The following is a 445056-nucleotide window of genomic DNA, read 5'->3' as shown; positions in this document are numbered from 1 at the left end:
GGCAGCGACCCACTTGGGTTTTATCGAACCACCAGTCCCAGAAAGCATTGCTTCAGGTTTCACACCTGTGCATAATCACTGAGGGTATTTACTGGTGCCTGCAGCTGCCGTCATATCACATGTGCTGCCACTGAAGAGGGCGTTGGCCCGAAATGCGTCTGGCAGAAAAGGGACTCTGTTCGCAGCTCGCGCCCTTGCGCTGGCAATAATTCCTACCTGTAAGTGCATTCCCACCTAGGTGGCAACCTTTTCTTCCATTTGTCAGCGGCCGGCCACGGTCGCGGGTTTGCACATCCGCGGACAAACTGCGGATCCACGGCTGCCTCATTTGGGTAGCTTTTTGTGGTACAGGAGGTGCCTTTACTTGCGGGGTGCTTGCGGGGACATTGGCAATCCCTTTAAAACTTTTTTGCATGCGAATGGCGGCAGCGACCCACTTGGGTTTTACCAAACCACCAGTCCTAGAAAGCATTGCTTCAGGTTTCACACCTGTGCATAATCACTGAGGGTATTTACTGGTGCCTGCAGCTGCCGTCATATCACATGTGCTGCCACTGAAGAGGGCGTTGGCCCGAAACGCGTCTGGCAGAAAAGGGACTCTGTTCGCAGCTCGCGCCCTTGCGCTGGCAATAATTCCTACCTGTAAGTGCATTCCCACCTAGGTGGCAACCTTTTCTTCCATTTGTCAGCGGCCGGCCACGGCCGCGGGTTTGCACATCCGCGGACAAACTGCGGGTCCACGGCTGCCTCATTTGGGTAGCTTTTTGTGGTACAGGAGGTGCCTTTACTTGCGGGGTGCTTGCGGGGACATTGGCAATCCCTTTAAAACTTTTTTTGCATGCGAATGGCGGCAGCGACCCACTTGGGTTTTATCGAACCACCAGTCCCAGAAAGCATTGCTTCAGGTTTCACACCTGTGCATAATCACGGAGGGTATTTACTGGTGCCTGCAGCTGCCGTCATATCACATGTGCTGCCACTGAAGAGGGCGTTGGCCCGAAACGCGTCTGGCAGGAAAGGGACTCTGTTCGCAGCTCGCGCCCTTGCGCTGGCAATAATTCCTACCTGTAAGTGCATTCCCACCTAGGTGGCAACCTTTTCTTCCATTTGTCAGCGGCCGGCCACGGTCGCGGGTTTGCACATCCGCGGACAAACTGCGGGTCCACGGCTGCCTCATTTGGGTAGCTTTTTGTGGTACAGGAGGTGCCTTTACTTGCGGGGTGCTTGCGGGGACATTGGCAATCCCTTTAAAACTTTTTTTGCATGCGAATGGCGGCAGCGACCCACTTGGGTTTTATCGAACCACCAGTCCCAGAAAGCATTGCTTCAGGTTTCACACCTGTGCATAATCACTGAGGGTATTTACTGGTGCCTGCAGCTGCCGTCATATCACATGTGCTGCCACTGAAGAGGGCGTTGGCCCGAAACGCTTCTGGCAGGAAAGGGACTCTGTTCGCAGCTCGCGCTCTTGCGCTGGCAATAATTCCTACCTGTAAGTGCATTCCCACCTAGGTGGCAACCTTTTCTTCCATTTGTCAGCGGCCGGCCACGGTCGCGGGTTTGCACATCCGCGGACAAACTGCGGGTCCACGGCTGCCTCATTTGGGTAGCTTTTTGTGGTACAGGAGGTGCCTTTACTTGCGGGGTGCTTGCGGGGACATTGGCAATCCCTTTAAAACTTTTTTTGCATGCGAATGGCGGCAGTGACCCACTTGGGTTTTATCGAACCACCAGTCCCAGAAAGCATTGCTTCAGGTTTCACACCTGTGCATAATCACTGAGGGTATTTACTGGTGCCTGCAGCTGCCGTCATATCACATGTGCTGCCACTGAAGAGGGCGTTGGCCCGAAATGCGTCTGGCAGGAAAGGGACTCTTTTCGCAGCTCGCGCCGGCAATAATTCCTACCTGTAAGTGCATTCCCACCTAGGTGGCAACCTTTTCATATATATATATATATATATATATATATCCCCCCCCCAAATTTCCAGGAGCTGCTCAGAAACAAAATGTGCAATTTTCCTGAAAATTTCAGCCAATTCCGTCCACAAGCGCCAAAGTTATTAGGCATAGAATTTTCAAAAGTTCCATAGAGAAAAAATCCTAACTATATATACCTACTGGCTATCGCCAGTAGGTAATATAATAGAAATGTAGGTTGTTTGGATGTACGTGTATTAGACAGCCTTCTAATTTTTAGAAGCAGTAAGTGTGGTCATTTATAAATTATCTAGAAAAAAAATGCAACAGAACAGCATGTTTGCGAGGAGTTTGAAGTAGTTTGATAGATCGGAAACTGCACGAACCAACAGCGGATTGCTTGTCAGAGCGTGCTAAGCGTTATTCATAAAACTCTTTGATGCGGCATATTAAGCATGGAAACTGATCGCAGGTTTACTGTGTCAGTTTCCAGGTGAATTAGGGGATTGCGTGCAGGCAGAGTAAAAGTGAAGCATCAGGAAGCTCACGCGTCTCCTTTGGACTCACGAGGGAATCGCAGTGACTTGGAAGGGACCAACAGTTGGGATAGCGAAAAGGTTGTGCAAGGGATGGCGTGACAGTCAGTGAGGTCACAGCATCTCTGTTGATGAAGATTGGCAGCGGAACTCTCTCAAGAGAGAGGCAGCCATCTTAGATTGGGCAAAAAAGAGCATGAGTGCCAGAGCGTGTAAAAAAACATAATATGAACGAACAGCTGATCGTTTGTCAGAGCTCAGAGGAAATGGTTAAGGAGACCGGTTAGTTTGGAGAACAGAGTTTTATTAAGAGGAGTAATTCAAGATTATTTAGTTTTCAGATGGTGGTTCTTTTTGGAAAAAAGAATGGTAACAAAGGAAGCTAGTGTTAGTCAGCAGGTAGTTGTGGGCAGAGTTAGTGAGGAAAGTTTAAGGAAACTGAGCAAGTGTAAGATGAAAAGCTCAATAAGAGAGGTGGTTGAGATTGTAATTGACAAGAAAAGAAAGGGGAATAGATCAGAGGAAGACTTTTGGTCTTTCTCCGAGGAAGAAAATGAAAGGAGGGAGAAAAGACCAAGAAAAAGGGCTAGGAAAACTACGCACTTAGATAAAAAAGGGAAGGATGGATTTAACTCCATAAGGGAAGAGTGGCGCCATTGGCGGCACGCAAAAGAAAGTTGTCCTTGGCGTCATACATGATTACTCCAATGAGGAGTATAATAAGGAATTGGATGAGATAAATGAGGAGAGGGGTGAGAAAATGTACAATGAGTACTTTTTTGATGTGGATCATGAGGATGGCCTGAATGACTATCTAAGGAATTATCAAGCCTCTACATCTAAGGCAGTATTAAAGGACCCATTATGAGAGGAAATGTTTAGCTCTTATGAATTAAGGCACCCTAGAAGTGCGAATTGGTGGCCACTAGAAAATGTGGCTAAGTTCATTAGCATTGGGTCAGAAAGCCAAGCCTTTAGAAAGTGAGGTGAGAAGTGTTTTGAGAGCGGAGTGTTCAAGGCATCAAGTTGACAATAAGATCTGCCATACCCCTAATCTGGACCTGGATTTAGTATCTTATTTATTTAAGTTAGGTAAGGATCCGAGGAAAGGATTAGAATGGTCGTTGAAACAGAGTCAGGACTGTTTAGTAGGTGTGTTGGGTCTATTGCCAAAAATGATGGACATGGCGGAAGAGGCGTACATGAATGGAGTGCAGGTTGACGTGCAATTGTTCCGCGGATGGAGCCAGCGAACGATGGTCTACTTGGGCAATGCTAACTCTGGATTGTCGTCAGAAAGGAGGAAGACAGTTTTGATGAAGATGAATCCAAAGCTGGGAAATATAGCAAATAAGGAGCCTAGTGAGGAGCCTACTGGTGTATTTCTTGGAGAAGGATTTAAAAGTCTGGGGAAACATGTTTCACCTTTACAGCGCTGGAAAAGGCACTAGCAAACATGAGAAAGGTATATGGTGGTGTTTTAGGTAGGGCAGGTAGACGGGGACCATATGCTGGGTGGCCGAGGCTTTTAGAGGTCCCAATACAACTTTTACAACAGAGGAACAGGAAGGGGTTTTCAAGGTTCCTCGAGTTTTTTTCCCTCAAAGAGGAAGATTCCCCAGGACAAGGAGTGGAAGTGGAAGAAGTGATGTGATGTGATGTGATGAACATTTATATAGCGCACTACCACTCCAGGGAGCATCTTGGCGCTTGGACTCATATGCTGAAGATTGTCAGAAATAAAGTTCAGGGCGATTATACCAACGATTTGCAGACTGAGTTTGCCAGGCTATAAATCCATGTCTTAAGGAATTTCTTGAACTTTTTTTCGGGTGTGATGGTACAGAGTTGAGGAGGCAGCGTGTTCCATGCCTTTGCACCTAATACTACAAAGGACTTTTCTCCCTTTGTCATCAGTTTGAATTTTGGGACACTCATTAAGTTGGCTGTAGTGGATCTGAGTTCTCGAGTGGGATAATATCTATTAAAGTATAGTGGGCCATGCTTATGAAAAGCCCTAAAAGCAGTCGTCAGGACCTTGAACAGAATGCGCTTCTGTATGGGAAGCCAGTGAAGCTCCTCCAGTGCAGCAGAGGCCGAAGATTTCCTTGGCTATCTGAGCACCAGTCTTGCTGTCGTGTGCTGGACCATCTGCAGTCTATGAAGGGCAGATTTATTAGCCCCTGCATACAGGCTGTTGCAGTAATCAAGTCTGGATGTAATCAGCGCCACTGCAACCGTACGCCTGGCAGATAAGGGTAGGAGATCGAAAAATTTCCTAAGGCCCTTTATGATTTCAAAACATGATCCTGCCACTTCCTTTGCCTGCTGTTTAAACGAGAGAGTCTTGTCAAATGTTATACCCAAATTTCGTGCTGCTACGATGGTATTGGGCGGGGCTTCTTCCTCTTTTGGCCAGCAACTCTGGGAGGAGAAAAGATTGTTGTGACCAAATGGCAACATTTCAGTTTTGGCCGAATTACATTAAAGATGGTTATTTTTCATCCAGGCAAAAGTCGCCGTCAGACACTCTTTTAGAGTCGTTTCGGCGATTACCGGGTCTTCGTCAAGAGCTAGGACCAGTTGAGTATCGTCGGCATACGCTATAGTGCTGATGCCGACGGAGGAGATGAGTTCGATCAGAGGGACCATATACAGATTAAATAAAGTAGGGCTCAAACTGGTGCCCTGCGGTACCCCAGACTGAACCACCTTCTCCTCAGAGCAAAACTGGCCTAACATTGAAATCTGCCTTCTGTCCTTCAGAAAGTTTGTTAACCACTTTGACACGGTGCCCCCTATGCCAGCACTCATAAGGTGATGTAATAAAATAGCATGGGACACCGTGTCAAACGCTGCAGAAAGATCTAACAGAATCGGGACCGCCCTCTTGCCCTGATCCAGTGCAGCTCTGATGGTCTCTGTAGTATGCAGTAGTGCAGATTCTGTAGAGTGATGGGCTCTAAACCCGACTTGGTTTGGATGAAGAATATGATTCTCCTCCAAATAAGCCACCAGCTGCTTATTGACGCAAGCTTCTGCCAGTTTACAGACAGCCGGGAGAAGCGAGATAGGCCGTAAGTTAGATAAAACTGTAGGATCCCGTAATGCTTTTTTCTGTAAGGGTCTTATGGCAGCGACTTTCCAGCAGGCTGGGATCTCTCCTGTTTGAAGTGATGAATTGAGAATTGAATTAATCAAAGGGTTGACCTCAACTGTTATGGCTTTTAGCAGTGCCGGAGGACACGGATCAAATGGTGATCCTGACTTACTTTTAGATTTAGCTTTGAAAGATTCCTCCAAACTGATCGGGGTGAAGGTTTCCCACATTACTATGTGTGGCTTTTTATTTTGAGGATTGTAAAATTCCTCTGAAACTTCCGGATTACCCTGGGGAAAGTCTTTGGTGAGGTTCATAAACTTCTGTTCGAAGAAGGTTGCTATCTCATTACAGAATGCCTGAGATGGGGGAATTTCCTGTGAGAGTATTTTGGAGTTCCTGAAATTATTGACAATTTGGAAGATTTCCTTTTGGTTATTTTTAGAGGCTTCAATCAAGTTTGTGTAATATATTACTTTAGCGCCTTTAATGGCTGCATGGTAAGCTCTTCTGGCTGTTTTACAGTTCTCCTGATCATTACAGTTATAATGTCGGCGCCATTTCCGCTCTAGGACTCTCATTTTTCCTAACGTATCTTTTAGTGTGCAAATGAACCAAGGAGCAGATATTTTCCCTTGTCTTGGTTTGAAATTTGTCCCCCCGAGGTTTGATCCTTTCCCCCTATGGTCCTCATCCAACCCTCGTAGCTCTGATTGTCCATGATCGCATTCCCCACTGATGGTGGTCTGCTCTCCTTCGCCCAGGTGTTGAGGTCTGGGTGCCCTATAATTTTCCGCCAGCACGGGGGAGGCATCCTATTTACAGGTATGACCATCCCCATTGCCTTCTTGCCATCAGTTTTAAGGCTGAAAACAATAAATGTATGGTCCGACCAAGTTTGGGTCAAAGGGGATTCGACCTTCATAGTATCTAGATTTGAACTAATACAGTCTAAAATATGCCCCGCTTTATGTGTGGGTTCCACTGTTAATATCGACAGCCCCAAAACTTGAAGAATATCTTTAAAGGACTTCACATTTGGATCACTAATGCTATCCAAGTGAAGATTTAAATCTCCCAATAAAGTAAAATTGGCAGACTTAAGAGAAAGACTAGTCAGAACTTTACCCATACTTTCTAAAAACTGAGTCGCTTGTCCCGGAGGGGGACATATCAGAACCCCAGCGAAGGTGAACGAGTCATGGGCCTGGAGCCTGAATCCAAGACATTCTGCCCCTTTAATATCTGATAATTCTGTAGTTGTGCATTTCAGAGAGTCCCGATGGATAATCGCCAGTCCGTTGGAGAGGTCTGTCTAGCCTCTGAATTAAAAAGCCCTGAGGCAAAACCTGGACTATATCCGGATTGGACCAGTCTCTGAGCCATGTGTCAGTAATTAATAGACAATCCAGGGCATTTTCTAAAATGAGGTCATATATGTGGAGTGCATTCTTACACATAGAGCGGGCATTTATAAGGCCCCCCGTTATGACTCTGCGTATCTCATTCTCATTACCTGGCGGTCTTTGGTACGGTTCTGCTATTTGTTTACATTCGATGCAGCTTATCGGCCCTACCCATTTCTCAACGTTAAGGGCCTGGTGACAGTAAGTAGTTTGTGTATTTAAAGCTAGTAACCTATCCCTGGATATCTTACCAGTGGTCAGTCCCTGGGCAGAGTTTCCAGCCCCAGCCCGTCCTCTGCGCAGACGGGCTGGACTTTGGCTTGACTTCGGCGCGCCTGCTGCTCATGTCCGCTGCGCGGAGAAGTCGCCATTTTCTTTTGAAGTCCCGTCAACAGTGCTAGAGCGCTGGGACTTGTAGTTCCTCCAAAGTGTCTGCAACGTAAACAGTTCAAGCGTCTCCGACCGCAGCACCTAGTCGGCTGCGGAAACTCGGAGTCAGTGCTGGCTGTTACGGGAAGTAGGAGTGACAATGTAACATGAATTGAGGAATTAAAATTTATTTGTAATGCGGCGCAAACAAAGAAGGTAACTTTCAACCAAATATTTAAAAATAGGCAGCAAGCAAACTATCACCCGGCTTTCCGCCTCAAGTGAGCAAAGAGTCTGAAGTCAGTCAGGTACGGGATCTCGAGGCGAGTATGCAGATAAATACTGGTTCTTTCCTAGGAAGAGTAGGAGGAGGTTTAAGGTTTTTCTTAGAAGCATGGCAGAGGATTACAAGGGATCCTTTGGTTTTAAAGGTTGTACAAGGTAGAATTTGTTAAAAAAACAGTTCAGGTTGTTGGACCAATGGAATTGGTTCCGAGTCAAGATCAAGTAGAATTTGTGGATTTAGAAGTGAAGGAGATGTTAAAAAAGGTAGCAATATGTATGGAATTAGAACATTTGAAGATTTTTGTAAGCAAATTGTTGTTGGTGGCAAAGAAAGACAAAGGCTGAAGACTGGTGATAAATTTGAGAAGTCTGAATTGTTCTTTAGTTTACAGACATTTTAAAATGGAAGGAATTAATCTTCTGTGAGATATGTTGCAGAACAAGAATTGGTAGGTGAAGCAGGACTTGAAAGCTGCCTACTTCACCGTACCAATGAGAAAAAGCAGTCATAAATTTCTTCAATTCAGGTGGAGGCCAAATATATCAATTTCTATGCCTTCTATTCGGCCTTTCTTTAGCGCCTTGGTGCTTCACTAAGTTAATGGGTGTTGTGGGGGCATACTTCAGGGAGAGAGGTTTGTGTATTTAAATGATATTTTAATGATGTCACAGGACGCTGAGGATATGAGGTGTCAACTAAGGGGTGTAATAGATATGTTAGAGAGTTTGGGGTTCATGATAAACCAAGCAAAGGCGATTTTAATACCAGCACAGAGCTTGGATTTCCTTGGGTTCACTATGGATACGTTTGGAGAGGTTCTAAAGTTACCAAAGAAGGTGAAAATGATATGGAAATAGGTGTTGAGAGTGCTGCGGAAGAGGTCTGGCAACTACTATCTCGAACCCTATCAACACCCTGCGATGATCTTTATTACTTGCTTGACCACTTATCTATTTGTACGAGCTGTCTTATCACCCACTTGACTGCTTTGCAGCCACCCAATTGTATTATTTGTATTGTATGATCTACTGATTTACGTATTTGACTTTGTTCCCTCATGTTCCCTTCTGTACTCTGAACTATCGACCTACCTATTTGACTTTGTTCCCTCATGTACTCTTCTATGTAAAGCGCTCTGATATCTGCAAAGATCTTGTTCGCGCTATATAAAACTCTGAAAATAAATAAATAAAATCTTCAATTCAAGCACTTTTCCCGGGGCCTCTGCATTATCGAGCCTTGCAAAAGGTAAAAGCAGATGCATTGAGAGCAGGTTTATGGTATGGAGACCAGATAAAGTTGAATGGAAAGCAAAAGAGGAACTAAAGAGGTGGTTACACACTTTGGAGGTTTGGAATGGAAGAGCAATTTTTGGTTGCCTACCGGATGTTATCATGGAGATGGATGCCAGCCTTTTAGGATGGATGGCTCGTCTGGGACTTCAGGAGACAGGTGGTGCTTGGTCAAGGAAAGAGAAGGATCAGCATATAAACTGCCTGGAACTGACCGCAGGGTTGTATGTTTTGAAGAGCTTTAAGGAGAGGTTACAGGCTCAGACAGTGCTAATGAAGATGGACAACATTTCAGTAGTAGCATACATTAACCGTTTGGCGGGTTGCAGATCAAAGAGTCTTTCCGATGTGGTGCAGGAGTTGTAAATACGTCTAAAAGCAGAATATCTTCCGGGATTCCGGAATGTGGTAGCGAATTGGAATTCCAGGCATGTGAAGGACTAAGGCGACTGGATGCTGGGGAGAGAGTATTTAGGGAGGATATGGATGGTTTGGGGTCCATTGGAAGTGGACCTGTTTGTAAAGAGGTTGACCCGCCATTTGGAGAGGTATTGAAGTTGGTTGCCAGATCCAGAGGCTGAGGCGATAGATGCATATCAACAGTTTTGGTTCAATGTGAAAGGATACGCACTTCCTCCCTTTGCTATGATTCAGAGGGTACTACTAAAGGTGAGGAGAGAATGATGTCAGTTGGTTTTGGTGACTCCATTTTGGGTGTCGCAGGCTTGGTTTCCGGTAGTGTTGGAATTGGCTTGCAAGGGTCCTTTTTAAATGAAAGCAGAAAAGGATATGCTGGTAAACGAGCTAGGAATGGTTCATCCTTTGATTCAGATGGTATGTTGGACCTTCTTGTTTGGAAGGTATCAGGGGATCCAGTACTTTCGAGGGACTTTCGCAAGAAGCTGCAGAGTTACTCAAAGAAGCCTGGGTTCCAGGAACAAGGATAAGGTTCAGAGTATGGAGGATTTTGGTACGTTGGTGCGTGGCACAGAGGTTGGATCCCGTGGAGGCCGCTGTAGCAGTGTTTGTGAATTTCCTGGTGGAACAGTTTTCTAGGAGGTTCAGCTAGCATTCCGTTAATTGTTATAGGTCAGCTGTTTCTGCAGGTCATGCATTTGTTGGAGGTAGCTCTGTGGGTAGCAATGTCTTGGTGTGTAGAGTATTAAAGAGTATGAGGTTAAAGAGGCCTTCTAAGGCGCGTTACAATGTTATGTGGGATGTGAAATTGGTTTTGAAATTGTTCCTTGAGTGACCACTGAATAGGTATTTAAGCAATAAGAGTATTTCTATAAAAGCTATCGACTTTGTTGTGTTTGCTTATATCTAGAAGGGTGTCTGAGGTGAAATCTTTAGAGATTAATAATAGATACTTCATTCCGAATGGTGTGTTTTTTGAGACACAAAAGAGAACTAAGACTATGTCGTCATCTGTATTTTATCAAAGGTACGAGGAGTGCAAGAAGTTGTGTGTGGTAGATTGTTCGAGAGAGTATGTGCGCAGAGTTTAGGAGAATAGGAGGGATGGTGAACATCAGTTACTGATTTGTTTGTTAAACCATACAGAGCGTTAAGTACAGCAACAATCTCAAGGTGGTTGTGATGGAACAAGCGGGTGTGAATATTGAAACATTCAAGGCTTATTCCATTACGGGAGCAATGCCAAGCAAGTGTTTGTATGAATATTTTGAAAGCAGCGGATTGGTCAAATGTGGATACATTTGCAAAACATTATTTTAGACCTCTTGAGCATATCTCTGAAGTGGTGTTAAAGGGCTTTCAACATGCATATGGTAGCCTTCAATCTTGTAATGAAATAACAATTCCCTGATTAACATGACTCGAGAATCAGGATTTTATTAAAGACGCGGAGGCTAACATTATCTCTCCCTCCACACCACTTTTTGTTGGTATTATTAGCATGTTGTGCATTAAATACATTTCTTTTATTAAATTGACGTATTAAGTTTTGAGGAGAAATAAAGTAAATATGTGATGAGGTTTATTTTTTCATGGTATTATGTTTAATTTTCAGGATTTGATATGTTGAGTTTTTATGCTTAACCCCTTGCATGCTTATGACGGAACCGTTCCGTCACAAGCCTCGGGTGAGCTGTGCTTGTGACGGAACGGTTCCGTCACGGACCGCTCTGCGCGCCTGCGCGGCGCGTTCCATTGAGCGGGCGCGTTCGTGACGGAGCGTTTCCGTCACAAGCATGTGACTGCCGCGCGGCCGCCCTACCCCCTTAGCGCTGCGGCGGAATAGCAGCCGCAGCGAAGGGGTTAATAAAGGTGTTTTTGTTTACAGATAAACAGTCTTAGGGAAGTGAGATTTACTTGGATCCTGAAGCAGGAAAAGATGGGAAGTTTTCTTCGGAGGATTGTGTTTAAAAGAGGCTGAGTGTTCTATGCAGGAGACATTTATTGACTTTCTAATTCCAGTTCTGGATTGTTAGAGTTTAAGTTCTTTGAAGGGGCTCCTCATGAGAGGCAAATAAAAGATTATGCATAATGTTAGCCTCCCCGTCTTTATTGAAATCTTGATTCTCTAGTCATGTTAATCTGAGAATCATTATTCTCCATAATGATAACAGTCCTGGACTGTGGTCACTCCCGCCTCCGTCCAGCCACTCAACTGACCTTATGTGAAGGGGGAACCGTCACCTTTTTGAGGCAGTCCTACTATAGGTAGGTCAGGTGCATAGAGAGCCAGTACCGCTCCAGGTTTTGTATATCTATCCCAGAACTTCAGGACTACTTTTAAAAGCACTCCCATATTTTTAATCTTACATTTGGGATTCAGCATCCTGGACAGTAGTAGCCCGTGTGAGGGTTGCCTTGGTAACACCACTGTCTCCAGCCCCCTCCAGTCCAACCACTATGCTAAGCACTGGAGTTGTCCCGCCAGGTAGTATGCTTCAAAATCGGGAACACCCAATCCCCCCATTGTTAAGGGTTGTCTTAGGACCATAAGAGACACCCTATTCCTGCCACCCTCAGTAAGGCGTCCATGTCCCTGAACCATCTTTTGGGAAACACCACAGGGAGATTCACAAAGTAATATAGCCATAACAGAACGTTTGAGGGATTGCTAGAAAGACACATTTGCTTTTAATGCACGAAAGGCCTTACCCAGGTTACTCTCCAATACGTCCGCTTGGCTATGGAATATCTGAATACCCAGGTATTTGATGGAGCATGGTGACCAGGTAGGTCCTACTGGTAGGTCTATAGGTCTAGTCAGTGTGGGTCGTGCCAGAAAAATCTGGGTCTTTTGACTGCTGACTTGGGAGTCCTGACAATATTGCAAACTCTTCGATGAGCTGAAACGCTCTCCGTATGCCCTGCTTTCAGTCTGTGATGTTTAACAAGATGTCATCTGCATATAACAAGATCATATGCACCAGCATTATTCCGTGGCTCTCTCCTTCATGTCTTAAGTGTTCCTCTAGGGGCTCCATCGCCAGAGTGAAGAGCAGTGGCGATAGCGGAAAGCCCTGTCTTATCACCCTATATATAGAGGAAGGTGCGGACACCACTTTGCCTGTGCGCACCCTTGCTGTGGTGTCCAAGTATAACAAATGAACCCATCACAGCCATATATATCCCAGGCCCATTTTTCTCATCACCTGTAAGAGGAAATCTCACCACAGAGAATCAAAGGCCTTTTCCAGGCCAACACCACAGCATCTGGGTACTTCGTCAGATCTTTATGAAACACAGTCTCCTCAGGTTGTTAGAGGTCGACTTGATCGGGATAAAACCATTTTGGTCTGCATGAACTAATTTCTGCACGTGCGTCATAAGTCTGGTGGCGAACACTCTGCTAAGGATTTTAACATCGAGATTCAGCATTGACAGTGGTCTAAAGTCCTCCGTACTCATTAAATTCACTTTCTTTTTAGGCAGTGGAACCACCAAACCCTCCCTGGTGGAAGGTGGCCCATCTGTAGCGCCACAGCATACATTTTTTCAGATGAGGGGCGAGAAGCGCTACATATGTATAATAGAATTCCGCCGGAATTCACATCTCTCGACCTCTTACGGCCTTGGCCATGGCTGACTGGATATTCAGGAACCGGTGGGTCGAACGCTGCTTTACTGGGTGATTTGGGGCCGAGCTCCTAGCTCTGCGCCGTGTCCATTGCCTTGCATCGGAGCGGGGGTACGCACCTCCTGCTTTCCTATCCATTTGTGGGTCCCAAACTTGCAGCACCGGCTGTGTGTCTGGCCAGTGCTCCACTTCGGTTTCACTGCAATGTGGCCCGCTCCTGTGCAAGGCCGGGTGGGGACTCCCGGGAGAATCATCTCCCTTGCCGGGTCTCGGGCCTACGGCCCGTGGCTGTTTCTTCGATCCCATCTCTGCATCCTGAAATCTTGGGGGAACTCTTTCCTGTGTCGGTGCCAGACCTGCTTTATTTTATCCCAATGGAGGTGTTGCCTCCTCGCCCAGAAATGGAGAAATGAAGGATTTCTGCCTGACAGGGATGCGACCGCCATGTTGGTGTTCCCGACCCCGCCCTGCCACCATGGCGCTAGTGATGTTAAACCGGCCTTGCAAATCAAAAATATCGTTGAACAGTTCACTACTGCTGCTTCAACGTGTAAGGCTGTTTACCAACATTTCTTGAAAATTGTGTTTGCATTGATTTTTTTTCCCATCAACGTTCTCAGTGGACAAAATCTCTCAACACCCTGTTCCAATTCGACACAAGTATTTAAACGCTCCCACTTACAACTTAACTAGACACTTTTGACCAGATTGCAGTAACATAGGTGAATATCTTGGAGGCAAAAAGTCTGATTTATCACTTCAAAATGCTCAACAAATAACAGCAAATATTGCTATTCTAAACCATTACTGGCAATTAGAGGAACATGATTTTCCAACAGTGGTTCAGACCAAGGCGACAGAAATCCAAATTATGAAATAATAAGCAACTCTTTCCTTTTTTTTTTGAAGAATGAAAGGTTCACAGAGATTGTTGCAGACGTACTCCTCGCCATAGACACCATTTGGGGCTCATCGGCGCCTGGGTTAGACGGATTCACGGGAGAATTCTACAAACATTTAAATATATTTTAGCTCCTAAACTTATTGAAGTCTATGCAGAGGCCCTGGAAAGGCAGATTCTTCCCCCTACTCTACGTGAGGAGGTCATAATCCTTCTCCCCAAACCAGGCAAGAATCCTTCGCAATGCGGCTCTTATCGTACGTTATCCCTTATAAATTTAGATTATAAAATATTAGCAAGGGTCATCTCCAATAGACTGTCCCAATTTATGGAATTTATATTCTCCCCAGCTCAATCCGGGTTTGTTTCTCATCGCTCCACCTCCTTTGATCTCCGCACACTGTTTTCGGTCATCCACAGGATGGACCCAGACACCCAGGCTGCCGCCATTCTGTTGGGCACGGAAAAAGCCTTTGATTCCCTGGAAGGGTCCTTTTTCATCTCCATAATGCGCCGTATGGGCATGCCCATGGGCTTCATTGCCACAACAGCTCTTTTATATAATAAACTGACTGCCCGGCAGCGTCTGAATGGCACACTTTCAAGTCCCTTTCAGCTAACGCGAGGCACCAGGCAGGGCTGTTTACTGTCTCCTTTATTGTTCATTTTGCCCATGGACCCCCATACGTCATTTCCAAGAAAAACATCTACACAGGGGGTTACAATTTAATATCAGACCCCTATTGGTATCGTTGGATGCAGACGACACGTTATTGTATGTTAGGCACCCCCAGGATAACTTAAACAAATTGATTAGAGAAATCATCCGATTTGGCAGTTTCTCTGGACTGGGCATAAACTGGCACAGGTCAGTCATATTTCCATTGACAGCTAGTACAAAGCCATGGGAACTTGAGTTTCCCCTAGAATAGTGCACAGAGTCGGTAAAATATTTAGGTGTACACATCCATCTAGACACAGCCCAAATACTCCTTCTCACCTATGATAGGGCAGTAGACGCAGTCACCACTCAAATAGAGAAATGGTTAAAATGACCCTTGTCGATAGCAGGCAGAGTTGCAATTATAAAAATGATAGTCCTCCCCACATTTTTATATTTCTTCAACAACATACCGATTCCTCTCACTAATCATTTTTTTAGCACTCTTCGTTCCCTCCTGAATTGGCTAGTCTGGGGTGGTAAGCATGCACGGGTTCGATGGGCAGTCCTCGCGTTACCATATGAGAGAGGGGGTTATAGTGTGCCAGATTTTCAGCTCTACCACTTGGTGGCACAATGTAGCTATGCATATTCCTGGTACCATCCAGATGCCCGGTTCTCCTATTTGAGGCCAGAGGCTGACCTGGTGTTGCCTGGGCACCTCTCAGCTATATTACCCATGGGTTTTCCCAGAGACCCACTCGATATTCAGACTGTATCCTCCACCAGCTGGGAATGGTATAGATAGTGCCGGCTTACCGGAACAGAGAAGCTATACTCCTCTGCCCTGTCTGTCATTAATCCTCTACTAATTCCCATTATGTCTGACCGACTGTTGCAGCACACTGACGATGTTTGACCTGACTAAACTGGGAGATTTGTACTCGGAAGATGCACACTTTACCGCAGGAGACTTTATGGACAAATTTGTACTATGCCGCATACACTCCGCATTGCGATCCATCTTCCCGTCATTCCCACTAGAGCCCGCCTCGTTTCCCCCTCTAACGCTGCTCATAGAAAAACAGATGGTACGCACCTGATATCAAAGTGTTACAAAGCATGTAAGCTTTACAAAGCACTGAAACCTTTACATGACACCACAATTCGCAGTGCATGGGAATAGGACCTGGGAATTACAATCCCCGATGAACAATGGGCTTACTGCTGCTCGGTCACACAGGACGTTTCCCTGAACAGCAGACACAAACTTCTACATTTCAAATTTTTACGTCACATCTATTTTACTACGGCACTAGCACACAAAATAGATCCATCTAAGCCACACAACTGTCGTACATGCTCTGCGCCACATGCAGACTTCGCACATATCAGTTGGACATGCACAAACCTACATGACTACTGGGAGCACAAACCTACATGACTACTGGGAGCGAGAACACCACACACTTGGGCAGATGTTGAACATCCCATTGACGCCGATTCCAGAGGTTGCCCTGCTAGACTACACAGTAACCTTCCACCCAAAAATCCGTAGGTTTGCTACATTGGGTCTTTTATTAGCTAAGCGAGAGGAGGCACTGCACTGGGGGCGGAAAACTGCCCCAAATGTCCAGGGTTGGTTGCGCAGTATCGCCTATTGTAATGTAAATAGTGAGCTCTATGCAAGTATGATGCCCAGTACGTCCCACCCGAAGGATACCTGGGGACCCTACAAGACGCATGTCGAGACCCTTACACAAGAAACCGAGTCCCAGCTAGAAGAGGGAATTGTCCCAGCGGGAGTGGGGTAAATCTGTCCTACTATTTGCATTGATTCTTTTTATATATGCAAATTGCAAGTACACAACACTGAAAGGCGGGTACGTTCTGTGGGAGGAGGGGGTGTAATTGCTAAGGGTAAATTTTCTTTTTTTGTTCACAACTATGAGTAAGGTCGGTTTACGGACCCTCATGAGACAAGAGATTCTTAATGCCATTGGTCTTGTTACCTGGTGTCTATCTGAACATATTACTACTATGCTTAAGACGCTAATTTTAGTATGATGAGACAACCTTTGACTATGGAATGCTGTACATATATTCATGCATGTTCTTTTTTGAACTGATGAAAGTACAAAATAAAGTTTATAAAAAAAAAAAAGGTTCACAGTGATCCTTTGGAAAGCAAAATGCCATTACCCACACTTCTATGTCGCTGGGCTTGCCATTGATACTGTGGTATAAGAGAAACAGAAGTATTTGAAGCTTTAGAGCACCAAACTAATTTTTCCTATTCGAAGTTGCCGCAGTAAAAATTAAGAATGGATTAAAACCTGCAAAAAGTTCAAAACAGAAGGATAAAGCAAGCAATTTGGACATTTTTATTACACAAAGAGAACAACCCAGCAACAATGACATAAGTCAAACCATACAAAACATTTTCATTTCAACTTTAAGTAACGCTTCATGGGAGTACCACACCTAGATACCTACTACAGATCGACAGGACTGCACTACTTACCAACACTAGTGGAAAAGTTATTTTGGAATCACTAGCTACTGAAGGTATATTTATAGTCTTCTGGGTTTAAAAAGTTTCGGATATCCATCATGGTGAGGCTCTATACCCCCAATAAATCGCACCTCTCCCAGAGGATATGTGGCAGTATCTGAATCTAAAGGTAAAAACACGGCCACATATGACCTATGGCGATGTTTGAGAAAGTTAATAGTGGGCTTTACAATGCAGGAAATTGGAAATCAAACATGTATGCACATGAGGACCAATATCACTCTCGCTAAACAGGATATCCGTTTTCTGCACCATGGGGTAGCCAAGTTCATGTTCTGCTCTGTTTCCAGAAACACATCCATTTCTGACACAGAAACAACATATGTCAATCTCGAGTGACCAAAACAGAAAAATGTCATCCTTTCAATTGGCCGCGGTAGCTGCAGACAAAAGGAGAAACAAATAAGAACAGGGTGTAATGAAACAAGATGTGGATTTTATGAAAAAAACAGATTTTGCATGTTATGAGAATAGGTTATAACATTAAAATAACGTTTAAATCCTTGAGCCCCACATAGATTTCTAAGTTAAAACATTTAACAGTATTTTCTCTACGTGTTTACCATCTGTGGCCCACACCTTATTTTCTTCTGTTATGGTCAATGGAATACTGCCACTAGGGTTGGACAACTGCAACAGTTATCAGAGAGAGGGCAGGGGATGACTCTACAGTTATGGGAGTAACCCACAACTTAATTCTGTTGGTGGAATTCCAGTACGCCAATGGTAAGCACTTGTCATCAATGACAACAACCTCCTAGGTTTTAGAAAACTCCTAAAAACCCGGCTGTTTTGACAGGCTTATGAGTAACTCCTGAGGGCATCAGGGTAGCGCCATGAAACCAGCCAGGTGTACGAGCGCTATATACATTCTTTTTTACATAGCAAGTCATTGAAGGACAAAAATTAAACAAATGACTTTCTCAGAAGGGGAGGTAGCAAAAGAATGGACCAAATATAAATGGGGAATGCCAGGAAAAGCCTTATGGCAATATGTGAAAAATAAAACCGGAAAAGAAAGTGTGAAGGAAAGCTCAAGCTTCTGTCCCACCAAAGGATTTAAAAGAAAAGCTTTTTCCAATACTGTCTCAAACTAAAAGTTATTACAAGTCAGTTTTGAATTAGCAAAGTGAAATAATAATAAAAGGAATGCAAAATGTTCTCATAGAGGGGCAAGAAAGAATTTTTTGCCCAGAGTTTAATATAGTGCAAACTTGACACAAAGGTATCCGAGCGCTTTACATGAGCGTTACAGACGGACACGTTCATTTTTTGTAAGAGACAGGGAGATTCTAGGCCAGATGTATGACCATTGGATTTAGTGCCTCGCAATTTGCGAAAAAAATTGCGAGTCGCTAAATCCAATGTACAACAGTGTCAGAGACACTATTAGCTCTTCCCAATGGGGTCACAAAATGAGAGGCTCATCAATATTCATGAGCCACTCGCAATTTGCAACCCCATTGGGAATGGGCAGTCTCACAGGGATTGTGGCCTGCGAGGGTCAGCAGACCACCATGTCTGTGACTGCTTTTCAATAAAGCCGATTTTTTTTTATGCTGCCTGTTTTCCTTAAAGGAAAACGGGATGCATTTAAGAAAGAAAAAATAACACGTTTTTGTTGAATTTTTTAAGGGCAGGTAGTGGTCCCTGGGACTACTGCCTGCCCTTAAAAATAATTTATCCCTGCATTCACAAAGAGGAAGGGGTCCCCTGGGGACCCCTTCCGGTGTGCGAGTGCTTGTGAAGGGTGGTAAACTGCGACTGTTTTGCAACTGAAATTGCGGTCGCAAAAGAATCATACATATCTAGAGGAAATAGCGTCTCGCTATTCCTATTTTGCGAGTCGCAAATAATTTGCGACTCGCAAAATAGGAATAGTACATGGCCAACTTGTTTTTTGCGGTCGCAAATGGGTCTGGAACCCCTCTGCGACCGCAAAAAAGGTCATGCATCTGCCCTAAGTGATTTGCCCATAATCACAGGATGTTGAGTGTCCCGGCCGAGACTCGAATCCGGTTCCCCAGCGTCCAGGTAAACCTCTCTAGCCGTAAGGCCAAATCCTCTCCCCTATTATATTATGACTTGGGTGCATGGGACCATGTTATCCTAATGAAAATGGTGTGTTTTTCAAAGGCTAAGAAGCCTGAAACTCACCAAATGCGCTTCGCTGAAGTAACGGCAACCAGAAAGATAGTCTTCCTTAACTGAGCTCACAGGCATTTACTGGTTCAGATCACTTATGTTCAAGGCAGTGATACTCAAAGTATGGCCCTGGGCCGCTTGCGGCCCTCTTGACCTTTACATACGGCCCCCTGGTGAACAGCCGAATGAGCTTCTGTTTAGTTACTGAGCACTAACATTGAGAAAGAAATGTTAAATAATCATGCAAGCATTTATTAACCTGCAAATAAATGCTTGACCGTTTATGTAAAACGTTTATGTAAACATTTTTAGACCTCCTTACACAATCCCTGACCCAACCAGGCCCCCTAACGCCACCCTGGTGCCATCAGTGCTGCCCCTTGGTCACACTACAGACCGTACTTGTGGCCCCTGGGCAAATGGTTGCGAGTACCCATGGCTTAAGGCATCAGAGAATCAAATGGGCTTCCCAGTAGCTAGTTACCTTCAGTAATGCTCTTTCTGGAGGACACGATCTGTAGATTCCTCATCTTTTAAATTTCTAAAAAAATTATGCAAGATCAAATGGGAAAGTGTCTATCCCACTGTACCTAGCGTTTGAGACAGTAGTGCTTCATGAACATATGGAGTGAAGCCCATGCCACGGACTCACAGATGTCCAGAAGAGGCACTCCATGTGCCAACGAATTGGTAGCAGCCGTGGCTCTGGTTCAGAGAGCACTCAGGCCCACTGAGGGCAGCTTCTTTGTGTAAAGGACTGTACACACTATATGGTCGTTTTCTGCACTGCCTTAGATATCTTCACCCGAACAAACTGCATAAGGTGCTGATCGTCCACACGATAACCTTTAGGATGATCAATGGAAAAGCTCAAAGCTCCTCTGAGGTCCAAGTGATGGAGTTTTTCCTCCTCTTAAGAGGGGTGAGAAGGAGAAAAGTATGACAGAAGGGTGATGGACTATACACCATGAAAGGGGTCGAAACGTTTGGCAAAAATGCAACTTTAGTCTGCAACACTAGAGTATCCGGAATTGAGGTAGATTGCAATGAGAGTCGTTGAGTGCAAAGGACATCTGTGCATCGGCTCAAATGACGTACACGCTGGAAAGGGGGGAACCAAAGTCAGCCAGCAATTGACTCATCTTAGAATTCTCATTCTCATTTCACTATAAACCAGAATGTTGCTACTTTATCATTCAAATAAAACGGCCATGTCACAACAAAGAAGTCACCTCAAAACACTGTAGAATCATGGAGGCAAGTGATGCATCTTTGTTATGCAAAACAGCATGGTCACGCTGTAGGGAGAAAGCCCTTTGGAGCCAAAGATTCATCTCCGGCTTCTCTTACATAACTTAGTCTCATCAGGCCCCCCAAAGCATTTATAGGAAGATCTCTGCAATTTGCCCACTATCTCACTCTATCAAATTCTAAAGAGTATGTTCTAACCAAGACTTCGGACCACTGAAGTCAGAAGGGATTGCCCAACACCATGTTAGGAGATTAGCCCTACTCTGGCAAGAAATGCAGTCTTATGATAAGCCCAGTGTTGTGTCAGAAGGTTTGAAACGTTAGAAAAATGTAGGCTGGTATGAGAATGTCTACTAAGAGAGTCTGACTAAAAAAACTACTCCAAAAAGAATGCAGAACATTCACCCTAGTGTCGCGTTCTAATCTAGGACCCTGATCGATACTGCGACCTTATGCCCCTATACGGCTATAAGGTTGCCCTATATTGGGATAACCGATCAAATGCAATATTCAGAAACTCGTCTCTGGCCTCACACGAACAGAGCCACATTTCAGAATCGCTTCCTCTGCAACTTCCTTTGCAGCTCATTAGTAAATGACACAGCAGAAGCCACTATCTAAGATTCCTAGATTAACACTCCGAGTTCTTCAACAAGATAAAAACTCAGCAACCTGGGAAAGCCCCGCTTGCTATGTTTTGATTAGTAATAGAACTCTAATGAGCACTGAGAGACGATCACTTCCTAGTGACATCTTTATTGACGTCTTATGTCCAAAAACTTACGTCAAACAAGGCACCTTTCAGGTATAAATATTACCAACGTTGCCTTAAGCAAATGCTGGCTAGCTGCCTCATAGACATCGCTGCCGTTATCGCTGCTGATGCTATCGCTGCGAACGAGCGAACTATGGTGTGTTGAACACAGGAGCTGATCAGCTGTCCCCCTGCAAGAGCCCAGCAGATGCAAGCTGCCCGCGGACGCTGCCCCTCCTCCTCCTCTTCCTCGACGCGCTGAGAGAGAAGCTGTATTTTCTCTTGCCGTGAAATCCAGCTCCAGCGTTTCCAGCCTACTCTTGCGAGTGCCTGGGATATCGAGTCCCTGGAAGGAGATACCAGACCTCCAACATTCTATTCCAGAGGTATGGTGTTGACTAAACTCTTAGAGAGAATTCTTGAAGCAACCCTTGGCAAAACCAACTTAACTAAAGCTACTTACTTACTCCCCTCCCAAGTATTAGGCTTAGGTCAGGTACACTGGGGTAGGCGTAGTTTGAAGCACCAGTTGAGTACGTTACCCTGATGTATATATGAATGTATATATGTTTTATTCATTTTAAACCATTGTATGGCTAAGAAACCATATCAATGCTTTTACAGTATTATTTCGCAATACTCATTTTACTGTAAGTACTTTTTATAATTACAAGTCTTGCAATTGTGGCAATTCATTTCTCTTGTATGAGAAGAAAGACTGTTCAATAAATAATACCTTTTATTGAAAACGCCCGTCTCTCTATTCTCTACATATTGTGAAAGTAATCTGCACAACAACTGACTGAGTAAAATAACTGTCTATTGTTTGACACGACTCTTGAGATTGACTCTTATCTGAGGAGCAAAGTTGTCATGTTGCACGGTTGTTGGAAAACTGAATCCCTTCTTGTCTGTACCAGGGAAGCTGATCACTTCCTATTCAGTCAAGAAAGTTTCCAGTGACCTCTGAGCTAGTTGGTAACAAACCCAATTAAGTTTAGCATAGTCAGTAGAGGCCTGGAAGATCCGCACTTCTACGTCGATACTACTGTTTATGTTATTCCAATGCGCAGGGCCTATTGGGAAAATAGGAACTACACTAGTACAGAGATCTGGGCCTAAATCCATTCATGGTTTTTTTTGCTCACCATGCCATTCCAGTTTGGACCCAGCCATATGCAAATCAGTCTTGATCCTGTGCCTATGGGAACAGTCCAGCCCTGACTGCCAGGCCAGGTCCTCCCTGGACTGGAAACAAGCATCCTAGGACCGGTTTCGGGTTTTTAACCCTCATCAGCCAGGATAGCTTGACTCCAGTGGCATGGAGAGCATGGGACTCACGTCTTAGCACACCCATCCCACTCGGGTCGACAAATGCAAAAAGAACAATTGATGGACAGAATGCATAACAATGTCATACCTTCACTCCAGTACAGAGATCTGGGCCTAAATCCATAGTTGATGGATTAAACCCAGATCAGTTGACTGGGGGTGAGTGTTTGCTATGTTCAACAATCCATCAATCATCCATTTTGGTTTTGCTTTATTCGCCCTAAGTTGGCAGGCTATGCCCAGACATGGTTCCCTTGCTCACTTTGCCACTGGATTCAAGCTAGCCTGGCTGATGACGGCTGGTTAGCCAGAAACCGGTCCCAAGATGCTTGTTTCCGGTCCAGAGAAGACCTAGCTTGGCAGTTCGGGCTGTACTGTTCCCATGAGGCACAGGGTCAGACTGATTTGCATACGGCCATGTCTGAACTGGGGTGGCGGAGTGAGCAAAAGAATGATGATGGATTAAACCCAGATCAGTTGACTGGGGTGAGGGTTTGCAATGTTCAACACTCCATCCATCATCCCCTTTAGTTTTGTATTTTAAAAACATCTCAACATCTGTAATAGACTCTCTTGAATAGTGGAGACCCTCTACTGAAGAGGAAAGCCTTGTCCCACCTTGGGGTCTTGCAAGTACACCATTCATCCATTTAGATGCTTACCCTATGCCATATTAGCGATCAAGAAGATTCACCACCTCTCGGACAGTAGCAATAAGATTCTCATGATCATGTGGATTGGCCAGAACAATACTGTGCAGTTTTTTCATATAAACATCAATGGAATCCACTGTTGGGGTTTCACCGCTACCTGAATAGTTGTAAAAAAGGAAACAATTAGTGTTGAGGGGTGTGGAAAAAAAACCGAAACCTTTGCCTCCTAATTCATTTAATCAAAAGATCTTTAATCGCTTAATCTACTGCTATCCTTAAATTGTCTGGTCTGATCAAAATCATTGTAATCCTCCCCATTTCAAACCATAAGTGCCTTTCCCTTACTCATTGAGCTAATCACAAAAGTTCTGTCCCATAAGGCAAAAGTAAAAAGGATTTATAACCAAACAATGAGGTACTGTGCCATTGGGTCTCACGAGGTTGAACTGTGGTCCAGGTACGTTGCATGCATGTATGTGTTGGCGGTTGTGGGGGAATATTGCATTCAAAGAGTCTGGCCCGGACACCCCTAAATTTATCAACAAGGGCCATCTCCTTTAACAGCACTGTATTGTTTTAAAGAGAGTGGCTTTCCTGCTTGTGTGGCTCTAATCAGATTAAGATTATAGCTATTGCGCTCTACTTGAGTCTGATCAGGTTATGGTACTGTTAGAGGAACATATATGGGTCTCCCTTGAGAATGGCATGGATGATGAACATATGATTCTCATCATGTGATGACATGCATGAATTCTGTTTGTTGTAAGTCTCATCAGAGCAGATGCACCTAGAATCATGGAGTGTAGCTATAAGTGTGTGCTGTGCGTCAGCTTGTAGTGTGTATGGTGTTAGTTGACATAGGCAAGGTTGAAGATTACAACCAGAGCTAAAGAACTTTTTTGGTGTAGTTATGTGAGGTATGCTAGGATAAGCACGGTGAAGGATTTGTTGTTTAGGAAGGTCCAGAATATTAGACTAAGGATACTTCTGCTTGATGTTTTGACTTTTGAGGGCATAGCAGTGTTTTTAAAATCAGGACCTTCCCAAGTGAAGACGCCATGAGGTTCTAGGACAGATTAACCAGATGTCTTTAAGGTGCTAAAATCATATTAGCTAACAGGTACCTAAGGTCCTCTCCCTGGGTTAGAGTGTGATATTTACCAGGTAAGGGCACATTTGCAAAGCTGCTCGCCAGGGCCTGCCGTAGGGTCTCCAGGTGCTGCTGTAGGAGTGAATTGCGACTGCGCTCCTGGATCACATCCACTTCTAGCTTCTCAACTGCTGTCCGCATGCTTTCCACGTGTTTTTGGAGAGCGGCATTTCTCTCTTCATAGTCCATGTTGGTTTTACGTAGCTGTCGCAACTCCGCCTCACGTGCTACAAATTAAATATATATAATTAACTAAAGAATAAAACAGAACACAAACTACAGAAGGCATGTGAAGCAAACTATACTACACAAGCTAAACCAGAGCTGCACAACCTTCCAAAGAAGAATCAAGATGAATTGGATTGCGGGATGAGCACTGAGGAGGATCGGGCTGCAAGAGTATTGTGGTAGTAATTCACACACTAGACACCCATTGGAACATGTACTATGTTTCTTCATTGTCAATGGAATACTTAATAAGTTTATGACCCAGATTTGTAAAAGCTAATCTTTTGTCTATGTCTTGAGGACTATTGAGAAGATACCCACTGAGCTGCATTTTGTTACCTTTACAGAACCTCGCCGTGCCCCTGCAGGCGATTTCATCGAGTATACCACATGTAGATAGCCAAGGTGGTGGAATGTTAGGGTTTCAATATTGTCATATGTAGATGATACGCAGTTAATGCTTTCTTTTGTGCAAATTGATGGCTCTTTGGTAGACAGATTACAAGGCTGTTTTTGATGTGGCTTCCTGGACGAAATTCAGCTGTCTGAAGCTTAATGTTGATAAATCAGGAATACTGTTTTTTTGGCAACTACTCCCTACTTGATTTATTGAGATGGTGGCCAACTGATCTTTGGAAACCCTTGGTCCCCTCTTAGGTGGTAAATACTTTGGGGGTCAGATTTGACCAGAAGCTTCCATTTACACTGCACATTCGAGCAATTGCTGCTGGCTGTTTCTCTATATGGAAATCTTTTACAAGAAACGTTAAAAAAAATTCCAGGGCTTACCCAGAAAATAGTTGTATTGTGTCTAGTGACCTCAAGATCAGATTATGCCAATTCTCTACATCAAGGGGTCCCCTGTTTATCTTCTCAATAAACTGCAAGTGGTTAAAAATGCGGCTGCCCACTAGACTCTTAATTGCCCTAGGAAGCAGTACATTTTTTTGGGTCTGAAGAAACTTCATTGGTTACCGGTTAATAAAAGAATCCAATTCAACACCTTGTTAATTACCTTTAGAGCCGTCCACAAACCGGGTCTTCTATATCATAGGAATATATATTTTTAATATTCTTTGACTAGAGCACTTAGTTTCTCCAATCAGGGACTGCTCCCTTGGTAGAATCAGGGATTCTACCAAGATAGCAGATTCTCCAGAATTGAGATTGACCAACATCGAAGTGTTTTTTAAAAAAAGAGGCTGAGGTCCGTTTTTTTAATGTAGTGTAAGGTTAGATTATTGTCTGAAAGTAAGGGCCCCGCCCCTCCTCTCCCACCCACCTCTCTCCACTTTCAAGATGAAAAAAAAAACACAGCCGTTGGGTAAGCAGTCACTCTTGTTACCAAGTCAGGGAAAAATCTCCCAGTATGTGATAGCTGGTAGGCAGTACTCCCAAATACACAATATCACAATATTATATGACAGGTGTTTTTGTTAATTCCTTATTCATATTATGAAAGTCCAGCCAGCCAACACGTGTTTCGCGTCAGTAGGTATAAACCATTGACATCCACAGGACTTATGTCATATGAAGAAATCTCCAAGATTTGATTTTTACTAGAAATACGCACACAGGATACCATTTCAGCATGCAAAATTGACCAGAACCAATCTCTAAGTTCTCATAAACGCTATACTACAGTCCACTATGAGATGGCCATGAAGGCTCAACCTACGTTTCTTCCCACACTTGGTATTGTACTTCCATCTTGCTACCGAATTGTTTCTGAAATCCCTCTCAAGAGGATGGATGTTTTCACAAGCTAGATCTTGGGATAGTACTCAAATTTTACTTATTGAAAACAAAAGACATTCTTAAGACCAGAAACATGTTTGTTAGTTATGGGGCTATTCATACAGGTTTGTCCACTTCAAACAATTAAAAATTGAATTGCTTCTTGTTGTCTATCTTGTTATCAAAAAAACAAATAAAATCTTGTCAGACAGACCAAAAACTCAATCAACATTACAAAAGAAGGAATTATTGCTTTATTAAAAAACATCCCGGATTTGAAAAGCAACCACCTGGGGACCAGTGCAAATGATCATAGAACATTGACTGCAACAGATTTTAGGGATGGTGCTGAGTTATGTCACACTTCTTTGAGGAAACCTTTTGGTTAGAGCATAATATTTTCTCTTTTCTTGTATTGCTTTTGAAGTGATGAGTTTTGTGCTCTATTAAGTGCTTGTACTAATCAATAGAGGCTCCCTCTAGACCAATAAAAGGTTACTTACGCCTAATTCTTCTTCGAGGGAATTTCAGAAGCAACACTCTTTTCCTTTAAAAAAGTGTTTGAAAGTTTACATTTTTTAAAACAAGTAACATTTAGCAAAATTGGCTTAACATTCAACCAATATAATACACAGATAGGTCGACAAAATTGTACTTTTGTTTTATAACTTGGGATTTGCTAAAGAAATAATATACATTTATTGATTAGGATTTTAATAGAGATTTTCCCTGAAGGAAATCAAGGATTCTACTGTGCAACTTCCCTATGAGAATGATTTTAGAGAAGTAGGAAGCCAGGTTCGACTAGGATGTTTTGGTGTGCAGGGCAATGGTTGGGATACAATATTGATGAATAGAGATTATGAGGTTTTGTACTAAGTGGTTTTGCAGAATAAGGGTTACATTGACATTCTGGCATTGTGGCATTGTGGCATGATCTGAGGTGTTTAGTGGTCTATGACTTCACCAAACTACAGGAAAAATGTAGATTTGCATCTTGAGAGAGCAGATGGTAAGATTAATCCATGGGTAAGTGTACTGAGGTAAAGTGAGGGTCAAAGGTTGACTGAAGTGCAGTTGGAGGAGAGCTGTCAGGTAAAGGAGAGTTATAAGTTAAAGGATAGTTATAAGGTTAATGGAGAGTTATAAGGTGGAGGAAAGAAGTAGGGCCAGGTAATGGTGCCCGTAATCATTAACCTTGGCACCATTTAAATCACGCATATCGCTTAATGCCAATGGGGTTCCGCAGGGCTCTGCCATCAGCCCCATTCTTTTGAATATTTATCTGTTGCCGCTTTTTCCCATTATTAAATCATTCAGGGTTGACCTGGTCAACTACGCGGATGACACGCAATTGGCGTTCCCCTTGGAAGGAAAACAGACAGACTCTATGGATCTATTCCAAGAGTGTATGCGTCAGACCGCAGATTGGCTGCGGAGGAACTCCCTGCAGTTCAATGGAGTGAAAACCGAGGTGCTATACTGTTCACCGGCGAGGCTGCCTTTGCATACACCGGTGGAATTCAGGCTTACCCCCAAGGAGGATCTGCTGGTTCCGGCCAGTAGGATACGAAACTGGGGGTCCTAAAAGATAAGAACCTCCAAATGGAGTCGCAGGCAAATAAGACAGCCAGCGTGTGCTTTGGTCTGTTGCGCTAGTTACGTCGGTAACTTCCGATCCTACCGAAGGATCGGCGATCCTTGGTAGTAAGCAGCACAGTGATGAGCAGACTGGACTATTGCAATTCCTTGTATCTAGGGGCCCCTCAGTACATCTTTCAGGGGTTGCAAAGAGTCCAGTCTGCCGCGGCAAAACTGGTGCTGAGCCTGCGGCGTAACTCGTCTTCTACCCATGCCCTGAGAGAGCTCCACTGGCTACCAATTAAGGAAAGGGTTCTCTTTAAATCCCTATGCCTGGTGTACAGAGCAATACACAAGATGGGTCCAATCCCATTACAGGAAAGGTTTGCCTGGTATTTTCCTCGGACACAGCTTCACTCTTCTGGTGCCAGTCTATTGGTAACTCCGAGATTTAAACGCTCCAGGTTGGGGGAGAGGGACTTTAGTGTGGTTGGGGCTCAGTTGTGGAATGAGCTACCTTAGAGGATTAGACAGATTGATTCTCTAACGGAATTTAGAAAGAGCCTAAAACCTTGGCTCTTTCCGAAAGTCTGATCCTTCATGCTCTATCTCTCTGCTCATCATCATGATGACTGTGTGTTCCTATATCGGAGCACCAGGATACCCGTAGGGTGGCAGTAGCGCTATACAAGCACATATACAATACAATACAATCAAAGTAAGTAAGTATTTAGAATGGGGGGAATTTATTTATTTTAGATACAGGAGTGTTAGGCAATGGGGCTGCAAGGAGGCATCAGTTGTCAAGTAGAGTTGGGTGTGATCAGAGGGCAAATGGTATATGATCAAAAAGGAGTCAGGCAAAATATGGTCCCGAAAGTTCTGCAGCGGGAGCACAGCGAAGATATGTAATGTAGTGGAATGAAAAGAATAAAGAGAATATTACTCTGCGTGCTCTATCTGTTTATGATGAGTTCACCAAGGAGTATGAGAGGGAAGGTGGCCGGTCAAGTATCACAAAAGGTGCAGGGGCCAACTACGATACGATCCAAAGAAGAAACATAGAAAATGGTTGTGAATGATATATTAATAAGGAGGCTATGTTGAACAGCTTTTACACTTCATGTACGGTGTATGAGTGAAGGTGGTATCATTGATGTTCAAATCAATTGATACTATAGTGTTGGCTCTGTACCTTCCAGGATGTTGATACTTGTGTTCTGAGACCACCTATAATACCAACCCAGCTCTAAGTGCTAATTTCGGAACCACCTTTGAAACCCTTGAAAGCAGCAGAAAATATCAGAGTGACACAAAAAGGTGTGACCCTGTTTTGATGCTGAGCTTTTGACACTGAATCCCACCAGGTACCAAAGATGTGTCCGTGTGGAGGAACTCCTCTGATGATCATCATACCAGATAAAGATTATGACCATACAGAAGAGATCATTAACCGACTGATGGCCTTCCCTTACCTTAAAGAACACAAATGCTGGCCTTTTCCTAGATTTGCAAAAAGCAAGTGGTTTGGATAAGTCTCTTGGCCTCCTTCAAGATAGTCTTTAATCACGGGTGGAATGAAAAGCAATAAAAACATTGTAGTTAACATGCCTACTACTGATATTAAATCTATTTTTTTGTCCGAAATCTTGCAGCCTTTCTATGTAATTTCAAGGTGTTTACAAGCTTTTAACAAGACACTTTCGTAGGATGCACTGACTGCCTTGGAGAAACCCTTATTATTATTGACGCAGATCCGCTTCCCTGCATCCAAACATTTATGTTCTCACATCCCTCAATAGAGACTTTAGTGATTTAAGCCTCCCCTCTAAGTTGAACTATGCCTATCCTACACTCCCTCAAGAATGAGAATCTATCAGGCTGGACTTTGGTACTGAAAAACTATATGCCTCTTGTAACCTCGCCCTCTAGTCGGCTAACATAGGCTGCTATGTCTATGTCTCCTTAGCTGGGGCACTAACGGTGTTGGACGAACCTACCCATAAATGTGTTGGTGCTGAAGGCATAGGCCTTCCAACTCCATCGTAGGGTTCTGCTGGACAACACCACAACTGTCCATTATGCAAACAGAAAGGATTGCATGGGGCCATTAACCCTGTGAGGTGAGTTGTCCATGGCGGTGGGCACAGCACCGGGACATTTTCTTTAAAGGCACTCCCAGCATGCACACAGTGCCCCTGGATGCCCACACAACATCAAAGCAGATGCTGAGTCACTTATCATTGGAGGACCACAAGCAGGAACCTCTTCGTAAAGTGATTTTTTTCAGATTGGGGTGTCTAAGTGTAGATCTCTTTGTCACTGCCCAGAATATGGACTACCACACACTTTCATTTGAAGGGTTCCCTGGATAATGCATCAATGGTTACTGCTTATGGGGTCCGCTTAACATATTCCTGCGGATACCAAATCTGTCCAGATTCCCACAGAAGATGCATGGGGCTCGAGCACAGCAGGGTCTGACCACCTTGGAATGGGTGAGTAATGCTTGGTATGCCAGTCTGTTTGACGTCCGTCAGCACTTTGCCTTCTCTTCCTCCCTCATGTAGGGCTCACCTGCTGTTGCAGGAGTGTAATTAGGTCATTAATTTCAATCCCCAAATACTGCAGCTGTTTGTGTCCTTCTGTTTGCCATCTAAGGTTAAGGACATCATCTTAGCTAGACACATAACAAATTGCATTTTTTCTCGTGCCGAGCTGGACCATACCTATGGTTATTGTATAGGAATATTTGGCTACCTAATCCACCTTCATGTTTCTCCCTAACCAATCTTTTTTTCCTGCAAACCATTTATAGTTCTTTAATTCTTCTTTCTCAGAGGGGTCTGAATCTTGTGTAATAACATCCCCGTTCAGGCTGATACACAGTTGCCTGTTTTGACGCCTCACTCAGAAAACTGCCTTCTTAATGGCAATGACTTTAGCCCATAGGATCAGTGAACTCTAGGTCTTCTCAGTTGATCACCAGCCGTGTTTTTTTACCCAGATAAACCAGCTCTTATTATTTGCTCATCTTTCTTACAGACAGCGTTAACTGTCTTTCAAATGGATCACTCTTTCATCCTTCCTCCTCCCCAGACCACATAAAACAAGTGGCTCCATAAACTGGACCCAGGTGAAGTCTTAAGAAAGAGGTTCAATTTTCCAGACTGCAAAGACATCATCTTACATATGTTTGGCTAGACATCACTGCCTCCCACCTGAAGCACGCAGTGACAGTTTCACTTCAAGCCTGCATTTAATGATTTCCTCGACAAAACATCACTCAATCTAGCCTCCTAGAAGGTATTACTTTGGGACCTCACTCATAACGCGAGGAATCCGAGGGAGTAAATATCCATGAGAAGAAAAGGTTAGTTAACATGAGTAATTATATTTCTGTTGGTTACTATATCTTCCTGCAGGCTCGTCACTGCATCCTTTCTCCCTTTTAAGTTAGTGCTGTTACAAATAAAATCCGAAGGTATGCAAATGTATCATATGCTGCACTTGCCCTTTAGGTAATGATCTCTCAGTTCCTTTTCTCATGCTCAATGGTCACAGAAAAGTACCTGGAAGGGATGCCTGTACACGATTTGGCACTATCTGTATTTAGGTGTCATCATAGGATGGGCGGGCTGTGTCACAGCAAAGGCCACAGGCGCCAGCCAGCGGCGCTGGGGAGCTACTTCGGTGGGAAAATGTTACGGATCTAAAGTGGAACCTGGAAGATTTTACTAGGGCAAGGAATCTGCAGGAAAACACTGTATCCACCAGGGGTTTTGCTATGGAAGCTAAGTAGAATTTTCTTCTGGACCAATAGCTTTCAAGTGCCTCAATTTCTTTGCAGCCTTTACTCACAACTGTAGTGTAGAAATTCATTCAGTTTAAGCTAATAAAACTGCCAGAAACTGCACTTTCACTTAAGTTGATATATTGTAAACCAACCTATTTATCTGGTGTCCATCACATCAAGTTAAAAACCGACTCACCCTGTTGCGAAAAGGAACAATTCACTTGTGGTGCCTAACATATGTGAGTATTTTCTCAGCATTGTAAGCTTTTTTAAGGAGGACCAGAGGACTGCTTCTAGAAAGGATAATGTGACTTACCCTGTAAGCATCTGTTCCTGGCAGTAGAGTTGTAGATTTACATGCTTTGCATACTCATGCCATTTAGTGTTGGATCCGAATGTTTGCACTTTGTTTTTCTTCGAAGAAGTCTTTCCAGTCACGAGGTAGATGACTCCTCCTTTCGATGATAGTGCGCATGGGCATTGACTCCATTGTTAGATTGTTTTCCCGTAGAGGGTGAGAATGGAGTTAGTAAGAGTAGAATAGACGTCCACTTATATGTATATAAAGTACGAGAAAACTGCAACAGGTATAGGAACCCGGGGAGGCGGGGTGCATCTGAATCTACAGCTATATATGCCAAAAACAGATACTTACTGGGTAAGTAACATTATCCGTTCGAGGCATGTGAGCTATACATCACATGCTTTGCATAGAATATACAGCAGTATTCTCCCAAAGTGGTGGCTAACCTGTAGCTGTTGCAGTTGCCTGAAAGAGTGTTCTAAGTACTGCTAGGCCTACATTAGCTTGTTGTCTCTCTAACACACCTACAAAATAGTGCTCGGTGAATGTGTGCAGTGTAGACCATGTTTACAGATGTCAGCTATGGGGATAGTACGAGAAAACTGCAACAGGTATAGGAACCCGGGGAGGCGGGGTGCATCTGAATCTACAGCTATATATGCCAAAAACAGATACTTACTGGGTAAGTAACATTATCCATTCGAGGCATGTGAGCTATACATCACATGCTTTGCATAGAATATACAGCAGTATTCTCCCAAAGTGGTGGCTAACCTGTAGCTATTGCAGTTGCCTGAAATAGTGTTCTAAGTACTGCTAGGCCTACATTAGCTTGTTGTCTCTCTAACACACCTACAAAATAGTGCTCGGTGAATGTGTGCAGTGTAGACTATGTTTACAGATGTCAGCTATGGGGATGTTTCCTAAGATAGTGGGCCTTAGTTTGCGAGTGGAATGCACACTAGAGGGTATTGTTAAAGTCTTCTTTACTATTTCATCGCATGTTTGAATACATTTTACTATCCACCGTGCAATACCCAATTTAGAAAAAGGATTGCCATTGTGTGGTGGAGCAACTGACACAGGGTTGTGTAGTTTTACGAAATATTTTTGTTCTTTCAATGTAATACAATAATGCTCGTTTAACATCTAATGTGTTTAGAGCTCGTTCTGCCACTGAATCTGGCTGAGGAAACAACACAGGCATCCCAACAGATTGATTGATGTGAACGGCAGATACCACTTTGCGTAGGAATTTAGGGTTAGTTGAAGGACCACTTTGTTTTGGTGGGCTTGACAAAATTGTTCCTCTATGGTTAGTGCCTGAAGCTCACCCACTCTCCTCGGTGATGTAATAGCAATGAGGATAGCAACTTTCTAAGTGAGAAACTGCAGTTAAAATTTGTGCAATGGCTCGAAGGGTGGACCCATTAGTCTGGTAAGGACAATATTAAGATTCCACACAGAAGCAGGTTTAAGTCTTGGTGGAATAACTCTTTAGAGTCCTTCCATAAAAGCCTTGATAACCGGTAAGTGACAGATGCTATCTATTTTGAAGGTATGTAGCGAGATGTAAGCATATGGATGTGTTAGCTAATCCTGATGCAGTAAGTGTAGTACATAACAAATGGTATTTTGAATGGAAGCATCTAGCGGGTTGTTATTACAATTGAAAATAAACTGCTTCCATTTAGCTGCGTAGCAAGCCCTTGTAGTAGGTGTCTTATCTCTCCATGGCTCTGTGTGAGGAGACTAGGTGTGAGGTGTAGTTTTTGATGAGGTAGTGAACCAAGGTTGGCGTGCCCATGTGGGAGCTATTAGAATCAGTGTGAGGGATGTTTGTCTGAGCTTCCGATCCACAGGTGGAATGAGTGGGATGGGTGGAGAAGCGTCGGCAAATATCCCTGACCAGTTCATCCATAGTGTTTTGCCTTTGGGCAATGGGTTTGGATACCTGGAGGCAAAGTTAGGGCATTTTCCGTTTTGGTGTGTTGCGAACAGATCGATCTGTGGAAAACCCCACATTTGAAAGAATGGAAGGAGAACTTGAGGGAGAAGTTCTTACTTGAGAATCTGGTGCCTCTTCCTGCTGGGAAGGACTGCGATCTGATTCTTTACTCCTGGGAGGTGTTCTGCCAGGAGATACATTTTGTGATGTATGGCCCACCTCCAAATGACTTGTGCAAGGCTCAACAGCTGGAGACATTGTGCTCCCCCTGTTTCTGTATGTAATACATGGCTGTCATGTTGTCGGTGCGTATCAGGACAGTTTGCCTGCAAGGTGAGTCTGGAAGGCTTTTAGTGCTAGAAATAATGCTAGCAGTTCTAGATGATTTATATGAAGTTGCTTTTGCTTTTGACTCGACAAACCTTGAATTGTGTGAGTCTGGAGATGAGCTCCCCAACCAGTGAGCAATGCGTCTGCTGTTAGTATTAGTATTAGTATTGTCTGTGGAACTGGGTCGATGAAGGGCTGCCCTTTAAATAGGTTATGTGGATTCCACCACTGCAGAGCGCGGTGAGTGCGGCCGTCTACCAACACTTGATCTGACAATTGACCTTGCGACTGATTCCACTGACGAGCTAAGCATTCCTGAAGGGGAAGCCTTTGAAGTCTTGCATGGGAAACTATGATGATGCATATATACTCAAGCTGGTAATGAGTGGTTGGGCGGAAACTGTGAATTTGGAGCCTGAATATTGCAGATTCTGGCAGCATGGGGACAGGCTAGAGCTTTTTGAGTATTGAGAGTGGCTCCTAAGTATGTTTGCCTTTTGGAGGGTTGGAGATGGGACTTCAACACATATACTGTGAACCCGAGATCGTGCAGTAACTGTACTGTTTTTTGAGTGTACTGGAGACACTTTGGGTAAAAACTGGCTTTGATGAGCCAATCATCCAAGTATGGGAATACATGAATATGTTGTCTTCGCTGGGGAGCAGCGACTACTACCAGGCATTTGGTGAATACTCTGGGAGCAGTGGTGACTCCGAATGGAAGCACTTTGAACTGGTAGTGTTCTCCCGCTACTACAAACCTGAGATATTTGCGATGAGCTGGCTTTATTGTAATAAGGAAGTATGCGTCCTTTAAGTCTAGAGTATACATAAAGTTGCCTTGTTGTATGAGTGGGAGCACTTGCTGAAGTGTCACCATATGAAAGTGATCTGAGTGAATAAATTGATTGAATTCTCTGAGGTCCAGTATAGGCCTGAGAGAGCCGTCCTTTTTGGGTATTAGAAAGTATAGGGGGTACATGCCGGATCCTTGATATTGTAAAAGTACGAGCTCTATAGCTCCCTCATGCAGAAGAGAGTGAACCTCCTGCTTTAAGGAGGTGTAGATGCTCAGTGACTTTTTGTGAATATGGAGGTATGTTTGGTGGATTGTTGGTAAGCTCCAGGCAATACGCATATTGGATAATTCCTAGGACCCATCTGTCTGAAGTCATTGTATGCCAGACGGGGAGGAATTGAGAGAGACATCCCTCGACAGATGTGGAATGATCGGGGGAAGAGGAGGCAAGTCAGTGTTTGTTTGGTGAGGGGGAAATACGGGGTGTTGAACCTTTACCTCTTCCCTTGCCATTATTGCCTCTAAATCTGCTTCGAAAGTTACCACACTAAGAGGGTGACTGACTGTTGCCTCTATATGATGTTGAGGTGTTGTCGGTAGATATGCTTTTGGAGCTCCCCCTGTAGAAGGTGCGAAGAAAAGAACCCCGATTGAATGGGGAATGTAGGGCTCCCATAGATTTTGCAACATCTGTGTCCTTCTTCATCTTCTCTAAGGAAGTATCTACCACTGGACTAAAAAGATGCTCTTTATCAAACTGTAGATTTAAGATAGAAGCCTGAAATTCTAAGCCAGGCGTGCCTTCTTAGCAAGACACTGGTGTTGATTGCAGGAGCGGTAGTGTCAGCCGCATCTAATAGAAATTAGTTACCCTTCCTGAATTAGGTCTTGTGCCTTAGCCTTATGTTCATCAGGTAGAAATTGGAGCAATTGTTCTAATTCATCATAGTGCGCTCTGTCGTAACTAGGTAACAGAGCCTGGGTATTGGCAATACACTAGTGATCGGCTGCCTGTGCAGCTACTCTTTTTCCGGAGGCATCTAGTAGTTTAGATTCTTTGTCTGGAGGAAGGCATCCCCAGAGGTTTGTGAGTTTGCCTGTTTACGGGCATTAAAAACCACTATGGAATCTAATGGTAATTGACCCTTGTTATAAACGAGTTCTGTTGGTGTAGATTTATACTTATCTACACTTGGTGTAAGAATTCTTGCACGAACTGGATCTTTAAAAATGTTGTCTGCATGTTTTAGCATGCCCTTAAGCATAGGCAGTGTATGAGGGGATCTCTGGGAAGAGCTTAGTGTTTCAAAGAGAAAACCCTCCTCAAGAGAGTCTTTGTGAAGCGGAACTCCATGAAATTCAGCCGCTCTATTTATTAATTCTATGTAACCTACATTATCATCAGGTGAAGATGGGTTTTGTAGGGTATAAGTCTGGATCATTATCTGCATTATAATTACCCCATGGATCATGACTCATCGTCTACCTTATCACCATCCCCATCTTCCTGGTTGTCAGGTGATTGTGGTGGTGGTGAATTTGTGGGTGTTATCATCAAATTTGGGTTAGGTGGGGAAGAAGGTGGTAGAGGAGGAGGAGAGGGATTAGTACCAACATGTTTTCTCATAAGAGGAATGTGGAGAGTGTCCTCCGTTTCTGGCTTTCTGCTTTAATGGCAATTTTGCAAGAAGAAGTCCAGTTTTGGGATTGATGACCAGTACCTTTTGTTTCGGGTCCGGGTTTGAAGGCAGGACGTCGACACGATGTTCCTTTGATTGAGTAGGAGCGGTCTTTTGTTTCAATGCCAACATTTTGGGAGCAGATGTTTTCTGTGTCAAAGTGTTCGGATCCGAAGATGATTATGGTACCGCAGAGATTGTTACCAAAACGTGCTTCTGTGCCGGTGCCGATTGTTTATTTGTTTCGGTGAAGGGCCTGAAGCATGGTCTTTGAAACATGGTCTCGGTGCCGACCTTGACCTGAAGGCAGAGGAAGGACCGGAGCCTTTTTATTGGGCAGAGGTAGAGTTTTTGGCAGTGGAGGATTGGTACTCTCGGTCCACTGACCCGGCGGGATGACTATGTCCATGTTGGAGTCGACTTTTGACATGTGTTCTTCTTCCTTGGCTCCTTGAGCATCGAAGACATCATGTTCGGAATCTTCTCCGAAGAGATCCAGGGCAGAGCCGCTATGTGGTTGTTATTGCATTTCGTGACATCAAGCCTTACAGTCATGGAGCGTCTTCTTAGATTGGAAGGATCTGTACGTGTCGCAGTCCGGGGAGAGGCATAAGTTGCACACTTCGTGCGAGTTGGTGCTCGGTTACTTGGCGTGGCACCAAGGACAGATTTTAAATGGAGTCCGTTCCATCAATTGCGAGCTGGCTTGACGCGGCTAGGTCCAACGGCCTTCCACGAAGAGATTTTTGGAACTATACGATACAGAGAGAATGGAAAATGCATTGAATAACAATACTGTTGAGGGTAGGTAGATTGCGCACCGAGGGGAACCAGATAAACGGTGTTGAACCACAGCACAGCAATACACGATCAAACCCGATGGCGGATAAAAACAATCTAATAATGGAGTCGATGCCCATGCTCACTATCACCGAAAGGAGGACTCACCCACCCAGTGACTGGAAAGCCTTCGAAGAAAAACAAAATGCAAACATCTGGACCCAACACTAGATCTTCAGCTCACATGCCTCAAACACTAGTCTTCTTGAAGTGGCCTGGTTTTGGCATTTGGAGTTCTCAGAGTGATCATGTACCCCATCAATATGGAATTGGAAACACATTTCCTTACCTACTCTGTTTAACTAATTAATAATTGTGATTTAGAAGAAAGTGTCAGGACGCCGTCACAGTCCTTCAAACACTAGGACTGTCGGGGCAGATCCAGGACAGCTGGTCACCCTAGTCTGGAGCCATACAACAAGCAACCCTTCCCAACCAGACTCTATTCAAAAGCCTATTGGATGTTCACTCAGGAAGAGGACTCTAATGATAACATCCCTGTAAACACAGTCATGTTACTTTCCTTATTGAATACCGATCCATCCATAGTAGAACCTCCTTCCTTGTTAACAACTTTGACTCTGCCACTCTTTCTTCGCCGTTGCTTCTCTTAAGTGCCGCTAAGGTTCAGCCCCTGGGGGTGTGGAATCGGGACGTGTCAGGTCAGAGGTGCTGACAATGTCAAGCATACAGAAGTGGGTCCACCACCCTAGGGAAGTAAGCCACAGGGTAACGGTTCATTCTCAGGGCATTCATCATGGCTTGCAGAAGGCATCAGTCTGCACAGGAATGGAGACTGAGTCTCAAATTCCAGTTTCATCTTATGTAACATAAGAATTGTCTTAGACAGTGAGAAAGAGCCAGACATTGGAATGCTAAATCGTATTGAGAGCAGGCCCATTTCCTTTTGGAAGAGGAGGCTTGTGCCTTCCTATGGTATTTTATTGTGGGAATATCTTTTGGGAGATTGTTACCTAAGGGAGGGGATTTGCCTGAAGGGCAAGAGCAATGCTAAGGCATATCCCTGTGGGCCTTGGGCAAAAATACCTTTGCCTCCTGTCCTCAGATCACCTTTGAGTGCAGAAACAAATAGGAATCGAAGGCAGAGAGGTTGTTTTCTTACCCAAGACATAGGACAGGTTCAACAGGGTTTGAACCTTAAGATTTAAGGAGACATTTGACTCAGTCGAAAGCTAAGGAATTTCATGTGTTAAGCATTGAGAAGAGCTCCAAACCAGAGTCAATGAGGCACAGAAAAACAAACATATCCGAGAGCTGGTTGGTGCCTTATATACTTCAATGTTATCACATTTTGGCTGGGCAGATTGGCAGCTGAGACTGCACAGCAAAATCGGGCAGGACTGGAAGCTATTGCTGGAAAAAACATTCAGGTTCAGTGTGGCGCATGAAGAATAGATAAGGCACCTGCAGGAAGTAGAATCCATCTGATGTGCCGACTTGTTGGTTTTCACTTGTCGCTTAAAAAGTTTTCATTTATTGCAGTAGAAAAAGGCCATTTAAAAGAATGCCCCGGGAGAGAAATACATTTTAACTGACCTTTCATCTATTTCACTTTTAAATTGTCTATGTTTAAAATGGCCTGCATAATATTATATATATATTACACAATATATAATCAAATCCATCCACTTTGTGTATCCTACAAATGTCAAGCAGAACCAAACCCCAAAAGTGCATATATCTACTTGGAATGTGTTGAAAAGATGTAAAACACATGTGGTCATCTTTCATGTCTTCTACTCAACAATTCGCCTCTCTAAAATATTTGTATTTACCTATCATCTGATCTGTGAACCCACCAGCTTTTAGATTGGCATGACACGTCTTTTATATATCCCTTTTCTGTCTAGTTTTCTTCCAGACCCCTTCCTCTGCTATTTCGTCCTTGCTAACACACCACATCAGCTTTGCAAAAACGTTACTCTTCATAAACAACTAGCTTTGATGACCCTACAGCTCTGTGACAGATATACTATCCTCACATCACTATTATTTCCCAATTCTAGTTCATTATTTTTATTCTCCCTGCTACACTCTGCCTCTTGTCTGTCTGTACCACATACCTGCTAACTGGCACACTATATGCTAACTTTCGTTTATTCTCAAATCCTTTATGCTCCTTAACCACCACTGTGCTCTGTGGTCTCTTATTTTCTCCTACAATTTTAGCTCTCTCTAGAATCATCTCTTTACCCGCACCCTACCGCAACCCATTTCCACACAGGTCACAAGCAATTCTCTTACCTTCTACTGTTATTTTGAGAAACCTTTTGACATAGGTTTGAGCAAAGTACATGTTAATTGGACTACTGGGAGGGTTTCTGGTATTCCAGATTAGGACAGGCGCACAGCCGTGTGACCGCAGGGTATTGAGGTGTAGTAAAGTAACAGTTTCCAGGCAAAGGGGCGGGCGGTAATCCCTCGTAACCGCTCAAAGGTGGATAAATCCACACAGATAGCACAAAAACAACAAAAGCCCCTGCTCTAGGAAAATAGCAATAAAATCACAGTAGTTTCTGGTTGTGGAAACAGTAGTAAAATATACACATCAACATGTTTCAAAGTCAATAGATAGCGGTGTGCCAAGAAAAAGTTTGAAATGGAGTAGAATCCTTGTTATGGAAAGCAGTTTATTGTTCCTCTTGTTGTGGCCAACACGTGTTTCATCGCAGGGAAACAAGACTGCGAATCTTCAGGGCTGGGTATAGATACAAAAATGCATTTGTATGGTTGTTCTATATGAGCGAAGCAATAAAAGTGGTTGGTGAACCCTTCGTGATAAATTGCGGGCATGCCATAAAGTGACATAGTGTCATATACGTGTGACTTGAATTCTGTAGCATTGGTGACTTCAGTGTGTGTGAATGGTGATGTTTTTATACCGTGATTATACAGATTGTGTGGAAGTGACTACAGACAATCTATGGTTGGGTCATTCTTAAAAAGCAAACACATTGACCAGTATGCGTAGATACACTTTGAATTCGGGAATAAATCGTAACGAGTGAAAAAATGTATGTGCTAGTGATCAGGTATACACCCCATTGTAACCTGTAGTGACTTCTTAGTGAGTTCTTTTACAATCAAAACATATCTCAGAACATTTTGTAGAAGACATCGACAATTTTATAAATTACGACCGGCAAACGTTGTATAACCTGTTGTACATGCAGAAAGGGGTGTTTTGAGGTTGTATAAGTTTTTGTATTTGTTTGATGGATATTGTCGATTTACACTACAGAGGATGCAGATGGATTGAGTAATACTACTCTTCCCCTGGTATTTAGGACACACACGAAATGATCAAGTTATCGATTTGTTGCACAGCCATTTGGTGGTGTCAACCTATTTTATGGAAACAAATGGTCATTCCGTACGCCACTGGTCAATGTGAGCGTATAGCACGGAAAAGGAGGATAGTTGCTATAATGGTGTGTTAGAGAAAAGCACTAATATATCTTGTATCAGAACACCAGACGCGAAATATTTCTTGTTCGTGAAGAACATAATATTTCGTTGAAGTCGTTTAAGCACGTTCCCTAGTGGTGGTGGGTAGTTAGATTATAGAAAAAGGGAAACGATCAGGTCCTAATCTTAGACAGAATTTGAACACCAAAACTAAGTAACTCACCCTTTTAAAGTCAAAAGCCGGGATTAGTGTTGTGGCCAACGCCCAGAGGGGCGAGAGTATGAAGAATGCGCTGTAAACGCGTAGTTAGTTAGTTCCTATGAGCAAAAAAAGGGGGTTTATACCATGAGAACATGATGAACCCTTATGGGAATTAGTGTCCACAGAAACGACGAAAACGTAGAAATGTACTCATACCTTATAGGGCTCATATAGGTGGCCATGACCGGGAGGAGAATAGGTTAAAGCTGTAACGCTCGGAAAAAGGAAATCAGGCGGGTGCACCTGTAGAGAGAGTAAATGAAGAACCAAGCGAGTGGTATAATTCCCTTCTATTCAATTTTGGGGCGTTTCGAAGAAGCGCAATGGCCGGTGTACAAGGCTAGGTGATTTACCTGTTTCGATTCGTTCCCCCTCCTGTGGTTCCCGGCGCCGTTTTTCGAAGACGGTCACCTGACAGGAAGTGGGGACGTCTATTTAAGCTTCACTTCCGTTTTTTAGCCCTCAAGGTTAGAGAGAGACTAGAGCGGCGACTTGTCGTTTTCTAAACTAAAATATTGGCTATGTTTAGAAAAAATACTACAAATGAAAAAAATTTAATTTAAAAAAAAAAAAAACGGAGAGGGTGAATCACCGGTATTCAGGTTACCGGGAGAAAACCAGTATGTATTAGAAGTATTAATTAACATGTCGGTGTTCTGATGGGCAGTATCTATTAGCCAGTCGGTGTTCCGATAGGCAATGTAAATTATACGGAAACCAAGAATCGGTGCTTGGTTGCTTAATTAGACGTTTGTTTAAGAATAAGATTCATGGTTTCTAAGGAAAGAGGAGGTTCTCTGGTTATCAAGTGTATCAATCAGCAGACGATTTGACAGCAAAATACATAAATGTTCAGTACAGTAATACACTGAGTATATATAGTTAAATAAGTATGGTTCAAGAAAACAACAGAAAAAAAGGCGTTTATGTCTACAAGCTTTGCAGACATATTGTGGTATGTAAGTAGGGTTGTGACCTATGAGAACATTTTTGTAATTGTTATAATGTGGAAATGGGTTTTTAGTTTATGCTGACTTCAAGACTAGTCCTAGTTTTATTCTCCTAGGAAATATTGCATCTCAGGGTCATAATTCAAGCCGAATTCAATACTGCGCAGACGCATGATCCAGGTTGCTTCTTTGCGTCTCAGGGTCAGCTCACGATTGCCACCCCTAATGTGGATGGGTACTGTATCAATGCCGTAAAAACTGATGCGGAAATCTTCTGTGGTTGATTGGCATTTGGCTACATGTAAGGCAACAGGATATTTAGGGTCTTGCTTATGTATCGCCCTCATGTGTTCAGAGATTCTGTCTTTTAGACACCTTATAGTGCTACCCACATATTGTTTTCCGCAGTGACACTCAATTATGTAAATGACATATTTCGTAGTACAGTTAATGTTCACTCTGATGTCAAATGTGTCTCCATTGGGACCAGTAAACATCATTGTCTTGTGTTTCGCCCATTTACACATTGCACAAAAGCCGCATTTGAAAAACCCTTTACTGCGTTGTGTCAGCCAGTCCGGAGTTGTGTCTGTTCTAGGAACAGTTGGACTGAGTCTGTTTCTCAGAGTTCTTCCTCTACGGAAAGTTATTTGGGGAGTTGGAGGAATGAGATCCTTGAGTACTGGATAATTTTTTAGCAGACTCCAGTGCTTGGTCATGCTAGTGCGAATTGGTCCGTGTAGGCTGTTGAATTCAGTAATCATCCTCACTGTGGAATCTTTCGCCTTGTTATGGTTGTTACACTTGAGTGTCTCTGGTCTCGTGATTTTGTTAAGTCTCTTTTTGGCTGTGGACAGGATGGATGGGGGATATCCACGTCTTTCGAATCTCCGTTCCATGTCTTGTATGGTGTCTGCCAGGTCGCTGTCCTTGCTGCAGTTTCTTCTGGCTCTGAGGAATTCTCCAAAGGGTATTGATCTAATCTGGTGTGGTGGGTGGTAGCTGTCCGCTCGAAGAATAGCATTACACGACGAGGGTTTTCTGTACAGTTTGCTGTGCAGTTTGTTGTCGTGTACATAGAATTCCAGGTCTAGAAACTCTATACTGGTTTTGCTGGACTTCATGGTAAAGTTCAGTTCCCATTCGTTGTGGTTAAGATGCTCGAAGAAACTTTGGAGATGATCGTCTGAGCCTGTCCACAGTAAAATACAGTCATCAATGTAACGACCCCAAAATAGTATGGAGTCGGTGTATTCGCTGCCCTTGGTGCCCCAGATGTGGTCGGATTCAAAAGCACCCATGAACAGATTGGCAAAAGACGGCGAGAATTTAGAGCCCATGGCTACTCCACGTTTTTGTTTGTACCAGTTCTTTTGAAACATAAAGAAATTGTTGTTGAGAATAAGGGTCATCATAGATGTTAACATTTGGGTATGTGCCCACAGGGTTGCTGGTCTGTTGGACAGAACTCGTGTTATAGCTTCTATACCTAGGACAGGATTGATGCTCGTGTACAGGGCAACTACATCCATAGTCACTATGGTGGTGTTGGGTTGCCATTCTAGGTCACTGAGTACACTCAGTATATGTTTGGAGTCCTGAATGAATGAGGGTAAGTTTTTGACCAGTGGGCCTAGAAACAAATCCACATACTCTGCCAATCTCTCAGTTGGTCCCCCTATGCCCGAGACAATGGGTCTGCCTGGTGGGAAGGGGAGATCTTTGTGGATTTTGGGGAGGGTGTAAAGCCATGGAAATGTCGGTTTGTGTACCTTGAGGTACAAGTATTCTTCTTCATTCAGTAAGCCATCTTCTTTCCACTTGTGCAGATGGTCGTTAATTGATGTTGTTAGAGTGCCCATTGGGTTGAGTGTAATCGGTTCATAACAAGAGGTGTCAGCTAATTGGCTTAGTATTTCATTGTTATAATCGTCTGCATTCATGATCACAATGTTCCCTCCTTTATCCGCTTCGCGGATCACAATGGTGGAAGTCTGTGTTAGTGTGGCGAGGGCAAGACGCTCTCCTTTGGTGAGGTTATCTTTAAATGTGAATGTTGCATTGAGTTTTTTTGTATTGAGTTTGTTGATGTCATCAAGAACTCGCTTGTGGAAATTGTCGATGTTGTTACCACCTGGTAGTGTTGGTGTCCAAGTGGATCTGTTTTTCAAACCACTAACAACCCCCAGATCTGTGTCTATGTTTAGTTCTTCTAAAAGTTGTCCCATCTCTACGGGGCTGTCTTCACATTCAGTAATGGATAACAATAGGTGAATTGCTTGTATATCTTTTATTGTCGTCACATTGTCTGTTAATACATCAGGAATATTTTTAACATTTCTTGTGTTTGTGGTTTTTCCTGCAAAATATTTTTTCAATTTCAGGCTCCGTACAAATTTAAAGAGGTCTATTTTCGTTTGGCATGTGTCTCCTATTGAAAAGGGATTGAAGTTCAAACCTCTGGAAAGGAGATTGGTCATATCGGGAGTTAGAGGAAAGGAAGAAAGGTTAACTACTTGGACCTCGTTGTGTACGCTCCCTATTTCCTTGCTGTTCCTGACCTCAGTTTTTTTCTGTAATCTTCGTTTGCCACCCCTGCTGCCTCTATGGGTCTTTGATCTGTTGTATCTCGTTGGGGTTGGGCCTTGTTCCCTTTGCGCATCCTTTCTAGCTCCACTAAAAAAGGGGTACTGTTGGTGTCTAGTAAGTCTCGATCGGGTTCGCTTATACCTGCTGAGTTAAGTGAAGCATTACTGGATGAGACAGAACTTGGGGCGGAAGATGGCTTACTGAATGAAGAAGAATACTTGTACCTCAAGGTACACAAACCGACATTTCCATGGCTTTACACCCTCCCCAAAATCCACAAAGATCTCCCCTTCCCACCAGGCAGACCCATTGTCTCGGGCATAGGGGGACCAACTGAGAAATTAGCAGAGTATGTGGATTTGTTTCTAGGCCCACTGGTCAAAAACTTACCCTCATTCATTCAGGACTCCAAACATATACTGAGTGTACTCAGTGACCTAGAATGGCAACCCAACACCACCATAGTGACTATGGATGTAGTTGCCCTGTACACGAGCATCAATCCTGTCCTAGGTATAGAAGCTATAACACGAGTTCTGTCCAACAGACCAGCAACCCTGTGGGCACATACCCAAATGTTAACATCTATGATGACCCTTATTCTCAACAACAATTTCTTTATGTTTCAAAAGAACTGGTACAAACAAAAACGTGGAGTAGCCATGGGCTCTAAATTCTCGCCGACTTTTGCCAATCTGTTCATGGGTGCTTTTGAATCCGACCACATCTGGGGCACCAAGGGCAGCGAATACACCGACTCCATACTATTTTGGGGTCGTTACATTGATGACTGTATTTTACTGTGGACAGGCTCAGACGATCATCTCCAAAGTTTCTTTGAGCATCTTAACCACAACGAATGGGAACTGAACTTTACCATGAAGTCCAGCAAAACCAGTATAGAGTTTCTAGACCTGGAATTCTATGTACACGACAACAAACTGCACAGCAAACTGTACAGAAAACCCTCGTCGTGTAATGCTATTCTTCGAGCGGACAGCTACCACCCACCACACCAGATTAGATCAATACCCTTTGGAGAATTCCTCAGAGCCAGAAGAAACTGCAGCAAGGACAGCGACCTGGCAGACACCATACAAGACATGGAATGGAGATTCGAAAGACGTGGATATCCCCCATCCATCCTGTCCACAGCCAAAAAGAGACTTAACAAAATCACGAGACCAGAGACACTCAAGTGTAACAACCATAACAAGGCGAAAGATTCCAAAGTGAGGATGATTACTGAATTCAACAGCCTACACGGACCAATTCGCACTAGCATGACCAAGCACTGGAGTCTGCTAAAAAATTATCCAGTACTCAAGGATCTCATTCCTCCAACTCCCCAAATAACTTTCCGTAGAGGAAGAACTCTGAGAAACAGACTCAGTCCAACTGTTCCTAGAACAGACACAACTCCGGACTGGCTGACACAACGCAGTAAAGGGTTTTTCAAATGCGGCTTTTGTGCAATGTGTAAATGGGCGAAACACAAGACAATGATGTTTACTGGTCCCAATGGAGACACATTTGACATCAGAGTGAACATTAACTGTACTACGAAATATGTCATTTACATAATTGAGTGTCACTGCGGAAAACAATATGTGGGTAGCACTATAAGGTGTCTAAAAGACAGAATCTCTGAACACATGAGGGCGATACATAAGCAAGACCCTAAATATCCTGTTGCCTTACATGTAGCCAAATGCCAATCAACCACAGAAGATTTCCGCATCAGTTTTTACGGCATTGATACAGTACCCATCCACATTAGGGGTGGCAATCGTGAGCTGACCCTGAGACGCAAAGAAGCAACCTGGATCATGCGTCTGCGCAGTATTGAATTCGGCTTGAACTATGACCCTGAGATGCAATATTTCCTAGGAGAATAAAACTAGGACTAGTCTTGAAGTCAGCATAAACTAAAAACCCATTTCCACATTATAACAATTACAAAAATGTTCTCATAGGTCACAACCCTACTTACATACCACAATATGTCTGCAAAGCTTGTAGACATAAACGCCTTTTTAGGTCTCGCCTGTCGATGAGCATGCGCATCGAGCAAGCGAGACTATAGGGGCTCATCAACTCTTTATCTAACTGCAAGGAATCGTGGCGATTCCTTGCAGTGCCCGTGACTTTTAAGGTCAATGCGCATGCGCATTAAGCTTATGCGCATGCGCATTGACCTTAAAAGTCACGGGCGCGTGCACGTCCGTGTTTGTTTACCCGCTCCGCCCCCTCCCGCCGTGTCGCCTTGCCTACTCTCTCTCTCCCCTCTCCGCCCCCGTTCCGCCCCCTCCCCTTCGTGTCGCATTTCTCCTCCCCCCTCCCCTCTCTTCCCTCCGGCTTCTTTTTTTTTGTTTATTTTACTCGCACCTCTCCCCTCTCCGCCCCCTCCCCCGTTCCGCCCCCTCCCGCCGTGTCGCCTTGCCTACTCTCTCTCCCCTCTCCGCCCCCGTTCCGCCCCCTCCCCTTCGTGTCGCATTTCTCCTCCCCCCTCCCCTCTCTACCCTCCGGCTTCTTTTTTTTTTGTTTATTTTACTCGCACCTCTCCCCCGCTCCGCCCCCTCCCCGCTAGTCATGTTACCACCAGCCAATCCTGCCTCAGCACCATCCGTGCCTTTCAAACCTCTTTGGGTTCCACAGTGGTGTCCGTGCCAACTTTGAGTTCTACTCCGAAATCTGTACTAGCTCTTTGAACGTAAACACGTATGCCGATGGCAATGGAGGAGGATCCACATCCCCTCGTCTATGTTTACCCGCTCCGCCCCCTCCCGCCGTGTCGCATTTCTCCTCCCCTCTCTTCCTTCCGTCCTGCCCGCCCCCTCCCCTGCCCGCCGTGTTACAGTGAAAGGCTTGTTCCCATTTAGGAGTCATCTCCGCGCGCAAGTCTATTATCGGAACTCTACTTCTAGTCAGTTCCAGCTTTGGTAAGGAAAACCTCCCGCCCGCCCACTTTAACTTTTTTATCGTACGTTAGTAACATTACCTTACAGATTTAAATCTGTACTCCATAGGACCCCCATCAGCGTCCACACGTGCATGGCCCCCATCCTTTGTGGCAACCTACGGGTAAGCTCAAATTCTGATTTTAAGTGCCCGTATCACTCACTTCACTTCTACGGACACCTCTGACCCCGGTCGTCACTACCAGTTCTCATTGCTTGCAGCATGGTTTTATTAAGTTCACAAGACCCGCTCACCTTGCGTCTTCCGGCACCGCTAATTACAAGTGTCACTTCTAGTTCTTACCGATCGCAGCATGTAATTTTTGCGTTCACCAGTCTGGCTCACCCTTCCGCCAGTATCACCCAGCTTAAGCATCCCACGATCGGAAAGAGCGCCCTTAGAAACGTATTAGACCCTAATTGAGTTTGAGTCCATTAAACGCTGCACTTTTATTGATGCTCAGCATTTTATTGATTAATTTACCACCGTATCAACCATGGCACACGTGGTATCTTTTTGCACTTAGACAGCCACAATCACAAATTTTTCACCATCATCTCTATTTCACAAAGGAGTAATCTTTTGACTTTCCCATGTTTGATCGATCTCACCCTCACTCACCCTCACCCACACTCACCCTCACCCTCACTCACCCTCAACCCCTCACTCACCCTCAACCCCTCACTCACCCTCACTCACCCTCACCCTCACTCACCCTCAACCCCTCACCTACCCTCACCCTCACTCACCCTCAACCCCTCACCCTCACTCACCCTCAACACCTCACCCTCACTCACCCTCAACACCTCACCCTCACTCACCCTCAACCCCTCACCCTCACTCACCCTCAACCCCTCACCCTCAACCCCTCACTCACCCTCACTCATCCTCACTCATCCTCACTCACCCTCAACCCCTCACCCTCACTCACCCTCACTCACCCTCAACCCCTCACCCTCACTCACCCTCAACCCCTCACCTTCACTCACCCTCAACCCCTCACCTTCACTCACCCTCAACCCCTCACCCTCACTCACCCTCAACGCCTCACCCTCAATCACCCTCAACCCCTCACCCTCCCCCACCTTCACTCACCCTCACTCACCCTCACTCACACTCACTCACACTCACCCACCCTCAACCCCCCTCAACCCCTCATCCTCACTCACCCTCAACCCCTCACTCACCCTCAACCCCTCACCCTCACTCACCCTCAACCCCTCACCCTCAACCCCTCACCCTCACTCACCCTCAACCCCTCACCCTCACTCACCCTCAACCCCTCACCTTCACTCACCCTCAACCCCTCACCTTCACTCACCCTCAACCCCTCACCCTCACTCACCCTCAACCCCTCACCCTCACTCACCCTCAACCCCTCACCCTCACTCACCCTCAACCCCTCACCTTCACTCACCCTCAACCCCTCACCTTCACTCACCCTCAACCCCTCACCCTCACTCACCCTCAACGCCTCACCCTCAATCACCCTCAACCCCTCACCCTCCCCCACCTTCACTCACCCTCACTCACCCTCACTCACACTCACTCACACTCACCCACCCTCAACCCCCCTCAACCCCTCATCCTCACTCACCCTCAACCCCTCACTCACCCTCAACCCCTCACCCTCACTCACCCTCAACCCCTCACCCTCAACCCCTCACCCTCACTCACCCTCAACCCCTCACCCTCAACCCCTCACCCCAACCCCTCACCCTCACCCTCACTCACCCTCACTCACTCTCACTCACCCTCAACCCCTCACCCACCCTCACCCACACTCACCCTCACCCTCACCCTCACTCACCCTCAACCCCTCACCCTCACTCACCCTCAACCCCTCACCCTCAACCCCTCACCCTCACTCACCCTCAACCCCTCACCCTCAACCCCTCACCCTCACTCACCCTCAACCCCTCACCCTCAACCCCTCACCCTCACTCACCCTCACCCTCACTCACCCTCACTCACCCTCACCCTCACTCACCCTCAACCCCTCACCCTCACTCACCCTCAACCCCTCACCCTCAACCCCTCACCCTCACTCACCCTCAACCCCTCACCCTCAACCCCTCACCCTCACTCACCCTCAACTCCTCACCCTCAACCCCTCACCCTCACTCACCCTCAACCCCTCACTCACCCTCAACCCCTCACCCACCCTCAACCCCTCACCCTCAACCCCTCACCCTCAACCCCTCACCCTCAACCCCTCACCCTCAACCCCTCACCCTCAACCCCTCACCCACACTCACCCACACTCACCCTCACCCACCCTCACTCACCCTCACCCTCACCCTCACTCACCCTCACCCTCACTCACCCTCAACCCCTCACCCTCACTCACCCCCACTCACCCTCAACCCCTCACCCTCAACCCCTCACCCTCCCTCACCCTCATTCACCCTCAACCCCTCACCCTCACTCACCCTCAACCCCCCACCCTCACTCACCCTCAACACCTCACCCTCACACAGTGCAATAGGTCTCACAGGATTTTTAGTTAAAGCTTTTACAATTGTTTATTGCTTTTTTGATTTGTAATTCTTTAGCATTGGCTACAAAAAATAAAAATGCAAAAAATTTACAACAAAAAAACCCATAAACAATTCTAAAAGCACTAACTCTAATGCTGCGAGACCTATTGCATTTCTAATGCTTGTTTTCTGTTGTTTTCTTGAACCATACTTATTTAACTATATATACTCAGTGTATTACTGTACTGAACATTTATGTATTTTGCTGTCAAATCGTCTGCTGATTGATACACTTGATAACCAGAGAACCACCTCTTTCCTTAGAAACCATGAATCTTATTCTTAAACAAACGTCTAATTAAGCAACCAAGCACCGATTCTTGGTTTCCGTATAATTTACATTGCCTATCGGAACACCGACTGGCTAATAGATACTGCCCATCAGAACACCGACATGTTAATTAATACTTCTAATACATACTGGTTTTCTCCCGGTAACCTGAATACCGGTGATTCACCCTCTCCGTTTTTTTTTTTTAAATTAAATTTTTTTCATTTGTAGTATTTTTTCTAAACATAGCCAATATTTTAGTTTAGAAAACGACAAGTCGCCGCTCTAGTCTCTCTCTAACCTTGAGGGCTAAAAAACGGAAGTGAAGCTTAAATAGACGTCCCCACTTCCTGTCAGGTGACCGTCTTCGAAAAATGGCGCCGGGAACCACAGGAGGGGGAACGAATCGAAACAGGTAAATCACCTAGCCTTGTACACCGGCCATTGCGCTTCTTCGAAACGCCCCAAAATTGAATAGAAGGGAATTATACCACACCGCTTGGTTCTTCATTTACTCTCTCTACAGGTGCACCCGCCTGATTTCCTTTTTCCGAGCGTTACAGCTTTAACCTATTCTCCTCCCGGTCATGGCCACCTATATGAGCCCTATAAGGTATGAGTACATTTCTACGTTTTCGTCGTTTCTGTGGACACTAATTCCCATAAGGGTTCATCATGTTCTCATGGTATAAACCCCCTTTTTTTGCTCATAGGAACTAACTAACTACGCGTTTACAGCGCATTCTTCATACTCTCGCCCCTCTGGGCGTTGGCCACAACACTAATCCCGGCTTTTGACTTTAAAAGGGTGAGTTACTTAGTTTTGGTGTTCAAATTCTGTCTAAGATTAGGACCTGATCGTTTCCCTTTTTCTATAATCTAACTACCCACCACCACTAGGGAACGTGCTTAAACGACTTCAACGAAATATTATGTTCTTCACGAACAAGAAATATTTCGCGTCTGGTGTTCTGATACAAGATATATTAGTGCTTTTCTCTAACACACCATTATAGCAACTATCCTCCTTTTCCGTGCTATACGCTCACATTGACCAGTGGCGTACGGAATGACCATTTGTTTCCATAAAATAGGTTGACACCACCAAATGGCTGTGCAACAAATCGATAACTTAATCATTTCGTGTGTGTCCTAAATACCAGGGGACGAGTAGTATTACTCAATCCATCTGCATCCTCTGTAGTGTAAATCGACAATATCCATCAAACAAATACAAAAACTTATACAACCTCAAAACACCCCTTTCTGCATGTACAACAGGTTATACAACGTTTGCCGGTCGTAATTTATAAAATTGTCGATGTCTTCTACAAAATGTTCTGAGATATGTTTTGATTGTAAAAGAACTCACTAAGAAGTCACTACAGGTTACAATGGGGTGTATACCTGATCACTAGCACATACATTTTTTCACTCGTTCCGATTTATTCCCGAATTCAAAGTGTATCTACGCATACTGGTCAATGTGTTTGCTTTTTAAGAATGACCCAACCATAGATTGTCTGTAGTCACTTCCACACAATCTGTATAATCACGGTATAAAAACATCACCATTCACACACACTGAAGTCACCAATGCTACAGAATTCAAGTCACACGTATATGACACTATGTCACTTTATGGCATGCCCGCAATTTATCACGAAGGGTTCACCAACCACTTTTATTGCTTCGCTCATATAGAACAACCATACAAATGCATTTTTGTATCTATACCCAGCCCTGAAGATTCGCAGTCTTGTTTCCCTGCGATGAAACACGTGTTGGCCACAACAAGAGGAACAATAAACTGCTTTCCATAACAAGGATTCTACTCCATTTCAAACTTTTTCTTGGCACACCGCTATCTATTGACTTTGAAACATGTTGATGTGTATATTTTACTACTGTTTCCACAACCAGAAACTACTGTGATTTTATTGCTATTTTCCTAGAGCAGGGGCTTTTGTTGTTTTTGTACATGTTAATTGGAGTAGACTTTGTTCTGCACAACTGTTTCAATGTGAAGCAAATGGACAACTATCTGAAGGTGCGACACTCCAGAAACAAAAACAAAGATTTCTACCACTGCAGGAATACAGTACATGGAGGGGTTTTAAATAAAGCCACTCAACTGAGGGCATCTATTACAAAGTCAACACAATCAACTTTTATTGGAATCCGTGGATGAACTCAAGGTGCCAGCTGGGCCTAAGGCCTGCTGTTGTAAATCTTTTGGAATTTTGTAGATAACCATACCTTTTCTACTACACGTACATGATGTAGAGCAAGAAACAGAGAACTCTTAGTTGGCCTTTTGAAAAAATGACACTTGACAGCAGTAATAGGGGACTTCATAAATTTTAAACAGTAAACCAGTTCTAAAACTTCACCTCACCTCATTTCATCCCCCTCTCTATCCTAAACCTGCCTCGATTAGGGTGCTATGGGGAAGAAAGAAATGCGGACAAACTAGATGAAATTGAAGGAGTAGTTTCTGTCCTGTAACTCCAGTTCTGTAGTAGGGGTATCTCTGTTATAGTCATAATCTAGTGAATAGTCCCGCCCATGTGCGTGGACCCCGGAGCAATCAAAAATAATCTCTTAAGGTGTCGAAAAATGCAGCACTGCACAGACACTTCAGAGAGAATTAAAGACAGATAATGCAGCCTATAAAACCAGGCTACACTGTCCAGTACTTCAACTAGAAATTCCACCAAAAATCCACAAACAGCAAAGTCTGTCCAGATTTCCCTTGCTTCAGCAGCAAACCCCTTTGGAATGATAGAGAGGAAGACCTGGACAGACAAGCCCCATAGGCTGCCATTATGTGACTCAGAACAGGATACTGTGCCTTTAAGAGAACTTTCCAGAACTTCACAGTATCCCAGAATGCACTGCAGGTCCCTTTTACTTTCAGTTCTTATTGAAGGCGTAACACGCCAGACCTTTAGCATTCCTTACATGAATATCTCTCTCCACCGGGGAGGAGGGCGGGCGCTTATGAGTATAACAGAGATAGCCCTACTACAGAACTGGAGTTACAGGACAGAAACTACTCCTTCTGTAGTAGGGGATCTCTGTGTATAGTCATAATCTAGTGAATAGAATGACAAGCCCATCCCTACACCAAAGCGGCGGTGGAGAAATGAGAAATAACACCACTATTGTGCGAACAGATTTCGCAGCGAAGCCTGCCCACCCTGAGCGTCTGCCCTGGCATCAGAGTCCAGGCAGTAATGCTTAGCAAAGGTATGGACCGACTTCCAAGTGGCCGCCTTGCAGATTTCTGCAATTGGAACATTACCGAGCAAAGCAGTCGTGGCAGCTTTGCCCCTGGTGGAATGAGCCTTAGGTTTACCCCCTAAGGTCTTATTAGCTTTTTGGTAACACAGCTGTATGCAGGAGACAATCCACCTAGAGATGGACTGTTTAGAGGTAGCAAGACCCGTCCTGACTGATCCATAATTGATATACAATTGGACTGACCTACGAATATCTTTGGTCTTATCCAGATAAAATTTCAACACCCTCCTAACATCCAGGGAATGTAAAGACCTTTCCGCTGGAGATGAAGGATTCTGAAAAAATGTAGGCAAATTTATGGTCTGGTTGACATGAAAATCAGAAATAACTTTGGGAAGAAATTTAGGGTGAGTACGCATAACAACCTTAGCAGCATGAAATACAGCAAAAGGTTCTTGGCAACACAACGCCTGAATTTCACTCACCCTGCGGGCCGATGTAATGGCCACGAGAAACGCCGCCTTCCAGGACAGGTGCTGCAACGAAGCCTTATGAATAGGTTCAAAAGGCTCCTTCATCAATCTGGACAGCACCACATTCAATTCCCATGAAGGCGAAGGAAGCCGGACAGGAGGGAATACTTTCTTCAAGCCTTCCAAAAAATCTTTGATCACAGGGATCTGGAAGAAGGAAGTCTGTGAAGGGCATTTCCTGTAGGCAGTCAATGCAGCAAGATGAACCTTAATGGAATGAACATTAAGGCCAGACTCCGCCAATTGTAGAAGGTAAGGAAGGATGACATCTTCCTTGCACGTCGTCGGGTCATAGTTCTTGGACTTGCACCAGATACAGAACCTCTTCCACTTGTAAGCATAGGAAGTCCGAGTGGAAGGTCGCTTAGCCTCCTTCAGTATGTCCATGCAATCTTCGGGTAGATTCAAATGGCCATATTGCACTATCTCAGGAGCCATGCCGCCAAACTCAAAGACGAGAGGTGGGATGCAACATCTGCCCCCTGAACTTCGTGAGAAGATCCGGCCTGCACGGCAGCCGTATGTGCTGAAGGAGAGACCGGTGAAGCAGGTCCGTGAACCACCACTGCCTGGGCCATTCCGGGGCAATCAGGATCATCCGCACCCTGGACTGGGACAGCTTGATGAGCACCGCCGGAATCAGGGGAATGGGTGGAAAAGCGTACAGAAAGCTTTTCGACCAGTTGATCCATAGTGCATTCCCCAGCACCCCCTGCTGGTAGTACCTGGAGGTGAAGTCTTGGCATTTGCTGTTTTCGGCGGTGGCGAACAGATCTACGTCTCGAGTCTCCCACCTTGCGAAGACTTCTCCGAGTACTTCGTCGTTTATGACCCATTCGTGGTTTTCCTGAATCAAACTGCTCAGTGCGTCCGCCTGAACATTCTGTACACCTGGCAGATGGGTAGCCGTTATCGTCAGTCCTCTGGCCAGAAGCCAGTGCCAGATCGCCTGCGCCTCCTGCTTGTTGAGGTAATACATCGTGGCCGTATTGTCCGTCTGTACAAGCAGAGAGTTGGTCTGGAAGGACAGATGAAAGGCCTTCAGTGCCAAGTGAACAGCTCCGAGTTCCAGGAAATTGATGTGATACGTGGACTCCATCGGGGACCACGTTCCTTGAATCTGTAAGTCTCCGTAGTGCGCCCCCCAACCGTGGAGAGAAGCATCCGACACGATAGTCTGAGTAGGAATGTCCTTGTGGAAGGGAACCCCTCTGAGGTGATTTTCTGCTGAACACCACCACTTAAGAGACTGAAGAGCATGCAGAGACAGTCGGATCTTGTCGTCCCAAGACCCTTTCCTCTGATCCCACTGATCCTCCAAGCACTCCTGCAACAGTCTCATGTGCAGTCGTGCGTGTGGCGTTAGGAAGATACAAGAGGCCATCGATCCCAGTAGAGAAGACACCGTCCTCACTGTTGTAGATGGAGTGGTCATAAGAGCCTGAGCCTTCCGAAGGAGTGATAATCGTCGCTCCTCCGAAGGAGACACGCTTGCTGACAGAGTATTGATGGAGGCTCCCAAGTACTGAATTCACTGCACCGGAGTCGGGACAGACTTGGACATCTTGATGTGCAACCCCAGCTTGTTCAAGAGAACGAATGTCTTCTGGAAGTGTGCTTGAGCTTCTGAGAAGGAGGAGGCCTTGATCAACCAATTGTCCAGGTACGGGTAGACAAACACCTTGTTCTTCCTGAGGTGTGCTGCTACCACTGCCATGCACTTCGAGAATGTTCTTGGCGCAGACTTTAGTCCGAATGGCAGTACTGTGCACTGATAATGATTGGCGCCGACTTGGAATCGCAGAAACATCCTGAATTTGTGTGCAATGGGCACATGGAAGTACGCATCTTGTAGGTCTATAGCACATAGCCAATCTCCCTGTTGCAACTGAGGATAAATCTGATGCAACGACAGCATGCAAAACTTTTCTCTGCGAATCCACTTGTTTGCCCGTTGCAAGTCCAGAATGGGCCTGAACTCGTTCTTGTCCTTCTTGCGAACCAGGAAGAACCGGGAGTACAGACCTCTTCCTCTTTGAGACAGAGGTACGTCTTCTATCGCCCTTTTCCATAACAGGATATCGGCCTCCGCCTGGAGCTCGAGCAGTTGAAACCGCGAGCTGACCGGAGGAATTAATGGAGGCAGGCTGGTGAATCAAAGACTGTATCCATTGTAAATAATATTCAGCACCCACTTTTCCTGAGTAATTTTTCTCCACTCTGCCAGAAAAAATTTAACGCTTCCCCCCACCGGAGTGGGTAACGGATGTGGGGGAAGTAGGCGCTCAGGGCCTAGACCCGGCCGGGACCTTGGTCGCTGCTGCCGCCTGTTGGCCGCCTCTGCCTTTCTGGCGCTTCTGGAACGGTCTTCGGAACTGCTGCTGTTGTTGCTGCTGCTGCTGTCCCGAAGCCTGGCCACCCCCTCTGCCGTGTCCACCGAACCGTCTCTGGAACGGGAGGTAAGATTTCTTGGTATCCTTGGGCTTTTCCAGACCCACAGCCGTGAACGTTTCGGCCTCCGCCTTCATGCAGGCCATTTCGTCATCTGCATGTTTTCCAAACAGGGTTTCGCCAGAGAATGGTAAATTGGCAACTCTTTGCTGTGCGTCAGGCTTCAGCGAAGTGAGGCAGAGCCATGCGTGTCTTCGCTGGTTAACTCCATGGCAGTAACTATGCGCCGCCAGGAGGGAAGAATCGGCTGCAGCACTGATGACCTGATTCGCCACCAACATCCCCTCATTCAACACCTCTTGGAAATCTTCTCTCTTGTCACGAGGCAGGTTTTCTACAAACTGCTGGGGGGATTCCCAGAGGGCTCGGACATACCGCCCTAACAAGGCCGTGGCACTTGCCGCTTTCATGGAAGTCGCCGATGTCCCACAAACCTTCCTCCCCGCCGAATCCAGCCATCTAGATTCCTTATCTGGTGGGACTGTGGATGACGTAGTGGTGGCATGCTGCTTTCGAGCCGCCGCCTGGCAGAGGGTCCACCCTCAGAAAAGCCGGATCTGAGTCGGGAGCCCGGTATTTCTTCTGGAGTCTCGAGGGGGCTGCCTTAGTCACCGCCGGGGTGAGAAACAGGTCCATGGCCAGATCCTCCAGGCCCGGCACCAGTGATAGCAATGGCCGAGACAGATGTTTCTGGTGTAGCGTCTCGAAGATCACTGATGTCTTGGGCATGGGCACCGTCAACGAGATGCCCAACTTCGCTGCACCCCTCAACAGGACATCATGGAAGGACACAAGATCATCAACCGGTGACACCCTTGTCTCCGGCGACCCCGACAACGTCGGTGAATAGTCCCGGGTCTCTGAAGACCCCGTATGCGAACCGGACCTGCGCCTCCTATGGCGTCGTCTCGACCGTGTGGATGACCTGTTGTGACTTCGCGATCGCTCCCTCCTGCTGCAACAAGATCGAGACCTCCCAGTTCGTGGACGTTCCACAGGTATCCGCGGAGGCGTCTTCCGTGGCCTATCCTGGGGGTTCGGCTTAGGCGTCCCCGTAGGTGGTGTAGTGAGGCGAGGCAGCAACACCAACCTCGGCGGAGCAACAGGAGGTACCTCCGGCCGAGGGACGGACCGAGGAGGCGGAGGTGGTGGTGGCCGTGATGGCGGAAGCGGTGGAAGAGGAGGATTGATGGGAGGAGCCTCCTTAGTTAGAGGTGGAGGAGTTGGGGGCGTCTTCGGCCGAGGTGGTGTATAAACCACCGAGTACACCGAGCCCGGTGACTTCTTCGGGGAGGGGACTGGGAACCAGCCCCTCCAGTCGGTGATCGCCGTCTCCGGCGTCCTCGCCCAGATCCAGCATGACTTTCGGCGCCAGAACTCTATCTGCGCCGCTGAGGCGAGTTGGAAAGTCTCCGAGACGCTGATCTTTCTTCTCGACGCCGAGCGTCGTTTCTCCGGCGTCGAACGCCGCCTCTGCGACGTCGAGCGCTTCTTCCTCGACGCCGAACGCCGCCTCCTCGACGTCGAACGTTGAGTCCTCGACGACGAGCGTCGACTCCTTTTCGACGCCGACCACTTTCTCGAGGTCCTCGACGTCGAGGATCCCCTCGACGCCGACCGTCTTCTCGACGGCGACAGGCGGTATCGCCTCGGCGGCGAGCGCCGAAGCCTGCCACTCTTTCTTTGACATCGATGGCTCGACGCTGATGTCGACGACCAAGAATCCGTCAACGGTGATCTCGACGGCGGCCTACCCAGGCCCTTCGACGTCGATCCTTCGACGTCGATCCTTCACGCCGTCTCGACCCGGGGAGACGGGGAGCACGCCGTCGCCATCCCTCTTGTCGTCGTCGTTGATGCAATCGACGTCGACGGAGACCGGGACCTTTTTCTGGGCTTCCTGCCTCTGGGGAGCCCCCCAGAGGCCTCAGCAGGTGCAGAGGGAGCCTTTCCAGCCTGCCCAGACCCACCTGCAGCCTGCAGTTGTCTCTCCCCTAGTCCTTGAAGCCTGATTTTCAGCCTTTCCCTCAGGGTCCTTGCTGAAAAGTTCTGGCAGATGTCACATTCTTCAGTGGCATGTGCAGCAGGGAGACAGAGGATGCAGACGTTCTGTGGATCCGACTTGGACTTCTTCCTTCCACATTCTGGGCACTTGACGAAGAGAGCAGGCATTTTAGAGCCCTAAAAAGCTTGAACAAATACACAGAAGTGAAGAAAAACACCAAGCACACAAAATGAAACACTTTCAAACACCAAAAGTGCACAAAATTCCAATAAACCCTTGAAAAAGGGAGAGCTCAATGCTCCAGGGTCCTGTTAGCAGGAGCCGGAAAAAAGAACTGAAAGTAAGAGGGACCTGCAGTGCATTCTGGGATACTGTGAAGTTCTGAAAAGTTCTCTTAAAGGCACAGAATCCTGTTCTGAGCCACATAATGGCATCCTATGGGGCTTGTCTGTCCAGGTCTTCCTCTCTATCACTCCAGAGGAGTTTGCTGCTGAGGCAAGGAAAATCTGGACAGACTTTGCTGTTTGTGGATTTTTGGTGGAATTTCTAGTTGAAGTACTGGTCAGTGTAGCCTGGTTTTATAGGCTGCATTATCTGTCTTTAATTCTCTCTTAAGTGTCTGTGCAGTGCTGCATTTTTCGACACCTTAAGAGATTATTTTTGATTGCTCCGGGGTCCACGCACATGGGCGCGACTATTCACTAGATTATGACTATACACAGAGATCCCCTACTACAGAAGGTGATTTTCAAGACCATTTACTATACCATTATCCCCGTCGTTGACTGGATTCATGCTCTCTTGAAAGAACCAAGATCCATGAAACAACAATTTTGAGTTTTCTGGGTGCTGAAATTGTTGTAGCCACTAGCACTAACTCACATGCCACCAACATCACCCAGGTACTATCACTTTCTTGATGTAGGGCAGACCAAAAGTAGTCAAACCTGGACAATGGGTGGCTGTGCTCAATGCCAATTAAGTGGTCTTAATGAGAAGAAAAATAATTCATATATTAAGGAATTTCCCACTGTGATGATTGTCTTTGAACTATACCGCAATTCCTCTGAAATAATTCAAATATTAAGGTTTCAATATCATCAGACAAAAGGATTGTTATTCAATGAGAACACTATGCAATGGATTAGGCTCACTGTAGGTAACTCCTTCACTGTCACAGTCTCTTTTTTAAGCAAGACTTGATGATCTCTTAAAGATGCATTATGTTATAAATATTAGTAAGATAGTCCTCCAATCTAGATATCAAAGGTCAAGAATGCACTGACTTAATTGCATTACAGCAAAAAGTTTAAGTAAAGTCCCTGATACAACCATAGTCATCTGGTTTACTACCATCCATAAGCAATACCATAGTCTAATCTAATCTAAGGGACTTGTAAAGCGCAAAACTACCCGGAGGCTTCCCAGTGCTATGCCGACCAGCAGACTCTTGAACAGGCCCCCGCCCGGTTGCTGACAAAACATCTAACTAACAAATAACCAGCTCTTCGGGGATTTTCTAAAAAGGATTCAGAGTCTATTTGAAGCCATTTGAGTGGCAAAGAATTCGATAGCTTAGGAGCCAAATACTTCCCATCCCCATCTGGATCTGTGAATTTTTGGAGTGCTGTGAGGAGAGAAGTCTCAGATCTCAGGGCCTTTCTAGGGTTATATGGATCAATGAGGGAATGTAGTATTTGGGGTCCTTTGTTATGGACAGCCCTATGTGTAATGCAGACAGCCTTAAACTGCACCTGCTACTCGATGGGGAGCCAATGAGTGTCGTCCAAAGCCGTTATTGCTGGCAGATGGAATTTTGAGGAGGTGGACAACCGCATTTTGAATGATCTGCAACCTTCTTTTTACATAGTGTGGTGAGCCTAGATATAAAGAGGTCCCACAGTCCAGCCTGCAGATTATCAAGACCTGTATAATGCGTCTTCGTGAAAGGAAAGGCAGCAGGTCTAGCACTTTCCAAAGAAGTGTTAGTATTCCACTTCATTTTTCTGCTAGTTTGTTGGCCTGGGACTCCATGGTAAGCAAGTCACTCAGCTAGACATCCACATTTTTTATTCGATTTTTAGTGCTGGGTGTATTCCCAAGGCACTCCAGCAAAGAGGGGGAACGCCCTATTAACCCTGTTGTTGCCTTGGAGCATAAACTCAGTTGTGTCACTATTTAACTTGAGGTAGCAACTGGCCATCCAGTCACATTCTTTAAACAGGGGACACGTTGCTTACAGTTGGAGCCGTGTTCCATGGAGATAGAGAGGACTAATTGGGTGTTGTCTGCGTAAGAAACTATTGTCAATCCAAAACGTTGTACAATTTCTGCTAAAGGGCACATGTAAAGGTTGAATAGAGTAGGACTTTAGGTAAAGCCCTGCGGTACTCCACATTTCAGAGAAAAAATGTTTGAGGAGCAGGTTTGGTCCAGCACTTGGAAAGTTCAACCCTCAAGGAAGGATGTCAGCCACTTTAGTGTACAATCACTTATCCCTACATCTGTAATCCCCTGGACGAGCGGTGCATGGTCCACCGTATCTAATGCAGCATTGAGGTCTAGTAGGATGACTGGCGCATAGCCTCCTTGGTCTAAAAGTTGCCTGAGTTCTTCTATCACTGCCAACAGTGCAGGTTCAGTGCTATGCTGTAGTATGAACCCATTTGGGTGGGTTAAAGAAGTTTGTTAGATTCCAGAAAAAGGGCTAGATGTTTAATAACATGTTTCTCCAAGAGCTTAAACAATCCCTGCAGTAGGGAAATAGGTCTATAGTTTCCCAAACACGAAGGATCTAGGCTTGCTTGTTCAGCAGTGGCTTTACCAGTGTGTGTTTCTATAGCATGGGAACTGAACCAGAGGATAGCAACAGATTCAGGTGTTCTAGCAGGACAGGAAGATGCTCTCTGAGCCTTGTTCTAAAATAAAGAGGGGGGGCTAATTCAAGGGGGGAAGCTGACTTGACTAGGCTAAATATGGCCAAAAGCTGGTTGCGGGTGAATGCAGGAAAGCACACGGGTTGCCTGCCTGTAGGCAACTCAATATCCTTTGTCCTGTCTGGAACCGAGGAAATAATATTGGTGATTTTCTTGGAAAAGACAGAGGCCAGTTTTCTGCAGTGCGCAACTGTTGGTTCTGGTGGTGAACAGTCCGTTTAAACCACAATAAGTGATTTCAGAATTTGAAACATTTCTCTGGGTGAGTTGGAGGCGTTCTCAATTTTGGTGGTGGAATAAGAAGCTTGTGTGGTTCTGGCCTCAGAATGATAACGCCTGACTGCATCCTGATACTTACGCTAACTAGGTTCATCATAGCATTTCCTCCATTTTTACTCTAGTCTTTTGCACTTCTTCTTAGTGCTAACAGCTTAGGGGTAAACCAAAGAGATTAACAAAAGTTACTTACCTGTAAACTGTGGTTCTCCAGTATTGGTATCTTTCATAGATTCACATGCTGGAATTATTCCCCGTCGTGAGAGTGGGAGTCCCACAGTGCATAAAAATAGCAATAAATATGCATAAGATAGCCACTGTGAAGGAGGGGGATATGAGTGGTGCCCTACTGAGATGGTCATCTGCTCTCCCCCAGTACTCTTAGTAACATTTCATAAAGATCCCAGTGTAAAAGCTGCCATGGCCTCTTGTTTTTTTACATCAGAAATTCTTTGTAAAATAGGTTTGGCACAATTGAAGGATAATTAAGTTCCTGGCATAAGTTCAAAACTTAGAAAATACTTTGCTTAGGATCTTAAGCCTGCCTGATGAATCAGCTCTCGGCAGCTCAAAATCATTAACTAGGTTTGTTGAGTAGGTAAAAACAACCATGTGCTTAATCATGTTAGAGCCACAGAGAGAGAGAAAGAGAGAGAAAGAGAGAGAGAGAGAGAGAGAGAGAGAAAGAGAGAGAGAGAAAGAGAGAGAGAGAGAGAAAGAGAGAGAGAGAGAGAGAGAAAGAGAGAGAGAGAGAGAAAGAGAGAGAGAGAGAGAAAGAGAGAGAGAGAGAAAGAGAGAAAGAGAGAAAGAGAGAGAGAGAGAAATGTTAGATGTTTGGTTTGGTATACTGCTTTATCTACAAATAATCCATCTCTCCTGTATGTTGCCAATCCAAAGGAAAGATCCTTCTCTGGTTTAACTCCTGCTCCCTGTAACGCTGCCTATGCATCTATCCAAAAAGACTAGATCAATTGCATTCTTGATAGGCTTGGTTTTCTGCAGAGTTGGATATAAGGATGCCAGGATGGCGCAAAAGGCAAAAAATCTGATCACAACATTCAGTTTTAGCCCATGTTCTGTCCATACCACTACATATCTATGTAGCACAATTTGTGTTTTCTGTCTGGGCCATTATGCTCTATTCTCGAGTAAATTTAAGAAATTGTAACACACGCTTGACAGCTCTTAATTGTAAGAGGTTCATACGTCCTTCACTTCTCCTATGCAATAAAAGCACAGGCCATTGACAGTCAAGTTGCACACATAACCGCTGCAGCTGCAACAGGAATTGTCTAATAACAGGACAATTTGTTGAGAAAGCCTGGTATTGAAGATTTTTTCAGATTGAAGTACTGGTTGCCTAGAGCAATACAGATTTGTTGGCTGTTTAACATAATCTGAAATTCATGGAACAAATTACAAAATATGATCGGTGCTCACCTTTGCTATGATTCAGGAACTCCTCTGTGAAGATGGGGATATCAAATATCGACCTCTCTTTTACATCAATATCTTTCTAAACAGAGGGAAAAACACCAGGATATTTAACTGGATGAAATCAAGCATGTAGATCAAGAGCAATTATTCTCTGTACACGTTTAAAGAAGAATGTATGTCACTGTGACACCATCGAGCCAAACTAATAAACCAAAGAGTAGTTACTGCACATCTCATAAACCAATACGCTCTGCAAATCGGACAAAGACATCAACTTGTCTGGCAGTGGATTTATCTTTAATTTTACACATGATCCAAGGTGATCATTTGCTTAAAGTATTTTTCAATTTGTCAGCTAAAGCTCATATTGCATTTGGCAAGTGCAATTTTCATAATGCCCTTTATACTGGCAACATGACCTTCTTTGTAAACTATCCAGTGAATCTCATTCATAACTTCAGAATATACCAATTAGTAATCTAAAATGTGAATTCTCTACAATTTCCTGGCACAAATTAAGCTAATTAAGAAAATGCAAGAACATAATTTGCATGAACATGCTTAATAAGCTGAAGTAGAATACTGCAGGAGCAATGATTAAAGGTAACTAAAATATATGAGAAAATACTTCAAAATAAGAACGAATTAATAAACAAGATACTGGTAATGGTATGAAAATTTAAACTGAATATTGTTTCTCGAAATTCTTTTTTAAGTGTAATCAGTTTTCTTTACTTGTGAGGACTAATTCAAAACTAGCTATGACTTACCTATAATTAAGTGACCTATTTGTCCCCATGAGAACAACCATTCAGTCTGGGAGCTACCAATGTCAAATGGCGATGCAGTGCGCGCAATGTAATTCGTGAAATGTATTTATTTACTTACTTACCTCCGTGCAGCCGTATGCCTGAGTTTACTTCTTCCCACGCTTTCCCGCCCCGCCGCCCCGCAGCACTCCCTCGAGGAGCCGCAAGTGGTGCCATGTCAATGGATTCAGGTTTTTAAAAAAAAATTATAAGCATTCTCACTGAAGCAGCTAGCGCTTATCAGCCCTTCACACGGCAAAAACAGTACTCTGTTATAAATTACAGCAGGGATTAAATACAAAATGACCAGGGATTAATGGAGGCAAATAGTCAAAAAGGCTGGCTAAGACACTTTAAACAAAGCCTCACTGAGAAGAACGTGGGTGAAGAAGACTCACCATGACAAAGAGAATGCTAAAATGATTAAATCAAATAGGGAAGTGAAAATTCTGTCAAAAAGATTTCAGGCACTGTGATTTGGGATGGATGATGGGTGACTTCCTTCTATACTCTCATGCCAGCAATTATTTTTTTTCCTGGTAATGTTATGTTCATTTTACGTGTATTTAATACAGCACTGCCAGACCTCAAAGAGTGACAGAGAGCAGTGCATTAAAGAGTAATAGTATAAGAACTAGCACAACCTCTGCAAGAAAAAGAGAAATTACTTAATAAATAATTTTGTGAAGCGAGTTCGAGCTATATCCATTTGAGTCAGCGGTGACTAAACATATAAAGAGTAAAAGAGGATGGACGGAATGCATAACTAATCAAAACATTCACTCCCAGTCAAGAGATCTGGGTTAAATCCATCATTCTTTTGCTTATCATGCCACCCCAGTTTAGACCTGGCCATATGCAAATCAGTCTTGACCCTGTGCCTCATGGGAACAGTTCCCCCCAAACTGCCTGTTCCCATTGGGAGCAGGGTCAATTGATTTGCATATGGCTGGGTCCAAACTAGAATGGCATGGTGAGCAAAAAAACGATGGATAAAGGCCAAGATCTCTGTACTGGGGTGAATCTATGACATTGTTCTGCATTCTGTCCATTAATTGATCTTTTTCCAAACATATAAAAAGAGCAGAAATTCAAAAATAAGGCACACAGGACACAGACCCAGCTCTCCTGTGCTGCTGCACAGCTGTGCTTTCTCCCCATTTTCCTGAGCTTTCTGCTGCTTTTCTCTCGTTTTTTACTGCTTTCTCCTTCTTTTCCCCTGTTTTTCTGAGTGCTTTCTCCTGCCTTTTGCCGATTTTTCTTTTACTGCTTTCTCCTTCCTTTCCCCATTTTTAAGTGCTTTCTCCTACTTTTGTCTCTTTTTTACTGCTTTCTCCGTCCTTTCCCTCATTTTAATCAGTGCTTTCTCCGGCTTTTGCCTTGTGGTTTAGCTGCTTTCGCTTTTCTCTGCCCCATTTCTCCTGCTTTTGCCTTGTTTTTCACGGTTTTCTCCGCGAAGGAGCTAGCAACACCAGTGCCTTGAGACCTCCCGGGTGATCTGCTGCACTTTATAAATCCTGACTGCCTGAAAGTCTATATACATTTGTAATAAGCAACATTTGTAGGAAAGAGGATGGGGTGAGCATGTGATTAGTACATAAGGCGCTAAACTACTGAACTAAGAATTTGGCATGATGTGTTTAGTGAGGTTGCTACTGACAGATTTTAGACATCTGAGATCAGTAGCAGTACAACAACAGTTCAACAGTGAGACGTTTATATCAGGTTTATTAGAATGAACAACATAAGAGATGTCAGGGTAGGTTTAATTGATACTTTACTTTGGGCTTTGAAAAACTGCAATGAGAAAGTAAGTCCTATATGGGTTGGAGGGCATTTTATATCCTAGGTACACTCCCATAGAAGCTACGCCTGTTGGTAGACTTTTCTTTATTGAAAGAAGTTGTTTTTAATAGTTCAAAATTGCTTCTTGGGCTGATTTTTTACCGGACACTTCCAGTTTTGTGTGAGACGGGGAAGGAAATTAAGGCATTACAAATTGAATGTCATGACAGCTATTTCATACATGGCGCTGGTATCAAGGGTTAATCACTTTAGGAAGTTAAAATTAGAGTAATTATGAAGGATTATCCCATCTGAGTGATCAGCCTTTGCAGAACGAACGAGGGTTTTGAGAAGTACAGGCAGGGTTGGCTGTTAAATAGCTACTATATTCTAAGCTGGTGTCACCAGTGCCTGTACAGCAGCTTGGAAGTCCTGTTTAGTAATGAAGGGTCTGATGACACTAAGTGGCAACAGCTGAAATGTAACACAATTAGTGGTTTCTTTGACATGGAGCTCAAGATTGAGAGTACTACATGGGAGACACCCAGGGACTTAGCTGATTTCACAATCTTGGAGATTGCTGTAGGAACTAACAGACAATAACAAAGAATAAGTTAAAATGTACACCTAATTTTGTATATCATGTATTGGAATCTTCTGTCTATCGTATAAATCTTGTCTTTTCTACAAAGCAATAAAGATACTAAAATAAAGATGACCAGTTGAGGAAAAAAAGCACACAGGATAGCAACACTTTCGAAGAGATACCAAGAGCACATAGATAATGCTGCACTATAACTGAGTACCTGATCCTTGTTATCAAATTTATGCTTGGACAAAGAAGCTAAAGGAAATTGGTGTTCCATCGAACTTGATCTAATTTAGAGCAATTAATGTAACAGAGTTTTCTCAAAGAGGCAGAGGAACAATTTACAGAACATCTTTTATTGCAGCAGGAAAACAAGGAGGATCCAATTAAAATCAAATTACAGAAACAACAATGTAATGTGAGGAGGAGAAAATACGGATAATAGCACAAGAGATCAAAATAATGTTTACATCACATACTTTGGATTACACCTATAATTTGAAGGTTAGAGGATTGTGATGAGTCCACAGACACTTTTCTGGGTCAGTACCAAAATCAGGATAAGAACCTAACTCTGGCACACCAGGCAAACAATTAAAGCAGTACAACGTTTCCCTCCTCATTCCACTGGGGAGTATCCAGCCACCAACATAAAAGTATTCAGGGTATGCTGATGGTCACAACTCTTGTAAGAAAATCGACAGATATGTTAAAAAGTTGAGATGAAGGCTGTAGAGATGAAAATACCGACAAGCTAACCGCAAAAAAAGACATTTACCTCATGGTCATTGGCCGTCTGTTGCATTCCATCTAAAAAACAAATAGTCACATATCAATAAGAAGGGTAGTTGATAACGAGTTTCCTCCCACCTCACCACTTTACATATTCTGCATTACAGTTCTTCAGACCTGTATCATGCACACCTTTTAAGCCTCGAGTCACACTCCTACTCCTGTTCAATACAAGATTAAGTCTTGGAGCCCTCTGTCATGACTTTACCACCCTGTGCCCACCCACCCCTGTGGAGCCCTCGATGACATGCATCTTGACAACACAAGGATGACAACGCTGCTGCACCTGGTTTGCACCCTTCGCCACATCGCCAACACCCATAGGATTACAGGAGTGTGGTTGTTGACTCAAGCGCACCCTGTAACACAAGGCATAGTGGATTGAAACCTTTTGCGTCCTCTTTTAGCAGAGTAAAACAATATCCAGTATGCCCATCATCCTGGAACGAGTCTTTCAAGAACTCATGGAGGGCTGGGAATGCTTTCAAGGTCAAGCAAGATCTCAGCAGGCAGTGGCTATCTTGTGTGGGGCCTTTTGATAAAAGAAGACCTCGCACATACTCAGCCACTAGTTATTGAAGATCCACGCTAGCGATAGGACCTCGGATAAGCTCTCCTCTTATTTGGACTCAGCGCAAATCTTTTGAGCCATGTAGGCAGTAGAGTGAGGGTGCTCACGGTCTGGATTGAGTGGTTCATTTTTGTGGCATGTTGGTTGCCTTCGTCTGGTTTTGTAGTATGGTCCATTGGCCCAACAAAGACTTCTGGCCCTATTTTGACTTTGGCGGTGCTGCCCTGGCTCTGCACCATTTCAGCACCACTAAAGGTGGGCATAGACCGCCTGCCAGATTACCAGGACAACTCATGTCTGGCGGGCTTTTTTGGGCCTTTCTTTTGCATTCGCACAGCGATTCCCTGAAAACAGGCACCACAATGGGAGCGCCAAAGAAGTTCCAGTACAGCATGGACTGTGAAGTCCACGTGTGCTAGAAATCGGGGTACAAGCAGACAGGGGGCACATGTTGTGCCCCCTTAAATACATTCCCATGGCAGCAGGGGCATGGGGGCCCTTTGCTTCCCTTCCGCCAGCGGTTTCATTGTGGTAAGCACACCATGAATTAGCTGGCGTAGGGGGAACTCATAATATGCTTGGCGGACCGTGGGGGTCCAACATTGCATATTATATAGCCCTCTTCGTTGCGCCACCGCCAGGGACCAGCTGTTCCCTGGCGCAGTCCACAGAAGGTTCATATGGCCGCCACATAAAAGTGTATTAGCAGGACCAACACTGTGAGTCTGGGGTCTTTGACCGCCAGAATCTTAATCGGGCCCATAGACTTTTGGCAACTATAAAGGAACGTTTCTTCATGCTTCGAAAATATAGGGGCTATGTGAAAGAAGCATCAGTTCAACTATAGCCACAGTGTTCTTAAGTGGATGCAAAATGCTTAAATTACGACCAAGATAGGATATAAAGGATATAAACTATTGTGTAATGTATATTGCATGTTATATAGCCCTTTTCCATGAGTGATCATGCAATGAATGCCTATGTCCTCAGACTAATAACATGATATATGAATAGAAGGATGACAACTAATGCATTATAAGGAGTATGATAAATAATTACCATAGTGCTTTTTCGGGAACAAGGAAAAGTAGATATAATAAATATTGTGTTTTTACAATAATACGGGTTAAGAGAACCGAAGCTGCTACACAAAGATTTCAGGAGTAGGTTTTCTTTCTCTTCTTCTTTTCCATACTGAACACGGATAACCTTCACATACGAAGAAAACAGGATCAGGAGAGGGGAGAGACCAGTCCTGAAGATGCAGGACCTATGCATGGCGGTTACTAGGGCAAGAAACATGTAGACGACACTAGGAGTTATTCATCATACAAAGTTCTTAGGGCACTGTTTTAGTTACACTGTAGGGACATTTAGGAATAAACTGGACCATGAATTACAACCCCAGATATCCATATCTTTTACTAACTATTAAAGTTCCAGTACACAATACTTAACACGATGGAGGTATATCAGAAATACATTAACACACTTCTATGAGGTCCACTAGCTATACTAATTTTTGTGACAAAGGAAAGCAAAATGATCTTTGCCCTCGCTGAGAGCTCCCCAGAAAGTAAACTGTGCACTCACAGGAAGGGCACAGCCAGGAGGGACCAGATAATGAAGCATGTTTCTACAGATATTTTTGAAATTATAAGGCATGCAAACACCCAGTTAAAGCCAGTCGTGACGCCAGCAATAGAGATGATATATTATATAATATACACTGATCCGCTCTTTCTCTGATCTACCTTAGAAAGAAAGAATATTCCAGGCCATCTTTGTGATAACTGAAAAGGCACTACCACCCATGTATGCTTTTCTAAATCTGGGCCCGGACATATAGTAGGCACCACTACGGCATAGGAACCTTGAAGGAGTCTATGCTAGGAGCAGTAAAAAGAGTGCAGTTCACAGTGGTGGGTCTGTGGCTGGCTTTTCTGACAAAAGTAATTTAACTTAAATAGGCAGTGTTTCTGAATGTGAAAGCAATAGAGAAACTAGGTAACAAGTGATTTAGGCCACTTTCTTAAGTTACAGACACAGGCGTGTTGATGAGCTTTGAATAGTGTGGGAGGGTCACCGCCCTTTTTAGGTAATAATTCGGCGAGCAGGACAACTAATTGATGACTATTCCACTCATCTCTCTAAATTAGAGGACTCCTTACATTTCCTTCTATTTGATGGCCTTTTGTTCTGCTGTTCTACACACTTTGAAGGGTAAGCTTTATATGTGAAACCATCTAATTCGAATTAAAACCTGTCCTTCCCTATTTTTGTTTTATGGAGTAAATTGAGCCATTTTGGATGTAAACAAAGGTTTGCAGCCCTACATGGCTTTGTGCTTGAGATCCAATGACTAGAAGCTGAAATAAAGGTCTGCCCTAATTGTTGGCTGAAGGATTATTTAAGTTAAGCACTGGAGTCAAGATGGGTTCTTGAAGATAATGAAGAGATCATACTAGATACCCATTTTCCATGTTGCCTTGCCTCATTGAACGAGACACATTTACGCTCCAGGTGGAACGATTGCTTTGTAATGGCAAATGCTTAACATGCGAACCCTCATTCCTACAAAAAACACAAACAGCTAACCCCCGGTTCAGTGACGACTCCATATAAAGATCGAAAAATGTTTTGTCACATACTACAGGGTGTAAATAACTTGCTCTAAATTAGATAATCGGCACGGCACGCTTGGCAACCAAGGCTGACATTGAGGTTCTTCACATCCATCAGTTTACAGGGCTTAAGATTCCTCTGAAAATACATGATTTATCTCCACTCTTAAGGCCTTCTAAAGTTGGTGGGACCCCTAGAACTGTTCTAAAATATTTCTGTGAATAAGTGGTTGCCGAATGGGTACACTTTTCAAATGTTTAAAGGACTCACACAAAATCTCTTCCAGCTTGTTTGTATCTTTTCTTATTATTTGACTATGCAATCCAATTTGTACATTGAAACTGTAGTCAAGCACAACAGGGTGTTTAAATTAAGAAGTCTTCCAAAACTGGAAACACAAGTCTGCTTCTTGTTGGTTATCCACTGAACATTCTTAACCCTTGGTGGTTTAGTTAGTCAAATGGGTATTTCCACAGAGACCATCTACATGTTCAGTGTTTACGGTTGCAGTATAGTAAGGACATAGTTAAAAATATTCATTGCTCCATGTCTAGAGCCTTTCTTACATACATGGAGACCAATGATGCAGCCACTGGCTTGTTTCCCTATAGCTATCCGTAAATTAGTTCAACTTGTATTTGACCACCACTTTGCCATCTGTAAATATGTGTCCCTGTAAGCATGTTAAAGCAAAGCAACTATTGTTCTACATTTTGTTTATATAATGCTATATGTTGCTTCACTACACAGCTAACCCCCCACCAAACAAGGAAATTCAACAGTTTAGTAACATTTATTTATCAATCAATCAATCAATCACGGTTAGTACAGCGCACTATTCACCCGTTAGAGTCACAAAGCTCTGGGAGGGGTGGGGGGTTGGGATGGTACTGCAGCTCTGTTGGTCTAATTTTAAGAGCCAGGTCTTGAGGTCTTTCCTGAATTGGTGCAGTGTCAGACTTCACCGAAGGTGAACGGGGAGGCCATTCCAGGTCTAGGCTGCGAGGTAGGACCCGCTCTGTTCCTGTAGAAACGGGGGACTAGGGCGAGGTAGGCTGAGCGGAGGTTTCTCTTGGGAGTATGGAAGGAGAGGCGGTTGCTGAGGTAATGTGGTCCGATGTTGTGGAGGGCCTTGCAGGGCTGTGTGAGCAGGCTGAAAGTTATTCTTCTTTCGCGGAGGAGCCAGTGGCAGTCACGGAGGTGTTGGGTGATGAGTGATGTGGTTGCACTGTGGGATATCGAGGATTAGTCTGGCTGCTGCATTCTGGATGGTTTGGAGTTTGCAGAAAAGTTTTTTGTTCATTCTGGCATAGAGGGCATTGCCGAAGTCGTGTCTGCTGGTGATGAGGGCGTAAATGAACGTTTTCCTGGAGATGGGGGTATCCATTTGAATGTTTTGCATAGTATGCGGAGGGGGTTGAAGCATGTGGAGGAGATGGCGTTGATCTAGCGATTTAAAGCGAATGATGAGTCCAGCATGATACTGAGTTTACATGCATGGTCTGTCGGGGTGGGTGGGTTTTCACGGGGGCCACCAGGTGTCGTCCCATGCGGAGGGGGTAGAGCTGAGGATGAGGAACTCGGTTTTCTCTGAGTTGAGTTTCAGGCAGCTGTTCTTCGTCCAGGTTGCAACAGCTGTTATCCATTCTTGGAAGTTGTGCCTGGTGACGTCGGGTTCCTTGGTGAGGGAGAGGGTGAGTTGGTCGTCATCAGCGTAGGAGACTATGTTGAGCTGTGGTTTCTGACAATGGTTGCTAGAGATGCCATGTAGACGTTGAAGAGGGTGGGGCTGAGGGAGGATTATTGGGGAACTCCGCATCGGCTCTCTGTAGGTTATTCTCTGTGTTCTGCCCGTGAGGAATGAGCGTGTCCAGGTCTTTTCCTTGGATTCCGGCTTTGTGGAGTCTGGTGGCTAGTCGGTAGTGGTAGATGGTGTCGAAGGCTGCTGATCCGGGTGGATGAGGCTGCTGTTTGGCCTTGGTTGAAGAGGGCATGGATGTCAGCGAGGAGGGCGGTCTCGGTGGTTGCTGCGGAATCCGGATTGGGAGTTGTCTAGGATGTTGTTGGAAACGATGAAGTATGCTAGCTGGGTGTTGATGGCCTTTTCGATGACCTTGGTTGCGAAAGGAAGCAGCAATATGGGCATGAAGTTCTTGAGGTACGTCGAGTCTGCAGTGGGTTTCTTCAGGAGTGGGTTGATTTCGGCGCGCTTCTAGTTGTCAGGGAATGTGGCGGTGTCGAGGGAGCAGTTGATTTTTCGACGTAGTTGGGTGCGATGGCTGTGGCGGCTCTGTTGAAGATGTGTGGCGGGCAAGGGTCTAATGGTGCTCCGGAGAGGATACTCTTCATGGTCTTCAGGGTGTCTTGTGTCATGAGTGGGGTCCAAGTGAGTAGGATCTGTTGGGTGGCTTGGCTGGGGGTGAGGGTTGAGGGGGTGCAGAGGTCTTGGTCGAAGTTATCGTAGAGTGTCTTGATCTTGAGGTGAAAGAAGGAGCGGAGTCTATTGCAGAGGTCTGTATGATGGAGAAGAGTTCCTTGGATTTGTGGGCGTTGGAGAGGATTCTGTCTTGGAAAAAATTATTCTTTCTGGATTTGATGAGTTGTGGGTGAGCTGTGGTGGCTGTTTTGTAGGCGGTGCATGTTTCCATGTTTGGCACTCTCATTACTAATGTGTAGAAGCGCATCAAAAAACATAAAACTTACATGAACATCCTGTGTATGTACAATGTGCCTCAAACACATACCTAGATGGGGACCACTAACAGGATATTGTCCTGAGTGAAGTAAAACAACAAAATACCTTTAACATATCACCATTCTTTTGCCCTGAGGAGGAGGTGGTCACTGGGGTTTGTAATAAGCACAGCACAGGAGAGGAGTCCTTGTGGCCCCCTTCCACAATTAAAATGAAAGTCCTGGGGAAGTGGTGGTCCCCGGGGCTTCGCACAAGCCCAGGAGGGGAGTCTGTGCACCCCCCCTACATTATGAAAATAAAGCCCCAGAGAGGAGATGGTACCTGTGGCTCTAGGCACCTTAGTATGGGGGGCCCCAGGAGCCCCCCTCTTTAAAAAAATTAAAAAGCCTCGGGTCCTGGCTCACATGGGGGGCATTTTAAAACAAGTGTTGGAGCCTACACCTTTTATTTTCTGCAGCAAATAAAATGCTTTTATGTCCTGGCAGATTCCCCCTTCGACCCCAAAAACCAGAGCTAAGGGATCAGGGGGTATTGCTACACTGCCCGTTTTTCTTTTTTTTTTTTTTTACCGTTTTGCAGGGACTTGGCTGTAGCAAAATCCCAAGAAAGATTCCAACACTTCCTGGTTGAAGTGTTGTCAGCCAATCAGATCTCAGCAAAAGATCAGGAGGGTTCGCAAAGCCTTTGCGTCCTTAGATATACAAATTCGTTTTTTCTTTATTATCTCCCAAACTACTGAATGGATTTACACCAAATAACAAAAACGGTTCTTTCTGGACCAAGAGCTACCTTTGTGCCAAATTTGGTTCAATGCCGTCCAGCGGTTTCGGGCTGTAGTCGTATCTAAAATCTCTATGGAAATTAACATTGGAAATACACCGCACCCCAACTCCACCGCTTGGCAGATCACTCCGAAACTTTTTGTTGGCAACAAGAATCACCATCACGTAATGTTGGAAAAATCTGTGAGGATTTGTCCAACGGTGCCAAAGATATGGTCCGAACTATAACTACTTACCACCAGTAGGATACAAAATGGGCAGATTACATTGACTTTTCTTTTTAAGCCATAGCAATCAATACAATACATGCAAAGAAAAAAGCTGAATATAGGAAGTCTTCTACAAAACATTTAAAAAGAAAGGGAATATGAGGAATTCTTAACAAGTAGGCTGCATTCAAAGACTAAGCATAAAAAGTATTGGCATAGCCTATAGGTCTCGCCTTTGGGATCTTATAAGTGTTTAGATATCCAACAACATCAACTGTTGCATGGCTAAACACTTATAAGGTCCCAAAGGCGAGACCTATTGGCTATGCCACTGCTTGTTTTTTCTGACACTAACAAAGCCTGCAAGATGTGCGCGTCTATGAAGTTGAGGCGCGCAGCCTTCTGGCACTCGAGATGTGAAAGTGAGGCAAAAAGTTTACTTGTGAAGCCCATCTCTAGCTCTCCTGAGCAAAGCTAATGCACTTGTTTATACGTTTTGTGAGAACCCTCGCAATTGATCCATATTAGCAAACTGTGAGCATTGCAGTCTAAATTTGTGTCCTGTCTGGAATCAAAGAGACAATGCATCTACCATTTTTTTCAGAAGTACCAGTCGGTGGAGTTTATTGACAAAAAAACGTGAATGGTGGGTGACTCACACTTTCATACTCAAACAAACAGGGAGTGAGTTGTTCCTTTGACAAGGGGATGAACAGGAAGAGGACTGACGAGAAAGATGCAAACTCCTCACAAGCAAACAACCAATCACAGCGGAGATGCCCTGAAAGTAGAGTCACGCCACACAAACAGATGGAAAATGAGAGCTATCTGAACTGGGCAAAATGCCACGGGTTTGTGGAACAATCCACCCCAAAGAGATCCTCAAACTTGGAACCAGGGAAATAAAATTGCAAAACCGGAGATACATACAGTGTAAATGAGAGAGCGCAGTCCAGAGACATGCATATACATTCTATTTTTTAATTTTGAGGTTTTTAGATTAGGATACACATACATAAAATGGACATCACAAGGTGACTTGGAAGGAAGCTGTGTCATAGATAATGCAAAACAGAGTAAAATACTAACATCATTTCTAAGAACCAACACAAGAAACAAAATAAAAACAAATACTGTAACTAAACGAGTGGTGCGCGCGCTTTAAGATGCGACAGTGAAAGCTGAAACCTGATCCGAAACACATGGCAGCCTGCGCGCTCCCCGCTGCTAAATAAAACAAGCCCATGTGTGTGTGAGCGAGCACCAGGCCATATGTTACGTATTATCGTGCCCGTGTCTTGGCACGATAATTCAAAACATATGGCATCCGTGCAGTTAACCGTAAGGGATAGGCCACACACGCACGAGCGTGTGGTCAGCTTTTTGAAGCCCCTTACAAGAAGTCTTGCATAGCAACACATGCGCACTGCTCATGCAAGACCTAAAAAACAAGCACTGTGCCTTTAAGAATAGCAAGCCCACCCACAACAAGCGGACTTAGAAGCGGTAAACAGCTCCAACTTTTAACCAAAAAGATTTCTCAACAAAGCCTGTCCTACTTGAGTGTCTGTCTCAGCTTCTGAATCAAGGTAGTAATGCCTGATAAAGGTATGAGCAGATTTCCAGGTAGGAGCTTTACAGATCTTAGAAATCGCTACATTTTTTAACAGAGCTGAAGTAGCAGTTTTACCCCAAGTAGAGTGCACTATAGGTTTAGCAGGTAATGATTTCTTAGCTAGCTGGAATGACAGTAATATACATTAAACAAACCATCTTGAAATCGATTATTTGCTCGACTATGTCCTCCTCGACCTATCAGCTGCTTTCGACACGGTCTGCCACCGCACCCTGACAACCCGCCTCCACCATGCCGGGATCCATGGAAAGGTCCTGGAATGGATCACCTCCTCCCTCTCCGACAGAACACAAAGAGTCCGTCTCCCGCCCTTCCGCGCAGCGGCCACCAAGATCATCTGCGGCATACCCCAAGGCTCCTCGCTCAGCCCCACCCTCTTCAATGTCTACATGAGCCCCCTCGCAGCCATCGCACGCAAGCACAACCTCAACATCATCTCCTACGCCGACGACACCCAACTGATCCTCTCCCTCACCAACGACCCCGCCACCGCCAAAGCCAGTATCCAGGAAGGAATGAAAGACGTCGCGGAATGGATGAAGCTCAGCCGTCTAAAACTGAACTCAGACAAGACAGAAGTCCTCATCCTCGGCCCATCCACCTCCGCCTTGGACGACTCCTGGTGGCCCCCTGCACTGGGCACCGCCCCCAAGCCCACGGACCACGCACGCAACCTGGGATTCATCCTTGACTGCTCCCTCACGATGACCAGGCAAGTCAACGCTGTTACATCTTCCTGCTTCAACACCCTCCGCATGCTCCATAAGATCTTCCGTTGGATCCCCACTGGAACCAGGAAGACGGTCACCTAGGCCCTCGTCACCAGCCGACTGGACTACGGGAACGCCCTATATGCTGGGACCACTGCCAAGCTACAGAAAAGACTCCAGCGCATACAGAACGCATCTGCACGACTCGTCTTGGACATCCCCCGATACAGCCACATCTCTGCCCACATTGAGAGAACTGCACTGGCTCCCCGTCAGCAAGAGGATGAAATGCGTTACTTACCTGTAACAGCAGTTATCCATTATTGGTGTCTTTCATAGATTCACATGCCTGAATCATTCCCCGTCGCCGAGACGGGAGCCTCCGGTACATAAAAAAGTAATGTCCCAAGGACATACATAGAGAATATAGGCCGAAGGGCCTCCCCTTTGGGGCCTTTCCACGTCCTTATGTAAAAAGGACCGAACTCTCATCGTTAGCCAATCAGCTCCGACCTCCCTCTAGAACCTTCCCGGGAGGAGCCTCAGTCCCTCAGATTTTCGTACGCACCCAGCTAGGGTGTCGCAATGTAGACATAGAGGTACGTGAGTCCTTACCGGGGAGGCGGGAGGGTTGCATGTGAATCTATGAAAGACACCAATACTGGATAACTGCTGTTACAGGTAAGTAACGCATTTCTTATCCAGTATTTGGGTGTCTTTCATAGATTCACATGCCTGAATCAGAGTAGCCAGCAGTTATACATGCATAGTGGTAAAGCACATTCTCACATCCAGCAGGCCTGCATAAATTACAGACAACATGAGAGAAACATGGTAATATACAGTCATGCATATAGCAGAAAAACCATGAAGAATGTGCATACCTGGATGGCGGGACGAGGTAAGGCTCACCTTATTGGAAGAGATGGCGCAGCACCGCTTGTCCCACTGCAGCGTCCTTCTGCAGTTCGATGTCCAGGCAGTAGTGCCTGGAAAAGGTGTGCGGGGACTTCCAGGTCGCCGCTCGGCAGATGTCCAGGATCGTTACTCCAGCGAAGAGCGCCGCTGACGTGGACATCGCTCTGGTAGAGTGGGCAGCCACTCGGTCCGTCAATGGCCGTCCGGCCTGATCATGGCAGAAAGCAATCGCTGATGAAATCCAGCGGGAGATGCTCTGTTTTGTTAGGGGCAAACCCATGCGCGGGTTGCTGTAGGCTACAAAGAGTTGAGAAGACTTCCTGACCTCTTTGGTCCTGTCCAAGTAGAATTTGAGACACCTTTTAAGGTCCAAGGAATGCAGCGCCCGTTCTGCCGCTGTGGAAGGGTTCGCAAAAAATGACTTGAGGACAATTGGTTCGTTCAGATGAAAGTCTGATGGCACTTTAGGAATGAATTTAGGGTTGGGCCTGAGTACCACTCGGTCGTGCCTGAATTGGAGATACGGTTCCTGAATAGACAGCGCCTGAAGTTCGCTGACCCTTCTGGCCGACGTCAGGGCGAGCAGGAGTGCCGTCTTCCAGGAGAGATGTTTGAGAGTGGCCCGGGGTATGGGCTCGAAAGGGTGTTTCATTAGTTGGTTGAGCACCAAGTTCAACTGCCAGGTTGGAGGGACTTTCCGAGGCCTCGGAAAGGATCTGTAGAGCCCCTTCAGAAACTGCTTTATCAGTCGACTGGACCATAGGGAAGGTCCTGATGAGGTCCTGGTGAATCTAGAAATCGCAGCCAGATGAACCTTAATGGAGGCGTGAGCCAGCCCCGATTGAGCCAGGTGGAGGAGGTACGGTAGCAGCTGTACTGGGGTGACCCGTAGAGGGTGCAAGCCCTGTTCCGAACACCACAAGCAGAACCTCTTCCACTTCAGCGAGTAGGTCTTGTTCGTACTGCCCGCCCTCGCTTTGGCTAGTACGGCCCTGCAGTCCTGCGGGATCTCTAGGTCTCCGAACTCACGGTGCTCAGGAGCCAGGCCGATAATTTGAGCGAGCGGAGGTTCGGGTGGTGTACCTGGCCTCCGGACATCGATAAGAGGTTCGGGTGTTGTCGCAGGTGAATCGGGGGCCTGATGGAAAGGCGAAGCAGGTCCGAGAACCAGTGTTGTCTCGGCCAGTACGGAGCAATCAGGATCAGGGTGCACGGCTCCGTCTTCATCTTCCTGAGGAGCCTCGGTATCATCGGGAACGGAGGAAAAGCGTACGCAAACACGCTGAACCAGCCGATGGAAAAAGCATTTCCCAACGACCCCTGTTGGGGATGCCAGCTTGCGTAGCTTGGGCATTTGGCGTTCCCCGCCGTCGCGAAGAGATCGATCCCCGGGGTCCCCCATTGCGAGAAGATGTGGGCCACTGTGTCGCTGTTCAGCTCCCATTCGTGGGAGAGAGAGGTCTGCCTGCTGAGGGCGTCCGCGATGGTGTTGTCCTTCCCGGGAACGTACTCCGCCTTGAGGGAGAGCCCGTGGGCCACCAACCAGTTCCAGATTTTTTGCGATTCTCTCTCTCTCTCGAGAGAGAGAGAGATCGCGTTCCCCCTTGTTTGTTCAGGTAGTGCATCGTCGTGGTGTTGTCCGTTTTGACGAGCACCGGGGAAGTTCCGATACGTGGCAGGATTGCCTGCAGAGCCAGATACACCGCCCTCAGCTCCAAGAGGTTGATGTGTAGTTGTTTCTCTTGGGGTTCCCATTTGCCGCTGACTCGAAGGTCCAATAGAACAGCGCCCCAGCCTTCCAGGGAGGCATCTGTCGTGATGACCAGAGGTGCCGGCGGCAGGAGGAACTGCAAGCCGGCCGTCAGGTGTTTCTGGTTTCTCCACCACAGAAGGGCCTTTGTGATGGCCGGTGTGATCGTGATAATGTCCTCGAACGAGCCGGAACTCTGTTTCCATTGCCTCGCCAGAGCCTCCTGCAGTGGACGCATGCGGAGCCTGCAGTGTGGTATGAGGAGAATGCAGGAGGACATCATCCCTAGCAGGGAGGTGAATGTCCGGACTTTGATGCGAGACTTCTTGGCCACCGCCGCGGCCAGAGACAGTATTTTGTTGGTCCTGTCCTCCGAGGGGAAAGCCTTTGCGCAATCCGTGTCTAAGGTAGCCCCTAGAAAGGTGATCCTCGTTGATGGAGTAGTGCAGGATTTTTTGAGGTTGATCGTCAGACCCAGCTGTTGAAAAAGTGCGCTGCAGGCGTTGGAGGAAGCGGTTGCGCCCTCCGGAGAAGGCGCCTTCACCAGCCAGTCGTCCAGGTAGGGGAACACCTGGTGACCTCTTTGTCGCAGGAAGGCTGCCACCGGCGCCAAGCACTTCGTGAAGATACATGGCGCGGATTTGAGGCCGAATGGCAAGACCTTGAACTGATAATGCCTGCCTGCTACTTCGAACCGCAGGTACCTCCTGTGCCGTGTGAGGATGGGGATATGGTAGTAGGCGTCCTGTAAGTCCAGGGAGACCATCGAGTCTCCCCTTTCCAGCGCTCCCAGGATCTCCTGGATCGTTACCATCCGGAAGGATTGGCTCCGCAGGAAGGCGTTGAGCGCCCGGAGGTCCAAGATCGGTCTCCATTTGTCCCCTTTCTGTTGGACTAGGAAGAAGTGGGAATAAAATCCCGTCCCCTTCTGGGACGCCGGGACCTTCTCGATGGCTCCTTTTACCAACATGGCGGATACTTCCTTGAGAAGGAGGTGCAGGTGTTTGTGAGCACGCTTCAGCGGAGGAGTGTTGGGAGGGGTGTTGACAATTTCGAGGGAATGTCCAAATTGAATTATTTGTAGTACCCACCGATCCGTGGTGATTTTTCGCCAATTGGGGAGGAAGTGGGTCAGTTTTCCTCCAATTCGAAAGGATTGAGACGGTGGTGGGACTGGCTGGAGTAAATGGTCACTGGCGGCCGCCAGTGCCCTTCTTGGCGGATTTGCCTCTGAAGGACGACCTCCCATAGGACGACTGTCGGTTCTGTTGTTTGTGCTGGGGCTGGTTCCTGTTGCCGTAGGAGTAGGACGACCGATTTTGGTAGGAACCTCTGTAGGAGTACTGGCCTCTGGAGCGGCCCCCCCGAAAGGACTGGTTCCGGGACTGGAGGGAGCCCAGAGCCCTCGCCGTATCGGTATCTTTCTTAATGGCCTGGAGTGCTTCGTCTATCTTCTCCCCAAAGAGAAACTGACCATCGAAAGGCATGTCCAGTACCTTAGATTGGACCTCTTGTCGAAAGGACGTTGCTTTGAGCCAGCCTTGGCGGCGGAGCACGGCAGCCCTGGCCAACTGGCGGAATCCCGTCATGGCTGCGTCGATGGCGCAGTCGATGATCTCTGCAGCGGAGGTTTGTCCTTCCGCCAGGAGAGCTTTCACTTCGTCCTGGACCGTGGCTGGCAGGTCCTGCAGGTAGGGGGCAATGTCTTCCCATAGCTGGCGGTTGTAGCGCCCTAGCAGGGCGATGGAATTTGCCACTTTGATGGTCATGGCGGACGTGGTAGAGAACCGTTTGCCTATGGTGTCCAATTTCCTGCCTTCCTTGTCTGGGGGTGCAGACAGCGGCGAGGATGGGTTGCGGGATTGCTTTTTGAGTCCGGTTTGGGGTGGCCGGTCAGGCAGGCTGGCGCGGTAATCGGGGCCTTATATTTTTTGTCTAGGCGCGGAACCACCGCAGGCACCGAGGCAGGCGTGAGCATCAACTTCTTGCCCTGTTCCCACAGAAAGTCTATAAGTGGAAGAGACTTGGCCGACTTCTGGCTGTGCTCCTTGAAATCAAGGAGGAAGCATTCTGTTTCCGTGGATTCCACCGCCATGTGAAACCTCTTAGCTGCCCTGTCCACCAGTTTGTGGAAACCCCCAACGTCCGTCGCTTCAGACTGGCGCGGTCGCGGGGATGCCGGGGTAGACGAATGGTGTGATGACGCAGCATCGGCCTCGTCGTCTCTGTGGTCCGAGTCAACGTCTTGCACTTCACCGTCCTCCAAGTCCGTCTCCTCCTCCTCGTCCTCCGAGGAGTCCTCTACCTGAGGCTGGGGCCGAGCACGAGGCTGTTGGTTCCGAGGTCGGGCCAGGAGAGCGGAAGGGCGCGAGGCAGACGGTTGCGCCTGGGTGACCGGCACCTGGGTTCCGCTGTCGGCATCCGGGAACCGTTGTTTATAGTCCTGCACTAGGCAGCGCAAATCGTTGACCAGAGACACGGGCAAACAGATCATCGGGGTGTTTTCCGTGCGGACACTTACGGAACGTTTCTGATACATGACTTCCTCCTGGTCCTCGTGAACGTCCGATAGGGAGGTGGCCTGATCGGGCTGGTGTTCCTCCTCGGACTCCTCACTCTGCAGTGCTACCTGCTCCTGCTCGAGCGTCAACCCCTTCGTTGGGGGAACCGAGGAAGGTGGAATTGAGTGAATGGAGACTTCGACCAATCTGGATTCCTTCCAAGATGGCGCCGGGGTCCCTTCCGACGACGTGCGTGAAGATGGCGCGCCCGCCGTTTGGGTTGGCGACTTGAACGCTTCCGATAGTGTCGATGGCACCAAATTCTGCGGGGATAAGTGAACCGCCGACTTACTGGTGGCAGAGCCTTCAGCTTGAGATTTCTTGGGTGAAGGCGGACCTTTTGAACTTGACCTCGACTGTTTAGGTGACGATCCTTCGGTATGAGATTTCTTCGGCGAAGGCGGACCTTTTGAAGTAGATTTGGACCTCTTAGGCGACGATGACGCAGACAGCGGGGACACCGTCGATGGTCCTGTGTTTGTCTTGGACGAAGACTTCAGAGGAATGGTAGAGGAGACCGGTGCGCCTGAGGACGCAGTGGTGGTCGTTGTGGCCGTCGCGGAGGGCGATGAGGCCGTAGTGGTCGACACTGTGGTCGAGACCGAGGTGGTCCGCTTAGTAGATGGAGCGGGTTTCTTGAACCTCAGGTCGTCTCGAACAGACACGGAGGAGGTGGTGGAACGTGCCTCCGAAGGTTTCCTGTGCGCCTTCTTGGGAGGAGTGTCTGTCTCTCCAGGGGACTGCTCCCTGGGTCTCTTCTTGGAGACTTTGGAGGACACGGAGACACTACACTCGGAAGATTCCAGAGTGTCTCGGTCCTTAAGCCTGTCGAGCCATTCGAGAAGGCGAGCCTCTCTTTCCTTTACAGTCTTCTTTGGGAAGGCTCTACACACCCTACACTTGTCAGAGACGTGGTCAGGGTACAGGCAATACAAGCACAGTTCGTGCTTATCCTCCGCTTGAATCCGCTTCTTGCCGCAGGAGGAACAGGCCCTGAGAAGGGCTTTCTTTTGCGAGTCCGCCATGGATGAAGCCTTTTTATTGGATTCCGACATGGGAGACGGCAGTCGAAGATAGGATATTTATTCTTTTGAACAAAGGTACTTCCAGAGAAGTTTGAGACTTCGAAGCAAGAAAAACCTGAAGAGCTCAGGTTGGAGACTCCCTAGCACAACGTGCGGTAGAAAATCTGAGGGACTGAGGCTCCTCCCGGGAATGTTCTAGAGGGAGGTCGGAGCTGATTGGCTAACGATGAGAGTTCGGTCCTTTTTAGGTTTTGACTGGCCATGCGCTTTGCGCATGTGCCAAAAAACCTCTTGAGTTGTGTGTGTGGGTTTGGGTCGGCCCTCGTCATTCATTGGCTGGCTCCATAAATGGAGCCTAGCCATTGGACGAGGGGCCTGTCCGTCAATGCCGGACCAGACACGGGGGCGTTCCCGAGATTCTTTGGCTTTTGCCGACGTCACGCGACGCCGGGAACGCCGCCGAATCTGTCCCGGCATTGAGCCGGCACCCTTTCCTGCTTGCGTGAGTGCTTTCCCGTCCGTGTCCCCTCCCGCCCCCCCCCGTGTCCCCTCCCGCCCCCCGTGTCCTCTCCCGTTGCAGGCTGCAGGAACACGGAGCACGGAGCTTCCCCCGCCGCCGAATACACGCAGGCAGGCAGCAGGAGTCTGGAGGCTAAAGGCTGGATGCTGAGTCGCTTCTCACTAAAAGCGAAGGTGAGTGAGATGGTGTCCTCCTCTCCCCACCTCTCCTCGGCTCCTCAGCTCCTTGCCTCGGCTCCTCTGCTCCTCTGCTGGCCTTTGCTCCCCTGCTCCTCGCCTCCGCCTCCTCGCTCCTTGCTCCTCGCTCGTTCCATGCCAGTTGGTCACCCTACTGGGACATATAACAATGTCACATCCAACACGGAGGAAAGCACACGTGTCTGAAGTTCGTATGAGCTTGTATTCTCGTGCATGATTCACTACAATAAAACTGATCCCACGTGTTCCCGGAATACATTTTTTCCAATTCCAGCACTGCCTGGTGGCTACACAAATCAACGTGTAAATGGTGGCTCACAAAAGTAGCCTAGCATGAGGCAATACATTTATAACATTCTTATGTTAGTAGCTTCGTGTTGTTTCCCCGTAAACTGTAATGACCTGGTACCGTTACATTTCAAAATATCGTCATCGTGCAAAAAAGGCGAAACAATAAAATAACAATTGCAAGCATTAATTCCAATCGTAGATTTAGGGTAAGTCCGTTTAGAGCGTCCCTAGGTTGCGTCACGTATGTCCCTGGGGTGTTCGAACGAATACTACTGTGCGCAGCAATTTTAAGGAACACTTCCGGTAGGCAGCCATGTTAGGTGTATACAAACTGAATTCACCCCTTACTAGCGCGCTCTCGGATGGAAAATCTGGTGTGCGTACCTGCTTTGTAATGGGAACTGTTGGGATTTGTAGTTCCTAATTGCGTGTGTGACCGGACGCTGTCGTTGAGCCCGTGACGCATCCCTGCAGCGGCCTCTGACGACCATCTTGGAATTGGAGCGAAAAGGACCTGACCCAAGAGTTCAGACCCCCAGAGTGCGTGAAAAGGTGCGGCACCCGCGAGGACGGGGTCGGCAGAGACCCAACGCGGAGGTGGGTGGTTATTTGGCCTATTGAATGCTAATATGCTTCTTCAAGACAGGTGGTACGACTAAACCGTCCCTTGGTTGCAGGGTGTAAACAAGACGTTGAAGTCTGATCTCCGATTGTAGGTGCCTACTTCCCTGCACTGCCCTCTGACAGTGAACCTATCGTGTTGCCACCCCTTCCTCTTTCATTCCTGCATCACAGCTCCATCATTAAACGGTCATAAAGGAGGCGGGTTCCATCTCTCCAGGAACTAAGGGATGTGTACAAGTGTAATAAACGTATACAAAGACATTTCTTCCAAGAGCGCTGGTAGGTGTGTCCTCCAATCTTCAGTACATTATTATTAATATTTGGGGATGGACACCGTATGCAACCCAGTACCTCCCTGAAGTTATGAAAAGTACCACCCGCTAGTAATACTGCAGTAGTTAAATCTTAGGCGGTGTGCCCGTTCTCTAAGGTTAGTCTTGATATTCAAGATATTTGGGCTGATATGTTGAAATGATGTACGTCCCTTTCTTCAATAGTTAGTTGGTCTCTTCTGCTTTCTGCTTTTATTGTGCTATTTGCTTATCTTCTTGTGCTGCCATCTTGATGGGTTTCAGCTTTCTTGTACTGTTCCAGCTCTCCAACCTGCAAGGATATAATAGTGATGTGTGGCCAACTAGTAGGTCTGCTAGTGGCAAGCACGTCTATGTTGGTAGGGGGCACATATGCTAGCTGTAAGCCCTTCAGACTGGAACTTCTTGCTCTGTCATCAGATTAACACCAGCTTGTTACCCAAACGTCAAAATATTAATCCATCAGTTAGGGAGGTGGAAAGATGTTGGTTTCTCGGGTACGCTATAGAGATTCTTTCAACTTAAAACAAGCCTCTGATATAACTAAAGATGTTTTTGCTGTTCACTATTTTTGATAGGTTCCTACGTGATGGAATCAATTGCAGTGTACTAAAAAAAACAGCGAATACGCGCTGCTCCAGGGAAATGGTGCTACTTGGCCAGTTGGTGGTTTGACAAATTAGACCATAAAATCCAGCGGTCATGTCTGAAATATCTATGTTTTCAGTGCTTTGCTTTTTCCTAGATTCATTTGTATTGACTAAAGGAACTAGTCAAGTTCCAACCTCTATTTCCATGGGTGATCAATCCTCTTGGGTGGAAATGAGCATGAGTGCGCTCAAGGAGTACTGCTTTAAAATCTGTACTTAACGCAGCCTTCCCACAGTTTACATGCTGGAATCAACTTTTGCAGTTAGACACCCCATTAGCCTCATGATTACCTACATTATATATCAGAAGTGCAAAGAACAAGAACAGTTATAAAAGCCTTCAAGGGGTGTGATCAGTTGTACAACCTGCACCTTCCCATTGGGGGTCAGACTCCATGTTCAGCTGTCTGGGGTTGTATGGGGCAAGGGAGATGGGTACGGGTGAGTGGAGGGAGGAGAATAGGGAACTGCAGGAATAGATGTTGATAAAATTGCTGTAAGAGTGTACATTTCTCCAGCAGCTCCCTGATTGCCTTTCTTAACCCCCCCTCCCCCTCCAATTATCCACAAAGGACCCAGTATGGCCTTGGTCTACTGTGTCTTCTGAGGGGAAGCTGTCCAAAGAGTGCCTCAGAAACTTGGTATCCATTGAGGGGTTTCTTAGTCCTGCCTGTCTTGTCGCCCAGCCTGAGATAGGGGGGCGTAATCCGATTCAGAGGCGCCTGAGTATCGGGGTTCAACGAGGTTTCTGTGTTCAGCGAGGAAGTCTCTCCATATGTCCCTAAACTTGCCAAGTTGGTGGTTCAAGTCGGCTATTGTTTGTATGCAGCTATATTGTACATCTCCTGTAGCAAGGTGTTAGGCGTAGGGCTAGTTTGTTTCGGCATAGTGGTAGTATACAGATATTGGCCAAGGCCATACCAAACCATCTGTATTTTTAGTTTGCAATAAATGGATATTGATCAGAGTTGTAAAAAAGTTATTCTGTGCTATTAGGGTGCCCTTGATGGTTACAGTCTGTATGAATGTGGTCGTAGTAGAAGCCTAGTATGTGGTCCAAGTTCGGCATCTCCCCCCCCCCCCCCCCCAAAACTGATTGTTGTCCCCCTTCGGTGATCCACACCTCCAACACGCTTTAGGGTTTATTAGGGACCTGCGGGGTGGCTCGTGCCATTTGTGTAGCACTTTATACATGCTTCCCTGAGGCATTGGTGGTCTTGGGTAGCTAGGTCTGCCAAATCTTTTTCTTTGAGTTTGTGATCTATAGCCTAGCTTATCTCCAAGCCTTCAACGCAGAGACCCTAATCAAGGCCTGCTGCCACAAGGTGTCTGGATAGGGAGAGCTGGTGGGACCAGGCGAACGTGGCACATCACAGGCCCTAACTTCCTCCCTGCCAGACCACGGAGGAGCCTACTGACCAGAGTCTAGGTGCGGAGAGTTGTGAGCACCGTGAAATATATCCCTGCCCACTGCTGTGCCTGAGGCCCGGGACACTCACCATACACACTACTCGAATCAAATGACTATCCAACCGGTGTCCCGGCGGGGACGCAGTAACTACGGCGCTGCTACACCACCGGGCCCCTTTTCTTCTAGCATCTGTTGCGGGGCACCTCGCCCTGGGAGAGGTGGTTCAGGGAGCAGGGGCGGGCGTCCCCAGGTGCAGGTGCGGCTCCTGTAGTCTAGGGGGAGACCCCTACAGCTCTGCTGGGACCTACCTGCTCTGCTGGCCGTGGGCTGCGTTGCTATCTTGCTCCTAGGCGGCCTTCTCAGACAAAGCGGGCACTGGCTATTTCCGACTGCCCTTCCTGGTGCCTGCTCTGCGCCTTGTTGCCTACCTACACAGTGGAGACTGTCCGGTCGCTGGATCCCTGGGAGCTGTGCTCAATGGCCCATGAACAGAAATGTACCGCCACTGGACTCTGGCCACGCAGAAAAGCCTCTCCCCACCATCCTTACTTGCCGCACCGCCTGGCCTTCTCCAGTCATTCCTGTGTGGGGGGGGCTCGCAGTGTGTGGGGGGGCTCGCAGTGTGTGGGGGGGCTCGCAGTGTGTGTGGGGGGGCTCGCAGTGTGTGGGGGGGGCTCGCAGTGTGGGGGGGCTCGCAGTGTGGGGGGGGCTCGCAGTGGGTGGGGGGCTCGCAGTGTGTGGGGGGGGGCTCGCAGTGTGTGGGGGAGGCTCGCAGTGTGTGGGGGAGGCTCACAGTGTGTGGGGGAGGCTCACAGTGTGTGGGGGAGGCTCACAGTGTGTGTGGGGGGGCTCGCAGTGTGTGTGGGGGGGCTCGCAGTGTGTGGGGGGGCTCGCAGTGTGTGGGGGGCTCTGTGTGTGGGGGGGGCTCTGTGTGGGGGGGGCTCTGTGTGGCTGTGTGTGTGGGGGGCTCTGTGTGGGTGTGTGTGTGGAGGGCTCTGTGTGTGGGGGGGCTCTCTGCGGGTGTTTGTGTGTGGCATTTGCGAGAGATTAAGCTATTGGCATTGAAAATGACAATGCCATTTATTTATGTTAAAAAAAACATAAATAAAAATAATGCCAAGAGCAATGCCAATAGCTCTAACTTTAACAAAGGCAAAACCATTGCATTGTAAATGCTTGTTACATAAGGACGTGGAAAGGCCCCAAAGGGGAGGCCCTTCGGCCTATATTCTCTATGTATGTCCTTGGGACATTACTTTTTTATGTACCGGAGGCTCCCGTCTCGGCGACGGGGAATGATTCAGGCATGTGAATCTATGAAAGACACCCAAATACTGATAACACGTTCAGACTCCTCACTGGAACTTACTCCCTTTGGCCTAAAAACACTCAAGCAAACCTTTTATCCTTCAAGAAAATGCAGAAAACATTATTTTTACCTAATATGCAAGAGCCCATGTGGAAAGGGGCGACCATTCGGTCCCCCCGAACGTATGGCGGAGTACCACGATCCCCCCGGGAAGCAATCTTGGGCGGGAAGCGAGTCTCGGCTGGTATGCCCGAAGCGGCGTAGCCGGGGCGCGCTTTTTCCCGCCCTGGAGTGGGCTGGCCTAGACACTGACGCGGCCGGCCACGCCCTTTGAGGCAGGCAGGGGCGGGTTGACGCCCGCCCTGAAGACGGATAAAAGGAGCAACAAGCCAAGAAAGCATCCTCTTGTTCCTGTGCTCTGAAGCTGCACCTCCTCGCTACACGTGAGTTCGAGACGGAACGAAGAGCCAATTTTGAACGTGGTAATCTTTCTTTTTGTCTTGCAGATACTCTGTCTGAGAATGCCTAAGAAAGTTGGAAAGCGAGTTACTACCGACCAGATGCTCCGTATGCTCATGAAGGAGGTAACCGATCTAAAGAGGCAGATGGCGGCTAGAGACGGGGAAGGGGGACCGAAACGACCGTTGGCAGGAGCCGCTCCGGGAGGGAAGGGCAAGAGGCCCAGACGGGGGGCGGCGGGGGGAGACACCCCGGTTCCCGATACCCCACTCGAAAGGCCGACTCCGGTGCCGACAGAGGGGAATCCGATTCCCGTGGTGGTCACCCCCGTGTCCGGGGAGGATATGCCGCCCGAGTTGGCAGCACAATTGGCAGCGTGGTTGGGGAAAGATGGCGAGGGCGCCACGGCTGACGACGCACGGGTGTTGATGAAGCAACTTCGTGAAAATAGGGAGGCGGTGAAAGCACCATCGCCAGTTATCACACCGTCTCCGGCGGGTGGAAAATCGACAGGAGCAGGTCCAGCGGCAGACGCAGCTTCCGGTTCAGGTAAGCGGCCATTGCCGATTGCGAGGGATGAGTCTGCACCCTCACGAAGGGAAAAATTGGGTCAGCATGTTCCTTTGGCTATTAAAGAAAAGATGTGGGCAGATGAGTATGTAAACATGTTCTCGTTGCTTACTGATCATTATGAGATGGAGCATGTTAAAAGCCAAAAGGAGCTCATGCATCCGAGTGTTTGGCGCGCAAAGATGGCCGCCTTTAAGGTTGACGAAAACATTGGCAATTGGGGCAGGGCATGGGGAATTTTTACCGCCATCATGGGTGAACGTAGGCCCGAGTTGCTGTCCGAATTGCCTATTTATCAGTCACGGATAATGGAATATTCTGTATCGTATGGGGGCAATCAGTGGTTTTGTTACGATAATATTTTTAGGAAAGCAAAAGAACACGACAAGAACTTGACTTGGGATTGTTACGATTCTGTTTCATGGTCGAAAATGGAGAGTACTGGTATGTTGAAATTACCATTGGTAGGGAGTAGCGGGGGTGAATCCTCCCGCCAATATGCTGGGACACCCTTTCGATCGAGTACAGGTAATGACTACCACTCGAAGCCGAACGGCAACGCAGGTAAAAGGGGGATTTGTTGGAACTTTAACAGGGGTAAATGTACGAGGCCCCAGGGGTCATGCAAGTTTAGACATGAATGCGGAGGGTGTGGGCAGCCATCCCATCCTGAGTCCATGTGCAGAGCCAAAACAGGTGATAACGGTGGTAGGGGAGGCGCCAAGCAGGTCTGAAATAGTCCGAGGAGCGCCTTTACCTACTCCGATTGATACCATGGCAATGATTCCTTGGCTCAGCGAGTACCCGGATCATGTTTCCGCTGGGGTGTTGCGGAACGGGTTTTCATATGGTTTCCGCATCCCAGTGGGGGATTTTCAGGGTTTAGCAAAATGTAAAAACCAACTGTCGGTCTTGCAACATACAACCGTGGTACAGGAGAAGATTGGGAAGGAGGTTACTCGAGGTCGAGTCGCCGGTCCATTTGATGAGCCACCCTGTGCTAACTTTGTTTGTTCCCCTTTGGGGGTGGTCCCTAAGAAGGACCCGGGTGAGTTTAGGTTGATACATAATTTATCAGCCCCACGTGGTCTTTCCGTGAATGATGCGATAGACCCGGATGTGTGTTCGGTGCGGTACGCATCCTTCGATGAGGCCGTCGCCATGTTGAATCGCCTAGGGCCCGGGGCGCTGATGGCAAAATCAGATATTGAGTCAGCGTTCCGGTTGCTCCCGGTACACCCAGACGATCAGCGTCTCCTTGGTTTCATGTTTCAGGGTCACTATTACATGGATAGATGTATGCCGATGGGATGCTCTATATCTTGTGCCTATTTTGAAAAGTTCAGTTGTTTTCTGCAATGGGTCTTCACAAAGAGGACGGGTTTCCAGCATGTCATGCATTATCTCGATGACTTTTTGTTTCTGGGGGCGGCTGGGGATCTAGAATGTGGACAGGCTTTGAATGAATTTTGTGTCTTAATGAAGCATTTTGGTGTGCCACTGGCACCAGGTAAGACTGTGGGTCCCTCGACTTGCCTCGAGTTCCTGGGGATCGAGCTCGATTCAGAGGAAGGTTGCTTTCGATTACCTAGTGAAAAGGTGTTAAGATTCAGGGCTACCCTGAAAAAGTGTATTAGTGAGTCTAAAGTCATGCTGCATCAATTACAACAATTAGTGGGCCAGCTGAATTTTGCCCTGAGAGTAATGCCGATGGCCCGCCCTTTTTCCCGCTCGATCGCTCAGGCCATGGTCGGCCTGAAGGAGGGTCATCATCGCACGAGACTATCGGCAGAGGTTCGCCAGGACATGCGCATTTGGTTGGCATTTCTGGCGGAGTTCAATGGTCGAATTGTCTGGAATAAACCGGCAGTCTCCTCCGAAGAGCTGGGGCTGTGGACAGATTCGGCTGGGAGCATTGGTTTTGGTGCCATATTCGGCACACAATGGTCGGCCCAGAAATGGCCTTTATGGTGGCATGAGTGTGGGCTGACAAGTAACATTGCCTTTCTTGAACTTTTTCCCATTCTGGTGGCCCTGAAAACTTGGCCTGAGGGACTCAGAGATCACTCTGTGGTTTTTTGGTCTGATAACATGACCGTGGTTGAGTGTATCAATAGCCAGGCAGCACGATGCAAATGGATTCTGAGATTGCTCAAAGAAATTGTGTTATTGTGCATGCAATTGAACGTTCTATTTAGGGCAAGACATGTGCCGGGGGTGATGAACCAAGCGGCTGATGCGCTTTCTCGTTTTCGTATGCAGGCCTTCTGGGGTTTTCTGCCCACAGCGGACCCGGTGGCGGCACCCTTTCCCGAAACTCTCTGGTCTCTCGGTGCCCCGAACTACAGAACCTCGTGGGAGAGAGTTTAGCACCCAGGACGAGGAAGGCATATGAAGGGGCATTCCGATCCTATTGGGCCTTTTTGGGGACTGCTAGGGGAGAGCTTTGGGGTCAGGAAGAGCTAGTGGTAAAATTTCTGCTGTCCTTACATCAGGCAGGCAAGTCAGTGGCTACGGCCCAGAGGCATCGGGCCGCCATCTCCTTTATGGCAAGGGCTCATGGGATCCAAGACCCGACTGCATCTTTCGTGGTGCAAAAAGCGCTACGTGGGTGGCAACGCCTTGAGGGTCGCAGAGTAGACGAAAGGCGCCCGATAGGTTTGGATAGGTTGGCTCTGTTGTTATCGGTACTTCCTGCAACGTGTTCATCCCAGTATGAATCAGTGTTATTCCGAGCCGCTTTTGTGCTAGCATTTCATGGGGCTAGGCGAGTAAGCGAACTAGTAGCAACGAATAAGCAGGATACCATGGGGGGACTGTGCCGAGAGCACGTTCAGATCAGGGGGGAGACAATGACTGTCTCGTTTGTCAGTTCCAAGACCGATCAGGGTGCGATTGGGGACTGCATAATCATACGAAGGATTCCCGGGTCTCCCATGTGCCCTGTGGTGTGCGTGGAAGAATATTTAGCACAAAGGGTGGCATCATGGGGGGGGACCTTGTTGAGACACGCTGACGCCACCCCACTGACGAGGTTTCAGTTTCAGCGGGTACTTGCGATGTCAATTTCGGCCGCGGGCTTGAACCCCGGCGAGTTTGGGACCCATTCCTTTCGGATAGGGGCTGCTACAGAGGCTACAGCCAGGGGTCTGAATGTTGAACAAGTAAAACGTGTGGGGCGTTGGTCCTCGAACTGTTATAAGAGGTATGTGCGTTTGCACATGTTGTGAAGCTGTAATGATGTACTCACGCTTCTTGTTTTTTGTTTGGTTTTCAGTTGCGCAAGCCTACGAGGCGGGGCGGACTGGGCAGTCGACCCGACACCGGGGGGCCAGCGGTCAGACATCACCGACTGTGAAAAAGGAGGTGTGGGTCGTGGGCCACTCATACGTGAGGCGTGCCGCGGACGTATTCAAAGCAGGTGACATGATTCACGTGGCTGGGGAATACGGGTACAGTGTGTCCTTCTACGGAAAGGGCGGGCTCTGTATTGACCGGTTTCGATCATTTTTTGAGGGTTTGTTAGGGCGGACGAGGTCACCGCCGTCTGTAGTCATAGTACACCTTGGGGGCAATGATTTGGTGACCACTGGTAGACGACTTCTTCTTGAGGCAATGCTTTCCACGGTAAGTTGGTTGGCGAGAAGAGTTCCAGGGTGCACAATTGCATGGTCCCATATGATCCCACGGAAAGTGTGGCGGGGGGCTATTTCGGTTCCTGCTCTGAATCATTCAGTAAGGAAAATTAATAATAAAATGAGTAGATTGTTCCGTTCAAGTACACTGCATTCTATTTCGCATGGTTGTATTACAGGGGACAGTATGTATTTGGGGGATGGTGTTCATTTGTCCCGGGTGGGGAACGAATTGCTCATAGGAGACCTGATAGCTTGGCTAAAGACTTTATGACATGACCTTTAGGCAGGAGTGTTGTGGGGGGTCCGGATAGCCGGTCAACTATCCGGCCTGTGGCGGTAAGGTCATGATCGGTGAGCAGTAATTGGAAGATCCCTATGGGTGGGCGTCACCCATTACGGATGGGAGCGCTCGAGGGAGGTGGCCATTGGCCCCTCAACGGGGAGGCGGTCCCTTCTAAGGATGGGCCGCCGAAAGGAAAGGAAAGGCGGTCAAGGCCCCTTCCTGGGTAGGAGGGGCTACAGCCCCCTCCTGGGGAATTTCCCGGGGCCTGGACATCTGCGACGGCAGATGTGGTAAGTTGTGTGGGGTTTGGGAGGGGGTCTACGCTACCTTCTAGATACCTCACACGAGTCCTCGGACGACCTTTAAATGGCGTCGAGTTTATTGGGGCCCCCGTCAAGTCAAGGGAAATTGGTAAATGCACTTGAGGTACACCTCTGTGCGGTCGCCCCTCACAAGTGAGGGGGATATGTCTGGTTTAGGGATCTTGACACCGGTTACGACCTTGCCGTTGGCCCTTAAACGTTAGGATGTACAATTTCAAGTTAAACGTTTTATAGGATGTTAGTTCGGCTAGGAGAACCTTTGTATTAGAGAATATGTTAAGGTTAGCCAAACATCGCAATGTGGAAATGAAATTGTACATTAATATGAAACTGTTATTTTAATGTTTTAATTTTGTTTCATATTTTAATAAATACGGCCGGGAGGGTCACTCCCTCCCGTCTTCCAAAAGTTCAGAACCGTTTTCGGTTTCCCATTCTTGGGGATTGTGTTGAGAGGGGGTGGCGGGTATCTCAGCCATATGTACCATTCTGACTCTTTTACCTGTCCTAGCCTTTGTTACACAAAGATTTATGCTTCTTCCCCAAAATCATCTAGTCCCTCAGTGTAAAATGTAATTCATAATGTTTTTTGTAAAGTAAACTCCGGAGGCAGATCATTTTCTCTTTAGGGCCCTCAAGCCTGGAATAAGCTGCCTGTTGAACTACGTCAAGCAAACAATGAACAATTGCTCAGAAAGCAACTTCAGACTTGGTTTATCCGTCTTTAATGAGTTCTCACCTAAACTTCTGACTTTCATTTCCCATACAGCGACGTGACACTCATCATAGTAGCCACACCCTTTAGAAATACCTTCATTCACTCAGTCCTCACCTTGCCTGTGTTGTCTGCCTTTCTGTCGGTCCTGTGCTTTCCTGCTAAAAGTCTTGTAGGCCTCCGTTTTCTGGTACTGTTTCAGTTCCTTCATATAGCGCTCTTTGTCCCGCTCTGCTTCATCCAGGTAACGCTGCAACCAGAGAAGGAACTTACTGTTAGAGACAGATTAATATTCTTTTCAACAATAACTTTCACCAAACATCTGCTCCCTCGATCTTCGTAATTGCACTACACATCACTCTTTGAGCGAAATGAACACCTTGCTTTTCTGTAATTCTCTACCCTATTAGAAATCTAACACAACGGCTGTGACAGTGAACTCTAAAGAAGTAGGGTGCAGTATTATAAACATTGATAGTCTGCCACAAAGCATACGATACCAGTTTTCTGCGATGGCACGATCTATATTATTTGTCAACAGCAAGACAACTGAAAGTATACAAGTAAAAGCGTATTAAACCTAATTCTGCACTGGGTCTACCACTTGGCTAAGCTGTGTCCTCCCTTCCTAATTTACAGGCTCAATGTCTGGATCCCTAAGATTAACCCACCTGTGCACTATCTATGTTTAAGACCTGACCCTAACTTTCTTATGAGGCAATAGCACAACTCTTAATGATTTGTGCATGAGGTCTTCAAAGACCAATTAGTGGCTGATATCTTCGTAGTTGAATGAAATATGGAAGACGGGTACTAAATGCTATTGAGATGCACAGTTAAAGGTATGCAAGATTTTGAATCTGAACAATGTTTGTTGTTCGTATTCACCAGTCTTGCCAACTATAAACCACAAATATGATAATGGAAGTAAATGTTGCAAATGGTAACTAGCATACAAAGCATGGAACAAAAGAAAAAACATCAATATAAACAATGCTAACCCGTGAGCGGAAGATCTAAATATTGTATCTATAACTTGATGTGCCCAATGGAAAAAGTTTACTGACCCGTTCCAGAGTTATCTTTAACAGACCCATGATAAGTATAATAATAATTCCTGAGGAGTTCAGTGTCTCAAATAATATCCTGAATGAGACGTTTGGTTGTGAATTAAAATAAAACGTTTGAATTGGGTTAATAATTAACTGGGCAGCAAGGGGTGGTACTTGAAAACTGCAAGTATCTATTACAAACCTGTTCTAATCACATTTTTTCACTGCAGCATAGACTATATTTTCTCATTAACACTTTTGTTTTTTACAGCTCTGCTTACATGTCAATGAATAGAGTCTGCACAAACAAAAACATTACTACAACACGCCCAGTACGGCAAAGACGCTGTTAAAATTCTACTCTTCACCTTTTAAATTATCAAAAATCCCATTGGATCCTTTTTACATTGATTTCATAGGGAAACATTTTGTAAGTTGACTTCAGTACGTCCTTAGATCAGAACCAACATCTCGGCATGATTTTGATGCTGTTAAGTACTGCATACAACCAAAGACGGAAAAGGAGAGGTTGGTCTATGGAACCAATGCCACAGCCCAGTGGCTTCTCTCCAGCAAGACTTCAACAGTCACAGACACCTTTAAACAGAATACCAAATATGGACACAACAAGTGGAGCCCAGCTAGTTATTACAGATAACCTTTTCTCAAAAGGTCCTAGAGAGCTGCTCTGAAGGCACTGCAGAAAGGGTAAAATAATCTCCATCATATACGTACTTTGCACTTTTCTGTTAAGTGTATTTTTCATTCAAAAGAACCGCCACTAAAGAGAGCTCTTTTGTACACTCCGCTTTAGGCCCTACTGTGTTATACTTTAGTGCAACATACCATAAGTCAGCAGTTACAGCATGCTATTCACTACAACCGGGCTCCCAAACTAAGCTCCGAGATGAACATGGATGTTGAGACAAGAAACGGACTACGTTCCCGTTATGTTTGTAAGGTAGACGGCTAATGAAGGCTTTCTTTTAGGGCACTCAAACGTTGTAGGGAGTCTTTTTCTCTTTAAATGGAAAGAGCATGGCCAAAGAAGAGGGCCCAGAACATCTATGACTCAGCTTCAATTTCACCCTTGTTTAAAACATTTTAAGTGTATCTATATATATATGTATGCGAGCATGTATACATCTGGTATTTCTATAGAACAAGCTTAGCCAAAAGGCAGCAGTGCGCTCGATAGGGTCAAAGTAAAGAAAAAAGTCAAAAAGTGATAGGAAAGATGATTAGTTTGTGGACTTTTAATGCATCGTGATTCGGTGTTCTTTAAAGATGCGTGTGTTCAATTCTTTCCTAAACTGAAACAGCGTAGGAGCTCTGCTGATGGATACAGGGAGGATCTCCCCACTCCAGAACTTTCAATCACAGAAATGTGAGGAAAAGGTGTGCTTTTAGGCAAAGTTTGACATTTGCAATGGCTTCTATGTAAAATAACCTTGTAAGAGCCTCAAAGGCCATGCCACACTGGAATCTTCCGGGTGTCTATTTTTCAGAAATGTACAGGTTTGGCAGGATTTCCTATGTGCTGGCTGAGTAAGGGACCAAACACTACAGCTAACCAATTTGCAAAAAAATTGTTTCTTTTCAGTACAAAATGCTCATGTTTCCTTATTGCGTTTTGGGCTTTTTCCTGTTACGTGGGTTCGGCCCACTCAAACAAGTGAAGTTAAAATTGTATTTTGAGACAGGGGAGAACAAAGCACGATATAACATTTGTGGAAGACCACAGCTTCCACAACAGTCCCTCATAGAAATGTGAGGAAAACCGGCGCTTAAAGGTAGTTTGAGGTTTATAAGGGCTTCTGGGTAAAAACACCTAATTGAACCCACAGATGTACACTACCCTGGACATTCTCACAAATGGTTATTTTTTTCCTGCTCTGTTCTCATTTTTTTATGTTTTATGACAGCTTCTTTGAGGAAACCTTCAAGGATCTATACAAACTACCCAATGCGGAATCCTGATTTTTTTGTCTACTTTTCAGAAACATAGCTTTCGCGCATCATCCATAAGATGAATTTCACAACTGTTTCCACCACAAACTGGAAGTAGGTTGAAAGTTCAAAGATTAGGAAAAATGGGCTACTTCTTAAAAACTGTGTTTTTTGATACAGCTCTGCATGTTCCTGAAAGCTGAAAAGAAGATGATTTTAGTATAGCAAATATTTCACTGATGTCATTTTGGGATGGAGGGAGGCAGACACCTTTTTGTGCAACACTTTTTCCAATTTTTCCTTAAAAAACCCACAATTTAGCTATTTTTTTTGCTATTTTCTCAGTCCCCTCCAGGTAATCCAAGAACCCTGGGTACCTTTAGAATCCGCAGGATGCTGTAAAACAAGATGCAAATATGGCATGGGTATCTTATGAAAAAAAGAAGTTATTAACGCGTAAGCACAAAGCACCACAAATAGCCAAAAACAGCTTGGGTTTAAAAAGCATTGGGTGAAAAAGCCTCAGCAGTTAAGGGTTTGAGCAGATATGAGCAAACCAAAGTCACTGCTTTTTATAATCATAAAATGTTGGTTATGATTGTTCTAGAAAAAGGAAGGAATTGGCAAACAGAGCTAAAGCCACATTTCCATTTTCCTAGAGGAGGAAAATGCTGTGGAATGTAAAAAAAGCAGTTGAAAGATCAATAGAAATATAAGCACTATCAACTTGAAGCAAAAATAAAGATTCAGATAATCTGTAGGGTAAAAAAGCATTCTGTGCCTCGAAAACACAATTTAACTAGAGAAATCTCTTGTTCAAAAAACGTTTTTAGAATACTATGTTTAAACCATTTATTCGCTTTAAGTGATATATCAAAACATTGCATTGTTGATGCGCAAAAATTGCTGTTTGTACACACAGCAATGGGCATTCTCTTGTATACTATGAAATACACAGAGGTATATCTAACAACATACCTATTTTTGTTGAGTTACTTATATATTTTCAGAAAGATAAAGAGAAAAAGAAAAGAAAAAGTGAGAAAACTATTATCAATCGAATGTGCATCACACATGATACGATGAATCCACTGATGGTATTTTGGTAAACATAGCAAACAATGCCACTTGAATCAGTCTGTCATGTGTGAGAGTTATCCGTAAGGTCATTGTTTTGATTTTGAGGCTGATCTTTTAGGAAGGTATAATAACTGTGGAATTGTTAATAAATACTAAATATCACTAGGCCCTATCCTAATAACCAGATATTTTATTTTGTTGATTCAATTTGGGTTCAAAGAAAGAAAAAACACTTATTTAAATATGAAACCTTTCCTCTTTTTAAATAAGGAAGACTAAATACAAATGGATGGATAACCATACAAAGACATTAGGTTAAATAAACAAGATAAAAGTACACTATGACTGTAAGGCAGCTCGATGATCAAGGTCTCAAATGAGACACGGCATTTCCGGGCCGATCCACAGGTTCTTCGGTTCGGGTGATTATCCTTAACCTCTGAGAAACTGGCAGACAGACATCACCCCTGGTTGCACAGCAGCATTTTGAGAACTCTGTTGAGCACTACCTTCCCTGGTTTAAAGGGCATGGAACTGGATCAAAGTAGGATGATATGGGTCCCACTTTCATAATCAACTTCTAGAAAGGTGACATGGATCCACTGTCTCAACTGTAGAGCGGTTTGGCGTGATTCTCCTTTCAAGTTTCTTTCTCAAGCTGTTTTTCAGACACAACCTTGTGTTGAGCAGTTATACGCAGAGTACGGTCCAGGGCGCATTCGGCCCTTCTAACCTTTATATGCAGCCCCCTGGCAAACAGCAGCACAGCTGTTTATTCGACACAGCACTAACATTAAAAAGGTGTTAAATACACAGGCAAGCATTTATTTAAAAGTTAATTGATGCTAGAGAAAGACATTAACTGGGAAGACCGATGTCAGTTATTGCGTGCACTCTTTGGGTCGCCTGGGCTCCTACTATATAGGAAAAACATTATAGCTTATTACATCAAACACTGGAGGAAGTTTGGCAGAGTGCATAACCTTAAGTCAGGTTTTTCAAGGTCCTCTTATATGTGATCACAAAGAAAAACAAGCATTGGAAATGCAATAGGTCTCGCATTAGGAAAGTTTGAGCTATTGGTATTGTAAATGACACTTTTTTTATTTATGTGTTGGTTTTGAAAGTAGCAAAATTAATAGCGTTGTCAGTTACAATGTCAATAGTTTTAACTTTTGCAAATGTGACACCTATAGCATTTGTAATGCAATGTGTGTTGTATTTACGTGACTTAGATGTATTGATATTACAAATAACAATGGCTTTTAATTTTGTAAATAATTAATACTTAAATAAAAGTTATTGTAATTTATAATGGCAATAGCTTAAACGTTTGTAAATAACTTTTATGAAGATTATGTTCAGTGTATTTTATTGTGACGACAATCCAAGAACATTGCATTTGCACCTACACACACAGAGCCACACACATGTAGATGTGGTGGTGGTGGATCTGGGGGATATGGTGGTGGTGGATGTGGTGGTGGTGGTGGATGTGGTGGTGGGTGTGGTGGTGGTGGTGGATGTGGTGGTGATGGTGGTGGATGTGGGGGTGGATGTGGTGGTAGATGTGGGGGTGGTGGTGGATGTGGTGGTGGGGGTGGTGGTGGTGGTGGATGTGGTGGTGGAGGTGGTCAATGTGGTGCTGATGTGGTGGATGTGGTGGTGGTGGATGTGGTGGTTGTGGATGTGGTGAAAGTGGTGGTGGAAGTGATGGTGGTGGGTGTGGTGGAAGCGGTGGTGGATGCGGTGGTGGATGTGGTGGTGGTGGATGTGGTGGTCATGGATGCGGTGGTGGATGTGGTGGTGGTGGATGCGGTGGTGGATGAGGTGGTGGTGGATGCGGTGATGGATGTGGTGGTGGTGGTGGTGGATGTGGTGGTGGTGTATGTGGTGGTGGATGTGGTGGTGGATGTCATGGTGGATGTGAAGGTGATGGATGTGATGGTGGATGTGGTGGTGGATGTGGTGGTGGATGTGGTGGTGTTGTGGTGGATATGGTGGTGTTGTGGTGGATGTGGTGGTGTTGTGGTGGATGTGGTGGTGGTGGATGTGGTGGTTGTGGATGTGGTGGTTGTGGTGGATGCGTTGGTGGATGAGGTGGTGGATGAGGTGGTGGATGAGGTGGTGGATGTGGTGGTGGTGGATGCGGTGGTGGTGGATGCGGTGGTGGTGGATGCGGTGGTGGATGTGGTGGTGGTGGATGCAGTGGAAGTGGTGGATGTGGTGGTGGATGTGGTGGTGGATGTGGTGGTGGATGCGGTGGATGTGGTGGATGTGGTGGATGTGGTGGTCGTGGATACGGTGGTGAAGTGGTGGTGGATGTGGTGGTGGTGGATGTGGTGGTGGTGGATGTGGTGGTGGTGGATGTGGTGGTGGATGTGGTGGTGGTGGATGTGATGGTGGATGTGATGGTGGATGTGGTGGTGGATTTGATGGTGGATGTGATGGTGGATGTGATGGTGGATGTGATGGTGATGGTGGATGTGGTGGTGGATGTGGTGGATGCGGCGGAGGTGGTGGATGCAGTGGTGGTGGTAGTGGTGGATGGGGTGGTGGTTGTAGTGGATGTGGTGGTGGGTGTGGTGGTGGTGGATGCGGTGGTGGTGGATGCGGTGGTGGTGGATGCGGTGGTGGTGGATGCGGTGGTGGTGGATGTGTTGGTGGTGGATGTTCGGGTGGTAGTGGTGGCTGTGGCGGTGGATGCCATGGTGGATGTGGAGGTGATGGTGGATGTGTTGGTGGATGTGGTGGTGGATGTATAAAAAACGACTAGCATATATAAGGGCCCATATTTTCAAGGCCACGCAAAAACCAGGACAGGACAGATATATTCCTGAGGCTAAAGGCTTAGTCCTACTTTTACGTCTGGCCTGTCCCGCTTTTTGCCGCTCAAAATATAGTCACCCCAGCATGAGGTACTCAGATGTGCGGGGTGTGAGGGGGCACGATTGTTCTATTCGTGTTCATCCTCAGTGTCGTAGCAAAGCTTGAGAAATCATCTTCCTAGCCAACAAGCAAAATTTATCGCGTTTGCCAACACTTATCTTTTCAGTAGCCGTACCTGGGGCGCTCATCTAGTAATCTGGCAGCTGCGGGAGAAGGATTAAAGAGCCTTCCAATGGGACAGCCGCCCGAGACCAGCCAGCTACCAATCATCGTAAAGCGCGCAGATGAGCCGGTAGTCCACAAGCATATTTATTGGCTGTGTTGTCGACCAATCAGCGCCTTGCTTGCTAAGGCAATTCCGCGGGCTGAGCTGATTAAAACAGGTGAGCGCGTCTCCACAGTTCACTGCGAGTCAGAGGCGGGGAGCAGGGGGTGTTTGAAGAGCTCGCGCTGGCCGAGGAAGCAGATTTAACTGCACAGGAGCGCCGCGATGAGGAGGTCCAACAACACTAAGGACAGAGAGCCCAGTTTGGCAAGAGCGCACGACTCACTTGGAATCCAATAGAATAGTGCACTGCTGCCTCAAGGCTCACTGGTACAGGAGAGTGCTGCTGTCCAACTGGACAGAGGAGCGCAACCTTAAACACCAGGTCAACCAAACGCTTTTTTTGCGCGACCTGAGTAAATACTGCCCCAGAATAACAGAAACCGTGCTTAGACAGCGTAGGGCAGTGCGACGACCTAAGAAGGCACGAACAGCTGAGCTGGCGCACAGAAGCTTAACGCAGAAGAAAACGACCGGAGGAAAGCACATGAAAACACACCTCATTTCAGTAAGGAGGAACACAGCCTCAACAAAGCACAGACAGCAATTCTCGAGGGTGTAACAGAGTCTGGGCTAACATTGCACAAAAGAGAACAGCATAGGCCAGGAGAGCACAATTAGGGACCAAATTGCACTTATTATTATTGTAAGAGCACAAGCAAATTGCACTTATTGTATGAGCACTACGACGCCACACAACGCATGAGGTTGTTTCTTAGCCGGTCATGGAACTCGCCACCCAAGGAAAGAGACTCCGCACCTCCGACTAGAGTGTCGCTCCATGAAAACGAGCAGTGTATAACCAACTGAGAAGCGACCAAGGCCACATCTGCCCGAATACGAAAGGGACATACATCTATTGGCAGTAAGACAACGCCTCAACTCTCCTAATTGAACAACATTTTCAGCCAAGACAAGGAGGAGGCAGCGAGTCAAAATGGAGGGCATTGCTGTGGGGAGGGGGGAGGAGAAATGCGACGCGACATGGCAGGCAGGGGAGGGGGCGGAGCGGGGGTGTGGGAGGAGTGCGGGAACAGACGGCGAGGGGAGGAGAGTAGGAGGAGGAGAGTAGGGGAGGCACGGCCTAGCGGCTGTGCAATCAAGAAGTGAGGGGGCGGGAGAGTAGGCAAGGCAGGCGGCTGGGGGCATGTGCATTTTAAGCTCAATGTGCATGCGCATTGAGCTTAAAAGTCACGGGCACTGCAAGGAATCGCCACGATTCCTTGCAAGTTGGATAAAGAGTGGATAAGCCCCCATAGTCTCGCTTGCTCGATGCGCATGCGCATCGACAGGCGAGACCTAAAGAAGGGAAAGCGAAATCAAACAATTGCCTAGGGCCACACAATTTGGTAAAGTGCAGAAGCCAGGATTAATCCCACGTTTTCTGGTTTCACATTGTGTGATTCAGCCACTAGATGTATATATGCTTTGCTTCCCTTACGCACAACTTACCGCCAACTCCCCCTCCATATCCTAATCCTCACATCCCCAATTCCCCCCAAAATGCCCTCGGTCACACCACAGACCAAACTGTTTGGCCTCTCGAAAAATCTTTGAGAGCACATATGGTGTAGTGTGATGCTCCTCACAGCAGGTAGCACTGGGGCTGTCTCCAACCTGGAGAATCCTTGACAGAGACTCAAAGAGATGTGAGGTTTCTGCACCTTTCACCAGCCCAAGTGCAGGAGTAATCAGGGACAGACAAAAGGGCAGGGCACCTATAAACATCTTCACCTCTCACAACAGTCTAGAGTCCCACCCTCAAGTATACCATCCACAAAATGGAAATACCCAGAAAATCTAACCAGCAGCTCCCTGCTACACAAATGTCCCAATGAAATTTCTAAAGGTAGCCTTGTCTCCAATCCTCCTTGCCTCAGTGTCTGGGACTCCTATCTCCAACTACAGGAAAAGGATGCCACTGGTCTCCATTACTTCTCTCACTCATACACCATACATGTCTTACAATTCCTACACACGCTTGGCATGCACATTAGATGTCAGGGCAAGTGCCTGGGTACACACAGCAAACTTTAACCAGGATCCAGCAGGCCTCAACTCGAGCCATAAAGATAAAAAGGCCTGGACATGCTTTGAAATCTCTTAACTGCGGTAGCTGCCACCACTGCTTTATGGACTATACCCACAATAGGGAAAACAGTTCACTGCTAGCAATATTGAGCATGCATCGGCAATTCTTCAGGTCAAGAGATAAGAGCAGGACCTCACTTGGAGAAATCTGCACACAAGCTTTGATGCCAGCGGAAAAAAGTGACAGTCAGGATACCTGACATAAACATTTAGGCACTAATGGCAGGGATATACACCCGGATCGCATGCAGTGGACATTCCCAGCGCAACACTCTGTGAACATCACACCTCAGGAACTTTCGGCATGTGTTAAATTCAGACATAAATGTACAGAACTTGAATTTATATTTAGCACATCTAGTCTTGCTGCATCTGGGGAAGATCAGAGCTTTTTTTTCATCTAATTGTTATTCAAACCAGAAGGGATCCGAATTCTGCTTGTAAGCTCTTATTGGCCTAGACATACCTTGAACATATGTCTTTGTTCTTCTTTATACTCTGGAACTCTATTTATTGAGATTTTCTTTTTAGGAGTTCTTACTTCCTTTCCAAGAAGATCCAGGTTGAAAAGGTTGGGCAGATTGGAGAGCACTATAGGAGGAAATGGTTTGAGATTTACAGTATACCCATCTTTCACAAAAGAGAGCACCTGAGCAGGAGTCTTCTACGCTCAAAACTTTGCTATGGAGTTTAAGCAAAAGATTCAGAGAGTAGTTATGAACATACAGTGCCTTTGATATTTTTAGGTAGAAGTGGCACTCTTTGACATTGTCACTGTCAGGCAAATAGAAAATACAGAGGGTTTGGGGATCTTTTTTCTAACTTCGTCCTTGGTTGGGAGAGAGGAAGGCCCACTAACACCAGGGAAAAATGGTCAAACTAAGAAAGGGTTGGGCAGTCTGCCCAGGCATAGGGAGTGTTCCCCTCTCCACAACAGGCTCAACAATCTTTCTGGCCCCTCTGACGGGCGGGTTTGGGAAGGGTAACACCAAACTATCCCCCTCCCTCTCCTGTACAGAGAAAGCCCACTAGACATCATGGAATGGTGTTAGAAATAAATAAAGAAGGGGTGGGATAGTTCGCACAGGCATCAGGCTGTGTGTCCCCCTCATAATGGCCCAACGCAGTCTTTTCAGCCCTCACTGGGGCAGACTCCCAGTCTGACCCCGCCATCCTATGGGTGAGAGAAACCCCACTAGACACCAGGAATTATATTAGTTTGGGGGAGGGGGGATAATGGGTAAAGGCAACCCACCACACTTGGCAGCCGCTACACTTTCAATTCAAGAACTGAATGCCTGTGGCATTGAACAGCATGCCCAATCCCGTTGTTAGAGAATTATGTAACGGCAAAGATTTGAAACAATTCCTTAAAATAAAAATCTGAACACTATAGCTTCAATCTAATATAATAACGGTTTGCATGCGTTTTACTACTTGCAGTTAGCAGGTCATGTTAATCAGAACAGTCAAGATTTGGACAAAGATACTGCAGGACTTTACACCAGTCTTCCAACCTACCTCCAAAATCATCAAACTCGGTCCTAATTGCATTCCCAGCAGGCACTTCTGTGACAGGAAGTTTTTAATGTCATTTAGAGGTTCTAGTTTGACTGTACTGAAAAGGGAATTGGACCAATAGAATAAAACAGGAGATTAGACCAAAGTGTTCACCTATGGGAGTTACAGGGCATTTAAAGTCCAATGGCATTTATTCACTAGGACTAGCGCGCAAGAGAGGATCAATATTTTTCTTTAATGCTTTTCAAGAATTGGCTTTCATAGCCCGAAGGAGCCAGCACTATTACCTATAGTAGAATTTAACCCCCTTGGCATTTTCAAACGTAGTTCTCTCCAACGAGTTCATCGTCATGGAGGAGAAGCTGTTGTAAATGCCTAATAAGTATTTGGATTCACAATAAAAGGCAGTTAAGTAGTATTCTGTCCCATCTCTCCTCCAACACCGTTGAGGAAGATGGTTCTACAAAAGACCTTACCACACTACCCTGATCATTTACTGCTGGGGTACTGACCCAAATTTGTCAGATGCCTGTCTTTAATGCCAGTTTGACACCTAGGTCATTTCCCCCAACAGCGAAATGGACCTCCCAATGCTCTGTACTATCATTTCCCCCAACAGCGAAATGGACCTCCCAATGCTCTGTACTTCCCAATGGCGAATCGTTTTGAATGCCTCTCAAATACAGACTGGGTGGACTGACATATGCGGGGCTCTCCAAAGGGAAGGGGACCTCAGACCAATTTAATTCCTCCTCATAAGGAAGTGGCAACATCGGTCTTGATTACGGACAAACCCTCTTTTACTCCCTCTGATAGTTTGTTGGAGGCGCAGGAACGGGGCACACCATCTTTTCTCCCAGCCACACCTCCCCCACTTTGTAAATTCCTTACTTGGAATGTGGCGGGTCTAAATGCAAAGGCGCTGGACCCCATATGGCAAGAGTTTGTAAAACAATTCGACATAGTGGGTTTGCAAGAAACCTGGGACACCACAACTAATTTTGCACTAGATGGCTTTCGTAGCTTTTTTACCCCTGCAGCCTCTAGTGCAAGAGGTAGGGCAAAAGGTGGCTTACTTACACTGTGTTCCCTGGAGCTGGTAGGGGCATTCAAACAATTGGAATCTGCACCTGCAAACACGCTAGTCGTGGAGTGGACCTTACCTGGCTTCCAAACTTTTCTAGTGGTTAATTTTTATAATTCCAGGGAGTCTTTATTTGTGAATGAACATTTGACTTCCTTACTACAATTTTTGTCAGCCTATAGAAGCGACTGCACCTCTTCCCTAGAGATGATCATCTTGGGTGATTTTAATATTCATCCCTGTGAGGGTGATTGCCTTAATGATAGTTATGGGGGTTTACCGACGGAGGCCATCCCCCATTTTGTGCATACAATTGAGGGTGAGTGTCTTGAGTCTTTCCTGGCGACTTTAAATCTATTTGAATTTGCCCAAAGTAGGAACGATCCCAGAGCCCCAACCTTCGTGGGGAAAGACGCTAATACTATTATAGACTTCATTTTTGTTTCATCTGGGGTACTAGCTAAGGCACGCGAGTACATGGTGGTCACTGCTAGTTTCAGCGATCACAATCCTGTCCTCCTGATGCTGGACCTAGACTGTTTCCGGACCCATAATCCAACAGATGTGGCAGCCCCAAGGGACTTGATAACTAAAGACCAGGGAAGGCGCCTAAAATGGGAACAAATAGTACCTGAACACTTCTTCCATTCACTTGCCCAAGAGTCAGAGGCAGATATGGCAGTATGTCTGGACCCAACTGCTCGAGGCCCGGATGTAGTAGTCGCATACGAGGAGATATGCGGAAGGATTGCTAAGAATCTGGAGCTAAGGTCTACCGGGCAAAGGATTAAGAAACCCCAGAAATGGTTCAATAAAGAATGTTCCCAGAAACATAGTGCTCTGATGAAAGCTCTAAAACAAAAACCTAGGGACAGGACGTTGGTGGCCAATTTAAGGAAGGATTACAAAACTGCAGTTCTTAAACGCAAATCTGGAATCAAGGAAGAAGCTTGGGAGAGCCTTTTATCTACGGATGTATTGAGAGACAGCAAAAAGTTTTGGGCCATTGTGAACCAGCCCTTCTTCTCCAATGAAGGGAAGACCGACATGGACTGTGTGATAGAAGATGATAGATGGGTAGCCCACTTCGAAAAGATCTACGAATCCACAGCAGCTGGTCTAACCGATAATGTCCATAAATCCCCTAACATGGTTATGGAATTTAGTAGTTCGGAGGTTGAAAGGGCGATTAGAGACACAAGTAAACACAAAGCCCCGGGACCTGACGGGGTTCCTGCAGACCTCTACATCCAATACCCCCAATTTTGGTCGAAGATATTAATGAACGTTTTTAACGCAATACCCTCAGCTGGTTTTCCTTCCTCTTGGTCCACCTCTATCATTGTGCCCATATTCAAGAAAGGGAACAGGGGGGATCCGGCTTGCTACAGGCCAATCTCCTTGCTGGACTCTGCCGTTAAGATCTTGGGCAGGGTCATTTTGCAGAGGCTTGAGGACTGGCTTGGAGAGAGCAGGATCCTCTCGGAGTTACAGTATGGCTTCAGAGCACACAGAGGGACCATGGAGCAATGTCTCAACCTCCACCTAATTATCAGCAAGTACACAGTGGCGAAGGGGGGACTCCTTTATTTGGGTTTTATGGACTTATCATCCGCTTTTGATTTGGTCAATCGTTCTAAACTGTGGACTATTTTGGGCAATATGGGTTTGGACACAACTTTGGTTAATTTTCTGCACGATCTTCATTTAAATTTATTTGCATCTGTTAGGGTGAACAGGGATGGAAGGTGCACAGCAAAGTTCAAGTCTGGAAGAGGTGTCAGACAAGGCTGCATTCTGGCACCTCTCCTTTTCACACTGTACATCAACTCCCTGGGTAATTCACTGAACTCAGTCACCCCAGACATTCCGCCTATGGGGGGGGTACCTATTCCGGTCCTCCTATACGCGGACGACGCCGTCCTCTTAGCTCGGACTGGCACAGGCCTCCAAAAACTCTTAGATCACTTTGGCCTCTTTATGGAAGCTCTCGATCTTAAAATTAACTCGACCAAATCCCATGTTATGGTTACAGGTTCATGGAAAAAACACACGAAGATCAGATCTTTTAGCTGTAATAGTTCACCAATTTCCAGGGTCCCTTTCTTTTGCTATCTGGGCGTCACCTTCGATGAGAAAGGAACATGGGGCGCACAAATGAGATTAAAACAGAATGGAGTTACTAGATCCACTACAGCCCTTCTGCATTTCTCTAAAAAACTGGGATCAAAACCTATGGAAGCCATGACCAGTATCTATAAAGCTAAATGTTTGGCAATTGCCTCTTATGGGGCTGCCATATGGGGCTATGTCTCATGCCCAGGCATTCAGATTGCAGAAAATAATTTTTTACGAGCCTTACTATCACTACCTAAATCTTCCCCAATACACACAATTCATAATGAATTAGGCTTGGGTCACGTTACTGACCTCTTAAAAATGGCCCCAGTGATATATTGGGTTAAAACGTGGACAAACGAGGAAATCAGTTTAAATCATTGTATCCTCAAAGATTGTTTGTCTCTGGATAAAGCCAATAACATCCCGTGGCTGGCGTATGTTAGAGCGGCATGCGCGAGACTAGGGTGTCCAGAAATGTACTCTTTACCACACAAATTAAAAAAAGAGGATGTAAAGTGGGTCAAGCTGCATTTCCAAAACTTGTTGGAGTCTGAAAGGGAAACGGTTGAATTAGGTAAAGCAATGGTACGATCACTTTTTCAACTCTCCTCAACTTTAGCCATGGAACCTTATTTGAAATATGTTACCAAGCCTTACCATCGCTTTCTACTCATAAGGTTCAGGTTTAATTTAATACACCTAGTGCTTGGCTCACAATCAAAGTGGGGCTTACCAGAGAACTTACCCCCCTGTACCTGCGACTGTTTTTCCATACAGGACACCCTCCACATAGTTATGCTTTGTGAACATTATTTGGTGGCTCGCAAAAAATTTCTGGTACCTATTCTGAAAAATTTGAATTTTGTCCAGGTACGGCCAGCATTATTACATCTACAGATGCTGAACTCAGTACAGACAACATATGGGGAAGCCTGTTTTCTGGCAGCAGCTGCCAGACAAAATAAACTAAGAATGGCTGCTACTTCTAACAACCAAAATTTGACACTTGTATAACTTTTGTTGGACACCATGTAAACTTGCTCTTACAGTCAATTATTTTTAACAAAATTCGGTTCTTTGTACTTTTTATGAAGGTGTAGTAATGTCTTTTCATATATGTTTAATTGAATTTTAAACTTGTTTTGTATACCATGTCTTGCTTTTATGGTTTTAAATAACCGAATAAAGTTTCTTTGACTGACTGACTGACTGACTGACACCTAGGTCTGCAGCAGTACCTGCTTCTCCTCTGAGGGTAGCTTGCTCCACTCGTTGCCCAGCATTCTGGTGATCTCTGGGAAAGGGACCTCCGGTCTCTCTGCCCTAAGCAGCTCTCTGCGCTCATTCATGAACCGCACATATCCGGTCAGAGGAGCCTTGGGGGCATTGCTGTCCCGGGGGAGCTTCTTCCTCTTCCTCCCTTTGGACCAGCCCCCTCGTCGACTTCTTGGCTGTAAGATGGGAAGGTGAATAAAACATGGCTGAGATGAGAGCAGGAGCGATGGTGAGACCATGACGATACCAATACTGTACCATCTCCGAAACAAGAATTAACTCTCTACGGCTATACCTTCACTGATGTCCATTCTCTTATTGAGTGTACCACTGCAGTTCAATCACTTAATTTCTCATCTACCATTACAAACTTCTTCCAGTCTTGCATCATAATCCTAAACTAGAGCAGTCTCTCTTTTTCTTCAAAACCACGTTTCGGAAGTCTAATTTTATTTGCCATTTCAACTTTATACCCTCTCTTCTGCAGTCCTGATGTACACAGCTATCCCCAGCCTCTAGTAAAAACCATAGTTCTAACAAATATCTTTCAGAAAATTATCTTCTTGATCACTCCTGCCATCCAATCATTTTAGATCTCCCTTATTAAAAGACCCCCCTTTTTCAACCATATTACATTAATCTGTTTTTCTCACTCTTTTTCTTCTTTTTCACAAGGCTATATTTGTATCTTCCTTAACTCTCTTTGCCTTCATCTTAACTCACTTCTATTCTGTTTTACCCATGAAAGTCTCACCGCTATATTTCTCAAAAATCTTTTTTATGTAAGAGTACATTTAATCCCCTAGAACAGAACATCCATTTTCCAACAGTCGGTCAATACAGAAAGATTCCTATGCACAAATCAACCTATTCACAATCTCACCGGTATGTGTGCACACTAAAGATGCATTTAGTTCTGAGTAGAATGTATGACTGATTCAAACTATACCTCCTTACAGAAAATAGCGCCTTAAGTATGGGATATGTCCCTGAGAGGCAATTTGCCCTGCCTGCAATAGTTTTGCCTACTGCAGAAAGCAATCCCTCCTCCTTTGCATCGACTCTGGAAATGCCTACACATCCATACATTTAATTAATGCTTGGAAGGAAGGATTACACCCCCCTGCATAGAATGGCCCCCTCTGCAAAATGAAATTTCACTTGATGCAATGATAACTCCAAAATAAAAAAAAATACACCTCTTTCTTAATTACAATTATTACTCTGCAGAAATGCTCAGCTGCCCCTCAATGGAATTGCTCTACGAGAAGAATATTCTCCCATTCCACTTCACCTGAAAATAAGCATTCTTTTTGCATTAATGTAGACCCTATATCAAAACCTCTACACTAGGACCATCTCACACTGAAGATCACTCTGATTAAACTACATACCATGACTCCAGGAAGAAATATTCCTCGGTGTAGAATCCCCCTCCCCAATATCATTGAAGCTCTGCACTCATGACTGGTTAGAACTTGCTTCTGCTCGCTTCTCTAATCCTGTGGATGGAAGTATTTCCTCTGAAGGATTTCCTCTACACCAAATCAGTTCTTTTGCCAGGGACACTAGCAGAAATGTAACACTGCACATTAATTCTCTTTGGCAATGCATTCCATAACTAAAGCCTCCCTTCTCCCTATTTGGAGTAATTGATTTTTCAGGAAAGCCTGTCATCTCCATCCCCCATCTCCTGCTATGGCCAATTCCTGATGCAGTAGAAAGATCTCACCCGTGGCACTTCATCTTCATGCCGCTGCTCGCCACTCTCTGCAGTGTTGGATGATTCGTTCTGAAGTAGGTGGGCCTGCGAAGAGTCCAGTGCGTGGTTTGCTGACTGCATGGCATTGTATGTACCCTCAGAACGAGCCAAGCTGAGGAAGCAAGAAGTATTCAATTTAAGAATAGGAAATAAGGCAGAAGACTGCTTCGAAGAATATGTGGCACTAAGGTACTTAGGGGTGCAACTCCCAGCAGAACCATTTGTCACAATCACCACATTCACAAGTGATGGATGGAGTATTTGCAAAGTGTGCAATTATAGTGAGGCACAAAAGACGTTTCAAATAAAAAGGTGTGATTGGCAAACGTCACCAAAGTGACAGTGAAAGCACGATAAGATTAACATAGGAAAAGGTGACTTACTTATAAACCTTATTGCCTAACGTCGAAATCTTAACTGAATCCATTAACACTGAATACCAGAACACTTTACACATATACCAATTAAACCATTTGCCTGCCAATACAGCCAGCACCCACTAACATATTTTATCACTTCTTTTTTAAATGAAAAAAATTCAACAAAGAGACATATAGGCACTAAACCCTTACAGAGAAAAACACAATCTTCAATTCAGCCCACTGGCTAATATAATACTTCATTCTCATCAAACACTTCTTCAGTAGTTGATTAACAGTACGTTATGAGGTTTTAATGAAACATTATGATTTTAGTTTGGGGCTATTCACTTAACTCCACTCTACAGGGGTTACATACATTATCAACAGTGATACCTTGATTAAGCATATGTCATTATTATAGACCTGAATTAGTGATATTCATTTACACCGGCCCTGCACAGAACTGTAGCTTCCCAAATGCAGCTAAGAGAATGAGATTCTCAAACAAACAGCATATCTACATACAATTCCATTACACTTAAAGGTATAGGGCTAACTTGATCTAAGGTAACACATCTTTCCCCTTTACAGCAAAGAGTCATATGAGAATACATAAGGAAGAGATTATACAAAACTAGATAATACATATACAGTACATTGTTGGCTACCATGTATTCAAAAGTGAAATTACATGTTCTTAAAATATATTAATTAGAAATATAATCATTCCGTTTCCTAAGTCTCACCACTCTTCTATAAAACGGTCTAATTCCTCCTGACTCTTCTCTCTCCTTCCTAGAGTTATCTAGTTCACTCCCATTTACTTCTCTCTTCCCAATTCCTTCACAGTCATCTAGCAAAGAAAAGTCCAGTCAATGAAAATGATTTTCCTTTTCTTCTTCACTCTTATCAACTTTTCTCTTTGATAACCTGCTCAAAAGGGAACATTCTTACACAACACAACAAAGTCAAGGAATATGTTTTCAATGTACAATGCCTCAGAAAACGAACAATCATCCATCTTGGCTCTCCTGTCTACTTTAACTCCGACTAGCTGACTCAATTCCAAAATCAATTCCTTTTCTATCCCGTTTCCTATTGGATCAAACATTATACACTTCCTGAGATCCATGAATGTTTTCTTTACAATTTCAGATGGCCATTCCACTTGTCGATACCCAATCATCCAATCAAGATTATCTTTATCAAAAGCATTTCTTCCACGCATGATGGTGCAGCAACTAAAGTTCATCACTTCATTCAAAGTTATTCTATTGGGCTGCATCATTTGTTTGTTATAAATCATCTTCCAAGTGTAAATTATTTTTTTGACCCATTGGATCACTCCCTTCATTATTCTGTTAAAGCTTTGAACAGTACCAATCCCTTACGGGTGATACACTGATGTGGTTATACGAGTTAATCCATTCCATTTTAAAAATTCCCCCACCGTGCTAAACTTAAGCTTACACTGATTGCCACTCACTAAACATTTTTCAAACTTAAATCTCAAAAAACATTATCTAAAAAATTCACCACTTTACATGTACTGACTTGTTTTGTTACTTCAATATCTGGCCACTTAGGAAAATGATCCATCATCAAAAACACATCATTTATATCTACTCGTTCTCCCTGTATTAGCCCTGTGAGGTATGTGCCTATTTTTTCTCATGGCGTACCTAGACAACTTAATGAGTACATTGGGAACCTAAATGTGACTTGACACTTGTCCGAATAATCATACTACACACAATATCCCTTCTCTTACTATATATATATATATATATATATATATATATATATATATATATATATATATATATATATATATATATATATATATATATATATATATATATATATATATATATATATATATAAAATATATATAATATATATATATATAATATATATAATATATATAATATATATATATATATATAATATATATAATATATATATATATATAATATATATATATATTATATATATTTTTTTTTTTCAGCAAATTGCGCAAGCGCTTTTGGCAAGGGCTCAACCACACACTTCACACCATCCGGTTGTATCGTGGCTCCCAAAGCGGAGATTGTAGATTTCCTTTTGATTTCGAAGACAGTCCGACGCGTTTCGGGGCCAAACCCGCCCCTTCTTCATGGACACACAGAAGGAAACACCAGACTCGGGTCACACTTTCCAAGCTCTTTATTGCTTGAGAAGGGCGTCGTCCGCCCTGAGTGGGTGGAGTTGCGATGCCGGGGCTTATGGTTCTTGCAGTCCTGTGAGTCAAGTGGGTCATTAGCCCTTGAGTAGGGTGGCTTTCCCTGTGTAAGTGTTGTCATTAAAAAACCTTCAGTTGCAGGCAAGGGTAAATCTTCAACCAGCGCTGTCATTTGATATTGAAGTCTGTGCTGTCAAGCGGTTACGGTTCCAACCACTTCAGGCTGCTACTGCATGGATACTTGTTCCGAGTTGGCAGCGGAGCTCCTTGCCACGACCAGGCGGGCCGTTAGTAATGTTTTTCAGCAAATTGCGCAAGCGCTTTTGGCAAGGGCTCAACCACACACTTCACACCATCCGGTTGTATCGTGGCTCCCAAAGCGGAGATTGTAGATTTCCTTTTGATTTCGAAGACAGTCCGACGCGTTTCGGGGCCAAACCCGCCCCTTCTTCATGGACACACAGAAGGAAACACCAGACTCGGCTCACACTTTCCAAGCTCTTTATTGCTTGAGAAGGGCGTCGTCCGCCCTGAGTGGGTGGAGTTGCGATGCCGGGGCTTATGGTTCTTGCAGTCCTGTGAGTCAAGTGGGTCATTAGCCCTTGAGTAGGGTGGCTTTCCCTGTGTAAGTGTTGTCATTAAAAAACCTTCAGTTGCAGGCAAGGGTAAATCTTCAACCAGCGCTGTCATTTGATATTGAAGTCTGTGCTGTCAAGCGGTTACGGTTCCAACCACTTCAGGCTGCTACTGCATGGATACTTGTTCCGAGTTGGCAGCGGAGCTCCTTGCCACGACCAGGCGGGCCGTTAGTAATGTTTTTCAGCAAATTGCGCAAGCGCTTTTGGCAAGGGCTCAACCACACACTTCACACCATCCGGTTGTATCGTGGCTCCCAAAGCGGAGATTGTAGATTTCCTTTTGATTTCGAAGACAGTCCGACGCGTTTCGGGGCCAAACCCGCCCCTTCTTCATGGACACACAGAAGGAAACACCAGACTCGGCTCACACTTTTCAAGCTCTTTATTGCTTGAGAAGGGCGTCGTCCGCCCTGAGTGGGTGGAGTTGCGATGCCGGGGCTTATGGTTCTTGCAGTCCTGTGAGTCAAGTGGGTCATTAGCCCTTGAGTAGGGTGGCTTTCCCTGTGTAAGTGTTGTCATTAAAAAACCTTCAGTTGCAGGCAAGGGTAAATCTTCAACCAGCGCTGTCATTTGATATTGAAGTCTGTGCTGTCAAGCGGTAACGGTTCCAACCACTTCAGGCTGCTACTGCATGGATACTTGTTCCGAGTTGGCAGCGGAGCTCCTTGCCACGACCAGGCGGGCCGTTAGTAATGTTTTTCAGCAAATTGCGCAAGCGCTTTTGGCAAGGGCTCAACCACACACTTCACACCATCCGGTTGTATCGTGGCTCCCAAAGCGGAGATTGTAGATTTCCTTTTGATTTCGAAGACAGTCCGACGCGTTTCGGGGTTAAACCCGCCCCTTCTTCATGGACACACAGAAGGAAACACCAGACTCGGCTCACACTTTCCAAGCTCTTTATTGCTTGAGAAGGGCGTCGTCCGCCCTGAGTGGGTGGAGTTGCGATGCCGGGGCTTATGGTTCTTGCAGTCCTGTGAGTCAAGTGGGTCATTAGCCCTTGAGTAGGGTGGCTTTCCCTGTGTAAGTGTTGTCATTAAAAAACCTTCAGTTGCAGGCAAGGGTAAATCTTCAACCAGCGCTGTCATTTGATATTGAAGTCTGTGCTGTCAAGCGGTTACGGTTCCAACCACTTCAGGCTGCTACTGCATGGATACTTGTTCCGAGTTGGCAGCGGAGCTCCTTGCCACGACCAGGCGGGCCGTTAGTAACGCCCTTCTCAAGCAATAAAGAGCTTGGAAAGTGTGAGCCGAGTCTGGTGTTTCCTTCTGTGTGTCCATGAAGAAGGGGCGGGTTTGGCCCCGAAACGCGTAGGACTGTCTTCGAAATCAAAAGGAAATCTACAATCTCCGCTTTGGGAGCCACGATACAACCGATGGTGTGAAGTGTGTGGTTGAGCCCTTGCCAAAAGCGCTTGCGCAATTTGCTGAAAAACATTACTAACGGCCCGCCTGGTCGTGGCAAGGAGCTCCGCTGCCAACTCGGAACAAGTATCCATGCAGTAGCAGCCTGAAGTGGTTGGAACCGTAACCGCTTGACAGCACAGACTTCAATATCAAATGACAGCGCTGGTTGAAGATTTACCCTTGCCTGCAACTGAAGGTTTTTTAATGACAACACTTACACAGGGAAAGCCACCCTACTCAAGGGCTAATGACCCACTTGACTCACAGGACTGCAAGAACCATAAGCCCCGGCATCGCAACTCCACCCACTCAGGGCGGACGACGCCCTTCTCAAGCAATAAAGAGCTTGGAAAGTGTGAGCCGAGTCGGGTGTTTCCTTCTGTGTGTCCATGAAGAAGGGGCGGGTTTGGCCCCGAAACGCGTTGGACTGTCTTCGAAATCAAAAGGAAATCTACAATCTCCGCTTTGGGAGCCACGATACAACCGGTTGGTGTGAAGTGTGTGGTTGAGCCCTTGCCAAAAGCGCTTGCGCAATTTGCTGAAAAACATTACTAACGGCCCGCCTGGTCGTGGCAAGGAGCTCCGCTGCCAACTCGGAACAAGTATCCATGCAGTAGCAGCCTGAAGTGGTTGGAACCGTAACCGCTTGACAGCACAGACTTCAATATCAAATGACAGCGCTGGTTGAAGATTTACCCTTGCCTGCAACTGAAGGTTTTTTAATGACAACACTTACACAGGGAAAGCCACCCTACTCAAGGGCTAATGACCCACTTGACTCACAGGACTGCAAGAACCATAAGCCCCGGCATCGCAACTCCACCCACTCAGGGCGGACGACGCCCTTCTCAAGCAATAAAGAGCTTGGAAAGTGTGAGCCGAGTCTGGTGTTTCCTTCTGTGTGTCCATGAAGAAGGGGCGGGTTTGGCCCCGAAACGCGTCGGACTGTCTTCGAAATCAAAAGGAAATCTACAATCTCCGCTTTGGGAGCCACGATACAACCGGATGGTGTGAAGTGTGTGGTTGAGCCCTTGCCAAAAGCGCTTGCGCAATTTGCTGAAAAACATTACTAACGGCCCGCCTGGTCGTGGCAAGGAGCTCCGCTGCCAACTTGGAACAAGTATCCATGCAGTAGCAGCCTGAAGTGGTTGGAACCGTAACCGCTTGACAGCACAGACTTCAATATCAAATGACAGCGCTGGTTGAAGATTTACCCTTGCCTGCAACTGAACGTTTTTTAATGACAACACTTACACAGGGAAAGCCACCCTACTCAACGGCTAATGACCCACTTGACTCACAGGACTGCAAGAACCATAAGCCCCGGCATCGCAACTCCACCCACTCAGGGCGGACGACGCCCTTCTCAAGCAATAAAGAGCTTGGAAAGTGTGAGCCGAGTCTGGTGTTTCCTTCTGTGTGTCCATGAAGAAGGGGCGGGTTTGGCCCCGAAACGCGTCGGACTGTCTTCGTAATCAAAAGGAAATCTACAATCTCCGCTTTGGGAGCCACGATACAACATGATGGTGTGAAGTGTGTGGTTGAGCCCTTGCCAAAAGCGCTTGCGCAATTTGCTGAAAAACATTACTAACGGCCCGCCTGGTCGTGGCAAGGAGCTCCGCTGCCAACTCGGAACAAGTATCCATGCAGTAGCAGCCTGAAGTGGTTGGAACCGTAACCGCTTGACAGCACAGACTTCAATATCAAATGACAGCGCTGGTTGAAGATTTACCCTTGCCTGCAACTGAAGGTTTTTTAATGACAACACTTACACAGGGAAAGCCACCCTACTCAAGGGCTAATGACCCACTTGACTCACAGGACTGCAAGAACCATAAGCCCCGGCATCGCAACTCCACCCACTCAGGGCGGACGACGCCCTTCTCAAGCAATAAAGAGCTTGGAAAGTGTGAGCCGAGTCTGGTGTTTCCTTCTGTGTGTCCATGAAGAAGGGGCGGGTTTGGCCCCGAAACGCGTCGGACTGTCTTCGAAATCAAAAGGAAATCTACAATCTCCGCTTTGGGAGCCACGATACAACCGGATGGTGTGAAGTGTGTGGTTGAGCCCTTGCCAAAAGCGCTTGCGCAATTTGCTGAAAAACATTACTAACGGCCCGCCTGGTCGTGGCAAGGAGCTCCGCTGCCAACTCGGAACAAGTATCCATGCAGTAGCAGCCTGAAGTGGTTGGAACCGTAACCGCTTGACAGCACAGACTTCAATATCAAATGACAGCGCTGGTTGAAGATTTACCCTTGCCTGCAACTGAAGGTTTTTAATGACAACACTTACACAGGGAAAGCCACCCTACTCAAGGGCTAATGACCCACTTGACTCACAGGACTGCAAGAACCATAAGCCCCGGCATCGCAACTCCACCCACTCAGGGCGGACGACGCCCTTCTCAAGCAATAAAGAGCTTGGAAAGTGTGAGCCGAGTCTGGTGTTTCCTTCTGTGTGTCCATGAAGAAGGGGCGGGTTTGGCCCCGAAACACGTCGGACTGTCTTCGAAATCAAAAGGAAATCTACAATCTCCGCTTTGGGAGCCACGATACAACCGGATGGTGTGAAGTGTGTGGTTGAGCCCTTGCCAAAAGCGCTTGCGCAATTTGCTGAAAAAAAAAAAATATATATATATATATATATATCAGGCCACTACAAAACACTAGTTTTCTTTTCTTTGTTTACACAATTCCTAAGTGACCCTCATGCATGGCATCCAAAATGTTCTTTCTGACTAAGTGGAGTAACCACAATACCTCCTCTCTATTAACTGATCTTCGCCGGTGATTTCCTCTTTTACCTTTTTTTTTCTAACTTTCATCAAAACTTTATATTGACAGCATTTGTTATAGGAAATTGCATTCACTGGCATCAGTATCTCGCTCCCAAAAACATTCTGTAAACCTACTTCTTACTTCTGGTTCGCACTCCACTTTATAATTGTAATCTTCCAATCTCATTGATATTCTAGCTATTCTAGCTGATGGTCTAAACATTTTTTGAGTGGTGAATACTTTTGTCAATGGCTTGTGGTTAGGCCTTAGTTATACAGATGTACCCAAACCAAACTGACAAAAATGTTTCAATCCCAAAACACATGCCAATGTCTCTCATTTTATAACTGAGCATCTTACTTCTGTTGGTGTTTATTGACCTACATGCTAAAGCAATGAGTACAGTGATTACCGCTTTACATTTTTTATCAATTTGTGACAGAACTGAACCTAGTCCTTTGCAACCCGTGTCTGCAGTCACTACGGATGTTTTTTCTTCATGAGGCAGCAATTTACAAATGTCACTTTTGAGTCTGTTAGACTCATTTTGGCACTCGACTGAACAAACAAATTAAATTTTTGTTTTCAATAAGTGCATAATGATATAGGACTTTTCTGCAAAAAGTCCAACAAATTTAGAGTAATACTATGCCAATGCAAGCCCTCCTGTCATCTTTAGTGGTGGTGAATCATGAATGGCCTGTATTATGCATTAAGGTTTGATACAATCACTCCCTAATTCATGATCGAGGTATGTCACACTGTTGTTGGGAAAACTGCATTGTGAATGCTCTGCTGTTAATCTTGTTTCTTCTAGGTATTCCATCACTACCCTTAATCTTGGATCATGTTCCTTTTTTAGACTCCTTTCCCATGATGGCATCCTGGAAAAAAAAAGTATTTTTCTTGTAGATCCCATACATTTGGCATTAAAAAAACGCAGCTGCGGATGCCACGACAAATAAAGCTGTTTAAAAAAATTGTAACAGCCTACAGAAATTATAATGGCCATCAGACTCTTACATTTGGGGTGCAGTGGTACTTGCAGATAGGCCGCAGCTATGTCTACTGTACAAAACCACTTCAGATTCAATTCAGTCGCGTGACAGTCTCCTCCAACAGTGGATGGTTCCCTACATCCAATATGGTAGCATGCATGGTCACTTTTCCCTGATGTTACGTGATGAGGTGCCAGACAATATTCTCCTCTTGTTGTCTTCATCTCGCAGTCAGGAGAGTGAGTCCACTTGCACATTGCCTTTGCGTGGCTGTAATAACAGAAACTTGTCCATTGCGGATTACCGCAGGTACCACTTACCTGTAAAATGTTTCTTTATATGCCGAAATGCTGCTACAGCAGCTCTTAAAGGCCTGTGATTCTTGCTATTCCACAGGTTATTTTTCTCCTCAATAATAAAATCAAAATTTGTCTTCTGTTACATGCAGTTAGATTCTCATCAGGGCAGTAACTCGTCACCAAATCTGCTAAGTATACTATCACACCAGGCTGTGATAATGCAGATGGACAATTGGGGTATCACCATCACTGTATGGATTTGATCATAACTGGCAAATAACTGATTATAATTTATAAGCTATGAGCTCAGTTTAAATTGAGGGTTAAAACGGACTGTTCTGCCCTGGGCAAAGGATCTGAAAAGAAAGTTGGCAGTGATGTCTTCCAATTTTAATACCACTCAAAGCTAACATTAGCAGCGTGGGTATTTAAAGTTATCATTTTCTCTATAGAGAGTCATGTACAACATGTGGACAGACCTGAAAGAAAGACTTGTCAGCACTGAAAAACGATATTTAGCTTCTCAGGAAGATTGGATTTTATGAAGAGGGAAGAAAACCCTTTCAAGTTTTTTTTCAAATATCTTAAACATTGAGACTTTGAAAAATAAAAATGGGGAAGAGGGTTTTCTATATGCCAGGGATGGGTTTTAATGGGACCTTCATGGAGAAAGGAAGGCCAGACTTCGGAAAATATCAAGGGTAAGGTAAAACAGTTTTTTCCTGGCATTTCAAGAACAAGAAGCAGAATCTCTAATAATTAAACTTATACAATGATCTGGTGGAAATTACCTTACATCTTCAGGCTGTTCATGCAGTCTAGTGGTAGGTTTGATTAAATCTGTATGAGAAATTCAGGGAGCCAGGTTACCAGGCTCAGGAGCCATGCATGCCAATAACCCGGTTAACTGACCCAATAGGTAAAGGAGATCTGTGAGATGTCTTTCGTCATGTGGACTGCAGTCCACCTGATGAAAGCGATGCCACCAAACCAGTCAGCCAGTACCAAATGGCCTCAGCAAGCCAGTGCCAGGGGGTTCCAGTTTTATTCGATATGGTTCTTGATCTTAACATTCCCTGCTTTCTCAGACAGTACAACTGAAGTTGTCAGTATGTATTCTCATAGAGCTTCAGTACTGGACAGGAGTTTAAGACTAAGGGACCAGCATCCGCCACACATGTTTGTAAGGATAAATAAACCAATACAACTTGAGAAATTAGTTGCTACTAAAATCTTACACCTTTTATTATGACTTCACCCTCAGTATACCATAATAAAGATTACAAAGCTGCCACCAATTTAGAGATTTGTCTACTCAGTTTTCAAAACAGTGGTGTAGCGGTATCAAACGCAGTTTGTATTTTAACATTAATTGAGGGGAGACTATAACAAGAAATTGGACAAGACTTTATGCTAAGATACAGAAATTTCCTTTAAATGGAAAATCTTATTACTCCCCACCCCTGGATACTCTGTTGCTTAGTTTGTAGGCCTGGGTGTTAAATTCCGTTCTGCTTGCGGAATTTGGGTAATTTCGCATTCTGGGAAGAAGGTGAAATTGCCCAAAATTCTGCGTTCCACGGCGTTGTGAAATCTTTTGCTTGTTCGCGTTCTCAAAATGCGTGTTTGCGAGATATTTTCCCCTGAGCACCCAAGCAGCAATTGTGAACAGGAAAAAAGCATTGCGAACAAGCAATTCCGCGTGTTCACAGAATTTCTGCGTGCTCGTTGAGATTTTTTACCATTTCGCAGAGATTTGCGTAACGGGATTACGCAAATTCCGCCCACCCCTATTAGTTTGTCGATCCGTACAATCCTTATGTCATGAATTTATTTAACTGTGTATGCCACATATTAACACTATCACTGTTGTCTAGAAATCTTGAAGAGTTTTGTGCAGCGAACCACACTTCCACAACATGTCTACCGAACAAGGAGAGACTAAGATCCTTAGGATGCCTTCTAGAGCTGTGAACTTGGAACATCCTCAAACGGCAGACTTGAGTACAAAAGGTATGGCTTGAATTGGATGTCCTCTTTGACTGTGAACCTTAGACATTTTCTATGTTTCAGAGAAGTTCAGTATGAAAATCGACATCTTGGAACACAATTTACCCTCTGAGGTGCAATAAGATAAGATGATGTATATTCGGTTTTCTTTTTTCACACACTAGTTTGCTGATCTTAGATCCAAGATGTATATGTATTCCTATTTTTGGTCATGTTTTGCACTAAGAAGTACTTCGAGTAAATATCTTTGTTTTTATATAGCGCAATCCTCTTTTTTTATATGGTTGCACAATTCATTTAATCGCTTGCTTTTGCTGTAATTAACTGAATTTCCTAGAATGGTTGATTCAAATGGAACTGTTTCGACCTTGTACTTAGTATGTTTGGAGGAGTACTGTCTATAGGAATTGCTACAGCTTTTTCCTTTGATGTTTCATTTGAAGAAGCACAGGAACCATCTGCTGCGCATTCTGATAGGCTACAATTTGAAAACCTTTACAATTTTCCTACATCTTACTGGGCATTCATGACTAACAAGACTGATGGGAAGGCCCAGGATACAAAAAGCAAGTGGGTTTTCAAATTAATGAAACCATTAATGTTTTTATACTAAAAGAGGACGTGAAGGCAAAGTCCTAAGATGGAAAAATGATTTCAGGTGAAACACCCACATGCAAGCAATAAAGAGCACTAGCCAGCATTCTGGGATTCTAAATGTATAAAAGTAAAAGTAACTCCTAATCAGCGCCAGATGAGATTATAGAGACATAATCGGGGTTCAGGGAAGAGCAGACTTTTCCCCGCCTTCAGACTGTGCTCTTTAGATTTAAATGAAAAAATAAGCATGAAGAATGGTGGAGGCTGCACTGTAGGCATAGGTTGTAGTGAATAACAACTGCTCGGAGGCATTTGAACACAGCCGTGGTACCTGCCAGGGGTGTCTGCTGTCACCATTATTATTTGCTTTAGCCTTGGAGCCCCTGGTGGCATAGATCCAACAGGATCCCGTTATTCGAGGGCTGAAGTGGTCTATGGACTGGGAGGATCGCATTCCGCTATACGCAGATGTCATCCTCCTTTTTTTAGCTTCCCCCTGTAGATCACTCAGAACTATCCTGAACATCTTTGCAGCGTTAGGGCGGCACTCAGGCTTCTCGATCAATTGTGACAAATCAATAATGTATGTGCTTAAGGGTACCCCCCCCCTCGTCTATTTGCTGATTGCCCCATTCAAACCGTGCAGGATGGTTTTCGTTATTTTGGTTTTTTTGTTACTCCTGACCATGAACTGCACTTTGACAGGAATTTGCGCCCACCTCTGCAGAGATGCGACGAGATACTGCCACTTGGAAGATGCTGCCTCTTTCACTTCTGGGACGGGCAGCCTTCTTTAAAATGATGCCCCTACCCCATTTCTTATATGCACTACAAAATGCTCCCAACCCGGTGCCAGCCAGCTATTTTAGAGAAATTAAGAGTCTTCAAAGGGAGCTGATCTGGAATGGGAGACCAAGCATAGCACATAGAAAACTGGTCCTCAACTGGTACGACGGAGGCATAAGCCTCCCAGATATTCAAACATATTACTGGGCTGCACAACTAGCAGCCATTAACCACGCCACCTACCATGGACCCTAAAATCCAGGATTTGCAATGGATAGGTGGCACCTACCAGGCGGAACCTTTAGCATTGCATTGTACTCCCCCGGGAAAAAACTACCACTCACAGGCCCTACCAGGCATGCGGTGAGGATTTGGCATGACGTCCAGATAAGTATGGGCTGTAATGGCAGGCTATCACTTGCCACCCCACTGTGGTACTCGGAACAACTAGGACAACTGAGAACATCCAAAGGTTTTGATAGATGGGACCCAATAGGTGATCTATGGTCAGGGGGGGATGTTGTACCTTTTTCGAAGTTACAACAACGATATGAAATGGCGGACACAGGACTTTTCCAATACTCACAGATCCACCATGCCCTTTGAGCGGTTATTCCAAAAGGAACTTCGCTTCCCGACTCCTCCCCCCCGGAGGACAGACTCTTAGATGGATACTTGCCTGAAAAGACAATCTCCCTTATATATAAGAAACTCCTTCACCATACCCCTGACCCCTTTGAACAACTGAGGAGCACTGCGTAGCCGATGGCCTTGAAATAGAGGACGATACATGGAGGGAGGCAGTAGCGTCCCCACGGGAGGTGGGTATTTCTGCTCAACTGCGGTTGGTCCAACTCAAGATCCTCCACAGGACCTACATTTTGGATTTCAATTGGTACATATGGGGAGGGGGGACGGTGGTGAGTGCCGTAGGGGGTGTGGGCAGGTGGGTACATTTATACACATCCTTTAGGAATGTGACCATATACAGAGGTTTTGGCAAACGATACATCAAACCTTTAGAGCGGTCCTGAATAAACACAAACACCCGGAGGCAGAGCGCTGCCTCCTTAACATATGGGAGCCTACAGACCTCACCACCCCTGAGAGAACATCGGTTACATTGGGTCTTACCACGGCGAAAAGGTCCATCGTGCAACACTGGGGTTCTGACACACCACCCACATTGATAATATGGAAACAAAATTTGGACTGGTAGGGAAAAGACGGTGTATATTGCATGAGGGTGTCAAAAAAAGTGGTCCACAATTTGGAGCGCCTTGAATTCGTACAGAGGAGAGATTTGTGAAGTGCCTTTGGTGCCAATAGAAGAAGAGGATCTATCTCCTTAAGTCCAAACAAGGAAGCTGTCTTCAAATGTAACATTAATGGTTGGCAACATGTGTATTGATGAATGAATAGGTTTGGTACGTTTTTATAACAGTGCTGCTGTCTTTTATGTTCTCAATAAAAACAACTTTAAAAAAAAGAATGGTGGAGGCTGCTGCCTTTAGGATGTTACATTTGCTATATCTAAAAAAAATAGAAAATGTCTTTTTGGATGGGCATTAAATGTAAAGTTTAAAAAAAATGGTATAATGTGAGCTGAGATACTGCATATTAATTAAGTAATCCCAAATGTCAATAAAGATGCCCGAGCACACCTAAATGTCAATAAAGTGGTGGTGAACTAGAACAAAATGTTATGTCAAGTAGGCATCCCATACAATGCAGTATGTACTCCAACTTACCATTACTGAGGAATGGGTTTTTGGGGCTCTAGTACAGGACTCACTTGACCCTTCTTATCTTTAGCATCTTTTATGTTGGGAAATACAATACATTAGAGAATAGAGATTAAGTGGAACGTAATCTGTCACTGCAAGTAGTTCTGCAGGGTGGTGTAGAAGGGTATTGCAGCTTATTGTTAAAAGTAACAGGAACACTGCAATTTACAAAGATCCTGTTAAAATAAACCCTTTTGACAGATCAAAGCATCCCTTTGAAATGTGAGTATGTCACCCCTATGTAGGCTTTATAGTCCAGCAAGCAGGATGCATGACATTTAAAAGTAATAAACGCAATGTCATTTCCGTACAGGGACTAGCCCACAAACCTGTTTCCACTATGGGCTAGATGTCCTATGTAGAAATCTAGGGTACACATTAATATCTTAATATGGTACCTGGGGAATGGGACTAGCTAGAAAAATAACTATTTTAATAGTAATGAATAATTCAATTCACATGTAAAGTCAGATTTTTCATAAATATTAAGGAACTGTAAATGTTAGAAAGTTACCCTTTCCCTCTCTGATGTTTCTAGAGGCTAAATTGCATTTGCTCTTAAACTTCTCCCAGCGACTAATTAGCACTTGAATATCTGTGGGAAAAGGGTAAACTGCCTTATAAGAGCAAAGATCTGAATGGGCATAGATGACTCCTATGGCCTACCAGAATGTGAGCATCCTTTGACATTCGTTTTTTAGCCTGCGTCACAGGTCTGCAGGGTTTAGCTATAAGTCTTTGGGGCACATTTGAAAGGCAGAGAACAAGATGCCAAGATAATTTCTGTTCATCCATGGTCTGGTTGCAGCACCCCAGTTTGATCGAGGCCAATACTACTACGGAGTTGAGCTCAAGTTAATTTATTGACTTTGAGGGTTCACCCTGACCAGGGTTGTGATCATGCCTTGAAGTGGGCAGTCACTCAACGTAATTAATAATCCAAACACTCACAATATCATAGGTGAGAGGCAGATGCTGATGGAGCGTTATGCCCCTCCTGTGAACCATATAGGCATACCATTTTTCATCAGCATGCTCATCATTGCCTCCTTCTTCTTCATCGTATTTGGCACCTCTTCACTCATAACGTGTTTATCATCCACTTCCCCTCCCACATCTCCAGAAAAAGGAGGTATCACCTAAATGATGGATGTAGCAACTGCTGTGGTGGATATGCAATGTTGCAGACACTACCAGCTGAAGGGAAGACAGTGCCGGAAACAAACAGCACTTGAGGTCGTCCATCATATGTTGCAGAAACTGCAGGAAGTTGATAGAAACTTGAATAGTTGGAGACAGTTTAGCACATGTTGCTTATCATGCAGGTACTGATCCTCATAAAACAGGGGGCAGCACTCCTCCTCATCCCTATGACTGCAATAGTGTGGCAGATAATGCAAACTCAATTGACCTGGGATGTAAGGCAGCAATTTAATCTTGGTAATGGTCACTCTCCTCTGATTCTTTAGAGTCAGTGTGGAATACTGATTCACGATTTTAAGTAGAGAAATATGCACTGCCACTGCAGCAGAAACCTATGTCTGTTAGATATCACAGACTATGCCTCTGATGGAGCACCCAGAGAATATGTCAAGGCTGCAAGCATCACTAAGCACGCCCTAAAATAGAAAGGTCATAATCTAGAAAGACGACAAAGAAAATGACTACTGCAGTCAGAGTCGAGAACTCAAATGTAACAGCGGGTGACTATCATCTATGTAGCTACTAACGATACATTCTTTAAAGGAGGAAATGACAGGACAATTGTCAATGCCATTGGAAAGTATGAAGACACGGGCTCTCAATGAAGGGTAATCCACAGCATTCTATGTAGGCAGGAAAGACAGAAGTCTCTCAAAGGATAGACTATTTTCCACCACTACCACTTTGACAGAATTTCATACGTTTTCAGAAGAGAAACTTGAGGAGACGTATTTTTCTGGAGATGTCAATTTAGGGGGTTCTTGTTTAGCAAAGCCAAATTGGACATCTCAATGCTTATGTGCCTTTTTCTTGAGTGTGTGGAGTGGTGCACTTTGCAAAGGTTCTTCCCCTGAAGTTGGATCTTTCACCTGTACTTTTGAAAATCCAACCAGATGTCCATCTCTATCATAAAAGATATTAGTAGAAATGTGCTTACAGAGATCACTATGTTTAGCCTTATGGTGAGGATATATTTGATAAAAGCACTACAGGTGCAGGTCATAGGAATAGATCATATTTAGGTACGGGTGGAATGCAGATGAAAAAAACATTTTCTCCCTGAAAAGAGTATTAACCAGGATGACTGAGGGTCTCCCCTGGCCCAGTGAAATTCAGAACAACCAACAGACAGTGAAAGCTGAGGCTGGAACTAGAAAGTGAAATCCCCATGGAAACACTTAAAATGTAAAATGTTATCTCTTGAGTAGATAGTGCAGAGTTCTAAACAACAACATCCTAAATTCTGTTCTAAAGTAGTCTTTGGGGGAGGGAAGCGCTCAGCATATCCAGCTCAAGTTTGGGCAGTTTCCATTGAGATGAATGAGAAACTAAAGAAACAACACTATGTGCCTAAAGGATTATTCATACTAGTTATGGGCAGTGCTTAATTTGTTAATGAGAGAGTGCTGGAGCCCAAAGTTCTGCTTGAAAGCTGGCAGCCGGTGCAATTAAACAGCGGCAGTCCGAATACCAAGTGTGTAATCCACTACCAGAAAGACACTCCCTGCCTCCGTTTCTCGCTCTTGCAGGTGCCCCCTTTCTGTTTGATGTGGTTTTGCAGCCTTTTTCTTTCTCTGTCTTAACAATTTGTTTATTTTGCCCTTTCTTGTACCCAGTTAATATCCGATACAGAAAAGTAAGAGCCGGTCCCCAAATGTAGGTGTCAGTGCCCTTCACCGGCAACCATCAGCTCAAATTAAGCACTGGTTACAAGTCTGTTAAAACACTGGGCATTCTCAGACTGATGACACCGAAAGATTCAAGCTTTGGAATATATGAAAGATTCAATACTAGATGGTATTTTGTTTAACACAGGGGTCTCCAAACCGGTCCTGGAGGACCGGATCCATGCCAGATTTTTTTGAAATCCCCATTGAGATACATGTAGTAATTTAAAAAATCTGACATGGATCCGGCCCTCCAGGACCGGTTTGGAGACCCCTGGTTTAACAGTTTCACCAACAAACCACACGTTAAAAGGGGCTGGGATATTAATGTATATTCTTCTTCTTAATGTCGATTCTTCTTGCCACTGGATTAAAGACATGCAGTAAAGGTTATTTTTCGCATTTGAACCATAAACCTTTCCAGAATCACAGATTCTTCTACCTCCTTGTTTACAAAGATTAATTTTTTCTTGAAACCTTACTTCTGCCTACTGGCATGAGTGGAAGAACTAATGAGAGGAGCGAACTTTTTCTGAGACGTAAGGCACTCTCACATATTAGGGATGTTGTCGCTGCCATGTGGTATCTGTACAGTTCACAATCAGCCATATTATGGCTTGAATATGTATATCACATAGGAGGTAATTAAGCCAGTTTGTTCAGACTTTACAGTCCTTAGTTGCCAATGTGAATTGGAACACTCTCACTCATGCACAAACCTTCAGTAAGTCACCACATGCATGCCCTTAATTACATTTTTCAATGAGCCTCAAAAAATAAATCTGTAGCATGAAGAACGTGGGAAAGTCAGTAATATGAGAACGAAATTAGGAGAAGCATCGCATCAAGAATTTTACAAGGAGTTTATGTTCGCTCAGAATTCTAGAATACATCACAGTGGTACCTTCAGGACTGGTCCAGTCATCTGCTCGGTACCATTATGGAGAGTACATTACCTGCCTACTTCGAGAGCTCTATAAATTAGGAGTATGTCCCATTGAGCGAGGGGCGTTCATTCTCTATTATGGCCCAATTTTTCCAAAGCTAGGTCATTTAGTCCTGCCCTCATCAGATTCCTAAAAAATAAACACTGCATTTATAGTGGCTGTACAGATGTCTACCACCCCGAAAACAATGAAGGAGGAGTAGTTTCTGTCCTGTAACTCCAGTTCTGTAGTAGGGGTATCTCTGTTATAGTCATAATCCAGTGAATAGTCCCGCCCATGTGCGTGGACCCCGGCAATCAAAAATAATCTCTTAAGTTGTCAAAATCATGCAGAAACTGCAAAGACACTTAAGAGAGAATTTAAAGACAAATAATGCAGCCTATATCCACAGGCTACACTGTCCAGTACTTCAACTAGAAATTCCACTAAAAAAACACCACACATAATACAGCCAGCCCAGTTTCTACCATAGAGAAACTTGCATCCACCATTAAAAAGACTCTGGAATGATAGAGAGGAAGGCATGGGCAGACAAGCCCCATAGGCTGCCATTATGTGGCTTAAATAGGATACTGTGCCTTTAAGAGAGCCTCCTAGAACTTTCTCCCAGTATCCCAGAATGCATAGCAGGTCCCTCTACTTTCAGTTCTTTTTGACAGGCGTAGCACGCCAGACCTGTAGCATTCCTTACATGAATATATATCTCCACCGGGGAGGAGGGAGGGCGCTTATGACTATAACAGAGATACCCCTACTACAGAACTGGAGTTACGGGACAGAAACTACTCCTTCTGTAGTAGGGGATCTCTGTGTATAGTCATAATCTAGTGAATAGAATGGCAAGCCCATCCCCACACCAAAGCGGCGGTGGAGAAAGAAAATATGCCACTACTGTGCGAACAAGTTCCGCAGCGAAGCCTGCCCAACCTGAGCATCTGCTCTGGCATCAGTGTCCAGACAGTAATGCTTAGCAAAGGTATGAACCGACTTCCAAGTGGCTGCCTTGCAGATTTCAGCAATCTGCACGTTACGGAGCAAGGCCGTCGTGGCAGCTTTGCCCCTGGTGGAATGAGCCTTAGGCTTACCTCCTAAGGTCTTATTAGCCTTTTGGTAACATAATTGTATGCAGGACACAATCCACCTAGAGATGGACTGCTTTGAGGTAGCAAGACCCGTCCAGACTGAACCATAATTAATAAACAATTGGTCAGACCTACGAATATCTTTGGTTTTATCCAGATAAAATTTCAACACCCTCCTAACATCCAGGGAATGGAGAGACCTTTCTGCTGGAGACGAAGGATTCTGAAAAAACGTAGGCAAAGTTATGGTCTGGTTGACATGAAAATCAGAAATAACCTAGGGAAGAAATTTAGGGTGAGTACGCATAACAACCTTAGCAGCATGAAAGACAGTATAAGGTTCATTACAACACAACGCCTGAATTTCACTCACCCTGCGGGCCGATGTAATGGCCACGAGGAACGCCGCCTTCCAGACAGGTGCTGCAACGAAGCCTTATGAATGGGTTCAAAAGGCTCCTTCATCAATCTGGACAGCACCACATTCAATTCCCATGAAGGCGAGGGAAGCCTGACAGGAGGGAATACTTTCTTCAATCCTTCCAGAAAATCTTTGATCACAGGGATCTGGAAAAAGGAAGTCTGTGAAGGGCATTTCCTGTAGGCAGTCAATGCAGCAAGATGAACCTTAATGGAATGAACATTAAGGCCAGACTGTGCCAAATGTAAAAGGTAAGGAAGGATGACATTTTCCTTGCAGGTCGTAGGGTCATGGTTCTTAGACTGGCACCAGATACAAAACCTCTTCCACTTGTAAGCATATGAAGTTAGAGTGGAAGGCCTCTTAGACTCCTTCAGTATGTCCATGCAATCCTCGGGCAGATTCAGATGGCCATATGCACTATCTCAGGAGCCATGCCGCCAAACTCAAAGACGAGAGGTTGGGGTGTAACATCCGTCCCCCGAACTTCGTGAGAAGGTCCGGCCTGCACGGCAGCTGAATGTGAGGAAGGAGAGACCGGTGAAGCAGGTCCGTGAACCACCACTGCCTGGGCCACTCCGGGGCAATGAGTATCATCCGAGCCCTGGACCGGGCCAGTTTGATGAGCACCGGCGGAATCAGGGGAATGGGAGGAAAGGCGTACAGAAAGCTGTTCGTCCAGTTGATCCATAACGCATTCCCCAGCGTCCCCTGCTGGTAGTACCTGGAGGCGAAGTCTCTGCACTTGCTGTTTTCGGCGGTGGCGAACAAATCTACGTCTGGAGTTCCCCACCTTGCGAAGACTTCTCCTAGTACTTCGTCGTTTATGACCCATTTGTGGTTTTCCTGAACCAGCCTGCTCAGTGCGTCTGCCTGAACATTCTGCACACCTGGCAGATGGGTAGCCGTTATCGTCAATCCTCTGGCTAGGAGCCAGTACCAGATCACCTGCGCCTCCTGTGACAGAGTGCGTGATCTCGAGCCCCCCTGCTTGTTGAGGTAGTACATCGTGGTAGTATTGTCCGTCTGTACAAGCAGGGAGTTGGTGTGGAAGGACGGAAGAAAGGCCTTCAGTGCCAAGTGAACAGCTCTGGGTTCCAGGAAATTGATGTGATATGTGGCCTCCGTCGGCGACCACGTTCCTTGAATCTGCAGGTTCCCGGAATGCGCTCCCCATCCCAGGAGAGAAGCATCCGTCACAACAGTCTGCGAGGGAATGTCCTTGTGGAAGGGAACCCCTCTCAGGAGATTCTCAGCCGATCACCACCACTTCAGAGACTGAAGAGCATGCAGAGACAGTCGTATCCTGTCGTCCCAGGATCCTTTCCTCTGATCCCACTGGTCTTCCAAGCACTCCTGCAGCGGTCTCATGTGCAGTCGTGCGTGTGGCGTCAGGAAGATACAAGAGGCCATCGATCCCAGTAGAGAAGACACCGTCCTCACTGTTGTAGATGGAGTCATCATAAGAGCCTGAGCCTTTCGAAGGAGAGATAATCGTCGCTCTTCCGAAGGAGACACGCTTGCTGACAGCGTATTGATGGAGGCTCCCAAGTACTGTATGCATTGGACCGGAGTCGGGACGGACTTGGCCATGTTCATGTGCAACCCCAGCTTGTTCAAGAGAACGCACGTCTTCTGGAAGTGTGCTCGCGCTTCCGAGAAGGAGGATGCCTTGATCAACCAATCGTCCAGGTACGGGTAGACAAACACTTTGTTCTTCCTCAGGTGTGCTGCTACCACCGCCATGCATTTCGAGAATGTTCTCGGCGCAGACTTCAGTCCGAATGGGAGTACTGTGTATTGATAATGATTGGCGCCGACTTGGAACCGCAGGAACTTCCTGTGTTTGTGTGCAATGGGCACATGGAAGTAAGCATCCTGTAGGTCTATAGCACATAGCCAGTCTCCCTGTTGCAACTGAGGATAAATCTGATGCAACGACAGCATGCAAAACTTTTCCCTGCGAATCCATTTGTTTGCCTGTCGCAAGTCCAGAATGGGCCTGAACTCGTTCTTGTCCTTCTTGCGAACCAGGAAGAAGGACCGGGAGTACAGACCTCTTCCTCTCTGGGACAGAGGTATGTCTTCTATCGCTCTTTTCCTTAACAGGATATCCGCTTCCGCCTGAAGCTCGCGCAGCTGAAACTGCGAGCTGACCGGAGGGATCGCTGGAGGCGGGCTTGTGAACCGAAGACTGTATCCATTGCAAACAATATTCAGCACCCACTTGTCCGGAGTAATTTTTCTCCACTCTGCCAGAAAAAATTACCGGAGTAGGTAACAGATCCGGGGGAAGTAGGTTCCTAGGGCCTAGACCCAGCCTGGCCCTTGGGCGCCGGAGCCGACTGCTGGCCTCCTCTGCCCTTCGGGCGCTTCTGGAACGGCTTACGGAACTGTTGTTGATGTTGCGACTGTCCCGAAGCCTGGCCACGTCCTCTGCCTTGCCCACCGAACCGCCGTTGGAAAGGGCGGTACGTCTTCTTCGTATCTTTAGGCTTCTCCAGGCCCACAGCCGTGAGCGTCTCGGCCTCCGCCTTCATGCGGGCCATCTCATCGTCCGCATGCTTCCCGAAGAGGGTCTCGCCGGAGAATGGCAGGTTGGCTACCCTCTGCTGTGCGTCCGGTTTCAGGGACGTAAGACGGAGCCAGGCGTGACGTCGTTGGTTGACTCCATGGCAAAACCCATGAGCAGCCAACAGGAAAGAGTTTGCTGCAGCGCTGATAATCTGGTTCGCCACCAGCATCCCTTCATTCAGCACTTCCTGGAGGTCCTTGCGCTTCTCGCGAGGTAAGTGCTCCGCAAATTTCTCGAGGGAGTCCCAGAGGGCGCGGTCGTAGCGGCCCAACAGCGCCGTGGCACTCGCAGCTTTCATGGAGGTAGCGAATGTTCCACACACTTTCCTCCCTGCCGAATCCATCCATCTGGACTCCTTATCCGGGGGAACCATGGATGACGGGGTGGTGGCATGCTGTTTGCGGGCCGCCGTCACAATTACAGAGTCCGGAGGGGGTTCCGCCCTCAGAAAGGCCGGATCCGAATCGGGAGCCCGGTACTTTTTCATCAACCTCGCTGGAGCCGCCTTCGTCACCGCAGGGGTGAGAAAAAGGGCCATGGCCGGTTCCTCCAGGCCCGGCACCAGAGGCAGGAGTGGACGAGACAGGTGTTTCTGATGCAATGTCTCAAAAATGACTGAAGTCTTAGGGGTAGGCACCGTCAAGGATATGCCCAACTTCGCAGCGCCCCTCAAAAGGACATCATGGAACGCCACCAGGTCATCAATCGGGGACACCCTTGTGTCTGGTGACCCTGACAAGGTCGGAGAATAGTCCCTGGTACCAGAGGACCTTGTGCGAGAGCGAGAGTCGCGCCTCCTATGGCGGCTTCTCGACCGCGTGGAGGATCTGTGTCTCGATCTCTCCCTCCTCCCAGAGCGAGAGCGAGACCTTCCAGCCCGTGGCCGCTCCACCGGTTTCCGTGGTGGGGTCTTCCTTGGTTCCTCTCGGGGTTTAGGTTTCGGGGTCCCCTTAGGAGGTACAGGTAGAGAAGGCAACGAAGTGGACCTCGATGGAGGAACCACCGACCGAGGGGCGGGCCCATGCGGAGGAACTGGAGGCGGAGGGTCTCCTGATGGAAGCGGAGGGTTGGATGGAGGATCCTCTTTAGGTACAGGCGGAGGTGGTGACCTAGGCCGAGATGGCGTGTACACCTCTGAGTACGCCGAGCCCGGCGACCCTTTAGGTGAAGGGGGCTGCGATCCAGCCCCATCAGCAGGTGATCGCTTCCTCTTGCGTCCTCCACTAGAAGCAGTGTGGCTTTTGGGACCAGAATCCCTTTTGCGCCGTTTTGGAGAGGCAGAACGACTCCTAGACGCCGACCTTTTCCTTCTAGACGCTGAGCGTCGCTTTTCCGGCGTCGAACGTCGCCTCCGCGACTCCGGCGTCGAACGCCGCCTCCGCGACGTCGACCTCTTCTTCGACGTCGAACGCCGTCCCCGCGACGTCGACCTCTTCCTCCGTGACGTCGTACGCCGCCTCCGCGACGTCGACCGTTCCGTCCTCGACGACGAGCGTCAATTCCTCCGTCTTGATGCTCTCGACGTCGAGGAGCCCCTCGACGTCGACCGGTGCTTCGACAGCGATCGGCGGTGTCGCCTCGACGGCGAGAGCCGATGCTTGTCACTTCGTCTCCGACGTCGATAGGAAGACCTTGACGTCGACGGTGGCTTCGACGGCGACCTCTCCAGGCCCTTCGACGTCGAGCCGTCACGCCGTCTCGACCCGGAGCCCCGGGGAGAAGGGGAGCACACCGCCGTCATCCCTCTCAACCTCGTCGTCGATGCAATCGACGTCGACGGAGACCGGGACCGTTTGCTGGACTTCCTGCCTCTGGGGAGCCCCCCAGAGGCCTCAGCAGAGGCAGAGGGAACCTTCCCAGCCTGCCCAGATCCACCTGCAGCCTACAGACGCCTTTCCTCCAGGCCAGAAAGCCTAATCTTCATCCTGTCCCTCAGAGTCCGAGCAGTAAACTGCTGGCAGATGACACAGTCCTCAGGGACATGATCTTCAGGGAGGCAGACGATGCAGACCTCGTGGGGATCACTCTTGGCCTTCTTCCTCCCACATGCTGGACACTTATCAAAAAGGCCAGGCATTTTAAAGCCCTAAAACGCCTGAACCAGCACACAAAAGAGAAAGAGAACACCAAGAAAGTAAACTGAAACACTTTTAAAACACAAAAGTGCCAAAATATCCAATAAACCCTTGTAACAAGGGAGAGCTCAATGCCAAGGTCCTGTAAGCAGGAGCCGGAAAAAAGAACTGAAAGTAGAGGGACCTGCTATGCATTCTGGGATACTGGGAGAAAGTTCTAGGAGGCTCTCTTAAAGGCACAGTATCCTATTTAAGGCACATAATGGCAGCCTATGGGGCTTGTCTGTCCATGCCTTCCTCTCTATCATTCCAGAGTCTTTTTAATGGTGGAGGCAAGTTTCTCTATGGTAGAAACTGGGCTGGCTGTATTATGTGTGGTGTTTTTTGGTGGAATTTCTAGTTGAAGTACTGGACAGTGTAGCCTGTGGATATAGGCTGCATTATTTGTCTTTAAATTCTCTCTTAAGTGTCTTTGCAGTTTCTGCATGATTTTGACAACTTAAGAGATTATTTTTGATTGCCGGGGTCCACGCACATGGGCGGGACTATTCGCTAGATTATGACTATACACAGAGATCCCCTACTACAGAAAACCCCACGCAAGAGCGAGAGACTTCAATGTGTCCATCCACTATCCTGCCACTGTGGTTTGTGTCCAAGTCTGATTTTTACCTTTATAGGGGTGGAAATGGTCACGGCAACGAGCATCTGAAATCACAAGAAAACATATCACAATAGAAAACAAAGTATCCTTCTCTAAGGCAATGTGATTCTTAGACGTCGGTTCCCACTGTGAAGAAGTCACCCAAGTCTACTTTTCAACCTCAAGGCAACGTTTATGTGAACTAGAATCCATCATTAGTTGATTCTTTAAATTTAGAAAACAGTCATGTCTACTGCTGCTTTTCAGATCAAGGCACCCCATTTATATTAAATCACGTGGAGCAGGACTTTAGCTCTTCTCACCTCCACCATTCACAGTTAAAGAGGCAAACCTTGCGGTTTGTCTAAAGTGGGTCCACAAAACGTACCACAGTTTTGTTAATGTTCCTGCTTTGGTGCTTTTCTTTTAGAAATCATGCTGATGGCTTGCTACAGCATATCAAGAGAAGATATAACAAACCAAGGCACCAGGGCTAAGAGTTGTACTGGGTACATTTATGTTAAAATCTACCTAGGTGCTATAAAGGTGATGGAGCACACCAGCTTAGCTTGCTTCAACTGAGAATGAGGTTCAAGTCATTCAGTTAGATTTATGCAAGAGCTTCTTTCTACTACATGTCCCTTGTACCAAAGAGCTGCCTGGCTTTTCTGGAAAGGGGTTAAGAGGCCGAAATGCATCAAGCAACATGACAACAGAATCTAAGCTTTTTTCAAGTCCAACACTAACCCGTTCTGTGCATCTCTCCCCCACCCCTCAAAACAAAGATTACTCCTATGATGATCGAAATGCTGAACATGCCCTAGGCTTACCTGGAGGGAGGTACATCACTGCTGTCCTTGGAACCGTCATCATCTGGCAAAAGCCTCGGAATGGCTGAGCTGTCCATCTCTGCACATGGCGAAAAGAAGATTGTTTGTATCAGTGGAAAGTGAAAGGGGGGTTAAATAAAATAAAGTGCAAGATATTGAAGAAGGGGAAGGTGACCACAAAATGATGGACAGCAAAAATAGGTTTATATTCTCTCTTGTACATGAACAAAGATAGCAGGTGTGCAATGCTTATCCCAGAACGAATGATTGGATAGGGGAGACCACTCGGTCCCCCCGAGCGTATGGATGGGTGCCCCGATCCCCCGGGAAACCATTGTGGGCGGGGGGCGTGTTCCGGCTGGTATGCCCAAAGCGGCGTAGCCGGGGCACGCCCTCACCGCCCAGAAGAGGTTGGCCTAGACACCAGCCCGGAAGTCCGTGCACGGATGGGCGTACCTGGGGCGGGCCCCCGCCCTCCCGCAGATGGATAAATAGCACGGGAATCCAACGAAGCTTCCTCTTGTTCCTGTGCTCTGAAGGCTGCACCACTCGTCGCTCGTGAGCCATCAAGGGAACAAGCTGCACTTTTTTGGGAACTTGTAATCTTTGTTTTTCTCTTTCAGTATCAGGCGTGTGGAAGATCGAGTCACCCTGTGAGTCGTAGTTCGACGGAGTGATCGAAGTCATGCTGGGCAAGAAATCTGGAAAGAGCTCCGAGATGTAGAGAATGCTGCACACATTGGGGAACCAAGTAGCGGTGATGGACCGAAAGTTGGGTAAGGTTGACCAGCTCGGTCGTGGCTTAGCGGCCGTAAGGAAGCAGATGGCGGCCCAGAATGCTTCCTCGGGGCGGCCAAAAAGGGTCATAGGACCGGCCTTGCCAAACGTCGCCCCGGGGGATAAGGGTAAGAAAAAGAAGGGGAGGGCAGGTCCTAGTGAGGTCCCAGTCCCAGTAGTAACTCCACCGAGTCCCGGCGCGGACATTCCCGTGGCACCGGCGGCCAGCCCGGTACCAGGACCGGATGGGGGTTTACCAATTCCCGTGGTGATCACACCACTAGGGGATGACCAGATGCCCCCAGAATTAGCACTTCAGTTAGCAGCGGTATTACCATGGCTGAAGAAGGGAGCAGGGGGATCAGCGACGGCGGGAGACCCGGCTGAAGAAGCCAGATTAATTATTGAGCAGTTGCGGCAGTCAAGGGATGCCGGGACGGCGAATGTACCTTCCATTTCTCCACAGGTGGCGACGGGGATCACGGCTGACGGTCAGGTGAAGACAACGGACACAGTTGGGAGTTCGGCTGAAGCCGGTAAGAGAGCGTTGCCATTGGTGGGGGAGGGCCCAGTACCCTCGAGGCGGGAAAGTTTGTCGCAACATATTCCCATGGTTACAAAAGAAATGGTGTGGGGAGACAAGTATATTAACATGTTTTCGCTTTTGACTGACCATCGTGAGTTAGAATACGCAAAGACCCAGAAGGATCTATGGCACCCCAGCGTATGGCGGGCCAAGATGGCGGATTTCTGGGTCGACGAGACCATGGTGAATTGGGTCAGGGCCTTCTCTATTTTCACGGCAATTATGGGGGAGCGTAAACCAGAAGTGTTGACTGACTTAGCATGTTATCAGAACAGGATCATGAATTTCCATGCGATATATGGGGGAAATGAATGTAAGGGTTACGATGTTACCTTTAGGAAAGCAAAGGAGTTTAATCAGGCCTTGACATGGGATTGTTTGGATACAGTGTCATGGCATGCTCAGCTCTTGCCGGGACTGGAGGGTACTCCGGTGCCAAGCACGAGTGGCTCTGGGGCATTCCATCAGAAGCCGTCACAGCCCTTTCGGGCAAGCTCCGGGGGGGATTCCCAGCCCAGGTCGGGCGGGAATGGAGGCAAGCGAGGGGTGTGTTGGGGATTTAACAAAGGAACCTGTACCAGGCCTCAGGGAACGTGTAGGTTTCGGCACGCATGTTCGGGCTGTGGGAATTCCTCACACCCGGAAACCAGTTGCTGATCGAAAGCCAATAGCGCGGGAGGAAAGGGGGGGATCCAAGCAGGATTATTGCGGTGCCTCGGCAGCAAACATCTTCGCCCGTTGATATCTTGGCTTTGACCCCTTGGCTGAACCGATACCCTGATCATGCGTCCGCCGGGACTTTGAGGGATGGCTTTTTATATGGCTTCAGGTTCCCGGCGGGCAATTTTCGGGGGAGCCCTTCCTGTAAAAACGAGCAGTCTATTCAGCACAACCCTGCGGTGGCCGCCAGACAGATAGCGAAAGAAGTTAGTTTGGGGCGAGTAGCAGGTCCATTTGGCGGCCCACCAGTTGCGGAATTTATGTGTTCTCCGTTAGGAGTGGTTCCGAAGAAAGACCTGGGGGAATATAGACTTATCCACAATCTATCAGCCCCTAGGGGGGCCTCGGTAAATGAAGCTATTGACCCCGAGGTATGTTCAGTGAGGTATATATCGTTCGATGACGCAGTCGTACTGTTGAATCGCCTGGGCCCGGTGCATTGTTGGCTAAATCAGACATTGAATCTGCATTCAGGTTACTCCCGGTACACCCTCAGGATCAGCGCCTCCTGGGATTCACGTTTCAGGGGAAATTCTACATGGATAAATGCATGCCTATGGGTTGTTCGATTTCATGTGCCTATTTTGAAATGTTTAGCTCCTTTTTGGAATGGGTGTTCACCGAGGCCACAGGGCATAGACAGGTGATGCACTATTTGGATGATTTCCTCTTCCTGGGCCCGGCGGGCTCTCAGGACTGTGCGCAGGCGTTGCAGGACTTCTGCACGCTTATGCGGGGTTTTGGGGTCCCATTGGCGCCAGGTAAGACGGTGGGGCCATCTACCTCACTCGAGTTTCTGGGTATTGAACTAGACTCGGAGGAGGGGTGTTTCCGTCTGCCGATGGAGAAGGTGGCCAAGTTTAGGGCTTCCTTGGTACAATGTCTTCGAAAAGAAAAGGTGACCCTACACCAGTTGCAACAGACAGTGGTCAGCTTAATTTTGCCTTAAGAGTGATGCCGATGGCTCGCCCTTTCTCGCGTTCCATAGCACAGGCTATGGTGGGCCTTAGAGAAGGAAACCACCGCACTAGACTGTCGGCAGAGGTTCGCCAGGACATGCTCATTTGGTTGGCATTTCTGGCGGATTTCAACGGTCGAGTGGTGTGGAACAAACCCCCAGCCTCGTCGGACGAACTAGGATTATGGACCGACTCGGCGGGGAGCGTAGGGTTTGGCTCAATCTTTGGAAACCACTGGCCGGCGTGGTGGCACACAAGCGGCCTAACAGGTAACATTGGTTTCTTGGAGCTATTCCCCATCTGGATGGCCCTGATGGCATGGCCAGAAGACTTTAAGGACCGCGCAGTAGTGTTTTGGTCAGATAACATGACAGTGGTCGAGTGCATTAATCACCAGGCGGCACGCTGCAAATGGATCTTACGGCTGTTGAAAGAAATTGTATTGCGATGCATGAGATAGAATGTACAGTTCAGGGCAAGGCATGTTCCGGGTGTACTGAATAATGCAGCTGATGCCCTCTCTCGTTCAAACATGCAGGCTTTCAGGGGCTATCTACCCACAGCGGAACTAGTGGCGGCACCTTTCCCCGAAGCACTATGACAGATCGGTGCCCGGACTACAAGACCTCGTGGCAGGCAGTTTAGCGCCCAGGACGAGGAAAGCCTATGAAGGGGCGTTCCGTTCATACTGCGCCTTTCTGGGGCCGGTAGGGGAGCAGAGATGGGGGCGGGAAGAGTCCTTGCTCCTATTTATGGTAGCACTTCACAAGGAAGGCCGGTCGGCGGCGACCGCCAACAGGTATAGGGCCGCAATATCATTTATGGCACAGCTCCACGGGATACGGGACCCGACAAACTCCTTCTTAGTCAGGAAGGCCCTCGGCGGCTGGCAGCGCCTGGAGGGTCGCAGGCAGGATAACAGGCACCCGATTGGGTTGGATAGATTGTCCACATTATTAGCGAAACTGGATGAGACATGCTCCTCGCCTAGTGAGGTACTACTGTTCTGAGCAGCTTTCGCATTGGCATTCTATGGGGCCATGCGGGTAAGTGAACTGGTGGCAGGGAATAAGAAGGATGTGGAGGGAGGTCTACGCAAGGATCACGTCCAAGTAAGGGGCGATTCTATGCTGATCTCGATAGCCAGGTCAAAAACAGACCAGGAGGCGTTGGGGAGTAGTGTGGTTTTGCAGCGCGCTCGGGGGAACCCCTGCTGTCCAGTAGGGCATGTGGAGGCCTACATGAAACAGAGGGTGACAACATGCGGGGGGGGCACTGCTTAGACACGAGGTATGTGCGCATGCACATGTTGTAAAAGACTGATGAAATGCACTCACGCTTGTTGTCTTTTGTTTGGATTACAGTTTCGCAAGCCTGTTACGCGGGGCGGAAATTGGGATCGGCCCAACATCAGCTGACCATCGGGAAGGGATCACCGAATGGAGATCAAGTGGTCTGGGTCGTGGGCCACTCATACGTGAGACGTGCCGGAGACATATTCAAGGCAGGTGACGCGATCCACGCATCTGAGGAATATGGGTTCAGAGTGACCTTCCATGGGAAGGGAGGCCTCTGTATTGACCAATGCAAAATTTTATGGAGGAACTTTTAGGGCGGCACAGGTCACCGCCATCTGTAATCATAGTCCATGTGGGAGGCAATGACTTGGTGAGACTGGGAAGACGGGTGTTAGTTGAGCACATATTGTCTGCAGTTAGCTGGTGGGCCAAGAGGCTCCATGGGTGTATGATCGCCTGGTCCCACATGATTCCCAGGAGAATATGGAGAATATGGAGTTTGTCGATGTCAGCGTTGAACCACTCGGTAAAGAGGGTCAACAACATGCTCCGCTCATCTACAAAGCATTCCCCATGGGTGTATAAGGGGGGGGATCACTATTATCTGAATGATGGGGTGCATCTGTCCAGGGCTGGGAATGACTTACTCATAGGAGACTTCGTAGCTTGGCTAGTGGGTTTGAGGAGACATGACCTTTAGGAGGTGTAGGGGGGGCCGGATAGTCGGTCAACTATCCGGACTGTGGCGGTATGGTCAAGATCCGTGAGCAGTGATTTCAAGGTCCCTAGGGGGGCGCCACCCATTTTGGATGGGAGCGCCTGGGGGGAGGCGGCCATTGGCCCCTCCCACGGGGGTGGGGGGGCGGCACCCACTACGGATGGGTCGCCCAGGGGGAGACTGCTATATGCCCCTTCCACGAATTTCCCGGGGGCCGGATATCCACTCCGGCGGAAGAGAGTGCGAGGAAGGGGGCGGTGGGGGTAAGGGAGGGGAGTCCACGCTGTCCTTCTTACGGATACCTCGCACGGGAACTCGGACGACCTTAAGATGGCGTCGAGTGAAAGGGGGCCCCCACGACAAGGGAAGTTACAGTTGGCTGCGAGGGTAAAGTCCTCTGCGCATGCGCCACTCACACCGTGAGGGCGGGAAGTCAGTGATAGGGATCTGACACCGGTTAAGACCTTGCCGTTGGCCCTTAATGCTAGGTTGTACAAATTCTAGAATGTAATGCATTTTTCAGGATGCTAGACTCGGCTAGGAAACCTTTGTATTAGAGATTTGTTAAGGTTAGCCCGAAAACCTGTCTACATCAAAAATGTAATTTGTACATGATTCATGAAACGTTTATTTAAAATTTTAAATTTTGTTTCATATTTTAATAAATACGGCCGGGGGGGTTGTGAGGCCCCCCTGCCTTCCAAAAGTTTAAACCTGTGTCTGTCTCCTCCCATGGGGTATTGGTGTTGAGAGGGGTGGCGGGCATCCCGGCCCATATGGAAAGGGGAGACCACTCGGTCCCCCCGAACGTATGGATGGGTGCCCCGATCCCCCGGGAAACCATTGTGGGCGGGGGCGTGTTCCGGCTGGTATGCCCAAAGCGGCGTAGCCGGGGCACGCCCTCACCGCCCAGAAGAGGTTGGCCTAGACACCCGCCCGGAAGTCCGTGCACGGATGGGTGTACCTGGGGCGGGCCCCCCCCTCCTTCAGATGGATAAATAGCGCGGGAATCCAACGAAGCTTCCTCTTGTTCCTGTGCTCTGAAGGCTGCACCACTCGTCGCTCGTGAGCCATCAAGGGAACAAGCTGCACTTTTTTGACCCACCCACCAGCCCCTGTTGCAAATGTTTGTGTAATAAAGTAATTTTGTCGATGGTTATTTGGATTTAATAAAAAGGTACAGTCATTTTGCATCATAAATGTATGCATATAATTGAATACTTGCTTGTAGGCCTTTTTCCTTTGTAGAAACGTAAAGGAATGGATTCATTAAAGATTGTGTTTTTGCTTTAGGACTTTTTTCCCTTCGTAGCAATGTCAAAGTCGGCGAACTGTTACAGAATTAGGCATAGTTTTCTTTCCTTAGTAGGTAAAACAATTGTCGTATTTATTTTTTGGTCGGGCGGTAAGGTCATGATCGGTGAGCAGTGATTTCAAGGTCCCTAGGGGGGGCGCCACCCATTATGGATGGGAGCGCCCGGGGGGAGGCGGCCATTGGCCCCTCCCACGGGGGGGGGCGGCACCCACTACGGATGGGTCGCCCAGGGGGGGACAGCTATATGCCCCTCCCACGAATTTCCCGGGGGCCGGATATCCGCTCCGGCGGAAGAGAGTGTGGGGAAGGGGGGTTTGGGGGTGGGAGTTCACGCTGTCCTTCTTACGGATACCTCGCACGGGAACTCTGACGACCTTAAGATGGCGTCGAGTGAAAGGGGGCCCCCACGACAAGGGTAGTTACAGTTGGCTGCGAGGGTAAAGTCCTCTGCGCATGCGCCACTCACGCCGTGAGGGCGGGAAGTTGGTGATAGGGCTCTGACACCGGTTAAGACCTTGCCGTTGGCCCTTAATGCTAGCTTGTACAAATTCTAGAATGTAATGCATTTTTCAGGATGCTAGACTCAGGTAGGAAACCTTTGTATTAGAGATTTGTTAAGGTTAGCCCGAAAACCTGTCTACATCAAAAATGTTATTTGTACATGATACATGAAACGTTTATTTAAAGTTTTAAATTTTGTTTCATATTTTAATAAATACGGCCGGGGGGGGGGGTCGTGAGGCCCCCCTGCCTTCCAAAAGTTTAAACCTGTGTCTGTCTCCTCCCATGGGGTATTGGTGTTGAGAGGGGTGCCGGGCATCCCGGCCCATATAAGCAGTGACTACATTGGAGTAGCATTTTAGAACTGTGTGTTTATAAGAAAAAGTTAAGTTCCTTTAGTACTGGTACAGGTTTGTATGCAGCGATATGACCCTTGCGTGTTGTTTTGTATGCACTGCTAAAACATGCATGCATATTTACTTGATGCCATTGTGATAAAACTTGTTGATTTACATATAATTTAAGTGGTTGCTGATGTGCAGACGACCCATTTTGTTTGTTAAACAAGAGCACGTCAATACAAGTGTCCTTCGCACAATGCAAAGCCAAAAAGTTCCTCCCTGCACAGCTCTACAGTGACACTTCCAAATGGAGTTTCCTTTCCAATTCTTCGGCTGAGAGGAGTGAGCTTTTCTGAAGCAGCACAATCATGTGTGACGAAGAGTGAGTTCAACAATCCCACTGACTCCCCTTAAAGGCGTAGTAGGCACGAGGACACGAGCACAACTTCTATCCCGTGCAAGAGTCGGCCTCACTCAGGAAACAATGTTTCATCAAAAAAAAATATATATATATATTATATATCCAGAATGACTCAAAAAGAACGAAAACAAATCTCTATAGATAATGCCTATATTTAGTCCACCATCATTAGACTATGTTCTACCTTCAATCAGGACCGGCTCGGGAGCCCCACACTCTTGTGCCCATGGGACTATTTCTAAACACAGACCACGCTGTTTTTCTACCCCGTTGTTTTTCTGTACGATATATGAGTGTCGTTGTAAGAAATGTCTTGTAACACTGCTCAGACTTGACAAAAACTACTAGATGCAGAGGGGTTTATTTCTTTTGTATTCACATGTTATTTCCACCTCTCATTTGCTTTATTATTGGTCCATTTTTACCTGCATTAGAATAACTATTTGTATCTAACTTTTTAAGGTTACTTCAGTCGAAATAAACTACAGATTGATTGATTTGCAGCATATTTTTACACAGAACTCAATAAACAAGTTACTTACCTTCGGTAACGCTTTTTCTGGTGCATACAGTATCTGACTGTGGATTCCTCACCCTTTGAATACCCCCTGCGCCAGCATTCCGCTGAAATTTTATCCTAACTCTCCAAAATCGACGAGGACGTCATAATAGCACGGCTCTGTTCGGGACACCATATTAAGTCATCGGAGCCATAAGAAGAACACTGACGTCAGTTCCACCCATTTTTTCCGTGCCTTTTAAACAAACGGGCAGACACATTTTCACACGTATACACAGTATACCAAATATATATACAAATGCATAACCAATAAAAGCATGGAAAAAGGGCAACAGACCAAGCACTTTCCACTATTACAGTATAAGCATGAAAAAGACATGTAAAAAACCATCATGTCAAACAGTCAAAGCATTTTTGGTAGAAACAGGTGGACAACGGGGAGGCGGGTGGGACAGTGAGGAATCCACAGGAGGATACTGTATCCACCAGAAGGAATATGCTACTTACCAGTATGCATCTGTTCTTGGCATGAAGGGCTGCTGACATTCATATCTGTGCATAGATCGCCGCCTAGTGTTGGGTCCGGATGATTGCACATTGTTGTCCTGGAAGAGTCTTCGAAGTATCCAGAGATAGGTGGCTCCTCCCCTGGACTACAGTGCGCATGGGCATCCTCTCCATCCCCAGATTGTTTTTCGCCATTGTGGCAGAGATGGAGTGTAATACTGAAAGTGATGACCATGCCTGAAAATGCTTCTGAGAGCTGCAGCTGCGACAGGCACCGGGGAGGAGGGCGGGCGATATGAATGTCAGCAGCCCTTCATGCCAAGAACAGATGCATACTGGTGAGTAGCATATTCCGTTCGAGGCATGAGGGCTGTTGAATTCATATCTGTGCATAGAATAAATAGCAGTTACCTCCTTACCGGCGGGTGCCCGTGCCAGCTGCAGCAGTCTGAAAGAGAGTTCTGAGAACAGCTTGTCCTACAGCAGCTTGCTGTTTGGAGTGTACATCTACGCAGTAGTGTTTGGTAAATGTATGTATGGTGGTCCATGTGGCTGCTTTACAAATGTCCTCTAGAGGAATATTACCCAGGAAAGCCATGGAAGCTCCTAACTTGCGTGTGGAATGCGCTCTAGGGGGAACTGTTAATGTGCGCTTAGCCTTTTGATAACAGATCTGGATACATTTAACAATCCACCTGGCAATACCCGACTTGGAGATAGGGTTGCCTTTATGTTGTGGAGAGAATGCAACGAAAAGTTGTTTAGTCTTTCGAAAGTCTTTTGTCCTGTCGATGTAATACAGGAGAGCTCTTTTGACATCTAAGGTGTGCAGTGCTCTGTCTGCCACTTAGTCTGGGTTAGGAAAGAAAACTGGCAGTTCTATATTTTGGTTAAGGTGGAACTGCGAAACCACCTTTGGCATGAATTTAGGGTTGGTGCGAAGCACTACCCTATTCGTATGAATTTGCAAGTAGGGTTCCTGAATTGTGAGAGCTTGTAGTTCACTGACCCTCCGCAGCGATGTAATAGCTATTAGGAAGGCCACCTTCCAGGTGAGGAACTGTATTTCACAGGAATGGAGTGCCTCAAAGGGCGGCCCCATGAGTCTGGTGAGAACGATATTCAAGTTCCAGACTGGTGAAGGGGGGTGTCTGGGAGGGATTACTCTTTTAAGTCCTTCTAAAAAGGCTTTAATGGCTGGCACCCTGAAAACGGAAAGGTGTTGCCTGTTTTGAAGGTAAGCGGCTATGGCCGCCAGATGGATCCTGATGGAGCTGTACGCAAGGTTGCATTGGTACAGATGCAACAAGTAATATATGATGTTTTGCGTAGACGCGTCCAACCGATTAATGTTATTGTTGGAGCAGTAAATAACAAACCGCTTCCATTTGGCTGCATAGCAGGCCCTGGTAGTCGGTCGCCTTGCCTCCTTGATGATGTTCATGCACTCAGGAGGCAAGTTCAGGTACCCAAACTCTATGACCTCAGGAGCCAAATCGCAAGGTTCAACTGCTGGGGATCTGGGTGCTGAATGTCTCCATGGCACTGAGTGAGGAGGCTGGGAGTGAGATGCAGCCGTTGGTGAGGCACCACTGAAAGTTCCAGGAACGTGGTGTACCAAGTCTGCCGTGCCCACGTTGGAGCAACTAGGATGAGCGTCATGGAGTGTTGTCGCAGTTTGCGCGCCACCAGAGGTATGAGGGGGGCTGGTGGAAAAGCATACGCAAATCTGTCTGACCAGTTCATCCATATTGCATTGCCCTGAGACTGCGGGTGTGGGAACCTGGCGGCGAAGTTTGGGCATTTTGCGTTCTCGCTTGTGGCGAAGAGGTCGATGTCCGGATGACCCCACTGTTGGAAGAACGGATGGAGAACTGACGGGTGGATCTCCCACTCGTGCATCTGATGACTGTGCCTGCTGAGCAGGTCCGCCATCTGGTTGTCGACACCCGGGAGATGCTCCGCCATGAGGAAGATGTTCCTTTGAATGGCCCACTTCCACATGCTCTGGGCTAGGTGAGACAGCTGCGGGGAGTGCGTGCCTCCCTGCTTCTGGATGTAATACATGGTGGTCATGTTGTCCATCCGGACTAACACGACCTTGTTGAACAGGTGCAACTTGAATGCCTTCAGTGCCATGAAGATCGCCATCAGTTCCAACACATTGATATGCATCCTCTGCTGTTGTGCTGTCCACAGTCCCTGCACTGTGTAGTGGAGGACATGTGCCCCCAACCCAGGAGAGATGCGTCCGTCGTTAGCACTATCTGTGGGACAGGCTCTTGGAACGGTCGTCCCCTGCAAAGGTTTTGTGGGTTCCACCAATGCAGAGAGCTGTAAGCACGACCGGTCACCAACACTAGGTCTTTTAGATGGTCATGAGCCTGGTTCCACTGACGGGCTAAGCACTCCTGAAGGGGTCGCATGTGCAGCCTCGCGTGCGGGACAATGAATATGCAGGATGCCATCATGCCGATCAGTTGCATGAAAACTTGCGCTGGGAGGGATCGCTGAGGTTGGAACCTCCGGATGAGCGTTTGCATGCCGTTGACCCTGGCTGGGTTCGGCTGCGCCATGGCCAGCTGGGTGTTTAGTGTCGCCCCCAGGTACTGTTGCACATGGGCCGGCTGCAGGTGAGACTTTGCGTAGTTTAGAGAGAACCCCAGACTGTGAAGGAGGTGAATTGTACCTGACATGTCGCGACCGCACTGCTCGGCAGATTTGGCCTGCACGAGCCAGTCGTCCAGGTAGGGGTACACGTGAACACCTTCTCTGCGAAGGTGTGCTGCCACAGTTGCTAAGCATTTGGTGAAAACTCTTGGAGCAGTTGTGACCCTGAACGGCAGAACCTTGAACTGGTAATGCTGACCGTTGATTGTGAACCTGAGATATTTCTTGTGACTGGGGTGAATCGGAATGTGGAAATACGCATCCTTGAGGTCCAGGGTGGCCAGGAAGTCGCCCTGACGGAGCAGCGGCAGGACTTGTTGTAAAGTTAGCATGTGAAAGTGCTCCGAAAGGATGTATTGGTTGAGGGGTCTGAGGTCTAGAATGGGCCGCAGGGAACCGTCCTTTTTTGGAATCAAGAAGTACAGGGAGTAAACCCCTGCACACACCTTTCCTCGGCAGGCACGAGTTCTATGGCTCCTTTTTGCAGCATGGAGAGTACTTCTTGCTGCAATAAGAGCGAGTGCACTGCGGACATAGGACGGTTTCTTGGGGGTATGTTGGGGGGGGGTGGTGGTTAGCTCTAGACAATAGCCATAACGGATAAGTTGTCGCACCCACCTGTCTGTTGTGATGTTTTCCCAGAGTGGCAGGAACTGCTGGAGTCTCCCCCCGACAGGTGTTAGATGGTCGGGGGGCAGTGACATGAAGTCACTGTTTGTTGGGAGTGGAGGACCTGGCGCCGTTATTGCCGTGGCCTCTCCCCTTGGTGTTGTTCCCCCGGTATCCACCTCTGGTGTTTTAAGTGTAGGCAGATTGCGTGTTGCCTTTGCCGTACTGTGAATGCTGTTGAGCCTATCCTCTTGTTGCTCCCCTGTTACCGGAGCGACGAAAGGAACCGTCCCGAAACTGCTGTGACTGAAGAGCCCCCATGGATTTCGCCGTCTCAGTGTCTTTTTTCATTTTCTCAAGTGTTGTGTCCACTTCGGGTCCAAACAGGAAGTCCAGATTAACCGGCTGATTGAGAAGAGTAGTTTGGATCTCGGATTTAAACCCTGAGATGCGCAGCCAGGCATGGCGCCGCAGCATCACGCTAGTATTGACTGCCCTTGCTGCAGTGTCAGCTGCATCCAGTGCGCATTTGATGGACGCATTGGAGACTAGTTTCCCCTCTTGAATAACCATTTCTGCTGCCTCTCTGTACATGTCAGGCATGTGCTGCATTAATTGTTCTAGGGTGTCGTAGTGCGCCCTGTCGTACCTAGCCAACAGGGCTTGTGTATTGGCTATTCTCCAAATGTTAGCGGCTTGGGCCGCCACACGCTTCCCAGACGCTTCAAAGATTTTTGACTCTTTGTCCGGAGGGGGAGCGTCACCAGTTGATTGAGAGTTAGCCCTTTTGCGTGCATTAGCCACCACGAGGGAGTCCAAAGGGAGCTGGCCTTTGATATAGGTTGGGTCCACTGGGGCAGGCCTATATTTTTTGTCGATCCGGGGATTTATCACCCTGGCTTTGGTCGGCTCCTTGAAAATGGCTGTGGCATGCTTGAGGACCCCCTTAAGCATGGGCAGAGTTTTGGTGGTGCGTTCAGACGTGGAGAAGGTATCAAACAAGAAATCCTCATCCACTGGCTCTGCATGTATCTCGACGTCATGGTTGAGGGCTGCCCTCTCAATTAAAGCATTGAATGCAACAGTGTCCTCAGTTGGTGATAGTTTCACAATGTAGGACTGAGAGTCTGGTGCGGTTTGGGGGTCATCAGGGTCATCACCTTGATCTCCCGCTCCTGACCATTGATTTGAGACATCTTGATCAGTGTCAGTATTGTAAGAGAAGCTCATTTGGCTATAGTCCGCATTCAATTCCTCCTCACTTTGTGTTGGAGATTGAACAGCATGGTGCGAGTAGTCCTGAATAGGTTCAACAAGAACCGGAGAGGTGGTGGAGACCGTCTTCCTTTTTAGGGGAATCTTGTAACCTTCCAAGGGATGTTCAGGCGTGATCTTCCGCTTGTGGACGGTAAGCCTGCCCGACTCCGAATCAATAAACAGTTTTGCCTGGTTGTCGTAAGAAGGCTCATGATAGAAGACCTGTGCATGGGAGGACAATTACGCCATCTTTGAAACCTCGAGCTGTTTTGGACGGGCCGTGGGCGGAAGGCCAAACTTAAGTGGTGTCGAGTCCGCATGCTTCGAACAGGAAGCGCTCGTTTCGGGTTTCTTCGACGCCTGTGTAGGCCGCTCGCTCGACCGCGTCGAATCGAGCTCCCGTCGCAGTGCGCCTCCATCCTTGGGCGTCGACGACAAAGTCGGGCGTCCTTGCCCGTGGCTTCGACCCTTTTAGCCAGCCCAGTCTTGAGCCCCGAGAGGGGTGGCTGTAGACCTTTTCCAAACGGAAGTCCTTTGCCCTTCTCGCCATGTGTGGTAGTCGACGCGGGCACCGACGTCGAGGCCTTCGAGGCGCACGTCGTGGTGGCCGAACCCTTCTTCGAAGCCCCAGTCTTGGCGCCGACAGGTATCTTCGGCGTCGAAGGGTCGTCGACAGCCTTCGAGGAGGACGTCGACGTCGAACCGACCACCATTTTGAGCAGTTTCGGTTTCGATTTATGCTCCGTCTGTTTCGGTTTCGATTTCGCGGAATCGACCGATGGCTCCTTCGAAAGGGTCTTAGCCTGGCTATGTCGCGGGGCTGTAGACCGAGAGGACGGATCTTGGCTAAGGCCTTTCGGCGATGCCTCGACCGGAGCCGGAGAGGGCTGAATGTTAATGATAGGCCCCGGAACTGCGGGCGGACTCGGTTCTCCACCGGAGTCGTCATCCACAGCCGCAAGGGCCTGATCGTCGTCCCCTACCTCGACGACGCCTTGGTCGTGGGCGAACTCCTCATCTGGCTTGTCCATTTCGAAATTGGAGTCTTGCTCGGACGCCGGCTCCGACAGTTCTTCGGGAACGTCGTCTTCCGCCTCTTCCTCATCCTGGAAGAGTTCCTCGTCCCCGGCATCGAAGATGTCTGCAGGCGCTGGTGCCGACCGCTGGGCCGACTGCCGTGCTGCGCGTCGAAGTTTGATGGTCTTTTTTGAGCGGAACCGTGAGCAGGCGAAACATTTTGACTCGTCGTGGTCGGGGGACAAACCGGTATTGCACACTGGGTGCACATCCAAGTTCGAATACTTTGAATGACAAACGGGGCACCGCTTGAACGGGATCCGTTCCATCGTCGATGTAGTCTGGGCCTGTGTAGTCGAGAGAATCTTCTTTCGACGCCGATCGAAGAACCGAAAGGGCTAGGCACCGAAAGATACAATACCGACGTTAAGAAGGCCTTTTGGCCTTAGGAATAGAAAGAGTACAAGCTATTTAACTGGAGTTAAGATTAAACATCCGAACCCAATGGCCGAAAAAAACAATCTGGGGATGGAGAGGATGCCCATGCGCACTGTAGTCCAGGGGAGGAGCCACCTATCTCGTGATACTTCGAAGACTCTTCCAGGACAACAATGTGCAATCATCCGGACCCAACACTAGGCGGCGATCTATGCACAGATATGAATTCAGCAGCCCTCATGCCTCGAACAAAGTGTTACCAAAGGTAAGTAACTTGTTCTTCTGATTGATACATCTGCCTGTGGATTCCTCACCTTTGGAATAGAATCCCAAAGCTGTACCTTTCCCGGAGGAGGGTGCCCACCTGACTAGACCGAAAAATCTTGCAAAACAAAATGAGCAAAATGGCCATCCCTCCTAACCTCCAAATCCAAGCAGTAATGCTTTGCAAAAGTATGGAGGGAGGCCCAAGTTGCTGCTTTACAAATATCAATAACAGGAACACCTCTAGCCAAAGCAGAAGTTGACTTAGCTCTGGTACAATGAGCTCTGATACCTTCAGGCGGGTCCTTCTTGGCCAGGGCATAGCAGATCTTGATGCACGAGATGAACCACCTGGAGAGAGTCCACTTGTGCACAGTCTTGCCCATCATTCGCCTAACGTAGCCTACAAAGAGCTGATCGTCCAGTCTCAGAACCTTTGTTCTGTCCAAGTAAAGCTGACAGCTCTTTTAGGATCCAACAATGAAGTTTCTCCTCCTCCTTAGAAGGGTGACCGGGAGGATAGAAGGTAGGTAAGGTAACAGACTGTCCTAAATGGAAATGAGTAACCACCTTAGGAAGGAAAGCAGCCCTGGTCCTTAGAACCTACTTATCTGCATGAATGATCAAGAATGGAGGATTAGAACTAAGAGCCTGAAGCTCACTTACCCTCCAAGGCGAGGTAATCAAGAAAACCGTTTTAAAAGAGAGAAGTCTCAAAGGACAATTATGAAGAGGCTCAAATGGAGAACCCATTAAAAAGGTAAGAACAAGATTTGAATCCCACTGAGGCATAATGAAAGGAGTGGGAGGAAACGTATTTATAAGGCCCTTAATGAACCTCATAACTACAGGAGATTTGAATAAAGACGGCTGATCCGGAAAACAAATAAAAGCCGACAAATAACCTTTAAATGTAGCCATGGCACAACCCTGCTGGGCCAAGGAAAGAGAAAAACAGAGCACATGAGACAAACGAGCATTCAAAGGATCAATGGACCTCTCTCCACACCATTTCACAAAGTTGGACCACCTAGAAAAATACACAGATTTGGTGGAGTGTCTCCCAGATGATAAAATAATATCTACCACACTCAGTGGAAGAGAGAAGGAACTCAGGTTGCCCCGTTCAATCTCCAGGCATGAAGGTGTAGGCTCTGGAGTTAGAGTTGTAGAACCTGCCCTTGCGATTGCAAGAGGAGGTCTGCCCTGAAAGGGAGACAGAGCGGAGGGTGTGATGAGAGGTGAAGGTCTGTGTACCACACTCTTCTTGACCAATCCGGGGCGATCAATGTAACTTGGGCCTGGTCTTGGCGAATCTTCCTCAGAACCCTAGGAATCAAGGGTATGGGAGTAAACGCGTAAAGGAGTTGCGAGCTCCAATCCAGTTGAAACGCATCCCTCAGCTCTCCCTGCATCGGATACTGGAGATTGCAGAACGGGCAGTGCGTGTTCTCGTAAGTGGCAAACAGGTCCAACCGAGGAGACCCCTACATCTCGAAGATGTGATGGACCACCTCCGGATGAAGCCGCCATTCATGATCGGCCGAGTAATGCCGACAGACTGTCTGCACTAACATTTAGCACACCGGCTGGATAATTTGCAAACACACAAATCTGATGTCCCAGAGTCCAGGACTCGAGTCGCAGTGCCTCTCTGCAGAGGCGATACGACCCTACACCTCCTGTATGTTGATGTACGACATCGCGGTAATGTTGTCCGTCAGGACCTGAACTGACTGAAAGCGAAGGGAAGGAGGGCAAGCTTTCAGTGCCAAACGTATCGCCCCCAATTCCAGAAGGTTGATGTTAAGCAACAGTATGCAGAAAGCGAACAGAACGAGCACACATAGAACCTTTAGGACTGGAACAACTGCTCCATCGTGAAACAAAGGAATCATCTCCTGAATGTCGGGAATCCTCTGCGGAGGCGGGAATGCCCGACACACAGTGGTGTCCAGTACTGCCCCGATGAACAGGCTGCGCTGCGAAGGCTACAGGTGACATTTGGGTACCTTTATCGAGAAGCCCAAGTTGAAGAACAATTGCGTTGTTGCTTTCAAGTGGCGCAACACCAACTCCAGAGACTCCAGTCATCCAGGTAGGGGAAAACAGGAACCCCTGACCTTCTGAGATGTGCCGCTACTTCCTCCATCACCTTCGTAAAGACTTGAGGTGCGCAAGTCAGACCGAGCGGGAGGACCACAAACTGGTAGTGTTGCAATCCTTCCGGGAACCGGAGATACTTCCAATGTGACTTCAGGATGAGAAGATGAAAGTACGCATCCTGCATATCGATGGACACTATCCAGTTGCACCGTGAGAAGAACCTGAGCCAAGGTCAACATTTTGAACTTTTCCTGTCTGAGGTAAAGGTCCAGAATCAGCCTCAACCGACCGTCCTGTTTGGGTATCAGAAAATACCGGGAGTAGCACCTCTAACCCCTTTCCTGCCCTCGAAAACGGCCTCTATTCTTGCCCCTGTACAATTTGTACAAATGGTTCTGCTGCTCACTCTGCTGAGGTTGTTGGCGGCCATGAAAGGAAGCTGCCCTTCCAAACCCTCGATACTGCTTGTAGCCATATACTCTATACTGCGTTTGAAGGCCCAAAGATCTTGCAGTCGCTCTGCTATCTTTAAAGAGTTGTAAGGCAGAGTCAGCCTTAGTGCCAAACAGTCTTGTACCATCAAAGGGCAAATCCAACAGGGTTGCTTGAAAATCAGGAGAAAATCCAGATGGCCTTAGCCAAGTTTGTCTTCTTGTTGCCACAGAAGATCCCATTATACGTGCCACCGAGTCAGCCATATCCAAACCTGACTGTATAACTTGTCGGGTCGAAACAATGCCATACTTGCAGATGAAAATACTTTCTTTGCCGCCTGTGCCATCTTTTTAGAATCCATATGGGTGGGAAGGAACCGGATGACTGTTTCGAACAAGAAGCTTGGAACACCAAGCTTTCAGGTGATGGACGAGTGGACAGAAATGCAGATCCTCTGGAGCTGGTTTGTACCTCTTCGCAATAAACCTAGAAAAGGCTGGTGCAGTCAAGGGTCTTTGCCAAACTTTTAAAATAGGTTCTGTCAAAGCCTCATTTAAGGGTAGAAGAGGCTCAGATACTGAAGAGGATGTATTAGCAACCTCAGTCAGGATGTTGGACTTGATTTCAGCGGATGGTAATTGCAGGTCAAGTAACTCAGCTGCTTTCCTTACAACAACATGATAAGGAGCAACATCTTGTGAAATCCCAGCTTTAGGTGATGAGTTCCCATTCCGGGGAAGAATCCAACCTACTGGTCTCCTGCAATCCTTCAAATTCGTCAACTGAGTCGACAATTTCATCTTCCTCTTGATCCTGCCTATATTACTCCTCTTCAAGTCTTTTGCACTCGGCCTTGGTCCGAGCGATTCAGGCGCACTGGAAGCACGGGCAGGTGGAACCTCCTACATCTCCGGTGTGCCAGTACGTCATGATGTCTGCGGGAACGGTTAAGGCGGTCACTTGCCTATACAGCAGACTGCTCAATGAGGGGTTGGCCCCCCTCACTACCTTAAGAACCCGTTGGGAGGAAGACATAGGGAAGGAGATCCCGGAGACGACCTGGTCCCAACTCATGAGGCGGGCCTGGAAGGGCACGCGCCACGCCCGCTTTCAATTGGTCCACTACTATGTACTCCATAGGGCATACTTGACCCCGGCGAAGATCCAACAATATTTTGCCACGGACTCCGCGGACTGCCCCAGGTGCCAGGCGCCTGATGCAGACCTTCTCCACATGTTGTGGTCCTGCCCGGGACTGTCCTCCTACTGGCTGGAAGTGGGGGATACCCTGGAGGAGGTAACGGGGAGATCCTTATCGGTTGATGCGGCAGTGGGGCTCCTGCACTGGTTTCTACATACCCCCAAAAATAAAATCACTAGTAAATTCATTGATCTGGGGCTTCTCCTCGCTAAACGGGAGGTGACCAGGAACTGGAAGGCACGGGTTGGTCCAACGGGGGCCCGATGGCACAGCGAACTCTTGAAATGGGCGGCGGGGGAAAGCACGCTGCGGTACCAGTTAGCTAGGAGACAACACAACGAGAAGGCGCAGGAGGCAGCGCTAGAATGGGAGACATTAGTACAGGCCCTCAGGGATTATTGCGCTCCCAGCGATTCCGAAAGTGGGGATGCAACTCGCCCCGAGTCCCGATAGACGATTGCACTTTACATGTCTGTTGCTTTCCTCGTGGGTCCTCTCACAGATCCTATTACGGCCGTTACCGTGCACTGATGGCGGGGTTGGGGGGGGTTTGGTTTGGTTCATAGTGTTTTGAGGGGGGGGGGTTTCTTTTGGCCTTTTTGTAGGATGGTTTAGAAAAGCAGATGACGGATAGTGGATCACCCGGACCGGCTTCGACTTCCTGTTGAGTCCCCATTGGGTATCGCCGCCCGACCCTTGGGTTGTGGGCTAAATGGCTGTGTAATGGTTCATCCTGCTAGGGGACGGAGGGATGTATTCTACTAATTTTGATTGAACTTATAATGCTGGTCCGCTTTGTAAAAATTTACTGATTCCTGCAATAAAAATATATTTAACAAAAATAAAAAAAAATACTCCTCTTCAAGCAGTCTCTGCACATCCCTCATAGAGTGCTGCTTCATAATCAGCGTCAGTGGCGCCAGGCGCGGCACCGGAGAAGACGGCATCGGTGGAGGATATTCAGGATCAAGCCTCGACGCCAATTGAGGCTGCGTCAACTCAACAACAGGTGGAGTCTGAGGAACCAGAGTGGAAGACCTCGGTGCCGGAAAATTCCAAGCCGGAGTAATCGGCATGAATGTCACAAAAGGCGCCTGGGCGTATTGATGACGAATAACCAAATTAAAGGCCAATAAACCCACGGGGCCCAAAGGCGCACCAACAGGATGTGAGGCTCAGGCAAACATGCCAAACATAGCATTAAAAAAATTAGAAAGATCCGTTCCAGGGCCAGGAAAAGGAAGATAAGAATCAGTACCTTCCTGTACAGGTTCAACCTGAGGCTGAACTGGAAGCTGCGGAGCTGTGTGTAGACGGCGCCCGCACAGGCGAAGCCACATGAACAGGTGAAGACTCCCTGGGCGTCGGTGACCTCCTGGGCGTCGCAGTACCTTTAGGAGTCGAAGAGCCCCTCAACGCCGGCGACCTCGGAGCCAGTGAGTGAATCTGCGTCACCCGTGGAGAAGGAGAAGGTGATGGAAACACAAAGTCTTTCCTCTGAAGTTTCTAAGCAGAAGAAGGCGACCTCGATGCCTTATTCTTCGGCAAACAGCAAACCATGCCTCTTCTTTGACTTCTTGTGTTTTTTCGACTTCAAAGTGTGCGAAAACACCGACTTTGCACGTTTTCGACCTCTCTTCTCCATTTTTAGGTCTCAGCTAGCATAGGATGCGCACATGCACGGTCTCGCTGGCGAAACTTAATGACTTAGAGTGAGTTTCACTAGCGAGGTTAAGCCCCGGCCCTCTTTTCCATTGGCTGGCGTCACCGTTCATGCTAAAAGGTGGCCAGCCATTGGAAAAGAGGTCCCAGTGAGGTACTTCTTTCTCTTTTAGCCCAGTCCTTTTCAGACTGGCTTCCTTGACTTACTGCTGTGGTAAAAGGTTTCTTATCTTCTTTATGGGGCGAAACAGATGACCCCATAAAAGAAGATAAAAACCTTTTACTCCAGCAGTAAGTCGGGTTCTAAAAGAGAAAACAGCACGTCGTGGCGTGGTACTTTAGCTATAATCATGGCACCCGCACTTTACTTTTAATGTTTCAAGTAAAGCGCCGGTGCCAAGATTATACCAAAAGTAAAGAAATAGATGTTTTTTCTATTTCTTTACTTTAGGTATAATCGCGGCACCCGCGCTTTACTTGTAACATTAAAAGTAAAAGCGAGGGTGCTGCGATTATACCAAAAGTCAAGAAATAGAAAAAACATATATTTCTTTACTTTTGGTATAAGTGTGGCACCCGCGCTTTACTTCTAATGTTACAAGTAAAGCAAGGATGCCGCGGCTGCCTGGCGAGCACTTGTTTTATACGCATTTGACTTTAATAAATATCCTTTGTGGGGACCTATTGCAAAGACTCATCCAAGATGGCATCACATTACCGAACGCATCAAAGAGAGAGGACTAAAGACATAACGGAAGCGACCACCGGGCTTTGACCCAGAAGTGGAAGTGTATACCACTCGTTCAGTAATCGTTGTTGCGAGTACTACCTATGCATGCCGGGATTATAAGGAGAGGTGCGAAGTACACAACCCCCGGGGAAGAATACCGAGAGCAGGGATATAATTGCCATCGCAGATAGGACACAACAAGAGCCGCGTGGAGGACCTAGCAAGCAGCAGCCATGGCGGATGTTACTGCCAGAAGCCTACAGTATAAATACAAGGCGGTGAGTATGGATGGGAAGCAGGGTGTTAAAGTGGGTTATTTATCAACAGGAAAGGTTTCATCAGTAACGTGACGCACTGGAAACAAAGTAACGTCTATAGCACAAACATCTACAGAGTTGCAGTCTAGGCGCAGATATGGAAAGGTGTAGTAACTGATAGAATGTTTCTTTATAAGGGCTGGTGTGAGTTGTTGGGAGTATCTAATCAGTTGGTGCTGGTGGTGTGATGAGCTGATATGGCGGGTGAATGCCAGAGGCAATTGGGTGACTGAGTGTAACAAGCAACAGCGACTAAGTGTAACACTGGTGTAAGGTGGTCACTTGGCTGACATTTCAAATGGAATGCGGTTTCGGGGTTAATGAGGAGAATGGGACCTGTTTGCTTTGTTGTCATGAGTGTTAGAGGCTGACGTGAGAAGGGTCGTTACAAGGGCAGACTTGAGGAAGCGCGGTTGTTTGATTGAGGACAGAAACGGGACAGGCCAGATATAGAAGTTAGACTAAAGTCTTAAGTCCTACTTTTATGTTTGACTTGTCCCAGGTTTTGCTTCCTATATTCTGGACATCCTATCGCTCCACCTATGAAATGTTTTATAGAAACAGAATGGATGAGGGGAAACAAGGCGCGGGCGAGATAACAATAAGAGAAGAAAACACGCAAGGGAGCGCCCATCCCTCCTTCCCACCCTCCCTCCCACTTACTTATCCCCCTTCTCCCTCCCTCCGTCTTCGAGCCATTTCCCACGCAGTCTCACTTGTGCTTTCTTTTCCTAACCACCACATAACTTCGTTTCGACCTTCTTTTCTGGAGTCTCCTCGCCTCTGCTCCCTGTGCTGATCCTCCCTCATTTTCTCTCGTCCCCCAAGTGTGCCTTTCACCTACCTCCGGAGCTTCGTTGTCTCTTTTTGAAACGTGCTCTGTCACCATAACTCTTTTTCTGCCGTCATGCTTTACAGAGTAAAACAAACACATAGCCTTGATCAGTCCTTCAGAACATTTCACAGGAAAACGTGCTCTTCTAAGTTCTACTGTTGTAGAGGAAATATATTGGAAAAACATGTTGTGCTGTGAATACAAACACTAAAATGTGTGTGGCTCAGAAAATATAAGTTACCAGTTCTGGAATTTGGAAAATTGTACTCTGGGAATCCTACATGGGGGGGTTAAGGTGTGACAGAGGAAGGAGGGAGGGGTCACACGGTACTGAACTTGAAAAGCAGATTATTACAGTCAACTTGTACATTTATTTAAACAAAATATGATGCAAAGAAATTGGCAACAAGGACATATGAGAGTAAATCTATTCTAGATTATTTAATTGGTCACGGAGAGGCCCCATTTTAAAATATCGTGTAGGGTTAAGAGAACTGCTGCAGAGATCATTGTGTGCCCAGCAATTTTGAGGGGATTATAATAGTGGGAAAATAACTCTAATGGTTACCAGTTCTAGGAGAGTCCTGTTATTTGCATAGTCACAGTTTTCACTCAGAAATTAAAATAGAGGGTTAATGTGCTTGCTGCAAAGCAGTGTGTGTAACATGCAGATTACCGTTTGTATTTTTTTCGATAGGTAAGTGGCCTACTGCTTTTGACTCTGAGATTGTGTGGATATTTCCAGTTCACAAGTTGCAAGCCTTCTATATAGCACAATGATCCATTTACTGGAATCAAGAAGCTGCATGCAAACTTTAAATCAGGGGTTTAGATCGTTATTGTTTTTTTCTCAACCTGTTGTTGTTCTAAGATTGCAAAGAAGGGCTGCTTTTGAATGCAAAGAAGTCTTGTTAGCACACACAACCACAATCACTGATTATGTTATATATCCTGACTTTCTGTTTCTCCTGTCCCTTCACTCTTAACATATAATGTCTACAAGTATGGATGATGTGCAACTCCTACACCTTATAACCAGCTGCAGGCAGCATGGCTTATGTGTAGGGGGTGCGTGTGGGGTGGTGGGGGACTGGGCAGTAGGGGGGGGGGGGGGGGGAGGGGAGGGGGGTCGCGCGGGGAGGAGGGATTCAATAATAACAAGCATTAAAAATGCAATAGGTCTCGCCTTTTATTACGTTAAAGCCATTTGCTTTGCTATAAAATACCATTAGCAAAGCAAATAGTTTTAACTTAATCAAAGGCGAGACCTTTCGCATTTTTAATGCTTGTTGCCTTGGCCATGAAGAGTTTAGCTTCACGTTCTTTTAGAGCTTTCGGATTCAATTTCCTGCAGCTTCCACACCCCTCGACGTAGTGGTCGGAAGACAAACACCAAAGGAAAACATCATGGGGATCAGTCACCGACATGTGACCGCCACACTTCCTGCAGGGCTTGAAACCAAACTTCTTAGAAGTAGCCATATCTGAATAGTCAGAGGAAACAAAGTAATCACCAAGAAAATGAAGAGTCACTAGAAAAACCGTTACGCGTCGACGGTGCGGAAAAAAGGGAACTGATGTCAGCATGCCGACAAAGTTTTCTTATGGCTCTGATGATGTCATACAGTGTCGCGAGCGGGGCCGTGCTATTATGAAGTCGACATGGGAGAGGTCGGAAAGAATTTCCGCTGAATGCTGGCGCAGGGAGTATTCAAAAGGTGAGGAATCCACAGGCAGATGTATCCATCAAAAAACTATTTTATGATCTATACCTTTTCTCAGATAATAAAATGACGCCTTTTTCTTTAATGTTAGGGTTGAAAGTGAACGTGCATAGTTGAATCTAAAAACAAGATGCACTAGTAAAGCACTGTGCACCAGATTTGAATCTTCATTTAAAAAAAATGCAAAAACACACTGTCTTATGATTCTGAGCTGTTCTTGAAGGCTTTTCAAATTCGGTGATCTGTCAGACAACATATTCTCTGGTCTTCTACATCAGAGGAGGGTTTCCATGCCTCTCACCGAGGGCAGACAAACAGGGTGATTGGATATTTACTCTCGAACTAAGGCTGGGCAGAAATGTGGATTTTTTATTTGCAGAATGAGTTGCATAAAAAACTATGCAAGATTCCTCAGAGTTGATTAAACGGGCAGAAAAAATGCAGCTCGCGCTGTAATTTAGCACCAGTAGCACAACAAGTTCTAGAAAAAACAGTGCGAACTGCACCATGCACTGAGCAGGCAGCAAATCTGCTCGAGCGACAGCCCACTAACCACGAAGGCCCGCGTTAAAAATATCACAATGGGGGATGACAAATCTCGCTCCCCAGCTTGAATTTCGGAGAAAAATTGCACCATGTGGCGGAATTTGGCCAAAACGCTGCATTAAAGATTAACACAGAATGATCAAAATTCCGCCAACTCTACGGACAGATAGAAACCTTCTGCCTACCCCTATCCAGAACATTCTCATTCCAGGGACTAAAGCCATCTCCACTAGTGTGCGTGTATTATAATTCCAAGAAAAGCAAACGTTATCCGACATTATACATTAAACAATACAAAAAGATTATGGACGAAATGCTAAACATAGTCAAAAATTCATCCCCAGGCATGGATCTGAGCCTAAATACATTGTTTTTTTCGCTCACAGCACACTTTCGGTTTGGACCCAACCATATGAAAATCAGTCTGACCCTGCCCCCCCAAGGAAACAGTTTAACCCCAAGTACCAGGCCAAGTTTTCCCTGGACCAGAAAACAAGCATCCTGGAACCCGTTTCGGGATATTACCCCTCTTAAGCCAGGCTAGCTGGAATTGGTGGTGTAGCAGTTCAGACTGGCCTGTTCCCTTGGGCAGCAGGGTGAAGACTGATTTTCATATAGCTGGGTGACAATGTTCAACATTCAGTCCATCTTTTTGTGTTGCTGTAGTCACCCTAAGAGGGAAGGATATACCCAGATGTGGTTCCCCGATCACTCTGCCACTGGATTCAAGCTAGCCTGGCTGATGAGGGGTTATTGCCTGAAACCAGTCCCAGAATGCTTGTTTACGGTCCTGGAAGGACCTGGCCTGGTAGTTCAGGAGCAGGGTCAAGACTGATGTACATATGGCTGGGTCCAAATTGCGGTGGCATGGTGAGCAAAAAAAGATGCATTTAACCCAGATCTGCGACTGGAGGTGAATGTTGGACAATGCTCAATATTCTGTAAAATGCTCCATTTTTTTAAGCTAAACTTCACTCCTACGGCAACTAGTAATACTGCATGAACTCTTCAATTCTGACGATTTGTGCTCGCTGTGGGGCACTATTTTCGTTTTTTCTCTTGCTCGTGTTTTAGGAATGTGGCGTTTTCTGTGCTTGGCGGGCAAAACACAATCTGCTGGCAGCATTAGGAACTAGATGAGTGGGACAAGTTTCTACAGTTAAAAGCTTTTGTAGCACACGCAGCTTTTGTTGCATCAGTTTCCGCTGCTTCGTTCACGAAAGAGAGATCAGCCTGGTTTTAACCACAGCTATCGTTACATCAGCACACGTGCCTTCATTCACGAAGAGAGTTCAACCATTGCTTCAACCACTGCCATAGTTGGACCAACATTTGTAATTTTGTTTTATTCCTATTTGGTGTCGACTGCCATTGTTTATGTTTATTTATTACGATCTGCATGTTTTTTTAGGGAGAGCCAATACCCGAACCGGTTCTCCAGTACCAAAGTTGGCAGCTCTGTACATTACACCAGATCCTCTCAGATCCCTAATTTGAAGACCAAACTTGTTTTGGTGAAAGTTGACATTACTGAAGCTTGTTCATTCTGCACCCTTCGTGTCCCAAAATACCAGACTTAATCGTCATTCCAATACTGATAATGTAATACATAAACTAAGACAATTCAAAAGTAGACGGAAGAAATAAAGACGTATGTCAACAATGCCTCTAGTGGTTTTGGGGATGAACTTGTTTTGGGTTTCTTTTCTTCGGCAGGGCTTATTGTGGTTTAAAAAGGCTGGTACTGTCCGGTTCTGATTACCTGCACTTCTTAAACTAAATTTGAAAGGGAGAGTACCTGCACTGTTTACCACTGCTGCAATATATTTGACAGGAGAGTTCGAGCAGTTTTTAGGAGCAAACGGGTACTCTCAATAGTGAGTACCTACACTCATAGGTTTCCATTTAAAGCATTGTGGAAAATATAATGCGCTTTACAAGTGCACACATAACCAAACACGCATTTGCAATGCAATCGGTCTCGCCTTTCGGGCCTTATAAGTATTAACAAAGCTGACATGTTTGTGTAACCCGATATGCAGCTTCTAGGGACCGCGCAATTAAAGCTGCATGCCCCTTTCCTTTCTCACGCTGCATGGAATACCTCTTGTGAGCTGGGGCAGGTGGGGGCTGAGGTGAAGGGGAGCCTCGGAGGGGGTGTCAGCAGGGACAGACTGAAAGCGGAGAGAGATCCGTTAACAGCTCCAAGTGGTTCATCAGGCATAGTGGCCCCGTAGGCTAGTAGTGTGAGGGGACCTTTGTATTCCAGTTCTTTCTTTTCTACTCGCCAAGGGAGAAGGGGGGCCAAGAGAAGATTGTCATTTTGGCCTTGGGCAGTGTTATTTATTTGTTCATTTATTTACTTCAACTATATGAAATACACGAACATGTTTGACAAGTAAAGGAGTTGTTCAGCAGCGCAGACACACCAGCCTGGTTTTCCAGCTGCTGTTTACATGTGATCAGTGCTGACATTAACAGTACGAGACAGCGTATGCCTGAGGTGAGCCGAACCGTAGTCCCATGTTGCATGCTGCGGTGAGCAGATGCCACATGTGACTGACAATTGAACAGGTCATTGAACTGAAATCCTTCGAAGTATTTTTATTTTTGATCTTTTTAGAACACGAGAGAATGACATGATAGCTAACGTGGGTGTCTAGGCTATGCGGAAAAAACAGTGCGGATGCATAGGATAGAATAAATTATAGTAAGATATATGGTACTACGCAAATAAACTGCAAGTCATACACGGCACCTGTGTACAACTAGAAGAAAAGCCTAAAGGAGAGTTGAAGGGGCTTGAAGGAGTACCTCCTGCAATATATGATGATGTGTAATCAAGTGTGTATATATAGCCAATGTCTTATAGAAAAATAAATTTCCATTTACACCACATGCTTTAGAGGGCTGTGGCACTGCTGAGGTGTAGTTCATTCTATGGATTCTAGTATACGCATGATATTTGAATTTTAGAGATACAAAATCAGTCACCGATCTGCGTTATTATCGACGGCTTCAGAGTGATAAGACTGTGACAGCATTATCTTGAACTCCTGTGCGCACATTTTTATTTCAAATACTAGCCTTACTGTACATGATTAATGACACTAAGCCCTTCCCAGAGCATCTCCACGCACAACCAGGCCCCAGCCTTGCGGTTTATTTACCACCATCTACTAATGCATTCACATCCTTTATCTCCAGGGAGTTGACTCTCCGTGCCTACGTCCTTCTAAAGCTGTAATTGTAGTGTTAAGTGCAAGCATTCTTGCCATGCTTTTGAGGTTCGTGTAATCACGATACAACACTCACACTACATGTCCTCTACACAAAAATAAACGGCGGCCCATTGCATTAAACACTCACTAGTAGAGTAAACTGTTTAAAGGCAGGTCTAATTCGAAACTTAACCCGTCCTTTAGAAATCGGTGAACTTAGTACAATTGAAATGGTAATACCACCCGCTATTAATAGCGCTTAGAAACGGGAAATTGCTATACGGTCGAGGTTCAGACCGATCCAGCTTAGGATCCTACACAGGTCATGTACTGCGCGAACACTCCAATACAGATTGGACTGGTGTGATTCCAGCCAATATATTATGGGCTGTGGGGAGGTGGGTACCTTCTTTCACATCCTCTGGGGCTGCCTTAATATCCAACAATACTGGGATGGGGTGTCCAAGGCGATATCTACGGTGGTGGGCACGCAGGTCCTGGTTGAGGCACGATGGCACTTATTGGTAGTGACAGGGGAGTCAACCTGACCCAAATATACCAAAACATGGCTTATATTGTCCTCAGGAGTGGCAAATGGAAATAGTGCGCAATCATGGGGGGCAGCCAATCTACCACGGGTTGGAGCCTGGACGCAAGATTTAGACGGTGTCAGCATCGGAGGAAGTGGTTTATCAAAGTAAAGGGTTCCCCAAAAAATGGGAAAAGATCTGGACCCAGTGGGAAAAATACAGAAGTAATTGTACAGAACAAGGGAATTGTTTAAACAGGTGACTATAAAATTATGAAGACGGATTTAAGACTAATTGTTTGAACATGTACTATTCCCTCAAGTACCGCTGATTCATCATACCTTGTATTTATATTGCATATGTAGATGTATTGAGCAAATGTTTAATAAAAATAATTATTTAAAAAAAAGATGTTATCGGGAATTTCAACTGGAAAATTTTAACTTTAAACACATCCTTTTGTATTCCCTTATTTTCCAAAATATGTTAGGCACTGAATAAAAAAATATTTCAATATAGATTATGAAGGTAAGTGACATACATATTCAGTAGCATTTTGGTCAGAACAAATAGTTTCAGTTTTTCTGTTGGGTAAAGCATCCGGGGTAAAGCTTCAGAACTAGCTGAAGGTGTCACACAATGCCACAACACACAAATCCATGCTGCATAAATCCACTACACATTTTAACATCTCATAACAACATGCCACATAATTCAACTATACACACTACCGCAGCACATCATTCCACTCCATCCCACATAATTTACAAATCAATAAACTACAGATAATTTAACTCCACTCCAGGCCACAAAATTCCAATTGACATAATACCACTCTGATATAGAATTCTACTCCACACCGTATAATTATACTCCGCACAACACAATTCAACTCCACATAATTCCACTACACTTAATTACACTCCAATCTAGACGTCCTGCAAATTATTTACACTACTCATACCCACTGAATTCCAACACATAATTACACTGTACATATAAAATGTCCCCTTCGCAACATGCCACATAATTCCACACAATATACTACTCCACACCATGCCACCTAATACCACTAGAAACGATGCCAAGAAATTCTACACAATTCAAAACCACACAACATAATTACACTCCACATAAAACCACTCAGCGCCACATAATTGCACTACATATAATCACACTCTTCTCAATACACCATATATACACGCCACATAAATGCACTCTATGTCACATACCAGCAATCCACATAAATGCAACCCGCACCATAACACATATATCCAATGAGCATGATGTTGCTTAACGCCACACACTTCCTGCCACACAATTAAACTCCACACATTTCCAATATACACCACATAATTCCACACCAAACAAATACACAACACAATTCCCCAACACATCACATACCGCCAATACACACCACAGATTTACACATCATACCAGAAGCAACAATTCCAATACAGCCCACATAATTCCACTCCACACATATACATCCACTACACTCCAAACCAAAACACATAGGTAAAAGACATTGTCATTTACGCCAATGTTCTAGCTCTCGCAAATATGAGACCAATTGCACAAAAAAATGCTTGTTTTGAGCTGGGGTATAATGTCCATGTTTCTTTCAGGTATGTACAATGGGATTTGAAATTTACAATAATGTAAAACATAATGAGTAAAATATCGCATTAAAGTACAGAACTCCGTCGAAGTTAAATGTTTTCCCATAAATACACTTCAGTTTTCGATTTTAATTTTAACGGTACGCACTTAAACGTGGAAGTAAATGTTGGGGGTATGTACCGTATGTGTACAATCGCTTTGCCTTCATTATTGTGCTCGGTCTGCTATGCACATGTTATTTAGGTCCATGTGATCGAAGTACCCCCGCAACATTTAATGTGTGCAAACCAGATAGTGCAATGAAAATCATTACAACAGGCACCGTAAAAGTTAAGTATATGCCCGGACACATACACGGCACTGGCAGAGTATATCGCCTCAAGTAGAAACAAAATGCAACCAATTATTTTACTGCCGATAAAACCTTCCTTTAATAACGAGAGCACAACCCTTCACTGAAAACAGAATACTGGAACGAACCCATTACTTTAGCGCTATCCAGAAAACGACATAGAGATAAACATTCCAGCATACACCGAAATGAGGGCACACAAATGGCACACACAAGAGCATAAACTGCACAAACGCTGAACACGTAGCACGTGTGTGCTACAGATAAAGGACTACTGAATATACAGGTGGTAGACTTGAACCACAGTCCCCCGATGTCAAAATCAGAAATGTAATCATATTCCAGGCGTTTAAACCGAGGGCTAATAATAGCTGCTTTAGTCGCCCCATAGGCTCTACCGCTGTACGCTTTGAGTGCTCGCCCTGGGCATGGAAGCAACGGCTCCCATCTGCACAGAACTGCTGCCTCCGCACTGCGCGTGGAACATCTGGAGCTGCCATCCGAGCAGCAGCTACCCTCGAGCCAAGCAGGAACATCTGGGCTACAGCACGAGGGAGCAAACACAAAGGCACGGTAAACACGGCTCGGCGAGGACGCAGGTTCGGTGCTCAGCTCAAAGCTGCGCTTCGTCGCCAGATGCAGAAAGGTGCTGGGAAGATAAGAGGAAGGGGTGGCGAGGACGCCCGAAAAGGGCAATACAATACAATATCCGCCGCTTCTGGCGGGAAAATACCTCAGGAAAGTCCAATCACATGCAACTGGAAGCACTTCACCGGAACATCAAGTCACCACACACGCACTTTGCTCTAAGCAAACCTGCAGATTGACATTTCTATACATGGTATTCAGTAAAGCTCAAGTGAGTATTAAATCGTCGTTCAGTACATCTAAAAAGAGAGAACATTAAAACTCGTCCATGGCGCAAAAGATAAAGGAAGGACAGAAAGTGGGAGCAAACATCTCCAACAAAGTAAAATGGCACTGTCCATAGCAAGCACCTGCAGTCAATAGGTCTTACCTTTTGGCTGCTAATGAGGGCCTTCTGGCGTTGACAGTGCTTTTTCCAATGCTGTTCAAGACTGGCAAAGAGAAAAAAATGTTTTTGAAGTAGCTGTACAGCACAAAAAAAGATACAATGGCATGCTTGAAATTGCCCACAGCGTTATTTGTTTACTGTTGCAAGATGTTTTTGAAGATGGGAGTGGCCCGGCAAATGATGACCACTTAAAAAAAGTGTGTGGGGGGGGGCGATTAAAACCTACAAGGAGGGGCAAGGATATGGTGGGAGAGTAGCGTCAGAAGGACAGGGGAGCAATAGTGGAGAGCAGGAGGTAATTTTCTTTCTCTAATAAAACCCTTTGAATTAAAAAAAAAATGTGAATGCCACCCATTGACAGCAGTAAGGGGTGGGAAGGGTGTATGATGGGCAAGGGGTAAGATGTGCAGTTGCAGAGGGGAGTGATGAGGAGTGAGACAAAAATCAAGAAGCTTTGGGTTTAGGAAAGAAATGGACTAGCTGGGGGTGGAAGAATTACAGAAAGTGTTGGTGGGGATCAAGCATAAGAGGATGGGAGTAGCAACTGGACAAAAAGATGCTAGGAAGGCCTACTGCTCCTTAGGAGTGACAAACATAATAAGAGGAAGAAAAGCTAATGAAAAAGCAAGATAGCATATAAAAGTGACAAAAACGCCAATCAATGGTGAGCAATGGGCAAGCCCAAAGACCACTATAAGTTTCTGGACCGGTTTATAAAATGTATTTCAGCAGTGGGTCGCTTAATGTGGTCTGTAAGCAGGCAAAAACAAGTACAGTAATGAATTCCACTTCACCAAGAGTGTGGCATGATTGTGAGGGTCTCCTTGAATTCTAGGTTCATAGCCAGTTCTAGTTGATGAGCATACATATAACACTAGCACGTTCAGCAGAACCTCTTGTGGAAGCGGTTTTGTCGTTCTGTGGCCCCATGGGTTATACAGCATTTAGCAAAATTCAACATCACTTATCAGGAGTATCAGAACCTGTGACTTCACAAAGAGTGCAAGCACCAGGTTTTGCAAATTCGGGGTTCCTATACACAAGGAAAAGCAAAAACTCAAATGCCAACAACATTTATAAAAAAAACAGGTTGAAATTGCCCTTCCAACTAAAGCAGGATGCCAAGTCTGAAGAGCAATTGTTCTTGGAGTGGATGCTCGTGTCCTTCTCAATGAAAGACGTCTTTAACTTCTGACCCTGTGGTAACTATAGTGGCATATCCAGTTTCTTAAAAAGGAACCACACTGTCAAGTCCTTGGAACTGCAGTACCAGGATTAGTTGCTCTGCCCTTTAAAGAGATACATGATGATTAATATTCTCCAAAAAGCTACATAAACTGACATTTTTCCTTCAATTTAGGAAAACATTTGTCGCTAAGATCATTGTGCCGGTCAGTATTGCTACTCTTACCACTCTAAAAGGAAAGCAGTATTACCTGGATCTAATAGACATGGTTACTTCAGTAATGAAACAGCAAAACTCAAACCCATGCTCCAAGTACATTAACCCCTTCCAGGCTCATGACGAGCTGGGCTCGTCATGGTGTAGCCTCCTCGCACACTGATGACGAGCCCAGCTCGTCATGGAGCATGGGTTTTTTAAAATCTCAGCACAGAAGGAGAATTCAACTAGCGCGGATGTGGTTAAGAAGCTCTGGAAGGAAAAGTGTGCCTTACAAAAAGAAAGTCTAAACTGACCCGCTACACAAAATTAGCAGGGATCTTGCACTGATGTCATCTAGTTTCGGAGCTGAGGCCCTCGTGGGAGCTCTTCATAGAGAAAACTTGACTGTGCCATAATGAATTGTCCCTGAATGCTGTTCAGGAGAGTTGAGACGGGGTGGAGTGATGATGTGGCATCCTAGGACGCCAGGGGTGCATGGCACCAAGAACTTTCCACCTCCACTTACAAACCCCATTACAAAAGAGAGAAACAAGGAACAAGACCCTGTACCTGGAAAGCAATGAAAGCGGACAATGGACAGTTTGAATGGGAAACCACCAGATCCCCTGCTAAGGACTTTGTCACCAGTTGACCCCCAGGACTAGAGGGTATTTCTAGGCCAGTGGGGCTGGCCTCTCTTATGCCTGAGGTCCAGTGAGGGGGACATCTAGACTCCAAGTGCTCTGCCAGACAGCTAGAAGGCTTTGGGGCTTGAGAGCATGGGCAGGAGGGTGCTCTGCTAACTGATTGTGATGGGGAGGCACAAGATGCCTTCTAGCTGTACACTTATTACCTCATAAGTGTATCACCCTAGGCACCAGTATTTGTTTGCTGGAATCTCCAGCAAAGTTTTACTTCAACAGTTCAATCAGTGCGTTTTTTGAAAAGATTACTCCATGTACTTCTTAAGTTCAAATCCAAAGGTTGCTTTATTCACTTTGTGTTCATTTCAAAATTCAAGACAATCCGTGTTCCAATGCATTTCGGTGTTTAACCACACCTTCATCAGGGAACATCAGAATTAGTGAGTGAAATATCCACGCGTATGTTCAGTCGAATTTTTCAGTCGCCCCCATCAGAGGAGAGGAGCCCCAGGAGCTAGATAGAGAAGGCTGGCACTGGCAGGCAGATAACCAAGCTCCCAGAAAAGTGTGACCGTTTAGAGGGCATGAGGCCTGTTGAAAATGGCAATAGTGGGTAGAGTTCAACACCAGGAGCAAAATGAGTCAAAGACAGAGAAAATCCATCCAACGATGATATGATATGAGCAAGATATGAGCTGGGAAGATTTGACCGGTGACATTTTAAAAAAGAAACAGAGCGTGTGGCACTCCCCAGCTATCACTGAAATTACCCATGGTAGTCCAGGGCCTAAGTGTTGATGCAGCTGACTTAATTTTACCATTAAGAAAGAGGGACGTGTGTGGGGCCCCCTTCCCCAAGCTCCCACAAGGCACCTGGGACCCTACTATGTGGTGCCCAGTGCAACCTTGATTGGGGCCCGGGACCCAATACCCTGGCCCCGAATTGAGGAGGAGAGGGTGAGGGCCCGGCCCACCCCCGCGTGACAGTGTGCTGCCCCCACTCACCGTGCCATGAGCAAGCAGGGTGTGTTGAGAATGTGAGGCTAGAGAGTCTCTAGTGTCATCCCTTAGTTGGCACACAACTGATCGTCTTTAGAATAAACTATGACTTTCATTCAAAGTAATTTCTTTTTAGATTTGGTTTATTTCAAAGTTCAGTTCATATTCATATCGAGATTGTATCTTCAAAATCATATATAAATCAGGCACTGTATTTCAAACGTGTCCAATGCATTTCGGGCATTATATCACATGCCCTTCATCAGGAAAATCACAGTGCCCTTCGTGAACGAGAGGTCTCGAATCTGGTATACTGGATTAACAGGATCTTCTATGTCCGGTAAACGTCTCACGGGACGCAGGCAGGGTGTGTAACACAATATCCATGTCCAGCCCGCATGGAGCAAGCAGGGAGAATGCAGATACCGTCTCTGCCGCTGGTAACCAGCAGCACAGGTCGAGCAGCGTTGCATGGGCATTGGAGCTTACCTCACAGCTTCCTCAACATCCGCCACAGAATCGGGGTGTGGGACCAGGACATCCCTATGACAATAGAATACACACATGTGGTCCAAGGGCAGCAAAAAAATATTTTTCATAGCGCTCGGGAAGTGAGGACCCCTTGTGGTTGATCCTATGGCTGCATTCTGTGGCCAGAGGAGAGTAAAAGAAAGACTCTAACCCATATGTTGATCATTGCTTTCAACAATGTTTTATTAATAGTAGTAATAGTGAACAATGACATGTTTTTTTAGCATAGAATGCATTTGCATTTAATTGCTGATTCAACTGGTTTACATGGTGAATCCTATCAGATGCTTATGGTTTTAAAACTGTGGCGACATCCTGACAAAGTTGATAGGCCTGTGATATATTAATGTGGTTACCCCTTCCTAAAAACACTAGACCTGCTTTGAAGTGACACTCCCTTATATTGTGGTGTTGCATTTGGTATAGGTGGGGGTATTGTGATTGTGGGGCACAAGACCCACTAGGGGTGAAATTCAAAATGAGGGTGTCAACAAAGGTATATATTTGTAAATTAATGCCATGACTGGACAATTTATTGAGTGTTTTTGCGTACCAGCAAGTGGAGATTATTAGCCCACACCACCTTCCCTGAGTAGGCCTTGGGCTGTGCTGCTTCTCTATCTGGAGAGAGTCAAGTAAGCAAGTAGCAAGCAAGTTCCAAGTAAGTAGACTATTGTGGATCCATTATTTGTGAATGACCCTTATATTACAACTAATAACCCAATTTCATACACATACACACAAAAACAGTAAAAATATTGTAAACAATTATTCATCAATAAGCGTAAAGATTAGGTTAAGCAATAAAAAGGAAATGATACATTACAGCTGTGGTAACAAAAAAGTCAGTGCCATATATTGTGAACACATGAACATATCTGCAATAAACAATTAAAATAGCTTGTTAGGCCCAAGATGATTCAATGCAGCCATACATAAGTGTAACAGTTCTTTTAAGCTACTGTATTTTTCACAAAATGAGTGGTAAGGGTAACAAGCATTGGCATAGCCAATAGGTCTCGCCTTTGGGACCTTATAAGTGTTTAGCCATGCAACAATTGATGTTGCACCAAGGATATTGTGCTGCATAACTAAATACTTATAAGGTCCCAAAAGCGAGACCTATTTGCTATGCAAGATTTATGCTCTCTCTTTCTGTAAACATCAGGTTAGGATGTGGGGGCCTTGCAGCCCCATATAGCCAGTTATTTAGGTCAGAGTAGGGTGGAGCAGCAAAACAAAGTCTGTGACGTATGCAGAAAAATACAGTCACACATCCTACATGTTTAGCCATGTATAGAGGGACCACCAAATACTGTGAAACAGCTAACGAGTTTGGGCTAGCTGTGGGCAGACAGGGAGGAGCCTGATCCTTCTGCAGGTCATCATCCTAAAAAGCACATACTGATCCCTGTGTACTCGGGCACTGTAAAGCACATAGAGGCCATGCGTCATGAGTACGAACATTACGTGCTCTAGGATAGGAACTTGCAATATTTGAACGCTTTGGTTGTGCTACCATATATAAGAAATCTTCCTTCCATCTTTACCACACCTGATGAGAGGGGACCCAATCAGACCTGCGGAGACTCGGAACCAAATATCCCAGGTGGTGATTTCAAAGTGGAACAAACAGCAACAGATAGCGGAGAGCGAGTGTTCGGCCAAGGCACAGGAGGGGCACCACAGAAGGAAAAACATCCGTACAGCAGTGCCCTCGTGAGAGGCGGGGAGAACCACAGCCAGCCCCTGAAGTCATGTTTACAGAGGTAAGGAACGACATAAGACGGCCGGCAACTCGGGGTAGGGTGAGAGTCTCAAAGTGCGTTCCACCCAACAGATTGGGACCGGTTTCGTGTACATCTTTCCTGCGGTCTGTACAACAGTGAAATCAGAATTTATTCTGGAAAGCAAAGTAGGTAATTGGACAATGGAATGTTATTACCAGAGGGAGGAGAGAGTTGGACACAGATGTGGACTTGGCCAATGTAAATGCTTCCATAACTGGAAAAGGTCTAGGCACACAAACTGGGAGCATGAGCCTTATGTTGAATGTATCATTTATTTTAAACAAGGATGGAAGAAATTGTAAACATTGTAATTGATATGAAAGCCTTCATCCAATCATAGAAGCACCGGAAGTGGCACCTCGTGACGAGAATGCTAGTGATGTGGTAGCCCTGCATTGTGATGTTACGAGGACCAGGGAACGTGAAGACAAGGAAAGCCACACGGGGCAGACCACTACTGCAGCGGTAAGGAGGAGCTGTTGTTGAGTCAATATGTTAGGAAACACAAGGTTATATTTTCAGGTGCACAATTCGATCAGTTTTAGGGACGTAATGGTTAATCCTGTCAAGATAGTCTCCATATCTTACCCTGCTTTCCCTCGGCCTGAAAATATATGGTATCATCTGTGACATAGTGATGTCATGGTGACATGATGAATTAGGTACAAGGCTACATCTCACGTGAGGTGAGGGGAGACTACTGCTTTCACTTTTCAAGCACTCGTACTCGTGCTTGTGGAGGCATCCAACTTGCAGGAGCAAGCAGCGGCACGGCCACGTCAATTACAAACAGGGCGCCGTTGCTCGCTCCTGCAAGGTGGGTGCCGCCGCGAGTGCTTGAAAAGTGAAGACCGACTGCTTAAGGCCCTCTCCTAAGAGCAGCACATGCGCGCTGCCTAGGCGAGACCTAAAAATGTCCTTAGAGCTAAAGTGGTTCTGTTATTTGGGGCAACTGACTTTTGTCAGTTCATGTGCTGTCCTCTCTAATTGGATGGCATAGACACGTTTTGATCCTTTCAATTTATGAGTCTCCTGAAGACATGGACTTCTGTATCGAAAAATTTGAGGCAAATTCTAAAACTTTCATAGCGCAAGTGTGAAGAATGATTTTATTTAATTTAAATTTTTTCTAAAGATATTCCAGGGGGGGTGGAGGTTGCACTTTCACAGTATTAAGACCAGCTTCAACAGCCTCTTAAATTAGACTAAAAACTTCGGCTTTTGTTCCGATGTTCAGCGCTCTTTTTTTGAATTTTTATTAAAAGGCAGCAAAAGCTGTACATAGTAGCCAGTTTCTTAAATATGAGGAAATAAATGATAGAGTTGTTTGTTTCTTATACAATTGGTTATGGCAACGGAGCTATATTGGTATTTTTTGGAATACATGAGAGAACCATAGCATGAACGACTATTTCCGAATGCGTAATATGTTTCCCATGTGATGGAATGGTCCGCTGCTGCCTGGTAGGAATGGGTGAGTGAGGGAAGGTTGAACTGCCAGTCAATTTGGCATGCTGTATGCGTGAACCTTACACTGGTGCAATTAAGGGAAAGGATGCACTGATATAGCTGTGCTGTATCTGTTCTTCAGAGAGGCCAGCTGATTCAAATGCTCTGAAAGATGGACATTTCACACTCAATAAATGGGAATAAAAACAAATATAGTAAAATCAAGTAACATGCAACCCCTCTCTTCTACTTCTAAATACTTAAAGCGGAAGATAAACCTTAAGGGTGGGGTTACCAGAATACAATGACACTCTGATTGAGAACGAACATTGTTTTTAATGATAACAGCAATCTCGCAGACGAGTCTTACAAAGTCTGACCCTGGAGATAAAATTCCCATTGAACAAGGCTTTCCCAGCAGGGACAAACGTGCCAATAAACTGTTTTTTGATAGATTTGCAGAACAATTTAATGCTCGAATAAACAATAAGAATGTCTCTGTATTGGAGATAAAGAAAGGCATGCCCTCGGCTCGAGGCTTGAGACACGTGCTCCCAAATGTGAAAGAAAGCATTTTTCTCGTGCACTCCCACCATAAAATTAGTCCCCTTCAGAGACTGAGCTGCTGGGACAATGTGTGCCTTCTTTATAGCAATACAAAAGGGGGTGGTGATGGACGGAGCATCTGAATCAGACACTCACACCCAGTCAAAAGATCTGGGTTTAATCCATCACCGTTCTTTAGTCCACTCTGCCACCCCAGTTCAGACATGGCTATATGCAAATCAGTCTGAACCTGTGCCTCATGGGAACAGTCCAGCCAGAACTGCCAAGCCATGTCTTCCCTGGACCGGAAACAAGCTTCTGAGGACCGGTTTCTGGCATTCCAGCCGTCTTCAGCCCGGCTTGCTTGAATCCAGTGGCAAAGTGAGCAAGGGACTCACGTCTGAGCATACCCTGTCACACTTATGGCGGCCAAAAGCGGTACAAAAGGGGGTGGTGATGGACGGAGCATCTGAATCAATCAAACACTCACACCCAGTCAAAAGATCTGGGTTTAATCCATCACCGTTCTTTAGCCCACTCTGCCACCCCAGTTCAGACATGGCTATATGCAAATCAGTCTGACCCTGTGCCTCATGGGAACAGTCCATCCCGAACTGCCAAGCCATGTCTTCCCTGGACCGGAAACAAGCTTCCGAGGACCGGTTTCAGGCATTCCAGCCGTCTTCAGCCCGGCTTGCTTGAATCCTGCCCCCATAAAATTAGTCCCCTTCAGAGACTGAGCTGCTGGGACAATGTGTGCCTTCTTTATAGCAAGCTTTTTTTTTCTTTTTCAAACTTTTGCAAGGGCTCGATAGATCCCGAGGCATTTCTACCGGGCCATCTCTGCCGCCATCTTAAAATGAGCTCACCTATTTATTACGAATAAGGTACTGCACAACCACTCCCGAGCTGCCATTTCTGAATGCCTTTTTACATACTGCATTCTTCATAAAGAATAGGAAACCCTGCTCTGACAAAAAAAAGTTACTGGCTTCTGCAGTGCTTGTTTTGCTTTTTTATTTTTTTAAGAGTCCAAACCACCACACTCCTAAACTCAACAGCACATCTTCCAAATAAGACACCAAAGGCGGGAGAGAACTGAGCAAACACCTTAAGGTTACACAGTATTTTTAAAGTTCCTTTTGGGTGGCGATTTTTTTCCTTCAAAAACAAAGCACAACGTGAGGAATTTCTTCCAAAAGTAAAATAGTATATTAATCTTCCTAGGCAAGCACTCATGATTATAGGGCTTTACCGTAGATTAAAGCAAGCAAGATAGCTAAACTGTGGTTATAAATGTAGACAATCACTCTGTACACCAAGCGATTACACAGCTGTCAAATTTCCCCAAATCAGGCAGCTCCCAGTTTCCAGCCAAAAGCGCCAAGCTTGCTTGAACTGGAAGTTTCAAATTTCGCTTTAGAGACCAGGCCTCCAAGCTCCAGTTTGCCCCGATAGACGAAAACCAAGTCCGAGTAAAAGATAATGTCATATATTCAGTTGCCATCTATACGACTGACTGGCAGGATGAGTGAGTGATGACTACATTAAAGATCAGAGAGGCATGTTCCCGCTGCTGTACGGTCTGTGAATGGAAAGGATTAGCCACAAGAGAAGGTGGTTCCTGACAGACGCGGAAGAGAGTCATGGCTGATCGCTTTACCAGGAGTGCATGAGAGAGGAGAAGGGAAGTGGAGAGCTCATGCCTGACACACTAAGCCACGGCTACATTTAAGAACAAACAGAAAATGTACACCCTTCTCTCCTGACTCTGATGACAGGATTGACAGGAGACTGGAAGCAGAGCCCGCTAAGCACTCACAAGAAAAGGGAGGGGGGGATGAGAAAGGTATGCAGAACATGTTGGAACTACAGTCGCACATTGAGCAACAGAATATATTTAAATCTGGCGCCAAACAGAGGTTGTTTGCATCGGGAAAGATAAATCATCTATCTTCTTCTCAGTATAATTCCCATGTCCAGTATATCCTACTGCTACCCAATTCACGGCTAAACCTGTTCCGCTAGCCAGCACGCCACTACGCAATACATGGAGGAAAATACTCAGTGAAAATAACAGTCAGTCTGAGGTGAGCAAAAGGTACATAGGTTCAAAGGGTCACAATACAGTACTAATACATCATCACCTGAACACCATCCTTAAGAATTAGTTCCCTATTGACCTAATATCACTGGATATGATGGCAGTTACAAACAAAACAATGGCATACTCCTAATATGAACAGACCCATTAAAAACAACCAGGAAGAACTTTGAACAGTTACACTGTGACAGAAGGCTTCCTCTAGAGTTCATCAAGAAGAACACGTCAACAAAGTATTTCAATTGTGCATATTTTGCCACATGCGAAAAAGTAAGAAATGAAAACATGGTCATGTAGGAATTTCAAAATGGGAATTGGGCCTACCTTGGCCAATGCCAGAAAAAACATGGTTCAGTAAAGTACAGTTGTTGTAATCTACTGTTGAGTATAATGCATCCTCCCCATAGATGTCCAGTAATGTTCTCTTCCCTGCTACTCAGCCGGTGTGTGAGGTCATTAGAATGTTGTGTGTGTTTGGGTGAGTTCAGCAGGAGTGGATGGGCTGAGCAGCAAGGACCTTGCTCCCGGTGGGGTTTTACCCGTTTAACCTCATTTACTTGTAACCTGATCTGAACTTAATAAACCTACATCTTTTATACACTATGAGGCCACATCTTTGATTCCAACAGTGGTTTTGTTTTTAGCGCAAAAAGTTAACGTTACTAACCAAACATTATATAGCAGAAATAGCTCATACAATAGTCATTAACACGTGAAATTCATGTATGTGATTGTTTCTGAATAGCCTTTAATTCTGCTGCCCACATTTCTGATTCTTTATTTATGTCACCTTTATATATTCATCAAACATTCATTTCCACGCGCAGTGCAATCTGAACGTCGGACAACGTCCTTGCAGCTTGCAAATACCAAATAATCTGCTTGCAAGCGTCTTTACCTCGCTACTCGGTTCTGCTTCACCTATGACCACTTCTTCTATAGCACTTCCAGTAGAGATGGCCTCTAAAGACAGTCCTACTTTGTCAATAGGAATTGACTGCCAGTATTTCTTAATGCAGCGCTACAGTCCAAATTCCATAAATGTACACACTTTGACAGCCACTGCTTTACCATACTTTCTCTATCTGCTCACTTACTCACCTCCAGTATTCCTCTACCACTTTGCATTCATGGATTTGTTCCCAGATTGATTTATCCCCATTTCCTAGATATGGGATTGTTAGAACTGGGGGTATCTAGTTGGCTGAGGTAGGTACCTTAGTCCAAATAGGGGCCCTTGCTTCTAGTCAGGGTAAGGAGGGACACACTCTTGGATAACTCCTGCTCACCGCCTGGTAGCTTGGCACGAGCAGACAGGCTTATCTCCAAGTCAATGTGTAAAATATTTGCAATCCCACTCCCAGTAACACAGTGATAACACCACAGATGAACATCACATTGGGTTCACAAAAATAGCGGTATCTTTATAAAAAGGAATACTATGAGACCAAACGATAGAAATCCAAAATATGCGTATTCATAAAATTTCACCTGGCTGGTTATTAGGCCAGCAATCACTTGTTGGTTCTTGCGGTATTAATGAGCAATTCACGATCTCTAATGCAGTCCTAATGCAATGCTATCCAGTTCGTAATTCAGTTCATAATGTAGTAATAAGACAGTCCTTCATTCAAGGCAGTTTGAAATGCAATAATAATGCGGTTCGTAATGCAAGAATAAGGCAGTTCGTAATGCAAGAATAATGCGATTCGTAATGAAAGAATCAGGCAGTTCGTAATGTAAGAAAAATACGATTCGTAATGCAAGAATCAGGCAGTTCGTAATGTAATAACGATGCGATTTGTAATGCAAGAATCAGGCAGTTCGTAATGCAAGAAGGAGTAGTTTCTGTCCTGTAACTCCAGTTCTGTAGTAGGGGTATCTCTGTTATAGTCATAATCTAGTGAATAGTGCCGCCCATGTGCGTGGACCCCGGAGCAATATAAAAATAATCTCTTAAAGTGTTGAAAAAAATGCAGAACTGCACAGACACTTAAGAGAGAATTTAAAGACATATAATGCAGCCTATAAACAGGCTACACTGTCCAGTACTTCAACTAGAAATTCCACCAAAAACCCACAAACAGCAAAGCCTGTCCAGATTTCCCTTGCCTTCAGCAAAAACCCTCTGGAATGATAGAGAGGAAGACATGGACAGACAAGCCCCATAGGATGCCATTATGTGGCTCAAAACAGGATACTGTGCCTTTAAGAGAAGTTTCCAGAACTTCACAGTATCCCAGAATGCACTGCAGGTCCCTTTTACTTTCAGTTCTTTTTGAAGGCGTAACACGCCAGACCTGTAGCATTCCTTACATGAATATCTCTCCACCGGGGAAGAGGGCGGGCGCTTATGACTATAACAGAGATACCCCTACTACAGAACTGGAGTTACAGGACAGAAACTACTCCTTCTGTAGTAGGGGATCTCTGTGTATAGTCATAATCTAGTGAATAGAATGGCAAGCCCATCCCCACACCAAAGCGTCGGTGGAGAAAGAAATCAACACCACTATTGTGCGAACAAATTCCGCAGCGAAGCCTGTCCAACCTGAGCATCTGCCCTGGCATCAGTGTCCCGACAGTAATGCTTAGCAAAGGTATGAACAGACTTCAAGTGGCGGCCTTGCAAATTTCTGCAATCGGCACATTACGGAGCAAGGCTGTCGTGGCAGCTTTGCCCCTGGTGGAATGAGCCTTAGGCTTACCTCCTAAGGTCTTATTAGCTTTCTGGTAACACAGTTGTATGCAGGACACAATCCACCTAGAGATTGACTGCTTAGAGGTCGCAAGACCCGTCCTGACCGATCCATAATTGATAAACAATTGGTCTGACCTACGAATACCTTTGGTCTTATCCAGATAAAATTTCAACACCCTCCTAACATCCAGGGAATGTAAGGACCTTCCCGCTGGAGATGAAGGGTTCTGAAAAAACGTAGGCAAAGTTATAGTCTGGTTGACATGAAAATCAGAAATAACCTTGGGAAGAAATTTAGGGTGAGTACGCATAACAGCCTTAGCAGCATGAAATACAGTATAAGGTTCTTGGAAACACAAAGCCTGAATTTCACTCACCCTGCGGGCCGATGTAATGGCCACGAGGAACGCCGCCTTTCAGGACAGATGCTGCAACGAAGCCGTATGAATGGGTTCAAAAGGCTCCTTCATCAATCTGGACAGCACCACATTCAATTCCCATGAAGGCGAAGGAAGCCTGACAGGAGGGAACACTTCCTTCAAGCCTTTCAAAAAATCTTTGATCACAGGGATCTGGAAGAAAGAAGTCTGTGAAGGGCTTTTCCTGTAGGCAGTCAATGCAGCGAGATGAACCTTAATGGAATGAACATTAAGTCCAGACCGCGCCAAATGTAGAAGGTAAGGAAGGATGCCATCTTCCTTGCACGTCGTTTGGTCAAAGTTCTTGGACGCACACCAGATACAAAATCTCTTCCACTGTAAGCATAAGAGGTCCGAGTGGAAGGTCGCTTAGACTCCTTCAGTATGTCCATGCAATCTTCGGGCAGATTCAAATGGCCATATTGCACTATCTCAGGAGCCATGCCGCCAAACTCAAAGACGAGAGGTTGGGGTGCAACATTTGCCCCCCGAACTTCGTGAGAAGGTCCGGCCTGCACGGCAGCCGTATGTGCGGAAGGAGAGACCGGTGAAGAAGGTCCGTGAACCACCATTGCCTGGGCCATTCCGGGGCAATCAGGATCATCCGTGCCCTGGACTGGGACAGCTTGATGAGCACCGCTGGAATCAGGGGAATGGGTGGAAAAGCGTACACAAAGCTGTTCGACCAGTTGATCCAGAGTGCATTCCCCGTCGTCCCTTGCTGGTAGTACCTGGAGGCGAAGTCTCTGCATTTGCTGTTTTCGGCGGTGGCGAACAGATCTACGTCTGGAGTCCCCCACCTTTCGAAGACTTCTCCTAGTACTTTGTCGTTTATGACCCATTCGTGGTTTTCCTGAATCAGTCTGCTCAGTGCGTCTGCCTGAACATTCTGCACACCTAGTAGATGGGTAGCTGTTATCGTCAATCCTCTGGCCAGAAGCCAGTGCCAGATAGTCTGCGCCTCCCGAGACAGGGTGCGCCATCTCGAGCCCCCTTGCTTGTTGAGGTAATCCATCGTGGTCGTATTGTCCGTCTGTACAAGCAGAGAGGTGGTCTGGAAGGACGGATGAAAAGCCTTCAGTGCCAAGTGAACAGCTCTGAGTTCCAGGAAATTGATGTGATACATGGACTCCATCGGAGACCACGTGCCTTGAATCTGTAAGTCTCCCGAATGCGCTCCCCAGCCGTGGAGATAAGCATCCGTCACGATAGTCTGAGTGGGAATGTCCTTGTGGAAGGGAACCCCTCTGAGGAGATTCTCCGCTGAACACCACCACTTCAGAGACTGACGAGCATGCAGAGACAGTCGTATCTTGTCGTCCCAAGATCTTCTCCTCTGGTCCCATTGGTCCTCCAAGCACTCCTGCAGGGGTCTCATGTGTAGTCGTGCATGAGGAGTGAGGAAAATACAAGAGGCCATCGACCCCAGTAGAGAAGACACCGTCCTCACTGTTGTAGATGGAGCGGTCATAAGAGCCTGAGCCTTCCGAAGGATCGATCGCCGTCGCTCCTCCGAAGGAGACACGCTTGCTGACAGCGTGTTGATGGTGGCTCCCAAGTACTGAATGCACTGGACCGGGATCGGGACAGACTTAGACATGTTGATGTGCAACCCCAACTTGTTCAAGAGAACGCACGTCTTCTGGAAGTGTGCTTGGGCTTCCGAGAAGGAGGATGCCTTGATCAACCAATCGTCCAGGTACGGATAGACAAACACCTTGTTCTTCCTGAGGTGTGCCGCTACTACTGCCATGCACTTCGAGAATGTTCTGGGCGCAGACTTCAGCCTGAATGGCAGCACTGTGTATTGGTAATGGTTGGCGCCGACTTTAAATCGCAGAAACATCCTGTGTTTGCACGCGATGGGCACGTGGAAGTACGCATCCTGTAGGTCTATGGCACAAAGCCAGTCCCCCTGTTGCAACTGAGGAAAAATCTGATGCAACGACAGCATGCAAAACTTTTCTCTGCGAATCCACTTGTTTGCCTGCCGCAAGTCCAGAATAGGCCTGAACTCGCTCTTGTCCTTCTTGCGCACCAGGAAGAACCGAGAGTACAGACCTCTTCCTCTTTAGGACAGAGGTACGTCTTCTATCGCCCTTTTCCTTAACAGGATATCGGCCTCCGCCTGGAGCTCGCGCAGTTGATACTGCGAGCTGACCGGAGGGATCGCTGGAGGAGGGCTGATGAACCGAAGACTGTATCCATTGCAAACAATATTCAGCACCCACTTGTCCTGAGTAATTTTTCTCCACTCTGCCAGAAAAAATTGAACACTTCCCCCCACCGGAGCGGGTAACGGATGAAGGGGAATTAACCGCTCAGGGTCGAGACCCGGCTGGGCCCTTGTTCGCGGTAGAGGACTGCTGTCCCCCTCTACCCTTCTGTCGTTTCTGGAAGGGTCTCCGGAACTGCTGCTGTTGTTGCTGCTGCTGTCCTGAAGACTGCCCCTGTCCTCTTCCTTGTGCGCCGTAGCGCCTCTGGATCGGCCTGTAGGATTTCTTCTCTTTGGGCTTCTCCAAGCCCACAGCCGTAAGGGTCTCGACCTCCGCCTTCATGCGGGCCATCTCATCATCTGCGTGTTTTCCGAACAAAGTATCCCCGGAAAAAGGCAGGTTGGCCACCCGCTGCTGGGCCTTCGGCTTGAGCGACGTGAGCCGGAGCCAGGCATGTCGTCGCTGATTGATTCCATGGCAGTAACCATGGGCAGCCAACAAGGAGACATCCGCAGCCGCGCTGATGACCTGATTGGACACCAGCATCCCTTCCTTTAGGATCTCTTGGAAGTCCTCCCTCTTGTCTCTCAGTAGCAGTTCCACGAACTGTTGCAGGGAGTCCCACAGAGCCCGGTCATAACGTCCCAGTAGAGCTGTATCGCTGGACGCCTTCATGGCTGTGGATGCGGTCCCACACGTCTTCCTTCCAGCTGAGTCGATCCATCGACTCTCTTTATCTGGCGGCACGGTGGAGGACGGGGAGGTAGAGTGTAGCTTCCTGGCCGCCGTCACTATCACTGAATCCGGTATCGGATCAACTCTCAGAAAGGCAGGGTCCGAATCCGGGGCCCTGTACTTCTTTAGAAGTCGGGAGGGAGCGGCCTTCACCACCGCCGGTGTGAGGAACAGCGCCTCTGCGGGTTCCTTCAATCCAGGTACTAGTGGAAGCAAAGGGCGAGACAGGTACCTCTTGTGGAGCGTCTCGAATATCACTGACGTCGAAGGTGTAGGAGCCGTCACAGCGATACCCAACTTCGCAGCCCCCCTCAGGAGGACCTCCTGGAAAGTGGCAATGTCATCCACTGGAGAAACCCTGGTCTCTGGGGAGTCCGATAAGGTCGGGGAGTAGGAACGGGTCCTGGAAGAGTCCGTGCGAGACCTCGACCCCCGCCTCCTATGGCGACGCCTTGATCTGGTGGAGGATCTATGACGACTCATTGATCTTACTCTCCGTCCGGAGCGTGAACGTGACCTCCTCGGCCGAGGGCGGTCAACCGGGTCCACCGGAGCGGGTGACTTGGGTTTGGACGGGGCCTTCGGTTTAGGCGTACCCTTGGGAGGCATAGGAAGAATAGGCAGCGCAGCCGACCTCGGTGGAATTGTCGGCGGCTTCACTGGCAACCCTGGTCCAGGATGCAGTGGAGGCAATGGAGGAGGAGTAGGAGTCCTCGGGGGGAGGCCCCTCGGCAATGGAGGAGGGGGAGTCACCTTCCCCGATGGGGTATACACCTCGGAGTACACCGAGCCCGGCGAACCTCCATCTTCACCAGCCTGGGACGTTGGCGAACTTCCCACAGCGTCAGGCCTCTTTCCGCCTCTCTTTGACGTCGAGGAACGGCGACCAGACGGCGAGCGCCGGCCTCCTGACGTCGAGTGCCTCTTCTTCGGCGACGAACGCTTTCGCCTCAACGGCGATCTTCTACGCCTCGACGGCGACCTTCTGAGCCTCGACTGCGAACGTCTGCGCCTCGACGGCGATCGACGGCGACCGTCTGCGCCTCGACGGCGATCTTCCATGCCTCGACGGCGATATTCCATGCCTCGACAGCGATCTGCCATGCCTCGACGGCGATCTGGGACTCGACGACGACCTGGGCCTCGACGTCGACCCGTGCTTCGTCGGCGACTTGTGCCTCGATGGCGACCTGTGCCTTGACGGCGACCTTGACGACGAGGACTCCCTCTTCGCCGACGGCAAACGGCGGTGTCGCCTCGACGGCGAGCGCCGACGCCGGGCCTGTCGACGTCGAAAGCTCGACGCCGACGAGGACAATGAAGAAACAGTCACCGGGGACTTCGACGGTCTAGTAACATCCCTCGACGCCGAGCGTCGACGTCGTTTAGTCTCAGACGATGGGGAGCAGACCGTAGTCATCCCTCTCGACGCCGTAGTGGGCGCAATAGACCCAGGCGGAGAATGGTGGCGTTTGCTGGCCTTCCTGCCCCTGGGGAGCCCCCCAAAGGCCTCAGCATGGGCAGAAGAAGCCCCTCCAGACCCACCTTGTGCCTTCAATTTTCTTTCCTCGAGGCCCTGAAGTCTGATCTTCTTCCTGTCCTTCAGGGTCCTGCCAGAGAAGCCTTGACATATCACACACTCAGGGATATGTGAAGAAGGAAGGCAGAGGATACACACCTCATGGGGATCCGATTTGACCTTCTTCCTGGAGCACTCAGGGCATTTATCGAATAAAGCAGGCATATTCGACAAAAAACAGAGTGCAAGAACCAAGGAGAAAGGCACCAAAGTACAATAAAGCACTTAACTTGAGAAAAGTAGTGAAAAAATCACTAAAAACCCTTAAAAAGGGAGAGCTCAATGCTCCAGGGTCCTGCTTGCAGGAGCCGGAAAAAAGAACTGAAAGTAAAGTAGTTGAAGTACTGGACAGTGTTCGAACTGGCTATTTCTGGTAGGCTAAGGCTGACGCCAAAGCCAGGCAGAAACCACCATTCTAGTCAGGGCGAGGGAGTCACACGCCAAGATAACCCCTGCTCACCCCCTTGGTAGCTTGGCACGAGCAGTGAGGCTAAACTCGGAGGCAATGTGTAAAGCATTTGCGCCAGCACACAACAGCAACAACATACTAGGCACATCACAAAAGGAACTCCACACAAGGTTATTTATAAAATAACTTTTGTATTGTAAAAACACATCAGATAGTATCACACAAAATACATGGTGCCAACTGGCACGGGCAATATTCACAAGGGATTATGTACAAGACAGGGCCACATGGGCCACTGTCAGAATCAGAAATAGCACTTTTAGAACTTAGAATAAGTATAGCACAAGATAACAATTATAGATCACATCCAGTAACTACTGGGAACAGGTACCCGGACCTCACTAGGACCACCGGTACTAAAAAGAAAAACCACCTAAGTATCACACAGCATTTAGGGGTCTAGGAAAGAACACATTACCCATGATGCATAAATATACATTCAGAGGAGTAGTAAAGGGAAACACATGATGCATAAACCTACACATTCAGCGGTGTTAAGAATAAGGCACATGATGCATCACAAACACATTCAGAGGTGCAGCGCTAGGAGACACATGACGCCTAAAACATACAGGAGGTGCAGCGCAGGAAAGAAAGACACATGATGCAAAAAAACATTCAGAGGTGTAAGACAAGGGAAACACATGATGCATAAACCTACACATTCAGGGGTGTTCAGAACAGAGCACATGATGCAATAAAATACATTCAGAGGTGCAGCGCAAGAAGACACATGATGCCTAAAACATTCAGAGGTGCAAGAATAACACATGATGCAAGAAAACACATTCAGAGGTGCAATAACCATACAATTGCGCAAAACTTACATAAGCCACCACCTGTGGCAGTCCCTAGGCCAACTGGCCTTGTTGGGGCTAGGAGGCCCCGAGTCTCAATGTCAGGGTGCGCTGCCATGCAGCGCCAGTCCAAGCACAAGCCTAAACGTTGCAGGTGCCCACTACTTGCTGGGCACCTGTGAACACTCACAAGGGCCTAAACGCTGCAGCTGGCACTAAGTGCTGCGCAGCTGTGACTGGCCGGGCACCTCTGTGCCATCTCTGTCCCTCTCAGGGACTCACTCTCCATTTTGCGCCTAAACGGTGCAGCTGCCCAATAATTGCTGGGCAGCTGGAGACATACTGCGACAGGGTCCTCACTGACCCTAGAACAAATCTGCACACAGTGGAGCCCTCAGGCTCCTAAACTGAAGGTACCCACCACAGGGGCAAGAACACAGGCCCCTCTGGCCCTCGGGACCCCCATAGGCCCTGCAACACATATGGCCCAGTCAGAGCCACACGGGCTCTCTAAACAGTTGAAGTACCCCCCTAGAGCCTCCGTGGCTCTCAGAAACAACTAGGGAAGGACACGGGCCTCAGGGATTATTAACAGAACGTTGGGGCGGCCCGCTGCCAACTGGGGCCGCCCTGAATATACCCCTGCCGTTGCGGAGCTCACAGCTCCTAAAATCATCAGGCCCTAACTGTTGGAGCAACCCGCTGCGAAGTGGGGCCGCTCTTTACCGTCACTGTGCCTGGAACAGGCACCTACAGTAGCCCACACGGAGCCCTCCCAGCCCTTCTACTCACCGGGCTGTTCTTCTCCTGGCGGGGGCTCCTCCGGGCACGGCACTTCTTCTGCGGGGCTTCCTGCCGTCACCGCGTGGCTTCCTGCCGTCACCGCGGGGCTCTCTCTCCTCCTAAGAGCCCCGCCTTTGCAAAAAGTGCCCGGCTTCACCCGGTCCTCGACTTGCGGCGGGGGCGGGCACCGGCAATGTGCCCCGCGCCCCCTCCGCCTCTGCTCGCCACTCTTGCGGGGCTCTCCTACCCCATGGGAGCCTCTCCCAGGCAAGGCACTCACCGGCTGCTTCTAGGAAGTTAGCTCTCCGCCTTCTCCGGAGCCTCGGCTGCTCCGTCTCTGCTGCGGCCGGCCTTCTTTTGGTGCGGGGCTCTCCTCTCCTCATGGGAGCCCCGCGAGCGCCGCAGTCTTCCTCCTCACAGGGCAGGAGCGCAGGGAAGCCCTCGAGGTCGGGCCAATCCCTGCGCGGTCCCAGGATGACGCGAGGGGAATCTCCGCCGGCTGGGCCAATCCCAGCGCGGCCTTTCCGTGACGCCGGCGGCTGCTTCCAGTCGGCCCGGTGCTGCAGCGGTGGTACACGGGGCAATGCCGGGTGGGCTCCGGATTCAAATATCAATATAAGTCGAGGTGGGCACTTGATTGAGGGGCATGAAAGTCGGCAACATCGCGGAGTGGGCCCCCGCGCCGGTCCCCACGCAAAATGCGCGCCAATGCACCGGCTGGGCACAAAAGCGCTCCCCAGTGCTAGGACAAAAAATAAAGCGCTCTCAAGCGCTTGGGGGAAATAAAGCGCTCCAAAGCGCTAGAAAACAGGCAGAGCGCTCCCAGGTGCTCAGGGGGAAGCCCAGCGCTTCCAGGCGCTAGAGATACAAATCAAGCGCTCTCTGCAGGAAAATGCAGCTTCTCCATGGTGCAAAGGTCCCAGAGATTCCCAGGGGGCAAAGCCAAGTCCCCCCATCAGCCCAAGCAAGGCAGAGGGGTCCCCCATGAGTCCTCCAAGCATCCAGGAAAGTCCATCAGGTGTCCAGGGGATGGGCAAGGCCCAGGGATTCCCCTGGGCCCAAGCAGCAGCACGCCCCTGGCAGATTCAAGTCCAAAAACGAGAACACTTTGGAAGGGGACACAGCCCCTTCTTATACACAGAAAAGTCTTTGAAGTCTTTGTGTAGGCAGTGTGAGAACCAGCTAGAACTGGTTATAGGGAAGTCCTGTCAGTATCAGGGACAGAGGTGACAGTCGCCCAGCGGGGGGTGGAGCCAGCATTGTGGTCAGGCAGGCACAGCCTTTCACTATCAGGTGCCATCTCCTCCCACTTCCCTGGCAGCAGATGCTGCCTTTCATCCATGGGCTGACTCAGACAACCTCCTGGGCTCTCCAGCCCCTGTCACCCTCAAACCAGACAGTCAATCCACAAGCAGGCCCAGGCACTCCTGACCCAGGCTCACCAGCCAATCACACGCCAGACACAAATTACACAAATATGCCAACTTCTAAAAGTGGCACTTCTAGACTAGACACAATCATGCCGCATATACCATTTCGCAGCATTCAGTCTCACGAGTTCTCTCATACCAAACTCGCCCCTGCACTCCCCACACATCAGGAACTACCATGTGCATACATATTCCCCATTCATTCCTATGGGAGGGCAGGTCACTCACCACACATACACAGAGAGCTCAAGCACTTTACACTGTACCACAGTGAAAAAGTGCGCAGAGGCCTAAAATCACCAACACCAAGTCACAGAAACAGGCTAGGAAAAAGCAAAAAGTCTAGGGGTGAACCTGCCTAAAGGGCAGGTCCAACTGACAGCGTAGCCTGTTTATAGGCTGCATTATATGTCTTTAAATTCTCTCTTAAGTGTCTGTGCAGTTCTACATTTTTTTCGACACTTTAAGAGATTATTTTTGATTGCTCCGGGGTCCACGCACATGGGCGGGACTATTCACTAGATTATGACTATACACAGAGATCCCCTACTACAGAAATTATGCTGTATGCCAATCTGCGCGGTCAACTCGGGCCTCCCCCCCCCCAGCCCCGACACAAGAGGCAATGGTCATAAGCATAAAGAGGTAGCCCTGGTACTGCTGGGCAGGTTCGGGCCGCTCTGGGACTCAGGGCGTCTAACGCGTTGCCGGGGGAGAGAGCTCAGAGCACTTCTGTACTTCTCCTGCGCGCCTCCCCGGGCCACACACGCTTGCAGCTCCCGACCGGAGTCCAAGCCTTATCTGGCGGGAACGCTGCCTCGCTCTCTCTCTCTCTCTCTCTCTCTCTCTCTCCCTCCCCGCTCTTCGGACATCCTGCTGGGCGGCCCCGATGACGGTGCAGCAACGTTGTTAGGCAACACTGTAGCCGGACGAGTTACGGCGCTGCCTTCTCCTTTGTTGACGATCTTCGGCAGATTCCTCCCGGTGAACAATGATCACGGATCCCTTTCACCTTGCAGCTTTCTTTGCTTCAAGTAAGCCTTTAGGACTTTGCGGCTCGGGCCAGCGATCTTTACTCACAGCCTCAGTTACAATGACGGCTCAGGCCACAAACAGCAATACAGCAGCGTAGACGATGTTTCAAGCTGCAGGGGCAATGCGTTCAAGGGGCACCTCGTAAACAGTACAATGGATCACACCGCAGTCTCAGGCGTGCAAAAGCACCACGCACCAAGCGACGCTGAGACACAATTGGAAACTTTTATGTTCCTGAATTTCCACAACAGGGGACCAGCTCTCCTCGGGTCCTTGGAGACACGCTACTTCAGGACACAGCAAAGTCCTCACAAGCAGGGGGACACAGCAAAGTCTCTTGTCCTCTCCTTAGTCAAACCAGCAAACTGCAGGCCAGCCCCAGAACACACAGCAAGGGCAGTCCTTCTCTTCAGTCTCTTCAGCTGTTCTTCTTTGGCAGATGTTCATCTTGAACACAAAGTAGTTTCAATCCTTTTTCAGTATGGATTTCAGTTTTGAGTTTAGGGGTTTCAGCTCTTACATTTATACCCCTACATGCCTTTGAAGTATTTGTGTTCAGGGGGCTCTGACCTCGGTCCAAAACCAGACCTGGGCGTCTTCCTGCCAGTGCACACCCTCCTCCTTTGATAGTCAGGGTCTGGGGCCCGGACGCTCAGCAGGAGGTGAAGCCATCCACAGGTGGCAACAACACAGTCCTCTTCAAATCCAGGGGGCTACTCCTCCCCCCACATCAGAGCAGGCCAGCCTGTTGCTGTCTCACCTACTCCTCCCTGGGGTCAGAACACTTCCCAGACCCTGTCACATCCAAACCCAGGCAGGCAATATACAACCAGGCAGAGGCACACAGGATGGTTTAAGACAAGAAACCAGCCACTTCTAAAAGCGTGGTTTCTAAACACACAATTCGAAAACCAACTTCACAAAAAGATGTGTTATTAAATTCTGAGTTCAGGCACACTAAACTCCATCTCTCCATGTTATGCCTATGGGAAGATATGCTGAAAACATGGGACACAGTATTCCCCATTCTGTCCTATGGGTAAGATGACCTTGCAACATTGAAAAACGAATTTGGCAGTATTTCACTGTTAGGACATGGTACACACCTCAGTACATGTCCTACCTTTCACATACACTGCACCCTGGCCACAGCTCTCCATTGGACGGACAACAGCTGTGTTCACTTCAGCTACAAAACCACCTTGACCCACAACCGCCTGCAACCTATTCCTCGGAGAAACTGGAACAAAATCACCTCCGACCAACTCCTCACATCACTCAACCAAAACCCTCCCACCCTCTCATTGGACCCAAACCAAGCGGCCACCAAACTCAAGCAATGGATCACCCACAGCGCTGACAAATTAGCACCCCTGAAAAAGCACCACATCAATTCAGACAGCAAAAAGGCTCCCTCGTTCAATGATGACCTTAAAAAATTCAAGAAGCTATGCCGCACCCTAGAGAAAACATGGAGAAAAAACCGAACCACCGACAACATGGCCACCCTCAAGGCGGCCACACGCAAACACCACCAACTGATTCGATCCACCAAGAAATCAGCTTTCAAGGATCGTCTCGACAACAACGCCCACAACAGCAAGGAACTTTTCAACATCGTCAAAGAATTCACCAACCCCGCCGCAGCATCTAACGACATCACTCCCTCCCAAGACCTATGCGATGAGTTATCCTCCTTCTTCTACAACAAAATTGCTGACATTCACAACAGCTTCGAGAACACTCCCTGAAAACAACCCTCCCCACCCTCCTCAGATCCCACATCGCCAACTAACAACCTCAGCGCCTGGAACCCAATCACCACCGAAGACACCATCCGCCTAATGAACTCAATCCACTCTGGCTCGCCAACCGACCCCTGCCCCCACCACATCTTCAACAAAGCTGACTCCATCATCGCACCCCATCTCCGTGATGTCATCAACTGCTCGTTCAACTCTGCCACCTTCCCAGATAGCTGGAAACACGCCGAACTCAGCGCCCTCTTGAAGAAACCCACAGCAGACCCCTCTGAACTTAAAAACTACCGACCCATATCCCTCCTCCCCTTCCCCGCCAAAATCATTGAGAAAGCGCTGGGATACCTCAGGGTGACTACGCGCTCTATACATTTTTTTAATAATAATAATAATAAGCCGTCAACAGCCAACTCGCCACCTTCCTTGAATCCAACTACTCCCTCGATCCCTCTCAGTCCGGATTTCGAGCCAAACACAGCACCGAAACCGCCCTCATTGCAGCAACAGACGACATCAGAACACTACTGGATAACGGAGAAACAGCGGCCCTCTTTCTACTCGACCTCTCAGCCGCTTTCGACACAGTCTGCCACAGCACCCTTATACAACGCCTCAGCAACATCGGCATACAAGGAAAAGCCTTGGACTGGATCATCTCATTCCTCACCGGGAGAACTCAAAGAGTCCGACTTCCCCCATTCAACTCAGAGGCCACTGAAGTCATCTGTGGAGTACCACAAGGATCATCACTCAGTCCCACCCTCTTCAACGTTTACATGAGTCCAGTCGCCTCCATCGAGCGTCAACACAACCTTAACATCATCTCTTACGCCGACGACACCCAGTTAATCCTTTCCTTCACCAAAGACCCTAACACCGCCAAAACCAATCTTCACGAAGGCATGAAAGAAGTAGCCGAATGGATGAAACATAGCCGCCTAAAACTCAACTCAGACAAAACGGAGGTGCTCATCCTTGGATCCTCCCCCTCTGCCTGGGACGACTCTTGGTGGCCTTCCGCTCTGGGCACAGCACCCACACCCACAGACCACGCACGCAACCTGGGCTTCATCCTAGACTCCTCTCTCTCGATGTCCAGACAACTCAACGCAGTCTCTTCCTCCTGCTTCAAAGTACTTCGTATTCTCAAAAAGATCTTCCGCTGGATCCCCCTCGAAACAAGAAAGACTGTCACCCACACACTGGTCTCGAGTCAGCTGGATTATGGTAACACACTATACGCCGGAATCACAGCAAAATTACAGAAAAAACTCCAACGCATCCAAAACGCATCAGCGAGACTCATATTGGACATCCCTCGCCAAGATCACATCACTGGATACCTAAAAGACCTCCACTGGCTTCCCGTCAACAAGAGAATTACATTCCGTCTTCTCACCCACGCACACAAGGCCCTCTACAAACTAGGACCCAAATGCCTCAACACTCGACTGTCCTTCTACACACCCACCCGCCAAATTAGATCGTCCAATCAAGCCCTCGCCGCAGTCCTGCGCATCCGAAAATCCACTATGGGTGGCAGATCCTTCTCCTTCCTGGCGGCCAAGACCTGGAACTCACTCCCCACTCACCTCCGCCTTACTCAAGACCACATCTCCTTCAGAAAAGAACTTAAAACCTGGCTATTCGACAAAAATTGAACCCCCCTTCCCCAAGCGCCTTGAGACCCTCTGGGTGAGTAGTACGCTATATAAATCCCTGAGCTTGAACTTGAACAGGACAAGGCAGTTAACAAACTGCACGCAGGCAATGCAGTGGCAGGCCTGAGATCTCTTCTTAGGGCTCCTAGTGTGGGTGGCACAATTAGTGCTGCAGGCCCACTAGTAGCATTTGCAATACTAGCCCTGGCATCCATTGTGCACTTTACTAGTAAGGCAAACATACCAATTATGGACAACCCATTACCATAACACTTTATACATGGAGCACGTGCACTTTGACACTGATCAGCAGTGGCAAAGTGCCCAAAACATCTAAGCTAGCCAAACTAAATCCATCACAGCATCAAAAATAGAGGTGGTAGAGGCAAAAAGTCAGGGGTAACCACGCCAAGAAATGCCAGGTCTAACAGGGATCATACCCACAATCAGTTATTTAGTCATTCAACAGCTTACCGCAGTGCTCTAAGATTTACCGTTCCTGTGCAATACACAGGCTGGCTCCTCCAAAGTCAGTGACGGCACAACACTTACCATTATCAGTGACTTTTCGCACAGCCATCAATTCAACAATATTCTCTACATATGCAAACCCTAACAGACTGCGAGATTAATATCTATGTGAGGTAGGTCCTTTTTATTTCCTTTTTCTATTCCCAACTAGACATTCTGATGGTCAATGAAGAACGCCAAAATACGACAGTGAAAGCACAAGTAGCCAAGCTAAACACCTACTCACGGCACCTGAAAAGATAAATGCCTTGGGCAGACTAGAAGCTATTTAATCTCAGTGGAGGAAGATTTCCTGCCACCACCAGGACCTACTAGTTCTCCAAAGAGTCTTCGATGTGCAAAGGACAGTTTTGAAAATATAAATATAATTACAGATTGTGGACCCGGCGTGCTGCCCACTTACTTTTGGCTACGACAAAACCTTTAGCCTTGCTTTATTGTGAACCTTGCCCTGCACAGAAGCAACCAGCTAGTACCCGAAGTCCTGTATCCCTTAAAAGAGCCTAAGCCTGATCTACCTCTCACTACAAAAGAGGTCTTCACACTGGGGGTGAGGAGGGGGCCTGGGGGCCTTTAGTTAGGTTGGGTGCCAGTCTCTGGCCAAGAGAAGCATTATGCTTTGTTTTGAGTTTCAAAAACATGAGCAGCAGTGCGCCACTTTGTAATGGCTATCATTAACAACTTTTGTCATTTATATCCTGACTGGGAGTGTGTGTTATAAGGGGAATAGAGCTGAACAGCAATGTTTAAATATGTTTAGACATATTTAAACACTGCCAATTTGTCAGCATAAGTGTGAATAAAATTGAGAGGGGCTACAAGGTTTTTTTTCTTTTTTCTTTTACAGTGGGTGCAGCGTTAAGAAGTTTGAAGACCACAGCACTACAAGATGGAGACGAGCTGCAGAAATAATTGATCTTGATGACACTAATGTTTGTGAATATCTACTGGGATCCTCATCGGACACTTAGGAGACTGCCCAAGAATTCAACTCCTACAAGGCACAAGTGTCATGTTGATGACTGGCGAGCATACACATTTTTGCACAAATTTCTCTTCTAGCTAGCTATAAGAAATTTGATTATTTAGAGTGATTGACTGCGCACCTCTAGGAAAAATCACAAGCCTTATAAGGATGAATCCTCAAAGTCGCTATATTAATCTAAGCTCAGCCCCCTGGTACCTATGACAGAACAGACAGGCTTAACTTAGGGCAATGTGTTAAGTATTCATGCAGTACAGGAACATTAATAAAGTCAAAATGGCAAAGAATAAAAATCTCAAACTGAATTAGAAAAATACAGAAGAAATCTATACTAATATTATAAAGAGAGAACTTGCACCTTTAGGCAAGGTAAACTCGAAAACTACACCACCAATCTGAACACCCAAGCCATCTTAGAAAACCTCAGGGCAAACAGAAGGACATAGGCTACATAAAAATAAAAAATAAACGTTGTTTAAAATATTTAGAAATAAAAATAAAGTAGTCCCTTTCAAGTAGCGCCGGCCGCGACGTATGCGTGAGGGGAGTAGCGTCGTTCACAGCAACAGGAAGAGCGAGGACATGAGTAGCGTCTGCGTGAGGGGAGGAGCGGAGTTCACCAGCAACAGCAATACGGAGCGGTGAGAAGCGGAGGAGCAGTGGCAGCGCGGGGAGGTAAGTCGGGACCTGGGGGGGGGGGGGGGGGGGGGGGGGGGGGTTTACAAAGCCGGGGCAGGAGGTGGGCGGGAGACTCGAGGCGTTATGCGCTATGCTCAATGTCGGGGCGGGGCGGGGGGTGGCGGGCTCAAAGCAGGAGGCAGGAGGCGGTATAGCCAATGTCGGGGCGGGAGGCGGGAGGGATGCGGAATGGGCAATGTCCGGGGGGGGCAGGGGGGAGGGGGGAGATTGCAGTGCACAGAGGCTTACAATGCTGCCCCCAGCCCCTTTCTGCCCCAGGCAACGCTGGGGCGGGCTGCTAGTTAATAAATAAAATGAGAAAAATCCAATAAGGGAAAGTTGAAATAGCACCAAAAGGCACCAGGTGCCCATGACAGTCTCTGGACACGGTAGACGGGACTTAGGTGTGATTTCAGGCTTACTGAAAAGGAGGGTGGGTCGGATATACGAACCAGGAACATTCAGGTAATAAATGTTGCCTTCTGACTTTGACTCCCAATCAACCAGAGAAGTACACTTTTAAAGGCACCCAGGATCTTAGAGTAGGTACTTAGAGACTCGCAAAGTGCCAAGGCAGAAGCCAACAACAGGGTTGATTTTAGGTCCAGTTGCTAGTGGTTAGCTGAGCAGTTGCATAAAAGGCTTGCTGCATCCCTGTAGCTTGAACAGGAGGTCAGCCTTATGATCCTTCGAGTCTACTACTTTGTTGTAGGTGCAAGTGGGTGCAGGTCCAGTGCGTTAGGGCTCCACTCAGGTGACAGACAGCAGGCTCAGTCCTCTTCTGATCTTTCGTAGGTCCAAAGTGGGTTCCTCGAGGGTGAACATTTATGCCTGCCACCAACTAGTGGGAGGGGTCACTCCTAGGCACTCCCTAACCAATGAAGTAAAGGTTACTGGGGCAAACCCTACCCACTTTTTCAGTAGTCCCCGTTTGCCTTACTGCAAACAGGATAAAAATGCTATCTGTCTGGGCATTTTCAAGATGGTGAAAGCCATAGGTCACACCAAACTTGAGCTCAGAAGGATGGTCATAGGGAAATCAACAGTGCTTCCCACATCTAACACTAACCTCCAGAAGAAGGAACTGTACCTATAACAAACCCAGAGACAGACATCTGGTAGGCCAACAGCAGGTTTCTCCAGCAACCAGACAAATGCTCTGCAATAATAGCCTTGGCATCCTATTCTCTACCTTTATTTATTTTTAGATTTTTATATAGTGTGAACTTGACCCAGGGATATCAGAGCACTTTACAGAATGTGCATAGCAACCTTTACAGACAATATACAAGGAGAATAATAATATACATTTACAGACCATATACAAGGCAAAAAATGTAAAGCAATGGTATTAAATGCAATACATTTCACAAGCATGGCACACTCCCTGTGCAGATGAAATCTAAAGAGAAGGCAAAACCTTTCAATTCAACAGACCTCTTGAGCACGATCTGACAGTGTGGAGTAACAGGACCTTTTGACCCCACTCTGATTTGTCTATGGCTTTAATGAAAATTACCCTCCAGGAAACTCTGTCAGGTAAAGGGCTATTTATTTAAAGTTAAGTTTTCTTTATATTTCTAAAAAAATCTGATTTCTCTATTGAATTGGATTTTAACCCCTTCACTGCGGCGGCTATTCCGCCGCAGTGCTAAGGGGGCAGGGCGGCCGCGCGGCGGCCGCATGCTGGTGACGGAACCGCTCCGTCACCAGCCTCGGTTGAGCTGTGCTCATGACGGAGCGGTTCCGCCATGGCCCGCCCCGCTCAACGGAACGCCCAGCGCATGCGCGGAATTCGCGCCGCGCAGGCGTTCCGAGCGGGCCATGACGGAACCGCTCCGTCATCAGCACAGCGCACCCGCAGCTGATGACGGAGCGGTTCCGTCATCAACATCGAATGAGTTAATAAGTATTTAAAACAATGGTATAAACATTTTTCTAGCAGGGCCCATTTTGAAAATACAGTATTAGTATTTTAAACTGTACTACATCAGGCATTTAAGCCTTACACAGTGAAAATAGATTTCAGTAGGGACATGGCAACATTTTCCTACATGTCCCACTTTAAAATATCATGCACCCTACATAATGGGGTACAAGGATTACATAAGGGTGACTTACTAATATTTAAAAGGGAGGACTTTACCTATCAAACAGGGTTATTTGAACAGGTAACACTGTAGGCTTTACACTGCAGCGTTCAGGCTACAAAGGTAGGCCTGAAGCCACGTTTTCTATTGTCATACTATTGAATGGCACAATATGTACTGCAGTCCACGGGTGACAGTTAACTTTTCATGCCATGTATGTAAGTCCATACCATATACTGTGGCTTTTAGAAAAGCTAAACAGGCCAATGAGATATTAGCCAATTTCTCCATGTTTCAGGAGTCCTCGAGAGAGCACACGCACACTGGGCATTGGAAAGAAACGCACCTGTGTCCTGAGTCTAACAAACGGCTATAAAATAGAGTTCAGCAAAATTCGAAAAATTGGACGTGACCATGCATAAAGGCAGATTTTCTACATCATCCATTTTTTTTCTCTCTTTTCTTGGCCTGACCTGTGTTGCAGTCCAGCACTTGCCATCAGCACCAGCCACCAAGCTGAGTCCACTAACCATGCTGACTAGTAGTGAGCTACGTGTGCTCCCGGACGTTTGAACACTTTTTCAACTTTGACACCCCAAGGTCAGTGTGCTTCTCTAGTGCCCTTCAGTGAATGTACAAACTCTGACACTCTTAAATTGCCTCTGTAATTTCTTCATTCTGTGTTTTAAATGCTGTTGAAAGTCTAGGTATGTGAACCTCAACAATTACTGCTGATACAAAGTAACCCTGCTTGGACTGGGAAAAGTGTCCCTACATCTTGATGAGTACCCTTTTAGTGTTACCAAACATTAGCAGTTTGTGAACCTAAAGTCATCAGGCCACAAATTCTACACTGTACTGTACCAAGGTGTCTACGTGATCGTAAGTTGTACATGCATTACTGAGCTTTACAAACATTACTGATCAGACACAAGATATATAGTGTATTTAGACATGTGGAGGCTTAACAACTGCAGTGTCTAACATCTACTCCAACTGCTGGTCGGTCTTCACATAAATTTACCATTTGCAAGCAAAATGACTACTTCATTGTAACACATATGTTGGATTACTGTGTTTTGTATGGCTTTCTGTCATTCGATTACAGTTTATACTGTAACAATGTATGATAAAATAGTAACAGTGTTGTGAATACAACCGTGGGTGAACATCTATGCTTCACTGTGCTTAGACTTCACAACACACCTGCCTTGCGTTACGCTCAACAGGGGTATACGCTTACACACTCTCCCATCAACGTATGTCTCAGTTCTTTCTGTTTTCCTATAACGTTAAAGCCAAATGTTTAAAAACGCACCACAAATGTTCATTAAAAAAAGGACACGGTATATGGATTGAACAGAACATTGTGAAACTCATTTAGAGGGTGGCTCAGGAATGCAGGACAATTAACCGATGTGTGGCAGAGGGGGCTCGGAGGCAGAATTGGGGCAATGGCAGACTTGCTCAATCGCAAAACTGAGAAGGTTCAGAACTCGAAATGGGGGTGTGACTATGAAAGACATGCACTCCCATGGATGGTATCAGATGGCACAGATCTAGCAGCAAAGGAAGATGATATTGGTCCAGCCAGCTGGCATAGAGGGAACTTAAAGAGCTGGAATGAAGATTATTACGATATAGATATGCTTTTGCACCCTCCTCACCAACGCCATCAAGCATGGAGAACTGATGAATTATATGATCACAATCAATATTTTAATAATATTTTACAGTTAGGGCTACTTAAATAAACCCCAGTTACATCGAAATAACTTGTTAAATCAATTTATGTTTATATGAGCATGGGTGGCGGAAAAGAGAGTGAAGGCATTACGTTTATGCCCTTTTAGTTCACGGGCCTGAGGCTTGCTGAACAAGTAGAATATTTTCTGATCATAACCCTGGAGGTTCTGTATTTTTTTTTTATCCGTGAGAGCTCCATCCTCTCTGCTTTTCCCACCGACCGGGGAATGCCACGGGCAATATTGAGACCTCTAGCAATTTAGTGACATAAAGACATCAAGATTATAGCTACTATATTTGGGCAGCTCTTTAATTGAGGAATGCAATAAAACACTCGATCTTGTATACCTTCCTGAGACATTTTAACTTCCCATAATCTGAACTGCCAAGAGGAGACCAGTTTGCTATTTTTTTGCACTACCAGGTTGACGTTCTCCATGTGGGACCTTGTAGCTTAGTTCAATAACAGTAGCTATTTGACCGAGTTGTTTTTAGAGTTTTAATGCATAGTTCTCACGCATACAGGTATTTTACTTTTCGAAACAGCTCTAGACGTCCAACAATTTGGCAGGTATTTTAATTTACATCTACAGATCCTGCGGCAATAGCAAGTCATTTTATTGTTCACCAAACATAGTATTCTTAAGCAGGTACTGCATTTGCTCTTTAAAAATGGGTAATAGTCTACTGGTTTTTTTGGTGTTTTTTTTTTTTTTTTTACAAATTAAGCATTTGCCCTGAACAAGTAAGCCGAGTCGACAGATGCAGGAAGTAACTGCAGTCCAGCAATAACCTGGGAAGATCATTTAACTGGCCCAAATGTTGGGCCTTCGCACCACTATGTTTACAAATTAGACCAGAGGACGCCACTGCTTGCAGTTCAATAGTTCTGCTGCCTAATATGGCAGGTTGAGGCCGAATAAGTCAATTGAAGGTGTACTATTGATGAATGCTGCAGAGACTGCATAGCATTTCTTAATGATGCAAGAATCTGTAGCATCGAGAAGCATGAAAGTGAATCTAATTTTAAGCCGATTCTGTACCTGGTATAATGCAATTACTCAAATTTAATGGACGATCTTCCATATAAAACAGATTAAAATACCAGTTTGTAGAATGTCATGACTCAAACCACATATCATTTAATTTATAACCTCAAAAGGGAACCTGCATGGAATGATACAATACTCTAATTGGGTCTCTTGGGGTGTGCAGAGCTTAGCAACAAAATAAATCTATTAATTATAACAATGCCAATTTGTAAATTCATAATAGGAGTTTTTTTTAATCATCTATTTTCTAACTCATCCGAACAATGTTATTTCAAAGGACACAGAGGATAGGACAAACAAGAAGCAGACTGAAGAAAATTCAGTAACGCGATCTGTATCAGTTACCCTGCAATATAAATGCACAAACGTAACACAATATGCAATTAGACAGTTACCCTGCAAAGTACATGCAGAAAAGTAACACGATAAACAATCAGTCTCACGAGCCACACATATGGATGCACGGCCAAACATGAAGCATTATGCAAGTAAACTAGCAAAGAAATGGGAGGACGTTCTTGGTAATATATACAGGTTACATAAAACCAGATTTATTGAATGCCAAAATGCAGGACACTAACTGTTTAGTGTGTGTATGCATTCGAGTACGTCTCTGACGGAGGCTTTGCTCATGTGCAGACATTAAAGGCTGCACAGGTGTTGCCCTCTCCTTTCCAGAGAAAATCAATGAGGAAAAAAGTTATAAAGAGACCCAGGATTTTGGAGGGGAGGTACAGAGGTTGATTGCTAGTATCAATATCCAAATCTAGGCCAGCCAACTTTCTGAGGTATGTGGGGATAGTTACTTGGCTAGGCATAAAATAGCTAGGGAGATTACTAATAGTTCAGCCAATGTAATAACCATGGAGGCAGGCAACACATACATACAATGGTGTGAGGTAGGTATTAGACTAATCTATTAGAGGAAGGGGGAGGTGTGATGTAAAATACCGTGGGGTTTCCTAAGCTCATTTTATTTTATACAGAATTAATTATTATGAAGCCTAACAGGAAAAATATTCTATGGCAGGTTGGGCTTCTTGCCTCGAAGCCCAACATTCGTGGTGTAAATTAAGAATGGACAGAAGAATGTGAAGAACTGCTGAGGCAGAACTAGTCGTTCAACCCCACAGCCATGTGTAGGCTGGCAAATCTACTTATGTTAACACGAAAATGGGTCCAAGATAACAACTCTGCAGAGTGTGGGTAGTGAAACAGTATGTGCGAAAGCACACCTCAGTGGTTCCACAATGAATGGCTCGAATTAAAGATCTCACTAGCAACTGTGTTTCGAGAAAGAACATATTCTGCAACGAAGGAGGAAGGCCTCAGGGCATTGAGGAAAGAGTAGAAGCACTTAATCAGATATACAAAAAAAAGACACCTGCATGTTATAGCTTGGAAAGAAATTACGTTAGCAATCCAAGACAAGAGTACAAGATGTTTTTGGAGTGGAATAAGAGCGGACTGCAAAGACGAATGCAGAACCCTTGAAATGGATATTGAGGCACAGGCATAGGTAGAGTACTTTTCAGCCATGTATAGAGAACTGAGGGATCTGAAGACATCAGTCCCGAGTCATACTGAAAAAGTAGAACTAACTACTCCCTTGTCTTCAGACCTGGAAGATCCTACCACTACACGTCAAGCATTCTCCGAAAGGGGAATCCAAGTTGCCAACTTAAGCTAAGAGCCAATGAAAGCCCTTGCCCTGACAGAATTCCATCAGTTATCTATTGTGACAACATGACTTTCTCGGGTGCCATTACTGACTACATCATATTTTGCAATGAGAAATTTCAGGAGGTTCCTGGATAGCTGCAATTATTGTACCCCTTTAAAAAAAGGTCCTCTGAACATTCTGGCTAGGTATTGCCATATTTCCTCATTGGGCAGCCCCGGCAAAATCCAGGCAAATATACTGCAGACCCAGTTGGAATCATGAGTTGATGACTTCAAAACGTTGTTACTATTTCAAGCAGGCTTTGGTAAATTATAAAGTAACATTGACCAAGTGCCCAGACTAACATCTTATAAAACTTGCTCCTCTCTTTGTTATTTTTACTGACCTTAAAACAGATTTTGACTCTGTGGATAGGCAAGCAATTTGGCAGAGCCTATAGGAGCTTGGTATCAATGACAAACTATTTTGTGAGTTGAAACAGCTTCAGAAGGGCAATATAGTTGTAGTGAGATTCAGTCCAAAGGGAGAGTGCACGCAAAGTTTCACAATCAATTCAGGTGTGAGGCAAGGACGTGTTTTAGCTCCCTTATAATTTAAATTATTCTTTAAAGACATCCGGAGCACTTTTGAGCCCTACACTTTTGAGCCCTACACTTTTGAGCCCTACGCCCTAATATCAATACTTAGTGTCTGTGGGGCAGGAAGGGCGTTAAATTTGGCAGAAGATTAATGAAGGCAGCAATCAGGCCTACGAAGCTAAAGCACAAGCAGTCGGTCAGTATGGGGCTGTGTTTTGGAAATGCAATAAGGCAGAGGGTCTTCTGAAAATTGAAAATCAACTCTTGCATCACCAGTTGAAACCTGCCCCTGCGATCCCAATGGCAGCGTTAAGACATGATGAGTTAGGCATGAACACTATCGAAATGGTCACAGCACTGAAAACCAGTCCTGTTCTTGCACCAAATATAGACTAAACCAAATCTTATAACTTATCTCAAGCCTATCCGCGAACTCTGGAAAAGTATCAACTCAAACTCTACCTTGGCTAAATTATAGTGCAAGGTCTTTAACCAGCATGGGATGCTAGGAGTTTTGGTTCAATCCAGAGGCCATGGCTCCTTCAACTTCGAAAGCAATCAATGAAATGTACTGGTTATGGAGGTACAAAAAACAGGGAGGCAAGTTGTTTACTTAGCTTCAGGGAATCAAACCTATTCCTTGTTAGGGATATTTGGATTGGCTTTTTCCGGCAATAAAGAGAGTCTTATTTACAAAATGTAGTCTTATTCAGAAAACTTCTGAAAACCCATCTGTTTTCCCTCTAACTCCCTCTCCTGGCCTTGACTCTCTTTTCCACAGCGCGGGGACACGCCGGGATGGCGTCACCAGGCGCTTTACAAGCCCCTTTATTATTTATTATTATTATTATTATTATTAGGTTGTCTCCTGGTAAAAACGTCCACAAGGAATTGGTCAAATGTAAATTGTGACACTACCTGTAACTGCATGCAAGGTAGGTAATGAGACACTTCAGCACTTTAAGTTACTACGCACTTTTACCGTGGTCACAAGGAGGCTATATCTTCGTTCATTTTTTTTTTTACATACAACACTGGAATGCTGCTATGAACGTAATGATTTGCACCAACAGTGAAACCATGGTCAGTTCAGTGGCTTCCTACATTTAGGCAGATTGGAAAGTTACACATCCATTGTCTAATGAGGAAATTCAATAATATCTTATAGTTATAGGTAATTTTAAACTATTTTATCTATGCATTAAGACCCCAAATTTATCATATTATGGGTCTACATCCATTGTGAATTTTAACCATGACTATATGAAACGTGTACTATCGGGTCTAATGGAACTGATTTAGATAGTAGTTGATATATGCACTTCGCACTTTAGGAAGATTGGAAGGTTAACTTCGATGCCAAAGTTGAGAAGGAGCATCTTTGTCCGTCATTTGGTTGTTTTATCATTTTGCACTTAGAATTCTCCTTGAAACTGTTCAGTAGAACCTAATTTGTAAAAGTGATGGCTTAAGGTTTTCTAAATGTTTTACTATCCCTTTGAATGGCTCGCACGTATAAGCCGAAACAATAAATAAACTAGCACAACTTGTTGTATATAATGAATGCTAAGATTATCCTAATAATCATTCTGATAATTAAGGTTTATGTGCCAATTGTGCATAATAAATAACCTCCTGTTAAAACAAGCATTTACAATGCAATGGTCTCGGCACCATTAAAGGTAGAGCTATTGGCATTGCTCATGACATTTTCTTTTTTAATCATAAATAAATGGCATTGTCATTTACATTGCCAATAGCTTAATCGTTAAATAAATGGCAGTCATTTACAATGCCAATAGCTTAATCACTCGCAAATGCATGACCTATTGCATTTACACCCACACAGAGCCACACACACAAAGCCACCCACACACACATACATAGCCACCCACACAGAGCCACTCACACAGTCATTCACATAGAGCCCCCTACACAGAGCTACCCTCACACACACAGAGCCACCCACACATAGAGCCACCTACAAAAAAAGCTATCCACACAGAGCCACACACACAGAGCCACAGACACACACATACATAGCCCCACACACACACAGAGCCCCACACACACATACAGAGCCCCACACACACACACAGAGCCCCACACACACACACCCAGAGCCCCACACACACATCCAGAGCCCCACACACACACACCCAGAGCCCCACACACACACACACCCAGAGCCCCACACACACACACACCCAGAGCCCCACACACACACACACCCAGAGCCCCACACACACACACACACCCAGAGCCCCACACACACACACCCAGAGCCCCACACACACACACACACCCAGAGCCCCACACACACACACCCAGAGCCCCACACACCCAGAGCCCCACACACACACACCCAGAGCCCCCCACACACACACCCAGAGCCCCACACACACACACCCAGAGCCCCACACACACACCCAGAGCCCCACACACACACCCAGAGCCCCACACACACACCCAGAGCCCCACACACACACCCAGAGCCACATACACACACAGGAGAGGAAGCACAGCGAGGGGGCAGGGAAGCAAGCACAGCCAGGGGGCAGGGGAGCAAGCACAGCCAGGGGGCAGGGGAGCAAGCACAGCCAGGGGCAGGCGAGCAAGCACAACCAGGGGTGGTAACGCAGCACAAGCACTAACTATCATTACACCACCTTATCAAAAGGAGAAGGCAACGAGGGGGGGGGGGTGAGGAGCTCACGCACACACAAGCAGCGAGGGGGGGTGTAGGAGCTCACGCACGCAGAAGCCACGAGGGGGGAGGGCGGTGAGGAGCTTACGCACACAAGCAGCGAGGGGGGAGGGGGTGAGGAGCTCACGCACACAAGCAACAAAGGGGGAGAGCGGGTTGAGGAGCTCACGCACGCAGAAGCCACGAGGGGGGTGAGGAGCTCACGCACACAAGCAACGAGGGGGGGAGGGGGTGAGGAGCTCATGCACACAAGCAACGAGGAGGGAAGGGGGGTGAGGAGCTCATGCACAAAAGCAACGAGGGGGGGAGGGGCTCACGCACACACAAGCAACGAAGGGGGAGGGGTTGAGGAGCTCACGCACACAAGCAATGAGTGAGTGCACTTCTGAAGCCCCCTTGCTGACTGTGTGTTGGTAACAGAGTGTATGTGAGGGGTGAGTGAGTGCACTTTTGAAGCACACCCACCATTAGTGCATGGTATTAAGCCGTGTCCTGACCTCACTTTGGCCGCTCACACTGTGTTTTAGTGGGGAGCCCCCTGGCTGATAGTGTCTGGAGAGAGTCCCTACTGAGGTCAGCGTGAGTAAAGACCCCACAGTCCTGTGGAAATAACCCTGCGAGAAACCTCAAGAAAGCACTAGCACGTGAGGAAACTTGCCATTTCAATCAGGTAAAATTATAAGAAAACTCGACAGATGTTTTCTAAAACCTGTTTTTTGGGGAACAAAGGACGGGGAATTTGTAAATTGACTTCTGTCTCCTGCTTTTCAAATGCAGGCTTTCAGTTTTCATAACGGGCGCGCACTTTTAACACTAGCACCCATGCTTGTTTTGCTTTTAAACAGAAGGTCGTGCCCCTGGTTATGCTGTGAGTGCTGTCTCCATCCTGGATTTAAGGGTGCCTAGCTATTAAGCCACAATACCCGCATGCACAACACTCTCCCCGTGCCATATGCTGTGCAAATATAGGGTGTGCGTGCCGTGCCTGGAAAGCAGCAGAACAGGGGACATGCACTTCTTCATCCCAAAGTCCAAGACCCATAACGGGGAGGGCGGCGCCGCCTACGTGGTGAGTGATTCGGTGCCCAATGTCTCTCACCCTCTACTTACTCCTTTCCCATCCTCATTGTACCCTTCATGCCCTTCTCACCTGACGCATCTCTTGAAGATACTATTATAACGCTTTCGGACCCCTCCCAACTCAGCATGGCGAAGCGCCTTTATTTAATTAATATCGCCAGCGCTTTCATACCCCTCCCGCCTCCAAACTCAGCATGTCAAAGCACCTTTATTTATTTAACATCACTGGTGATTTCAGACCACTCCCAACACAGCACATTAAAGCCCCTTTAGTTAAGGAGTATCACCAGCGTTTTTAGACCCCTCCCGCCTCCCAACACAATACGGCAATGCGCCTTTATTTATTTAACATCACTCGTGATTTCAGACCACTCCCAACACAGCACATTAATGCCCCTTTAGTTAAGGAGTATCACCAGCGTTTTTAGACCCCTCCCGCCTCCCAACACAATACGGCAATGCGCCTTTATTTATTTAATGACACAGCGCTTTCAGACCCTTCCTGCCTCCCGAAAGCATGGCGAAGCGCCTTTATTGATGTACCATAACCAGCACTTTCAGATCTTTCCCGTCTCCCAACACAGCACATCGAAGCACCTTTATTAATTTAACATCAATTGCACTGTCAGACCCCTCCCACCTCCCAAGACCGCACGGCGAAGCGACTTTATTTATTTAAAATCACCAGTTTTCCCTATAGTTTACAAAACTGCGAGAAAAAGAGAAACTCAAGACAGGAGGAAGAAAACAAATGTCGTTATTCAATGGCACAGAGCATGGGCTACAAAGAAGAGCAAAAGTGAGATACAGAGACATGAGGTGCAGAGTGGTGGAAGGAAAAAAGCTTGTGGTGGAATCAATGATGCAGAGTTTTCCTAAGAAACAACTTTAGGCCTCTGGAGTTTGTGTTTTTACAAGTTAGGCCCTGCTGACTTCTTCCCACTGACATGCCCGTCTGCCTCCGAGGATTCTGCTAGCGGTGCCCGGGCTGGCTCGAGGCCAGGGTGAACCTGCTGCTGGGAGACGTGCCCAGGATTCAGGCCTCGGTGAACATCCAAGAATGAAACTGTGCTCTTGTGCAAAACTTGAACATGTGCTTCGTTTGCGTGTTGGAAACCCCTGTTGGAAATATAGGGATTGGTCGTTGAGTGACTGAGAAATCGCAATGTTCCCTTTTGTTCTGTTCAGGGAACCGGACCAGCGACAGGACAGGGCAGGGCGTCCTCGGCACCATCGCATCATCGCTCCCTCGCATATCAGTGGAACGGGCAACAAGAGCATCCTCACTCCGGACACCGCGCGCGACTTTCCGTCGGGGAGATTAGGACCGTTTCGTAAGGCGGACTTGTACCCCAACACTTAAACGCTTAACCATCCAGAGATTGAAAATAAAAAAACATGAGTCAAGTCAGACTAAACTGAAATCCCATCTGCAAGTGCAGATACGATATCTACATTCCACACTCCAGCCGTGCCACCAGCAGCCATTCTTCCTAGAAGGATCCCGCTCTCACCTTGGCTTGCAGCAGCAGGATTTCCAGCGCAGAGTCTGTGGGACTCCGATCTGGCAGAGGTACGATTACGAATGCGGGAGGGAGGGGTGGGGGCCGGGGAGCGGCAGAGCACGACGGAGGAGAGCTGCAGCAGAGGGAGGGGGGAGGGGGAAGAGGCGAGACGCGACGCAGGAGGGCAGAGGGAGGGGGGAGGCGAGCGGAGCCGAGCAGCTCCTAAAAGCAGAAGGGAAGGGAGGCGAGCAGCTCCGAAAACACCGCCACGTTTCTCCGAGGCAAGGAGACAATGCCTCGGAGAAACGCACGGCCATTTTCGGATTCGGGGGCGTGTTTTGCTGTTTTGAGTGACAGACAACGTCACTGTCTAAAGAACAGCAAAATTTACGCCCCCAAATCCGAAAAAGACGGCGCTTCTTTGGAGGGACGGCTCTCTCCTCCAATGGCTGGCCTCCATTTAGGAAGCCAGCCAATGGAGGAGAGACGAAAACAGAGGCGTGGATAAAGCAGCCTACTAAGTAACAATAATTCTCCGGACTTCCGGTCTTGGCCTACGGCCCCTCGACCTAAAAAACTGCTTTGTTTCAATTATTTCTAAGGTAAGGGGTGGTGTACTAATAATAAACGTTGATTTTTGCTGCAATGCAAAATCATTTTGGATGATGTTGCAGTGGGTTTGGACATATGAGAGGCGATGCATTGATGTTATTGAAGCAAATGCAGGCGGAAGAGGGGCATTTAGAAATATATATACATATATCAATCTCGCTCCCAAGTCCACCAGCCTGCTGCACTCACGAGCGAGTGCTCTTTAGGTGAGGGTGTGCCCGCCAACCAAATAACTGCTCCCAAGTTCTATCAGCGTTCAATACATGAACAAGAAACAGCACTCACAAGGGTTTTTTTTTTCGGTACCAATAGATCTTTATTGGCAACCCAGCACAGACAAGACGCGTTTCGGCGCTTAGCCTTTGTCAATTGTGATCGTAGAACACGCCGCCATTTCATTTAAACATTTCATTGGTCATTCCAAATACAAAAAAGGGGCATAGCAAGAGGACTTGTGATTACAATATCCATCGCCATTTAGCACTATGCAATACTTGTAAAACGCAAATAAAAGAATATCAATACATTCTTCCATTACTTATATCACTTCCACATATTTTGTACAAGTAGTATAAGTCTATACAATACGATAATCATTATCTGTGTATATCGCCCTGGATGTGCTTTTATGACATATACCATTAATTAAGCCCATCGATGGGCCAACACCCCCAAATGTACTTCTAGACCATTTGAATAGAAGTCACAGTTAATTTCATCAGTTCAAAGCAGAATTTTTTTTCTCATAAAAACAGGCTATTTAATAATTTATCAAGAACAGAAAGGAGACTAAAAAAGACCAAGAAACAACTCCGGTATTTACAATTCTATCTGTGTCTCTCAGTTCAGGTGTACTGCTAATTCTTCATTAGTGTTTAAACCTGTGGGGTTCTTGCTCTGTAGGTCTATAATATTACGTGATTCCAGACGTCTTAATTTTTGGAATCGATCACCTCCTCTGGCATGTGCTAGTACACTGTCTAAACAGAAGTAGGCCAATAGATCCCTATTATGCGCATGCATTTTATTAAAATGTCTTGCGACAGGATACGATTCATCTATGTTGTTAATGGCACGCATGTGTTCTAATATGCAGAGCTTCACAGGATTAATCGTACTGCCAATATATCGTAGCCCGCAAGGGCACACTAGACAGTATATGGCGTAGGGGGTGGTACAAGTCAAAAATGTATTGATTTTTTGGGGAAATTTAAGACCTGGTATGTCATATGTTAAAGTCCTTTTACTTATTTTGCACGCCTTGCATCGGCCACAAGGATAAAATGCATTTAATGGTATATGACTCGGGGTGCTAGTTTTTGTCATATGACGACTATGGACCCAATGGTCTTTCAAAGCTCTGGCTTTACGGAATGTCACCATCGGATTAGATGGTAGATCATCTTTAATGACATTATCCGTGAGTAGGATGTTCCAGTTTTTGCATAGGATTTTTTTCACTTGTCCTGCATTTTCCGAAAAGGTTGTAAACATCCTGAAAGCCCCCTTGTCTGTCTTATCTTGTTTCTTGGCTTTAAGCAGGTCAGATCTTGATCAACTGTTTACTTTAGCTAGGGCCTTTTCAATCTTAGTAATTCGCCAAACGATATGCTTTCGATAAGTTGTTTAGGATGACTGCTGGTCGAGAACTGAATAGAATTCTCTGCATATAATCCCAAGATTATTCTCAATGTCGACAATCATGCTTACTTTCAGAATGATGGCTAGTACTGAATAACCAGGCAATCCTTTCTTCAAAGGATCAGCTGGCCATCAAAGATCCAGGTAAAAAAAAGCCCAAACTCCCAACATTGAGATGCTTTAAGGTTGACGGGCTAATAGAACCTGAAGCAATATGAATGATACTGCTAGTTCAAAGTAAATCTTAAGCCTCTTAACGCACAATAGTGTTGTCGTGTACCAGAGTCAACCAAATAGAACACCAGAAATTCAATCCAGTCGAAAGAAATTGTCTGACATCATAGAGTAAAGAGTGGTTGTTAAGGAAGCCTGCAAAGTATACAGCTTTAATGATATTTGTGTTGCATGTGCTCAAAGGTAGTCCTGAATTCCAGCAGTCTGTAACAGCAGGAGATGTCTGCGCATCACTCAGGGATAGGATTGAAATACAATATGACAGAGACCTCTGGGTTTAATATTATCTGACGCCTAGAGGCAGCTGGAACTTTCGTGCGGCTATTTCGGATTTCAAAATATTTACCAATCTAACTGGTAAATGTCAGAGGGCAGCGCTCAGTGGATGCGCGTGAGAGACAGGGGAAATTAGGAGTTTAGTGATAGGTGTGAGGTAAGTGGGAGCAAACAATGCTTGTTATGTAAAATTTCCTGGTTTGCTCTAACAAAGCAAGTGTGCCTGTTTTTTGTGAAGTGCATTCATACAATTTACAGATGCAACCAATCAATTCATAGATGCCTGCCCACCAAGCCTCAGAGTACACCAAGGAGCACAATGAGATGCGGAACAGTGGTCTTCAGGGTGATGTGCACAGAGCTTTGGCCACAGATACGCTTGCCAGCAAAATCATGAGAGCTAAGCTTAGCGCTAAGAGTCGGAGCATGAGTTGCACCATGAAAAAAATCAAGTGAATCCTGCAACTAAATATTTTGTACTCACAGAAATGACATAACAAAGTTGTAGTAAACAGAAATCAAACACAACTATAGAGAAACTCTTTAATATGAAAAAAGATTGATTTTATAAGCATTTGAATTTTAATATTCCTCGACACTGGTATGGGTATACAGGTAAGCAAATATAGCATCGAACAAAGAATGTAAGGAATTTCAAATGTCTAACTGATCAAAATGCATTCCCGCTCTCTGTATCTTAGTTGTAAACCAATAAAACAGCAAAACATGTTATGTGGAGCTTACAATACTTTTATTGTGGATATTTTCATTTCAGTAATTATAATGCTAAAATTAAATTTACAACTCTCAGAATATAAGTATTTTCGTTAAAAGCCATGATTGTATAAGGTGTTAAATAACATGCATTCGCATTAATGGTATGTCACAACTGCTGAAAGACTTGAAAATGTATCTTAAATGCATAGCGCTGTTACCAATTATGCAATTTCAGAGGTCATAAATGTCATAGAATAGCCCACGAGTGATGCAATATGTGAGGTCATAAGCAGTGCAAGAGGGGTGTGCAAGTTAAAGTTACTTCAGTTAACTAGGATTTCTGAATGACAGTTTTTTTTTAACTTTAAAATGTTTCCCCTAACTATAACATCACTTAACCTTTATTTCAATGAGTTTTTGAGTTTGTTTTTAACAAAAAAGTAACAATTTAAAAGGGTGTATCACTTTAATTAAGGCAGACCTACTGGCTTTGTCATATGTTCAGAAGACCAAAAAAAATCAGGCCTATTGGCTTTATCAGGGGGTCAGCACATCAACATATGTGAAGTAGACCTATTCACGTTGCCAAAAAAATCACCACAATTATTTATCCATAACCATAATTTAATGTATTCCTTCATAATAAGCACATGACAATGCTCAATAATAATAAAAGGCACCAAAATATTTAAAATAAAGCATTTTTATTGAGAACAACAATGAACGTGTTGAGTCTTTCTTTAACCTCTTCCAGGCGAGGGACGGCCCCCAGTCGTCTGACGTTATGGTGGGCCATCCAATCCGCGCATGCGTGGCATTCCTCAGCACCGTGAGGGAATTCCGGCCGCAGCGAAGCGGATAACACTCCTCCGGCAACACATTTGCAGCTATATGACCAATCACAAGAGGCCCCTGCACCCAGGTGAAGAGCATGCAGATCCAACTCAGTGATTTCAAATGATGATAAGTTCTGATGGGGTCATGCAGTCAACGAACCAGGACATATACAGTGTTCGAACCAGGACATATACAGTGTTTACTTGCTGGATGGCTGCAGTGCTCCATGCAGCCATCCATAACATATAAATTAATGGTTGGTAGTGCCCCTACCCCTCCTTGGGGCACCACAAGAACCTAAACTTTCAAAAATAAAGCCATGCAGTGCAGCAGGAGTGTAGTAAATTTATAATAAGCAGCCTTGCCACTTCCTATAATGAAGTTACAAGATTGTGACTATTTTTAGGTTTTGCCTGGGGCACGGAGCTTTAGCTCCGCCCCCAGGAGAAATCTTTAGTTTTCAGTATGGGGGACTTGAATCCGCCCTCTGTTCCATTGGCTAGCTCCATAAATGGAGGCTAGCCATTGGAACAGAGATCTGTCCGTCATGGCCGGACCAGATTTGTGGCCGTTCCTGCATTTTTTTCCCTCTCCACCCTTTTTGCATCGTCATTGGGCGGTGGGCGGAGTTTCGGTTTTTTTTTGGGTGTTTGTTTTCCTCATTTCATGCCGACCATGGCTGCCGGAAGAAGTCCAGGTGAGTGCGTTCCTTCCCCCCCCCCCCGCTGTCCGTGTCTTTCCCGCCCCCCCCGTTGTCCGTGTCTTTCCCGCCGCCCCCCCGCTGTCCGTGTCTTTCCCGCCCCCCCTCCTGCTGTCCGAGTGCTTTCCCGCCCCCCCCCCCTCCCGCTGTCCGTGTCCTCGTAGGTGCTTGTTTAGGACTTCAATTTATTTTTTCTCCTCTGACACTTCCCAAGAGTGAGCGAAGGAAAACGCACAATGGCGAAAGGAAGAGAAAGGCGGAAACCCCGCCACAACGGGAAAAAGCAGGAATCTGCAACGGAGATCTAACGGGGCAGGGGTGTCTGGTAGCCGGTTAAAGGCAAGAGGCTGATTCCAGACTACGCGGCCTCGGTGGGTTGTGCGCCGGTGCCAGCCGTGGGCTTCTGAGCACATTTTGGGCACCAGCACTGACTTAGCCATATCAAATTAAGCAGAATACGCTGTTCCGTGCCTGTATTATACTGGATGCCACCGGGATTAATTGCTATTCCTTATTTAAAAATCTGAATACAAACTTTAAAAGCAAACCACTGGCAACTGTGTAAAAAAGTATTTTTTTTAAAAAAGTTTTACTTTACAAAGTTTTTACTTTGTTCTTGGAAGTTGCGACGCAGAAGTTCGTTCCCAATGCTAGCTGGTAAACATTCACACATTCCAGGAGAAAGGGGCTTTCTAAAAAGTTTACTTCCCACCCCGGGGAGGGATGTGGGCCCAATGTCACAGCGTGTCCTGTACCCTGCACTTCTCCTGTGGTCTCGTTTTGTAGCAGCAGCAGAAGAAGCAAATGCACTCTGAATGGAGAAGATGAAAGGACCCCCTCCTTGCTCGCGCCTCCTTTTCTCTCCCGAAGGGCCCACGGCTTTGGTGCGCCTCCATGTTGCCGGGGCTCGAACCCCAAATTCCCGCAAATGTGTGCCCTCAAAGGACAGTCCCGACAGCCAGAGACAGCACTTGAGAGAAATGCAGAGATCTGTGTAAACAAAAACTGTGACACAGTGTAAACGGAAACATAGAGGCAGAGATAGAGCTGAAGTAATATAGAAGAACAAAGAAATAAGGAAATAGCATTTAAGTGAAGAAGAAAGAAAAGAAGAAAAAGGCAACAAGGAAGACAAAGAAGAAAGGAAAGGAGCCTGGAAAGAAAAAAAACATTCGGAGAAAGGACAGGCAGGAAATAAATAAATTACACATTTCCTACCGAGGAAAAAAGAAGACGTACGGATAAAAAATGGACATAGAAGGAAAAAGAGGGAATGAACACGGAACGAAAAATAAAGAGCTACATTGAGAAAAAAATGAGGTAGCTGACGAGATGAAACACGTGCGCAGCCTCCTCTTTGCGGGGTATCCAATTTAAAAGGGAGACCAGCTGTTTCATGGCCTGACACCGGGAGTGCATTTCATGCACTCGCCTCCCCTTTCCCATTGAATAACGGCTTACTCTGCCTCGGGCACAGTGGAATGTATCAAATAATCCCTCAGCGCCCGCTTCCTTTTTGTGCTCGCAAATATCACGAGACACTTTCTTTCTAACGAATATATTTGCCCGTGTCCCTTTCAGTCCCAGCCGGTGGCCAGAGCTGGCGACGTTGGAACTGGAGGACCAGATTTGAGTCCCGGCGTCGGCTCAACATCTTGTGATTCCGGGCAAATCCCGTAATAGATGTGCTTGAAACAAATAATTAATCTAGCCTTGTGTGATGTAATCTGGTGCTCACGGAAAGTTCTCCAGTCGAGTTCACGCTACATAAATCTGCAAAGAGAGAAGGCCTATCCCAAGAATCTGGGCTTTGATGGTTGCGTCTAACAGAAGACAGACTGTAGTACTGCAAGCCTCTGAAGGATGAACGGCTTCCAAGTGTGTCCCGGCGCTCAAGGCGCGTGCAGGGAAGACTTGTGTAAACAAAAGGGCGCGTGCGGGGAAGACGTGTAAACAAAAGGGCGCGTGAGGCGAACCCTCGTGTAAACAAACTGGCGTAAACTCCTACCTCATAACTAATATGGTTACATTAACAACAGATACCTTCACCCCTCACAGCTTTGAAAGACACGGGAAATAGTTGTCAATTAATCCACATGAACAACAATCGCGGAAACAAATGTAAACAAGGAACGCAGACAGAATATTTAATATAAAAACAGAGACGCGCCACAATAAAAGTACACCTTTCATTGGGAACGTAAAAATGAGAAACTAGTCCAATAGATTGCTGTGTACCTCTTGTGTGAAAGCCCCATGTGTGTCCCACCTAATGCATCCTGTTTCCGAGTCTCCTTTTCCTGGTTTGGTTTAACCGGCAAAATGATAAAAGGCAAGTGCACGCATATCATCGGTAAAATATGACGTGGAATAAAATCGAATATTTAGGTAGACGTGAGGTACTGAGGTATCCGGAAGTCTGTTTACATTTGGTATAAGCATCTGATTCTCGCTACTGATTCCAGTGCTGGGCCAGAAACGTTTGGAGAAACCCCTGGATTTCGACACCACCCTTTCATGTCGCTTGAAAACGGCTCCAACGAAAACTCATAACATAAAGCCTCGGGGGATGTCTCAAGCTCCCTCACTGCGGAGAGGCAACCTAGACTCTTCGATAAAGTGCGACCGTTTCCGGGAATCCTTTCATACCCCTATGTGTGTACTTGTTATGTAGGGAGCGCTCTGGACGTAAATGTTCATATTTGCATTATCGCATTTATCACTTCTGCTGAGTGAAACAAATGTGGCCGAGGCAATAGCCCTCTAGATGAAGCGTTTGTCTTTTTCTGAACTGCATTACATGGAAGGAATATCGGGCCTTGCGCAGCACACTCATCTAACTGCTTGAAACCCTATTTAAAACGTGTTTTCCCCTTAATGCAACAGAAATATTAAGTAAACACGCCACCTTGCATTTCGCTCTAAATATAATGCACGTGTGTAAAGTGCAGGCTTACAATTTGCTGTGTTAAAGGGGACGGGACGGGTGAGGAGGGGGCGTGAGACGGTGGGTGGTGGGAGAAGTTATTTTCACACAGCGATGCTTTTAACAATTTAACTAGTCAACGCTACTAGCGAAGCAGTTGAGGTAAATCACAAAAACGCCTGCTCATTGGACATGCATGCAGTGTGATGGCCGCATCTTTGAGACTATGACTGTCCTTATGGACCAAAGAGCCCGGAAGAAGCTCAATGAGAACGAACCGTGTTGGCTTTCCTGATAGATGTTTAATCTGGCCACAATGAAATACATTTTAATTAAGGAATGAACTAATAAAAACATTGGATACGAATTGGATTATGGACCTATTCTGATTTCTTTAAATGAGGATGAATGTTGAGCACTGTTTAATACGAAGGGGTCCTCGATATGGTATATATTTATGTCAGATTCGTACACAGAGTAGTATTATTTAGTTTAGGATTAGGGACTGATTCCCCGCTTTCTCTTAAGTGTTCTCTTGTGATTTAATGCCAATTGGGGACAGTGCTAGGTGTGGTTTTTCTTTGCCTTGCCCTTCCATCTCTGGTAAATCTTTTACTAGCTAAGTAGAACTTTAATGCAACAAAAGTAAGTCTTCAGTTCTACAACTGGATGCCCGTCCCACGCCAGCTCACTGTTAGCAGACTCAGAGTAGATCAACGTCATCAGCCCCCACTCCCCAGCCCCTCCCCCACCGATCTGCAGGCACAGCAGGGCTGAAATTATTCAATGGAGCCATTGAAATTCCCTGCTGGGCCCAGCACACTGTGCTTCAGCACATCGCCTAAGTGGTTACACTTTTTGGGGCAAGTATCGACCCTTTGAGAACAGATGGAGGACCCACCCAGGCTGGTGGGGGTTAGGGGTGTCAAGAGCCGTCAAACACAATTAACTCTTCAAAACCAATAGTCAACATAAGCAAAATGAACAGCCTGAACTTGACTGATTACTGGCTTCGAAAATAAACAGTTCTCAGACCACGTTTATTACACTTCGAACCAAACTTGATTAATATTTTCTTCATATTTACCTAACTTGGCAAAACACATTGTGACATATTCTGTTTTCAACAATGATCTAGACGGAATCCTTAACCAACACATCCTTAATGTAATGGTTGACCACCCACCTGCCCCTTACAGCATCATTTGATCGACTTGGGTCCTAGGGACCCCCAGATATAGCTTTTCGCAAGACAAACTTCCCCACTTCCTCATGCCATGGGATCCCCAGGCCAACTTGTAAGCTGAGCCCCTAACCAACCATGCCAGAGGCAAACCAAAAGAAGGAGAAGTGTGGCTCAATGGTTAGAGCGGCAGACCCTGATGCAGAGGTCTAGCCCGGGACCAGGGTTCAATTCCCCGCCTCGGCGGGTCGTGGGCTGTTTCCACAGACCTGATAATTCTCGCCTCGGTGCCTATTCCAATCATGGAGTCCAACTCTGGGCAATAGCTTGCTTAATCTCCACAACGGCCCCCACAACGCTAAGGATGCCTGGCCTCCACCTTGGGGGTGCCCAGGAGTGGACGCCTCACAGGGAAAGCCAGGATGGGTTCCACAGCGGTATTCTTACAAGCGCCTTGAGACCCTTGCGAGTGAGTAGTGCGCTATACAAGTATCAATTTATTTATTTATTATTATTCTGGCACCTTTTGGGATATGTGCCAAGGCAACCAGGCCATATCTTGCTCCCCTGGGACAAGCATCAACTACCTGACATCACCAGTTCTATGTTATAGAGTACTCTGAAGTGCTAGGAGTAATCGCTGTAGCAAGCACCCCGCCGCCCACTCTAAATGCCGCAGTATCACTGCCCTTGCTTGGGATACGATTTAAAAGCAAATCAATCCTGCTTTCACATGGCTTTTTTATGCCTGATGCCAAGGTGTCCAACTGCTTTGTCGCCACAGGCCTGGATGGTGACTCTTTTATCGCGATGGTACAGCAGGCCTAGTACGCGACCCCCTGCTCCAGAGTAATTGTAAATGGAGTAAGCTCTGAGGCATTCCAAGTGGGGAGGGGAATGAGACAGGGGTGCCCACAGTCACCCCTTCTCTTCGCGTTGAGCATAGAACCTCTCGCGGCCAGGATAAGAGCACAACAGGCGATTAAATGAATCCACTTCAGGTCAGAGGAGCCTAAGAACTCTCAGTTCGCTAACAATATTTTGCTTACCCTCCCAGACCCCCAGAACTCCCTGTCCACACTGCAGGAGGAGTTCAAACACTTTGAGGAAATAGCCGTCCTCCATATTAATCTAGCTACATTGTACCCCCTTAATTTAACACTACCCGACGCAGAAGTGGGGATGCTAATAACCATGACCCCCTTTCAGTGGGCAAAGAAGGAGCTAACCTATCTCGGTATCAAACTTACTCCCAGATTTCTAGCTTATTTCAGGCCAATTTCCCTCCACTCCTCCGTAAAGTACAGGGTGATCTTAAGCGCTGGTCCCAATTTATTTATTGTGAGTAGGCAGAATGCATGCAATCAAGATTGTGATCCAACCAACGTTTTTAGGTTTCGCCTGTCGAAAGCTGCGCAAGTAGCGTTTCGCGTAGGCAAAATCTTTTGTTTTGCAGTATGTGGCTTTGTCCTGCCTCAGTCTTCCATTGGCTAGCTCCATAAAAGGAGGCTAGCCATTGGAAGACCGAGGCGTCCGTCATTCTGTGAGGCGACTCGTGGGCGTTCCTGAGATTTTTTCTCATCCAGCCCCTTTGTGACGTCATTCCGGCGGTGGGCAGATGTTTTTTTTTCCTCGTCCTGTTTTGGTCAGTTTCAAAGTGTCCTTTGCAGGAGTGGGCTGCGAGATTGAAGTTGCCAGGATGCGGTGGGCTGCGCGATTTCTTTTCTTGCAGGTAAGCGGCATTTTTAAATATTTTTTTTTATCCAGTTTTCGCCCCCCCCTCCCGCTGTCTGTGTTTAATGCTTGTTTTTTTAGTTTTGTGTAGGTTGGAATTGTGGAAAACTTTTAGGAACCACCGCTCATATTTCACCATTAGTGGCGCACCTCTGCAAGCTGCAGTTCAAAACCTGGGCTGTTTGTTTAATTGAAGGGCTGCCTTTAATGCGACGCTTCTTTTGGGCGTATAGTTACAATTTTTACTGAGCACAGTTCTTTTCCATCCACACATTTCCCCAAAAGATTCCTGTTTGCGCCAATAAGAAACATAAGAGTGTTTTTTTATACTTAAAAGTGCAACCACACTGTGAATGACGTGTCTCTGCGGCTGCAGCGCCAGGTTTCCAGTCATGGACGGATTACCTCTGGTGCTCATTCAGAGGTAGCCTCTTTCCCAGGAGTCTGATCCAAGTGCGCTCAGTGTGTGCGTTCAGCAGAGTCTGGCAGGGGCGCCTCTCCGCCCGCCCTCTCGCTCTCGGCCCCATCCGCCCGTCCTCTCGCTCTCGGCCCCATCGGATGCCGGGTTATTTTAAAAGCGACTGCAGTTGTGGCACGAGCTCTTTCCCAGGAAAGCTGCGACCGCAGGTATAATGGACACTCGCACGGCTCTTTCATGTGGTGAGGCAGGCATGCTTCAGATTGTTGAGGTGGGGCCGTGCACCACCGACCAGCACGACCAGGCATGGGGAACATTCAGGAAGTCGCTGCTTGTAAGCAGGCCCCCACCCTGAAAAAAAGCAAGACGTGCTGTGATAGGCTCCCTGAAACAAGACGTGCTGTGAAAAGCCCCCCAGGGCTGTAAGTGTGATGAAAAAACTGCGGGGGGGGGGTCTCTCAAAGCGGCGCGGCCGATGTAATTACGGGGGTGGCTTAAAAACACATAAACTAAAAATCTGTGCTTAGCATAGTGTGCCGCCCGCCCGCCTTGTGTTTTGCTGTTTCTGTCATTGCATCCAGATTTATGATACCACAAGTAACATCATACCTACATCAAGGCAGGACTATTGGCTTTGTCAATGATTGTTAGTTGCATAAGATAAATAAGCAGCCACAATGGCTTGTTGTATATAATATTGAAAAAGCTTCAACTTAAAGCCCTGCTGACACCACGACAATGTTGCTGCTCCTGAGTTTCAAAAAGAGAAGGGAAATCCAGAGAGAAATAACTCTCTTAAAGGATTTCCCTTCCCTTACAACACTCCCCTGGCATGATGTCATGCCGTAACTTCTCCAGTAGTGAGAAGTGAGCAGTGTGAGCACACGCTCATGGATTTGTCTGCTGTCACTGCAGTCCAGAAAAAAACGGACCGCCTGTGCCAGGGCACAAAACAGAGACTGATTGAGACCCACTTTGAGGACCCCTTAAAAAAACTGTCGCTGCTCAGACCTGGTGAGACCCGGCCCACTTAAAGCCCTACAATAGGTCTCACATTTGCGAAAGATTAAGCTAATGGCAATGTAAATGACAATGCCATTTATTTATCTGTTTTCAAAACCAACACATAAATACAAATGTTGTCATTTACAGTGCCAATAGCTCTAACTTTTCCAAAGGCGAAACCATTGCATTGTAAATGCTTGTTCTTTCTTACTTGTGGGTAACTTAGTCCTACCCAGGGCACTCATAACTTTCTTTTGTTTTAGTTTTCTCAACTGCAGTGCGCAGAGCCCACTCCTGCAAGGCAGGTTTTCTGCCTCATGGCGCTTTAATTGAACTTTTTCTTTATTTGGGCCCCAGGTCCCCACTTTGCACCCACAGCTTTTTTTTAGTACTACTGGTAGCAAGGGAAGCCCTCTCCCACGCAGCTGAGTTGGGTCTGTCCTGGCACCTTCCTGCTCCACGTGGGCAGGGTAATGTGATGCTGCACTACCCGACCCGCTCCCCTGGATACAGGAAGTAGGACCGCATGTCCCTCGACAAATATATATATTTTAAAACAATCTGCTGATCCCCCTGCCTATTCTAGACAATTATAATTCAAAAGGCGGCCGGCCCGGTCCTTTATTTTTGTTAATACTATGGTACTAATTATACTGGAAAAAATTATCCCACCTGTGTCCATCCCCACAAGGTGTAGGGGGCCCGGGTATCCGGTATATGTTTTTTGTTTCCAAAAATGGCTAAAAAACATCTTTTGATCTGCTGGTCTACGGCCTACAGCGGCCTGAAATATCTATACATTTTTAACCTTAATTTCTCAAAAACTACTGAACAGATTTACACCAAATCACAAAAAGCAAGCCTTCTGGACCAAGATCTAGCTTTCTGTCAAATTTCGTGTAATTCGGTTCAGCTGTTTTTTGCGGTATCACTGACCAATTTTACTATGGAAAATGCATTGAGGGAAAAGGAGTTTTGGTTACAAAGTCACAGGTGGTAGCCTAGTGAGGATATTTTTTATTGAAGATGTTTCAGTCATAAATTTAGATTTGTAAATTTCAATAGCAATCAGTCTGTGTTTGCTAGGTTTTCAACAGTGCTTTCAGTGGAAATATAGAAGTGTGGGTACTCATTATTAAGAGTACCAGTTTGCTCCTGAGAAGTGCTAGTACTCAGCGGTGGCCCATCCATTAAAGCGGAGGAGGGCCTTCCCCCACCACCACCCACAAATTAAACCATAATAAAACGGGTTTTAAACCCGTTTCATTAGCGTTTTATTTTAATCCCTTGGGCCTGCCCCCAGGACTCTGACGAGTCTTGTGTGCGGGTCCAGGAGATGACACTGCTGGTGGGCACTCCCTTCACTGCGCATGAGGTGTTTGGTCGTTCGTCTAAACCCTTCATGTGCAGTGAGGCCCTCTACAGCCCCATCTGCAATGCTGTGGCTGGAAAGAGCAGGCACAGGCTCCCAGTCTGCACGGGAGCGCAAGTTGCCAGCACTCAGGCCAACTCTGATGCTGCTTTTATGAAGCATCAGGAAGTGCGCGATGCGGCGGCTTTGAGGTACTTTTTAGGTTTCGCTGGGGGGCGGAGCCGTTAGGCTCCTCCTCCAGAGAAATCTATTGAGTACAGTAAGCACTATGGAACACGCCCCCCGTCCCATTGGCTAGCTCCATAAATGGAGCCTAGCCATTGGACGAGGGGCCTGTCCATCAATGCCGGACCAGACACGGGGGCGTTCCCGAGATTCTTTGGCTTTGGCGACGTCACGCGACGCCGGGAACGCCCCCGAGTCTGTTCCGGCATTGCCGGCACCTCCCTTGCTGCTCGGGACGGGTCTCCTTATTTGTTCCTAGCTGCCCCTCTCCCTCGTCCTCTCCCGCCCCCCTCCCGCCGTTCGTGTACTCTCCCGCCCCTCCCGGGTTCAACCACGGCATTAGGAACATCTCCGCCCCCTCCCGTGTTGCTGAGTGTCTTTTTCCTCCGTATACGGGGCCGCGGATGAAACCGTGGAGACTGCCGGCAGGCGGAGGCACCGAGGCCCGAGATGGAGGGCTCGAAAAGTGCCTGGCAGCCATTGGAGTGGAGGAGCACCGCTGCGGGGCGTCGGCCGTTGCTCTGAGACCAGACGTCCTGCGAATCCTGAGACAGCGGGAAGAATTATAATCAATATCCCGGATAAAGATATTTAAATTCAGTCGTCACTCACCTGTGGTTTTCTCAGACTGTAGAATAAGTGCCCATTCAAAGATGGCCGACTAACTTTCTCGTGATATGCGCCTCACTTATCTTTAAACTTCACTGTGTGTTGTAGCGCATTCTTGCAGCTTGAGAAAGGCGTGTCCAGAGAAGAGGCTGAAACACCGCAAGCCTGGGACACTATAGAAGAACGCGCGTTGCCAGCTTGACCCCAGGGCAGAGGTGCGGCAGGAACGAAGAGACGACTTTGTTGCGGACGATGGCAGTGCGGAGGGTTACAAAGTGCTTAGCGCACGTCGCCAGGGTGTCATTTTTATGTTTATATTGCGATGTATTTTGTGTGACGTTTGAGCGCATACTTGTAACGCACCGAGCCAGAGAATGAGATTAAGATCACCAGGATAGCACACACCAGGATAGCACACGTCTAGCGCCTACGTGCAGTGCTGGGGCCATTGACATCGGGATTTACTAGTTTATTACTGCCCTTTATTCTTGTACCGTTAAATCAGCCAATAGTAACACCTGCTGTATACAACGCTTAGCAACGACTTCGAAGCGCTATATTTGGCTCAGATGTAGGCGGATCCCGCCTCAGCCACTTCCTAGGAAGGGACGAACCAGTGAACAGAGAAGGTACACCGATGCTTGGCCGTCTTGTGATACCAGAGTGAACACACCTTAATGCGTACAAGCCCTTTATGCACAGTTTTCTTATTTGCGCACGCCGTATATTATTTCTAACATCGAATTGAACAGAGGCGCTTCTGTTGCCCGTCGTGTCTGCAGGCGCTGCGTTTGTTCATGGAATCCAAGCAGGACCCCGTAGGTGCGGGCTCCAGCCGTCCTGCTGCAGGTAGGGGCTTCTCCCTGGGGGAGACAAATAATAATAGTGATACATTTTATATAGCGCTTGTTTATGCAGGGGGCTGTGTCCAAGCGCTGTGATGAGCATATTTCGAGGAGGTTTGCCAACCTCGCACAGATGATAGACGGGGTTGGATTTGCTGGCGATCTCGGCGTCTAGCGCCTACGTGCAGTGCTGGGGCCCGCCGAGGCGCGATCATCAATGTAACTGCCCAGGTGTGCAGAGTGCAAAGTGAGTGAGCAGAGTGCAAAGTGAGTGAGCAGAGTGCAAAGTGAGTGAGCAGAGTGCAAAATGAGTGAGCAGAGTGCAAAATGAGTGAGCAGAGTGCAAAGTGAGTGAGCAGAGTGCAAAGTGAGTGAGCAGAGTGCAAAGTGAGTGAGCAGAGTGCAAAGTGAGTGAGCAGAGTAGTGAGTGAGCATAGTGAGTGAGCAGAGTAGTGAGTGAGCAGAGTAGTGAGTGAGCAGAGTGCATAGGGAGTGCAGAGTGCATAGGGAGTGCAGAGTGCATAGGGAGTGCAGAGTGCATAGGGAGTGCAGAGTGCATAGGGAGTGCAGAGTGCATAGGGAGTGGAGAGTGCATAGGGAGTGGAGAGTGCATAGGGAGTGGAGAGTGCATAGGGAGTGGAGAGTGCATAGGGAGTGGAGTGTGCAGAGGGAGTGGAGAGTGCAGAGGGAGTGGAGAGTGCAGAGTGCAGAGTGGAGAGTGCATAGGGAGTGCAGAGTGCATAGAGTGCAGAGTGCATAGGGAGTGCAGAGTGCATAGAGTGCAGAGTGCAGAGTGCATAGGGAGTGCAGAGTGCATAGAGTGCAGAGTGGAGAGTGCATAGGGAGTGCAGAGTGCATAGAGCATGGGGAGTGGAGAGTGCATAGAGCATGGGGAGTGGAGAGTGCATGGGGAGTGGAGAGTGCATAGGGAGTGCAGAGTGCATAGAGTGCAGAGTGGAGAGTGCATAGGGAGTGCAGAGTGCATAGAGTGCAGAGTGCAGAGTGCATAGGGAGTGCAGAGTGCATAGAGCATGGAGAGTGCATGGGGAGTGGAGAGTGCATGGGGAGTGGAGAGTGCATGGGGAGTGGAGAGTGCATGGGGAGTGGAGAGTGCATGGGGAGTGGAGAGTGCATGGGGAGTTCATGGGGAGTGGAGAGTGCATGGGGAGTGGAGAGTGCATGGGGAGTGGAGAGTGCATGGGGAGTGGAGAGTGCATGGGAGTGGAGAGTGCATGGGGAGTAGAGAGTACATGGGGAGTGGAATGTGCATGGGGAGTGGAGAGTGCATGGGGAGTGGAGAGTGCATGGGGAGTGGAGAGTGCATGGGGAGTGGAGAGTGCATGGGGAGTGGAGAGTGCATGGGGAGTGGAGAGTGCATGGGGAGTGGAGAGTGCATAGGGAGTGCTAGAGAGTGCAGAGTGAGTAGGGAGTGCTAGGGAGTGCTAGAGAGTGCAGAGTGAGTAGGGAGTGCTAGGGAGTGCTAGAGAATGCAGAGTGACTGCAGAGATTAAGCTAATGGCAATGTAAATGACAATGCCATTTATTTATCTGTTTTCAAAACCAACACATAAATACAAATTTTGTCATTTACAATGCCAATAACTCTAACTTTTCCAAAGGCGAAACCATTGCATTGTAAATGCTTGTTTTCCCTGATCCCTCTCCACAACCTCTCCCCTCCTCACCTTCCTCCTCTGTCCCACCCCGCCACTTTGGCAGGGTTCAGACCGCTATGGCTGGTACTCTCCCAGTTAACGTATTGCAGCAGTGTTAAGAAGAGTTGGTACTCTGCTTTTCAAATGAAAGAACTGCAGGTACTCGGTACAGGACAGTCACAACACTTATAAAGCACTGCTTTTCAGAATGCCTGGCCTTCTGTAATTTCACCTTTGTATCCTCTTCTCTGCACAGAACAAAGATATTTACGAGACTTGGGAAGTCTGTAGCTGTGATTCAATTACCCGTCCAGTGTTCGATCATTAGCTAAATTGAAATCACCCCCGACAAAGGAGTGTGCTGATATCTAAAGCAATTTATTATCCAGCTCTTTATAAACTATGGGACAATTGCTCTTCAGGACTTGTACATTCATTACCAACAAATCTTCTTCTCCACACAAAGTGGCCCATTGAGTAACAATCATTACTGTTGCATTCGGAGTTGCTGATTTTAATTCAAGTGGCCATTCTTTATGCAAACTCTTCCGAAAATATTACGCTGTGAGCTCAGTTTGCCTGCAATTTCAGAATCTACTTTTGGTGATTTCTTTTGTCCGGTAAGTGGCACTATATCCTTACAGTCTACCGAAGTAACCCAATATTTTGCATCTTTCCATAAAACAGTTGACTCCAAATGTTGTAACTATATATCAAAGTACTTAACTGCTCAATGGCAGGAACTGACAGATGTATACAGCTTATGCTACGTTAAATCTAGTAGAATGAGCAACATGTTACTTACCATCAGTAATGCTCTTTTTTGTAGAGACTTTCTAGCCGCAGATTCCTCACCTTTTAAATGTTTCACAGGCGTCAGACTAGTACCAGAAACTTTTCAGCAGTACATTTGCGCGCTGGGGGGTGCACCTTGTAGCTCCGCACTGACCCCATTCCACTCCGAAATGACGTGCGGGGCCTACGTGGGCGCCACTCCCACACTTTGACGTCAGGTGCTTTCGAGACTGTCCGTGCTCCCAAATGCACAGCTTAAAGAGCAAGTAGGCAGTGTGCAGTTTCATAGACTTTGGATCTTATTAAACGAAAGAGCCTAAGCACGGAACGGGAAGGATGGGAAGATCGGAAAGAGCTTTACTTAAGGTAAGTAACTTGTTCATCTTCTACCTGCAGATTCCTCCTCTTTTGAAAAGCTACTAAAGCAATACATAATCTGAAGTGAGCCCGTGGATAGGCTCAAACCAGAAAGTCCTGTTGGCCCAAGCAGGCAGCGTACTGCACTAATCAGGCAATAGTGCTTCGTGCACGAAGGGAGTGCTAGCAGCTTTGGCACTGATGAAATGAGCACACAGTCCTTCCAGAGGCTGCTTCATTGCCAATGCATAGCCGTTCTTAATGCAGATCTAAATCCAGCGAGAGATGGTTCTCTTCTGTACCGCCTTTCCGATTTTTTTTTGCTCAAACGAACCCCACATAGAGCTGATCCCCCACCTGGGGTGTCGTGTCCCACTCTAATTATACACGGACACAGACTGAGTATGTACGAGCTCTTTATTCAACATCTAGCTCGGTCCCCGTCCCTACTCTATCTGACCCTTTCCTGTCTTGACCCCACCTCTTCCCCTCTGCCCACCTAGCTCCTCCCACCCCAACTACTAGACTGTCAACTCCATAACATCTCCCCCCTTCTTAACAGACAGTAGAGAAAGTGAAACTTAGTCCATTTCTACGATCAGTCTCTTTGGAGGCTGCACTTGGCGTCGAGGTCGAGCCGGTGTAGACACAATGTTCTCTACCACAGGTTCCGGCATTACAGGAGGTGCAGAGTCGGGTGTGCTGGCCTCTGGGGCACTGGGGTTCTCCATCGTGGAGGCTGCAGGCGTGCAGTCATGTCTTTCAGGAGGGCATTTCTTAAAGTGGGATGCATTTCGGGTGACTCGCCTATTCTCTGATTCAGCAGTCACCATGGTGCCCTTTTGCTGCACGATCGTGAGGGGCTCGTCTTTGAAACGACAGTCAGTTTTCTGGCACAGTCAGTTTTCTGGCGCTGCTCTTGCCTAACGAAAACCCTGTCACCTTCCTTGAGGGAGGGTGACCGTGCCCTCCGTTTGTGATCAGCATGGTCCTTCATCTTCTCCTTGTGGTACTGATCTGTTGCAGCCATGTCTTGGATCTGGTGGTCTGAGAGGGGTTTCTTCAGTGCTCCTTCCCAGGTTGGGATCCGAGTTCTCGGTGTCCTCCCAAGCATGAGAGTGGCAGGGCAGATGCCCGTCGTGGAGTGAGGAGTGGTTCTGTAGGCACAGAGGACTTCGTTCAGTGCCACTTGCAGATCTTTCTTCTCGGCGGTGGCCTGTTGGAATGTTTTGTTGATGGTAGACATGAACCGTTCAACGGTCCCGTTGGCTTGCGGCCATAGCGGGGTGACCCTGCGGTGCTGGAAGTCCATCTGTTTCGCGAAGTCGCTGAATTCATGCCCGTTGAATGGGGGTCCATTGTCTGTTTTGATGATTCTGGGGACGCCCCAGGTTGCGAAAACCTCTTCAAGTACTTTGAGAGTACAAGTGGCGCTGGTGGAGGAGATAAACTGAGCCACTGGGAATCGGGAGTATTCATCCACGATGACAACCACGTACTTCCCTGACTGCAGAGGCCCATAGAAATCCATTGCAACTTCTTGCCACACTCCGTCAGGTAGTGGGGTCATCTGAAGTGGTGCAGGCGGAGTGTTGGGGCTGGTTAGTTGACAGGGATGACAGTCCTTCAGAGTGTCCTCGACTATCTGGTCTAGAGCTGGAAACCAGACACGCTCTCTAAGTGCTCTCTTGGTGGATACAACCCCTCGATGACCCTCATGCGCTAGGTCGACTACTCCTTGTCTCAGGGTGGCTGGGATGACTATCCGGTGGTCTCTTAGAAGGAGGCCGTCTTCGGTTATTGAGAGTTCATCAGAGACGTGTCGGAAAGCCTGGAGCTCTTTCCTAACATCCGGATTCTCGTCTTCATCTTGTGGATGATGTCTCCACCTGTTGGATAGTATGCGTTTCATCACGGTTTGTAGAACAGCGTCCTTGTTGGTTGCTTCCCTGATGGTGTGCATTGGTATGGCTGGAGGGCGAGCATGACTTGACACGAAGTGAATGTATTCCTCTGCTATGGAAGAAGTTGTCACTGCAGAGTCCCGGGGGTGGCGGGACATGTAATCAGCAGGGTTCTCTCCCTTCCCCGGTTTGTGAATGATTGTAAACGTGTACTCCTGTAGGCGGAGGCCCCACCGTTCAATCCTGGGGGGCATCTTGCTCTTTGGATTCCCATAGATCGTTATGAGTAACTGATGGTCGGTAATGAGCGTGAAGTGTTTCCCATAGATGAAGATGTGGAAGTGCTCGCACGCCCACACGACCGCTAGGCTCTCCTTCTCAGGCTGGGAATACTTCCTTTCCGGATCGGTGAGGCTGCGGCTGGCGTAGGCGATGATTCTCCGTTGGTCCGAATCGTCGTCATACTGAGCCAGTATCGCCCCTAAGCCCACTGGGCTGGCATCTACGGTGATCTCTGTCTTCCGTCTGGGGTTGAAGTAGGACAAGCAGTCAGATGATTCCACTGCCTGTTTGATGTCTCTGAAGGCGCGCTCGCATTCCGGGGTCCAGTTGAAAGGCTGGTTGGCTTTCGTGAGGAGCCTCAGTGGGTGACTTATGGTGGCGTAGTCGCGAATGTAACGAGCACAATAGCTCGCCATCCCAAGAAAGGAGCGTAGATCGTTCACGTCAGCTGGGCTCTTGGTGTTGTTGAGCACAGCTACCTTGTCTGGATCGGGTTTCATGCCGCTGGCCGAAAAAATGTGTCCGAAGAATTTCAGTGTTGACTGGTGAAATTCGCATTTGTCTTTATTGAGAGTCAGGTTTGCGTCCATTAGAGCATGGCAGACACGGTCAAGAGCGATGTCGTGTTCTCCGAGGTTTGTGCCGTACACCAGAATGTCATCACTGTAGTTGAGTGAGTTTGGGATATGGTGGATGATCAGGCGTATCGCCTCTTGGAAGATTTCGGCAGCCGAGGAGACGCCAAAACTGAGACGTTTATATCGGAAGAGGCCAAGATGCGTGGCAAAAGTGGTGATGGGGCGAGAGCTGTCATCCAGCTCGAGCTGGTGGTAGCCCTTGTTGAGGTCCAGCTTGGAAAATACCGTAGCTCCGTTGAGTGCCGTAATCATGTCGCTCAGGTGTGGACCGGGGTGTCTTTCCCTCTCGATTGCCGTGTTCGGCAGGCGCATGTCTACACAGAGACGGACACCCAGGGAGTGGGTCCTTCGGTGCGTTCGATGATGTCGGCGTCCAGGAGGTCTTGCAGCTCTTGGGCCACTGCGGATTGCAGATGAAACGGCACTCGCCGCGGATGTTGAGCAATTGGTGTGACTCGCTCATTGATATGTAGATGTACTTGCCGACCTTTTAGCTTGCCCAGGCCCTGGAACAGAGATGGAAATTTTGCGGCATAGTTGGAGCTGTCGTTCACGTTGAAGAGGATGTGCACGAGGCGCAGGCGCTCAGCAGTCGGAAGGCTTAGTAGGCAGTCGGCATCGGGTCCTTTGATGACGTGGATGACTGCTGGGATGGTGATGCCGCCGTGCGTGAGGGTGGTGTCGAACTTGCCCAGGCACGGGAGCGGTTTTCTTGACATCCAGGTGTATACCCGGACAGGTGCAAAGCGCAGATGAGGTTTAGGAACCATGCGCTCGTGTTCGGCAACGGAGATGTAGTTAAGGGATGCGCCACTGTCCATGACGAATTTCGCTGCATGGTTGCCCACCATGATGTCAAGCCGTGGGTAGCGTTTGAGCTGATCGTTGTCAGCAATGTTGACATACTCGGTGGTGTAGGACGATCGCCTGGATGAGGAAGACCTGGACTCTCTCGAGGGGGAGCGGCGATCCCATCTGGAACGTCTGGATTCACGACTGGAGTGAGACGACGCCGGGGATCGATCAGGTTCGCCCTGAACGGCTCTGACGTGGTGTCGTTTGGTCTCTGTCCTTGAGGATCTTTGCTGGCTGGCGCGTCGGTCATGGCCGCCACGTTTCTCTCGGTGGTAGTCGCTGCACATGGCCTCGAAATGATTGGATCGTCCGCATTTTCGGCAGCGTTGGCCCATAGCGGGGCATGAGTCAATGTGAGGGTAGTCATACCCGCACCTGAAGCACCGTCTTGTGCGTTCAGGTCGTCGGTCTCTCCTCTCTGAATCTTTTGGCCGGTGGTCTGTTCGACGTCTGGGTGAGAATCTGGATCGGCGTGATCTGTCACGCGGGTTGCCTCTGTAGTCCTGCCGTCCATGTCGTCGGTCGGAGACACGGTTGGCATGTTCGCGGCTAGTGCTAGGCTTGACCTCGATATCCGCTGCATTCTCTTCGGCTTGGTCATATATTCGGGAATTCTCCTCAATTTCCGCCAACTCTTGTGGCTTCCTTAGCAGTCTTCGCCTCAGTGATTCTGAGTGGCATCCTGAGATTATTTGGGACTTGATGGCCGCATCCGGCGAGAAGTTTGCGAAGTCGCAGTACTGGGACTGGCGCCGGAGTCGGTGTATGAAGGATGTTAGTGGCTCATCCTTGTCCTGGCGCTGTTGGTGGAACTTGTGTCGCTCATAATCAACATTTCTTTTGTGCAGGAAACGGTTGTTCAATATGTCTTTTACTTTGACATAGGTGTCGCTGTCGTCGGTTGGGATCTCTCGCACTATCTTGCTGATCTCGCGCCCTCCTAGATTGCGAAGGGTTATTATTTTGTCCTTGTCTGTCTCGATTCTAGAGCCTTCAATGTAGTCCTCAAAGTCCTCCAGCCATTCCTGCCATTTGAGGCCCATGCTGCTTCCTGTCGTGATTATTAAGGGTTCTGGCGCTCGCAGGTGCGTGCCCTTGACTTCCTTTTTGGCGGGAGTGTCTTGCGCGTCTTGCGCGGGAGGGTTGGACATCTTGGTGATGAGGTTCGGTTCTGATGCTTGATCCTGGTCACAGCTGCTGGTGTTCGTTTCTCTTACTTCTTACGGTGGGTGTCAATGCTTGTTTGTTCCTTGCTGCGCTCACGTGGCACTGATTGCTCGTTGTCCGCCCTTCACTGTGACAATTTGGGGCTGCCAGTGCTTATTTGAGTTGTCCGCCTGACCCAAAGATGGCCGCCCTCAATTCTAATAGGGCCTGTCTCTAGAGCTGCCTGACCTTAAAATGGCCGCTCCCTTCTGTGAGACACGAGGCTTTCTCTCGCTCTCCCGGTGCACTCACACGTCGCTGCACAGCTGGGCTCGCGCCTGCAGATTGCCGCTTTTCAGGTAGGCTCACGCTGTGGGGGCGTTTGGCTGGCGGATCACTCGGCGCTGCTGCCTTATCACGCGCGCGCCGACCTGGCGCTATGCTTCGCGCGTCGGCCTCCCTCGCCTGCACAGTGTCACGCAGTGAGTTGGGGCAATGTCGGAGTGGGCTCCCGACTTTCACTCACGGTTTGGCGGGTTGCCGGGCGGGTCTCGCGCCTCCAGCGCGACCGGCTCTTTTCTTCTGGCGCCCTGCCTTCGGTCCTGGCGGGCTTCGCGCGTCCAGCGCGATCAGTTCTCTTTCTCGGCGCCCTCGCTCGGCACACCGTCTGCTTTCCTTCACTCGTTCTGAGGACCGCCTGGTCACACTCAGACTTCCCTTGGTCACGTCGGGGTCTCCTCCGTGGCGCCTCAGGACCACGGTCACAGCGGAGCTCTGGGCGCTCTACGCTGCGGGACGGGGCTCGTTCTGGTGGGTTTGCAGGTACATCCCACCCTCGTCGCCAGCTGTCGTGTCCCACTCTAATTATACACGGACACAGACTGAGTATGTACGAGCTCTTTATTCAACATCTAGCTCGGTCCCCGTCCCTACTCTATCTGACCCTTTCCTGTCTTGACCCCACCTCTTCCCCTCTGCCCACCTAGCTCCTCCCACCCCAACTACTAGACTGTCAACTCCATAACATGGGGGTCTTTGATATGAACTATGTAGTAGCTCAGCACTTTAATGGGGTCCAATCAATTAAGTCTCTCCTCCTCCTTAGTGGAGTGAAGAGGAGCAGGGAACGCTGGGAAGGGTGATGGTTTTGTCGACGTGGAACGGGCATCACAACTTTTGGCATGAAGGATGCCCATCTCCGCAGAACCTGTTTTTCTGGAAAGAAAGTAGTCTATGTCAGATTGACACATAGAGCCTGAAGCTCACTCATATGCCATGCTGAGGTGATGGCAATGAGAAACACAGTCTTGATAGCAAGAAGCCATAAAGGACAGCTGTGAGGCAGCTTGAGTGGAGTGCGCATCAGATAACTTAGGACAAAATTAAGTTTCCATTGGGGCATATCAAAAGGAAAAGGGGAAAAAAGTGTTGCAGCCTTTGTAAAATATTGATTCACATCGGATGACTCAAACAACAAAGGCTTTATCTGTCAACTTAATGCTGAAAGGGCTGAAAGAGAACAGTTACCTATACCCAAAGCAAAGTCTTGCCAGGCAAGAGACAGAGCACCAAATAACAGAATGTCAGCTTACTAGACCTGAAGGGGGTCAATTTGGTGTGTGCTGCACCAAGCCACAACATTTTCCAAATGATAGGCGAAAACAGTTTTCATTGAGGTATGCCTGGCTGACATAATGACATCAACCACCTCCAGAGGAAAGTCAAAGGTGTTCAGCTGTCGCCACAATCTCCACGCATGAGGCAGGAGAATACAGTGGTCCGTGTGCAGAACCCTGCCCTGTTGCTGCAACAGTATTTCCTCCCGGAGGAGCAGTCTGATCGTAGTACACATGCTCGAGCCCAGAAGTTCTCGATACCATACTCCCTTTGCCCAATCCTGAGCCTCTCAGATGACATGGGCCTGATTTTCTTGAGAACTCGTGGCAGGAGTGGTATAGGCCGAAAGGCATACAAGAGTCCTGAGTTCAAAGCAAATCACGTCTGTGAGCGAGAGACGCTTTGAAAATTCTAACGTGCAAAACTGTTCACATTACAAGTTCTCTGCAGTAGTGAACAGATCGAGCCACGGTTCTACACATTCCGTAAGAGACTAAGAGCTACCTCCAGGTATAGCTGGTGTTAGACGGACCGGGAGGGTCGGCCGAGATTACGGGGAGAGGTCTCCAGGGAGAGCCGTCTCCAACGACTGTACAGACAAGTAACTTCCCCCCCACAGACGGACACCACACAAGATTGAAGGTTAACGAGACTTTATATGCAATTCTTAGGTTACGTTGGTATAATACAAGGAGGTCTGGACTCAGGGGTCCCCTCGGTTCTGATCTCTGGCTGAGGGAAGGGGTAGCGGGACAGTCTTAGTTACCAATGAGTACAAAATAGCTCTCAATCCTCGAGCTCGGCGTTCTAGATGATCGGGCCGTGGAGGAGCCAAGCAGGTCCCGAGATGGATGAAGGAAGGACGACGGTCCGCGGCGGAGCCTGCAGGTCCCGGTGAAAGATGACGGTTACAACGGTCCGCGGCCACGCCAGCAGATCCCGACGACGATGAAGGATGAAGGTTACGACGGCTGTGGCAGCGCCAACAGGCAGGACGATGGTGCACAGGACAGAGCTACGGCAGCGCCAGTAGTCCGTCCAGGATGAGTTCCTCTTTACGTCTCTCGACTCCAAGATACAACTGCCTTCCTGCTCTGGAGCTGCCCCAGTTATAGGGCTGGCGGGCTTTGATGTCCGGACCCTCGCACTTGGAGGTCGGGAGGTCCGGGATGAGGGAGTCCAGACACCCAGCAGGGGGGTGGAGCCAGTGCCCGGGGAGGCGATGGGCGAGCGGCACTGGGCGGGGGAGAGCCATCGGCACCTCTTTCTCCCATTGACTTGCCAAGTAGCCCGCTCACCCCCTGGGTGGAGGGTGGTGCCGGAATGTCTGAGGCCGGGCTAGGCCCAGGGTTGAGGTCGATCGGGGGCCAGGCGGCCTCGTGGTGAAGTGTCCAAGATGGCGGCCCGGGCTGGGCGCGTGGGCCGGCAGTGGATCGGACCCACGAGGTTAACATGTTCGAGGGCAGGGGTCCCTGAGGGGACGGAGGACGTGCAATGGTGGTGTGTGGTACTTGCGTGACTGGGCTCGGGCCTGGTTGAGCCGGGGGAGAGCGGCCCTTCATGTGGCCTGTCCAACATGCGTCCCCCCCAGCTGAAGGCGGGGAGAGTTACCCATCCTCTTGGGGACTCTCCTCGTCGAGGCGGAAAAACCGGGACAGGCCATCCGCGTTGGCGTGGTCTGACCCAGGCCGGTGTTCGACTGTGAAGTCCATACCTTGCAAGGAGATGGACCAGCGTAGCAATTTTGGGTTTTCCCCCCGCATATGCATCAACCACTGCAGGGGTCGGTGGTCAGTCTGTACCCGAAAGTGGGTGCCAAAAAGGTAGGGCCGGAGCTTCTTGAGGGCCCATACCACAGCGAAGGCTTCCCTCTCTATGGTGCTCCAGCGTTGCTCCCGTGGTAGGAGTCTCCGGCTGATGAAGGCCACCGGTTGATCAAGGCCTTCGGTGTTCACTTGAGACAGGACCGCCCCAATGCCCTGGTCGGAGGCGTCCGTCTGGACGACGAACTCCCGGCTGTAGTCTGGGGCCTGGAGCACAGGAGCGGAACACATGGCGGCCTTCAACTGTTCGAATGCCGCTTGACACTCTGGAGTCCAGTTCACCTTCTTGGGCTGATTCTTTGACGTGAGTTCGGTGAGAGGCCCCACTATGGTACCATAGTCTTTCACGAACCTTCGGTAGTAGCCCGTGAGGCCCAGGAAGGCTCGTACCTCGGTTTGGGTGATAGGGGGCTGCCAGTTCTGGATGGCGGCAATTTTCAGCTGTAGAGGGGCCACTAGGCCGCTTCCCACCTGGTGTCCGAGGTAGGTCACAGACCCTTGCCCAATTTGACACTTGCTGGCCTTGATCGTGAGACCAGCTCGCTGAAGGGCTTGCAGCACTGCTCGGATGTGGTGGAGGTGCTTGGTCCAATGGTGGCTGTACACAGCGATGTCGTCTAGGTAGGCGGCGCTGAACTCTTCGAGCCCCGCCAGGACCTGATTGACGAGCCGTTGGAAAGTCGCTGGGGCATTTTTCATGCCGAAGGGCATGACCGTAAAATGATAGTGGCCATCGGGGGTGGAGAAGGCAGAACGTTCTTGTGCTCGGGGTGTGAGGCCGATCTGCCAATATCCTGCTGTCAGGTCGAAGATGCTGAGGTAGCGGGCAGCTCCCATTCGGTCGACCAGTTCATCTGCCCGGGGGATGGGATGTGCGTCCGTTCTGGTGACTTCATTCAGGCCCCGGTAGTCGATGCAGAACCGGAGTTCTGGTGTGGTTCCGGGGGCGGCTGCCTTGGGGACCAGTACGACCGGGCTGGCCCATGGACTGTCTGAGGGCTCGATGACCCCGAGCGTGAGCATCTTAGCTACTTCCGCCTGGATGCAGGCCCGTACCCGATCAGGTACGCGGTAGGCCCGGTGGCGGATAGGAGGGCTGTCTCCGGTGTCCACATCGTGCACACACCAGGAAGTGACACCTGGGGTGAGGGAGAACAGACTGGCGAACCGTGACAGGAGGGCTTGGCACTCTTGGCGTTGTTCTCTGGTGAGGGTCTCCGAGAGTCGGACCCCATCCACGGAGCCGTCTTGCTCCTGGGTCCGCAAGAGGTCAGGGAGAGGCTCGGAGTCGTCTTCAACCCCATTGTCCGTGGCCATCAGTAGGCTGAGTTCTGTTCGTGCAAAGTGGGGTTTCAGTCTGTTGGTGTGGAGGACTCGGAGTGGGTTCCGGGAGGACTCCATATCGATCAGATAGGTGGCAGGACCCTTGCGCTCGATTACCTTGAAGGGTCCCGTCCATTTGTCTTGGAGAGCGCATGGCTCCGTGGGGGACATTACCCATACCTGTTGCCCCGGCTCGAATTCAATGGATGAGGCGTTCTGGTCATACCATTTCTTCATGTCCTCTTGACTGGCCTCTAGGTTGGCTTTTGCTAGGTCTCTGAACCGCCGGGACTGGTTGCGGAGGGTGAGGAGGTACCGGAAGACATCTGGAGGGCTCTTGGCCGGAGGCATCTCCCAGCCTTCTTTGATCAGGCTGAGCGGCCCCCGCACTGGGTGCCCATATAGCAGTTCGAATGGGCTGAAGCCTAGGGACTTCTGTGGGACCTCCCGGTAGGCGAAGAGGAGGCACGGCAGCAGCACATCCCACTGGCGACGGAGGGGCTCTTCCAATCCCCCGATCATCCCTTTTAGCGTGCGATTGAACCGCTCAACAAGTCCGTTTCCTTGGGGGTGATAGGGGGTCGTGAAGCGGTAGGTGACCCCACACTGTTGCCAGAGGGACTTCATGTATTTAGAGACAAAGTTCGTGCCTCTGTCGCTGACGACTTCTCGGGGGAACCCCACACGGGAGAAGATCCCCATCAGGGCCCGGCCGACCACTGGGGCTGTCACGGTCCGGAGAGGAATAGCCTCAGGGTAGCGGGTGGCGTGGTCCACTAGTACCAGAATGAAGCGATGGCCTTGTCTTGTACGCGGGTCCAGGGGTCCCACAATGTCTATTCCGACCCTCTCAAATGGGGTCGTGACTACTGGAAAGGGTTGCAGGGGGGCCTTTAGTTTGCGGCCGCTCTTTCCACTGGCTTGGCACGTGGGGCAAGATCGGCAATGCTGGTGCACATCGTTTCTCATTTTGGGCCAGAAGAAGTGGGTCACTAGGCGACTGTAGGTTTTATCCTGTCCCAGGTGCCCTGCCAGGGGGACATCGTGGGCCAGGTTCAGCAGGAAGTCTCTAAAGCGGAGGGGCACTACTAGTACTCGGTTGGCCCCCAGCTCGGCGATTCGTTGCTCGCTGTACAACAGATCATTGTCCCAGTAGACCCAATGAGTTCCGGAGGTATCCCCTGCGCTTTGGGCGAGCGCTTGTTGGCGGAGTCCCTCGAGGGAGGGACAGGTCTTCTGTTCCTGGCGGAATTGTTCTTGTGTGGGTCCCCCCTCTTGAGCCCACTGGTCAAGGTTAGCGAGGTCGGAAGGTTGAGCAAGTTCGAGGGGGATGTCATGGTCGGAGGTCTCGGCTGGGGCGACCGGAGGCGGTGGCGCCGGCCATTCTGGTTCTTCCGGGTGAGGGTTGGCACGGGCGGCCATGGACCGGGTGGTGACGCACGCCCAGTCCGGGACGCCCAACATCCCCAAGTGTTCTTTTCGCTCCACGGCTGCCCACGGGGAGCTCTCCAGGTCATTTCCGAGGAGGCAGTCCACGGGGGCGTCGTCTCGGACCGTTACCTTCAACATGCCGGAGACCCCTCCCCACTCAAAGGGGACGCAGGCCATCCGACACAGACTTTCCGAGTTGTCGGCTGATCGCACAGGGCAGAGAATGTTCGGTAGATATTGTTCTGGGGTCACCAGATGACAGCGGACGGCTGTCACACTGGCCCCGGTGTCCCGAAGGGCTTCGGCCCGTTGTCCATTGATGCTCACCCATTGGCTGTACTTCTGGGTGTTAGCGGGTAGGGGGACCCGCGGGACCATGTCTCTTCCCCCTAAGCACGCGAGAGTCATGGCGGCTGGCTCCCACTCTTGATACTCTTGCTCGTCTGTTTCTTGTTCCTCGGAGATCTTTTCTTCCCCTAGTGCCGCGGCGGCCACATGGCGGGGTTTCGGACTCTGATACTGCGGGCAGCTTGGGTCGTTTGCATAGTGGCCGACTCGTTGGCATCGGTGACATGTAACATTGGCTCTATACCCCGGTCGCGCCGGGGTGCTGCCCCGGTTGGCCGGGGGGGTGGTGCTGGTAGCGGGGGCGGCCGGAGTGTTGTCTCTTCCTCGTCCTTGGCCCCCTCCTCCTCCTCTGGGTCGGTGGTGACCATTGTTGTTCCTGTTCTGCTCGTAGGACCCATTCCGGCCCACTCTGGTGATCTCCCACCGGTCAGCTTCGGCTGCGAGCTGCCGGGGATCGGTTAACTTGCTGTCGAGGAGGTGTTGGCGTAGTTCAATGAAGCAATTGTTGGACAGATGCTCCCATACCATCAGATTGAACAGCTGCTCGTAGGTCGTGACGTTGTTCCCTCTGATCCAGCCTTCGAAAGCTCGGCTAAAGTACGTTACATAGTCCACCCAAGTTGTACCCGGGATGCGTGTGCAGTCTCGGAACCTCTGACGGTACATCTCGGGCGTGAGGCCATAGCGGGTGAGGAGGGCCGCTTTCATATGGTCGTAGGAGGTCATCTGGTGGTCTGGGAGCTGTAACAGGGTATCGCGGCCCTCATTGAGGAATTTGCCCCATAGGCCGGCTCCCCAATCGTTTCTATCGATCCGGTGCGCAGTCATAGCGATTTCATAGGCCTTAAACCATTGCTGGATGTCGTCTTCTCGAAAATATTCTCGGACAACATCCTTGGGGATGTATACTTTTTTCTCCGTGGTCCCTGGGGTGTGTGGTCTCTCGGGCACCCCTAACTCTTTATTCTGCTTGCGTAGGTTGATCTCGGCTAGGTTCCGTTCGTGCTCGTACGCTAGTTTCTTTTCCTCGAGCTCCCTTTGCCTCTGTTTCTCCTCTCTTTCTTCTCGGAGACGTAGGTGCTCTAAGTTTATTTTTTGTTCGGCCAACTTGAGTTCTACGTCCATCTTGAGTCGGGCCATTTCTAGTTCGTGTAGTCGGGTTTTTTCTCTTTCTTGGATCTCGTCTTGCGAGAGACTGGTTCTTTGCCCTTCAGGGGCCGTGTTGGTCTTTTTCGCGGTGCTTTGCTCAGGGGCTTCGACATCCCCGGTCTCTGCCCAAGATTCTAGGGCATGCTTAAAATCGTCCTTGGTGCTTAGTCCGGTGGTAGTGATACCTAATTCAATGCAGAACTGCTTTAGTTCACGATGGCTGTACTCCTCTAGTTTTTCCATTTGGAACTTCTCAGTTGATCCGCTCTCTTTAGTTGACATTGTGGTTCGTTGTGGGGTGAGCTACTCTCTGTACGTTATGCGGTGATTCGGATCGCGCCGCTGGCCACCAATGTTAGACGGACCGGGAGGGTCGGCCGAGATTACGGGGAGAGGTCTCCAGGGAGAGCCGTCTCCAACGACTGTACAGACAAGTAACTTCCCCCCCACAGACGGACACCACACAAGATTGAAGGTTAACGAGACTTTATATGCAATTCTTAGGTTACGTTGGTATAATACAAGGAGGTCTGGACTCAGGGGTCCCCTCGGTTCTGATCTCTGGCTGAGGGAAGGGGTAGCGGGACAGTCTTAGTTACCAATGAGTACAAAATAGCTCTCAATCCTCGAGCTCGGCGTTCTAGATGATCGGGCCGTGGAGGAGCCAAGCAGGTCCCGAGATGGATGAAGGAAGGACGACGGTCCGCGGCGGAGCCTGCAGGTCCCGGTGAAAGATGACGGTTACAACGGTCCGCGGCCACGCCAGCAGATCCCGACGACGATGAAGGATGAAGGTTACGACGGCTGTGGCAGCGCCAACAGGCAGGACGATGGTGCACAGGACAGAGCTACGGCAGCGCCAGTAGTCCGTCCAGGATGAGTTCCTCTTTACGTCTCTCGACTCCAAGATACAACTGCCTTCCTGCTCTGGAGCTGCCCCAGTTATAGGGCTGGCGGGCTTTGATGTCCGGACCCTCGCACTTGGAGGTCGGGAGGTCCGGGATGAGGGAGTCCAGACACCCAGCAGGGGGGTGGAGCCAGTGCCCGGGGAGGCGATGGGCGAGCGGCACTGGGCGGGGGAGAGCCATCGGCACCTCTTTCTCCCATTGACTTGCCAAGTAGCCCGCTCACCCCCTGGGTGGAGGGTGGTGCCGGAATGTCTGAGGCCGGGCTAGGCCCAGGGTTGAGGTCGATCGGGGGCCAGGCGGCCTCGTGGTGAAGTGTCCAAGATGGCGGCCCGGGCTGGGCGCGTGGGCCGGCAGTGGATCGGACCCACGAGGTTAACATGTTCGAGGGCAGGGGTCCCTGAGGGGACGGAGGACGTGCAATGGTGGTGTGTGGTGCTTGCGTGACTGGGCTCGGGCCTGGTTGAGCCGGGGGAGAGCGGCCCTTCATGTGGCCTGTCCAACAGCTGGCATTCGTGATCCACTAGGCATCAATGTCTGCGCTCCTCCGCTCAGGCATTCAATAATCCTGCCAGATGTTTCACCACCAGGAAAATCCCTTGGTGGGTCAGCCATGTCCAGAGGATCATGGCCTCCCGGCACAGGGCTCATGACCCCACCTGTCCTGTTTGCTGCAGCACCACATGGCAGTGGAGTTGTTCTTGTGCCCTGAACCAGTCTCTTTTTGATGGATGGCAAGACATCTTTCAATGCCAAATGAATTACCCTCAACTCCAGAAGGTTGATGTATCCAGGACTCCTCGGGAGAACAGAGGCCTCTGATCTCAACCCCTCCCATGTGGCCGCCCCAATCCAGAAGTGATCAGTCACCAATGTCATGTCTGGGGGATGTGAGAGGGGAAAGGGACTTGCCACAGACCCTATTGTGCTCCAGTAACCACAACTGAAGATCTTTTGCAGTCTCTTCTGAAATATGAATGTGGTCGGAAAGGTCCTCATGATGTTGGGTTCACTGGGACTTCAGCTCCAACTGCAGAGCCAGCAAATGCAACCTGGTGAGCTCGAATAGCAGGATGCAAGAGGCTATGGGTCACAACAGTCTCCTAGGCGATCTCACTAAAATACAGGACTGAAGCTTATAAAAAAAGATCTTCTTTATAGTTTTAATGTCCTGGACACTCTTTCCTGGGAAAGGTATGAAACTGAACTGTGTCCAGAATGGCACAGATGAAAGGTAGCATCTGAGGAGCCGTTATGTGAAACTTCAGCATGTTGACAGTGAACCTCAAAGATGACAGAAGGTTCGCCGTAGTCTGGCGGTGGTTGAGAACCATCTGGGCGAGCCCGTCGTCGAGTGGGGGGAAGGCTGGCACCCCTGACATCCGAAAGTGAGCCACCACCATTGTTTTTGTAAACAACCAAGGGCCCCAGTGCAACCAAAGAGCAGAACAGCAAACTGAAAATACTCGTCTCCCACCACAGGTAGCGCTGATGGGTCGGCAGGACAGGAATATGGCCTCAGGTCCAACACCAGCATCCAGTCTCCAGGGTCGAGGGCAGACAAAACCTGGGCCTGAGTGAACATTTTTAATTTCTCCTTCTGGAGGAAGGCGGTGTGAGGGTCCAGGTCTAGAATAGGTCAAAGGTCTCTGTCCTTATTGGGCACCAGAAAGTAGCAGGAATAACCACACCTACTTCTGGCACCGGCACCCTCTCGACTGCCTCTTTTGTTAAAAGGGCTGGCACTTTCAGTCGTAAAACGGAGAGATGGCCCTACTGCAGTCAATGTGGGATGGGGGAAGGTGCAGCAGCAGAGAGAAAGGGCAGGGCACATCCCTTGGAACAATCTGTAGGACCCACCTGTAAGATGTAATTGTCTGTAAGTCCGGTAAGAATCAGTGGATTCTGCCATCCACCGGAAGGTTGTGTCCCTGCAAGGGAACGACAAAGAGGTTTGGCAGGTGGTGCCGCAGAGATTAAGGAGGAATGGATGTCGCCATGAACCTGCTCGATCGCAGCCACACATTGCGTAGAATGGCAACGCCGATGGCCTGTCTGATTGAATGGGTTGTGTACAAGCCACAAGGAATAGTGAGCTTGGCAGCATGCACAGTTATCTTGGATCACCAGAGAAAGAATGGGTTGAAGATCTTTGGCAGATCAGGGAGGTCCGGTATCACCGAGTCCCAAAGCTTGTGGGAGAAATGTCTCAAAAAACAGCTGGCGTTAACAGATTGGTGGGCCAAGCTGGTAGAAGAAAATACACATTTGACGAATATTTCCTTTCGCTTAGATTTTATGCTGGGTGACTGGTGGGAAACATGTTGGGATTAGAACAGCTGGTGGAAGTCTGCACCACTAGGCTTTCTGGTGAGGAGTGCAGCGGAACAAAAGCAGGGTCGCCCAGAGCAGGGCAATGGTGTCTGGCAATAGAACTACTGACTGGGGTGGCAGGGAAAGTTTTGGCCCAAGTTTCCAATAAGGTATCTATCAGTGTCTCGTTAAATGGCAGAAGGAGCTCGGAGGACGTGTGTCCTGGATGGAGAAATTCCGTCAAGACATTAGTTTTCAGTCCAAAGGGGAGGGGGCGAGAGGGGGAGGTCAATCGCTATTGTTGCCCTACACCTTACCATGGCTAGGAGGCAGATTCTTCTGTGATTGGACCAGCTGTAGAAAACAGGCTTGTTCCTGCAGAGGTATTGAGGCCACCAGCCTCCTGTAAGTCCTCACACCAATTGTCATTTTGGTAGGGATGTGCAAGCTCGTCAAACATGTCAAAATCATTTTCAAAGACCCATAGAGAAAATGGAGAGAATGTTGTCTAGGCTGAACATTTAGCGGGGTAAACGATGTCTCGGGCAGATTCAGGTGGGACATCAACTGTGATCTGACTGTCTTTGGAAAGAACAATCAGGCCACATCTTCGTGCAGGGAAGTCAGCTCTATGTGTCTGGGACAGGCCTGGGTTGTGGAACTAGCATCAGATTCAGATTAAGAGCCAGAAGCAAAGTAAGAGTAGAGGGTGCAGCTGAAGCAGAGGTCGAACCTGCCAGTGGTATCCCAGGTGGAAGGCCTTTAAATTCTTTGGGGCCCAAAGGCATGACAGTTGAAATCAGAAGAGATCCAAAGTTCGGGTGCATTGCTGCATGAAACTCTTCGAAATGAGGCAGCATGGCTGAAGGCCGAAGTAACTCAGGTTGCATCGGAACATGCTGCAGATCGTGCTCCGAAGTCGACTGACTTCCAGAAAGACATTGTGAAGGATGGCGTGGCCCCCGCACCTGTTCAGGAGAATGCAAGAGATGCAAGGCAGAGGATTCCCACTTCAACTACTGGTGTTTTTAGGTCTAGGACTGTAGGCTGTGCTTACGCAGTTCGGTCCGGAGATTTAATGTTTCTTAGAATGGGGGCTTGAACCCGCCCCTCTTCTCCATTGGCTGGCTTCCTAAACGGAGGCCAGCCATTGGAGGAGAGGGGCATCACTCCTTTCAAGCCCCGTCTTTTTCCGATTCGGGGGCATCTTTTTTCGCTTCTTTCTTGTTTTCTTTCTCTCCTCTTCCCATTGGCTGGAATTTTACCTTCCAGCCAATGGGAAGAGGAGAGAAAGAAAACCAAGCCCCTGAATCAGAAAATTACGCTGCTTTCTCCGAGGCATTTCTGCCTCGCCTCGGAGAAAGATCGTGGTGTCATGGCGATGTAGTTTGAAAAAGGCCTATAACTAGACATATAAAACAATAAGGTGTGAATATCTAGAACCCACTATACACAACATATCATTAACTACACACATATATATTTATTCAGGATTTATTTTTTTGTTTTTTTGTGAAAAAAAAATATTTTTTTGATTATTATAGATAAATATTTTTAAGATGCATTTTGATACATTTCAAAATCAATTGGAATTTTTCCTTCAAATATACAAAGACATACATATAATTGGACATAACAAAAGAAGAAAAAAGAGAGACATGATGCAGGCAAAGCGGTAGATGCACTACGCGCGTTTCGGCTTGTGAGCCTTCATCAGGTGACCCGTCTTTGATTTAAAACAGCTCGAGATGTGTAGAAAAGCTGATCGAAAATTCTAAATATATAATTCTTCAGTCTTGTGTACCAGAAGTCGTTATAGGTAAAGCGTGGATTCAACTTTTTGATAGAAATATGGTCTCCTTCGACATAGTTGATAGTGGCGTAAAATTCCATTTGATATTTGAGTTGGATATGTGTCATGGCGATGCGCAGATAAGTTTTTTGCCGTCTGTTCCCTTGCTGTGCCTCTGTTCCCTCGTGCTTTCCGCACCCCCTCCTCGTTGTGCGTCTGTTCCCTCGTGCTTTCCGCCCCCTCGCTGTGCGTCTGTTCCCTCGTGTCGCCTCCTCGTTGCTTGTTAATAATGCTAGCTGTGGAAATCAAGTGTTTTGTGTTAGAAGGCTGGCGGCCTTGGAAAGTTACCTCTGCAGTGTCATTTTTATGTGCAAATATTACCAAGCATGCATCTTAATTCCGCGTGCGTGCTTCTCCGCCTCCCCGAAGCACGGATTAGACGAAGCCCTGGGTGTGTAATAACAGCCGGAGAACACAGCTCCACAAGGCCCTCTGAGCTCTGCGCCACGTTCTTGGAGTGCCTCGCTAAGACCTCTGCAGACAGCCTGTCATATCCCAGACTAACAACTGCGATAGAGGGCCTGATACCCGCCTCTTTCACTTCAAAGCCTGACGAGGGCATCATGGGAGTGACGTCTCCTCCAATCCCCACATCAGAGCACCGCCGCTATTTACAAAAACTGTCCGGAACTGAACCCTAATTGTGTGGCCTGCGGTTCTGTAAGTTTGACTCAGCCATGTCAGACTAGTAAGCTCAAGGATGCGTACGTTTCACTTTCCAGTTGTGTTTAGCTGTTGTGGTCCTTGTTCGTTTTTTCCCCTTTTCTTAATTGTGGTGTTTGCAGCTGGAAAAACTATGGATCTCGACAGCTTTAGACCACTCCTTCGGATTTATTCTGATATGCACACATGCCCTTTGCACCATAGCGTCACATGTGTTAACTCACCCTCATTTGGCGGGTGTTACCCTCTTCCTACTGCTATTCACCTGCCTGACAAAATGGCTCCATAGACTTTAATGGCGTCACCTGATTTTATAACCTATATCACCCACCCCCCACAGTACTCATTCCCCATTCACCGTAATGGGTTTACCCTCTTGAATGTCTGACATTACTCGTATTTTTAAGTCAAAAACGTTGACAGGTCAGCAGAGTGCATTGGTGGGCCCTGAGTTCCCGTCAGGGATCGCGACTGCAGGCAGAGAAGACTCGTGCTTGCGGTCCTGCCCCCCCCCTCGTTGCCCGTGCTTTCTCTCCTGCCACCCCTCGTTGCTCATGCTTGCTGTCCCCCCCCCTCGTTGCTTGTGCTTGCTGTCCTGCCCCCTCGTTGCTTGTGCTTGCTGTCCTGCCCCCTCGTTGCTTGTGCTTGCTATCCTGCCCCCCCCTCGTTGCTTGTGCTTGCTGTCCTGCCCCCCCCCCGTTGCTCGTGATTGCTGTTCTGCCCCCCCTCATTGCTCATGCTTGCTGTTCTGCCCCCTCTCATTGCTCATGCTTGCTGTCCTGCCCCCCCTCTTTGCTCATGCTTGCTGTCCTCCCCCCCTCGTTGTTGTGCTTGCTGTCCTGCCCCCCTCATTGCTTGTGCTTGGTCCTGCCCCCCCTTGTTGCTTATGCTTGCTGTCCTGCCCCCCTCGTTGCTCGTGCTTGCTGTCCTGCCCCCCTCGTTGCTTGTGCTTCTTGTCCTGCCCCCCTCGTTGCTTGTGCTTGCTCCTCCTGCCCCCCTCGTTGCTCGTGCTTGCTGTCCTCCCCCCCTCATTGCTTGTGCTTGCTGTCTTGCCCCCTCGTTGCTTGTGCTTGCGGTTCTGCCCCCTCGTTGCTCGTGCTTGCTCTCCTGCCCCTTGGTTGCTTGTGCTTGCTGTCCTGCCCCCTCGTTGCTTGTGCTTGCTGTCCTGCCCCGTTGCTCGTGCTTGCTGTCCTGCCCCGTTGCTCGTGCTTGCTGTCCTGCCCCCCTCGTTGCTTGTGCTTGCTGTCCTGCCCCCTCGTTGCTTGTGCTTGCTCTCCCGCCCTGCTATTGGCATTGTAAATGACAATGCCATTTATTTATGTTTAAAAAAAAACAAACAAATAAAAATGTCATGAACAATGCTAATAGCTCTAACTTTAAGAATGCCGAGACCATTGCATTGTAAATGCTAGTTTATGCTTACCAGCGGACTTGCAGCACGACAAAGACAACCTCTATAGTTGTCCAACTGCTCCGAGAACGTGAACGACAGCGAAGTTTGGACACGGAGCAGGACTTGAAACGACATGTCGCTGAGTCGTCTTATGCTTGGCGATGTAGAGCTTTACCTCGAGTTCCCTGTTGGCCTTCTGGTTTATCGAAGCGCATTCTCAGCAGACCTTGGATTCGTGACTCGGCCACATGCACCACAGGCATACCTGATGGGGATCTGTATCAGACATTTATAAGCAAGAGTCCCTATTGGGCTTAAAACCAGTCGTTTAAGGAGGTGACATCACTTACACACTAAAGAATTTTGAGATAAATCGAGATAAATGTCTGCAAGACATGAGAGGGAGATCCGGGTCTGCGTATGGAGGCACGGAAAGAAAGGAGCCGATATCAGCACACAGGAGTGGCACCTGTATAGGCCCCATATGTCATTTGCAGAGTAGAACGCAAAGCGCCACCTTCCAGCTGGCAAGGGCACTGATGACAAGTTTCTGGATCTTGTCTGACACCTGGGGAATATTCAAGAGGTGTTGCATCAGATTTCTTGGCCAATTATGCATTCTAGACAGGTGGAAAAATAGACCTCTCATTAATGCCACTGAAAAGAAGAATGAAGACATTTTGACACATTACAACGCACTACTACAGACATTAAAAACATTTTATGAGCAACTCTACACACTTGTACATACGCGTGGCAAATATAATATTGTACCATTTTAGACAATATTCAACCATATAACATATGTCAGCAGGAAAGGGATTATTTAACTGCTTCAATATCGGAAAGGCAGTGCTTTGCCAATGTACTTTACGCAAAACAAAAAAAACTGGTGCATCCCTCTTTAATCACTTTACTATCACAGTTATGGTACCTGGGATGCGTATGAAAGCCTACAATCATTGCTATCAGAGAAGAGGAAGGACCGGCTAAACCTGGCAAGCTACGACGAATATCGTTTCTAAATCGAGAGGGCAAAATGTATGCTAAAATCTTTAACATAAGAGCGATTCTTGTAATTAAGTGTCAGATCCTCTAGCAGAGGCCCACAGACCATGCAGTCCCTTTCTATTGCACACAGCTTAGGTATACACACATCCAGCGTGGAGTCACTACTCCTGCGCTATGCAGCACTCTACATCTACCTGATGTAGGCTAAGCGTGAGTTAAGCACGCCCGAGCGGAACTTTAAAAAGGTGAATGAACTTGTACGTATTCTACCACCACCGCGCTCATGCTGCGTAAGTCTCGGGGAAGGTGGTAGCCTTCAAACACTATGAGAGTAGTGCTTTGGGCACTCTTCCCAGTCCAACAAGACCACAATCTGAGAGACAGGCGTATGTCATGGCGCACGCGCATGAACCTTTTTTGCCTACGACACAAAACAAAATCAGCATTAGGGATCCAGACAATAATACTCGGTGCAGGGATGCAAATATACCATGGAGAGAACTTTTTCATCCCAACAAAAGCCCATCACAGATCAGAACACCTCAAATACACTCGTAACCTGGAGCGGTTGGGAGGTCAGATTGGTAAAACCAGCGGGAAGTTTGTTAGCATTCCCTTGGCTCAATCTGGCTCTGTGCTCCACTACAAAGCCTAACCTTTGCAAAGAAACGGACATTCTAAATAACTTGGGATTCTCTCCCTTCAAAGCCATCAACCATATCAGAGGCTTATGATCTGTTTGCACCACAATTGTGGTGCTAAACAAATATGGAAAGAACTTACACAAGATCCACTCTATGGCAAATCACTCCTTCTCAATAGCCACCCATTTCTGCTCTCTGGGTATTAATCCCCTACCAATAAAGACTGCCGTACACACTCTACCTCGGTAACCCAGTTGAGCTAACACCACTCCAACTCTTTTGTCAGAGCCATCTATTTGTATACTGAAAATCTTACTGCAGTCAGGTGCTTTCAGTACCACTGCAGTGCATAGGGAAATCTTCAGGTCCTCAAATGCTTTTTGACACTATGCAGTCCATATTAATTTCCTGGGCTGCTGCCTAGATGTCAAATATGTCAATTGGGTAACTATACTTTCATAGTAGGCATAAAATTAATTTAATACCGGGTGAGTCCTAAAAAGGCGTTCACTTCAGTCTTGGTAGCAGGTCACTCCCACTCCATCACAGACAGACTCTTGGCATACAACGGGCGTATCTTCCCATTCCCCGTCTCATGATCGAGGTAGACTACAGAAGACTGCCTCATTTGACAGTTGCCTTGATGGTCAGTTTCGTCACCTGTATCCTTGCCAACACCACTACAATGTGCTTCAGGTCTTTCATGAATTGCTGAACACTGTAACACCATCCAAGCAGACAATACAGAACTCTTCCAGCCCTGAGAGAACATGGTTCAATAGGTGCTGAAAAGTGGCAGGAAGATTCTTGAACCCAAAGGCACAACCATAAGCTGATACAGTTCCTCTGGCGTAGACATGAAGTCTTGTCCTTAGCATTGGGTGCATAAAGGATCTGCCAATATCCACAGCTCATATCCAAGGTGCTCAAGTACTTTGAAGTCCCTAACCGATCCACAACTCATCCGTTTGGGATTGGAATTAAGGACTTGGTAGAACAACAAATATGTAGACAGGAGTAGACCCAGGACAACGAGATCTTTCAATGACTTCCAGGTCCAGCATCTTGCAAACTTCCATCTTAATGCATCCCTGAACAGGGTCAAATAATCTGCATATGCTGCCCTTCAGTGATAGACTGTCAACAGTGTCTATTTTATGCACACAGACCGGTGTCAACCCTGGAGTCCGCAAGAAGAGGTTGGCAAACAGTCTCAATACCTCTCTAGGCTATCTTTTCTGCTCAGGTGTAAACTCAGGTGCTAAGTGAACTGCTTCTCTAGTGCCATGCTTCATGTCACTATGTGGCAAGTTAAGAAGATGCTTACTGTCTTCTTCTAGTTTCTCAGCTGTAGCCATGCCAGGTCACAGCGGTGGTAAAGTTTCAACCTGTTCACATTGCTCACCCTCTTGGGTTCCCTTGTGGCACCTGTGTCCACCAAGTAGTTTAATACAGACACCTTCTGAAATATTTTGCATGGCCCACACCATTTATTATCCAAAGCCTTGGGATAAACAGCCTTTAGCACCAACACCTCTTGAAATTCCTGATAGTCTGCGTAACCTACTGGTCATACTATTCCTACGTTTCCATTGCTTGAATACGCAGGTGGGGGCGGGAGGGGAAGGTGGAGGGGGAGTTTGAATGGAGCAACTATCTCTATTCTCACCTGTGCAAAGGAAAAACATTAACTGGTAGAGGCACTGCTGGTGCCTAATTCCTCCCCTCCTGTTTTACCACTAATCTGGCAAACAGGACAGTTTCCACAGAACCTCTCTATTCTACTGGCCAGGGATGCGCAGAGCCGCAAAGGGTTCAAACTATCCTGGGTTTTTCTAATCCCCAAGTTTCCTGCGAAGGGCACTGCATGGGCTAGTAACAAATGGAGCCATTAGCCTCTCGCTAATTCCTGGCTCAGGGTTTACAAGTTCACTATAAAGTAGAAACTCCCAGCCAAAAGTGTTTCCCAGCCACTCCTTTGGTGACCTGTTCCTGGGCCTTCTCCCCAAGTCCCACATCTACTGTGCTTCATGTAAGGCTTCTTGGGTAGGCTTCTCCAGCAACTAACAAACCCTCCAGCTCTGGAAACAACCCAGACTCCAGCAACCAGTCGACTTTAGGAGCCTTATCTGGAGCAAAAGCGATGACCTCAACGGCCACTGCTTTCTAAAGTCTACCCTTTCCTGCAAACTATCTTGTCCTGGTCCCTGACAATCAGAGATGACCCCAGCCCCCCTCTGACACGGACGTGCAGGCTGTACTCTGATTAACACAGCTGAAGTTGTCCAGACCATAAAGGTTTGTGCTCCTGGCACAAATCACGGGGCAATCACTTAATTGCGCAAAATACATCCAGCTCCTTGCTTTTCTCTTACCTAGCCATCAATCATGGCCACCTAGCCAATTAGCTCAATCTAAACCCAGGCAAGCAGATACTCCATGCCCTCTACCACTGGCTACCAAACCTGTATCCTTGGTCTAGGGAGTATCTCCTCAGGCTTAAGATACTTCCTCAGAACCATAGTGCAGAAGGCTCCAGTATCCCTCAGCGCAGGCACTTTCCTCCCATTGACGCCAACTTCCTGCATACATCCCATTGTATTAGGATGGATGTGCTGCAGACAATCTTGGTCCCTCTCCCAAATGTCCATAGCTACTAGACTGAGCGTAACCAGTCTCTCTCTCTCTGGTACATTCACCCACATGTAACATGTCTGCTATAAAGGGTGTTGCTGAGTCAAGTTCTTGCTCTTGATAATCTCTCTTTTAATGTCACGCATTGTGGCACTTAAAACAAGTCACCATCTTGGACCTGGAAGGGATCTCTTTAATGTCACGCATTGTGGCACTTAAAACAAGTCACCATCTTGGACCTGGAAGGGATATCTTGCCTTCCTATCTCATGATGCTTCTTCCCAGATACACCATTGCCATTCCTATGTTTCCTGGACTTTTCACAAGTCCCATGAGAATTACCCCGGGCCTTACCCTTTAGTTTGGAACCAGTCTGTGGAGAGTTTGTCTTCCCCTTTGGCTTAGAACTATGCTGTTCCAGCCCTTTTTTTTAACTCTGTTAGCCAACCACTTATCAGCTAACACTGCAAGTTTTGTTGGATTCCTCTCTGTCTGATCAGACAGGTATTGCCTAAGCGGGGTAGAACACTCCTCCTTGAGTCGCTCTGTCACCATCAATTGGGTAAGGGACTGAAAATCTTTAGTGCCCATCCCTCTTACCCACGCATTCCAATCACACAATATACCATGAATCCAAGTCTCATACGGAACACCATGCGCTCTCCTGCATTCATGGAATCTCTGCAGGTACTGAGCTGGCTTCAGCTCAAACCGTCTGAGAGCTTCCTTCATTCGCTCATAGACCATCTGATCTGCCAGAGGTATCCTCCTACTGACTGCTGTCTCTTCTAATGGCATGCACCCCATCAAAGCAGCTGTTTTAGAAACTTCATTTAAGGCCTGCACTTACAAGATACCTCAAAGCCCACAAACCATTACAAAATATTCTGACCTTTTACATGCACAAGGTGTTTGGAACCTTGACCACAACCTAGGCTGACCTGGATGTAGAGTCACTCATCCCATATGGAGTTGTCATTGCTGACATCCTCTCTCAATGGCTCTCTTTTCCCTTTCCAGCTGGCTTTCATTTTCCTTCTGTTTCTCCTCCTACTCGGTCAGCTTCTCCTCCCTTTCTTGCGGTTCTCTCTCTCTCTCTCTCTCTCTCTCTCTCATCATTTCTCTTCCCAAGCCCATTCCTCCTGCCTCTCCATCCTCTTCTTCCCTTGGTCCCAGTGAGCTAGTCTTAGCTTCTTCCTCTTGAATTCTTTGGCCATTTCATCTTTGTCAGCCTTAGCTTTCTGAAGTGCATATAGCAAACTCAGGGTCTTTGCTAGACTTTTTTTTTTAACTTTTATTTATCATTTTGTATTAACCATTCTCATACATTATGACTTGACGTGCAGGTATATAGATAGCAAGCTCAGAAACGAAACAAATCCAAGAAACTTAAACAAGTACATACCCTTATCTGGCTAATCTAATGTCTATCTTCCAGTTACTTTAACATGAATCCCTGCTTCCCTGTACTTACTTCCATTTCTTCCAGATCAACACCAGCATGCAGTCATGGAGAAATAGCTAAAATCATCACAGATCCCTTCTTCACCCCACATGTTGTGCTTTCTGACTGGTGTTTTGTCCTTAAGGTTCGGGTGTGTCTAGTGCCGCCTGTGACGTGAGATATGGTGTCTTTGCTAGACTTAACCCACCCAAGGGATTCACCCGGGAAGTGGTGACATAGGAACCCTAGAAATGTGAGGTGGTGTGCACATCTGTGATATATATTCTTGAAACTAAAGGCGGGAATGTCTTGGTGAAACTACTGAAAATGCATTAGGGAACACACTAGTCATGTGTATGATGTGTCACTATATTTGTGCTAATGGGATCCTACAACCTGAATTCACAGCATTCTCTTCCTGGCTTCCTACCATTGTTCCCTCCCAAGAGTCAACTACAGTGTCATCCCTTTCACCCAGTACCTCAAATGGATTCCTGATGAATGTAGTAAGGACCTCTCTGTCCCTAACCCATTAAGAGCAGATTTGAGGACCTAGTTCACCAGGGATGTTGCAACACTTTATCACAAGCCCAAAACAAACATCAGAGCTAACAGGCTGCCTTTTGAATCTTTCACATTAAAAGAGCGCTCCAGACAGCGTTGCCCTTTATCCACACTTTTCTTGCTATTAGATCTGATGATGCCTTTATAAGGGCCCTACAAAATGAGAAGGGCTTTAATTGTACAATAACGGGTATGCGGTAATCATTTCCAAACCCAACATAATCCTCAGTCCCCACAATATTAGAAGTTATTAGATTCTGTTCCTTTGTATCACAGTACTCCCTTAAAAAAATCCAAAGCTCAAGTTATACAATTGAATATACATTGTATAAATACTCTGGAATGGATACAAGGCTAAAATGGCAAAAGGATTCAATTCAATAATCTGATCTTTACTTTTCCAATGACCTAGAGAATATCATTTCTATTGATTATGAATTTACTATTAAGAACAGTACAGACATTACTATCTTGCTCTCAAAATACTCGCGTGGTGAGGCAGAGCAGAACATTTAAGATGAATCTTACTACAATTTTAAACTACACAGTGCCAATCTTACTCCAGAGACTCCACTCAAACTTCAAGTACATAAACTAATGAGTTTACTCAATAAATTATTTTGGGCCAGCTAAAACCATGTGTCGCATCTTAGAAACGTAGGTCAACCAACAAGGTGTTTTGTAGAAAAATGAGATAATGCTTTGGTTACCAAAGCCTTTTCTAGCAAACTAAAGGAACAAGATGTGTGCTCTTCTCTATTCTTGAAATCGATAAACACGATGCAATGAAATTATGAAAGTAGAGTGTGAGGTTTATCAAAGGGTACAATAGATTCAGGTGTACTGTACTTTAAATGTAATAGAAAATGGGTGGCACGGTCACTATTTTGTATACATTACACAATGCATCTTGTGTGCCACTGAAAAATCAAGAAGCCATGAGAATTCATAAACTCGCAGTAGACCACCTAAAGGTAGCTGGGAGTTTACAACAGGTGCTCACCTCACTACTGAAAATGTCCAGCGCCAGTTAAGTAGATGAAGGAATTGACGATACCTTAGAAGCCACCACGGACTGCTTGGCCGGCACTTCAAAGGAGCTTCCTACTGGACTTGAGATGCACACCGCCCCAAGTATTCAGACCATAGGAGAGTGGCCTGAGAAGTGGTGGTACGCCGTATACACTTCTGGGGTGTGTGCCTCTTAGCACAAGCTATTTTTTTACCTTTTGGCCTCAAATACGGAGGGAATATTACAGCAGTGTCTATTCCTCACGACTGCTATAGCGAGATCGGACCATTCGTTCAATCTACAATACACACAATCCCCTGCTGCGGATAACACTGCTTCGGGTCCCTTCCCACTAAGTGCTTTAAGGACCCTCTTGTCTCTCATGTGAGGTATGATGCGCTCCACAATAGTGATTTAGTCATGGTGAAAGGTAGAGCTGAGTGGGATCAAACTACCAAAAGCCTTCTTCAACACTCAGTATATCATAGAGCCACAATGAATCCCACAGGATATGTAGAGGGCACCATAGGCTATGACCAGTGATGGCGTACAGCTGCAGACTCTGGTGTCACTAAGGATTTTTTTACTTGCAGCATTCCAGGACCTTTTAAAAACAGTCCTCTGTAGGGACCTCCTAAAAGTGCTGATGGATGTAAATAACCTGGGCTTTCTTGTAGAGGAAGTAGAAAAGGGCCTCCATGAGCAACTGGATTACTGCTAACAACTTTAGCAGTGGATGCTTATCCTAGAGGAACAGCAGACCATTATGCAGTAGAAATGAGAGGATCTTGAAAACAGGTCTTGTTGAAATAGTATTCAAATTAAAGGGCTTCTACATAAAGTTGCACCTTTAGAACTTCCCAACTATGTACAAGATCTCTTTGTAGCTATCTTGGAAGAACCAAACTTCCCTTCACATCAAAATGGGCAGGACTCAGAGTTAATCAACAACACCCATCCAAAGGTGCCTCCACTGATGTGCTCACCTGGGTTCATTACTATGATGATAAATAAGCTATTATGACCAATACACAGGAAAGTAGCTAGATTTCTTTAACTGAATCGTCCGCGAGCTGTTTCATGATCTCTCTCCATAACTCTAATTAAACATTGTTCCTTCCAGCCAATCACACACTTTGAGGCAGCAAGATGGGGCCATCCCTTCTGATTTTTGTTCACCTCCCTAGAGGAAGTCTGCAAATTGCTCGATATTCTCACAGACAAGGAGACAACTTTGCCTTTATCCCCCACCTAGCGCCAACCCTCGAGACAAACCTGGACAACTAGGCAGCATCACTAGAAACCAGACAGTAAAGAAATAAAGGGGAGCAAGGAAAGTGTCTTCTCAAGCAAACTCCAGGTGATTGAGGAGTCATCTACATCATGGGAACCCTCAGCAGAACTGGGTCCTGACACACTCGGACTTGGAAAAACCGGATGCCAGCCCACATTGAATCCTTCACTTTAGCTCCTTGACCTCTAGAATTTGCTTATTTATGTTTGATGGAAGGAGGAACTCCCTAGTAGGGGCCCTTCAGAGGCCTGGCAGTCAGGATACATCCCCAGAGAGCAGTTTGTAGTGAACGGTACCTTCATTTCATGTAATATTATGGGTTTTCCTCCTTTATTATAGTTTATTCTGTTCTTATCACTAAGTTTATTTCCGATGTTACAGGTGCTGGGTGGTGGGGCGGGTGGGGTTTGGGTGGGGCTGGTTCATGGCACCACTTCAATTTCACAGTACAAAGCGGCCAGGCACACAAGGCCTGTCCTAAAGCGGGAACCACTTGACACACACTCTTCAGATCCCACACACTTGCACGTTGAAAATACTTACATACAACAATTCCACCAAACGCGTAAGTATCCTTGATGTAATTCAAAGGTCAGGTGTCAATATGCCTCCTATAACAGACTCATATACTTAAGGAGGATAAACATTGCCTCTGTTCCCAATTATTCAGAGTACAGAATTTCGCTTCGGCCCCTTCTAAAAAGGGTATGGTCGCTGTATTAATTAGATACAAAGTTAACTTCCTGGAGAAGGCGGTTAAGGCAAATAAACAAGGCAGATGGTTTATTATCAAGGGGGGAGTGGGATAACACCCCAGTAGTGATAGCCGCCTTACGTGCACCCAATGTTGGACAGAAATCATTCTTAATCTCTACCATATGCATGTTGATCAATCTAACCAAATCACTCTTGATCATTTGGAGTGACCTCAACTGTGTGATGCACCCCATATCAGAAAAATCACATCATAGAGTGAGGGGAACTCCGGCCCTTTCTGCGGATGACTGGCAGACGCTAGATGATCTGGTTGACTCTTGGTGGCATTAGCATCTACTGATGACAGACTTCTCCCACTTTTCAACAACTTATCAAACCTATGCAGTAGCTCCTTCAGACCCTCACGGGTGAGTAGCCACACTTTATAATAAACCTGATTGATTGAAATGATTACTCATTCCTTGACCAGAGTATCACCCGCTTCTTCAGTATACCAAAAAAGGCCCAAGCACTATCTCCGAACCTGGAACGGTCCAACTTAACCTTGAAAGGGAGACACAACATGGCCTTAAACAGTGAGGTACATAATGGCTTAGTAGCTCTCTGTTGAGGGACCCAGTGGTCCTTCATGAGAAAAGGTAGGCCATCAAAGAGTACCTTACATTCAACCATACTGGGGTACTTGACCCAGGAGTAATCTGGGATGTCCCCAAAGCAGTAATAAGAGGGATGCTTATTCAGCAAGCCAATCGGCTCAGTTGTATACGCGAGGTGACACTCCTGTGGCTTAGGGATGAACTGATCCAGCTAGAAAAAAAACGTAAGCAGTCCTCTACCAAGGAGACCTGGAAACAATTGTCCGGCATTGGTGGCCAGATCTGCACTCTCAAATTTGACAAACCAAATGACATCTTAACTAGAGTAGGGAGAGCATTTTTAGGAGGGTAGCTACAAGGCTGGCTGTAGGAGACTAGGGTCTGCTTTCCTATGGTCACCCCAGATTTTGCTTTCTGCTTCACTGGTTTTCGACATAATGTGGCTGTGGGCCTGCTAATCAGACCCACGGCCTGCTGTTCTCTCTCTAAATTCACATCCATGTACTTTAGGTACATACCCAATTGGACATTGGGTCACCTTATCAGCCCCTGTACAGTGTACTGTAGGTAAATGTAAATGTAAGGTATTTGTAGAGCGCACTGCTACCAAGCGGTTTCGTGGCGCTATTACTCATACCGCTGTGGAACTCTTCCTGGCTTTCTCTGTGAAGTGTCCACTCCTGGGCACCCCCAGGGTGAAGCCAGGCATCCTAGCGCTGTTGGGGCAGTTGTGGAGATTAAGCAAGCTATTGCCCAGAGTTGCAGCGTGGGACCCATGATTGGAATAGGCACGGAGGCGAGAATATCAGGTCCGAGGAATTTTTTAACCTGAGACCTGCCGAGGTGGGAATCGAACCCTGGTCCCGGGACAGAGCTCTGCATCAAGGTCTACCACTCTAACCATTGAGCCACACTTCTCCACTACCCAGGGCATAGGTGTATCCAAGGCCTACCAGGGGCTGAAGCATATCTTTTGCCACCCCTGGCTGGCTATCCAAACTGACACAACTGGCTGATCACTCAGCTGGGGCAAGGTCGTGTAATCACCCCTTGCTTAGATATAGTATACCTATATCTAAACATATATCTGGACACATATATACCTATAAGTCACTCCTATGGCAGGCCTTAACAATCCTGGAGGCAGAGTGCTTGGTTTTATGTGAGATGGTGCTCTAGCATGAGCTGAGCCTGTCTGCAGCTTTCGGGACCAACTCCCTTAGCTGTTCCGGGATATTGCCATACCATATACTCTTAAGTGCATTATAATCCTCGCGGTTACTTGCTAACTTTGGTTTGGCTTTATCAAAACATGTCGTGTAAGGTGTCATACACTTTGGAATACTACCCCCTCGCCAGACCTGGCGACTGGGTGAGCATTCCACCCTTCTAGAGGGAGAAGACATGTTACTTTACCTAAACGCAGTTAAATCTAACCAAAGCCCCAGCATCACAAAATGGATGCTGCTGCCACAGACACGAGTCTGGCCTCCTGCTGCTGACCGAAACTCCGGCAAGGGAGGCCTGGACAATTGGTATCCTGTCACAGGGAGGTGTTACACCACCCCAGACAGGAGATAGTGGATTGTAGCAGGGAGGTTGAATGAAACTAGACACTGCCTGGGGAGCACAAGGCTTCCCATGCATAGTCCAGTTCAAACCGGTGCTGGGACAGCTCTGGCGCGAAACTGGACAAAAGGGAAAGGGGTGTAACCACCCCCTTCCTGGGTCCCACCCATAGGAGGGACCTAGCAGGTAATCCAGCCCCTTGATTTGGAATAAAGGTAGGAGCTGTGCCCAGGAGCATTAGATGATCCTGAACGAAACTTTGATACAGAACTCTGCACCCTTCGACATCCCACTCGACGTGGAAGACTGAAGAATCTCCCTTGTGGTGAAGGAGTGACCACCCTGTGCAAACAGGCACCATCCAGCACCCAACGGTTTGCTTTGTTGCAGTCCCGTCGGAACTCGAGCGACAGAGATCGACAAGACCCAGCTTCCCTGACTTCTAACAGCCCGATCCACAGTCCCAGCGAATCTGAGACCCGTGGTGGCGACGTGAAGCGTGGAGCCGGCCATCTTGAAAAGACTGCGAAGTGCTGACCGTGCAGCTCCCGAGGCACCCTCGAAGCTGTGCATTGGGGTTTGAGAAGCCCCAGCCCCGAGCAGCTTGTGCACCAAAGATCTCCCTCCACACTCATCGAGTGCTGCGTGGGGCCCTTTTGCATTTTCCTGCTCGACGCGTTGGTCCGGTCGCTTGCCCGTTGGCTAGTGGCCCCAGAACCGACGAACCTTTGAATTTACACTGCTAGTCTGGTTGCTCCAGACTGGCCCTCGCTCCCCTGAAAAGGAGCCACCGCTCTGACCTTGCTGGTCCGAGTAAGAAGCGATCTTCAAGTCCTGCGTGGGTTGCATTTGCCAAGGGCTTTTAAATCCGATCCGGAAGCAGACACCGCCGACAGCGAGAGCCTTCGTGGGACAGCTCGTGCTCCACTCCTGGTCATCGTCGATGCCCCAGAGTCCACGTGGCAGCGGAGACAAGCTTCAGGACAACCACCTGATTGCGCCCGACATCGCCTGGTTCCTTCCTGGTTCCATCCTGGTCACTGGCTAGTGACCCAGACTCTGTCCCCGCTGCTTTCAGGTACTCTACAATCTTCGATCCACCCTTGGATCCAACCGGACTCCTGGCCGCCTGCAGCAGCTTCATCTCCAGGCTCCATAGATCTCCACGACGAAACCCGACACACTTTGGCACCTATGCACCCGCTTCCTGTGGGTGAGGTAACAATCAAACGCCGGTGCTCCTGGAGTGGTTTACACCTCTAGTGTCCTAGTTTAAAGTGGGGTAACTCTATTCCAGTCGGAAGACTTCCAAAACAGTAACTCTATAACTTTTACGCGCCATTGACTTTGCATTGGGGCATGCGTGTGCTTTAGGCACGGCACCCGTTTCCCGCGGGCCTCTCTCGACTTCATCACTGCTAGTCCCGAGTAGTCCCAGCGATTCACAACGCCCTAGGCCTTACCATTGTTCAAGAGGTGGTACTTATACCACTATTTTAGTATATGGTTTGAGTGGCCACCGGGCCTATCCAAAATTGTGCAACTTTTGAATGTTTAACTGGGCTTTTGTTTAACCCCTTTTGCCTCTGCACTCAAAGAGTACAGAGGATTATTCTAGTAATAAATGCATATATTTTTATAATATATAACTTGTGTGGTGTCCTCTCATTTGATATTATAGGATTGCATATGGTAAAACAGCTGGCTTCACATGCCCTCTTGAGTTTAGCCTAAGACTGCTTAGTCCATGCTACCCCTAGGATAGCTTGTCTATAAGGTTGACTTTACAACCACCACCATAAGGGATTGTTTGGACTGATACAGGGTGCCCACAGAACTGTGGACATCATACATCAGGCCAACTTCTCACACTGGCCCCTTACTAGCAAACATTATCAGTTAAGCAAGCTTGGAGTTTTGCCAGGGAGATTAAGGTTAGGGTGGGCTTGACCTTTACTGTTGTGAAAGGTAAGATTCAATCAAGCCTTCCATGGCTACTATAAAGATCTCTATATGGCAATAAGCCCTTATAATGAGGCCCAGGCAACCTCCTTGCAATCGGTTTAACACCGCAGACTCCAAGACTCCGAAAAGTCTGCACTAGATGAACTAATCAGTGTAGCTGAAATCCTTACTGGTATGAAGACCCTGAAGCAGGGAAAAGTCCAGGCCCCTCTTAGCTCTTTAATTCGCAAACGTATTTAATGACACGTACCGGATACACCAATTGCCTAATACGCTGGCAGAGGCAATGAATACCTTGAGCCAGAAGCCACATAAAGATCCAACACTCTGCCAGTCTGATAGGCCAATCTCTGTATTAAATATAGACAACAAGATCATGGCCATGGTTCTTGTAGACAGCTTAGAATGTTCTCTGCCCCTTCTGATCCAAGTGGATGAGGCTGACTTCGTCCCATCCAGGTCCACAGCTGACAACAATGCATTAAACTTGCATTTAGATGATCCCCTGAATGCTGCCGCTAATAATCTTCGGTCAAATCTTCAGGCTATTGATATGTCCCAAAAGGGTTTTCAGGCGACACACATTAAAGGTCATCTTTTAGATCACGTTTATAGCAACTTAGACAACTTACTGGTAGAGTTACCACTACCACTACCCTGGACTGACCACTTTTTAATCCCCCTTATTTGGTCAATTAACACTCCCTCTATCCCACATACTCATGATAGGCACTGGGGTAGGAAATGGAGCTCTCTTCCGCTTCTCAAGTGGCAACAAGCCCTTTCCAAACAGCCACCTAAAAAAACCAAGTACTCTGACCTGGCAGTTCTTAATTTCAATAGCTGGATTTCCACCACATTAGATCAAGTTCTCCCTAAGGCCTCTCTGCAAGTGATAAAAAGATCTAAAGTTGCACCTTTGTACTCTCCTGCCCTCAGGACGTTGAAACAAGTCTGCCGTAAAGCGGAGAGAGCCTGGAGGAAGGACCGCTCTCAATTGAAGAAACTGGAGTACAGAGTGGCAATAAGGCAATACAAGAACGAAATAAAACTTGCCCAGGCGGAGTTCTATGAAACCAAAATTAATAGGGCAGCTAACTCCCCTAGGGAAATTTTTAAAATTGCCAAATCTTTAATCTCCCCTCCTCCAGAAATTCTGCCATCAGAAGGCGCACAGGTTCGTTGTGAGAATCTGGCCACCTTCTTTTCTAAGAAGATTCAGGCCATTTATTCCCAACTCTCAACTGGTAGTGATAATGTGGCATCCTCCGCTACTTTGGACTCTGACCTGCCCGTATCTTGTTCATTGGTCGCTTTTCCACTCTTGGATCCCAATACTCTAGATGTATTGGTTCATAAAGTCACCTCAGGATCCCCAAACGACCCAGCCCCTCCTCAGACCTTAGTAAAAGTGATTGACACCATCCGCCCGTTCATTTTAGAGGCCCTCAACACCTCTATTACCTCCAACTCTGTCCCTGCCACATGGAAGTGCGCGATGGTAAGGGCACTGCTGAAAAAGCCGAATTTGGACCAGAACAATCTGTCCAATTTCCGCTCTATCTCACTGCTTCCATGGATGAGCAAATTGTTGGAGAGATACATCAATAAAATTCTAGGGGACTATTTGGAGTCCAACAATCTTCTACAGGTCTCCCAGACGGGATTTCGTCCCCAGCATGGTACGGAAACTGCCCTTCTGGCAGTGACAGAGGCAGCTAGAGCTATAATGGACCAGGGAGGAAAAACAGCCATTATACTTCTTGACCTCAGTGCCGCGTTCGACACTGTTAACCATGCCACACTACTACATTGTTTGAATGGCATGGGGGTGTCGGGCGCGGCCTTGACCTGGCTGACTTCCTTCATGGAGGAACGTTTTTTTCAGGTGTTTGAGGGTGAGGTGGCATCATCAAAGCATCCACTTAGCTGTGGGGTTCCGCAGGGTTCCTCCTTGAGCCCCACACTTTTTAATGTCTATATGCAGCCTCTAGAGAAGATAGTCCTCCCTTTTGGTGTGAGGCTAATGAAATGCTCCGTAAAGTGCTCCCCCTACTTCCACTCCAGGCAAGAAGGGTCATGGTCCAGGCCCTGATACTCTCTCGCCTGGATTATGGACACGTTTTATATCTAGGAGCCCCGGTAGCAGTGACGAAAAAACTTCAAGTCACCCAAAACTGTGCCGCCCGACTATTGTTCAACATCCCCCGCTGGCAATCAGCGAGGAATGCTTTAAAGGAACTCCACTGGCTTCCAGGACACAGTTTAAGGCCATGTGCATTTTGCACAAATCTCTCCATCAAACTGGCCCGGCAGTCCTGCGCCCTCTAGTGCGGCCTTACTCACCATCCAGAGCCCTGCGCTCGGCCTCATTGCATTTGGCAGCTATGGCAAAAGTCAAGAAAGCCCGTTGGGGTGGACGCTCCTTCACTCATACAGTGGCGAAATTATGGAACTCCCTGCCCCTAACTCTCAGACAAAATAGCAACCGAATGTCATTTAGGAGAGATCTAAAAACCTACTTGTTTTCAAAGGCGTACTAATTTTCACCCAGTAGCCCGACACACCAATTCAGTCTAAAGCGCTGCGAGGCCTCCGGGTGGTTATGCGCTATACAAGTGGAATTTTTCATTTTTCATTACAACACAAAACAAAGGCTTAATATTATCAACCCAGCCTGGAAGCACCTTAAAGTAAATGCTGTTTTGTCCCACATAAAGTGGATTGCGACATGAGGAAGAAAACTCTAGTCACGGCAAAGTTCTGAAAATATTTTAGGGACTGGATTGACCCTCTCTTTGATACTTCATGGGCCTGGGTCATTGTGAACGGCTACAAATTCTTCTGAAATCCAATCCAAAAAGCCCAAAGGAGGCATGCCCCTCTCCCCAATGCTATTCGCACTGAACCTTTAACAACTTCTTCAGGGGATAAGGGAGAATGTAGAGAGATGCAACCAATTCTATAGGCAATTTAAGCTTCCATTAGTACAAAATAAAATTCAGGTCGAAATGGAATTAAGTTATATGATCGGTCACCATACTGCCACAACTATACAGATTGCTGCATCAAGAACTAACTTGAAGGAACGCTACTGTTGGTTTAGCAACACAAGCAAGTAGGACACTTCATTAGGTCAAGGCTACTAGACAGCTCATTTTCTTTTTTTTGTTAATATCTTTTTATTGCAGCAAGGTAAGCGATACAATCAGTGCATTTGTGCCATTTCCGTTGTTGTTCAATATATATGCAACTTCCCCACCCCCGTGTCACACAGCCATTTAGCTCACACCCCGGAGGTTGAGCGGCGATATCATGGATAAAGAACTGCGCTGGAGAATACTGCGTTGGTCAATAACTACCAGGTGCTCGGGGAATGGCATTGCTGCTATTCAGTCCTCACGCTCCATCCTCTGCGCCCCATGTCCGAATGAACCAAGAGTCACTCTTTACCATTACTGATCAACCAGCCCCCCGTCCCCCCCAACTCTCCCAACCCCTCCTACCCCCCTTCCCTCTCCCAGAACTGCCCCCCCCCCCCGCCCCCAACCGCACCCCCCACCCCCCCAGTCGTGCTAGAGTACCACCAGTACGGGTCCTCAACCCTCCCGACTAATCCAGATCCGAAGTAAACCATCAGGAACTATCAACAACCAGCTGTCAGTCATCACAATGGAAATAGGGGAGCAAAGGAGGGGGCCTAGGTCACCCCCCCCCCCGTCAGGCGGGCGCTCCACCGGAGCTGGGCTATGCGCTGGGGTGTCCTCCTCGTCCATGTCCAGAAGCGTGAGGTGTAGGACCAGCCTCTCCCATGCCCTGGCCCTCTCCAGAGCCGCGTCGTTGTCTGCCCTGAGTGCGGCCTGCATACGGAGCTCTCCCTCACACCGGGCCCATTTATGTAGCTCAGCTTTCCACCGCTCTCCCGTGGGGCCCCTGGTCGCCTTCCATTGGGATGTGATGGCCCGCTTCGCTAGCAGGAGACCCAGGTCCAGAAACTTCCTGGTAACCTTGTTCTTTGACGTGTGTGGGAACCAGTGTAGGTTGCAGTGTGCCATGGTGGGTTGTAAGTTCCTCTCCGTTACCTCCCTCAGAACATCCACTACCTCTCGCCAGAAGGAACCCAACTCAGGGCAGGACCAGAACATGTGTTGGAAATCGGCTAAGTCCGCCGGGCAACGCGGGCAGGACGCCGGATGGGCCAGGAAGTATTTATGTAGTTTGTCAGGGGTCAGGTAGGCCCTGTGCAGGACATAAAAGTGCACCAGCTGGAACCTAGCGTTGCGCGTCCCGTTCCGGGCCCGTTTCAGTATACCATTCCACGCCTCCTCAGGATCTCGGTCGCCAGGTCAGCCTCCCATTTCGCCTTCAGGGCCAGCAGGGGGGCGACGGCCTCCGAGACCATGCGTCGATACAGGCACGTGACAGCCTTGACCGTACCCGCCATCATTACTACATACTGGCAGCCCAGAGACAGCGGCGGTTCCGTCATGCCAGTCTTCCAATGTTTGCGGATCGCCGCCGTTAGCGCCGCGTGAAGGAGGAAGTCTCCCCCCCCCCGCCAACTCAAAGCGGTCCCTCAGGAGTTCGAAAGGTGGTGGCGCTGAGTGATGCTGTGGTGATGCTGAGTGATGCTGTGGTGATGCTGAGTGATGCTGGGGTGGCGCTGAGTGATGCTGTGGTGGCGCTGAGTGGTGCTGTGGTGGGGCTGAGTGATGCTGTGGTGGTACTGAGTGGTGCTGTGGTGGTGCTGAGTGATAATGTGGTGGTGCTGCTGAGTGGTGCTGTGGTGGTGCTGTGGTGGTGCTGAGTGGTGCTGTGGTGGTGCTGAGTGATAATGTGTTGGTGCTGAGTGATGCTGGAGTCACGCTGAGTGAAGATGTGGTGATGCTGAGTGGTGCTGCTGAGTGATGCTGGGGTGGCGCTGAGTGATGCTGTGGTGGTGCTGAGTGGTGCTGCTGAGTGGTGCTGGTGTGGTGCTGAGTGGTGCTGAGTGATAATGTGTTGGTGCTGAGTGATGCTGGAGTCGCGCTGAGTGAAGATGTGGTGATGCTGAGTGGTGCTGCTGAGTGATGCTGGGGTGGCGCTGAGTGATGCTGTGGTGGTGCTGAGTGGTGCTGCTGAGTGGTGCTGGTGTGGTGCTGAGTGGTGCTGAGTGGTGCTGTGGTGGTGCTGAGGGATGCTGTGGTGGTGCTGAGTGGTGCTGTGGTGGTGCTGAGTGGTGCTGTGGTGGTGCTGAGTGGTGCTGTGGTGTTTCAAGGCCTTTATTGCATGATTTTAAAAAAACCATTGCAAATACAAAACATTTTTAGAAAGGTTTCAAAATTACATTTAAAATATCATGTTCATAAAAAGATCAATATGGGTAGCAATATCAGGTAAGGCTTTCATATAAAATGTCATATTCATTAATAGCCAAAAGGGCTGGATATAACAAGTGAAACTTGACGACTTTGTTACAATGGGGAGTCTCAAACTGTGGGCACCTCGCTAAGTTTTTTTACAGCGTGCTCCATAAATCTTACTAGGGCACAATTTAATTTAGTGTTCCTAGGATCAAAACAGACCAAAACTGCTGCTCTACAGCTTCTAATCATGTTCCTATTCCAATGGTGCTTAAGTAGGCCCCGTCTCTCTGTCAGGAGTTTTGGACACAGACAGGTGATATGTATGATGTCTTCTTTGTGGGTCCCGCAGAGTCGGCATAGGTCTCTTCCATGTTCTCTTTTCCATTTAGGCCAATGAATCAACAGGTTAATAACTCCCAGTCTCAATTTTAAAAAACTTAGTTTCGTTCGAGGACTAAAAGGTATAGTAAGATACGGCTGTGGAATTAACAAGGCATAAGATTGGAGGGTCATCCACCCATGGCTTCTTTTTGCAAGGGTGGCTTTATCCTCCACTATTGACAGTTTTTTGGTACTGATTTTCGCTAGCCTTTTGAATTCCTTTTGACTAGCGTGTAAGTTCCGGAGGTCATTTAGGCATAGGGTTGTTAAACCTTTTGACCAATAGTCATGTCCTGCTCGCCATGAGTTGTTGTCAATACTGGCCCACAAGTGGTGCCCTAGGCTTCCTTCCTTTGATAACCTCAGTTTGTGACAGCACACAAGAAAATACATGGCTCTGGCCATTGGTTGTTTGCAGATGCCTAGTTCCAATCTAATTTGTGCCGGTGATGTATGGTTTGGTAACTTGAACACTGATCTGTAGATCTTGGTGATGATTGAGTCCAGATGGTTACTGTCCAATCCTTTTAAAGCTTCACTACCGTAGGTTAAGGTAGGAATGATTTTTGCCTGAGCCACCTGTAGTGTGGGGGCCAGAGTTGGACCTTGTAGCTTCTTTTGGATTAGTCCAATTGCAAAAGCAAGTGCCGTACCCTTCCTTTTTAGCTCTTCTAGATGGGATTTTTATTTTTCATTGTTGTTAAAAGTGACCCCAAGATACCTTTGGCAGTTTGATTCGACAATGCTTTCATTGTTCAGAGCCCAAGACAGTTTCTTGACTTTCCTACTGTGCACTGCTAGGATTTTCGTCTTCCTATTATTAATACGAAGCTCGTTGTTTTTTGAATAGTCAGAAGTAGCGTCCAGGAGTCTTTGCATTCCGATCTTTGTTTTGCTTAACAGTACCACATCGTCAGCATATAGTAGGTTGGTCAACGACAGGCCAGATAGTTTAGGAGCGTGGGAATTGACCTTGTTAAGGGCTTCAGGGAGGTCGGCTAGAAATAGATTGAAAAGTGTCGGGCCAATACACAACCCTGTTTGAGGCCTTTTTTCGTCGGAATTGGGCGAGACAATCTTGAACCGTCCCCGATCTTAATCCTCACCCAAGGGTCCTGGTGTAGAAGTTGTATAGCTCTTAGGAGGACCGCTGGAGTGGTGCTGTGGTGGTGCTGAGTGGTGCTGAGTGATAATGTGGTGGTGCTGCTGAGTGGTGCTGTGGTGCTGTGGTGCTGCTGAGTGGTGCTGTGGTGCTGCTGAGTGGTGCTGTGGTGCTGCTGAGTGGTGCTGTGGTGGTGCTGAGTGGTGCTGTGGTGGTGCTGAGTGATGCTGTGGTGGTGCTGACTGGTGCTGAGTGATAATGTGGTGGTGCTGAGTGATAATGTGGTGGTGCTGTGGTGGTGCTGAGTGGTGCTGTAGTGGTGCTGAGTGGTGCTGTGGTGGTGCTGTGGTGGTGCTGAGTGGTGCTGCTGAGTGGTGCTGCTGAGTGGTGCTGAGTGATAATGTGGTGGTGCTGAGTGATAATGGGGTGGCGCTGAGTGATAATGGGGTGGCGCTGAGTGATAATGGGGTGGAGCTGAGTGGATCTGGGGTGGAGCTGAGTGGATCTGGGGTGGAGCTGAGTGGATCTGGGGTGGCGCTGAGTGAATCTGGGGTGGCGCTGAGTGAATCTGGGGTGGCGCTGAGTGAATCTGGGGTGGCGCTGAGTGAATCTGGGGTGGCGCTGAGTGATGCTATCACCCTAATTTAGATCCTGGCCACAGTCCACTAGAACACCCTCTGCTAAAATAACAATGTTTATTAGGGGAGGAGGCGATGGCAGGCATGCTAGCTGCTGGGCCTCCTGCAGTGCCTGTAAGGTGCCCCAGCTTGTTGGAGCAGTTGTTTGCAGCCTTTTCAGCACAATTACATACAGAACCACAGGACGCATTTACTGAAATTATATACAGATAACAGTTAAAGATGGCATTGGCTCCATTGTACACATCTGTCTGCCCACTCCTGCATGGGTGGTCTGAAATTGTGTAGGGAAAAGCCAACTCCATAGTCCTTGAAGGGTTTATTTTTTATTAATTATACTGAGCCGTAAAAATAATGCGTTCTTGGGAAAGGAAAATATCTTAGTAAAGTAGGGATGGTTTGCTTAAGGTCAATAAAGTCAGCATTACATCAGATTTTCATTTAACTCTTTAGATATTTAATCATGTAGAGATGGTTTTCGTAGGTGCAAGTAGTATGTTACACTTACGGTATTGTCATATTATTTCTGTAGTATTTATTTGTAAAGTTTTATAAGTATGAGGTTGGTTCAAATTCATGTGACCTCAGGTAACCTTGTGCGTTATGGTAGAGTCAAATATGCATTCCCGTGCTCACACTAACATACAACTTTTGCTCTTCATTTGGATTATTCTCCATAATGCAAGCAGTAATCTAACAACTTCGCCTCTTGTTTTGTCTCATTACTTAGTTGCATTTTAAACGGTTCTGTAGCGACCTGATCATGATCTGGCTAAGTTGATAACCCTTGAACATGGAGACCTGGGTCTGTCCTGCTGCGTGCCCTTGGTTTAAATCTCTCTGTGCCTGCTATGCTCTTAATGTAATATCCCTGTGCCTGAATTTATATTATGAAAACGAAGACTAATTTTATTTAGGGTCAGTAAATTTAGTGATAAAGTTCTCAATGAAAGATTAAAAGCAGCCGCGATATGAAATGAAAAGCGGTCGGGAAATGCTCTCGGGATTGCGGTGGTGGGGGGCGCATTCCTTTGAAGTGTGAAGCAGGGGGGCGGGGAAGCGGATCCCTTTGAAGTCTGGAGCAGGGCTGAAGGGCGGGGGAGCAAGTGGGAGGGAGGAAGGAAAGGAGCATATGGGGATGGGGTGTGAGTGAGGGGGAGCAGAAGCCTTTGATGGTGGTGTGAGAGGCCAACTGCGCGCCTGGGGAAGCTTCATGCTCAAGTGCACAACATGCATTGTAGGAAATCTGCTGGTTCAAGAGACTTTGGTTCAGATGCAATAGGTTCGAGTATAAATACTCGACCTAAAAAATGCTTGTGCAAGTTTTCTTTTCTATTTAGTTACCATTCAGCAACAACAACAAAAAAAAGCTGGCGTCATCTTGTTAACGCACACATGCATGGTGCATGTGTACAAAATGATGTGGGCGGCTGCATAAAAGGCTTTTTTTTTAAAATACTTTAACCACACTGTACAACATCGCGGATGCTGTGCAGCCTGGGGAAAATTCAATGGCAAAGCCAACGGGTCACAAAGGTGAGAACTGTTTGCTGTTCCACTGCTTGTGTATCTAAATTTGACTAAACAAGGTACAGGACAAAGATTCAATTGGTACATAAGCATTTAGGATACTTTTTTAAACAGGTCTGCAGGATGAGACGAGAGTCTAAGATGAAACCTTGTGTTTTATGATCGGGAAACAATTTTGAAAACACTGCATCACACTCATACTTCAGACTTGCAAAATGGGGGAGAAGGTTAGGGAAGAGTAGCTAATCTTAAGTGAAGATGGAATAATCCAGGAGTGTCAAAGAAAGGAGTCAGAGCCATTTCTTCCCTAGAATCATATCTCAGTGGTACAGATGCTGAAAAAGGCAATCATCTAAAAACACGTATCTAGGAAAGCACAGAAAAACTATCACTAGCTTCACCATGTGATGGAGAACATTTCTTACTTATCTGTTGCTGAAAATATGATGAACTGCATCACGACTGATAATTAGTCAGAATGAGGAGGTTATAATCAAAAGCCTGGAGTTCCAGCTGAGCACTTCAGGTTTTAGAAGCTAAAGTAGTCTGGGACTAGGTGCATATAGTTTAATATTTGATTATAATTGGCTATCCATGGTCATCTGGATTAGCTTGCCATGATAAAAGATTTGACAATGTTCTGAGGTACTGGAAGCAAGAGGGGTGTGATTAGGTTCTGGAGAAGGGCATGTGCTGTTCGATATAAAATATTGCTAAAAAAGTATCCTTATGAGAAGGAGATGACAAATTTTGAGTAGAAGTGGGCAGCTGAACTTGTCCACAACTTTACAAATTATACTAAAACTGCATCAACATAAAATATGGGTTCAACCGTAGATATTTAGGACAATAATGAAGTTCAGACAAAGTAGCCATACAAGCACCAGTTTTCCCAAACGCATCCTGGTAAATGCAGTTCAAAGCACTCAATTACTTATATTCCTTGAGTATTCATAGACAAATTCAAGCACTGCCAGTGCAAGACATCTCTTTACATATGTATGTATTTAGTACTCAGTCAGCTGTGAGCTACACTTACGAGAACACATTTGGAAGGATTGGTGTAGGTGTGCAACCACTTTCTATAATGAAGTTTATTAATTTGTTTCCTCAGAAGCACTTGGAAGTGTTCAAAAGCAGAGGTATCCTGCAATTAAGTTAGGTAAACACCCTCGCACACACTCAAATTCTACACAAAATCTGGATTAATTTGGACTATATCGCTTGGTGTGCTTGCCCAACAATTCTCTCCAATAGTAAGAGTTAACCAAAGGAAAACCTTTATTGGCATGGTAAGTGGGAGATCTATAAACATGCATGTATATTTTCAATCATGGCCTGAACATTCAAAACAGGGTCGGTGGGGTTCGAATGGCGAAGACAGCCAGGAAGAGGTAGCAGGGAAGCTGTATAATGAAACCCATCATATCAAATCTGAACGACTGTTACAGTGTAAAAAGTATATCTGCCACGTACAACCAAGATTACCACCACCATTTTCTTCCACTGTTTCAACCCAGAAAACGCCCAGTAAATGTCATGGTCATAAGTAAGAAAATAGGAGAGTACTTATTCCTAGCACAACAACATCACAGTCATGTGTGGAAACAAGGACAGTAGCCAGAGGAAACCAGGCACAGCAAAAGCTTCCACCCCATTTATTGTTTTATGGGGGATTACCCCTAAAACATATCAATGATGATGATGAAAGAATATTTACATTGCACAGCTTGTTTCTCAGAGTCAAAAAAGTCAATCAATTGCTCATGTAGTAGTTATGAAGTTAGGGATCGTTAACCTCTCCACAACTTGAAAAAATAACGGTAATGCGCATTATTCACATTTTCAGTCACTACAATATATATTTTATTAAACGTCCGAGTGTGTTTTAGACTAGTCTGTCGCCTGCTTTACAGTTGCAGTACTGGTTTCAAATGTATTATGGCAGATAAAAATTCAACAGTATGTCAACAGATCTGAAACTTCAGCAAACTTAAGAATAGCAAGTATAAATTAATAGTTTTCTTGTAAGGTGCACACATCGAAATATCCTTTAGGCCGGTCTTTTTCTGTTTGTTTGACCAACGGAGGTATAAGAAATTTTTGGGTGATGCAGGAGGCCTTCACTGCACTTAAGGAGTAAAGGGAAAGACTTTGCACAGCTTGAAGCAACACTCCGTCCTGTAAACACTGGTGTAAAGCATTCAAGTGTCTGTATAACAAGTTTAAATTGTTGGGAAACCAGGGATGATGAATAAGCAAAAATAATGAGTTGAAATAAGATAGACAAGTCATCTTAGACACACATTCATGCATCAATGTTTCATCTCACTGATCAACAAGCACAGTGAAGATGCAAACATTAAACCGTGCTGTGTACGTTAGGTGCCTAAGTTCACCTGTACTTGGTCTTTTATACAGGATGTCTTAGGGAACGTCCTGCTTACAGCATAAGGATCCACATGACAGTAAGATGGACATGTGCGACCTGGTGCAAAGGTTTTCCTGTAGATTTACTGAACTTCAATTGTGGTCACTGCAGGTTTTTCACAGCTAGGCAGAACTTACTAAATGGTGACAAACATGAGAATGAATTCCAAGCAATGCAAAAATCAAGCTGTAATAAGATTTACCTTTAGACGAACTTCAAATTCCTTGACACGTGGTATTGTCGCTGGTCACATGGGAAATCCAAATGGTTTCTTTGGCGGTAGCCTAGATAGAACATATCATATTAGTTGGTAAACACACATTGAACTGTAAAAGCTAACTATCCCTGCCACCACTTCTCCCCTAGGCACTAAGCCGTTTTATTGACATTTGGATATATTCCTTCTCTGACCTTCACATATTTTTCAGAAATAATACCCAGGCTATATGTGTATTTGTCTCCCCACAAGCTGGAGAACATAATGAAAAATAGAAGATTTTTAAAATTACTTTGGACCAATTCGAGACAAAAAAACAAAACGTTTGCTTCACTCAAAATGGAGCTGCATGTGAAAGTTTCTTTTTTCTGATAAGGACAAGTGTTTGCAGTACAAAATCTGGCCTTTCCAAAATAAACAAAGTTATATAGAGAGAAACTGTCAAAAGTGTGTATTTGCAACTTTTTGTAATCAAGGCATGTGTATGGCAATAAACTGTTATGTTCCAGAGAATGGTATGGGGGGGTGGGGGGGGGGGGGGGGGGGAAACTGTGGCACAAAGAACACAAGGCCCTCCATCTTCTATCATCAAATTGTGGTGCATTGCAGAAAAGGAGGGGAAGGGTGTCAGAGGGAACGACACCCTGTATCAGGAAGGCTGGGTACTTGCTGTCACATCCACCGTTGGAGGAAAACAAATCCCCAATATCTAGGGAGCATTTTCGATCCTCAGGTTTGGATTACTGAGATTAATGCAGGAGATGAAATGCAGATGGTGTGTGCGAGTTTAGGCTAATCGATTTTATTTACCACTTATGCAAACACACAATATATCAATATATACAATCCGTGCTCGCGAACAACAGAGAAACGGACACTTGCTTGTTTCCTCTTAGAAGCAGGTATTTGTTTATTTAATTAATTTTCAAAGAAATGCCATGTGTATCCAGACGCGTTTCGGCAAACGCAGTCGCCTTGCTCACTGGAATATACAGAAGTAATTTTTATGTGCTCGTGCTCCTCACCCTCTTTAAGTCTCACCCCCTGCCATTCCAGGTGCCCCTCCCCTCCTACTTGCGCCAGTTACCTTGCTTCCCTGCCCTCCACCACCCTCCCAATCTTCACAACTTGCCTCAAGTTCTTCCTCCCTATCTGCCCCAGTCTTCAATCTCCTTACTTCCCATCTGGCTCCCTCTTCCTCAACACTTCGCATAGTATCGGCCATTTGTAATTTTTTGTAATCTTTGTGGTGTAGGCCTATTTTAGCTCCCTTGGTGGGTGAGTTTGGGGTATTTTGCCACAAGAGAGGCCCTTAAAGTAAGCAGAATAAATTTGGGAAATAGAAAGTGGAAGGCTGCTCCCTACTGTCAGGAGGACTTCTACCCACTTTAATTTTTTTTCATGAATGACAAACCATTGGTGTCTAGCAGAGTTTTAGTTTCCGAGTCAGCAGTGGTATCTGACTTGCCATTTGAATTCACTGGTGGTTCATTTGAAGGGTACCTCCTCCTAACACAATCCTGAATCAAGAATGGGAATGATGGAAGAGTCTTCGCTTTTCAATGGTACAGTAGCCATCTTGGTGACAGGGTAGAGGTGGGTGTATGGAAACTCCCTGATGAGAGCACTATGGGTTTCTCACATGCCAGTACTAGGACTAGATCTCTACATCAACTCAAGAGATAGCTGGTGCCTGATACCCAGGGCATCTTGATTGGGGTCAAGGACAACAGGCTTTCATATTCAGTTTGTCTTCTGTACAGGTGAGTTTATCCCCCTACATCTCAAGTCCTCTGGCTGTCCGTTTACAGTACGACAGAATGGTTATGTGAAACCAGATAGTCTGCCCCCTATCGCAAGGTTTGCATCCATATGTAGAACTTGTTCAAACTTGCATATATGATACATTAAAGCAAAGTTTTTACTTATTAGGATAAGAACACTAAGGAAATGCTGTGAGTTCACCTTGAATTACAGACCATGGTCCAACATACAAATTGCCTAAATATGACAGATTCTTCTGGCAAATGGATTTACCTGCAAGGCAATCACGTTTATAATTCATCCTTGCATATGCCTCAGTTCTATGTACACAACTGAGAAAGGCAAAGGCTGATCTCTGTAGCTTGCACCATGAACTTCTCATTACCATGCATAGCAAGATGTAGTCTCCTAATTGGACATCATGGCCCAGGACACAGTTTGTGACCATGCAGTATGGTACTGTCATACTTTTTGTTTAGTGAAGAAATGTCACAGACATGTGATTCTTTTATTAGCATCTTTAGTCAAAAAGAGAATGTCAGGTTTATTGCTACATTAATATGGATAACGTGTTTGGCAGCGATGAGGATTTGTGATATGGGTGCGGTGCTTTAATAGTTTTTGAGGTTTTTTCAATATACATACCTTTATAATTGATAGGCTATCTAGACAACAAACTTTAATAGTAGGCAGGAGCTACAGGGTTTTATTTATTTATGCATTTTTATAAAGCGCGGACTTTACCCGAAGGTGTCAGAGCGCTGTACAATAGAACCAGTTACATTACATGAGAGAAAATAGAACGCACAAATATAGCAGGGCACAATCAAACACAGCAAGCAAGAGGAGATAGGGAAAAACAGCTGGCAAGAACACAATATCAAACACAGCAAGCAAGGAATGTACAAAAAAATAAATAAATATTACAAAATTTACAATGACTAACAAACTAACGAACGATGTGCAATTCCTATAGCCCGACGCCCGGGACCTATTGTTTGGGGTCAAGCGCAACAAGTTTTCATGTGAATTTTGTCCTTGCGACAAGTAGGGCCAACCCCCTGAAGCATAAACCCTTTGGCTGTCAATTTACAGTCCCATATTATGGATCAGGGAAAGGCATTGCCTTCAGTTAAGATAATATGTGCCTATGTATTAATGCTGTTCAAACTTGTATTATGGTACATTAATGCAAAGCCTTTATTATATGGGTGAGCGCTGTAAGTAAATGTCCTAAGCTCAGACTGCACTACTGACAGAGGTTCCAGTATAATAAAAATGCTTACACACGTTTTCAATGTTTAGGAATATGAGGCTATGTATAATGCTCCAAGAAAACTCTCTGATTAGATGCAAATTTTGCAGAAGCTTGAAAGCAAGATTGCTAAATCTTTGCTTTCAAAATAAAATGTTCACAAAAATCTGCAAAAACCTTTTACTGAACTACTGTAAAATTGTAGGTACCATTTCTTTGCAGCATCATTTAGTAAAATGTGTTGATGTATGCTAGTATTTCCCAAAAATATTCATAGGGAAAAATCAGTGTAACTGGTTTTAATAAGATTATGGAAAACATAAAAATAAACAAGCTTTGGTAAAGCTTTAAGTCTGGAATTGTTGCTCAGCCTTTATGTTTTGTCAATGCATGACTTGTTCTGGCATGGGTTTTGTAAAACCTTATTGGTGTGGAAGCTGCTGGCCCCTCACTATTATAACATACATTGGCAAAAGCAAAAAATGTTTTGGTCTCAAAAAGCAGATTGCCACAGTAGTTCCTGGCACTGAACAAAACGACTGTGCATCGATGTGCTCCTTGTGAAAGAACAGAATGCTGTCACTCACAGTGAAGCTAGCCGATAGAGAGAGAGAGGGAGACAGAATTTTAATACACACAAAAGGTCATGGTTAACGCCACACCTAATTAGGGGCCCAAGTATTAAATAAAGTCTGAAAAGTGCACCCATGTCCTTGCATTAAGTGTAGATATACGACTTTCGTGAATTCACAAAACTTTACAGAAGCAGGCCAAGAAATAGTACTCCTAGAAGATATTTGTGAACTGCATTTTAGCATGAGCAAACATGCAGCTGTTAATTTGCTCGTGTGGAAATCGGAGTATTTGCAAGATCACTTTCCCTCCAACCACTTTTTTCCCAACCCTGGAAGAAGTTTTATGTCTGCCATTGTCAGGAGTAAATTTCCAACCTTTCTCAGTATGGGAAGATATGAGAGAAGAGTTGGTGCAGACTCTTAAAACATGCAAGTGAGTAGGTTTCCACAGAATCAAAAGGGCATTCCAACCCTGTAACTGTTGCTTTCCATTACCTTCAGCCCAAGTATGTAGATCTGCGGAAACGTGGCAACATAAGGGAATTGCTAATATTCAAACTCTACTATGGTATGAGCGCTGGCATGATCAGAGAAGCTATTTCAGAGCACCACCAAGTCCACCACAACCACCACCACCACCTACACCACCACCACCACCACGTCCACCACCATGTCCACCACAATCACCACGTCCACCACCACGTCCACTACCACGTCAACCACCACCATGACCACCACCACCACGACCACCACCATGTCCACCACCACCACCACCATGTCCACCACCACCACAACCACATCCACCACAACCACGTCCACCACCACCGCGTCCACCACCAACACATCCACTACGTGCACCACGACCACCATGTCCACCACCACGTCCACCACCACCACCACGTCCACCACCACCACCACGTCCACCACCACCACCACGTCCACCACCAAGTCCATCACCACGTCCACCACTATGTCCACCACCATGTCCACCACTATGTCCACCACCATGTCCACCACCACAACCATGTCCACAACCACGTCCACCACCACCAAGTCCACCACCACCACCACATCCACCACGTCCACCACCACGTCCACCACATCCACCACCACCAGCACCACCACCACGTCCACCAGCACCTCCACTACCACCACCACTACCACCACCACCACGTCTACCACCACCACCACGTCCACCACCACCACCACGTCCACCACCACGTCCACCACCACCACCACATCCACCACCACGTCCACCACCACCACGTCCACCACCACCAGCACCACGTCCACCATCACCACACCCATGTCCATGTCCACCACCACGTCCACCAACACATCCACCACCAACACGTCCACCACCAACACGTCCACCACCAACACGTCCACCACCACCACTACGTCCACCACGTCCACCACCATCACCACCAACCGTGATGTGTAAAGTGTCACTGGAGGGCAGGGGTAATAGGAGTGTCACCACCACCACCACATCCACCACCACGCCCACCACCACCACGTCCACCACCACCAGCACCACGTCCACCATCACCACACCCATGTCCATGTCCACCACCACGTCCACCAACACATCCACCACCAACACGTCCACCACCAACACGTCCACCACCAACACGTCCACCACCACCACTACGTCCACCACGTCCACCACCATCACCACCAACCGTGATGTGTAAAGTGTCACTGGAGGGCAGGGGTAATAGGAGTGTCAACTCCGGCTGTACATGGGACATTTAAGGATACTTTGGGGGCAAGAAGACGGGAATAGGGGCTAGAAGAATTACACCAGACCCAAGATACATTTTGAAGAGGCGCAATGTCACAGGGGTTTCCTGTAAAGCACTTGCAGCATCTCTACCTCACAGTGGCATACCTGCACGAGCCACTCACTCAAAACAAGCATTGGCATAGCCAATAGGTCTCGCCTTTGGGACCTTATAAGTGTTTAGCCATGCAACACTTGATTTTGCATGGATAACTTAACACTTAAAAGGTCCCAAAGGCGAGACCTATTGGCTATGTCAATGCTTTGTATACTGGTTGTAAGCATATCTTCATGACACAGAACTGATAACTGGACATAGGCACACCATCCTACTTTGGAGAAGTAAATATGTTTAATTAATTCATCCAGGATTCATTTATAATTAAGCGACAAATACCACATCAATCAATGCACATTAAATTAATATGTAGAACTGCTCAGTAATTAACTTTTCCATACTGATATTTGAATAGGACAACGCATGAGCTCTGTAGCTCACAAGTTCAATATCTGTATGACCAGGATAAACACTTGAATGAAAGAATCTTTTATAAAGCTCACAGATAAAACTGAAGTCCTGGTTTTTGGCGCTCAAGACTCTATTTGGACAAATAGTTGGTGAGCTGTAGAATTGGGGGAAAGCAGCTAAAAACCTCAGGGTCCTTTTTGATACTTCTTTGACTTTTGAAGAACAGGTTAATCATACTACAAGGACATGCTTTCATTTAATCAGGACATCGGAAAAATTGACCTTCTATCCTGATCGAAATGTGTCACTCAGTGGTCACTGCTTTAATTTCATCCAGGTTAGATTATTGCAATACCCTCTATCTGAACATTAATGATTCTCTACTAAATACAATACAAGTGGTGCATAATGTGGCTGCTCGCCTCATCCTTAACACACCTAAACGTGCCTCTGTGAGAGAGGGTATTCGTTCGTTAAATTGGCTCCCTGCCAGAAAACGGGTTGTGCTTAAAGCTTTATGCCTGGTCTTTCTAGCCCTTTATCGTGAAGTTTCCAAATATCTCTCTGCACTGATTAATTGGTATGTTCCTCACAGGTTGCTAATAACCTCTTCAGACAAGAAAGTAATCATTCCTAGGTTTCACAAGGTCAGATGGGACGGCCATTTCTTTTCAAGGGCGGCGGCAAGGATATGGAACACCTTACCTGCCCACACTGTTAAGCTTAATGATTTTGGTCTATTTAAAAGTAAAAATCGATGAAAACATGTTTTGTTTTTCCTTCCTAAATTGTGTTACTGGTCTGTATTATTGAGACCTGCTTGGCTACACGCTTAAGATACTCTTGAGTTTTGTGCGCTTTACAAATGTTCTTTTCACTTCATTTCATGAGAGTACTTCCCCAAAAACACATAATTTCCAAAATGATGGGAAAACATCATTTTGTTTTCAATGTATTTGTATAGAAGAGTTTGGAACTTAACATCTGCCTGTCCATGCACTACCTCTCAGCGGGCTAAAAATCAGGGCCAGCCCATTACCAATCCTAGTTTGATGGGAGCAAGAGAGCAGCCAGTGCCCCCCCACCCCCCTTGCCTACTCCATTAAGAAGAGGATACAGAGCCATACTAGGTTCCATTGAATTGGGAATGCAGAACCAGTGTGCAGACCCTTTCCCAACCTTGTTGAGCGTTAGGTGCAATAAAACAGCAGCAGGGCTGGAATGGAACCTGAAGTCCTCTGGATAATAAAAAAGTATCCCAAAAGATCCCTATCACCTCCGGATTCCCCAGGGTTCCATACTATCACCTAACATAATCCTCTACGTGGAGCTGCTTAGTGCTCTGCTCCCCGATAACAGCATCAAGATACACCAATATACCAATGATAGACAAATGTACTTGAAACTCTCCTCTGCTTCTAATACCCAACTCCTCAACACCGCATGTACATATTCCAGTCCTGGTAGCACCTACCTGAATCTCAACCCAATAAAGACAGAACTTGTGTTATTTGACATGAATAACAAACATGAGACAATACAAACCTGGCTCAATGACTTGAACCTTGATGGCTTCAAAATCCAACTTTCATCAACCGCAGTGTTACCTGGATTTACCCTGAACACCAACCTCACCCTCAACTAATATATTGCCAAAACAAAGAGGGTATGGTAGTAGCTCTCTCTTCTAAAGAAATTGAAAGTATCTTCCAGAAAGTTACTTTAAAACAGCTACTCCACACTAGCACCCTTAAGGAAATCCGACAAGCTGCAGAACATCTCATTCAGGGCCTGAAGAAATATTTTCACATCACCTCCATCCCGGTGGAACTCCGTTGGCTCAACTTGCCAGCCCACACCATTTTCCAAATTAACTACACCATTTACAAAGCTATAATCACCAGCACCCCACTTATCTTGCAGACAAGCTCACTATCTTTGGTGGTTATCCGAAAGACTACTATCCATGTTGCCCAAGAATGAGGCCAGCTTCCACGAAGTCACAGACTGTGAAAGCTCATACATAATGCAGATTTAAGGGAGTATGTCAGGCACAATATCAAGTCCAACATTAATCCTGTATACATATCACTATAGCGAGGCCAGCACTGCACAGCATGTAAAGCAACGTAACAAGGCAGATTTCCACATTGACGCACCAAATAATGCATTATAACATGGTGAGATACTTTCTATAACCCGTTATGAAGGGCCCCACTGCAAGTCCAAAGCAGACCAAATAAAAACAAGGCATTACTGGACTAAATGAGAAACTGTACTCAATGGGCCAATGTGGATACAGTCCAGGCGGTTGTACCAGTATAGCAAACACAAGATGATGAACGGAGTGCTAAAACTTGTCAAACACTCACCCCAGTCAAGAGATGTGGGTTTAACCCATAGTTCTTTTGCTTACTATGCCACCCCAGTTTGAACACAGCCATATGCAAACCAGTCTTGACCTTGCTTCTCATGGGAACAGTCTAGCCCGAACAGCCAGGCCAGGTTCTCCCTGATCCGAAAAACAAGCTTCCTGGGACCGGTTTAGGGGTATCACCCCACATCTGCCAGGCTAGCTTGAATCCAGTGGCACATCCAGCTAGGCACCCAAGTCTGGGCCTACCCTTACCACTTAAGGATTATAGCAAAACAAAAAAAGGATGGACGGAATTTTGAACATTGTCAAACATTCACCCCCAGTCACAGATCTGGGTTAAATACATACCAGTATAAACAGCACCACAGTCTGATTTATAAAGGTCAATACATAGGTAGGTATCCACATTACCATGGTATCAATGTATGCTGAGCAGGGCAGTCGGGTCAATTCCACGTCTACTCGACATACACAGCACCACACTACTGAAAGGTGTGATCTTGGGCAATACACGTTCTTGACCCGTGTATTAGCACTCAACTGCCAAGATGGGGAAAACTTAGAAACTGCAGCACTCTCTTCAGTTTTCCATAAAAATGTTTGTAAATAAACCAGTACAACCCAGGTCAAACAGGATTACTTTAGAAGCCATCCCAGAGTCATTGGAGGATCATCAAACTACCTTAGAAGTCATTTACACGTCATCAGTCAACATCAAGCTCTTGAAATCATCAGCAAGCTGCAGAAGCTCAGCCTGATGATTTGAGGATGACTTGAAAATAAGTATCTGATGACTTTAGTAGGTGTCATTATTCCTGATGATCTAAGGATGACTTGTAAAAGACTCTCCGATAACTTTACAAGATGACATTGTTCCTGATGACTTTGGGGTTATTTGAAAATAAGCATCTGAATACTTCAAAGGTACTATTGTGTTTTCAATAAGATGTTTTTGCGTCTGGTGATTTTAACAGGAATTGCTTGTCTATTTAACCCCTTCGCTGCGGCGGCAATTTTGCCGCAGCGCTAGGGGGGAGGGGGCCCGAGCGGAGCTCGCATGCTCGTGATGGAGCCGCTCCGTCACGAGCCGCGGTTGCGCTGTGCTCATGACGGAGCGGTTCCGTCATGGCCCCGCCCGCTTAATAGAACGCGCCGCGCAGGCGCGAAATCAGCGCAGCGCAGGCGCGGTGGCAGGGCCATGACAGAACCGCTCCGTCATGAGCACAGCGTAACAGCGGCTCATGACGGCTTTTGATTATTGTACGTGTCATTGTACCAACGTTGTATCCAACATACCTGGAAGATTTATTGTATTGTCATTATTTTCATCTTTATCCTTCAATAAAAAAGATTTGAATTAAAAAAAAAAAAAAGAGCACGTCCACCACTTTGGTTTCAGTTTTCCAGAAAAATGCAAACTGTTGGATAATTGCACAATGAATTGCAGATAAACGTCTGACCTCCTGCAGCTGGGAGCCCCAAAACCCAAACACACCCTGAACCCCCAAATTAAACCTTGCACCCCAAAACCCAAACACACCCTGAACCCCAATATTAACCCTTGCACCCCAAAACCCAAACACACCCTAAACCCTAAAATTAACCTTTGCACCCCAAAACCCAAACACACCCTGAACCCCCAAATTAACCCTTGCACCCCAAAACCCAAACACACCCCGAACCCCCAAATTAACCCTTGCACCCCAAAACCCAGACACACCCTGAACCCCAATATTAACCCTTGCACCCCAAAACCCAAACACACCATAAACCCTAAAATTAACCCTGGCACCCCAAAACCAAAACACACCCTGAACCCCAATATTAACCCTTGCACCCCAAAACCCAAACTCACCCTAAACCCTAAAATTAACCCTGGCACCCCAAAACCCAAACACACCCTGAACCCCCAAATGTACCCTTGCATGCCAAAACCCAAACACACCCTAAACCCTAAAATTAACCCTGGCACCCCAAAACCCAAACACACCCTAAAATTAACCCTGGCACCCCAAAACCCAAACACACTCTTAACCCCCAAATTTACCCTTGCACCCCAAACACACCCTAAACCCTAAAATTAACTATGGCACCCCAAAACCCAAACACACCCTGAACCCCCAAATTAACCCTTGCACCCCAAAACCCAAGCACACCCTGAACCCCCAAACTAACCCTTGCACCCAAAACCCAAACACACCCTAAACCCTAAAATTAACCCTGGCACCCCAAAACCCAGACAACCCTGAACCCACAAATTAACCCTTGCACCCCAAAACCCAAAACACCCTAAACCCTAAAATTAACCCTGGCACCCCAAAACCCAAACACACCCTGAACCCCCAAATTAACCCTTGCACCCCAAAACCCAAACACACCATGATCCCCAATATAAAATTAACCCTGGCACCCCAAAACCCAAACACACCCTGAACCCCCAAATTAACCCTTGCACCCCAAACCCGCCCTAAAATTAACCCTGGCACCCCAAAACCCAAACACAACCTGAACCCCCAAACCCACCCTAAACCCTAAAATTAACCCTGGCACCCCAAAACCCAAACACACCCTGAACCCCCAAATTAACCCTTGTACACCAAACACTAACACACCCTAAACCCTAATATTAACCCTTGTACCCTAAAACCCAAACACACCCTAAACCCTAAAATTAACCCTCGCAGCCCAAACCCAAACATGCTCTAAACCCTTAAATTACACCTGGCCCCCAATACACAAACCCACCCTCAACCCTAAAATGACCATGTACGCCCTAAAATCCGAAAGCCCTACAAACCCCCAAACTGTTTATGAATGCGGAATGCCGGGATGCGCAGCTGTGATTGCAAATGATACTTTCTGTACCCCCAGGCTGCACTTCATTCAGAGTATTTCCATAAACACATAGGGGCAGATTTACAAGCCCCTTGAGGCACTTTTGCGTCACTTTTAACATGGAGAAAGTGACGCAAAAGTGGTGCACGGTTCTTGTAAATCTGCCTCATAGTTTAGTGGAATCCAATTGTTAGACTCATTAAACAACTGCGGACAGACCTTCTCATGGCCCGAGGAATAGGTCTTGCAAAGGAAAACAAGCTTTGTCGTCATTGTGACTGCCGAATTCACTCCATCACAATACTAAAATACATTTTTAAAAAGCACAGCTGCCTCGAACACAATGCCAAAATCACCTACTGAAAACCAATAGTCTGCCGGCTGGCTGGGACTCGAACCGCCGATCCTCAATGGACAGCAACTCTCTCACCTTTGCATATATCTGAAGCCAGAGGATTCCTCTTGCAAAAGCCTACGCACATCCGGGAGCGCCGGAAGTCACGTCATTGTTCTGCGGCAAGATCGAAGACCGCCGCCGTGAGTGCAATGGAAAAGGGACAGATGGATTGGCATCGGTCTCTTTATTTTTCCAACTCCACTTCTTTCATCGATTCCAGCGTCTACTCAGGTAAGTGCTGCAGCTGCTACCAGGGGATAGATGTTAGTCCATCGGGGCAAGCTCCACGCTATATCTGCACGCGCCCATCCTGGGTCAGAGCCCCCATGCATAGCGCTGCCTTTCTTAAAAAAGAGCAGCATCGATACTCCGCTCTCGGTCCCAGCTGCTCAATTTCCGTCCCAGACCAGCTTCCTCATTTTTCGGAAAGCACGAGTTTTCATTAAGGGGCCAAATTCAGACGCAGCTCCCTGCATGTGTGTGCTTCGTACGTGTTATAATGAATGCCTGTGTTGCAATGTGTGTTTGATGTTTGTCTGTATCAGCCTGCCTGCTTGTTTAATATGCACCTTTTTGCGTTTGAGCATGTGTATGTGTGACGTAGTGCGTGCCTGTGTAAGTTGTGGAAAATTGCAAAAAGCCTAAACAATGTGTTTTACATCAAGTTCTTCGCCGTAAGGAAAAATAAATCACTGCCCGTGTATTGTAGGTTCCATGTTGGTTCCAAGTGCACCTGCGTGTATTCTAGATTCTCGACCAAATGGAACAGTTTTCGATCTACTGAAAAGTTGTTAATCAAAGAAGGCTAAACGCATTTATCTATGTGAATACTGTATATTGTTGAGCATTACTTGTGTCCTTGCAACTTGTATTGAGCTTTCAATACTAAATGAATGTGTGCTCTATTGTTGAATCCTGGTCACGTTCCCCAAGTTGTGTAGTGTGCAGAGCAGCACATCTTCTAAAACACTAGCAGTTTTCATGGATGTGTTTCAAAGCATAAGGATAAATGCTTCAAATAACTTAGCCGCTGTAATGCTGGTTCCTTATTTTGTTGTCTATTTGTGTAATTGAAAGGGCTGGTTGCCTGTGGCGATTGAGGTTTACCCCCTATTTAGGAAACGTAGTCAGACGCATTCCAACATCTTGCAATATCTACTTTCGCAAAACTGGCTATCATTCTGGTTTCGTTCCATGTGCGTGCAATGTTTTTAACTCGTTTGTATATATTATTGAGACAGGGCCAATTACGTATTCCCTGTTTGCGCTAATTTACGTTGACCGCTAAGATCTCTGTAAAAATGAAGCCGGTCTTGTTACATCTGCCACTATCGATCCCAGCCATATATTATCCAGTTACAACCTGACCTACTGCTAAAGTATTGAGGCAGAGGGATCGAGTCCTAAGATAAATCGCATTAATATTTCCTATTAATTCCAGCCCATTTGGTTTCAATCATGGCCAAGCGGCACTCGGCCCCAGGAGCCTGCGTGTCCTGGTGACTGTGTTTACACAGCGGCTGAGACGCGGTAAATCCTCTACCTGCCTTAATGGAGGATTATGTATTATCTCGGGCGGGGGTCTCGACGGGAGCTGCGCAGGCAGCATTTCCAACCAAGCATCCTGGCCCAATGTTTTTCTCTCTCTCATTCTCTCTACTTTTCTCTCCTTCTCTCTCGCCTTCTCTCTCTCGCTTCTAGCATTCAACTGCCTCGGATCATGTGTTAAATATTTATACGGTGAAAGCACGCACAAGTTGCAGTAACGCGTGCCTTCTCCATTGATTGAGATGTTATAAGAGGTTTCCCCATGCCCTCTTCTCGTTTGAACTGCGGGTACTGCATGTGTCAACGAGGTATGGGATCCCTTTGTTAAATTGCATCTCTTACCAAACTTCCAAACACCTCTGGCAAAACACTTATAAGGTCCCACAGGGGAGACCTATTGGCTATGCCAATGCTTTTGCTTTATGTATTTGCCATTGTAATGTCTTTTTGTTTCATTTATAAAGCCATTACATATTGCACAGTTAACGTACTACTAGCAAAGCTAATACCTTTAGCTTAATAAAAGGTGAAACCTATTCCATTTTTAACGCTTGTCCTTTCATGTTGGTGTGCCGGTGGGCAGAGGGTAGCAGGCATCTGACTCCCTATGCATCTGTGGGGATAGGTTACTTTCCCATCACAAACCCCGTGTGAAAGTTCACTTATTGATAGTTCTTCTATTTCTCTCACAATGCCTCTACTTTGCTATTACTATTTGCCCTGAGCAGCAAGACCTAAGCATACACTCTGGCTCTCCAAAAATAAAGTTGATTATTAGGTAATTTCCTCAATGGCCTTCAGTGCATGCCCAAACACTTCTTTGTAGTCCAACATCTAGGCATATTAGATAGAAATTGCACCAAGTCAGTGTACTTTTTGGGTTGCTTTTCTCCAATTAAATCTGTTAATCAGTTTGATATGCTTTGTATTTTACCTCCTGAAACTTAAACCACACACAAACTAATTCCTGATTTTTATATCTAGCAGGACATAATCATGGTTTCATTCAACGTCCTGTTTTTCACTTGCGATCATTCTGTGTGTGTTCGAAAAGATGGCGACTTCCTGCTTTTGGACAATCCCGGGGAAGTTCTTTGTAAATGGCTGGTCGAAAATCTAGATGAAGCTGGTCGGCCAATCACCGAAGAGAGAGATTTTAAAGCTATGATTCTGTTCCAATCATCTGGTAAGCACAATAAGTAAACCTTTATAATAAGTTTGCAACTGCAGGATGACGGCACAAATTACCAACCTGTTTCAGTAAAAACCTACATTTGTGATTAATTAATCCAATAATGGACAGTAAAAATGAACATGCATGTCCCCACATATGCCTTGGATTGCTCTCCAGAAACAAATGTAACACTTATGAAAAGGACTGAAACGTTTAGCTTGTGGCACTACTATAAGGCAGCCGTTTTTGGATAAACTATTTTATTTAGGCAACTTTTTTCAGGAGGTTCAAGTTCAGGCTTACAATGTGTACTGTCTATTAACCACATCGCTGCGGCGGCTATTCCGCCGCAGCGCTAAGTGGGCAAGGCGGCCGCTCGGCGGCCGCACGCTGATGCCGGAACCGCTCCGTCATCAGCCGCGGTTGGGCTGTGCTCATGACGGAGCTGTTCCGTCATGGCCCCACCCGCTCAATAGAACGCGCCGCGCAAGCTCGAAATCAGCGCCGCGCAGGCGCGGCGGCAGGGCCATGACGGAGCCGCTCTGTCATCACCACAGCGCCACCGCAGCTGATGACGGAGCGGTTCCGTCATCAGCATAGAAAGGGTTAAGGAAAACTTACTTACTTGGTTATGGATAGATTGTACATTTGTCCTTTATTATCAATACCTCTTTATTTAAATATTATGGCTAGAGCGTGAATATATATTGCAAGTGGTCAATGTGTTTTTATCTGTTTTGAAGTTTATATGTAAATATATATATTTTTTCTCTTGCTTTTTTTTTAGTGAAGAAACAGTGTCTAATGATTCAGGATATTTTTCAAGAGCTAATTGCAAGCTATTCTGCCACAACAGAGGGTCTAAAACAGGTGTTACTTCAAAGGGCACCGGAGGAAAAGCAGATGTTATTGGACTGTGGCAATTGGGGAAGCGCTGGTAGACTTAAGAGGGGGTTACGCGAACTACAAGAGGAAGAAATTGCAGAGAAAAGATGCAAGGACAAAAAAGCCAAGCAGAGTGGACTGGATTATATAAGAGTTGGTAACAAAGCTCATGCTGAAAGCACAACTTCTAAGCCTGGTGATGCAAGTTCGCGGATGAGTTTGCAGAAACTTGAAAACCTGGCCCTTTTAGCAGGGATGGCTAGTGTCCATCAAAAATCCACAACTAAAAATGACGCATCAGAACGTGAAAATTTTGGTGTCCCCGCTTAAATCCAAATATCAAGGACAAAACATGCCTCCCTTTCACCACGTCATCCTAGAGCATGGGTACTCATAGTACAGCCCGCGGGCCAGGGGCGGCCCGGCAAGCCTTCCCTGGTGGCCCGCGGACCTTGCAGACATCCTACCAATGTATTTTTTTTCTTTTAAAGATTGTCTGCTGCAGCGCAACTCTGAGAGTCTCTGCTGCTCTGTGGGAGTCAGGTTCGGGCGATTCTCACTTAGCCAGAGTGGAGCTGCAGGGGCCTAAGATGAGGTGGAATACAACAAAGCCTCATTAGCATTCAAATGGCCTTTAACGACCTGTGAAGTGCTTGGGTGCGGCTGTGTGTGTCAGGAAGCTGTCTCACCCGGGGCTGACACACAGGCAGGGTGAGGTGACAGAGGGAGGTCGAGGGACATAGACAGAGGGAGGAATGGAAAGAGGGGAGAGGGAAAGGGAGGGAGAGGGACACAGAGAAAGGGAGACAGGGAGGGCGGCGACAGAGGACGATGGAGGGCGTGAGGGCGACGGGGGGTGTGAGGGCGACGGAGGGCGTGAGGGCGACGGAGGGCGTGAGGGCGACGGAGGGCGTGAGGGCGACGGAGGGCGTGAGGGCGACGGAGGGAGTGAGGGCGACGGAGGGAGTGTAGGCGGGGAGAGAGACAGAGGGAGGGAGTGAGAGAGGGAGTGAGAGAGGAAGTGAGGGAGGGAGTGAGAGAGGGATCAAGGGAGAGAGGCAGCGAGAGATGGAGCGAGGGATGGAGAGAAGGAAGGAGGGAGCGAGGGAGGGAAAGAAAGAGGAAGAGAGGGAGGGAGATAGATGTGTGTATGCCAGGTGTAGTGGCGCAGTCGAAGAACGCATCCGCTGCAGGGACCTGTGATGAACCTCATGGTCATAGGTTTTTTTTGTTGATCTAGCCCCGCCCCCTCCCCCACTGACCCCGCCCCCACCGGTGCGGCCCTCTGAAACAAACCACACTGTAAATTTGGCCCCCGAGAGAAAGTACCCATGTCCTAGAGTAATCAACACTCAAAATATAATGGGGCCATTCTGATGTAATCAATAGCCATCCTGAACATAGGATCATCCAGGAATAATCCACACTCATCCAGAAATTGTCATGGGATCATTCCAGAGTAATCCACTTCCATCCTGGAGCTGTTATAGGATCATCCTGGAATAATTGTCAGAACCCATCCTGGAGTAATTCTCACTCATCCTGAAGTTGTCAATTAGTATTTGTGGAGTTATAAAAGGTAATCACTCCCTGCCAGTAGAAGTCATTAGAAATCGTACTGTAGTTTTTGTGATGAGTCTACGTTCGTCATCACATTTACATTTTTCGTCCTACAGGCATACTTCAGGATGGCCTGGGATGACTTCCCCAGATAATAGCAGGAATAGCCTGACTGTATTCATCAGATGAGTCCAGAATGACTCCAGGATGATCTTTCTTTTCGACATGGGAAGGCTACTGTCTAAGGTAATGGTTGTTGACATGCTAAGAACAGTTTAGTGCAATATCAGTACGTTTTCTCTAATCAACGATATATCCCTCCAAAAGACCAATAAACATAGTCCTTTTTCTCACTTTGTTTTCTCATCTACATAATACATGCACGCGTTTATTGTGAAGCGTTCCCTCTCTTCCCCTAATTTACTAGTCTTTGCAGCATAGTCAGAGCTACTCACATATCAACCTCCGGTCTAGCTATTCTTTAATTAGAGTATCTGCGGTGGTAGCAATTACGGTGACATCAGTCTGCTACTTACACGGACCGCCGACAAATTCAGCTTTACATCAGTCTCCTCTTCTGATCGTTTGACGAACATTTGTCTGTAATGTTAGCACTTCCGGGTCGCATTCCAACCAATCCCACGATTGAACGTATTTTGGGAGTCGTCTGGAAGTGGTCGGTAACTGCTAGGCTTGTAAAGTAATCTAGGATTCGCGAGCTAGGAACACCCCACCAATCGTAGTGAGACAATCGGAATTCCGAAGTGTTGATTGGCTGTGAAGTGTGCGTGTGCATTTTGTTGTCGTTATACAGGCAACGGGTGGTAATAAACGTGTCAGCCGCGAGTTGGTTTTAGTTGTTCCTCTGCTCGAGATAAGCTGTCCTTTCAAGGATAGCTTGTTTCGAGCGGGTAAGGCAAGGATAGGCTGCTGCTGTTTTGGAATGAGGGGACTCAGTGGAGGGAGAGGAAGCATAGTGGAGTAGCCCTGCAGGATTTGCAAGTACGCGGTGGTAGGATGTAATGGGGCGTTTATGACAGTCTTAGAAGTCAATTTGGGCTTTTTTGTGAGTGTCAGAACTTGCGTGACTTCCATTCGTGATGAGCCGGTACTCAGTAGAGTATCGGGTTATAGTTTAAGGAACACCTTTTAAACCTAGGGAGACCGCATATCGTATTTTGTACAGACTCTAGTATCGTGATACTGTGCCCTTGAAGGCTAAAAGTGCCCATACCTTTACCGTTGTGAATCAGGATAGGAGGCTCAGATTATGCCTGAATCTCATTAGCAGCCGGTAATAAAGCATTCCTTAAACAAAATTGCTCCATTTTCTGTGAGACTGTTGTGCCTAACCACATATTTTAAAATTCTAAAACCTATATTTGGGCACTACGCTGTGCTTTCTCATAGCTGCCAAGGTTTCAGATTGATATGTGGGGGAAAATTGCCGAACTCACTGGGTGTTGCCGTGCTCCTACCTGTGGACCCAGACTGTTGCGGGAACTCCCGGGGCCGTCGATCCAGCCTGCCTCCCGCCACTGCACTCCATGCCACCTCGAGTGCCGCCGCAGAGCGGAGAGCAGGACTGGTGGACCAGGGGACTACTATTCCCAGCACCCTCAGCGGCCGAAAGCCGCGCACCGCAATTTCGCGCCAGGAGGCGCATAAACAGCAGTGCTACTCCCCTCATTGCGGGAGCGCCGGGCAAAGGGCGGGCCCTCTGTGGCCTGAGGAGACTGGACTGGGTCAGGGATTTTACATCTTTTCTATCCGGATATTAACTGTTTATTACTTACGTGAGACTTTATTTTTTTCATATCTCGTTATTTCTCGTGAGTGAGTAGTGTTTCTTAGACGATTGTACATATTGTTTCATAGCTACACAAGATGTCTAAGCCCAAAAATGATAAGCCTGCCACAGGCCCCGGCACCATTGATAATTATATGGTGAAGAACGTAAGCCAGATTAATAATGAACGGCGCGCATCTCTAGGGAAGGGGGCTCCGGCACCGGGTTTGCCTGAGTTGTCTCGGCAAGGGGTGGTCACAGAGGCTGAGGCAAATAGGAGTGACGTAGTTAGAGAATATTTGTTGACGCCCACTACGGTGAGTGTTGAGGTACACTTGGATCAACACGCCCTGTCAAGTGAGGAATCAGGAGAAGTTCCGCTTGCTTCTAGGCCGATGCGAACCTGCAGGAAAGCACAGCAAAAATGGGGAGGTGGAAACATAGTAACAAGAGAAGCGAACTGGAACGGTCAGATACTAATGGCCCAGTCATAAACCCCTTTGTGTTTACCGGAAATAATGAAAGTGGTCTTAATATAAATGCTGAGCAGTTTGCATCTCTTATTAAAAATTTAGAGGTAAAATTAGAAGCAAAATTAGAGGAGATGATTAAACCGCTGACTATTCAGATAGACACCCTGGCTACGGAGGTGGCTAGGCTTGACAGCCTGGTGTCTACACACTTGGCTGCAGCCACCAGTGTAAGGGCTGAGGCTGGGGGAGGAGGGCAGGAGGTGACAAGTGCTAAAGTTCATCAGAACACTCGTAATACTGCTGCAGTAGCTACTACTGTGAATGAGGTACTAAGTACACCAGTCATTCCAGTAATACCTGCTCTGTTGACACAACCCAACTCGGCACCGAGGAGCGGACTAGATTCTAGGACCCCAAGGAGTAATCGCTATTTAAACTTACCACCCGACTGTGCACCGTTTGTAGCGGTTGTGACTAATGTTCCACCTTGCGGTACCCATCCTGCCTCACCGCATGGTGAATCTCACGCTTCACTGAAAAACAAAACAGTCGCTTGGCTCAATAAAAACTGTGGTTTCCCTATTTCATATTCAGATCAGATAATGGTAGTAAGGAGGGTGAATTACGTAGGCCCGTCCAAAAAATTGTTGTACATTTTAAACATCCCCAACATGTGGCAACTGTCCTCTTAAGAGCATCTTCATTAATATATAATGAGAACAGTATATGTGTGCGTCCACTGGGGTACTTTTACGCCCATTTGTGCAAACCCCCCCTCAACAAAGGATAACTAGGCGGGTGTTTGAACCTCAGACCCCGGTCATGGACACACAATTTTTTTATAACATTGTTAATCCATGTGGAACTGGAAACGTAGCCAAAATTCAGAATAGGATTACTAGTGCTGGATGCTACCGTCACGGGTTTAATGTCAATACAAAGAATAGGTATGATGCGCTATCTGACCTTGAGATGTGTGACTGACGTGAGGTACCTATGGGTCAGGGCACTGCGGTTTTAGGTGAACTAGCATCCGTTGAGAACTCACAGGACATAGCACCTGGATGTAATGTTGTCTCGTGGAATAGTGCGGGTATGGCTGCTAAGATGGCTGATGAAAACTGGGTTAACTATATTAAGCAATTCAAGGTCATCTACCTACAAGAAACTTGGTCGGTAGAGTGTGATCTCTTCTTAGAAGGGTACAAGGCCTTCTATGTGCCAGCTATACCATCAATAAGAGGTAGACCAAAGGGGGGACTTGTGATTTTTGTTTCTATTCTAGTCCCTTGCAAAATTCGTACAATTGAATCACAGCATTCTGGAGTGATGGGCTTCATTTTAAATGGAGAAAACTGTTTGGCTGGTTTGGTGAATTTTTATAATGCCATTAATGTTAGTACTGCGTCTAATCAAATATCTGTACTGAATGCTTTTATTACCACTTCTATGAAGGATTTTAGTCATAATCTCATGATCATGGGTGACTTTTTAATGTGCATCAGTGTGGTGATCCTTTGAAGAAATGCTTAACAGACTTACGGTGTGAGCGCTTGGATGATTTACATATGGAACATACAGTGGATGGGGAACTTTGTAATAACTTAATGAACAACTTGGACCTCTCACTGGCAATGACGCTTAGGGACCCCTTAAAATGCTTTGATACTCCTACTTTAAAAGGGCATGGAAGGGGCACTTTTATTGATCATATGTTATTCTCATTGACGATGCAGACATTTGTGGACTCGTTTAACATTGTTCAAAGTGAATTCAGTGATCATAACCCTCTAATAATTCGCCTGAAGGGACCTTGGATTAACAAGGAAAAACAGAACTGTAGCTCAGGTAGGCTATGTACAACAGATGGGAGGCGGCGACTTAAATGGTCAATGGTTACCCCAGATCTACTATATAAAAATATTGTGGATAAATGCACTGAGGATATTAAGAATTGTACACATGAGGGCGGAGATCCCAGGCAGGTCCTTACGGCATATCAAAATCTGTTGAAGTAGGTGTCAGAGCTGATGATGGTCCCCGTAAGGAACTTGGTGAAAGGGGGGCCCAGGTGGTTTAATCACGATTGTTCCAAAGCAGCACGTAACCTTAGGTTAGCTTTGTCAGCCAACCCGAGAATTCAGGAGGACGTAAAATTGCGCCGGAAAGAATATAAGTCAGTCATCGCATCCCATAAGGAGTTTTTAAGAAAAGAGGCTTGGGACGAGATCCTTGATCCCTCCACCCTAAAATATAGCTCTAGATTCTGGGCGTTAGTTAAAAGACCGTTTTTGGTGGAAGACCCGGGTGATGGTCTAGATTGCTGCATAACTAAGGAGGAGTGGGAACTTCATTTCAAACAACTGTATGGTAAGGTGGAGAAGTGTGGCTCAGGGGTTAGAGGCGGCAAACCCGGAAGCTGAGATCGGTCCTGGACCAGAGTTCAATTCCCCGCCTCGGCGGGTCTTGGGCTAAAAATTCCACGGACTCGATAATTCTCGCTCTGGTGCCTTCTCGACTCACGGGTTCACACTCTGCGACTCTGGGCAATAGCTTGCTTAATCTCCACAATGGCCCCTCGCGGCGGGATGCCTGACTTTCACCTTGTGGATACCCGCTGGGGCTATCACACAGGGGAATATCAGGACGGGTTCCCTAAGCAAGCGCCGGGACACCCACTGCGGGTAGCTGTGCGCTATATAAGCTCAACTACATTTACATTCAGTGGACCCTGTAACAGTTGATTTATCACTCTATGCTAGGGGAGGCACCATTAAGTTTGATAGAAGTGAGGTTATGGAGGCCATAGAAGGACTTACAGCTAGGAAGGCCCCAGGACCTGACGGGATCCCTCCGGACCTGTATAAATCTGATCCAAGTTTCTGGGCACCTAATCTGGTAGCTGTATTTAATGCAGCCTCTATAGTGGGCTGTCCCTTGTCCTGGGGATTATCAACAATCGTCCCTGTGTTTAAGAAAGGAGACAAGGGCAGCCCCCTGTGTTATCGTCCAATCTCATTAATAGACTCAATGGTCCAAATCATGGGGAGAATCCTGTTGCAGCGAATGTCAAGTTAGACGGCGGACAACAATATTATGTCCATCTCCCAGTATGGCTTCTGTAGAGGCCGTTCCACCATAACCCAGTGCCTTAATCTTTTTCTTGTACTGAGTAAATACACTGTTGTGCAGAAGGGAACTGTCCACCTTGCCTTCATGGATCTGTCATCAGCCTTCGATTGTGTTAACAGGGGAAGGCTGTGGCAGACCATGAGGGAGAAAGGTGTGGACATAGGGATTGTCGACTTCCTGGTGGACATGCACAGTAATACCAGTGCAAATGTTAGGTATTCAGAAAATGGGGATACTACTGGCAATTTTAACATCAAAAAGGGAGTGCGTCAAGGTTGTATTCTGGCCCCATTTCTCTTTAATTTCTATATTGATGATTTAGATGCTGTTTTACAGGAGGTACAAGCGGACTGCCCCAGAGTTGGCAGGCGGGGTATTCCAGTTCTTTTATACGCAGATGATGCGGTTTTAATTTCTAGTACGGAAAAGGGTCTCCAGGCGCTTTTGAATGCTCTTAATATTTTTATGACTAGTAGAGACCTAATGGTCAACAATTCCAAATCCTATATCATGCATGTTGACCGACAATCGAAAAAAGAATTTTATTTTTAAACTAGATGATGTTCTGATCCCCATTACTCAAACGTTTTCATATCTTGGTGTCGTATTTGACACAAAGCTTAGATGGGATCCTCATCTGGCTAGAAAGAAAGGGGAATTGACAAGTGTAAATGCCTCCATTTTTAGCTTTGTAACGAAATTGGGGAAGAAGCCATATAATGCAATGATTAAACTTTATAATGCTAAATCGATAGCTACCGCTGTATATGGCAGCGAATTATGGGGCTACGTAGCTGGAGAACAGTTACAGGTCACTGAAAACAATTTCCTAAAACGTCTTCTGTGTTCCGGCCAGCACACCTAACTTGGCAGTACACGAAGAACTGGGGACACAGTAAACCTGTGGTTAAACCAAGATATACCGCTTACCCACCTGATTGTGAAAGACCTTATGTCTCAGGATAACTCAATGTGCATGCCCTGGTTAAAATACCTGAAATCCTGCTTTTCAAGGCTTGGCTGTCTGAATTTGTTTGAAAACCCTTGCGTGATTGTAAAGGGGGATGTGGCAGCAATCAAGCGGGCTTTCTATATGGACAGAATGGCCCAAAGAGAAGGGGAGGAGCTTAAGAAACCCAATATTAGGAAATATGTTATGCTAAAAACTTGTGACACTATGGAGCCATATTTAACATGTACTTTTACTTCTCATGAAAAATTTCTGTTGAAGTTTAGGTTTAATATTTTTCATCATCTTTTAATTAGACCAAAGTCGGATATTTTTAATAAAACTGCTGCTCCCTGTGGCTGCGACGGGAAGTCTCCACAGGATATGCTGCATTTTATATTTTTATGCAGGTTTTATGAATACCCCCGCAGACGTTACCTTGTTGCTCTTTTAAAAAAACAAAATTTTAATCAAATAAGACCAGCACTTATGTATCTACAGCTTTTGCATAGTGACAGTGTTCTTCATGTAATAGAATTTATAAAATTAACTGTTAAACTGAGAAACTGTTTGGACCAGTGATTCCATATCTCGTAATGAATTATGAGCTTATCTTTTGAAAGATCTTTTTATTATGTTGTAAACCCAGTACTATTTGCACTTTACTGTTGATCTTGTCTACTTACTCATTAATAAGACACGGGTAATATGTTCATTTTTTTTTCTTTTTTTGTGATTATGACTTTTAAAGAATGATTTTTTTCTTTGTACTGTTTATATGTGTACTTTTATGGTGTGAAACAAAACCGAAATAAAGTCTCTATTGAATTGATATGTGTGACATTTTCATAATTTGAGTTTAATTATGAGTGACATTTCAACGACTAAGAGTGACACTTTCCAGGGAGCACAAATCAAGCAATGAAGATGAGGGAAACATATACATTTCAGAAATGATACCCATTTGATCAATAAGAAACTCTAAGAAGATCTTACAACTGCTGGGAAGCACCAGAAATGGAAAAACGCTAATCTGAGACACACTGCGTGACTGCAGTAATCAGTAACCAATGACATGCAGGCACTGCTGCTGCTCACAAGATGATCTGATCATTCATGACCACGCACTAGCCTAAAAAGCACATTTTATAGCATTGGTCAGCTTGTTATTGAAACTACCCTCACAACCCTAACACTCCTGCATCCCTCCCACCCCAGAGAACAATTACTAAAACCAGATATACAACACAATAACCAACATACCCTAAAACACACCAGTCCTGTTGGTGTAACTTATGCTTGTTAGCAGTATGAGATGCATGAGTAATTAATACATATTTGGTTGTGAATTACAGTTTAAAATGATGAAATTCTAAAAATGTTAGACTATGATTTAAACATTACTGCAGTGTGTGGAAGGGAAGCAGTCTTCGGAGTGCTTCAATCTATCACGTTTTTCCTTCATACTGTCTTCTGCATTTTCTCACTTTGCGTACACTTTCATTCTTTCTCTCCCAACATGTCTCTGAATTTGGCCATAATCTTGTCATGTCTAACTGTTGTTAAAATCTACAGAAACATAACAGTTGGTGAAAGGAAATAGTCTTCAGGAATGCAATATAGTGTAAACCATCTGACATGTAAGCTGGAGCTGCGTGGGTGTCGTGGATTGCCTTCATTTAGGGTGCTAGGTTTTCTTTAGCAATCGTTTAGCACTCTTAGAGAACTTCCACTGCCAGTCACAGTAGCCGCTCTGCTGGTTTTGCTGCAGAGTAGACTGGCCTACGTGGACCATGATCTTCTCTCTGAGTCACACCGGCTGCCTGGGACTGAAATTGTGTTTGAGGGCTGGAGGGAGCGCTCCACCGACTACCAGGAGGCCCTTTGGTAATTGCAACGTGAGGGGGAAAAACATCCTGCCTACACCACTCAAGTTTAGAAGCAGGGACAGCCTTAGTATACAGCCTGGTAAAAAACAAATGGCCCGTTTTCGCCTGGAATGTCTGCACGATAGTGACTGTCTGGGGTGCCTTGCCAGCTTTTACAACGGAAGGCTAAACACCAGATCAGAGTGGGGGCACTGCAGCCAGTGCCCCGTTCGGATAATGAAACAAGTTAAAATTGTTTTCTTCCATGTGTTGAGCAGCACATGAAGAAAGCCTGTGAGGCGGCGCCGACATGAGGCTTGATTGATCACAAATTGTGATCCGGGCAATGCTTGCATGCTAAAATAAAAGGGGTCATGAACATGAATGACAAAGCTCACCTCTCTGAGCGGGCCGGCTCAAATCTATATTGCACAGCATTGATTTCAGTGAGAGAAGATCCGCGCGCGGGATGATTATAAGTTACAAGCCATTAGCTCCCTCTGCTACAGCCTGCCAGGCAGCAGGAGATTGAAATTACGGAACACCGGCGATGATGAGGATCGGGTGAGCCTGAGAGGGCCTGGCCTGCCTAAGGGATCCATGGTACCACCCCTGCGGTAGTGCAAGCAGCGTGCACACTGCAGCTAAACTTTAAATGCTGCCCGCTCGCGGGACCGCCTTATTATAAAAGTGTCTTGCCATTGGTCACTGAAAGTGACGTCAAAGTTATCCCGGCCGCGTTTTTCGGGTGTGTTGTTACACTGTAGCGCGGTACTGACACGCACATGAACAACCTGTCTCCTGGGAACTGGCGCATCGCGTGCTGACACTTCCTTTCAAGACCAGGACGTGAGCTCGCACCCCACCACCACCACTGTTACTGGGCCTGTGCTGGTAGCGGCGGGAGCAGCATACGGTAGGTGATTGGCTGCAGTATAACGGACTGAGAGGGCAGCCCGGCCCCCCTGCAGTGTATGGTGAGTCATGAGAGCCGCGCTGGCGCTGCACCATAATTTGCCACATTCTTGTTTCCAGGGCATCAGGCAGCTCCTGGCAAAGTGCAGTCGAAAGATACATTTGTAGCGCTTTCAGCCACAGAGCTGACAGAAGCCTGTTATGTTTTGGTAGGGTTGCTCCACCCAGAAACTTCCTGAGGGGTGTGTCACTGTAGGTCCCTCGGATATGTGGCATGGTGGTAGGGACCCTGTAAAGGAGGGTCCGGAAACCCGGAGTGAAATACAAAGGATACCGGAACCCGAGCTGGGATCTTTGGGTATCACACGAAAGTACTACTTGTGTGTGCTCTTTGTTTATGCTGTACCAAGCTTTGCTTTTGGCTGGTGCTCGGACCAGGGTGAGCTCCTGGCTCCATTTTCTATTCACCTTCACGCCACTTTGCACAGGCATTCCTGGGTTGGCCGTGAGAAGTTATTTTCTTGGAGAGGTTTGCAGGGAGAGGTGCTCCTGGTCCACGTGCTGCCTCGGCTCGCTTCTAGGCGGCTGCAGAGCTTCCTCTGGGATGAAAACGCCACCTGAGGCGGATTACCTGGGGCACCAGTGGAGCGACCCTGCTTGTGTTTAAGGTTGCGGAATCGCTTGATCTTGTCTGTGGTGGAGTGAAGCAGCGGATCACAAAATGGCGGCCGGCACGCTGCTGGAGATGCAGCGATATGAAGCTGATCCCGAGGCGTAGGGCTGCCAAACACTCGCTAATTACTGGCGGATTCTCCCGCTAATGTTTCTCGGTGGGGGGCGCACAATTCATCCCGGTGTGGTGGTGGTGGTGGCGGCGGCTCCTCCTCGAATCACTCGAAACCTGCCTGGCCCTGAGATGGTGGCTGCCTCGGCGGGACCTGCGGTCTCCCCCACTAATTTCTTTGCCTGCTTCCCGGTTGGCCCCCGAGCTGGGACTGTGTTCCTTCTGTGTTGCCTACAGGGCCCAGCAACACCGGCCTGACCTTTATTCAGCTTTGAATAGCCCCTGATTGAGCAGCTTCTATGGGGTTGGGGGTGCCCTGGAGGGACCTGGCCCTCGCCCCCACGACACCAGCGACTGCTACTGTATGGCAGAGGGATTCCGCTTAAATCCACTGCTCCTGTCAGGTGGTTGCTGCTCGTGGACAAGTCCGGCCAACAACAAGCTTTACCGGTCCCTGCTTGGTGCGTGGTGATTACAAAGAGCCATATAATCCCCACCCATTCAGCGTGAGGCATATGTGTAAGGAGTTCTACACCCCCATGCTGACCCCTCGCCTGGGAGCCCGCCAGCACTTCCTTGCCTTCATTCACTCATGCATAGAGAGTGAAATGGGCTGGTTCCACCCTCTGCATTTGGGGACCATCTTGGAGTGGGCAAATTGACATTATCCCACGATCAAGTTCAGGAACTCTTCTCTTAACATCACCTGTGTGCCACTGATAAAACATTACCATCGAACATTACCATCAAGTGCAGCAACAGCCCGGGCAGCTGCAACATTTCTTCCCATCTATTTAAAGGGCACATTGAGTGCCCTGGAGATCTTTCCCTCATTTACAGCTGCACAGCAAGTAATGCCAGCGGCACCGTTTAGGCCATTAACAGATGCGCAGCAAGTAGTGCCAGCTGCACCGTTTAGGCCACTCTATCCGTGGGGACAGTTCTGATTGAGTTAGGAGTGAGATGCACTGCTTCGCCCCATTCCCTCACAGCTGCGCAGCACTAAGTGCCAGCTGCCGCGCTTAGGTTTGCGTAAGTGCGCATCCTTTGACTTTCGCTACATTGGCAGCAGCCCTGACATTCTGGATACAGGGCTTCTGAGCCCCTTCTGAGATTGTCAGTTGGCCAGGGAGGCTGGGAGGTTTGCTGGGCGCCAGGCCCTATTGCGATGATGTGGTGCTAGGAAATGTTTTTCATGTTGTATGATTTACGCACCCTGTTCTGAGTACCTCTAAAGGTGGTTTCATGATGATGAGGTTGTCTTGCATATTTTGGTTATGCTAGTGAGATTTTGTTCCACCCTGTGCTTTATGCCCCTAATGTTAGTGATTCTCAGGAGATTAGGGTCCAATATTAGACTGTTGAGATTATGGGAGTACAACGCGGTTGGTGCCGAATGTGGTTTTTGCTACAGGCTGATGCTAAGTACAGTGATCACCAGTGGATACTGGGTGTTCATTTATGGTCTGTTTTACTTTTACTAAATTTGCTTTGTGATGGTTCTGACAGTGGTCCAGTTGGCCCTGTCATATGTAAACAATTCCCGTGTAAATATTATCTAGTGCCAAGTGGCATCATGTATACCTAGATGAAGGGCCCAACAAATACCAGCGGAATCACAGAGACTCCCAAGCCTCCCATCTTCTTCTGCTAACAATCTGTTCCTAATCACCTCACCTCCCGGACGGCACATTAGTTCAGATATCTTCACCCGACGTCTGGAATATGTGCCCCCTTTATGTCCTTATACTTCTCACCACCGCTTTCCTAGTAACACCCTTCTCTTATCCCCCCCCCACCCTCCTCCTCCTCATTTTCCCAACATGGCGACCACTCAAGTTAAGGCTGGAATTAATTGCTACAAAATCATTTATCCTTCCAACCAGACTAAAGCTTCAGTAAAACGATTGAAGCATAACACTATTGAACGTTTCCCTGACTCCCTTTTTGTTGATCAATTTTACAATGGTCATTTTGGGAGGCTCAAAAACGTTTTCATTTTCTTCACTCACAACACCCCCTCTTGGTCCACCAGCTTATATAATTCCCTTAACGTCAACTCCTCCTCCTCTATCCCTCATGGGAAACAACTAAAAATTTCCCCCTCTGCGTGTTTCAACTCCTCCATCACTATCTCACTCTATAACAACGGTACTGTCATGATCCAAGGCAAAGACACCTGTCTCTCTCTCTTTGACCACCTCTTCCCCTCCCTACTCCCCTCCTTTGCGACCGGGTCATCCTCTGACTCTTCATCTAGCTCCACCCATTACTCCCTTTCTCCTCCCCTGACACCCCTACACTCCAATAGGTTGCACCCCCGAGAAGCACAGGTCGGCCATCTTCCCTCCCCCTCTCCTGTGCCCTCCTCTCCCATTCCTCCCCCCCACAGTATGCCCCCCCTTCATCACTTCAGCCTTACCTCTAGCTAATACGCTCCTCATCCAATCTGCATTGTCCCGGTACTCCAATCTCATCTCCTCCCACCTTTTCCTACCTGCCACCCCCCTTTTTAGTCCACCTCTCCTCCTACCTTCTCCCCAGTTAACTTTCTTTACGCTCCCCTTATTCCTCCCTCTCCCACTCTTCTCTACCCCCTCCTCCACTCACCATTTACCCTGATTTCTCCACAAACTCATTGCATCTCTCTCCTCCCCCCCCACTCCTCCAGCAATGCTATGCTACCCCTTCTCCCCCCTTGGTAACCCTTTCCATTTCCCTCCCTCGGGCCCAGCAAAACCATTTCCTTTCTTCAAATTCCCTTTCTCCCACCCCCCCTCAGTCTGCCAGAAGCCCGTTCCCTCACAGCCACCTCTCCTAGCTGACAGGACCTCTCCAACCACCTCCCTTCTTTTCCGCCCGAACCTCCTACATCCCTATGATTCCACACAGTCCTCCCCTCCCACCCCACCACCTTGATCAGCACCCATTTCCCCCTAAATATGTCCTTAATTATTTTCCTTCAGGCAATGCCAACAAAGACAACCCTCCCTTCACCTCTGATACACCAACTCCTGCTCTCAACCTCCACTTTTCCCCACCTATGAGCCCTGTACCCCAACTTTCCTCCTGTCCCCCAACCTCTCCCCACCCTTCACCACCAATTTCACCCCCCCCCCCCCTGTTTCCATCGAACCACCCAACCTTCCGTGCTCTGCCCTACTCTCTCTGGAAAATAAGCTAGGTTCTCTTATCACCTCCATCTCCCAGCTTGCAGCTACCATTTCACTTTTAAGCTCCAAGATCTCCACTTTTCTATACACCTCAACTCCTTTGGAAAACTCTCACCTTCCCACGAGATGCACCTCGCCCCTCACCCTAGTACAGCCAAGCATAACCAGTCGTCTGCAAACATCATTAACTCACACAAGCCCTTGAACGCCACCCTTCAACTTGCATCTCCAAGTAACCCAACTATCTACACTATTCCGACCATCGCCTCTGTCAAAACCATGTAACAAACAACAGGAGCATAACCCGTCAACCGTGTTGGGATTGGGGTGAGAAGCAATAGAAACAAAGAATATCCCAACTGGTATGATTCATAGGCAATTAATAAGGATATGCATGCAACATTATACACAAGGAAGAACAAGGAGACTCTATTTGGTTATAGTATGTGCTCTTGGTATCATTTATATAAACAATTTGAGGTAAATTGGTAAGGAAGCAAGATGGATAAAACAGTTGTAACAGCACTGTAATACATAAATTAAACAAGCATTTACAATGCAATGGTCTCTGCATTATTAAAGGTAGAGCTATTGGCATTGCTCATGACTTTTTTTTTTTTAATCATAAATAAATGGCATTGTCATTTACATTGCCAATAGCTTAATCGTTAAATAAATGGCATTGTCATTTACAATGCCAATAGCTTAATAGCTCGTAAATGCATGACCTATTGCATTTACACCCACACAGAGCCACACACACAAAGCCACCCTCACACACATACAGAGCCACCCACACAGAGCCACACACACAGAGCCACACACACAGAGCCACACACACAGAGCCACACACACAGAGCCACACACAGAGCCACACACACAGAGCCACACACAGCCCCACACGCAAAGAGCCCCAACACACATGCACAGAGCCCCCCCCACACACACACAGAGCCCCCCCACACACACAGCCCCCCACACACAGAGCCCCCCCCACACACACACCCAGAGCCCCACACACACCCAGAGCTCCACACACACAAACACCCAGAGCCCCCCACACACACAGAGCCCCACACACACACACAGCCCCCCATACACACACCCAAAGCCCCACACACACACACCCAGAACCCCCCCACACACAGACCCAGACACATACACACGCACAGAGCCACACATACACAGAGCCCCCCACACACAGAGCCCCCCACACACACAGAGCCCCACACACACAGAGCCCCACACACACAGAGCCCCACACACACACCCAGAGCCCCCCACCCCCACACACACACACCCAGAGCCAGAGCCCCCCCAAACACACACACCCAGAGACCCACACACACACCCAGAGACCCACACACACACCCAGAGCCCCCCACACACACACCCAGAGCCCCCCACACACACACACCCAGAGCCCCCCCACGCACACACCCAGAGCCCCACACACCCAGAGCCCCCCACACACACTGAGCCACACACACATAGAGCCACACACTGAAGGACTGGGTTCTTTAAGACCCAGCGGTGCCAGGGCACAACACCTGAAACCTTCGTGGGTAACCTGCTCCGGCGTACGAATCACAGAGACACGGGACACTTCCTTCGACGTCAAAGATTCAAGGTTTATTTGCTGCAGGGAACACAGATGTCACGACAAGTACACCACGTGCAACTTGGGGAGACTGCTTCAAATTGGTTCTGTGGATCGCTCCTTTTATACAGTTTTTACCCATAGGACAACATGGCACACAAAAGTTTACAACCCGGTTCTCATCATTATCCCCCAGAGGGGTCGCTTTGGTCACTTTGAAACACATGAGGTCCGGAACATAAGTGCGGAAACATTTGGCGGTTCCCAACTGTAAAAACCCATCTTCCCACCATTAGCAAATTCCAATCAGCAGTAAAATAGATCGAAATAGGAACAAGGACAGGTGCAGAGGAAGAATGAGACAGTGGGGAGATCGGAAAGGGTGTAAAAGGGGAGGTGTCGGGAAACATGAGATACAGGCATCAAAGGGACGTGCCTAATGAGATGCACGGCTGAGACAATAAGTCCGTGCGGCTAGATGAGCCTCGAGCGGCGCCATCTGCCTTACAGTAGCATCCCCCTCGTCATAAAGACACTCACAAAGAACATGTGTCTTCCGCAAATATCTTGGGAGTCCCAGGGTCGCGAAGCGGACAACGTCCGTTCGCTGACTACTTGAGGGCAAGAGACAAAATGGATGCCGTATCTAAGATGGAACCCGTGGGTACAGATGAAAAACCCACATAACAAACGAACGGTTTAAGTTAGCTCAGCGAAACTGTGCACACTTACTAAACTCGTCATTTGCGGTTCAAGGATACCAGACTCGACCATATTCGTGCGAGTCGAAAACACCACTTACAATTGTCACGGAACCTCAACACACACCCAGAGCCCCCCCCCACACACACCCAGAGCCCCCCCACACACACACCCAGAGCCCCCCCATACACACACCCAGAGCCCCCCCCATACACACACCCAGAGCCCCCCCACACATACACCCAGAGCCACACACACACACACCCAGAGCCGCCCCCCCCCACACACACACACACCCAGAGCCCCCACCCACACACACCCAGAGCCCCCCACACACACCCAGAGCCCCCCACACACACAGAGCCGCACACACACACACACACAGAGCCACACACACACACACACAGAGCCACACACACACACACAGAGCCACACACAGCGAGGGGGCAGGGAACCAAGCACAGCGAGGGGGCAGGGAAGCAAGCACAGCGAGGGGAGCAAGCACAGCGAGGGTGCAGGGAAGCAAGCACAGCGAGGGGGCAGGGGAGGTAGGGGAGCAAGCATAGCCAGGGGGCATGGAAGCAAGCACAGCCAGGGGGCAGGGAAGCAAGCACAGCCAGGGGGCAGGGAAGCAAGCACAGCCAGGGGGCAGGGAAGCAAGCACAGCCAGGGGACAGGGAAGCAAGCACAGCCAGGGGACAGGGAAGCAAGCACAGTCAGAAGGCAGGGGAGCAAGCCCAGCCAGGGGGCAGGAGAGCAAGCACAGCCAGGGGGTAGGAGAGCAAGCACAGCCAGGGGGTAGGAGAGCAAGCACAGCCAGGGGGTAGGAGAGCAAGCACAGCCAGGGGGCAGGAGAGCAAGCACAGCCAGGGGGCAGGGAAGCAAGCACAGCGAGGGGGCAGGGAAGCAAGCACAGCGAGGGGGCAGGAAAGCAAGCACAGCGAGGGGGCAGGGAAGCAAGCACAGCCAGGGGGCAGGGAAGCAAGCACAGCGAGGGGGCAGGAAAGCAAGCACAGTGAGGAGACGGGAAAGCAAGCATGGGCAGTAGAGCAACCACAGCCAGAGGGCAGGGGAGCAACCACAGCCAGGGGGCAGGGGAGCAACCACAGCCAGGGGGCAGGAGAGCAAGCACAGCCAGGGGGCAGGAGAGCAAGCACAGCCAGGGGGCAGGAGAGCAAGCACAGCCAGGGTGCTGTGACTGTATCTTGCATGCCCTCTGTTAGGCGGGTGAGACTGGGACAGAAGCCTCTTTGGAGCCACGTTGGAAGAAGACTCCAGCAGTCGGGTCCAGCACTGCCTAATGGTCTGCACCCTGGGCGCGGGCCCAGCTCACTTGTGCCAAAGGCCAGCCCTGGATCCAAGACATCTGCTCTCGGCTGAATCTTGCCAAACTATTTTTCAATCTCTGTGAGATTATTAATCGGCGTCTTGGATGGTTGTATGAACTGCAACAACCAGATTTAAAAAAGAACACAAAAAAACTTTTACACTTTTTGATGCAACTTAACAAGGCATCTTAAGAAAGGGAAAATAAAGCTATCTCATTTGTTGACAGTCCTAGAGGCAACACGATCTAGTAGGTTGAGCGAAAGAGTACGATCAATGCACGTTATGTAGAGCTTTATTGCTATGAAACATTCTTAAGTCCAAAAGCCATTTATCAAACTATTATCTTAAGGTCGTGCTGGGTTCATGGATGGGGCTTAATGGACATCACATGGGAGACAGGAATGTCGAAAACAGATCCAAGAGAAATGTACTGACAGACGCCTCTGTTCTCCCAAATCAGGAAGGGATGCCCCACTGGAGACTCTGCTGCTTTGCTGCCCAGGGTACAAAGAAACCCTCTAACCCCGGTATTCGTGTCACAACCTTCCTTTCATTCCACAGTCTTTCAAATGTTGGCTATCGTTCCATGTGTTTTGGAGAGCAGCTCCGGATTTATGTACACAGCAGCACACGCTGCGGGCGGAGGGAGGGGGGAGCGGGACGAAGGAGAGCTGCGGGCGGAGGGAGTGCGGGAGCGGGACGAAGGAGAGCTGCGGAGGGAGGGGGGGAGCGGGACGAAGGAGAGCTGCGGAGGGAGGGGGGGAGCGGGACGAAGGAGAGCTGCGGGCGGAGGGAAGTGGGGCAGAGCAGGGCGAAGGAGAGCTGAGGGCGGAGGGAAGGGGGGGACGAGCAGAGCAGCTCTGGAAACCACCACCGTCTTTCTCCGATGCAAAGCAGAAATGCCTCGAAGCATGGTAATTTTCGCATTCGGGGGCGTGTGTTTTGTTGTTCTGAGTGACGGGTGACGTCACTGGCGAAAGAACAGCAAAATGTACGCCCCCGAATCCGAAAAAGACGGAGCTTGTTTCAAGTGACGCCCCTCTCCTCCAATGGCTGGAGGAGACAGGGCAGGGAGGCGGGTTCTAAAGCCCTACTAAGTAACATTAAATCTCTGGACCGGAAGCTGCACTTTGCGAAGCTGATCGGTCCCTCGACCTAAAAAATTGGTTTAACCCAAGTGGCACAAGGTGCTCGTGGTTTGTGAGTAAAAACCAAGGTAGCAGCTCAAGTGACCCTGTGAGCAGCGTGGACGACGCAAGGTGACTAGTTTAAAGATATATACAGTGAATAGTTATCACAGTGTGGTTCCGAGTGACTGAGCGAGTCCGTTTCAACTTCAATTCTATTTCATTGTTCGTGAACCACTTTGTGAAGAGGCGCCTATGGTTGCGCTGGTGTGTCGACGGCGTTTCGATCCACAAAAATCGGGATCATCTTCAGGACAAGGATGGATGAAGACAGTGGGGTGACAGCGAGGATCTGCTGTGAATCCCAGTAACAGCGAGGGATCCGCTGTAGATAGGCCAGTGTAGATCTCAGGAACCGGTCAGGCCGTAGTTGCCGGACGGAGCGGTTGAGGTAATCGCGGTCCGTAGGCATCAAAAAAGCCGATCCCGAAGTGATCGGTCTTGAGGGAATGGATCTCTCCTCAGCGTAGGATCGGCGGGAAGCTCGATCACGCCAGCCGTGATCAAGCTCCCCGCCAATCCTGAGGAGAGATCCTGTCAACACACCAGCGCAACCGTAGGCGCTTCTTCACAAAGTGGTTCACGAACAATGAAATAGAATTGAAGTTGAAACGGACTCGCTCAGTCACTCGGAACCACACTGTGATAACTATTCACTGTATATATCTTTACACTAGTCACCTTGCGCCGTCCACGCTGCTCACACTGTCACTTGAGCTGCTACCTTGGTTTTCACTCACAAACCACGAGCACCTTGTGCCACTTGGGTTAAACCAATTTTTTTCATTAGTGTATTACAGTGCTGTTACAACTGTATTATCCATCTTGTTTCCTTACCAATTTACCTCAAATTGTTTATATAAAAGATGCCAAGAGCACATATTATAACCAAATAGTCTCCTTGTTCTTCCTTGTGGATAATGTTGCATGCATATCCTTATTAATTGCCTATGATTCTGTCAGAACCAAGCATCCACCTAAACCCTCCCGAGCACCCCTGTACAAGTACAATATCCCTATCACCCTTCATAGCCCAAGTGCCCCGTCACCAAAACAGTCTTGACAGATCCGCACTGTCTGCTCCACAACTGCAGATCTGCAATAAAACACAAACTTGAAATCTCCCATACCATCACCCTTCACAATATTGACATGCTCTTCCTAACAGAGACCTGGTTCAACGATACCTCTCACTCTGTTGGATCTCCTATTACCCACAGGCATTTCTATTTTTAGGAATGACCGAGTTGACAAAGTTTGGGGAGGTGTTGCAGTCATCTTTAGAAACTCCCTTCAACTTAAGGCTTAGCCTATCAGCTCCTTCTGCACTTTTGAATGCCTATCTCTTGAGCTTTAATTACACCACCGCTCACCCCTCAGATTCCATGCCATTTACCACTCGCCTGGCAGCGGCCCTTCGTTTATGGAGGAACTCACTGACTTCATCAGCAATCAATACTCGCAAAGTGACAATCAGACCTACATGGGTGACTTCAATCTCCACTGGGGCTTGCCGCAAGACTCTTCCGCTAATTTGCTGGCCACCTTCCTCTCTGCAAATGATCTTATCCAGCACTGCACAGAATCAACACACTCTAAGGCCTCAATCCTGGACCTTGTTATTTCTAAAGCAGGCATGCTTTCTATCGCTACCCCTATTCATGTAGACTGGTCTGACCACCTCCACATTCCATTCTCTCTTCACCTATTACACTCTATAACTCTTGGCCAACCTAAGAGGGTTACCCCCTGGTTCCATGACATTAAAAATATTGACGTCGGTTCCCTCTGTGAATCAGCTTTGCTGTAACTTCCAAGGCTAGACCTGAACCTAGATGTTGACGAACTCACCTCCCAATGCCTCACAGTCCTTGCAGTCGAAATCAATAATGTTGCTCCTCTCCAAAGCAAAAAGAAAAGGCCCATTCCCTCAGCACTTTGGTTCAACAAATCACTCTATGAAGAAAGGAAGCACCTAAGATTCCTTGAGAAACAATGGAGGCTGTCGCCCGCCACCGAGATCCAAATACCACAAGCATATCTTCCTTTGGAAAGCGTTGCACTTCAGAACTCTCTTTGACTCAGCCAAAAATAGACCCCAAAAACTATTTGATCTCATCAAGAATACTAACTGCTCTCCCCCAAAATCCAAGTTGGAGGATTCTACAAAGAAAGCAGCGGATTTTGCTGTATTCTTTGATGAAAAAGTGAAATCACTTGGGGATCAGGTCGTTCATCCTACCCCTCCAGTGGAGCGCAAATCACTAGCCATTTGGCAGAACTTTGACCCCATCTCTGAAGATGCCCTCCTCAATTGCATCCTGGAAAAAAAGCCCTCCAGCCATTCTCTTGACCCCTTCCCCAGTGCCATTGCCATTGACTTCTATACCCATTCTTTTCCCTATTGGACCACTCTGGTCAACCTCTCTCTCTGTCAAGGCTCCCTTCATGTCCCCTTCAAAACTGGGCAGGTCACCCCTCTGCTTAAAAAACCCACTGCTGATGCGAATGACGTCAACAACTTCCACACGATCACTAACCTACCCTTGCGAAGAGCACAGAAAGATGTGTAGCATGACAACTCTCTCGTCATATCAAGGACAATGATCTTCTTGACAATTTTCTGTTCGGCTTCATCCAAAACTGCAGCACTGAAACAGCCCTGCTGCGATTGATGACGCTCTGCGGATACTCGATTCGGGGGGGTCTTGCCTTCTTATTCTCCTTGACCTTTCTGCAGCCTTTGACACTGTCAATCACAACACTCTCCTCAACACTCTTCAACAGAGAATAGGCATGGAGGGCATTGTGCTTAAATGGTTGGCTTTCTTCCTCTCTGATAGATCCCAAATGATCAAAATAGTGAACAGTCTTTCATCTTCAAGGTCAAGGTGTTCCTCAAGGCACTATACTTGCACCCACATTGTTCAATCTCTATTTAGAACCACTGGGAAATATCCAAAGTAAATCCGGGGTCCACTATCATCTCTACGCAGACGACACTCAAATCTACCACAAGGTTGACTTCACACTCGATCTCTCCGTCCTAAGCTCTACTTTGAACTCCATTCAAAACTGGATGTCAACACATCAACTGATTCTGAATCCCTCCAAAACTGAATTCCTCCTCCTCTCCTCCTCACTTTCTACTCCCCCGGTTCAATCATGGATGGATCAGATGAATCTACTTAACAATAAACCCATCATTGTCGACAGCGCAAAATCCCTGGGAGTCATACTCGACAAAAAACTCAATCTAATCTCCCACATGAACTCCATTGCAAAGTCTGCTCGATACCAACTGCGACTTCTTTGGGGAATTTGTCGCTTATTCCCGGAGCAATACCTTAAAACCCTGGTCCAATCACTGGTCCTCTCCAGACTGAACTACTGCAATTCTCTTCTCACTGGTCTCCCCAAATCCCACCTGTCCCCCCTTAAATCTGTTCTCCATTCAGCAGCTAGCTTCATTTATGGGTCCAAAAGAAGCGACCACATCACACCCATGTTATCCACCCTCAGCTGGCTTCCCATCGAGGCAAGATCTATCTACAAGACTGCCTGTATCACCCACAAAGCCTTGCACTCCTCCTCTCTACCTGGCGAATAAACTGAAACTCTCTGGAGGTTCTACACCATCACGTAATGTGGAAAATTCACTGCTTGAACCTCCCACTTTCAAGAAGGAAAGATCGATGGCCCAATCTTTTTCAGGCAACGCGGTGAGAATCTGGAACTCACTTCTCCCTCAGCTCCGGACCACCTCCTCCTCCCAGGCCTTCAAAACAAACTGACCTCTAAGTTCTCCTCCTTCAGAGAGACTTCCAAGTTTAATTCACACCCTCTCTATTATCTGAAGGAAGACCTTCCATTATAGAGAATCATTTTCTCCATGACTATGGAAGTGCCTTCCCAGTGTGTTCTGCCATTTATTGCAGTATTATCCTTCTACCTGTGTTTGGTACTCTTTTGTAACATGCACACATCACTTTTCTCTTGTAACACACTGTTTGCTCCTTCTTACATTTTGTTTGCTATAGATACTTGCACAAATGCCACCATTGCCTACGTAACGTTTGTTCTTGTGTTTGAGTGTCTGCCATTAATTGCAGTGCTATACCTCTACTTGTACTTTGTTCGCTTTTGTAACCTGCACACATGTCACTTTTTCCTCCTGTAATACACCGTTTGCTACCTCTTCTATTTTGTTTGCTAACAATTGTCACTTTTGGCTCATGTAACTTAACGTTTGCTTTTGTAATTTGTTCACTTGTAATTTTCTCTTCATGTATCAGTTCTATTCCTATTGTGAAGCGCTCTGACATCTTCGGGTAAAGTCAGGGCTATATAAAAACGCATAAAATAAATAAATAAATAAAGCCTAGGCTCGAAAACAAGATTGCACCCATCAGTGTTCTCGTTGACCGAGAACGCAACAACTGGCGACGAGGGTGGTCGAGCCCTACCGTTGCTCTCGCACCCTACCTGCGAGCGTGGATGGCGGTCTCCAACCCCTTGCTTCGCCTCCTGCTCTACGCTGGTCGTTGCTGCATCAGGAACATGGTGCCCTAGGTTGGCGGTCTCGCCGTGTCGACTCAGGTGATGCCGTCCGTGCCTACTGGCCGAATTCCTGCCTGATTGCCGCCCTGATTTCCCTGCGATCCTTCCTTCTTGAGGCCAAGCTCGTGCGGCAGCGTGCAACGTCTGAGCGGCTGGGTGTGTAAGCCCCGCCCCCTTCCCTACACGGTGTTCATCAAGCCTGCGTCTTTCTGGAACCCCACGAGTGTGGCGTCTGGTTAGAGATGCCGCCCCCGGAGGCAGTACATTGTTGAGGTGCACAGGCAGGCATCACTGTTCTCTCCACTCATCTCTCCAGGAGGAAGCAAAGCAGCAGTTAATCACGGCCAACCAGGAAGTGAACCGGCCCAAAACAAGGCTTGGCATACATAACTAATTACTAAGGCGCACGCTTTAGTGGGTGAAGAGGGAAATACCCCTGCCATTGGGACCCAGGGCAACACACAAAAAAACCAAACAAAAGAGAAAAAAATTATTTGTGTGCATTTTGATCACATCCAGGACCACAGCCACATAACTCTACACCTGCCAAAGTTACCTTGGGTCTATTGGCGTCAGAAAGGAGCACACAAGATGGCTACTATGCCACCTGTTGAGCCTTTCCTGCTGGATGGCTGCCATCCGCGCAGGTGGCCAAGTGGAAGGACTGGCTGGAGCGTCTCGAGACATACTTCGTGGCGATGTGTCTGAAAGCCGAACAACAACGCCCCATAATGTTACACCTGGGTGGTGCTGCACTACTCAAACTGGGAAAGTCAGTGACAGAGGTCGGCCCACCCCACACATACGCCTCAATAAAAGCAGCCCTAACAGCACATTTTCTGCTGAGGCAGGCAGACAGCTTCCTGATGAGTCAGTGGACAGTTTCTACACCAGGATCAAAGAACTGGTGAGCACTTGCACGTTGCCAGACACCAACGACGAGATACAGGCGTAATTCATTCAAGGATGTGCATCCGCACAGCTAAGGGAACACATACTTCAAGTCCCGGGAATGCCAATGGCTGACATGTTAACAACGGGGAGGTCTAAGGAACTATTGATTGTGTGAGCAGCGCACTTGGAGGAAGCGTTGCAACACCAGGTAAAAACGGAACCAGTAAACGCCGTAACCCCTGGAAATTCCACAAAGAAGCCAGAGCGCAGAAAAGAACAATCTACTGCTAGAACCTGCTATGGATGCAGAGGGCCGTTCCCTCATCAAGGCCCATGCCCTGCCCAAGGAAAGAAGTGTTCCGCATGGAACAAACTTCATCATTTCACAAGAGTTTGTCGTTCTGCCTCAAAGAGAAGACTAGAGAACAAACAGTTAAACATTGTGGACACCTCCCAAACCATGGAAGACGAAGAGGACATGGATGACGATGACATCGAGGGAGCCGTTCACGTGATCCACGCCATGCAACCGGAAGGTTGTCCAAAGAGGCAGATCCCAAAGCGCAGCGGACTAGTCGCCAGATACCCAGTTCAGGCATTGATAGACACTGGGGCATCCATTAACATCATGGCGAGCGCCATGTTACAGACACTTCCCACACCGTCGCTCTAAGACACACATCCACCCAAGTGTTCGCTTATGGATCTACTGCCTCTCTTCCATTGGCTGGAGTTTTCACTACCAAAATCCCATACAATTCTCGCTCGACTATAGCCAAAGTCTATGTCACCCAGGAAGGGTCCGGAATGCTGTTAAGCTGCGAACTGCCGAACATCTACAACTAGTGGCGTTTGCATTCGCAATTCACCAAGACAGTGTGGAATCACTAGTGGCAGCATTCTAGGATCACATGGTCCATTTACATGTGGATCGTACTGTTCAACCAGTGGCCCTCAAGCATTGTCGAGTGGCATTTCATTTAAGGCCAAAGGGGAGGAGGAACTGAAGAGCAGGCTGACATCATCGAACGTGCTTGGTATCACCTATTGTCGTGGCATGGAAGCCTGAGCAGCTAGTCGAGGTGAGGATCTGCATTGATATGAGACTACCCAATCAGGCTATAAAGAGAGAGTGTCATCTGTCTCCCACAGTCAATGACATTGTGGCTGAAGTGAGTGGCTCTCGGTGGTTTTCCAAAATGGATCTATGGGCTTGATGCCACCAACTTCTGTTGGACCCAGAATCAAGAGCCATAACAACGTTTTCGACACATGGGGCCCCGAAGGTATAAGCGTATCCGTTTCGGAGTTTCCAGTGCTGCTGAGGTCTTCCAAGACACTATTCGAGGGGTTTTAGCTAGCCTAAAAGGGGTTCGCAACGTCAGCGATGACATCCTCGTGCATGCCCCCACCCAAGAAGAACATCTAGAATGCTTACGGAACGTATTCCAGCGCTTGCAAGACCGTGGTCTCACTCTTCACCGAGAGAAATATCCTATTACTTACCGGTAATCTTCATTACTCCTGGCCCCGTCGTCCTCGTCCCATTCCTAAACATAGTGGAGATCACTATCTCCGCGACAAAAAAAAAGAACAGGAGCATGCTTGGATACCTAACCCACTCCCTCCTGCTGGGAGTACATAAGCGGTACCAACCCAGCATGCAGCCTGAAAATACCAAGCCAACAACCAGAAGGCCAGCCGCCAGGGAGGGAGGGGTGTCAGGAATGGGACGAGGACAACGGGACCAGGAGTAATGAAGATTACCAGTAAGTAATAGGACATTACCCCCAGGTCCCTCCTGTCCTCGTCCCACTCCTAAACATAGTGGAGAATACCAAAGAGAAAAAAAACGGCCTTCCAGACACCAACCAACGCCAGGGGCATCAGACCGAGAACGGCGCCCAACCGAAGCAGAAGGGAGCCCACAAGAACACGCAGGCAGGAGCACAACCAGCCACTCCCCCAACCAAGCCTACAGAGCCGAGACCCCATACAAGCAGGGGACACCCAGAAAGGACCGCAAATGAGCACAAGAACCCCCAAGGCAAGACCGAAGAAGGCCCAGCACCCAGAGCCAAGCCCCAAGGGAACACTCAGAGAGGCAGAAAGAACCCCCGCACCCCCCGAACAACCAGGGGAAGGGAGCCCCAGAGAAGTGGAAGCGCCCAACGGAGTAACCCAGCCAGGAAGGGCAAAAGACCAGGGAGAAAAACCACCAAGGGAGAAACCCACAGCCTCAGGCACCGCCAAGTAGCCACCCCAACAGGGTGTAGTGTAGTTCCTATTTCCCCTATAGGCCCTGCGCATTGGAATAACATAAACAGCAGTGTAGACGTAGGACTGAGGTCTTCTAGGTCTCTGCTGACTATGTTAGACTTAATTTAGGTTTGCGCCAGCTAGCTCAGAGGTCACTGGAAACTTTCTTGACTGAATAGGAAGTGATCAGCTTGACTGGCTCAGACAAGAAGGGATTCAGCTTCCGACAACCGCATAAACATGACAACTTTGCTCCTCAGAATAAGAGTCAATCTCTAGAGCTGTGTGGAACAATAGACAGCTATTTCACTCAGTCAGTTGTGCAGATTTAATTTCACAAGGGTGCAGAGAACAGAGAGACGGGCGTTTTCAATAAAAGATATTATTTATTGAGCAGTCTTCTTTCTCATGCAAGAGAAATGAATTGCCACAATTGCAAGACTTGTTATAATGTAAAGTGCGTACAGTAAAAGGAGTATCACGAAGTAATACTGTTAAAGCATTGATATGGTTTCTTAGCCATAAGATAGTTAAGATGAATAAAATATATACAATATATATATATACATTAGCTAACGACCTCAACTGGTGCTTCTAACTACGCCTACCCCGGTGTACCTGACCTAAGCCTAATACTTGGGAGGGAGTAAGTGAGTAGCAGTTTAAGTTAAGTTTGTTTTTGCCAAGAGTCTGATTCAAGAATTCTCTCTAAGGGTTTAGTCAGCACCATACCTCTGGAATAGAATGTAGGAGGTCTGGTATCTCCCTCTCAGGACCCGATATCCCAGTCACCCGCAAGGGTAGGCTGGAAACGCCGGAGCTGGATTTTCTCGGCAGGAGAAAAGACAGCGTCTTTCTCAGTGCGTCAAAAGAGGAGGAGGGGCAGCGTCTGCGGGCTTCTCGCATCTGCTGGGCTCTCTGCAAGGGAACAGCTGCTCTGCTCCGGAATTCACCACCACTGTGTGTCTGCTAAAGGCAACGTTGTGGTATCTTCCTTTCCATACCCCCCGGCGCCTTCGCGTGTGTTGGTGCTGCTCGCGGTGACATCATTTAGAATGTCACCGCGACCAGCGTTCGAAGGCGAGCGCCGCGGGTCTGTGTGAAGAGGCTCCTTTAACGGCAGGCTGTGGCTGAGGTCGCTGTATCTAAGTCTTGTTAATAAAGACTCTTGTTCATTCGTTTTCGTGTCGTTTGGTCTTCTTTGGTGAATGTCACACTGGCGACGAGGGAAAAACCTTTCTGCGACCTCAACACGCCCGGAACATTAAGAGGTGAACAGCTGGTTTATTGTAACGGAGGCAGACGTCTGGTGACCCGAATATCCAGTGGAAAAAATGGAAAAAAGTATTTTTAAATTACGCCACTGTTTGTGGGCCAAACCTGGGTTTAGAAAGGAAAGTTGCCAAGTCAAAGTCAAAAGATCTTTATTCGGAATAAAAAACATCCATAAAAGTACAAACAAAAAACACAAAACGTTTTGAGAACATTCAATCAATTCAGTAGTTACAATTGGAGAATAGTCCGAGAACAAACGAGCAAAATCAAAATCCATTTACAATATCACAACTATACAACATATGTCCCTTCATAGTGGTTGATTTTTAGGTTTTTGTAAAAGAAGAGAATATCTTACAGTATTATTTAAAAACGCTATTTAAAAGCACTATTAAAACACGATATTAAAACCATTATTAAACCATTATTAAAAAGGGAATGGGCGTCACATTATTATAATTTTATCTATTTACACGTAATTTTTTCCCATATACAAGGTAGATTAAAAATTTTATCAAAAAAGTGCAAAAATAGAAAGTGCAGTGTGCAATAATTTATACATCAATGTTAAGGGTGATTCTCGATCTGACAGCAGCTTTGAGAAAACAACTCATCCTAAAAATGACTTCATCTGATCCCAATACCAGAAAGGACCGAAGTGCCAATTTAAAATTAGTTAATCCGTTTTTCTTACAATAGGGCATAAGATAATGTGCAGTGAATTTTTTATAAAAACCACAAAAGAACAAGAAATGCATAAGACTTTGCTTCATGTCAGGGTTACAGGGGCAATTTAAGGTTTCGAGATGTTTATTGTATCCCATCGGGAAGTTCAATAGGTTAACTATACTCCCATCTCGGAGACGAAACAGTAAACCCCTTACCCATCTACCAAGATGCAAACGCAAATATCTGTACGGTGGGCCAGGTTTTTTAATGTGTGGTTCAGAATAGGCCAAATATTTTATAACCGTGCATTTAGTCAGGTTCTTTCTATCACGCTCTTCTCTATATAGGTCATACAATGCCCTTAAAATGATGGTCTTATGGGAGCGGTTTATTAAGTTTGGTGATGTGAACAGAGAAGCCAAACCCACACTTGCAAGGCACTCTTTTACTGCTTTCAGCCATGGTATATGGTGTCCCCTGTCACACTTTAGACAATCCAAAATAATTTCACGGGTCAATGTAGCAGCCGTGTTATTCCAAATCTTTATCCAGAATAGTGCTGGTCTGGATCTCACAAAGTCCTCTATGTAAGGGATATTTAGTTCGTTATGGCATACATAGTTTGGAGAACAGATAACCCCCCCCCAATACCTTACGACAAAATCTATTCTCTTCAATTTGAATAGGGGAGCAGTTGGTATAACCCCAAACCTCAGCGCCGTAAGTGCCAGTTGGCATACATTGGGTTTGGTATATCTTAACCAGGGGAGTTATTACATCAGCTTGGTTGGGTTGTCTCAAGGAGGTTACACAATTAATAGCCTTGCCCAACTTGTTCCTGGCATAAGAAACATGTGCATGCCACGTACCACTGTTTGAAAATAGCAGCCCTAGATAGGGAAAAGTGCTGGTGCTTTTTAAAACATTTGACCCTGAAATGATCTGGGGGATTTTGTGATTTTTTGGACCACAGCTCATGATTAATGATTTTTTAAAATTAGTTGTTAGGCCTAAATCGGCCATAAAAAGGACAAAACCTGAGATTAAAATACGGAGTGCCTTTGGAGTGCGGCCCATCAGGACCGCATCGTCCGCATAAAGAAGGGTGGGTGTAGGGACTCCATTAATGTAGGGCACATCACTAGTTAGGGTGCTCAAAGTGCTGCTTAGCTTATTGATATACAAAATAAACAGGAGAGGGGCCAGCACACACCCTTGTCTGACCCCCCTTCCAATACTAATATCATCAGAAACTTCACCCATTTGATTCACACGTACACAAGCTTTAAGATCACGATGTAAAAAAGCTAAAAAATGTACCAGATGGTCATCTAAACCGTATTCAAGAAGGGTAGACCAGAGCCGGGAACGGTTAACAAAATCAAAAGCCGAGCTCAAATCCATAAAACCAAAGTATAAAGGGGATTTCTTTGCAATATTATATTTTGCCATGATCAGGTTCAGATTCAAGCATTGTTCCACCGTTCCGACGCTACTACGGAACCCAAACTGGCTCGGATGTAGGATTTTATTCTCATCAGTCCATGTTCTTATCCTTTTAAATAAGATCCGTCCCAAAACTTTTAAGGTATTATCTATTAAAGAGATTGGGCGGTAACACCCAGGATCCAGCCTGTCGCCCTTTTTAAAAATAGGAACAATAATACTACGTGACCATGTTTCCGGGATCTCCCCTTCAGTTAAATTGTTAAAAACATTGCATAGCAATGGGGCCCAAAAATCTGGCTCACATTTTAATTGGTCTATAGAGAGCCCATCGGATCCGGGCGCTTTATTCCCGGCGCTTTCTAAAATGGCATCAAATACCTCAGATGTGGAAATAGACATTGGGTGTGGAGGGGGTAACAGCAAAGGAGGATTATCTGGTGTTGCATAGATTTTACCAAAATGAGCAACCCAGATAGGACCAGTAATATTGCAATTGATTTCGGTCAAAATAGAACCGATAGATCTTATTTCCTTTACCTCCTTCCAGAACCCAGTGGTATCTTTTAGGTCAGCAGATCGTGCCAGGGAATCCCAGTGGGTTTTCAGTAAATCATTTGATCTGGTGCGTAAAGCACGCTTGTACTCTGCTCTGAGCAACCTTACCCGCGGTATGTCCCTCGGTTCAGCTTTTAAGGCAGCTCTAAGCATCCTGTTTGCTTTTGAGCATGGGGCATCAAACCATCTGGGCGTTTCCTCAGCCTTACTAGAGGCTGGTCTGGAAATTTCGCCTTTAATTGTGGTGCAGAGTTCAGAGAACGCTTTAACCACGTTGATCCCATGGTCCTCTGTGCTAAGACAATCTTTGATCAAAGTTGGGTATTTTTTACATACTCCTGCCAGGATTCCCTTATTGTCTACTCCCTTCCAGATTACCCTCAACTTATCTGTCGAGACCTCCAGACCCATTGCGCCTATTTCACGTCTTGGACACTTACCCTTCGGCAATGATAAATGGATGTCAATTGGGTAATGATCACTGTGAATTTCACACGCTACTTCTGCCCTTATTAATGCATTTGCAATGGCATGTGAAACGAAAACATAATCAATTGTTGTACCACCCCCATGTCCAATGAAAGTAGGGAATGGGGATGCATGGTCTTCCATACCTACATGTTCCATGCAATTAACAAGTTCACTAGTAGCAAGAAGATCTAACAGTTCTATACCTCTTTTGCATGGGGGATTTCTTGGATGTACATGTGCATTAAAATCCCCCCCCTAAACAAATGCCATCAAATTTCCCGTGTACCTGTCCATCCATAATTTCATTAATAAAATCAAATAAGAGAATAAAATTTCGGTTAGGTTGGGACAAAAAATCATTGTTATAGAAATTGATTAAACACAGTTTTATCCTCTGGGTATACGAGAGTGCCATGAAACTAGGACAATTTGTTTGTAGTTCGTCAATTTTAGTTCCAGCACAAATTTTTATCCAAATGGACAATCCACCACTAGGACGACCAGCCAAAGGGACCGGGACAGTCCTGTTGTGGCAACTATACCCCTCAAACAATAGGTCCTCAACACACCAAGTTTCTTGAAACATCACTATGTCATAACAATTGACACAGTCCCTCCATGAAGGAATTCCCAACTTGGATTTCAGGCCCGCAATGTTCCAACTGAGGATGGTTAGGTTATTGCTTTTATTATTCCTCAGACAGGGACCCTGGTTAGTACTTGAGGCGGATTTAGGTGTAACATGTCCCTGTTGAACGCATAATGGGCTAGATGGAGAAATCTCCAGTGTTAACGGGGCCGCCTCTGGAGATGGTTCCTCTAACTGAACTGCCTCAAAGCACACGGGAAGTAGTTCGGTGCTTTCGGTGGACAGTCAGTCCAATGTGTCCAGGTCCTGGAAGATTCCAAACCTATTCTGTAATGGGAAAACTGGAGGGGGTTGCATCATCTTGTGGGGAGGACGGTAAAAATATTTTAATGGTAGTGGGGTCACCACAGTAGATGGGCCGTGTCGACCAGGGTTGTAGTTCAACAGGAATTTTGCAGTGCCCGGGTTTCTAAAGTTAATTACAATACAGTCCCCATTGATATTTTTGTAAAGGGGACCGACCCAGGTTACTCGCCGTGTGGTTATGATTTCTTTTGAAATATCATACCCCACTCCCTTGTGCTTCGTTAACCAGTCTATACACTTATTGTGAAGTTGAACCCATGATTCTCCTTGACCTTCCTTAAGCGGTGGGATACCAGCCAGAACTAGAACATAGGGACAAGCCTCAGGTGGAAGATGTAGGGCCGGGCCTTGATGTTTAATAGGTCTATTGTCCTCATGCGTGATCTTTTTGTCGTGCTGGCTGGGGTTAACAGAACCCTTCTGTACTAGGGTGGTCTGCTTCGCTGTATTACCCTTTTTAGTAGAATTAATTGATGATTCGCTTGTATCATTAGTGGAGACAGAAGGTTTGGACGAGGTAACATTTCCATGTATAGGGTTACATGGGAGTAAGGGAGTGTTGGTTTGACGATCAGGCAGGTTACTGCCAGTTATACCCTTATTTTTAGTCACCTTAGGTGTAACAGACTGTGTTGGGTTAGAAATGGCTTGTTGTTCCACTGTCCTGATATTACCATGGTCACCGATGGTGGGGACACGAGTAGTGGATTCAAGGTCTTTTAGCAGACGTTCTACTCTCATTTTGTCCAAGTTCGCTATGCCTTTTCTCTTTGCATCCTCGTTTTTAATTAAATTCTCCAATTTATCAAGTCTTTTAAAAATATTATTAAATTGTTTGATCATTTGACCTTCCAAATTTTTAAAAATTGTATCTGCAATAGTCTCAATAAGGTTCCCCTCTGACTTGGCGTAATGACTAGATTTGTCAATTCCGTGGGGGGACTCAGTCTGGGTGGAGATAGATATATAATTTGACCCCTCGTTATTTATAACGACCACGTCACCCAGATGCGGTTGATCCTGTATAGGTGCTATGTGCTGGACCAACTTCTGTCTCTTCCCCTTATTCCACATACTTTGTGGAGTTGGTTGGTTGACAGTCCTTAGTGGCTGCTTCCGTTTATTGTGGGTTATTTTAGCAGGGCCCCTCTTTCTCTTGGCTGCAACTTTACCAGATACCTTGTTAGCAGCCTCTGTAGATGTTATTTCTGGGGCATGGCCAAGAGTCACTTCTGGTGCTATGTACGTGACAGTGTCCTCGTCGTCTAAGACAATTGGTACTTCAACAATGGGATGTGAGGGTTTTACAACAATTATTTCAGGATTTATATGGGTATTGCCATTGAGACTGCTCATGGCGTGTGGTTGATTTATACTCAATGGACCCATAGAAAATCTCCTTTCAGTCTCAACTATCTCGTTGAATGCAGTGTCTATCAATGCCTCAAACGACGTTAGCAGTGTTACAGGGGACTCTGCGCCCTGAGTAGGAATGTCAACACTATTGCATGTAGCAGTACAATCAGCCATTGTAGGAAACCTATTAGGAGACTAACCTTCTTCGGAAGTGTTGGTGGGGTAGTCCGCCCGACCACTGTTGACCTCTGAGGGCCTCAGAGGGCCCGCCCTTTGCCCGGGCTTCGCCCCGGGCATCCCGCTCGCGTCCCGCGACGCGGGTGCTCTCCTCCCTTTCTAGGGCTCTGGCGCCCTCTGGTGCGACACGACCCGCGTCACTGCACACGCGCCGCCGCGAGGCCTGCCGGGATTTGTGGTCTCCCGGAGCGGCGGCGTGGAGTCCGGTGTCCAGGGACTCTTGGCGGTGGCGGCGGCGATGTCTGCGCTCCTTCGCCCGCTGGTTACTGCCCAAATGACTCTCGTGGCGGTGGCGGCAAGATGCAGGTAAGTGTTTGGCTCCCCCCGCTTGCCGGGGCTCTCCTCCCTTTCTAGGGCTCTGGCGCCCTCTGGTGCGACACGACCCGCGTCACTGCACACGCGCCGCCGCGAGGCCTGCCGGGATTTGTGGTCTCCCGGAGCGGCGGCGCGGAGTCCGGTGTCCAGGGACTCTTGGCGGTGGCGGCGGCGATGTCTGCGCTCCTTCGCCCGCTGGTTACTGCCCAAATGACTCTCGTGGCGGTGGCGGCAAGATGCAGGTAAGTGTTTGGCTCCCCCCGCTTGCCGGGGCTCTCCTCCCTTTCTAGGGCTCTGGCGCCCTCTGGTGCGACACGACCCGCGTCACTGCACACGCGCCGCCGCGAGGCCTGCCGGGATTTGTGGTCTCCCGGAGCGGCGGCGCGGAGTCCGGTGTCCAGGGACTCTTGGCGGTGGCGGCGGCGATGTCTGCGCTCCTTCGCCCGCTGGTTACTGCCCAAATGACTCTCGTGGCGGTGGCGGCAAGATGCAGGTAAGTGTTTGGCTCCCCCCGCTTGCCGGGGCTCTCCTCCCTTTCTAGGGCTCTGGCGCCCTCTGGTGCGACACGACCCGTCAGTTGCATTATTGGCCTATTATCTAGGTGCAGAAGGTGAAGAAGTTCTGGATCACCTCCCAGATTTAGGGGCACAGGAGGCAAGGGGTCTGAACGAGTTCGAAATTAGCTTAAAGAAATTAGATTTACACTATCTCCCCAAGACTAGCACAATTATGGAAAGGTACCACTTTGGGAAAAGAACACAAAAAGAGGGAGAATCGATAGAAGATTTCGTGTCCGACTTGAGGAAATTAGCCGCCACTTGCAAGTTTGGTGGTGCAAGCGAGGAAAGAATTAGAGACCAATTTGTTTTGGCTTGTAGGATGGAGCGAGTGCGTGAGGAGTTATGGCTCAAGGACGACCCGCCGCTGAGGGAGGTGCTCCTTATAGCCAAGCAGGTGGAGCATATGCTTCAGTGTGTCAAAGAAATAAAGCAAGACGCAGGGGAAAAGAAAATTGATGAAAAGGCTAATGTCAGTGAAGTGGTGGTGAGGAGTGTGAGGCGGTGTCTGTAGTAAAAGGCCAGAAGTTAGCGGGCAAAGAACAGAAAGAGGGCAGGTTGGGGGGATCGTTCAAAGGCACCTGCTATAGGTGTGGCAAGCAGGGGCACCTAGCCAACGACAGAGAATGCCCCGCTCTCAGATTCACGTGTAACAAGTGTGGGAAGAAAGGACATTTCAAGCAATACTGCAAGAGTGGGCAGGGAGTCAGTAGACAGAGTAGAGACAGGACGAATGTAGTGTGTGACGAGATTGTGGTGCAAGTACAAGTCCCAAGTCCCAGCAACTCGGTGTGTGCGGAAATTGTGGTGCAGGTTGAGGGAGGACAAGTCAGCAGCCCCAAGGACACCATAAAAGTAGGGGAGGTTGAGTTGGAAGCATTGTTTGACTCTTGTTCCAGAATTACTATTATCAATGCTAAGGAATTCTCACGTATGTCAAAGGGTATGATAACTTTGAAAAAAAATGGATTTAAGGCCAGGGGGGTATGCTGGTCGCCCCATCTCTATGAAAGGGTTTTTCCTGGGGAAAATCGAATACAGCAACAGAACAACAGTCTCCAAAGTGTATGTGTCCACGGTAGGAGACAATCTTTTGGGTTGGCAGGCACAGAAAGAGCTGGGGGTCTATTTGAATCCCAACAGTAATCCCCAGATCTTGATACAAGAGATTCTTGAACACAAAGTGGATGTGGTAACAGAGTTCAAAGAGGTGTTTAGAGAAGAACTAGGTTGCCTAAAAAACTACTGCCACAAAATAAGATTGAAAGAGAACGCCAGGCCAGTCGTGGCTAAAGTTATGAAGCTCCCCATTGCCATCCAGGAGGAGGTAAAGTCCGAACTTGAGAAACTGTGCAAGGCCGGAGTCATCGAGCCGGTGGAAGCAACAGAATGGTTGGCCCCCATCGTGGCAGCAAAGAAGAAGGATGGGTCGGTCCGGCTCTGCATCGACTTAAGGGCATTGAACAAGGAAGTCGTGGTCGACCAATACCCTTTACCCAACATCACCCAAATGATGAGCATGCTAGAAGGTGCCAAGGTATTTTCCACCCTCGACCTCACCTCGGCCTATTTCCAAATAAAACTACATGAGGAATCCCAGAAACTCACAGCATTTGTGACACCCATGGGCGCATACAAATTTAAAAGGATGCCTTTTGGGCTAGTCTCGGCGGCCGCCGTGTTTCAGAGAATCATGGGCAACATCTTAAAGGACATCCCAGGCGTCATGTGCTACCAGGATGACGTGCTAGTATTCGCCAAGAACCATGAGGAGCATGATGGAAGACTGAGATGCGGGCTTGAGAGGTTTCAGTCACAAGGCCTTACTGTAAAAAAGGACAAGTGTGTGTTTGGCTGTGCAGAGTTGGACTTCCTGGGGCACAAGGTGACGACAGAAGGTATATGTCCCAAAGCCGAACTACAAAACACCATCGTGAACCTGGCACCCCCCAAGGGCAAGGACGAGATCACGTCTTTGATGGGGATGTTGGAGTTCTACGGGAAGTTCATAAGAAACCTGTCGGGAAGGACTTACGCCATCAGGCTGCTGCTGAAGAAGGAGAATGAATTCCAGTGGAGTCAGGAGTGCCAGAGGGAGTTCGAGGACGTAAAGAGGGCACTCGCTGAAGCCCCCAGTTTGAAGTCTTATATACCCAACCGGGCAACAGTAGTCACCACTGATGCAAGCACCAAAGGTTTGGGAGCTGTCCTCACCCAAGTTGGAGAAGAAGGAGAAGAAACCATAGCCTTTGCCTCAAGGTCACTCCAGAAGTCCGAGAACAACTACTCGGTGATCGAAAAAGAGGCCTTGGCTGTATCATGGGCAGTAGGGAAGTTCAGAGATTTCCTCTGGGGAACTCAGTTCACTCTCCGAACTGACCACAAGCCGTTGGTGGAAGTATTCAGTAAGAAGGGTTTGGACGCCATCTCCAGCAGGATAAGGCGGTGGGTGGTCAGCCTTCAAGAATACACTTTCGATGTCGAGTACGTCCCCGGTACGCAAAACCTCGTGGCCGACTGTTTGTCCAGACTCGTCAGTGGTGAAGAAGCGAGAGAGAAGCAAGAGAAGACAGATGAAGAAGAGGAGGACCTCCAGATGGAGGATGTCTGGACCATCCAGAGGGCGTTGGGAGAAGAAACATGGAGAAAGGCGTTGGAGGAGGACGAAATTCTGGAGAAGATTTTCGCAAGAGTAAAAGGTGGATGGAAGCACGGTGACAAACAGGATGAAAGGCTGCGGCCATACCTGGCCATTAAGGACAAATTGTCCATAGTAGACGGGTGTCTATTCAGGGGTACGAGACTTGTACCACCTGCAACAGTGAGAGATGACCTGATCGAGATAGCCCACGAAGGACATTTGGGCATCACCAAAACCAAGCAAAGACTCAGGGAGAGCTATTGGTGGCCGAGCATGGATCTAGTCACCGAAAGGAGAATCAGAGAGTGCATTCCGTGCAGCAACAGTGACAAGGTCCTGAGACAACAGACGCCCCCCATGGTGTGTAGACCGCCCCTGTCAGGACCGTGGGATGAGTTGGCATTGGACATTGTGGGCCCCATGTCTGGGGAACTGCGGACGCCTTACATCTTGGTGCTCGTGGATTTATACTCTAGGTGGCCAGAGATAAAGTTCGTCAGTGAAGTCACGACCAAAACCGTCATCAGTTTCCTAGAGGAGGTGTTCATCCGGGAAGTGCTGCCCAGCAACATCCTCACAGATAACCGAGTGCAACTATGTTCAAAAGAGATGGAAGACTTCCTGGAAGGAAGAGGCATCAGACACAAGCGTTGCGCTTTATACCACCCCGAAACCAATGGCATGGTCGAGCGTTTTAACAAAACCCTCAAGGAGAGCATCCAGTTGGCCAAAGCCAGTGGCATAAGCTGGAAAGAAGAGGCGTGGAGACGGTTAGAAGCTTACAGGTTCACGCCGCATCAGACGACTGGCGTCAGCCCGTTCGAACTGCTCCGCGCCAGGATACCCAACACCAAGCCAACCCCAGGATGGATGGAGTGGCACAAGGGGAGGTCAGACCGAACTAAAGAAGCGAACAGCTTGAAGAAGCAAGAAGAAGCCATGGAAAAGAGGAAAGAAGGATATGACCGGCACAAGGCCGCACAGAAGGTTGAGTTCAAAGTAGGAGACAGCATCAAAATCAGAGCTCCCACAGGAAAGGCAAGTTGGTCGGAGTACACCAGTCCCACCAAAATCACAAAACTTTTCAAGAATGCAGTCAAGACTCAGGAAGGGAAAATTTGGAACCTAGGGAGAGTGGTAAAATACCATCCGCCAGAGAAACACCCTGAGAGTTCAAGGGGGTGGGAGGGAGACACAAGGCAAGACATTAGTTCCACAACTAAGAGGCAGTCTGTGGTTCCCCAACCTAGCAATAAGTCTAACAGGAGAGTGACCAGACCACCTAGGCATTTTGATCAGTATGTTATGATGTAACCTTTGCCACCCTGTCCACCATGAGTCATGTACCTCCACCAGGCCTAGCCTTCTGTCGTTATACACCCCGTTGGGTGCCCTCCTGTCACCTGGTGCATTCTGCAGTTCATGTTGTATTTAATGTTTCCTTTCCGCAGGGAAGGAGGATGTGTGGTATCTTCCTTTCCATACCCCCCGGCGCCTTCGCGTGTGTTGGTGCTGCTCGCGGTGACATCATTTAGAATGTCACCGCGACCAGCGTTCGAAGGCGAGCGCCGCGGGTCTCTGTGAAGAGGCTCCTTTAACGGCAGGCTGTGGCTGAGGTCGCTGTATCTAAGTCTTGTTAATAAAGACTCTTGTTCATTCGTCTTCGTGTCGTTTGGTCTTCTTTGGTGAATGTCACAAACTTTGGTATATTTATACCTGAAAGGTGCCGAGTTTGACGTAAGTTTTGGACATAAGACGTCAATAAAGATGTCACTAAGAACTGGTCGTTCTTACAGTGCTCGCAGGAGTTCTATTACAAATCAAAACAAAGCAAGCGGGGCTTTCCCAGGTTGCTGGTGGTTTGGTGTGTCGTAAGAACTTGTGTGCTCTCTAGGAATCTAAGGAAGTAGCTTCTGCTGTGTCATGGACTGCAGAGGCGATTTACTGAAAATATGGCTCTGATCATTATGCCATTATAAGGATATGTATTGATTATAGCCGTATAGGGGCATAAGGTCATAATATTGATCGGGTTCCTAGATAAAACACATCACCAACTCCACGGTTTTATGTCCATCAATTACAAAAACTTAAGCAATGAAGATGCATGTGTAATCCAACCCACCTCAAAAAACATTTTTTTTTTTTTGCATTCGAAATGGTGTATATGAAACACATGAAATTCATAATAGGTACTGTACGTTTTTAAGCAGCAATAATCATTCAGAAAATGCATATATATATCAACTGAACGATTTGCAAAAAAGTACACATGAAATGTCTCTCAATACAGAAAAGAAGGGCGAGACTATTTCATCACATAGAAATACAGTTGCTGTAATATGTGCCAGAGGCTGAGGTAATATTTCGTCTCTAGATGAACTAAAAATAGAAGCTCTGTTCTTTATGAATAGTTCTACTTTAAGCAAAGTACATGTGCCAGAAAAAAGGTAAATATTTTGGAATTTTGAAAAAATAAGTTCATGATCAAGGGGGAAAAATAGTTAAAAAACGTTTTTCGGTAGCTCTTGTTTATCAAAGCTGAAGGCCAAATTCAGAGTTCATGGGAACGCTGTTTGCCGGATTGTTTTTCAAAAGTCATTGTTTCTGTTCACGGGAGAACATCATTTCAGACAGACTCGCAAAAAACTGGTCTACATATTCAGGTGACCGTTCGACCAAGTTTGATAATGCTGTAATCTGGCAGTTGTGAGAATGATTGCCATCATCGATGTCAGGATCAGCAATGCTCACGGAGGGTCGTACCTGGGTGATGTTGCTTTCATCTCTTGCTTCACTGCCACCACCTAATCGTAGCGCAGGAGTCTCAACGAATGCTGTCATCAGGATTGGTAACCGCTGGGGACAACACGATGCATGAGCCGTTACAGGACTTAGCAAAGTATCGATATCCATTGGTACTGCTGATTGTAGTGCAAGACAGGTGTCTAACACGCATTCTTCTCCGCATAGCATACATCGAAGCACAGGTAAGATGCAGGTCTGCTATATAGGTCTGAATGAAAGAAACCAGGTCATATTCAGATCTCTTAGCCGGGCTAGTCCAAGGACTTCTAGTTATGCGGTCCCGATAGCGCATTGATAGAAGCATTCTTCCATTATTGCCAGAGAGGAAACTACCGTTACATCGCAACTTTTACAACGCACTTCTATTACAACGCAACTTTTACAACGCTGGATCCATTACATCACATGGCATTACAACGCATGCCATTACATAGCAGATGCTATTACAACGCATGTTATTACAACGTAAGTATAGGTATGTATATATTTTTTTTTTTTTATTTAATATTAAATTATTTTAATTAATATTAATAATAAATAAATATATTCATTTATGCTTTTTTATATTATAAATTAAATATATTAATTTTAGTAATTTGTTTTAAATAAGTATGAGTATAGGAGTATATGTTTTGGGGTAATGAGGTATATGTTTTGGGGTACAGGGGTATTTTTAGGTTTTAGGGCTGGGTTTGGGTTTTGGGGTACAGGGGTATTTTTAGGTTTTAGGGCTGGGTTTGGGTTTTGGGGTACAGGGGTATTTTTAGGTTTCAGGGCTGGGTTTGGGTTTTGGGGTACAGGGGTATTTTTAGGTTTTAGGGCTGGGTTTGGGTTTTGGGGTACAGGGGTATTTTTAGGTTTCAGGGCTGGGTTTGGGTTTTGGGGTACAGGGTTTTTTTTAGGTTTCAGGGCTGGGTTTGGGTTTTGGGGTACAGGGGTATTTTTAGGTTTTAGCGCTGGGTTTGGGTTTTGGGGTACAGGGGTATTTTAGGTTTTAGGGCTGGGTTTCGGTTTGGGGTACAGGGGTATTTTTAGGTTTCAGGGCCGGGTTTGGGTTTTGGGGTACAGGGGTATTTTTTAGGTTTCAGGGCTGGGTTTGGGTTTTGGAGTACAGGGGTATTTTTAGGTTTCAGGGCTGGGTTTGGATTTTGGGGTACAGGGGTATTTTTAGGTTTCAGGGCTGGGTTTGGGTTTTGGGGTACAGGGGTATTTTTAGGTTTTAGGGCTGGGTCTTGGGGTACAGGGGTATTTTTAGGTTTTAGGGCTGAGTTTGGGTTTTGGGGTACAGGGGTATTTTTAGGTTTCAGTGCTGGGTTTGGGTTTCGGGGTACAGGGGTATTTTTAGGTTTCAGGGCTGGGTTTGGGTTTTGGGGTACAGGGGTATTTTTTAGGTTTTAGGGCTGGGTTTGGGTTTTGGGGTACAGGGGTATTTTTAGGTTTTAGGGCTGGGTTTGGGTTTTGGGGTACATGGGTATTTTTAGCTTTCAGGGCTGGGTTTGGGTTTCAGGGTACAGGGGTATTTTTAGGTTTAAAGGCTCTGTTTGTGTTTTGGGGTACAGGGGTATTTTTAGGGTTTTTAACATAAACGACTTTAAATAAATAAAATTAATTAAATTAAAATAATTAATTTACAATAATTAAATTAAAGTAAATTAAATTAATATATTTACAATTTTTAAAAAAATATATTAAATTTATTTATTTAAATTAATTACAATTTTAAAATTAATTAAATTTATTAAATAAAATTAATCAAATTAGATTAATTGCAATTTTTAAAAAAAGATATACTTACCTATATTTACATTGTAATGGCATGCGTTGTAATAGCATCTGCTATGTAATGGCATGCGTTGTAATGCCATGCAATGTAATGGATCCTGCGTTGTAAAAAATGCGTTGTAACAGACTGCGTTGTAAAATAACGCGTTGTAACGTCATAGATCGTTGCGGGAGTCATGTCTGCGTTTTGGCTTGCCATATCGGAGCAGAAGGGTCAAAAATAAAATCCCTGCTACGAGTCCCAAAAGTAGTGGTAAGCCGCCATAGACCGAATGGACAAAATCGGGAATGATGCCCAGGACTGCTTCGAAGGGTGTTAACAGTCCCGAAAAAATTGTCTTAAATACATATGAGATACCACCGGCATCTGACATATTTAGGATTTGGCTTAACATTTCTACGAAATGCACGGAGCAATTTGTTGATAAAAGTGTATGTATCTCTGCCGTTGTCCTTGCAACTTGGAGATCATACGTCTCTTTTGATGACGTGATGGGCACTGTCGTCTGTAAAAGTACAGACTTCATTCTGCTTAAAGTATCAATTCGTATAGAAGAGATATTCAAAGGAGGCCAAATCGGAGTCTCCGAAGAACCAGGGCCATTTGGATACAATGCTTGCATACAGCAAGTGACCATGGAACTCACGCTTAAGAGATATGCTTTCCCTGGCACCATGCCATAACAGCTGTGGTCCGTTATTAGAACGTAACTCCCGTTAGAAAGTTGTCGAAAGAATGGCTCTATCTGTGTTGCAGGTGTGACGTGCTGGTGGCATGAAAGGTTGTTTGAAGTCCCTTCACAGGCCCCATGTAAATTAATACCCTGGCACAAAGTATACCGCTTAGTGAATGTTTGCAATTTTCACCACTAAGAAATACATTTTTATCCTTGTCACTATAACATGTGTGCGTATAAGGTAATTTCCATGGTGACTTAATGTAACCTTTAACCAACTTTTCATATTGGCCTGCTGGTATATACTCTTGGCATTTTTTAAACTGGAAAGTTGTTATCGGAATTGTGATTATTCCGTGTATTATCCATTCAATGACAGGTCTTTCTGACAATGTCAATTGTAATCTCTCAAGTTTTTCAATGCTCAGAATTGTATAGTCTGCTCCTTTCTGTGCCAAACTGATTTGTTTATCAGTAAGGTTAAAGATAGAAAACAATGACGTTGTGTTGATTAAACGCCATGGCACATAGCCTGAACGCAGGTTTTGCAACGTCCAGCCTAGCTGTACAATAGAACGTAATTGGGACTGGCCATGTTGTAACATTAGCAAGTCCTGGTCTATTATATCGATGGCAGATGATACAATACTGTCCAGTGAATATATTCTGGAAGACAGAGTCATTAACCCATTGTCCACAACAGAAAGGGATTTTTCCAAATTAATACGATCAATTTCTCGTATTTTTTCTGCTGTTTCAATTTGCATTACTTTCCATGCCTTGTTGTAAGTAGCGTATATACTGGCCGCTATAAAACGTTTCTGACACTGTTTGCGTGGTCCCATTATAAAATCCCGCAAGTCAGCACCATCTTTAAGTAAAGATAAGTGTTGCTTAATTTCTGCCAGTATGGATGTTTGTAGCCATTCAAGGCATAATTTCCCTACGCTGTATGTTGTTACTATCCCTGGATGTTGTCTCTGGGAGTATCTAGGGTCTGGTCTGGTCATTTTTAACCCCTGTATTTTGTTCAGGAATCTATTTTGACAGTTATTAGTGTCTGTTGGCCAGATTAACCACTTTTTCCAATCAGGATGTGTTCTGTTTTGATGTAAAATTTGGGATACGTCTATCTCAATATCTGTGGTTGCATTATCAGGTATTGGCTTTGGAATAGACGGTTTGTTAAGGTCTTTAATCTTGGCTAGGCCAAGACAGCTTGTTTGTTGAATTGTGTCATTCAAAAACATTATTTGTTCTGGGATCATGCAGGCTCGAAATAATGCCTCTAGGCATTGTACCTGCCAGTCTTTTGTACCCCAGATGGTTTTTGTTTCAATGTTGTTTTTCCAGAAATCAAAACCAAATGTAATCATTTTTTCATAAAATGCTTCTGAATATATCAATTTAGTATTTGTCAGCATGGTTTTTGTCCCTGTTTTATGTAACAGTTTGTAATAAAATGTTTCAGCATCACTTGTGTTAAACCCTGAGAAGTATTGGAATTTCTCATAGAATGTTTTTGAACTGCTTTTAGGAGGTGTAGCACAATAGTGGTCTGCGTAATGGGTAAAACAATACATCTGTTCATAATTCGATGAACCCTGCATGTAATCATGATCTGTACATTTTGATGACAAAACTAAATCCGACATCATATCATTTATACTTTTAAAGTCCCAATCATCTGAAAAAGTACTTGGTTTTACAAAATCACTTATTGAAACCTTAAACTGATGTGGATATTTCAACAGCTCGACCAGGCCATATATTTCATAATCCGTTTTGTCCCAAACTACCCCACCGGGTATTGGAATGGCTGTGACATTCACTGATGATAGTTCTCTTTTCTCGATGTGAGATGAATTTTCCCAAACAACGTTTTTATTTGGAACCTCCTGAGGCACAGCCGGGAGTAGGAATAGCTGGCATTTAACCTGTGATACTGTGTTTATTTTACTTTTGTGATACCGTGTTTTTTCAAAACCAAAACTCACCGCCACTTGGGTCCCCTGAGCGCAGACATCCCTGCACAGCGGACTGAGCGCTGTCGCGGGCGGGTGCATTCTCGGCCGGACGCCATTGCCGGAATCGCGGGACACACCCACTTGTGCTGACCACGCCCCCTCACTAGCTACAAAACGCGCGCTGACTGCTTTTAGTTGGAACCTCCTGAGGCACAGGCGGGAGTAGGAATAGCTGGCATTTAACCTGTGATACTGTGTTTATTTTACTTTTGTGATACCGTGTTTTTAAAAAACCAAAACTCACCGCCACTTGGGTTCCCTGAGCACAGACATCGCTGCACAGCGGACTGAGCGCTGTCGCGGGCGGGTACATTCTCGGCCGGACCCCATTGCCGGAATCGCGGGACACGCCCACTTGTGCTGACCACGCCCCCTCTTTTCACGTCTACTCCATTCCCATAAAGGATGTGCTCTCACCGGAAGCGCAGCGGACGAGCGCAGCGGGCGCGACAATTGCGCGCTTAAGGCAAATTCGTCTGCACTCGTCCGCGCCGAGTCCAGGCCTAGGGCTACCCCCCTTGCCCGACCTACTCCGGATACTGAGGCCCATAGATATAGTAGGGAGGCATTGAGGATGTTGGATCCACTGGCTGACAGAGCAACTTGCCCACGCCTAGCCCCCAATACAACATCTAAGGACAAAGATACCTGCCCAAACTGTTTAATGTGCCTGCCGCATATTAACCCCCTCCCACTTGAATCGCTACCGAAAACTCATCAGACCTCAGGAAACAAGCATATCCCGTTAAAGGACCTAGAACAGAGACATACACTTAAGGGAGAGTTAATAAGTGGGCTATTAAATGTAAGATCTCTCCCAAAACACGCCACCGAAATACAGCTTTTGATCGAATCCAATAATTTGGATATTCTGTTTCTGACCGAAACATGGACGGTGGCTGGGCTAGAGCCAGAGCTGGGACCGGCGTGCCCAATTGGATATAAGATTATCCATAAACCCAGGATTGTGGGACGAGGGAGAGGAACAGGAATCATCTTTAGGGAATACTTAAATATTGTAACGCTGGAGATTGATATGATCACATGCGCTGAAATTCTTGGGGTTTTGATCAGACATGACTCGGGCCATTGCCTCACGAGCCTAATCTGCTATAGGACTCCGGGGCATATTACTACAACGCAACAGCAGGAACTGATCACCGTTATTAATAACCTGGCAATCTTACATAGCAGACTGCTGGTACTGGGAGATTTTAATCTGTGGACTAACGGCCAACTTGACACGGCTTTCCATAATATCACACAATCCTGCACCAATTTAGGATTAAAACAGTGGATAACTACCCCCACACACAAGGAAGGAAACGTGCTGGATTTAATATTTGCAGCAGAGGATCTTATTACCATGGGTGTTAAATAGTAGGAGAGGGTGGTCTGACCACCATCTCCTACTATTTAACATCCACACTCTGACTAACTCAGGACCAGCAATCACACAGACTAGAACCTTCATTGGTCGCGACTGGAAGGGTCTGCTAAAAAGGAAAGAGAAAGGGAAGTCTGACCTCCTTCAAGTGGGGGACTCGATCAATCTAGAAAACGATATTTCTACGAACTATCACCTCCTATGCAATGAAATAACTAGGAAACTGGACTGTATCGCACCGTTGAAAGCAATCAGAAAAAAAAGGAAACCCTTCTGCGCCCTGGTACTCTGATAAATTGAAAAAGATGAAAAACGCCTATAAAAAGGCGGAGAGGTACTGGAGGAAAAACTATTCAGAGCAGGAGAGACTGCTCTGGAGGCAGACAATCGTGCAATACAAAAAAGAGATCGTCATAGCCAAAGCAAACTATTATGCAGACCTAATCTTACATAGCTCCAACAAATCACGTGACACCTTCAGGATAATTAAAGAACTGTCCCATCCCGAGTGCGCTAATAGCCAAATCAAACCCTCACAGGAACTATGTGATGGTCTGGCGCTCTTCTTCCAGGAAAAAATCACCAAGATCATTAAGGGCATGAAGGATGCCCCCCCCCCCGCCCCTTCAGTGCAGCATAACAGTAACACCAAGAATGGGGAGAAGAACGAGGGAAATATAAGACACCCCACACCAAAGGCTATCCTGGAGATTTTCGAGATTCCGACTGAACAAGAATTCGAACAAACAGCCCTCAACATAACATCAGGGTCCCCTTTGGACCCTTTACCTCACAAAATAGTAAAGGAGTTCAGGGACGAAATCTTTCCAGTACTCCGACAACTGTGTATTCAATCTCTTAACACAGGTATGGTACCAAAAGATTGGAAATTGGCAATTGTCACCCCCCTTCTGAAGAAATCAAACCTGGACCCCAACTGCCATAAAAACTACCGTCCAATATCGCTCTTGCCATACCGAATTAAGATCATGGAGCGGATGGTCAGCAGATCATTGTCCCTCTTTTTGGAAACTAACAACATCCTTGAGGAGGAGCAATTTGGCTTCAGACCAGCTCATGGAACCGAGTCAGCTTTACTGACGGTTCTGGACGACATGCGAATGAGGGTGGACAGGGGAGAATCAGCTATCCTAATTTTGCTGGACCTGTCCGCCGCATTCGATACGGTGAGCCATGATATCCTGCTGACAAGGCTGAAAAGCATTGGAGTTGGGGGAGTTGCGCTTGACTGATTCCAGTCCTATTTGACGGACAGGCGGCAGGCAGTAGCACTACCTCCATACCAGTCGGAATTCGCCACAGTGCCATATGGAGACCCACAGGGATCTGCAATCAGTCCGATACTTTTTAATGTATACATGCAACCCCTGATGGGCATCATCAAAGCTCACGGCATTAGCGTGATCAACTATGCGGATGGCACGCAGCTGATGATCTCTCTTGATGGTACCCATGCAGACCCACTCGAGACCTTCCATACTTGCATGATGGAAATGACATCCTGGCTAAAGAAGAATTCACTACAGTTCAAAAGTGAAAAAACCGAAATATTGCACTGTAAAGTAGGCAGAATCACTAGAAGCCTGCCCGCTGATTTCTGGCCTCTGGAGTCAGGAGAGCCATTAATCCCAGTAAAATCCGTGAGGAACCTAGGAGTCAGTTTCAATGAAAGTTTGAGTTTGGAGACCAATTTCAACAAGCAGGTAAGCAGCTGCTTCGCTTTAATGCGAGGACTTAGAAAGCTGCTCCCCTTTTACCAGTACAAGTTAGAGCCACCGTAGTGAGGAGCACCATTCTCAGCCGCCTGGATTACTGTAATGCTCTGTTACTGGAATCACCTGCCTACCTGATTTCCAGACTTCAGAGCGTCCAGGCGGCAGCAGCTAAAATGGCACTCTCCCGAGTGCGAAGTTCCTCCACTACTCTTGCACTGGCAGAACTACACTGGCTGCCTATACACCAGAGAATCCTCTTCAAATCCCTATGCACCGTTTTCAAGGCAGTGCATGGGATAGGTCCCCTACCACTACAAAACAAATTCAAGTGGTATGAACCCACTCGGACTCTCCGATCCTCCTCCACTAACCTCATTAGCATACCCAGGATCAGGAAAGCCACCTATGGCGGCAGAGCCTCCAGTATAGCGGCAGCCCGCCTGTGGAATAGATTGACTATTGCCATCAGGAAAATAGATGAACTGATGGCCTTTAGAAAAAAAGTAAAAACATGGCTGTTTCCTAAAATGTAATTGACCGGTAACAAAGAACCACCTTCTACTCAGTTTGCACAGCGTTTTCAACTATATTCATGCAGCGCCAGGATGCCCGTAGGGTTGCAGAGCGCTTTAGAAATACTGTAAATAAATAAATAAATAAATAAATATGTACCATGATCAGCCAAAGCAGGAGGAAAAGCACCCCTAACACAAACCAAAATTCAGTCCATGGAGAAATCAGATAGGTTTCTTTTAGTTGATGACAGAGTTCTGTTGCTTTGTCTTTAAAAGTTTTTGTTTTTAGCATTTATTCCGGTTCACTTGGATCTTCAGAAAAGTTATTGAAATTGATAAAGTAGCCAGATGCAGTTCTGTTAATTGTTGGGATTGTTTTTCCAATTTGTCTTTCATCAGCACATTCTGATGCTACATCGTTGTAGACTGGTGTTTCTTGACAAACTGATTCAATTTGAGTTTCAAGAGGCACAAGTTCCATGGCATTGTTGCATAGACCTTTTTTATTCACTGCAGGTTTATCAAATGTGATTAGTCTTTCAGTTTGAACCTCTTGGATCGTAGCAAATTTGGGTATTCTGTTATTTCTTGGGAGTCCACTGGGCTTACTATTTATTATTGGCCACATGATTGTGGTTTCACCAGGTCGATGGATACAACTCGGTTCTCCTTTTTACCAGCAAGGGGCGGTAGTACAACTGATCTTGTTCCGTTGATGACTAAGACAGGTACTGCTTTTCTGTAAGAAGGCCCAAATTCCTTCTTCACCGCGATCTTTTCTCTGACCAGATCCCCAATCTTTGGAATCCAGACAGGCCTCGCTGGGACAGGTGGTGTGTCTTCAGTGGTTGTTGGCTGTTGTTTTAACTTTATGTTGCTCAGGGCTTTTCTTATTTCATTTAAGTCCTGTAAAACAGCCAAACGATCTTTGATATCAAAGATTTTTTTTTATCTTCTACCACTGAAGCGTGACTATCTAAGTCCTGAACATACATTCTAGTTCCGAACAATAGTTCGTACGGGCTGAAACCTTTAAGAGAATTTCTTGGCAAGTTATTAAGACTATGTTGGACACTTGTTAAATGCTGGACCCACCCATCACCCGAACCTAATACCTTTACCGTTATAGATTGCTTTATGTCTCAGTTTTTTCTTTCCACTACCCCGTTTCCCTCAGGATGGAAGGGACAAGAGAACCGCAACCCAATGCCCATGCTGGTCATGGCCTCCCTATAAGCTCGAGAGCTAAAAGCAGGACCCTGGTCAAAATGAAGCATGGCAATTGCGTATGTGCCGATAAAGACTCGCAAATCTTTTATAACAGTTCTGGCATCAGCCGAGTGCTGGGGCCACATTTGTAAGTGAATATAGTCTTAAAAAGAAATTAATAGGACACTGGATTTCATGGCCATGGCATTACTCCGGTTGATTCACTGCTGCGATCTCGGCTGCAGTCTATACAGCTCTTTACAAATTTGTAATGTTGTAGGCTCATTCCCGGCCACCAGTACTCTGATTGTAATTCTTTCAGAGATTCCTTCATCTGGTTGTGCCTAGGACCCAATCCCATGTGTGCGTCTGCTATTAGAAAGATTCTCCGATTCGTGTTTTGAATTACCCTATCCCCCACTCCAGGGATTCGAGCAAAAGGAACGGAGTGTGCGTCAATTATGTATGTAATATTGAGTGGATAGTTCACGGGTAGTGCTGCACAGTTGCCTTTTAAAGACGTTTTTACCGCCAGCATGGTTTCCCCGTCTATGTATTTTTCTGAACGCTTTTTTGTGGCTACGGAGGCCGGTTTACTTGCTTCCGCTGTGGCTGTATTAGCCAATGAATTCCCTGCAACGTGAACGCCATCACGTTGATGACTCAGAGTGTGTATCTCGTGAGTCTTTTGTAGTTCCTTCTGTAAAAGAACTACTTGTTTCCAAAGCATTTTATGCTTGATTGTGGCACCTGTGTCAATCTTTGTAATTGTTTTGAACCCATCTCTGCAAATCATTATTGTAAGATTTGACGCAAAAATGCGAATCGCACACGATTAGTGTCGGGAATTCACGTTCGGCATTTTCAAGCTCCATCTTTAAAGATCTGATTTCAGCTCGCTGAGCCGAACACTTTCTCAATGATTCAGTTTTTGTTACTTTTGTCCTGAATTTACCACAAAGCCAGCGACCTTTAACAATCGCGCAGGCTGCATTATAGGATTTTTTATCCATATCGTAATGTTGTACAAATCTGTCTGTATAGATTATACAAGAGTACTGTTGAGGCAGAATTTCGATTGGCAGAGGATATTCTTCTTCATATATCAAGTCATTCCGTTTTTTAAGTTCGGGACATAATAATATGTCACTTTTTCTGTGTCAAGAGAATTTTTCCACTGTATCCACTTAGGATCGAGTGCCACCGTTTTTAGATTAACTGGGCTGAATAGTGATTCAAAGGCTGATTCTGCTGTAAAAACAGTTATCCTTTTGCCTTGGGCTAGTTCTCTTTCTCTTGCTACAGCCGTCTGAACTGCCTTTATAGTATTTTCTGTAAGACTGAATGTTTTTTCTGCTTGTGTATACAAGTGTGATTTGTACGCTATTGGTACCGTTTCTCCCTCATTAGAGGTCAGGTACGTGAATCCGCATCTTCCTGGGATGACCCAGATTACAAGAAAGCGTGTATTGTCACGTGTGTCTAATTTTGTTTTAGCTAACATGTCTGTTTGCAGTGATCTCAAAATTTCTGTGTGTTTTTGAGTCCAGTTGATTGGTTTAAAATCAGGTTTTATTATTCCGTTCAACCCTCTCTGCATAGTTCAGAATGTAAGTTCTTCCGAAATTCAGGAAGCCTTGAATCGATTGTAAGTTTTTCAGCGTCTTTGGTGATTGGAGTGTAGCGCACTTCTCTAAGAAGTTGTCTGCTAGGCTTTTCCCTTCACTTGATAATTCGTATCCTGAGAACAGGACCGTCAGATGGGCAATTCGTGACTTTTTAAAGTTGAATTTGTAACCCCCTGCTGCGAACCCAAGTATTATGGTGTTCACTCTTTTCAAGTGAGTATCCAAGTCATCGTCTGTGAGATAGATGTCATCGACATAAGATAATGCCTCATCATCATACATTTGTAGTAACTCTGTTACTCTGGCTGAGAATAATCCTGGGCTGTTCTTGAATCCCTGTGGGAGTCGACAGAAATTTTTTTGTGAACCCATTATTGAAAAAGCGGTCAAATACCTGCTTTCGGGTGCAATGTTTTGACAAGAGAATCCATTAGAAATGTCTAATGTTGTTTTGTATTTTTTGCGAACTATGTTATTCATTAGTGCTGCACTGTGCGAGTTTTGTACCGCAAATGTTTTGCAACACGATTTAAGATGTCTGTAGTCCAAGACTAGACGATATGAATCACAGGCAGGAAACAAAGGATTGTTCATTTGAGAGGTGCATGTTTCAATCACCCCTTGGTATTCAAGTTGATCTAAAATCTCCCTGACCTGTTTTTTAGCTTCTTGCTTAATCGGATACTGCCTTTGTGCAGTAGGTTGACATTTTAACTGGATTTTGTGAGGAGGAGAGTCCTCATCCCATCCTACATGATTCTTATATAGTGCAGGTGCTTGAGCTACTGCCCATTTCCCTGCATATATGTATTTAGTATGAATTGGAATATGATTTGAGAAGGCAGGCCTAATCATTTCTTCGCCATGAGGGCACTCCCTGACAAACTCTGGTGGTCAGTATTTTTCTGCTAACAGGATGTCATAGCCTTTTGAGAGATTATCGGTAACTCTGGTATCTGCAGTTTCCACTTGAATGTATTCATTTGTGTCCACTGTCTCCAGATGATTCATCAGGATCTTGCTGATTTCTGCTGCGCTGTCTAGCATTGTTTGTGCCTACTCTCCGTTTTTCAGCTGTGTCCTCAGTATTCTCGGCATGTTTGATTACTCTAATACTGGCTACCTTCTTTCTTGGAAATAATAATGTTTTACTTTGAGCAGGTTCCTTGTCTTTGGACTTGGTGTGCTCTTCCCTTGGTTCTGATCGTCCTCTTCTTTCCGATTTCTGCGAAAAAGATCGAGAGGGACGTGTATCAACACTTTGATATCTATCAGGCTTTTTCAAATTATCCCTATTTCTAAGGTTATATCTTTTCTCAGAGGGCTCCCTCTGGGGAAACTGGTGTTCTCGATTCGGAGTTCTTTCCCTCCGCCGAGGAGACCTTCCTCTTGACTGGAAGACTTTTTCTTTGGGAGGGGATTGTTTATTTCCATCCCAGCTCTTCTTTGGAGTGTTTTGATTAATTTTAATAAATATTTCTTTAGGATTTTCAAGTAGTTGGGGTTTTACTGGTTTCCCACCTAAACTATCTCTACCTAGTTCCTCATAGAATTTTTCTATGATTCTGGCAAGTTCAATTGGTTGATCTGTTATATCTGTTTCTTTCAATTTCTGGCGGATCGCCACAGATGCTGCTTCTCCTTTTATGTTGGCTAGTAATATAGCCGAGACCTGCTTAAAGTCTTTCAGTAATTTCATACCAAGAGTTAAAGCAGGTTCCGGACCGTATTCATTCTGAATTTGTTTTAGCACATCAGGAATTACCGCCATGGAGGGAACACCATGTGTTTTTGTGTAAATGGAAGCAAAGACTGTACCCCAAGTGTAACAGTCCTCCACATGTGGTGCGACCCCCATTGGAAGGCAGATAGTCAGAATTCTGTGTTTCTCAATAGGGGTAGTATTCGGGAATACTGCCTCTATTTGAGTTATTTTCTGTGCTAGCCAGAATGGAATTTGTTCCCGTTTTGCGGGTGTTTTTCCAAGACATGATTGTATGTTCTGTGGTGTAATTTTATTTGTATTCCCCTGATGAGAGGTCAGCTGTGGAATATTAACAGCTGTTTGGACAGTTGCAGTCCGCATTACGTATTGGAATAACTGTCTATGTATTTTAATTAATATTTTTAGCTGTGTTAAAAGTTCTTCTCTCGACATTTTATCAATGTCTGGATGTGGTGTGTAGCTGGCTAGAACCGGCCACGTTGCTCCTGGTCTACCTAGTGGACTGAGCCTGGTAATGTGATCATTATGTTTTAGGGCGCTTTTAAACCAGGAGCAGGTGCTCTTGGTATTTTAATGGAATTTCAATCTCCTCGAAAGGAGCGTACTCTTCCGAAGGATCCTCTATTTTGTAATAGTGGAATTCGTGTGTTGTAGCGTTTGCCGCTGGAAAGTTTATCCATGAATAGAATACCTCTGTCTGCCGATATTCATGTGCCTCTATCACGAAAATGACTGTGCCACCTCGTGCTGTCAGTCCATTTTCTATAAGTTTTATAGTTATAGTTTTTCTTATGTTGACCGGAATGAGGATAGCATTCGGGTCATTATGTAGGAGACTCGCGTCATCCTCTATCAGTTGAGCTGCTAGTGTAGCAGCATCTCTATCTTCATCACTGTCTGGCATTTTACTGTCAGAAAGGGTTATTTTTGTTTTTTTGTTGCAGATCAGGTTTCAAGGAAACAAAAGATTAGGTGCACAATATTTTGGAACACTGTATCCTTCAACGTTGACTAAACCAGAAACTCTACATAGTAATCTCTTCCTACTAAGTACCGGCGGATTTTAAACTTTCACCCACTCCAGACGTCTATTGGAGTATTTACGGGAGAAAGGGTCTGTGTGAAAAGCACAACTGAGTTACTCTAACGTCTTGCGTTAGTTTTATCGCCTTACCAAACGTTGGGCGCCATGTAGTGTAGTTCCTATTTTCCCTATGGGCCCTGCGCATTGGAATAACATAAACAGCAGTAGACGTAGGACTGAGGTCTTCTAGGTCTCTACTGACTATGTTAGACTTAATTTAGGTTTGCACCAGCTAGCTCAGAGGTCACTGGAAACTTTCTTGACTGAATAGGAAGTGATCAGCTTCCCTGGCTCAGACAAGAAGGGATTCAGCTTCCGACACCCGCATAAACATGATAACTTTGCTCCTCAGAATAAGAGTCAATCTCTAGAGTCATGTGAAACAATAGACAGCTATTTCACTCAGTCAGTTGTGCAGATTTAATTTCACAAGGGTGCAGAGAACAGAGAGACGGGCGTTTTCAATAAAAGATATTATTTATTGAGCAGTCTTCTTTCTCATGCAAGAGAAATGAATTGCCACAATTGCAAGACTTGTTATAATTTAAAGTGCGTACAGTAAACGGAGTATCACGAAGTAATACTGTAAAAGCATTAATATGGTTTCTTAGCCATAAGATAAACAAAATATATACAATATATATACATTCATATATACATTAGCTAACAACCTCAACTGGTGCTTCTAACTACGCCTACCCCGGTGTACCTGACCTTAGCCTAATACTTGGGAGGGAGTAAGTAAGTAGCAGTTTAAGTTAAGTTGGTTTTTGCCAAGAGTCTGATTCAAGAAGTCTCTCTAAGGGTTTAGTCCGCACCATACCTCTGGAATAGAATGTAGGAGGTCTGGTATCTCCCTCTCAGGACCCGATATCCCAGTCACCCGCAAGGGTAGGCTGGAAACGCCGGAGCTGGATTTTCTCGGCAGGAGAAAAGACAGCGTCTTTCTCAGCGCGTCAAAAGAGGAGGAGGGGCAGCGTCTGTGGGCTTCTCGCATCTGCTGGGCTCTCTGCAAGGGGACAGCTGCTCTGCTCCGGAATTCACCACCACCGTGTGTCTGCTTAAGGCAACGTTGGTATATTTATACCTGAAAGGTGCTGAGTTTGACGTAAGTTTTGGACATAAGACGTCAATAAAGATGTCACTAAGAACTGGTCGTTCTTACAGTGCTCGCAGGAGTTCTATTACAAATCAAAACAAAGCAAGCGGGGCTTTCCCAGGTTGCTGGTGGTTTGGTGTGTCGTAAGAACTCGGTGTGCTCTCTAGGAATCTAAGGAAGTAGCTTCTGCTGTGTCATGGACTGCAGAGGCGATTTACTGAAAATATGGCTCTGATCATTATGCCATTATAAGGATATGTATTGATTATAGCCGTACAGGGGCATAAGGTCATAATATTGATCGGGTTCCTAGATAAAACACATCAAAAACAGGCCAACCCAGCCCAATGCCCGTGAGCGCACGAGAGCAGGCTGCACAGGAGGACACCGCCCAGGCCCAGGAAGGAATCCAGCAGGGGCAAGACAGAGAGTGATTCCCTCCCAAAGCAGGGAAGAAAGCGACCCATAGCCGGAGCAACCCACAAACGACCACACCAAAAGGCGAGGGGAAGGAAGACCAGACCGAAGAGGCACACCAAAGCAAGAGAACAACAAATGTGACCAACCACAGGACCAACCCCAACACACCAGGGGAAGCCACCAGCAGAGCCACCAAGACGGAAGAGGGAGGAACCATACAAGAAAACAGGCACCGACCCAGAGCAACAACCAGGAAGAAAGGGGCCAAGGAACCCAGGCAAGGGCCCCCCACCCCCACCAATAGCCAACAACTGCGGCAATAGGGAACCAGAGGCACAGAAATCATACAGAAGGCCCAGGCCAAAGGCAGGAAAGATAAGCAGCCAAGCCCTTCAGAGACACCGGATGGCCGCAGCGAAGGCCGCCACACCGGGAGAAGAAAACCCGGGGCACAGGAACCAGCCAGCGTCCAGGCCCGAGGCAACCAAAAGCCGGAGACACAGGGAAACGAACCCAGGAACCCGGCCAATCCAGGCTAGGGAGAGCAAAAAGAGCCACCCAAAGCAGAATCCATATCCGGCCAGGGCACATCCAAGAGAGAAAAATCAAGGGCTGAACACAGAACCCGAGAAACTAACCCCAGAAACGGGAAGGAGGAACCGCCAGCAAGCAATAGCCGACCAACAGGCCAGGAGGACACCAAGGAACGACCCAAGGCGAACCCCAAGAAGGGCAAAACAGGAAGGACCAACAAGGAGGCCAAGAGCCCAACAACGCAGGCGGCCCAGAAAGACCCAAGAAGCCAACCGGACAACCAACAGGCCAGCCACCCAGGAGGACCCCAACACGGCACCGGCAGAACCCGAAAGGAGAGGCAAAGGGCCAACCGACCCAACTCCCAATACCCCCAATCAAGAAGGAGCCCAGGGAACGGCACCAAATCCCGCCACTGCCAAGCCATCAAGATATGAGAAGCAGCAGGAAGACAGCGTGGGAGACCGGCAAGCCACACCTGCCAACCAACACAAAGGGCCCAGCGCAGGTGCAATGGAGCGGCACAGGAAAAGACACAGGCCCAACCCAAAACTCAGAAGGACAGGGCCAGAACCACAGGTCACCAAGAGGCCGCAAAGAGGCCCAAACGCACCAGAAAACGAACGGCCAGGGAACAAACCCAACAGAGGCAGAGCTGAGGCCTCATCGAACCCCGCAACACCCCAGGCAACCCCAAACCAAAGGAGAGAAGCCAGGAGAGACCAAAAGGCGCACCCCCCCCCCCGTGGGCGCTGGAACAGACATAAAAGTAAAAGTGGAAGAACAAACCCCGTAGAGTCAGCAAGAGCAACAGCCATAGACACCACAGGCCAAAAGCAGTCCGCACAGTAGGGGGAAACGCACAATCCCAAGGACAGGCCCACAAGGGGAACGCTACAGCATTAGGGCCCAGGCAAGGCTGAAAAAAAGGAGGGTGGGGAAGCAGCAATGCGTCCCACACACCAGGGGAGCCCGACACCAGACCACAACCTGCAACCCCACCAACAAACCCACCAGCCAAGACCAAGAGAAGCCACAGGGAGGAGGATACCATGAAAGGCACCCACAAAGCAGGGCATAGGGGGCAGCCCAAACCCTGAGACAGGCAGGGGCACAGAAGCAGCGCACCTAAGAAACCAAGGAGCCAACTACGCAGAAGCCAAGGAAGACCCACAACACCCAGCCACCACAGGTGGGAAAGGGAGCAGCAGCGAAAGGTAAAGGATCCCAAAGCTCACCGAGCCACAAAAGGGGAAAAGGACACCACAACAGGAAACCAAACCCACCAGCCAACCAAGTGCAACACAACACAGCACCAGGCAAGTGGCAAGCTGCAACCATAGCCATGCAGCCCACCAGGGGCCCCAGTAGGACAGCCCAGGACCAACAGCCAACCAAGGCCCACCAGGACAGAGGGAGGGCAGAACAGCACCCCCCCCCAGAAAAAACAATGGAACCCAAGAAACGGAGTCCGGAAGCACCAAGAACCCCGAAGCAGGAGGCAAGAAGCGACCCCGCAGAAAACCCAAGCAGGAGCAAAGCTCAAGAGCATGTGCACCTCACCTGCAGATAGGGCAGAACGGGGGGCCACATGCCCACCTCCAAGACCCGTAACCGGCACGAACCCCTCACACAGGGAACCCGCCAGGGGAAGGAGCCGACCAGCCCGGACAGCAGGGCATGCTGGAGGAGAGTAGCAAACGCAAGTGCACCGGCGGGCCCAGCCGTCACACCCAGGCACCACTAGGCGCCAGCAGGGAGAAAAATGCCACAGGCCCATAAAACCCCCACAGCGAAGCCCAGAGCACCGGCCATGAACCGGGGGACAGGAAGAAACAAGGAACCGCGAGCACGGCCAAGACAACACCCCCGGAAGGACGCAGGGAGCGCCCAGCACCGGGAGCCACAGGCAGGCACCCAGACAGGTACGTACCAGGCCCGAACCCACAAGAACAGGCAGGAACCAACAGGGCGGACAGGCAGGAGGCGGAAGAAGCCGGGAAACAAGCAACCAAGGTGGACACCCCACCATGCACCGACCCGGCCCGTCCAGGTGGAACAGAAGTATGCAGAGCAGGAAGCCCAGAGGCCAGAGGAACGAACCAGGCCGAATCCCGCCCACAAATGAAAAGTCGACGAGAGCAGATGCAGGCACAGGGGAACGGGCAGAAGCCCACAGGACCCGCTAGCCCCAGCACAACCCGGTCCCTGCCCGTCCAGGGGGAACAGAAGTACGCAGAGCAGGAAGCCCAGAGGCCAGAGGAACGAACCAGGCTGAATCCCGCCCAAAAATGAAAAGACGACGAGTGCAGATGCAGGCACAGGGGAACGGGCGGAAGCCCACAGGACCCGCTAGCCCCAGCACAACCCAAGCCGTGGAAAACAGGGAGCCAAGGCCGCAGGGCAGCCCAGCAGAAGATAACAGCACAGGGAAGAAGAAACCCGCAACGTGCTACGCACCAGGGCGGCGGGCCATCACCACCAGACGCAGACCGTCCCTCAACCCACTCGCCCAGACGGAAACCAGCAACAAGCGCCGAGCAAGCGGAAAGACATGGAGGCCTGGTAATACAAAACCTGTGGAGGAAGCCTTTATGCACCACTGGGAAGCAAGGAAGAGACGCAGCGCAAAAAGCCATGCAAAGCCCCAACCCAGAAAAATGTCCCAACAGGAATCAACCAGCTTATGGAGAGACCAGAGGACTCCAGGCTCCAGAGCACAAGCAACAACCCAACATACCACGAGGAAATTGAGAGTGCCAGCAGCAAACAAGGTGAGAAAATAACCACTGAAGTGGCCGAGCAGGACTCCCATTCAAGACCGCCGAAGCAGCCCCACTGCGCACAGCCAGACCCATCCAGGCTAAGCACAAAACACAAAGCCAGAGGAACCGGTTGGACAACAACGCACACAACTGCAAGGAACTCTTCAACATCGTCAAAGAGCTTTCCAACCCCAGCGCAGGAAACAACGACATCACCCCATCGCAAGACCTCTGCAACTCCCTGGCTTCATACTTCCACAACAAGATCGCGGACATACACAACAGCTTCAACAACCAACCAACGCACACCATGACCGAACAACCACCCCCCACCACCACCCTCCACGCCTGGACCCCGATCAGCACCGAAGACACCATCCGCACGATGAACTCCATCCACTCCGGATCACCGACCGACCCCTGCCCTCACCACGTCTTCAACAAAGCCGACGCTGTCATCGCACCCCACCTGCGAGACATCATCAACACATCCCTCGACACCACCATCTTCCCCGAGAGCTGGAAACACGCCGAACTCAGCGCCCTCATCAAGAAACCAACAGCGGACCCCACCGACCTCAAGAATTACCGCCCCATCTCGCTCCTCCCGTTTCCAGCCAAAGTCATCGAGAAGACCGTCAACAAGCAGTTGGCCGCTTTCCTCGAGACGAACGGATCCCTCGACCCCTCACAGTCCGGCTTCCGAGCCAACCACAGCACCGAGACCGCCCTCATCGCCGCCACCGACGACATCCGAGCCCTGATGGACAATGGAGAAACAGCGGCCCTCATCCTCCTAGACCTCTCCGCGGCATTTGACACGGTCTGCCACCGCACCCTAGTACGGCGCCTCAGCAACGTCGGAATCCAGGACAAGGCGCTGGAGTGGATCACCTCCTTCCTCGACGGGAGAACACAGAGAGTCCGCCTACCACCGTACAAGTCAGAGGCCACCGAAGTCATCTGCGGCGTCCCCCAAGGATCATCTCTGAGCCCCACCCTCTTCAACGTCTACATGAGCCCCCTCGCGGCCATCGTACGCAAACACAACCTCAGCATAATCTCCTACGCCGACGACACCCAGCTGATCCTCTCCCTGACCAACGACCCCGCCGCCGCCAGAGCCAACCTGCACGAAGGGATGAAAGAGGTAGCCGAGTGGATGACGACCAGCCGCCTGAAACTGAACTCGGACAAGACGGAGGTCCTCATCCTGGGCTCCTCTCCCTCCGCCTGGGACGACTCCTGGTGGCCTCCCGCCCTGGGCACCGCACCCAAACCGACAGACCATGCACGCAACCTGGGCTTCATCCTGGACTCCTCCCTCTCCATGACCAGGCAAGTCAACAACGTCTCCTCGGCATGCTTCAACATCCTACGCATGCTACGGAAGATCTTCTGGTGGATCCCCACCGAGACCAGGAAGACCGTCACCCAGGCCCTCGTCACCAGCCGACTGGACTACGGCAACGCCCTCTACGCCGGGACCACCGCCAAGCTCCAGAAGAGACTCCAGCGGATCCAGAACGCCTCAGCCAGACTCATCCTCGACATCCCACGAACCAGCCACATCTCCGGACATCTGCGAGACCTTCACTGGCTCCCCGTCAACAAAAGAATCACCTTCCGCCTCCTCACCCACGCACACAAAGCCCTACACGACCAAGGCCCGAGCTACCTCAACAGCCGAGTCAACTTCTACGCTCCCAAACGCCACCTCCGATCAGCCAACCACGCCCTCGCCGCCGTCCCCCGCATCCGAAGAGCGACTACAGGAGGAAGGTCCTTCTCCCACCTGGCCGCCAAGACCTGGAACTCCCTCCCGACCGACCTGCGCCTGACCCAAGACCACCTCTCCTTCAGGAAGAAGCTGAAGACCTGGCTGTTCGAGCAGTAGCGGCTCCCCCCCCCCCCAGCGCCTTGAGACCCCACGGGTATGTAGCGCGCTTTATAAGTGTCACTGATTGATTGATTGATTGAACATGTTAGAGCGAGGCAACTGAGAAGTATTGCGGAACCGCTAAGCGGTACTCACCACAGGGGCAGGAAGGACTCGCCACAAGTGCCCTGCCCCCAAGAGCCAGCCCAGGCGCCCTCCAGGACACCAGCGCCGGGCGGGGAAGAGGACTGCAGCCACCGGTCCGACACCGATACTCAACAGGGCTCGCCCCTGCACATTCACCATGAACAGCAGGGGCGGCAGAGAGGAAAGAAGGCCAGCAGCACCCCAACAAGCCAGGTAGGGGGACCAGGAGCACCGCCCAGCTTAGCCCCTGGGCCCCCAAAACAGCCTCATCTGCACGTCTTCCAGTCCGGCCAAGCCTTAGGAAGACGCGCGCTGTAACCCGGAAGAAATCCTGAGGAGCGGCGCAAAGGGCTGGGCGCCCATCAACGCGACTCCCAGCAAGCCCGGCAGGCAGGAGACGCGGAACAGGGTGCTGAGGACAGCCCAGCAGCCCGACGAGACATCCATGGAAGAAACACACAGGTAAGCAGAAAACACACGTCCCATTCTGTTGAAAGACAGAAAAAAAGAACAGGCTGCATGCTGGGTTGGTACCGCTTATGTACTCCCAGCGGGAGGGAGTGGGATAGGTATCCCAGCATGCTCCTGTTCTTTTTTTCTGTAGAGGAGATAGTGATCTCCGCTACAGTCCCATTGGCCATTGGTTTGGCGGCGTTGCTATCACAGAATCAGGAGGATGGAGAATGGGCACCTGTAGCCCATGCGAGCCATGCCCTGACAGATTCCGAGCAACGATAGAGGAGGAAGCAATTGCTATTCACTGGGAATGCCGGCATTTCCATTTATACCTCTATGGCCAGCCCTCCAATGTCCACACAGACCACAAGCCCCTGATCCCGCTATTCGTGGGGGCCTCCTCAAAACCACCACCAAGGATTGAAAAGTGGATCAGGAATGTGCTATAAACCTTAAAAAACCTATCTTTAAAGCACTTAAATACATCAGGTAAGGTGCTTTTGAAAAAAATCATAGTGTTATGATGCAAAATAGTTGCAAATGGAGCATGTGAAAGTGTTCAGGATATCTGTGCTGTTCATTTGTGCATGCAACAGCTTTCATCCCTGCTGACATCACACTTGTCCGCAGGCCTGAGAGTAGAGTCTGTCCTGGGTTGACTCATGGTCAAAAATTGGCCCAGGCACCCAAAAGCAAGCGGCCCACCATTGCAGATTGCAACCTTTCATGAAACATTTGTATATGTAATTTATAGAGAGCAATGTGACCAGAATGGTATCCTGGCGCTAATAATACTAAAACTCCTTGATGAGAGCAGAAATAGAGAAAAGGATACAGCAGCGGAAGTTCAAAATGGCCTCCCAATGTTAGGGAAGAGTCAAGTTTTAAGGGCCTTCCTTAGGGTGACCAGAATTTTAAAGCCAAAAACCGGGATATTTGTCGAAAATAGAAGGAGGACTACAATTGTACTTCAAGTGATGAGAGCGCTCCTCAGCATAGAATTACAGAACAGGCAGTAAGAAAATACATAAAATGCAATTTTTAAGCCCAGTAGCTTGCCTTTTAATTAAATTGCTTTCTTAAAACAACTGCTAACTATCCCTGCTTTGTAAAACATAAAATACACCTACCACCGTTTTCAGTTGACCCTCTCTAAAAACGGGGACATGAGCTAAATTTCTTGAAATTTGCTGGGACAGCTGGTTAAAAACAGGGACCGTCCTGGCAAAATGGGGACGCCTGGTCACCCTAGCCTTCCTGAACTTGAGCAAGTCAGTCTAGGATCTTACTCGAGATGGTAACTTGTACCATAACCATGTCGCTTTAGCAGTAAAGGCATGTCTTCCTTGACACACTTTGTTAAATCTCTGTTCTTGGACAAAATTGAGTGTAGCTGAATGAAGCGACCTACCTGGGGTGTATTTCCTCAGCCTAGCCTGCAGTAACTTTGGTCCCTTATTTTGCAGAGCTTTAAAAACAATACTGAGTGATTTGAAAGTAATCCTCTGTTCAATGGGTAGCCAATGGAGATCTCTAAGAGCACCACAGGCGGAGGAGTTCAGAGGTCTATTTAATGTTAATTTGGCTGTAACTACTTGGACTTGTTCCAATTGCTTTCACTGGTAGGTACGGGCTCCCAAAAGGAGGGCAATACAATAGTCAAACCTACTGAGTACTGCATGCCTGGAAATTGGGGATCTTGCTTGTGCAGGTAGCATTGGGTACTATTTCCTGAGACCCTGAACAAGGGCAAAGCAAACCCCAACGACTCCATTCACGTGCTTCTCAAGTGAAAGATTTTCATCTAGCATTACTCCCAGATCCCAGACCATCGTTGAGACACCAAGAGGGGTGTCTGTAGGCAAAGGACAGAAAAGGGAGGAGTGAGATTGGTCTATGGTTGGCCAAAATTGTAGGATCCGCGGAGGCTTTCTTTAATAGTGGGTTGACTGTGGCACTTTTCCAGCAGATTGGCACCACACTGGTTTCAAGAGCTAGCTCATTGATACCACTGTTAAGGTCGGTGCATACCAGGGTGAGCCACTTGTGTTGAAAGCTATAGTCTCTAATTCATCAGAATTTTCAATATCTTTTAAAAATCGGCCTATTTTTTTTTTAAGTCTGATAGATCATCACAGAACTTATGTGATGATGTGATCTCTTGCTTGAGACAGGAAGAATTTGTGAGATCACGAAGTATTTCAAATATCTTTTTAGCTTTATTAGAGGCGGCTGAAATTAACCCACAGTTGTAATCAGCTTTTACTTTCCTAACTTAATTTTTGTAATCATTTAAGGATATCTTTAAACGGATCTTGTCTTCATCTAGATAATGCTGCTGCCATTTCCTTTCGCGTTACCTACAAATTAGTTTTGCCTTCTTTACGGCTGTATTATACCAGGTGGTAGACAAACCTATGCTTGGATAGTATAAGGGAGCTAATCTGGGGAGACATTTGTGCTAAATTAAACTTTTCAGATGTTCTAGGACCGTTAGCATTTTCCACTTGCTGGAAACACTATTATTTTTCTGCAGCACACTCAAACGTCTTCCAACAAACCTGTCCCTGGATCAGTTGCCCACTCTTAGATCCTCTAAGCCCTTACTTGCCCTCTAATCTCTGAGTCCCCTCCCTGCAATCCGGTCCTAAAACTACTGGTCACTCTTATGAATCCTTGCTTGGCTCTGACCAACATGACCCCTGAAGCTCTTGTGTATCCTCTTGTCTATTGGCTTCTGCTCACACAAGAATCCATAGGTGCTGCTCATCCTAAGGCCTTCAGACTCTTGCTCACCATCAGTTGGTCTCAAAAGTACCCACTTATTAAAAGGACGCTGAAGCTCATTTTCACTATCCGGGCTGCGGAGACTCCTGCTCAGGCTCAGATCCTTATGGTTCCAGCTCACTCTCAGGTGCCTTTGGATTCCAGCATATCATCTGGCCACCTGATTTCCCTGTTCACCGTCAGACCCTTGCTAACTCCTTTTTGGAAGCTCCAGGACATGCTGATTTTCCTGAGGATCATGTTTATCAGGAGATTCCTACTAGGAGATTCTGCATTATTTATATATCCATATAGCTTCCTTGATGTTTTGCCTCAAGCTCACCCTCAAGGTCCTGAGGTTTATGCTTACTCCAAGGTACCCAAAACCCTGCTCACTCCAAGGTCTTAAAGGCTCCTGCTTATCCCAATGGCTGTGTTTCACCAGGAGGGGTGGGGGGCTAAGGTTCTTGCTCAGTGTCATTTACGTGTGCTGCCTGGCCATGTGAAGTGCCCAGAGGTTTCTACTCGTGGACAATAATCATTGAAGATCTGGTCCCCCTTGGACCCCTGTGGCACATTTCATCCTCAAGTTGCTGAATCCTCTTCTCAATTTCACGTACTAGAAGATTTTTTTTAAAGAGTGTATTTATTTTCATTTTATCAGTTTCTCGAGTACATTACATTACCTTGTACCATGAACAAAGTCAAACAAAAACAAAATAGCCGGCCCTCCCAATCTTGTGAAAAAGTCAGTAGGTACCCCAAAGACATGGACCAATGATAATCCAGACAGTGCTCTCAATAGTTACAACATCTAAGCCTCCCAGCCACACATTTGCGTATTTCTCCATAAACACTGATTTATCTCCATCATTCAGGTCCTGAGCGATCAGCTGTGTACATCTCCTCATTCTCCTTGAAGCCATCAGGACTTCTCCCCAGGTAGTGAAGTCCTCCTCTGCATGTTCGTCTGTCCTACACCGGCGAATCCGGACCTCCTCTGCCCCCACCCGTTCCTTAACATCCCTAATCCATCCCTGTTCGTTGGGACCCACCGGGCTCATCTATGTAATAGCCACCCGTTTTTTGGAAGCAAGAGGCCAGTTGAATAAACTTCCACTGCATTTTCCACCCTTGCACTGTTTGATAGTCCCCAGCAGACATGTGGTAGGTACCAGACTGAGTGCTACCCCCTCAATACATTGCAATCTTTGGACCACGAGTTCCCAAAAAGGCATACACCAGAGGGCAGTACCAAGCCAGGTGGAGAAAGGTTGCTGGGCTGGCCTGACACCTAGGCCATCTGTCTGATTAATGAGGGGAGTCTATGCGGTGTAATAACACCAGGGAGATGTATGTATAATGTATGTAATTGAAATTGACTATTTTGAACCCTGCATTACATGTGCCCTGTTTAACCTACATGCAGGCCCACTTCCAGGACGTGAGGGGCGTCTAGTTCTTCCTCCCAGGCTGCCCTAGGTTGAAACACCGGCTTAGGCGTATCCGTAATCATGGCTCTGTATAAGTGGGAGCCCAGGTGCCTACCCCCTCCAAAGTCAAGGAGCATCTTAAAAAAGTCAGAGGATCGGGGTATGTGGGCCAGATACCCGGACTATGTCTGCAATGCTCGCATACAGTAGGAACTGCCCCCCCCCCAAGCCAAAGGTCTTTTGCACGGCCTCAAATGTGATAAAGGTGTCAATGGGGTAGAAGTCACCCAGGGTCAATCACCCCTCTTCTCTCCAAGTAACATCCACATCAGGCAACAGGCGGAGGGACGCTGGGAGGTCCCAGAATACAAACTCTTGCAAAGGAGGCACACTTCGGCAGGCACCACCTTCACAACCCATTCCCATACGTTCGCTGTATGTTTGATTAAATAGGGGACCACATCCTGACCGCTCCTGCCCGTGTAGCAACTGTGATAAGATCTCTACTCTTGTTCCAGCTACAAGTACATCCGTTTCCCAATTATCTCCTTCAGTCAACCAGTGTGCCACGTGCTGAAACTGTGAGGCCATATTAGGGAGCACCAACCCTCCGTCTACCAGAGGCAGCAGAAGTATCTCTCGGTTCGCTCCTCTGCTTCTGCCTCCCGCCCAAACTAACGGTATTAACAGGGAGTGGACGAATTTAAAAACTGTCCTTGGAAGCATGTCAAATGAGTATTGGAGGGCATAAAGGCAGCGAGACTCAAACACCATTTCTGCCACTGCCACACGTCCCATAAGGAACAGAGGGAACGTAATCCAGAAAGCGACTAACCTAGTTAGACCCTCAGTGCCTCGGTTAATGTTACATTGCTTCTTCTTCTGAATGGTGTGGGCTACCATAATTCCTACGTAACGGAATTGGTCGGTTTCCCAACGCAAGGGTACAGCAGGGGCGGCCTTAGGCATGTGCAAGCTGTGCACCTGCACAGGGGCACCAAACCCCAGGGGCCACCACGCCAATATATATCCTTAATATAATAATCCTCTGAGGATGTATACATATTTGCGTGGCGGCCCCTGACAGGGATTTCGTGGCCTCCGGCTATGTTTCACTTCCAAACACCCTGACCCCCCACCCCCTCTTCACTGACCTCCGCGCCTGCGTTCCTACTGGGGCCCCCAACCTACGCTCCCTGCCCAGGGCCACCATGAGCCTAGAGCCGCCCCTGGGTACAGAGTGTGGTCAAGCGACCCAATAGGAATATCATTGACTTTTTCATGTTAATACGCATTCCGGATATGTCGCTAAAACGTCAAAATGCTCCAGCAAGAGTGGAAGCGAGTCTTTTGGCGCCGCTAAGTAAAACAATGCGTCATCTGCGTAAAATGAGCTCAAATGCTCCTTCTCACTGACCCGTATCCCAAGTCCCTCCTGAGTTTAATAGCCAAGAGCTCCAATGCTAACACAAAAAAGTTGGGCGACAACGGACCCTGTGGTTTGCCTCTTTGGATCCCGAAGGGCGCGTAAGTCAGACTTTCCAGCCAAACTCTGGCGGTAGGCTCGGTATAGAGTATATGATATATTCTGCGCGGATTACTCTGCGCCAGGCAGGATTATGCAGGATGTCGGGTATGAAGGCACCCAGCTGGGCGAGAGCTCGGGTGTTCACGTCCTCTCAGCCATACCATTCCATATTGGATGTATACGAAGATTGAAAATAAAAGGAAGAACATACCTACATCTCCTGTTTGTGGAGACCTGTGATTGGTACATTGGAGCACGGGATTAACCTTGGATGTGCCTGGGGAAAGCTTTGTTACCTACTTGGAAGCATGAGAGGTCGCTTTACATCCCTGCAGGACCATTTTGACTTTGTTTTTGGAATACATAATACAACATGTGCAGAAGCAACCCTGCAATATCATTGTTGACAATTGCCTGCAATACATTCTAAACCACATAAACAAATAGGAACGCAACTACTAAAAATTCACCCTTTTAAAATAAAAAAACAATAAAACATAACTGCAATAAAAAAGACAAAATAAACTTAATTGCAGTCATATATCTCTAAGCTTTTAGGTTTCCTCTCTCTTCTCCTACAATATGTTCTCTTCTCATCATTGGATTTAAAAGTGTTCTTATTTCTAATCAAAGGATTTGACCTCTGTTCCATCCCAGTCATACCTGGAATTAGAGTTGTTAGTAATCTCAGAGTTCACCTGTATTCACATCATTAGAATCCAACCACCAATAACTGCCAATAAATTCTTATCATTATCCAGCACAACATCTTCCTCACCACTTTTACCTGATCTTGCTAATACCAGATGACTCGTGCCGTACACACCCATCCTCCATCATAACAATTTGAATCATCGCTTTAACAATTGTTTTGAGTTTACTAACTTGCTTTCTTCCTTTGCAATTGTTCTCACACTCTTCACCTGTACCTACTTTCAAGCTTGAAGTTTAACCTGTTTAATTCTGTGTTTAGAATTGTAATACAGTTTGTTTTTAGTTTGCAATGCAGTAACGCATTCTTTCACCTAATTGACATTCCAATTCACCAGTTTGCATCTCTTCATCCATTCAGAATTAACCTTTGAATATGATACCATTCCTTTCATTAAAGTAAATGGACTCTTGCCAACAGAATCAGGGGAAGTCACTCTATAAGCCCACAAAATTTTTCTTAACTCAAAATTCCAATTTATATTTCCTTTATTGGAGCGCTGCAACAACCTTTTGATGGTTCTGTTGGCCCTTTCTACTACTCCGTTACCACTAGGATGATGTAGGGCAATACATTTTTCCTTCCCTTCTTTCATACTTAATCCTGATTTTTAGCTTCTGGCTATTCATCTACAGCAAAACCAGTTCCACCATTGCCAACCTGATAAACACCAGCTTCTGAGTGAGTACTCATTACATGGGTTTTTATCATTCTCCTTGAGGAGGAGTGCCATTCTACCTTAAAAGTCAGCAGTAACAGTCTTTGCACCGGTACATATTGAACATCCTATTTGAAATCCGGTAGGCAAATGGACAATCTGGCTATGCTGGTAGAAGCTTTGAACAACCCTTCAGTAGTTATTAATTTGGTCGAAGGCTTATGATCACTTCTGAAAGTGAATTTCCTTCCCCTAAAAATTTGCAGAAATGTTCTAAAGCCCAGACACAGGCTAAAGTTTCTCTTTCTATAACAGAATATTTTCCTCTGTTGGTGACAGTGAACAGGGTGCATAAGCGACAACCACCTCTTTACATTGCTCATCAGGTTGTGTGAGTACACTTCCCAATCCTTTACTACTTTCATCTTTAGTTATAATAGTGATAGCTGCAGGATCGAACCCCTGTAAGTTGGGTGCTCTACTAATAGCATTTTTGATTGTCATAAACAAACTTTGACATTCCTTGGCCCAAATATAATTAGCTTTGGTTTTCAACAAAGCTCTCATGGCATGCGTTTCGTTACTGAAATTATCGACACACTTAAAATAAAATTTCAGCAAACCCCAAAATGACCTTAGATCCTCCTTGGATTGGGGTGTCGGGCGCATTCACAGTGGCATCCACACACTTTTTGGGGGGTTTGATACCTTATCACTAATTTTATGACTCAAATAACTTCGAGATTTCCACTGTTAAACATTCTCTCATAACACAAAATATTTCTCACTCTTTCATCGTGCTGTTCCCTACTCCGACCAATGATCAAAATACCATCTGGTAAAACACAACCCCCGAAATATCACCAAACAGTTCCATGACAAGTCTTTGGAAAGGCACAGAAGCATGGCCAAAAGGCAAATGAGGGGACTGAAAAAAAACAAATGCAGTGCAAAATGCCTACTAGAGGGACACAAGCAGAGGTTGAAGTGGGCGGGATCGGAGAGACAGGACATGCCCATACTTTTTTTGATTCATGAGAAACCGTTCCTTGACTTTTTGTAAACAGACAACCATCTCAGGATGGTTAATTGCAATAGTTTAATCGCTTCAGCTGTGTCTCAATGCTGGTAAACCGAAGCCGGGCAGACAGCTAGTTAGGACTTTTTGCAAGGGTGCCTGATGCAGAGGGCGCTTGGAAGCCTGTACTGGCTTTAAGTGGTCGAATCACTCAATGCTTTGTGTTGAAAAAGATTTGTCCTTTTTTAGTGATAGTGCAAAGAGTTAACAGCTGAGCTGTGAAGTACATGCATTTAATTGTAATTGCATTTATATAGTGCTTATTTTTTGGAAGCACCATTTTATCCTAAACCTTTTTACATATTTTGTAGCAGTCTATTTTATACTTTGTGTAATACCAGTTTAAAATAATGACTTACCTATCCATGGTGCTTTGTGTCACAGTCTGTGACTTTGTAGCACTAAAAATACACAAATCACTATTCTCCATTGGACCAACCAAGATTTCATTCTGTGGCTCTATGGTTACACACATACCTCTGCAGTGCATTAACTAATAGAGGTTTCATAATGTACCATAGTGCACTTCCCACTGAGATACGTTTTGTAAAATGTATTTTTCATTTAAGCTGCGTGTTATTTATATGTGGTTACCTGATGGCGAAAGACCAAAAAAAGTACATATTTTAGGTTTTTTTGGTCCCCACTTTCACTGACCCCACCCGCATTACATGCATCATCACAGTTCTCATACTTCCTTTAATGCACTTAAAACTCTGGATTCAAGGGAACCTGGTGATATGCCAAAGATAGGTCAATGGTGGAAACTAGTAGCATGCTTAGTAAATGGTAACAACTCATCAATCCTGCATAATAGAAACTTTCCGGTTGACTCACCTTGCAACAACCACCAGCGAAATCCATTCAGATGCTTCAACTAGTTCAATAATGCCAGCATCTTTTAATTTCCTTAACTTCATTCCTAACAATAATTGTTTTTTTTTAGTTTTATTTATTTTATGAACAGCCAAAGCTTTCACTCTGATAAAACTTATAAATCTTTTTATTTTCCAACTTCGCCATTAAACACTTCTTGAAATTCTTTCAATATCAGTGTTTTGTGTCTTCACCATTGCAAGCAACTATCATCTATTCTGGGCTGCTGGAATCTGAAACAATATGTAATGCTCTTTTCTCCTTCCAACCAGAACAGGTGGGTCATCATCTGCCACATACATCTTACATGTAGCTCTCCTGTTTTTAAATCTAAACACCAACATCCTATATTCCAACATATCAACCTTGTCCCCAGTGAAACCTTTTGGGTTTACATCTCTGGGTTCCAAATGAGACCCATTCACTTAGATAACATTATTTTTTATGCTGAGTGTGCAATGATAATAAATGGTGATCCAGAATCTATTGCAACCTGAAACAGAACGCCACCAAATGAATCCCAACACAATGGTTTATCATAATCATTTCCTTCAATAGTGAGCTTTTTTTTGTACAAATGTTCTGCAAAATGCCTTCTTCACTAGCGTCGTTCAGTTCCACTACCAGCCATCCATGCACTCAACTCCTCTTTCTTTATTTTCCTTCTACATACTCTTGCGAAGTGGCTAATAAAACCTCAATGCAAGTGTTAAGTTAATTTAGCAGGACACTGCTCAAACCACGTTGAATGTGCAGCGCATCCAGAACAATAGCATGTTGTTGGAAAATGGTCCTCTCTGAAGGGTCAGCCCAAACATTTTGCCTTGATCCTCATATTTTTCTGACCTCGTTTTTTTAGGTCTCGCGACCTATCGATGTGCGCAAGCGCATCGAGCGGAGCGAGAATTCAAGTGGCGAAAACATCGTGAAGCCAAAGCGCTTTCAGCCCGCGGTTTTCATGCAGTTCCCGTGTACATGCACGTGCATCGCATGCAAGCCCAGCCTCTCGCATTCCCAGGCTTTCCCGCCCCCATCCGGCATCAGGCTTCTCCTCCCCTAGCAGCACTCCTCCCACACCAGCAACTCCCACAGCCTTGCCGTAGCAGCAATCCTCCCACACCAGCACCTTCCCCCTCCCACACCAGCACCTCCCCTCTCTCTCCCCACAAACACAGCCTTGCCCTAGCAGCACTCCTCCCACACTAGCACCTCCCCCCTCCCACAGCAGCACCTCCCCTCTCTCTCCCCGCAACAGCACTCCTCCCACAACACAGCCTTGCCCTAGCAGCACTCCTCCCACATCAGCACCTCCCCCCTCCCACACCAGCACCTCCCCTCTCTCTCCCCGCAACAGCACTCCTCCCACACCACACGGAGGATTCAGCAGCCGCTCTCACCAGCTTGTGGCTCTTGCAGGCAGTCTCCTCTAATCAGGCCCGGCCGATGCACCACGCTCCTGATTCAGCCGTATTGCAGGCCTCACCCGGGCCTCATGTTGTCTGCCGCAGAGAGCTATCAGCACTTTGCAGGCAGTCTCCTCTAATCAGGCCCGGCCGATGCACCACGCTCCTGATTCAGCCGTATTGCAGGCCTCACCCGGGCCTCATGTTGTCTGCCGCAGAGAGCTATTGGCACTCCGCATGTTCCACCCAATGCAGGGCGGCAGCAGATCCAGATCACCAGGGCGAGCCAGTCATCTCATCCCCAGTCGCCAGCAAACCGGTGGAGTTTCCGGGGTGCCGCACCAGGGGGCGCCCTCTCAGCCAGGCACTCAGAGTGAAGGCCAAGAGCCGGGTCGGCACTCCCAGGTTTGTGTGTGACCCCAGCCGCCGCCTCCCAAGCCACACCACACCGAGGATACAGCAGCCGCTCTCACCAGCTTGTGGCTGTTGCAGGCAGTCTCCTCTAATCAGGCCCGGCAGATGCACCACGCTCCTGATTCAGCCGTATTGCAGGCCTCACCCGGGCCTCATGTTGTCTGCCGCAGAGAGCTATCGGCACTTTGCAGGCAGTCTCCTCTAATCAGGCCCGGCCGATGCACCACGCTCCTGATTCAGCCGTAATATGTACAGTATCAAATCCCACTTTATCCAGGGTATGAATGCGCTGGTGAAATACACTGGATTTACAAGTGAAGATGCAATCACATGAGGTATCAGCTAGTAAAATGCAACTTTTCTTTACAGTGACACGCCACAAGACCCTAAAAGTAGACCGCAATCAGCTTTCACTAGAATAGTAAATTTAAAAACAAGTATGCATGATGTTATGCAAAGCAACAGAAGCAAGCACTCCGGTAGCAGTGTGCTATCCCTGGGCCTTTGCAGCAATATTAATAAAAATTAAGCAAGTGTGGGAAGCGGACATGCGGGGATCATGACGAGTGGCGAAGCAAGTGACTCAGTAATAGTCTTTCAGACACGTAACGCCACTCACACCCACGCAAGCCCACTATCACCCACGCAACGCCACTCACCCAAGCAACACCACTCACACACGCAACACAACTCACCCACGCAACCCCACTCACACGCAACGCCACTCATCCACGCAACGCCACTCATCCACGCAACGCCACTCATCCACGCAGCACCACTCATCCACGCAGCACCACTCATCCACGCAACACCACTCATCCACGCAACGCCACTCATCCACGCAACGCCACTCATCCACGCAATGCCACTCATCCACGCAACGCCACTCACACACGCAACACCACTCACACACGCAACGCCACTCACACACGCAACGCCACTCACACACGCAACGCCACTCACACACGCAACGCCACTCACACACGCAACACCACTCACACACGCAACGCCAATCACACACGCAACACCACTCACGTTGCCAATAGGTCTCGCAGTAGGAAAGTTTGAGCCATTACAATTGCAAATAACAATGCCTTTTATTTTTTTTTCATTTTAAAAACATAAAGGGCTTTGTCAATTACAAAACCAATAGCTCCAACTTTCCTACTGCGAGACCTATTGGCAACGTCAGTGCTTGTTGTCCTTAGGACTCTGCGCACTTTACCACTGCTAGCCAGTGCTAAAGTGCATGTACTTCTTCCCTAAACATGTTTGTGATTGGTGTATACCTGATCGACATATTTAATTTACTTTCAAGTTCCTTGAGGAATGGTAGCCCATCTCCCCAGGGCCTATAAGTTAAATGCTGCTAGTGGGCTTGAAGCACTAATTTTGCCACCCACAGAAGTAGCCTTTCAAACCTGTCTCAGGTCTGCCATTGCAGGACCTGGGTGCATAGTTTGCTGCCAAATCAACTTGTAAATGTAAATTGATACTTGTATAGCGCACTACTCACCCACAAGGGTCTCAAGGCGCTTGTACGAATACCACTGTGGAACCCATCCTGGCTTTCCCTGTGAGGCGTCCACTCCTGGGCACCCCCAAGGTGGAGGCCAGGCATCCTTAGTGTTGTGGGGGCCGTTGTGGAGATTAAGCAAGCTATTGCCGAGAGTTGCAGAGTGGGACTCCATGATTGGAATAGGCACCGAGGCGAGAATTATCAGGTCCTTGGAATTCTGAGCCCAAGACCCGCCGAGGCGGGGAATTAAACCCTGGTCCCGGGCTAGACCTCTGCATCAGAGGTCTGCCGCTCTAATCATTGAGCCACACTTCTCCGCATTTAATACCTACTCGCCAACCCTTAAACTCTTTCTTTATTTCATATGTCACCCTTAAGGAAGGCCCTAGATAGCCCTAAAGGAGGGTGCTATGTAAGTAAAAGGTAGGACATGTACCTTTATGTTTTGCATGTCTTGGTAGTGATAAACAGCCTATTTAGTTTTTCACTACTGTGAGTCTATCCCTCTCATTGGGTAGCATTGGGAATTCCTTAATATTCTTTTACGCTAAATCTAAATCCGGTATTTGTAAAGCACGAAGTATCCACCCATAAGGGTCTCAAGGCACTTGGGGTTGTCGGGGAGATTAGGGGCCAGATGTAGGAAGCCTAATACCGGTCGGTAACGGACAAAATTACCGAATTTCGGCCGTTACCGACCGGTATTAGGCTTCTTAGATGTAGGAGGCCTAAATGAAGGATTCAGCAATTTACCGAATTGGTAATTTAAGGAATCGGTAAATTACTGAATTCTTAAAATACCGATTTGGTAAATTACCCAATCCTTAATGTAGGGAGCACTGAAATTAGTGCTTTTCCCACTTCAGGATTCGTTATTTACCACAAACTACAAGTTGGTGGTAAATATCAAAATCCCTTTAAAAAGCAATTTATGACAGTGCCATGTGGGGCATGTATGTGTGCCACATGTGCACCCATGCACTATTCTGGGGTGCAACAGGGTGTAAAAGTGACACCCTGCCACCCTTGAATGTGTTCCCCATTTTACCGAATCGGTATTTACCGATTCGGTAATTCTCATTCCTTCCTATGGGCCAGGACTCAGTCAGGCGGAGGCGTTTTGGATGCGTTGTAGTCGGCGTAGATGTTTGGCTGGGATTCCTGAGTAGAGTGCGTTGCCGAAGTCCAGTCTGCTGCTGACGAGGGCATGTGTAACCATTCTTCTTGTTTTGTTCGGGATCCACTTGTAGATCCCGCAGAGCATGCGGAGGGTGTTGTAGCAGGAGGAGGAGACAGCGTTGACCTGTTTCGACGTGTAGAGTGAGGAGTCGAGGATGAAGCCTAGATTGCGTGCATGGTCGGTGGGTGTTGGTGCTGTTCCCATTGTGGTCGGCCACCAGGAGTCGTCCCAGGCTGAGGGGGTGGGTCCGAGGATGAGGACCTCCGTCTTGTGCGCGTTCAGCTTCAGCCGGCTGTTCCTGATCCAGTCGGCGACGGCCTTCATTCCATTGTGGAGGTTGGTTTTGGGGGAGAGTGGGTCCTTGGTGAGGGAGAGGATGAGTTGGGTGTCGTCGGCGTAGGAGATGATGTTGAGGTTGGGATGACAGGCCACTTGTTGGAGGGGGCCATGTAGATGTTGAACACCGTCAGGCTGAGGGATGAGCCCTGGGGGACGTCGCAGATGATGTTGGTGGCTTCAGAACGGAAAGGTGGGAGGCGGGCTCTCTGGGTTCTGCCGGTGAGGAAGGATGTGGTTCATTCCAGGGCTTTCTCTTGGATTCCGGCTTCTAGGAGGCGTGTTCTTAGAGTGCAATGGCAGACCGTGTCGAAGGCGGCCGACAGGTCCAGGAGGATGAGGGCTTATGTTTCGCCGTTGTCTAGTTGGCGTCTGATGTCGTCTGTGGCGGCGATGAAGGCTGTCTCTGTGCTGTGGTTGCGTCTGAATCCGGATTGGGATGGGTCTAGGATGTTGTTGTCTTCCAGGTGCGGGTCAGTTGCATGTTGACGATTTTCTCAACGTTTTGCCGGGAACGGGAGCAAGGAGATGGGGCAGAAGTTCTTGAGGTCCTTGGGGTCTGCTTTGGGCTTCTTGAGGAGGGCGTTGATTTCGGCGTGCTTCCAGCTTTCCGGGAATGTCGTTGTTTTGAAAGAGATGTTTATGACCTTCCATAGTTGGGGTGCGATGGCTGCGTCTGCTTTGTTGAATACATGGTATGGGTAAGCGTCTGACGGGGATCCTGTGTGGATGGAGTTCATGACCTTGCGTGTCTCGTCATCATTGACGTTGGCCCAGGAGGTCAAGCGGTTGGCGCTGGTGGTGTTCGCAGGGGAGGTGGCGACTGGCATGTTGGGGGCGGTCGTGGTGTTGAAGCTTTCGTGGATGTCAGCGATCTTGCGGTGGAAGAAGATGGCTAGTGAGTCGTACAGTTCTTGTGAGGGCGGGATGTCGTTGGTGTTGGCGTCGTTGTCTAGGCGGTTTCTGAAGGAGGATCTCTTTGCTAGTCTGATGAGGTGGTGATGTCTGCGGGTGGATTCCTTGTGGGCTGCGTAGTTGTCCAATGTGCGATCGTGCAGCCAGGTCTTCTGCAGTTTACCGCATGTGTGTTTGGAGGTCTGGAGCTCGTCGGTGAACCAGGTGGCTCTTTTGCTGGTGTGGTTGTTGGGTAGTTTCTTGAGCGGGGCGAGGGTGTTGGCGCAGTCTTTGATCCACTGTCTGAGGTTGCGGGCTGCGGTGTCTGCGTTGGTAGGGTCGGTTGGGCCAGTAGGGGGGTTCTGGGCGAGGGTGGTGTTCAGCTGGTCGTCGGTGACTTCACTCCAGCAGCGGCGAGGTGGCTTTTGGGTGCGGTGATGTGTGTTCGGTTTCTTGAAGGTGAAATGAATGCAGCGGTGGTCGGTCCAGTGGAGTTCGGTGGTGTGGTCGAAGGTGACGTGGGAGCCTGTGGAGAAGACGTGGGTGGGTTCGGTGACGAGTTGTCTGAGGCCGAGGTTGGCTAGGTTGTCGATGAGGGTTGAAGAGTTTGTGTTGTTGTTCTCAAGGTGGAAGTTGAGGTCCCCGAGGAGGATGTAGTCCATTGAGTCAAGTGCGTGGGTACTGGCGAGGTCGGCGATGGTGTCGCTGAACTGGGCCAGTGGTCCGGGGGGGGTCTGAAGATGAGTGTTCCTCTGAGGGTGGTGTTGGGGTCGGTTTAGATCAGGAATCCGGAATGCAGGTGTTCAGCAGCGTTGAGGGTGTCATCTGCGTGGGTGGAGACCTTGAGGGTGGATTTGTGGGCGATGGCTATTCTTCCTCCGATTCCATTGGCGAGGTCCCTGCGGGTGATCTTGTAGCCATCCGGGATGGCTATGGCGATGTCGGGCGCCGAGGAGTCGTTCCACCAGGTCTCGGTCAGGAAGGCCACGTCTGGGGCGGAGTTGTCGAGCTAATCCCAGAGCTCAATGGTGTGTTTGCGTTTGGATCGGGTGTTGAGGAGTATGCAGCGGAGGTGGTTGGGCCCAGTCCTTGGAAGTTTCGTGGTTCTGTCGCAAGTGAAGCTGCAGGTGCGGCAGGAGAAGGGTCCGTGGGCCCGTTTCGGGGCTGCCTGGAAGCAGGTGGGATTTTGGCCGGCGTTGAGTGTGTGGAGGCTGCTGGTGTCGTAGTGCATTCTGGTGTTGTGGCATTCGTAGGGTCCAGGGGTCCTAGCGCTGGGCGAGGTCCAGGCGCAGACGGGCCTCGCGGTCGCCATTTAAGGCGGAGAGGGAGGGAGGAGCAGCTGGGAGGCGGGAGCAGGGAGGCGAGGGGGCGGGGCCGCAGGGGGCAGCGGCGGAAAATCGGGGGGTGCAGGAGCATGAGAGGGGAGACAACAGAAGGGCTGGGGCCGAGGTCATTGAAAAAACGATCAATACAGGGAGTAAGACACCAAAGGAACAAGACACAAGGCGCAGCGGCGGTCAGGGCAGTCCGGGCACAGAAGGCTCGAACTCGCGCTCGGAGCAGCGTGGAGCAGTCGAGCAGGCAGACAGGTGGAGCTGTTGGCAGTAGGGGGCGACCTGGCCTGCAAGCAGGGTCAGGGGTCGCTCCTACTTTTTGCATGTGTGCATTCTATATAGAAAGCCACAACAGAGGACACACAACTGCATCTATCTGCATGCTGATGGGTCATCCCAGGCAGGAGAGAAGACTTCAATTGACTAGGTAGTGTCATGTCTCTACACAAAGGGATCATTTACCCCCCCCCCCCCCCCCCCCTATAGCTAGACTGGTTGACAAGACTGGACTGAAAGGACACCTGTGCACTTCAGTGAGTTCCTTTGAAGTAACCGCCTTCCCCCACACACCAATGGTACCTTTGAGTATAAGTACTAGGTGTCTGAACCCCTAAAAGTGGGGGTCTTTAACCAGACCATTCTGGCTCTACATTTACACATTGCCAGAAGAACTGCTGTGCTGTCAGGCTGGACTGACACTTTACTAACTGCTCTGATGTGTTGGCCTGCTGCTTGCTGAGCTGCAGGAGGGACTGCCACTTTGCGAATTCCCTTCCTGTGCTAGCCTGCTACCTTCGTTCTGAACTACAAGTGATCTCCAAGGACTTGCTGGCTTGCCCCCTGTTCAGAAGGTCTTAGGATCACCAAAGACCTAATTGCTAACACTGCTGTGGGACTCAGTAACTTTTGAGTCCAGACAGTGGGTTTTGACACAGATCAGCTTGTGAGCTGATTGCTGCCTCGATCTTAGCACAAAGACCAGTGCTTCCCCTTTACAGAGGACTCCGTGCTCTGCCTTTCTACAACCAACATTATGTATGAGGCTCAAGGTGTTCCTGCTGTGCTTGTGCTGGGGGCGATCTAAGTCCCCGCCACACTCTCAGCGGCTGCAGCACCTTCCAGCATGGCGCTACTGCGACGCATTGCCTGAATGACCATGTGGTGTGTTCATGAGACACGAGGTTCATCAGCAGTCGACGCGCACGCTGTTGTAACAAAGATCAGCCGATGAAGAAGGCCTCGCTCATGAGGCCTGCCGACAACTCCATTGCAAGGTACCGTACTGAAGAGTCAGACCCTGAGGTTCCAGACACTAATCGCGTGATCGCCTTTTGTTGATTTTCCCCAGATCTGGTGCCGTTATGCGCACTGCTTTGCCCCGCCACGACAAGGACGTAATACTTCTCAGTCACCACACAATTGTATGGGCTACTAGCACGTGGTTTACCTTAATGACTGCAAAAGATATTCTGTTTAGCACTGTGCTAAAGTATACATTGTATTTTTTGTTGTTTGGTCTTGTTTTGCTTATAATACCATACCCTGCTTTCATAAACCTGTGTGGAGTATTTATGGGTGTATTCATTGTGTTACTACGTGTGTGTGTGTTGCATAAATAATTTACACATTGCCTCTATATAGAAGCCTGACTGCTCTGTGGCAAGGTACCAGAGGGTGAGCACAGGTTATCGTAGTTGAGTATCTAGTTTACCCTGACTAGAGTGATGGGTTCTGCTGTCCTTGGTGTATATCTTCAGTGTAGGCTCCTCCACGGAGGGGTATTTCCCCATTGCTATTGGAGCAGCGTAAAAGCAAAAATAAAATTATAATAACAGAAGTCATTTCTGTTATCATTTTATCTTTAGTATCAGCCAGTTTGGGCGGGTTGGGCTCCCGTGACGTCCGGGAGGTGGAGTGGTTGCTGCACTCCAAAGTGGGGACAACTGCTTGGCCGGCGGTCTCTCGGACCAGGCAACCAGTCATTCTCACTTTGCATGTTCCCTACCAGGCTGTATTACACAGGCATTACAGTGTTGTGATAGGCTATGGTTTGGTAGGCTATGTACTTCCTGGTTCTGGCCACAGAGAAATGATAGAGGAGAGAGAACTTGAGACACAGCGACGAGGTAAGTGGTTTTTTTTGTACCCCCTGTAACACCCCGCCCCTCCACTCTCTTTCCCTGCCAGCCACTACTGTATATCTTAGCCACCAGAAACACAATTTCTAACATATGTAATGTTAGGTACCTTCCTTTGACTACTACTGTACACTTTGTGGAATCTCATCTTACTGCCTTCAAGCTTTTTACCCTCTTTTGTACCCCTATTGTGGTTCCTTTCAGTAATTTTGTTAACCTACATATCGGTATCCCGAGGCATCATGGCTTTAACACAGAATTCTGATAACTGCTTTCTTCGCTAAAGCAATAATGTCCTTTAAACTTGAATCTCATCAATCCATAGCCACTTCTGTATTCCTTTATTCTTAAAACACATAGCTATCTGGTCACAAATAAGTTTGCCATGCAAGTGTTCATATATAAACGTTGCTGCTAACTTTTTAAGTGCGAATACATAGTCATTGACACATTAATCATGTTCCTGTTTCCTTTGAAAGAAAACAAAGAGTGGGAGTGTAATGTTCATCCAAGTCCAACACTGCGCTTTTGAAGACATCAATGTGCCCCCTTCTGTCAGCTTTCTGCCCTTGTGTATAAACACATAGACCTTCTGGACACAAACAGTGCATACAGATGTATTTTTTCCTTTCAGGAGAGAGTGCCCCACCATTATCTTCGAACCCCTGCATGAATTGGGTATTAACAAAACAGCTCTTAATTTGTTCTCTTTTCTCTCTGATAGGTCTCAAAAGGTATACATGAATCATTTATTTCATTCTGGGCCTTTCGTGCTGCCATGTGATATTCCCTTAGGGCTCGGCCATGAGTCCCATGTTATTTAACCTTTATGTGTCCCCATTGGCTAAACTCATCCACTCCTTCCATTAAAGACAGCGTCATATGCTGATGACACTCAGATTATTGTGTCAATCTCTAAAGACTCTCAGGGAATCGCACACAAATTCAATTTCGGTATGAAAGCTGCAGCTTGGGTGGCCAAAAGGATGACTGAATGGAGAGAAGGCAGTGATGCCTCTTTTTGGTGCCCTACCTGGATCTGGATCTGTAATGGTAACTGATGGCCGGACATGTTGGCCAACCCGCCCATCCCAGTGGACAATGCAAACAATCTAGATGTCCTCCTTGACAGTGACCTTTTCAATGGATCACCAGGTTAACCTTAGTCTCCACGTGTTTCTGTTAAAATGCTTAGGAAGATATTTCCATTTCTGGCCCTTCCAGCTCGTAAGCACATTGCTCTTACTTTAGTATCTTCAAAGATAGATTACTGCAGTGCAATCTACCTTGAGACTAACAAATTAACCTCAACAAAGCTGCAACTAGTGCGAAATGCACTGGCATGACTCATGTTGAACATCCCTAAGCGGCAGTCTGTTTCAAAAGGACTCAGAGTACTGCACTGGTTACCTGTGAAGAAGCGTGTATGGTTTAAGGTTATATATGTACGGTACACAAAGCTCTCTACTCAGTAAATCCAGTCGATATTAAAGCCATGTTTAAATGGTATGTCCACCCAGAATCCTTCAATCAGCACATCAAAATCGAGTGACTGCGCCCAGAATTTTCAGTTCAGTTCAAAAGATACGTTTATTTTGACCATCGGTCGTTAAACAGCATAACATTAAAACACAACCTTCGATTAAAATGGTAAAAAAACAATATTAAAATACAAGTGATTATTACAAATTCATTTTCTCCGTAAAACAGTTAAGTTAATAATCCTAAAGTTGCACTTCATTTTGTTAAAACAAATACATACTCAATTTATGGACACAATCTATAACACCTATATAATCTAGACTTTTTAATTTCCTGTTCAAACCACTTAAAATGACCGTATTTACAACTTCTCTTTGCAGTACATGGACAACTTCTCCATTCCCTATTCCATGAGTATGGAGAAATAAATGGGGAAGCAGTGCTTTCTCAGTTGCAGCGGCAAGGCTTTGGAACACTCTCCCACTCTGTCTTACCCATGAAATGCATCTCCTGCGCGGACGTGACTCCGTTCGGCTCCACTCCGAGCCCCAGGAATCTAAACATCACAGCGCACGAGATGCTGCAAAACTCACATGCACTAATGGGATAATGTGCGCTGAATTAGGAGGACGCTGTGAAGACCTGCAAGTAACAGAAACCATCTTTGGGAGCCTAACCCGGGCAAGCCTGTACGATGATGGCAACCCTCGCAGAGCAATAATTAATGTGCTGTCACCATCTCTCTGGGACCGCAGGTGCAGTCAAACATACACTGCAGGGTCCAGAATGCGGCTCAGCCTCCCACCCCCCAGGGACGGGAAGCTGAAGTTACAGCGGAGAGGAGGCCAGCTCCAGGCCCGGCGGAACCGGTAGAGGCCTTCCTGCCCCACAAGGCATTGTGTGAAGAGGGCCTGCTGAATAACCCAGCACGCAGGTGGCGGAGGGCGGGGAGCTCCCTGGGTTTCCCTAACAGTAAATTCCTGGCCGAATTGAGGCACCAGAGGGCCCCAACCTGACTGCCACAGAGGCTGCCTGACCTTAACATGGCTCCTGACGGACCTTAACTACATCAAGAAACCACGATCTGGAGCTGACACTGAGGGGGAAGGAATCTGGCCAGTAAATGATGAGCCCTATGGAGGCGTAATAGTGACTGCAACTACGTGTATATGAGGGGCGAACCTACGGACAGCTGGGGGCTTCTGGTCCCTCGGTGCCCAAGCTAATTTGAGCGAACGCCTGGAGCCCCACAGCCACAGATACCTTTGACTGCTGCGGAAGGACCCACCATGCCCCAGAGGATTTTGCCTTAAACACACGCTTGATCGGTTTGGGGGCGGCTCTGCGCTGACCAAGACCCTCATCTCTATGTCACCAAAAAAGGCTCAAACCAACAGAATCACCAGCTATTTCGCCCCAACTGAGACTAGGGTGGGAAAGGAGGGGGACACGCAAGCAGCGGGTGGAATGGCACTCACCGAGAAGATCTGCTGGCATCGCCGGGAGACTGTAAAGAGAGAACTCAAAGGAGATATTAAGGCAGACTTCAGCACCTCGTTTGGCACGTTCCGAGTAGCGATAGGAACAAAACTAGTAGCGCTCCAGGCGGACGTGTGCTCGGTTGATAACCGTATTCTAGACCTAGAAAAAAAATGCTAAGAACAAGAGGGTCGTATGAAGCCCTTGGAAGAGGGATCTGCCAATGTAAGCACCCAATTATGCGCTGCTACGCTCAAATGCGAAGACCTTGAGAACCGTTCCCGCAGAGACAATATAAGGGTAAGAGGCCTGGAGGAGGGTTGCGAAGGGCCAGACCTGGAGTCATTCATGGTGGGACTTTTCTCCACGGTCCTGGAAGATGGCTGTCCAGAAGTCCAGCTGGAAATAAAGAGTACACAGAGTGGGCCCATGATTACAAGGAGAAAACAGGAGCCAAATAGACATTCTAGCCAAATTCAGCTGCTTTAAAATCAAGGAAATGGTCTTCTGGAAAGCTAGAAGCAGCGACAAGGTCACTTTCCAAGGGGCAACATGCTCCCTCTTTCAGGACGTGGCCCAAGCCACACTAGCATGCAGACAACAATTCCACCAGATTACAGATGCTCTAAGGGAACGCCATATCAAATATAGATGGACTTACCCTTTTGGCATAGCCTTTCTGTGTGACAATGAATAATACCACTCCACAGAATTGGATGAGATGACGGCCGTTCTCGGGCTCAAGGACAGCTCACCGCGACAGGCAACAACCTCGGGAGAAGACTGCTCAGAACAGGAGACATAACGGCTCCTCGCAGATGCCCAGGATAGGTGACAAGAAGACGAAGGGTTGACAACCACAGAAGCTCTGGCCCACTGACCCAAGTCAGAATTTGCCCTCTCTATTTGGTTAGGCAATTAACAATATGACTCGAAGAGAGAGGCGAAAGTATGGCAGAGTCTCCCTATACCCGAGGTTCTAAGGTTTAAGACTACTTTAACCCCTTCGCTGCCATGCCTCCCCCAGTGCCACACCTTATTTTGGCTATTTGAGGTAGTTCGCACTTAGGCCCCTGTAACTTTTTGACCACTTAAGGTATCCACGCCAAATTTTTGTCCTTTTTTTCCAACATCACAGGGATTCTAAATGTACCCAGGGTTTGTAGATTCACTGGAGGGGACCCAGAAATTAGCCAAAATACAGCTAGATTTTGGTTTTTTTTGGGAAAAAGGGCTAAAGATGAAAGCGTCTGTTTTTTTCCCTGTAAATAAAATCAACAAAGGGGTTCTGGGGCTGAAATCACCATCTTCACTGCTTTCAGGAACAAGCAGACTTTTGTCAGAAAAGCAATATTTTTACACAGTTTTGGCAATTTTATGGGACATAGCTTATTTTTTGCTATTTTTGTGCTTTCAAACTCCTGCCAGTTAGTGGTAAAAATGGGTATGAAAGAAATGATGGATCCTGGAAAGCTATACATTTCTGAAAAGAGGACAACATTTTAAATTCAGCAAGGGGTCATTGTGTAGATCCTTCAAAGTTTTCGGATAGAAACTAACAGTTGAAAATAGAAAAAATTGAAAATGAGTTTAAAGAAACCAGCCATTTGTGCCAACGTTTTCACCTGTAACTTCTACTAAGTATGACAGATGTTTGAAACCAATATACCATTACATCCGCTGGATCCTTCTGGTTGTGTGGATATTTAGGACTAGTAGGTTCATCAAGAACCCGAGGTACCCAGAGCCAATAACTGAGCAGCGTCTTGCAATGGTTTTTTATTATGTACCGGGTATGTAGCAATTATTTTGAGAAAATGTATACATGGAAAAATTGGAATGAAAGACACCTATGTATTTCTGAAATGGGAACAAAATATAGAGTTTAGAAACAGTAGATATTTGCACATATCCGAAATTGGGAGTACCCATACATACACATTGTCTTTCATTTGGAAGGCAGAAATGCATCGAAAGTCAATAGGTAATAACAGTTGCTCTACAATTCTGTGTTACCCTAAGTCTCCTGATAAAAATTTTACCTCACTTGTGTGGGTAGGCCTTGTGCCAAACGGCTCAAACGCAACGTGGACACACCACATTTTCACAGTGAAAAATGACCCTTTTTTTGCAAAGTGCCTAGCTGTAGTTTTTTAACCCTAACTCTGCCGGCACCTAGGGAAACCTGGCATACCGATATATTTTTGAAAACTAGACGACTAGGGGAATCTAGGATGGGGTGACTTGACTGGCTCTCACCAGGTTCTGTTACCCAGAATCCCTTGCAAACCTAAAGAATTGTCAAACAAAAACACATTTTCCTCACTTTTCTGTGATGCAAAGTTCTGGAATCTGCATGGATCCACAAAATTCCACCGACCCCTCGTTCCCCAAAGTCTTCAGAAAAAAATGGTATCTCACATGTGTGGGTAGGCCTAGTGCCAGCTACAGTGAACGGCCCAAAATACAAGGTGGATATACTACATTTTCACAGTAAAAAATTACCCTTTTTTTGCAAAGTGCCTAGCTGTAGTTTTTGAACCCTAGCTGTGGTGGCACCTAGGGAAACCCAGCAAACCTATACATTTTTGAAAACTAGACACCCAGGGAAATCCAGGACGGGGTGACTTGACTGGTTCTCACCAGGTTCTGTTACGCAGAATCCCTTACAAACCTGGAATCTGTGTGGATCCACAAAATTCCACCCACCTAGCGTTTCTCAAAGTCTTCCGAGAAAAATGGTACCACACTTGTATGGGTAGGCCTAGTGCCAGCGACAGGAAACGGCTGACAACGCAAGGTGGACACAACACATTTTCACAGTGAAAAATTATCCTTTTTTTGCAAAGTGCCTAGCTGTAGTTTTTGAACCCTAGCTCTGCCAGCACGCACCTAGGGAAACCTAGCAAACCTATATATTTGTGAAAATCTAGACACCCAGGTGAATCCAGGATGGGGTGACTTGAATGGCTCTCACCAGGTTCTGTTACGCAGAATCCCTTCAAAATCTTTTTTTTTTTAATACACATTTTCCTCACTTTTCTGTGGTGGAAAGTTTTGGAATCTGCGTGGATCCACAAAATTCCACACACCCCGTGTTCCCCAAAGTCTTCCAAGAAAAATGATACCTCACTTGTGTGGGTAGGCCTAGTGCTCGCGAGAGGAAACAGCCCAGAACGCAAGGTGGACACACCACATTTTCACAGTGAAAAATGACCCTTTTCTTTGCACAGTGCCTAGCTGTAGTTTTTTAACCCTAGCTCTGCCGGCACCTAGGGAAACCTAGCAAACCTATACATTTTTTTTAAACTAGACACCCAGGTAAATCCAGTATGCGGTGACTTGACTGGCTCTCATCAGGTTCTGTTACCCAGAATCCTCTGCAAACCTAAAAAAAATTCAAAAAATTTTTTTTTCTCACTTTTCTGTGGTGGAAAGTTCTGTTTTCTGCGTGGATCCAGAAGTTTCACCCACCCCGCATTCCCCAAAGTCTTCCGAAAAAAATGGTACCTCACTTGTGTGGATAGGCCTAGTGCCCACAACTGGAAACAGCCCAAAACGCAAGGTGGACACACCAGATTTTCACAGTGAAAAATGACCCTTTTTTGCAAACTGCCTACCTGTCGTTTTTTAACCCTAGCTCTGCCGGCACCTAGGGAAGCCTAGCAAACCATTTTTGTAAACTAGACACCCTGGGGATGCCATGAATGTATGGCTTACGTGAATCCCCCCAAACGTTTTCTTACTCAGAATCCCTGGCAAACCACAAATTTATCTGAAAAAATCTATTTTCTGCCTAAATTTGAGGTTTCCAGGGGATTCTGGGTAAGAAAACGTTGGGGGGTCCACGTAAGCCATGGGTACTCACAAACTTTCTTTCGGGGGCCAAATTTACAGTGTGGTTTGTGGCCGAGGGCCGCACTGGTGGGGGCGGGGCTAAAGCAAAACGAAAACTTGTGACCATGAGGTTGCACACAGGTCCCTGCAGCAGATGCCTTCATCCACTGAGCTACCAGACTCAGCATACATACATCTCTCTCCCTCCTGCCCTCCCTCTCCATCTCTCTCTCCCTCCTGCCCGCCTTCTCCCTCCTGCCATCTCTCTCCCTCCTGCCCTCTCTCTCTCTCCTGCCCTCCCTCTCCCTCCTCCCTCTCCCTCGTGCCCTCCCTCTCCCTCCTTCCCTCTCTATCCCTCTCCATCTCTCTCTCCCTCCTGCCTGCCCTCTCCCTCCTGCCCTCTCTCCCTCCTGCCCTCTCTCGCCCTCCTGCCCTCCCTCTCCATCCTGCCATCTCTCTCCCTCCTGCCCTCCCTCTCACTCCTGCCCTCCCTCTCCATCTCTCTCTCCCTCCTACCCTCCCTCTCCCTCCTGCCCTCCCTCTCCCTCCTGCCCTCCCTCTCCCTCCTGCCCTCTCTCGATCTCTCTCTCCCTCCTGCCCTCCCTTTCCTCCTGCCCTCTCTCTCGATCTCTCTCCCTCCTGCCCTCTCTCTCCCTCTCCATCTCTCTCCCTCCTGCCCTCCCTCTCCATCTCTCTCTCCCTCCTGCCCTCTCTCTCCCTCTCCATCTCTCTCCCTCCTGCCCACCCTATCCCTCCTGCCCTCTCTCTCCCTCTCCATCTCTCTCTCCCTCCTGCCCTCCCTCTCCCTCCTGCCCTCTCTCTCCCTCCTGCCCTCTCTCTCCCTCCTGCCCTCTCTCTCCCTCCTGCCCTCCCTCTCCCTCCTGCCCTCTCTCTCCCTCCTGCCCTCCCTCTCCCTCCTGCCCTCCCTCTCCATCTCTCTCTCCCTCCTGCCCTCCCTATCCCTCCTGCCCTCCCTCCCCCTCCTGCCCTCCCTCTCCCTCCTGCCCTCTCTCTCCCTCCTGCCCTCTTTTATCTCTCTCCCTCCTGCCATCTCTCTCCCTCTCCATCTCTCTCTCCCTCCTGCCCTCTCTCTCCCTCCTGCCCGCCCTCTCCATCCTGCCCTCTCTCTCCCTCCTGCCCTCCCTCTCCATCTCTCTCTCCCTCCTGCCCTCCCTCTCCCTCCTGCCTCCCTCTCCCTCCTGCCCTCCCTCTCCCTCCTGCCTCCCTCTCCCTCCTGCCCTCTCTCTCCCTCTCCATCTCTCTCTCCCTCCTGCCCTCCCTCTCCATCTCTCTCTCCTTCCTGCCCTCCCTCTCGATCTCTCTCTCTCCCTCCTGCTCTCTCTCTCCCTCTCCATCTCTCTCTCCCTCCTGCCCTCTCTCTCACTCCTGCCCTCCCTCTCCATCCTGCCCTCTCTCTCCCTCCTGCCCTCCCTCTCCATCTCTCTCTCCCTACTGCCCTCCCTCTCCCTCCCTCTCCCTCCTGCCCTCTCTCTCCCTCTCCATCTCTCTCTCCCTCCTGCCCTCTCTCTCCATCTCTCTCTCCCTCCTGCCCTCCCTCTCCATCCTGCCCTCTCTCTCCCTCCTGCCCTCCCTCTCCATCTCTCTCCCTCCTGCCCTCCCTCTCCCTCCTGCCTCCCTCTCCCTCCTGCCCTCTCTCTCACTCTCCATCTCTCTCTCCCTCCTGCCCTCTCTCTCCCTCCTGCCCTCCCTCTCCATCCTGCCCTCTCTCTCCCTCCTGTCCTCCCTCTCCATCCTGCCCTCTTTCTCCCTCCTGCTCTCCCTCTCCCTCCTGCCTCCCTCTCCCTCCTGCCCTCTCTCTCCCTCTCCATCTCTCTCTCCCTCCTGCCCTCCCTCTCGATCTCTCTCTCTTCCTCCTGCCCTCCCTCTCGATCTCTCTCTCTCTCTCCCTCCTGCCCTCCCTCTCCCTCCTGCCTCCCTCACCCTCCTGCCCTCTCTCTCCCTCTCCATCTCTCTCTCCCTCCTGCCCTCCCTCTCCATCTCTCTCTCTCTATCCTGCCCTCTCTCTCCCTCCTGCCCTCCCTCTCCATCTCTCTCTCCCTCCTGCCCTCCCTCTCCCTCCTGCCTCCCTCTCCCTCCTGCCCTCTCTCTCCCTCTCCATCTCTCTCTCCCTCCTGCCCTCTCTCTCCCTCCTGCCCTCCCTCTCCATCCTGCCCTCTCTCTCCCTCCTGCCCCCCTCTCCATCTCTCTCTCCCTCCTGCCCTCCCTCTCCCTCCTGCCTCCCTCTCCCTCCTGCCCTCTCTCTCCTTCTCCATCTCTCTCTCCCTCCTGCCTTCCCTCTCCATCTCTCTCTCCCTCCTGCCCTCCCTCTCGATCTCTCTCTCTCCCTCCTGCCCTCTCTCTCCCTCTCCATCTCTCTCTCCCTCCTGCCCTCTCTCTCCCTCCTGCCCTCCCTCTCCATCCTGCCCTCTCTCTCCCTCCTGCCCTCCCTCTCCATCTCTCTCTCCCTCCTGCCCTCCCTCTCCCTCCCTCTCCCTCCTGCCCTCTCTCTCCCTCTCCATCTCTCTCTCCCTCCTGCCCTCTCTCTCCATCTCTCTCTCCCTCCTGCCCTCCCTCTCCATCCTGCCCTCTCTCTCCCTCCTGCCCTCCCTCTCCATCTCTCTCTCCCTCCTGCCCTCCCTCTCCCTCCTGCCTCCCTCTCCCCCCTGCCCCCCTCTCCCTCCTGCCCTCTCTCTCACTCTCCATCTCTCTCTCCCTCCTGCCCTCTCTCTCCCTCCTGCCCTCCCTCTCCATCCTGCCCTCTCTCTCCCTCCTGTCCTCCCTCTCCATCTCTCTCTCCCTCTCCCTCCTGCCTCCCTCTCCCTCCTGCCCTCTCTCTCCCTCTCCATCTCTCTCTCCCTCCTGCCCTCCCTCTCGATCTCTCTCTCTCCCTCCTGCCCTCCCTCTCGATCTCTCTCTCTCTCCCTCCTGTCCTCCCTCTCCCTCCTGCCTCCCTCGCCCTCCTGCCCTCTCTCTCCCTCTCCATCTCTCTCTCCCTCCTGCCCTCCCTCTCCATCTCTCTCTCCCTCCTGCCCTCCCTCTCCATCTCTCTCTCTCCATCCTGCCCTCTCTCTCCCTCCTGCCCTCCCTCTCCATCTCTCTCTCCCTCCTGCCCTCCCTCTCCCTCCTGCCTCCCTCTCCCTCCTGCCCTCTCTCTCCCTCTCCATCTCTCTCTCCCTCCTGCCCTCTCTCTCCCTCCTGCCCTCCATCTCCATCCTGCCCTCTCTCTCCCTCCTGCCCCCCCTCTCCATCTCTCTCTCCCTCCTGCCCTCCCTCTCCCTCCTGCCTCCCTCTCCCTCCTGCCCTCTCTCTCCCTCTCCATCTCTCCCTCCCTCCTGCCCTCCCTCTCCATCTCTCTCTCTCCCTCCTGCCCTCCCTCTCGACCTCCCTCTCTCCATCCTGCCCTCTCTCTCACTCCTGCCCTCCCTCTCAATCTCTCTCTCCCTCCTGCCCTCTCTCTCCCTCTCCATCTCTTCTCCCTCCTGCCCTCCCTCTCGATCTCTCTCTCTCCACCCTGCCCTCTCTCTCCCTCCTGCCCTCCCTCTCCATCTTTCTCTCCCTCCTGCCCTCCCTCTCCCTCCTGCATCCCTCTCCCTCCTGCCCTCTCTCTCCCTCTCCATCTCTCTCTCCCTTCTGCCCTCCCTCTCGATCTCTCTCTCTCTCTCCCTCCTGCCCTCCCTCTCGATCTCTCTCTCTCCCTCCTGCCCTCCCTCTCCATCTCTCTCTCCCTCCTGCCCTCCCTATCCCTCCTGCCCTCCCTCCCCCTCCTGTCCTCCCTCTCCCTCCTGCCCTCTCTCTCCCTCCTGCCCTCTTTTATCTCTCTCCCTCCTGCCATCTCTCTCTCCCTCCTGCCCTCTCTATCCCTCCTGCCCTCCCTCTCCATCCTGCCCTCTCTCTCCCTCTCCATCTCTCTCTCTCCCTCCTGCCCTCCCTCTCCATCTCTCTCTCCCTCCTGCCCTCCCTCTCGATCTCTCTCTCTCTCCCTCCTGCCCTCTCTCTCCCTCTCCATCTCTCTCTCCCTCCTGCCCTCTCTCTCCCTCCTGCCCTCTCTCTCCCTCCTACCCTCCCTCTCCATCCTGCCCTCTCTCTCCCTCCTGCCCTCCCTCTCCATCTCTCTCTCCTTCCTGCCCTCCCTCTCCCTCCCTCTCCCTCCTGCCCTCTCTCTCCCTCTCCATCTCTCTCTCCCTCCTGCCCTCTCTCTCCATCTCTCTCTCCCTCCTGCCCTCCCTCTCCATCTCTCTCTCCCTCCTGCCCTCCCTCTCCCTCCTGCCGCCCTCTCTCTCACTCTCCGTCTCTCTCTCCCTCCTGCCCTCTCTCAACCTCCTGTCCTCCCTCTCCATCTCTCTCTCCCTACTGCTCTCCCTCTCCCTCCTGCTCTCCCTCTCCCTCCTGCCTCCCTCTCCCTCCTGCCCTCTCTCTCCCTCTCCATCTCTCTCTCCCTCCTGCCCTCTCTCTCCATCTCTCTCTCTCCCTCCTGCCCTCCCTCTCGATCTCTCTCTCTCTCCCTCCTGCCCTCCCTCTCCCTCCTGCCTCCCTCGCCCTCCTGCCCTCTCTCTCCCTCTCCATCTCTCTCTCCCTCCTGCCCTCCCTCTCCAGCTCTCTCTCTCCATCCTGCCCTCTCTCTCCCTCCTGCCCTCCCTCTCCATCTCTCTCTCCCTCCTGCCCTCCCTCTCCCTCCTGCCTCCCTCTCCCTCCTGCCCTCTCTCTCCCTCTCCATCTCTCTCTCCCTCCTGCCCTCTCTCTCCCTCCTGCCCTCCCTCCCAATCATGCCCTCTCTCTCCCTCCTGCCCCCCCTCTCCATCTCTCTCTCCCTCCTGCCCTCCCTCTCCCTCCTGCCTCCCTCTCCCTCCTGCCCTCTCTCTCCCTCTCTATCTCTCTCTCCCTCCTGCCCTCCCTTTCCATCTCTCTCTCCCTCCTGCCCTCCCTCTCGATCTCTCTCTCTCCCTCCTGCCCTCTCTCTCCCTCTCCATCTCTCTCTCCCTCCTGCCCTCTCTCTCCCTCCTGCCCTCCCTCTCCCTCCTGCCCTCTCTCTCCCTCCTGCCCTCCCTCTCCGTCTCTCTCTCCCTTCTGTCCTCCCTCTCCCTCCTGCCCTCTCTCTCCCTCTCCATCTCTCTCTCCCTCCTGCCCTCTCTCTCCATCTCTCTCTCCCTCCTGCCCTCCCTCTCCATCCTGCCCTCTCTCTCCCTCCTGCCCTCCCTCTCCATCTCTCTCTCCCTCCTGCCCTCCCTCTCCCTCCTGCCTCCCTCTCCCTCCTGCCTCCCTCTCCCTCCTGCCCTCTCTCTCACTCTCCATCTCTCTCTCCCTCCTGCCCTCTCTCTCCCTCCTGCCCTCCCTCTCCATCCTGCCCTCTCTCTCCCTCCTGTCCTCCCTCTCCATCTCTCTCTCCCTCCTGCTCTCCCTCTCCCTCCTGCCTCCCTCTCCCTCCTGCCCTCTCTCTCCCTCTCCATCTCTCTCTCCCTCCTGCCCTCCCTCTCGATCTCTCTCTCTCCCTCCTGCCCTCCCTCTCGATCTCTCTCTCTCCCTCCTGCCCTCCCTCTCCCTCCTGCCCTCCCTCTCCCTCCTGCCTCCCTCGCCCTCCTGCCCTCTCTCTCCATCTCTCTCTCTCCATCCTGCCCTCTCTCTCCCTCCTGCCCTCCCTCTCCCTCCTGCCTCCCTCGCCCTCCTGCCCTCCCTCTCCATCTCTCTCTCTCCATCCTGCCCTCTCTCTCCCTCCTGCCCTCCCTGTCCATCTCTCTCTCCCTCCTGCCCTCCCTCTCCCTCCTGCCTCCCTCTCCCTCCTGCCCTCTCTATCCCTCTCCATCTCTCTCTCCCTCCTGCCCTCTCTCTCTCTCCTGCCCTCCCTCTCCATCCTGCCCTCTCTCTCCCTCCTGCCCCCCCTCTCCATCTCTCTCTCCCTCCTGCCCTCCCTCTCCCTCCTGCCCTCTCTCTCCCTCTCTATCTCTCCCTCCCTCCTGCCCTCCCTCTCCATCTCTCTCTCTCCCTCCTGCCCTCCCTCTCGACCTCTCTCTCTCCATCCTGCCCTCTCTCTCACTCCTGCCCTCCCTCTCCATCTCTCTCTCCCTCCTGCCCTCCCTCTCCCTCCTGCCCCCCTCTCCCTCCTGCCCTCTCTCTCCCTCTCCCTCCTGCCCTCTCCCTCCCTCTCCATCTCTCTCTCCCTCCTGCCCTCCCTCTCGATCCCTCTCTCTCCATCCTGCCCTCTCTCTCCCTCCTGCCCTCCCTCTCCATCTTTCTCTCCCTCCTGCCCTCCCTCTCCCTCCTGCATCCCTCTCCCTCCTGCCCTCTCTCTCCCTCTCCATCTCTCTCTCCCTTCTGCCCTCCCTCTCGATCTCTCTCTCTCCCTCCTGCCCTCCCTCTCGATCTCTCTCTCTCTCCATCCTGCCCTCTCTCTCCCTCCTGCCCTCCCTCTCCATCTCCCTCCTGCCCTCCCTCTCCCTCCTGCCTCCCTCTCCCTCCTGCCCTCTCTCTCCCTCCTGCCCTCCCTCTCGATCTCTCTCTCTCCCTCCTGCCCTCTCTCTCCCTCTCCATCTCTCTCTCCCTCCTGCCCTCCCTTTCCCTCCTGCCTCCCTCTCCCTCCTGCCCTCCCTCTCCATCTCTCTCTCCCTCCTGCCCTCCCTCTCGATCTCTCTCTCTCCCTCCTGCCCTCCCTCTCCCTCCTGCCCTCCCTCTCCATCTCTCTCTCCCTCCTGCCCTCCCTCTCGATCTCTCTCTCTCCCTCCTGCCCTCCCTCTCCCTCCTGCCCTCCCTCTCCCTCCTGCCTCCCTCACCCTCCTGCCCTCCCTCTCCATCTCTCTCTCCCTCCTGCCCTCCCTCTCGATCTCTCTAACTTAGAGAATGGATCTGATTTTCTGATAATCAGACCAACGTGTAAAGCATATTATAATTATAGGACCAATAGTAAAACCAACAAGACCTATTAGCTATGCCAATGCTTGCTTTAAATTGCTGACCCTCTGTACATGCCTGTGTACATGTACCCCCATGCAAGCAGTGACTGTTCCCTGGGACTTAAACACACTTCTTTTACTCCTCGCCTAGCCCCTCATTCCGTCTACAGCGCCCTGAAGCCCGGACGGCAGGAGGCTGTGCGCTACAAAAAATATATATAAATAAACATGCCCCAGCACAGAGGGGTGCAGACAAACGTGGGTTTATTCTTCGCTTTGCAGCCCTTGAACCCAGAGCAGTTACCCAGATATCAGCCGAGAGCAAGGTACCGCCGCGAAGCATAAGACTTCCAGCGCCTTTGGGAATATTTGCAGAGGACGTCACAGACCCGTGCCATTAGCCACAGTGTATTCTGCACATATGTCTATGCACCACTAAAAAGTGAAAGTTGTCGACACTCGTGTAAGTCAGTGAATACGTGTGAGCGCCTAATCACACGTGCAGTTTAAGAGCTCTTTAGCATCCTCAGAATCTTCCATTGTTTAAGTGGGTCCCTCCCTCAGCACACTTAAGTTACAGGAGGTGCAGTCTTAACTCGGAAGAAGCCCCGATTTTATCATTCCCAGGGGTGGGGGGTCAGAGGAGTGGCCAGGATGGGGCAGGCTCACAGCACACGTCACTACCCCAAGGTACCAGCTGATGTTTATTGCACACAGCTCCGTGACAATTGAGACAAAGAGGACGGAGCCTGAAGGAGGGTGTGCCCGGGCACATTAATAACCCTGGGAGCCAATGGCGAGGAGGCGGGGTGCACGCGGCGCGACAATGGCAGGCTCTGCATTTGAATAGTTCTCAATGGCCTCTCTTCAGGAGTCACGACTGGCATTCTGTCGCCTCGGCTGCAGACTAGGCAGAACTCGTGGCTTTCTCCTGCCTGCTGTCTCTCCTGGACGTAGAAATCAACGCGCACTTCCAATTTTAGATCACGTGGCGGGTCTCTCTGGTGTGGGCGTCTCTGCCCACGCAACACCCAGTGCAGAACGGAATGATGCAAAGTGAGACACAATCACAGCCAGCAGTACACTAAGGGGGAGGGCGGCTCTGTGCAAGAATGAGTGTGTCCTCTGTGTCAACACTACGCTTTCACACATCTCAGCAGTAATGCGCTTCTAGGGGTCGCCCTGCCCCACAGAGCAGAGGCTTTGTCGTATTTCACCTCTTAGCGACCCTGCATCTCCCCTCTGCTCTGTGGGGGCCGGGGGAGCAGTGATTGTCAGAGTGGAGATGCAGGGATGCTAAGAGGTGAAATACAACAAAGCCTCTGCTCTGTGGGGCCGGGCGAGCGGTGATTATCAGTCTCCGAGTCCTCTCAGTCAAGCGCTGCTGCGGCGGCGTTTTCTAACACTAATACATATTTTTTTAAAGCCCAGGTACGATTGTCGGCAAGGTCCGCGGGCCGCCAAGGAAGGCTTGCTGGGCCGCTGGCGGCCCGCGGGCCGTACTATGAGTACCCCTGACGTAAGCCATACCTCCCTGGAATCCCCCGGGTGTCTAGTTTTCAGAAATGTGTGGGTTTGGTCGGTTTCTCTAGCTGGCCGCCTAGCACGGGGCCGCAAACCCTGGTGAACCCCCTTGCAAAACCAGGTCGTTTTGTGATAGGCAATTTTGATGTTGCCTCAATCCGTTTTGGGCCCTTGCCTGTCGCGGGTACTTGGGCCTCCCACACAAGTGAGGCACCATTTTTATCGGGAGACCAGGGGGAATTCTGGGTGATAGAAAATGTATGTGAGCCCAGTGATGCCACAACTTTCCCACACAAAAATGTGTAGACAAAGTGATTTTTTTCAGCTAAATGTGAGGTGTGCAGTGGATTCTGGGTAAGAAAACATTGGGGTATCCACGCTAGCCATACCTACCTGGAATCCCCCTAGTGTCTAGTTTTCAGAAATGTGTGGGTTTGGCAGGTTGTTGGAAGAAGACATGGCTAGAATACAATCAAAACCAAACATTCAACCAGGGATAATTGCAGAGGCGGACTTGCAAGAGCTAGCCTCACTTAAAAATCAACTAGAGAGTACTGAGGTTCTGTAAATTCTGAACTTGAGTCATAAAGGTCGTGGTTCTGTTACGATTTTGGTAACAGCGAACCGTAAATAGTGAGTTCAGCAAGTATGAGTGTTTTCGTCATGTTACACCGATGGATTCCCTGTGTATTTGAAGATTTCGTTCTGTACCCTCGGGTTCCATTTTGTGCATGGCAGCCATTTTGTGATTGCCCTCACATAGGCTGATGACTGTGGCCAAACAGTCTTTAGGACACATACACCTTAGCTTGAGTTTGTGCTGACTTCTGTTTGACCTGAGTGAACTGACCCTGTTGCCTGAAGCTGACCTTGCCAAACCAGTTCTTGCCCTTTAGCTGATCAAGATTAAGGATCAGAGCACAGGACATCGTACATTTTTACCACACACAAACATGCCTTATCCTACTTCTATCTGTTTCTGTTTCCTTCTTTATGGTCTATTTATGATGTGGGCTGTGGGCCTTTTTATTATGGGTTTTTCCGGCTTGTCTAAAAAAGAATGTTTATCTTGGGTTTGTTTGATGATTAATTATGGGCTGGACAAACTGAAAAATGGGTTTGTCATCATGCAATGCTTTTTGTCATGGAAACATGTGAGTGGTCAAACTGTAAATAAGGAATGTGTGCCTGAAACACAATTTTTTGTATAAAAAGGGATGGCTTGCTTTGTAAAGTTGAGCAGTCTCCTGAGAACATACACCTTGTTGTACTTCTAGGACCTCTGTTACTGGCTGCAGCTAATAAATTTGATCTTTGACGCCACCAAGAAGTATCCTGTGTCTCTGAATTCTAAGACAGGTGAACCCGAAGACTTTGGGAATGCCCCTGGCGCCGCTGGGTTTAAATCCCGGTTCTTCAGTTGGCGCTTCCAACGTGGGGCGACTTCAGCGGTACCCTCCAAGTCCGAGGATCGTGAGGAGCTTCGTGAGGAAACTCTGGAGGAGGGCCCCCACTTCAGCGACCCCTGCATGTCAAAAACGTGGACGAAGGTCTTTTCCACGAGGTTTCCCGCTTTCCATACGGCTACGAAAGGACTGATGCCCTGACTGTCGCCCTGTCTTGGACCCCCCTTTGTGAAGCTTTCTAAGGCGAGACGATAGACGGGTCTTCTGGTGACGTGAAAGACAATTCAGTTAAGTATAAGTGGGTTGCTCCCAGTCCTTTGTTCTTTGAGTCTTTGGTTCTTAGTTTGATTGGTTTTTAGTTTGTTTGGTCCTTAGTTTTTATTTGAAGATTGCAATTTTCAAAAACCGAGGGTCTTGTATATTTACAAGTGTATCGATAGAGATAGCCCTTTGAAGTTTGAAGCTCGATTAGTGAGCGAAGATGCCTAGTCGCAGCAAATTTGGTACTTGGTTTTGTTTTGGTTGCAAAAGGGATTCCAGATTGGAGGACTCGTGTCCGATACCTCCAGTTGGAACTCCAACTTATGAGCTCTATTCTAAACATGGCGTGGGCCCTATTACGTTTAATGAAGTATGGGTCCGATACACTAGGAAAGACGGTGTTTTAAAATGGCCACTTCATGGTAGCTATGACACAGAGATTCTAGATAATTTGGAAGTTAAACTATTTAGGAAGAAAGCCCGGCCGGCAATGTTTGACTCCTTTCGTTTTTGGCGTAAAGAAGCCAGACAACGAGAAATTAAACAAGCTAAAAGAGATAAAAGAGAAAAGGATGTATCAATAATGCAAGCTGCTAGGCAGTTTAAAGAAAACGAAGAAGATAAAGCAGTTGAGGTGTCAGATAGGCAACATAATATGGCTATTGATAAATGTTATCCAGCTTTGCCATCTCTTCTTGAGAATGCAATGAAGGACCCTGAGAAGGATCCTTTGATGTCACATTTGTTGAGATTACCACCCCCTTATGCACAGAGTGCTACAGCACCTCCTCAACCTCCAGTTGTTCCACCTCCTGGTCTTGTTCAACCACCAGCTCCTCTTCAGCCGGTTCTTCCTCCTACGGCGCAGCCTCCACTGGGGCCGCCGACTTTGCTATCAGTTTTGCCTTTACTTTCTTTGCCTCACTCTCCTTTACCTTTTGACTTCTGCTACTTTGCCTCAAAATACTTTGTCTCCTGTCCTTATGACAGCTTCTCCTTCTGCTCGACAGCGAATGACTGAAACTGTTACTGGTCTTTTGTCTCCTTTCTTTGGGTCATTGAGTATGACCCCTGTTTCTGCACGTAAACAACTGCGTAATTAGTTACCTAGTCCCGAAGAGCGAGCAGTGTTGGATCTCTTGGCTCGCAGATGGGTTTCGAATGTTTCGAGGTATAATTTAGAGTCAGTTATGGATGTTTTCCAGCAGTGGGAAGCACCCAAGCAAAGATATGTGTTTGATGAAATGTGTACTTTCCTCCGTGAGGAATTGGAGGATAATGATTTGGGTTCAGTCCCAGTGGAGTTGCTAAATGTACAGTCCGAGTTTGCGAAAGGGACGATATTGGGTCCCGGAGTTGAGAAAGCAGTTGCGATGGTGCTTGCGTTTAGGAGCGATTCTCCTTCTCAGCGCTTGTTTGAGCCTGATCCTGCAGTTAGGAGGAAAGTGAGACAATATCCGATGAGAGAGGTTGCTCCGGTGTGGAAAGAGGCCGTTCAGGCCAATGCTCAGGCTGATATTGTAGCTGCGCCGGCTCATTTTCAGCGTGTTTGGGTACATGTTCCGTGGAAGCGAGCTGAAGTCTTGGCTCTTAAGCAGACTTTGCCTGACCCCCGTAAAAATCCTGCAGGGTATTATAAGGAATTATCACAGACTGCAGACTCATGTGTTATGAATCTAACTGATATAGACATGTTGTTTGGAAATGTGGTTCCACTGCCTTTATGGGGATTGATTCTTCATACGGATCATGCGCAAGAGCTAGGTGATACATGGAATAATATCGGTGCTGCGGATGGTCGACAAGATGGTGGTGCTAAACCTAAGCCTTTAGTTGCAGAACTTCCTGGTAGGATCATTACTTACATGAAGACTTTAATGCCTGCTATGGGAGTAAACTGGGACAAATTGTCTGCGTGTAAGCAGAAGAAAGATGAAAGTGTGTCTGATTTCTTCACTAGGTTTGAAGAGACGTTTATTGACCATAGTGGTCAAGACATGAGTACGGAAGGTGGTCAACGGTTGTTTGTTGATAAGTTTGTGCATAATTTGCTTCCCGAGTTGTGTACTAAGTTGAAGGATTCAGAAAGTTCTTGGGCTGTTTCTTCGTCGGCACAGATATTGGCTACTGCACAATACTACGAAAATAGGGATAAGGATGAGAAGGATAGAGCAGACAAGAAGACTAAAGATTTGAAGACGAAGGTTCTTTTGCAGCAAGCGTATCCGCCTCGTAATAACCAACGTGATTATCAGCAACCTCAGCAGTTTCAGAGAAACTCGCAAATGTTCGAGTCTTCTCAACCGCGTTTTCCTGTAGGCCCTAATCAGTGTGCATATTGTAAAGAAGAGGGTCATTTTAAAAATAGTTGACCGGTTCTGTTACAGCGCGCGAATGATGTTTCTGGTGTGAGTTGTCGAGGTGTTCAGCAAGCTTCTAGAGGTAGGGGACGTGGTGTGTTCCCCCAGAATACGCGTCCCTTTCCTCCCTGAAATTCGATGAATTGTTTTGATCAGCAGAATGGTGCGTCTGGTAGGACAACTCAGTACTATGCTGACGACCACTATGTCGAAGGTGAGAATATGGACGGTAATGATTGCTAGGACAGCCATAGACAAAGAGAGGGAGTAGTGTCAGTTCCAGTAAATCAGAATGCACCTTATGTTGCAGTAGTTACATCGGGTGTGGTAGAGCCTTTTCTTTTGGATACTGGTGCAGCGAAGAGTTCTATTGTGCACTCTAAACTCCCTGGCGCACCTTTGTCTGGCTTAACAAATGTTTCAGTAGGATTCTCTGGCGCCCCAGTTCGTAATCCAGTCTCTAGTCCCTTGTCTCTTTCTATTGGACCTTGTGAATTGGAAGCACCCCTCATTCTGACGACAGGTTGTGGTGAGAATTTGTTGGGTCTGGATTTGTTAAAGAGATTGCATGCAACATTGTATTCTTCTCCTTCGGGAGTACATCTTACATTGGGTAAGAAAGTGATCTCTCCGATGTATCTGTCTAAAGATCGGCTTCCACTGGTATTGCGTTTTGACACAACAAGGGAAACCCAAAAGGAATCACACTAGGGTCCTTGGGCAGTAGACTATTGTACAGAACAGGGGACCCTAGTAATTGAGGATCACATAAATGATAGACATATACTTAATAGTATATATGACCTCTGCCCAGCCGGACAGGTGTTTTTATTATGCATTTTTTTTGTATTATTCCATATACAATTATACAAAAGTGGGCACAGCCTGTGACCCACAAAGGACAAGACAGAACAAGTGACACGACAATTATGTAGAAACGCTCAAACGCGGTCTGTACTCATTCATAGGTTATACAGACTAGATTACAATCATAGCAACCCATTGTTGTTCAGTATGTATGAGGTCAAATCAACATATGGTGCAGTTAGGTCGACGACGTTTCGATGCGGTTACAAGATACTTGCATCATCATCAGGACAAAAGATAATATGTCATGTTTGTCTGGAAATTCTATTACAACCACAAAGCCTATTGTCATTAGTTAGCTTGTGTCCATAGTCAGTGGGGATTCCGCACAGCAATAATCAGATGATTACACTTTTCACAGGGACTAGAAGTGAAGTCAATTCGGCAATTCATGCGTCTACTCTTGGTGGTCGGAGTTTCGTCATAAGGATATGTTATTTCAGCATGATGGCTGGACGAGGGGGTTCTGGCGGGGATCGCTCAGACGAGAGGCTTTGTGGTTGTAATAGAATTTCCAGACAAACATGACATATTATCTTTTGTCCTGATGATGATGCAAGTATCTTGTAACTGCATCGAAACGTCGTCGACCTAACTGCACCATATGTTGATTTGACCTCATACATACTGAACAACAATGGGTTGCTATGATTGTAATCTAGTCTGTATAACCTATGAATGAGTACAGACCGCGTTTGAGCGTTTCTACATAATTGTTCGTGTCACTTGTTCTGTCTTGTCCTTTGTGGGTCACAGGCTGTGCCCACTTTTGTATAATTGTATATGGAATAATACAAAAAAATTGCATAATAAAAATACCTGTCCGGCTGGGCAGAGGTCATATATACTATTAAGTATATGTCTATCATTTATGTGATCCTCAATTACTAGGGTCCCCTGTTCTGTACAATAGTCCACTGGAATTGCGTTCTCTCCCTGATACTCTTTGGGCTACTGGTCCTAATGATGTGGGTCTTTTGGAGATTCCACCATATGTTGTGACGCTCAAATCGAATGTTAAATTGCCACGTATTCCCCAATATAGGATCTCTAGTGATGGTGAAAGAGCGTTGCTAGCGATCATCTATGATCTGATTGAGAAAGGTGTGATTGAAGAAACGAGAGGTAATGTGTGCAATAGTCCGGTTTTTCCTGTTCTGAAACGTACTGATTCTTGGCAACCGTCTGTATATAGGTCTGTGATCGATCTTCGGGAGGTGAATAAGATTGTAGTTCCGCAATTTCCTGTTGCTCCAGATATCACTGCTTTACTGACCATGATTTCAGTTTCAGCCACCTGATTTTCGGTGATTGATTTGAAGAATGCTTTCTTCAGCATCCCGATTGCCGAGGAGAGTAGAGATATTTTTGGCTTCTCTTTAGGAGGCCAAAGTTTCCGGTTTAAGCGCGCTCCTTAAGGGTACTGCGAAAGTCCCTCTATCTATAGTGGCTTTGAAAACTCAACTTGATACTCTTGTGTTGCCTGCTGGTGCTGCTCTTATTCAGTATGTTGACGACTTGTTAGTGGCTGCTGATGATGAGGAAACTTGTAAAGAAGCTACTCTTTCTTTGTTGCGACATTTGTCTGACTTGCATCATAAAGTGTCACCTTCGAAGTTGCAGTATTATCCCCAAGAAGTGACCTACTTAGTTCATCTCTTGTCGAAGGAGGGAAGAAGGTTGACCCCAGAACGAATTTGAGCGATTGCTCAAATGACTGTGCCAAGCACACAGAGAGAAGTGCGTGCTTTCTTAGGTATCACATCGTACTGTAGACAATGGATCCTGAATTTTTCTTTGTTGGCGAAGCCTTTGTTGGCTTTGACTTGTAAGGATACACCGAATCCTCTTCCTTGGTCTGACGATTGTCAGAAAAGTTTTTCTGAATTGCGCGATGCGTTGTTTTCGGCTCCTGTGTTGGGTACCCCCCGATTACAGTAAGCCTTTTACACTCTATGTCCACGAGAGAGAGGGATGTGCATTGTCAGTCTTGACACAGCAGATCGGCGATAAGCAGCGTCCATGTGCGTATTTCTCGTCGACTTTGGATCCGGTAGCTAGAGCGTTGCCGAGTTGCTTGAGAGCTACAGCGGCAGCGGCTGTTTCTATCCGACAGTCTGCTGGTTTGGTGATGGATAATACGTTGATTGCGTTGGTACCACATGCAGTGGATACCTTGTTGAATAGGACCAAGACACAGCACTTAACTAGTGCTCGATTGTCAGGTTATGAGTTGACACTCTTAGCGAGTCATGTGCACATAAAGAGATGCAATACGTTGAATCCAGCTACGTTGTTGCCGATTCCAGTTGAGACAGATGTTTCTGAACAGCATGATTGCTTCCTTAGGACAGAGGAAGAAACAAAAGGAAGAATAGACCTTAGGGACACTCCTCTTGCGAAGTGTGATGGTACCTTATGGGTGGATGGTTCGTGCTACAAGCTTCCGAATGGTGATACGACTGCGGCATATGCTGTTACGACTTTGCATACGATTGTTGAAGCTGCACGTATCCCACATAATTCAGCTCAAGCAGCAGAGTTGATTGCATTAACAAGAGCGTGTGTGTTGTCGAAAGGGAAACGAGTGACTGTATATACCGACAGCCAGTATGCGTTTGGTGTGGCTCATAGTTTTGGTCGCTTGTGGAAGGAACGTGGGTTCCTCAGGTTTCATGGAACGAAGATTCAGCATGGTCAGTTGGTGAATGAACTTCTTGAGTCACTTACCTTGCCGTTGCAAGTTGCGATTGTGAAATGCAGTGCACATAAGAAGGTTACCGATGACGTTGGTCGTGGTAATGCGTTTGCGGATGAAGTTGCGAAAGATGTGGCGAGGGATGTGATGAGTCGAATGTATGTTGCAGGTCCGGCGAGATGGGTTCCAGATAGAAGTATGTGTGAAGATACAATAGAAAGTGTGAAGTCAATTCAAGCTGAAGCTACAGAGAAAGAGTTGAGCGTATGGAGAGAGAGTATGGGTAAATTGGATTCGAATGGTTGTTGGTTTGAGTTGTCAGAGCATCAGCGATGGTTGTTACCTGATGCGTACGTGCTTGCAGTGGTTACGAAGGCACATGGAATGGCTCATAGCAGTGCGAAAGGGATTTGTAAGTTGTTGGCTCCAGTATGGCAAAATGCTGGAATTCCTAAGTGTGCATAGTAATGTGGTCAAGAATTGTATGGTTTGTCTGATGTACAATCCTGGTAAGGGAACTCCAACTCCAGCTGGTCATTTTGCGCCTCCGACGTATCCGTTTGAGGTTTTGCAATTAGATTTTATCCACATGGAGACATGCAACAACCTGAAATACGTACTCGTGGTTGTTTGTGCCTTTTCGAGATGGGTAGAAGCATATCCCCTGAAAGATAATACTGCCTTGTCCACAGCTAAAGCCCTTGTTAAGGAGTTTTTCCCTAGGTATGGTTTGCCGAGAATGGTCTGGAGTGACAATGGGAGTGAATTTGTGGGTCAAGTGATGAACAGAGTGTTTGATGGTTTAGGTATCCGACAAAAGTTTCATGCTGCAAATCACCCCCAATCTGCAGGTTTAGTTGAGTGCTATAATGGCACACTTAAATTGAAATTGGCCAAGATACAGGCGAGCTCTGGTCTCCAATGGCCCGATGCTTTGCCATTAGCACTTTTGTCAACTAGGATGACTGTACATTCTCGAGTGGGACTTAGTCCATATGAGATCGTTTTTGGTCGCCCGGCAAACATATGGGGAGTGCAGAGGCCGACCAAATTCAGTGAGATTGAACACCCTGTGTTGCTTGACTATCTGTATGATTTGATGGCTAAATTGCGTGTCTTACATCAACAGGTTCATGATAGCCTCCCACCCGCGTCTGCGGACCCAGGTCACACCATCAATCCAGGTGACTGGGTGTTAACGCGCAATTTTCAGCGGACAAAGAAAGATCAGCCCCGCTGGACCGGACCCTACTTGGTGCTATTGTCTACGCGATCTGCAGTCCGAGTGCACGGGAAAAAGAACTGGATCCACGGCGTACATTGTAAGAGAGCTCCTTTGCCTCTGCCGTACGACCGGTGGGTCCAGGAGGGTATTCCTGATTCAGAAACTGACACCGTGCCTCGTTTTCTGCCTTTTAGCGATGCACGTTTAATTGGGACAAGTTCTGAGCGTGAAAGCGACGATCTTCTGCAAGAAGCTGTGCCACCGTCAGTTCGACTGGACACTACTGAACCTGAACTTTTGTTTCGTGATCAGACATTGCCTGGTAAAGGCCGTTATAATTTGCGACCAAGAGTCGTGGGACTAATAAAGTGAAAATTATTTTCTTTGCTATTTTTGAAGCTAAGCTCTCCCATCTGAGAAACTGTTTTGACCGATTTTTCTTTTTCGAACCGCCATCCGGGTTCAGCTGTAGGGTCCCGGTGTAAAGACTTGGGAGTGCAAGCCGAAGACACAAGGTCAAGGTTCGGGTTGGTCTTAGGGCGTTCCCTGGACTGACAGACGCATTCCTTAGAACGGAAGACCCAACCGCCGCGAACAGCACGTTTAGAGGATGTAGTTTTTTGAGTTTGAGAGAGCTGTTGAGAATATGAACTTGAAAATGAAAATGCGTAGTATAATGCATAGCAAATGTTTCCTGATCACATGTATTCTGATGTGTCTTAGTATGACGTTAGCTTTGGTGGGTGGGATTGTTTTTTCTTCCCAGATGACTTCTGCACCCACTTCCCAACCTATGTCTTTTCCTACTACTGCTTCTTTGCATTCTTTTCACCCTTTTCCTGAACATGAGCAGGTTAGTAGATCAGAATTCGTAAACAATTCTTTTGTACAGCTCCTGCATCAACACCAGTTGGTAGTGAACACCACTAATTGTTGGGTGTGTGGTCTTATGCCACATACTACGGATAGAGGTATTCCCTATCTGGTTCTGCCGTTTAGTCAGAATGGGTCTTTATGGGCTTTCCAGACGATGTTCATTTATGCCATCAAATTCTATCCCCTGCGTTCCACGAGAGATAACTCAAGTAATAAAGCCTTGGTGGAGGGAATTACGAATATGAGTAGAGATATTAATACGTATAGGACCATTCCCAAGGATGAGTTATTAGCTTATGTTGGTTGGAACGCGACCGGATATAGTATTAGTCTGAGTGAGAAGCAGAGACGGAAGAGGTCACCTCCGATTTGGATCGTACCCCACCGAGGTCATTTTTGTCTGCAAGGTAATGGCAAGAATCCGAAAGCTCAGTTAGGGAAGAGTGTTTTTACTCAGACGTACGTTTTTGCGTCTCAGTCTTCCCCGCCCTTTTTGGCAGCTAAGAGTACGTATTTTGTTTGCTACAACAGAGCATATACATGGTTGCCCCCTGATTTTTCGGGAACATGTTATGTTGGATATCTGTTGCCTCCTACGTATACTGCTGCTGCAGATTACCACAAGACAAGAGTTGTTAGAGGTGTCTTCGATCAGGAAGATACCGCTGGACAAGAAGTGGGAGACTTCTTTAAGGTTTTCCTACCGTTTTGGGGACCTATGGCTAACAGTAGAGGCTTGCGGCAATTGACGAGAGTGGTTGAATCCATCATAAACGAAACTGCCGGTGCCCTTAGTAATTTGACGGCTGAGCTTCAAGCGGATCACCTTATGACGTTACAAAATGGTATGGTTTTAGACGTCATACTCGCAGATCGAGGTGGAGTGTGTAAAGTGATCCAATCGAGTTGCTGCGTTTTCATCCCAGACAATGGTCCGACGATATACGAGGCCATTTCCAGGTTACATAAGATCTCCGAGTCTATACATGTGGACGAAGGAGATTGGTCGTTAGTTGGATGGTTTTGGGAACTGTTATCCGCGTGGGGATGGAAGATTCTGACGGTCATTGGTGTGGCTTTAGTGATTCTTTTCTCGTGTTGTCTTTGTGTACAGTGTGGTCCTGCCATATGTGGCCTTTGTGCTACTACGTGTGTAAGGAGACCGCCTGTCTCAAGAGAAGTACAGAGAGAGAGGATGATGCCCCAACAACACCTTGATGACCTGATGAATATTGACATTGTTGCGTTCTAATCTAAGACCCTGATCAATACTATGACCTTATGCCCCTATATGGCTATAATCCCCTTGTACCCCTATATTGGCATAACCGATCAAATACAATATTCAGAAACTCGTCTCTGGCCTCACACAAACAGAGCCACATTTCAGAATCGCTTTCTCTGCCACTTCCTTTGCAACCAATTAGTGCAATGACATAGCAGAAGTCACTATCTGAGATTCCTAGATTAACACTCCGAGTTCTTCAACAAGATAAAAACTCAGCAACCTGGGAAAGCCCCGCTTGCTATGTTTTGATTAGTAACAGAACTCTAATGAGCACTGATAGACGATCACTTCCTAGTGACATCTTTATTGACGTCTTATGTCCAAAAACTTACGTCAAACAAGGCACCTTTCAGGTATAAATATTACCAACGTTGCCTTAAGCAAACGCTAGCTGCCTCAATGCCATCGCTGCTGACAAAGCTGCTGTTATGCTGATGATACCATAGCTGCTATCGCTACTGCTATCGCTGCTAACTAGCGACCGATGGTGTGGTGAACTTAGGAGCTGAACAGCCGTCCCCTGCAAGAGCCCAGCAGATGCAAGCTGCCCGCGTACGCTGCCCCTCCTCCTCCTCGACGCGCTGAGAGAGACGCTGTCTTTTCTCCTGCAGAGAAATCCAGCTCCGGCGTTTCCGGCCTACCCTTGCGGGTGACTGGGATATCGACCCCCTGAAGGAGATACCAGACCTCCATCATTCTATTCCAGAGGTATGGTGTTGACTAAACCCTTAGAGAGAATTCTTGAAGCAAACCTTTGCAAAACCAACTTAACTTAAAGCTACTTACTTACTCCCCTCCCAAGTATTAGGCTTAGGTCAGGTACACTGGGGTAGTTAGAAGCACCAGTTGAGTATTTTAGCCTAATGTATATATGAATGTATATATGTTTTATTCATTTTAAACCATTGTATGGCTAAGAAACCATATCAATGCTTTTACAATATTATTTCGCAATACTTATCTTACTGTACGTACTTTATCTAATGACTAGTCTTGAAATTGTGGCAATTCATTTCTCTTGTATGAGAAGAAAGACTGTTCAATAAATAATACCTTTTATTGAAAACGCCCGTCTCTCTATTCTCTACCTATTGTGAAAATAATCTGCACTACAACCGACTGAGTAAAATAACTGTCTATTGTTTCACACGACTCTAGAGATTGACTCTTATCTGAGGAGCAAAGTTGTCATGTTGCACGGTTGTTGGAAAACTGAATCCCTTCTTGTCTGTGCCAAGGAAGCTGATCACTTCCTATTCAGCCAAGAAAGTTTCCAGTGACCTCTGAGCTAGTTGGTAACAAACCCAATTAAGTTTAGCATAGTCAATAGAGACCTGGAAGATCCGCACTTCTACGTCCATACTATTGTTTATGTTATTCCAATGCGCAGGGCCTATTGGGAAAATAGGAACTACACTACATGGCGCCCAACGTTTGGTAAGGCGATAAACTAACGCAAGACGTTAGAGTAACTCAGTCGTGCATCTTTCACACAGACCCCTTTCTCCCGTAAATACTCCAATAGACATCTGGAGTGGGTGAAAGGTTAAAATCCGCCCGAACTCAGTAGGAAGAGAATCCTATGTAAAGCTCTGTTTTATTCAACGTTGAAGGATACAGTGTTCCAAAATATTGTGCACCTAATCTTTGTCTCCTTGGAGACCTGCTCTGCAAAAACTTTTCTGACAATAGAATGTCAACAGAAGAAAACGGCACCACTGGAGCCGCAGTAAATGCGACTCAGCAGGGTCCCGACGGTACTACTGAACTGGGTGCGATAATCATCCCGGCACATTTAAGAAAATCTATAACGTTAAAACTTATAGAAAAGGGACTGACACCACAAGGTGGTACAGTCGTCTTCGTGATAGAGGCTCACGAATATCGGCAGACAGAGGTATTCTATTCATGGATAAAATTTCCAGCGGCAAACGCTGCAACACATGAGTTCCACTATTATAAAATAGAGGATCCACCGGATAAATACGCTCCTTTCGAGGAGATTGAAATCCCATTAAAATACCAAGAACACTTACTTTGGTTTAAAGGCGCCCTAAAACATAATGATCACATTACCAGGCTCGGTCCACTAGGTAGACCAGGAGCAACGTGGCCGGTTCTAGCCAGCTACACACCACATCCGGACATTGAAAAAATGTCGAAAGAGGAGTTGTTAGTACAGCTAAAAACACTTATCAAAATACATAGACAATTAGTCCAATATGTAATGCGGACTGCAACAGTCCAAACAGCTGTTAATGTTCCACAGCTGGCCCCTCATCAGGGAAACACAAATAAAATTACACCACAGAACATACAATCATGTCTTGGTAAAACACCCGTAAAACGGGAACAAATTCCTTTCTGGTTAGCGCAGAAAATTACTCAAATAGAGGCAGTATTTCCGAATACTACCCCTATAGAGAAACACAGAATCTTGACCATCTGCCTTCCTATGGGGGTCGCACCACACGTGGAGGACTGTGACACTTGGGGTACAGTCTTTGCTTCCATTTACACGAAAACACACGGTGTTCCGTCAATGGCGGTAATACCAGAAGTGCTAAAACAGATTCAAAATGAATACGGTCCAGAACCCGCTTTAACTCTTGGTATGAAATTACTGAAAGACTTCAAGCAGGTCTCGGCTATATTACTAGCCAATATAAGAGGAGAAGCAGCATCTGTGGCGATCCGCCAGAAGTTGAGGGAAACAGATGTAACAGATCAACCAATAGAGCTTGCCAGAATGACAGAAAAATGCTATGAAGAATTAGGTAGAGACAGCTTGGGTGGAAAACCAGTAAAGCCCCAACTGCTCGAAAATCCTGAAAAATTATTTATTAAAAATAATTAAAACACTCCTAAAAAGAGCTGGGATGGAAATAAACAATCCACTCCCAAAGAAAAAGTTTTCCAGTCCAGAGGAAGGTCTCCTCGACGAAGGGAAAGAACTCCGACTCGAGAACACCAGTCTCCCCAGCGGGAGCCCTCTGAGAAAAGATATAACCTTAGAAATAGGGATAATTTGAAAAAACCTGATAGATATCAAAGTATTGATACACGTCCCTCTCGATCTTTTTTGCAGAAATCGGAAAGAAGAGGACGGTCAGACCCAGGAGAGCACACCAAGTCCAAAGACAAGGAACCTGCTCAGAGTAAAAAATCTCAATTTCCGAAAAAGAAGGTAGCCAGTATTAGAGTAATCAATCATGCCGAGAATACTGAGGACACAGTTGAAAAACGGGGAGTGGGCACAGACAATGTTAGACAGTGCAGCAGAAATCAGTATAGCCTGCAAGATCCTGATGAGTCATCTGGAGACAGTGGACACGAATGAATACATTCAGGTTGAAACTGCCGACACCAGACTTAGCGAGCCCCATAAGATATACGAAATCACATTGCGTATAGAGGGTGATAAGACTAGGAAAATAAAGGGTCTATTTTGGGATAACCTCTCAAAAGGCTATGACATCCTGTTAGCTGAAAAAGATTGGCCCCCAGAGTTTGTCAGGGAGTGCCCTCGTGGCGAAGAAATGATTATGCCTGCCTTCTCGAATCACATTCCGATTCACAAAAAATATACATATGCTAGGAAATGGGCAGTAGCCCAGGCACCGGCATTATATAAAAATCATGTAGGATGGGATGAGGACTCCCCTCCTCACAAAATCCAGTTAAAAAGTGAACCAACTGCCCAACGGCAGTATCCTATTAAGCAAGAAGCTAAAAAACAAGTCAGAGAGATCTTAGATCAACTTGAATACCAGGGGGTGATTGAAACATACACCTCTCAAATGAACAATCCTTTGTTTCCTGTCTCCAAACCAGACAATTCATATCGTCTAGTTTTGGACTACAGACATCTTAACGCATGTTGTAAAACATTTGCTGTACAAAATTCGCATAGTGCAGCCCTAATGAATAACATAGTTAGGAAAAAATATAAAACGACATTAGATATATCTAATGGTTTCTTTTGTCAAAACATTGCACCAGAAAGCAGATATTTGACGGCTTTCTCAGTAATGGGGTCACAGAAAAATTTCTGTAGGCTCCCACAGGGATTCAAGAACAGCCCAGGACTATTCTCAGCTAGAGTAACAGAGTTACTGCAAATATATGATGATGAAGCATTATCTTATGTCGATGACCTCTATCTAACAGATGACGACTTGGATACTCACTTGAAAAAAGTGAACACCATTATACTTGGGTTCGCAGCAGAGGGTTACAAATTCAACTTTAAAAAGTCTCGAATTGCCCATCTGACAGTACTATTTCTAGGATACGAATTATCAAGTGAAGGAAAAAGCCTAGCGGACAACTTCTTAGAGAAGTGCGCTGTACTCCAAGCTCCAAATTTCGGAAGAACTTACATTCTAAATTACGCGGAGAGGGTTAAACCTCTCTACGAACTAATAAAACCTGATTTTAAACAAATCAATTGGACTCAAAAACACACAGAAATTTTGAGATCACTGCAAACAGACATGTTAGCAAAAACAAAATTAGATACACGTGACAACACATGCAATCTTGTAATCCGAGTCAACCCAGGACGATGCGGATTCACGTACCTAACCTCTAATGAGGGAGAAACGGTACCAATAGCTTACAAATCACATTTATACACAAAAGCTGAAATAAAATTCAGTTCAACGGAGAAGATTCTAACTGCGGTTCAGACTGCTGTAGCAAAAGAAAGGCGCCTAGCACAAGGTAAACGAATAATAATCGTAACACCTATACCGGCTTTAGAGGCGGTAACTAAAGCTAGCATTCCTAATGCTAAAGCTTTGCATCCGAGATGGATTAAGTGGGTTAATTCTCTTGCTGCAACAGACGTAGTTTACGAATTTGATCCAAACTTAAAAACACAGGAATTTTTACAATATGAATATGAATGTCCTCTGCCAATTGAAATCCTGCCTCTCGAAGAATACGGAAGTATTATATATACTGACGGATCAGCACAACCCGCAGTTGGGGGTAAACAAGCTTACAGTGCTGCGTGCGCGATTGTCAAAGGTCGTTGGCACAAAGGAAAATTTAGACCAATGGTCACTAAAGCACAATCTCTAGGAGATTGCTCAGCTCAACGAGCTGAATTGGTAGCATTTAAGATGGCGCTAGAAAATACCGATCGCGAATTCCCCACACTAATAGTGTGCGATTCTTATTATTGCGTACAATCTTATAATGAATACTTGCAGAATTGGGTGGAAAATGGTTTCAAAGATGCAAAAGATGGCACAATAAAGCATAAAATGCTTTGGGAACAGGTAGTTCTTTTACAGAAAGAACTACAAAAGACTCGCGTGATACACACTCTGAGTCATCAACGTGATGGCGTTCACGTTGCAGGGAATTCATTGGCTGATGAAGCCGCGAAGGCAGCTGTGCAAACGGCTTCCGTAGCTGCGATAACTCGGTCACAAACAAAAATAGACAGCGATATTCTACAAGCTGTCAGTACGTCAGTAAAAAATGATAAGAAAACACTCCCAAAAGGCTTTCCAGAAAAGTACTTATATTCAACAGATACAAATAATGTTCCTTTTGCTCGAATCCCTGGAGTGGGGGATAGAGTAATTCCAAACATGGAACACAGGTTAGGACTAATCAAAGCGGCACACGAAGGGCTTGCCTCTGCACACGCTGGCGTTTCCGCAACAATATCACTATTAAAACAGAGATATTGGTGGCATCGCATGAGAATACAAACTAAAAAGTATGTATTAGAATGCGAAATATGCCAAAGGATAAAAGTATCAACAGTAAAACGACCAGCGCAGACACCCCTTCTCATCTCGGATAAACCATTTGCATGTGTTTACCTGGACCACTGTGGTCCCCTACAAAGGGACGGCAACTATAGGTATATCATGGTAGCAGTGGATTCCTGTACGAGGTTCATATGGATGTGGCCCCAGCGCTCGGCTGACGCTAGAACGGTTATAAAAGATCTGCGAGTCTTTATCGGCACATACGCAATTGCCATATTCCATTCTGACCAGGGTCCTGCTTTTAGCTCTCGAGCTTATAAGGAGGCCATGGCCGGCATGGGAATTGGGTTGCGGTATTCTTGTCCGTCACACCCCGAAGGGAATAGTGTGGTAGAAAGAAAAAACCGGGACATAAAGCGATCTATAACAGCGAAGGTATTACGTTCAGGCGCTGGTTGGGTCAAACATTTAATAAGTGTCCAAACCAGTCTTAATAACTTGCCTAGAAATTCTATAAAAGGTTTCAGCCCATACGAACTATTGTTCGGAATTACAATGAGAATTCAGGACTTAGATAGTCAAGTATCAGTGGTACAAGATAAGAAAACAGACTTTGACATCAAAGATCGTTTGGCTATTTTACAGGACTTGAATGAAACAAGAAAATCCTTAAGCAACATAAAGTCAAAGCAACAGCCAGATACCACTGACGAGGCACCACAAGCAACAGCCCCAGCAAGGCCTGTCTGGATTCCAAAGATTGGGGATCTAGTCAGAGAAAAAATAGCGGTGAAGAAGGAATTTGGGCCTTCTTACAGAAAAGCAGTACCTGTCTTGGCAGTCACCGGAACAAGATCAGTAGTACTACCGCCCCTTGCTGGTAAAAAGGAGAACAGAGTTGTATCTATCGACCTGGTAAAACCACAAGCATGTGGCCTATAATCAACAGAAGGCCCAGTGGACTCCCAAGAAACAACAAAATACCCAAACTTGCAACAATCCAAGAGGTTCAAACTGAAAGACTAATCACATTCGATCAGCCTGCAGTGCAAAGAGAAGGACTATGCAATAATGCCATGGAACTCGTGCCTCTTGAGACACAGATTGAAACAGTTCGTCAAGAAACACCAGTCTACAATGATGTGGCATCAGAATGTGCTACCGAAAGACAAATTGAAAGAACAATTACAACAATTGACAGAACTGCCTCTAGTTATTTCATCGACTTCGACAACTTTTCAGAGGATCAATGTAACCCCGAAGTGATGCCAGAAATAAACAAGACTTTTAAAGAAAAAGCAACGGAACTCTTTCATCAACTGAAGGAAATCTACCTTATTTCCCCTTGGTCAGAGTTCTGGTTCGGTCTAGGTGTATTTTTCCTCCTGCTTTGGCTCATCATGGTACTTTGTTTGGGAAAATTCATTGAGGGAAAATACAGTTCAATGGACAAAGCAAGTCAGAACATCAACTTAGTCCTCAAACCACACAGATCGTCCCACGTGAAGAAAAGAGAACTGTCAACAGTTACTGTCACAGCCATTCCAATACCCGGTGGGGTAGTATGGGAGAAAACTGACTATGAAATCTATGGTCCGGTCGAGATCCTGAAGTATCCTCATCAACTGAAGGTTTCCTTAAGTGACTTTGTAAAACCTAGTACATTCTCTGATGATTGGGACTTTAACAGTATTAATGACATGATGTCTGATTTAGTAATGTCAGCTAGATTCACAGAACATGATTATTTACAAGGTTCGTCTAGTTATGAACAATTGTTCTGTTATACACACTATGGCGATCATTATTTGCATAAATCTGCACAACATAGAAATGTTTTTAAGTATAATCAATGGGAACATTGTGCTACACCACCTAAAAGCAGTTCTAAAACATTCTTTGAGAAATTCAAGTACTTCTCAGGGTTTAGCACCAGTGATGCAGAAACGTTTTATTACAAACTGTTAGATAAAACAGGAATGAAAACAATGCTGACAAACACTAAATTAATATATTAAGAAGCATTTTATGAAAAATTGATGACATTTGGTTTTGATTACTGGAAAAATAACATTGAAACAAAAACAATTTGGGGTACGAAAGAGTGGCAGGTACAAGGTCTAGAAGCACTATTCAGAATCTGCATGATACCGGAACAAATGATGTTTTTAAATGACACAATTCACCAAACATCCTGTCTTGGCCTAGCTAAGATCAAAGACCTTAACAAACCGTCTATTCCAAAGCCAATACCTGAAAATGCAACGACAGATATTGAAATAGACGTAACTAAAATTTTACTTTTTAACAGAACACATCCTGATTGGAAAAAGTAGTTAATCTGACCTATTGACACACACAACTGTCAAGATAAATTCCTGAACAAAACACAGGGGTTAAAAATGTCCAGACAAGACCCTAGATACTCCCAGAGACAACATCCAGGGATAGTAACAATATACAGTGTAGGGAAACTCTGCCTTGAATGGCTAACATCATCCACACTGGCTGAAATTAAGCAACACTTGTCTTTACTTAAAGAGGGTGCTGATTTGCGCTATTTTATTATGGGACCACGCAAACAGCGTCAAAAACGTTTCATAGCGACCAGTATCTATGCTGCATACAACGAGGCTTGGAAAGTCACACAAATTGAAACAGCAGAAAAAATACGAGAAATTGATCGTATTAATTTGGAAAAATCACTTTCTGTAGTGGACAATGGGTTAATGACTCTGTCCTCCAGAATATATTTGTTGGACAATATTGTATCCTCTGCCTTTGATATAATAGACAGAGACTTGCTAATGTCACAGCATGGCCAGTCACAATTACGTTCTATTGTACAATTAGGCTGGACGCTGCAAAATCTTCGTTCAGGCTATGTGCCTTGGCGTTTAATAAACAGAACGTCATTGTTTTCCATTTTTAACCTTACTGATAAACAAATCAGCTTGGCACAGAAAGGAGGAGACTATACAATCCTGAGCATCGAAAAACTTGAGAGATTACCATTGACAATGTCAGAAAGTCCTGTTATTAAATGGATAATACACGGAATTATCACTATTCCGATAACAAATTTCTGATTAAAAAAATGCCTTGAATACATACCTACTGGCCAGTATGAACGATTGGGTAAAGGATATGTTAAGTCAGCATGGAAATTACCATACACACATTCATGCTATAGTGACAGCGACAAAAATGTATTTCTTAGTGGTGAAAACTGTAAACGTTCACTAAGCGGTATACTTTTGTGCCAGGGTATTAATTTACACGGAGCCTGTGAAGGTAATTCTAACAACCTTTCATGCCACCAGCTTGTCACACCTGCAACGCAGATAGAGCCCTTCTTTATGCAACTCGCGAATGGGAGTTACATTCTAAGAACGGATCACAGATGTTGTGGCCTTTTGCCAGGAAAAGCGTATCTCGTAAGCGTTACTTCCATGGTCAAATGCTGTATGCAAGCATTGTTCCCGAGCGGGCCTGGAGACATAGAGACTCCCATCTGGCCTCGTCTGCATTTCTCTTCTATACGAATTGATACTTTAAGCAAAATGAAGTCTGTGCTTTTGCAGACAACAGTGCCCATCACGTCATCAAAAGAGACGTATGATCTCCTAGTTGCAAGGACAGCTACGGAGGTTCATGATCTTTTATCAACAAATTGCCCCATGCATTTCGTAGAAATGTTGAGCCAACTCCTTAACATGTCTAGTGCCACAGGCATCCCAGGCATACTTAAGACGATTTTTACGGGACTGCTAACACCATTTCAAGCAATTCTGGGAATCGTTCCAAACTTTGTCCACTCTGTTTTTGGCGGCATACCCCTATTTTTGGGACTTGTAGCAGGGATTTTATTTTTGACCCTCCTGCTCCGATATGGCAAGCCACAGCTCAGACATGACTCCTATGGGAATGGAAGAAACAATCCTAGCAATTCGCTACCGGGACAGAATAACTAGAGTCCTTGGATTGGCCAGGCTGAGAGATCTAAACATGACCTGGTTCCTTTCATTCAGACCTATATGGCACTCTTGCATCTTACCTGTGCTACGATGTATGCTATGCGGAGATGAATGCGTGTTAGACACCTGTCTTGCACTTCCATCAGCAGTACCAATGGATATCGATACTTTGCTAAGTCCTGTAACGGCTCACGCATTGTGTTGTCCCCAGCGGCTACCAATCCTGATGACGGCATTCGTTGAGACTCCTGTATTACGACTAGGTGGTAACAGTGGAGCGGGAAACAAAAGCAACATCACCCAGGTACGACCATCTGTGAGCATTGCTGATCCATACTTCGATAACAGCAATCATTCTCACACCTGCCAAGCTACAGCACTATCAAACTTGGTCGAACTGTCACCTGATTTTGTAGACCAATTTTTTGAGAGCCTGTCTGATATGATGTTCTGACCCGAACAGAAACAATAACTTTTGAGAAGCATTCCAACACACGGCGTTCCCATGAACTCTGAATTCGGCCTTCAGTTTTGAACAACAAAAACTGCTAAAAGCGTTGGAACTCTAATTTCCCCGTTCAGACAATAATTCTTTTGAATTGAACACTTTTTAATATTCACCCTTTTTTGGCACGAAATATTCTTTGCTTAAGGTAAAACTATTCATAGAGAACAGAAGCGTATAATTCTATTTCTAAATACATCTAGAGACATAGCACCTTTGCACCAGCCTCTAGCACATTTTATTGCAATGCATTTATATGTGATGAAATTATCTCGCCCTTCTTCTGAATTCAGAGATATTTCATGTGTAATTCTTTTTGCAGAATCGTTCATTGATTTCATATGCTATAATTTTTGAATGATTTCTATGCTTCAAAAACGTACAGTACCTAAATTTTCACGTATTGCAAATACGCCTATTTTGAATGCATATATGTATTTTGGGGTGGGCAATGTTACACATGCATCTTATTGCTCTAGTTTTAGTAATTTGATGGACATGAATTCGTGGAGTGGGTGTTGCGTTCTAATCTAGGACCCTGATCGATACTATGACCTTATGCCCCTATATGGCTATAATCCCCTTGTACCCCTATATTGGCATAACCGATCAAATACAATATTCAGAAACTCGTCTCTGGCCTCACACGAACAGAGCCACATTTCAGAATCGCTTTCTCTGCCACTTCCTTTGCAACCAATTAGTGCAATGACATAGCAGAAGTCACTATCTGAGATTCCTAGATTAACACTCCGAGTTCTTCAACAAGATAAAAACTCAGCAACCTGGGAAAGCCCCGCTTGCTATGTTTTGATTAGTAACAGAACTCTAATGAGCACTGATAGACGATCACTTCCTAGTGACATCTTTATTGACGTCTTATGTCCAAAAACTTACGTCAAACAAGGCACCTTTCAGGTATAAATATTACCAACGTTGCCTTAAGCAAACGCTAGCTGCCTCAATGCCATCGCTGCTGACGAAGCTGCTGTTATGCTGATGATACCATAGCTGCTATCGCTACTGCTATCGCTGCTAACTAGCGACCGATGGTGTGGTGAACTTAGGAGCTGAACAGCCGTCCCCTGCAAGAGCCCAGCAGATGCAAGCTGCCCGCGGACGCTGCCCCTCCTCCTCCTCGACGCACTGAGAGAGACGCTGTCTTTTCTCCTGCAGAGAAATCCAGCTCCGGCGTTTCCAGCCTACCCTTGCGGGTGACTGGGATATCGACCCCCTGAAGGAGATACCAGACCTCCATCATTCTATTCCAGAGGTATGGTGTTGACTAAACCCTTAGAGAGAATTCTTGAAGCAAACCTTGGCAAAACCGACTTAACTTAAAGCTACTTACTTACTCCCCTCCCAAGTATTAGGCTTAGGTCAGGTACACTGGGGTAGGCGTAGTTAGAAGCACCAGTTGAGTATTTTAGCCTAATGTATATATGAATGTATATATGTTTTATTCATTTTAAACCATTGTATGGCTAAGAAACCATATCAATGCTTTTACAATATTATTTCGCAATACTTATCTTACTGTACGTACTTTATCTAATGACTAGTCTTGCAATTGTGGCAATTCATTTCTCTTGTATGAGAAGAAAGACTGTTCAATAAATAATACCTTTTATTGAAAACGCCCGTCTCTCTATTCTCTACCTATTGTGAAAGTAATCTGCACTACAACCGACTGAGTAAAATAACTGTCTATTGTTTCACACGACTCTAGAGATTGACTCTTATCTGAGGAGCAAAGTTGTCATGTTGCACGGTTGTTGGAAAACTGAATCCCTTCTTGTCTGTGCCAAGGAAGCTGATCACTTCCTATTCAGTCAAGAAAGTTTCCAGTGACCTCTGAGCTAGTTGGTAACAAACCCAATTAAGTTTAGCATAGTCAATAGAGACCTGGAAGATCCGCACTTCTACGTCCATACTATTGTTTATGTTATTCCAATGCGCAGGGCCTATTGGGAAAATAGGAACTACACTACAACATCGATTCAGATATAGACTGAGTGATTGCCTATGTAAGGGCAAAAGGAGGGTCTGAGGTTCTGTAAATTCTGAACCTGGGTCATAAAGGTCGTGGTTCTGTTACGATTTTGGTAACAGCGAACCATAAATAGTGAGTTCAGCAAGTATGAGTGTTTTCGTCATGTTACACCGATGGATTCCCTGTGTATTTGAAGATTTCGTTCTGTACCCTCGGGTTCCATTTTGTGCATGGCAGCCATTTTGTGATTGCCCTCACATAGGCTGATGACTGTGGCCAAACAGTCTTTAGGACACAATACACCTTATCTTGAGTTTGTGCTGACTTCTGTTTGACCTGAGTGAACTGACCCTGTTGCCTGAAGCTGACCTTGCCAAACCAGTTCTTGCCCTTTAGCTGATCAAGATTAAGGATCAGCGCACAGGACATCGTAAAGTTTTACCACACACAAACATGCCTTATCCTACTTCTATCTGTTTCTGTTTCATTCTTTATGGTTTATTTATGATGTGGGCTGTGGGCCTTTTTATTATGGGTTTGTCCGGCTTGTCTAAAGAAGAATGTTTATCTTGGGTTTGTTTGATGATTAATTATGGGCTGGACAAACTGAAAAATGGGTTTGTCATCATGCAATGCTTTTTGTCGTGGAAACATGTGAGTGGTCAAACTGTAAATAAGGAATGTTTGCCTGAAGCACAATTTTTTGTATAAAAAGGGATGGCTTGCTTTGTAAAGTTGAGCAGTCTCCTGAGAACATACACCGTGTTGTACTTCTAGGACCTCTGTTACTGGCTGCAGCTAATAAATTTGATCTTTGACGCCACCAAGAAGTATCCCGTGTCTCTGTATTCTAAGACAGGTGAACCAGAAGACTTTGGGCGTGCCCCTGGCGCCGCTGGGTTTAAATCCCGGTTCTTCAGTACTCTCCAGGAGAGAATTGCTCGCAGATGGCAAGCAAGCAAAATCTCCAATTTTGAGTTTGGGGAGAGTGCCGGTAAGATACTTGCATGGAAAATAAAATCTGACCAGGCACGAAACTATATCAAGCAGATTAAGGTGGAAGGGGAGTCTTTGCCTCGTTCAGCTAATTCAGATATAGGGATGGCTTTTCGGGATTTCTTTCAGGCAATCTATACTAATGACACCATTGAGGATCCCAGAAAAGGAAAAGATTTGTCTACCGAGCCTCACTAACGAACAACAGGCGGGCTTAGACAAAGAAATTACAGAAAAGGAAGTTAGAGATGCAATCAATCTTTTTAAACCTGGAAAGGCGTCTGGCCCAGATGGCCTCCCAGGAGAGCTATATCGGGCACTCACTGATTCTATTGCTCCAGTGTTGGTGAAGCTTTTTAACAGCATACTTGTGAAGGGCGATCCCCCCCGGGTCTTGGAGCGAAGCCACTGTTGTCTTAATTTTAAAACCTGGGAAAGCTTCAACAGACTGCGGCTCATACTGCCCTATATCACTCTTAAACAGCGATTATAAAATATTTGCCTCAATACTTTCAAAAAGGCTGGGGGGAGTAGTAGGTAATATTATTCACGAAGATCAAAAGGGCTTTATTCAAGGGCGCCAATTGGCAGATCTTACCTTTGATTTAATAGGTGCTATAGATATTGCGTCTGCCTTTACCCTCCCATTGGCAGTTTTAACATTAGATGAGACTAAGGCCTTTGATAGGGTCTATTGGCCATATCATTCGGAGGTGTTGAATAAATTTAACATAGGAAAAGGCTTTCGTCGGGTCATAGACTTGTTGTATAAAGCCCCTATGGCCAGACTACTTGTTAATGGAATATTAACTGACTCTTTTGCGATTACTAGAGGCACCCGACAGGGTTGCCCCCTCTCCCCTCTCCTGTTGAACCTCTATATTGAGCCATTTGCACAGGCATTTAGAGAGGATTTTAACATCGTCCCGTTTAAATTTGGAGAGTGGGAGAGGAAGGTGGCCCTGTATGTGGACGGTTCTTGTAATGCTTGTGTGGAATATACTACACACACAAAACAATACCAAAATAGGATTGTCAATTATCTCGAAATACCGTCCTTTAGTTCAGGTTTTTGCATTCTGGAAGAGCCAGTTCCCTGTACTTCAAAAAAAGGAATTTTTGTAAAATTCTCTTTATAAATTTTTTACACAAAACTTTTACCCAGTTTACTTTAAATATTAGGTCAGGAATCATTTAGACTGTTCTTAAATACTTTAAGGGATTTATGGGCACATGCATCAATGGAAATTGCATTCGCAAATGGTGCGAATCGCAAAATTCGGCCGTTTGCGAATGCAATTCCAATTTTTGGGATGCATTATCATTTTTGTAATTTCGCAATTTAAGAAATCGCAAAATTGCGATTTCTTAAATTGCGAATGCATTTAAGGAATCTCAAATTGAGATTCCTTAAATGCAATGCATCAAACTTAAAAAATTTGCGAATTCGCAAATAAGGGGAGCAAATTACCATGAAGTTGACCTTCATGGTAATTTGCGAAAACTTTTTCAAAGTTCCATTTTACACACACACATGCCCTTGGGGCATGTGTGTGTGCAAAATATACTCATAGGCAGATTTCAGGGGTGCAACAGGGTGTCCTTTGGACACCCCTGCACCCTTGAAATTGCATTCTCAATCTGCGAATTTCTAATGGTGAATCGCAAATTATGAACGTCTTCCCATTCATTCCTATGGGCCTCTAGGCCCATAGGAATGGATGGGGACGTATTCCTTAATTGCGATTCTCAATTAGAGAATCTCAATTAAGGAATTTTAAGAAATCGCTATTTTTTTAGCGATTTCTTGATGCATTGCAGTTTGCAATTCCTTAATTGCGATTCCTTATTTCTCGCAATTAAGGAATCGCAAAATGCAATATTGATGCATGTGCCCCCTAGTCATGATTTGCTGTTTTACGTATATGTCAAAAAGTGAACAAAATACCAGCTTTGACTGTTTTTTTTTTTTTTTTGGTCTTGATATAAAACTAATGGAAAGGGGCGACCACTCGGTCCCCCCGCACGTATGGCGGAGTGCCTCGATCCCCCCGGGAAGCCATTTTTTGGGCGGGAGGCGCGTCTCGGCTGGTATGCCCGAAGCGGCGTAGCCGGGGCGCGCTTTTTCCCGTCCTAGAGTGGGCTGGCCTAGACACCGACGTAGCCGGCCACGCCCTCGGGGCAGGCAGGGGCGGGTTTACGCCCGCCCTGAAGACGGATAAAAAGAGACGCAAGACCAGAAGACGTCCTCTTGTTCTTGTGCTCCGAAGCTGCACCTCCTCGCTACACGTGAGCTCGGGACAGAACGAAGAGCCAATTTTGAGCGTTTTGATCTTTTTCTTTGTCTTCTAGATACTTCGTCGGAGAGATGCCCAAGAAAGGCGCTAAGAGAATGACGACTGAGCAGATGGTTCGGGCCCTTTTCAAGGATATGTCCGACATAAAGAAGCGGCTGGCGGAGCGAGACGGGGAAGAGGGATCGGGCCAACCACCGGCTGGAGGGAGACCTAAGAGGCCGAGAAGGGTTCCAGCCGGGGGAGATGTCCCGGCTCCCTCTACCCCGCTCGAGGTGCCGACCCCGCTACCGATGGAGGGGAATCCAATCCCCGTTGTCATCACCCCGACATCCAATGAGGATATGCCCCCCGAGCTGGCAGCACAGCTAGCAGCGTGGTTGGGCGATAGTACTGAGGGCGCCACGGCTGCCGAGGCACAGGCGCTGATAAAAAAGCTGCGTAAGGAAAAAGAAGCAGCCAAGGTGACCGCGCCGGTGGCGGTGATAGAAAAGCCACAAGTGGCAGAAGCAGCATCCGGTTCAGGTAAGCGGCCATTGCCGATCGCAAGGGACGAGTCAGCACCCTCTCGTAGAGAAAGATTGGGGCAGCATGTTCCTTTAGCAATAAAAGAAAAGATTTGGGCGGGGGAATACGTGAATATATTCTCCTTGCTTGTCGATCATTATGAGATAGAGCATGTCAAGAGTCAGAAGGACCTAATGCATCCAAGTGTTTGGCGCGCAAAAATGGCCGCCTTTAAGGTAAATGAGAATATTGGCAACTGGGGCAATGCGTGGGGTATTTTTACATCGATTTTGGGGGAACGTAGGCCCGAGTTGCTTCCTGAGTTTCCCATTTATCAGTCACGAATTATGGGTTACTCGACAGCGTATCAAGGTAACCATTGGTTCTGTTATGACAATCTGTTCAGGAAAGAAAAGGAGCATAACAAGAGTTTGACTTGGGATTGTTACGATTCTGTGACATGGGATAAAATGAAAGAATCAGGAATGTTAAAAATGCCATTGGTTGGGAGCAATGTTGTTGATTACTCCCGCCAAAATGTGGGGACGCCCTTTCGGCCAACTACGAGCACCGACGATTATTCGAGACCTGCAGGCAATACAGGGAAAAGGGGTTTCTGCTTTAATTTCAACAAAGGGAAATGTACCAGGCCTCCGGGATCGTGTAAATTCAAACATGAATGTAGTACTTGTGGGTCGTCCCATCCTGAGTCATCGTGCAGAGCCAGAACGAGTGAGAATGGGGGTAAGGGAGGCGCCAAACAGGTCTAAGATAGTCCGAGGGGCGCCTTTACCAACCCCGATTGATACCTTGGCAATGATTCCCTGGCTCAGCGAATACCCGGATCGTACTTCTGCTGGGGTGCTGCGGAACGGTTTTACACATGGTTTCCGCATCCCGGTAGGGGACTTTCAGGGTGTAGGGACGTGCAAAAACCAACTTTCCGTTTTACAGCATACATCTGTAGTGCAAGAGAAGATTCAGAAAGAGGTTAGCCGGGGACGGGTCGCCGGCCCGTTTAGTGTACCCCCGGTACCGTATTTTGTCTGTTCTCCGTTAGGGGTGGTCCCCAAGAAGGACCCAGGTGAGTTTCGTTTGATCCATAATCTGTCTGCTCCACATGGTCTTTCGGTGAACGATGCAATTGATCCAGAGGTTTGTTCGGTGCGATACGCATCGTTTGATGAGGCAGTAGCCATCTTGAATCGCCTGGGGCCCGGGACGTTGATGGCGAAATCAGATATCGAGTCAGCGTTCCGGTTGCTCCCGGTACACCCAGACGACCAACGTCTTCTGGGATTCGGGTTTCAGGGGGCATTTTACATGGATAGGTGTATGCCAATGGGATGCTCTATATCATGTGCTTATTTTGAGAAATTCAGTACTTTCCTGCAATGGGTGTTCACTAAGAAAACGGGTTTCCGAAATGTAATTCACTACCTTGACGACTTTCTGTTCCTTGGCCCCGCCGGAAATCCCGAATGTGCCCAGGCCTTAGCTGAATTCTGTGTGTTGATGGGTCATTTTGGCGTGCCATTGGCACCAGGTAAAACTATGGGTCCCACGACTTGCCTCGAGTTTTTGGGGATCGAGTTGGACTCTAGGGAGGGGTGTTTCCGTTTACCAGCTAGCAAAGTGTTGAAATTCAGGGCAGCCCTCCAAGTATGTTTAACTGCATCTAAGGTTACACTGCATCAGTTGCAACAATTGGTGGGGAAGTTGAACTTTGCCTTGAGGGTGATCCCAATGGCCCGCCCCTTTTCCCGCTCAATCGCCCAAGCGATGGTTGGCCTAAAGGAGGGTCATCATCGCACGAGGTTATCGGCCGAGGTCCGCCAGGACATGCGTATTTGGTTAGCATTTTTGGCGGACTTCAATGGTCGAGTCGTCTGGAACAAGCCAGCCGTGTCCTCCGAAGAGCTGGGTCTATGGACAGATTCGGCGGGAAGCATAGGCTTTGGCGCCATCTTCGGCACAAAATGGTCGGCACAAAGGTGGCCCCCATGGTGGCATGAGAAGGGGCTGACGAGTAATATTGCTTTCCTTGAACTATTTCCCATTCTGGTGGCCCTGAGAACCTGGCCTGAAGGGTTCAGAGATCATTCTGTCGTGTTCTGGTCTGACAATATGACCGTTGTAGAATGCATCAATAGTCAGGCAGCCCGTTGTAATCTGATTTTGAGGCTGCTCAAAGAAATTGTCCTACTGTGTATGCAACTGAACGTGATATTCAGAGCAAAACATGTCCCGGGGGTGATGAATCAGGCGGCTGATGCACTGTCTCGTTTTCACATGCAGGCTTTCTCGGGTTTCCTTCCTTCAGCGGACCCAGAGCCGGCACCCTTCCCCGAAGCTCTCTGGTCTCTCGGTGCCCCGAACTTCGTCACCTCGTGGGAGAGAGTCTAGCACCCAGGACAAGGAAGGCATATGAAGGGCCGTTTCAGGCCTATTTAGCCTTTTTGGGGACTGAGAGAGGGGGACTTTGGGGTCAGGAAGAGTGGGTAGTACATTTTCTGATGTCCTTACGTAGGGCTGGGAAGTCGGTGGCTACGGCCCAAAGGCATCGTGCCGCCATTTCCTTTGTTGCCAGGGCCCATAACATCCAGGACCCGACAGCGTCTTTTGCAGTACAAAAGGCGCTGCGTGGGTGGCAACGCCTTGAGGGTCGCAGAGTAGATGTGAGACGACCGATAGGTCTGGATAGGTTGTCCCAGTTGCTGGCCACACTCCCTACCACATGCTCGTCTCCTTTCGAGACGTGTTTGTTCCGGACTGCATTTACGCTGGCATTTCACGGGGCTATGAGGATAAGTGAGCTGGTTGCAAGGAACAAACGGGATGTGGTGGGGGGGTTGTGCCGGGAACACGTTCAGATCAGGGGCGATGCGATGATTGTCTCCTTTCTCAGGTCCAAGACCGACCAAGATGGGAGGGGGGACTGCACGATCATTCGCAGGACCCCCGGGTCCTCCATGTGTCCGGTACAGTGTTTAGAAGATTACCTAGCACGAAGGGTGGCATCATGGGGGGGGACATTGTTGAGGCATGCAGACGCCACCCCGCTGACGAGGTTTCAGTTTCAGCGGGTGCTTGCAATGGCCATTGCCGCAGCGGGCTTGGACCCGGGCGAATTCGGGACCCATTCCTTTCGAATAGGGGCTGCCACTGAAGCTACAGCCAGGGGTCTTAATGTAGAACAAGTGAAACGACTGGGGCGTTGGTCCTCCAATTGTTATAAGAGATATGTGCGATTGCACATGTTGTGAAGCTGTAATCATGTACTCACGCTTCTTGTCTTTTGTTTGTTTTCAGTTGCGCAAGCCTACGCGGCAGGGCGGACTATGCAGTCGACCCAACACCAGGCCAGCGGTCAGACATCACCGGCTGTGAGAAAGGAGGTGTGGGTCGTGGGCCACTCATACGTGAGACGGGCCGCAGACGTATTCAAAGCAGGTGACATGATTCACGTACCTGGGGAATACGGGTACAGAGTGTCCTTCTACGGAAGAGGCGGTCTCTGTATTGACCAGTTTCAAGCATTCTTTGAGGGTTTGTTAGGGCGGATGAGGTCACCGCCGTCCATAGTCATAGTGCATTTAGGGGGCAATGATTTGGTCACCACCGGTAGACGACTTCTCCTGGAGTCTATGCTTTCCACGGTAAGTTGGTTAGCGAGGAGAGTTCCGGGGTGCATAATTGCGTGGTCTCATATGATCCCACGAAAAGTGTGGCGGGGGGCTATCTCGATCCCTGCTTTGAATCATTCTGTTAGAAAACTGAATAACAAAGTGAGTAGGTTGTTCCGTTCCAAGACATTGCATTCGATCTCGCATAGTTGTATTTATGATGACAGTATGTATTTGGGGGATGGTGTGCATTTGTCAAGGGTGGGGAATGAGTTACTCATAGGAGACTTTTTAGCTTGGTTAAAAACGTTAAAACATGACCTTTAGGTAGGAGTTTTGTGGGGGGTCCGGATAGCCGGTCAACTATCCGGACCTGTGGCGGTAAGGTCATGATCGGTGAGCACTAATTAGAAGATCCCTATGAGTGGGCGTCACCCAACACGGATGGGAGCGCTCGGGAGAGGTGGCCATTGGCCCCTCAATGGGGAGGCGGTCCCGTCTAAGGATGGGTCGCCGGAAGTAAAGGAAAGGCGGTCAAGGCCCCTTCCTTTGTAGGAGGGGTTACAGCCCCCTCCTGGTGAATTTCCCGGGGCCAGTGTCATCTGCGACGGCAGATGCTGTAAGTTGTGTGGGGTGGGGGGAGGTTCACGATACCTTCTAGATACCTCACACGAGTCTTCGAACGACCTTTAAATGGCGTCGAGTCTTAAGTGCCCCCGTCAAGTCAAGGGAAATTGTTAGTAGTTGCACTTGAGGTAAGCCTCTGTGCTGTCGCCCCTCCCAAGTGGGAGGGGTAAGTCTGGTTAGGGATCTTGACACCGGTTATGACCTTGCCGTTGGCCCTTAAACGTTAGGATGTACAATTTCAGTATTTCTAGAGAATGTTTTTGTAGGATGCTAGTTCGGCTAGGAGAACCTCTGTATTAGAGAATATGTTAAGGTTAGCCAAACATCGCAATGTGGTAATGAAATTGTACATAACATGAAACGTTTAATGTTTTAATTTTGTTTTAATAAATACGGCCGGGAGGGTCACTCCCTCCCACTTCCAAAAACTTCAAGAACTGTTTCCGGTTTCCCTCCTTTTGGGGATTGTGTTGAGAGGGGGTGGCGGGTATCTCAGCCATATGGAAAGGGGCGACCACTCGGTCCCCCCGCACGTATGGCGGAGTGCCTCGATCCCCCCGGGAAGCCATTTTTTGGGCGGGAGGCGCGTCTCGGCTGGTATGCCCGAAGCGGCGTAGCCGGGGCGCGCTTTTTCCCGCCCTAGAGTGGGCTGGCCTAGACACCGACGTAGCCGGCCACGCCCTCGGGGCAGGCAGGGGCGGGTTTACGCCCGCCCTGAAGACGGATAAAAAGAGACGCAAGACCAGAAGACGTCCTCTTGTTCTTGTGCTCCGAAGCTGCACCTCCTCGCTACACGTGAGCTCGGGACAGAACGAAGAGCCAATTTTGACCCACCCACCAGCCCCTGAGGACAGCCAGTTGTTTTATAATAAAGTGAATTTATAAGTATGTTTTCGTTCCGTTTACAGGTTGTTATGGTATCAGTTTGATGTTGATCATAATAAAGAATGGTGTCTGTTGTTTAGGTTTTACGATTAAAATGATTTGATATAGTGTTGCATTTTAAGCATGCTCTTTCGGTCGTAGCGACCAATGTTTTCATAGGTTTGAGTAGAATTGTCGTATTTATTTTTGGTAGGCGGTAAGGTCATGATCGGTGAGCACTAATTAGAAGATCCCTATGAGTGGGCGTCACCCAACACGGATGGGAGCGCTCGGGAGAGGTGGCCATTGGCCCCTCAATGGGGAGGCGGTCCCGTCTAAGGATGGGTCGCCGGAAGTAAAGGAAAGGCGGTCAAGGCCCCTTCCTTTGTAGGAGGGGTTACAGCCCCCTCCTGGTGAATTTCCCGGGGCCAGTGTCATCTGCGACGGCAGATGCTGTAAGTTGTGTGGGGTGGGGGGAGGTTCACGATACCTTCTAGATACCTCACACGAGTCTTCGAACGACCTTTAAATGGCGTCGAGTCTTAAGTGCCCCCGTCAAGTCAAGGGAAATTGTTAGTAGTTGCACTTGAGGTAAGCCTCTGTGCTGTCGCCCCTCCCAAGTGGGAGGGGTAAGTCTGGTTAGGGATCTTGACACCGGTTATGACCTTGCCGTTGGCCCTTAAACGTTAGGATGTACAATTTCAGTATTTCTAGAGAATGTTTTTGTAGGATGCTAGTTCGGCTAGGAGAACCTCTGTATTAGAGAATATGTTAAGGTTAGCCAAACATCGCAATGTGGTAATGAAATTGTACATAACATGAAACGTTTAATGTTTTAATTTTGTTTTAATAAATACGGCCGGGAGGGTCACTCCCTCCCACTTCCAAAAACTTCAAGAACTGTTTCCGGTTTCCCTCCTTTTGGGGATTGTGTTGAGAGGGGGTGGCGGGTATCTCAGCCATATGCTCATGCTGCTAAAAATGCTGCTAAAATACTGACCAGGCAGTAACTTAGTCTAAAACCATGTGTCAGTGTTTCTCCAGACCGTGCCAGTGCATCATTTGTAATAAAATGAGTGCCAGGGTCTTTTCTCAGGAGGCCATTGCATTTTACGCCACCCATTGCCCCTGTGCTGTCATTGGCACTACCAACACAACTACGAATCATCACTACATGTGTGACATTTCAGATTATTCCAGGACACCCAAACCTATAAGAATGAAGTGAGAAAGACATTATTCATTTTTAATGTATATTGAATTATTAAACTGTCTGTTGTTGTGCACATCTCAAACTAAGATGACTACCACCACCATGTGGTGGACTTTCATAAGTGTTGGTGTTGAGAGTTAAGAGGCGAGCACCGAAAACCACCGGCTCTAATTAAGCACTGTAGTAACATTCAAAAAGCAAAGCTTAGTTGATTTGAAAGTAATAGGTGATACCAACAAGAACCACAGTCAATCATAGGGCGTTTGGATTTAACACACATTTGAGTGCCTTTCATAAACTATATTTTGTTGTAGGTCACAACAATTTTGATTAATTTAGTGCCAAAATTGATACCGAGGCATAATTTCTTCCTACAGTCTCCAAGCATCTTTGCTTCCTGACTACTGTCATGGTTGGAATATGGGGATGTCCTATATCTGGAGTTAAACAGAGGAGTATTGCCTGTGGCATTTAACAATGTAACATGCAACCCCAACTAAATGTGTGCACCTTACTCTCAATGAATGAGACCTGAGATCTATGGTATCCAAATGCCAAAATGTAGCAGCAGGATTTTTTCTCTCATCCTCAAATTCTCTTTGGCATACTCTCTTTTGAGGGTGTTTTACTTACTACCAAAAGAGGTCAGAAGCATTGTTTATCTCTACATTTATGTAGTAGCACCAACATTTTTAAATTAGAACCTGAAGAGGTCCTTTAGATCAGCTGATTTCAGTCTTCTCCCCTCGCTTCCATGAGGTTAGATCTAGAGGACTGGTGTTCTGTATATCAGTCCCTAAATGTCAGAATGTCTTACATTTGTCAAAACAATCTACCTCAGACATGGTCCAAATTGAGAGGAAGCTAAAACCTGTGTTGTCCAATCACCAGCTGTAGGTTTCTTTAGTTAGCATTTGTGTCCGGTTCAAAACACCGTCTTTGAGTAAATGTAGCGCTTTATAAAGAATGGAAATAATGCTTTTTTACCTCTGAACCGTCCAGCAAATCCTTGAACATCAACTATTAAGCAAATTTATATTAGCTTGCTTAGCTTGCTCTTGTCTACATCCTGGATCTGCTAGCCAGGAGTTAGACCCAAAATCAAGAAGCCAAATTCTCTGAATCAAAGTGGTAGAAAGGAAAGAACAAAGCAGCTATAAAACAGAAAATAAAGCGCTTAGTAACTGTGATAAAAGAAAAGACACAATGCCAGAGAACTGGCACAGAAATTCTTATTTTAATAAAATGTAAAAATCTAAATAATATTTTGATATGTTAAAGCTGATATTTGCATCTGTAGCTTTGTTTAGAGAAAAGGTGTGCATGTGCAGTGCATGTATGTAGTATGAGAGGCAGTGGAACATGATGCCTGAAATACTGGTGTTGTTGTCTGGGTTCCTATCGGTGACATTCTACTACCTCATAGAGAGGGAATTATAATGAAATGGGAGAAAGTAGTAACTATATTAACAATTAGTTATTCTCCTTTTAGAGGCCTGCTCTGACATCAAAACACCCCTTGTCAGCACGCCTCAACCTTCTCTAAACTGTAACCACCAAAGCACTTCTGGTCCTGCCAGGTGTCAGGGCTCCCTTCCTCGACCTTACCCATGAAATAAGGGAACTCTGTTGTATTTTTGCATGGGAATACACCTGCTTTAATGCAAGGACTACCTGCTGGCACTACTTCTTATTGCCTGCGTCGCTGTCTCTCTCCCACGACAATTACTGTAATCAGGCCACTTAATGGGAGATAGTCAATGCACCTACTCCCAGTAGGTGCTGTCTTTACAGTACTTCCCAGCCATGACCTCCCATGATTGAGGTTTTCCAGGTGGGGCAATGTTTCCAATATCCCTGCAACCCTGACACCGACTTCCTGATTTAACAGTCCGGGGATGGGCAGTGGACACATTTCCAGTGTCCTCAAGGCCCTCCAACTGTCTTAGGCGCTGCCAGTTCATCCAGACTACGAGCAGCAACCAAGTTGAAGGACTCACATGGGAAAAGCATCTTATTTCAATTCGTAAACACAGCACCCCTGTTTTCCTCAGTGAGGAATGTGTTACTCTCATCTATTGTCACACTGCATTGTGGGGCTTCTCCTGTTTTAGGTCCCGCCTAGACGGTGCACTCTGTCTCTCAAGGCCTTTTGTTTCCAACATTGGGGTAAGAGACCTCCCATTGTGTACCAATGGCCACCTTCATTGTCACTCTCATTTAATTACTTCTTATTGGTAAGCTGCTGTAGGCTTCCTGCCACTGCATATGTGTCCCTCTCCTGAAGCATGGATGCATTACTTGTGTCTTTTTACTGCTCGTTTTCTAAGATGCTACTTTTTTATTTGGGTTTAAGCACTCTACCAGAGTGAGTCATTTTCAGCTGACTCCCTTGTGTACTCTTCAACCCTAACCGCTCCAAAATGTTCCAATGAGGGACCACGCAGAAGATAAATCTTCCAAATTACTTAAGAACAATTTAGCTTGACAGACAGAGCAAACAGCAGCCAGTAACTGACATTAATCCCCAACATTCTCATATCCACATGACAATTTTGTCATGGAGTTTCACGCCATACATTCAGGTTCAGAACCTAACACATCTTTTCTCTTATAATGACACCTTAACATTAGAAATATATAATGAGGAAAATTAACTTATATATACAACATATTGCGTTCTACAAAATAAAGACATATTCTAGGTAAGATATGAGTGACCATACCTTAACCAACTTACAACAGTTGCACCATAAACTATATAGAATCATTTGCACAGATAAATACCAAGAGCAGAAGATTTCCAGTTAAAAAAAAGGAAGATTCACATAATCCCTAAATTGCATTGGTACTTTCCTTGCTCTTATAGATCTATCTGTACCAGACAGTTCTTGGCCCTGATGGTTACCCAATCCATTTCTGCTCCATAAGCTCTCCATTCATTCACTTCCCGCATTGCCCTTTCTTCTGTTTGGACAATCTCTCCTTGTGCCACCACTTTCCATCACTTAATCTCACCACTCTATTCTTAACAATTATGATATCCATGGAGTGTGAGATTTTAGAATGCCCCTTGGGCACAATTCCAGGTAGCTTCTCTTTGACCCAATCTCCGTTATCAAAAATTGATTGTCGCTTTCCCATGTCAGTTACCTTGCTTACATATTTCCCTTGGGCCTTCACGCAACTGTTCTTCACTTGTTCTTCACTTGTTCCAACCTTTTCTCTGACTCTTTCAAGTTACTCATCCCAAAAATGGTTGCACTCAGAGTGGTGTGCAATGCCCACAATAAATCCTTGAGATCTTTTTCCCAATCCAAACCATTTGCACCGATAACGGAATGCTATCCTTGATAATCCTATTACAGTGCTCCACAAGGCCATTACTATGTGGATGATAAAGAGACATCGTGATGTGCTTAATTCCCCAGTGACACACACATTTTTTAAACTCCTTGGACGTAAATTGAACCGCCCTTGTCAGTTACCAGCTCCCTGGGGCTCCCTCTCTGATGAACAAGGATTGCAAAAATGTCAACTCCTCTTCAGTGTTAGCTGACTTCTTGAACTGTACCTTTAGCCAACGTGTGTCATAATGTACCAACACCAATCCGTATCTATTTTATTCTTTCAAAGCAGAGAGGGGACCTATGATGTCTCAGGCCAACGTAAACCAGGGTTTCTCCGAAACAGGTATAGCTGGAACTGACTGGGAAAGTTCACTTGTGACTTATCACTCACAGCACAAACAACACAATCCCTAACAAAATGCTCCACTTCCCGATGTATCCCTTGTCTCCAGAATATCTCTCTGATCCTCCTCTTCATTGCTCTCATGGCAACATGTTTCTCATGAGCCAAAGACAAAATCTTAGGTTGCATTTTTGACGGAACCACAAGTAAGTCCATCCTTTTCAACACACCATCCTTCATACTCAACTCAGTAAAGATATGTTTAAATGAATTTGCCTTTGTTACAGAATCGTTTGGCATCCATCCTTTGCCCTGCATCCCAATCACCTCTTGCATTGCTTCATTATCTAGCCTAGCCTCTTTCCATTCCTCTTCTGAAATGCATCCTAAACCAGCCTCCTCCAAAGATGCAACCATGCCATCTTCTACAAAATCCACACTAGCTCGTTTACTCACAAGCGGTAACTTAGATAGACAGTCAGCAAAAATATTTCTTGCACCAGGAATAAAATTCAGTTTGAATTGATACTCCATCATCCTGTACTGCCATTTGGCAATACGAGGAGTGGCTCTGCCTGCTCCTTTGGTGGTAAACACATTCACTAACTGTCTGTGGTTGATGCGAAAGTCAAACTCCGAACCCACAAGTAGTTCCAAAAATTATCCACCCCACACCAGCAGAAAAAAGCTTCCCACTCGATCACAGAATACATAGATTATGCTCCCCGTAAAGCTCTTGAGGTGAAGGCTACTACTTCCTCCCTACCTTCCCTTTTTTTGCAATATTACCGCACCTAAACCATGCTGACTAGCATCAGTAAAAACAATAGATGGGCCCTTAATGTCAAAAGGCTGAAGAGGGATGGAATTTCCCAATTCAAGTTTGAACTTTTCAAACTCTTGTTCCTGCTCAGTATCCCACACACACTATTGATTTTTTTCTCATCAAGACTCTCATATTATACATTTCCCCACATAGTTTGGAATGAACAAGGCATAGAACTACAACATTCCAAAAATGACGTATCTGAGCCTTATTCTATAGGGAAGGAAAATCCTTTGGCTCAATGAGTTTGTAACCTAAATAGTCCACTGTGACCACAGCAAACCTGCAGTTCACCACTTTCAATGTAACACCCCTTTCTGTTAATATAGACAATACTTTAGCTAATATCTTCTCATGAACTTCCATGTTTTTCCTGAAGACTAAAATATTGCCTTGCAAACATTTTACATGTGAAACACCAGCAAACATAACCTCCACAATTCTTTGAAATCCGCTGAGGCTGAAGTCAAACTAGGCAGAGTAATGAATGATGTTACATGGCAGCTACATTTGTGCAAAGCGATCTGGTGATAGGCAGATGGCATGTCCAAAGTGGAAAAAACCATGGCTCCTCTAAGCGAGCCTAACATTTCTGTTATGTTGGGCAGGGGATGCCTGTGTACCCAAATTTTGACATTAAGATCCCTCAAATCTAAGCATATCCGAAGACTGCTATTAGTTTTCCTGGCTAAATCTACCGGGGACAATCAGTCGAAGTTTTCATTAGGCTCAATGATATCCTACTGACATAAAGGTTCTAGTTCCAACTCTAACTCCTTCCTCATGGCAAAAGGTTGAGCAGCCTCCTTTAGCACTATATGGCAAGAAAAAACCTTGATCTTGCCCAACATTTTACTAAAAACCTCAGGAAGTGATGCCGTCCATCCTTTTACATCAATTGCCCACACAGACTTTAACTCATCCTTCAACAACACCTGATCTGCACTGTTGGGATCTAAGACAATGCCTAGATTCCTCTGCTCCAACCACCCTAGTAAACAAGACCCATCCTTTGTTACATAAACAGGTGTAGGTGTGCTATGAGTTTTAAAGGTCAACATGCTGTCAAACTCTCCTAGCACGCCCACAGGCTTACCCCCATTTCTAATTGGTTTCACCTGTGACTTCTTCAAAGGGATATAATTGAATTGGCAACAATCTTCAGAACCAATGAGGATAAAAAATGACCCCGAATCTGCCATCATACAAATCGGAATGCCAGAAATCATTGCACCACACTTGCACTTACAGGAATGGCCAAAGAATACAGTATGAAATATTAATTTCTAGAGTGTGCATTTCACTGCAACTGGATGTACTGGAGTAACTTTTAAATACTGGTGATATAATAAAAATTTAACTCACTCTGCTGAAGGTGTGCATATCACCGATACACAAGATACAAGGCACTTAACCATATTACTCAACTGCTATCAAAATGGTGAGCGTATCACGGATACACAAAACTGACTCAACGGTGTGTGTATCACTGATACGCAAAATAGTATTGGTGAATGCACTCAACCAGCATACGCATTGATGGTGTAAGGATGTGTGTATCAATGATACTTAAACCAGTTTTGCTGAAAGCCTGGAGCTGTACTCAACCGGTGTGCACTTTGCTATACAATGAGCCTCCACACACCCTGCCTTGCTTTGGAACAGCTGTATGTCTGGCTTCAAGTGTGTTGCCCCAGGACTTTCGACGTGCAGGTCCCAACCTTTTACCTACCTGTAACGCCCCTAAATCTAGTATTTAGTGGCACCCCTGAACATTGCTTGGTCAGCCAGGAAACTAGAACAAGAAGAAGGACCGGACAGCCATACCGAAGCTAACGAGAGGAAGATGTGTACTGACTTAGCCCCAGCCCTACCGGCCTGTCTCTACTTCAAACCTGCACCTGCAAAATCCCTGTGTGTCCTGCAGCCAGCAACCTTGATAAACCCGGAGGATCTGCCTGCCTTCCATCCCAAAGACTTTATCTCCGGTGAACACCAGATTTGTTCATCTCCAACCTCTGGCCCCCGCCAGAAACAGCGAATCTGCACCACTCTGCACCCGCCGTCCACAGCCCTAGCTCGAGTGGGAAAACACCATGAGGAGGTCTCCCCGGTGATCCTGACCCAAGACCCAGACATCGCTGACCTGCATCAAGCCTTTAGTCGACGCCTGCAGCCTCAAACCGGAAGGTCCTCTCAACCCCGACCAGGCGTTGGTAAGAAGATCCGACCCTAAAAGGCACCCCTGCACCCGACGCCCCACAGCCTTAGGTGACCCAACCGATGGTGCCTAGCCAACCCCCAACATCCCAACTTACCTCTTGAAGTGATGGTCGCACCCATAAGTCATTCGGCCCGAGCCTGCAGTGCCTTTGCAAACCGGAGCCTCTGCATTGCAAGTAACAGGGTGCCAGATATCGAAACAGCACCCTGTGCCCAGCAGCCCGAGTGCCACTGAGGGTGTACCTTTGGTGCTACTTTGTTTCCCCATATGCCGTGAGCTAAAGTCCAGGAGCTTTGCTCCCACAACCAAGTGGCCTGCTCGTCAGCAGCCACAACCAGAGGCCCCTATCCCCATTGGATAACACTGGGCCTCAGCACTCTGCACCCGCCGCCCTAGTGCTTCTGCGGGTGTAACAAGAGTGCATCTCTGGCCCTGATGTACGCCTGAGTCTACCCCGGAACACCAACTCCCACAACTAAATACTTACCTTTATACCGATAACACTATTTTCCTCCATAGGATAACATTGACTGTTTTTCTGTGAAAAGTTTCAAAGTGTGGAGTTGGGAAATCTATGAAAAGCTTTTAAACTGTAAACAAGTAACCAAAACGCTTTTACTTACCTGTTTACAGGAAATGTCCCAGTGCAGTATCCAGGTATACTGCACTGTGTAAGAAAAGTAATCTCAAAAGTAACTTACCTGTAATTAAACTAAAAAGCCTAAACAAAGTACATTTACTGTATTACCCAAGTATTGCATTTTCAGCAACAGTACTGTAACCTAAACAAAGTGCATATACAATTGCAATCCAAACTGCATTACTACTGTAAAGTATTTATTGCTTGCCTGTGCCAGGCTTGCTTGGTTCTAGAAAATAAAATAACTAAAAGAATATTTTTATACAAAAACAATTGGTCTGAAGTTCAGTCTTGGAGTGTGTGAAATAATTTGCTGACTGAGTGTGTACACGAAATGCTTAATACTTTCCTCTAATACAGCCTTACTGCTTGACCACACTACCACAAATAGAGAGTAAGGTACTATCTACTTTTACCTATGCCTACCTCTTGGGTTCCACTGGACTCTGTGCACACTATACCGCACTTTGGTATGGTGTATATACAGAGCCAGCTTCCTACACCCCAAAATCATCTTCTAGATGAGAGCCCACAGAATCCAACTACCCTATCAGTCTTGGTCCGTATCTGATCATTGCCACTAAAATGTTCCAATGAGGGACCACACACAAGGTAAGTCTTCCAAATCTTTTAAGAACAAGTTGATGCGACCTACAGAGCAAACGGCAGCCAGTTACTGACACTAAGCCCCAACATTCTCATATCCCTGTGACAGTGTTGTCACGGAGGTTCACGCCACACATTCCAACTCAGAACCTAACACTCTCCTTCGTTCATGTTGTTTGCCCCCACACACACTTTCTCCTTCCGTTATTTATATATTTGCTTGCTCTAAGACCCTCCGGCTCTCTTGATATTTATCAGCTTAACACCCTCACAGCCTCTTTTGTCCGTGTACTTGCTTTCAGCCACTCCTTCCCACCTGTCTCCCTCATACCCCCCTCCTTCTAGCCTTCCACACCCTTCCATGTTGCCTTCAATCTCCCCACCCCCAAGATACCTCCCGCCTCCCAACCTGCATTTGCTACCTGCATCATGGCTCTTTCATGCCACACTCTCCGTTGTCCATGGTGCCCCCCACACTCTCTCACTCTCTCTGTGTTGCATTCCATCTCAGTAGCAATAAGAAAAGTGTAGTGACACGGTCCGCGTCATAACCTTTTTTTTTTTTTTTACTTTCAGCCATGCTGCACAGGAGCAGCACGGCTGTACAGCATGACTAAGAGATATGAATGGACTACCTTCTCCTTACCTCAGGTAATTGTTGAGTTTTCTTGTGGACTCACATATGATATGAAATAATGTACCCTCGACAGACATTGCAATTTTACAGTGACATCTGGGACCTCTTAATGGCACTCAGCAAAGATTCTTGTACATCTTTCACTATATGGTCACAGAACTCCTTGCTCGTTTGTAATATTAATATAATGTTCAATGGGAGGTACATTATCCCAGATCTCTCTGCAGGTTGCAGTAGGGCAGAAATGTGGATAATAAAGAACATTCTTGCTTGAAGTATCAGCACCAATTTAACAGCGCTTTAGGGTTCTATTTTAGATCATAGGCTAAAATAATTTGGAACTGCTTGTGTGAGGAATTCAAAAAGCCAAAAAGCTGGGTTGGCCAATAGAAGTCATGAACTATTGCCAAACTAGAGTTAAATTGGGTGTAAAAATGGTAATCCCATATTAATATTCTGCTACATCACATGGTCTGACAGTGATTCAGTTTTATAACTGGAGGCTTGCATAATAATTACTGATAGCACTAAATCACCAATACTTCTAAGTGTTGTCAAAACAATAGAAGTCAGTTGGGCTCAAATTATTGACCACAGAAGGATGAGAGTCTGAATTGATTGACTTATATTGGAAACAGGAAAAGGTTTCACAGGTTTATGTAAAAGCATACCATAGTCTATTTGATCATTTACAGCAATTCCGTTCCTGTAAATACACACAATGTTTAAAATCACACTGATCAAAATATTCACAGGGGATCGGCAGGAGTAACTGCCCTGCTCTGCCTATAGCGCACTCGTAGCCTCACCCCACCTCCCTCTCTGAAGTCTTCTGCGTCTCACTTTATCAGTGCCGCACGCAGTAGTTAGTACTAACATGTACTGGAGAGGTATCAGAGAGTTATGGAAGATGCAGCATTGGATAATTGTTTGTAAGGACGCTGCAGCCACTCTGGAGCAAGGAAGAAGCTACATTTGCCTGGTTCCAGGGTGATTGCAGGATTGGGCGAGCATTTGGTCATGCTACCCTTGGTGGGCTGGGAGTGTCAAGTCAAATTCAGCCCCCAAGTGCAGATGTAAGTGCAACCGGCAGCGAGGAGTGGTGCAGGTCGGCGCTCTCAGCCGTGTGATGGCTGTTTATTATTGAGAAGTCTGCCCTGTGCAATAGCTGGTTTTTGGCATTGCGTTTTCATGTGAAGGAAAGGAGGGAAGGAGACAGAGATGAGGTGTGAACAACAAGGAAAAACCAAACGTAATTTTTTTTATGAAAGACATAAAATCGTCTGAAGCGTGAGACAGCAGCATTTCAAGAGATCAACAATCTCTAGCACCTCTAGCACTTTGACCCCTCTTTCCCAAAGAGCGAAAAGCCGTGTTATGCAGGTCAAGTCAGCGGCAGCTCATGCAAGCTAGAGGCAACAGTCATGAATGGACTTTCAGACTGTAGCAGTGCTAAATGCCAACCGGGCAAGTAATCAGAGCAAGAAGTAGATTGAATCCGAAGTACTCAGTGTGTCTACGGAGGTAGAACCCAATGCACCCGCCAATTCCCCAAATAGTCTGAATCACTGGGTATTATTAAGGAGGACAAATAGGGAACATGGATGAGGCTGAGGCAAGTCAAACAAAGCCCATAGAATATTCTTTATTTGCAAAAGAAACAAAATTTGCGTTGAGCACATCAATGGCTCAGACAGGATCTGTTAATGGTAGAAATAGTGCACATTGTAGAGCCAGGAACATGGTCAATAATTCCAGCAGTAACATTGACTGAGATTCCAGGATGAACAATGGGGGGGATTGATCATGGGAAGATAACCATCCAGACTCAGTAAAAATCATACCTGATACCATATTGCTTAAGATAACAGTGTGGAAGGTGTCACAAGCACATGAGATTGCTGCTCTTCATGAAACGTTACATAAAATATAGGAGAATACGTCACAGCTGCCACAGAGATTAAAAGAGGCAGAATCTAGGATATCAGATCTTGAAAAAAAGATGGAATCCATAGAGCATGGGATGCTCAATTTGGAAAAGAAGATGGAGTACTTGGAGAATAATATTGGAGAACTTGAGAATTATACAAGACGTTCCAATTTGCAAATTGTGGGCATTCTAGAGGGGAGCGAAGGCCAGAATGTTCCCCGGTGGGTGGGCTCTTTGATCAAAACTCATGTATTGTCTGACTTTTCAGGGTACTTTTCCATTATGAGGGCTCATCGAGTACCAGCTCAACGCTCACTCAATTTGGAATACCAACGCACCATTCTGGGGAACTTTGCTGATTATCGTGTTAAAGAAAAGCTTATGTCTAAAGCAAGTGAGAGGAAAAGCTTCTCAATCTCTGAAATTTCCCAGTTGCCCACCTTTTCAGATATGTCAGCTGCTGCAGACCATTATCGAAAAGAGTTTGTAAGGATCGCATGCTCTTTCAGAACCCAGGCATCTGTTGTACAACAGTCAAAGGTGAAAATGCTAGTAAAGGGACCGTTACAACTCTTCATGCACATAGAAGAGGCTCAGGAATTTCTGTAAAAAAAATCGAATTAATGTGGATATTATTTGTCTATCTGCTATTTTGCCTTGGCTGTTGCTGTGGTTTTCTTTTCTTACTGATTTTTCTTTTCCTATTTCCCATAATTGTTGAAGGTAAAAGCCCTACATAATTGAATGATGTATTGGCTAAAGCGTTATGGGTGGGGGGTGGTGTTAGGGAAATACTTGCAACCTCCCAGGAGCAAATGAATGAAACTAACCAGACACAGCATTTTGCTCAGAAACAGCATGAAATGTATTTATTGGTACCAATGCATGCATCATTGTTGATCAGCAAGAAAGAAGTCAGGTCTCCCGCCTTAGGGGCTCTCAGACTTCTCCTTTCCAGAGTGACTGGTTTCTCTGTGTTTTATGCATTTTAGTAATGCCATGTCAGCAGAATTAGAATAAGGCACCGAGACAAATATGGCTGACAGGGATGTGAAAGATCTGCACAATGCTAATTATGAACAGCTAGATATGGGCAGACCATAAAAGGCCGGCTCGGCACTGTGTAAGCAAATTGCACAACCAGATAAGAAAACTATCATGAAGGCAGGACAAGCAAAGTGACCTCTAAGGTGGTTCAGAACAGCTGTTGAAGCTTGTCCAGTCAAGGTGGGATAGGAAGCCCTTTGGAGCTCCAGGCCTCATGTTAGTATGATATATCTAAGCATGATATCTTTGCAGTGCATACACATGAACTTTTATGGACATATATACATTTTTCAATAGGTGGGGAGGTCCCATTTTTGGGCTACGAGTGAAACATGGTGCAATAACTGGCAACCTTTTGTTTGGTAGAAGGGCGATTCCCCTCTCAATGGGGTTTGAGAGCCAAAGGGTAACTGGGCCACTTGAGGGTGAGGGTCCCCATGGGGGGGAGAAAATTTAGTAAAAATTAGCTGGTTTAAAGCAAGTTTTTATGAAATATGCAGGAGTTGAGAGAGGAGGGCATGCACAAAGCATAGCAGAAATATTAAATGATGGTTAAGGTGGTGTCTAGCAATGTTAATGGTGTTTTAAATAGAAGCAAATATGGGGGCTTGGTAAGATGGCTGTCCAATAGGTGTCCTCATTCAGTCCAGAAGTATTTTTTCTTCAAGAGTTCTATCTGAAAACTAACAAACCAAAGCTCTACATTCAGAAGAAGTATTTTCATGCATATTTTGCCTCGGCTGGGATCACAATGCATGGCTAGCAATTTATCTGGGAAGTGGTATTGATAGGAATGTAAGAGAAGTAATTCGGGATACTGAAGGTAGATGGCCTTGGTTAAAAGTTTCAGTTCAGGGTGCTCCCCGAATAAGGTAAATTATTATAAATTATTATTGTCCCATTAGTGATGCCCCATTGATGCAGATACACAATCTCGCTATGGTTGCAGAAGGACCCATAATCTTTGGGGGTGATTTTAATTCTATCCAGGTTCTGACCTTAGACACATCTAATCTAGCGAAACAATAGCTTAAGCCTGAAACTAAGAAATAACTTACCACTATAAAGAAAGATTTTCAATTAGTAGATCGCTGGTGGGACGATCATCCATGTACAGCCCAATACACTAATTTGTCGCTTCAATTTAAGATGGTGTCATAATAAGACTTTTTTTAATATCCAGAGTAATTCGAAGTATGGGTTCAGCTATCTAGGCAAATGCTTTTTCTGTCCATTTGCCCGTATATATTTTGGTGGAGCTGGAAACCCACAAGTGAAAGGCCCGAATGGCAGTTAGAAAGGTCTTTTTTGACAAATCAGAATTGGCTGGCAGAGATAAGATTATTTGAAACCGAGTTCTTTGTAGTTAATCGTAATACCGCTCCTGACTTTTCAGTCTGGGAGGCCTTTAAGGCTACGATGCATGGACATATTATCGCATACAAGCCAAGCCAAAATATGCAGTGTGGTTTACGAATAGAGGAACTAAACCTGCAGTAAACTCTGCAACTGAGGCCTATGTTGAGACAGGAGGAAGGGTACAAAACAGCTGGAGAATGCCAAGCATAATCTCTGGGATTCCTTTATACTTGAGAAAATGAATAATTCTAGATCATTCCAGCAATGGATGTATGAAGAAAGTCAGCAGATGGAGAAGTTCTTGGCCTGGTCTACTCAAGTTAAACAGTATAAACAAGTAGTTAATCAAATTGTGAACCTTCATACTCATGTGCTAGCAACTGAAAATGAGGAACTTACTCATGTCTTCTTGCAGCATTATAGATGTTTATATGAGGATACCTATTCAGTCCCACTTTCTAGTATAGAGCAGTATTACAGTTCAATAGAATTACTTCAAATGCTAAGCACCCAGGAAGATGCAGTTTTCGCAAAAATAACAGCCTCAGAGGTGGCGATAGCACCTCAAATGATGCCTATACAACAATCGGAGTGGATTCGTAGCCGGCTCTTGGCAGCAAAGGCTAATTTTTTAATTCAGGCTATAGATAATTTTATGAGTAATCAAATTAGTGCAGTAATAGTAATGATGGATGCCGAGAATGCATTTGAACTGGTCAATTGTAATGCCCTGTTGTAGTCTGCGTAAATGTGGGTTCCCCATTCAATTTATAACCATGCTCAGGAATATATATCAGGGGTACAAAAGGATAAGATCATCATTCATTTTAGGGCTGGGGCTCAGTGAAAATTAATAGAGGCACCCCATTATTATTCACCTTTTTTTATTCAGCCTTTAGCAGAAAAGATCCGTTGTATGGATGGATTTGTTCACCAATTGACGGGATGCCTAAAATAAAGTTATTTGAGGATGATATTATTTTATATCTTAAAGCCGACAGGGTGAATGTGTAGAGGATATATGAGAATTTCCTAATCTAACTGGATATAAGGTCAATCAAAGTAAAACAAAACTGCTTTTATTTAACACATCTACAGCATCAGGATAGCTCTCAGAGTCTAATTTGGTATGTAGGGATCTACATTACTAAGATATATTCAGAGTTATTTCAATTGAATTACACAACAGTGGAGAGGAAATGTCAAGGTTTACTAGAAAGATAGTCTATTCTTCCACTGATATTGATTGGTAGGGTTGCACTCATTAAGATGTCTATTTTACTTCTTTTTTCATTTCTTTTTACTAATGTACCCATAACAATTATTAGTTTATATTACAGATTTCCTTATTAGAAGTTTTATATGGAACAATAAAGCCCCAAGGGTGAAATCTTCAATTTAGCAGCTCAACAAGATTTACGGTGGTTTAGCGCTCTCCCATTTTCAAACATATTACCAGGAGGTTACACTGGATATCATGGCAAGACTAATTAAAGGGACTGGACGCTAGATGATTTTTTAAAAGGAATATGGTGCAAGAATCTGCAATTGATTTGCCAGCCTTCACAAAATCTGCGAAGCTACAGAAGAAAATTAGATATAAGGTACTGCAAGAGTTGGGAAACCAAATTCATGCCTTGTTTAGATCACTTTCAAATTCTTCTCATAGGTATATGAAGCTACAGGATTGTAAATGGTCCAAATATACATATATATATATATATACTTTAGCATACAGTTTTTGTGGTGAGTTATTGTACATATACATTTTTTATACAAAATACACTTGCACTTTATTACTAATGAATTGTTACTTATTACGCTATGAACATGTTTTTTAGGGGTAACTTTGCCTTATTACCCGCGTTCATTATTTACAAATTCATTTAACCCAGTGAAATGTGATCTAATTATGAGTACTATGCTATCATTCATGTGTTATATTTACCTGTAAAATGAATTATACAATCTGTCAACCTCATTTTTAGGACTAGCTACTGCGCCATTATATTTACTTTTGCCTTTCATCCATTTTTTAGGGTTGATAGGGCTTTTAACTCACTTTAAATGCAACACTTACTCCTGACGTGTTGTCGTGTGGCGGCTTTCAGTGGTCCCGGACGCCGCAGGATACATGCAGACATCGGGACACTCACTTCCGGCCGGAAGTAGTGTCCCGGTCTAGTCCTCCACCACGGACATTGGGAGACCCGCTTCCGGCCGGAAGTGGTGTCCCGGTCTAGTCCTCCACCGCAGTAAGCACTTCCGGGCCAGCACATTTAAAAGTGCATGAAGCGGCCGGAACGGTGCTTCTAATCCTACCCGACAGACGCTTTGAAGTCCAGCAGACGCCGAGGGTTTCTTCAGGTCACGGTAACGCTGCCTTGCCTCTCGCGTTATGTGACTGCTTCAGTCGGTATTCTTTGGTGTCCGCCGCACCGGAGCGCAGCTAATACTACTCTCACGAAGCAGCTGCAAAGACACGCTGTTTCTTCCCAGCCTTGGTTCGTTTTGCTGGCAGTGGCGCAGGAGCGTTACTGCCTGTTTGTGTTCGAAGTGCAGGTGCACTTTGCCTCCTTGTTCCTTGTTTATATTGCCAGAGGCGCAGGAGCACTTACCTTCTTTTTCTTTGGACAAACGTTTGCCTTGGTGGTGGCGCAGGAGCGCTACTGCTTGGCTCCTTCACGCAGGAAGCGTAGGAGCATTGTGCATTTGGGCCGCGCTATAGCGCTTACCCTGGAGTTCTTGTCCTTGCCTGTTGCAGCGCAGAAGCGCTTTTCTTTACGTACTATTGGTTCCTTGGTGGTCCTGGCGCAGGAGTGCCTCATTCTTCGTTTCCCTAGCCATTGATGTGAGGCTCCTGGAGGACACTGCACTGGCCTCTTCTTGAAGAAAACAAGAACATTAATCAGTGGTGAGTGTCAGCAACAGGGGCTCCTGTCTGCATGTGTCTTGTGGGGGTTGTCCAGCACGCGCGTAGTACCTTGCCCTAATCTGTGTCTTATTCCCTCAGCTGTGCCAAGACCCGTCCCAGCGTCCCTACCACCAAAGCCACTTCCTTGGTTCCTTTTGGCCCCCATCCCTGGATCCATCTCATCCTTGACGGGCGTATTTCCCGTGAGGGTTTGGTGGGATCAGGGGCGGTGGTTTCTGTCGTCTCTGCGGGATCGCCTCACAAGCCCAGGTGAGTCTTGTGGGGTACTTGACAGAATTAGAAGCCCACTTTCATATATCCTGCCCAGACGACATGATAGAACCGGAGGTAACCCTGCAGGACATAGCAGCATGCAGGCAGAGAACCTCAGCTTACGTCAAGATATGACGGCCCTACAGGGCCAAGTGGTGGCAGGCATCACCAACCCCTGGGGAACCACTCCTAGTCCCAGAACCAGAACAGAAGGGTTGCTTAGACCACCTACGTTCTCCTTTGGTGGATCCTCCTCTGCCACCGGTCAGGATACGGCTATCCAGGTCATCACGCCCCACCCGGTGCAACTGGCACCACCCGAACGCTTCTATGGCGACAGCACCAAGTATGGGGTCTTTATCCACCAATGCCAATTGCATTTCATGGCCAGAACAACTGCTTTCCCTGATGATGCATCAAAGGTGGCTTTCATACTGTCCTACATGGGCGGGGACGCAGCGCAATGGTCCATCTCGCTGGTTGAAAACGACGATCCCATGCTAAAACACTTGCCCACGTTTAAAGAGACCATGCGAAGGATGTTCGCTCGTCACACGTTTGTACAAGCCGCCGACAACCAATTGCTTGGGTTAAAGCAAGGAAATAGTGACCTACTGCACTATATCATGACCTTCAGTCGCCTGGTTATCGAGGCACAATGGCCTGAGGACAAAAAGGTGTCGGTGTTTTACCGAGGGTTGCAGGACGACTTGAAGGACCTTATCGCCCAACACCCCAACCCACCAGACATGATAGGACCGTTCATCGACATGGTGGTCAAGATGAACTTTCGGTTGCAAGAGAGGAAAACCGAAAAAGGGAAACACAGCGACAACCGTTTCCTCCCTATCACAGAAAAGGCCTCGGACAAAGGCAAGGAGGATGCCTCCTCGCCTAGCGACTCCCATGAACCAATGCAGATAGGCGGCATCAGAGGGGCCCTAACCAGCCAAGAGAGAGAGAAAAGGAGGAAACAGAACCAGTGCCTCTATTGCGGTAAGAGCGGCCACTTCGTCAGGGAGTGCCCGGTGAAACCCAACCGCACACGGAACAAACAGCCTTACGCCTTGCCCATCGACAAAGGAAACAAGGCGGGAAACGAGACAACCCAGTAGACATGGGGGTCCGTCGTCTAGGTTTTTCTTCCTGTACCACCGCGATCCCTGCAGTCTTCGATGGCAACCATCACATAGGCATGGACGTAACCTTGCAGAACCAAAAAGGCTCCACTTGGAATATAGTCGCGATGCTTGATTCCGGAGCCACCGGCAACTTCATCGACACCGCATATTCACAAACCCTGGGAATGAGCATGGTGTCTAAAAAACAACCAGAAACCGTAAAAGCTGTCGATGGTACGGATCTGACCTCCAGCCTCATCAGGCATCAGACCGAAGCCTTGACTATGAGCTTCACGAACAAGCATGCCGAAACCATCAGCTTTGACGTCATAGACGCACCCCAGTTCAAGGTCATCCTAGGACTGCCATGGCTAGTAAACCACAATCCCCGCATCGACTGGAGAACTCGGGTGATCACTTTGGCTTCTGAACACTGCTGTAGCACCTGCTATGAAGAGGACAACAGGCATGGTATCCGTTCCATACAAGCCCGGTCGTTACCAGGACCAGGCATGGGGATGGTGTCCCAGGCCGACGTACCAGTGGACTATCAGGATCTGGCAGAAGTGTTCGATAAAAAAGGAGCCAATACCTTACCACCGCACCGTTCCTTCGATTGTCGGATAGATCTGATACCCGGCTCTACATTGCCCTGTAGCCGGATCTATTCCGTTACAGAAAAGGAGAACGCCCATCTACGTTCCTATCTGGATGAGTACTTGGAAAACGGGTTCATCCGCCACTCCAGGTCCCCGGTGTCATCCCCCCTTTTCTTCGTTTCGAAGAAGGAAGGGGACCTGAGGACCTGCATCGACTTTAGGGCGATGAACACCATTACGGTAAAAAACCGATACCCGCTTCCGCTGATCTCCAACTTACTGGACCAAGTCAAGAACGTCTCAGTTTATACAAAACTGGATTTGCGGGGTGCCTACCATCTGGTCAGGATTCGGAAGGGCGACGAATGGAAAACCGCCTTCCGGACCAAGTACGGCCTCTTCGAGTACCAGGTCATGCCTTTCGGACTCTGCAACGCCCCTGCAGCGTTCCAGTACTTCATCGATGAGGTGTTGAGGGAGTTCCTCGACATCTTCTGTATCGTATACATAGACGATATCTTGATCTTCTCCCAGACCATTACCGAGCACGTACAACACGTACGATTGGTCCTACGACAACTAGAAAAACACAGACTATACGTAAAACTGAAGAAAAGTGCATTCCACGTTACTTCCGTGGAATTCCTGGGTCACGTAATCACCCCCGCCGGTATTCAGATGGATAACAAGAAAGTGGAGGCCATTCGTCTTTGGACCACGCCGGACTCTATGAAAGGGGTGCAACGGTTCTTGGGGTTTGCCAACTACTACCGCCGTTTTACCACTGGATTCTCCGGGATGGTGGCGCCTATCTCGCGCTTGTTGCGCAAAGGACAGCGTTTTTGTTGGGACCAGAAAGCAGACGACGCGTTCCAAGAACTGAAGAGGCGGTTCACTACAGCACCGGTGCTGATACATCCAGACACCGAACAGCCATTCGTGGTAGAGGCAGACGCCTCGAAAGAAGCCTTGGGAGGCGTGTTGTCACAAAGGGATGCCAAAACCGGACAGCTACATCCGGTGGCCTTTTATTCCAAGAAATTACAGCCGGCAGAAAAGAACTACACGGTGTCAGACAGGAAGCTCCTGGCCATCAAGACGGCATTCGAGGAATGGCGTCATTACCTGAAGGACGCAAAACATACGGTCACCATCTACACGGACCACAGGAACCTGCAGTTCCTACGCTCAGCACGCGCCCTGACCGCCCGACAGTTACGATGGACCCTGTTCTTTAACGAATATAACTTTACCATCACCTACCGACCCGGAAAGGGCAACGTCAAGGCAGATGCTCTCTCGAGATTGGACGAGTCCGAGGATGCCACTGAAGACACGGAACCTATTCCCGTTATTTCGGAGGACCACTTCCAGGGAGTAGTGGCCTCCACGGACTTCCTGACCCAGTTACGGAAGGATACAGACGGAATAGATCCAGCAGCTCTAGTGCAGGGACACAAAGGCGTGGTTCGAGAAGACGGATTCCTGGTCAAAGGGAACAAGTTGTATCTACCAAGGGAACCCTGTCAACAACGAGCGATCCGGTTGTGTCATGACCATGTCATCGCTGGCCATCCGGGCTACCGCAAAACGCTTGATCTGATACAACGACAGTTTTGGTGGCCAACAATAGAAATCGACACAAGAAACCATGTCTCCCGTTGTACCATATGCATGCTGGGCAAAAACCGATCAGAGCCCCTAGTGGGCCATCTCCGTCCCATCCCTGTGCCGCCCTATCCTTGGCACACCATTTCTATGGATTTCGTGTTGGAGCTCCCACTAACCAAAACCGGCCATACCACGGTGCTGACCGTGGTGGACCACCTCACCAAGATGGCTCATTTCGTACCGCTGCCCAAGATCCCCACGGCGGCGGAACTGGCATTGGTATTCGTGAACAACGTGGTTCGCCTCCATGGCATTCCGGAGGTGGTGATAACGGATCGGGGGTCGCAGTTCGTCTCCCGTTTTTGGAAGGCAGTATGCAAACTCATGGAGATGGAGGTTCGTCTGTCTTCTGCTTACCATCCCCAGACAGACGGGCAGGCGGAACGAACCAACCACACCATGGAACAATACCTACGCTGTTTGTTGCTCACTGTCGAGAAGGAATGGTCCGATGTGCTATGGATGGCGGAGTACGCCTACAACAACAGCAAACACTCTGCCATAGGGATGTCCCCCTTTTTCTGCCTACAAGGGAAACACCCCCGCACCTCAGCGTGGGACGGTCCAGCAGAGAGTCCATTGCCCACGGTTCGGGCTTATCACAAGACACTGTGTCAACTCTGGCAACAGGCCAGGTTCGAGCTAGCCAAAGCAAAGGACACCTACAAGTCACACGCTGATGCTCACAGGCAACTGGAACCCGAGTATCGCACCGGCGACAAGGTGTGGCTCTCCATTCGGCATCTCAACGTGCATGGTCCCAAGAAGTTGCTGCCTCGGTTTGTGGGTCCTTTTGAAATCGAGAAGGTGATAAACCCTGTGGCCATGAGACTGGCGCTCCCGGCTCACATGAAGATACACCCGGTTTTCCATGTCTCTCTTTTGCGTGCGGTACATCCTGACTGCCCCGTCTCCTCTCCTCCTTCTCCGGTGGTGGTGGAGGACCATGTGGAATACGAGGTCAGGGCCATTCTGGGTTCCCGTCGTACCAAGGGGATGTTGTTCTACCTCATTGACTGGAAGGGTTACGGTCCTGAGGAACGGTCCTGGGAACCCCGTTCCCATGTTCGTCATGCCCCTATCCTGGTCCGCGCTTTCCATCTGACCCACCCTCTGAGCCCGCGCCCTGCTTCCTTTCTCTGACTCCGGGGGGGAGTTCTGTTTTGTGGAGGGGGTACTGTCGTGTGGCGGCTTTCAGTGGTCCTGGACGCCGCAGGATACATGCAGACAGCGGGACACTCACTTCCGGCCGGAAGTGGTGTCCCGGTCTAGTCCTCCACCACGGACATTGGGAGACCCGCTTCCGGCCGGAAGTGGTGTCCCGGTCTAGTCCTCCACCGCAGTAAGCACTTCCGGGCCAGCACATTTAAAAGTGCGTGAAGCCGCCGGAACGGTGCTTCTAATCCTACCCGACAGACGCTTTGAAGTCCAGCAGACGCCGAGGGTTTCTTCAGGTCACGGTAACGCTGCCTTGCCTCTCACGTTACGTGACTGCTTCAGTCGGTATTCTTTGGTGTCCGCCGCGCAGGAGCACAGCTAATACTACTCTCACGAAGCAGCTGCAAAGACACGCTGTTTCTTCCCAGCCTTGGTTCGTTTTGCTGGCAGTGGCGCAGGAGCGTTACTGCCTGTTTGTGTTCGAAGTGCAGGTGCACTTTGCCTCCTTGTTTCTTTGTTATATTGCCAGAGGCGCAGGAGCGCTTACCTTCTTTTTCTTTGGACAAACGTTTGCCTTGGTGGTGGCGCAGGAGCGCTACTGCTTGGCTCCTTCACGCAGGAAGCGTAGAAGCATTGTGCATTTGGGCCGCGCTATAGCGCTTACCCTGGAGTTCTTGTCCTTGCCTGTTTTTCAGCGCAGAAGCGCTTTTCTTTACGTACTATTGGTTCCTTGGTGGTCCTGGCGCAGGAGTGCCTCATTCTTCGTTTCCCTAGCCACGGATGTGAGGCTCCTGGAGGACACTGCACTGGCCTCTTCTTGAAGACAACAAGAACATTAATCAGTGGTGAGTGTCAGCAACAGGGGCTCCTGTCTGCATGTGTCTTGTGGGGGTTGTCCAGCACGCGCGTAGTACCTTGCCCTAATCTGTGTCTTATTCCCTCAGCTGTGCCAAGACCCGTCCCAGCGTCCCTACCACCAAAGCCACTTCCTTGGTTCCTTTTGGCCCCCATCCCTGGATCCATCTCATCCTTGACGGGCGTATTTCCCGTGAGGGTTTGGTGGGATCAGGGGCGGTGGTTTCTGTCGTCTCTGCGGGATCGCCTCACAAGCCCAGGTGAGTCTTGTGGGGTACTTGACACGTGTCATGTGATCAAGCTCCGCCTGCGGAGCGAAACGCGTCAAGGAGAGCACTTGCTCTCTTTATGCTGCTAATAAATCTTCACTGCAACACAATTTACGGTGTGATGGCGTTTCCTTAATCTTCATCCGAAGTGACTTCAAGGGAGAGGTGGTCTGCGCCTGTTTGTGTTCGAGCTGATAGCAGTCAGGATTTTCATATATATATTGTTATAGATTGCATCCCCCCCCAAAGGAGAGGTGGTGACAGGGAGGCCCTACTGAGGAAGCTTGAGACCCGCTACATTATCTCCCTTGATACCAAGTCACCCCAGGGTCTGAATATGGGAGAGGATTGCTATACTCATCTATAACTTGCATAGACCCAGTGTGCTGCTATATTTCAGTCTAACCTACAATAATCTCATGTGTCCTGTAGTTTGAATTTGACTCTAATTTGGAAATGTGGTATGGCTACCAATTAACATGAACCTAGGACCTTCACACAGTTTGACCTATGATTTTAATCTATAAATTGATGAATTAACATTATTTTTGCACAATTCACTTTATTGTAGCACTTTCTTCCATCAAGTCATGTGATTGTTTACAGTAACTGTGTTGCACAACTGACTATTAGGCGGTTAATATGTTTTTTATGTAGCAGCCCACATGGGCAGTATTTCTACATCAATTATCCGAATATCTGACATTTTACAATATGAATTGCGGTTTATACCAAAGTACTTGCTAATTAACAATTGAAACAACTAATTTCTGTGACAGGTACAATATCAGCGTGGCGACAGTTTTAAATTGTAAAATAACGATTTAAATTATTTATAGGCTTTTAAATAATTTTAAACTTTTTTGTATTATCAATAAGTTTAGTTATTTATGTATTTATTTATCAGTCATGCCATGAATTACTATTTACGCAATCTTATTGTTTGTCGATATTTACCTATGTGTAACTCATGCATTCATGCAGTTATTTTACATCCATATTGTATTTCATTGGAAAGTAGAGTATTTCTTCACTCTCCATCACATGTGATGACTTGTATTGCACTTTAAAAGGGGTGGTCATCCCCCGTGACGTTTGTCATGTGATCAAGACTATCTCTAGCCGAAACGCGTCATGGCGGATTGGTGCTGGGCTAACAACTAAATAAATTCATTTGCACCACGTTTGGGTCTTGCCTGTTCCTGACTAGCGGTGTGGCTGATTGCGCTGCGCTGCGCTGCACTGGGAACTACACGTACCTCATATGTATATATGTATGTATATATATATGTATATATGTATGTATATATATATATGTATGTATATATATATATATATGTATGTATATATATATATATATATATATATATATATATATACACAAAAGGATTTAAAAATCGGGATTGGCAAGTTTATCACTTGCTCAACTACATTTGTAGTATACTGCCTGAAGTGTCCCTGCGGACTTCGATACGTGGGGAGTACCACGAAGGCAGTTAAGCTGAGAATCCTAGAACACCAACGGGCCATCATGAACAAGGATGAGAACTATCCGATGGCCCGACACTTCGCCTCTCACCACAACAGATAGAACCCTACTTAGCTTCTTCAGCTTAGACTGTGTGCCACAAGATATAAGGGGTGGGGACCTCAAGCGGAAGCTAAGGCGGTTGGAGTCAAGATATATTATAGACCTCCAAACTAAATCCCCAGGGGGTCTTAATGCAGGGGAAGAACTACTATCACATCTACAGTAGTAAAAACAAAGAAGCACATATATATATATACACATATATACAAACAAAGACTCCACACGCCACTTCCAATCATTCCAGATCGGCGAAGCAAAAGGAGAAATGGACCACAGGATCTAGCTGCAGCAGATTTTAATGTGCAGGTGGGGCAACAACAGCACGACGCGCTTCGGACCCGTGGGCCCTTGGTCACATGTAAAGTTGTTACAATTTTTTTCTTTTTTTAAATGCTTGTGCAAAACACCACGCCCACTTAGTGTATTGGTTACAGCGATCACCTGATCAAGGACATAGAAAGAATACTATGTTGAAAAATTCTTTTCTCTTACATTTGATCAGTAAAAACATTTTCATTTCATATAATGCACATAATTTGCTTCTTAGAAACAGAAAGTAAATACATAGGGAATTGGGTTAATTATTTAAACGAAATTCCATCTCACCGCTTGAATGCTTGATGCAACATAACAGTAAAAACATGAGTCAAACTGTAGATGGTTCCCCTGTACAGGATATTGTAGTCCTTAGATCACTTTCAAATTCTAGCTTCGCATAGGTATATGAAGCTACAGGATTGTAAATGGTCCAAATATACATATATATGACGTGATCAAGGGCTTACAGGCTTGAAACGTGTTGTGTTTGGGTCACTTGCAATAAAATCATCTTGCCCGCTTGAAATACCTCGGGGTCTGTGTCTCTTTCCTCGCCTGTCTGCTGCTGCGGAAAATCAGGAAGTGGTTCGAGTTTTCCAGGATATATATATATGGTTTGGCTTCTGTGGATTAAAATAAACAAGATCTTTGCTGACTTGGTGGTCCGTATTCCCTTTGTTGATGGCGTGGAGGCTTTGACCACGAACGCAGATCTCGAAAAGGGGAAACTGTGTGCTCTTATATATGTATATATTCACTGAAAAAACCATAGGTTATAGACCATATATAGTTAGGAATTTGCATTTACAAAACCTTGAAAATTCACTGAAAAAACCATTGGTTATAGACCATATATAGTTAGGGATTAGCATTTTCAAAACCTTAATTTACTCGCACAAAACCATAGAAATTCGCATATATACTTAGTTGCAATAACTATATATCGCGCACCCGCAATCCACTGCTGATGATGTCACATATTACATCATTCATGACATGGTCAGTGACATCACTGATGACATCACTGATGACATCTCAAATGACATCACTGATGACATCTCAAATGACCTCACTGATGACATCACTGATGACATCTCAAATGACATCACTGATGAAATCACTGATAACATCTCATTTGACATTACTGATCACATCACTGATGATATCATTCATGTGATAATACGATGAACCTCTTCAGACTCTAATATAACCTTAGATACAATCAGTGTAAACAGACACTCACAGACTGTCACTCATCCATGGAGTTACTCACACACCTAGTCAGTCATGCAAAGAATCAATCCCACCTCCATTTCCTCAACTATACAGTTATACACACCTTACTTAATCAAACATATACTAACACATATTTACTCTCTTATACAATCCGTTTGACCTGAAACGATTACACAAATAAAACATTTGTGAGTTTTAAATTTCCGGAGAAGTATAATTCACCAATACCTTTCTCTGTAGATCTTTTTCCATTAACAATCCCAGTTCCATCACCCGCCCAGGATATCACTAATGTTAGTTGTCATTTTTGCTTCTGTTTTAATAAAAAATGTTTTAAGGTATTTACTGTTTTTGTTGCAATGTATATATTTATAAGTTATTAAAGTGTTATAATCCTACTAATTTTTTATCGATTATTGCTCTTTGAGATATCCCCTGTCACAGGGAATATCTCAAAGAGCAATAATCGGACCCTGTCTACAAACAGAGAAGAATAGGAATATTCTGTCTCCCTTTGCAGATAGTGAAGGATAGGTAATGCGGACTTGTGTCCCCCGTTGTAATCCGTCATGCCTGTTTTTCTCCCCACTGATTGATTGATTGGCTGGACATTTATTGTTCAAGGAATAGTTCTTTCGAGGTATTCTCTGTTTACAAATAACGTGGAATAGAAATATTCTGTCTAGTATTTGCAAGTAGTGAAGGGTGGGTAATGCGGACCTTTGTCCCCCGTTGTAATCTGTCATGCCCATCTACTCCCCACTGATTGAGAAACTAGTTCCACCCGGACCATTTATTAGAGGTACATCATCTGGCTCAACCGGAGAGTACCCCTAATAAAGAAGACATATGTAAAATACGAAGTAATCACTGTATCCTAATAAACAGAAACTTTAACATGAAACACACTTGAAAAGAAAGGGAAAGAAATCGAACAAAATCAGTAGGCCACTGATAAGTTTTTGACTTCGCTAGAAATAAGAAACATGGAAGTGGTGAAAAAAGCCAAGCTTGACGTTACAGCAGCCACGAGGTAGCTAGGCTCCGCCACCCCCCCACTGCTCCAAGCATGTCTGTCCCACCGCCCGCCACGCCCATTAACGGTAACATGAAATAGATACAAATCAGCAGATACCTACCCCCATTCCGGAAACTCCCGAAGTGCAACAGGGCCACGGTTACGCCCATCCGGAAGATGAGGCCTCGACACGTGCAGGGCGGGGCCCAGCTAACAGCCATCAGCCGTGGGGTGGATGGCCCAAAATGTACTGGTCTCCCGATTCCCTTCTTCTGCCGCCTTGCAGGCCACGGGGGGGATGTCTTGCCTCTGCCTCCGACCCCCCCCTCCCTCTTATCGCCTGGTCCGGACATCACGAATATCAACGCCAGGTATCGGCGCGTTTGCTGAATACTGGAAAGGTTTTCCTACACTTGGCGACGTGCTCGCTGCCTTGAATTCCTGGCGTGAGTCCATGAAGTTTCAGTCAACAAGGCCGGAGGGTGTTCTTCTAGACTGGCTCGCTGACCCGCTTCCCACATGTGCTTGATATGAGCTCCCCGTTCAGGCCTGAAGCAGCGCCCTGCAGGCCACGGGGGGGGATGTCTTGCCTCTGCCTCCGACCCCCCCCTCTTATCGCCTGGTCCAGACATCACGGATATCAACGCCAGGTGTCGGCGTGGGGTGCGCTGGGAGGGAGAGGTGGCGCGAACGAGCCTCTCCCACCCCCACAGTTGGGGGCCCCTCAGCTGCACCCCCAACACTCAACTCACCCAACAAAAGGGTTCCTCCACTCTTGCGATGCAGCGGCGCTGCACTCACCCGACAAAAGGTCTCGTCGACTATTGCGAGGCAATGATGCTCCGCTCACCCAGCGGGGGTCTCGTCCACTGTTGCGGTGCAACGACGCTTTTAGTTTCCTGCGTCCAGAAACGTTCTCCTCAACTTTGAAGATTCTATAAGAGCCACGGGGGCCCCCGACCCCCGATGAGAAATGACTGCCATGATCACCCACGGAACGACCACGACGTAGCCGCGGGACGTCGCCGCGCTCATGCCGGCGCCGGCCTCAGTCTTGAAATCACCAAAATCCTGCAAGACTACCAACTTGATCAGTTCCGGTGGGACACCAGTATGACCCGGTAGGAGAGATTGTTGCCTCCCACCCCACTTTGACTGATGGTTCATGTCGGCAGTCCCCTCTGCTACCCTTCAACGAAAACTTTTGGACTGCCGAAAGAGGTCCCGGTCCAACCACGAGTTGGTGGAGACATTTTGACTATACTTGGACCTTCCTGACCTCACCCAAAATGGCGCCGGTACAAATGAAACTCTCAACTCCTTGTTGTGCCCCGATTACTCAGCCTTGATATCATGAGATATGTATGCAGTTTTTAGCACATGAATTGATATGAGATAAGACTGATTATATGTTCGGACAATGATTTGATCCAGGAAGGGTATTGATTATACGTTCGAACAATGAATTGACATGGGACGGGTACTGATTACACGTTCGAACAATGAATTGATATTAAGTTCTAATGCATCATTGATTACTGTATTTATTATTGAAGGTTCGAATTTTCGTCACTTTTGGTACTTGCTCACAATGAATTATTGATATGATTTTGTTGCACTTGTCGCACTTTTTACTATGAAATCAACGACCACTGACTCTCTGTTATGTTTTCCACAAATAAATACCCCCCCCCCCATTTACAGTTCCAGCCTGCTCCGTGGCCGGCCCACGGGGTTGTAAGCCCGTATTTGGGCACCAACATTTTTATTAAAGGTTTTTGAAAAAGCAAACGTACCACTGTAGGTTATCTCTCTTCCTCAGAAATGACAAAAATTTCTTTCTAGGACGTTTTGGACATTGATGATTTTCATATGATCTATTTATTAAAGTAATACTCATCTCTCCGCATGAAATTAATTTTCCACATGCTACACAAGTCAATCTCATCTGCCTAAAGTTCTTTTACAGATTTGGGACCGTTTCCCTTGCCTCTGACTCACTTATTGCTAAGTCATTGGTGGATGTTTTTGCCGGTCGGGGATTATCCACCAAATCTCGAAGTTGTGCTTTAGAATAATTAAGAGGATGCCACCTCTCCATGTGCCAATGCATGGTATGAATACCATAGCTATATTTTTTTTCGGTCCCTATCGAGAGTTTTTTTTTTGCAGATGAGGCAGGTAACGAACCTGGCATTAACTTTCTTTTCATGAGAAGGAAAAGAAAAAAATTGCCAGATAAAATTCACTTTCACATGGGACGTTCTTAGCATTTCTTTCAGAAACTTTCACATCACTGTGTCATTTCTTTGTCTATTCTGGTTAAAGCAATGTCATGTAAATAGTTGTTCAAAAAGTTTTTTTTAACGTGTTTACTTTGTTGGAGCGTTGTATATATTTATAAGTTATTAAAGTGTTATAATCCAACAACTTTGTTGGAGTGCTATATATTTTTAATGTGACACATAATTGTGAAGACTTTGATGTACAAAAAGGCATCCCTGGAATCTTCCGCTTCAGGCTCGGTCCCACACACCCTTACAGTGAGAATCCCCTCCCCAACCACAATACAGGATCGTTATCAGATAGTAGGAACGCGTGTGGTGTGACGGATCTCATGAGGTGGCGACCTTGATCTACTGTAACTCCTTTGAACAGGGGTGATTATTTACAGTTGGGGCCATATACTACATCCGCAGGGCTAGGTGATAGCCTGGGACCGGCCTGGACAATCAGACACAGAGGAAGAGGAGTGTCAGAGGGTACGGTAGTGAATAGGGTGAAAGGGAGGTGTCGGGCGGGCACAGGGTGTGATACTCAGGGAAGAGCAGCGCAGATGGGGGGAAGTTTATGGCCCATGCATGAGAGAAAGAGCGGGGGTGACCAGTGCGTGGGGGAGATGCTTGCGAGGGTGGGGAGCCATGCTGAGGATCGGCGGCGTGCAGAGGGTGGGTCTGGTCAAGGCATCTAAAATGGCTGCCGTGCACGACAAAAGTGTGGCATTGGAAAAAAGGCAAGATGGCGCAGACAATGTTTATCAAATACGGATTAATTTATAACAATTATTTTTAACAATATATTTACTCGCAGTGTCAAAATGGCGATCAACACTTCCTAATTTCCTTCGAATCGAACGTTAACAGAAGTCAAGCGGCAAAAAAACAAAAAAAAAACGCTCACGCGCAACCGCTGGAAGACAAGTATCAACATATATGAGCCTCCTCAATCACCCTCAGAAAACATAGGGGGTCAGGATAAGTCTCCCATACCCCCTTATACCCAATACTCACATTGCTTTTCCACCATCTAGTAATTTAAATAAATCGAAACACAAAATGGCGAATTCCCGTTTTCGCTACCAGTTTGCGACCCGGTTCGCGAACCGAGAAGCGCTTCTACCACGAAAAATCAATTTTTTTTATTTGCCCCACGAGACCCTTTAATAACCCCAACATCATTCCTAGGGGGTCAAGAGGAGTCTACCTTGCCCCCTTTCATTAAATTCCCCCTTCGTTTTTCTCCTCCTCTTGTCTCTTGATCCTACCGAGAGACAAGATGGCGGCCGCACCGGACTGTTTAGAATGTTGACAGACACCGGAGAGTCAATCAGCTTCGCTTCGCAAAGCTCCGTTACGCGAAAAGTACGCGATCTGGAGCGCTATCTAGGACGCTGTCACAGATATATCTGTTTTTTTAAACGTTAATTTCTCAAAATCCACTGGAGCACATATATTGAGACCCAGCAAAGGCACATCGGGCTAACAGTCTCTACAATTTTGCCACGTTTCGTGTAAATCCATTCAGCCGTTCGAGCTAAAAGTGAGGTCAAAGGCCCTATGGAAAAATGAATGGGAAAAACGCGTTTTGGGACCCCCCTTTTTTCTCGGCCCCCCCTTGACGGAACCCCCTAAATTTTCAGGGGCTGCTCAGAAACAAAATGTGCCATTTTCCTGAAAATTTCAGCCAATTCCGTCCACAAACACCAAAGTTATTAGACATAGAATTTTCCATAGAGAAAAAATCCTAACTATATATATAATATATATATATATATATATATATATATATATATATATATATATATATGTATGTATATATATATATATATATATATATATATTACCTACTGGCGATCGCCAGTAGGTATATATAGTTAGGATTGGCTACCATAGAAAATTCCGAACATTCTATTGGGAATAACTTTGGAGCCGATTGAGGGATCTGCCTGTAATTTTCCTTAAAATGGTCTCGCTGCGCTCCGCTCCTTCCCTGAAAGTTTAGGGGGTCCCAAAACATGTTTTCCCCATGTTGATTTCCATGGTACGGTCTGACAAGTCTACAGCCCGAACCGCTATACGGAATTACGCCAAACTTTGCAAAATTGTAGGGACTGGTACGCAGATGTGCCTTTGCTATGTTTGGTGAAAATTGCTCCAGTGGTTTTTATGAAAATTAGTATCAAAAACACATATATATCTATATGAGCTTACGGGTACGTGTACCGTACGCGTACCGTACGCATACGTGCGCGTACTCTTACTTGCGCGAGCGCGATCCTGATTGGCGAGCAGTTGACTGTCAACATTCCAAACTGTCCAAACCAGAAAGAGTTGGCCACCATCTTGTTTCTCAGGAGAACTGAGGCACAAGAGAGCCCAAAACAAGAGTGGAAAACACGTAAAGGGGGCCCCTCAACCCCCTAGCCCTTCAAGGGCAAAAAAAAAAAATCATGGGGTGCGCGCACGGTACGCGTACAGGTCCGCGTACGTACGCAGACCGTGAGCGTACCGTGCGCGTGCCCCGTGATTTCATAAAAAAAAAAATTGCCCTTGGGGGTCCTTCTGGGACAACCTGAGAAGGGCTAGGGGGTCTCTACCCTGCCCCCTTTTTGCGTTTTCCACTCTTGTTTTGTGCTCTCTTGTGCCTCAGTTCTACTGAGAAATGAGATGGCTGCTCAGGTGGTACCAGAAAGATATTAACATATAAAAACGTTATTCGCTAATAGAACTGATAACAACAATGAGAAAGGAGATTCAAGAGAGGGTTAATAAACATGAGGATAAAATCAAAATCCGCAAAGCTTGGAAATTTGCGCGCGATAAGGATGATTATGAACATGGTAAAATATACAGATTCACGCGCAAGTTTGACAATGCCAAAATGTTTA

General features: G+C 47.0%; 2 protein-coding genes across 10 annotated transcripts; one reads left to right on the top strand and one right to left on the bottom strand.

Moving 5' to 3' along the window:
* Positions 1–16882: 16882 nt before the first annotated feature.
* Positions 16883–282189, bottom strand: HMG20A (high mobility group 20A). Of its 8 annotated transcripts, none has more exons than XM_086959289.1 (12): positions 282011–282189; positions 270505–270586; positions 167957–168017; positions 136739–136817; positions 111388–111529; positions 109619–109831; positions 94385–94517; positions 67471–67502; positions 63513–63588; positions 24393–24608; positions 23241–23388; positions 16883–17476 (listed from the first exon to the last, which is right to left on the bottom strand). In XM_086959289.1, exons 4-11 carry the CDS (start codon positions 136813–136815, stop codon positions 23252–23254), a joined length of 1026 nt encoding a protein of 341 aa, XP_086815415.1. In that variant the 5' UTR covers positions 136816–136817; positions 167957–168017; positions 270505–270586; positions 282011–282189; the 3' UTR covers positions 16883–17476; positions 23241–23251. The 8 variants fall into 8 exon arrangements, with proteins under 8 accessions (XP_086815415.1, XP_086815412.1, XP_086815417.1 ...); XM_086959286.1 differs by having other exon boundaries at positions 281941–282067; XM_086959291.1 differs by lacking the exon at positions 167957–168017 and adding an exon at positions 135938–135973 and having other exon boundaries at positions 281941–282067.
* On the top strand, positions 282113–286046 carry LOC147729009 (uncharacterized). 2 transcript variants are annotated; one of them, XM_086959294.1, is made up of 3 exons: positions 282113–282208; positions 284513–284711; positions 285487–286046. In XM_086959294.1, the coding sequence occupies exons 2-3, from the start codon at positions 284522–284524 to the stop codon at positions 285912–285914; spliced, it is 618 nt and encodes a 205-aa protein (XP_086815420.1). In that variant the 5' UTR covers positions 282113–282208; positions 284513–284521; the 3' UTR covers positions 285915–286046. The 2 variants fall into 2 exon arrangements, with proteins under 2 accessions (XP_086815420.1, XP_086815421.1); XM_086959295.1 differs by having other exon boundaries at positions 282115–282208; positions 284510–284711.
* The last annotated feature ends 159010 nt before the right edge of the window (positions 286047–445056 follow it).

This window comes from Lissotriton vulgaris, chromosome 2_2 (assembly GCF_964263255.1).
Source record: "Lissotriton vulgaris chromosome 2_2, aLisVul1.2, whole genome shotgun sequence".
NCBI lineage: Eukaryota > Metazoa > Chordata > Amphibia > Caudata > Salamandridae > Lissotriton > Lissotriton vulgaris.
This window is presented reverse-complemented; position numbering and strand designations above follow the sequence as displayed.

What these genes read in the sequence shown, in the direction of transcription:
- HMG20A (XM_086959289.1), bottom strand. Translation starts at nt 136,815, where the DNA reads ATGGACAGCTCAGCCATTCCGAGGCTTTTGCCAGATGATGACGGTTCC. An exon ending in AGTGATGTACCTCCCTCCAG is followed by an intron (nt 111,530 to 136,738) that starts GTAAGCCTAGGG and finishes TTGCTTCCTCAG; the next exon opens with CTTGGCTCGTTCTGAGGGTA. An exon ending in TGCAAATGTGCCCTTACCTG is followed by an intron (nt 23,389 to 24,392) that starts GTAAATATCACA and finishes ACAACTATTCAG; the next exon opens with GTAGCGGTGAAACCCCAACA.
- LOC147729009 (XM_086959294.1), top strand. Translation starts at nt 284,522, where the DNA reads ATGGTTTCATTCAACGTCCTGTTTTTCACTTGCGATCATTCTGTGTGT. An exon ending in GATTCTGTTCCAATCATCTG is followed by an intron (nt 284,712 to 285,486) that starts GTAAGCACAATA and finishes CTTTTTTTTTAG; the next exon opens with TGAAGAAACAGTGTCTAATG.